The following is a 478,122-nucleotide window of genomic DNA, read 5'->3' on the forward strand; positions in this document are numbered from 1 at the left end:
CTCTATTTCAGTAAATCAAGGGATGACTCATGGAAAATCAGACCAGGCACAACAGAGATACCATATAACCAGTCCTTTGTTTTATACTGGGAATGCTGGCAAACTTACATGTATATGAAGTGACTGCTCTGCTGGATAATCTCTTTTTACCTTAATCAATTGAACTGTGACATTAGGTTTTAAAATCTAATAGGCTGGTTTTCTTACGGTAATAATGCTGTACAGCTGACTCAAGAACAACTGTTAAGGCTGAAATTGTAATTAAAGATACATGCCTATTGCCCAATTTACTTGCGCTTCTTAAGAACTATTTATTACTTGTTTAAGGAATATTTTCAGACAGATTAAATTAAAAGCACCATTTCTGTCTATGCCAGGCATGTTCAAAAAAAGTAACACTTGCATTTCAGTTCTGAATCCAGTATTTGAGTTTCAGTATCAGATTTAAACCTAAGCTGGGAGAAGCATTAAATAGAAAAATAAAAGCTGAGAGAGCTCAGCTATCCCCTGGCTGACGTCTCCGAACCTCCATAAAGTGACCACAAAGCTGAAATTGGCTTGGATTTCTTTTGCTGTTGTCTGGTCCTGCTCATGTGTAACAGTGGCATTTGTGAGCAGTAACCAAAAATGTGCATTAAACAAGAATTCAGAGACACGGTGCAATATACTATATGGTAAAAGGTAAGATTACTCTTGCTACTGATATTCAGCACGATATATATTAGTAAGAGATGATATTAGCATTTATACGAGTTTCCTAGCCTACAGTAAGTGAAAATTCCTCCACATCGCATTGTCCTGGAGCCTGGCTGATGAGTTTACATAAACGCTAAAGCTCCCCTCTCTCTGTATGTCACGACGTACAAAAGAGATCTCTGTGAAAGACAGCAGATGAGGTAATCTTTCGTTTTAAGCTGAATGTTTCATGGTCTCTCCCTCAGCCCTCTCATATCTTATGTCAAATAAATTTTCAAAGTGCACCTTTTACAGCCCGAGAACTTCAGATTAAAGACTAAAGGACTGGACTCCTTGAATGTTATAAGTAATTGCTGGAAGTGGATCAAAAATTCAAAACCAGTCTCTCCGGACCTTGTAATGCATGAATTCATTCTGTTTTGTCCTATACTTTTCTATTCTATTCTGCTAAGCAAGTTCTTATATTAGCCTTATCAATGCGCTATCTGAGTACGTTTCTGAATTGTGTTCTATCCCTCTCCTGTTCCCCCAAAAGAAATTATCTGTGCTGTAGCCTTTTGTTTGGGGAGGGATTTGTTTTATTTTAGAAAGAGGTGTTTGTACTTTGAGGTTCTACACTTAGATCAGAAACCATAGAGATTTGTGATTCCACAGTCTTGGACTGGACTCCAAGATTTACGGGTCTCTGTTCTCCGCAGAATGACAGGACGAAGCGCTTCCCATCATAACCTTTGCTTTTGAGCTTGTACCCCAAGCACCGATCTGATGCCCAACTTTTAGAATTGACTTCAACATTGCAGGTAACTTGTTCTCATCCCCCTCGTCTTATTTTTATAAGATCAGGAACAAATCCCTTACATCTGTCATCAAATCACCCTGTGGTGGTTTTTCCACCCTATGATGGATACAAATATAGCCAACTTCATACATCAGCAAATACTTCTATATGGGCAGAGACTCCTTTCTTCTGAAATTGTTATCAAAACAACTCGAGCCTGAATGCAGGCTTCACAAAGAGTCGTTCTTCTGTGAGCAGCTCGGAGGAACAGTAAGGGAGCTGCCTCCACCCCACTGACCGTAATAGTACATATATTAACACCTGCAACACCACTGCCTTCGCCCTTGGCGTTGCCGGCCCGTTACACACACTGAAAGTGGGTCAAGGACACATTGAAGAATTTTACGAGTCAAATCAACGTCTGAGTCAAAGAAAGAGCACTACTGCACGAAGAAGTCATTTGACACAGTAAGTCACAGTCAATATATAAACAAATAAATAAAGTGCCTAAGTGTGTAGCAGAATTTCATACTTCAGCAGAAACGGGCCATGAGCAGAGGGTGAGTTTCTAATTACGAGCGAATTGCTGTGGTAACCAAAGGTGGTCACACATAATTGGCTGTGAAACCACGTGAGGCTTCGTGACGGAGGTGTCTGCATGTATTAGCCAGCACATTTTCTGTTTCTTAAATAGAATTCCATTGTCAGGTCAGACAATAGTTTCCATATTTGATGTGCCTCCTTTTTAGCAACCAGAAGTGCATCTCTATGGGCTTCAGCGGCAATTTCAGCTCTTCAGCACCCTTCTTACAGCCAAGGCAGCAGAAGTCTAGATGTGACTCCCTCATGAGGTAGCAAGCAAGAGAGAATGACTTTTGCCGTGTATTTATATGAAACTCAGGAAGGGTCTGTGTTCTTTAAATGCTATCCGAACAGTCTATGGGCAAAGACAAGCTTGCAGTGAGCAGTCTCAGCCCTAACTTACCCTTGATCATGGGTCAAGGACAGAGAGAGGTGTTTGAGTACGTGTTTCCTAACCCAATTGAATGGGACAGAGAAGCAAGGTAATTCCCTGTATCGGCAAAGCAGAGCAATTGGGGACGAAGGTAACGCTGCTCCTCAAAATGGGGCTGTGCACGCTGTCTAGCTCCTTGATATCATAGACCTGATACTATAGCATCTTAGTTAAAACAGTTATTGTTTAAAGTTGGCGTTTTGTTATCACAATTAGTGGGAGAGAGAAAAGTGGTAATCTTGGAGACTGAATTATTCTGTGACTTTTCTGAACTATTCTAGACTTAACTAATTAGATTATGCATTGTCTATGTAATGAATTATATATTATCTGTGTAATGAATCCTAATGAAGATTAAAGGAAAATCTCATTACTTCAAATTGTTGTTCTGGCACAAGATTTCTAAGATTTCTATCGAAACCCTTTCTTGAACACGTGGATATGAATGAAAGGTCAGATCTTTGACTTACATATCCCCATTTCTCTGTACCAGCTGCACTTGAAGGCCACAGAGCTACTTCAATGCATCCAGTATTCCTCCAGTCTGGAGGAATCTTGTGACGTTCTCAGGACAGGATGGATTCAGAAATGGGGAGGATAAATAGATCAGCTCCTGCAGACCTCCACTACTACTGCAACTGAGAGAAGCTTTGAGACTCGATTCTATTAAGAACTTCTTCAGACTCTTAAATTGCCCTTTTTCAATTTACCTTACATTGGTGGTGGTTCTCAAGGTGCACTGGATTTGACGGTTTCTCTGTATCCAAGGAGTCAGTTAACAAGTTCTGACTTAACACATTTTTGTTGTCTACAGATTCCTGTTGTCTACAAAAAAGAACATATCTGTTCTGCATCTTTAAATGAGTTATTGGGCTATCATTAGTCTCTCTACATATCTGAAAAGGCTGCTCATCCACTCTGAAAGTGCAACCTATATCCACAGTAGGGCATGAAGGCAGCCAGGAAAAACGTATCTGACTGAAAAATAGTCAAAGGTAAACCAAAACTGAGGGGAGACCTTATCACTCCCCACAACTACCTGAAAGGAGGTTGGAGCGAGGTGGGGGTCTGTCTCTTCTCCCAAGTAACAAGTGGTAAGACGAGGAAATGGGCTCAACTTGTGCCAGGGGAGATTTAGATTGGATATTAGGAAAAATTTCTTCATGGAGAGAGCAGTCAGGCATTGGAACAGACTGCCCAGGGAAGTGGTGCAATCACAGTCCCTGCAAGTGTTCAAAAAACATGTGGATGTGGTGGCTGGGGACATGGTTTAGAGGTGGACCAGGCAGTTAGGTTTAACAGGTTGGACTCGATGATCTCAGAGGTTCTTTCCAACCTTAACGATTCTATGATTCTATGACTCTCAAACTCCCAGTCAGCACTGCACTGCCAACCCAGCTGTGTTCTGCTGCTTCTGCACGTCCAGATTTCCCATTAATTACATCTCAGCAGGAGTTCTCCATAAAGTGATGTGGTCAAAGAAATTTTCAGTCACTAAGGGAAAGCAGAATATCATAGTCTACCTCTGTCTTGCCAGGAGGAGAACCTTGCCCATGCTGATTAAGTACTGCAGTTGACAACAGATGTTATTTGTTAATTATTGACATATCTGAAGGGTCCTATGGCTTGACAGAATCCATAACAGATACATTATCTACTTTGTTGTGTCTCATCATGAAACATATGGTGGTGGTTTGATGCAGTACAATTTTAAAATCTTTTTAATGTATTCCTACATTGAATGCCTCACTCCTTTTATTTTTTTGCTTCTTGATGCATCAGAATGTGTGCTTTCTTGTGTTTTCCTTTTTTTCTAGTATCCAATTACCCTCTATTTTCTGATACATCAGTACCTCTGAGTAGTTCTTGTAGACTTGCTTGTGTACATCAATGAAGACAAGATACATATTTCTGATGACAAATGTTTGAGGTCTTACCTGCTTGGACCTGCAGCTGGAAAGTTACTTAACTGTATTAAATGGTATTTCATTGTCTACTTCTCTATAAGCCTACATTCCCACGTTGGAAGGCACCTGGGGAACTCCAGTGCTGAAAACTAGTTTTCTTATAACATATGCAATTGGGAAAGTTAATAATTGTAATTTAGTTTCCTACTAGAAATTGAGATGTAGAAACTGTCACTCAACTTGACACACATGCAAATGACTTAATTCATGGGTGAATTAGCACTTGAAAAAAAATAGGGAACCAAGTGAGGAAAAAGGAAAAAAATGATTAAAATTAGGTATTTAAAAATTAGTGTTAACCTGATTAACTTTCTTCTTGGTATATTAGCTGAACCTGGAAATATTTTTCACAGAGCAAAGCTATATAATATGAATATGCAGTCTATTTTACAATAGCAACAACTCCCAAAGAAAGGCCTTGTGTTGGCAGCTCTGGCAGACGCTAGCTGGAATCATTATGAAGAGGCTTATGTCACGCAAAGTCGATGACTTAGAACTCAGACACTGAGTAAAACAAACTCTTGACGCACCTCAGCTGTTCCTGAACAACACGCAGCACCAGGAATAAGATTAATTATTAAAATATTCTCAATAGGAAAATGAACTAGTTAAAGTCAGAGCTGAAGCACTACCTAAGGATGAATTTGCCAGACACACGAATTCCAGACGACTGGGGGAGGGCAGGTCTTTGTGATCCAACAGAGACTCTACAACCATCACAAGCTGAACACAAGGAGGTGTAAAGAGCAAACGTCCAAGCGCCCAGAAAGGAGTATATAAAGCTTCACTTACAATGAAGAAGCACAAACCGCCGCATGCCTGGCATTTGGAAAAACCCACAAGCAGTGCGGGGGCTCACCCTGCTCTGTAAGAGGCACCGCGTGCGCACAGCCAGGGCAGAGCACGGCGGTTTGCTCAGAAGAAAGCTCTGCAGAAAGGACATCTAAGGGTGCCATCAATGAATGGCCTAAATGAATGAAACAACTACAAGCTGGATATGAGCAGGGATATAAGATCACTTTAGAAATGAAGACATACTTATTTAGCAATGACAAATACAGTGTATTGGATGAGGTACATGCACTTGCTGAGCAACTTTAAAATACCGGGAAATTAAAAAAATGTTGCAAATGGCATGGATATTGTTGAATTGGAAGAAAGTTATCATCATGGTACTTAGAAACCGCACATAATAAAAGCCTGCTGTTACAATGCAGATCAAAAAAATGGCAAGAAAAATTCAGAAAATAAGCGTGACACACACGCGCCACAGTTTGCACAATGATTTTCTAGAACAAAATCAAGCATGACACAATATATCAACACACCAGTTATCTGTTATTTTAATTTTGGGAATACAGTAAGTTCCCTTGCAATAATTAAAAGGTCATTTGGAAAGACTGAAGTGCAGTAGTAAAAAATCTTATTTTAAACGTTATCTTAAAAACATCTTTGCTCTTTCTTCTGACAGATTGTTCCTACAAAGCTTTCTCCTTATTGCTTTAAAATTTCTGGGGGAAAAAAGCAGTAAATCTTGCACAGGTCTTTCCCTGAAAAGAGAAAAACTTTAACCTCTGTAGGGCCACACAGAAATGCCAAGCCACTACAGCTCCCCAAATGCAACCTGAATCTTTCCCTGGATTCACAGAAAAATCAGTAGTCCCTTCACATGATCTTGTTCTTCCTGGGATTTTGAAAGCAACAATTAAGCAGCAGCATCTCAGCATCTGGACAAGGCAGTGAGATACAGCTACATTCGGCCAGCTGCTGGTTTTGCCAGATGCACGTCAAGGTTATTGCATGAACCCTTTTCTTTGCAGCCTCCTCTGGCCCAGGTTTTTGGATCGAGCTGTCTTTCCCCTAATGATCAGATTTTACTCTTCCCACAGCAGTTCAAAGGCTCCGACATGCCGATGGACCAGGACATAAAGCCCAAGTGGCCATGAAACACCCATTCAGAACAGACGCTGCTTCTGCGGTGTTGAAACTCCGTGCAGCCGGTGAAGTGAGATCTTTGACTTCACACAGCCCGAAGACAAGCCCCCATCAATAACCTGGGGCTATTGCTCGTCTAGTACCTCAAGCAGACAGAAATGGGAAAAAACTATGGCTTGAAACTATTAATTAAAACTTTCCAAGCATAATTTTGCTTAAGATCTTAAATAATTGAGATATGAAAAGCTTACACTCTGTAGCTATTAGTAGCTAGTATCAGTATTGGAATTGTTCAAAAGTCTCATCCACATTTGCTTAGAAACAACAAAATCCTGTGGATTGCCAAGACAAATTAAAAGTTCTGTCATCTAACTCCTATAAAGATACCTAACGTACCACCGGTTTTAAAAGATGCGGATACCTGAACATCGCTATGCATTTTACAGTAAGCGTCTTTCTGTACAAATCTCTTTTTTTTTTTTTTTTTTTTTTTTTTAACATGAGCAGTTCAACTAATTAGATCTCTGTATAATGGTAGTGGCTTGAAAATTTTTAATTGAATTAATCATCAGATTATTCTGTGAGTACGAGGAATCTACTAACACTATACTTTTCCAATTACAGCTTTGTCTGTTTGGTAGAAATTGATGAAATGTATACCACGCTTCCAATTTAAAACTTTCCTTTTTAATGAAGCATCCCAATCTAGCAGCTTGTTTGCACATGATATGGAAGCATCCCGTTACGAACTGGATATGAAAGCATCAGTCTGAATATCCAAATGTGTTGTATCTCAATAAAAGGAAATCAAACATACATATGTGGTCTCTGAATGTAAGAAAGCCAAACACCATAAAATAACATAAACATCTTAAATCAATGCTTGCAGAAAACCTCACTAACCATTCAAGGGATTTTTTTAGTGTCTTTTCCTACACGATTCTGGCTTGCAGCATGGAACGTGGCTCATTGTACCTGGGCAGAAACAACGGAGAAGAGGCACCCCCCGCTCTGCTCCAGCCACGAACAGAAAGTAAGGAAAAGTTACAACTCTTTCCTAGCGACCACAGTGGTCGTAAAAGTCACCCTCTTCAAGGGGTTATCAGCTTGTAGGCGCATCGCAGACCTTCAGACAGGCTTTAAACAGCTTCGGAATTCTCGCTTTCTTAAAAAGGCAATAAAATCAGAGGGAGAGGGAGATTTCCAGAGCAAATCAGCATCACAGACATGAGAACAGTACAAATCGCAGTCTCTTGATCTGTACTGAAACACCAGTGATACTGAAATTATACGTATGCGTTGAATTCCCAGTAGATCCCATGTAACTTCAGTACAGCTTTTTTTGTCATAGCAACATGCAAGACAAAAACGTGCATGGCGTTGTTTTCCTTCTTGTTTGTGTGAGTGTTTTCTCTAATATGTGATTATAAACTGAAATGTTCAAGATTTCTTTCAATACATACTACTTCTCACACGATGAAATAATAAGACTTTACCAAATTGAAGTCTGATACCTACAGACATCATTCTGGAAACACATTGAAAAAAACGAACACAAATCACAGAAGCGATTACAAAACAGCTGAAAAGAACAAATAAGGTGTAAGCATGCTCAATTTCAAAGAAGAAAAGATGTTATCTTTTATTTTCTTCTTGGTAAAGTAGCATATTTCAACCAGATTACAACAAAATTACCACAGGATATTAAAAAAAATACAAGAAAGTATTTAGAAAATTATATATATATGTACACATTTACTTAAAAATTCTATAATGTAAACATTAGCATACCAAGTTAAAATAATATTACAAACAGTTTATTAATACTTAGGTGAATATTGTACATATATATGCTTCAGAATTAATACAATCTTTCCTACAGTTTAACAGGAACAACAACAACAAAAATCCCCCCCCCATCAAAAGGGAAATCCAGCGTCTGCAGTTGCCAGCAGGTTTGGTCCCACATACGAGATACTTAGTTACTTATCTCAGTGCTGAGTAAGAAAGAAAGCGCAGGCTTTCAGAATTAGATTTTCAACCACATGTACATTTCTATAATTTTTAGTGTCTTAAATGATTAATACTCAATAAAACAACTACCACAGTTTAACTTCTGTCATGGCAGGGACATAATTTCTGAAATCTTGTTAAAGAAACTGATTCCCTCTACATGGAAGTGCGACGCATTTGTTTTGATGCAACAAAAAATATTTTTTTTAAGTCCAGATATTTGCAGCAATTTGTAAATCTGGAAAATTAGTTCCTCTCTAAACATTTCAGTGCTGTTTTCTAGTATAAATTCATGCCATTATTAACCAAAAACTAAGCAATTATTATCAATTAGAAGTATGCTCTGATTATTTTGTAAAACGAAATTTTATAAATAATCTAAGTTATCCATAACTGGACCATAAAAGCACAGTTAGTGCAGAGTAAGAAATAAATGAAATGTACAGCATCAGACCACTGTGTAGAACAAGGGTTTTATCTTCCATTCAATACATGAAATACAAAGCAGGTTAACCGGTATTTTTAAACATATTCTATATTTCATAGATATAATTTAATATATGAAAAGTGATTCTTTCAATTCATAATGCTAAGAAACTACTGAAATGGCTAAATAATCATCAAATTACTAGTCCATGTCATTCAGGGTGCTGACTGAAATATCCTAACCTACAGAAATCGACGGAGAGGAATTCTTTACTTTCTTGACTTGTTTAACCACTTTTCCAGAAGTGACTCAAGCTCCAATACAGAAGTATTATTATTGCTTCCAAGGAGAAAATTGTGTTCTCATGTTAAACGTGCTTATTTTCATATATATAGAGTTCAGCAAGAACAGCACAGTGCTGTTATCAAGATTTGCAAGGGCGTATAGGAGCAGAATTTGGTGAAAGAAGTCTTTTTCTTTCTTTTAAACAGCTGTTCCACAGGTTTCTCATAGTAATTTCAAGCAGGTAGCTGTATTTCTGTCCACAGGCATATTTTATCTGTCCTCACAATTACAAGATATTAGATGAAAAATGTCTTGGGGTGGGGGGGTTTGAACCTTCGAAATGGCATGAAACTTACAGCAGAACTGAGATCCCTGTATGCTTTGAAGCAAAAAGAATGACATCCATCTCTGAAAGTACTAATAACTGATTCTGTTAACAGAATGTCATATTCTTAAATCATTAATATGTCCTGACAGACAGTATCATTAGTTCACTTTGGGCTCACTGAGTCTCATTTATTATTAGCTTGCTGCTCTGAGTCAGTCAACCCCATTTGTTAGTAGGTTCTTATTAATTAATTTGACAGCTACCATGCAGATACTGTTCTATACAATAAAATATTACTTTGTAACAAAAAATGCACCTTTGCTATAGGTCACAATTTTGAGCCAGTGATCCTTAATACCGTTATGCCCTTTCTCTAAACCTTGTATAAATCCAATCACAATCGTTTATGACTTGCAGTAGTTTCTGTAAGATAGTATAGTTTGATTACACCTATCACATCAACAATATATTCCATAAAAAGGACTGGCTTTGAAATCATTAATCTTCCTAAGAGTATGTGACTTAATGGGCGTACCGATTTAAGCCTTTATAACGATGTCAATATCCTGCCTTATATAAACCTTGGCAATTTATTATTATTATTATTGAGAAACTTGATTTAATGCAAAAGCCAAGTCGATACAATGCATTCTCTATAATGAATGACAGAATCTCTAAATAAATGAGATTCTGAAAAACCATAGTCAATATGTGATGTATACTGATAGACGATTACATCTGTAAAAGATGGAAGTCTTGCCTGCCCTGTGTTTCTTAGGAAATTGTTCATTGTGCATGTGATTGGAGAACAGCATTAAAATAATGCCACTTATTTTTACACTTTATTTTGAATAGTCACTAAAGGTTCCAGATGAGCAGCCCTAGAGACCTAATATGTCTAAAGATGCAACAGGAGTGAAATGGAAACGAATTACAAATTCGTCTACGCTGCCTGGTAGCAGGCCGTAGCCCGAGGCTTGCAGCAACAGCTCCAGGGACCGGCCTGTCCCAGCCCTCTCTTCTGTGACTACAGTGCTCTTCAAAGGAGCCAACAGGAACTGGCTGAACCCATCAACTCATTGTGCACCGGCCACTGACCACATCTAAGGGTTTAAGAGCCATCGGTCGGTACCAAGGGAAATTAGATTTATACAAAAATTGTAACTACATGCATGGAATTAGGTGATACAGGATAAACTGATAAAATCATTCAATTAATAGAATCATCGTTACACTTATAAGTATTTTATAAGAATAATATAACTGTTTGGGATTCTGAATACCAGCTGGTCAACCTTCTTCAACAGTCTTTGCTGAGTCTGGAATAAACAAAAGAAGTGGGACTTGTGACAGATAGGTACAATTCTCTCAAAGGGCATTTTAGAATGTCTTGAGGTGCTGTAAATTTAGGCATTCCTATCACTAGGTATCTACTTGCAGTCATGTCAGTACCTCACTCATCTTCAAAATAACAGCTGTATAAAGCGGGAAAGCTATCTTGTGAAGACAGGCTTTAATTTAATTATTTTCTGAGATTTTAGAGAAACCACAGATGAGCTTTTAAATGGATCAGTAACGCACCCATTACGGTATCTTGTATCACAAAGTGAACATTGTTTGCAGACTGTAATCTTAGGAGCTGGTACACAATTCAGCTAAAGTTAACAAAGAACAATTTGTACACGGTAAACAAGTTCAGTATTTTTATGTGACCTATGTACATACATTAAAAATTACAAGCAGCAAGATAATCAGGAATGAAATAATTTTAAGAGCCAAATGTAGATACAAAAAATTCCTCCTAAACTAAAAAAAAAAAAAACAAAACCCAAAACCCAATTAAATTTAGTCTGCACTGAATGAGATTTCTTACCATTTGCAACTTTCTGAATAAGGAGTACTTTAATTTGTGAATTATTTCCTGAACATGAGTACAGCTTCCTGTGACCAACAGATACATCACAAAGGTTTCCACATCGTGTTTCCTTTCAGATTTACTTGCTATTCAGTGTTAACAGATGTGTGTCATATTTCTACTAACCAAGTCTCCACTTTCCGAAAAATGAATTTAGAATTGTTTCAAAGTGGGACCATCATTATAGCTACTTTTCTTTCCAACAAAGACAAACTAAACTATCAGCAGTGTATCAGACCGAAGAGTTTGGAGAAGCATTAACTGACAAGCTACTCACTTTCCTTTCTTCTTAAATAGATGTCCCACTGTAGTTTACACAAAACACCAACGGTAATTCATATTTTAATACAAACAAATCAGCTAGCTCCCAGGCTGGCCTGTTGGATTTTCTATTTATCTACCTACTTCTTTTGCAAATGAGATCTCTTACTGAATGAAAATTATTGTTTCATTTCTGTGACACGATTTTACTTCGTGGTGTTTCATCTGCTGAAATTTCTGACCTGAAGAGTGAATTCCACTCCTCTTTGCCACATTTTGCTACTCAGTGCAATTTATAAGCTACATATTTCAACGGCAGGAATCCAGCACTTGGGGCTCGTACTCAGGCACCAGCCCACTGATGCTACTCACTTTGTGTAACGAAGCCCTGCTTGCTCAAGAAGTGCCACTGAAAATGACTGGGCCGCTTACCTGACTGAACGATACACGATGGTCACAGGTTTGCAGGATGGAAGTTCCAGTTTGCTAGAACTTCAGTAAAGCACCGAGGTAAAAGATCTGTTATTAATCGTCAGCTTGTTTTTTCTGCGGGGTAATATTAGATTTCAATATCTATTGACGTGAGAATTTAATATAATGAATGGATAATAAAATGACAAGATACATCAATTTACGTAACATTATCCAAAAAAAACTTCTGAGAAGAAAGATGTTCTTACACAAAGGAAAACCAGAATACAATTGATAAAAAATACAAATGTACACTGCTTAAACTTAATGAAGAGAAGATAGCTAACATATAATTGACTGCCTACGGCAGTGCAGCTAATGGATACTGAACTGGATTCCAGTTCATCCGTGTCAGGACTTCCATCACTTGTAATAATTCTTGTCAAGTTTTTTCATCACTCTTACAGTAGTACCACTACAAATTACTTTTCAATAAGAGGTGATGGGTAACAGGCACTTTTATTACAGGTAATTTTTAAGTATCACCATGTGAAGGGTTTTACAAAATCAGAGTAAGAATTCCACACTGCCCTGTTAATGATGGACTGTTCTGTAACATCAACAACAAATTAATAACAAAATATAACCCAAGACTTGAAAACACTATTTTGAACCATGCTAATTTGGTGTATCCTTGTGGCGGTTTGTAGAAATCAACAATATTGCACCCAGCCTTACACCAAGACTGAAATTTCACTAAAAAATTATTACATTCTCTGATTTTAAAGAATTACTTCCCACAAATGAAAGCTATTGAGAATATCTAACTAGAAATGTACAAAAGCTATTTTTCCACCTGTAATGTTTTTCCCTTGTCATCTACTTTGTCAAGTTTTTTAAAAACCTTTGTGTGTGTCAGAGGTTTACAATAAAACCCCCCCAGTCTTTCTATTTACAAAAGGTAATAAATTAGTGAGGTTCTTTTAAGCACATCTTTCTGACATATTAAGTAGTGATAATCATAACTGTTCTTCTAAGGAAAAAAATTGTCTTGACATGATAGCCATGTCTCTCTGGAACAGAAAAATGTACATGTAGAAAGGGAGGCAACACAATACAAACAAGGAGTTCATAGTAACAGAAGAACAAAGGAGAATATGTGCAATGCAGCTTTACAAAACAAAATGCCGATCAGTTTGCTGAGCCCTTGTGAAGAGCCCTCGTATTCTTTTGACGAAGTGATTACTGCCTTCCAAAGCAGTTAGTCAGGATATGACCCTTCGTAATGAATGTCTCTTTTCAGGATTTAAGTTGGTGCAGCTGTAGTCTCTTCAGGAGCTTAAATTATAAATATAGGCTAGGAAGGAATCACAGAACAACTTAAAGTACGTGGTGCCAGTATTCACAATTGCGAAAAAGGGTCAAAGATCTCCACTCTGAGGTTCCAGGCTTCGTGGCTCTCTTTGATGGCTGCGAGAGAGTTTGGGGAAGCGCGTAGTCACTCTTGAGCGATTGCTTTTGCTTACTGGTTCTCCAGAAGGTGGAATATCACTAGGAAGACAAGAAATAAAGACAGAAGTAGCTAGTTTATGTTACATGTAAATTATTCTGTAGTTATTCCAAACATGAAAAAAGCAGATGTTATGAGAGCCTGGCACATGACTGCGAAGTACAGCACACATCTTCAACTACACAGAACTGCATTCTTTCTACTGGTATCTCAAGTGTGAATTACAAATGGGCTCTTTCAAAAACGAGAACTAGTAGAACTTTCAATACTTTATGGAAGATTGAAAATCACAGGATAAAAGCGTATCTCTATGAGCTGCAGTTCAGAAATGGTGGGAAAAGCATTTTGAAGTGATAAGAGTACAAGCAAAATAGACAAGAGCTTGGATGATGCTCTGTTTAACAATGCTCTACTTATGGATGGATGTATCATTACAGGATGAAGTACATTAGTAATACATCCCTGTTGGGAATTCTTCAGTCTCTTCTGACCCACAACAGACTATAGTCTTACATGAATGAGCCTTTTGGAAAAGACTCCGAGAAGAAGTACATTAAGTTCAACAACAAGCAGTAACAGAAAATTCCAGCTTACCTAGGTGATATTCAGAGGCTATAGACTCCTCGGAAAACTACAGTATAAAGGGATAGCATTGTACTTTTGCCATTCTCTTAGAGGACTCTACATGGTTTTTAGTTATACTGCTTACATACAGATCAATAAATGAAACTATATTTTGCATTTTGCAACTCAGCTAGGCAATAAAATTACACAGGATACAAAGCCAAGCTTATTTTCAGAAGTTAAAAAAAACCCTTATAATACCTATCGTCAAGAGTGAGTTAACAAGCCTGTAAGGGAGGAATTGCTCATCTGCAGTTCTTGCCAGATTAAACAAATACAGATATATTTTAAAACAATCACTGCGTTTATTCTGCATAGTTCCCTTTTTCCTGCAGAGCGATCCCTCTAGTGTCAGCCCAATGGGACGTCACTTCTCCCTCCGGAGGAAAAATACCATTCAAAGAAAAAAGTGCAAAAGGTGCAAAATTAATTCCCCTAAAATGAAGAGATATGAATTAATATCGGTCTGTCCTGATAGGCATGGCTGAGGTAATAAGAGAGAGAAAATTAGAGAGAGAAAAAATATGAGATGAACACCAATGCCTGTGAATGAAGGACAAAAATTGCAAGTAATTCTGCTAATTTAAATGATGCTACTCCAGAACGAGATATATCTAATAAGAAATCAGAGATAATTTGTCTTAAATGTCTAAGCTAATTTTTATAATGACAATCCAAATTTTAAGACAAATCATTATGCTATATAGGTTTACAGAAACCAATTTATATCTGTGGAATTAGATCTCCATGCATCCAGCATGAAAAAGGAAACTGGAGCTGAAATTGAGTTGGTCAACTTCCACGGAAACAGATGTTGTATGGGGAAAAAGTTTACAGTATTAAAAAACCATCATAAAGTTAAAATTATATATCTTAAGCCCTTTTCCATCCACCCTCCTCCAAAACCTGATGAGAAAATTTGCCGTCTGACTTGTCTGTTTCAGCTCTACCTTTTTACTCTACAATTAAAATGCTGCCTTTCAAATAACACACAGAAAATTTCACTACTACACTTGGGAAAAACGGATCACCCACCCCCAAAATGCATGGTAATCAATTAGGAGGAAAAGATTAATCTCCTATTTCTTCTGTCTCCTGTTACTGGATTTAATAATTTAGTCCTGGCCTTGAGGTCAAATAATACTTATAGAGTCTCTGGCACTAAATGAGACACTGTTTTAAACCGACGGAGAGTTCGACAGGTCAGATATTCCATTAACTCTTGGGCAGAGGTACAAACACCTTCAAATGATCCTGTCAGTATTTCTGGCAAATGCACATGGAGATGAAATTGAGAAGCTTGTTCTGAACCTATTTTTGCCAGTCTGCACTTGGGATTGAGGAGGAAGGAATAGGCATACCTACACGCAATGTTTGCAAATCCTCTCTCTCATTTGTCTGATTCAGCAAAACCAGTCTCCGGGCTAGTTTTTTGGGGCTGAGTTAGGGTTCACCTATAGTTGATAGTTTTACTCGATTAAAATACAAATTTAAAAGATGTAAATCTAAACCAGGGAGTAGCTATTCTAGAATAACTCTTCCAGAACAGCTACCCCAAGTCCCTGTGGTAAGCACTTACTCTTTAAGTCTACATCTGTCTGAGTCACACCTGTACAGTTTTAGTATAACATTCTTCTTTTCATTTTATTACCTTCTTAGCCCCCGAAATCTTAACAGGGTTTAATTTTCTAGGCTGAGTCTGGCAGGCAGCCAGGTGCTTCCCAGGCATTTCCCTGTTCAGCAGTGGAATGTCCAAGTCCTAAAGGCTCTTGTCTACATTCTCACCTTGTCCCATTCTGAAGAAGAAAAGCAACCTGCTGAGGCAATCAATTCCTCCTTCCCCCCAGCTCACTGTTTAGCTTTTAAGCATTCCTGATTGATCTGCCCAGCGTTTGTTTGGATACCAATTCAGTTTCATGGATTTTGTCTCGGTGTCAAGTTCTGCCTGAGGTGCATCTATAGAAAATAGCTTAAAATAACTGGTCTTTTTAATCAGCTTTTAGTTTATTCACCCCCTTTCATTTATTGCTCTCCGTGTATCAAAATGTAAACTGCATTTTGTGTGTGTTTCTTTACATACTTAACATACGGAACTGCAGTATTCTCTTGGCTGATGTTGTGAACATTTGCAAGGTGAAATTTATTTCCCATCTCATTTCTACTCTTCAAGATAAAATTAGACAGAGAAAAAATAGTATAACATCCCTGCAATTGGAAATGCTGTCGTACCGGTCAGAGATCAGAGAACAGAAGTAATAAGCACATCCTGGGGGTCCAGCAAAGCTCAGGATCAGGTATTTCATACATATATACTACACGTAATGCATCTCGGGGGACATTCATGATTCTAGTTTTGCTTGAGTCGTATTAAACATACCTCATGAGGAAAGGCATTAGCTGGCAGACAAATTTGGTGACTTCCTCACCAGTTATTTTATGATTAATATTTTTGTTTGTCATGATAATAACCTAATTTCTGTTTATAACCCCAATATTTAATATGGTAAACTGGATTCAGGCAGACAGCCTCCTCGACAAGGTAGTATTAAATAACGCCTATACTATATTAAGAGATCCTTATTAGACAAATGGCAACTAATTTTGACTTGCTAATACAACATATCTCAGCACCTTCTGCCAATTAAAATCAGCTAAAGCATTTAGTGGCATTATTAACTAAGATTCTGACTTCATCAAATCATTTTATATACTCTAGTAACTCCTGCTTTGCAGTGATCTGGGTAAAATCCTTGTTTCCAGTTGCTGAAGTGTAAAAATAATTGGAGCCACATTCTTGCCATCACTCCCAATTTTATAGAAATGAAATATAATTATTAATGAGAAACAGTGTTCTCCATCTATTAATACAAATGACTGAGCTGGGATGTTTAAACAGTCAGCTATTAACAGAAGAGATAGAAAGATATGGGTAAAATAATCCCTCTATAGTACACTTCTACACTGAAAATCCTGAAGACACTATTAGAGCAAAGTTGTCGTGTTAAAACCCGAATAATCATTTCTTATCAAGATTAGATCTGAATTGATCAAGAAATGAAAAACATTAATTCTAATATTCTGTCCAACTGTTTTATTAATATACAGCTCCTTCTACTTCCACATACATACTTCTACAGCAGAACACCATATTCATAATGACGTATTCAATCTCTTCTTGCTGTGAAATAATTACAAACACATAATCATGCTTCCATTTGTTATAATTTGAATGACCCTAACTGGAATGTTCTCATGCTACAAATCAGTTTCCGTATCAGCATGAAGATTTTCTTCATAAACATCATCTGCATTGATATTTTAATTTTTCTGTAAACCATGACACTGTATGTAATTCTGACGATCAGATCTTTTTTTCTCCCACTAACCGTACAACTTTAAGTTGGCATAACAAGATGGTTACTGTACAGTAAATGTTTAGTATCCATTAGTTATATCCTATAATATGAATACCACCTATGATTAATTTTGGATTAAATACCCTCTCATTCAGGAAATGCTCAGAACCCTGTAAAAATGACCTTTCATTAGTTAACATCTGAGCAATACTTACACCTAGAGTCTCGCTCCTTGGCTTTCTAATGCGTAACGACATCTGCATTTCGGAACAGTTACTTTCCATTTTTTGTGGTGCCCCAGCTAGAATAACATAATGCATAAATACAGCACTCACGCAAATGATCCCTTCACAACTTACTAGAAAGCCAGAAGCCACTGAACACACATATAAGAAAAAGTTAACCATAATACACTATTTATTTATAATTGATAGAATTGTTTTGCCTATTTCAATGATTAGTGAAAGGCAGCAAGTTTGGCTATCCCATCCATTTCCATCTAGAAATCACCAACATTCTGCTCCGTTGGGGTCAGCTGAATTGGTGCAAGCAGTATAATCTACCACTTCTCAGTGACAGGTAATTTAATGAAGAAATGGTTCAGAAGCAGAACATGTTCCAAGGTTCTTTACATAATAACAAAACGTAGGATTTGCTTTCAGAAGAACAGTGTTCAGTGAATAGCTGGATTTATTTTTTCCTGCTAGTACTGTAATTACCATCTTTAAGGAAGCAGAGACGGATCTAGGATACATTTTTATTGAAAATATTGAGGTAACTAAAACCAGATGACATGCATCAGGATTCACAATGCATGATATATGTGAAGCTAAAAGGAGTAAAACTCTTGTCTGACAAGCAGCAATCTCCACGTGCTGAGAGAGCGGCGCGTTACAGCGACTAGCCGGGCACTCCCTCCTCCGTATTCACAAGTTGTTTGCACGCAAAAAAGACATGGAATGGAGACAACTTTACCAAATTAGCTTTTAAACAGCCCATAATCAATACGATTGGCACTGGAGGTAACAACAGAAAGAGTTTACAGAAAGCGTGTTCTCAGACACCAGCATATGAGAAGCCAGTAAAAGGAGTTCTATATTAACACTTGCGAGCTACCCACCTCTAGTTTACACAGAGCAAGAAATGCAGAAAGTCAACCACCTTTCATGCCAAGTGGTGGGAAAAAAAAAGATTTACCGTCTCCTCTAATTTGCCTAATTTTGCCAATGTCACAGAGAAGAAAAATCTGAAAGCTTAAAACATTCCTTCCTAACTGCTCATCCCTATCATTTACCTGATACTGAGCCCACTAACGTACTTAGACTAATTTCAATTAAAAACTCGGTTGCGTATTCCTGCCTAACTTCGCCATGTCTGACCTTTAACCTTCGACACCACATAATTCAGCTGCGTGGGCAATGCAGCACAGTTACCAGTCTCCTATTCTGGAAAGCTGCCGCCTACATTTCCACTTGCCCAGGGAGCAAACAGCTCTTGGTGCTTTAGTTCTGAGCCGGGGGTAACGGCCCCACAAGCATTTGCATTTACATTTTTCAACACAGTTTAAGTAGTTTAAGTAGTCGCCATGGGAATAATGCAACTTAGCTGTCTTTGCTTTGAGTTTTGCAAGTAAACTGCCCGTCATAAAAAATAACCTGCACAATTACTGTTATTATTTTATTTTTAATAACGAAACCCTTCTTTTAAAATTACCATAAAAGCAAATGGAATCATAAAGAAAAGTTGTGATCAAAATGTGTTGTTTTGATCTTCCAAGCAAGTGTTTGAGTTTTAATTGCTCCATCAAGTTAAGAGGTGTCAGCTGCTCCTCTCAAGTGTCTTCACTTCTCATTAAGATTACAGCACGACGTTAACACATGCACCAAGGCAGAAGAGAGCTGACAGGACCGTCCGCAGGAGCAGATCCAGATTTGGACGGATGTCATGTTAACAGTAATAGCTATGAATGTGAAAAATGAGCAAAGTTAAAAACTGATCCTAGAACGCTACAGAATCTTAACTCTTTTCTGGAAAATATGTTAGCAATAATAAAAGTGAAGAACAGTGCTTCACAGCAATCACTCTTTCTGTTTTTTGTTTTTATTTTTTAAATACTAAGGGCAACTTACCGCACTGCAACCATAAGCTTGATACTAATAGTTATCCATGACCTGAAAACTCAAAAATATAGGTCTAAATCTCAATCTTTGGGAGCTTTTAGATTGTTCTTAATTTTAGCCTATTATTTTTAGTTTCCCTAAGCTAAAAAAAATTCAAATTGAGTTGGAGAGCACATAGAAAATAGTGCACCTGCACCTGGAAACATAATCACAGAGAGAGAGTTGAGCCTTGGCATAGTGGACTTAAACCTGTACTCTCCAAATAAACAAAGGTAATCAAGATGGGAAAATACGTAAATAAAGTACAGAATTGAGCACTGTCAACAGAGTAACAAGGGAAATGCTGACTTTGTTCTTGGTAACGAAGACAAGGACTAATGTTTACATTTAATCCGACACAGAAAGGGAAGCGAATCAAAGAAGGTATGACATTGCCCGGTAAATGACTACGGGAGCCAGCTTGGGATGCAACATTCTTGATGGATTAGACAGAAACTAACCAAGCATCAGGCTGGCCGGCAAAAAGAAGACCACAGTGATCGGCAAACAAAATCACATTTTCTGTTTAGTCAGATTTCAATTCTTTTCTCTGTAAGAAAGAAAATGGCAATGATAAATATACGCTCATCCTTTTTTTAATTATGACTCCAAATGAGGCTAATAGAACGCAAAATTTGCTACTGACTCCAGTGGGAGTTAAATGCACAGTACATGGCTGGCCACGAGCTCCTCAAATTTGGGGTCAGTTCTCCAGGTATCACCAGATTCAGAATCTTTAAAGAGTATATCAGCTTGCTCCCTCTCTAATGCAGATGCAACTTTGCCAATGAGTTCAAAATAGAAATAAATGAAATTTGCAATACACTTGCTCCTTGCCAGGATATTAAAGAAAAAACAATTTAGGACAACGGTGATCAGCGGTGACTCTCATATTGCTGGCAGCCATTTAAGTGCAGCTCCAGCACTGGAGCTGCATGCCTGCCAATTGGGCAGGAGCACCTTGGGAGCTGCTGAATGTCCTCAGTTTTCAGCTTCATAGAGAAGCTGAAGCCATCTGTAAATGGCTGCTGCTACCCAATGTGTCTGCTTCTGTATCCCAGCTGAGTTTTATCCCATAAGGAAGCTACGGGATCACAAGAAAGGCACTTCCATCTTTTACCTATGAACTCCCCAGGAAGTTCCTCCTCTCCTTGTCTCTTTGAGTTTTGTGGCTTTCGGCCACATGAAGATTTCGGTGTTAGGAAGACTAACCAACCTTGATATAGGACATTTTATGGCTCTGAATAAATTTTGAACTAAATGGTAACTGAAAAAGCTGCTGAGGTGTCACTTTCCCTGGTTCAGAAATGGCTCAATGAAGCATCTGTAAGTAGAGGTCAGTATTACACATGAATGCGTACAGTACCCGAAGGCAATAAGATGATGCAGAATTTTATCTTTGTTAGGGTAGTTCTGCTTTGCAAGCAGCAGAAGAGTCTTAGAAGACACAGTACATAGCATGTGCCTACAGTTCTTCCTTACAATATTGCTGCACAGGCCTGAAAAGCAAAGGACTACGCTGATGCAACGTGAAGACTATTTATGCCTTACCTAGATGCATAGGTGATATACATCAACTTGACTGCAGTAACAGCAGCTCTACAGTCGACTGCAGTAACAGCAGCTCTACAGTCAGACATGAAGCATCTTTAATCTTATACGTACAGCTCCCATGTGCTTAGAAAAAGCTGGGCACTGGATTTTGTTGGAGTGTTCAGGATTTAGATCCATTTGACTCAGCTGTAGCACTAAACAGTAAAAATATGATAAAATATTCAGTCTGCCTGACAACACAAACCAGCCCCATTTTATTTCCCTTTGGTCATACCTAGCTGTTCTCAATAGCTACTACTTTGGGATTTCTCTCTTTTAATATGTAGGAGTCTCCTACCGAAAGATTTTTAAAGGAGCCAGACATTCAGAGCTGTTCAGTATATTTATGACTTACCCAGAAATGGTATTAAGACTAATAAATTAAATCTTTTATAAAGAATTAATTTATGAGTTCTTAAAGGTTAGAACAAATTTCAGAAACAAGATTTCAGAGTTAAAATAGACATGGAATAGTAAGAAATGGGCCCTTTGGCTCACTTTTTGCAGTGGCAGGCTGTTTACAAGGCACAGACTTCTAACGCTCTCTGCAGTGAACCGCAATGCCTGCATATTAGTGGTTCTCTTTCTTACCACATATCATGTGTTTTAATAAACTCTTAAGTGTTACTCTTTTAAAATCTTAATCAAAAAATAAACCTTCATACTGCTGTTGGTATAATCAAACTCTGGGGGACTGTGTAATTAATATGTGAAGATGTGAAGACAAAATTACTCTGGTCTGCTCTTGGAGATGGTGAAATCGGCCATCCCAGTACTAATCCTTCCTGTAATTGTCTAAAATTGGGTTATTTTAGCAAGAGTAAACTGAAGAAGCTTGTTTCGCTACAAAGCAGATCTGCATTAGGAAATCTGCAGCTCTTCTGACTACATTATCAGAGACAAGAATAGCCTGATGTTATACTTAGACCTATGTTGTAAATACGCAAAGTACTCCTGTCACGTTGTCCCCGGGTCAGGGCCACACTGCAACAGTAAGTGGAACAAGCATGCAGAGGGTATCTGTGCAATCTCTGCGTGCTGCAGATGAACCAGAACTGCGTGATGAAGCTACCTCTATTATTTCTGCACAGACCTCAACAGTTCAGGTCATTTTGCATTTCTGAACTGACATTTGGCCTAATTTGTACCTACAGAGAACGTATTTGGAGACCTCTGAAGCAGTCTAAAGGACATTCCTAAAAAAACTAGCAACAATCACTGTCTTTACTCATTTGTTAATGAGGTGAGGTGATATGGCAGGGAAGTATGAATGCATACCACTAATTCTTGTTATTAATAGATGAGCGCTTATAATTACACCAAGTAATTCTAGAATCCTTCAGCTAACTGTTCATGGACTCCACTATCCCCACAGAAGTGCCAAACATATTAAAAATGCACCACAAAAATAGCACCTGATATACAACAGAATTGAATGGACTATGTTTATAGCTGGCAGATTAACAAAGCTTCTGTAGGATGTTTTGAATTTCAGTGATGGCCTATAGCTAACTCATGTTGTTTTCACACGAGAAACTGACGGCTGCTGAAATATTTTTCAATACAAGTTCAAATGAGGAAAAGAAGTAACCCACCTCCTCTTGAAAAACTGTGCAGTTAGGCATAAACAAACTTGTTGTGGTCTGGATTAAAGCTAAGTACACGCACAAGTACAAAGGTACCTCCCTTATGAAGATTATTTGCTTCATGTATTTGAATGGATGCATCCATTTATCCATTACTGTCAGTGTGTCACAGAAAGGAGTATGAATAAGCACTGGAAGACTGCAATACAAGATGTATAAGCAGATTTTTCTAAAGCACATTTTCATGAGTATTCCTTACTGTTTCATATAGTAAAAGACAGGAATAAAGCTTATATATCCACCTCTAAGCAAAGCCTCTTTCACTCCTCAAAATGTTTTCCACTGTGGAAAAGTAATTAAACTTAATCTTTGGTTTTATTCCCAGTGAAGTAGCATTACAGAATAGGTTTTCTTGCAATACTCCAAATCTAAAAATTACATCAAGAGAGAAAAATTTTAAAGTAATGTTGTTTCATTAGCAAATTAAAAATAAAATCTGCCATTCTAGTAATTATGTAAAATTTACGTACGTGAGTATATTTGCACACACGCGTTCTGATTTAAAGAACAGTGTACTTTCAATACTTATTCCCCCCGCCTTTTTTTTTCCTCCCTAACAGATTCCTCAAGGGCAACTGAACTGAGACACTGACATTTTAGGAGATCTGTAGCAAATATCATAAACTCATGTTTGAGAGTCCTATTGCCCTGATTGAAAGGAGCTACAGCTAACCTCTTAGGTCAAGGTACTCAGACCCTGGTTCCTAAACAATAAATCCACTAAATCACACTCTCACTGGAGAGTGCTGCCTTTGTCTGTCGAATACACACTTATTGGTTTGTGAGTTATTCCATTCTTCCACATTTTAGCAAGTCTTGGATTAAAAGTGATTTTTTTAGATGGTCTGCGTTGTTTACAAATATCTTATCGAGGTTCTCTTTTAATAGAATTCAAGCTGCAAATGGCAAGTCAAAGACTTTCTCTTGAACATACACTCTAAATTTAAGCCACTGTTGTTTGTACCTGAAGTTACCTGTTATAAACTGTGTCTATCAGTTTCATGACTCTACATACTATTTTTCTAAGTAGAGATTTGAACTTCTCATGGATCTCCAGACTGAGTTTTGTCCAGGTGATGTCACCCAGGCCAGGCTAGCATGGTTTTAAGTGACATATTTTGCGATGCAGACTGCTTAAAGTAAGTCAGAAGCCCCTAAGTTCCTTTCAATACATTGAAGAAAGTCAGGAGTAGAAATAACCTCACCCTGTGTTAGAATAGTATGGCTTCAAAAACCACTTAAAGTGCCACGGTTGCATGGTATGCAGCTCCCAAATATATTATAAATACAATATAAATATAAATAAGAGATTATTTGGTTTGGTTTTTTTCAGTTCCATTAATCAGTTTCTCTTCATTTTGTGAACATATATTTAAATAAATACTTCCCTCTTCAGTTGTACATTTCAAATTCTAATTAAAAAAAAAAAAATCACTAAAAGTGATTTGGGCTATGAGAACTTGTCAATAAAGAAAGTACACAATCCCATTTACTCAAAGCCCTCATGCTACACTACCTACCTGAAATCTGCTTTCATCTGTATGGAGAATTTAACTGAAAATTTCTCTTTCTGGAAATTTCATGGGCTTTTCCAGTACTCTGCCATTCCAAAAAAGAGATCAGATTTTGGAGCGTTCAAGCTATTGCTGTACACAGTTGAATAACATATCTTCAAAAGGGGTCTCCTCTAAGGCATTTCTTTGAAGATCATGAATGGTAACTAAGGGTTATGGATGCCAGAGCTCTCATATCCATCTGCACTTGCACATTACTTGTTCTGACTGACCAGATGGCTTCTTACAAAACATGTTTATAGGAGTTTCCAGAACGCTTTTTGGTGGTACACTTATTTTCTGTGAGAGACCTGCAGATGGTTCCCTTCCCCTACCTAGAAGTTTTCAAAATACATCCCCTGAACTAGCTGTTATGCAGTCTTCAGCTACATATGCTTATATTTGACTTTGAGTATCTAAAGCTGGCAATTTTCTTCAAATAATCTCCATAAAGAGAAACGTAACAAGCAATTATAGATCAGCTAGTTTAAGTGCAGCTGTAGAATAAACATTACAAACTATTTTGCAGGATTTAGTAGGCCAAAAAGTGAGCTTTGAAAGCCACAATTTCATTACAGGGAATTCACGTAGATCTGGGCAAGGGTGGTCTTGTTTAACTTGTATTCTTAGACAATATTACTGCCATGGCAAACAAGGGTAACTAAGTGGGTATCAGTGCTCTAGGTTTATAATTGTCGTGAAGTCTGATATCAGATTCTACTAACCAGGAGGCAATGTAACTTAGCGGGCAGGAAACTGGCTCAAGAAGAGCAAATTTTGTGAAAAGAACATTATTCAGATATATCAGAGATAGCTGTGGGGTGTACACATGTGACACTTGAAGCAGTGAGGTATCTGAAACAGTCCTGAACAATAAATTGCTCTTATCATCCACATTTACCACTATGTATTCATTCTAGTACCTGTCACTATAGAGACAATTTAGTGTATTCTCACCTGCTGAATAGTTTAAAAAATTATACCGAGAAAAAATGATCTTCATGTCAAATAAAAATATTCACTTTGATTTTTTTGCCCAGTCTGGTGCTCTTTGATGACTTGGATGCTACATAAAAATATGTATTGGGATGTAACATAATATTCTATACGCTTGTAGACCTTTTATATTGAAAATTCTGTGCCCCTTTTAAAACATTATATTAATATTTAGGAATTTGATTGAAAAAGGACAGAAAGATACAGCTTTGGTAGTTTAAAGCATAAGAGCTCCCACATGTTGGAAGGTAGGCACCATCATACAGTAGGGACAGCAGAAACATTCAGGCATCTGCACTTGCTTACAATCCCAATGTTTTAGCACGTTCTCAACTATTGATTGAGTTGCGAACTCCTCTGTGCTCTCCTCCCCTGGAAGTCAGCTCCAGCAGAATAATGGGGCAAATCCTTCTGGACAGAGAGGATAACTAGGAAATAAAGCGTCCAGAAATGTCTAGTCTCATTTACTAGAGAATTTAGGAAAATACATAGAAAATAAAACCTTTTCATTAAATCAGGTGTATTATTGGAGCATTTTTTTTTAAAGAATCCTACTGAAGTAATCATGCCAGACACTGTTTTACATTGTAAAAAGAAATAACAATTGCAAACAAGAGTATTAGACTTAGCTTCCTTTACAAATCATGTATACTTGTTAATGAATACAAAACAATCTGAAACTTTGATAATTGCTGTTATGTGAAGGGAAGGAAGAAAGGAAATGCTCTGTAAGATTTCTTAGCTATTCAAGTAGAAACACATCGCATGTGCTTACAAGAAAAGTTTTTATCAATCTTCTAGATACGTCAATCTCTTTCACATGTAAAAATTTCCCATGTCATTATTTTACAACTGTTACTAATCAGATGCAGACTAGGAGGTTAATGGAAAGCAGTCTTATGTACATTGTTTTGTATTTTACTATTTTCATGGTTATACTTTGCAACTCTTGATTATCATTTTGTATAAGAACTAAAACATGCATTTGTTTTAGCCAAGATTTAACTGTAACACTAAGGCATTCCACCTGGAGACAAATAGCATATTAACCCACTGCAGAGCCTGCTGAACTGAGAATACACCTATCTCAAGCTCTCAGTGAGACTTAATTTAACAGTGAGAAACTGGTAAATTGAGTTGACAGGCAGAGGTTGAGGCTCTGGGCAAGCCTGGCTGAGCTACGCAACGTGCATAGACTGAGCGGTGCACACAACTGAAAGAGTGACAGAATGCCGCAATGACTCAGAGATACAAATATGGTCAAAATCAACCATATTATTGCATCTGGAAGAGTTGCTGGTTAGCTTACCTAGGCAAGTGTTTCAGTTCCTATATTCTTCCACAGAGTTCATACCTTAGGCCTAGAAGATGAGCACAATAGCCTGATACAGATGATACCACAAATGTCGGTATTTTAAATCATATTAAATTTGCCATTTAGATTTAATTTTGTGAGGAAGCACATATGCCCCACACATGGACATTTCATAATTTTGTATATCCACTTACAGTATATTGAGACCAACAAACAGAGACAACAAAGTTTTAGAACTGTACAAGGAAAATGTTTCTTACTGAGCAAATACAGATATGGATTCTATGGTTTCAGGACAAGTAGTGTATATATACTGCTGCATGGAAAAAAAAAATCAACACATAAATTACCTTAGTCTACTGAATGCTTACATGAGCAAAAATTGATTTAAAAGTATGCAAACGATGAAGTTACAGAAGATGGAAAACGCACAAGCAAATGTCTTCTAAGTTTCTAGTACTAAAAAAAAAAAAAAGTGGAATTTTACATCTAGACATCCTAAATTATGCTGAAAGTTTCCCCAGAAGCCTAAAATATGCATGGCAGCATTTTAGAAATTTTATTTTTAGTTAAATGCAAAAGTATTTTCTTCATTGGAGGCAGAAAAATATTAAATAAAAAGAACTTCAAATACTCGGAATAAAATTCAGTTCAACAGCTTGGCTTTTAGTTGCCTGTTATTGGTGATGCTATAATCTCATTAACTCTCATCTTAGCTTGTGTAATCAGGATATGTTTAACACCGTTGGAAAAGAGTTAAAACTAGAAGTATGAAAGCTAAATGTGACTTAAGCCATGTTAGCTGCAATTGGTGAATATAATTTGGCCTAGCTGTAACAAGGCCGATATTCTGAAAAAATGAGGATCATCCTTATAAAATTATCAACTTAAAAAGCTGTCATTCCTTAGTTAAAAATGAAGTTAAATTATTTGCTAGGTGAAGAAAAAAGGCACTTCGCAAAAATATATTCAGGGTAAGAGAAGAGAATGAGAGTTTATAGATCTGAGGATTAAAGGAAGAAAGACAAAGTTTTGTCCCAGTACCCAGAGAACAGGTACACGGAATGATCACCAAGCTGGGCACACTTACAAAGTAGAGAAATCTCTTCTTGCCAGTCATTTACTTTGCTCTGTACATGGGGTAACAACTGAATGCAGAATATTCATTGCACCAGACCTTCTCATACCAAGATCCCAGGTGGAGTTGAATCTTTATACTCAATAAGAATCTTTTAAAATACCAGAATCACCTGCATATATTTTTTTCAAGGCTTATTTTCAAAGGAAAGACAAAATACCTTCTACATAGTGTTTAAGTAAAAGTACTATGCCTATGGTGCATCTCCTCTTTTGTTGCTACTTCAGCATTGCCATTTCAATAAATGAAAGCAAATCTCAATAATTTCTAATGAAATGGTTTCTTTTCTGTGTGCACAAAACCCAGTCCAGGAAAATAAATCCCACAGAAGAGAGTGTTTCCATGTTTCCTTCTTTTCATTCTTTCCCATCATCTTTCTTTTTCACTTCATTTTCACATGCATTCTCTTCATTCAGTCCAAACTGTCTCATTCAGTCTCTTGCTTCTGTTCCTTTTAATAGCACTCCTCTACTCTTACTCTACTCATTTATTCGTTCATTCCCCACCTTCTCCAGTTTTTTTTTTTTCTTTATTAATTCACGTCAACAGCCACAACACAGTTCATTACCCAGTACTCTCCCAGCTATTGGTTGCTTCTCTTCTCTTTATGCCTAATTCTTCTCTCAGCAAACTCCTGTGCTGAGCTGATCCTACCTAGCTGAGTCAAACCTCTGTTGCCCAGAAGTCGACATTCTCACAGCTCCCCATCTAAACCAATTCTCTCCTGCATTAACAACTTCCCTATCAAGTTCTCTCTTTCAAATCAATTCACCTATTTCATGTTTCAGTTTGCCCTCATTTCACATTTTCTTTGTTACAATATAGACCTCAACTCCCTGTTGACTCTCTCAGGTTTTCAGTCACCCAGTCCTCAATCAGAGCGCGACGCCCAAGCTTTGTGAGGAAATCCTGCTGAGTCTTTGAGCCATTTTTATTCTACTGTTCCAAAATATAGTTTCTGAAAACTACCAGATAAGGTATTTTTAGTACACTTCTCCAGGCTGTAAACCTCACTGAAAGTTCTTACTGGACAAGTCACTCCAGTTAAGAGAACGACTCCAGTGAACAACTGCCTACTGTTGCAATCTGGACTTGTCTGCTTTTATGCACTATTGTTAGATTAATTTAAACTAGAACCTAGACGCTGTGCTGTGCACCCTAACATATTATGATAATGACACTTTCTTAGGATAAATTCTGTTCCTACATGTCATTATATATATTAACCAGTGCCGACAGACAGTAAAAAGAGGGTAAAGTGAGCATATTGGTATGAAACTACAATGCTTGCAAGAAATACACATTAATTCTGTCTTTGAACAGCAGGTAAAGCTAACACATGGCTAGCCTGACAAGAACAACTTTATTCGTTTATTCACTTAGGAAAATCATGCCACATTACAAAGAAAAGGTTTCAAGATGGCTGTCAACATTGCTGAAAGAAAAAAAAAAGGTAAACTGATTGTTCAATACCTTCTTCCATAGAAAAATGCTCTCATCCTATCAAGAATGAGGAAGGTACTTTGAAGCACTGCACACTTCATTATATTGGCATGTCTAGTATGCCACTTTTCCTAGGATGCAAAAATTTGTTCCAGATACGAAACTGGCATAAGCAGCTTTAAAGAATATTGCATCTATTGTTTATGAATTACTTATGGAAAAAATAGAAGTACAATTTTTTCTGTGTGTGTTTATAATTAGAAATAGTTTATGATTTAGCTAACCAAATCCACCTTGGCAAATACTTGCCAGTTAAGGAGATATGCAGTAGTAAGTATCCTGATAGGAATGATGTGTTTTTGTTGATGGGCAACAGAAAATGAGTTGATTCGCATTTAGACCCTGAACTACAGAATTCTGCAAAGGGTTTTTATATATTCTCTCAGTGCAATGGCTGGATGTCTAAAAACTTACTAGTTACCTCTTTCTACCAAAATAACAAGTGATCTCCACATGTATTTTAAATATCTGTCTTGCTCCACAAATTGACTTCACATCTGTGTAAGATATATTTGGGAATGGATGGTAGTTATATCTTACATTTTACAATTTATAGTCTTAAGCAGCATTATTCTCAGCTACTGGGCTAATGTTTGCTGTAAAAATCTCAGCAGAGAAAACGGACAGCTAATTGAGTTTTTTACAACTGGACTTCAAAGGAGTTCTCACTGCTGCCACGAGAACTGAGAAAAAAACCCAACCTGACCTTCAAGGAAGAACTAAACTTTCCAACCACAAGAAGCAGAAAGAAACCTCTTTCACAAAAAAAAAAAAGATAGAAGCCACAGAAGCAAGAATTTTCAAACACAGGGAAGGTGGTGCAGAGTCTTATGAGTCACAGTCACTTGCAGAAGTGAGACACAAACAACCCCTTTCCTATTCCACAACATTTTTCCTATCTGTGACTACTCATTGCTGGATATCAAGAACTGGTGCTCAAATGCATCAGTCTTCCGACTAACTTGTTTTTGTCCAAGATAATTTACAATCTCAGCCATTTTGCTTTAATTCTGAAACATATTAAAGATTTGACTTTATTGGTGTAAGTTAACCTGTACTTTTGAGTACTCCACATTACAATTTGTTGTTATATTACTACCTCATTGACAGATATGTGAATTTAAAATAAGAGCTGAGAACTATAAGACAGAAAAACAGGGATGGCAGAGATTAAAAATATATTATTGCAAGTCTCTTTTCTGGTTTAATTTTATGTTGCTTGCAAAGTAAAGCAGAGAATTATAAAGGTATTCTCCCTATTTTGCCCAGCCTCAAAACTGAAACTTACTTTACTTGCTCTAGAGCCCATTCTTTGCTACCGATTTCAGAAACACGTGCTGCAGTGCAGAAATGCCTGAATAGAGACAGAGGGTGCATGTGACTTGCTTGGTACCAGGGAAACAGGATCACTGCTGTAATGACATAAAACTTCAACTCGATGTGTGTTCTTCTGTGAGAAAAATCATAACCTCTTCTTGTGCTGCTACAAGTTAGGCATGTTAGGGACATAAACTGCACAGTTTAGAAAGCCTGTCTCTTGCTAACGACTTGCTGAGTTTATTAGCAAGCAGTAAAAGAGGAAGATGAAAAGGAAGAAGTAAACACTACTGAGAATGACGACTCTTCTCTCAGAATGATCTTTCATTACTAAGCCTGTTAACTGGGAGGGAAAATGACAGAAAGTGATGATACAATTCCTGGGGCCCAGCCAAAAAAAGATTCAAAAGCATCTTGATCCAACCAGTTCCTTAGTTAAACTGACCAGCAACCCATCTTGACCCGAGTTTCCTAGACTAAGAAAGATGGTTATGCAAAGTAATCACCGGGTACAAACTGGGAACTAGGCATAATCAAGAGTAATAAAAGGGACTTGAAGTGACATTAAACTATTTCTGCATGTTATAAAGGTGTTAAATGAAAAAAAAAATAGGTAAATTGATAATTTCATATTTTCATGGTAGGCAAATCTGGCATTTTCACTAACTCTTAGAGCCATTTTTATTATTTACAAAAGACAGATGGAAATAGACCCATCAGAAAATGCACAGCACAATTAAAAGTTCATTTTGCACAGCACCGAAGTTTGCTGTGACACTGAACATGGCTTTGTTCCACATAATTTCCATTTGTTTCAGAGCTTTAAAAGTTGTGTGTTTATAAAGGAAACTGTTATACACCAATTACCTACCAACAGCAACATAAAGTGCTTTTTGACTGTTACTGCCTATCTACTTGCTTTAAATTTTGGCCCCATTCTTTTAAAGCATGCAATGGAGAACATTTCTTGTACATTTCTATGCATGTAAAAGAAATACCATACCATACCCTCTCCCTCATTTGTTTCAACAATTTTAGACACAAAATACCACTACTGCCTGTTTTAACATTCTTATTTCCTCAGGCAGCATTAAACAAGAGTTTATTCTAAGGCAACTGTAAAAGATCACAAGCCTTCAAATGCTTCCAGTAGTGACTGGAGAGTATTCACTTCTAGTACAGAATACACTAACTTAGTCTTCTCATGAGCACTGTAAAGGTCACTTTGAATACAAAGAAGCATGACAAAAATCTACTTGATGGAAATATGCTCATAAATACCTATTTGTGAGGCCTGTTGAACAATTTGTAGCAATTAACTTTGCAGAGCAAGTCTCACTGTCTTTATTAAGATGGTAATCAGTGTAAGAATCGTACTATTTGAAAGTGAAGTTGTTTTGGTTTTTTTTAATGGCAAGACTCAGTAATGAGGCAATAAATACAATACATAAAAACCTTCAATATTATGGAGTTGCTGTATGACATACCAGCTTTACTGAGATCACAGCAAGGCAAACAAATGACAAACGCCTTTTCTTTCAGGTGTCTTAGTCCTAGAACAATACAACACTGAGGTGTTTCATCAGGGTGAGTTTAGAAGGACGTGTTTCTGTAACACTTTCACTATTACCCACAATTAGCAGGAGGAAGTGTTTTCAATTGTACTTACATTGAATACCGAAACACTTCTGGCTCAGTACTGCCTTAAAAGCGAAGGACTGAGAAAACGCAAGTGACAGCAAGAAAGTGTGTGCAAGAGCAAGAAAGCAGGCGGGCAGGAGTCAGAGATGTGCACATAAACAGATTCTTTCACCTGAATAAAACCTATTTACATTGGGCACTGACAAATTTCTCTTAATAAGACTGCTGGAAAAAGAAATACAACCTATAGAAATGCAGCTGAGAGGAATAAAGAACTAAGAAAACCAAACAGAGTTTCTAGTCCTTTTTGCTTTAACAATTGAGAAAAAGATTAACAACTACAAAACTAGTTTTAAAAACATGAAAACATATATTCTGTCTCCAAATTTTCACTTTGCTTAAATTTTGATCTGAAATGTAAAGGATTACAACATTTGTATGTAAAGCAGATCTCGCTGATAATTCTATGTGCCTCCCGTAAATCATTAGTAACTATACATAACATTCTTCCTGACTAGAAATTGTCATTTAAGCTCTAGTGAGTGATCACTTGACTGCTAACTTCTGTGAAACTACTAACAGCAGAACCAAGTTGAAGTCGGCAGATATCTTGAGTGCTGATGGGTATTTGGAATATATCTCCATCTACAGCAACTGTCTGAAGGCTGTGAAGGCTGCTAATTGTATCGCCGTAATAACTACCCTGCAATTAGGACATCATGGACTGAAAACTCTTTGGCTGGAATGTGTATAACCTCAGAACGGTTATCAAAAGAAAATCGCACATTGAAAAAAGATTGATTGGAAAGATGTCAATTCTGCCAAACATGAAATAGTTAGAGAATGCCACACTATAAGCAGGGCAGAGGAGAGGGGGAACACAGGGAACATGAACACAAATTTGGATATATCATTGCTCTGATCACAAATCAGGTTAAGGAGCTTTTTTCTCTACAATACTTTTAATGGCATCTCTGTACTGCAAACTGCCCCTTGGGATCAAAAGAGAGAAGAGCAAATAAAATTTCTTGCCAGTACAGATACAAATATAGATACAATACAGATGCAATACAAAATTCTTCCCAGCATAGGTGGCATCTTCCGTAAGTATTTCAAGGGAGTGTTTTTCTATACACACACTCTTAACTGACATGTCAGGAAAAATCCTTAAGGATAACCTAAGGGTTGGTCAATTATGTACTCAAGCTAAACCAGAGCTTCCTTAACTCTCCTGCAATGTTTTTCACACACAATAGAATAAAACTATGCTATAGTTTGCATTATGGAGGCAACCATCTTCCACAGATAATTGCCTTTTCCTAGCTCAAATTACAGACGTTAGCATTTATTCGGACCATTTAAAAAGATGAACCACTGGTAATAAATAATTTTGCAAGCCTTAGGTCTGAACAAAATAGGAGGATGCAGGGCAGGTCTTTACCCCATGGAGAGGAGTAGCAGAGTTGCAACAAATACTGTCTGACAGACTTGACACACTTTTCTAATGACTAGTCAAGTTTTTGGTGTCCTATATTTTAAGTCAGGATCAAAGTTTTAATTATTTCACAAATAACCTGTCAAATCCCAGACAGATGACTTGTAAAATCAAAAACTACAACCGTAACATCATCTTCATTTGTTTGGATAAAACTAGCTTTATAAAGCCAAATGCTTCTAGCAATCCTCAAGTACCAGTATTTCTCAGTACTTCCTTACAATATTCAACCCATCTTCCTTTTAACATTAAGCTGTTAAATCCTGTGTCTGTCTCTCCCTGCATATTCTTGCCCTCTTTATTACTGTTTCTACTCCTCCTGATATATTTTTTCCTTCCTCATTTTCCTCTAACATTCATAAACCCTCTCAACGACTCAGAGCAGGGAAAGGAAAATTTAACACATTTGCAGAATGCCATGTAATACACATCTTCACTGTCGATACGTGCCAAAACACAAAATAAAAGACAATGTAACATCATAATACAATTCTTGCAGAAGGAAAAGAGATTAAAGTATGAATTCTCATATACTTTGACCAAACAATTTTTGCCCTACTCCTTCACATTTCAATTAGATCAAAACAGGCATGATGCTTTTTTAAAGTTTGATATCAAGCCTCATAGGTTATGAGAGACTAAAACCAAAACTGTCAGTTACAAAGCGAGGAATGCAGAAACCAAGAATAACAGTGAGACAACGATATGTGTGTTAAGAACAATCCACTCCAAATATTTCAATTCTATCATCAGCAAAAATTCCACAGAAGAATAGCACATTTTTGCAATGGAACTTTCTCCAGTATCTGAACATGCTAATCAAATTTTAGATATCTAAGATATTTTTACTTGAACAATCATCAGTGCTTGGCAACACAGTTCTATTGAAAGATAAATATTGTGTAATGTCTCTACACATTTTTATAAGTAGATGAATCAATTAACATAGCAATAAATTAGTTTGATTAGTGTTTCAGGCATTAGGAAGTGCTTTACTAATTAAAAGTCACATATTTAAGCAAATGTTATTCCCAGTTTGTTCATGTAAATTATATTCCTCTCTATCAGAGTGCTTACTTACTGCTATAGAACATAACTGAGATCTGTTAAAGAGATACTGAAGTCATTCAGTGCCAAGCTGATAACACAAGCTGCCACTTCCAAGGATGCAATCAGGTAAAAATCTGGCCACTAGCCACAATACTTTAGGATGCATTAGCTGTATACTGTCATTTACGCTATTAGAAGGCACAGATGTGTACACTAATAGCTTTAAGAAGTGCCATGCCATCACCAACTCATTTTTGAGAAATTAACCTATTCAAAATTGCATTTAAAACTTCCTTACTTTGCATCGATATTGTTGTGCAGTATTTCAGGGAGTGCTTGTTTGTTTGCTTTTAATCTTACTGTTTATCTGACAATGCACTAACAGCAGAATACTGGCACCACATACACTGCAAATTGAACAGACAGGACAATTTTGCTGTCTCATTTCCAATTGCCCCAAGAACTTCTGGGCTGCAACTGCAGACCCAACATGTGTTATAGAATGTGCAAAACAAAAATTCAGGATAAAAATCATGTTACTAGTATTTCCCAAAACACACCTGTAACTGAACACCACATATTCATACATAACTGATCCAATGCCTAACTAACTAAATATATAACCATACCCTAACTACATGGATGTCAAAGGAATCAACTCAATGAGCGTTCAGCACTCACGTACAAATAGTCATATCAATACCTGAAAATATTCCAAGCTAACTTTTTCTGCAGAATAAAATTATAAAACAAAAACATTCACTGCTGGGTTGATATAGATGTGTGTACATGTGTAGGTTTTTGCTTATTTATGTTATATATAGATAGTATGGAATTCAAATAAGAGTACGGACTCCATTCATTCAATGCATAAATTCTGTATTAACTATCATTTCTGCTATTTTGTTTACATGCTAGAGAAACAGACTTTAGAATTATTTTGCTTTTTCAGAGAATCATCTTTTGTAGCTTTTCATCCAGAAAGACTAGCTAAGTAAGAGCTATACTGCTGCTATAAATACAGTACTATCAGTCCAGCTAAGCAAGTCCTAAAGGGTGGAAATAATTAGAATATTTTAGAAACCTCTTTGTAGCTATAAAACTGATTTCTTATAAATCATAAAATAAGACAGAGAACATTAGAACGTGACATGAGCAGAATAAGATTACAAAAACATTTTCCACCTTATTCAAGACTGAGATTTAAAGTCCTGCAAACAGAGAAATTGGTAAACATAAAATGCCTTTAAAATTTTTATTAGTTCAAGAAAACCTCATCTCAGTACTGTCACTGGCCGAGACCACAGTAAAAGCACTGTTTTAAAAAGTTTTTCTCCTCTACCTTTATCCATAAATATATTAATATCTATGTGTTCAAAGATCTTATTTAAAATAATATTCCACAAATGCTTCTGTGAAGAGGTTTTAGTTCATTCCTTATACTTAAACAGTGCCCCTATCTGCTGTGTAGTAAACTATCCCTTGTTGAGAGATGAAGCTGTTGAATGAAATACAACTGGTAAGACTGGTTGGTAGTTAACTTGTTAACTGACTTGTAGGGTCAGTTTTCAATTTCTTTAAGTTGAACTCCGAGATACAACATCCATAAGAACCTCACAATAATTTTCTTAAAAGATTTATTTCATTTATGCTTGAAAGCAATATTTTAATACTAGCAATGCTATTGTATAGAAGTTAACATTCTTTTTACCTCTCATAACTTTAATATAGACATTTAAATGTTCTCAATGACATACTGACAATTGCAACTGAAATTGAGATGATAAGAAAAACCCCAAAATCCAATCCAAACCAAAATTCTTCAACCCACTAAGAACAAACATCTATTCCACATTATTTTAACTTTGTGGTCTACAAGACCAAAAGCAGATACTTAGCTTTATATACTGTTTAGTGCTAAATAAATCTTAGAGGAATATTTCCAGGGCAACTTTTTTTTTTTTTTTTTCTTTGAGTGGCTGATTGGTTGGTACTGAAATTTGCCTGTCAGTTGGAACCTGTATCTCTCTACCGCACTTCTCATAACTTTACGTTCCAGGAGGGAGGAAGCATATACAAAATGAGAAAGAGAGGTAGAAATAGTGATTTTTTTACTACAATTTATCTTGGTGACTCAAAGACAACTGATACAAAGCACCTAAGTACACAACTTTTGCTACCAAATATGTTGCCAGTAATGTCATCCAGCGAAATGAAGACAACATATTTTTTGAACATTACAATCCTCTAATCATCACGGAGAACTGATGACTCCTCTGGTGTTCAAACACATCCTGCAGACAACAGTTTCTCAGAACCTGCTCTAGCCTCTTTTCTGATGTTTTACTGAGCAGATTCTCTGCTTTCTTTAAAGCCTATGTTTGAGCAGCTACCACAAGAGAACAAATGTCCAGCTCTGCAGCTCAGCAGAACATATAATTAATAGTTACCTAGAAACTGTTGTAACATGTAGTTGGCCTAGAAACCGAGATAAAAAAAACACTCAGCACAGTAATCTGTGAAAATATACACAAAATTCTGTTTATACCATTCTTGCATATATTTTAATCCAAACATTTGCATTGCCAAAGCAAAAGATACGATAAAGTGGCAGTATTCTTATTTGAATAGCATTGCATAGCTACAAAGTGGAGTACATGTTTTAGTAGTTTCACACTGTTTAGGCTTTTTTTGTTCACATATAACACCTGTTTGACCAGCTAATACTTCTTTGTGCAGGGTTTATATAAAACACGGCTCAGGTTAAAGTTGCAGGTTGAGATTTTGGGGAATCATAAACTTATAGACTCTTGGAGGTTGGAAGGCACCTCTGGAGATCACCTAGCCAATCCGCCTGCACAAGGTTGCCCAGGACTATGTCCTGTCAAGTCTTTAAAATCTCCGAGGATGGAGTGTCAACAATCTCTGGGCAACCTCTTGGGTGTTCCATCACCCTTACAGCAAAAAAAGTTTTTTCTTATTTTTCTTGTATTTCACTTTGTGAGGATGATGGGAAGAACATCTTTATCTTCTAAAAAATTAGGACATTTGATACAGAAACCACAGTGATAGAAAAATGGAACATCACAACATTTTAGTGTTTCTTTTCACAACTTTTTACAGCTTTTAGATTTTTACATACTTGAAATCATATAACCTATTACGATGACTTACGTTGAAAGACTCAATTAAATGGTCCAAAGAATTGTGATGCTTGTTGCCAGAGATCCCTCCTGTTTTTATATATGTATTTACAAAGAGCTAATGTGTGTAATATTTTTCAGATAGATTGATAAGAATGTGATTAAAACACAAGTGTACTTGTTATAACAAGTTTTATTTATCTGTAATGTACCAATCACGAGTGCAAATAAATGTTAATTGAAGTAAGTATTAACAGACAGGCCTTCACCAGCTAGCAGATTTAGCAATCTAATTCAGCAGTGCCAATTCTTGATTTAGGTTTTGCTCTGCATGGAGTGGAAAATTTAACTTGTGATGTCAATTTTATTATTACAAAGACTTTGTCATTCAGCATGTAAACAGACAACTTAGCAGAGCCAGAATCTCTTTTTTGTATTAAGACATGAAAGTGGACTATGAAGGAAACTATTCGACCAAACCTGTGACTGATCTAATGTAGCATTAAAATTGAAAAATATACAAACTGAGATTACAAATGATAGAGACTGACAACAGAGAGAATACATTAATGACAGTTCACAGCATAAGGAATCAAAACAAATTACATTTCCATGATTAACCACTAGTATTTAATACAATAATGAAGAGAAATGCTAGCAAACTGATTCACATTATTTCACTGCAAACTGTTAACTGTATCTGAGTTTCAAAATAAAATTAAATTCTTTCTTTGTAACAGTGGCAGGCTATTTCATACAAATGAATTAAAATGTTTTCCCTCATCAGATCTGTGCCTGATTCTATGAAATCACTGCACTTGGACGGGAGAAATCCCCAAAGAAACAACCTCACAACAAAAAATTTAGGCAATATTCCTTCCAGCATTTAATAATCAGTGGATTCAGTCTTAGAGACATTAATCTTATTTTCTGTTCACTATAATCATATTCTAGGACCTAAATCAGATCTTAAAAGTGATTAATTAAAACTGACCCTGTAATTTCTATCTATAGGATGCCTAATCAGACACAACCTTTATGGGATTTTTCATTTTTACACTGAAGTGTGGTCATTTAATTTTGCAGTGCAAAGAAACTCTTTAAGACCAGATAATTATTTTTTTCTTTTGTATTTCATTGCTTCCTAATAGACAGTTCTAAAGCTCTAGAGACTTTTTATGCATATTAAGTCTGTAATTTTTTCTCCTAGACTGAGGTATCACTACTCTCTACAGCACAGTTCTATGACTAATATCTCAATGTTGTATAACTGCTAATTCTTTCATTAATAAAGATGTAATCAGCAACTATAAACACATTTGTGCTATAAAGCACAAATTAAATATATCAGAATTATTATATGTATTTACAGTGTTTATATTAAAATATTATTAAACCAAAATATTATTAAACCTAACAAAACAGAAGAATTGCACATATGGGACAAAGGTTACAACTGAATAATGTAATAACACTTCACAGAGTCCAGCATGTTCAAGATCTCCTGTTGACGAAGCTCAAAATCCATTAACAAAGAGCAATACCAGAGAAGCTGGCAATATGAAGTGGAACTGAAATGCATTTTCTTTTAGATGCTTTTTCTTACTCATCAACAGTGCCAGGTCATGGCTCTCAGAAAATAAAGGACATTGAGAATTCAAATGATAGCCTATCAGTGATGATACTTTCTAAAATGTGCTCCTTCTATCATTATCTGAAAGATCTTTATACTAATTTAATACTGGTGCTCTAGCTGCAGAGGAAGAGTCTGATATTTCAGTAGAAAAATGCATTTAAAACCCACTTTGCTCTAGATGAGGTATATAGTTATTTGGCTCAACAGCTAAGCTTTTCCAGAATTCCATTAATATTGCCATAGAGAACTATCTACTCTAGCTAAAGAGAATGCTGATGCATCTATTTGAGAAAAAGTTCCAAGGAAATAATTCACAGATACACATATGAACAGAATTTTTTCACCATAATGTCCAGATATCAAAGAATATTCTTGCATCCACTATAGTCCATTGCTTCATGCGATGTGTTGAGAATTATGAAATTGCCAAATGCAAAAAAAACCCTCTAAAAATAAACATAGTCTTCTTGCAACCTATCGTACAGCTATACTGAAAAAAGGTTAGCATCAATGCAGTGCATCATACTGGTGTTTACAAATTGTTGACAAATGGTGTTGGCAAATTTCCTTGAGCAAATCTCCCTGAACAAATCTATTTCCTTAGAGATGACTGCTTTATTTTGTATCACAGTGTCCCACATACTAAATTGTACTCATATTGAGAGAACAGACTACTTAAATATGCTGCCTTCTCAATAAAACTTTGCTCTTTCTGTGAAATTAATTGTATGTATCTCATTCAGCCCATTGCATTTATTCGAAGAAATAGGGTTGGGGGTTTTTGTTTGGGTTTTTTTTTGTTTTGGTTGGTTGGGTTTTTTTTTTACATCAGCAGAATAGGGTAATGGTGTTTATTCTGACTCGTGCATCATCAGTAGAACCTATTACGTGGGGTTGTGATTTTGAATCTTTTCCTGTGCAGGTCCTCATACCTGGCACGTGTTTAATAAACAAAAACATCAGATCTAAATTCTATTCACACACTTATAAAAGAGATGAGATTAACTATCAGAAAGCAAGTTAATTGTTTAGCGCTGAGGAATAAGAGGAAATTTGTTTTCCCTTCCTGTTTTTAACATAAGTGGCTAAGAGATTATAAATAAACTATTCTTCAAATGTAATTTCTCAAAGTAGAATAAAAAGATACTGTAATAAAATATTTCTGTAACAACAGTGTATTAAGATGAAAAAACATCTGGAAAGTAGTGTCATTGCTTTTACATCAGTACTGTATTATCTCATAGTTATAATCTCACAGTATGGTCACTGTTGAATTGTACAATTAATGATAGATTTTTAAAAAAGTGAATTTCTAATAATTGAAATTAAATAAATATCTGAAAACAAAACAATTTTGGTTAAAACATGTAAATAATGTATTGCAGTTCAAGTAATGAACTGCTACTATGAATATGTTTTCCAGTGATTAAGGCCAAAGCTTCACATTAATATTCCTAACTAGAGTATCCACAGTATTTCCTAATCTAATACCTCCTGGTTGAAACTATTGCCTGCTTTTGTCATATTTTAAGATTAGTTGTGTTGCTATCTTTTTGACCGCTTGTACTGTTGAGGTAATGATAATTAAAACAGCAACTCGGTGTACACCTGAAACCATAATCATAATTTATTAAAATATCTTATACCCCACAAAGCTTGAAATTGAATTTCTTTCATAAGCAAACTGGTTGAGGAGGAAAAACCAGCTAGGCTCGACTTACAGATGTTATTCTGCATTACCACTTGTCTCTGTGGAAGTCAGGATAATCAATTATAACAAGCCAATGAAAAGATGGGACCTTAAATAGCGCACTGTTTGGAATTTATTTTCCTGCTCTACATTTAAAGCAGTAAGTTATGAAATGAATTTGACAAGAAATTATCAGTTCACTACTTCACACAGCTATACTTAACCATCTTAAAATAAAATATAATTGGACAGGAAGAGCAAAAATTATTGAGCTGAAAATTCAATTGCAAATGTGTTTTGTATTTGCCCCCCTCTTCTTTAAAAAACAAAATTAAGTACAACATGAAGGACAACTTCTTTAAAATGACTTAACAAAAAGCCACGTATGGGCCCCTCAACTGGAAGGACTTGAAACCACTTCAATCTTTACAGCTCTTAGCCAAATTCTACAGAATAGGTTCTTAGGCAGAAAAGGTAGGTCTCTTGAGATGTTTGTCCCTACAAACATCATTTTGGCATTTATGATAACATAATCAAGATGCCTCATCAAATTGATTTTTGCTTTTTTCAAATCCAGGAAAAACTGAAAAAATATGAATGCCACAAAATACATCTTGGCATTCTTCCATTTATCTATTACATTTTCTGATAAATACAGCTTTCTTGAAACCTGAAACTCTGCACAAGGCCACGCAAATAGTACAGCTAAGTACGTACGCTTCTACTGAGACATTAATTCTGCAAATTGATCCATCCGCGGATTCACAGGCACGGATGCACAATCCCTGTGCAGAGGCTTGTGGACAGCAAATTTAATATGATGGCTTATTATGAATGTGTGTTCAATCTATACATAATTTGTACAGGTGTAGCATTGAAAACCCATTATACTGAAAAATTCTTAGTGAAAGAAATAAGGTAACACCACTTTCAAAACCAAATTTTCATCAATATTATTTCTTAAATAGTTCTAAGTATCTTTTACAAACACTGTAAAGAATGATGTTTACAGCAAAATGGAAAGATTTTAACAGATGATAGCCCTTGTATGATTGTATATCAAAGGGTTTGTTTTGAGATTCTTAACAGATATCTGTGTTAAACTATTTCTGGACATATTCAACATTAACATTAATGAAATCAGGACATGCATCAGCAGATTGCAAAATTCAGCTAGAAAGAGTTCAACAGCTTGACTTTTTAATTTGGTTAGTGAGTACCCTAAGAGTGCCCCACCCTCATCCCCCAAAATAAATTTAAAAACAAGAATGCAAACCCCACACAACCAAAAGCAAAACAAAACTGAAAGATGCCAAATAAAAGAAAATCGAGAACACCTAACGTTTGAAGGGTACATATGGATGCAGATTTTCAGGTCACTTAGATATTTTTGAAAGCTTTACACAGTGATTTTTGTTCAAAGTCACCATTTAAATAAACAAAATTACTATATATGTCATATAATCCTTTAAATTCCTTTAAAAACAAAAGCACTTATAATTTGAACAGGAACCTTCTATTAAAAAAAAAAACAACAACAAACTGTTTTAAAGATTTTGGAGATGGTTGATGTTATATTTTAAATTAAATTTTGATGAAAAAAGCTTAATATTTTCTTGACTACTTGACAGATACTTACACAAAAAAGGGCATCAGCTGAATAAGAGTCTCTTTTTTGGGATTGGCTGTGAATTCTGGTACAGTTTGAATAATTTTGTTCATTACGTTCCTTAGGTAATTTTGTAGCTGCTTGCGTCGCTCTTCCACAAATTTTGCATCCTAAAAATAGAAAGGAAAAAATATAAATGGCACAAAGAATATTTTTTTTGATTCTATAATGTAACTATACAGTTCTAATAAGCATAAAATATGATCTTTTGATGATCTATGTTTATTATGTCTATAAAAATATGTTGGCAATATGTAAAAAACCCTTGACTCTGTCCATCTTAGAGATAAAGGAAATTCATGCAACCTAATAAAAACCTGTTTCACAAAAACATCCACTGACAGGATGCCGAATTCTCTCTCCTTGGCAGAACGTTTCTTCTATAGACCAGAATTCTTTTCCTAATAGTAGATCTCTAGAAAGTACTACAGTCTTAGAAAGGCAGTGCATAACAGCAGCACAGAGGCAGTGGCATAACAATTTAGGCGATTCTTTTGGAGATCCAGAATTACCAGTCTTCGCAGGAGGAAATACTGACTTACTCCCACAATTTCTTCACAATTCATACTTTTCAGATGTTAGGTACACAAACTTCAGAATGGATTAATATTTCTCCAGCTTTTTTATCATTATATTAATAAATTATTATTTTGAGATGGAGTTTCATATAGTAGATTGCTTTTTTAAAGACAGCACAACTCTCATAAAAATGTTTTACTGAAGTTCCTATAGTATTTTAGATCTCAGGATTTTATACTATATTGGCCCCAATAAATAAAATAATTCTATAAACTCCACATTCTGCTGAGGGACTTAGAAATTGAAAGTCTAACAACCAGCACAATGCCATGCATCCTGTAACCTACTTCTAGCTTAAACGTTTTCCTGTGAGGGATCGCAATTACAGTGAACTATAATATAAAGTCTACACATTTCACATAAGACTATAACAGGTTTACAATGAGATTAGGTGCTGGCTGGTTTGTGCTCCAGCCAGTATGCCATAGCTCAGAAATGTAGGCGTTCTGATCACCTGGTTTAAATGTGAGAGTATGTTCGTTAGGCATGAAGCCCATACTATTATTAGACAATTACAGCTCTCAAAGGAAAACTATTATCTATAAATGTGTCTATCCAATCAGTATTATTTATCTGTGTAGGAAAAGCCAGTGCAACAAATTCTTGTTTCTTACAAAAAAGATGACAGCCCTCCCACAAAACACCATAAATACATTTGACAACACTGAATAAATTCATTGTATTAAAAAGGTTCAAGCCATGCATGCATCTGAAGATTATTCCTTCCTTAGGTAAAACGGACTAACTCATCAGCAAAGCAGGGATGCTCCTTCGAATTCAGGAGGACTGCTGTAGAGTTCCTAGAGCCTTTACTGACATTTTTTTCCTGTTCTTATCTCTCATTAGGAGAAGTTACCAGGAATATTTTTAGGAGACATAAGAAAATGAGAAAATATGCTGAATGACATGTCTCAAAGTAGTAATTTAAATTAATAGAATTAAAAACAAAACAAAACAAAAAACCAACAACCAAAAACGCAACCAATGCTAAGTAACGTACATTTGCAAATATTGGCAGTTAATCCTGAATACTAAAAATAGCCTCATTTTGTATAATTTAAGGAAGTATTTTCTGCTCGTCTTTTATTTGCATACGATTACTTAACACGTAATTGTACTTGCTGTAACATTTATAATTGCTGAAGACATTCATACTTACAAGGCTTCAAAAACTTAGGCAGTGCTTCTGTTGTTTAATTAAGTTCACAAAATTCCAAAATATATATAGATTCATTTTTTTGTTTTCTAAATATGAACTTACACAGATGTACAGTCCTGTTTCACATTCCAGTTTTATATTAATACATGTAATATACCAGATCAGTGTGAAAATAAAAAAAAACCATACGTATTGTATGGTTTCCTATTTCTTTTTTACCAGTCACATTGTTTTTCAGCAACATACACACACAAATTGTGTAGCAAGTGATCCTAGTGTTAACTGATTTACTGATAAATGAAGAAACGAAGTCTGAAAACTCTTGGAAACTGATACTTTATTAAAAAACAAATCTGCATTGCTGACAGTTCATGCAATCCACTCTGCAGAGTCACTCACCCAGTACTCCACAACTGAGTACAGTTACTACTCAAACAGAACAGAGCAACAGCTTGCTCCGTGCCCCGCTGCACTGATGAAGTCTGGACAAATGTGTGGAACAGAAGTCTATACAAGCTGTTGGGAAACGTTAAAGCAAAAATTTTATTATGTAGCAACACATAATATTAGAATAAAATGGAATGCTAATAATAAATAAAAGTGGAGTGCAATACTAATTAACTGATTGACTAACATAAATTTTATTATTTTTCCTCTTGTCACTAAGATTTTTGTTCCTACTGGTTTCTTTGAGTAGCTCAAGGAACAATAGTGTCTTCCCATCTCTCCACTCAAAGGATTTAAAGTATCACATCGTCACATTGGTAGGGACGCTAATTTGCTACCACCAGCCATGTGAGGCAGAAGACAAAGTGTGGCACACAGGAGATCTCAAAGAAGAAAAAGGTTGTGGTTCTGAAAGCTTTAACCACATGAGTAGCGGTGATGTTTGGCATGTGAGACCATTTCAGTTATGGCATAATCCTCTCCCCCGGTCTTACTTGACTGGGTATAATGGAGGAAGGAGGAGCATTGCTTTGCTCTACAAGCCTGCTCCCAGTGCAGACACAGCCCCATCTCAGAGCCATTCCACAGAACCGGCCTCATCCCCACTGCGCTTCCTTGACTGTACTTTCATCGCTTCTGTCAATTATGTTTTCAAGCCCCCAGGAAAATCTCCATTTTTCAAGTACCACATTCATTAGCACTTTTTCAGTTCTTAACCTTTTTGGGTCACAAATCCTCAACAACAGTATTTTCAGTGAAATCATTTAAATGATGTTAGAATTTGCTCTTCAGCAGAAGCTGCACTCTTTTAGTCTCTTCTGTACCGCACACGTATTTAAATAAATACATTTTCTTTCACAGGCAGGACCACTTTGTTATAAGCACAGGAGCAAAATGCTGAATGTAGGTACTTTCTATCCCTTATGTTATTGCAAAGAATCTCATTAACTACAGATAATAATGGCACAAAGCAGTTTTCTAATTAAGACTGTCAGAACATGCTTGGGTAATGAATTTTTGCTGTTTACAGCTGATCAAATTAGTGCTTACAATATAGCTATTTTTCTGCAATTTTTTCAAGCGAAATACAGAAAATATCAGAAATTAATCTCAGCCTGAAAGCAGTTAAGAATGCTCTTTTAGCCTGATATAAATTTGATTTCTAAAACAAACACTGAGTGATCTACCATGAAATTCTGAACCATGTACTAAGTCCTTACCAGTAGTAATGTAAACCAAGGTCAAAATGACTCAGCTGTAGGTCTATGCTGTATCACTAAACACGCATTTTGCAACAGCAGGTCAGCTACCAAGAGGGATTATTTTACCACCCAGTTATTACTGCCAAGTTGTTGCAGTAATAAAGATTTTTTGTCAGAAAATAGTAAATAGAATAATTGGCAATAGAAAACCAGAATTGGTTCAAAGCCTGGCCAATTTTTTCAGTCTCAAATTATAAAAAGGTAACTGTTAGTTTCTTTTCATTGGACCCAATTATCTACAACTGAAATCTAGTTAGTATTTTATATTCCAACTCCTAAAGGATATTGTTATTTACAAGCAAAAAGTAAAGGGAAAGATTTTGATTCGGATTTGTATCAGTGAAAAAAACCCAATACTTTTAGTACGTATCTTTGGTGATTGTATGAGATCGTATCTGTCAATACAAATCTACACTTGCATATCTATTCACACAGGGAACAGCAAAGATCATCTCCTAAGATTCAATACGCAGATTTATGTATGCTTGATACGAATGTAATGTGGGGACAAAGTAATTTTGTTAAAATTACAACTACATATACTTTTGCAAAAAAACTTACATTTTCACAGTATTAAAGGTTAGATTATATAGTTTCATTTTTAGGAAAATAAATGCATGTATGGGAAAATAAAGTAAGAGCAGTAAATAAATGCACACTTTCAAGATCTCACTGAAGAGAGATCCTGCTAACATGGCTGAAAAAGGAGATCTGCTCTCAAAAAAAATGGATGTGTATTATTACAAAGATCAAAGGTATTTTCTGAAATTCAGGTAAGAAAAATGTGTAGAAGAAATGGAATGGGTAAGATGAATAAATAGCAGGTCTTGTTTCTAACAAGGAAAAAAAACTTGTGTCTTGAATCGAGCCAGTCATTTGACCAGTTGGGATCCAAATCACAATGAAGATCTTTATTTGCCTCATAAATGCCTCTCTTTATTTGCAGGAATGCTTTATGAATTTTACTTGCCTTTACTACATATGTTGCTTTTTTAAAAAAAAAACAGCACTAGCAGGAGCTCTGGACAAAAACCAGTAAGTTCTTTCAAATCTGGCTATAAAAATAAATTTGAATAATTGTGGCACTGATTTTTTTTTTTTCCAGAAGCACACACCAAAAATGGCACTAAACCCAGCATTATACATATTTGGTTCCTATACTTTCAAGAGCTTTAACTGTTTATAGGACACAAATTATATATAATCTGAAATAATTACAGAAAAAGCAGACTGTTCTATATTAAGTTTTTCTCCATTACTTATATAGAACATACCAGATCCTTCCATGACCAAGTCGGGACCACGTGTTTTAAGCATTTTCCTGAGTCAGGCCCTAGATGCTGTTTCTACAAATCTCTCCATGAAGGTATTTGAACAATTGGCTACAATCTTACTAACTTTAAAAACAAAAGGGAAGGCTAACTGGCCCTTTCAGTTCTTCTAACTGGGTCCAGTGGTAGACTGAATGATCCCACCAAACTTGAAGAAATTTAACTTTTAACTATTACTTGTAAAACATCTATTGTATTCATGATAAGCCTAATCGCTGATCCCATGGCACTATGGGGGGCAAAAGGGTATTCAAAGAAGGTGTGAGCTCTGATTTCAAGATTTGAGATTTCTTGTCAATTCAAAAGATAAACTGTTTGGAGCCATATATCCTCAGTGTCAGGGATGATTTATGGACAGCTACTACTGCTCTTTGTAATGATGCTGCAATTACTTTACTGTACTTGAAAAGCAGCTCCAATCTCACCAAAGAGAAAGCCTCACATATTCAGCACCACCTGATTAACAATCCATGAAAGCATTCTGTGCATAGAAAAGGAACTAGTACGTGCAGGGATACATTGCTTATAACCAAAATCCATTGCCCTTCTTAACTGATTATGGATCTCTCTCTCCCTGTTAAAAGAAAGGGTACTATATAGAGAGGGACTCAGTTACATAAAAAATATGGACAGATTCTGATATACATCTGTAGGGCATCTTGGCCACATTTACCACCAATTTATGCAGAGTAAACTTATATTGTACACAAACTGTTAATTGAGACTTAACATACCAGCATTCACCTTCAATTTGTAGGACTATTTTCTGAAAAATAAAGCTACTACTGTTTCTGCACGAAATACCATCAAAGTTATTTCCTAACCTACAGTTTGAGAGCAAATACTTTTGAGTAAGAGTCCACAAAATTTCAGTCAACAAGCAAAACTGCTTCAGACTGCAGAAGCATCAAAACACATCTGGGAAAATATTTTTAATCTGAAATGAATGTCTCCTGAAATATTTTATGAAATTCTTTTTGACTGAGAATTTGCCAAGTTTCTGCCTACAGCAAATGGCTAGTATCAATTACAAACCTCTAAAAATGAGAATACATATGGAAATCTTAAAGACTATCAACAGATGTTAGAAGATAATGTTAAGCTATAAAACGAAAAAGCAGAGTCTGATGTACCATGTTTTATGTTATGCTGTTTTGCAGTTTTTCATTACAAGCCAAGTTCATTCCAGCTTGTAGTTTAAATTGTTTCACACAATTGCTGGTCTTTCATATACACTGTTAGTATGTAATAGATGGCAAAGCACTGATATTCTTCTCACTTAAGAGATTTGAAGTATTTTCCATGAGCTGTTGGAAATGGTATGATTGCGATGGTTACCTGCCACGATTTAGGGACAGATAAAACACTTTTATATTCTGGGTTTGGTGCTGTTGCAATCAACATAAAATGCACTGCTTCTGATGTTCCAACCATTATTTATCATTTAACTAACCTCCTATTGTTAGCACTGGAGGAAAAAATAAAACCAAAACCAAACAACAAAACAGCTCAGGGCTCAATCCAACTCAATGAAAATAAAAGGAAATACGACTTTAGGACTTTAATGAGAGCTGTATCAGCCTTTGATACCACACAACGCATCCCATCCTAAATAAAGCTGACAATAGTGCTATTCAAAGATGAACCTACAAATGCAGAAATAAACTCAGATTATTCTAGTGTAGTCTAATATTTTTCACCATCTTGGTCAACCAGTCTCAGCAAAATTATCATACCAGTTCTTGTCTATTTACAAGACGCCAAATTGTTAACCTCAAAATGAAGCTGGAAATCAGAAGCTGAAATGGGAGCTAATTACACATTCAATTGCTGAATCATTCTCACTGGTTTGTGATTGAAAAATATTTAGATAGTAAGTGTTAATTTTTACAGGCTAATTGCCACCTTTGCAAAGGCCACAATAAAACACGACTTGAATACACCTGTCCTTCAGTAACTACTGCATCGTGAAACAGTTTTATGGAGGTACAGTTTCCAATACTAAATATACCAAATACTACCATATTATACAAAAATCATCTCAAAATCATTGAAACTACATGAGCTTGAAATTTCCATCCTACTTGTATTGCCAGTTTCTGTATGGCAGAATCAGGTTAGCGTTATACAACAAAGCAAAGGTATACCATACATGAAATTGCCATTTTTCCCATCCCACTGTGAGACTTTTTGTACGTTTATTGTCCAGTGGAACAAACAGGAATTTAAGACTATGAGATACAACGAAGAAATCAAGGAACTGTCAGTTTTGAAAAGAAATCTGTCTTTCTTTAAACAGAGACTCACTACATAATTGTAGTTAATACTCTGTGTTTCTCTACTGAAATAGTTAATGCATTTCCATCTCCAACTACAGGTTCATTTCAGTGATACCAGAAAGTAAGTAATGCTTTTAGATAAAACAATTTGAAAAAGGCATTGCTGCAAAAACATCCAGCAACACACATGCTAAGGGTGAGCTACGGTCCTGTCAATGCCTTCAAAATTTATGCACAAATGTATGTGGACAATTGCAACATTTTCATTAGCATTTCCAATTTTTTGAGACTTGCGGCATCTCCTGCAGTCCTATGCAGAGCTGCTCAGCACAGCCTACCTGTTCAGTAAGGAAACGGGTGCTCGGCAGTTGTGTCAGCCTTCTCAGGTCACCAGAAGACCTGCAAGCTCAATCTATGCAAATATGTTTTTTATTCAAATGCTATTTTTTTAAAACGGTTTATCTTTTATTTTGAGTAAGAGGGTAGTTTATATATCACAGCATTATAGCTACTAAGGTTTATAGTCATACTAAGGTTTTGTCTGTGCTTTCTTAGAATACAATGTTGCTGTATGGCATCCTCTAAGCAAGTCCAGAGCACAAGCATGTTAACACATACATAAAAGCACGTAGTCCCCAGGCCCTATCAAAACAACAGACAATCTTATTTTAATAAATTCTTCCCCGTGTAATAAATCTCAAACTATGTCTTGTACCTCTCTAAATTGGCTCAGGCATTTACAGGATCCTGGAACCAAGTGTGTTTCTTAAGATACCTGGCATTTTCAAGCTAGCAATATCATCCATCCAAAAGGCTAAACTTTCTCAAAGCCCTCTTTGAGAAAAAGTGTTAAAAATGAATAAATGTATCAACAGCAAAAAAGAAAGCTTGAGAATAAAACTAAAACTGATCTCTTTTTAGTGTTGTGTTTAATGCCAGTGTTAGAAAAAGAACTCAATTGGTTATGTCAGGCTAACAAAATCCAGTGTCATCCAAATATTTTGTTATTTAAAGACATAAATGCCAACCACGTGTCAATTTGTCAAGTGTTCAGGAATCAACTGTTCATTAAAAAGCATCAATAGAAAACCGCAGCCTACAGCAAGACCCCTAGGTCTTATCTTTTGCTAAGCTATTGAACAGGGAAATTCTATTTCTGTTTTCTCCTCAGGCCAAGTGTTATCAGTCTACTCTTTATTTTTATTCAGGAGATTTTGGAAACTAGCAAAATAGTTCATGAAACTGAGATCCATTTTTTCACTAGCCTATATTACAGTAATAACTATCAACAATATTAGTTAAAATGTGTCTCGCTTCAGTGCTTCCCCCAACGCTGCAGTATTCTTTCTTAATTTCTTTCTTTTATCAGGTTTGAAAATGCTATGAAGACTAATAAACGCAGACTCTAAATTTAAAACAACAACAACAAAACCAACCCCAAAACCCTTTAGAGACATGGTACGTACAGTGCTTACAGTGTACAAGCTTATATATACAAGCTTACAGTGATGCCTTCCCTTAAAAATAAAATAAAAACCCCACAGCAAAGAGCCGAACCCGTGAACAGGTTAACAAAAAACTACAATTTCTCTTCTACCCTCTCAGCAATGAAAGAAACTGCTTTCAAAATTCCCCACAAAGTTCAGTAGCGATTGTTTCTCTACCACATTTCAGCAAATATTTTCCCTTCCCAGTAAAAACCTTCAAGCAGACCTCATGCCATTTGTCTCGTGTTGGATGGTTGCAGCAAGTCAGGAGAGGGGAGAATATGGATGGGTGCAGACGGCCACAGAACTGCCGACGGAGGATGGCTACAGGGGGCCACACAGCAGCCAGGTACCGCTCTCCTGGCCAACCCTCCCCTGCCAGGTCTGGCTGAGAGCGCAGCAGTCTTGCTCAGCCTGCCGATAACCAGCAACATCTAAGACATCTAAAGGAGAGCTGAAAGAAGGCTGCTAGCTTCTGGCTACTGTCTACACCTGTGGGCTAACACTATCCGAATACGTTTATTTGAAATGTTTTAACTCTAGCAAGTAAAAGTATCATTTTGAAAAAAAAAAATTAAAAAAAAATCATTAGTACAGCAGTTTCCCACCCCAACGGCCAAACAGTAGCAGGACACAGGATGGTCTTTGAACTTTACTCCCACTCAAAAGACTAGATGCTCCTTTAATAGAAATTTTATTTAGGTACGCTCTGATAGGACGATTCTATTTTCTAAAATAAAAACTGAACGAATGAGGAATATTGATATCGAGTGCCCATTATTTATAGTGCTTTCATGTAAAGATATTTTACATGGTACAATGAGGAATTTTCAGATTTTTCATGCAGGAAGCATCTCCAGCATTTCACATGATCTGAAGTATTCAATATTTAGTTTTCTCCACTTTTCGGAAAATGAACATTGAATATGTTTAGTACTAGCAATTGCCCAAAAAGCTGTAGAGCAATTAAGATTAGAATGTGCTGATATGTATAAAGCAATATATTTCAGGGGAAAAAATAAAATAAAATAAAATAAAATAAATCATATTGATAGGTACAGAAAGACAGAAAAATGTGGGTAAAATTTCAGAGAAAGGAGGTTTTAGTTTTATTTCTGTAATGAGGTGTCCCTGCTAAGGTTTCTCTAAAAGGAAATTTATTAATTCAGGTAACTTGGTAATTTAGCATCAGCATCACAGTAAGAAATTTAGAAAATTATTTTTATATTTTCATTTTATACCAGGAGGCTACTAGAATATCTAAATAATGCATGAGTTGTTATAAAACTGCAATATTTTTATCTAGCAGTTGTCCAAGCAGCATGTAAATTACATTACTTTCTTTTCCCCCCCATAATGTCATGATGTAAAGCAACACCATCTGAACTGTTTCTATGGGCTCTACCCTCAATAATTTATTAGAATAAATTGCTTCTCTTACCTATAGGATTACAAGACAGGAAAAAATAAAACCACCTCTTGACAGGCAAAATTTTGTTTTGTAGACCCTAAATAGTCTGTGTTTCTACTTCCTAAACTTCAACAGCAGCTAATAGCAAATTTTTGTAACTTGAAAAAGACTCAATTCACTATTTTCATGCAATGTTACACTTGAGCACCAAATGAAGATGCTAATTCAGTGAGACATTCTGAAAGACTGAGAAATAAGAGTTGGCAAACTGCTTATGTTTTAAATTAAACCACCGAAAATGAAACATACTGCTCTGCACTGTGCTAACTTTAGGCTTTAACCCAGACGTTTCATACCACAGAACGTGAAGTGTTTGCTATAAAATGTTTGTAATAGAAAAGCCACCCATTGCCTACTGACTGACTTCTCTTCTCTTTGATAGTGATATAACAAAAAAATGGAAATTAAAAAGAACTGAATGATCTTTTCTAAGTGCTGTATACATAAAACATCAACTGTAGTCTTTTCTAGCAGAAAACCCAGAGGATCTGGATTCAAAACCTGAAATACTCTGTAGTCCCCCTTAGTGTGCAGGTGACAGTGACAGAAAAGAAGTGTGATGTGACTAGAAATCTTAATAATTATGCCAAGTGTGAAATTATTTTTATGTCTATCTGTATGGTACTTCAATTAAGCTACCTATTTGAAATCTAGATTGTATTAATTTAACCTCAATGGCTATTTAAAGTTCATACGTCTTTGAGAATTACATTTCCAGTTATGAAGTAACATGGTGAACTTGGAGGACGAAGTTTCTTGTATGACTATAGAATGACATAAAACCCAGTGTTACAGAATTTATGCATATGGCTGTACATATAAGACTAATTTGAACTCCTTTCCCAATTTGAACACACTACAGTTTTTAACCACACACTGCAGCACAAGCATGTCTGTCAAATTTGTATTAGCTACAGTTTTTTCTAAAACCCACAAGGCAAAATAGTATATGAAAATAACTCGATATACTAGTTAAGTCCACTAAGAGGGTTGAAAATTAAAATCTACTCACTTTGAAAAGCAAAAATAATATAGAATTAAGCATCTATATTACATCATCCAAAAATCAAATCAAGTAAGCATTAAAGAAAGCAATCCTTAACTTCAAATTTTTAATATATAACTTAAGGATTTATATTTCCAAAGCTTTTCACATTTAATAAATGTATTCCATTTCTGAAACATCAGAGTCATAATTTTCTACTAATTCTACGTGAAGACATCGGATATCAAAGCTTAATACCAAGAAATATTATTTAGCCCACTGCCCCAAGGGCATTAGCTATAAGTTTTGCTTTCTTCTCTGCTTTTTATGTCACAGCTCCTATGACAGTATGACTTTGACAAACTAATCTGATGAAGGATAGTTTCTATGAGCTCTAAACCCCATAAAGCACAAAAGCACATATATTTGGACTTCTGATTTTAATGCAAGTCAAACACATACTTAAATTTTAGGATGTCCTGAAGTGCTTTGCTGAATCAGGACACAAAAACACCCAAGCCTAGAATGAAATTACTTCCATCCCTAAGATTCTTTCTGAATTATCCTCTTTCAAGCATTCCATATTTCTTTTATGATTTTCCATGTACTAGTTAAACAGAAATGGGTACACTTCCTATTTTAAAATACAGATTTCAAACACTGCCAGTACATCAACTGTTACAATCATTTCCTAGCATGGCAATAAAATGTACATTGGCCATATGCATTCAACTTGTGAATGAATTCCTTTAAACCAAGAACATGATTTTCCATGTCAGTCTAGAATTACTCGTAGTGTTTTTATTAACGTGATGGTCTAGGATAAAACAGCATCTCGCAGTTTCACTGGATCACAATAGCAAAATACATGCTGTGTTAATGTATGTATACAAACTATGTAATGTGCTGTGTGATGTAGTGAGCATAGGACAATAAACACTGAATTTTCAACTCATATTCTGTGTTGTAAATGTGACTATGGCAAACACAGAGGTCTTGTCCTGAGGAGGCAGAAATAGCTCTATTGAATATGTCAATAACCTTAAAAGAAAATTATGTAGCATCATGCTCTCTGAAAAATACTAGCAAAACAAGTGGGTTTTTTTCCCCAAACAGCTATCTCATCAAATCATTCACCTCTCTTCTCAGCCCAACCCAGTAGCAGCTACCCACCTCTTTCCCACAGAAAAATACTTCCACAAAAGTTAACAAGAAAAGCTTAAACACCAGAACTGTAACTTAGATACTTGCAGATATACGAGCACTTCATGCCACACAGACAGTAGAAAACAAGTGAAAAAGAGGAAGCAGATGATCCAGTACTGGAATCTGCATGGAAATGCATTGGTCTGGCGACCTCTGTCCCTAACCCAGAAAGGTTCCCTTCAGGGGAACCTCAAGGGCAGCCTATCACTCAACCACAAACTGAAACATAATACAGGACAGCACTGCTTCCTTGACCTATGCATGATGAAAAGCCTTGCAGCTTTTTTCCTCACTTCTTTCTGCCAAATTCAGGGAGGGCTTCCTTAAAATATTATTCCTTATTCCTCTCATGCTCCTCCTCCTCTTATCCCTTTCCAAGGGGAGTTCAGTACCTCCATCACCAGGTCTAAAATGCAGCTTTAAAAGGTCTCTGTCTCTGAAAAGACAGGTCCTGCTGGCCCAAAATGGCAGATCAGCTTATTAGAGTAAGGAAATACATAACAAGGGTTACACATCAATGGCATCATGTGAAACACTTAAGAGCAAAAACATTAAAATTCAAACTCTAATTTTTGAACTGATACACTGAAAATAAGGTTATCAACCTGAAAGGCAAATACACACTCTGCTTTGTAACTGAAAAAAGGTCAGTTGTCCAAAGCAGTACTCCTTCCCCTTCTCTGTTCATTTTCTACTAATTGGTTTTCTGTATATTAAATTTATGTTTTCTCAAGCATTAAAGCTATTTTATAATCCTACATACATAATTTGTTGAAAGATCATGAACATGACCTGTTAAGATAAGTTGTCCCAACTGAGGGCAAACAAGTGATAGGCAAAAATACATTAAAAACATAGTAATTAGAATGAATATAAATATTAGATTCTTAATCTATTGTTTTACAATTGTTAAATATTTTCAGATTTCACTGCTACTTGATGACAATATATATGCAATAATAAATACTTGATTTTTTCACTTTTAAAAATCCTGATTCAGCTGAAAATCTGCTTTCTTTTTGCATTTTCCCTGTGTCAAACTCTTGAACTTTGCATTTGAACCTGATCTCCCTGCAGTAAGCAGGAAAATTATGCATGAAAATTAATAGTTCTCCATAGTTTTTTCTACATTACTCTCTTCTAGCCAAGTTGCCTCCTCAGAGCTTCAATATTTTGCATAGCAAAACAGTGGATAGTCTTTTGTGACTCTGCAGTAGTGGTTCTAGGTCATTCTGTAGAACAGGGTGTCCTCTTGTGGTCTTGGAGCTTCCCTCAATCTGAGACACATAACTGAACACCAAATTTAGTGCTGGTATCAGGGAGGTATCAATTACAGCAAAACCCTCCTTCAGTGCCACTAACATTTAGAATAAGCATATCACCTTCATTAGCTTCACAGAACCAAACACAGTGTACTGAAGATATGCAATGAATAACATCATTCAAGTACCGATGCGAAGGATATAAAAGCACACAACACCATTTTCCAAAAGCTGTAAAATAGTCATTTTTAGCCATTTCCACATGGAGGACTACGTTTTACCAATATGTTATTTGGGCACCTAATAACACTGAGGATTTGTAAACAACATGAAAACCATAGATTGATGTAAACTGAATAGAGATACTTTTGTTAGCTGAATTTAGCTACTGAAACTGCTCTTTAGGCACCGATTTAAGATTGTATTGATTAATCTAGAAAAGGAAGGACAGCTGCAATTCTATTAAAAACACTATAACTAATATCAGAGAGAAAAAAGTTTCTATTGAAATCTAACAGCATATCTAAAAGGCAACATGCTTTGGTAGCCACTAAAGTTAAAAAAGCAGTATTGGAAAAAGTAGCATTGACAATATCTCTTCTAATGCTTAACCAAACATTTACTTATGCAACATCCTGCACAAATCCCTCATCCTAAGCTGAAAGTTCTACAGAATTCCAAGACAGACATTCCCACATGAATGAATGAATTTTACACTGAGTTTTTAAACCTTCCAATTACTTCAACTTGCTCTGTCATGGAAAGGAGGGCCATCTCAAGGCCATTAACCCATCTCAGTCAGTCACACAGTGCAATGTGTTCCCAGGGGCTACTATTTCTGCTGGATCTATAGGGTAGTTGTTCCTGAAGTATGATCCACCATACTGCACAAAACCATGCAATATTCCTAAATGCAATACATACTATGGCACAGTACAGAAAACAGCACCACTAAAAGGACAAAAATTGGCCTACGCAATGTGCTGTGGAAATAAGCTTTTGTGTGATAAACTGAGGTAAGCTCTTGCAAAGCTGATGTGAAAGTGCCACTTTGCGACTTGCAAGCTATTTACAGCAGGTAGCCAGAAGTATAACCACTAATCAACTCCAATTATACAACTGGCTTATGGCTCATCATAGGAGTCTTTCAGGAGTGCAATGGATGGCACCCATTTCTTACTGTAAAGAAAAGATACTTTTTCAGAGATCTGATAGGACAGAAAGTGATTGTTTATGCACGATTAAGGTAGAATTTTGGTCCAAAGCTAAACCACTGAAAGAATAAGCGATGCAAATTTTTTAATGAGTTGCTCAACTGATAATTTTGTATGCATCAGTTCTGCAACTGAAGTTGTAATTCAATTACTATTTAAAGTAATTAAGGATGAAAGACTACCAAAAAAAGCTTAAAAGAAGGCTTTCATAATTTACTGAAGTGGCTGATACTCCACCACTTCAAAAAGGGAGAATTACTTATGTAACAAAGAAGAAAATACATTGTTTCTACTACAAAACTATCCACTAAAAATGAAATTAAAAAAAATGCATGATCTTCTAATATATGAAAAAAAGCAGAAAAGCTCTCATAAGTACTTTCATTTACTAGGTTAGTAGGCAATGAACAACTGCATTAACTCTGGACTTTATGCCAAGCACACAGACCTACAGATTTTATTGATAAATTCCACAGATATTTATATCACCACCACTTATTCCAGATTATGTGCATTACTACTCATTTCCTATCACATGTGCCAAGCTTACCTACTCATTTTTACGGAACATTTGGGAAATCATTTGAAGTCAGATCAGAGTTACTATCTTTAAACATTCACAATCCACATTCACTGACATCTGAATGCCATTAAGGAATTTATAATTTTTTTTCTATTTGTTTTTGAAATTTTCTATTACTTCATATGAATTAGCAATGATGATTTTTTTCTGTCATAGACAAAGTTGCAACATATATAATTAGAATGAGTCTGGCATGATAGACGTATTAATGTGGTCGTAGGCCAAATAAAATGCCATGAAGATCTTTGAGTATTTTAGTCATTATGTCAGCTTTCTTTTGATGACTACACTGATCACTATGGTTGGTCTCTTAGATATCTGATACAAGAACTCAGTGATACTAAGGCAAAAAAAAAAGAGAAAATCCCATCTAAGAGCTAACAAATTTGATTAGCATTAGGAATGCTGACTTAAGCACCCAGTGGTTTGGTATAGAGATTTTTAGTCATAAGCATGATTTAAATCTAAAATATTTTATTTATGACAGTTAAATAAATTTTTCAGATCATTCCTACACTGTAAAGAAAAGTTACTTTGATTACTTCTCAATCCTCACTGAATTTGTGACATATATTGCAATGTGTATTTAAGCTCTTGAAGATTTTAAAAGTTCTGGTGATTAAGGATTAAACTACATGATACTACATATTTACTACATACATACTACAATATTTGCTGTATTTGTTGCAAAATCCCTATATAATGGGAAAACGCAGAAATTCCCATTTTAAAATGGGAGAGCTAACACACACAGATTATGGGAATTAAGAACCCAAATGCCTTTAAAAAAGCTGGTTCAACGAACTTACAATTGGTGAACAGCACAGGAAATTTAAGGAATTTAGACTGATACTTTTTAAAATTTACAGAAATATTTAATGAATTACTGACCAGTGTTAACTGCTGGTATTTATTGAAAAGAATGGAGTAGAGATTACATTTTACGTATACAGCTGTCCAGTACAGATTTTAGGGTTTTGTGCGTTTGTCTACTGTGTATGTTATCAATATTTCATTTAATAAAAACAGTTTTCTTTTCAGTGAGTGGAAAAATCAATGCATTAACTACATTATCAGTGAATCTGCAGCTGATGAGGCAAAGTCTGTATAAAAATAGCAGGTACTGTCTAGCAGGTGTAAAAAATATTTATGATAGTCACCTCTTTTTGTGTGTGTGTGTGGATAGGAAAGGTTTTTTTCCCCAACTCTTACTGATACTATGAGTTCTTTTAAGTACCTTGTTTCCAATGGCCTTTTTTGGTGGGAAGTTAAAAGTCCTCACTTGCTGGTATTTATTCTGTAATTTATGATGCAAGCTTCTGAACTCTGCATATCTTCGATAAACGTTCCATTCATCATCCTTTATCCTAATATAAACCTGCAAAATACAGACATGGAAGGAAATAACTTAAAGACAAACCATTGAGCTAATATATCTCCTTTACTCTTTAAAGCTTCATGGCTTAACACCTTCACATTCATGATGCAATGGTACCAGAACTTCCAGGATCACTTACGCATAGATACATCTCTGACGGTACAATTTGCTGTTCTACAGGTCATTAATCTTTTTCTCTCCTTTCTTCCCTCTCCTTCTCTTTTTCTCTCTTTTTATTATATTAATCAAGACAAACATAGCTTTCTCATTTTAACATGACTCTGGGGCAACCATGGTAGCACTTTTTGTTACCATGGTTTCCAGCATATTCTACTACTCAGTGACCAAAGGAAAAAATAATTTAATAGCACTCTAAAATTTATTTCTACGAACTCAACACAGTTTTTCAACTTTGTAAATTAGCTTTGAATTGCAAAACATAATGTTGTCCAAAGTATGAAACTTAATTTACTTTCTAAAAAAAATTACATTGAAAACTAAACTAGAAATTTTATTGTTTGGAAAATAAACACAGTTCATTCTTTCTGCTTGTATAGGGCATTAAGTATAATTTAACACAGCTGTAGTTTTTGTGATTCTCTTTTTGTTTGCCACTCAATTATTTAATGAGCATATTACCAATTACATGCTAAATATTCACATTATCTAGGAGAATTTCATGCAGAAGTGAAATGTACTTACAGAAAGCTGAGATTTCATTCATTACTAGAGAATAACCTTTCCTCTACAGAAACGAACCCACAGTTTAAAAGCATGCTGACATAGCACAAGTCAGAAACTATTAACCATGCATCAAAACTCAAGATCCAGAGTGACCTTCTCCTTAGCTGCTTCTGCAGAATCTGTAGCTCACTCATTCTCAGGTGTGTGTTAATAATCTCAGTATTTTGCATCACAAATTACGCTGGAATAGTACTGATGACACTGCATTGCCTAGCTTCTCCAACAAAACCCAGTAATTTAGTAAGTTGTAAGACAAGTATCAGGAGAATGCTTATGTAAAAAAGCAACACCAACAACCATCACATGAAGAGCGGGCAGTAACAACTGTATTTTTGTGAATAGTAGGAAAAAATGAAATTTGGATTTTGATGTGGCTGATTCCAACTGTGAATTGTAGCTTTTCCTGATGACTGAGGCATTAACATGGTCCTTCTGCTCTAGATGTGCCAAGTCCTTAGAAAAAACAAAATTTTTCTAAGGACTTATGCTATTTCAGAGATCCAGTGATGTCAAGTGACCGTCTTCTCCCACAAAAGCCGTTTATGCAGCCTTCCTTTGCTTTGGTCTTTAAGGAATCCTCTTATCTCTACAGACATCTAGTTTCTCAAATTTATAGGAGGCTTCTGTCTTGCAACAAAATACAATCTACCATGCAACTTCTGCAAAATTATAATATTTCACTGTAGGAATATTCCTACACTGTAGGAATATTCATAATATTGGACTCTATTGAACAACAAGTGTATTTGGTAAAATGTGATAAAATAGTATTTTTTACAATAATCACCTTGCTTCACAGGCACCAAAGAAACCGCAACTAACTATCACCATCTAGAGGTAAAATGTAAATACAAAATTTTTTTTTATTCTGATCTGGATTCTGTCTTTATCCTTGTGAATATACTAGACAAGAAATTATGTTCTAATGGTAGGCTGACTGCGCAAGATCTGCCTCACAAACAAGATTCACAAAAAAGATGGGCATCAAACCGCACAGATCACAAACAGGAGTCATCAGAAAGCAACTAGTTAACTAGAGAAGACAGGATGTTTACAAGAGAAGAGCAGACTTTTGCCAGCATGACCCTGATTTTACAAAGCTGCCTAATATTTACATTGTCTGTTTAAAGGACTAGGCTTTCTTAACTGTTACTTTGTACAAAATATATTAGTTTCTTCATATGTGGCTAGGTCCTTTAATGCTTATAACTAATCAGTTTACCACTTACTAATAGCCATCACACACTTTGCAATAAAATAAACCTCTGAAGCTTCTTTTGGACTCGAAGTGGGTAACTGTAATTGTTCTAATGTTCTTGCTAGAAGATATTGTTATGACAATCTAGTCTTAGCTCCTGTGACAGCCCAGATAATTTCATCCAGTAACATCTAAATAATCCTTATGATTTGTTGATTCATAATAAGGACATCAACTGGTCATCTAATCTTTCTACTCAGGTGCAAAATTAATTATACTAGTAATCTGTCAGCACTAATGAATGGCAAGACAGTAGTCAAGATATAAACCTGAAGCAAAACAAAGCTGAGCAAGTATAAAGAGAGAAGATGTGCTTCTGAAAACATTAGAATGAGCTTGCCATGCATAGAAGATAAACACTAGTGGAAGGAAAAAGATTTCCTAATCATACCTATTATTTCCATTTTAGGACTAAATTAGTCATTCTTAGCATAGCATTACAAGGGCAACTCATGTTTAGTTAATCCCATGACCTCCAAGTTTCTTCCACTGTACTGTTGCTGCAGGGCATACTGATTTCAACAGTTCAGAAATTTTTTTGGTGAATTATGAAATGTATTTTATTCAGTACACTTAAATATGAACAAAAGGTGTAGTGGTATTTATCCAGAAAAGTTGCCTATGTTCCAAAATACTGCTATCCAGGGATTTCCCAAGAAAGAAGTTACATCTTTGTGTTTGGATTGATTTTAATTCAATTTAATTAGCTCAATTCTAGACCCATGTAAACTCTCGGTATTCACAAGCTCTGTGGCAAGATGTCTTGCACCCCAATTATACGTTGTTGGGAAAACCACTGTCACACACTTGTTTTGAAACTGCAAACTAGTACTTTCAATGGATGCTCCAATTTGCATTTTGAAACAGTTAAAAATCTCTCCATGTCTTTCATGATTTGAAAGATGGCTTTTGTATTCTCCTCTCAGTTGTCTTTCTTGCAGGCTGAGAATTTCTAATATGCTCCTCAAATGAAAAAGCTTCATTTTTTCACCCGTGTTCTTTCCAGTTCTGATATATTTCTTTGGAGATGACTAGAACTGCAAACAGATAAGCCAGAGAATATAATAGAGTTTTCTGGTTTTCTATCCCTTTCCTAATGACTTCTAACAACTTGGTTTTTAGACCTCCCTAAACCCCTCTGAAAATTGCGTCAGATTAGATACTTTAAAATCTTCTGGTACACAAGCTAGAAGCTATTTATCAGTCAGTTTTCAGCTATTTCACCCTTGAATTCCTAGTGAACTGCATGTGGAGATTCATTCTTTATTTGTTTATATCTTCTACTGGTATTTCATTTAAAACAGACCATCTGCTAATTCTCCACAAGGAATAATCCAGAATGGGAATACCCCATAACAACTCCATGGTGAACCGAGATTTTAAAATATGCATTTTTCTGTTACTATTTTATGTTCTGAGACCACCTTCTTCAGCTTGAGTATTTGTCCCACTGACTTTAGCAAGTGGCCTCTTCCTGACATGTACAAAAGAGATCATTAAATTTTATGCCTTTTGGAAGCTGTAAGAGGCCCGTAACACCGTATTTCTACTTTTTTCCTCCAGAATGTGTACGTTCCTCTACTTTTCTTTGGAGATGACTTACATTCTTTAATTTTTTTAAACATTTTTTTTACTTCTAATAACTTTCCTTATTTTGGTGCTTAGCCATCCTTCTCTAGTTTTTTCTCTCTCTCTTTTTTTAAAATAGGTTATGCATTTCCTCTAAGCAATATCCAAGTTGTTAAATAGTCTCCGTTATGCCTGCAAACCATCTTAGCTGTCCCTTTTAGGTGTTTTTAAACAGCTTCCTCATTTTTTTCCCTCATTCTCTTTTTTGTAGTTATATATTACAGTAGTGAATTTTTGCTTTTGTTCTTCCTTTTACAATAGAGTTTAAATGAATGAATTTTAGTTTATTTAAATGCCTATTTCCATCCCATTCTTTACATGTAAACCTTCCTCTACCTTTCAGTTTGTAAGTTTTATGATCTTCAAGTGCCAGTAACTGAGTCCTGCATTTAAAATCATCCCTCCAATGAAAACCTCCCTTTATTCCAGAAATATATCCAAATCCTGATGAATCTAAACCTTTTATTTTTCCAACATTTTTTCCTTCATGCAGCACTACTAGATCTCCACCTCTCTGAAGCCTCCATACCCTCCTTTACCCACTATCACTGGAAACCAAATCGAACATTATCTTCCACACTATGGCTTAATAGCTCATCTAGAAACATGAAGTCTTCCCACCTTTCTATTTATCAGGTAAAGTCCCATACGATATCCCGGGGAATGACAAAATTGAACTCCCCAACACTTATAGCCACCTCTTCTCAGTAGAGATCTTTGTCCTCAGAGGACTATTCACAGTGCAAGAGAAAACAAAGCCCTAAATGGCTATTTAATTTTAAAAGCCCTGTATCACAACATTTATTTTTTGTCTTTATTTATTGCACTTACCTGAAAGTTTGTCAATTATTGTGAAATGGTGATATTTCAGAAAAAAAGTGGAAAAAAATTTGTAATTGAACTTAATAACTGCACTTAAGTGCACATCCAATTCTAAATAGCTTTTTCACTAAAATTTATACACCACCTAATTGTTGTAACATCCACAATTGAGTGATATAAGTCAATGGCTCTATTAATTTTTAAGGCAGTATTAGATACTGCTAAGCTGTGAGCGCCACTTAATCTGCTGCTCACAACTGTCCCCTTGAACTCAGTCATTCAAATTGAGCATAAAATTTGGCTATGTTTCTAGACCTTGTTTTTAAATTCTTAAGATTCATAACCAGTAAATGCTGCCAGTTAAACATTACTGCAAGAGTGTGGTGTAACTCTACAAATACAGACGTCTGATTAAAATTTCCACATCTAATAGGATTCATTATAAAATGTTGCTTGCTTTCAGAGTCCACAACCTTATTTCTAAGCTTGTCCAGAATCCTTAACAGAAATTAAAGAAACTATTTGATGGTTGAAACTAGGTGACAAGTATATTGGAGCTAGAACCTTTTCCTTCTATATTCACTGAAGAATAACATCTGGGTTTTTTTAAGGATGGAAGAGGTACTGATTTTGAACATGACATCTGAAACACACTGAAATATTAACATGACACAAAAAGAAGTGCTTTGAAACACCCTTCAAAACAGCATTGCAACTCTGCATTAAATTTAAAAAAAATTAAAAAAGCAAGCACTATAACAAAACTCCTGCTGGAGTCTATTCTTAGCCTGTCCAGGTCAGGCCCTCCTGATACGCAAATTAACATGGCATTCATTTCTTTTCCTGGTTTAAGAAGCACAAATGCAAAATTAGCATTGATTTCAAAGAGGCACAGCTACCCAGATTTATTTCTCCTAATTTTTATATTCTTAAGAAGCATTTATATACTCCTGGAAAAAAGATGACAGATACTGTGGAACTGATAGGTTCATACTTTTCCAAACTACTTGAGGTGCTCTGCAATTCTTTCCACCCTCTTTTGGTCATTTCCAAGGCATGTGATATGTATGCAGTAGTTTATTTTCAGGCAGGCTAAGCATCTTAAGGCTAATTTCCAATTAGCTTTAAGTACAGGCATAAGTATTTAGCATATCTAAAAATGATGCTTACCCAAACCCAAAGTTTCAAACTTTGCCTGTTCAAACTGGCGCACTTTAGCTTTCTCCACAGTTCGTTTGACATCTTTTTCTCAGAATTAACCAGCACAACCAAGAGTCAGGTTTTACATCTTAAGTTATGGTTACTCAAGCACTCGCAGAGAAATTTGAACTCCAAAAGATGTTGGTAATGATCTCAATAATATCAACATTCTGCAATATTGCTACTTTCCTTTACATTGATATACTACAAGCAATTTCTCATGTAGCTGACACAAAGAGTATTTTGTACATGGATTTTAATTTTCTGCCATTGAAGAAATAAATGATAAAGCAGCAAAAATAATGTTTATTATGAATAACAGGACTCTCAGAAATGAGCTCAGTCATTAATCCTAATTGTCACTCCTAGTCCTTGCCTGTTGATTACATACTGGTAGCCTGGTAAATATCCTCTTCCACAATTTCAACATTCAATCAAATTCCCTGTAGTCAGGAGCACATGCTTTGGCAGAGATTTAACAAGAGAAATGAACAACGCTGTTATTGAGGCTATTCTGAAGTTTTATGAATTAATGCTTTCCCGGTAGCTATAAAATGCAGAATATATATTCAGCAAGCACATGACTACATATTTGATCAGAGATGTGGCAATTGCTTCAAGTGTTTCATCATAGTGCTATGTCACAGAGTGTATGTCTATTCAGGAAAATTTCTTCTTTTCCCCATAAACAGTGGCAGAAAACAAAGTTATTTGCTAGACAGACACTCTTCCCAGCCATACTCCTGTTACTGAGATCAAAAACTGGTAGGAATGCCATTAATGCATTCTTCCATATGGAAAGATCTCAGCAGGTACCAAGATCAAAGTTTAATAAGAATTATAGAAGTTTTAGGTCACTTCTACAGGTAATTCTTGCTTGCTTTTTTTTAAATATTAAAAGATAAAGTTGAGCAAGCAAACAACTGTTCACCAGAGGAATTCTATGATATTCTGTGCTGTTCTGTAATTAAAGACAAACTAGTCTGACCACAGACGTTCTATGTCTATTCTAGACACACACTTCTAACTTTCCACATTACAGATGTCCCATAAATTGCTAGTGTGAATAGATAATGAATAGAACATATTCAGAAGAACCTGTACATTTTTCAAATACATATACCAAGAAACAGAATTTTGCACACTATGGATGCCCAACATTATAAGAATATATTTTAGACATAAAGAACTTAACAAAATTCTCAAAATGGTCTTTTTGTAAATCTAGAATTTTCAGTCTTTTAGAATCTTGCCATGGTATTTTGCTTCCTTTTTTCCTCTTCTCAAGAGGCTTAGCCTTCAATCACAGGTTCTTTGTTTTCCATTGATGACGAGTAATGGATGAAGTCTATTAAAACCCACTCTGTACCAGCACAACCTATTTTCTAAAATGTCATGCCAATCATAAATAGAAATAAGGTGCAAAAGCACAATAAAAAAACCCCTAGATTTTGTTCAAGTCACTGTAGTTAGGCCCTTAACCAAAGCAAACTCAGAGCAATACCTAACCCTCTACTCTCTTCAGTAGACTTTGGATAAAGCCCTGAACCTCTTATAAATTGGGAAGCTTAGTTTATCTCAATATTTTTCCCATTGAAAAAGAATGTGCAGAACATCTACAGTATATGTGAATTCTGCATACTTTCCAGGCTTTCATGATGCCATTTGTATAGTCATGTACAGTCAAACTGCATGAAAAGTATTGAACTCTTCAGTAACTTTGATATCAAGTTACAAGTAACATTAAAAATAAATTAAATCCTTCAAAGAATTAATGTTTTTTAATCCAGTTCTAATATACTTTAATGAAAAGACATTTATTACTTTAAAAAAATGGCATATTAATTAGCAACCTTATAAATAAATTGGGTTTGGTTCATGTCTTAGTAGTAATGACACTAACAAACTCAAAACACAAAAGTAAGCGTAATAATAAAAAAGGATTCTTCTCATTCAACCAAAGAGAATGGAACTGAAAAAGCAAATAATAAAATTAAAATTGTTGATAAAAACGCAACCATTTGCAATACATGCAAATTCTCCAAGACCCTTTTTCAAACAGAGAGGTGCTTATGTGCTTTTCTTTCATTCCTTCTTACATTTTTTCTGGCCATTTAACCACTCAGGACCTCCAAACTGGCAGATTTTTTTTTTTCCAACAAAATGGCCTCCTTATACAGTAATAATGTTACTATTGAACTTAAGAACCTTTAATAGTATACAAGACAGTTTTCCTCCCATTCCTTCATCTATCACAGCATCTCCTATTACTAAAGAGCTGCCTATAGCTAAACTCTCTGCTCATCCACAAGCAGTTGCAACAATTGTTTTGTTTCTGCTTTTCACTAACGAACCAAATGAGGAGGAAAACCTGTGTGAGCAACAGACCATTGGTAAACACACCTGAGAAAGCCATAGTTTAAGTTTCCTTCTTATTCGCAACTTCCACGGAAAAGATTTTAAAGTGCTTTTCTTTGCAATAAGTCTCCCACTGCAACAATTCATGCCCACTATTTGGTAATTAGAAATTATGTTAACTTTTCACATAAATATGAAAGAAACATGGAACTGTGTTCATTGCACACACATAAGCTTTCCTGAGTATCAGGAAAAGATAAGATCAACTATTGGGTCATAATCCTCCTCTCCTGTCTTTCACATAACAACAGATATCAGTAATATTAAAAAGACACAAAATTAATGCTGTACAGACAGTACTGTTGCACGTCATTTCTCACCATCATTAATAACTGTGCCAAGCCTGAACAGTCAGAAATACACTTAAAAATTAAAGGGATATTCACTAGGTGTCTTCATTTCAATCTGTACTGCCGATATAACTCAAAAAAAAAAAAAAAAAGGGAAAAAGTCAGAGAATATAGACATTCAAGTGTCATATTGTTGCAAACACAAACGACCTCATCATTCAGATACCAAATATTTTTCTGGAATTGTCTTATTTTGTAGTTATCTGCCAGAAACTGAAAATTTCTATGCAACTTCAGGCGGAAAAAAACCCCAACAAACAAATAAAAAAACCCCAAACCACAAAAAAGAAAAATTCTGGGGTACATCACATTCCAACTTTTGCTTGATGTCTAATTGTAAAAATGCTTGAGGAAAGACTGAACTTTTAAAACTCAAAGCTTTTTAAATAGTACATTATAGGTAGCCCTTAATATTACTCTTTGCTGCCCATCCACACAGGCAGCAACATTAATTCCAGAGACAACTACTACCAAATCAAGGGCAACTAAACAGCACTGGGGACAAGGATGAAGTGCACAGGTGCCCAGCTATTCCAGATCCTGCCAGTGAGGGAAAAGGCTTGCAAAGGAGCAGGTAGATCCTGTGGATCAATACCTGGTTGCACATCAGGCGCCACTGGCAGATTTAGCTTTTACAATCACGGGACCGTCTCTAATGATCAAGAACTCCTGGGAGAGATGAAATCCACCTCATAGAGTGGGACAAGATCATCTTTGCCAACAGGCTGACCAGCCTGGTGAGGAAATGGTGGATGGGGTGGGAAAGCAAATGGTGCATGGTGATAGGAACAAGAGAAACCTACGAAATGACAAAGCAGGATGACAAGAATAAAACAGAGCACCCTACGAAACAAGCAGGAGGAACCAGAGCTCCTCTACTGGTCACAAAACTGCAACATCATTAGAGTAACAGAGGTGTGGTGAGGTGGGATACTGATGCTTCTGAGAATTTCTGCGTTAGCAGACTGGTGTCTGGGTTTGAGAATGTGTAGCCAGTGACAGCAGAGTGGAGGAATATGCAAGAGCCAGAAAGACAAAAATAATCACGCTTGTCAACAAGTTAGGTTTCCACAAACACTTGTGCACATGAATTTGGTTGATTATTCAATGCTTTTGAACAAATTACTAACTGTTCAGTATTGTTAGCTTTTCTTTCTATTAGCTAAAGTCTTATTTTTCATTGTCTTTTACTGGCCAAAAGGTGGGGGTTTTCCTGTATTTTTCAACTATCCGCCAACACTTCATAAATGATTCAAAATTCTACAAAAAATCATCATTCAGAGTGAGAGGAATGTTAAAAAGCTTCACAAATCTTGTTCAGAGCTAAGTACATGTGGCTGAAACCAAAGTGGGAAAATTTTGCAGCTGCTAATAATCCATAAATAAAGAAATACAAACAGCCTGGGACAGCATATTAAAGCCCATTCTATCCATGGAGGGTATAATTGTTCTGAAACCAAGAATCCAGGAATCAAGGAACAGTATAGGATTTCAATGCTTCAACTACAAGGCAGGCTAGAGCACAAACCCCTAAATTCAGACCCAGCTGAAGCAGACACACTATGAACACATCCAATGACACATAGTGATGGCTTGTTGCACCATTCAAAATGTTTTTGAGTGTGCTACTACAGTAAGCCACATCTGTCTGTCTGTCAAGCAACATTTCTGGTCATTGATACCCTCAAAACTGAAATAGAATATGTACATGCGTACTGAAGAAGACATTACTGATTAATATTGAATTGTTGTACTCCCTGGCCAATGCAGTCATCTTATTAGCATGCTTTTAAAGTATTAAACTATTAAAAGCCAACCCTCAAAATATGCTACTTGGATAATCAACACAATCCTATGGATGAATATATGTGACGTTACAGCTGCTGTTCATTAACTGATCTCTAATGAAATTATACCGAGATCTTTAAATTATTACAACGTGCCATTTCAGTCAGAAACTTTTACCCAGAATCTGTGTGAAGATGTATCACTTACCTGATAAACATGGAATGCATTAGCAGCTTTTCCACGCAGAAAGACTGAGGGAATCCAAACGTTAATAAGAGCACGATTTGATCTGAGGAGGACAATGAAAAACTTAAAATATGGAATCATATTTATGTATAAGAATTGCAAAGCAACTACCTCCAGTGATGTAGATAATGATCCAGGTGATCAACAAAGCAACTTAACATTTCAAATGGAGTACCAGAAAAATTGCAGTTCTGCCTGGACCTTTTATACCTTCTGTATCTAAAGGTGTTCCCTAAAATTAACATAACTGAAAAAGGGCACTGAAACAATTCTCTTTGTGGGTTTTTTGGGTTTTGTTTTTTTTTACAGGGTGCATTTGACAACATTTGGTTATACACATAAAAACTATTCATTTCAACAAACTCAACATTTTGGTCCACAAAAGTCAGCAAAAAACTGAGTTCATTAAATAACAGAAGAGCACTGCACAATTATGGAGAAGCCATTTCCATCCACTCTTTGTAATTCATCTACAACTTTCTATCATTCAAAGACATCAGCTACATTTTCACTCCCTCATCCACAAAAAGCTAGACTCATTAATCTGACTAGTAAAGGCAAAACTCCAAATCACAACACTCTAGAATGATCTGGGATGACCAACTCAGTTGTTTGTGGGGTTTTTCTGTAGTACTGTTTGTATACACGGATTAGAAGTTATTCGGTAAAAATGAGAAAGTCCATCACATGATGAATAGCATCTAGCATCTATCAAACCCAAAGCAACAGAAAACAGTAGCTTTTTGGTGCTTTGCTAGAATACCAAGACCTAGTACACCGAAAGAGCACTCCAAGAGAATCTTCATAAATCTAAACTCCTTGCATTCAACATTATTAAAAACTACATTAGGGCATGGACTGGGCAGCTCTCCATACTTTTTAACAATGGAACACCACAACTGAGAATTCGGTTATTGGAAATAATATAGGAAAAGCAAATTATTGAATCTGCTTATTCTTCTTTCCCATAAAGACAGTATGAAGAGAAAAATAGGTGTATTATGAAACTTACATTTCAAAATCTGACAAACTCTGATCTTCAGATGTTTGACTCAAATCTCCAGGGACCTATATTCACAAAACAGAAATAATTCTCACACACTGGTAATTACGCTTTTTATTAAGAAAGCATAATATTATAAGGAAATTACAATTCAACATTCCATTTTTTAAATGCCAATAAAAACTATTACTGAGAAACAATAAAAGAAAAATAAACAATTGTGCAACAGGATTATGAACATATCACCTTTGCGAGTTCTTCATGTTAAATTTTGCTATAGTTTTGTAAAGAAACAAATTGAGGTCTGTAAAAGCATGTAATTTTGAAAGGTATAGAAAACCCAGAAAAAAGCATCATTATTAGGCCTTGATAAAGAAATTATGCTAAAACAAAGTACATTGTGTATATAAACAAATCATGGAAGAGATGAAGCATATAAAACCTAGCGATCATTTTCTTTTACAACCAACATTCCATTAAGAGGAAGACAGATGATCTATTTCAGCTGTGTTCTTACAAAACATTATATAGCTACAAAAGTTCATAAAGATGGCAATGATGGACTAACACCTGCAGAATCAAAAGAAGTAGCAGTTGTGAGAAAACAAGATTGTAAAAGCGTTTAGAACTGAAACAGCAATAGCTTTAAACCTTACTTTAAAGCTAGTTAAACATAAAAGGGTATCTTCTTACCTTTAAATACTGTAAAATGTAAAGCATGACCCAGAATAGTTAATGTGTTTTGATGAAGAAAAACAGCTGAAAGTTGTGAACTTCCATAGACAGCTTCTACATTAGTTAAATATTGGTTCAGCATATCTCTATAACATATGTTGCATGCATATTACTGTTTTTCAGAATATTTGCTGCCTAAAACTTAAATATATATTGTTGCTTATTGTAAAGCAATATATATATATATATATATTTATTGCAAAGCAATATAAAATTTCAAAGGGGACTAAAGAAAATCTACTTCCCAGATGTTTTGACAGCTTAAGACCTCCCAATACACAAGACAAAACTGAATTTTGCCTTCCCAAGATTAAAGGGATATGGCTCAGCAAAAACTAAGTCATTCCTGCCACAGAAAGGAAAAGAGTAAAAGAATTGTGCAGAGCCAAGACAGCTCTGAGGCATATATACAGGGCATATGTACGGAGTCCTGAGCACCTCTGCTGCCCTTTTTTGGAGGAATGAGGTGCGAAGGGCCAGTATGACCTGTCTCTCAATTACCACCACCAGCTGTTGTCTCTTCACTGTCCAGTCCACCCTCCAGAGGCAGCACACAGCCTGGCTTTCCAGGGCTCTTGTGCTAGAGACCAGGCGTTCTTCTACCTTGCCTACAACCTGCACCCTCTCTTTGCCTATATCTGAAGTGGCAAATCCTACCACCAGATACATACAATTATTTTAATTAACTTCAAAAAAAGTTTTGCATAAAAACCTCAAAAACAGAGTGTGGACTTTGAAAATAAGAAAAAGGATAACATCAATGAGTTCCACTGCTTGCACATCTATGTTGAAACAGGTTGGTTACTGTTCATTGTAATGCAAAACACAGTGATGGAGACATTACATCAATGTACCTCCTCATACCCTTGAAAGCATATATTTTCTGTTTTAATATTTTCTCTGTTGCAGAAGTTCTGAAACCAAGTAACTAGAAATTTGGAAAGATCATTGTGAACAATTCATTTATAAATTGCAGCCATTAAAATTGGTTATCAGCACCAAAAGGAAAGGAGAAGACAGTGAAAAATCATGGAAGCTGTATTTATAACAAACTGTAAATTATATACTATTTTAATAATAAAATGTCAAGAACCTGGCTGGTATTTTCAAACAAATCAAAGGGGGATCAAATATTCATATCCCACAATTTCTGGCAGTTACAGAACTTTAGCAACTTTGAAAGTTCTAAGTAACAGATCAGCAGAGTTTTGTTTACTAATATAGAATTAAAATGTATCCACTTCTTAGGATAATGCAAAAGTCTTTAGGACTGTGTTCAATTCACAGTTTCATTTTGGACAACAGCAACTAATAACAACTAGCATTTAGCTACCCCTTAAAAATATAGTACCACTTCCACTTCTTAAAAAGTTTTAGGAATTAGTCTTCTCTCAGTATCTGATACATTAAAATATAGTATCAATATCTAAATACTGGGTTAGGATATGGAGATACATGGTTAAAAACAAAATCTCTGAACAGGGACATACAGCGCAAAATCTCCAAGTAAGAAAGTACAGCTATAATACACGTGATTTATCATTTGTCATCTCCTAACACACTAGTGTGATTCTTTCCATCTAAAAGGCTAAAAATTATAGGTGACATCCTGCTTCACTGATGCACACAGAGCTGTCATCAGCCACTTTACATAAATGTTATGATAAAACAGGCATGACTGCTTCCAATGCAAACAAAAAAGTAAGGAGCAATACCACATAATCATATGAACAAAAACTATTAAAATATGCCTCCCTCAGAAGATGGACGATTATTAGGAACATTTTTGACTCCTCCTGTTTCCTCCCTGTTCATTTTCAAATTTCAACCCCATCTTTTCTTTTAACACAAAAAGCCAAAGTGAAGCTATAGTCAGTAGAAAACCATTTTATTGTCTGAATATATCTATTTTACGTTCAATTCTGCTGAAGAGAATCAAACACTATAAAAAATACTAAGTAGGGTGTTCTTGACAGATGTGTTATTAGCTGTTATTTCATATAAGCTAATATATATTTTATTTCATCACGAGTAATGGTTTTGAGCTTATTCCAGAGTGGTATTCTACATTGTAATAAACGAACACTTACTGGTCCTCTCAAATCAATTAATTCTTGTCTCATCTGGGACACAAGAGCTTCTTTAGCCATCAGAGCACGATGCAGCCTCTCATTGAATTCAATCAGTTCCCCATGCATTTCAGCTACCTGAAAAACAAAGCCAAGAGATAATTGTGTTCTAAACTGAAAAAACCCACACTATGTAATTTCTAACACGTATATCAACTTTTATTTATATTTTTTATCATACTCTCCAAGTAGTGTATCTCATTGCTAATGCGTTAGTTTGAACTGACCATTAAGAACAAACACTGTTATAATAATTTTGATTCATGCCTTGAAATGTAGGTTTTGATATTGAATTCAATAGGACAAAATACAACGCTATGTCCAATTTTATTCCTATCAGAGGCGATCCTATGGCAACTGATTCTAATAAAACACCTATTAACTTTTGTTCTCAGTTTAATTCTTTGATGAACACAGCACTTAACATTTGCAAACTAATCACAATATTTTGAACTGGGAATAATGCAAAATGCACAAACTGCATTAAACTTTGTCAATAATTCATAAGTAATATATTCTGCGCTCTTACTTTGAGTTTTAATAGGATTGGAGCTAGAAGTCCACTCATCCCAGGCACATCCGTGAGGGGTCAAAGGAGCATAAACACCACAGTTACGCTCTGGCACATGTTGTTGTGCATAGGTAAACAGCGTGGCCTCAAGCATGGCCTCTTTGGACACGAAGTCTAGCTATGTCTGTGCTCTCCATTTTTGAGTCTAGTGTCAAGAACGCACCAATTGATGCAGGATGTTTATGAAAGTGAACAGGGCTAGATGAATGACAAGGATGAAAAGTATACCGATTTACAGAGCAAACTATGTTTAAGTTGATTCCCTGCCAAGAGAAGCAAGAAACAATAAGACTAAAATCAAGGTTAAAGATGATAGTGAGCTCTTGAATTTTTCTTACACAGAAGTATAAACCTACAGCTTAAGGGGGAAGAACTCCAAAAGGACAAGGGTTCCCAAATAGCAAAGGTCTAAACAGTAGCAGTAATGTGTTATCATCAAGAGAATGGGATGGGGAAACTAGAAGAAAGAAGTCTCGGTTATGATGGATGACCCATCAGTATATAATAAACCTGGCAAGGGAGCTGTCTTGAACTGATAATGCCACTTGTAGCCTTCAAGCAAAGAAATTTGAGCCAAAAAGGGTTTGTAGAATTATTTTCAAGGGAAAAGAAAGACTCTTCAGAAAACCCCACTGTTAGAAGTTTCCAAGTGAACCTCCCTATATGACTCCTGTATTAAAGGAAAGGAATACTGATGAGGGCCGCTATCAGAGGTGAAGCACCAGACGAGCAGTCCCAGGGCAGAGCAAGAAAAGCTACAATTTTAACAGGAGTAGTGAGATGAAAACAGCAGCAGTGACTGGTTGGCCCCTCCAGCGGGCCTAGCAGGCTACCACAACAACACTGGTAAACATGTTTTTCAGGTTACAGCAACTCTGGAAATGCCTCCTCATATAGCCATCCAAAGCTAGGAGAATAGTAGAGGCAATGGGGTAACATTATGAAAGCACAGCTGAGTAAGATGAATATCAAACCGATAGCACAGGGACTTGGACTATTGCCAAATCTCTTAAGACTTCATAGTTTCCCTTCTAGAGGCAGTTCACTACTACCTATGAATTTCATGCTTTCCTTTTCTTGAATTACCACTCTGCCTCCTCCCTCTTCCCCAGGGCAGTTCACCAAGATAAAGCAGTTGAATTCTATTTGTTTAATTTAGTGCTTGCTTTTAATTTAGTGCTTGCTTTTAATTTAGTGCTTTGTTCCAGACAACCTGTATCCTTTACTTAATCAAAGGAAACAGAAAAAACAGCTTCAATTTGACAAGCCAGGAGCTGATAGCATTGATTAAAAATAAAAAATAAAAATAATTATACTTGAGTTGAACTTCAAGTATTCTTTTCTGATTTATTTTTATATTAGAGGGAGTCCTTCAAATCCAGTAATTCATCAGTGTGGCATATATGCAAAAAGAGCTAAGCTAAGCCCAGTTACGATTTGTCTAGACTGATATTTCTCATTAATTCTGAATTTACAAACTATTCTGAAATGTTCAGCAAATTACAAGCTAAAAACCAGGAACAGTAATTGAACTAACAACAAACTTGCCGTGTAATGGAACTGTCAGGAAGTACAAAAGCTAAAGATTTCACAGAGTGATTATTTAAACCCAAACAGGCAAACATTTTTATTTGTTTGCCTCATTATGCAAGCAGTTTTAGATTAATATTGATGCTTTATCTTACTCATCACAATACAAAAAGCTTGCAACATGTCTGAGTTACCATTTAGTTTCGCTCCTCACTTTCTGAAGTGCGAGGGTTTAATGTAGTATTAATATAGTTTCAACAATCAAATTTTTTTATTATTATTTGTACTGTACTGAAGCATCTTTAATTTACTGCTTTTGTTTTTGTTCTTGTCAAGCACTTCTGTTGCACTTAGTCCCATTAGAAAAACTAACTTCCCAGCCTCCTAATTAGACCCTTTTCTGGCTCCTCCTGATAAAAATCAGAACAGTAGGCCTTCCCTGTTATCAATTAATGACACTATGTATTCATATCTCAATTGCTGATTCAACATCATCCTTGATAAAAAAGGTTCTTTGACTTCAAACACTTGTTAGTAATTAGTAAGCTCATGTTGCGAAAACAAAAGATATCTAAATCCATATGAACTTCTGCATTACAACTAACATAGTAGGTGCCACTTAGCAAGCAGTTTTGCTTCATAAATTACAAACATTTATGCACCAAACAAAATTGCCAACTTTACTAGATAAAGTAATACCATAATGTCATTAACTCTGGATAAGTTATTTTCCATACTAGGTTAACCACTCATTCCAATTCAAAGTGAGTGGTGTAATATTTAAGAACATCATAAGCCCCTCTCTGATTCAGGTTAATATTAGCAGGTCATTGTTAATTACCGAGAGCCTGGCCTGGGAGGCAGAACTTCCTTTTATTTCACATAGAAAAAGATGCAGAATGCTACTAGTTGCAAATGCACAGAGGAAAACCATAGTGCTGATTGATAGTGGGTTGATTGGTTATCAAAAGCAATATACAAATTTAGGAATGGATGCAAAAGTCAGTAGTTTACATATTAGAAATCATGTTTGATTTTTCAGTGCCTGTCTCTATCAGGAGAAGAAAATCATAGAATCATAGAACACCAGGTTGGAAGGGACCTCAAGGATCATCTGGTCCAACCTTTCTAGCACAATCTAGACGAGATGGCCCAGCACCATGTCCAGCTCAGTCTTAAACATGCTCAGCATAGTGGAGTCAATCACTTCCCTGGGGAGATTATTCCAATGATGGACTGTTCTCATGGTGAAAAATTTACCTCTTGTGTCCAATCGGAATCTCCCTCGGAGTAACTTGTACTCATTACCCCTTGTCCTCACCATGGGACTCCTTGTAAAAAGGGAGTCTCCATCTTCTTTGTAGCTCCCCTTTAAGTACTGGGACATGGTGATGAGATCACCTCTAAACCTCCTTTTCTCCAGGCTGAACAAACCCAGCTCTCTCAGCCTATCCTCATACAGCAGGCTTCCCAGACCCTTGATCATCTTGGTGGCCCTTCTCTGGACCCCCTCCAGCCTGTCCACAGCTTTTCTGTACAGCGGGGACCAGAACTGTACACAGTATTCCAGGTGTGGCCTGACAAGCGCCGAGTGGAGTGGGATAATGGCTTCTTTATCTCTGCTGGTGATGCCCTTTTTGATGCAACCCAGCATCCTATTGGCCTTCTTGGCCGCAGCAGCACACTGGTCACTCACGTTGAGCTTCCCGTCCACCAGGACCCCCAGGTCCCTCTCCACAGAGCTGCTCTCCAGCCAGGTGGATCCCAGTCTGAGCTGCACTCCTGGATTATGTTTTCCCAGGTGCAAGACCTTACACTTGTCCTTGTTAAACTTCATAAGGTTCTTGTTAGGCCACTCTTCCAGCTTATCCAGATCTTCCTGCAAGGTGGCTCTCCCTTCCAGAGTGTCTACTTCCCCACTCAGTTTGGTGTCATCTGCAAACTTCATCAGGCTACACTTGATCCTGTTATCCAGATGACTTATGAAGATACTGAATAGCGTTGGGCCCAATATCGATCCCTAGGGAACCCCACTTGTGACAGGTTGCCAGTTTGAGAAAGAGCCATTTACCACCACCCTTTGGGTGCGGCCCACCAGCCAATTCCTCAGCCACTGCCCAGACCACTCGTCCAGGCCATAACGCATCAGTTTCTCCGGGAGGAGGCTGTGGGGAACCATATCGAAAGCCTTGGAAAAGTCCAAGAAGGCAACGTCGACTGCTTGCCCCATGTCAACCAAGCAGGTCACTTTATCATAGAAGGCCACAGAAGGCAGCATACCTCTCGTGACTCCCTGTCAGGTCTGCAGATGGGTGCCTCAGTATCCTTCAACAGAGAGTCACCCACTGCGAGTACTTGTCATTTCTTTTTACAGTGTCCACTGCATGTTGCTGGTACAGTTTCCCCTTGCAGGGGGCCTTGCAGGCCTATCCAAACTATCTGATGCAATATCTGACTATTTTCTCTCCCTTTAATTTGGATGTCCCTGAAATAACTTTTTACTTGCAGACTCAATTAATATGTAAATTCAACAGCTCTCTCAAAACACTGGAAGTAATACAAAAATTTATAAGTGTCCCTAGCGAAGTTAAACAATAAAAAGAAAATTTAACAGCAAACAAAACAGCAAATCACCTGTTATGTATTATCAAAAGGACAAAGTGGCAGGTACGTTACCTGTGAAAATCACTTTTATTAGTAATTATTTCAGTACTTTGTCTTGTCAAAGAACAATGTATTACCATCACAGCAAACCAAGAGGAGCAATGAGATATACTTCTGAACAGCAATATTCACTTAGGTTCCTCTAATTTTTCCTGCATCAAGGTCTGCTAAAAACAATAAAGAGGTCTCCTTATAATGATAGCCGTTCAGTTACATTTTATGTCATTACATCTTCCTTTATCCATTCCACACTGAAGCTTAAGCAATAATTTTCCCTACTGGGACTTCAATCATCTTCACAGTTGTTCTTCTCCATGACAATATGTTTAAAGCAGAAAATTAAAGTACAAATGAGCTAAGTTTCCCTTGGGCAGATGATCATTCACATTTGTCCTGGTCATATGAGAAATCATGCTTACAAGAGCCCAAATCCTTATCATGAAGGGGAAGTGAGACTAACATGAAATATTTAGACTCCACACAAACAGAACTCTAAAGACCTGTTGTCAAAAGAAAATCTAAGTCTACCCCTGCTGCCTGACAGCAATGCAGCTATACTGTCCAGCACAGCCACATTTAAGAGCAGTCTCCAGAAAGATAACAAAGGTAAACACCACTTAATGTTCCATAGCAAAGGACTAAGCTGTTAACTTAAAACCTGCTAGGAATGTTTCACTAAGCATATGAATAATACAATCTGTCTTAGAAGGACATGCTCAACAAGAAAAATCAATAAGGTTTTTCAAAAGGGTGTTTTAGTGGAACTCAGATTTCTTTAATATGAGTTGCAGCTAAAATTCATAAAAGTTTTTGCACAAACCACATCTGAATTAATGACTTTCTATAAGATACAGGCATATTTTTTCCCCAATTGTCAGAAAATGCAAAACAATGCATGTCCCAAGAAACTCTAGACAGAACTAGAAGTTGTTTCCTTTTGCTCTCATGGAAGCAAGGGTGTATTTTTCCCATCAGAAGATGCCCTTTTTCAAAAATCAACATTCTTCTACATTTTTCCCCAACAGAAATAAAGCCAAAGGTCTTCAAAAAAGAGCAGGTATCCTACTAAAGATCAAGAATTTTGTTTTTCTACAAGTGAAAAACAGTAAAACTCAAGATGGCAGACAGTTCAGACCAATCTATTCACATAGCCAGAAAATGCTAAGTCATTACTTTCTTTTTCAAAACTTCCATTTTCTATTCTTGACATTTCCATCTGCAAGCAAGTTATTTGGTTCAAGGCAGACTGAAAGATCCATTTAAGAATAGGGTTGGGTTTTGGGGTTTTTTATTTATTTTGTTTTGTGGTGTGGGTTTTTATTTGTTTGGGGTTTTGTTTGTTTACTATAGGTACATAAGGTAAGCACAAGTCACAATTCATCAAAAGCAGCAAGGAGAAAATAAGCTGTAGCTTTCAACTCAAAATACATTGGGAACTGTGCACATTAGGTGATCCACATATTAATGCTTGCAATATTTTGTAGTCTTTGTCAATTGTGTACCGTACTACCAGTGTTTACTGAGATTAATCCTGGCATACAAAAGAGCACTAACACATTGAGCAGGAAAAACACTGCTCTGGCAAGACCTGTGCCTGGCCAGGGAAAATGAAAGTAACCAGCACAAGCAAAATCAGATAGACAGGATAATGAGTTTAATAAGAAGGATAAAAATTAGCATGTCTCTAGCTGCTGCATCCTTCCATGTATCCTCATAGCAAAAGCCAAAGCCCAAGACGAATGATCTAAACAACAAAGATCTAATCAAATCTCTAAACACCACCATTATTATCTTTCCCCAGATCCTTTTAACTTCTCATTTCACACCTGGAAGAAGGTTTCACCTGATCTACTGTGCTGAGATAGCTATTCTGAATTACAACTCATTACCCCTTTACTAGGCTTATCTTCATGAGCTAACAGAAAATACTTTGAATGTACAACCAGCATTCATAAGGATAATCTGGCATAAGCAATGAAGTACAGAGACACAGTTACTATCAGGAGACCGCTTTCCATAAACATTCCATAGCCCGCCTCCAAGAAAAGACTTGGTACTAAATATTATTATTGGATACTAAAAACATGGACTTAAAAAAAGTAATTTCACATGCCACAGAACATTATCTTGTGTAAATCACTTTGATGATTTAGATTTTTTTAAAAAAAATCTTGACAGACTCATTTTCACCCAGCAGGCTTTACACTAGACCCGGTATTAACTGTCCTCCCTTAACTTTCACAGATCCAACAAAAACACAGACTGGCACAAGTTTTATATTTTAACCACAATTGCATCTATGTAGCTCCATACGTATCCAAACCAATTGGTGAGCTCAGCTGACTTGACAGTGTACGGATCCAGTATTTATTAATGACTGTAGAACTCCAAAAGCATAATAGAAATGTTTCTTTTCTCATTCATCACAGTTTTCTCGTTATCCCCCATATGGCATGATTGGACTGCAACAACAAAAAGACTTCCCACACCATCAGCCACACCTTTTGGGCCCCAGTACTCCCTCCTGGGAGAGGGTTGCTTAAAGTCACGTTCATCTGTGGTTTCACTATTCCACAGATATTAATTTGCTGTCGCTTATGCCCTTGCTAGTAACTCTCTGTTCCTAAGCCATTAAGCTTCCTTTTTTCCTTTAAATCATGATAGATTAATGTAGTTAGGTAACATATGCAGCAGTTGTTGCCATCCTTTAGATGTCCAAGGTTTTACAATAAGGAAATCTTCAGCAGTGATCACAGAATACTGCTGCTCTTCACCTACACTAAGTGCAGGACTGTCAATCAGATGAGGAAATTGATCTGAATGAAAATACCTCAAAAATATTTTTTAAGCCAAACCAGGTTCTCAAACCAGTTTGCACCATGGACATAGAAATTACTGTTCTCTGTGGGGAGACTTCAATATCCTGATCAGCTACCAAGAAATTCAAGGGAATCTTTGTCTCCAGTTGAAATAGTCTACCAGGCACAAAACAACGGTTACTAAAACTGCTTAAGTCTGTACATTTTTCAGACCCAATTCTAGCTGAATGGAACTGCCAGAACAGCATTCAAGAGTGGTTTCTATCCTAGCCCTCAATCTGGAACACAATGCAGGCTAACCTTTGAAATTAAGACTTCGCATCTTTCATTTGTGGAAAGAAAAAGGAGTAATGACTTTCGGTAAACACATCTGGATTGTTACAGGGGTTACATCCTATTCTGAGTATGTGAAGATATTGTTACAGGCTAGTAAGTGAGACTCAGATGCGGACTTCCTCTTCTGGATGTGATTTGCCACAAGGTTTTCCAGGGGTTACATCCACTGCTGTGTCATCAGTGCTACTGCTAACGCTTTCTTCCACGAACTCAGAAGTGTTAGCAACAAATTCCTGAACATGCAGAACAAACTTAGTAGAACTAAGGAGGATGCTTTTAAAGCTGAAAGATATTTTACCTGTGTTCTTAATTAAGATATTCTTTTGATAGGTACAGAACAGAGGAAAGGAGTCAGAAGAACCCAACCAAAGGTATGCATTAGGGAGAGAATTAGTTTCACATGGTCCTATGAGAAAAGGATAACCAAGTATGAATGTTTTAGAAGAACTGTATTAATCTCTTTGACGCACGACCTGCATTTTTAGTCATCGTCATGTTAATCAGTTAATATGATCATCCAATTTCAGAGTATTTTGGGCAAGAGAAAGACATAGAGATGTTTTACTGGTTTACTTTTTATAAAAATGTTCTTTTAATATTTAATAGGAGATATGGGTATTAGATATTAAATTTCATTACTTTTGTCTGGAAAATCATCTGTATTTAAATTTAAGATGAAACCCTCATCTTTCCTTTTTTTTCTTTAATGAATTTTACGTTAGTCTTAAAAGTGAACCTTGCATTAAGAACTTTTTCTAACGTGGTCATATCAACAGAACTAGTAGCTTCCATCATCCTGCAGTATTCAATAAGCTACATGATAAAGCAAATCAAAAATGAAACACAGTTTGGCAATCAGAAAACAGTATGAAAGCACAGAAAAAGATACAGCTTTCAGTATGTCCTCATTTTAAAGCTCAGCTGACAAAATAGCAATGCCTGTAATTATGTACTGTAACTTAGACAATACCTGAAACCTATTGTCTCTGATGCTTTCAACTTCACCACCATCAGTTACAACCTTTAGGAACTTAACCTTCATTTTAATATCGAAGTATAAATGTGTACCCGTGTTAGGAAAAGTATTTGTAATTATCTGCATTGCTTTAAATATGCTTTGAAGTTGAATGAACAAATTTATATTTTAACCACAGAAGCTTAAATACTAAATCTTTCATTTTTTTCTTTTTAAAGCAAAAATCAGACTTTTCTTTTACACTAATGGGGCAAAAAATAACAACTAAACAAAGAAACTATTTACAGCTTCAAAGGTTATGTTACAATTATGATTCCATAAAATTTGTGCAGTAGAAACTTTACCTCAATCAATTTTCTTTCGTAAGAGCTGGCTAGTTCCTCATTGTTTTCTACTTGCTTTTGCTCTGGAATAGTAAATTCACCATCAGTGCTCCAAATGTTTGGCAGAACTAAAACAAAGAGATACCTCAAATTAAAATGTTAAGTTACATAAACATCTAAGACAACCTGTTTACAAGTAATAGCTCTAAAAGAAACAGTTATTAGAAGTATCAAAATAGGATGTAATATTAAACAGTATTACAAGTACTAAAACACAAATGCTGCAGGGAGCTTTCTTGTGAGCACTATTTAGACAGGTACTCTCAACAGAAAAAAAAAAGCAAACTAAAAGCATTTGGCTGTTCTGTGACTACAGCTACAGCTGTGTAGGTAGTAACTGCTATTCCTACCCAAAGCCTTCGAAAACTAAGCCTATGCTTCTAAGTCTTTTTTCTACTTTTCTTCCAAAATATCATTTCATATTACTTGCACAGACTACTTAGATATCATAGAAATTACGGAAAATAGGGCCGAGAATGGACATTCCATACTTCATCTAGTATTTCATGGTTTTGCATAAAGCAGAATCAGCTGTAGTTGTTTTATTCGTGACAGTTGTCTAATTTATTTCTAGGAACCTCCAATAATGGAGATTTCATGCTTCCCTGCACAATCTATTTAAATTTAAATATTCTTCTCAGAAAGGTTTTCTTGATAGCTAATCAAACTTCCTTCACCTGCCATTTAAGCCCATTATTTCTTATCTGCAGTGAATGAACACTACAGTTTATTCTGTTCTTCTTCCTAGCTATCATTTATGTATTTGATGATCAATTTAAGGCCTATTCTAAGTAAGTCTCCTCTTCTCCAAGTTACACAAAGTCCAATTCGACTTTTCCTCACAGATCATGAATTTCTAAAACAACAAGTTAGCACATATATAAAGTAAACAAGCTCTAATAAAAGAGAGGCTTAACAAAGGCTTTCACCATTTTTCAAAATCTAAACTATATATACAACCACTGTAAGGCAGATAGAAGACACCATAATTCATCTGACTAAATACTGTTGAGCCTGGGAACTGATTTTTGCTTTGAGGAAGAATATATATACATTCAGAAGTTTATTATTATTTTAAGTGAATTTTGAAAGCTATTTTAAGAGCTATTTCTTGTAAATCTTACTTGAAGTTCTTCAGCCAGAAACTTCTAAGATCAGCATGTTCATCTACATATTATTGTATCTAAGCAGGTTTGAAAAACGGTACACACGCAGCTCCTGCTGATGGCTGAGAAATCAGGATGCTCATTTATTAAATATTTAAATACCAATATCAAACGGCTCAGTCTATGGCAGTGATAACCCATTTTGAAAGCTGGTATGATATTCTGAACTTGACACAGTTCTGACTCTTGCGCAACTTATTTATAATCACATTTGCTGAGTGTTTTTCTGTTATTTTAAGTCACTGCAAGGCAAAGTATTATGCTGAGTTTCATTTATTATTTTAGGAAACTATTTAAAAGCCATACTCAATAGCATCTGATCTGATTATTGTAGCAACCATTGAGATTCTTCTCCCATTTATAGTCATAAAAATAACAGCAGAAGCTCAATTTATTTTGACTCTTTCAAAATAGTTTCACAGAAAGTCTAAACACATAGTGTTCTAAAATCTACAGTACATTTAAGAGTTTTGTTTTGATACCGTTTGGAAGATTAATCGTCTTTGAAATTACTCATTATGATAACATAGGGCAGCAGTGAAATTGGTTGTATGCAACAGTTTATGCCTCCTGATGAAGACAATTTCCTAACATTACAGCAAAAGAGGACAGCTGGGAGTTTTCTGAGTTTAAACAGATCAGAACTCTCTGTCCCTGTCTACATGTAAGGCTAGTTAGAAGTCAAGAACCTTAACCTATGTGTGTGTATATAAGAAACCAACAAGCATTTTAACTTAAAATGACAAAAACAGGGAAAACAGAAGTTTCTTCATCCTATTTTCTTCACAAAATTGTCACAATCTCACAACACAGTAATAAAACAGCTCTTGTAAATATACTCTGTAATCCTTTTAAGCACGTAAACTAATTAAGAACAAAATGACTTAAGACAAGTTGTTACGGTCACTTTACATTATACCACAGTTGGAATTCAATAACTTGCCTTGAGTTACACCAATAGCTCTTTCTAACAATGCAAATATTCTTACTTATAAAGGCTCACATCTGAAAAATACGAATGCCTACGATGAGATACTGCAAGTTATGTATATAAACCATGGGTGCAATAGTTTCTATAAATCTGGTAAAAGAAATCTGGTTTCACTCTTCTTTTTTGAAGTGTATCTAAACATATTAGTTCTCAGGGATTATTTACATGCTTAAGTACTTTTTTGAGTCAGAGGCCCCAGTACTAAAAATTTCACATAAATGTCCAATGGCAGCTAAAAAAACCCCAATATTTGGTTTTATAGAAAACACAATGTGTGAAATTAGAATATAAAAAAAGTTACTACAGATAGTGCATGTAGCTGAAATTTATTCTGGTCACTAATGATAAATATTACAGAAAATTACCGTGATTTGAGTAAATATCCTTTGAGCATAAAGCATACATGTATTCGTTTTTAGAAATGTTGGTGCTGTTCCATCCCCCTTTTTCATCTATAAAATCTGACCATCCTATTCAGTTTCTATTCTTATCACTCACTAATTTGCATAATTTTAACATAGCAGAATATAGCTAGCCTAGGAATATTTTTTTTTTCTTTTCCTATAATTACACTCATCATGGAAACTGTCAGTATCTAATGAAGGATAATTTCTGCTATTACAAGAAGCTTAACCAGTGGTTTTCATGAATAATGCTTAATATGAATCACTACACTCCAGCAAAGTCGGAAGTAAAAACGTGTTCTCACTAACAAAAATCCTTTTAAGGATGAATGAAGTTTTTAAACTACAGATAAGTATAGTGACTAGCCCTTAAGAACAGAATTAATGTAGCATTCATTCATACAGCCACTTATATGACCACAATATTGACAACTAAAAAAGAGAGATGGTGCCAATTTCTGAAAAGCCACCTCGTCTCTCAAAACACCTTCTGTCGTCAGTGGAAATACAGGTCCTACCAGAAGATGATTTAGAATCAAAACTCCAATTCATCCTGTCATGGACACTTTATCACCACTGGCCACTGAAGAAAAACAGGTAACAATGTTGATAACTTAACTCATTATCTTTCAGATATAAAATCTGCTCATTAGAGCAACTTAGCAAAGAAAGTGGAATGTCTGGTCTTAATACAGAGTCTACTACAAGCAGTCTGCAAATAATGATTTCCAAAACAACACCAACAGTATAATCTAGAGATATTAAATTTTCTCTCCTCAAAATAATTATTCCTATGTTCCAATATCACATTAATTCACCATTATTTTTTAAATTAAATTTTCATCTGATAGCTTTTTCTGGAAAGTTTCTTATTGAAAAAAGTAAGACTCACTTACAAGAAAATGAGTAAAATATAAAAAGTAAAATAAGTACAAAAATCTACTTTGGTATTTTTTTCAAAAGGAAAAGATATCAAATACATTATTTTCAGTATTGGGAGATATTACTCTACCATGGTTGGAAGAGATGAATAGGGCTTATAATTATCTCTTGCTAACCTCGCTTTCATGTAAATGATTTCATTTGTTTTGGTGAAGACTCAGAAAGGAAAGCAAAGACTTCTTGATTGTTTCTACTCCACAGTAATTTGATAGTACGCCATCATATAACATTCTTTTTGTTTTAGATCAATCTGCATTACAAAACTGTTCACACAACAGCCCAGTAAGAGATGCATCGGGGACAGTTCTCATAGCAACAGTACTGTCATCTTTTCAGATGCTGATATTTTCCAGCAGGGGGAAGGCTGATGTCATATTGGGTAGCATGTGGAAGCGTGAACCATGTCCCCAGCTGCACCAGGATTGTTTTGTGTGGCTGAAGTGTTGGTTATGGACCAGGGTTTGCACAGGATTGGGTGGCTGGTTATCTACAGAGATCCATTCCAGAATCAATCAGAAAAAAAAAAAAAGCAGATTCTTGTAAACCAGAGACATGGCTGTTCACTGCTTATTCTTTCATTGTCAGTTTTTATACAAGTCTAGGAGTCACTTCCATCATTGAGTCACTATACCTATGCCTCCAATAAACTCTGTCTCAGTGGTAGCATACAGAAAAACAAATGCTGTGCATGGATTTCCCCCCCCCCCCCCCCCCCCTCTTCATTTTATCCTTACCTTCCACTGTTTGACCTTCTCTTCTGAGCATCTGGACAGCTCCTACATACTTCTTAAGTTGCACTTTTAGCACCTCATTTTCTCTGTTGATAAAAAGAACAGAACAAATAAATATTATTGTTTTCTCAAAATAAAGGCAAGTTCATTTCAATGGAAAAAACCATACTATCTGTAATAATAAGCTTTATCTAAGTTGTGTCATCAAGATGAAAAAAAAAATTACTTACACATTAAACAATACATCAACAGCAGCGTACCAGGAAAGCTAGTTTTCCAGGGCCAAATAAACACATCAGTGAAACAGATTATCTCACAATCAAAAACTTTCCATTAATTTTTTAATTTAGATTTTTCTATGCTATGCTACATTGATGGAAGAAAAACGTTACAGTCAATCTAAATCAACAGTCGATTAAAAAAACAAGGATGGGATACTAGACAAGAAAATTCAGAATGGCCAGTATAAAATTAGGTAATCATTTTACTAGTTCTCCAAGTATTTAAAGTCAAGCAAATAAGAATTCAGCTTTAGAAACAGACTTTATCGTTTTAACAGGAAATACCAGCACTTCAGCAACAATATTCAAGGTAAAAGTTTTCCACGTACCATTCCTAAATAAAAACCATAAGAGAAGAAGTGACGTTAATCCCTTCAACTGTTGCATTTCAGTGCCCGTGCCTGTCTCATTTTTCTTTGGAAAGTACAAGTTTTCAAACCAGGTACTATCATAGTTCCGCCTAACGACATTAAGCACCTCAGTTTATATTTGGGCAGAAATAAAAAGGATTCAATTAACTAAGTATGACAGAAATGTTTATACAGAAGAAACATAACTGAAATGTGTTGCAAGAGAGTGAATTCATACCCTCTTCTCTAAGAAAATATCAGGGCGGAAATACATAGGTGCCTCAGGTGCAGCACATAACATCACACACAAGAAACCCACAACTGGTTAGAGAGAAGAGAGAACACGGGCAACTCAAAATCATGCCAGAGGAGTGGCTCAAGCTCTAGGAATGATGAAACCCTAGATATGTAGCAGATTACAGAAAGCTGTAAACAGATTACACACAAAAAGTGTAATCTGTTTATATATGGGAGTTTATTTATGAATTAGAAGTATTCAGAAACACATGCAAATATGTTTGATGGTCCTTCTCATTCTATATATATACATACACAAAAAATACATATATATTATACACACACACACACACACAAACAAAAATAAACTGTTGTTGTGAGCAATGCCATATTTATATATAAAAACCCTAGGCTGGTACTATATTCATATTTCTATGGATTTCAAAGCAGTTTTCTGAACTATGTAACCTCAATTTTATTCAGTCCATTAGCAGGAGGTTGCTAAACAATTTAGAAGAAACTATTGATTACCCAACTATCAATTTTTAACAAAGTCCTTGATGATTTTATGCATTTTATGGTATTTTTCGTTTCCTAGACTACAAAGAATAAGTCAGTTTTTCCACTAGAGATGGATGCTGATATTCTGAGTAAGGAAAAAAAAAAAATCAGAAACACAGTTTAATTCTATTTACTATATTTGATCAAGTCTAAATAATTCATTCATGAAAAAAAAATTTATATGACAGCTAGACAAAAAGATTTCTCACCAGAAGTGTAAATATGTCTGCATGGAAATAACCATATACCATTACAATATATTGAGTTTTAAGGATTCTCATGAAATAATCATACACCGTCTCATTTCTACATTTGAGAATAGACTCAGTGCCTTCTGTCTGTACTGAGACAGCATAAAAAAAAAAGTCCATTTTTTACTATTGTGCCTATTGACTTAAAATTGATACAGTACAGATGAACTTCAGAAAGACTTCAATTCACTTAAGGTTTTTGATACAAGACTGAAATTCAAAGCAGGATACTATGGCCCAGTCACAAATTTCTAATGTGCCTCTTTATCATCTTATTACTTCTCATTCTTTGACATCTCATTCTCATTACTACTATTTAACTAGATTCCAAAGAGGGCCCATCCTGACATACATGAATTTATATAGCTCTTTTCATCACAGCATGTTTAAAAAAAAAAATAAATTAGCAAGCACTCACTAAAAAGTCTTTAATGACTTCAAGAGGCATTCTATCAGATATTCATAGCAAGTATTTTATAGGAGGAGAAACTCCTGTATAGGAGCTAAGGGTCAGATTTGCAGAAATTCTTGTCCGGCTGATCCAACAGTACTACCCACTCTTAAGGATGTTAAATACTTCTACATGAAGGTCCCAGCTTTACTTTTACAACTTTTCCAAACTTTACCATCTAACTTGAAGCAAAACCGTTAGCCTGTTATGAGACTAGTGATAAACACAATGCTTTCAGCATCTTTTGAAGCACTCCGAACAATTCCACATTCTGTGCTGAAGAACAAGTGACAAGACTGTAAGTACTAGTTGAAGGGGACAAAGAAAAAAAAAAGAGAGAAAAAACAAATCAGGCTGAAATACATGGGAAAACAAAGACAGAGAACTAAGCTGCTATAAGCATAGCCGTCTCCAGAACTGCAATTATAACAAATTTTCCTGATCACTTCTCCCATGTTGATAAGCAGCTGAAAGACCAAGTGATAATATGTCATTTTACCCTGCATCAGCTCAGAGGATGACAATCTAGTATTCCTGCAAATTACTCTTTTTGCTCAAATGGCACAGGTCTAGTGTGTGTCGTTCATTAAGGTTTCTACCACTGGTGATTATTCATGCAGAACGATGATACAAGACATATTTTTCTTTGGTTGAATATAAAACTAGAAAACTGCACATTAAGAGCTACATTGAAAAAAATACTAAGGTTTGAAATCCAATCACCAAAAAAATTGATTTAAAGCATCCTATGAAACCAGAATTTAACTCCTCCCCAGGTCTCTTTATGATTTATTATTACTTGGGTACACATAAGAAGCAGATTAGCAGAACAACTTTGAAGCTTTATGTCTTCAAGACAAAGAAAAAAACATATGCATTTCCCCACTTTTTTTTCCTTAAGACAAATACAAAGTTAGTTTCTGATAGAGCAGATTTATCTCCAAAATCTCTCCAAAAGTATGACCAGAGAAATACAAACACATTTAAATACAGCAACTTATAAATGCCACACATCTGTAACAGCAGGATAAATTTTATTCCATCTGGAGCTTTTTCAAGCCACTGTAGGTGCTTCTCCATAGTTCTATGACTATTCTCCAAAGAAAAACAGATAAAGATATTTCCAGGTTCCAATAAACACTTTATTTATAACCTAATGCAGTGAGGATCAACCTTTTTTACCAGAGTGTATTTTATTCTATAGCACTTTTATCCAGGGAAATTACTTAAGACTCAACTAAACTCTGTAGTTAGCTTTTTTGCTTTAGTCCTTTTCCTGAAGATAAATCAGAATATTACAAAATTATGTGCATCCACTCTCACCCATTAACAATGTCTTTGTTTAAAACCAGAGGAAAAATACAGTACTAATTATGGTAATGAATCAGTACATAGTAATAACTGTAAGCAAAGAGAAGAGGAACGTAAGTACCAAAACCTTAAATGGTGATACATGAGTAACTTTTATCAATTTTCTAAAATGGAAAATAACACTTCATAAAACCCCTAAAATTGTAAGTATTTCCATTGTCAGACATACTTGAAAATTCACCAGAAACCACTGTATGCATTCACAAATTACAGGAAAAATCTTAAGGATCCTACTAAATTCCTGTACTGAAACCAAAGTCAGAAAAAGGAAAATCATTCAGTAAATTTCTTTCAAGAGTATGCATATGGTCAGGGCTTGTTTATACAGCAATACTTGACTGGCAATACCAGTGTAAGGTATCCTTTTCGCCAAAGCGATGAAATAAAACATTAACAGTAAAGGCTTTACTTTTCGATGGCAATATTTAGTGACACTGATCATACTAATGCAGAAACAAAGTATTGTTTTACTGAAAAGAAATTTTCTTTAAATATTCATTAATTGTGCACAGCCACAGAACACCTTAGCAACAAACTGGCTTTTTTAGTATCTTTTTTGGAAAACTATCTGCAATGACAAGGAATGATCAATTACATAATAAATGTAAGTTGTCAAATACCTTTAGTTCCCTGCCTAATTTTGAAGCAAAAATAATGACACTTTCTCTCAGTTTTATTATTTAAAAATTAGCATTTAAGGAAACCCTGACTAAAAGAAAATCAAAACTGCTGTAAGAATGATAATTTTTTTTAGCAGCATAAAACTAGTTCACATTTTAGGAAACACATATCTGACTTTCATGTATATAATGAATGAAAAGATAGCACGCAATATTACTGATAAATGCATATCCTCACCAACAAGTTAATTCATGCCAGGAAAGGTCGGAACTGTTCCCTAAGGACTCTCATATCGAGAGGATGAATGCAGCAGGGTAACAAGCAGCATGTTCTCACATTAAAAGGAGGACAGCATGGAAGAAAGATGTTATTCATATGGACCACAGCAGTGGAGCAGCCCCCCTGCTGGGACTTCTGCTGTATCCTTGGAGGAGGACCAAGGCCTCGCAGGTGAAATCTCCCCCACCCTCCTTGTGCTACAACATCCCTTTTAAAAACCGTCATTGTGGGGGAACAAGGGGAGTTGAAGGAGGTTGGTTATTTTCCAGTAACGTCCACAAAGTTTCTGCGACAGATAGTTATGCTTATTGAAGCATATATACATACACCAAGCACAGTTAAGGTCTACTATGCAAGTCAAATTAGATGCATCTTACGTTCGTCAAAATAAGATATCTGGCTGTTAATACAAATGAATAACAGTAAGAAAGTGCTTTATAAAAGCTGACTTCCAAAAATTTTATTAAAACATTAAAGAACAATATACCTTTATGTTATAATTTTTGTTGCAGAGGAAGAGGCCTTATAGGACTTGTTTTCCTATACCTTAACAGAAAACAAAACAAAACAAAACCCACAACACAACTGCTTGCTGCTAAAGATACAAAAATTCCTCTAGGGCTTCTGTAAAATGAGCATGGTAAGAAAAGAACTTGAAAAGGAGTAGTTTCTCATGTATCTCAACTATAGTGGCCTGAAGCATACTATAATTAAGTTTCCGGCACAAACATCAGCTACTAACAAGTGCTTTCTGTGGAGCTTACGCCCAAAACCAAAAAAAAAAAAAAAAAAATCCAACAGATGTCTATGTCTTGATAAACATTTAGTGTTTTAGAAAACCCTATAAAGGTACCAAATCTCCAAATAATAAAAAAATTGCATGAATCCTGAGAATGAATTGAAATAAATAGTGTACTGCAAGAATACTTAGAGTCTATATACAGAGATTGGGCTAGATGACTTCCAGAGATACCTTCCAACCTGGATTATCCTATGATGCCACTATTAGGAGGTGCAAGATCACAATTAATTGTAATCATACATACCCTAAATGAAATAAGAAAAATGAGAACTATTACTCATAGAAGTGGAAGGTGAACCATTTATATATAATATATAATGAGATTATAGTATAAAACCAATCTCTGAAAAAACCTGTAACGAGGAAAAAACATGATAAATTTAACTGCTTGTCATGAAAGACAAACACCATATGCATGATAAACTGAAAACTATTCTCATGATAGCTTCACAATATAGACTGTGTTCAGATCTAAATTATGAAAGGGCTCTATCTTAGCATTGATATCACATCTGAAAAAGCAAAAAATGGCTTTGTGGATAAGAAATATAAGGAAGTTGTTAATCTCATGAAATAACGTAACTTGTGACATGTCACCAACTAACTAAGCAGGGAAAACAAAAAAATCATTGAATACAGGACTATTCACATTAGTTTTCACAAGCAGGGACAAGAGATATTTTTTCCTCCCTCTAAGAAGCTGCTTAAGGTAGGTGATGCAATCATTTCAAGATGCACAACACATCATTTCACCCATCACTGAAGCGCTATGTCTCTGAATGAAGTGTTGTGAAGCAGATGAATATAAAATGCCAAATCCAAAAGCAATGTGGTTTAAATAATACAGACACTAGATAAGAGGAGGGAGATTAGGTTACAGAATGTACAGTAAACAGAAGGTACATAAAAGTGTAAGATAAAATATAAAATTCTCACCCCCCATTTTCCTACACAGTACGTTATCATATTCTTTATCTGCTTTTCTTGCTACAAAGCCCGTCCCTTGTAAAATGCTTTCCTCCAACATTTCTGAATATAGTCTAAGAATATGCAATCTGAGATTATCCAATCTCACAGTCAACTTGAATAAACTTCTTTGCCTCACAAAGGGATGTAATAGTATTCCATAGAGAAAAAAGAATCTCAATTAAAAAGCCTAGCATTGCCAAGAAGCCACTGCCACGATACGTCCATGCAATCTGAGAAAGGCTCATTGACGGGGAGGCGGGGCGAAAATCAACAAAAAAACAGCTTACAAAATGATACTAGAGATCCTATTTAGCCTATTCTATTGGAAGGCTGGGAAATAGGTTGAATGCTGAGACTGCTCATTTTGAAAAAATATCGTAAATGTTATGAGAGCTATTCAAGTACTTCACATGGAAGAATGAGATTCCACTACTTGAAACTAAAATGACCTAAGAATTTTTTCATTTTTCAAAGAGAACTTAGGAAACTCTCACTCACCTAGTGTATTATGCAGCACTTACAAAGCATTTCCAACATTTTTGTTATTTCAAATTCTTCAAATTATTCAGCTTGCCCAAATTCCTGGTTTAAAATATTATTTATTTTAAAAATTTTACTACTCTTACTATTGCAGCAGCAGCATCTATAGTGAACAAAGTGAATCAACATAAGAATTAGGAAGAAAAACCTATATTCCAAAATAACTATATGCAAAGTTTCTTATGGGCTAGAAAACGAGTTGCAATGTATCATTAAAGAAATGCATCCAAAGTCCAAAATAACTGGTGACGCAAGAATTTGTTGTACCTAGGCAGCTCCCAACACTGGTTTTATCACGTGACAAGGTAAACTGACTTTCAGAAGAACAATCAATACAATGTACCCAGTCTCTGTAGCAATAAGAGAAATTAAATAAACTTGTTTAAAACTAACAAGTTAGTCTAAGTGAGCATCTCTTTAGATCTTGTTATAAAAGCTCCTTATCTATTCTTTAAAAAGGTATGTGCATGACAAGTATCTGATTCACCCATATGTCACTGCAAATTCTAAAACTGTGGGGGAAGTGAGTCAAAGAAATACGAGTATACAATTCCTATAACCTGAAATGTGAATATTAAATGATGAAGTATTTGCATTGTCTCAATTGCCCTACATCACATGAATGTCAAGCCCACTTATGCATATCTCTCCCTCCCTCAAAGTGAGTAGTTCGGTTTGATGTGTCATCAAAAGCATAATTAGTAACGTTCTAAATACTTTTTTTTTTTTTTTTTAAAAAAAGCTTTATTATTTTCAGATACTAGTTCTCCTATGCAATAAAAAGCTTACAGGAATCTCAACTGTGGTACTTCACGATTGACACTAAGCACTCTGCCTGCACATGCAGAAAACCCTGGATGCTGGGACAGAGTGCATCCTCAGCAAGTTCACAGACAATACAAAACTGGGGAGCAGCTGATACACGAGATTGTTGTGCTGCCATTCAGAGGGACCTGGACAAGCTGGAGAATCAGATTCAGGCAAAGCCCTCAAAGTTCAACAAGGGGAAATGCAAAGTCCTGCATCTATGGAAGAATAGCCCTAGGCACCCATACATGCTGGGGGCTGGAAAGGAGCTCCACGGAGAAGGATCTGGGAGTCCTGGTGGACAACAAGCTGACCACGAGCCAGCAACGCACCCTTCGCGGCAAAGAAAGCCAACAGCATCTTGCACCGCATTAGGAAGAGCATTGCCAATGGGTCACTGCCAACAACGTTGCCCAGAGGGGTTGTGAGTCTCCATCTGTGGAGATATTCAAAACCTGACTGGAAATGGTCCTGAGCAACCTGTTCCAGCTGACCTTCCTTGAGCTAGGGGGAAGCAGTTGCATCGCTTCAGAAATTGGTACTGTCGATACTGTTTGGCAACAACTGTTGCTTATGATACAGTGGTTGATAAAGTGGTCAGCCATGAAAACCTGACAACAGGACAAGAAAAAAACATCAGCCCAAGGAAAACAAAGTCGTGCTTAAATAATCAGATAGAAGGAAAACAGATCAGATGGGAATGTCACTGAAGAGGATGGATAATCCGTTCTTTACTGCTTACGTACCTGAGGGTACATACAGAAGGGTATCTGTGTCAGCAGCAGCTGATACTGACATTCTATATAACTGAAAGCAATAAAGACACAAATATTCCTACTCAATTTAACTGACACTAGGACCACTCAGCGCAATTTCTACTGACTGAAGTAAGAACTTGCTGGCAGGAGAGGGGTCCCCATACTAATCTCAGTGTGGAACTATACAGGACATCTACCAGAGGAAATACTGTGGAGTAATATTAAAATGAAATAGTCTCCAAAACAAGTCCTCACTGGGTCCAGATCTGAGAGCTAGAATCCAACAATCTAGCTTGTGTATTTTTGAAAAAAACCTATGTTTTACACAAGCATCAAAGCAGCCATTTCCACTACTAGAATGAGCATTTCATTATTCTAGGACAGCAACATCAGTCTCTTCACAATAAACACTGACATGGTGTTTCTGTTCCCCTCCCTGCCCCTTTATATTTAAAAGCTGTATCAGATTTGAGGTTTGGAAAATACTGTTTGCAGACAGTGCTAGGTACTTTAACAACATTAAGAATATCATATATCCAATAGAAGGAAAAAAACCAAGACCCTGATATTGTGGTTTGCTCCAGATTGGGCAGAAGACAGCTATGCCAACAATCTCCCAAATATCAAGTAAAATAAAAATGGATTAAAAACAAAAAAAGGGAGGGTGGTTAGAACTGGACAAAATAGATACACAAAGAGAGAAAAGTCTTCTTACATTTACATTACACGTACATGTATTCCTTTGTATCTAGTCTCATTACCTAACTGCTGCAATTTTCATGGCTTATATTTCTTCATGTTAGTCTAATTACTTTTCAAAATTAAAAACTTGACATTGTCATAAGTTCAGCTCACTAATATTCCTTCCTCTGGAGTTGTAACGGTGGTTTTACTAATATTTTAAACTCTCACTTACTGTTAACACTTAACAAAACAAAAACCACAAACCCACTAAATTTGTCAAAAAATCTTCCAAAGTTTTTTTTCAGCTTAAATTCAACCAAAGTCCATGGGATTTTTAGTCCTAAATCACTTATGTTCTTCTGAAAACTAAACTACTTGAAAATGATTTTTTTTTCCTTGTATGCAGAATTTTTTATTCCCTTGTTCCATTGCTATTACTTTTTATAACACTTTCAGTGCTTCTTACCGTGCCAAGGCTTGGACTTTTGTGGCGTGTCGCTCTTCCTGTTCTGCTACTTTCCTTCTCCAGTTGTCCATTTCCTGCCTTAGCGCTGCAGAATGCTCCATCTCTCCATCAAGCAGATTTCTCAGAGATCTGGAAGAAGGCAGCAGCCTCTGTTAGAACACTGCAAACACTACCTAGTAATTAGAGGATACTCTACAAATCACAGAGTAGGTTTCCTGAATGATACCGTTAATGTAATCCCAAAATTTCATTATTCAGTGTAATTAATTCACCTGATTTGATTATACAAAGATATGAAAAGCTACAAGGAAAAAGGACCCAATCAAAACAGTTGTAAGTGCTTATTATTAATTTGTATTACAATCTCATCAACATGCTCAAAACACAACTTGTTATGATATCTACTGTACCACCATGCAGAAAGAACTTATTATAGAAAACAGCTTATAATCTGGTTTCAGTGCTTCAGTGTAAGTCCATACATCTCAGGAATAATCTATAAGCAATATATTTACTGGTAAGAGCAGGAGACAGGTAGGGGTCTTGTCTCTACTGAGAGCACTGCCATAGACCTCTGTGTAAAACCTTTGATGAGATGGCAAAGGTCAGCATGATGCATAATGGTAAAACCCAAAGCATCCTGGTCCTCTGCCAAAAAAACACGAAGCTGAATGAGGAGGATAAAAGGCAGGAAAATGAGATCAGTTGATAGTCTTGACATTAAAAAAAAAAAAAAAAGAAAATTAAAATAGCTATAGAAAAATTTAAATCACCAAGAGAGCCCTACTACAGCATAGCAACAGTATGTCTTGAATACATTTGTATTCAAGATTCATCTAATGATGTGTTCCAATAGACTACATAAATACAAAGTAGGCTTCATAGCATTTTAAATAAGAGACTTTCATTTTTACATTTACATCATCATTTTGCCCCAAGTGAACACAAAGACACTCACAAATCACAGCCACTTTCAGCGTAACATTGTTAGCCATCCTACATCACTTCTGCACGGGAAGGGGAAAAAAGGAAATTTTCTGAATACTTGTATAAAGACAGACTTTTACTCATTTGGAAAGCTATCTTAAGAGATCTTAAGAATCTTTTGGCTATAAGTTTTGGTTTTGAAAAGACTGCAACTGGCAAAAGGTCCCAAGATACAAAGAGTTATATGTGATTAGAATTCAAAGGAAAAAGTTGACGTGCAAACATTATTCCTCAGTATCAACAGTTGAATATTGAAGTATTAAGCTTACCTTTCACAGAAAAATAATATATATATCTCAAAAAGATTACACAAAGATTATGCATAGCTTTACACAAAGGACAGCTTTTATTAGAGATTTTTTTAAATTATTGTGCCTCTTGACTAGAAAAAGAAAACTACCTATTCTGTTCTTCTAGTTCATCCTTTCTATTCATCATGGCCACGATAGCTTGACGAAGTTCATCTAAAGAGAAGGGACAAAAAAGATTAATTTCTGTGTGTATTTTTGCTCATTTCAGATCTAAAGGTCATGTACATAGTGGCACTAGTTCAGCAACACACTTAAGATGATGCCAACATCCTTTGCTATTCAGCAAGAAACTTTTCAGCAGGTCATTAGAGGGATTTTGCACTCCATTAATTCAGCACAGAAAGAGTAATGATTTTTCTACAGTAACAGCTATAAAAAAAAAAATAATCCAAATCTTGTAGAAAAGCCCAAAGTGAAGTTTGTGGGTATTAAATACTAACACATGTTAAGGGGAAAAAAAAAATCCAAACCTGAAGACTTCTGCTTTCTCCCTTGATAATATTACTCACATTCAAAACCAAAGCTGTGCTTCCATGGCTATTTTAACCAGTCTTCCTAAGGCTGTGCTTTCAGCAAAAAGGACATTCCAGCTTGCCTTACCCATCACTGCTACCACCTCCCTTGTTCTGGCACTGGTGTTTATAGACACACAGTGTGTATAAACTAGCAAGTACCGACCCAGCTCCAAACTGGTTTTGGTTTGGTTTGGTTTTTTTTCTGCTGGGCTATTTTTCAGACGAGCAGTTGTCAAGTGATCTGTTGAGTTTAATACTGTTGCTGGCACAAGGCACACAGCAGAAAGCAGTCAGGGCAGAACAGAACACCTTTTTAGCCAATAACGATGAGAAATAAAAGGCAGAATACCCTTTTCGGCAAGAATAAAGTTCCTATTGCATTGAAGTGACCAGGTAACCACTGCAATTTACATAGCAATTGTAGAAAAAACTTAGAATGAAAAGATTATATATGACAAAATATGCTGTGCTCCATTATTTTCATGACTGTTTTTCAAAAGATGGTCTATAATAGCTTCTATTGACTACCATTTATTTTTGGGGAAAAAAACCCCAACCAAACCAAAACCCACCAAACCTTACATTCTGAGATTTAAGTATTATATTTAGCTATAAAATATCAAACTTGGTGATCATGAAACTCAACACAGTATTCTTTTGGTCATGATAAGACACTGCCACTTTGAGGGCAGATTGGAAAGGTTGGTGTTTTTGAGGGTTTTTTTGTTTGGGTTATTTTGTGGTTTGTTGAAGTTTTTTGGCAGTAGAAAACTGGTGGGTTGTAACAGTCCTGAAAAAAAAATAAATAAAAATAATGGTGTTGTGAAAATGGACCACAATCCACCAGCCTATCTGTGAAATAAAGAATTTTTCTAAGGATGAGGAAAATAGAATAATCCAATAAGTGTTCAAGCCTTGTACAAGTGTACAACACAAGCAAAAAACATCCATAGTAAGCTTTCAGTACAGTAACACTCTATAACAAAATAAAGATCTTTAACTGTAAAGTTGAATTCAGACTCTTCCTCAAGAAAGCATCAAGCCAATGGCATTTTAAATATTTCAAGAGCATCATTAAAATATGATAATGCGCAATCTGAGTTAGTTGCTATTATTTTTCTGACTCTGAATAAATTAAAGCTGTCGCTACTCAGACAAGTTATTGCAGCACTGGCTCTGCACTTGTGCTGGGGTGACTACTCTACAATAATTGCCTGTATGCATACTCAGTCTGTTCAAATGTCTACTGATTTATTAACATTTAAACAGTGAAGCCATTATAAATTGTCTCCACTTTTCCAATTTTACCAGCCTATTCAAATCGTAACCTTAACTTGCCTAATAACTTAATCTTCTTTCCGTCATTCCACCAAGAATCTTCTGCATGAGAGCTGAAATCCCATCTTCCCTCACTCCCCTCTCCAATACACATATAAATAAACAGAGCATGAAAGCAAGATTCTGTTAAAGACCATGGCTTGCATAAAAGGAGAAGAAAAAAGCCTCTTGAAATAAAAAGATGTTAAAATGCTTTTTATTTCCATTTGGCTCATTTTTTTCTGGGAGTTATGGAATTGACAATACTGTAGAGACACAGCAAAGCAGAAACCCCAAATTTCATTATCACATATAGGACAAAAATCAGTGCTTAATTTAGGACCACAAAAGCAAACACACTTCATACTCAGTATTTCTTGCTAATTTAGTTCAACTATGGATAGCAGTGGAGATGTGGAAGAAAGCATCGACACAAACAACTAGTCTGGGCTAAGAGCCCAGGGTTCCAAGAAGGCTTGTACAGCCTGTGCTTACCCTGGCAGCAATCTTGCTTCATTGCTATACCTATGTTATTTCTTCTTGAAGTGATGAGTATTAAGGAGTCATATTTTCTATCAATTACTCAAAACAAACATAAGAACTATGTAGCTTATCACCAATACTTCTTTAAACTCTCCATCCACAGTAAATATAAAGTGAAACATTCACTAGTGTAATTAAATAAATAAAAAGTTACCAAGGGAAAAAAAATCAGGAACTTTAATTTCATGATCTTTTGATGCAAGCAACTGAATAGAACTAAAAGGACACCATCCTATTTAATTCAGGCATAACCTTCAAAACTTTCAAAAACCGTAATTTCTTACTCTCACTTATGCTTCTTGAAAAATTTTAGCAGCATGTCAGAACGGTCAGCTGAATGCAAAGTAAATCGAGTATCATACACTGTAGCAGGTTCACTTCAAATCTGCCAGAACATCCTCAGTTCATAAACTTTTGTCTGTGAGTTATGCTTGCTGCTGAGAACAGTGTATGACCATAACCTATTTTTTTCAGCAGACTTATGTCTCATTCATTGTGTGAAATTACTCCATAGTGCCTAATTACTAATAAAGCAAATATTTGCTCTAAACCATTTTTTAAGTCACTTGCATACTACATGCAAAATCTACCTTCTGTAAAGCTTTTATAAGGTCACATTCAGAGCATGAAATATATAAAAAAGTGCCATGCTTTAAGAAACACCTGTCAATTTCCCAGCAACCTCCAGAAAAGTCATAAGTTTCACAACTCTCGCTGTTTAGCCAAAGATTGGATAAGTATGATTTGCAATCACCTGTTATGAAGAATGAGCTGTAAGTGAAATCATCTCTCAGTGTACACAAGGTCATGCAGCACTCCTCTGCAATCCTGCAGACAGAATATCAGGGTGGGCTGCGAGCAGTCTACAGGAATGATTTTTTTATTTTCCTGAGTGCAAATTTACACAGATATTTTCAGAGACAAATAAAACTTCCAGCAGACTACTTACATCTTAAAACAGAAGTCTGACCTTTAAAAACATGCTCCCTAAGCTGCCTGCGTGAACATTGGCTATTAAGGCTTTATTTAGTGTTCCAAAATCTTGTAAATATTATCCTGTCACGTCACGATTAATTGGGTAAATTTAAACAAATTAGACAATACAGTCTGTAAGATGAACTGCAATTTTTTCTCAGTGATGAAATTTATACACCCTCTTTCCACAGCTGTGCTTTCAGAGAAGTCACAAGAATTTAGTACCTGTCAGTGACCAGTGGCAACCAAGTCACAGAACAGGTCAGAAGCTATTTAGAGGACAGAGAAAGTACAAAAACATACACCTTATTTACTTACACAGCCAGGATAAAAATATAATATGTAGGTTTGATTATTCAGTAAAGTTCTTCAGTGATCATGAAAAACGGGGGCCTTTCTCAAGAATATATGAAAAAATACGGAATAATGTACAATGCTACAACCTTTGTTAACCTTTGTGATTAAGCCCAACTTTAAAAACTGAGGAATATTATAATGGAAAAACTAAGTTCCCAATTATTTACTAAAAATAGCGCTATAATCAAAGAACCTCGTAAAGAAGAACACAAGTAGCATCCTTCTAAAATGAAAGTTTTAGAACTTCCTTTTCTTCCACTGCAAAAACAAAATGGGGAGACTTGTGCTGGCAGGACAGATTTTTCTGGTGTAAAACAATGCTGAAAATATAATCTTCCAATGACAATAATTGGGGCAGACATAAAGGTGTTTGTGATTCAAACATGACATAAAGGTGTTTGTGATTCAAACATGACAAGATAAATACAATTTTTTTTAAAACTGGAAAACAACATAATGGAATAGGTGCATAAATATAAAACATCTGACAAACAATTCTTTATAAAATTAGTTATAAGACATAACGATCTGTGAAGCAGGGCAAGTTTTCAAATGATGTCTAACATACACAGCGAAACTCTATTGGATTGGGATTACTCGAGTGGTATTAGTATTTTTTTTTAAATTTATTTGCTGCTAAGTTAACCTATACCTTACAAATACATGGGAGGAAATCAGGAAATTTAGGAAAATCATTCAAGAAAATCATTCAAAATGGCAGGAATTTTGAATTACAGCTTCTCATAACATAATTTTCTAGCCTGCATACCAAAAGAACCGAGAAAAGGTTAGTACTATACTAGTATATTTGAAAGGAAGCAGGAAAAGAATAGATTAAAAAAAAAATTCATTTCAGGCTTTGTCTTCAGAAGTAAGAAGCACAAAAATCCAGTCACTGAAGACCTCACAGCTTTTCTCTCTGCACTATTGCATTCCATTTTTCTTGTCTGATATGTTAGAATTAGTTGCTACGCAACCAAGCTATAAGCCTCACCATTTAATAATTCTTCTGCTAATTGCAATAGAGAAAAAGAGCTTCAGTGTCCGGCTTTGTCATAGCACTGAATTCTTCCTGGGTGGAGAATCTATGACCAATAAAAATGAACTTAAAAAAAGCATTTTTATTGAATGTATCTGGGATCAGCTATTATAAAGGTATTAACTTACCTGTATAGTCAGCTGAATTTTGATTATAATGATAATGGGATTATTTACTAAGTGTTCTGGCTTTATAGATTGTTTTGACATGCTTCCCCCCTTCCTTCCACCAAAACCTTCTCTGAAATGGGAAACTAATGATAGTGTGTATGCTTCTGTTGATCCTGTGGTCCATTTCATTTACAAATCGCTAAGTATCAAGAACTGAAAATCTCAAGATTTACCTTCTATTTTATAGCTGTCTTAACTATACATAGGAACTAACTGAGCAACTGAAGGAGACCAATTGCGGCCCCTGCTGGTACCTAATAACACCTATAAAATGATAAAATTAATAGAGTCCAATAAAATCAGAAAGTTCCCCATCAAAATTCTATTACTGGAAAATAAAATAAAAATGTAAGAATGAAAGGATATTGTATTAGTAACATGAGCAGAGAATATCCAGTGACCAAAGTACCACAGTAAGTATCAACTGTAACTCCATCTATGCCTTCAATTATGTCACTTGAAAGTCTCAAACTAGTTTCCCACTTCATAAAGTACTTTGTAAGAAAGGATATTTCAGCTTTGTAAAGCTCAGTCAGCAGACCCATGCCAGAGCCTGAAACAGTACCCAGCAAAAATGCATGGTCTAACTCCTTTAACGTATGTTGACACAGATATCGTTTTAACATGACATTAGAACATGAGACTAGAATATCTTAAGGGTTCATTCATTTTGATGATTTCATAAATCAATTTCAGAAAAGAATCCTGGCTGCATCACTTCTAACTCCCAAATGTCTTAATTTAAAATTTGTACATATTTAAATTTATAAAAAGAAAGAAAACGCACACCCTAGAGCTTTAGGAACAAAGCCACATCCACCAGTTCAGTTACAAAACTTCCTGTAAAGTGAGGAAAATAAAACCATACTGGCTTACATGTTTAGACAGCTAGTCAGTTTAAGAACTAATTCTTTGTTCTACAAGTTTATCTGAAGAAAAAAGATTAAAGAGGGTGTAAACAAACTGCCTGTACTTCTCCAATCTCTCTCTACAGCAAAGGCTACTTCATCCTCTCCCGCTCAACTCTTAACACCACTGAAAGAATTACTGTCCTCTACCTTAATCTTAACTAAAGTTTTTGCTTATGAAAGCCAGTATTTCTATTTGGAGCAGATTTCCGTATCAAAACCACAGACTGAGTGTACATAGAAAGAGTTCTGGGTTTGTTTGGGTTTTTTCCGACTAGGCATTAATGAAAGCAGACAAAATAAGCAAGATCATTTCAGAACCAACCATTAGTGTTTTCAGAGCTTGCAGAGATTTAAAGATGTTAATCAAATTACATCATTATTGTTCATTTAACTACTCAAGCCACATCTAGTATAAGGAGGACATTAGCTTCTGTGAAAAGAGAAGCTAATGTCATACCAGTTGCAATGAGCCATAACCTGGGATCTGCCAATTTGAAAATCATTTTAGAGCAGTCATTTCTAACACCAGAAATTAAGTGCTGTATGCCTCTCTAAACAGATCTTACTGAAATAAAAAACAGAAATGAAGAGTTATAGGACTTTCAAAGTTAATTCCATCAATCTAGATACATCAAGGAAGTACTTACTAATTGTCATGGATTCTGGCACAGTGGCTGAAGGCAACATATTGCTTAAAGCATTCACTTGAGCTGGAGGACTGACTTCCACTCTAGTCATAAAAGTACAATATCATCAATAAATGAAAACAAAATCCTGAATTCAAAACTTAAAAAAAAAAAGCATTCCAGAAACTGGAATTGTCATCATATTCACCCATATTCAATCAATTTATGTTTAATTACCCTTTGATGTATCTGTTGTGAGTCTGATTTAAGAATACATGCAAAAAGATCCAAATCAACAGGCTGTGGAGAATACAGTAAAAACCAACATAAAACCCAACATAAAACCTGTTTTCAAAACCAGGAGGCTAAGTCTGCCTGTTATTTGACATCAAAATGTGACTTCTTCAAGATAATTAGGAAAAGTTCAATATATGAAACTATGCAAAAAGGGAAGCGTAGGCTTTTGCATTTGTCTTTCCAAACATTTACAAAAGTACCCCGATGAATAGTTTGTTTTCCAGTACTGAGTAGCTATGCATTAGATAGCAATAATAAGTTGGCAGCTACAGGGTGAAGATTTTTTTCTTTTAAGAAAAACATATTTGACACATACCCATAAGGAAGATCAGATCTTCTTGGAACCAGTTCTACGGCATGAACATGTTCATGCCCCTCTCCATTCTCCAAGTTATCTAAAGTAGAATGCACAAACATTAGCTTTCTTCAGTTAACAGTACTTAAAAACTAAACTAAACTAAAAACCAGAAGGACGGTAGTTACATTTTTAACTAGAAATACTCATCTTCACTAAAGCTTTTAAACACTTTAAATTCTTTCTCGAATGTTGGCTTCTGCACATTCACCCTGAATGCCAACAGGATTGTAAAGTCTCTTAGGAACACAGCCATGAGTTTAGAAAAGAATTAGTATTGCACAATTCCTAAATTATAATTTTACATTGATAACAATGTTGCAAAGCTATGAAGAGACTTCTTATTGAAGTTATTTTTGCAAGCCCCAGGAGTTTAACAACCACACGGCATCTGATACTCATTACAAATCTGTTTGTGACTTGCAGGAAAAGAATTTGTGGTTAGTCCCCAGTACGTGAAACCTTGTAAGGACACCAGTCCTTTATGCATTCCCAACAGAGCACCATGGCTTTTCTCTGGCTCCTTATGCATTTGTACCAAACATCAGGAATCAGACAGATGAGACATTTTTTAAAAAGCGTGGACAATATGCATCTGTCCACAGATCCACAACTGTCAGGATCAAAATACACACATCACTGGGCCTGTCATTAAAGTAGCTCAGGTGGAAAAAAACAAAAATCACATTTTATTGATGTTTTCTGCATCTTACTATGTAAGGGTTACAAAGTTACCATAAAACAATCCTAAAATCATGAGCTAAAATAGCACAGAATTTGAAACACAGGAATTCTAGGGAAAAAAAAGGAAATTAGAGTTATGTCAGAATGACTATGGAGGAGAAAGTTCATTTTTTAAGCTGCAGAGTTTACTGAAGCTCAGTTCCTAAAATGCACACTCCATTTTTGGTCCAAGCAACTGAATTTTGACTCAGGCTTTCTCATCTCTAGGTACATGGAGATATGAGATGCCCTGACACATCCCTGAAGCACTGCAACAGACTAAAACTGAAAGCACTGATATTAGCATACAACACTATAGATTATGCTGTAATCTATTTCAAATATATATGTCTTGTTAATTATCTGTATTCAGACCTATAAACCAAAATATTGGGTTAAACTACATTGCAAGAGCTCATTAAGCATGTTTTAGCAAAAATCTTGTCATAATAATAATGAGCTTGCCAGTTACTGGGCTGCACTGCTCTGAGAAAAAGCTAACCCACGTTCCCTCCGATATCATTCACCTAGCAAGAGCGTAGCTTCCAAAGTCAAGCTAACAACTGCCTCAGGCAGCTTTCAATCTCATCACATTGTCATTACGGCTGGGGAGGGGGTGACTGTACCCACGTGTATCACTCTCCCTAGCTGCTGACATTTGGCTTGCGTGCCTTTTAGCAAAGACTGCCTGTATGTTCCGTCAGTTCAGGACTGTTCGGAAGGGCCCAGCGACAGCATGGAAAGTTGAAATCAGGAAATCAGAGAGCAGAATCCGTGTTGTTGTTTCCTACAACTGATAAAGATTCCTTTTACCAGCCTAATGCGGTATCGTTCTGGCTTGCATGTTCCTGTACACATACTCCAGATGTCAATCTGTTGCAGTCAGCAAACACTTACAAATATATGGACTTTTTCTAACAGTTTCTGTATAAAATTTAAGATAATACTATGCCACAAACTACACAATGTTTTCTAAATCCATTCCTTCATAAATTGAAAAATGTGGCGGCATAAGAAAAAAAATGAATATGTACTTTCTATTTTTTTTGAACCACTGGCATTTCTTAAGAGGTAGATGTCTTAAGATACAGCAGAGGGCAGTACAGCATTATTTTATGATTCACATTATTTTTATCACCAAACTTACAGAACTGAATTACACATTTTCACAGGCCTTCAATTAATGGTCCATTTAAACTCTTGGCACATATAACGTATATGCAAAAAATATGAAATATTTTACAATTAAAACATTATCTGAATGCCACTGAGAAGTTTTTAAGAGGTCACTGAAATGAGAATACATACCCAAACTTTCATAAAAGCAATGTTTTATAAACAGCTAGCAAAATATTAACTTGGTGGGGAAGGGAGTGGTGGGTGGTGGAAGTTTTTGTTTGTTTTTGATACCAATACAGATACTGCAAAAGCCCCAGGTCTTCTTTTCCATACCTTTGACCATTTTCATTGCTTGCTTCAAGATCTTCTCCAAATGGCCCACATCATTCTTTAAGCGCAGTACCCCAAACTGCATACAGTACTGCAGTTGAGGCCCCATCAAAGCCAACTGAGCACAAATTTACTAATTTTTTTTCATTTATGCATGTCCGTATGAAGTGTGCTTTTACTGCAGAAGCACAGCACTGCTAATTCACTATCAGCTTGTTACCCACTACAGTGGGTGTCCTGCAGAAAATGACTTGAGGATACTGGTGGATGAAAAATTAGATATGAGCCGGCAAATGGTGCTTGCAGCCCAGAAAGCCAATCTTATCCTGGGCTGCATAAAATGAAGCATGGCAAGCAGGTTGAGGGAGGTGATTCTTCCCCTCTATTCCGCTTTCATGAGACCCCACCTTGAGTGCTGTATCCAGCTCTGGGGTCCTGTGGTGGTGCATTTCGCCCCCCCTCTCCTGGACCACTTTACGATCTCAGTAATTCCCGTCAAGACTTCGCCTTTGTGCAATGAGTTTGGAGGTTAAGCGTCCCTTGACCGTACCAGGAACTCTTGCATGGCTAAGGTGGGAGTAGCACTGACTTTACCAGGAATCATCAGTCACCCCCTGACAGCCTTGGAACATATCTTATCTGGGTTGTAACTCGCGCGGATCGGTACAGGTGGATCTGTACCAGCATCACTGGAATTTTTGAGAACTCCAGTAATTACCAAACTGGATTGTGGCCAGGATGGAAATTCACTGATGCCTAAAGTCAATCATCTCGCGACCCTACAAAACAGCAGTACCAAGTGAGACCCTCTGAGCTCTCCTGGACCGCAGCAGGCTGCACCCAGTATCTCCCTCTGAGTGGGACGCCTCTCAGAGTTTGCGAACTCTTAAGTTTGAAAGTTAAGAGGCCTGGCGACAGGACCTGGGCTGAACTCCAGGCCCGCCCCCACTCCTTGAGGCTCGACCTTCGCCTGTTGAGACAATCATTTGAAGCGAGTATTTCACTTAGCTCGAGGGGAATTTTTAACAGGCACCTTTATAGGCATATTGTGTGTGCATGTGTGTGAATCGATTCAAATGTTGTAGTAAATCCTACCTAATCACTTTGTAAATGCTAAATTAACCAATGATTAATTGCTGCTAAATTCCCGTGATTCTCTCTTTAACTGTGAATAAACCTTAAACTGCTGCTAGCTATTTTTCCTGTTTTTTTCTTACATATATTCCATTCATTTAATAAGTAATAGAGTGAACCTTGCCATTGAACTTTGTTAAATCACACTTTTATAAATTTCTATTAAAATCACTATTTGCAAATATCTTTGACAGTAATTCTTGAAGTGACCTAACCACTTATCCGTGACAGTTCCACAGCAGAAGAAAGGCATGGACCTGTTGGAGTGGGTCCAGAGGAGGGCCACAAAAATGATCACAGGGCTGGAACACCTCTCCTATGAGGAAAGGCTGAGAGAGTTGGGGTTGTTCAGCCTGGAGAAGAGAAGGCTCCAGGGAGACCCTATTGCGGCCTTTCAATATATAGAGGGCTTATAAGAAAGATGGAGACAGACTTTTTACCATGGCCTACAGTGACAGGACAAGGGACAATGGTTTTAAACTGAAAGAGGGTAGATTTAGACTGGATATAAGGAAGAAATTTTTTTTTTTTTTTTTTTTTTTTTTTACGATGAGGGTGGTGAGACACTGGAACAGGCTGCCCAGAGAACTTGTGGATGCCCCATCAGTGGAAGTGTTCAAGGTCAGGTTGGTCAGGGCTTTGAGCAACCTGGTCTAGTGAAAAATGTTCCTCCCCATGGCAAGGGGCTGGACTAGATCATCTCTGAAGATGCCTTCCAACCCAAACCATTCTATGATTCCTATATCCTTTCCTGAAGAAGCATTTCCTAGACAATCATTCTTCATCCCGTATATAAACAGATAACAGCTTCTATTGAACTGCATCCAATATTTGATACTTTCTCCAATCTGTCAAGATTAATTTGAATTCAAATTCTCAAACACACTTGCAGCTTCTTCCAGCTTAGTGATATCTAGAAAACGAATAAGGATACTTTCTATGCAAGCATCCTAAACATTAATAGAATACCATGCAAGACCACAGCTTAATCCCAACAAAACTCTTGGTTTATTTTGACATTGATAAATCCTCAACTAAATATCTACTCAAATGGAAAACTCTGATTCAGATCTAGAATAAATTTTAATTGAATCTCCCATCCCGGTTGTGTAATATCTCCTATGTTCTTACAATCCCATTATTTCTCACCATTGCCCCATGTTAGAAATTCTGTTATAAAGTTTGCTGGAATTTGGTAAATTAGAATACCTACCTGTTTGCGAGTAAGAGCCAACGGCACTGACAGGAAATAGAACATCTGAGTCATCATTCAGGACCTGAAGAGGAGTCCAGCTGCATATCTGAGAATTGCATGTGCCTATTTCATGAGGCCTAGATTTAAAACAAACAAACCAACCTATTTATACAGTCAATATTCATGTTCACAATGCTTATATTTCTTTCAGAGGTATCACTGAAAAAACAAATGCATATTTCAACCTGCCTGCCAATTTCTTGGTTCAGACATACACAAATTCATTAAAGATCAGACCATTCCAAAGCAGATTATACAAGCAGTGCTTGCCTTTTTTTCTCCAAAGGTATTTCTGTGTCAGAAATAAAGAGGGCATATTAGTATCTAAAATTATTCTTTTTCTCTCAGTTTTGTCTTGTCTTGTTTAACTACCTACTCTGATGATAACAGGCTTATTCTGTTTAAAACATGTGGTTTTACTGTGAAGCCAAAATAGAATTAATATCATACCAAGAATAAGGAAACTTCAAATAGGCCAGAATTATAGACTGGCTATATCATACCAAGAATAAGGAAACTTCAAATAGGCCAGAATTATAGACTGGCTATATCATGCAATAATTTCCACAGCTGAGAACTTCAAGGAGAACAAGTATGAAATATTGAAATTTTGGTTTTCAGTGGAACTTAGACGCAAAATGCCATCACCACAGTGGCTCAAATGGTTTAAACAATGGAAAAGAAAAAAGACGAGGGAAAAAAAGGCGGGGGGGGGGGGGGGGAGGAGAAGGAAAAAAAAAAAAAAGAGAAAACCAATAGTTCAGTTCGTTACATAAATTTGCCAGTACCCATGAAGGAAGGAGAGGGGAGGGGTGAAAGCATGAAAAATTTACCACTGGCTCCTGCAACATTACTTACTTTTCAGAAGCTTCAGTTTCACCTTCTGTGCCTTTATTTCCTAACGTTTTTCCATATAGCTCATCCTCATCTGCATCTTCATCATCAATGCTCTTCACATCTAGTTTCTGGTATTCATACTCTCCGTTCATGAATACTGAATTGCTCTTCCACGAATGGTTGCTTTCATTCCCGTTCAAATTTTTTCCAAGAGTGCTTTCAGATGAGGGTAATACAAAAACTGAAGATCTGTCGACACTCTCCTCTGAACTTTCTCCTGTAATCAGAGTCTTTGTGGCATCCCCCAAATTTTGCTCATCTTCCTCTTCATCAAATGAGATAATATTTGTCACTCTCTTTTTCTTTTTTCGATCTTTTTTATATTTCAAATCTAGTAGCAACATAAAGGTTTACATAGTTTAGAAAAGAGAAACAATGTAATACACTTGGTCTTTTCTTCAAAGAGCTCATGTACTAAATGAGTTTAGTGAAGAAAAAAACACTTAGATCTACAAGGCATTTCATTATTTTTCCACATATATGAGCTTTTAAATCTTTAACTACCATCTTTATTTTATATGCCTTACATAATTGAGATTTTAGAAGATATTTTGGAGGTGCATTCATAACAGTATTCAATTGGAACTGGGGAAAAAAAGTTCAACAAACTTATAAAATGAAATTTAAAATAAAAAGTTAGCCTTCCCATCACTTTGTCCCATGAAATATGGCTAGTGTGTATTGCAGAGTATGTCTACACAACAGAGAAAACATGAAACATTTCTGGGGAGAAAAAATTTAAAAGAACAAACTCACAACAAACAAAATCCACAACTTGCAACCAAATAAAGTTAGTTTTGTCTGTATTCTGGAAATTGAGCAGTCACTGTTCAGAAAAAGAAATTAAACTTGCTCCCTCCCTCAGCTAATTAGCTCTTGGTCTAGAAATACACTGAAATCCTCTCTGATTACATCTATGCTGTGATAGTACTTATTTTTAAATTATTATCTATCCTCACTGATTCTGATGTGCACATGAGGCTAAAAGATGTTGCAAAGTTGAAGCTCTCTAAGAAATATCATAAACTTACTCACCAAGACAACTCACATTGGGACTAAACTGTTTTGTTTAATTCAAGTCCAGCTGTTATGTATCCACAAAACACATTAACATACTTTTAAGACTAAGAAGATGTTAAAACCCATTCTGGATGCAAATAGAATTCCAGCAAAGAACATAAACTTTAATGAAAACATCTGCCTTGCTCTAACATTCAACATATAATGGCATTTGAACAAACCTGAATTTTTTAAAGTGACATTTTATTGTAAGTTGTACATTACATATACACATGTACTGTAGACATAACGTACATGATGCTGTAGAGTCATGTGCAGCATGTGGTCAATTATTCTGTTATTTCATCTTGCAAGCCTATTCTATACTAACAAAGTTATCCCAAGTCAAGTATCACCTACTATTTTAATCTCATTTGAAGTGCTAAACAACAATAGGTTTACCACAAGTTTGTTTTGAAAAACGTGTTTTGAGACAAAGTCTATTTTAAATGTCAACAAAAATAGACTTTATCTCAACTTCTATTCCTACCAGATAGCATTCACATGTGGGTTTTTTTCCATTTTCTCATAACCAAAACAATTTAAAGCCTAAACTCAAACCTTGTTTCTTAACTGAAAAACACATAAATCCCAGAATGTTCCTGCAGTTTTGTACCTTTACAAAGCAAAACATTCTTTCAGCTCAACTTCTGGAAATAAAGACGACAAAATATTCCTTTGCTATTTTTGGAACTGAAAATGTATAAGGAAGATCACGTTTTGCTTGATTAATTTCAAATTTTAAGAGATTAAGGCTTCGGGTCTTTGTAAGTAACTAGCATCCTACAAACTGGTTGCGACACTAACACATTTAAAGGTAAAAGGAATGTACAAGTACATTTTCATTTGTGGTAATTACCTACTTCATATAGGAATTCAGACTGTAAATACGGGCGCTGCTTGGAGAAGATTACAAGCTAAGGTTTTTATCTGGTATATAACAACAGGTATATGGCAGTGTATTTCTGACTGATAAAGTGCCAAAAGAAAACATATTAAAAATGAAAAATCATTACATCAGAAACTGCAAGGCATAATCTTATGAATACGAAATCAAAATTCAGGTCGCAAGCAAAGCACTTTACCAATGAGATAGTTTAGCTTCCCTCTCACAGTGGTACAAGGAAGCTAAAATACACGTTTATCATCCAGTACTCACACCAGTATTTCTAAAAGATTTCATACTTTTTATTTCATACTCAACTAGTTTGTATGTGTCATGCACTTATATTTAAGGTTTTTGTTCCATAATAGTGCATTAAATTTAATTGAAAAAGTTATTTAAACACACTTGAATATTTTATAAGTTTCTGAATGACATTAACATTGCAAAAATGCTTACCAGCATTTACATTCTTTGAGAGAACAGGAAGTGGGTCAGTGTCTTGATCGGGTTTTATTAGAATCGAGACAGCAGATGATGCAGTTATCTCTCTAAGAAGGCTGCTAACACCCTGAGTGGATTCTTTCAATAACGAGGTTACATTTTGCGTTGATTCCTTTAACAAATCAGACACAGTGGGTGTGCATTTGCTCTGCCCATTTAAATCCTTATTATCAATGTTGATTGCAAAAAGAATGGAGTTCAGACCTTCAGATAAAAGAAAGGGGAAAAAAAGACCAAAAACCCACTATATACTTCATACAAAAGTTACAAAGATAGAACCTAAGGATTAACAAAGCTATGACATGTAAAACATTTTTCCCCAAAAATTTCCCACAGCTCTGCATGCATGAATTCTTATTCTTTCATGTACCATTCATTCTTTTTTAGATGATATTCAAGTGGATGCAATCAGTTCTGAATTTATCTTGATGGCTGTTCAGCTGTGCTTTAAATAAGCAGTAAGTACTGTGAACCTGTTTATTTATAACCTTTTATTCAAACCCATTTCACTGCAACTTTAATATTCGTTGGTTCCTATATTCTATTAATAAAAACTCCTGTGAACCTTATCTTGCTGAATGAAGCATGTGACCATGTATCTGAGAAAAGGGGTTGTCCTGGTTTCAGCTGGGATAGAGTTAATTTTTGTCTTGGTAGCCGGTATGGGGCTGTGTTTTGGGTTTAGGATGAGAACAATGTTGATGATACACTGATGCTTTGGTTCTTGCTAAGTAGTGCTTAGTGTTGCTAAATAGGTGCTAAGTGGCGCTCACACTGGTCAAGGATTTTTCAGCTTCCCCTGCTCTGCCTGGTGCACAAGAAGCTGGGAGGGGGCACAGGTGGGGGGGGGGGGGCGGGGGGGGCGCTGACCCAGACTGGCCAAAGGGCTATTCCATACCACCTGACGTCATGCTCAGTATATAAGCTGGGGGAAGAAGAAGGAAGGGGGGGGACATTGGGTACGATGGCGTTTGTCTTCCCAAGTAACCGTTACGCGTGATGGAGCCCTGCTTTCCTGGGGATGGCTGAACACCTGCCTGACGATGGGAAGTAGTGAAGGAATTCCTTGTTTTGCTTTGTTTGCATGCACGGTTTTTGCTTTGCCTATTTAACTGTTCTAATTTATTTTACTTCAATAATTAAACTGTTCTTATCTCAACCCACGAGTTTTCTCCCTTTTACCCTTCTGAGTCTCTCCCCCATCCCACTGGTGGGGAGTGAGCGAGCGGCTGCGTGGTGCTTAGTTGCTGGCTGGGGTTAAACCACAACAGGGGTGTAAAAGGTAATAATAGATCACTTCTGTGGTCAAACTTTAGACAAGTAAATTATCCGTTATCATTCATGGACAGTGGGATTGAGTGCACCCTCAGCAAGTTTGCCGATGACACCAAGCTGTGTGGTGCGGTTGACACGCTGGAGGGTAGGGATGCCATCCAGAGGGACCCTGACTGCATGGAGAGGTGGGCCCGTGAAAACCTCATGAAGTTCAACAAGGCCAAGTGCAAGGTCCTGCACATGGGTCGGAGCAATCCCAAGCATAAATACACACTGGGTGGAGAACGGATAGAGAGCAGCTCTGAGCAGAAGGACTTGAGGGTGTTGGTTGATGAGAAACTCAACATGACCCGGCAATGTGCGCTTGCAGGCCAGAAAGCCAACCGTATCCTGGGCTGCATCAAAAGCAGCGTGACCAGCAGGTCAAGGGAAGTGGTTCTCCCTCTCTGCTCTGCTCTGGTGAGACCCCACCTGGAGTACTGCATTCAGCTCTGGGGCCCCCAACATAAGAAGGACATGAACCTGTTGGAGCAAGTCCAGAGGAGGGCCATGAAGATGATCAGAGGGCTGGAGCCCCTCTCCTACGAGGACAGGCTGAGAGAGTCGGGGTTGTTCAGCCTGGAGAAGAGAAGGCTCCCAGGAGACCTTATAGCAGCCTTCCAGCACCTGAAGGAGGTCTATACAAGAAAGCTGGAGAGGGACTTTACAAGGGCATGTAGTGATAGGACAAGGGGTAATGGCTTTAAACTGACAGAGGGTAGATTTAGATTAGATATGAGGAATAAATTCTTCACTATGAGGGTGGTGAGGCACTGGGACAGGTTGCCCAGAGAAGCTGTGGATGCCCCCTCCCTGGCAGTGTTCAAGGCCAGGCTGCATGGGGCTTCGAGCAACCTGGTCTAATGAAAGGTGTCCCTGCCCATGGCAGGGGGCTTGGAACCAGATGATCTTTAAGGTCCCTTCCAACCCAAACCATTCTATGGTAGAATCATATGATTCTATGATTCCTTACTCTTACTCTCCTTCCATGTATTTACCTATAATTTGGGTCTTACTATAAAAGTCTATCATTGCTCTTTTCTAGTCAGGAATAACCCATTGTGTTTTCTCTAAACTGCGCTACTTTTTTAAAAAAAGTTAGCCTTGACTGATAAAGTGTTATAAAATTTATGTGAAAGACTTTTGAACTGTAGGAAGGCCAGATCCAGTGTTTTAACAGTTCACCAATTCATAGCAAAAAATGGCATAATACCTTGACTACTCACCCTGAACGTGCATCTGACACACATTCTCCACATAAACAAAGAGCATGTTAGAGAAGCTTCTCGCAACCAGAAACAGGTATAACATCCCAAAATGAAATAGTTTTCCAAGAACAGTAGCATTTAAGAGAAAGTCTTACCAGCTGCCATCGTAGGGATCATACTAGAACGTTCTTCATCCATCATAAAAGACCAGTCTTCATAGAAGACACTATAATTTGAAAGGAAAAAAAAAAGAAAAAAAAAGAATATGCAGTGCTATATTAACATATATTCCAATTCTAAAAGACATGAAAACTCTGAAAAATAAGCGGATGGATCAAATTATATGTCACTGTAACTCCCTGAAGCCCTGAAATACATAGAACTGTCTGAACAGTTATCAAAGACATGCTAAGTAGTATTTTATCTTCAGTTTTAGCTCTGCATTTTTTTAATGAGAAAAAAGCCACTCAGGGCAAGGAGGTTCATACTACATTAGCAGTCACAATTTTTCTCTACACCTATTGCTATGCTGCATATATAAGTTTTTAAATAACTATAGTTGAACATAATTAACAAGTCATTTTACAAAATATTAGAACACATGAATACAAACAAAAAGTTCCACTTCATCTTGAGCAACCTGATCTAGTGAAAGATGTCCCTGCCCACAGCAGAGGGGTTGGACTAGATGGTCTTTAAAAGTCCCTTCTAACCCAAACCATTCTATTCTATGATTCGGTGACCTGTTTCAATATCCAAAACCACATCAATTACCCTAAATAGTTAGAGTCAACAAGGAATTTGGATGTAAGGAAAAAAAAAATTAACATGAATTTCACTGTGAACACATGAATTTAGTTGTTCTAAACCTGGTTCTTTTTAGTAGCAGGATGCTGTAAGTTTTACTATCAGCATTCAGTTAACTAAACATAAAAACAGATAGCAAGAAAACCCTCAACCTATATTAAAGAATTTTGACAGAATAATTTAAAAGTTTCCAAAACAGATAAGAATTGAGGATGTAAACTGATTCTGTAAATCCCACTTGAATTTGGATAACATTAAATAACATTTAAATCTTAAATATGCTGGAATAAGCCTTTTTAGAAAATATATTTCATGTATAATGCAGAGAGTGCTGATAATCCTGATACTGCGCAAGTAATTAATGACAGCAATCCAAGTCACTAATTTCCTCACAATAGTTTTCAGATTTTTTTTCCTTTGTCATTTCATTCATCTTTATTTGATTTCCCATCAAAATCTACAGACTGGAACAGAAAAGGAGGTACTAACGAGCTCAGTTCTGGCAATAATCTTACCCAGTACATCCATTAATTCATAGAATCATAGAACACCAGGTTGGAAGGGACCTCAAGGATCATCTGGTCCAACCTTTCTAGCACAATCTAGACGAGATGGCCCAGCACCATGTCCAGCTCAGTCTTAAACATGCTCAGCATAGTGGAGTCAATCACTTCCCTGGGGAGATTATTCCAATGATGGACTGTTCTCATGGTGAAAAATCCACCTCTTGTGTCCAATCGGAATCTCCCTCGGAGTAACTTGTACTCATTACCCCTTGTCCTCACCATGGGACTCCTTGTAAAAAGGGAGTCTCCATCTTCTTTGTAGCTCCCCTTTAAGTACTGGGACATGGTGATGAGATCACCTCTAAACCTCCTTTTCTCCAGGCTGAACAAACCCAGTTCTCTCAGCCTATCCTCATACGACAGGCTTCCCAGACCCTTGATCATCTTGGTGGCCCTTCTCTGGACCCCCTCCAGCCTGTCCACAGCTTTTCTGTACAGCGGGGACCAGAACTGTACACGGTATTCCAGGTGTGGCCTGACAAGCGCCGAGTGGAGTGGGATAATGGCTTCTTTATCTCTGCTGGTGATGCCCTTTTTGATGCAACCCAGCATCCTATTGGCCTTCTTGGCCGCAGCAGCACACTGGTCACTCACGTTGGGCTTCCCGTCCACCAGGACCCCCAGGTCCCTCTCCACAGAGCTGCTCTCCAGCCAGGTGGATCCCAGTCTGAGCTGCACTCCTGGATTATGTTTTCCCAGGTGCAAGACCTTACACTTGTCCTTGTTAAACTTCATAAGGTTCTTGTTAGCCCACTCTTCCAGCCTATCCAGATCTTCCTGCAGGGTGGCTCTCCCTTCCAGAGTGTCTACTTCCCCACTCAGTTTGGTGTCATCTGCAAACTTTTTTTTTGCAAAAAAATTGATGCAAATGGAAAGAATGCCTTTCTGCTGAAACCACTGGACTTGATCAAGCTCAACAGTTATTGATAAAAAAGGAAAATACCCCAAATTTTCAAGAAGAAAAGGAGCTGAAGATGTATGAGGAAAAAGGCAGGACTCAGTCAAGTATGAACTTAAGTGCATCTTGCATATCCAAAGTATCTTCGGATTTCAGAATGCATAGTAAGTTATTCTCGGTAACTGTAACAAGAAGGTTCACAAACTGGTACAAAACCACTTCCAAGTGACCTGCAGTAGTAGCTACCTATTGCTTGACTGCTGGAGCTTTTCAATTACAGCATGAGCATCTCCAAAAGGCTACAGGCAATTACCATTGATGAACTGGTAAGATCAAGGCTGAAATTGTGTATTATTTTAATGGAATGACAGGGGCACCTCAAAGCATGGTGTCAAGGTCTCAGTGAGGAAAACTGTTGAAAGAATAGGGAAGGGAGTTAGGCAAGAGGATGGAAATGAAGATGAGTATAGAAGCATATACTCTCACGTGCTAGAAGGAAGACAGTTTCAGGTCACATGTTGATATAGGCACAAGCCACCATCTTAATGGCTGCCAAAATTTAAAAAATGAACAAAACCAAAGTATGAGGTTAAGTGGCTTCACTAGCACAGCAATTAATATGGTGTATTATTACAGCTGTGGTTTTTGGTTGGTTGGTTGGTTTTTTTAATCTCAGTACTTCATTTGTCAATACATCTCCGGCATTACAAAGACATCAGATACAGTACCTGAGTCGATTCTTATCTGCAAGCAGCATATGAACATATCTTTCCAGGGAATGTTCATTTAATGCACAGCGCAACCAAGCCCGGCCTCTACCAATATCTGTAGTAATTGTCTTCAGAGAGTAAAAGCGCTGCAGTTCATGTTTATTCAGAACTTCTTTCACATAGTACCAAAACACTGGCTCTGGAATAAAAAAAATAAAAATAATAATAAACTACCACAAACCACTAAGCTCATCTGAATGCATATACATGCAATTTTATAAAACAAGCATGTAATGGTATATAACTTTAAACAAAGGTGAATCATTTACCATCTTCGTACAACTCTCCAGTTAAATAGGTTATTTATTCCTACAGAACTTGGGCTGTTTAAGCACTTAGAACTTTTCGCTTCATTGAAAAAGCCAAACGCGCACATTAAAGGATTCTATCTTACATTTTTAAATAGAATTCACATTCAAAAGCACATTTAAGCTAGTATTTCATCCAGAGAACAGGTTCACATGTTCAGCTGGGAATATATCATGCAAAGGAAAAAAGTTCTTTAGAACTCTGTCTTACTGCTGATTGTGAAATGTTAGAAGCTAGGTCCAAAGGAATGGGTAGCTCCAGAATTTGCAGACATGCAAGTGACAAATTCATGATACTTTAAAAAACAAAAGTGTTACATTTAAAAGGCAACAATCCCCCTTTCCACTAAAATATCTTCCTTGCCCTGTCCCCAAATATTGATAAAAAGGTTTTTTGCAGTTGCCCCAAATTTCTCAATTGGAGGTAACAAAAATCTACATCAGTAATTGTAAATGTACAATAAAACACCTAGTATTTTACATATTCCTGTTTCTTAACTGAATAAGAACACATTTTAAGGACGTATTTATTACACTTCACCTCCTACCATTTTCTCAGGGTGAAAAGAACAGCCAAACATCAGCTAATTCATCTGTAAGACTTGAATCATTACTACATGGTATAGTTTGGCAATCATTAGTCATTAATGTTGCATCAAATACATACTGCTTGAAAGTATCTGAAAATAACACATTAACAATAAAGTTTATGAGGCTTTGATTTGTTATAAATAGAATTGCTCAAATAAGGAATGGTTTGAAAGCTGTTAATCTATACACTTAGTAACATATTAAGAGACTGAAATTAAGGCAAACAGGATATTTTTACAAGAAAAAAAATCTGAGAAACGTAAGCATTACAAAAAAACCCTAAAACACATCGATCTCTCAAGGAAGACGTGGAGGTACTCCTTTTAACAGTTTAATGAATGTCTTTGCTCAACTTTTTCTTTTTTTTTTTTTTTTTAACAAAAAAGGGAAAATAATTCTATTGTACAAGTGAATGGTGCACTATCACCTCAAATATTATGCTGGCTTTTGATCATAATCTCAATGTAGGCAGCATAAAGCAGATGTTTAAAGATAGGTAAAAAATTTCCTCCAAGACAAAGAAAAAAATTCACATGAGAGAGAAAACAGATTGATCCTGCCACTCCTTGCTTATGACTTTTCTAAATCTTTTTAATGTAGTAAGAATTTTAAGAAAAGGCCATCCATGACACCTCTCTTTCTCTTTGCTAAATAAAGAGCATGCAGTCGCATTTTGAATAGGTTTTCAGTACAGCTTATGACTTCTTTTGGTGAAATATGCTCATTTGAGGGTATGGGGTTTTTTACTAATCTCTGCTGAAAGCCAAATGTAGCATTAGATTAGCAAAGTTTATAATATAATTTCAGAAACCTAAACACATAACAAGCAGGTTAGACTCATTAACTAAAAGTTTTGCAAAATAGGTCCGACAGCTATGCAAGAATAAGTGAGAGCTCTCCTAAATTAGTCAAATCTGCAGAACACAGAAACCATTGAATTGACAACGTAGGATGCAAAACTAAAGGTATACTTCGCTGAACTAGGACATCACAGGCACATTAACATGCAAACAATAAGGAGGCCCGCTGAACATATAAGAGCATTCAAATATCATATGTCCTACTCCTTTGGCTTCAACTTATTCGATCTGCATAAAACGCATGTATATGTAAGAAAAAGGTATTCTTTAAAATGCCAGACTTGTATCAAGATGATAGTGATTTAATGATTTTGTTGTTTCTTGTGACCAATAAAATTCATTTTTCCTTTTTGCTAAAGCTCAAAACAATACTAAAGGAGGAAGTGAAAATATTACAGGAATAGAGAAAATAAGCAGATTTCCCCTTGTGCTGAGAGTGAAACTCAGTGTTTCTTCTCATTCTGATTATTTACAGGTATCAAGGATTTTGAAAAGCTTCAAAATTTGGATTATCATCAGCTTTTAACCAAAATCTATCCAATGGAAATAAAGTAAGAGCATTCCATGCTCTAAGTCCCTCCATGACATACTTTATAAAAACAGTAATGTAAGTGGCATTTTCAAATTACTAAGTTCTCTTCTTTGAGAGTAGCATTAAATGAAAATCCAAGCCCTAACTGTTGATGTTATTTTTCATAGCAAATAATCCAATACTTGTTATTCAGAAGTAAGATCATTTTAATTTCAGTAAAATACAATTTGTACAATTGTACTGTAGGCAGAGAAGACACCGATGTTATGCAATTCACCCAAATATTAATCACTTTGTGAAAACAGTTTATTTAATGTTAATAATATCACAGTTCCAATAACTGGAATACCACCAATCATGAATCAGCACCAAACAGCAGTCATGTCTCAAGCTGAGAGCATAGATCTCAGTCTGAACCCAGGTTCAGTGCCTTCTTATGCAAAAAAAAAAGTAAAGAAAACAATTTACACTGTGCAGCCATTGTGCATTTCAGTGTCTCTTCTGCCAAGTAATTAAAGAACAGGGTCATATTTGTCACGAGTGTTTCATAGTAGAACATTCTTTGCTATAGCTTTCGCTTTTAACTGAGAGTATCATTAAATGAAGTTTATATTCCATAAGCCATAGCCTATCGTTTTCATTCCTAACCACAGCAACTAATAATTTTACCATATTAGCCCTCAGCATTACTCTACAATGGCCTACTATTCATAAGCAAGCCATGATACATAAAGTAGTAAAACTATAAACATATTGTGACTTAGCAACAATTTCAAAATACATTCCCATTTTTGCTATCGACGTGCCATGAGGCTGTGAATAAGCCACATCCGTAATTCTGCCATGGTTTACCTCTAAATGGATAATACTATCCTACAGTTATAGCAGCAAAGCATATACATTAATCTACAGCAATATGCAGCACCAGAACTACTACTACAGAAAAAAAAAAAAAAGACAAAATTTTGCTTCAGCCTGGAGAAGAGAAGGCTTAGGGGGAGGGCAGACACCTAATAGCAGCCCCCGGGTACCTACAAGGTAGTCATCAAGAAGACTGATTTAGGCTCTTCACATCAGCAAATAGCAGGAGGACAGCAGACAACAGGCATAAGTTAAAACAAGAGAGACTCAGACTGGATATAAGGAAAAATTCTTTCCTCACGAGGACAGTCAAATATTGGAACATGGTTGACCAAAGAGGTTGTGCAGTCTGTGGAGGTTTTCAAATCCCAAATGGATAAAGCCCCGAGCAACCTCGTTTAACCTCATAGATGACCTTTGTAGGACTGCAGCTTCCTGAGGACCCTTCCAACTTGAGTTAGCCTATGATCCTCTGACTGAGTGCAGAAAAAGCTATGAACTATTACTGCTGTTACTGACAGAAAGGTTTCAGCAAGTCTGGAACCCCTAATAACACAGTAGAAAGAGCAGCCAGAGGCAATGGAAGAGTTGATCTATTTAGAATCTTTCAACAATATTGTCCTAGTAATTTTTAGTGAGTACTGCATCAGCTACAGTATTCTCACATAACCTTAACTGGAGTTAAATGAAGAGACCCTCATATTGTTACAAACTAAAGACAAAATACAGTTTTATTGTTTGCTGGTTTTGTTTAGATTGCGTAATATAAGATTAAAGGAGCTCCATATGCCTGTAATGACCATGCCATCAATTGATACCAAATCACACTGATGTTAGGAATTTGTTTACTTGAATATATATTAAAATATAAAATATTTCAAATAGGATTTTTAAGTCATAGTTCCAAAGAACTACTACTGGAGTTTTTATTTTAAACTTTTATTTTCATTTAAGAAATGTTGTTGTCTACTTGGACTTTAGTAAGGCCTTTGACACTGTCTCCCACAGCATTCTCCTGGAGAAGCTGGCTGCTCACGGCTTGGATAAGTGCACTCTGCGCTGGGTTAAAAACTGGCTGGACGGCCGAGCCCAGAGAGTGGTGGTGAATGGAGTCAAATCCAGTTGGCAGCCGCTCACAAGTGGTGTTCCTCAGGGCTCAGTACTGGGGCCGGTCCTGTTCAACATCTTCATTGATGATCTGGACGAGGGGATCGAGTGCACCCTCAGTAAGTTTGCAGATGACACCAAGCTGGGTGGAAGTGTCGATCTGCTGGAGGGTAGGAAGGCCCTGCAGAGGGACCTGGCCAGGCTGGATCGTTGGGCCGGGGCCAACTGCATGAGGTTCAACAAGGCTCAGGGCCAGGTCCTGCACTTGGGTCACAACAACCCCAGGCAACGCTACAGGCTGGGGGAGGAGTGGCTGCAGAGCTGCCGGGAGGAAAAGGACCTGGGGGTGCTGGCTGACAGCCACCTGAACATGAGCCAGCAGTGTGCTCAGGTGGCCAAGAAGGCCAATGGCATCCTGGCTTCTATCAGGAATAGTGTGGCCAGCAGGACCAGGGAGGTGATAGTGCCCCTGTACTCGGCACTGGTGAGGCCGCACCTCGAATCCTGCGTTCAGGTTTGGGCCCCTCACTACAAGAAGGACATCGAGGTGCTGGAGTGTGTCCAGAGAAGGGCAACAAAGCTGGTGAAGGGTCTGGAGCACAAGTCTTGCAAGAAGTGGCTGAGGGAGCTGGGGTTGTTTAGTCTGGAGAAGAGGAGGCTGAGGGGAGACCTTATTGCTCTCTACAACTACCTGAAAGGAGGCTGTAGCGAGGTGGGGGTCGGCCTCTTCTCCCTAGTAACAAGTGATAGGACGAGAGGAAATGGCCTCAAGCTGCACTAGGGGAGGTTTAGGTTGGATATCAGGAAAAACTTCTTCGCTGAAAGGGCAGTCAGGCATTGGAACAGGCTGCCCAGGGAAGTGGTTGAGTCCCCATCCCTGGAGGTATTTAAAAGACGGGTAGATGTGGTGCTTGAGGACACTGTTTAGTGGTGGACTTGGCAGTGCTGGGTTAACGGTTGGACATGATGATCTTAAGGGTCTTTTCCAACCTTAACGATTCTATGATTCTATAAGAAAAACAAAGTAAAACACTGAAGCTCTTAGGTGCAAAATGATGCTACATTGTTTACAGCCATTTGAACGTACAGTTTCTCATGAAGTATCTGTCAATTAAAAAAAAAAAAACCCAAACCACTGCCAAAGTATTTTATTTTTCAATTGTCCAAGCCTGAATGTATAGCCTAAACAGCAGTATTCCACTATGCTAAAGAAAAAGATGACACCTGTGATTATGTTAGAACGGAATATGAATCATACCAGACTCATTTGTCTGAAAGTGATAAAAATATAGAAGTACTTTCCAACTGCTTTCAGAAAAAAAACCCCAACACTGTAATTCGCAAAGATAAATGCAGTGGAACCCAGCAATTTCCATTAAAAAAAAAAAACGTTTCTCTTGTTAGTCATTCTACAGCATTCAATTTGCTGCAAAGCAGCCACGTTTTTGTTCTTGAACTTCCATACATTGCTTAAGCTTCTTAAGGAGTAAAAATTAGGTTATCTTCCCTCTTCCATTCCCCAACCACAGATAACTGTCCTGACTTTCTCCTCTTCCTCCACATCACCTCACTGACAAGCCCCCAAATAAGACACACATACACACAAACATATAGCTAAATCGTTACTAAGTTCCCAAGTATCAGAGATGCACCCTTGTACATCTGACCACTAAAAGACAGGACCAAAAATTTCATACACCCTTGACATTACTAACAGACAAGAGAGAAACCATAAGAATTATACATAATGTCTTCAAATTTGAATACACACTATTTGCATAAATCAGAGAGAGAGTAACAGGGGAGAACATTCTCTGCACCAAAGCATAACTCTCAATTGCAAGGTGGGGGGATAAAAAGCAGATAATCAAATCACCACCCATTAAAGAGACGGAAAGTACCCAGAGGCTGAAAGAGACCACAGAGTATCTAATCCCCAATTACAAACACACACAAGGGAGAAAAAAGCATACAGAAGAGCCAAAAAATCCATAAAGATTGTGTAAACAGCTGAATTTTTCTTACTCGTCCACAAAGTGTCAAGTCCTGCCCATTACTAATTAAGAGAGGCAAACATGGGAAACTTACCAACTTCTCTAAAAGCATAGCTATTTTAGCTTCCCACAAAAGCTAAGTCTGGAGGCTTTAACCCATCAGCAGGAGATTCAGCACACAAGACCCAACATTTCACCCTATCATCCACAGGAAACAAGTCCGTTGTTACAGCAATTTAAAAACACCATTATATCAAACTACACATTTTGCGTTAATGTAATACCCATTATATGCAGTCATCTGGTGTAACTGGAAGTTATGGCTGGAGATCAAAATGTAGTAATGATTCTAGTACCACTGAATATACTTTAAAAACAACAAAACCAAAACCCCACCATGTGTTACATGTTACACTTGACAGAGTTTCAAAAGCCAAGAAGAAACTTCCTTATATTATGTGTACCCTGCTTGAGAAAAAAGATACTGTATGCCAAACTTCACAACAAAACTGACGAAGATTAACACCTTCATATACTTCTGATAAAAAAACAACAGAAACTTCAAGGTGAAGAGAAGGCAACAAAAATAAAGGAATCTTTTCTTCAAATGTGGAGAATGTAATAAGAAATAACCCAACCAATACCAGTAATCTAAGTTTTGTTTTTAAAATGACATCAAGACTTAGAAGTTAAACACATCTGATGCTATAGAATGTGGTAGTTAAAGAACAGAGTAAGACAAGGTTAAGAATGAAAATGTTGTAGCAAAAACTTAACAGCACAATTACACAATTTTTATCCCTACCAGAATTCAAAAGAAATTTGCCAATGATACTACTTATGATGGAACTGTAGGAAGTGCAGATTTCCAAACACCAAAATTTCTAGAGAAATTTGGTACGAAAGTTAAACTAGATTAAGAAAGCCATAACCATTTTCACTGCTTAGTGAGAGTCCAAGTATTAAGTATGCCACCAACAGTCTGCAGTTTGGTGCATTGCTTAAAACTTCCTTTAGAAATTATATCACTTGCTTGCACTTATCAACTGTTTAAAATAGAATAGTTAGGATTAACCAATTACCTGTTTCAGTTTTACTGGAGAAACCTGCTGCCTGTTTGATCGCTGCTGCTGTTAATGCTAATCCTCGGCTCCTCCTCAGACCATGCTGTAACACAGCTTCAAACTGAGCACACAAACAAGTGACTCTGCAACAGAATTTTTCAAGAAACCGAGTGAAAAGAACTATCAACTATGTTTCAATAGAGCAGGTTTATTCCAAATCTCTGAATAGAGAATGTAAAGGTGAACCATTATATTATACGTAGTGCAAGACCCCGTGTCTGCACTAATCTCATTATTTGCAAACAGTATAATCTACTTATACCCACAGTCTCCTCGTGACTATCCAAAGCTGGGGCACAAATTACATTCAGAAGAATTGACAATCAATTTGAGAAATCATCCTCACCTGCTATAGTGGTTGTTAGTCATGTTATTTCAGCTTCAGATTACCTACTTTTCATGTAATGCAATTATATTTTCATAAATATACTTTGTACTACACATGCATTGAATGACTTTTTGAAAATGTGCTATAACAATTAATATACAATTTTGTTAATTTGCATTAGTACACTATAATTCAAGCCTAGGAAAACAATTAAACATACATTTTCCTGTCCTTCAGAAATCCTAGGCATAGGAAAATAAGAAATATTTTTCTGGAGATGTGTTGAATCTTCAGGTTTTGATGTTGTTCTCTACAATACTATTTATAAATTTCCTGATTATTTTTTTTAAATATAACCCAGTTAATAAATCAATTTTCACACAGGTAGAAACATTGTAAAATCAGCAAAGTTTTAAAATTCAGCCTGCCAAAGAAAGCATTATTATTGTAACCTACGGGGAATAGTCAGGCTTAAGGTATAACAGACATTAATGCAATCTGTTTGTTTGAAATCTTATTTTCTCCAAGTTTTACTTTGGCCATTAAATAAACAATGGTTAAAACTTAAGCTTTAAGAAAGTTGCCACCTGGCTGCCAAAGCTGATTGCTAAAAGCAAGTAAAGATACTTTAACTAAGTTCAAGCAAATAAATAAAAACAGTTGACAAAGTGGCTCAGGACTCTGCCCCGGCATTCCAGAAGTACAGAATTCTATTCAGGGTCACAAAAAAGCACAAGATCTCAGGAGGAGCACTGACAGAAAAAGAGGTATATTAACCATATTGCCCTGGACAGAAGAGCTTTTAACATGTAATACTTTCCAGTACATCTATGTTAGGAAAACTTTACTTTGTTAGGAAAACTTTGCTAATAAAGCAGAATATAATTCAAACAATACTCAAGATGATTGTGGAACAGTTCTGATTAATTCTTGCCAAAAAGACTGCTGCTGCTAAAAATGGAAATTCCAGCAGATACATGACCCCTCAGAAAAAAAAAAAAAAAAAAACAACAAACTACTTAACTTTTTCAATTCAGAGAAAGCGGAACAGAAACCAGGTTCTGTGAAAGAGCTCATATTATTAAAAATCCATGTGCACTGAGAATCAAAGCAAGAAAACTGTGCAGCATTTTATAGGAAAACAGGTAAAACAAAATAAAATTCAAAAAGATCAGGTATTCTACAATGCCCAATATGCATAGTGCATTTACTAGATAGCATCACAAGTGTATGTTAAATAAACAAATACAGAAAAACAGGGAGAAGTCTAGTGTACATAGACATAGTAGAACTCTGAACAATTACAAAGACAAAAAAAAACATTGGGAGAACAAAACTTGGAGAGCCATGGATTTTGATCTAAATTCTCAGAATATCCTCATTTTCAAAATTATCTCACAATATTTAGCATAGTAACAACCTCAAATACCATGGAATTCAGGGAGGGGGGAAAAAAAAATATCTATTAATGTACTTTCCACTTCCTTTTTCATCCTGAAACTGCCTAGCTATAATCCATTATTCAGCATGTCTACTGAATTCTAAGGAAAATATTTATAAGTAAAATTTGGCCAGCATTGTATCTTTGGAATCCTAACTCTCACTGTTTGTAAGAAGACAAATACTAAAGGTCATAATTCAAATTATTAAACAACTGCAGCAAAGCAGTTGTTCAAGTAAACTGAGCAACAAAGCAGAAGTTTTAGATCCAGAGAATTTGCTCTATATAGGAGGTACTTCCTTCTAGACAAGCTTACACAATCTACTACTACAAAGGCAAACATCGTCAATACATTGTCTCACATAGACTAAACAGTAAAGATTAAATAACTAGCTCTAGTTGATGCTTCTGTGCCAACAGCTATAGCTGCACAGCCAGTCCAACTGCTAGGTCCTTCAGCCCCATCATCCCTTTATCCCACCTGCACCTTCTCGCCTCCTCCCTCACACCAGCTTCTGTCCAACAAACTCTGTGCTGAGCAGACCCTGTACTGAACTGTTTCCCCTACGCTAGCTCAACAGGACACTTCTCCAGGTCCGTTTCCCCAAAACACTGTAGGCTGAAACAGCCAAGGGCAGGACAGGATGACAGCAGTAGCCAAAAGTCAGACAGGCTTAAGCTGCCATGGAGTAGCATTAGCCCGGAGTTTCACACACAGGTAATGCACAGGAGCTGCATTACAAGCTGCTTCTGAAAGGAGATGGGTTTGCCCTCTCATCCCTTGTTGCTTCTTCCTCCTCTTCTGCATTTCCCATTGCTTCTAGCTGTGTGATCTTCCCCTCCTTGCAGCAACTCTAGCATTCACCAGACGTTTTACTGATTTAACTCACTAAAATGGCAGAAAGTTATCCTTTTGCATTATTTCTTCTTTTATTAAATTAATTCAGAGGGGACTGGATGATCACCAGGCATTGCTTAAAAAGGTTGTGGAAGGGAGTAGTACTGAAGTCAGGGACCTTGAGGAGATACATGAACCCTCCCCACGCCTTCAGTAGCAATGAATCGTTATGCTGGCTTTCCAGAAGTCATGAAACCACACCCTTAGACATGTTCTTAAAGACTGAGTTGGGAGGGGATTGGAGAGAATTTTATGCATCATTTATAAATGGCCAACAGATAATTAAGTTTTTCCCAAAAGGCAGAGTCAAACTTCAAGGACATAAGAAAAAGGACAACAAACAACTGCATTTAATCCTGGTGTTTTATTTATCCGCAATTCTTCGATAGGACAGATTCTGAGAAAGACTCAATAGGATACAAAAAGCACTGCAATTTCTGTCCACCAGTCATCATCTTAAAAGCCTTAGAAACCAATATGCCATATCCAACAACAAATACAACTAATAGAAATTAAATGAATTTTTTTAACTTACATTAATAAAAAGGAACAGCTTCTCATACAGAAAAAGAAGAAAAACAGGTTTAAAACATGTCAGGAATAAGGAAAAATAAGAACAAAAATTTTCTTAATGACTATGTTTTAAACACCCTTGACACTGATGTGTCAAGCTTCACAAAACACAGGTGCATTGGTAATAAATATGCATTCATTTTGAAAGAGGTTTTAGGGAAGATAAATTCTCCCAATCTCATGTTCAGACCTCAGAATTCAATGCTTTGTCATGAACTCTGCAGCCACTTAAAACACTTGTAACTTCATACAGAAGAACACTCTTTGTTAAGCTGTCAAATTTGTAACAAGATGAAAAATTCAGAGTGCCATGTCAGTGTTTGTGTAAACAAAAGGAACTGGGTTTTTTTTGAGCATGTCAAGTATTTTATGCCATATGTTTTATGTTATTATGATACATAATCTAAAAGTTTCTTAGACTATTTTACCTGCTATCAGAGTCCGAAGCAATTTCTTTTCTTCCTCCAAACCGTATTTGACACTGCAATAAACAGATTTTAAGAGATTTTTTTACACTAACAAACTCAATATTCTGAAATATTTCCATATAAGAAACAAAGTCATAACAAAAAAGGAAGCAGTACAAAATAAAGCATTGGCAAATACAGCCTGCAACCAAAAAATGCTTTACGGCATCATGTTCCACTAACGGGCTACTCTTGCAGTTCAAATATATTCTTGCTAGCCAGAACAACACACCTGCAGGTCCTTCAATAAATTTAAAATTGAGTTTTAAATGTACACCCACAAAAACAAACGCTGCTCCTATTCAGCTCAGTGCTACAATTACAGAAGAACCATTCTTTATAAAACTTATCATTGGCTTACTTTTGAGGCATTCTTCTGCCTCCCAAGCTCACCTAAATTGAAACGAGCCTATGAAATTCTACTTGCTGAACTTCATGCTGACGCAAGATGCATACATACATAAATAAATCCCATCTTTACCTCTATTTTAACCATTCACTAAAATCCTAGTGTAAAGAAAAAAAGCTGCTACTGTAAAATGGTAAGCAATTTAGCTGTTGCAGTACACTACAATTCAGTTCAGTCATATATTACAAACATACATATATTTATAATATATATAAATATTACAAATATAATCTGGTCAAGAACAAGAATTTTAAACAAATACTGCATAACAGTTGTTTCCTATCAGACACAAAAACTCAGCAGAACTGTGTAAAAGACTTCTTTGTCTAGTAAAGAGGAGAAAAAAGGGCAAAGACAGTTCCTGCTAGTACTGACAACTCAGAGTAAGTATACTGTAGAAATATGTATCGGATTTCTCACCTGTTTAACTGCATCCAGCAGCCGTTCTAGAAGAAACTGTCTTTTAGTGTCATTGTTCTGTGAACCTGAAATTCAACAAAATTATATCCATTTAAAATAAATAGTTTTTTAAGAAAAATCCATTCGGGCCAACACCAGGGCCCTGTTTTCCCATGCCATTTATTCCATTAAATTTATTAATGTATTTTCTTTAAGTAAAATGATGCAGTATAAGTCTGTGTTTTGAGGTTTCAAGTAGCCTTTCTCTAATAAGCAGGAATACGGTTTGGAATATCATCTAGTCTTATTTTAGTAAGATTTTGGTTTCATGATATAAGGTATATTGCAGCAATACCAAACATAGTATAATTGTGCACAACTGGCACAGCTTTCATCTAACGTCTTAGCACAACCACCTGTGGGGCCATATTGAAAGCCTGGAACTGACCTAATTTAAGATTTTTAATTTTTTTTTTTGTTGGATTAGGTGTATTGATGGAGCTCGTGCTGCAACCCCATAAATGTTCATACTGCAACAACTACCAGGGTAGTATATCATCATAGCACAAGAAAAGAATGGAAAATGAGAAAGTGACAGCAGGAATATCTCCTTAATGTCAAACAACGTTACTGAAGAAAGAGTTTTAAGTCAGGTGAACAGAGAGCAACTGTTACAATAAAACCCTTAAAATTTAACTGCCAGCACAGTTCTTCCTGATTAACACCTATAAAATCGTTTGTTACTATGCAAGCAACTACACAAGACAATCTTTAACTTCTCAATCATTTCAACAATAAATAGCATAATACTTTGCTTGTCAGAATATGCTTTATAAACTCACATGAATGTGTGTAAAATTCATTGCTTAATTAACCTACATCACCTCGATCATTTCTTTATTCTGACCTTAACTTCAAAATATCCTTCAAAAACCTCTGTGACCCCTCTGGAATTAAAGTAATTCTATTCTTCTTTTCCTCTCAAAGAACATACAACTAAGATATGCATAGGCTGAAAGCCAATTATCAAAACTCTGCATAAGCAAATTCCTCCAGATACTGAAAACTAAACACCACACAATAAGCCCTCTAGTAAATAGAGATGACATCAAAGATACGTGTCTCTTCCTCTTGCTGTCCAACACTGCGAGGTCCCAATCCCAGAATTTCCTGTCTTCATAATCCCATTCAAAGTAGTTTGCTCCTAAACCAGCAGGAGGGGACAGAAGTGTTTATCTGCTGGAGGGTAGGAAGGCCCTGGCCCGGCTGGATCGTTGGGCCGGGGCCAACTGTATGAGGTTCAACAAGGCTCAGGGCCAGGTCCTGCACTTGGGTCACAACAACCCCAGGCAACGCTACAGGCTGGGGGAGGAGTGGCTGCAGAGCTGCCTGGAGGAAAAGGACCTGGGGGTGCTGGTTGACAGCCACCTGAACATGAGCCAGCAGTGTGCTCAGGTGGCCAAGAAGGCCAATGGCATCCTGGCTTCTATCAGGAATAGTGTGGCCAGCAGGACCAGGGAGGTGATAGTGCCCCTGTAATCGGCACTGGTGAGGCCACACCTCGAATCCTGTGTTCAGGTTTGGGCCCCTCACTACAAGAAGGACATCGAGGTGCTGGAGCGTGTCCAGAGAAGGGCAACGAAGCTGGTGAAGGGTCTGGAGCACAAGTCTTGCGAGAAGAGGCTGAGGGAGCTGGGGTTGTTTAGTCTGGAGAAGAGGAGGCTGAGGGGAGCCCTTCTTGCTCTCTACAACTGCCTGAAAGGGGGTTGTAGCGAGGTGGGGGTCGGCCTCTTCTCCCTAGTAACGAGTGATAGGACGAGAGGAAACGGCCTCAAGCTGCACTAGGGGAGGTTTAGGTTGGATATCAGGAAAAACTTCTTCACCGAAAGGGTAGTCAGGCACTGGCACAGGCTGCCCAGGGAAGTGGTTGAGTCTCCATCCCTGGAGGTATTTAAAAGATGGGTAGATGGGGTGCTTGAGGACGTGGTTTAGTGGTGGGCTTGGCAGTGCTGGGTTAACGGTTGGACTTGATGATCTTAAGGGTCTTTTCCAACCTTAACGATTCTATGATTCTATGAATTTGTCCCACTGAAATTATTTTGCCTTTGTTTCATCTTAAATACAGAATTAGGAGAAGAAAAACCCCACAGTAAGTCTATAATACACAATGTTAGAATAAAGAAAATAACAGGAAAAACCTGCAAAAGTAGCTGATCGCTAACTAAGCTTCACAATGCTTATTGAGCTGATTACAGTGGATTTTCAAGAAGTTATACTTCCGATTTTGAACTCTGACTCAACTGTGCAGACATGTGATGTATGAGGTTTGGTTCTGTTAGTCAAATACTCCGATGTGTGCAAAGTCAGGTGAAGATGTAAACAGTGTTCAACGTTAGTAAAGGACTCTCAAAACAAACCCGATACCAAGTAGGTTTTAACTTCCAAACAACTATGCCAGTTATGCCACTGTGAAGATAAGGTTAAATTCATATAATCCCTACTACTCCACTTTGGGCTCCTTCAGAGACTACAATTTTATTAAATTATATTTAGTGTTTTGCATGCATGCATTGCTGAAAAAAGGAGACACATGCCTATGCCTTATAATGTAAATCTAATCTAAATGCCTTATAATAAATCACGTACTGTAAAATAAGGAAAACAATTAAATCCCAACTTTTAGTACAATCCCTCATGCACAGTAACAGTGAATATACACCAACCTGCAGACTTTCTCTACTGTTTGAAAACTCATTACTTCTACAGTCTTATGCTATTCACATACCTGCGAGAACAGGCATAATGCAACATTTGTCTTTATACTAACAGTTTGAGACTACTTCAGAACAAATGCATGTAATTAATAATTTCATGACCTGAAAAACATCTATCAAATTAAAATACTAACTATGTGGGTTAAGTTTGTGTTCCAAATGCAATACGTGTTAGTTTTTAAACTCACATCTCTTTGGCATCTTTGTATCTATTTGGCAACACAGAAATGGTTTGCAACTAGATACCAGACTATGAACAACATAAAAAATGCATAAATACAGAAAACCTACAAATGATCACTATGCAAACTGATGTTCTAAAAGACTAAAGCATGTGGTATCAAACAGCCTTAAATTTACACAGACTGAGTGCAGTGTAATGTGTATTTTGTCTTTATTTTACTTGTAAATTTGTACTAATAACAATTACAACTGCACATGATTACAACCAATAATTTCCATAAGTATTTCAGATCACCTTCACCATTAACAGGGCTATGAGGCCACATGATGCCTATACTGAGGGCTGGCCGAGGTTTCTGCTCAATGCACGTCTTCAGAATTCTTCTATTGCTGTGCTTAACATAGAAATTTTGCAGGTAGAAGAAAAAGAATATTCACAAAGCCTAATATTTTTTTTAAAATTGTAAGATTAAGTTGTATGTTTTTTCAAGCAGAGGATATATATTTCTTTGTAATAAGCCTAGAAAATGTGGTACTATTTAGCAATGTTTTTGTTTCAAGTAGATGGAAGGTAAAAATAAATCTCTACCAACTCTATTTAAGATTTTGCTCTTTTACAGTCTTCCCTTTCTAAATTAAGTCTTTAAAAAAAAAAAAAAAAGCATATTTTCAGACAAGAGTACCAATTAAGTGTGATCAACTCTAGTTGACTTAAAAGACTAACAGTGTATTACAAACTGACCAGAATACCCTCCTACCGATTCAGAATAGTGGTAAAAACAGCAGTAACACAAATACAAAACATAGAATGCATAAAACCAGCATTACTCAAAAAAAAGGCTATATTTAGACTATTGCAATGAAAAAGGAAGTTCATACGTGAGTCTAAAAATAATTGTGAAAACATAAGTATAAGGTTGAAAACACTAAGAAACTTAAAGAGACTCCTCCCATCAACATCTACTCAGTCAAAAAGGGTTAAAAATAGGCTCAGGTACTGCACCTGCCTCTGTGACCCTTGTCATTTTTTTTTCTTCACGGTCATGCTTTCCTATTTTAAAAACAAACTTCTCTCCATACCCTGACAGAAATCCACACCCACAGCAGAAGAAAACTGACTATGCAAGTAAAGGAAAATAGGATTTTCATCCAATTCTTTATAGGTACAGCTCTCTTCAGCACCACGTGTAGCATATAGGTAAAAAAAAAAAATCTCAGATTGCTCTTACATACTTCTTGAAGTCTTGTATGCAAAATTTCAGACTGCAATTCCTTTTGCTTGCTCTAGCACAAGTTCTGAGGGTACAAGTTTAAGATAAAACAAACACAGACCTAATTTAAATACTACCTTGTACTACATTATTATGATTCTACTGACTCACCCTGAATTAGTCGCATTTTTATGTTTTTTGAAACTGTCATTAAACAAGTGAAAACACCCCTAATTCTTGACAAGTACATAAATCTAGTATCCTTGTGTTACTTCACTTTAAAGTTTAGCCTATTCAACACTGTCCAATAAAATATGAGTATGTAATTAGTGAGTAGCATTGGTAATATTAAAGTAACGCTCACATCAACAGGAAGTTACCTTCACTTCCACTAGAAATACACTGTAGCTAAAAAAATATACATTAAAAATAATTATAGCTGTTAGGGAAGGAGATTCTTCTATCTACAGCCCTTTTACTCTTAGGCGCTAAAACTGCGCAGGGAAATAAGTGTAGACGGTGCTGTTACAGCCACTAAAAAAAGCACGTAGTTAAATTTATGTTACACTAGCGATCTCCTTTATCTGAAAGACGCATGATAATGATAGACATTTCTCTGTCCTGATCTGTTCCACTTACATTGTTCTGGAAAAATACTGTACAGTATTGTATAACAGTAACGTTTGGCAATGTGCAAAATTAGCATTCTTTTCGCTATCTTGCTGTCGAATCGAAATTGTTGGAAAAGTCATATAGGTCTTGGGCAAGGGCTACGCACGGGTAGGTTAGCCATGCGATTGAACCACAAGCCTTAATGTCACCTTAGGCATTATTCTAAGCAAATGTTTTTTTCTCCTCGTAAACTTGTATTTCTTCATTGTTTAAAAAAAAAAAAAGGTATTAAAAATAACTACACGATGAGGCTATATGCCACAAGAGGTGCCACCTTGCCTTTTGAGTCACAGAATTCAAACAGAGCTCCCAAAGATGAGTCTCCTAGGAAGATTTAGGCTCTGATTTGCACAAATTTGCACAAGGCTAGTCCCAGCCTGAATTCATCATTGAAGGGCTGAGGATTTCCATATGAAAATGCTGACTCTTAAAAACTTCAGAATTAGGATTTAGCCTATATCGTGTCAAGACCTGAAACATTTGAGAAACTTTCTTTTTCCATGGTTTGAAAGATTTGACTGTTACTTGCATTTTTCACAATGCTAATGAGCAGTTTTCCCCACAATAATCTTTTCTTCTCCTCATCTCTTCTTCCATAAAAATCTTTAGTTTTCTTCTTACCGTAAAGGTGAGAACAAAACAAAGAAAAATACAACTGTTTTCATTTTTGGTTTCAGTTTCAGAAATGACTGCTATCCATAAAACATGTAGCATTTACTTACTCCAGTTAACTCTTCCATTTTTTTCTTACTATCTTTGGCAACAGATCTCACCCAGTCAGGGTGGGAGAAAATCATAGGATCTAATTTTCAGGTGCAGAGTGTTGTCTGTGGCTTCCATTACTGAAGTTGTATAAGCAGACCCATGAAAGCGTTTACTAATGAACCTCCCTTCTTAAAAACAAACAAACAAACAAACAAACCCTTGCCAGTGCGTTTTAAGCCATTTACAGGAAAAACCTCTTAAAATTTCTTCCTCCGTCCTATCAAATAACTCTCCATGCTGGCCCGTTCAAGTGGCTATGCTTCCTCCAGTCCTAAAGTTTATGGGTCCCAAGTCTCATGCAAAGTGTTTAAATATTTCCCCTCACGAACACCTCAAAAACCTCAGGATTTAGCACACCCCCACACACCGCTTCTCTGTAAGGTGGAGGCCAGAACTGAACGCATCCACAGCCAACACATCCTCATCAGGACCGAGTTAGGGAAACAGCAACCATACACCCTGAATACTGGAAGGGACCACTTTTTCCACTAGTCATGCTTCTCACCTCTCTCACCAGCTCCAGGTTAGTAAGTTCGAATTATTTTTTTATTATTTTCCCTTGGTCGTTTATTCTCTCGGGAATATTTCCTGTGATTTGGCACAGCTGAGGCAATGGAGAACCCCGAGCCCAGTACCACTCGTGCTGCAAGCCAGTGTCACGTTCAAGGGCAGGCTTCAGGATTTAAAACGAGGTAAAAACACCATTTCTGGGGGGCTTTGGGAGCCAAAATGAGGAGCGGGGTGTGGTGATGCAGGCAAGGGCTGAGCCCTACCCCGCACTGCGGGGCCAGAGAAGCCGAAGTCTCCTGTGCCTCGCCAGGCCACAGCCCCCAGCCCCGCCGGGGAGAAGCAAGGGGGGGAGAAAGGGGCCTGGGCCCGCGGGGGACAGGGCCACGCCTGACCGAGCAGGCGGCGGGGATCCCCCGCCGAGCCGTGCCCGCACCAGCCCCGACAGTGCCCCAGGGACCCGGCGGCCCCACCGAGCGCGCCCTGGCAGCGGAGAGGGCCCCGCTCGAGCCCTCCACTCACCACTCATGGTGGCCTCGGGGCTCGCACCCTCCGTCCGCCGGACCCGGTCCCTCCTCCCGCGCAGCCCAAAGCCGGGCCGGCCAGCGCACACGCTCCGCCCCGGAACTCCGCCCCGCCGGCCCGGAAGGTAAACACCGCTCCGCGCCGCCGCGGCGGCGGCCTCGAGCTCCTCCGCGCCCGCGGTCTCCTCCCGGTGCCGCCTTCCCTCACAGGCGCCGGGCGTGCGGCTGCCACCGCCGCCTGCCGCTCCTGGGAAAAAGGCGCGAAGCCGTTCGCCTCCTTCCGAGGGCGGCGCCGGCTCCGGCCCGCTCCTCCGTCAGGCGGCCAACCTTCCCGCGGGCGGGAGCCCCTGTGGCAATCCTCCGCTTCCCGGAAAGCCTAACGGCCTGCCCCGTGCGGTAACTGCGGGGAAGTGAGGAAACACCGGGCAAATGGAAGATGAGAAAAAGGGAGATAAAGTGTTCTGTACTGTCACAGGCGCTGTGTAAGCTATAGGTCCTGAAAGGTTCACGTTTCAAAAAAAAACGGCACAGAAACTGTGAAACCTCTAATGCAAAAAAATGGCAATGTAATGAAGTAATTTTCTTAAAAGTTGTAGGCTAGTTTTAAGGCATCATCTTGCCATTTTATACTTGCACACTATCACAGTACAGTGCTGTGTATTTGCCATGTGCTGCTCCACGCTGTGCAGAGCGACAGAGCATAACCTTGTTTTTAAGACTTCCTAGGTAAAGTAATAATAATAAATTTAATAGCTCTGTAGGCCTATTTCAGAGGTTTTGGCTATGTGTGGCCAGACCTACACAGCTAACTCGTAACTGGCCCAAACTTTGTGGTCAGCCTCCTAAAGATGCTGTACTAGTGATCGTTCACAGATGCTGTGCAATAATTTACTAGTCTTAAAACATTTTAATTCATCATTCATGCAAGAACCTGAAACAGAAAGCTATCTACAAATAAAAAGATTGTTGTTGCTTCTGTTGTTGTTGCAGATTTCCAGGAATGAAACTGGCCTAATATTAGGAAAATAACATTAATGCTTGGAAGGCACGGTGACAAAAGCATATTCCTAATTTTAGGCCACCCAGTAGCCTAGCATGACTATATCTAATCAGCAGTCCTTGTACATATAACAAGGGTATGTAAAAAAAATCAGTAAATTAGAAAGAAATCTTTATAGAATGAAGTCTGAAAAATGCTTGGCACTAAAAGGAAAGTCTATACCATCGGGAAATACATTGGGATTGCAGGTATGGTGCTCCACAGCACCACAACCTCCCTTCCTGTGACCCAGCGGTAGTACCTGAACGAGTGGGGACTCCATGCTCTACAAAGGTATTCGTCATTAGAACATTCCTATTTCAAGCATCACAGGGGTTATTTGAAATTATTCCTTACAAGACTGGGGATGTAACGTGGGTCTTCATTTCTGCCTCTTGGAACATTACTTGTGTACCATCAAGCAATTTTTGGCACAAGATTGAGTTCTAACATAAAATATATTCACAAACTTGTTTATTGATGGGTTTGTACATATCCGGCATAAGTAGATAGCATCTCTAAGGGCAGAAAAAGCCATCCTATGTAGGGACTTTCCGAAATTAAAAATTCCAATAGCTAGTTTAGTACCTAAGAATAATGTAGAAATACTTGACCAAAGAGATGCTAGAATTAGAAATAATATGACAATATTAATGAAAGCTCAATGGAAGATCTATAAGGATGATGTACTAGCCTTCTCCACTGGCTACAAGTATTAAGATTAATAACTATACTGGAATAACTCATTTATTATTATGCAGTAAAAATAGACTTCTCTCATAGTCACCCAGCACCCAGAATATAGTTGCAATAATCAAAAGATTTTGTGGTAACTAGAGCAGTAGCTCCTTCTTCTGTAGCTGGTAATGGAAACGAAGTTTCACAGCCAGTCTGAGGTTTTACCAAGCCACAGTCACTGCAAGTGCATTCTTCCACTGAATACATTAATGTTTCACTTTGAAGTGAGTGTCTAATGCCTTCTGTATCCACACTGCTTTCAGTATTAGCCCTGAGAATATTATTCAGCTCCACAGAAGAGTCTGTAAATATACAGAAGTTGATTTAGTACATATATCATGCTATACCAGACATACAGTTCTTAAAGATCCAAATTTCATTATGTTCCAGCTATGTTCCTAACCTTAGTGAAAGTTTTAAGATCTAGTGAAAGTTTTAAGATGTAGTTATATATGATAATCTTTTGTTCTATGACAATATACCCCCTATACTTCAGGATAAGCATTTAAGTAATCTAACACATGTTTTCTAATCAGTTTTTATTTATTGGTTGAACACTCCACAAATACTAGTATTTGTAAAATGTAAAAAGAAGTTAATTTTTTTCACCTTCCCAAAATATACCACATACACTCCTCACAGGCTAGAATATTAAGTAAAATTATTTAATGTCTTATAAGATAGAAAGCTAATATTGAATGTGTATCCTCTACCTGGGGAGAATTCCTTTTGCATTCACTAAGAGGATGAAACCCTTATAAAGATCTTTTGCTATTGAGAGTTCATAAATTATTTCTCAAACACCAGCAAGTAAGCCAGGTATGAATATGCAACAAAACAATCCTGACATGATCCAGAACCAATGAAAAGAGATTGCTGCTTTTACAAGTTATCATCTGGATATTTTATTGCCTAATAACTTCATTGAGGCTATTTGAGGAATACAAAACAATCCAACAAAGACAGTTATCAGAATCTGGAATATAAATTATATGCAAAATTTACACATGGTAAGAGTAGCTAAAATGTACAATGATCTAAAATTATTTGATAAAGAATCTTATTTATTCACCTGTGTTTTTCAGTTTTTCTTTTAGTTGCTTGAGGTGCTTCCATTTAAACAAGACCATTAAGGTGAACAGAGTGAGCATTAAAATTACTCCTAAGCCCAAACAAATCCAAAGAACTCCACTTGAATCAGTACCTTATGAAATAAAAAAGATGCATTAATTTAGTTGTAAACAATAACCAATGAACAGTAAACATGTCCAACACATAAAACTTCTTCTATGCCAGAGGAGCAATTTCTATTTCTACTGAGTGACAGCTCAAGTAAAGCCTGAGACCTTTAAAAATGTACTCTTCTTAACACACATACAGGACACACTGCATACATCTTTAATATTTTTGAGCCCATGTATTATTCTGATAATCTCTTTCCAGGTTTTAGATTTCTTTATGTTTTTATGTTTACAATTCTATGTAAAATACAACATGAAAATGCCCAGCGTAGCCACAAAGTATTGCAGAATTACTTACTCTTATCACAGTAGTTTTCACACGAAGGCGGCGGTGTACTAGAACATCGAAGATGACAAGGCTTACAAGAGAGCAGCAAATTATCAAAGTATTCATTTTTGGGGCAGTGTGCCATCAGGGTCAGTAATTATGGAACTGGAAAGCCACAGAAATTGTAAAAGAGTGAGAATCATCTACAAAGGGCTTTTCAGTTCTCAGTTGTAGCAAATCTAAGAACAGCTAGCAATAATAGTCAGACTTTGATCACAGGTCCACTACATAGTATCATGTTAAATAAAAAGGATTTAACTTCGAGGCCCCCAAGGAATTACTGTTCCTTTTTTGGCAATTCACAATTGTAGAAAAACTGAACAGCTGCACCAAGATAATTTTCAATGTAAATTTTTTCTGAAACAGAAAATGGTTATTTATAGAAGACATTTCTTGAACAGGTGCTAAACATTACAAACTGTAGAAAAGCAAGAAGATCTCCAAAAAGGAGTTCATAATAATTGTTCTTGTCTTCAGAATTTTGTGGGTTTTTTCATGGTGATGGGCTGCAGTAATTATGTTTTCCTGTAAGATGCAAACTATGCAATGCTTTTCGTTCTTTTTGTCCCAGTCCAAGAAGCGTAAGATATAAAAAATAGAGGCAGGAGGGATAGCAGTAAGAAGATACGACCAGTTCGGTTTCTAGGTTTGCTGCTGACTCATTCTGCAACTGCAGACAACTTCCTTCATACCTGTTTCCCTGGATGGACAATAATATTTAGAACACATAGATGATGAAAGAATTACTTTTTGTAAATTAATGGTTTTCTGATTTTAAATGAGATACTGTTAAAGTACAAGTTCAACAATTACTTTATAATTGTGTTGTACAAAATACATCTAAGACCTTCAGTTACAACAAAAAGACAAAATGCAGAGATTCAGTCACTGGGATATCGCTCCTCAATTCCAAATCAGCCTCATTTATCTAGTCTATTAGGTTTTGGTCGGCTTTTTTGCTTGGTTCATTTTTGGGGTTTTAGTTGGGTTTTTTGCTTATAACCATAGTTACATGAGAAATTTAATAAGATTACATTCTAATCATGAAAGAAGAGCTATACAAATATTTTACAGTTCTGATTCAAAACATTATCTGCATTTTTTTCCCTTATTTTTTATAATGCAGACCCATCACTGTACTAACACTGCGGTACCCAGCATGGAAAAATGGGTGGGCCCTGGAGTTCATTCTTGTGGTAGAGTGTGTACGACACCTCCTTGCCAGCCAGGCGATGGGGCACACGGCGCGTGCATAGATTTGTCTGTGTATGTGCAGTGAGCGTCACATTTCTGAAAATGCATTTGGTCTTCTCCCAGGAAAAAAAAAAGCTTCGATAACAGACTGCCACAATGAAAACAATTTACACAGCTTACTTGTATCTTGCCTTTTTAATCTAATAGAATTTATTTTAAATACAAAGTTAACCAGTGATATCTGGCAAGCTGCAATAACTGCCTCTATCCAGCATCGCTGCCACAGATAGATTAGAATGACAGGCTTATTCACAGTTAAATTTCTCCTTGACATAATTAAGTTAATTGCCTTTTTGACTACAGAAAGAGAAAAATATTGTATAAGGAATTGTAATTTCATACTGCATTACTATGTATGAGACTTATTTTCCCATGAAATGCACCATGTGGGAATACACAAACTGGTTTTGGTGGAATGGTCTAACAAAGCAATCTGTATTCTAGTTTCTCGCAGATGGAACTGCTTATTGTGGCTTCTGCACTTGTTTCTATAGGCCAGGTGCACAGCTGTAGGCTTTCTATTACAGGCTTTTCTCCCTATTCAAGAGTAGTGAATAAACAGGAATTGACAAAATCCAATTTAGGTGTGACGAAAGAAAATATGGATACAGACCATGGGTGATGCCAAAAATTTCACCAGGAAGTCAGTGCTGATACTGAAGTCATAAAATTGGTTCTGACTTGCTTCATACATTCACACTCTAGGGGAAGAAACCTAAGTTATCGCTAGAATATCGTTCCTGTTTCAGATGAAGCACCATTTGGTAGCTTGCGCATAGATGCTGTTTAACCTTTCCAATCATGGGGAGGACAGTCACATTCTCAGCTGTGATCTGAAGAAGACAGACATTCATGAAAGCATCTTCATGGTATCCACAGGTACAATAAGTGAATTTCAGGACAGACAAGCTGGGTCAAATGCTGTAATCTTTAATCAGTGTAATTCTATTGACTTCAGTGAAATGCTCTCTAATTTTACTTAAATACAATATTTTCCTGTGAGGCAACTTCCCATTGTTCTTGCATTTTTATATTCATATCTATAACTTGTACTAAGACCCCTTAGTAGTTTAGAAAGGAACCAGCTGACTAATTCTGTAATTGTTTTCTGCAGCTGGTTCCAACACAATGCATCTGCAGGACAGGTACAGTCTTTACTGTAGTAAAATTCCTTATGAAAACAACAGCTCTCAAATTCCAAAACTTTCAAACTGTATCACAGCTGCTGAATGCTTCTAACATTATTTTAGCAGTCTAGGGAAATCACGTGTGCACTGTAACAGATGAATGAACCAGTTCCTTAATCAGTTTCACACTTTTTCTCCAGTTGTACCAGGGGTGTGGGGGAAGATTGTCTTTGTTTCAGCTGCTTTCATTACAGTTTTCTTGCCTCATTTTTTTATGTACAATAATGACACTTTTTTTTCTTTGGACTTTTGATTGAATTGTGTAGGTATATTTATTTTGAACACAGGTTTATAGGATTTTGGTATTAATTCACAGCTTCACAAAGAAGTTCAGATTGACGGTGGTGAGTATTTTTGCTGGGAGATAGCAAAACGCTGTTGTTAAATAGCATGTAGAAATCCCAGGTAGGCAACACAGAAAATACTAAGCTTGAACAATGATAATTGATAAACTGCTTAAAGTTCAGTGTTGTTACCATGAAGAAAGAAACCTTGAAATGCTTGCTAACGATAGGTTCTGTTAAACAGAACACCTTCATGTGCCACTTCAGGTCTTCTTCAGAATTTTTCTTAATGGAAGAGGGATTCTATTGAGATGTGTCTGTGACTTCTCCCATATGCACCCACATTGTGTATCACTAACCAAAGAATAAAAAAGAAAGCTTAGCACTCCAGAAGTCAATGCATGTAGTTCCCTTACTGTTTTCAAAAAAAAACAGGCCTAAACCAAAAATGCACACAGGTACTTAAAAGGTATCTTCAAAAGGTATCAGCTGAAGGAGGTAGCTTTCTTTGGAAAACATTAAGTCTAACTTTCCTGCCTACCTGCATGGGTAATATTTATCTACTTCACAGGAAGAGTACAAAGTAATTTTATTAAATTTCACTAAGTGCTTTCAATGAAAATTATTAAACCCATGCAACGTATGAGTTCATAGAATCACAGAATACCAGGTTGGCAGGGACCTCAAGGATCATCTGGTCCAGCCTCTCTCAGCAAAAGCACGGTCTAGACAAGATGGCCCAGCACCCTGTCCAGCCGAATCTTAAAAGTGTCCAGTGCTGGGGAATCCACCACTTCCCTGGGGAGATTATTCCAACGGCTGATTGTTCGCATTGTGAAAAATTTAACTCGTGTCCAATCGGAATCTCCCCAGGAGTAATTTGTACCCATTACCTCTTGCCTTTTCCATGTGACTCCTTCTAAAAAGGGAGTCTCCATCTTCTTTATAGCCACTCTAAATATTAGAACATGGTGATAAGGTCTCCCCTAAGCCTTCTTTTCTCAAGGTTGAACAAACCCAGCTCTCTCAGCCTTTCCTCCTGTGGCAGGCTTCCCAGTCCTTTCATCATCTTGGTGGCCCTTCTCTGGACCCCCTCCAGCCTGTCCACAGCTTTTTTGTACAGCGGGGACCAAAACTGTACACAGTATTCCAGGTGTGGCCTGACAAGCACCGAGTGGAGTGGGATAATGGCTTCTTTGTCTCTGCTGGTGATGCCCTTGTTGATGCAACCCAGCATCCCGTTGGCTTTCTTCGCCGCAGCAGCACACTGTTCACTCATATAGAACTTGTTGTCCTCCAGAACCCCCAGGTCCCTCTCCACAGAGCTGACCCCAGCCAGGTAGATCCCAGCCTGTGCTGTACTCCTGGATTATATTTTCCCAGGTGCAAGACCTTACATTTGTCTTTGTTGAATTTTGTTATGCACTCCTGCTCTACTTATTACTGTAATGTATCCTACAACTGATACGTATTTGATATGATATGGTACTATTCACAAGAACTGTGAAGAATGGGCTTAAAGAGAGAAATGTTGATCTAAAAGCAACAACAGAAATAATAAGATATGTCTAGAATGGGTATACACACTGCTTATAACATTGCTTCTCTATGCCCACCGTTGCTATACCCAAATATGATTTCTAAATTCCAGGGAAAATGTACTGAAGTCCCCAAGACAACAACCATTTAAATTAGCGCTCAGCAGTAAGGATACTTTCTCTTGTGCAGTTGATGCAGATGTGACTTCATCCCTGAAACTTAGAAATTTCACTTCTAAAATATAAAGTGACACCCTTAAAGAATCTTCTGGAAAGATGACCAGTTTTATAGCTCAGATTCTTCTGAGGTTCAACAGGAGGTCTGAAATCAAACTTCAGGCTTCTGTGCTCTACTAAAGCGAAGAAAAATACATCATTGATAATCCACAGGTAAGATACATTCCAAAAGATACTATTATGCAACAGATGTGATGAATCTTTCCTAGAAAACCAGATGGCTCTCAAAACACCACTCAAGAATTTTTCAAACAACTGTCTTAAATAACTCACATAAGTCTAAGGTAGCCTGGACTGGTCTGAATCTGTTTAGGATGGCCTCATGAAACAGAGAGTTATAAGTTCATGATGTGGACCTATGTTTTCCTTTCCAGATCACAGGATCTTTCTGGATGATCTGAAAAAAAAAAAAAAAAGGCAATACCATTTCAGTGAGGTGTAAGATACACATTCTATTTCTAAGTTTGAAACTCCTGTGATTAAATCAACATTGCTTTTCTCAAGCAGCTTAAGAAGCTAACAGTTGTGGAAAAGTAACTGAAGTCTTGATGTGTTCAGTAAAAAGAACGCATAGCTGCTGCTCTTACAGAGGGTGTCACTGCGAATACAAAGCAGTTCAGAGGAGTAGCGGAAGCAAGTAGACAATGGTAACTTTGTACAGTTTTACGTCCTCCAGGCAATGTACGTTCTTTCCCTTTCCATAACCCTCTGCACATGTTTTGACAGAGCAACACTGACAGTAGTTTGGAAGAAATTGCATAGACCAGATAATAATATTAAAAAAAACCCCACCAACCAAAAAAAACCCAAAAAAACCCAAAACAAAACCCAAACCCAACAGATTCTCAAGGCATACTGTAAACTCAGTGCTGTTATGTGGAACGTTTTTAAGATGATCTATTGATGCTACACAAGTAGCTTCACCTTGAGGCAGAGATGCTTCCCAGTAGATGTAATCCAAATATAGGACTTCTGGGAAAAATATTAAGAAAGAGGAGTGTAAGACTTGACATTGCTTTGTGAGACAACTAACAACGAAGGGAACTACAGGACATAACTCCTACTATAGGTAGCGTTATTAGAGTCTTCACAGCTACTTTACTTTTTGCTATTAAATTCTTTCCTCTGTTTTCCTAGTCCAGAAGAAGTGCATCTGGTTTTACTCGTGAACAATGGCTTCTCTTGCGTACGCAAAATACCTCTCTCTCCACAACAGCATGCTGCCCTTGTACATTAAGACTTCTGTATGATATGCAGAAGTGTTAATATTGTGATTCCTAAAATATTTTGTCACTCAAATGTAATGCGATATATTCTAAATCAGACTATTTTGGCACAAAGACGATTCATGTCTAATTAGTAAAACTGGTCTGTAGGTCACCAAAGATATGGTTAGATTACATACAGTTAAGCTGATTAAATGCCTTGGTGTTAGCGAAAGGAATAGTCCTGCTCTTCACTCTACAGTATTCTGAAGCACAAGGAAGGGCTCTAGGGCTTACCTGACCACAGGGCAAGCAGCTTTGATTTGTTAATCCAGTCAGTTCATAGAGTTTTACTCCCTAAGGCCTGGAAAAAAGGCCAGAAACAGAACAGAAAAAAAGATAAAACAGCTGACTACCTATTGGGGATGTGAAACTAAGTCCACCACAGAAGTACAAATTTGGCAAACTAATGTGCCAATGTCTTCATTTAAAAAAACTCCTGTCAAACTCTAAGTACAGTAGAAATTAATTCATGTGTAATTATTTGATATTGTGTATATAGGATCATAAGATACTGTGGCAGATATGCTTATACTCTCTATAACCAGTTGGCCAGAAAGAATTTTCTTATGTGGCTAGTTAGAGTTCAAACACATTTATCATAAGACACAGAAGTAAATACAAAGACGACTCACCTTTTCAATCAAACTCTAGGAAACCCCCCTCAAGTAAAAGGCTAAATACAGCTCATTTCATCAGAGCTCTGGAGAATACTGCTGTCTCTTACAGCGATAATTTTCCTCCCATGGTTGGACTACTATTTCCCAAAGCTTACAGTCTTTAAAGGTAAATGAATTTTTTTGATAGATGTGCCCCAAAACACAAATCCTTGATTACTAAGCAATACTTTTTCATACATAGGAAACTGGGGAGCAATGATAGTAAAGGGTCTCTAATGTGTCATTCATATAAACAACCACTATACAGTCTTTTGTCCTTAGCTATATATAGTTTTACTGATGTATGTAATGACAAAACAGAGGTGACAAATGATAGAAAACCTATGAGGAATTCCAGTTCTCATGGCCTGTTGCCTTTGTTTTCTGCACATCCTAACATTCAAAAGTCCTACTTCTCAAGGCTCTGAAAGCAAGCATGTAATCAGAAGATCTTGCTACACATCTAAAACACACATTATTTCTAAAATCTATGTCCTGTGGTTCACCTGCTGTTTTCACTGACTACATAAGATTCCCCAGAACTTCTGAAGACAAGTATCGATAGAGCAGTTTTGAAATCACATTTGGGGGGACCATTTCTTATCTCCCCATGCCTCTAAAAAGCATGCTACAAATATTTATTCTCAAAGCAGAAATTAATCCAACATAACTGTTTCTCAATTCAGTAAAACACTGTGTTGTTCGCTCTCAAAAACAAGTGTCAAACTGTGCCAGAAAAAGCTAACTCATTCAACAGAGGATTATTTGGTGCAGTGCACAGAAGATGTATTTGATAGTTATTGTGTAGATGGGTAATGGCACTTCAATAAAACAGATTTGGGGAAATGACATGCTACAGGAGTAAGAAAGACCTGTTCTATCCTAACAAGGTTCTTGTGCAACCTTCATTTTTGAGTAATTTTGATAGAAGGAAGTTAATATTAAAAAAAAAAAAACAACAACAAAACCCAAAACTTTAAGCACTTTGTTGGGAGAAGTGCATTACACCAACTGGCTTTAATATGACAGATGTAATACCTGAATTCAGAAGCTGTTTATAAAGTAGAATATTGGATTCAGCCAACCAAAGAAACAAAAACCAGAAGCATTAAGAATAAATTCATTAAGTGACATTAAGATAAGGATATTGTTACTTGGAAACTGCAGTTACATTATGTTAATAATTTATCCACTGTCTTATATAATACACATTAAATCCTCCAAGCGGCACACTATTTTGTTATATGTAGACTGCGCACACACAAAAAAAAAATGTCTGAGATGACTGGATACTGACGGTTCTCCTACAATGGTATTTACTTTCAGGGAATAGTAAATATATAGCTTATTTACCAGTGAAATTACATTTCAGCTTTTTTTCCAGTTACGGGATTTACAGGGCTTGCATTGCCTCTCCATATAGAATTACCTGTTGATACTAATAAATGCTTTCTCCTTGTCACTAGATTTTGCTGCAAAAGGATGACAGAAATTAGTAGAGTTGTACAAAATAAGAAAGGATTTATCAAATATAATAATTGGCCATTTAACTGTAAATCTACAAAGTGTTGCCAAGGAGGTATTTCTGCAGTTATATTACTGTAACTTAAGTTCAAAAACTCCCCAAGATATCCTCTAAGAATAATATAATAAGCTGGCCTGCAGGAGTTGACATCATTATGGACAGTAATGGGAAATAAATTTAAGAAGAAAAGTGTCAACTGCGGAAACAACAGAAAAAAAGAAAAGGAAAAACAATTCTCAGATTTGCTTCTAAAATGTTTCAGTCTGACTCAAGAGTGACACCCAGGGACAATTTATAAAGACCAGTATGAAATATACTCCTTTGCTCTCCTGATGTGATTATCGACCACTGACAACCCCTCTCTGAACTTCAAATCTACATCTGGAAGCAGTAAAACATCTCTTTGTTGTTTAGAGGAATAATTTTAGCGTACTGTCAATTCTACTAGGGTATCAAACTACTGAACAGGATTTCAAGAAATCGAATAATTTTTACTGGTGAAGGGAGTACAGGTAGGTAACAGCACAGCACAGACCAGGAGGTAGTATTTTGGAGCCTTACACACACACACACACACACACACTTTAGATTTACAACCTTCTGTCATGTGAGCAGAAGACCTAAAGTGACATGCCGCTTCGGCAGAGTATGGGCATACCAAGCACTGAGCATCCAGCCAGAGCATTGCCTGTCGTGAACCCAAATTTGACTGTTGGTGTCCTTAAACATCCGGAGAAGGTCAAGGCTTCCAGAAATCCTTGTCACTGCTCATTTTTGACGTGCGTTAAATTGGTATTACTTATGTGACAGAAATTAGTCACCTGAAAAAGGTAAGGAGAATTTTATCTTTCACTATTTAATTTGAAAAAAAGCTATTGTGAGTTTCAACACTGAAATAATAAAACGAAAACTCTGAACGGAAAACCGAAGAAAGTTAATACTGTTATGTCAATAACTAAACATAAAGATTGAAATTAATCTCTCACAGAGCAGTAGCTTAAGGTCTATTTACCACACATAACTTCAGACAACACAGCTTTGTTCTGAGACTGCTTTGGGGTTTCTCCGTTCATGCTTGTGCCAGCTTTTTTTCCTGACTGTACTTCAGAAATTCTGCTGGCATAATTACATAGCACTTATCAAGAGAAAGAGGGTTTTCTGCTAGGACTATTACATTCCCTTCACAAACAACATCAGAAGAATTCCTTTGTCAGCCTAGTTGACTGTATAGTTGCTTCTAGATTGGTCGTTTTGTGCTGGCGCAGGTCTTCTGGGTAGCACACGTAATTTTTTTTTCCACTCACTACGGCAACTGACCTACACTGTCAAGTCTTACAGTACAGGCTTGGTCTGAGTCCTCTCCAATTCTCTAAAGCTATTTTACAGAAAAAATCCAAAGAAAAAAAGTCCCTTACGAATCACCTCACCACAACAATCCTAAAAATTTGTGAGATCAATGTACATATAAAAACCCCACTTTTTCTTCCCAAAAGTTACTGCACTTCAAGGAACAGCAGTCTTATAGATAGTTATCCGCTAAAAAAGTGTTAAAACTTTCCGAAACGGTTATTTTCAGAAATTCACATTTTGTTAAGTGTATGCTTTAACTGTATGGCTGGGAGGAGATAAGCTTATTCTAGGAATGGGGTACACACTGCTAATAAACAAAAGGAAGGGGTTATTAAAGGATTCATCGTGTTCGTTAACTTTTACAAGCTGCACAGAACAATGCTCTTTTCAGACACAATATTGTTTAATGTCATTTGGGCACAGTGCAAAATCACGAACAATGTGGATTTTGCCTGTTTGGTTCAGCACATTTTAATTAGACCACTGCTTCGGAAAGCGTGATGTTGCTGTTGCTACATCTGGTATTTCCAAAAAAGATTAAAGAACAAAACAACTGAAGAGAAAAACGTTCCTTAAAAATAGTAATTAAAATAACAATAGTATAAACATTGTCAACTAAATCTCAGACAACTTCTATATCCCTTACTACGTTCAAAGTTTACTTAGCTAAGAACCAAGTTATGGAAAAGATTAAGTGCATAGCACAGAAAAGCAGTGTTAATAGACTAGAAACCCTTTGGGGAAAGAAGATACCCTTTCATTTGTCTGGCGTTCCACATGTGCCAGCATAGTTATGTAACTACTAGGAACAATGCATAAAACAATAATTGAGCAAGCAAGTTTGAAGTAAGCTAATACTTGCGTAGAATGCCAGTGACAGTAGTTTTTACAGAATGTAAACTTCATCTTTTTTCTTCATTTCTTAATGAAAGCACTTACCTTTTGTATTGCAAAAATAATCTCCCACATACTACTATTTTAGTGACTTTGCAGATGGACAAAACAAACTAAAACTAATCAATGGTATAATGCCAACAGGAGTAATGGAGTTACAACAAAAATAAACGTGCAGGAACACCTATGAATGACGTGAAGTGCTTGGCATACACTAAAGTCTAACAAGAATTTTTCTTGTGATAATTTTAACCAAATTCTTTAGCCATTCAGTGTTTGTGGACAAGTTTAGGTAACACACAATTACTTTATTTCAAATTCCCACGTACAGCATCACAATGCCAATAAGTGCTCTCTCTCAAGACAGGAAGGGAAATCGTAATTGGTTTAGCCATCGCTATTCCAGAATAATTCCCCATGCAAATTGCCTTCTCTGAAATAAAAATACTGGCACAGAATAATTCTGGAGTAATTAGTTCTATTCAGAAACAAGCTCACTATTTCATTCTCACAATTTCATAATGAAGTAATTATTTTCTGCAACAATGTTAACTAGCTATAGCAGAACAGCTTTAAAAATCCCATGACACAGTTATTCTTTCTTCATAACAATAATGCCATTTTGCTTTAGTCATTACCAAAACTAAAATCTTAAGGAATCTCTAATGGACAAAATACTCCCTCAACTGGAATTCTGGAGAATTAAGAAGGGGGGAAAAAAGCATGTGAAAATCCCACATGGAACTAGTTTTCTATTCCCACCTCCCTGGAGACAGCCAGCCAGCATGTAAAACTTTCCATAGGAAACTAAGTGTTATAAAACTCCCACCACATGTATGAGGCAGGAGATCTGGCCTAGAGATGTTATGGAGCCCAACAGTGGACGTAGCAGCTCTGAGCTTCTCCACGTCAGGGAGTCACTGCAACAAGAAAGGGTGTGAATAAACAGCATGTTACATACCCTGCATTAACACCCTGTATTGACATTTTCAGCGCTAAGTTCAACATTTTCATTATTGCGCAAAAACATTCTTTATTAACGCCGTCTAGAAAAATTATATGAGGTACAGCTGAATTCTGTTTGATAGTAGGGACTCACCTTGCGCATCTGTGTTAGACTGTAAGCCCCGCTTTAAATGCTAGCCACCTTTTCTGCATTTTTTTACCTCTATATCAAGCTACAAGACTGACAATTTGATGGTATCCAGAATTGCAGATTCTCTCTGTTACTTGCCTCCTGCTAGAACAATACTAGCTTACAGCCAGTGGAAGAACATCTCCTGTGGATCTGGCACTTAAAAGTTATCATTGTTGCTCTGTCAACTCAGCATCCCAGCCCCCGAGATTCTCAAATTTGTCTCAGGTCACAGGGAGAAAAAATATCCTCTGTTTCCATTTATTGCTTCCAGAGGATCTATGCACCTTGAGCTTGTAATATTTACTCTCCACATCCAACAGATTTATAGATTAAAAAAAATTTAACAAAGCAGAAGGTTAATTTTGTAATCAAAATGTTGCTAATCAAGATGAAAGCGTAAGAACAGTTGAACAGAGGTCTGGATTGTACTTAACAGGATTTATTTTCAGCTGCTTCAATATCTTAACTGCCATCATGCCTCCTCCCACCAATCCTACACCTGGCTTTCAGATCTCTAAAACCACGCAGTCTCTGTCTTTCTTCAAAATAGATTCCCTCCTGTCTCTAACCTTTCCAATCCTAACTCAGTCACTGTGTGCATCATTAAAGTGATCTCATCCTTCCCTTCCTTGGATGCGCGTTCTTTGCTCAGCACATTCCTTCCACATTAAGCAATCCTTCTGCTATTTACAACGTTTTCAACTGTCATAAGGTTTATAAACTATGCACAGATTCTTCACAATGTGCACATCTAAACCCCCACCTTTGTTTATATTGAGCTTTGATAGCAAAAAAACCCACATATAACGAACAGCTTTGGTAGCAAAACTACTTACCTAAACCACCCTCCCCCTACTATTTATCAGTCTGGAGGCTCATGGTATCAAAACCACAGAAGAAATTCTGTCTAAGGAGTAAGCTGCAATGTGCACTCAAAGAGAGGCACCTTGAACAAAGAACTAGCTAGCACCTAACTTACAGATTTTTCAAATCTGAACAACAGGCTAACTAAGCAATAGATCACACAGCTGAGAACTCTGAGCCTCCAATTAAAGTCACCTGAAAAAAGGGATGGCACTTGTGAAAAAGACGATCTTCCAGTCTTTATTTCTAGAGATATACAAGCAAGAGAAAGAAAGGTTGTGTATACATACAAAAGTGAGAAATACATAACTACCTTGGAAAATAATGAGGTGAGTATATGAAGTATTTGAGAGGTAAGGAGATGGACAGAGAGAATTATAAACTGGTATTTTGGTGTATGGATCTCTGTATTTCTTTTGCTATGTAAAGTAAAAACAATTAATTTTATGCCCTTGTTGAAGCTGCAGTATGTGCTTTAACTGCTCCAAAAGAAAGGCTTTAACTCTAGATTGGAGACCTCAAAAAGAAGAATCCAGCTCAAAAGTTCTCATCACCAACCCGCCATGAAATGTGTAAGAATTAAGTTGCTAAATTCCTTTGAGGATGCCCCTTTGAGAGCTTGGAGTAATTCTACAACTGGACTGTGGAAAAGAGCTTATGCTATGGTGCTACATTTGGAAAACCAAACAAGACTTTTATTTGAATCTCTTCCAATCAAATAGCTTAAAATACATCAATGTAAGACAACACAAATACAGCAATTACGTGAGTGTCCAGCAGAGGGAGAGTAATATGTCAGAAACAGCATTTGTTAAATAGCAGGGTTAGAAAAAATAAATCAGTGAAAAGACATTTCCAGGTCAAGATACCTTAGTTTGGATTATACATGGTCTTGTGCAAATATAAAAGCCTCTTCGTAATTCACTTATGCTTCCAGGAACACCAGCAAAGCTTAGGATAGACTTCGCTCTTGAAAAAGCCATCATGCTGAAATAGAGTGTGGTTTTTAATCTCTAGTTCTCGGCTACATCTCCACAGAATACCTGGAAGAGAATTTGCCAGAGTTTAAGAATATTAATTTGTAATCTCCTGGCACCTAATCAAACTTAAACTAGTTCAGTACTTTCAGTTCTGTGTCAGGCCACATTAATATTAATGAAAGGTATTTAGAAAAACTGTTACACAGTCTTCCTTCAAGAGAGAGATATCACTTGTACTTAGGTACAGCCTTAATTCATGTTTTCCACAAAAACTTTCTGGACTCCTTTAACTCCACCTGCTTCTTCTAAGTAATGCTACACTTAATTTCTAGAATGTCTTTTGAGATTGTCCCTTCACATAAGCCTCAGATAAAGAGCTATGCTTCTAGAATGGCACTTTCATAGCTGAGCACAGTTTCCTATATTTTTCTTCTAATAATTTACCTTGTAAGTCTTGTCTTTTCTTCCTCCTAGGTAAATAAGTTGTTCTTTTGGCTTTGTTTTTAAAGGCTCATTCTGACTTCAAAGCAATTCTAAATATCAGGCTACTCATTTAAGTGCATAACTAATGTGCGTATTTGAATACCTTTAAATTTCAGGGCATGGCTCACTCACAGTGCGTCAGTTGAATTTCAGCTTGCTGCCACACCAGAAAGGGAGGTCTTAGTCCTTTCCTGCTCCTCGCAATCTCAGCCAAATGCTTTCTTTTCCATTTTCCAGCAGCTCAGGAGCTTATCTGATCTTAAAGTAAACTGAGTCAATTCACTCATGACTCGGCACCCTAAGACTGCTGCTATTTTATGGAGTTTAATAAGGTTACCTGTTGGTGGTGAGCTGTTAACTGCTTGAAGCCGTTAACCTGTTTGAAGCCTTCTGGTGAAATCTATCTTTCTTTTCTGCTTCAGTTCACATAACTAAAACATTGGTATTTCATAGGTATATCTGCTAGGGTGTAAAGTGCTTGTGAGAACTTTGGGTGAAAGTTACTACTAAAGTACAGAATACTACTCCTAATATCATATGAATGAGGACCTCCATTTCACTACTGTAGGATTGACTTATCACAGGCTGCAAACTAGCGGTGAAGCTACCTCGAGACAGTTTAATATGTGAATCACTTGATCTCACGAAAAAAGAAGTCCTGTTCTCCATTCTTACTTTATACCAGCTCTGGCATTTGTCACATACCTCTTAAGAGCTGATTCATCTCATTAATCCAGGAGGAAAAAGAAACTGGATTGCTCTGTAGCTACATTTAATGAGATAGACTGACTCAGCAAAGGGTCTAACAAGAGCTAGAAGAACTGCGGCTGTTGGGGAGAGTTTCTCTGCACCCCAGGCCCCACGTGTTAACCCTGAGGTGGTCCAGCCTCTTCTTTCCCAAGCAGTGCTTCAATAATTTAAGTCAGTCATGATGTGATGATGGATTTATACGTGTGGTTCTCAGTAAGAAAAGCTTTTTAGTATTTATTAAATGAAGAGCTAGTATATTTATTCTAAACATTTTGGTGCAAAAGAGATTTAAACAAGAAAAGCTTTTATAATGCTTTATAACCTCGAGAGAACATGACCGTTTACATTCTAGTAGATATTTTGCCAGTAAAATTATCATGATTCCACTTAGGTTTTGTTTTGAGTACCAGCTGTTCGTAAGTGGAAAAACAAACTACTAGCCCTGTTAAAAACTTAGTGTTTGAGTTTACACAATTCCTGTGTGCGACACAGCCTGCAAAACAGGTTTGTACACTCTGAAGGACATCTGGCATCTTCTGAAATTCTGTGGACTAATTGTTTATATCCTAGCAAGTACCTAGGGAATAAGTACCTGTCAAGGAAGGAAGGAATGTTGGATAACACAAGTAATTCTTTTCCCCTGAAATCAGTGGTAATACACACTTCCATACCTCTGACCAAACACATATTTGGCCCCACTCTCTGCACACCAAAAAAAAAAAAAAAATTATCTCAACTCAGTACTTTGGGAGCTGGCAAAATGAAACTCCATTTCAAAAACCTTCAAGAAGCCTTTTTAAGGAATGCCGAAGTGTATGTAACAATTGCTGCCTACGTGTTCTGTGTGCTGGTAATCTTAAGTCTTAATTGCTCTGAAAATATAGTACCTGCCTCCAGTTAAGCCTTTCCTGACTTGTAGGCTGTGTCAAGGCTCAAACAAAAACCAAGCTTGCAATACAGCATTGCAGTCATTATAAACCTGAGCTATTAAATGCTCATAATGATGGTAAAGAGTGTACAATAACAAGCCTCTCTGTCAGCAGAATTCATGAAGCTTGGTTTCCACTGGAGCTTTATCTATTATTTAACAGCAGCAACCCATGAGCTCCTTTGTTCTAAATGGTGTCACCTTGTTTCCATATTAAATTAAATGTATCAGACTCCTACTGGTTAATAAATGTCACCTAACAAGCAAAGGTTAGTATTAAAAAAAAAAAAACCAAAAAACAAACAAACAAACAAACTCAAACAAACCTTTAGTAAGCGGAGAGTACTATATTGAGGTGTTCCTTATGATACTAGCTGCTTAGGAAACTTATTTCTTACTCCTATAGCTTTACTTCTAACTGCTTCCACCATTCCCCTAATAAAAAAGGATCATATCCTATTCCTGCTTCTATCCCAGCCCTCAGTGGGACTGCATATGACTTTTTTTTTTTTCTTTAAAAAAACAGAAACATGGTTGCCACACACAGCTGAGAAACTTATTGTAGTTCAACAAAATTCTAAATATTACAACATGTCCTAGTTTTGGCTGGGATAGACTTAATTTTCTTCCTAGTAGCTGGTATAGTGCTGTGGTTTGGGTTTAGGATGAGAAAAATGTTGATAACACACTGATGGTTTAGTTGTTGCTGAGCAGTGCTTACACTGTCAAGAACTTTTCAGCTCCTCATACTGCCCCGCCAGCGAGGAGGCTGGAGGTGCACAAGAAGCTGGGAGGGGACACAGCCAGGACAGCTGACTCAAACTGGCCAACGCGATAGTTCATACCATATGATGTCATGCTGAACAAAAAAAAAATGGGGGGGGGGGGGTGCAGCCGCTGCTCGGGAACTGGCTGGGCATTGGTCAGTGGGTGATGAGCAATTGCATTGTGCATCACTTGTTTTGTATATTCTTTTATTATTATTATTATTTGCCCTTCCTTTTCTGTCCTGTTAAATTCTCTTTATCTCAACCCACGAGTTTACCTTTTTTCCGATTCTCTGCCCCATCCCACTGGAGGGGAGTGAGTGAATGGCTGTGCGGTGTTTAGCTGCCTGCCGGGTTAAACCACAAGACAACAGTAACATAGGTGAGACTCTTCCTTAATTATACTCAACTTTGAACAATAGAAGCCACAGCAATGTGTGTCTGAAAACTGGAAAGGAACACCAGAGAATAACCAGAGACTGGCTTTCACAAGGTCTTCAGGCTTTAGGCTGTGCTTAGGGTAAGCTCTTAATGCGTGAAGGAAAGACTTCCACTTAGCAGAGGTGTATAGTCTTTCATTGCGAATGACATTTTTTTCTTTCAAAATTAATTATCTGTGGTGTTGGTGGGGATTTTTTTTTTTTACTTGTATAAGCGCTGCCCTGTAGACTACTGTTTTCCCTGAATATGATCAGTTGGAAGCACATTTTTCCATTAACACATGTGCATTACCTGCCCTGCAGAATTTTTTGCTTGTCAAGGGCGTACATGTTGCTGCTGGTGTGCAGCCAGGAACCATCTGGTTCTTGTGGCAGGATTATGTTACGTAAATGCCGCTTCAGGAGAGTTTGTGTAGTTCTCCAACCAAAACAGCACCGGATTTTGTACTGAATGGAGATCTTTACATTTTAGTTCTAAGCCTGTCTGCTTTCAAAACAACTCCATAACCTGCCCTACAGTGTTCTACTATAAATAATGCTGCAGATGACTCAGTCCTCGCATGTGAGCACTCCAAGAAACTCCCTTCTCCCAAGTACTCGATTCGCCTAGTTAAGAACATTTATGCTGAACCTCCCAAGATGAAATGCTGCCACAGCCATGTGCAGCCTACTAACCAAAACCTGCTTGTTTCCTCTCTGTTCCTCCCTGTCTCCTCCAAATACACTTAACTTCAAGCAATGTTTTTAGGGTTTGGTTTTTTGGCTTTTGTTTGTTTGTTTTTAATAAGTTCTAATAGTCTTACCAATCAAGGGCCTCAGTACTTGACAAGTCCTACTGAATTTGGCTTAACTGGATATTTTTTTAAATTATAATAACCAAGTCAAAGTGTGCTGTAGAATTGCCAAAATTGGAACTTTTAATGCATCCTGTCAGCTTACGGCTGGACACGTACGGAAGTGTTTGCTCTCACCTCGCGTGAGAGCATGTGTGCTCACAAATCTGTATTTGGGGGGTTTGCTGACCCAGCACAGGCGCTGTCACTGTATTGTCCCCCTGCACTAGGCTTTCTAGGACTCAGTAGGTGCAATTTTTCATAGATAAAAGCTAAAATGAGCACGTCTTCACCTGACTCCAGACGCTGAGTCCTTAAGGGAGGCTGGAAATCCAGCGAGGTGACCCCCCCCGCTGGCCCGCTCTCCTCAGGGCCCGCTCTCCTCAGGGCCCGCTCTCCTCAGGGCCCTCCGCGCACCCCGCGGAAGGGGCCGGCGCTCCGGCGGCGGGCGCAGGCGGCGGCTGGTAGCGCCCGGGACAGGCTCGTCTTCCCCCGGCGAGGCAGTGTCCCACACGGCTGCTCCCCGTCCCCTCATCCCACGCGAGGGTCGTTTCAGATGGGGACGGGCAGCAGCCGTCCGGCGAGCTGCCGCCTCGCAGCCTTTGCGAACTGCGTTTCCCAGAGAGCTGCGGGGCAAGACGCCGGCGTCGCCTGAGGGAGCGCTGGCGCCCGGCCTGCTGGGGCGGGTAGCTGTCGTCCCGCCTCAGGCGTTCGCGCCAACTACATGTCCCGTCCGCCCCCCCGAAACCGGAGGCGGAAGGGCGGGCGGGCGGGCGGGCGCAAAGGCTGACGGGAGTTGTAGTTCCTTAATACGCAGAAAACGCAGGCAACTACATCTCCCATCGCTTCCGGGGAGGTGGGGCAGGAGGGGCTCGCGCAAGCCGTGATGGGCATCGTAGTTCCCGCGCCTCGCCTCGGCCGTGCTGCGGGATGAGGCCCCCGGGGAGCCAAAAACTACTAACATGGCGGCAGGGGAGGCTGCGGGGAGGCGGTACGGCAGCTGCGGGAGGCCATACTGCGCTCGCGTCGGGGCGGCGGAGTACACGCGGAATCGCCGGAGCGAGTGCTGAGTCGGTGCCGCCGCCGGCTTCCCCCTTACCCCGGACGCTGGGAGACGCTTCGGGGCCGCAGAGGCTTGTGGGGCAGCCACAAAATGGAGGCGAACGGGAGCGGCAGCGGGAGCAGCAGCGACTCGGCTCCCGACTGCTGGGATCAGGCGGACATCGAGCCGGGCAGCGGTGCCGGCCCGGGGTCCGCCCCGCCGGCCGCGGAGGCCGAGGCCCAGCAGGAGCTGCTCGGGGCGGCCTTCAGCCGGCAGCTGAACGTCAACGCCAAGCCCTTCGTGCCCAACGTCCACGCCGCCGAGTTCGTGCCGTCCTTCCTGAGGGGGGGCCCGGCGCCCGGCCTGCCGCCACCCTCGCCCCCGCCCGGCCTGCCGCCGCCCCACGGTAACCGCCGCGGCGGGACGGGGCTGCGCCGGCGGGTGGGCGCCGAGGGCGGAGGGATGGGGGCCATGTTGGAAGGGCGCGGGGCCGCGCCGCCGAGGGGCCCGGGGCGAGGGCTGTCGGGCCCCCGCCGGGGAGGCGGGGAAGGGCCACGCGGGGCCGGAGCGCGGCGCGGAGGGCCTCCGGCGGGCGGGCGGGCGAGGGAGCCGGGCCGGGCCGGGAGGCGGCCGGCAGCCCAGGGACCGGGTGGGTCAGGCCGGCGGGGGGCGGGCGGGGCGCCTGGGCGGCAGCGCTGGAGGGGAGGCGCGGAGGGCGACGCTGGGCCGGGGCGGGGGGGGCCGAGAGGCGACCCGGCCCGGGGGTGGGAGGGCGACCCGGCCCGGGGGTCGGGGCCCTGGCGCCCAGCGGCAGGGGGGTCCCGTCGGCCGGGGCCGAGGGGGAGCCCTGCGCAGGAGAGGGGCTTGGGGGAAGGGGCGTAAGGCAGCCGAGCCCGGGCGGAGGAGCCACGGGGCGTTGTGGAGGAGCCGGCTGCGGCGTCTGATGCAGCCCCGAGGGCGCGGGGAGGGCCTCGGGAGGGGGTCTGCGGGCCGCTGCGGTGCCGGGGACCCTGCGGGGCGTGCTGCCGGAGGCCGAGCCGGCGTGCCCGGGCCCTGCGGGAGCCGGTGTGCCCGGGCCGTGCCCCGACCCTGCGGGAGCCGAGCGCCTCGTCCCGGCGCCGTTGCTGGCGAAGGGTCGCCCGCACCCAGGGAAAACCGCGTCGCCCTCTTCTTCCTAAAGCGCTGGAGAAGTTGTCAAAGATGTTGGTGGTAATAAATTTAGTGTTGCTGGGGGGAACAGCGCTGCTCCAGCCACCAGTGCTTCAGATGTATCTTAAATGTCTTTATGAAGGTTGTATGCAGTAGTTATTTTTTTTCTAATGTGATGCTGATAAATGATGAGTAGGGAAGGGAGGTTTGTCCAGCTGGCCTCAGTCAATGGAATAACTTGAAATTTACCCTGCTTTTAATTTCAAAGGATCTTTGTGTACGCAACCGATGTTTATACTAGATTTGATTTGCATATGGGAAATTAAAGGAGAGCTACTTTTTAATTTCCAGCTCCAAACTTAAAGTCCTTCCAAACATCAGCCATGCTAGTTAACTTTGTGGTAGTATTTTAATGTCACTCGCTGCAGCTAAGGAGTTTGAGACCTGGTTGAGTATGGTAGTTTAACACCTTCCTATTTTTTTTCTATAATTTTCTGTATCCATATTGGTACAATATGAAACAAGCTAATATTTCAGATGTTGATTCTAGGAATTTAATTTCACTAAAGCAAGTACCTGTTACGTTATGTTTGTCACAATTTCCTGTTGATTGTGGCTTGTTATTTACTGGGTTCTGATTTAATATATTAATTAGTCTTGCTCTCCCTAGTATCTAAAGTTAGCAGATGTTAACAGCTAAAATCTGTAACTTTCATAGACGAAGCTTTAAAATTTTCATAACAGACTATTGACACATTTTTTGTGTTAGAGCAAATGTTAGACTATGTATTCTCTACAGCTATTCAGCACTCTTCGTTTTTATGAGAAATTGTAGCTCATGTGCTATGCGGGCAGGCAATATGTAAGTGCATTAAAGTATACTTCCAAGAAGCCATGGGCAGACTCTTCGATTCCATTTAGAATAAATGTATATGTTAAGGGTGACAGGTGTGAAGGTAGAGTAGGTAGCTTGCGGCTGTGCTGAACACGTGATGTGCCTTTGAATAATCTTCAGAATTCATTCTAGTATGTTTTTCAGCTGTTGCAACCCGAATCTCAGTCTTTTTTTAACTATGTAATCAATACTGTGACTGAAAACTTTTTTGAGATTTTGAATGTTATTCTAATAACTTTGTTTTTTCTCCCTGGCTACTTTTGTAAGGTTTCTTCTAAGGCTTCCTATATTTAATTTTTTTTTGGTAGGATTAAACTACATTTCCTCACCTGCTCGTTACATTTATTTCTCCATGCTCTCCTTTTCTCCACTCTTTTGCTACTTCTGAGGTCTATGATGAGCTTTGCCTCTTCCAGAGACTAGAGATGACTTCACTGAAAGCTTCCTGGTCATCTGGAGTGATCAGGATAGCTTTTTCCATCTTAGTTGCAGAATACATTTCCTACACAGTGCTATAATCTACCTGGTTTGAATTCACCTTGCTTCTATATCTTCCTTAAGGTTTAGAATTTTGAGTTTCTGTAATTAACTTGGATGTCCCTGAGATTAAGCAGACAAAAATCTGCAGTTAAAAAAACAAACAAAACCCCCAATTTCTTTCTTTAGTGGAATACAATACTTGTTACGTACTTTTCCAGGTCTGATGTGTACTGGGTTACAGAAAGTAATTGACAGTCTTGTCCTTGCAGATGTTCGCGTAAGGTGACAACTACTTTCCTGGCTTGAAGAACTAGGTGGAGCTTGTTCTGGAAATAAGTCAGAACAACATGTGACTAGACAATGGTGCTGAATAGGTTACTTTTCAGCAACCCAGTTTGCTTTTGCTCCCATAGGGAATTAGGTGTTCCACGGCACTCATTCTTCATTACATTGTGGGGGAAAAAATACTTCTGTTTATCATCTGTATTGAGGTCTGCACAAATACTGGTTTGTACTGGGAAGAAACTAAATTAATCTTGATTCTTAGGAAGAATGTAAAAAGCTGGGTGTCAGTTTGAGGACTTAAGTGGCCTAAACTTAACTTCTAGTAACACTTTTCTTCTTGGAACTTTTTCTTGGTGAGGTTTTGTTCGAGTCATAATTCCTTAGTAATTCAAAGGATGTTGTAGGTCAAGGTAAATGTGTAGTAGCAGCATGGCATGTAGAAAAATTGCATAAACTGATCTCCATTGTGTGGTTGTAGTGTGTAATAGTGTTTCCTTTTATGCACACTAACTTCATGTTTTTAGTAATTTGTATAAAATTCTTGTGACTAACGTTTAGAGCACTGTAATAGTGCTCACAGAAGCCATTTAGGAACAAGATGTTAACTTTCTAAAATTGGGAACCTCCTGAGGCCTGCATTCCAAGTAATTTACTTTAAAACTTTTTTTATGTGTGCTTTCTTTTGATTGCAAATTGTATGTTAGGGAGGATATCTGACTGATGTTTACCACTAATACAATTTTTGCTTGCAGATAGTTTCAGAATTAGTTTGGAATTAAATTATCGTTTGATTATATGCAAAAAGCATATGTTATTTAAATTTTTGAACCTAAGGAACAGATTAAAACCAATATGTTCCAAATGTTCTAGCTGCGAGGACTTGCTTTTATCAAATTGTGTCCAAGTCAAACTCGTTTGTGTAAAATCTCTCTTTGTTGGAGTCTATTGGAAATGTGAAATTTCCAATAGACTTCTCAATTTTCTGTCTGCAACAGATACCGCAGTACCATAGTTCCTTCCAGTGAGCGTGTCAAGCATGTCATGAACAAGTTGTGCTTCTAGGGAAACTTGCTGTTGATAGCAGTTGCTGGACTAGCAAACTCAACTCGATTAAGGCAAGGTGTGATAGTCAATAAAATGACAGTAGATTGTGTTAGGGTCTCTAAACATTCTTAATCACAAGTGCACCTTGCGGCGTCACTGCTCTGTAGCATCTATGACTTACTTTTGTACTATGCTTTATTAATTTTGTAAGTGTATATAAGATGTAATTGCATTTGGGTGATTTGTTTGTTTCGATATCAAGGCATGGTTTAGAGGTGTAAGGGAATAGTTAAACTGCCCCCCCCCCCCCCGATTAATAAGATTTCTATTATCTCAGTTTTGCTTGGTGCTCTGGTAGGAGAGAGGTAAAAAATTCCTGAAAGTGCAGCATCAACCTGCATTCTTGTGGTTCAATTTTTGTCATAGTTCTTGAATAGTCACAGGATTCTTGGTAAAACTGATCACAGCTTCCTTTTATGGGCTTTACTATATTTTTTGTTAGTTTTTCTTCTTTTTAGAACTATTTTTTAAGTATTTACTGTTGACTTTGCTTGGAGCGGGAGACTGAACTAGGTAACTTCCTGGGGTCCCTTCCAACCTGAATTGTTCAATGGTTTGAAGCATGCAGTGGCTGTGGTAAGAAAAAAATGTCATTAGTACAAAAGTAACAAGAACAAAAAGCATGTGACACACAGCAGCTAGTGTAAGGAAAGACAGCATTTATCCTTTTGGTGGTATTAGTGCTACTGCTTCATTTAGCAGCTCTCTTGACCACCTCAAGTACGTTTCTGAACATATTTGTTAATGACGTACAGTTTAGACAACTTGCACCTACAGTCTTGAGCCAAACAAGCATCTGGCTTAAGATTCAGTGCCCTTTAGATTGTTTCACTCCCTAAATATCCTCACTCACCTGCAGTAGTGACTTTTGAAATAGTTACGTTCAAGCAGCTGGACATCCTCAGCCTTCAAATGCTGTAAATGAATGTATATAGCATCTATCCGGTTTTCCCTGCCCTCGTTTTTCTTGACCTTGTAGCTGGCTGGGACACCCATATATTACTGACCCTGCCAATCAGAAACAAAAGAAGGAGTTTCAGTATCTTTTGCTTCAGTTCTGAAGCATATAATTTCCAGAGTAATATGATGAGTTATCTGTATCATTGTGTTCCCCAAAACTGGTCGTCTCTTGTTTTACACCATTCTCTGTAGACTGTATTTTAAGACTCTTCAACAATTAAGTCCTCAAGAGACTTCGCTTTGCATATGAACTTGCTAAGAAAGTCTTGTTTGTCTAAAACTAGTAGTCCACAGTTCAAGAAGCTATCATGTTAAAGGATTACATGGTTTACTCATATCAACATTTGAATAGCTGTATGCTGATGATTTCCTCGCAAGTAGAGTGTTGGTAATGCTACTGTTAATACTTGAACTGCTTGCATGACAGCAAATCAGTGTCGTATTGTGAATGCCAGTATATGGTATAAATTCTTATTATCAAAACAATCTTGATTTGAGTCATCACTTGAGTATCTAGAGCTGTGTTCTGTATCAGCTTCTCTAGACAGGTGAGCTGCACAACCTCTTTTTAAACAGTCAGCGCAGAGAAAGGCTGTATGTCTTGGCACTGACTTGCCAGATGATCCGATATAGTGTACCTGTGTGATGCAGTCAAGGTGCCAATGTATTACACAGATGTCCTTTGCGTACATCTGAACCGTCCCCAGGAAGGTAGCCAGGATTGTGTTGCTCCTGTTAGAGTAATTCGTCACGCTTGTGGCCTTCGCGTGACTCCAATAACAGGCAGACCACTGGGAGCCAGCTGTGGACTAGATGAACTGTCCCGGAGTCTACGTGCAGTTTGCTGACCATGTGTTTAGCACCCTGGTTTGGACTACTGATTTAACATATTTGAAAGCATGATGTTATCTTAAAACTTGATTGCTCTATCAAAATGAACACAAAAAAAATTTGGGATAATTCTTGGATTCTATTAGCAATCTGGTTTTACAATTCAGTTTTAAGAATTTTGGGATTTCTCTCCTGGTTTGTGATGAGATACACGCAAGCAAGAGAAGCAGCAGATTGTATGAAGCTAAGATAGAAAGATGGTTTTATTTTGTTGGGGTTTTTTTTATTATGAAGGAATAAAGCAGTCAAAATTTAATCAGTGAAACTTATGACTGTTTTGAAGAGGTCTATATGAAAATGACACGGAATTTCAGTACAAAAGTTCGTTTAGGACAGGTGATGCAATATTAAAAATGTGTTCTCCAGAACAGTCTGAGAATTTATGTGTAAATTTTACGCCTTTATGTGTAAATGTTAAGGTCCTGAGCTTAACCTACTAAAAATCCATGGGGTGCTTAGGTTTGTTTTTGTTTTGGGTTGGTTTTTTGGTTTTGTTTGTTTGTTTGTTTTAATTCCTATTCCTACTGGGTTATGAAAGATCTTTGTTAGAGTGGAATCCTTAACTGTTCTAATATAAAGCTTGATTTCTTGACTATCTGTCTCAAAAATCAAGTTATCAACTGAGCACAAATACTTAGCCTTAAGGAAGAGGGTTTTTCATTATATTCCCTGAAAATCCCCATAAGCTTTCTTAGACTGAGTTGTGAAGAAGAATGTCTGCTTTAGATAAGATAAACTTAAGGTGTGTCCTCAGTGGGGAAGGAAGAAGGTGGGTCCTTTACTAAGTTAACATGTGGTAAAATCCTATGAATATAAAGCAAGTGCTAATTTTTTGGTGGGTTTTACAAAGTCATGTTAAAACTATTAAAGCTGCTCTTACAGTGATGCATTTTAAAAACTGGGCATACATCTGTGTGTCCACTGGTGAAGCTAGGGCATAGGCTATGAAGCAGGGCAGAGACAAGAAGAAAATCATTTTGGGTTTAAGTTAACTTTCAAAACAACAGCCTTAATTACTGTGAACTCCTGAAAATCTTTTCTTTCTGTATATTTTAAAATATTGAATGTGAAATACTTTGTTTAGCTCTAGCATTATTTGTGCTTAAAGTAATTTTTTGTGGGTTTTTTTGTTAACTAAGAATCTCCTGGGTTTTTTATCGTGTTTCTCATGCTCTGTGTGTTTGACTTGGACCTTTATTTTTTACTCTGGTGTAATTCCCTTAATGCTTTTGTTTCAAAAAAGAAGGGAGGGGCCCCCAAACAACTGTTATATAATTCATTAAAACTGTTGAGACTATATGGCTATTGTGTAAATATGTACTGAACTCGGGTATTCAAGTCACACATACGAAAAGGTGATGGGAATCCTAGGGTGGGTGTTGTGCATTTCTTCAGCCTTCCAGGAATTCCTGTGAAGGAGCTTGATGCCTGTATTGGAGGAGCAACAACAAACTCGCTATACAGACCATCTAAGTTTTGTAGATAAGACACTTCTTTCCAACTGAATTTACCTTTTTTTTACTCTCTCCCTATGTTCTGTTGTGCAAACAGTTTCATTAACCCCATAGTCTACCTCAGTTGCCAGGTGCCAGTACTGTCAGCTGTGAGTGCTGCCATCCACAGCAACAAATGGCGGCCTCTCATCGGTTCTGTGATGGCACTTGCGTTGTGGCTCAGGTAGCTGCTGCTGAGGAGTTACCAGTTAACCACTGAACAGTATCTGCTCACGTGGAGACATCGCTCAGCTTATTCTGTGCATCTGGTAAATACTGCAGTTTACGTAAAGATGGAAGTTGTCATTACTGCTTAGCACTTCAGTTTGACTTTAATACTGTATTTTAACTGCAGTTCTTCTAATATTGATCCCAGTTGACCAGCTATACCTGTTCTATATATGAAAATGTTGTTTCATTCTAATACAAATTTAATTCTAAAGCAATTTTCTATTGTTTCTGTACAAGCATTCTAAACTGTTAATGCTGTGAAGTTCCTGGCTTATACTGTTCTAAAACAATATTTTCAGAGGTTGAGTGGTAACTTTTAATTCGTTCTATCTGTGCTGCTTTGGTTATTGTACAACAAAAATGCATGGAAGTACAAAACTTGATGTCATACGCAACAAACTGATCAGCTGTAGCAGAATGCTGTGTGAATGAAATACGCAGAGTGGATTCTTGCAGTATTTCTTCAGGGCATTAGCTGTATTTTAAAGAGACCAATCATCATGTTTTAAATGTTGTGCAATTTTGGACTCTTTATTGGGAGCATGCGTACTCCTCCAGTGAATTTTATATTAAAAAAGAAAAATAATTTTTACCTTGTTCAGAAAAGACTCTGAATTGCATAACGTTCTTGTCTGATGGTCTACCAGTAGATAAATGCAGCATGTGTATCCATTTTTGCCTTTGGCATTGACAACAAAGATATTCCAAAAAATGTCCTAGGGCTCTGATGTTCAAGAGGACTAAAGATAAACCGCTCACCTTGTGTAACACAGTGAATGAGGTTGCAACAACAGTTCTTCTGGCATCCTGGCCTGTATCAAGAACAGCGTGGCCAGCAGGACCAGGGAGGTGATAGTGCCCCTGTACTCGGCACTGGTGAGGCCGCACCTCGAATCCTGTGTTCAGTTTTGGGCCCCTCACTCCAAGAAGGACATTGAGGTGCTGGAGCGTGTCCAGAGAAGGGCAACGAAGCTGGTGAAGGGTCTGGAGCACAAGCCTTATGAGGAGCGGCTGAGGGAGCTGGGGTTGTTTAGTCTGGAGAAGAGGAGGCTGAGGGGAGACCTTATTGCTCTCTACAGCTGCCTGAAAGGGGGTTGCAGCGAGGTGGGGGTCGGTCTCTTCTCCCAAGTAACAAGCGATAGGATGAGAGGAAACGGCCTCAAGCTGCGCCAGGGGAAGGTTAGGTTGGATATTAGGAAAAACTTCTTCACTGAGAGGGTGGTCAAGCATTGGAACAGGCTGCCCAGGGAGGTGGTTGAGTCTCCATCCCTGGAGGTATTTAAAGGACGGATAGACGTGGTGCTTGAAGTCATGGTATAGTGATGGACTTGGCAGTGCTAGGTTAACGGTTGGACTCGATGGTCTTAAGGGTCTTTTCCAACCTTAATGATTCTGTGATTCTTGACTGATGGTTTGAGGAGAGAGGGAGTATGGAGGATGCTATGTAAAATCTAATTGTTGTTTATCGTGTGTAAATCCAAGAATTTGAGGCATTACTTAAAGATTTGGCATCATTTAAGACATGTTCTGACTTTAAAACCAGATTTCATACAAACTACATTTTTAATCCCTCTCATATGACAAGATTTCTATCTGAATGATTTTCACAGATGAGGATCTAGAATTTTCAAGCTGAACTGGAAATAAGTTACAGATTTTTCTGTTTACTTTGCTGTCGGTGATGTTTTTACAATAACGGTAAACTATGTTAACCATAAATGTTAGTTACGTTCCTGACTTCCAGAAAACACAAAATGAAAAACTTTGCATATCTACTTCAATGTTTTGGAGAGATCAGGATAAGTTAAAGGACCACTTAGAACCTTTCTCAGTTTCTCTCATCTTAAAGGTATTTTGTTACAGTGACTGTCTTTATCTCATGGGCAAAATAAGCAAGGTTACTTCAGTTCACTGGATTTGTCCAAACATTTTGCCACAGGGACAGTGCAGAGTTTGGACTTCTTCTCGTGTCCTAGACCACTATTGAGTCCTAGGTAGTAAGCCTATCTCAACTAGATTCAGAATTGTCATCATCCAAAGATTCCCTAGGAATTTCAGAACCGAAACTTCAAGGTGAATGTGTTTCCTTGAATTATTGAGATTGCCTTTTTGTCCTCTCTGCCATGGCACTAGTAGTGCTCTTCCACCCAGCCGATACGTTGCTTGAGAGTGCTGATCCACTCAAAAGCTGGTAGGTTTTTTGCTAGTTCAGTTTTCGGTCAGACCAGCTCCCTTTGTGGAGCTTCAATAACTACACGTGCACTAGGGCTGACACAACAGAAGAGATGATGAAGAGCAAAATGCACCCTTCTTTTCAGGTGATTGTCTTAAAGGCATACTTCAGGCAAGCTGTTCAGTTCCACACAGAGCAAATGATAAATCTGACCCTTTAAAGTCAGACTTTTCTCATGTAGATTTGTTTGCAGTGTACCAGTGCCTCAAATAACCTGACATAACCTCAAATTGTTTATCAGAAGTAAACAATTACTGAGGGGGTGTTTATTTTTATCACTTAATTTCAAAAAGAACAGGCTTTAAGATTCTTTATTTTTTACTTGGTTTCTTTACAATGACCTTTTTTAGAGAGCGGTTTATATTCCTTTTCTGCTTTGAAGGAACAGTGTATGTTTCATGTAACTCACTGTCCCCTTTCAAAGCATGTCTGCCACTTGTGTACCAAAGTGACCAGAATTTAGTAAGTGGCTGTGGTCATAACTGAATATCTGTTGCCCCTTGATTGTGTGGCATTAGTACTGTTTAGGATCCATACACAAACTGTCTTATTGATTCTCTTGTGTGCTAGACTTGTACAAAATTTAACAGATGGACCTTTTTAGGTTAAAAATTTCCTATCTCCTCTCTGTTATTTGTGAAGAAACTTTTTTCTTGTCTGTATGCCTGCTGTATTACAGACCAGAAAGTAAAAACTGAGTTTATTGTGAATGCTGTTGATTGACAATATATTTCCAAAAAATTAAACTAGTCTTCAACCACTTGTAGAGCTTCTGTTTCAAGGCAAATGCATAAATACTGTCATTTAATATGTTTTTCATTATGGACAAACTTCAGGAGTGAAAAGCTTGTTGACGTGATCTTGTAATGAAAATATTTTTGCATCCCAACCATAGCGTGTGTGAAATAACCAACAATCTTCTCATGTGTTACAAAACGGAGGCTTTAGGTTCATAACTAGATTCTGCGCCACCTGCTTACCACACTCATAAATGGGCTGATTTGAGTCTTTTCCAGCTCTCAAATGGGAGTAACATATCATTTCTTACAAGGAATCTCAAGGTATTCTCTTCTTATGCTTGTACTTACTGTATTAAATCATTCTCTTAAAGTTTTTCCTCCTGTGGTTTTGAGGCACTGGAGCGCAGATCATACGTGAAATAACCGAGGAGTGCAGGGAACCTGGCTCAGAGCAGTTTCCTCCCCTGTGCTGCTGTGCCCCCTCCGCTGCTGCTGGTCACTGTGGTGCGCTGTGACCCACATTCGCCCTGCCTGCCAGCTTTGTCCTCTGGCCCTCTTCCAGCTTTTGCAGCGCTGCTCCAGTTTAGAGAAGTCTGCAGCAAATACGCAAACGGCATGGAAGCCAAGAGGCTTAGAATCAGGTCCTTCTCTGTATGTTTTTGTTCTTTTGAGGGGATTTGTTTCATCTTCAGGTCCTGTCACGTGTATAGAGCAAGTTATGCTAGAAGATCTCTGTTTTTATAATGGGATCGAAGGAGAGCTGCAGTACAGCTAAATAGAGGGTATGAATTTGGTATGTGGCTGAAAAAATAAGATAATGAACTTGTTTCAAAGAATTCTGAAGTTGAATTCATACCAAGAGAAAACTAAATAGGTTAAGGTTTTAGGGATAATTATAGAAGCCCCCTTGATCATGTGGAATAATGTCCCGAAACATCAAGTGGTGTAATTGTTAATTGGAACGTATCAATCTTAGTAGGCTTAATAATTAGCTATACCTCAGTATATAGTTTAGTGGCATGGTTTAGTGCCTGAGAAGGTTGAATGATCTATCAAAAAACCATACTTCTGGCTTTGATATGCACATGACTGGTGAGATTGCCCTCCCAGTAACGTGACTGTATTATGGTGGACTGGCAAACTTACCAGGCGTGTGAATGAGTTTATCATCTCTTGACCCTAATAACTACAGAAGATCTTAAGAATTTATTCTTAATAGCTTGTTTCAATTTTCTACTCAATGCTTATGTGAAACTGAGGCATGATAGCATTGTAGGTATGCCTGTAAGCTGAAGCTGGCAGAACCTTTCCGTGCAGTTGTGGCACCACATGCGCATTGTTTCTTTGGATACAGTGGAACTGGTTTGACATTTTTAAACACCAGTTAGATACTAACACTTAAAATAGCCAGCATGCCCAAAAAGGATGGGCAGGTAAAATACTATGTACAGAAAAATTACTTCCTTTTACAACTTGCTTTAAGTATATCTTTCCATTGGGGGGGGGGGGGGGGGTGTGGAAATTGAACTGGTTTTAGAACTGGTGTATTATTTTCACAACTTTTAGGCAGTGTTCTTTAGAAGTATTTGTGCTTGGAGGTTATATTTAGTACTGGTTGGGGGGGGTGGCTTTTTTAAATATGCTGCTTGTAATAGAGTTGAGAGATGGTCTTTTATGCCTAAGTGTGGAAATTGGTTACATCAGTGTATTTTAAAAGGTGAACTTTTTTCTGTGCAGGTGCACCTGTCGAGACTTCTCTAGAGGAGCAGACGGCCTCTTGTGAAGGTAATTGTTTTTGTGTTCTGATGGTACTCAACGCAGCTCCATTAAACATGATTTTTAAAAAATTATTGCAAAGAATCTCCTTTTTAAAAATCTCTGTGAACCTTTTCCAATCTGCATTCTCTTTATCCTCATACTACTATTGTAAGGCAGTGTGGTTATCTGTGGTTATTTACAATTTTATAGTCAGTCGAGCAAGGCACATAAAGACCAAGTGGTTTATTGAAGGTCATAAAGCTTGCATGAAGCAGAATTTTTTAAATTGAATCTGTATCTTAAATAGCATTGGCAAATGCCCAAACATCTGAACTATCCTTTTATTAATTTAGTCACCCCGTTTGTTCTTGATGCTATCATGGTAAATATATGTCCTTAATGATTCCTTTTTTCCTTTTTTTTTTTCCACCCTAGGTTCAAATGCTGCTGTTAATATGGAAATTTCAGAATCTGTTGGTAAGATGAGAATTGCTCCATTTCACTATGGTAGTACTATAAAATGCTACGATAGTGCTTTTGCTGAATCATTGCAAACAAAATTGAAGGATACTTTATTGAGCCTTTGCATTTTTGGTCCTTATTAATTTTCATTGTGTCTTTATACCTAGATTAAGAAAGAGGTAATCAAACACTAATATGCATTGACAGGTGCAATTGGATTACTTGGACACTGAAAAAGCATTAGTGCTTTATTAAAAATAATTCCATATTACAGAATTGTCCCATTAATATGTGTGAAATGGTGATTACCAAAAAAAAAAAAGTTAAAGTGATCAGTAATATGAGCAACGAGAACATGGAAATTGTATTTTTCTCCTTGTATTTGTATGGCTTTTGAGAGAACTTAAACCATTATCCCTCTCTTTTTCTTTCTAAACATATGGTAGTGTGTGTTTGTCTGTGGATTCAGACCGGCATGATGATCTGAGTGGATCTTCAGATTTGTTTTTTCCTTGTAAAATTGTTGCACTGATAAATCAGAAGTCTGTTAATCCCTGTGAATCATAGTTTTCTGATGTCAGCACACAAGCTAGTTTGAAAGCTCACGGTAATAATCGTTTCAGAAACAAGCAGCAGTTGCCCATTTTTATATAGGAAGACATTAATAGACTGGATAGCTGAAGTCTTTTGATTGCATCTTTGGGGCAGGGGCTTTTCTCCATAGTCATTGGTTTGAATTTCATTACCTATTTGAATATATCTAACTGGTTAATTTTTAGTGGAAAATGGAGAGACAGAAATGTCCCCGGAAGAGTCATGGGACCACAAAGAAGAAAGAAGTGAAGCAGAGCTAGGAGGTGGTCCCACAGGGGATGCAGGGCCTTCTGAAGAAAGCGCTCAGGAAATGATGGAAGAGGAGGAGGAAATACCAAAACCGAAATCTGTTGTAGCACCACCAGGTGCTCCTAAAAAAGAGCACGTAAATGTAGTATTCATTGGGCACGTAGGTAAGTTGTAAGTGAATTTGAAGTAATTGGATCTTTGTGTTGTGTATCATCTAGAACTCAGAGGACTAGAAATTAATCCTGCTCTTTGTAGGGATGTATGTATTCACCCTGTCTTGAGGTTAATAGGAGCATTCATTCTAATGAAGCTGCTCTGGAATTAAAAAACTTAAAGAAGGTCTTTCAGGGGTAGAGTGCCAAGGCTAGAGTGCCTGTGTTCTCTTAGACACAACAGTGTCTGTGTTCATGATTTCTCATGCTCTATTGAGTGCTTAAGTGACATACCTGTGTTTATGATCCAAAGGACAAAATCAGAAAGCAGTGCTCCTTTTCTGCTTGTTTTAAATATTTTTCAGAGGGTTCTTATTAATTGCTATTAAATTAAAAAATTATTATTCAAAATATTAACAGTTGTAGAGCTATAAACAATAAATGAACATAATTCAGGGTTAAAAGAACAATTTATAGCAAAATGTCCTGGTTGAATTGTTTCAACAAGCTTCAGAAAAATCTTAAGTGGTGTCAAAAGTACAGAAGAATTATTGAATCACGAGTTTTACAGTACATTCTCTATTTTCATTTGTATAGTCTCTTATCACCTTATCACACAAAGTAAAGAGGCAGTGGGCAGAGGTACATCCCAATATTGAAGAGCAGCCTACAGAAGTTAGGGACAAGGGAGAAAGGAAGCAGGGAAAGGGCTTTTGCAAGAGCTTCCCACACTCTTAACCCACGCTTTTGCTGGATCACTGCTGCTTGAGGCTTTTTTTGTTATGGATAATGCCAAGTTTATATGTTTGAAAAGAGAATTTTCAAAATTCAGTGTAATTGAATTGACAATGAATTATTGTGGAAACAAGGGGAAGCTGAGAGATGCTTCAAAAAACTTAGATTACAATTAAAAAATATATCTTTGTAAATGAATTAGATTACCTTGTTCATAACTGTTTTCTTCTTTTTCTAGGACTTTCTTTTAAATTGTGAATGACTTAATTATTTTCTTCTTTTTAGATGCTGGCAAGTCAACTATTGGAGGACAAATAATGTAAGGAAAATCTTAAATAAAATTTAGATTTGCTGTTCTTTTTTGTGAATTGAAAATACATTAAATAAAATGAGTAATATTTTCTTTATGGCTTTAATTAGCATAGATTAATATTTTTATAATAAAATGTTACTCTCCCTGTCAATTTAGTTACTTACTGTCTTTGGAATTTCTTAATTCCAGCAGATCTAATCTTACTGCTAGAGGAGTTTCACTTACTTAATGGAAACAACTATGCAAAAGCATACATTATTAAATTAAAAAAACTGAATCCCGTTCTTGGAACAGGACTCTCTTTCTTCATCATTTAAAAGTGCTGTTTGAAATGGCTTTATTCCTTTTATTGAACTTTGTCCTTTTTGTGAAGATTAAAAAAAAAATTTGAATATCCTTATTCCCTGGTGCTAACATTGTCAGGCATAATTGGATTTCAAAATGTGAAATTATAATAGTTAATCTCTTAAGTCTATTTTGGAAACAGTATCTAGAGACTGCAGTATTTTTTATGAGACAAAAGTAAATAAGTGCAGCTAGATCTTACAGTTTGTAAAAAAAAAAAAAAAAAAAAAACAAACAAAACAAGAAATAGTAAGTAGTGCATGAAGAAATAAATGCTATCCTGCTGATGCAAAGTATTTCTATGATTTTAAAATAATATTCTCAGCAAAAGTGGGAGGTCTTTGTCTTGGCATTTTCATCTTGTTTTGTTTTGACCAAACTGGAATGTTGAAATTGTCATGCTACGTTTAACCTTGTAGTTCATACTAGAGCAAATTAGCATTTTATTATCTGATGTGTCTGAGTATTCTCCTTGTACAAGGAGATGCCTGTTCTTATCACTCCCACCTAAAGCTTTTTGTGGTCTTTCATTTTTGCAGACTATCCCTTTGTTGTAAGGGGGGAAAAATTGGGTGCTTGTATCAACTTCGTCATTAACCCTTTATTTGCTGTTGTTATTAATTTTCCTTATAAACTAAGTAGATTACTGTTATTAGAAGATCAGGTAGAAATATCTGAGGGAAAAACATGGAAGTTTTAATATAATAAAACTGTACACTATTTGCTTTTTTTCATAACTGAAAGATATCTCTTAAAATATCAGTTTCCTTGTTCTAACTAAAAAGAATGAAACCAAATATATTTTTCTTTACATTTCAGAAATGGGGGGAGAGGGTTGTGAAAAATTGTCCTATCACAATTTTTATTTAATTTTGAAATATTGAGTTAGTCTCAGAAACGGACTTAACAGATGTAGTTGCTTTTCAAAACTTGCCTCTGCAGAACCTTTTACAATTAGGCTTAAGAAAAAGACATTCCTCATATTTCTGCTAAAGTGGTACTGGTGTACTTTTACATATCAGATAATGGTGTGGCTTTTTGTGGAGAAAAAATTCCACTGCTGCTCGCATCAGGCTGTTCCAGTTTTTCAAAATAATCTGTAGGGATTGTATAACTATTTAACTATTTTTCTCCTTATGTAAAATTGCCCTTTTCCCCCCCCCCCCCCCCCTTCTTAGGTATTTGACAGGAATGGTTGACAAAAGAACACTTGAAAAATATGAAAGAGAAGCTAAAGAAAAAAACAGAGAAACATGGTATGAATTTACTGAAGATAATTGCGTGCTTTTCTCTTTGCACTGTGGTGAAAATGGGAAACTGTTTTTACTCTCTGTCCCTGTAGCACTGGCTTCCTGCTGGAATGGGTTTCGGCGGGGGCGGGGGGGGAGGAATCTCTTGTTTTCCTCCAGTACTTCTTTAAGTAAAACTATACGAAACAGTGTGATTCACATTGAAACAGGTTTTGCTGCTCCAATGCTTTGGTAAACCTAGGTAGTAAAAAGGAATACAAGGCAGACACTTTTCTCAGGCAGCTCTTGGGGTCATTCTATCTGTATGTCTTTCACCTGTAAACAGCAGAGACATTTAAGGGACAGAGATTAAAGCTGTCAGTTTGGCAGACATGAGGAGAGAGCGAGTGAATAGTTTTGGCTGTCACCTTATATCTCATTTTTATACAAGTAAAGATAGGGTCCGCAGTTCTTAAGTTTCCTCCAGGCAAGACGATGCTGCTGTCGTGTGTGGATTTTTTGCAGGCCTTTTGTTTGTTTTGGGTTTTGTTGTCTTTTGATTGGTTTTGTGTGTGTGTATACAGCACATATAGCAGCCTGCTTTCTCCTTCAAACAACTCCTGGAAAATGGATTTTCCTTTTGGAAATTGTCCATTTTTGGCTGTGGTAGAGGAAAATAGGGGTTCAAAGGGCTCTGGAAAAGAAGCAGCTGAAGACTTCCTTAGGTGGCGCAGCAATGGAGCCCTCAAGGGGTGGGCATTGACCTGAACTCATTGTATTATGTGTGAGAGAGGGGGATAGAAAGGGTGACATGTGTTCTTTTTATCAAGCAAGCATCATCCCCCTGTTGAGAGTTGACCAGAGTAATAAATATTTCAAGGCCTTCCTGAAAATCCCTGGACAGCTTGAAAAACACATTTCCTCTTCCCCCTCCTCTTTTAGAGAGTGAGTTGCAGAAAGTCTCTTTGAATGCTATATTTTTATTCTTTAAATTATGTCAGATATACAACAGAAAGTATGATGTACCTCTGTGTCATTATCAGGGATCTTGTTAGCTTGCTTTCTATGTTGAGAGTCTTGAAATTTGAGCGGTTTTACTTTGTGATTCAGAAAACACTGTACTGTAGTGCAGCGTTGATATCTCAGTCAGAAATGCATCTTTCCCTAAAAAACCCTATGTGCAAAAAGGACTTCCCATCGAGCTACCACGCGTAAAGTCCTGCTTGCCTCTTGTTAGCTGAGTAAAACCTGACCTTTGGCTTGGCCGAGCTTTTCCAGAAACACAAGCCATGGTGAAGACACATAGGAGCACACATACTGGTACAAACCAAAAGCCATCTGGCACGCTATCTAGACCTTGATCAGTGACAAATAGCTACTGCCTGGGAAAGACTGATTATATATCCGTAATTACCAATGTTTGGTGCTTTTTCCAACTGAGGAACCTCTTGAGCTGCAAAGAACATCTTTGTGTTTAATAGTTGCTGACGCTCCCTCCTTGATCACTGGTCAGCTGAGTTAGCAGTGTCTCTTCAGACATAATCCAGGCAATAGAAAAGCCAAGCTAAAGATCTTTATAAGCTGCTGTTAATGGTGAAAAATATTGGTATGTTATGCCAGTTCAATTTAGTTATTACTACTTTTCTTCTCCTTAGTAAGAGTATTAATTTTTTTCCTCTCCTTTCTATTCACCAATTTTCACAAAACCTAAATCATCTTTTTTTTTTTTTTTTGAAGTTTCAGTTTATCTGTCTAATTTATATCTAATGTGTTTGTCAGTGGCTGATGGGATAAAAGATAATTAGGCAGGGACAACAGCTGATATGATCAAAATATCAAAGATCAGGTGAATAAAGGTGGTGTCTATTTCGTAGCCAACTAATGTTTAATATGTGCAAATAAATGAAAACTAATAATAATAGTTCTCATAATACGAATATGTGCAAATCAGAACTAATTTTTTTGTTAATTATGCTGAGAAAGAGGAATTATTTTGTATTTGATCCAGAGGTGTTTTTCAAACTGAGGCAAAGCTTAAAGTATTTGAGGTCAGATCATACCTGAAGAACTTAGTAATTGAAAATTGGTTTTTAGAGTTGCATCCTTCTAGGTGTGTGAGGGAGAGCTAGCACTGGGCACTACAGCTCACTATATATATACAAAACATTCAATAAAAAGTCACTTGGTCTTGGAAATGCTTAAGTTCAGTAATGCTGAGGTGGTTCAAATAGTTGAGCAGAAAAAAAAGACATTTTATGATGAACAAATCATCATACCTAAATTTAGTAAAAATTAAAACAAAAATAAAATATTTGGATTGTTTCTTTTTTTTAGGTACCTTTCATGGGCTTTAGACACAAACCAAGAAGAACGAGACAAAGGTAAAACAGTAGAAGTGGGTCGTGCCTATTTTGAAACTGAAAAGAAACACTTCACTATTCTAGATGCTCCTGGACATAAGAGCTTTGTTCCAAATATGATTGGTGGGGCTTCTCAAGCTGATCTTGCTGTGCTGGTAAGGACAAATCAGATTCTTTTACTTTGGGTATATGGTGGAATTAAGCTTTTGATTTTTATTTTTTGTTTGCTTGTTTACTCTTTTGGTTAGTTACAGTGAGCAACATTTTAAAATCTTAAGTCTACCAAGTTGAGTGGTTTTTGGAGTAACTTAACAGCCTCATAAAATTGTCCCTAGGTGTCATGTGATTTTTATGTATGTCGGTGCAGAAACTAATGGGTAATATTGAGGATATACCGGTGCGTTTTGAAAGCTTTTACCAGTTTTGACTACCCAAAGTTATTTTTGTATAAGGCAGTATTACCCATTGTGGATTGTTCTGTTGAAGGAATTGTAGAACTTTTATTAATATATGTGTTTTTAATTAGGTTATTTCTGCAAGAAAAGGAGAGTTTGAAACTGGATTTGAGAAAGGTGGGCAAACAAGAGAACACGCCATGTTGGCAAAAACAGCAGGTGTAAAACATTTAATAGTTCTTATTAATAAAATGGATGATCCAACTGTAAACTGGAGTAATGAAAGGTGAGTTTACTATTAAAAAAAAAGAATTAATCTTCATTAAAAGATACTGAAAGAAAATAATTCCTAAGTAATTTTTTTCATCCCATTTTTGCTGAAAGAATAATCCACCAGTCTACCAAAGACAGTGGTTATCAAAGCCGCAGGAAAAACAGAAGCATAGCGCCCAGGACAGTGCCTCTCAACTAAGCTTGAAGTTCTACACTACTTTAAAACATTCACTTTCAACTGTTTTCTGCTGTTTTTCAACTGCATTCTAACATAGTTCAATTGTTGACTTGGAAACTTTATACTGAACCTAAAAGGAAGCAAATCTGTTTTCTGTAGTTTAGCTTGCCAGATTCTTAATTGCTTGGCCACGTTTCTGCTAAATTCCTAGCTTATATTTGGTGAGAACAGCATTACTCTTCTCACCTTACGTGTCCACCCCGTATTATTTGGAGTTGTTCTTTTATGATAAGCTGAATTGAGTAAGCAAATAATATATTAAAGTGGCTTGTGATTACAGTCTGAGGAGGGAGGGAATCTCGCAATGGTACAGGCCAGGTAAAAATAACTAAAAGTCAGTATATAACACTTAAATAACTAACGAAAAGGATTAAGTTATTCTTTTCGGCCTTAATGCTCAAATGTTACTAAAGGGTTTTAATTTTCCTAAAGGTCACAACTTAGGTCTTTTTATGGCTTCTGTCACATCTTTTACCCCTTTAAGCTGGATGCTAAAAAGTGTAACTTAGTCCTTCCCTAGAGATACTTGTGTAATGATGGGATACGGTTTTCTCCTACAGTGTAATAAGAAGAGTTGTCAGAGAACTTGCTGTGCTGTTAAGAATTGTGAAAGTTTTTGTGGACAGCTGTGAGGGACTATGCAACCTCACAGCATCAGCCTAGTTTACTAAGAGAGTAAGGCATGCCCAGTTGTGCTGTCTTGGTCCTGCCCCAACCTTCTGACGTTATTGAATTCAGCTGAAATTGACTGAGGGGGAGAAGTGTAATAGAAATAAATAGCATTAAGTCTTAGGAAAATATGTAGGAGATTGGAGGTGACCAAGCCACTGCTAAGGTGAAAGCCTGCAGTATGGCCTCAGTAGCTGTCTGCTTGGTCTGTCCTGCTATCTTGGCCTGCATCTCTTGCTTAAAAGCAGATATAGCATATGCTGCTGCTTACCCAGCCCAGTAATTGAGGTATATGGAGAAACTTGCTGATGCTTTATGGAGCAGAGGAATGAGGGGGAATGGACAATACCAAGTTGTGCTGGAAGATTGGAGAGAAGATGCAAACAGGCCACTAAGCTGTATTAGGTTTGCTGGCTGCTCAGAGAATAACTGAACTGATGAAAATTAAATGTCTGTTTTTGTTATTTTTTTTTAAAGCACAGTACTATGTTATGCTGGAACAATTGAAACTTATCTTGATCTGCTTGTCATTTTAATAGATATGAGGAATGTAAAGAGAAACTGGTGCCATTTTTGAAGAAAGTTGGCTTCAATCCCAAAAAGGATATTCATTTCATGCCCTGCTCAGGACTGACTGGAGCAAACCTTAAAGAACAGTCAGAATTCTGCCCTTGGTATATGTATGTATCTTAAATTGAACAACTTGGATATTTGCTATATGGCAATAAAAGTAAATGCTACAGTGAAGCTAGGAAGAAGGATAGCGTGGTATATTGTAGCTGTGTTCTAAAGTGCTTGAGGAAATAAAATCAGGGCACCAAGAACATAGCCATGCAACGAGCCAAAGAAAAGCATTTGCTCACTGCAGAAGATTAAAGTTAGCAGACTTTGTAATAGTATTCGCAGTATTCTTTGGATTTGTGAGTTTGAGTGCCGTGCTAGCCCTTGAATTTTCCAGCGATGCTGCAGTTGACACGTTGCTAGAATGAGTAATTGTTTGATGTGAACAGTTTGCTTGAAGCTGTATCATAATTAGTGACAAGCCATGTCTCTTGATGGATGTTACGTTTTCCAGTATTGTTCATGGCAGTTAAAACATATTACTGAAAGTCATGTTTGGACCTAGCTTACAGTTTTGTATTTCCAAAACATTACAAATCTAGCAAGAATCTCAACGGAAAAAATAATTTGTGTAAAATATGCCTGTAACGTAACTTAAAAACTACATGCACTTTCTGGGTATTAACGTGTTGGCTAGGGTAAAGCAGACACTAATGATGGGATGTTATGATAGATTTAACTGTCGTGGAGGTCACTGTTCTTAATGATGACAGAATGAAAATAATTTCTTTTGTTGGACTGCATTTATCCATTCTGAGTAATTTTTAATTAGAAGGGTGCTCACGAAATTGAAACAAATGCCTTCTGTTCTTTTAGTGGATTACCATTTATTCCATACCTGGATAATTTGCCAAACTTCAACCGTTCAGTTGATGGACCAATCAGGCTGCCAATTGTGGATAAATATAAGGTACAAATTAAAATAATAGGATTGAAAGTATAAATGCACCATTCTCAGAAAGCAGTAAAAATGGACTATTTGCTGTATTTTTAGAGGGTATCTTTTTTTTTTCTTTGATATGTTTCCATTTCCAACTGTAGAATAGAGGCGGGGAGGGGAAGTGAATCATTTTGGTATTATATGAGACTCTTAAAATCTGTAATCTTTCATGAGAACAGTTTCCAAAACATTAGGTATAGCAGTGCTGAATAACTTCATGGGTTAAGTAATCATGCTTAGAGTTAAATCATAATTAGAGCAGACTCTTCAGAAAAATGTTTTCAATTTTTACGTAATAACTTCTTTTTGTGAAGGATATGGGCACTGTGGTCCTTGGGAAGCTGGAGTCGGGCTCTATTTGCAAAGGACAACAGCTTGTGATGATGCCAAACAAGGTATGGTAAGGTTTAAATATTAAAAATGTTACTACCCTAAAAAAGAGCTTGATTCTTAAAGGTATTCATTACTGTAAATCAGGAAGTTTTCTATTGCTCAGTTGAACACAACTAAGCTTTCATGTTTCACATGGGTGATGTTTCGGGGGGGTGTGGTGTGTGTGTATAGTTTACTTCCTTAGCATTCAGAACTCGGGTTGTCTCACCTTAGTAAACTCAATTGCTGGGCTACAAATCATCATAGTTTATTTGAACTGTGTCTTATTTTGCATTTGTACAGTTGGCCCACAAAACCTTGCTGCTGTGGGTTAATATTGCTCAAAACTTGCCTTCCTTTTTCCCTTTTTTCTTTTTTTCTTTTTTTCTTTTCCCTTCCCCAAAGGGAAATAGGAAGAAATTTAAAGGATGCAAACAGTACACAGTGTGTTCCAGTGAAAGACCTAAAGCTTGCTTTAGTTAAGGATAGGTGGTTTGTGCAGGGAGGTAGCTGTTCCATAATGTAAGACCACTATTTGGAATCATTGTGCTGCCCTGAAGAATGTAAAAATATAAACATGAAGGATGTGAGAGGCAGTGGATGAGAATAGTGTCCTCAACTAATGGTGGTGTTTGTTTCCATTGGGTTCTTACAAAAAGGGCTTGGAAATATTGTTCTTATCTATTCTTGTCATCTTGATTTAAGCTGACACACTTTTTCCAATTCTGTAGGCTCAGCTAGTTTCCTAGAAAATGTCTCAATACTTAAATGTACAGTAAGTCTACAGCTTATTGAAAATTGGTATTTCCTAATCAAAATATGTTAATTAGATTAGTAAACTTCCACGTCACCTTTCTCAAGAGCTGCTGAAAGTTGAAACTAAACTTAGACAGTTTGAGATTATGCTTTTCAGTTTCTAAGGTAATTTAACAGACAGTGGCTTTTATAAAACTGCTTGACACGCATCTGACACTCATGTTATTTTGGGGTTGATTAGGAGAAATTAATAAACTGTAAATGGCTTTAAATGGCTACAGAATTTGTATTCAGTAAATAGCCAGTGCTTTTGATGACACGCTTTTTTTTTTTTATTACTTCGGCAGCTAATGAGGATTGAACTAAAACTTCAGGAAGTCAGAACAATAGACCTCTTTCTGAAACTACTCCTTTTTTAACTTCTCTGCCTTTCCCATATTTATTTTCTGTTGGTATCTGGTATTGTGTGAAGGTACAAAAATCAGAAGAGAGGTTACAACATATAGGAACATTAGGAAATACATTTTGGTCTTTGCTTGGAGAGCATTCATTAATATACACTGGGTATTTTTATCATCATCTCCAGGAAATCTTGTAGAATTTGGAGATTTAGGGTTTCCTGGCTTGCGTTAATATTCAGACTGTTATATTGTGAATGTAACGAGTCTGTACAACAATGTGGCTTTTGCATTCTTCTTAGCTAATATGCATCCATTGTATCTCTCATCTCTTTGTAAGTTTTAAACTCATTTCACTTTGAGAAATAGTGGATATTTTTGAAATTTGTTTTCCATTGAATATCTACTATAGAATTGTATTAAAATATCTTTTATTAAATATGCTATTTTAAATATTAGTAACTCATTGAAATATTTTAAATGTTCTGAAGCTTGCAGAACCAAATATAATTAACTGTAATGGAATTATTTATTGAAATCTTGTTGTATTAAAATGATTTTGTACCAAACTACAATATTCACAATAGAAAACTGCATTTTTGCTTGCTTTAAGCACAACGTGGAAGTTCTTGGAATCCTTTCTGATGATGTAGAAACTGATTCAGTAGCCCCAGGTGAAAATCTAAAGATCAGACTGAAGGGAATTGAAGAGGAAGAGATCCTTCCAGGATTTATTCTCTGTGATCCCAACAACCTGTGTCATTCTGGACGCACGTTTGATGCCCAGGTAGAATAACTAGCATTTAATTGCTGTATAGATGGGTAAAAAGCATTAAAATATTTTGCTTGTGTTTCACCAAGTGTAAACTTCAGTAGTTTGAAGTTTCAGTTCAGATTTCTTATTCACTATCATATCCCTAAATAGACTATAACATCTATACCCAACACTGACATCGTTCATTTGAGTTTTTAAAATATCATTTGTTTTGAATGCAACTTCTCAACAAAGTTTTAGATACCTATAATTGTGAAAGCAAGATCTTGTCAGGCCAATTCTTCAATTTTGTACTTTCATATTATAAGCGACTAAGTTGCTTATAAGTTTTGTTTCTTTCACAAAAACTAGTAGTGTGTGTTTTGTTCAACTATACATTTTAATATAGTTCTGTATTTAGTTATTCTCTGGTCTTTTATAATTGAAATGAGGAAAAATGCACTTATTTTTTAATTGTTTTACAGATAGTGATAATTGAGCACAAATCCATTATCTGCCCAGGTTATAATGCTGTGCTGCACATCCACACCTGTATTGAAGAAGTCGAGATAACAGTAAGTGTCCTTTTAAGTTGTGATGTGAATATAGACAATCCACTTGTCCCTGGGGTGAGGAGTTCTGTCATGACATACATCTGTAGAGCAACTAATGCAACAAAGCTCCAGCCTTGAATGGAATCTTTGGTCAGTACCGTAACACAGCCAAAAGCGGCTGTAACTGTTAGCATAAGCCTTCTGAAAAGTGTGGCAAGTCGTGATTGAGTCTCTTATGCAGTAAATCTTAGAAGGTTTTTTTATTTATTTATTTCTAAGTATTTTCTTTCTTAGACCAGTTTTGTTCGTAAAGAAAAAATAACCCTTATTTTAGCACTCACAGCTATTTTTTTTTTCTTCTTATACAGGCCTTAATCTGCTTGGTAGACAAAAAAACAGGAGAAAAAAGTAAGACACGGCCCCGTTTTGTGAAACAAGATCAAGTATGCATTGCCCGTTTAAGGACAGCAGGAACTATCTGCCTTGAGACATTCAAAGATTTCCCTCAGATGGGTCGCTTTACCTTAAGAGATGAGGGTAAGACTGCTTGATCAACAGTTACTAACTGCTGCAAAAATACAGTTATTTGAAATAGGAGATCATGCATGGCAATGAGGTATTAAAATGCTGTTATCTAGTGGAAATCACTAACTGGGTAACAATGGAAAAGTAAATCTAAGCAAATTGTTATCATTGTGCAGAGTTCTTGCTAGTAACAAAAAGCGTGTTTTATTTAGAGGAATAACGAACAGAAATATGCACTGTGAAACAAAAGGTTGAATTTGAAAAATTACCAGCACTGTTTTCTTAATGCATCCTGGAATGTCCACCTACAATGTGAATACCACAGTTTCTCTGTTTAAAGTTAGAAAAGATAAGAGGGGGTTGTATGCTGGGCTTTAACTCATGCTCACCCTTGTAAAACTCGTAGATTTCTGGGACGTATTTAAAATAAATTATCTTTAAAAGCAGTGAACAGATCTGGTAGAACGATTCTGCCTTGCCTTCTCCTTAGATGAATATAGAGCAGGCTTTCCACAAACCACATTGTATTCTTTACTGTGAGAATAGCAGCTTTACTATTTTATTGTGCTTTTAAAATACACTGGTGCCTTCATTCTACAATACAACAGTTTTTATTCTCTGTATTATTTCTAATACTCTGGAGAGCCTGTATTTTTGGGGAAAGTTTTCATGTTCTTGTTCTTTTCACTATATATGTAACTCTGCTGTTTGTCTCCTTGGCTTAGGTAAGACCATTGCAATTGGAAAAGTTCTGAAACTGGTTCCAGAGAAGGACTAAGCATTTTTCTCAATGACCCCCGCACAATACTGTGAGGAGAATCGACTCTGCAAAAGCCTACTTCACACCGCCTTCTTATTTTCTGCCCATTGATAAATTCCCCATATTTTGCAAAGACAAATTTCACAGCAAAGGTCCACATTATGTCAGCTTTCTCATATTGAGAGCTCTGCTATGCCACTGTTGAATTTTCCCAAAATAATTTTTTTTTCTCCCAAATTCTGCTTCCTTGGAAAGATTCGGCAATAGCTTTGTAAGTGATGTGGACATAATTGCCTATAATTATGAAAAACTAAAGGATTTTTAATGTTTAATTTCCCCCAGCATATATATTAAGACCTCTTTTTCCAGGCAGATCATTCAGAGTGTGCGAGTGTGTGTGCACATGTTACAAAGATGACTACCATGTTAATAAACTATTCAATTTGAAATCTTTTTCGGTATTTGAATTGCTTTTGAATAATGTTTTTTATCCGGATGTAACGCAGTTGCATTAGCTTTTTAACTTGCCAGTAACCTAGATATTTGGTTACTTGGACTTTTCTAAACTCCTCAGCCTCCCCACACACACAGTTTTAAATGAGGCAATTGGGCACTCAACCAAGTTTGTATTAAAATAATTAGGTTTGCCCCTTCCCTTTGTTGAATGCATTCTTAAAATTGAAAAACATTCATGCAAATGTGGCACCTTCATTAGCTTTACATTTGTTAATATCTTCAGCAAATTTAGGTTGACTTAACATCGTTACTAGACACAGTAAGTCAATTTTGAAGGCTAGAACTACATATTGTGTCTTTATAAAAATTCAGCATTATTAAATTCTTAACTGCAGAAAATGCTAACAACCAGTAAATCAGTGAAACTTGCAAAAATAAGAGAATTTGTGGCAATAGTGCCTATTAGTATTTATAAGAGCTGCATTTTGTGGGAGAACTGGGCCAATTAAAAGTGCCAGTTATATAAGTTACTCAGTTCACCCTGTCTTTAATTTAGAGGGCTGGATAATCCTTGCTGTTTTAAAGATCAGTCTGAACTGAGAGGGAGAAAGACTATTTAAATCCCTAAGAGTTTGCACATACTGAAATATGGGAGGGTCAGAATCAAGCACAGTCTGTAAATTTTTGCATATCAAAAAGCAATGTAAGCTTATGGGGACTAGTGAAGTTTTTCTTGAGAAATTAAAGCAAAACTGGTTCAAAATAAAACTTGCTCAGTACAACTTGAAGGAGCTGCATAATAAAACCCTGTTTAGCTGCACTTTGAAAGGACTGTCTACAATTGCTATCCTGATTCTAACAATTAGGATGAAGGCTAATGGATTTTTTTTTTTTTTCATTTCCCAGAGTATTAGTAGTAAGTATTAAAAGGTATCTTGAGAGCTTCTTCAGAATGTCTTAAAACCAAACATTTTCAGTTGTACAATTGTGGTGAGCCCATCTCCTCCCCCAAAAGTTTACAGTCTAGTGGCTGTATCTGAATTCACAGATAACTCAAAACTGAAACAGATTTACCTTTTTGGTTTTTTTGTTTTGTTTTGTTTGTTTCTTTGTAACTGTGGAACTCCCATTCATTTCACTTACAGCTACATTGTATGGACAGAAGAAGTTATTGTCCTTCAGTTTCATATGACTACACTTGTAGCTACCGTAATGCATGGAATTTAAATAAATTTTATTATGTCTGCAAATCTCTGGGCTTTTATTTTTTTGGTAAATCAGAGTTTAAAAGTAACTTCTTTTTTTTCCTACCAAGTGAACAAAACCCACAGTTCCTTGGATCTTAAACTAATGAAGAAATTAAAAGCCAAGGAAACTTACTGTCTTGTTCATATTCTGGATTGACTTAAGATTTCCACATATCTGACTGCTTTCTTGAAGTAAGGATTTGAAATTTGCAAAGACCATTATTGGAGAATACTTACAGTTAGATTCCTAAATTGTTAGAACTTTTAAAACTACTTTTTTTTTTAAAGCATTGAAATGCATCTCAAGACTACATGATGCTCCAGTAGAATTTTTTCCACTTTTAGGTGAACTTAATGAGGGATTCTAAAAAGTCATTATTTTGAGGCTGGACTGAGTATTTATTATTAAATTGAAAAATCATCCGGTGGGTCGAAATACCAGTGGATAGAAAGTCTGAGCATTTCCATTACTCATCCCATCTAGTGCATTTGAGTACCATTTCCATAAATCCAGTCAATGTCACCTTGTCTGTAAAGGAAGAATAAATTATTTTAAATTCATTAACAAAATCTACATTATACGATTAAAGATATTGCTAACCTGTAGGGGGGTTTTATTTGGGTATAAAATACTTGCATTCTATAACAAAATACCTATATGAAAACGTAAGGCATAAATCTGCACAAATTGGCTGCATTTTGGGTAGAAGAGCTGAAAGTACATTATATTTGAATAGCCCTCAGATTACCTCTCAACTCCTTCATTTCATCTCCATTCTACATTTTATAGTCCCATTGTTACTACTATTGAGTATAGCTAAATCTAGATGAAAGACGGAAAAAGATAATGTGGCTTTGTTTGAAATAAATACTATTTGCTGATTCACTGATGTAATAAACTTTTTTAAATGACCATTTTGAATACTTCCTTTTGTGAAAACGTGGTATGCTGCTTTGAAGATGAACAAAATAAAGGAGCTGTGCAACCACAACAGTTGAAAGGAAGGGGGAAAAAAAAAAAAAAAAGGGGAAATAGAAGTTGGATTGAAGCTACAGGAACCCTAGGAGCACTGCCAGTGTAACTGTGCTAGCATATGATACTGGCAGAGGATTCCTGGGTCCTGGCGTGGATGTAACTCATACCAGCAAAACTGTGAGCATCTTTCTGCAGAAATGAGGGATTTGGGGTTTTTTGCCCCCCAGTATAATGGCATTTACAGCAGCCTGTATGTGCCGTGTGGTACTGATGAGGATTCACACCTATTCTCCCTGATTGTTGGCCAAAGTTTGTAGTGTAGATATGGCTTAAGTGTATAGCCATGATGTAACTTATAAAAACATAAATTATAATTCTATAAATTAAGACCTTGTATGTCCTTGAACTGAAAGCCTTGGTATATGTAACAATAATTAAATGTAAAAAAAAAAAATCTGAATGTGCAACAGTACTGATTATTTTGCAACAGGAAAATAATTACTTGTTTCTGCAAGTTACGAGAAGTAAAGCACACTAAATGGAGGAATGGGTACACCAATCAGTTGACTAACATTGCCATCAACTACCTACTTGAAACCATTCCAGCTGCCTTGGTCACCTTTGCAGACAATCAGGAGCTGATACGCAAACATGATGGCACCGGTTTCCTGAGACACTTATTCTGGTAGTAAATTGTATTCTTGAGCAAGAAGCTATTGATGATGGTGTAATAGTGATGTAAGAAAAATGGCTGCTTTAAGGAGGTTTATCCATGGGGATATTTGCTGGTCATAAATTTTATGCCCCTCTACAGATTTTTTTCAGTGGCATAAAAAGCCCAGCGAAAATTGCTCAATGAAGAACCTCTGGTTTAGACTACTTATGGCACCAGTCCATATATTAAAACCAATGTTAATTATGAGAAATGTGTTTTTATAAGTGTTTATTACTGCATATTGCCTAAGAAAAAAAAGATTGTTTCAATGTCCCAAGTATTTGATTCTGTATTACTCTGGCTTTTTGGTTCTTAATGCAGACTGTTTAAATGATGATGTTAAAGCAGATGAAATGTACTCCAGACAAGACTGTTTTCTTCCTGAACTGATACTTAAAGGCTCTTACTTATTCTGCTGTTTTTGTATACACTATAGAGGATTTGGTAAAGAAAAATATACCAGCAAAACCGGAGTTACTACTGAAGATTTTATATTGTGAACCTGTTTCTTGCCTTGTGTTTATTTTAATGCACTATAAACCTGAAAAAATATTTCTTTTCCTCTGAAGAAATGCTAGAGAGGAGTCTAGTCTTAATATAAAATGGAAATTTATGCTAACAAACACAAAATCCATTGTGTGTATATATAACTTTTAATAATACATATCCTTTCATTGGCTTTCCTTCCCAAAAAGTCTCGACTTCCAATGTAAATTGGATTTTTCTACATCTCCCCTCGGTTACATACACCTAAAAAAGTCCACATATTTCTGAATAAGAGTAAGAGATATGACAGACTAACTGTTGGATGAAAAAAGGTACTTGAGGCTGTCTTCCTGGCGTCTGTTAAGCCTATAGAACTGATGACAGGCAACGGATTATAACAAGAAAACTTTGCAGCTTCTGTCACAAAGACAGGTTCCTCTGTTCTGAGAAAGTAGTCTTTGAATAAGTGAATAACTTGCACTGTAAGCATCCATCTATCTGACAGTTAATTAGATTATAGCTAGAGGCTTACACTAGGATTGCAAAGGAACACAATCTAAAGAAAATGAGTGCTTGAACCCCAGACCTAGTGGGGAGATTCTCTTCCAAGATCTCTTCTGTGAGGGACTTCGGCTTTTGGGATGCACACTAAGGGAATAATCTTAAACCTCAAAGACCTGTTTACAGCAGAAACAACTGCTACTTGTACATCCCTTTTGCTAGGAGAAAGTATAAAATTAGGGATGTATAGAAACATCCTCTTAAATAAGTAATGAGGTAGAATGGCATGCAATTATGTCATTTTAAATCTCAGCATTTAAGTAAGCGTGACGAATGGCTTCAGGAAAAATACATACTTTCGTAATCAGACAAAGTTAAATTGAGGGCTACAGCAGAATATGTTTAGTGTACAGCGATAACACTGATGAAAGTAACAAACCTAATTTCCCTTGTAAGAGTAACTATTAATTTGTGAACTTGCTAAATAAAAAGCATACTCTTTATAGTTTATATTCATTGCATGCTGTATTAAGCAGAAATATTTCTTATCCAGAGATTAATTTATTTTTCCAAGACAGCTCTATTAGCTATGTCAAACACCTTCAAGAGAAAATGATCGTACTAAGTCAGTTAAACCACATCTAGTAAAATTTAGTCATGTCAGACTTAAAATGTTGCAGAAAAATGTACTTGGATGAGCCTGATACGTGAAAAATTTGAATGTGAGTCACTAATAATAGTCCCTTTAGTTTTATCCTATTAATGCTTTGCTGACCCAGTACAGTCAGGCTTCAAACATACTGTTCAATCATATCTTACAAGACTAGCCTGGCTTATTTTCAGAGAGATGTCCCAGTCATCTGACTTTTTCTGTTTTGCTTTAACATGTCACAATAATACGTTGATGTTTTATTAAAACATGGCTGCTCTAAAATATGCAAAGCCTATGCAGAGATAGGAGCAAGGCTAATACAATTATCAGATTATAAAACACCACAGCTAGTATCGTATGCATAAGTTCTACCAGTGCTGAGAAGATTTTAGTGAGTCTGCCCTATTTGGCTACTCCGCATGTTCCTAGCCTTTCAGTAACTTCCCTAATCAATACTTCGTGTGACTACACGGCAACAAAGGATAGCTTTTCTTTTTCTTAGCCAGTTTCATTTATTTTGTTCATTTGTACAAATCACACAACAGAAAATTAAAACGTCTATTTTCCAGGATTTTTTTTCACTCTAAGTCTGGGGAAGTCTTGAAGCCATCAACTATTCCACTGTTATTCCATGAACACTACCAGCAGAATGAAAGCATAAATCATTACATAAAGCAGCTTGTGAAGAGACTAGGGTATTTTAATACCTTTCTCTTTGTACTGGCACACTGATAGAGTGATTTTGTTGGAAGACATCTGATGAGAAGGAATAAAGCCGTAACGTGAAAGGCAAAGAGGAGGAAAAAATCTAGAGGAGAAGAGTGAATGACTAAGACTCCTAATTTCATGTGTATTTAACCCCTGGTTATGCATAGCTGCGTTATCCAGGTAGCAGCTTACCTGTGTGATGAATGCAGACAGCACTGTGAGAATGAGGCCAAAACAGTTCCAGGCTAGATTTGATCTCAAAACAATGCACTTATCCAGTGTGGAACTGGATGGAACAAGCATCTCACAATTAAGCTGCTTCCATGTAATCAGTCAATGCATTTCTAAACTGAAATGGAGATGCCGCAGTTCTGCCTTTACTACTCACAGATAAGGAAGAAATGGTTTGGCATGTGATAATCAGTGGTGGTCTCAACTGTAGCGACCGGGAAATAGTGGAGTTCAAGATGCTGAGAGGTGTGTGAGGAAGATGAGTAGCAGAGTACAGCCCCTCGACTTCAGGAGAAAGGCTTTGGTTTATTGAGAGAACCGATAGGCAGGATCCCATGGGAGGCAGCTCTGAAGGGCAAAGGAGCTCAGGAAAACTGGCAGCAGGTCTTTAAGGACAACCTCCTCCAATCACAAAAACAGTCCCTCCTGATACTCAGGAAAACAAGTAGATCTATCAGGAGACTGGCTGGGCTAAAGAGAGAACTTATGACAGTACTCCAGTGCAGAAAGTCAGTAATACAGGAGGTAAAATCAGCGATAGGCTGCAAAGAAGGCATCTAGAAACATTGCTCAGGCACGTAGGGATTGTCTTAGGAGAATAAAAGCTCAGCTACAGTTGAAACGGGCAAGGATGTCAAGGGCAACAAGAAGAGCTTCTACTGCTACAGCAGTAGCAAAGGGCCGAACAAGGACATGTGGGATGGTTGCTGAATGGGGCAAGTGATTTTGGGTCCAGTCGGGCTGCATTCAAGGGTGCTGATAGCTGGCTGAAGTCAGAGCAAGATTGTCATCTTTGAAAGGAAATTGAGGGAGGGCCTCAATGACTGGAGCAAAGCAAATGTTCCCCCACCTTCAGAAAACACTACGAGGCGAATCCGGGAGCCACAGACTAGTCATCCTCACTTGGTCCCTGGGAAAATCATGGAACAAGTCCTCTTGGAATACATTTTTGGGCACATGAAGGAGGTGCTTGGGAGCAAGCAGCATGGATTGACCAACTGCAAATCATCCTGACCAACCTGATTACTTTCTATGACAAAATGACTAGATTTGCAGATGAAGGGAACAGATTGGATGGCATTCACCTCAACTTTAGCACAGCTTTCAACAGCCTCCCACAATCTTCTTGTATCCTCAACATTATGGGCTGGGCAGCTGACCAACTAGATGGCTAACAGCTGGTTGGACAATGGGGCTCTGGGGCAGAGATAGTGGCTTGTACTCTACCTGAAGGCCAATAACAAATGGAGTACTGCTGGGATTTATCCTGGGACACGTTCTATTTAATATCTTTATCAGTGACCTGAAGCATGGGCACATCAAGTTTGCAGATGACATCAAACCTGGGGGCTCGAGCGATTAGGCAACACAAACCTTTTGATATTCGACAAAGGCAAATGCAAATCTGCATTTGGGAAGGAGGAGCCCCTTGCGACAACACTGGGGAACGACGGGCTGGGGAGCAGCGCTGCTGGAAAGGACCTGGGGGACAGCAAGCCAAACATGAGCCCCCTAAACACGTTCTCTGGAAGCCAAGGTGGCCAGCAGCATCTCGGGCTGGACCAATACGGCACCATCAGCAGATCAAGGCGAGTACGACAAAAACTTTTTTCCCCGTGAGGACGCTCAGGCATAGGCACAGGCTGCAGCCTCCCTCCCTGGAGGCTGTGAGGCCCGGACGGGACGCAGCCCTGACCAGCTGCCCTGACCGGGCCTCCGCAGCCACATTACCCCGTCCACCCGTGACCGCCCCCGCGGGCTGGGCGACCCTCCGGGCACAGCCGCTCCGGGCAGGGACGGCCTCCAGCCGCTCGGCGGGGCGGGGGGGGGGCGGAAGGGCCCCGCCGTGCCCCGGAAGGCGGCCTGTGCGCAGGCGCGGCGGCTGCACGTGGCGCCGGCGGAGCCATGGGGAACGGACCGGAGTCTCTGGAGCGCGCCCAGGTACGGCGGGACTGGGCCGGGCCGAGCCGAGCCGAACCGGGCCGGGCCGGGCTTTAACTCCGGCTGCTGCCGCTGTCGTGCCGTTGCAGGTGAAGAAGGCGGTGGAGGCCCTCCTGGCGTTCGCCAGAAGCAAGGCCAAGGGAAAGGCGGTGCTCCTCAACGAGAGCGAGAGCGTCCATCTGCTGGTGACGGTCTGGAAGGTCCCGCGGGTGGCACAGGTCATCAAAATGTAAGGAGTTCACCCTCGGGGGCTGCTTGTGTCCTTCGGGGCACTGGTGGCTCTGAGCTCAGGGGACCTGACTGCCCCGCTGCCTTGTTTCAAGCTCTTCTTTCTCTTAACCCACCGCCGAATCATTAGAAAGACCCCTTCTTCTTTCTTGTGATACCCGAAACCGAATGCGAATTATAAGGTTTCTCTTAAACTGTAGCTGTGCTGTATTGAGAAAGTTTACATCTATTTATCTGGGCTCCAGTTCCTCAAAGACTTGTCTGATGGTGACAAGAGAGGAGAGTGGATGGTCCTCCTCCCCCGGGACCGGTGTGCTGACGGCTACGGGCAGGACAGGTGGATCCAGCGCCGTATCTGACCGCAGCCATGGCGTACGATTGTTTAACTTCTACACTTCTGCGCGCTTTAAAAAAAATATAAGTTCCATTGAGGAGAATCTAGATACATAGATACATAGCTTCCCTGCAGTACCTGTTAAAGGGTAATGGTCTCTCAGTGTAGACCGAGTTCTGGAAAAAACTTCCGTCTCCTCTTAGACCTTCCCTGTCTGTTATGTTCTCGTTGCAGACCGCTGCCCCATGGCATTCGGCCAGAAACAGCTGAGATTTGCCTGTTCACGAAGGATGAACCAAATTTATCAGCAGAACAGACTGAAAATCTTTACAAGAAACTTTTAATCCAGAATGGGATCAGAAGTGTTAGCCAGGTAAGAGAGAGATATGATGGTATAGTGCAGTACTGCCATTTCTTTCCTCTTGTACCAACGAAAAGGCAAAGTAGGTGTTGTTTTCGGCTGTTTAATACTCTAATCTCAATGGTTCTGAGTTAATGATCTCTAGTAAGATTTTTCTGACTATTCAAACTAGTTTTTCTAAACTTCAAAACTTATGCAGAATAATTTCTTCAATTTGAAACAGGATCTTTAGCAATCAGATGGAATTGCTAGATAAATGCTCAATATTTAGTTTGAGTGAGCAACTGGAAAAACTCACAATGCGAAAGAATATTTGAGTTCTCTGCAGCTGGATTGGATTGTTTACGCTACAAACAATAAAACTAGAAAATAATTTTATTGTTGTATTTAACCTTGATTTAGATGTTACCATCTTCTCAAGTTCTGTTTGGTTATTCGCAGTTACTATGCAAGAGACCCATATTGTTTGATTTTTAAAACAAAAAGGCTATCGGTTATGCAGGTTAATTCTGTGCAGTTCTAAGAAGTATTCTAGGCTGTGTTTTCAGCAGCGGGGACTAAACTGTTATTTGCATTGCAGATCATCTCCTACAAAACTCTCAAAAAAGAGTATAAACTATTTGAAGCAAAGCGTCGGCTCCTGAACAGATTTGATCTCTTTCTGTCTGATGACCGAATTAGAAGGCTCTTGCCCTCACATCTAGGAAAACACTTTTATGAAAGGAAAAAGTAGGTCTTTAAATCCTGTATACCCATTTTGCATTATCTTTTTTAAGATTAGATTCTTAGTAAAGTTTTGGTTGCTTGGTTTTGTTTGGGGGTTTTTAATTTTTTTTTTCTTTTTAATTTCCCCTCTTTCTTTTTTAGGGTACCTTTATCTGTAAACCTGAAAGCCAGAAATCTTGCTAAGGAACTACAAAAACATATCCAGGGGACTACACTCCCAGTTACCAACAAAGGGTGCTGTTAGTAAGTATGAGTAGATTAATACTTCACTTGAAGGACGGTTGTACCTTAACTGTAGGAATTTTAAGTGAGTTATTTTTATTCCATTAATATGTGAATAAAAGAGGTTAAGGGTCACCATTCCAGATATGGGCCATTTTGAATCTTAACCTGTATAAGGAAATCAGTAGTTCTACTTACTGAGAAGTTTTACTGTAAAGTTTTACTTTTTGTCTCTTTTTCCTTACACCTAAGGAATTTCCAGACAACTGTCACTGTCAGACAGCATGTACAATCTTAAAAAAATATTCCTGTTAAATTAGATAAGTATTCTATTCTTGTAAGACTTTTTTCATTTATTGTGTATCTAAAAGGATCTAAATTGGTAATATGCTTAGCAATATAAGGCAGAAGTTGCATATGCCAATACAGAAAGGTTAACCCAGGTAAATCTATTCTGACTGTTACTACAAAAGACTTCTGCAATAGCCAGCCATCCTTTATGAAAGTTAAGATAATTGCAGATAAGTGTTTTTTTTTTTTCATTTCTGCGTATGCCTAAGAACAAGTAACTTGAAGTATGTTTATTTGCGCACACATAAATATTACTCTTCACTTCTTTCAGTACAGCACGTATAGGTCACACTGGAATGAAAGCTGAAGAGATACTAGATAATATCATTGCAGCGGCTGAGGTGATTGCTAAGAAGTTACCAAAGGTACTGCTGATTGACTGCATTAAAGCCAAGTCAGTTCATAATTCAGCCTTGTTATTTTTACATAATGTACTGCGTTTTGTTGTTGCAGAATTGGAAAAATGTAAAAATTCTTCACCTCAAAACACTTAAATCAGTTGCACTTCCGATTTTCACTGCAAATATCTCCAACTTGGATGAGCTTGACAGACAGCCATCTCTCAAAAAAACGGAAGTAAAGGTAAAAGAAATAATTCACCAAACTTTCCATAAAAGCAAATTGGAACAACTAGTTCTTTGGCTTCCTTTTATGCAGTGTCTGATGCATTGGTTTTAAACGTTTTAGCAGCTGATCCCAGGCATTTATGGCTACAAATGGGTTAGGTGCTCCTGGCTCTGAGCGCTTCAAATACTCAGTAATACTAACGAAATAATGGAAATTCCCTGATGGGTTGTAAAGCAAACTGGAAATGAGTGAGTTAAGTGTTTCTAGTCCTAAACTGTAGGGAGCTGAGATTCATTCTTAGAACTTTTGCTTGTATTGTTTATTCATACTTGCCTTCTGAAAATACACTTGTTAACATATACATGGATTCAGACTATGTATCCGTTATTTGTCGGCTAATCAGTGGCATCTGAATAATTCATAGGCTCATATATTTGTATATATGAGGGGGGGCTCACCTACTTTTTAGAAAAGAAAATAATCGGCTCTTCCTTTGGACCGAGTTCTGCGTATTATGTTCTTTTGTCTAAAATAAATTTGGAGCATATATATAAAACTTAAAGACTATAATCGTGACATTATCATTTACTTATGAGCTATTTATAATAAACTTCTGAAAGTAATGCATTTTTTTCATATTTTACATATGGCGGACCAGTCCGGGTCTATTAAACAACAATATTTAAATCAATGTTGCTAGACCATCTTACTTTTAACCATATTAAAACAATTATTATACATGTAGAAATGTTACGGGGATTTGTCTGAGATGTACTTCCAATTAATTTTAGAAGGGAAAGAACAAGAAACCGAAGAAGGCAGCTAAAAAAACGAATTCAAGTCAAGTCACTTCGACAACTGAAATTAATGCTGGTGCTGCCAAGGAGCTTGCGATAAAAGAAAAAGTAGAAGTAGTCCAAAAACCAGGTGAACAGGATGATGATGATGATGAAGAAATTCCACAACTGGTGCCTGTCCAAACAACCAGCTTAGCTGAGCTGAAGGTAATTGCTTAATAATATTGAGAAACTCACATTTCAGTTAAAAGTAAAGATTTTGAACTGTTTAAATCATTCATTGCTCCTTAGGGAACAGTGTATATTAACACACCTCAAGTGAACTGGATTTTTTGTGAATATGTCATGAAAGCAAAAGTTGAATGTATGGGGGGGCAGGAATGGTTTGGAGAGATGGTTTGTTTTGGGGTTTTTTGTTTGTTTGTTTTGAGGGTTTTTTTATTTTTTTAGTTAACTCCTCTTAGAGACAAAGGAAGCCAGTGGTTATTGTCCTTTTACGTATTTTTCTGAATAGAGCAATTTCGTCTAGATTGAATAACTAGCCTGAAGAAAGGGTAAATGAAAGAGCTTAATACTTAATCAAGTAAATAATAAAATTTTAGTTCAAAATTTGTTTTAAAATTGCATTCTAATGTATTTTAATGTATCATTTTCTGCCTGGAGTGCAAAACTTGAGGAAAACCAAATAACGTTCTCTAGGATAGTAATATGCAACATTAACAATCACAAAATATAAATAGAGAGCTAGCAGCTTGCATGAAATACTGTACAGACTTATTGTTGCCAGTATTGGAGATGATGTGGATCATGTCATTAACATGTCTGCAAAACAACCAGACTGATAATACTCACATATAACAAATATCTAGGAAAGATATTTGGATGAATAAAACAATAACACTTATAAATTCAACTTAGTTATACTGCATTCGTGATTGGAGCATATCCTTAAACTCTAACGATGTACCTCTTCAGAGACACCCAAACTAAAACTATGATGATGTGCAGGCCCACCAAAAAGATTCATACAGCTTGCTTCAAGCTGCTCTCATGCAACAGGTCTAGATTAGCTCACATGATGTGATTGCCAGAGCCGTATTTCCAGAGACCTGGGATAGATACAGCTAGAGCTGGGTTGTATGAATTGTTCTGGTGACAGCAGCCTTCTTTCATGAGGGCCGTTTGGGAATATGTGATGAACTCTTAAGGAACGCTAGGCCTAATGCACAAATAAGAGCGCAGTCGGTTTGTGTGTGTAGAGCTGGACTTCAAACAGAGCTGAACCTCTATTCAATCTATTAAGCCTGGAAATGCGGCAAGAAGAGGACTGTGGTTTAAAGCTGTGCCAGCGAGATCAGCACCTTGACTGGCCAAGGGGATTCTTGCATATGTTAAATCTATTTTCTTGCTATTTTGTTGGGGGTTTTTTTTATTATTATTTTCATTATTTCTGTGTTTAATCCTCTGCTTCCAGACTGAAACGTGAACAAGTTATTTGGGCTAGGGCACAGTTCAATCGATAAAACGCATTTGTCATTTATAATGGTTTTCATTGAACCTTCTTCTTGAAAAACAGTAAAGATGTTTCTTAGGTGGGAGGGTGATTTTTTGTGTCTCTTAAATACAGAAAATGGAACCAAGTCCAGAAAAAGGTGACAACCGGAGTGAGAAAACTAAAACACCCCTCGGTAAGAGAAAGAAACAACCTCTAGCTCTGGAGACTCCAAAACATAAAGTTACAGAAGAGTGTGCAGACTTGCAGACATCACCAAAACAGAAAAAAGCCAAGCAGCTCAGCATGCCAAAGGAAGCAATAAAAGAAAAAGAGATGAAAAAGACTCCCAAAAAGCCTGAAGCAAAGTCTTTTGCAACACCCAAAGCTGGCAAATCAATACAGTCAGCCAAGAAGCCTTCAAAAACACCAAAGCAAACGCCCAAGAAAGTGCGCAGGCCACAGTCAGCATGAATGTTGTCTGTTTTAACACATTTTATATAGTCATTCAGTGGTGTCTTTTTAGTAAACAAATATATTGATGAAGTAAAATACCTTCTTAAGAAAATGTGATCCCAAGAGCTTTTTTCACTGAGACCTGTCATGATTCATTTATGTTTCCTTCTAACGGATGAGCTGGAACAAATAAACTCACGATCTTAATTGGCTCTATTTCTTACCTTTTATCTTTTCCTGGCCCAAACTAAAAGCACTCAAATTCTTTCAAGTGTCAAACAGCAGGGTGGGGACTATTCCAGGAAAAAAAGCTGAGAAATATTTTATACGTGACATCTTCCTGGAATAGACAAAGGCTGAAGCAAGAAGCATGCATACCAAGAGCAGCAATCTATGTAACGTCATTTAAAATGTGAAATAGCTGCTACCGTTTTTTTCTTTAATTGTTCAATATAATGAAAACAGGTTGACATCCATGAATCTTTTTCCAGATATTTAAGTTAGCAGCCTGATAACAAGCTAAACAATGTATTTTTTAGCTATTTTTACCTAGGGTATTTGTGTGTTTTTAAAAAAAAAAAAAAAGCACAGAGAATTTTACTGTTGTATGCTTTGACCATTTATACTTTATGACATTAAGCAAAATCTCCTTACCTTTGCTTTTGGGCTTTATTTCTGCTACCAGAACAATTGAGGGTATCCCTGCATGCTGGTCACAATACTGTTGTTTCTTCCATCTGAAAAACACCAAAGGCTGTATGAATTTGCAGCTAAGTGAACCAGTCCCATAAAGGCATGGAAAATACGCACTGCAGAACTGAGAAGTTATATATTTGGAATTTTACAGAATAACCAAATTGTTACTCTGTGTATGATTACTTCATATCCTTCTCAGAGTGAGAATATAAGGCAGATTTGTGATGAAAAGTCCTAGTGGTAAAAATCTTTATTAGCAGTATTTTACTCAAATCCAAACAAGAAAAACGTCATAAGAAACAAGAAGATTAATCAACAGTATGTAACCAGCCTAATTTGCAGAGTTCAAAAAAAACCTACCCATCTCCTATTTAGGACATCCTATATCAATAGATTTGCTACCTAGAAACTAATCGGGTGCTAAGTAAAAAGTGGTAAAAGAAACGCTAAAGAATATGAAAAGATACTGCTTGATCCGTGGTGTCAACTTGCTGTAACCTGTGACCTCTTGTTCTAGTCTACCATAAATATTTTTTAATCAAGAAACAAATTAATCTTAGCCAAAAAAGCATGTCTGACTCAATGATCCCTGTTAGATCCATGCTAGCAGAAAGATCTCATCTTGTCCAAAAGTAATCCCATCACTTTTTAGTCTGGGCTGCAAAATATTACTTCACTTCCATAACAGCGAAGTAAGAGAATAAATACAGAACTCGCCTCCTTTCTGGAAATGTGTTTTTGTATCTAATCATTCATGTTAAAATGTTTCTTAATTTGTAGCTGTGCAGAAAATTATGAAATGAAGATCGTAACTTCTGTATGACTAATTGATAGTGAACCCTAGCTTGTAGGTGCTGGAAAAACACATCCTTCACATTGAAAATATTAACAAGTACTGCCTTCAAATTCTGCAGCACCTTGAGTCAATCTGTGTTGGGACTGCAGTAGTTAGTCTTGCCTTTTCTTTGATGGCAGCACTGGAATTCATACAGCTAGGTAAGACATGTAAAGCATCTGACTGATACAGCTACATACTAACCCATTGGGGAAAAAGTATATATATATATATATATGTATAATATACCTTATAGTGGAATTTGTTCCTTTTATGTTGCAGAGTATCTAGGATTCTGCCAGTTAAATAAGATGTAACACTACTGATGGGATTTTTATTCTTCCAAGGAGTAATGTACTCTTTTATTAAAAAAATATATATTTAGAATTCAGAAAATCGGTGGGTAATAATTTGACGTAGTTATTGCAGATCTTCACTTGGAGACATTTGCAGTAGTCACCCTTTCTCAGAAGCAGTAAGTTACCGTTGTTACAGGGAAGCACGTTTCTCAACTTCGCAGCAAACTGTATGTATTGAAGATCAGTGTTGAATGATGGGAGTTAAATTTGTTATGTTTATTCAGGAAACTTTCTTAGTAATGTTTTTCTTGCTTGTTTAAGAGACCTGGGAAAACCTGTCACTTTGCTAATCAAGAAAGGAAGAAATATGAAAAACTAACATTCATTCAAGTTGAAATTGTGCCTATTGCTGATGCATTACAGAATCAAATCAGGTGTAACACACAATTGTTTCAATTAACTAATTTCAACTGGCAAGCTGTAAGGACCAAATCACCACTTCACATCCTTAATATAAATGCTTTTGCAAGAAAGATAACTGAATTTTCTATGCTGGCAGAAGCAGCCAAGATGGAAAACGCCTCCCCCAGGGCTGAGCTGGTTTAGCTCTGCAAGGCACGTTGGTGAGTATTAAGTTCAGCCTGACGTGAGCAGCTAGTGTGCAGTAGTCACATCTGCGCCTTTGTAAGGACATTTCTGGGAATGACCATCAAGAGACTAACGCAGATCTGGTATGTTTATGTATAAATTCTTAGACCAACCCTTGTTATTCCTGTAATATTTATTCTGAGTGACTTTAGAAACAGAAGGTGAAAGGTTTAATAGACATCTGAGTAATTATTTAAGGTACTATATCTTTGACCTTACATTCTTTATTTTAAAATTGAAGACGGAAGGAATGGAGGAGTGAACTATAAAAGCCATTTATGGTATGGCTAGTAACATTATGAGTCTTATAATAACGCTGTATTACCACAAGTCCTATCAGGAGCCCCATAACTGAATTTAAAATGGGGGCTTTGGTTGAATTCTTATGCAACTTTTTCAATAGTACTATTTGTCCTTAGCTAAGGTTTGGGGTTTTTTTAATAGAAAAATCAGTCTGTTAACTTACTTTTCTTTTAAGAGTGCAGAATAATAATATTTTAAAATATGGAATTGTCAAGACATATCTAAGCTCTTGAAGGACTTCAAGAAACACAAACAGTGCTTTCTTTACATGGCTTACGTATCCTTGCATCAAGTGCTTTGTGGAGACTGAGTAATAGCCAACATCTTGGAGGGTATCATTAATGTGAGGAAGTTCATCATTCATGTGACCGAGTTCATGTCCTTTTTAGAAATACTGTAAGCAGAGTGGCCATATGGAGGCTAGAATGGAAGAGGAAGATGGTAACTTTCAAAATATGAACATTCTCACTTAAAAAAAAAAAAAAAGTCTTCTATTTTATTAAAACTTGCTACAAGAGTTAAAACTAAACTCTTAGTTAGATTAAGGACAAGCTTCTGCAAGGAGTCTTTGCTTTTATTTGAAAGGTTTAATAAAGATACTACCAAAAGATTTTCTCTAATAGCACACAGTGTGGTTGTTTTGACTAGGATTGATTCTATATTGCTCTCTTGTTCTCCGTATTTGTATTAAAGTGGGAACTAACTCATGTCCCTCACAGAGATGAACTGGAGTCAGGAAGCAAGTCTTTCAAAAGACTGCAGTAAGTATTAGAAACTACAACTACAGTGAAACAACTTAGTGTAGCTACCTTGCAACTTATTACTCTACTGAAGCCAAAGTGCCTTTCTTTTCCCCCAAAAAAAGTCTGCTGAACTACTCCTTTTGCAAGACAGGAAAAACTTTGAAACTACATTGACTTCTACTCTGATTTATACGGCTGGGTGCTTTTTTAAAAAAGAATCAAATGGAGATCTGTTCAATGTGTTAGTAACTTCAACAGCGTCATGTTTTGAACAATATTGAGCTCTTGCTGAAAAATGAATTTCCATAGACAGATAAATAGGGCAGAAAAATACCATCTGTCTAGAAAAAACATAGACTAGTTTATGCCTGTAGCTGGTCTGTAAGCCTTCTGCTGTGCTTCTAGAAATCACTGTATTTGTAGCATTTTTGGTAGGATAAGGGTGATAATGTAACTTACACTTTCAGATTAGCTCTTAAGTTCAGCATTACTGGGAAGAATAACAGCTAATAATAGAGCAAATATCTGAATACTATCAAACCGAAGTCTTGGCAGGAGGGATGCAGAGAAGATAATAGAAACTTGTTCACAAACTCATTTTGTAGTAGTTAATTACATCTTGGGCCCTAGGGGGAGGTAAGTTTGGTGCACACAATAAGAATGCCACAGGGCTAGAAGTATGACTTAAATAGCTCTTTTTTCCAAAGAATCTGAGTTATTAAGAATTAAGTTATTAATACTGATTTCTGTTTAAAATTCCCTCAGTATTTGTTATTCTATTGTAATTAGATCTGCCTTCTCACCCTATCAATCTTCAGATTAAGCAAAATGGTCATGATTATTTCTTGTAGGGTTGTGTATGATTATTAGAATTCCTACTGCCATCAGGATAAGTATGTAATCCTAGAATTAGCTTGACTTCCTAAGAGCTATTCCGATTCTAATGGAATAAAGCCCCCTAAACTAAGGAGGTATAGGAACCTCACTCAGACTTGGATATCTGGTACATTGTCATCTTTCTCTTACACTTTTGAGAGGGACAAAAATTAGAAGGTTATTTAACACCATAACATGAGGCAGAAGTAGAACTGTAGGTGTTTCATTGAAGCTATGTTTAAACTTTAAAATCGAAAAGATACTTGAAAATAATCAGGAAGAATAGCAGTACAGGCTTTTTGGTACCATAATTCTTCTCAAGATAGTAGTGGTATTAGGTTTCAAAGTGAAAGAGATTTTATTGTTGAAGTACTTAGAACAATTTTAACTTTTTTCTTTTTAAGAGGATTTCAGCTTGTGATTTCCTAAGGACGTCTTTTATGGAATAATGTCAGTAACACAGGCAGTCACTAATGAGGAAGTGGCTTTACCTAGTCTTGATTCTCAATGCTCAGCAGGAGCAATGATAAGTGACCCAAGTGCTATGATAGGAATTGAGTCTGTAGTCTTATTACAGTAAACCCATAGCACTCATTGTCATTGGAGGAACAGTCTTCCTCAGCGGCATCGTTCTTGGTACACTGTACTTCCACAAACACGTGGAAGCTGCATATGCTCTTAGGGCTGTCAGACTTTCCATTGGCTTGACATTTCTAGTTACGGGAACAGTGTGGCTTAGCCATCATTAAACAAACTGTTAGATCCAAGGGTCTTGTGAGAGTATGTGCAAGAGAGCCTACAGCTGAATATAGTTCTTGTGCTTGAGGACTTGGAAGTGTTCAAAGATCTGTACCAGGTCGTTAACTGACACAAGAGTGAACTATGCGTCTTGCCTTTTACATAACTGTTTTACTTGCTGGATTTTTCATCTCGTACTCACAACTTGTTTCCTGCTTGTTAACCTGACATTCTATTCTAGCTACTCTTTTCAAGCCAACCTCCTCAAGCACGTAGTTAAAGCAGTCTATGGGACTTTGCGGATGCACATCATAACTGCCTTGCGCATCTCTGCTGCCTCCTCTTGCGAGCGTGGAGGTCTACAACAGGTACACTTATCTCAAGACCACCTTTTTTGCAGTGCCTCCCTTCCAGGGTGTCTGAGCAACCTAAGGCGAAGACCCTACCCCCCTTCACCGGGTGATACTGCCTCAACCGGAGACAGTTAAACGCGTCCGGCTGTGTCTGGCTCACGCTCACCTGCACAAGGAAATGGCAGCAACCAGCCGTTGCAAGGGATGCCTCAACTCCAAAACGCTGATAGTCCCTACAGCGCCTACAGTCCAACACCCGCTCCCGCTCTTCTCTTAAGAAGCGGAGCAAGGCCTGGAAGAAGAGCCAGCTGCGCCGGCCGCCTCGACGGGCCGGGGGCAGGAGGCAGGGGTCTGTCGGGGGGCGCCCGCCACCGCCGCCGGGGAGAGGCCAAGCCGCGGGGACCGGGCCCCGGCGAACGAGCTGCCAGCCGCGCCCGGAGCGGCTGAGGAGGGGGACGCCGCCCTCGCTCCCGCCTCAGCGGCCGCTGGGGCGTGGCGAGAGCCCCCTCAGCCAGGGGGCGTGGCCCCGCGCGCAGGTGCGAGCGGAGGGGCGTGGCCCGGCCGTCCCCCTCAGGTGCGGCGCCGCCCCCTCCCCGCCCTTCCCCTCCCCGCCCTTCCCCTCGGGTGCGGGCGGCCTGAGGCGGCGGTGGCGCCGCCGCTCCCCCGCGATGGCGGCCCCCGGCGGGCTGGGCCGCTGCGTGGCCGCCTTCTGGCTGGCGCTGGCCTTCGACGCGCTGGGCCTGGCGGTGCTGCTGGCCGGCGTGTTCGCCGACGTGGTGTTCGCCGACCTGCTCATCTACGCGGGCGGCATCGGCATCTTCCTCAGCCTCGTCTGGTGGGTGTTCTGGTACGCGGGCAACCTGGAGGTGCCGCCGGAGGAGCTGCGCGACGACGTGGGGCTGGCGCCGCCCAAGGGTCGCGGGGACAGCCTGCTGCGGGGGCTGGTGCACGGCCTCAGCCTCCGCCTCTCCTCCGCCTTCGCCGCCGCGCCGCGGTCCCGCGCTGCCGCCGCCGAGCTGGAGATGCAGCGCCCCGGGGGCCCGCGGGGCCGCCCCGCCGACTCCGGCAGGTGAGAGCCGGGGAGGCCGCCCGCAGGCGGGCCCGGGGCGGGCCTCCGGCGAGGGGGGTCGGTGGAAGGGAAGCTGGGGGCGGGGGGGAGCCTTAAGTTTGTCTAGAGCCTGAGAAAACTCTTACCCGAGATTCAGTTAAAAACTTGTTACGTTAAACCACTTGCTCACAGCTGACGCTTCTTTTAAAAAAATTGTGGGGAATCTTTCTCAACTCGGGTGGTAATAGAAATCGAGTGAGAGAGGTGGCCCGAATTTGTTTAGGCAGGGAAGATGCTTGCTGTAGACGCCTAAGAGTGGAAGAGGCCAGCTGGAGTAAAGCGCGGGTGAGCGGGATGGAGCTGGCGTGCGGCGAGCTGCTGCAAGCTCTGTCAGACCGCAGGCGTAGAAGCCGTGCGGTTCCGAACCGGTCCTGAGCTGGTCCCGACAGAAACTGTAAATGCCGCCAGAAGTAAGTGTGGGGTAATGAAATCGCCATTAACCACTGCCCACGTGAGCTCTTGTGAGGGGAAGCTCCCTCTTCAGCAACATGAAATGCTTTTTTTTTCTTGGAGAACAACAGAAAAAGTGAAATGCTGACTTATATTTAACTTAGGGGCAGAGTTGTAGCTGGTAGTTTGAAACTCAAAATGCAATCGATAGTTAAACTACTCATCTTGAACCTCAGTCATCTGAAAAAGATGTGCTACTATCCAGTGTGCAAAGAAAGTGTCTAGGTCCAACTTCGAAACACCGTTGAAGATCATCAAGCCTTTCAAAATATCCCTAGTGTGTTCATTAATATGGCATGTTTATTTAGGAAGAAAAGCATGTTTAATGCCTTCAAAATGGGGGGGAGTCAAGCTTTCACTTCATATGTAAAATCCTTCTCTGAAGGAACTGTAAAAACAATTTTGCACCAAGTGTCTGAATGTTCAAGGATTCTGAACATCTTGCAGTTCGGATTCACTGTGTACACAGCCAGCTTTTTCTGCTGCTCCTTGAAACTAAATCTTGAAGCTACTGTGGGTTCACAGAAGAGTTCATGTGGAAATAGTCGTCTTTCATGAAAGCCACAGAATTCTTTTGAGAGGAAGTTCTAAAGTAGGGAGATAGACTATAGATAACTATTGCTTAATAGAAAACTTGTAGGAGGCGGAAAAGAACAGCAGCAATACAACTGGAAAAGGTTTGTTACTGCTACTTAGTTTATTATTAACTATGTCTGCAATTAGAGAACAGGCTGTTGCAAATGAGTCAGTCTCCTCTTTTTAGACTTTTTTTCTTTTTTGAAATGGGTTTAGAATTGACAGAGATCCATATTTGCAGGGAAGAAATTATATTTGTAAATGACTATGCCTAAGCTTTTTTTGATCTAAAGATTATGGCAGTTATAGGTATTAAGTTTGGTAGATAATATACTACCTTGGTAGGTGGTCCTGCTTTCAATATGCAGATGTAGATGTGTATTTTGTTACAATGAACTTCTACTAGTGAAAGTTATCAATTATTTTTAAATATTTCAAGTCTTGTTACTGATTTTAATTAGAAATAATCTATGGCTTATTATTTCCTATAGAGGCAGATATATAGAGTGCTTTATTACAAGTTCTCCCAAGTAAACAGTAGCTTCTGATGTTATGTAAATAAACTCAGGTACAATTGCATTAGTAACTGTAATTCAGAAGGAACCAAAACAGAGGGAGTGTATAAGAGTTATGTTACACTTTGTAAGATAAACTCTATGATTTTAACTTTCAAGGTAGAATAAAGGATAACAAATGGTTGCATCTCCAAAGATAATTCAGGGTTCCCTTTTGAAGTAAGTTCATCTGCAGTACTTTATATCTTCTCATAAACAACTGTCTGAATCAATTATCCCTTACTGATAGACCAAATCCTCTCCCCACCTGGAGATATTTATGAACTTAACCAAACGGGTTAAACATGTTTGGGCAGATATTGTCAAAAGAGAGGAGGGGGAAAAAACACTACCACCACAAAAAAAAACCCAACCAAACAAAAAAACCCAAACAAACAACCAAAAACCCACACACTATACTGAGCATTAGAAAAGCTTCCTGAGCCATTAACTTCAGATTTCTCCTAGAATTTAAAAAAAAAAAAAGTGTTTGGAAAACTGTTGCCTTAATAAGGAATTTTGTTCATTACAGAAACTATTTATGCTTTTTTGTCATTTTGGTAATTTTCTGGTTCTTGCCTTTAATAACTTTTTGAAGTTATTAATAGAGTAGTGCATGCTGTTCCAATTTCCTATCTTATAAAATTATATAGTAGAAATGAATGAGAAGGGTGAGAATTCTCAAGATGTGGAATGAATTCTATTAAAGGAATAACAAGTAGATTAGGATCCTTGAGCCTGAAAGATGCAGAGTATAAAATATTCTATAGGTCTATTCAGTTGTAAGTGGTATGGAAAAGGTACATAGGGAATGCCTCTCCCAAGACAAAGCAGGGAACAACGAGTTGTCGTATGCTGTATAACTGAAGTGTGGGATTATTGACATGGGACAGTGTCGCAGATAAAAATGTATTGCTTCAAAAAGCCAGAGGAAACAGCAGAAGAGATGCAAAGATAACATATTAGCTCAGGAAGACCTGGGGCAGTACGTGGCAGTTGAGATGATATCCTGAGGAGATATTACTTGCATGCTGTATTCTTATGCCTTTATTGAGACATCCACACTTGGTCACCATTGGAGATGGGCTGTTGACTTGATGGGTGTTTTATTTGGGTCCCAATTGGCCGTTGAACACAAGGAAAAATACTTTTAAGACTGACTCCGAATAGCAGTTTAGAGTTTTGTATGACTATTTGTTCTAAGACTATTTTGGAGTAACCTTTTCTTAATGTATTATCTTCAGGATCTGTTGAAGACATGACTATTGAAGATACTGCCTCTAGAGGTGGGGGAAGTGCTGCAAATTATGGAAAGAGAATTCCCTACTCAATGCAATAGGATTCTCTCATTATGGAATAATCTCTGCAACCAGTGTGGACTCTGTATAAAATGGACACATAGAGCCGTATCTCTGCCAAACGCACCTATTTCAGTGTTGGACTGGATAGTTTTTTTGTGTTGGTTTTTTTTTTCTTCTTTTCCCCACCATTTCAAAACATAAATTAGATCTCTTAAGAAGTGAGAGCTAAATAAGAAACAAACCTGATTCACAGAAAAATCACTGCGGCGTGTAATATAGATTTATTTTTTTTTAATAGTCTGGGAATGTTTGGATAAAAAGCTCTTGCACAATGAAAAGCTCTTGCACTGTTTTACCAAGGTCTGGAAGTTAAACTTACTGTGAATTTTTATGATGCCAGTGCAATACTTTTGTTTGTAAGGGTGCTTTTACAATAACTGTGTTAAACTATTGATGCAAAGTTGCAAATGTAGTAGAAGCTGTTTATAGTGTAAATACAAAATTTACAGTGACTCTTGTAAAGTTTCATCATTATTTTGGAATAACTTGGAATTTGAGATTTTATAAGTAGACAAGTAAAAATAGTGATGTTGGCATACCGATACATTCTTCATAGTTGCAAATGATGTAATACAGTGACTCTAAGAAGAGGCATTTCTAGTCCGGTGATGTTGGGAAGTACTTTGCTAATGCTGAAGCACTGGAGGGGGGGGAAACGAACCACCCCCCCCACACCCCTCCCCAGTTGATTAATAAATACGCTGATGCTTTTTAAAATATTAACAAATGTACATTTAGATGGAAGTGAGAGTTAGCACCTGGGAAAAGATTTATATTAAAGTTAATGATACCTTAAATTCTTGTGTGGAGAAATTCCTCATGAGTTCCTCTGTTTTTGAACTAACGCTAAGAGTTTGAGCTCACCATTAGCAAATATGGGTAGGTCTTAAAATTTTAATGTACAATTGTGTTTTATGCCACACCTTATTGAATAGTAGAGGTGGATTTAAGGAAAATGTTTACTAAGAATACTGTGGCTGTACTTCCTTGTGAACTCTTGAAATGTCTTTCAATGTTCTCTTGTAAATTACTGGAGTAACTTCTTACTTTTCTATGCATATTCTAATTTTTAAATGCTTTCCAGATGCTCTCAGGTTTTCAGCAAGGTTAGACGAACACTAAACTTGAAGGTCTGTAATGTAATGTCGTCTTCACTAACTGCGGTTTTTAGGAGGTGCGTACAATCGTTTTCTCCTTTTAGAGGAACTGCAATGTGACACCGCCGTGTTGTTACAATGGTCTGATTAAAAAAAAAAAAAGGCCAAAGAACCTCCTCCCTTAAAACCTATAGATGACTGTTTCAGTGTCATTCGCAAGAACCTTTTTCATTTCATTGTTCTGAACAGAGATAACTGCTTTTTCCTATAGTTTCACTTGTAAACTGAATTATGAGATGTGATGTTTAGTAAGTGGAGTGATTAGTAGCAGCTATAAGTTAAGCCAGAACTTTTGTGTGCAGCCATTCACATACTTGGTCTGGTGGAAATTTTTTTTCCTGATCTAGTGTTGCAATCATAATTACTGGAGTGAATTGAGCAGGGCTTTGCAGTCGCTGTAGATTACAATGTAATTAATCTTAAATATCAATACTTAATGATTGTTGCGTAGGATGGTAGCTAGAATGTTGTTGGCTATTGCAGCTTCACTCAAAAATTGTATGGGATTCAAACGTTTACAATTATGAACAGTATGTATGTTTTAAAAATTAAACCCAGGAGCTGACACGTCAGTGAAGGAGGGCATTTATCTTAGAGAAGTGCTAGAATGTTACCCGTACGGTGTGCCTAAACAATGAGAGAAAAAGTACTTGCAATGATAACTATTGTAAGCCATGATCCGTTCTTTTTGAAAATGTAAGTTACCGTTTCATGCAATCCATTTGCCTTCTAAATAAGGGAAGGCTAATACTAAATAGAAACTGGCAACTGAATTATTAGCAGTTAAACATTAACAAATATTTAGCACTATTTTAGTCTCCTGGTATCCTTATCGGTTGTAGCGCAATGCAGCACAAAGTCCATTCAGAGAACTTTTATGTTGTTGATTAGCAAGAAGCACTTGTACGTGTTTGGGACCGCTTGCAGTTGTGTGAACGCCGTTTTGCATCTAAAGCTGGAATTCCTTTAAGACTTAAAGGACTCCATTTAAAAACAGAGCCAAAATCACAAAGAATCAAACCCTGGTTACAGGAGTGTGGTTATACAAGAGTTTTCTGTAGCTGGTTAAGCCTTAAACCAGACTCAAAACAGCATCCTATATTCCACTAAAGGAAAGAAGCCAAACCTCTAACTTGTAGCTATGCAGAGGGATTAAATGGTTGTTGTTAGACTCTTTAGATGTGGACGGCATCTAAAGAAAGTTTTAATGTGGTGTATAAGGTTTACTTTTCTTAAATGGGAACATCTCCTCCAGGGAGAAATGAAATTTATTAGTAAACTATATAAAAATGTATTTGCTGTGACTTCTGGGAGTGAGAGTTGCTGGGAGGGAGACAATTATGGCAGTAGCAGCTTGTGCGGAGAATAAGCAAATATGTGCAGCTGGCGGAGAGGGCTAAGGTCAGATAATGTTGTATGTCGCTGTACCCAGTTTATGTCAATTGGATAAGTAAACATTACATAATCCAACTGAATTAAAAAAGAAAAAAAACCAAAAGCCAATGTTTTGAGCTGATGGAACATTACTGAAGAACTCCACGTAAAAGGCACGTTTCCATTCATACGTAGCCAGGTTGCTCTAAAAGTTATTGAAGGCTTTTATGTATTTAATGTTTAATTCCTTTCGAATTGTATGATTGCCAAGCTGCTACATCCTTTAATACAATCAGCTGCTGTGTATATTAAAAAAAAAACAAAACAAAACAAAAAAACACAAACAAAAAACCAAAACCACCTGACAAACCCAGAAAAACGCCGTGGTGTTTGAAATAAGTGATTTTCTCGGCGGTACTATTTGTGGGTGGGTGTGTGTATACACACACAGCTTTGACAGGAAAAGCAGTTCCTAGTTGAGAGACAGGGAAGGCCGTAACAGGTTTTTATTTAGAGCAGTTAAAGGAGGGCATCACGCCAGCCTCGTGCTTTAACGAGAGCCGGCCTAGGTGGGGGGGGGGGGGGGGGGAACCCCCGGGACCCGCGCCTGGGCTCCCCGGCGGTGCCGCCGCCCTGGCCGAGGCCTGGCTTTGCTCGGAGGGGCGCCCGGGCCTCTCTGCCCGGCAGGAGCCCCTCTGGGTCGTTGCGTTTCCCCTCCGCGCCGCGGTGATGCCGTTTGCGGTGTGAAGCGGCCGCGGTGCGGAGCCCCCGCTTGCCCGGCTCGGACCGCTCCGCCCCGACGCTGCGGTGAAATCCGCCGTGCTGCTGCCCGCCGAACTCCAGCAATGACGTCGGCTTACGCGCTCACCGACGCTGCTCTTCCATACCCGCCGGGCTGCCGGTGCCGGACGAGCGCTGTCATCACCCCCCGGTACCGAGGGTACAACCGAACCGGTGGCGGTGGCAGCGCTCCCCGCCTCCCTCCCTGCCCCTGCCCGCCTCCCGCGGTCCGCCCGCACCACCGACAGCCGGGACAGAGCAGCCGCGGCCCTTCCCGCCGCGCCTCTCTATGGTGCGAGGGGAGGAGCGTCCCCCGTTTCCGGCGGGAGCGAGCGCCCTTTCCGTCCGGCTGCGGCATGTGGCGGCGCGGGCAGGCAGCGCGCGAGGGGCGCGGCGCGCGGCGACGCCTGCCCCGCTAGCGGGGCGCGCGCTGCAGCCACCGCAAGGCAAGGCGGGATAGCGGCGGGGTCCGCCGCGGGGGGGGGGGCGGCGGTCGGGAGGCCCCGCTCCCGGAGCTTGAGGAGAGGGAGCGCGGCGGGCCGGGCTCCTGAGGGAGCGAGGGCGGGCGGGGGGAGGCCCGCGGGTGCTCACGCGTCTTCGCCTTCCCTCAGGCGCGGGGCCGCGACCATGCTGGGAGGGGACGAGTTCATCAGCTCCCCGCCCAGGAAGACGGTGCGGTTCGGCGGGACCCTGACGGATATCTTGCTGAAGTACGAAAAGGTGAGGGGGGGGGCTCCTCTCCCCCGCGGGGCGCGGGCTGCCGGGGTGTCGTTTCCACGTAGGGGCTCGTTTCAGCCTACGCCAGGCCGTGTCTGAGGGCTCGGGAAGAAAACCCGAAGGCGGCTGAGAGCTGTAGGCTTGTGCCAGGCGGTGTTGCTGTGCAAGTGAAAAAATCTCCCCTGTGAGTCAGCCCGAGTGACGTCCTGCAAAGCCTGGCTTACGCCAAAGGGGGCAAAGTGGTCACGACTGTGTCTGCAGCGGGAGCAGCTCAAAACGACCCAGTGGCTTCAGTCGTCTTTCAGGGACGGCGTTCTGTTCCTGCTGCTTTCAGCTTTCCTTGAGCTTTCTCGCTTACTTGTGTTCTTCGTGGTACTGTTAAACAACATTAGGTTGTTCAGATACGTTGATGAAATTTGTATTTTTTGCTGGGAAAAATATGAGTGTTGTTTACTTATTTTTTTTTCCCCTGCTAGGGTGAGACCGCAGATTTTGAGTTGTTAAAGCATCAGCTGTCAGATCCAGACATAAAGGTAAGAGTCTTGGTAGTAAAGGGTCTGATGATGTGAAGTTCAGCTGTCTGAGTGTAACCCTCAGACAAGTCATTCTGGTGCTTACCCAAATCCATGCTTTAAACATTTAGCTGCATTTAACAGCTTTTTGCTTTGTGGAAACTATCAGAATTAAAACTCGAAATTAAAAAAAAAAAAAAAGCAATTGTCTGTTTCTACACGTATATATCTTATATGTAGAAACTCGATAAATGATATCTCATGCTTATGGACTCTGCTCTCGAGTGAGAAATTTCTTGCTTTGTGATGGGGACTTTCTTTGTTCCAGACAAGCATCAGGGACCTAGAAAGGTGGTGCCTTTACAGATTACTTCTGTAGATCAAATCATGGTTTCTGACTTTCACATCCTTTAAGTTGCATAAATTTTAATCTTCTCCTGTTCTCGCTAAAAACTTGCTTAATTAAGCAATTAAGATTCCTGTGCATTTAGTAGTTATACCCAGAAGTATTGTTTCACGACTCTTCTGTATAGCTGTGAGTAGCCACCACATTTGCTGGCTGTCTTTTTCCTTTTTCCCCCCTTTTTTCGCTTTTAATTAAACCACAAAGCTGTGAGAACAGTGCTGCAGGAAGCATAATGCTATATTGAGTTCCTTTTCTCTTTAAAGAGGATGTTTTGTAAAATACATTGTTTTTAGCAGGCCTTTTGGAGCGCAGAGGCAAAATCAGTAAAATTTTCTGTGTAGATTTGCTACTGTTTCGGTATCTCTTATTTCAAGACTTGAATGTCCCTTCTAGAGCAAAAAGAAAAGAAAATTAAGATTGAATGCCGTTTCTTTTAAATATGTTCTGTCATGCCTTGCTCAGTCTGTAACTTAAGCCTTCCAGGCAGGCTGTTGGTTTAGGAGTTGGTGTGCATTTAGTCTTGCGTTCAAGAACTTTCATTGGTGAGGACACAAACTTCAAGGATGCACGGATGCAAATTCCTTGCATGTTGATGTGAAAATAATTTGTATTTACAGTTTTAATATTTGACTTCTTATTTTCTAGTAATAGGTAATACTGTTTATTGGGATAGTTATCTATTTTTTCTGCTTGTTTTAAGGATGCCCAGATCATCAATTGGCTGCATGAATTTCGAGCTTCTGTTGCATATTTGACCAAAGAGCTTGAACAACTGGTCAGCATTTTGCTGGTAAATATGTGTTTGTTATCTGGGAAGATTAAGAGTTTAGTACTCAAAACATCTTTCTTTGACAACTTGGTCTTTGCTTACTTTCAGAAGCTGCCATGGTTGAGAAGAAGCCGAGAGGTGGTGGAAGAATATCTGGGTTTTCTTGGCAATCTTGTGTCAGCACAAACTGTCCATCTTAGGCCATGCCTCCGGATGATTGTATTGCAGTTTGTCCCCCGTAAGTTACTTTTCTCTTAATCCTCTTTGTTTGCTTATCAAAACGTCTTTCCTAGATAAATTCTGTATAAATATAATGCGTGAGACAATTAATTATCAAGCTGGTTTTTTTCATGTTGATTGCTTCCTGAACTTGAATGGTTGAATTGTGGACAGACAGTTTTCTGCCCCTAGATTTTAGAAGGCCTATTCCAGTGGCTAATACAGACCCCGTTTATGAAGACGTCTTGGAAAGGGATGAACCATGTAATGTTATTACTAAAAACCAAAGCTGCAGTGAGGATTATGTCAGATGGTCTCCAGAACCTCCTGGTTCTGTGAATGAAACTGTCTTTTTGATGAGCTTTTGCTTATTTTAGAAAGTCTTGTGGATAATTTTGATGCTTTAGTCCTGATGAAGACTGTTGTCCAGTGTGTTTGATTTGGCATTGAAACTGTTACCTGTAAGATCTGTACAATTTTGATGTAATAATCTCACTTTTTGCTAGCTCGAATAACTATCAGAGAAGATGATGTGGATATTTCAGATTCTGATGATGATGATGAAAGTGAGTATAAAGGAAGTGGCTTTACACTGCTGCAGTACCTTTACTAAAGAAGTATACAGTGCATATTGCTCCTTTTTTACAAAATTAGTTTAGCTGAGTGAATGTGTAACATTAAGAAACAGTACATCCTTAAATTCCCAAGTCAAAGACTGTCTTGTACTCGAATCAGTGGTGTGGTGACCCACTCCTTGTTACTTGCAAAATATTCCTGTTGGTGCAGTATCTGTAGGAAGAAGACTGAATGCACAGGAAAACGTTTGTAGTCCTAGATTGTTTCAAAGCCAAAGGAAAGTTAGGAGTTGTTTGTTTTCCATTTTATTTACCTCAATCAAACTAGGTAGTTTGGAGGATTCTTGAGTCTTTTTGATAAGCCTGTGATAAGCTCAAATACAATTGATACTTATAACAAAAATGCCGCATAATTAGTATGTTTATTGTTAAGGCAAACAGATAGCTAAATGTCTTTCAAGAATTTTACGTTTTCTTATCTTGAATGCTGGAATAAATTTCAGTTCTGCTTATGATGACCCAACTACTCTTCTGCTGTTCACTTGTGACACTGTTCGGATAAAAAAAGCCTACTGCAGAAGCCTAATTATCTGTTTGTTTGACTCTTGTGAAAATGAGGTGTAGTCTTTAGATAGGTTTTATCTAGTTACAGACTTGGATTTAACATATCTTCTAAATATTTGTGTATTGTGGGATAAATTTTGGATTCTAAGTTTAGCGTTCAGTATGAGAGCGTATAATAGTACTTGACCTTGGGGCTAGCAGCACACCCAGAGTTTATTGATTGTGGTGCCATGAATTTTATTTGGAATTATTTTTCATGCTTATTTTGGTAGTAAGGCAGTTCAACTTTAAAAAAACAAAAACAAAAAACCAAAACAAACCCAACATTTTGGCAAATGCACTTTCCTTGGGAATCTTTAAAACGTTTAGTTGATATGAACTGTTTTTGCTGGTTCCTGATTTGGTTTTCTGTAACCAAATGCATAAGAGTAGTTTTTTCTTTCTCTAGACCTTTCTGAAAACTTTAATACGTGCCATAGAGCACTGCAGACTGTTGCAAGATACGTTCCTTCGTAAGTATAGAATCCCATGGCTTTGTATCCCTTTCCTTGCAGATTTAAAGCTTGTGAACTGATGAATTGTTGGTTTGTTTGGTTTTTTTTTTTCTCTTAATTGGAAGTATAACGCTTAGTTTCATTGCATGATTTTTCCTAATAGTCACTAACTGGTGGAATGCTGTATCCAGTCATTATGAGATTTCCATAGGCAACAGCAGCTGAAAATCCTGTTAATGGAAATAGGAAGTAGGGAAAGTCGTGTTTATAGCAACGTATTTGAAGTGGCTTCTAACAAGTCCACAGTGAAACTTTGCCACTTATTAACTGTTCTGTGATACTTGCAAAAAGAGATTTTATACAATTACTTACCTTTAAAATAAAATTACTATGAAATAAGCTTATTCCAGTTTGTCTTTAGAGTGCTGGAGCTTCAGTATTTGCTCTCATAACAACCTATAACTTTTGCTTGGTTTGTTTTTGTTTTTTGTTCGTTTTTAAATTGTAGGACACCACAATTTCTCATGCCGATACTTGTGGAAAACTTTCCTTTCATTAATAAATCAGAAAGGACTCTGGTAAGAGCTGTGAATATTTTTGTTTATTTGTTCACTTATTTTTTAGTGTATAAATATACTCTACAGTATGACAACTGATTTGGTGGTGTTGAATGCAGATTTTTGAGTGTATTGTTTATGATGATTGTTATTTTTTTATTTTTTTATGTATATACACACACATATACGGGTGTGTCTGTTTAGTATAAGATTGTCCAAGCATACTTAAGTTCCTTGTGCATAAGCATTATGCTGGTCTTTAATGACATAACTGCATATCTTTTCCACAGGATTGCTTTCTTAATCAATGCACAAGATGGACCTCTTTGACGATGAATCTCAGGGTTGTATAGTAAGGAGACGGTAGGATACCTGTCTCAACTGTTGTCAAAACTGGAAAGTATTTATCAGAAGAACAGGGGATTTGATGAGCAGACAGAAAGCAATGGATGTTATAGGTGAAATCCAAGTTGCCAGTAGTGTAGGGTGCTAAATTGTTTTATTACATCTTTGGTGTAGTGCTCATGTGTGGTGAAAAACAAGCTGGAAACTTTTGACAGGTTACAGCTCTTGTGTGATCTTTGTATTTACTTGTTCCAACTTGATATGTTGGCACTTTATTTTACAGAAAGGCAGAGTCCTGCTCCACCAGCCAAGTTCAGCTGGCACTGTTTCGAACTTACCAAGTGCTGAAGAACCCCCGAAGTTCTTTGTATACCTTGCTAGCTTTTTGATTTTTTTTTTTTTAATCCAAATAACTTTGGATCAGTTCCCTATCTGTAAAATGAGGAGGATAATAGCTCTTGCATGCTGTTAGGAGAAGAATTTTTATTTATTTATTTATTTGGCGGCTCAGGGAGAAGCAGGTCGTGAAGAAATTAATAACTGTGTTTTCAGGGCAAGTTTTGAATGAAGTGTAATAAAAATATGGTCCATGCATTGTTTTTAAATATTTCCAATTTATACATTCTCATTAAACTAGCTCTATCCATTTAATGTACCGAGCGAGCCAGATGGCCTGTGGAAAAATCGTATGTGCTCATGTAATTAAAGGTTGTGTTATAATGCATATTCACAAAGAGACTATGGAGTCCTTAAATGTGGCACTTTACCTGATTTTATGTGTTGACTTGACAGTTTTGCTGTATGAAAGTTGCAACGTTGGCTTTTGTACATATGTGTGTATACATGGGTGGGCACATGCACGCTCGTCTGTTAACGTGTTTGAATTATAATCAGAACAACTCTGAGGAGACTTACCTGTGGAGTTCAGAATTGTTGTCAGTATATTATAATAACCTGAAATAAAGACGTGTTTAGTCTTGCTTTAAACAGTTCTACTGGGTCTGGTTCTAGATGTAGTAAGGAACATGTTGTTTTAATTTTCTTAGAGAAAGTTTAGACATAAACTCCTATGGAAATGAATAACTTTTCTTACAGAATATTTATACTCATTCTGTCTAGAGACAGTTGGGAAAATTTGCATGGAAATAGCAGATTAAGAAGTTAATGATAACATAGCTTAACAATTGAAAATTAATGTTTGGTTTATACATTAACTTATTCTAGATTGAATACAGTCTGTTTAAACCTATTTCTGGCTCTTTAGATAACAGATTAAGAAACTTGTTTTCTAAAAGTCCTTGGCAGAAATGAGACTCTCTGTTAACATTATTATAGATATCAATTAATTTTGTGTTATAGGAATGTTATGTTCATAACCTGCTACGAGTTACGGTGTACCTTCCAACTCTGAGGCTTCAAATTCTGGAGCTTATTATTGAAAAGCTGTTAAAGTTGGACGTAAGTTTGTTCTGTATCATCTTTTAAGGAAGCTTGCTGTTAAAGTACACACAGTAAGAAATTAAACGTGCTTCAGTGTTAAGCTCAACAAAAAATATGTTGCAGTAGTGCTCATGATCACGAGTGTAAAACCAGCCAAATTTACACTCCGTTCCCAGTCTTAAGACGTTCCCACACCTGAGGGTAACTGTTAGACCCCGCGTGGATATCCGTGCCAGAATCAAAATAACTGTTTGATGGTGCTCAGTGCTGATGTGCAGAGAATGTGCTTCTCGTCGTGTGGTTGGTCTGTTTTATCACCCCCTTGAAGTAAAAGTCTTAAAAAAGGCAGGAGGAGTAGCATTGTAAATGATCAAGGCTTTTTATTTTGGAGAACCTCAACATGTAACAGTCTGGGGAAAGCGTATATTCTGGAGGTAAAGTTTCGGGCAGTTTGGAGCGTGTGTATGTTACATACATATCATTCCCTTTTAAAATATTTATTTAGTCAAGGATGAAATCTAGTCTAGAAATCACTTGTGTGTGTCATTTCTTATATAAATAATAAAAAAAGTTTCATATTATTGTCATGGTCTTATAAAACTTAATTTCTTGTTTGCAACTGTAGGTTAGTACTCCGCAGCAAGATATTGAAGATGCTGAAGAAACTGCTAATAACTCTGATAGTGAGGAAAAATCTACAGAGGAGGGACTTTTTGACATGGTTGGCTATCTTGTTCTACTAAAAGTTTTTTTTAGTAAAATTTTCACTTTGGAGGTGGCTCTGAACTAAGTGTAGGAATACATTATTGCTTGTTACTGCGCTGCACACAGCTCTTGAAACCTGAACAGCTGACAAATGGTGAATGTGTTCTCTGCGTGTTGACTTCATTCATGTAAATACCCAGCGTACATGCAGTGGATCAATTTCATTATGTAAAAACACAAGCAGGTATACGTAAAGCTAATTAAAGAATTCATGGTAGTTGGCTTAGTTTACAAAAATTTGCTAACGCTAAGCCGTGTAATTAGATACTGCTTTTTCAAAAAAAAAAAAAAAGACAAAACTTTAGTGTATCGCTGAAAGAGAAATTTAGTTTCACCTTTTCTGTAGTTGCTGTCTTTATGATGTTGTGTATATAAAAGCTGCATGACTGCCATTTTACCTACCAGGAGGAAGATGAAGAAAGAAAAGGAAACAAAGTTGTCTCTTCCAGTAGCGAGAGGATGGCCCATCCACTCGCAGAGCGCCTTGATATTTTGATGACCATCCTGTTTTCCTATATTAAAGATGTTTGCCACGTGGATGGTAAGGACACTGGAACTATAACCAGATTTGTTGTTAGCAAGTAAGAAAAACATAAGAGGAGTTCTTGCTTTCTGCTGCTGCAAGATAGAGCCCTTACCTTTTAGAGGCAGAATTCTGCCATCAGCAGGCTGTAGGCTGCATTCCTGCCTCCGCCCAGTGTTCTTGACAGAGGGTGCAAAGGTACATTTATGACTTTAAAGGTCTAGTCTTCAGTTGGAGATGTTTTCATTATATAAATACGACACTGTATCCAAACTGTGGTATTACAGGGTATAAGGGTAAATAGAGGTTTGTTTTTCCATTGTGCTACAAAACTTCGGGGATTAGAAATACTTTCTGATTAACCACGGTGTTTTATCATTTGCTCTGCTGTATTGCTTTTGGTATTGGAATCGTGGATCCTTTCAACACCACAAGGACTGGAAGTAGATTAAAACAACCAGCCACCTCACTCAATTGGAATTGCTGCAGCAAGGCTTTTATCTTATAGGAGAAAAACTGAAAGAAATGTCTTACACTGGCATTTATTAAGGGTTTGAATTTTTTACACTTATGTATTTAAAATAGAATATTTAGAAACCATTTTGCTGGATCTTCACATAAGTCAGGTAATTTATTTCTTAGTGTTTTCTTCTGGCACTTCTGGGTTAGCACATTGAAAGTCTGCGTCTCTCCCAGTTTTATACATGTGTGTGCGCACACACAGGTGTTCTCCGTATACACCAATGTAAAAAGCAGTAGAACTGAAGACCTGGAAGGTTTTGCTATAAATATGTTTTTAGATGTCAGATAAACCTAGAAGTCAGCTTGACAGTGTTTCTTTACATATTCTTACTGGTTTAGAAAGGTATAAATGCCACTTTTGCAGCATGAGGGCAGGAGAAAAACCTGAAATGGCTCATTTTGTTCTATTTTCTTTTTTTTGTTGTGTAGGCAAGCTTGATATCAACAACACAAAGGATTTGTATCGGGATCTGGTTTCTGTTTTTGACAAGCTCATTTTACCAACCCATGCTTCGTGTCATGTACAGTATTTCATGTTTTACATCTGTAGCTTTAAATTGGTGAGTAGAAGCTGTTTTTAAAATGCAGTGGCTTCTGTCATTTCTGCATCTTTGTTTTGGCTTTTTTTACAAAAAATAGTTGGTTTCTGCTGTAATTCTAGTCTGAAGGTAGTACATTGGGATTCATTAGTATCTTTGCTTTCTTTTCCTTCTCTGTTACTCCTTTCTTCAAGTTTTTCTTTGTGGTTGCTCTTCCCATGTTGTTTGTAAACTGCAAACAGATGGAATCTAAGCTAGTGTGAAAGAACTCAGTCAACGGACCTCTCTCGCAAGGATGAGTTGGACTCTTGAACCTGTGACACGGTGCTCCAGCAAGTTTCTTCAGCATCCCAAAACTATCTTAAAGATACCGTCTGTGTTAGCTCTTCAGTTTGAAATTTGTGTCTGCTCTTCGTTCCCCCCCTCATTTTCCGATCTCTCTCAAGCGTTCTTTCATGTTGTTCTTTCTCTTACCATATAAAAATAAGAACATGCGTGCTTTTTGCGTAAGAGCAGCTAAAGATCCAGTTAAGCCAGTGCCCTGTCTCTGACAGTGGTGAATAGTGGACGTGTCGGAAAGAATATCAGAATGGGGCAAGCGCGTTACGATGCTTTGCTAGAATACCTGTTCAGCCTCCAGCAGCGGTCTGGTAACTACCTGAGCCAAAGTGACGTTCTTTCGTGGTAACAGCCCATGATGGACAAATTCAAGGAGAAAATATCTCATGATATTATGCTTTTTGTAGTGATGTGAATTTGTGGCATCGTGAACTTCTGTGGCAAAAAGTTCCACAATGTAACCAATTAAGGTGAAGAATCACTTTTGTTTCTCTAAATTCAGCTTCCTGCTGTTTTCATTGGATGTCCCTGACCTCTTCTGCTACAAGAGGCAATGAACGGTCACTTTGTGTTTACCTTCCTACTGCTCTTGTTTTTAAACACTTCTTGTGTATCTAGCCCTGACTTTTTCCTAGACTTCTGGTTCCATTGACTTTTTACAACTAAGTACAGAAAAAAAACACAGAACAGAGTGTTCTTCCATCATGTGTAGGAATCGTTATTTACTACAGTTATAGGTAGATTTTTTTTTTTTTTTTATGGTTTGGTTATGGAAATTGTGGGAATTAAGTGGGAATCTATTACTTAAACAATGTTGTCAGCATAACAACTGATGATTTCTATGTATCTTGCTTCCAGGGGTTGGCTGAGGCATTTTTAGACCATCTTTGGAAAAAACTGCATGATCCAAACAATCCTTCAGTGATCAGGCAGACTGCGGGGAGTTACATTGGCAGCTTCTTGGCAAGAGCTAAATTTATTCCAGTTGTGTAAGTTGTTTTGATATATGAGCAGAACCACACAATTTGTGATGATTGCTGAGGTTAAGTACAGAACGCACCCGCAGTGTTGGTCTTCTATTCCCACTGCTTTGCCAGTAAGCCCATATCAATAGTCTTGTTTGTCCTTTCTGCAATACTGTTGCAGTATTGTCTTGAAGTTTCCAGGAGAGTTTTACATTTACACGATGCAGACTAATGATTTTTGGGATTCATGACTTTTTGTTTAAGGCTTCACTTACCAAGAAATGCTGAGCATGGGTAGGTTACGTTGACTTCAGGTGGAGTCATGGATGCCCAGTATCTCTGATGTTCAGAAGCAGATATTTTTAATGTCCTGTGTTAGGCATTTTCTGTAGACTCTGAGACAGGGAAGTCAAGTGTTCAAGTATTTTGATACAGGTGGATTAAAATACTTTGGCAGATGGGTGAAAATGTTGTCTTTTGTACGTACACATTCTGTATTTTTATGCTGTTTAGGGTGGGCTCGGTGACTTTAACGTTGAACTTAATTTGATATTGGAACTACTTGTTGGGCATGGGAGGCATCTCTCTCTGTACTACCTGTAGCCCAGGATTCTAATTGTTTACTGTGCATTTCACACGCAACATGCGTTCGTGGATTCATCTTTTCTGGCATCTTGTGCTTTTGCTGATTGGGGTTTTCAGTGCTGATACATTGATTCATTTGATGCTGAGATAAAGGAGAAAGCTCATAACAATCTGCTTTTCCACAATGAGATACTCTTACTGATGTTTTTGTAACCACTGAAATCCTTGAATACTTGTTGAATATCTTTTCTACACCATTTCAGGTGCTGTCTTTACACTTTTTTTTTTCCTTCATTATAGTACAGTAAAAGCATGCCTGGATCTTCTGGTTAACTGGATGCATAAATACATTGATAATCAGGATACAGGGGCTAATGCTTACTGTGATGTAGCTCTCCACGGGCCGTTTTATTCTACATGTCAGGCGGTGTTTTATACGCTTATTTTCCGTCATAAGCAGCTTTTGGATGGCAACTTAAGGAAAGGTGAGTACATTAAGTTTGAGCGGTATTGAGATTCATTTGCAAGTTTTAGTGTTAATGTGTTTTGTAATGGTCAGTTCAGTCAAGTGTCTGATGGCAAGTTTATGTTGTGGTGCTCTAAATAAAATGAGATGGCTTGTACACCTGCCTGTTGGGCTACCAAGCTAAATAATCTTGTTTTTCCCCACTGTTGAAAACAATGCAGATAACTCCTCAACATTGATTTCTGGCCCCACTTACTGAGCATGTTTAAATTCCAGATGTATAAAACTAGTGTGGGCTTCGATTAGTAATCTTTCTTGATGACTCTGTGCCTCTGTCAGTTCCTGTAATGGGTGTGTAAGTGTAGTATTAGAAGGATCCCTTGGCTGTGGCAGGTTACCATTATTTAGAGCAGATTTTCTGCTGAACAAGCTGTGGGCTAGATCTCTACTGTAAGAGAGCACCCTAGGATGCGCTTCTGTGATGTTGTGCAGAGCGCAGGCTGGTCAGACTGGAAATTCTTAGAAATTGTTAAGCTTGTATACTATATAACCCATATTTGTCAATTGTTCTTATTTTGAAGGTCTGTCCTATCTGCAGAGTTTAAATTTTGAGCGCATTGTCATGTGTCAGCTAAACCCTCTGAAGATTTGTATACCCTCTGTTGTGAACTTGTTTGCTGCCATTACCAGGTACCTACTCACAGATTTCAGTTTCAGCTTGATGAGTGTGTGGGGGTGTCTCAAAGCAGCACAGTATTTAGAACATGGGTTTTGTTAGGCACAGCATTGAGTATTATCTGAGAGAACTCATATAACATTGCCCATATTCTAGGGGGGATAAGTTTATTTCTGGTTCAGTTTTAATGAAATCCTACAGTTCTATGAAACTTACTGCTTTGTGTTGGAGCCAGTACGATTCTACTTGGAGTGAAGTTCATAGCCGTGCAGAGGAAGATAATAGACTCCTTACCTTATGCCTACCTTGAGAACTCCTAATATCAGTTGGAAAATGGAAGACAGAAGTGGTGTTTGTTAAAAAATAACTTTGTATTTTAATACCATCTGAAATTTTTGCTTTCTGTGTGCTAGAAAGGCTTATCTTTTCTTTATTACCTTTTTAAAGGAAATACCAGTTGGTGTTCTGCTACACAATTATCGAGAGGAACAATAGGCAGTTTATACCAGTCGTTCGGAGTGGCACTGGGGGTGACCTCGTGCAGACATGCACTAACCCACTTGACAGTTTCTTCCCCTTTGATCCCTACGTGCTCAAAAGGTATAGTTTAAAAATAATCAACTCGTTTCTGCCTTGTGGAAAATAGTGAACTAAAAACTATAAGAAACTGTCAGTGTTTCTACAGTTCACTGTCTTGCCTGATCTTTTAGTACTTTTCACATTGCGTATTTTAACCAGAGATTGTCAAAGGTTTGAACTGAAATTTACCCCCACTGTGACATATAGCGATGAAGAAGGAACAGGATCCAGTTTCCTGGAAGGTCTAGTTAATATGTTTGGCGACTTTTCTTTTGGCTTTCCTTGTTTTAAGCAGTCTCTAAAATATGTTGGCCTAATACATATTTTCTTGGAGCTGTGACGGTGGTGTGTCATTTTTTTGTTGGTTTGTTTTGGTTTGGGTGTTTTGCACCTTGAGTGTGCTGCTTCTTGTTTGGAGACGTCAGCTTATTTAAAAGATCTTGCTTTTTTAATGAATAGTGGATTATTTGCAGCTTTTCAAAATGTCTGGCATTATGATGCTTTAATCATTTTTTATCTTTAATGTTAGGGGGCAACGTTCTGGCTTTTTTTTTGTCTCCAAAAAAATCCGCCTTTACAGAAGGAAGACCTTTCTTAGAAGTAGCAATTATTAAAAGAAGCCATATAATATTATCTTCTAAAAATCTGGAAGAAAATTATGCTTATTTGTGAGCATAGTGTAGCTGTTAAAAATACCCAGCTAGGAGTTTGGAGACGTGACTGTCGGAACTCCTCAAGCAAACAATTGTAATTCATACCCATCAGCAAAATGGAGTTATTTCTTCATGGGATTAATTGGGGATTATACAGGGACTAATTGAATGGTTTGTAAAACCCTACAGAGGGCTATCAAAATGCCAAACGTTTTATATTGTATTATTAAAATGAAATACATATGACTTTTACAGAATACATTAACCGATACTGTGTGTTAATTCCTCTTTCAGATCAAAGAAGACTATTGATCCTTTTTATCAGTTTTGGGAAGAGCTGAGTGCTGAAGATCTTGAGAATCTGAAGAAACCCATTAAAAGGGTAATCTTTTCTGGTCGAAATGCAGTTCAGCTTTTGCCAGCTCTCTATCAGCTGCTTCTATTGCAGGATTAATTTATTTTTTTTTTTTTAGTAAATACGAGTACACTAAACATTTATGGGAAACTGTGATGGAAATTCGGAAGCTTTAGAGATTGATCCATCCTTGCTTTGAGAACGCTTTTCCCCTCTCCCACAGGGGAGTTAGTTTGGCAGCACAGGGCTGCTGTGAACGCTTTTGAACGCTCTCAGAATATACACATGCTGATGTCGCTGGGAAATCCACTTTGTAGATATGATTTAGTTCCTGTATTTCACAATGAGCGTACATCTAGTTCTCTTACATTCCAGCTAGTCGTGACAGTTGTAGTACAACCCAAGTCCTGAATTATGTCCTTCTAAAGCTCCCATGTGGTCTGTTTACCTTCTTGCAGAATGTCTATCCTATGGTAGATTTCTGTTTGAGTTTGTCAAACATTGTGTTCTTCTTTCCTTCCTATGCTAACAGGTAAAAATACTTTACAGTGTTGTAGCTTTGTTAACTGGTAACGTTGTAAACTTTCCTGTAGCATTTTGATCAGCAGATTTGATTGTTGCAACATCTCAGAATTTATTTTAGAAATACCTTTTTTGGTCTCGACATTCATTACTTCTGCCAAATCTTAATAGAGACCTGGAGTGTCTTTCTGCTCTCACTGATCCTTTTAAATTTATGCAGGGTACTTCTGAAGATGAAGATGATGACTTTTTGAAAGGAGAAACCCCTCAAAATGATGGTGTGGTTGGAATTGCTCCAAATTCTTATGAGTCAAATACCCGGAGCCCAGCGAGCAGCATCGGCTCCCCTCCAGACTGTTACGTGCCGTACCCTCAATGACCCGGAGAATCAGAAGCGAAAAGGTTGAAAACTGTGTGCAATTTTTTGCTCTGTAAAGAGACTTTAGCTCAACTTTCCAAACTGGCAAATGTTTAAGTAACTACATTTAAGAAAAATTATTATTTCTTAATCCTCAGATTTCTACAGATATGTTATGATAAGGTCATATGTTGCTAGAAAAGCCTAGAGAATAAATAGGGTGATATTTTACAAATTTCACATTGAAATGTTTTTTATTGCTTACAAGGATTTTTTTATAGTTTTTCCTGGCTCTTAAAAGCTTTTGTTTACTACTGTTTCCCTACAAGGTTTTGTCTATCAGGGGTGCAATTCTGGTCTTTCTTCCTACCGATTCGTGTGGAGACCAGAATTCCATTGTCAGTATTCAGACTGTACTCTGATGACTGGGTTTGAGTTGGTTTCAAAGTAACGGTGTAATCCCACGATAGGGGAGCCGTGAGTCGAGCCTGACAGCGATTCTTTTGCACGCATCTCTTAAGCTTTTCCTGTCTGTAGAACAGTATTTGGTAAAGCCATGTGATAGTGGAAAGTGTATTTGGATGATAAGCATTATCGCTCCTCAGATACGTAGCTGACACAGAACTTTCCCAGCTAGGAAAGTTCAGACTTGTAAAAGCGACGATTGGTGGAAGTGTTGAAAATGACGGGGTAGCTGAATGTACGATTTGTAGATAGTTTCTTTGGGGTGCTTGTGAAGCACTCTCAGGCAGGTATTTATTTTCTGGATTTGAAGTTTGTATGTGAATGCTGAAAACACAAAAAAATCTTCCCTCGTAGAAAGGAAGTGATGGTGTCACTGGTGTCCTTGTGTTGTCCGTGTGTCAGTGTAGAGTTTCTCTGCAGAGGTTTCTTGTCTTTTCATGATTGCTGGCTTTTAGCTTTGAGTAAGAATATAAACAGTGGAAAAAAATAAATGTTATTTGTGTAACATTTAGTTGAAAACGTTATGCATTTGGGACTAAACTCTTAATTGCCCTTCTTTAGAATCTGAACTTGGAGGCTTGCAAGACAACATTTTTATTCAAGAGCCAATAAAGATTGATGCAAACAGCGCAATTCTTACACCTTTGAAAAACCACATCTCCGTGGGTAACTAAGGATCTCTCTGTGTAGTCTAGCTTCTCGAGGCTAGGATGTTTGTTCTGACAGACTGCAGAAATGAGTTTTGGGGATGATACTGCAAAACGCGTTAGTGGATCTGTTTGTCGTTGGATAAATTGAGGCAGTTTTTGTTCTTAATTTTAGTCCTCTTTACTGTCAGCCTTTAGTAATAAACAATAGATGTCCATCTGAAATAATTGCATTCTCTCCTGGTGTGGAAGAACCTTTCTCACATCAAAAGCAAGGAAGACGTCCTTCGAAAGCTGCCTTTTTTTCTTCTTTCACTGTCATGTCTTGAGCAACGTAGTCAGCCACTTCTTACCAAATGGGCTGTGTAAAACTTTCCAAGTTGTAATACCAGGTACAGGATGCGGGAACTGTCACGTCTCGTTAACAGCAGAAAAAGGAAGATGTAAGTGATGCAAAGTGTAACATTAAAAATGTGCAGGCATTGAACTGTCTGAAGTTGCAGAGTTAACAGTATACTAAAGGGACTTGCCTAAAACAAAAATCCAATTAGGAACTCCACAGTGTTCCTGTGATCTCTTCTGCGATAGACCTGCCCTGCTTAGTGTCATTGCGGACAGGTGAGCCGGCAGGTGCTGGCGTTTTGCTGAGACTTTGCTCTGTGAGTCCTGGTACCAGTGAGAGGAATGCTGATTCGGAGGTGGAAATTTCACCCTACCTGAGAAATACAATCTATCTTTTGAGGAAAGTATCTGCTATAACTGTTCACTGCTGTGAAAGGCGGATTGGAAAGGCAGAGCTAGGGGACGGGTTGTTCTCTGTCTGCTGGTTGTCAGCAGTCCCCGCGCTCTGGCTGTCCGCTGTCCCTGCGGAGTGAATTTAACTCTGCTGCTACCGCGACTTCATGCAGGGACAACTGGAGGGAACATCCCAGCTTCCTGAAGGTACAGGTTATACCTGTACAAGAATATTACAAAAAATTTCTTCACCGAAAGGGTAGGAACAGGCTGCCCAGGGAGGTGGTTGAGTCCCCGTCCCTGGAGGTATTTAAAAGCTGGGTAGATGTGGTGCTTAGGGACATGGTTTAGTGGTGGGCTTGGCAGTGCTGGGTTAACGGTTGGACTCGATGATCTGAAGGGTCTTTTCTAACCTAAACGATTCTACGAAAAACTCTCGTCTTTAGGATCATCTGAAAACTTAGTGGCTGCCGGGGGGGAGGATAGCGGCCTGGGTTTATTTGTAAATTCGGGACTTTATCATTGTTCTTTCCAAAACGGTTCCTGTAACGATCTCGCAGTCGCAGGAGGAGGGGATTCATGCAACGTCAGGGTGTTAAAACCGTGAGGCGCTAACGCCACGGGGCGCCTCTTCCGTCAGTGCGCTTCAGGCGCCGCCCCGGCCGCCCGCCCCCGCAGGCCCCGCCTCGCCCGGGCCCGCCGCCCGCCTCCCGCCTCCCCGCCGCTGTCTCCCAGCGCCCTGCGCGGCGGCGCCCGGCCCGGCCCCGGGGAGGAAGCGCGAAGCTGCCGCCGCCGCCTCCCGCCCCGGGCCTGGGCGCTCCCCGAGATGCCGCTGCTGATTAACGGTGAGCGGATCGACCTGGCCCGGCCCACGGGGGACATCATCCGCCACCACCCGCACCTCGAGGTGAGGCGGCGCGAAGGGAAGGGGGCCGTGGGTAGGGCCGCGGTGCCCCCGGGAGAGCCCTTTCTCCCTGGCTGGGCGAAACGGGCGGCGGAGCGCAGCGTGGCCCGGGCTGAGGCGGGCCCGGCCTGAGGTGTCCTGGCCTGCGGCGGCTCCCCGGGCTGAGGCGGCCCGGCCTGGGGCGGCTCGCTGCAGCTCTGCGCCGCCCGTTCCCCGCGCTGCGACAACGAAAAGACAGGGTTTGACTGAAAATAAACAAAATGGGCGTCCCTGGGCGGGTAGCGGTAAGTGCCCCGAGGCGAAGGGCGGCTGCTTGGTGTGGGCGCGGCCGGCCGCTGCCCTCCCGGGCTGGGGTGTGTCGGCCCGGCCGGCCCCCTGCGGCGCCGAGGCAACAGAAACGGGTGATAAAAGCCGAAATAGTAACTTTTAGGAAGGTATTCACCTCGCTATCGGCGTATAATTGTTGTGATCCGAACGGCGGGCCGTGCGCCAGGAACTGCGGAGCAGAGCTGGCTGGGAAGGTGTTTTTCATCAGAAAACGCTTCTTCATAGAAACTGAGTTTTTGCAGAAAATTTGATAAAACTGTGAAGTGTTTTTTGAGCCCCAGGATGGAAATTCGCTGCCTACCCAGCAGGTCTGTGACAGAGAACTGCGGTAGTCAGAGCCCGGGAATCTGGGTTTTCCAGGCACTAAGCAAGCTGATAAATAGTGATATTTTATAGGGTCTGGAGCACAAGTCTTGTGAGGAGCAGCTGAGGGAGCTGGGGTTGTTTAGTCTGGAGAAGAGGAGGCTGAGGGGAGACCTTATTGCTCTCTACAACTACCTGAAAGGAGGCTGTAGCGAGGTGGGGGTCGGTCTCTTCTCCCTAGTAACAAGTGATAGGACGAGAGGAAACGGCCTCAAGCTGCGCCAGGGGAGGTTTAGGTTGGATATTAGGAAAAACTTCTTCACCGAAAGGGCAGTCAGGCACTGGCACAGGCTGCCCAGGGAAGTGGTTGAGTCTCCATCCCTGGAGGTGTTTAAAAGACGGGTAGACGTGGTGCTTAGGGGCCTAGTTTAGTGGTGGACTTGGCAGTGCTAGGTTAACGGTTGGACTCGATGGTCTTAAGGGTCTTTTCCAGCCTTAATGATTCTATGATTTTGATAAGTACTAAGTAAATATGCTGGATTGTGGCAGTAGAAGACTGAAACTTTTACGTTTCAAAAGTTCCTGCCCTGATTAAACTTCCAAGATCAGCTCTGGTATTGTCTAATGTCATCTTGGGCAAGTCCTGTTACTTTTTGTTGTACCTCCATTTTATCATTTACAAGGCAGGGAAAAGGGTTTTTTGTGTTTATGGAATGATGGGATTTAACAATTAACTAGATCAGTGGCAGGAAAGCGAAAAATTCTCAAAATTCAGAATACTCCATAATGCAAAATATGTATATCTCTCTCTGACCTGGCTCCCTTTGCTTTTCAGAGGTGATGTTTCTGTCAAGTAATGGATACACCTGAGAATTCAGCCACTGTAGTCTCTATTATCATTTATCTTTAGGAAAAGGCAAAACTTCTAAGAAGTCAGCCTGCTCAAATTGTGGAACCCAAAGGTCTTCTATATGTCCAGCAGAGAGAATTTGCGGTGACTACCCCTAAAGATGGTGTGTAGGAACATAAACATTTTTTCTTCTACTGAAGCAGTGATTGTGAGAGCGGAGTTCTTACAGTGTTTCTCTCCTTTAAAATAGGTTCTGTTTCCATTCTTGGATCGGATGATGCAACTACCTGCCACATAGTTGTGCTCCGACACACAGGTATCTTTGACGGATGTTAAGAACAAAGCCTGTAACTCTGAAGTAATGAATTCGTATTGGTTTATGTTGCATTAATAAAATAAACTGCAATTACATTTATATAAACTTGCACCTCAAAAAGTCACGTGATGTATTAACCGAATGACCTGTTCAAAGCATTGGCGTGTTTAGTGTCAGAGGTTCCGTGTTCTGGTTGCTCAGGGAGCGGATCCTAAACTTTACCTGCTCTCGTGGCCCGTGGCTAATGGCAGTTGCAGACTTTGGCTGTGTTCAGCAGTTTGGGCCTGCAGGGTTTGGTAATAACAGAGGTCGAATTTGCGGAAAGATCCTTGCTGCGTGCCTGGATTTCTGGCATTAGAGAAGGGCACTCGTACCCTTCACGTGAGCTCCGGTGGTTTTATAATGGGGCACAGGAAGAGGTTGTTGCCTCATTCAGTCAGCCCGTACCTGCTGCCGGAGGCAGCGAGAAGGTGCTGATGTAGCTCTTGCGCTACTGTAGTGGTGTGAACGGTTACTGGTTTCAGTTATGGCTGCGCACCAGCCTCCAGCAGCGTCGTTAACTGTCTTCTCACGTCTTCCTCAGGCAGTGGAGCTACCTGCCTGACACACTGCGACGGATCGGACACAGAAGCTGAGGTGTCGCTCATCATGAGTTCAGTAAAATCTTTCTCGAACACCACGGGATATGGAAGGTCAGCTCCGCTCTTTTATTTCTTGTGCAGTGGTTTTCACAAAGGTTATTGCAGTTTGTCAGGTGGGGAATTTTTATGCGATTATATGGGGTTCAGACAAGGTAACTGTGCAGGAAATCTGTCTTGGTCAGGAACCACAGGTAAAGTGAAAATGATTTCCTTGATGATGATTTTGAGGGTATTTTTAGCAGTGGTTTGAAGCAGGGTTCTGTTCTGAATAGCGTTTCTGTAAAATGCCAGTGTGAGATTTTGTGTTTACTGTTTCCCAGTTAACTTTTGTTTCAGATGTGCGAAATTTTCCAAACAACTGGTTTTGGGTCTATGTTCTGGTTTTCCTTCCAGACAGTTGGTCTTGTAAATTCTTTTGGGATCTGAGAATCCATCTGGGTTTTTTCTACGTAAGTCCCACGTTAAAAAAAAAAAGGGGGGCGGGGGGCCAGAACAGGACAGTGGGGAAAAAAAGCTCTGTAATGGAATTTAGCAAACAAAGTTCTTTCTGGATGTGGGGGTTTTGCCCCTGTAGTTTGATAAGAATAAAGACTCAATGAACTCTAGAAGATACGGTCTCTAAAAACTCATGATTTGTCAGGACTTGTTTTTACATAGACACTTCTCAGAGAAGAACCCTGCTGTGTGGTCCAGAATAGTTGTGAGGAGGTCACGGGAGCAAAAATCTTTGTGTTTAATTAACCCTTTCTTGGGAACTGAAAGGTGGTTACTAAGTTCAGTCCAACCCAGAGGTGCTGACCATCGGGGACACCGCTGGGTTAGGCAGAATTGCATGCGTGTAACGCCTCTTCGAGTCTTTCATTTGTGCTATTTCCTGGGTGATCCCTGAAGTGTTCAGAACGGAATTACCGTAACGTGCTGTGTAATGCCAACCGACGTGGCGCATGTACTCTGACGAGTGAGGCTTCTCTAATGATTGCTTTGCAGTCTGGGCTGGGGATTGTTTTGTAAAGCGATTCACTTTGGGATGTCTTTTTAACTGCTGTTTCCTGTTATTCCATCTCTGTTAGGCTGGAAGTGCACCTAGTTGGAGGTTTCAATGATGATAGGCAGTTATCACAAAAACTTACTAATCAGCTTCTTAGTAAGTTCACGTTTTTTCCACTCTCATGTCCAAAAAAAAAAAAAAATAGTTCTGACTGGATTGGGGTAAAGTTTGTTTGTAATCTGAGCCCCCTGTCATTTCATGGAAAGGAATCTGGATTCGTTTGAAAGGGTCCTTCCCTACCTGAGAACTCGGTGTGGAGGGGGCTGGACTTGCGAGGCTCGCCCGTGGCCAGCCTGTGGGATGGAGGGTCCAAACTTGCCATTGCTGCCTCACGTTCCAGCATGTAGAATTGGAGGGCGGTTCAGCCGGGCTCGATTCCTGGCTCTGCGGCCGGTGTGCTGCGTGATCTAAATCTCTACATGTGGGTGACTTCATTTGTTACTATTCATTTCGTACCTTAATGTGATGGGGTAAAATTTAATTATTGTTTGGAATTGTCTGATGAAAGATGTTAACATCTGTTTATAAAATCTGTAGTCCAGAGAAGAGATTGCGGTGCCTTACAAACAAATTGGAAACGTAAAGTACCCGGCTGCCTCTAAGTGCTCTGCCTCGTGCCAAGCACTTTCCGAGCGCGGAGAGGCCTCGGCCCCGCTGGGACGGGGCAGGGACGGGGCAGGCGTCAGGGCTGGAGGGCGGTGGCCCAGCGGGATAAACAAAAAGGAACACAGAACCGGCAGCGGTCCTGGGATGCACCCCCGTGGCCATCGCACCGAGTGACTCCTCTTAGCTGTGCTCTGTGTCGTGTGAGAGTTCTGTACAGAATGAAGTTATTTTGGTTAATTTATTTTTTTCAACCTTCTGATTTTCATGCATCAGGTTACGATTTGAAACAATAGCATTGCATTGCTATTAGAACTTTGAAAAAAGAGAAGTTTTTTGTTCTGGTGTGTGGGATGGCAAAAAGTATAATTAAAACCCAGCTAATGAAAGACGGGGTTTGCTCACTATATGTGTAACATTTTAGGAAAATACATTTAAACGTAAGCTGTTAAATGTGTAGTGATCTAAAGCGGAGCGGATATGATGCCAGAGCTCAACCAGTGTCAGTAAAAGGAATAAGTGGCACGCCACTTTTTTTAGCATGTTTTTGCTATTACAAATGGCTACTCTGCGTAAATTCCTGTTACCTTTAGTAGCTGTGGCTTTCGTTTTAGAAGAGTTAATTTGAAGCAAATCTGCCAAACGCTCTTTGCTCTGTTGCCTTATCTAGGAACAGTGCGTTAGGTATCTCTGCCCATCCGTGCTGCTATGCGCGGCACCGGTAGCGCCCCCTCGTCTATATACAGCACCTGCTTTGCCACCAGTCAGTCTGATACATTGCTGCTGTCGTTGTTGCTGTAGGAGCCTTCGATCTCCAACCAGATGATGTTCATTTAGTGACTTTCTGCGTAACAGGTAAGAAAATGTTTTGGTTTTTGAAGTATCTTTAGCCAGTGAAATCAAAGCGCAGGCGTCTTTTCACACGTGGCTTTTTTATCCGTCCCATAAGAAAGAACAGCACGAGTCCTCCGTGACGATTTGTAATTTTTAGTTTTATTGCCGGTAGCGTGTGTGGCGATGTCAAAGAGACGGCGCAGCGAGGGTGCTCTCCTTACCAAGTGCTGCTGAAATGCAACGGACGGCAGAGCCACCCGCAGTCGTTGCCAGGTTATTTATTTCGCCACCCTTGTCCCACGGGAAGAGGCTGTGTCCAGGGGTGTCCTGAGGCGGCTGAGGAGGGCGCTCGCAGCCCTCTGAGCCGCTGGGTTGTTGGCCCTGCCTCCCTGCAGGTCCAAAGGAATTCATGAGCCCATTCAGGGGGTTCATAGTGTGCCGTGTCACGTAAAGGAAGAAGAAACTTCCTTTTCTTCATATCACGCTCGGGTCGTACGCCCATCGTTGTTGCATTTCAGCGCTGTCGGTGACCAGCATCTCTGGAACGCGGCGGCGCGGTCGTTCTGCATCGTGGGGTTTTCCTGCGAACGGCCCGTGCGGGACGTGGCAGCTGGCTGGGGCTGGCCGTACTGGTAGGAGAGGAAGAGCTCTGCTCCGGGCCCCGAGCGCCTTGTTGCTGACCTCTACCACCTTCTCCATATTTATTTCTTTTAGGCTTCCGTGGGTTTTTTTCCGTCTTGATGCAACGTCAGATCTGTTCTCTGATAACACACAACTAAATGAGCGCTGCTCAGACAAAAATCCAAAGCCTCATGAGTTTGACTTTTTTTTTCCCTTACAGAACTAAATGACAGAGAAGAAAAGGATGTTCACTTCCCAATCATTTATGGAATAGGTGAATTCAGTTAGAATTCAATTATCCTTTTTGTAACTGGATTGCTTTTCAGATTCCAGTCGTAAATGGGCTGCTTTTAATGACGAGGTAAAGCCTGTCCTAAAGGTTAAGTGCTGCTGTTGGAGGCATGGGTAGAAATACAGGTTTTCTTCTGGTACCGCAGTCGGGTAGATGCGCACAGGGAAGCGGCCGTGTACAAATGCGAGCAGACTTTTTCATTTAACTGGCATTGTGATTTTTGCCAATATCAAGCCGCTGTGCTGACCTTTGGGGTTAGAATTCAGCCGCCGTTTCATTGTTCATTCTGTGATTTTTCTAATTAGTTTAAGTATCTCTGAAAATGGTCTTCTGCCCTATCGATATGCTGCCAAAGCAAAATAAGTAGAAATCTGCTATCACTCGCAGGCGCTGCGGTACTGAGCAATACAAGAATAGTATTTATTTGATGGGTTCCGAAGTTCCTGCAGCATAGCTGTGTTGGGGACGCGGTCATTGTAAACAAGTGTTTTGTAAGAGTTAATGTAATTGTTTCTGCATTTAAACTCTATTTCCTACCAGCCGTGAATGTTAAAACAGCAGAGATTTTCCCTGCAACCTTCCCAGAAAAAGGGCCGGACGAGGATTTGCGCTCAGCCCACGTTTTAACAGGGGCAACGGTGAGTAAAACCAAGAGGGGCAGCAGGGGTATTTTTGCTGGAAGGGGAGAGACCAGGGCAATGAAACGGCAGAAGTTCGAGCAAAAAATACTTTGGTAGGGTTCTGTCAGTAGCAAAACAACTGAGAAGGATGGAAGAGGAGAGGCAAAGGGTAACGGTGGGGATCAGAGCACTTCTGAGCCGTCGGCTGCCAGGCAGCACAGCTCGCTCAGGTGAGGTTACGGCCAGCCCCGCAGCTTCAGCACTTAGGGAAAGGGGTTCGGGTCAGGGGCGTAATCCCAGCAGAATCCTTCAGTTCTGGGCGCGTTGTTACAGTTTAATGTCGTTTGTCAGAATAAGCGGTTGATCTTACGGCAGCAGGAATGCAGCGGGGCTGCGCTGGCGCGCCGCATGTCTCAGACAGAAGCGGCAGCTGAAGGCCTTGCAGCTTAAGTGAATTTGCTGCCTTTTTCATCTGCGTAAGCACTGTCCGATCCTTAAGGCTCCCTGTGTCGTTACAGCTGACCAACATTTACGATGCAAAGATGGAACAACTCCATATTGGGCCTTATTTCTGGAGGCCTTTCCCACATGTGGATTTCTGGTTGGAACAAGATGATAAACAGATTTTACAGGTACCTGAAACTGGCTTTTCTTCCCCTTCTAGCTGAGTAGAGCGAGGGGTAGGGCCTGTCAGACCTTTCCTGCCGTACTGCCGGGGAGGGTGGGAAACGACCTTATCAAAAGGCAGAATAATTGCGCAGGCTGTATTCTGCGTGTCAAGCAGCTCTTGCTCCCGTCTTTGTTTTTCAGAATCTTTCCACATCGCCCCTGGCCGAGCCACCCCACTTTGTTTCCCACATTAGGTCTACGCTGACATTTTTAAAAGAACATCCCTTTCCATCTCGCTCCCTGTTTCCTGACAGGAAACCTCGCATCTACAAAAAAAATGAAGAAGGGTTGTGGGAACAGGTTTGTTCCGACAGGATCTAACCTGGACCCAACCACCACAGCTGCTTTAGGGCAGTACAGTCCTGCAAGAAGCGCAGTCTGTTGCAAAAAGCGTACTGCTGGTCACAAATACTCTTGTTCCTGTGCTTTTTCAAAATAAAATATTTTGACAGAAGTAACTGGCTTTTTCTGCGTTACTGAGGTAGGAACCGCTGCTCCTTTGAAGTAAGAGTTTGGCTTTGTTTACGGTCTGTGGTACGCAGTTCGACGGGCAGAGAGGAAGAGAGGTAGCAGCGCTGGGAGGCTGCGAAGGGAAGTCATCGCCTTGGTGCGTACTTTAAAAAATTCTTTTCCACACAAAGTGAAAGAAAGTTGCATGCGCTGAAAGCTTTCGTAACACGGGGAAGCGTCCTTCAACAATAACGTCATTCAAGAGCAATAATTTGAAGACTCTTTATTGAAACATTCAAATAGTATCTAAAGAATGAAGTTCACTCCAACAGAACTACTCGTTTAACACTTCCAAATATAAAAACATTAAAAATTAATCCTTGTGGCGATAACTTTATCCCCCACAAATCAATCTTATTAACATACTTCATTGCACCAAAGAAACCAGTAAGGAAGACCAGTCAACTTAATTGTGTTTGCACTTTAGAAAAATTGCACTCTGATTTACATAAGTTACCCCAACAGCAAAATTACCCTTGCTCGTGGCACCCCGGCCCCACAGCATCTAGAAGCTGAAAGTTAAATCAAGTGACAGTACAATTCAAAGACCCCAAATTTTTCAGATTATCAAAGTCCTGCTACCGCTGCAGCCGCTCCGGTGTTAATGTACACCTTCGGGGGAGAAAAACCCCCAGGCGAACCCCCAAACCAACCACAGCACTTGTATCCAGCCCCAGAGCCACGGGATGGTTTTCCTCCAACTCAGGTACCTGGGGGGAGCAAGCTTTTCCAATGATCTCCTTTCTGCAAGAGGCTCCGAAGGTGTGCAGCAAAGCAATTACGATAATTTGGGGCGGGGGGGAGACCTGGACACCTGCAATTCATCCAAAGCTTTCCTCACGCACTAAGCGGTCCTAGACACTGCGAGGGTGTGCTGTAGTGTAAATAACCTAGGTAATTCCTTTGAGTCTGTACAATTCCTACAGTAGGTAAGTTACTGTTACTCAAAAAATAAGTGTTGAAGCCATCACAAATGTATTGGTTTTTCAGGCTTTACTACAACCATCTTTAAAAATACACAACAGAAAGAACTCCAGTTACACTACATAAACGTGTTCCATAGCATTCGGTTTATAAACGGCGTGCAAAGGAAAAGAACGGTGTCGGGGCGCTTTCCGGTGGCGGAAGCAGGAGGGCGCTCGGGCACGCGGAGGCACTAGCGCTGTCCGAAAGGCTTAACCCTCCTTAGCGGCGTCCCCACCGCACGAAGGGGTCCGGCCACAGGAGAGCAGGGGATCGCCGCTGGCGGCACAGAGCCCTTCGGCGACTCCCGCGCACACAGGCACCCGCCCCGAATGCCGACCGCCCCACAGCTGCTGGCAATGACGCTCTTTGTAAGGGTGAAAAAAGAAGCGAAAGGGAGCTCGTGTGACTGCAGTAGATGTTTTGCAGGAGAGGCTACACTGAATTTTAAATATTAAAAAGGTGAACGATTGGCAGCTGATTATTTTTTAAAGTGTACTAACATAAAAGAAGATCATTTGACAATTATTAGGTACAGCTGTATTCTTAATCTTGTGCATGGCTGATTGGTTAGTTAGCAACTATCATGCTTAGATCGCTACAGGAAGGATAACTGCCAACTGTGTGTACCAACGTTGATGAGCAGTTAATGAAGGGCACTAGTACTTTGGTGACACTGACGTGTAGAGGATTAAAGCAACTGTAACAAGCGTACAATAAGACAAATCTCTGTCCCATAGGGGGGAATCTGAAATTGTGCAAAATCCCAGTTAACCAGTTACAGTAGTCGTTGCTGTACTAGTGTGTGGCACTCGTCACATTTTAAACGCATCGTTAGTACCCTGCCTCCCAGGGCGCAGGCTTCCTCCGCAAAGTCTGAAAGCCACAGTCTGGATTTTATCTTTGACTTTCTTGTTCCTCTGCCTTCGTGCAGTCGTGGGGCGATTTGTCCCTTGGAACGTCCTCGGCCTCTGCCTTTGTCACCTGTGCCGCCTCCTTCCGCTCCTCTGTTTTCTCTGTCTCCAAAGGTCCTTGCTCCTGGCCCGGGAGCAGCGCTGGGGGTCTCTGATCCAGCTTCTCCAGGTCATCACAGTGGCTGACCGAGCTGGTCTCACTGAGCCCGTCAGAACTTCTTAGGGACCTTTTAAAAATCTTCTGACCTGTAAAGTGTTTGAAGAATGCAGTACCACCCAAGGCAGCAAATACAAGACGCAGTACGCACAAGTTACCTTCCAGAGAGAGCATCTGAATTTTACAACTGCAAAGAAAGAGATTTTATTTGGGTGCTAACTTGTTCCCTAAACAGAGACAGATGCGCAGTTACAGGTGCGCGGGCCAGGCAACAGCACCTGTATCTTCTCCTGTGCACGCAGAGACTATTGAAATTCAGCTGAAAAACAAGCTGCCCACAGGCACGGTGAAGTCATTCCAGGGGAAGGACTTGCACCAAAAAAAAAAAAAATGGCAGGCTGGAAGCCAACCAACTGGAACGGCGAGCTAAAACTGTGGTTTTCCTGCCACTCCAATCAGCATTGACTGCTAACAAACTACACAGCAAGGGCCACAGAGGGAACAGGTCTTCACCCCAGCCTGACACTGTCCACAAAATATTAGGTAGCAACAGAAATACAGTTGCTCAAATCCATGATTAGACATTATTTATGATTTCAAATAAAGCTTTTGGCTTGTTCACCTGCTATTTTTTAACACTCAATAGCCTCATAATATCCCAGAGGAAGATTCCAGGCTTCCCAGGCAGTTGTTAGGTAATGGGATAACAGCTTCCCGCAGCCCCAGGCAGAAGCCTTGGGGAGAAAACAGGCGGGGCCGGTGCCCTGCGCCACGCTTCAATGAAGGTTTTTAAGGCCCTAGAAGATGAGCTCCGGTTCCAGGTATTACGGAAGATGGAAAATCACATGGGTCTTCCTGTGTCATGCGACTGGGATGGCAGATGTTTTGGCAAGGCTTAGAGATAAAACTAAGACACAGCAACTTACCTGGAAGTCTTTGCTTTGCAAGGCTGGAAGTAGGAGTTGGTGGTGGAGTAGTGCCCGTTCCTTGGGCTTTTGATACATACGTAGATTCTGTGGATTCTAGAGAGCCTGCAGGTTAAAAAAAAAAAAAAGTATCCAGTTGATTATGGCAAAAACCAGACAAGTTTTCTGTTCATCTGTATTTCTAGGGACGTAACAATCTTATTTTTACTGCGCATTTCTGAGACGGCACGTGCTAGGTTGATTTGAAACTGCCACTTGATGGTAACGCGTTTCCAAGTGCCTGGGGAGGAGTGCTGAGGCTTGCAAAGACGAGGAAAGTTTCCCCTCGTGCTACTTCACAACACTGCTGCGCCCAATATTCCTCTTCCCCTTGACACAGAACCACAGAATCGTTAAGGTTGGAAAAGACCCTTAAGATCACCGAGTCCAACCGTTAACCCAGCACTGCCAAGTCCACCACTAAACCACGTCCCTAAGCACCACATCTACCTGACTTTTAAATACCTCCAGGGATGGAGACTCAACCACCTCCCCGGGCAGCCTGTTCCAGTGCCTGACTGCCCTTTCGGTGAAGAAAACCTTCCCAGCTGCAAGCTACTGAGCAGTGCCCGTGGAAGGGGTACCTGGCTACGAGGGGGAAGTATTCCCACAGAAACCTTGCTGTTCTCTGCCCTAAGAACCTTCTGGCTGGTGCATCCAGAATCGGGAAGAAAGATCCCAATACTGCAGAAAGCCTTCCTCGCTGTTTGCGGAGACACACAGGCAGCTGGGCTGTGTTCTAGGTCCGACAGACACTTTGCCGAGTTCAGGAATATTCTTAAGACTCTGCCACACTTTTTACAGTGAAAATTTATCAGTTTGGAAAGTACTATGTTAGTACATCAGTCTTAGTGACGGAAAAGCTGTGGACAGTCCTGTTCACATCACCAGACACGAGTTACAAACATACGAGTAAAATAACAGTCTTTTACATTGTAATATTCCATTCGTTACCGTCTCCCACGGCGCCGCGTTCACGCTAGCCTTCAGCTAGTTTTAGCCTGTCCTTGCCAGACCTTGCGCTACTTAGCGGGCAAACCGGAGCTGTATCAGCGTGGCAACAGCCGGACGATGCCTCAAACCAGGATTTCAGGCAGAGGCACCGAGTTCCAGCAGCGCAGCGGAACGTCCGAGTGCCGCTTTGCAAGCGCCCTCAGGAGGATGCATGTGCATATCCACGGGGAAGCGACGTTCCAGCGCCTGAGCTACCCTGCTCCCTTACGTAGATTTATAAACACAGCATAAATGCCAGACTCTTGCAGCAAAGACGCAGAAATGAGTCCTCTATTAATAAATGCCAATGTCTAATATAGCTTTTTTAATATGACTCAACATGCAAGAACAAAATGTAAACTGCACAAGTGAGAAGATTGTCCTGTTGGGCGTTACAGAAATAGTGAAGAGCATGCTCCTTTACATCCCGAGGGTGGATTATGTCGCTCACGATCAGATCAGCACAAGAAGCGCGTTGAATTTTAGTATAAAATTGGAAACAGTTCGAACGACAGCATAACATGGCTGCAGATGCACTGAGTCCTACCTGCTGTTAAATTAAATGTTCTTCCCTTTGGGGAGGCTTGGAACGGAGAAAACCAGTTCAGCACAGAGCCTACTACAGGTATTTGTCGGAGCAGTCCCTGCAAAGTACACAATTAAACGCTGGCTGGTGAGCAAGCTGCCCACGTCGTGACAAGTTACTTCAGGTTACCCAGATAACTGATTTTTACAGCCTCACCTCTTCCAGAAGTCGCTCTTCATTTGCTTTCTGAAGCTGAAGTTGTGCTTCCTGTATCCCTTTTCTAACAACTTCAGTCATGTTTTCCAACAGCTAATAAAAACCAGAAGTTACATTGTCATATACATTATTTGGACTGGAAATTGTCTTTTTAGTTCAGGTTTTGAGGATGTAAACATGGTAGTCAGATATTTTTCTACTTTAAGACAGTATTTGAGAAGCACCATTTCATTATGACTGTAAATTAAAGATGTATGGGCCAACCGCAGGATTTTTAAAAGATATACCCAGAGGACAGAATGTCATTTTACGCAGGAATGGTACCTATTTTTTCACTTTTACTTAGAGACGAGCCTGTGACCCAAATTCTTCAAAGATCGGCTTAGCACAAGTGTTCGTCAGATGCCGAATCTGACTGGGAAAAATTTTTAGGTTTATAGAGTAGATTTTGGTTTCTGTAAGTGCCGAGGACTTAACCAGCCTCACACTAAGTCCAACCAGGTACGCGTCAGTTCAACTTTGTTTTTCAAATTTAATATGTGACTGCCAAGCCGATCCCTGTGATGTCAGTGATGTTTTACACGGCAAAGGACAAGCAGCTTACTGGGAGAGCTGTAGAGGCAATAAATGAACAAACCCAAGAGATCAGAAAACAAAGTCACAATTTTGTCATGTGCAAGACAAATGCCAATGTCCGTAACTTACTACAGGTTTTAATATTGCACAAGGCCTAGGTGACAGGCACTTCCTCCGAAATGCCAACAATTTGGGTTACTGTCAGTTAATAAAAGCAAAGGAAAAAGAGGAAGCTGCTCCTTTTCCCTGGAGAGAGGCAAGCCAGGAATTCGCCACCATGGCAAGCGAAATACCCCCATGCGCTGACTACAGAAAGGACCGCAACAGGGTTGCGTTTAGAGTACAAGGAAGAACCGCTGTGTTTTCTGGTCCAGTCAAGATGTTTGTCTTTAGTTGTGGTTCTGCCTTTTATCTGTAGGTCCTGAGGGCTTGCTGATACCGGAGTAGGTTTTTTTTCTAAAAGCTTCCCTCTTGTACGCCAAACATCACTTATCTAAATGATGCAAGTGTCATTCTCACCGACTGGTTCTGCTTCTCACTTTTGGATCAATTGGTGTCAGATCCTTCCAGTACCACAGATTTATTGTAGCTGGTTCCAAGGACTGCACCTTTCTGAGTCCTCCACTACTCTTTGCTCCTCCCCAGAAGCTTCAGGATCAGAGTGGCCCATATTCCAACATTCGGTTCCTAATCTCTCAACTACGACGGTTAAAAACCGGACAGTACTCTACAGGCAAACCATCTTTCACCTCGCCCTCAAAACAGCATAGGAAGTCAGGAGTGGGCAGAAAGTCTCCAGAAAACACTGCTAGAAAAAGTTGCATTGCCAAAATCAACATATTCCCATGGGCAGAAACAGGCAAAGGATTTCTGAAGTTCGGTTTATTTTTTAGGTGAGGAAATGCCGTGGCCAACGCCACAGGAACAAAAGGACATTCACTCATTTGTGATGCAGGTCATTTAGGGATTCTACTTTGGAGAACATTTGGAGAACTCTAATCAGGTAAATGCTTTTACTAAAAGGAGTTGCATCATCAGCTTTATTACTTCAATAGGTAATTTGTAATTTCCATTTTTAAGCCACCAGTTTAAAGGTTTTCACACATTTTAGGGCACAGTCTCATCTTAAAGCTGGTATAAACAACCTCAATCCCACCACATCTACTGGTGATGAGAAACACCAGCTCAAATCAGCCCTCACCTTCCTTTTTTTCTTTGACAGCTTAAATTTTAGTGATAAAATGAGCCTATTTCAGTACTACAGAAGTTTTTCATTAGAACTACTGAACACAGGACCATGAACAGAAGTCAGGACATTCTCAGGATATCATAATCCTGTAACAAAAGTCCTCCTTATGTGGACACAGATCGTTACTTCCACAGTAATTAATACCATTTGTTGCGGGCAAGTACAAATTTTTACTTTCACAAAGAACAAAACCATGTCCTGAAGCCAATATGGAAAGGGAAAAAAAAAAAAGTGCTGAAATTCCCTGAGATTTATTAATACATACTCTCGAGTTTTCTTCAATTTCTCTGCCTGTTGCTGCAATAGTTTCAACTAACTCGGACACGTCCAGATCCTCAGTCACCATGCCAATATAAACGCAGTTCTTCTGCCCTCCGAATTCTGGACCTGTGAGAAGAGGGAGAATCAAGTCGTTGCGATGCACAAAAATGCATTCTCACAACCGGTGCAACACTCGTGCTTGCGAATCTGGAAACCCTAATACATACACACACACGCACGCTTCGGTAATTAAGGGCAGCATCTGCATAGGTATAAATTATGCAGACTATAAAAGCTCAGCCCTGTGGGTTTTCAAAAAGAGAAGAGAAAATAACATCTCAACAAGAAAAACAGTGGATATTTTATACAGCCAAGGAGCGGTACAATAAGTATCAGGGCTGAAGAGGCTTCAAACTCGTTACTTTCTGCCCTTTACAGATTACTTGGTTCCGCAGTTCTAGGGCACGTAATTTTTGAAAGCTGACTAGAAGAAGATCAGAGTTCTGAGCAAGCAAATTAATATTATTTCAGCTATAACGTGGCACTATGTAAACGTGAAAGTGCTGCTAATTATCCTGAAAGTCATGTGAAGCTTTTAATCTACCCACAGAAAGCAGTGAACTGGTCAGTGGGGTTGAATGAGATCTGCTTGTCACTAGATAGGGCAGTAACTGAGAAGGCGCGCTTTACAAAGAGGAACGCTGCAGCTTTTATTCTTTCTGACAAGGAAAGACTTTGGTTTAGTTGCTGGTAAGTCAGTTTTCACACTTATTTCTGAGAACAGCGCACCTTGCTCACCTGCTGAACATTTACCAACTGAAACAGGGCTGAGGAGGAAACAAAAGTTACCGATGTCGTTTCTACAATAACCATACACACCGCAGTGTCATTTTGCATTATAATGACCTATGTACGAATGATCTACTGAACCGTAACACGGCCAGTAAAAGGACTGTTAGCTTGAACAGAAGTTTTTTAAATAGTGCAATTACCCAAAGAAAAAGTGAGATCCGACTCCAGTTCATTTAATTTTTTCAGAAGTTCTGTATTGATTTTTTCTAGTTCTTTTTCTTGTTTGTCATCATTCTTCCCATCACTGTGATGGCTGTATCTTCAAACCAAGCCAGAAAACAGTAATTTCACTTTACAGTACATACAAAAATATACAGACATTCAGCACGTTTCTACAAACTTCTGTATTTTACCAACCAAAAACCTCAAAACATCGCGGCTTAGATCAACAAATTTACTGGCATTTGTCATCAGAGATCTTGGGGTGAGGGGAGGTTGCTGCTGCAAGCTTAACCGAGCACAGCAGATTTCTAGGTAATACATTGATCGTACTTCAACTGTTTTGACCATACAGCGTCCTTCCCGGCAGACAGCGTCAGAGGATCAGAACAGACGCTTGAAGGGTTTTATTCAGTATATTAGTGAATCCCACTACAGATAAAAATCTAAGTTATACAGTAGGATGCACTTGCATATTACAGATCTGCCTAACAGATCCACACACTGCCTGCAATGTCAGAACTGTTGCCCTAGTTTTGCCAAAACAGCTCTTCAGCTTTTCTTAAAAAAAGAAAAAAAAAAAAAAAAAATCTCAAAGTAAGCAACATTAAAAAGGTCATTTTTTAAAAAGCACTCAAAAGCTTCACCTGGGTGCAAAGCCAGATACTAATCAGCAAACAAGACATACAAATCACCACTAGAGAGATCACGTATTCCTTTCTGTTAATGCACAGTCTATCCAAACATATAATGAAGAAAATATTGAAAAATTTACCTTACAACACCTAATCCTGGCCAGCTGAGATCTTCAATATACAACAGGCCTACTGTTCTTCTCACTTCTTGCTCAAATTCCTCTCTCAGTTGCAGTGTACTTGTCAATACCGGTATCTTCATTTTTAAGCAGTCTACTAACTGATCAACATCTTGTATTTCAGTTCCTAAAACTAAAGAGCTGATGTGTTAGTGTGTGATAAAAGCGAACGGACATACACATAGATGCCTGAATTAAATAAGTAATCTGTAAAGAAGCCACTCTAAGTCAATCATAAGTATAACTTACAGACAGTATTGAAACATCTTGATCTATCTAACAGAGTGTTTTTCCTCAGTTATCTAGCCGCTGATACACCAAAATGGAGAGAGCTAACGATTGCATAAAAAATAAGCTAATAAAAAGGATTTTCTGATGTTACAAATAAGGACAATACCCTTCTTCATTACATAAGTAGCTAGCATCAGAAAAATTCCTCTTCCATAGCTAAACAGATCATAAATTGGCTTCCATACTGGTTAAAAAAAGAAAAAAAAAATCATCACAGCATCACCAAGTTATTTTATTCTAAAATCCACTTTTCAGTGTGCACCAGGATCCTCTCACGTCAGGTATCAGTGTCAGGTGTTTTGATACCCTAAGCTGTTCACCCCACAGAAGCTAAAAGGAGACACCACGCATCACCCCGAGCCCCTTCAAGTTGCTCTGTGCGTCTGCTGCATCTAAACAAAGTATGTACGCAGTGCTGGCTTAAACATGAAATTTAAGACACTTTCCAAAACACAGATTTTAATTTTTTTCCCCTCTTACATCACTAATTATAGAAAAACCTAGAGGTTTAGTAAATAATTCTTTTAGTTAAGTACCTATATTTTGAACACAAGCACCATTTCAGTGTTGAAACACCTGTGTAGAAAGGTCAAACATCATCATCTTGTGTTAAGCAGCTGGGAGGAGGAAAAGTAGGGATGATTTATCCTTCATATTTCTTTTATAACTGTCACAAACAAAGAGCATCTCCCCTTGCTTTTCCTAATGAATTTAAAAAATAATCAAAGTCTCTCTCTGCAGAAGTAGCGAGGCAATCTCACGTACAACAGCTGAGCCACCTCTAATGCACCCATTGCCACGGCACAACAGAATGATAAAGCCAAGACAGTTTTGTTTATTAAAAAAATCCTCACCGCAGGAGAATATACTAGAGTTTCTTGAGTACATCTGCTTTTACACCGTGAGATTGTTCTACAATCCTATAGCAAATCCCAGTTTTTACAAGTGGCTGAATTAAGTGAATGTTACCTGCAGAAGTCATTAGTGGGCTAAAACGCACACATGTGCCTTCATCTTCCAGTTCTACCACATCAACGCCACTGGCAGGAACCAGCTGTGCCAGCTGCTCTCCTAGCTGAAGGGATGAGACACAGTTAAAGAAGTGCACAGAGCACGACCTCCTGCAGCCGCTGACTCGGGCTAGACTCGGGAGAAGCACACACTAAACACAGTTTTCTGTATTTCTCAAGATCACTTCTTGTAACAAAACACTGCAGCTTGCTGGTGATACGACAAAGTTGGACATATACTTAAAACAATGAAAATTTAGGATAAGCTACAAGCGTTACAAGTCAAAAGTTTCAGCAAAGTTGTCCTTGGCATTACGTATGCCATGACTACTATGCAACTGATGCAAAATAGTTATGGGCTCAGCTCTCTGAAAGCACAGGTTTCTAGAATTAATTCTCTTAAGATCTGGAAAAGACAGACCGCCTATTCAGGCATACACAGACATTGTCAGTGAAGTATCCAGCTGATTAAAGAGTTCTGAAGTTTTCACATTGTCCTGGTTTCAGCTGGGATAGAGTTAATTTTCTGCCTAGTAGCTGGTGTAGTGCTGTGGCTTGGATTTAGGATGAGAACAGTGTTGATAACACACTGATGGTTTAGTTGTTGCTAAGTAGTGCTTACACCAGTCAGGGACTTCTCAGCTTCCCGTGCTCTGCCCAGTGCACAAGAAGCTGGGAGGGGGCACAGCCAGGACAGCTGACCCCGACTGGCCAAAGGGCTATTGCGTACCGTATGACGTCATGCTCAGTATAGAAACTGGGGGAAGAAGGAAGGGTGGGGGCGTTCAGAGGGATGGCGTCTGTCTTCCCAAGTGACCGTTACGCGTGATGGAGCCCTGCTTTCCTGGGGATGGCTGAACACCTGCCTGCCGATGGGAAGGAGTGAAGGAATTCCTTGCTTTGCTTGTGTGCGCGGCTTTTGCTTTACCCATTAAACTGCCTTTATCTCAACCCACGAGCTATCTCACTTTTACTCTTCCCATTCTCTCCCCCATCCCACCGGGGGAGCGAGCGAGCGGCTGCGCGGTGCTCAGTTGCCGGCTGGGGTTAAACAACGACACACATATTCCCACAAGACCAAGAAAAAAAATCTACTACCGAAAGCTTAAGATGCAGTAATAATTTCAGTTGTAATTACATGTAGAATAATCAGAGATGTGAAAGCAACTTTCCTTCAGAGCAAATTCATCTTTTTAATCCAAAATACCTACTAGTTTTGCAAAGGATATCAGATCAAGAATAACTATCAAACTAGTGTCCCAAAGGTTTTATTATTACTGATGAACCCCTGGAAGCATTCCACTGTCACTTCTTTTTTCCTAAAGAGAAAAAGCATCCATTCTTACCCACTGATTGAAAGTGTCATAAATGTGTCTTTCGTTGCTTATTATGGGGTGCTGAATAGTTGAGGCCTGTGCAGCATGTGAGGTTTGATCTGAATCCAAAGATATAAGAATCACAGAAGTGGATTTTTATTTACTTAATTAAACAAAAGGCAACCTAAAATTTAGATAAAAGACAATTACATATCCTAGGCAATGTAACACATCTACACGATGTACTGGACCTAAAGCAGACTAACAAGGATTTTTTTTTTTTTTTAAAAGGTATGCTAAACATGACAAATACAGCAAGTAAAACAGTGTTGAATATACTAGTTTTTAAAACAACCCATAAAATACTTCTTTCAGTTCTGAAGTTCAAATGCCCCAATGGAAATAAAAACAATGTTTTCACAAAGCAAAGCCCTGTCACAGCAGGCTGCAATATTTAATTTGATGCATTCAGCTATTTTTTTTTACCAAGTTTTAAGGACTACGTTCTGTTTTAAACCATACAAAAATAATACTAAGGATTTAAGAGTCCATTATACACATAAAACATGCAGAAATGGCCAAATATCTTACATCCTTATAATGCAGGTAGATGACCTCTCCCTAGTAAAGCTTTTCAAATAAATGCATCAATGTACAAAGCAATCCAAGTCACTGGACCAGGATGAATAGGTTTACTTTGTAAGTGCAACCACTAATTAGATGAAAACCAAAACCAAACCTCCCCCATGTCCAACACAAAAAAAATCCACAGGGAATTCAAATCAACATTCATAACAAAACTACAACATTTTCTAGCAGTCTTTTGCCTCATCCCAGCTGAACACTTCCCCACCCTCAGAGCGTGCACAAACCAACAGCACAACTATGTCCTCTGTTGCAACTGACAGGACAAAAATCCTTTTTCTTGGAGAGCACGTCTAAGTAAGAACGCTCTGCTCAGAGCCGCACGTGGCACGGCTACTGTATACCCACAACAGTATTTCCAGAGCTGTTCCCAATGTGTTGTGCTATTTTTAAAACTATTGCAACAGCAAGTGTAATCAGTAAGACAGAGAAACGTGGTTCTTGCAACTAGCCACTAAAAGTTTAAAAGGAACAGAAAGCCTGAACAAAACCATGGAAGGTCTTCCCCCATCACTACACTCAAACACAGCCTGCAGCTTATAAGATACCTCCATCACCTGCTCTCAAGATCAAAATCATATGCAAATCTCTCCTCACTCAAGAAGGCAGAAAATGACTTGTTATGAAAATTTAAAACACTGCAGTCTATCTAAAAAAAGAACCTATCACACGTATGGAGTCTATCACTAGATTATGACCAGCATTCCCAACCTTTCTAACAGCACGTTACACAAGAGAAGCGCACTACATAACATTTACCTCATCAAATTCATGTTACGAATTAGTTGTTTTAAAAACTATAAAGAGAGGTTTTTTGGTTTTGTTTTTAAATAAATCACATACCTCTATTTGAATATTCCTGGAAGAACTTGAAAACCACCACTGGTGAACTCAGTTCATCTTCAACCTTAAAAAAGAATTAAGATATATTTTCACATATTTTTTAAAGATTTAACTCTGTGTATAAATCCTTAGACTGCTGAGCAGAGCAGGTCATTTTGTTTTGCCAGCAGTAACAATGTTCACACTATCTCAGTATTAGAAGTTAACGCTCTGCGTGTGAGCAAACATACCTGTAAACACATGAAAGTAAATCATTATTCAGTTAAAGCAGAACTGTATTGATCTAAGGTATGCACAATTAAAATTTGGGCACCATAAAGCAAGAAACCTAAGCGTGTTCATTAGCAAATATACCGTACTAAGTAGTTTATTTAGCTTTAAGTATATTCAGACATTAACATTAAAAAAATTCTCTTGGAAATCGCCCCAGAATCATTGGAGAACATCAACAAAGTTCCAGCAGGAATAACAAGATTATAATTGATCCTGCTTTGGGGGTAGGAGAAATGGACTAGGCAACTTCTGGAGACAATCTGAGGCTATGTTTCACAATCCTAAAAATACAAGGTTTATTTAAGCAGAAGGGGGAAGTGCTACAGTTACTTGAACTCCCAAGGCCACTAACACTCTTGGAAAAACAACTTTTACAAAAATCGTTGTTGTCACTCAGAATGATCCACGAATTATCTATTGCCCCAGAAAACTAAGCTGAATGTATTTTCTATACTTCAAGTGTCAATTAAAATCAGGGGCAGGGGGAGGGGAGTAAAACCAGCAAACCAAACATCTCACAGAAACTGAATTTGGAATGAATACATTACATGTAATTTCTAAAACTATTTTTAGTGTCAAAACCTCAGCTGGGATAATTTTTGTGTACAGTTTCACAGTATCATCTCAACAGCAGAGTAAGATGCATCCAGAATGCATTAGATGGGCTTATGGAAACTGGCTTCATAAATGTATTACTGAACAAATCCATGTTTTAAATGGAATTAAATCAACTTCTGGAAACAATTTCTGGAAGTTGTTCTGTCAGCTCCACTAAGTGCATGACTACACAGCAATTAAACAAATAGAATCTAGAGGTCATGCACAACCAAGCCACACAATTTCACTGAACACCAGAACTTAATTAGAAAGATACCAAGCATCTTCAAAACAATGGCTATGATTTAATTAATATTTTTAAATAACTTTTTTTAATCAAAGTTATTCTTATCATCTATCAAGCAACGACTAAGCTATACAACCAAAGTATTAAATGTAGACTGTACCGAAGTTTTAATGAAATCCAGGTTTTTCAAGTTTTCCAGCAACCTTTGACTCTAGAAGACCACGGCAGAAGGGAAACAAAAGGAAGAGACAAACACACAGTTTTAGAAGTTGAAAATTATTCTGAAAAACATTAGTCACTACCATCATTTCTATTTCTGAACAAACCCCTATGACACGTCGGAGATTCATCCAGTTCTTATTTGTAAATTTAGAATGTAACGGAAAAGTATTTTCTGTTTTTAGTAAAACGCCAACTACAAAGTATTTTCATTAAAATAAAGTCTTGGTGTATTTGTTGACAAAGTTCCAGAGCTATTACAACTCCATCGAGTAACTAAAGCACAGTATGTAGCAGAGCAGTTAATCTTCTCAAAGCTACCATAGCAACTGGTTATGATGGCTTTCTAAATTATTTTCATTAGAAAAGACATTCTTATGCTGTGGTTTAAGACTATTAATAGACTACTATAAAAGCTATGGTCAATCTTAGATGCCACAAAATCTTGATGACTAATGATACTTTATCACTCTTCTAGGTCTTTCATGCCAACAGCTTCTTCACTAACCGTTACAGAAACTTTCCATTTCCATTTTGCCCTTCTTTGAATTTTTGGTAAGCGCTGTACCTTAAGGAAAAGTGTTTCGCATATAAACAATGCATTTTTTAACTAACACATTATATTGGACCTTAATTTTTCCTAGGGTAAGGACTCAACTTCAAAAATAGTGCACTTGCCACTGTATCTAAAGAAATGTTTTGAAGTCCTTTTTGTCAGGTATTTATAATTTACTACTACTTAAATCAATACGATGCCGAGTAGGAGAACAAGAAAGTCTTTCTCTGAACAGCTTTCACACAAAATAGGCAAAATAGAGAAGTGACAAAAAAAAAAAAAAGGAAGTGACTATGTTATTTTACTGTTTAGAAAGAACATAGGTAAGTATTTCTTAGTAAAAAACCTAATAAAACATACAATCTAATAGTAAAAGCACATCCCTCCCCCAAACGCTTTAGTCTGCTTTCATAATTTATTTGTAACATGATATGAACCAATATGCTATACTGTCAACAACTACAATATTTGTAGTTCATTCTTCTACAACGCATCACAATAATCAAAAAGATGTATGAACAGCTATTATAAAAACATTCCTAAGGGTAACGGTGTTCTGTGATAGCCATCTGGATATCGCTCATACTGTCGTTGCTATCTGAACTTTGTTTCTGCTTGGAGACTCAAACTGTTAAATGTGACGGTGAGGATTCTTAAGAGCAATCTCCAACCCATAATCAAAGCAGCGAAGTACCCATAAACAATGTGTCAACAAGCTGTTGCTTACTAGTTGTGAAGCATGCTTTATCCTCTCCACAATCCCATCGTGGCCCAGGTACTGCAAGGAGAGCCACAATGGCAGGGCACGGAGCTTCTCTACGGGCTGACTCGATGTCAGCCCAGCTGCTAAGGACTAAAGAGGAAAACAAACAATAAACAAACCACTATTAACCTCTCTTTAATTATTCAATTTTTGCCAGCTTATGCAATGTGTCGCAGCTTAAATAGGGGAGCTTTTGCAAATTATAATTTAGACGCTTATGAAGAACAAGACACTACACCATGATCAAAATTAAGGTCTCAAGACCTTGAGAGTAATGACTGAGAAGTTAAACATACCAAAGATGGATCCTCATGCCGGTACAGTGTCACTGCAGGCACAGCTGGGAGACCCAGCCAGGAACCCAGAGTAAGAGTCATGCTGTCACATTTTGTAGCAGCCTGAAGTTTATTACAATAAGCAGAATATAAGCCATATATATTTTGATTAGATCATGACCTTAAAATCTAGAGCACATTATTAAGTTTCCAGATATAGGAAAACATACCAGTACAGAAGAGGAGACGTAACCCAAAGCCAAAGTTGCCAAATTCACACTAGAAAAATAAAGTAGTTTTAGCACATATTAAAAATGTATTAAGAAACTGCATTTTAATCTTCAGTTTAAATATTTCATGTTGATGTGTATAGGGAGGTAATTTTTGTTCGTATATTTTTCATTATCAATGCAGTAGATGTCGCTACTTGGTATTCCAAGATTGAAAACCCAAAAGTAAAAATCCATTTCCATCTAAATATGTTTCAGTCCAACCTTTGGGGAAGCCATCCCCTGAAGTCCTACCCATAATTCAGCATCAACCTGGTATCAGAAATAAATAGCATGCAAATATAACACTATACAGTGAAATATCAGGAGAACCAGAGTCCCCACTCCAGAATAAAAAAGAAAAAAAAAAAAATCTTAAAGCAATGGAGTCTTCAATAACATTGTTTAAGTTCTTGGCATTTCTTTTCCTCTTGGTTTAATCCTCTTCGCAGTTACGCTGCACACTGCACTTGCAGCTGTCTCCTTGACAGCCTTCATTAAGGTGTCATCTCTTACACACTCATTTCATTCTCCTTTCTCATTCTCAATAACCACCATATAACGTCTCCCCTGACTTGTCCTATAAGGTCTTTTTATTCGTATTCTAAGCTCTTCAAAGCAAGGGCAGATAAGATTGCCATCTCAGTAAAAGTAACCACTAACCTATGCCGAAATAATCACTCCAATTAATTATTCCTGTATATGTAAAACAATCTCATACAGTGACAAAATTATAACCATATAAAATGCTTAATATGGCAAAAACAAAGACGGTCCTATGGCCCTCTACTAGCTGGTTAGCTGTAAAATTACGTGCTGTCCATTAGTCAGACTTTTTAACGAATATAGTTATACAGAAATAAATTTTAAGTTTCCTACCCTTCTACATGGAGCCACATGTTATACTGCTCACAAAGTTCCTTCAGTCGGCCAAGTTTATCTGTGTGCCCAGCACCTGGTGTCCCTTTGTTGAAAAGGAAAAAAGGCAATCGCAAAGGATAAGCATGCAAACTAGGACTCTACATAAAAGGACCTCTTGTACTGTTGTCAAAAAAGTCAGACAAGAGCAGGAAAGAGGGTGTTTAAAAAGAGCCCACTACACAATATTCATATCTCTTTCATCATGACTTACAAGCAATCGAAATTCTAGACAAAATATAAAGATACTTGTTTCGCTTGTCAATATACGTTCAAAACACTTAGAAAATTAGATGTCCTAGGCACTAAAAGACTCAGCAGCCTCAGATAAGAAATGCAGACATTTTTAACGTGTTCAAAGTATGATCTCAGACAAAGGAAACTAAACCAAGATTAACATCTTAGATACTTTTCCAATTCCAAAGCAAATAACAGTCACCTCCTTCCTTTGTACTTAAAACGGATTTTGTTCACAAGCAGTTCTGTTTAATTAACTAGAAGAAAAATATAATTTTTAAAGCTAAAGTTGATGGCACATGCATCAAAAAAATTCTGAAGTGTTAATGAGAAACTGATTTTCAACAAGAGATTTGCACTCACTGAAATAAGTTCTAGTCATATTAATACATCAGCTGACATAAGCAGAACTGTAGCAGTACAATCCAGCTTTAAATCAGTTAAATAAAAACCCCTCTAGACAAATAATTATTGTGTGGTCACTAAGATATTTCCTGATAGTTCTTGACATGCAACCACTAAGCTGTTTAAGAAAATATATTTTTATTTTGGATTTCAGATATATTCATGAAATAGCGTGCTTTTTTGTTATTGTTTGTCCACAGCACTTACCAGCATTGGCCACAAGCAACAAAGGCAGTTTTCCAGACTCAACATCATCTTTAATCAATCTGTCCAACAAAGCAACATCCTGTTATCAATAAGAAAGAGATATGTATTTATAAATATGTTTGTCAAACAATGCAGAATTGTTTCTGCTGAACTGGAAAAATGCATGAAGAGTGAAAACGGACAGCATTCTGAAGTTCTGGAAGACATTCTTAATGTCTTTGTTTGTGGCTTGCAGTCTCTTCTTCTCAAAGGTGAAATAACCCAAAGGTCAGACAAAGCATTTGTGAAAACTACACCACAAATACATCATGTCATTTGTAAACGTACCTCCGACCACACGTATTCTGGAGATCTTGGACTAAAAAGCACCTTACTGTATGCCATTAAAAATATCTTGCAAATGACAAGACCAAGATACAAGCTGCTGGCTTTTTAGAAGATTTCAATCTGTGATTTGTACGGCTATAACACAGAAGACTTAGAGCTTGAAAAAGTAAGTACATTAATAAGCTTTTCCTAGCAACATACTTGACATTCATTTAATGAGGGGTTTAAAAAAAATAAAAAGGAAAAAAAGAGCTCTTAAGACAAACTTACCATTTGATGCTGAGATCCAAACATAGTGTTACAAGGCACACGGCACATGCAAGAAAGGGGTAACCCTAGCTGCAATAGAAATGATGAAATTTCAACAACTGAGACATGCTTATTTCAAGCATTCACAGAAATATACACAGTGACACAAAAAATAGTAAACATGACAATAAAAAGCTGGATTTTACATTACAACGTAAGTTTCCTGCTAAAACTTAGAATCAAATTAATAGCAAAGAAAAGAAAGCACAAGAGAAATTGGAAAAAAAAAAACAACAGTCAACTTTTGGTTAGCACATCAACTGCGTTCCGATTTTCTAATGAGATACCCGCGCCCTGTACAACAGCCTAAACTCAATCCTCTTTCTTGGTCACCCTTGCAATTAATGCATCCTATAAGCAAACACACGCTTTGCGCACGGGCCACGTTCCACTGGAGGTTCCCAGTCACTTTACTACTGAGTAGAGAGCAATCTGCCTACTTTGATCACACAGCTCAGCTGACTGTTCATGCTGGCAAGTCTGAAGTTCTTCCTTTGCTACAGAGGCAAATTCCAGATAACTTTTGCATCGTTAACATGAAAGGGAGCTGGGGAATCAAAGTCTCTCTTATATTTTGATCTTTAACTTGGAAGATCGCTAAACAAGTAAAATCTAGTTGATCATACTCATCACTGAGCAGAAGGTTCAGCAAATTAAGAGAACTACAGTTAGAGATTAGTTTGGTTTTATCCTTTCATTTAACAGAAATTGAATTAATGTCTGATTACTCGGTTCCAATTCTTTGCTCTGTAATATACACTGCTTCTCAAAATCTAAGATAAAATGCTATCGCTTTTCAGTTCAGTGATCACCTAACGTGGCCAGATTACCTTATAGACAAAAGATAAGGCACCATTGCTACTAGCAGTATCTACTCTGTACTCAGAAGCAAAAGGCTCCCAAAATACTGATTCCTTAGGAGTATTTCTTGCATCGAGAAGTTTCAGTCAATAACTACATGCAACACTTGGCTTACCAAAGACGGCAACTTATTCCAATGAACTTTTACCACCTACTTCCCAAGTCATTTTGGCCAAGACAAATTCCATCTACGATACCATTTTTATTTTGCAGTCTACATTTTTAATCTGTTAGTAGTACCTCTGCCTGCCTTCTCCAAAGATTTGAAAAACAAAGGCCCCAAGAACTTGACTCTTCATTTCAGTGCATGTTAAGTTTGAAAAATATCACTAGTGCACTGAATGTTAGGTATGCAATAAAAAAAAAATCTGCGTACGGCCTCCATTAGCTTAAGTCTACAAATATTCGTGCAAATAAATACTTGGAAAAACCAACAAGTTTTAAACATAATTAGGAAAAACAGGTTTCTTTGAAGTGCTCGGTTGTGGGGGTAATCTTGCTATTCCAAACAAGACTTTTTGAAATGGGATCAGGACAGCCTACTTCTTGCTCAACTGTTTTCCTTTAAAAAAAATTATAACTTTTATTGAAAATAAGAGTACAGGGGCATCATTCAGTACAGTATTTGCAATAACTCAGTGTTTGGAAATCCAGTATACATTTGGGCTTGGGTCTTTTTCACCATGACCAACAGCTTATGTAAAGTGCAATGCAATCTAGAAACAATCACTTGTTTAAAAAAAAAAAAGTTTGCATATTTCCTTTCACTTGAAATATTCAGAAAATTTCTCTTCCTCCCACTGCATTGTTGCTGCAAAACACAGACTGTAAATGCAACCTCAAAGTATTTTTTCCAAACCAATGGCTTTAAATTAAACATACGTTACACTACAGCTACTGAGGTTACCCCTGTATGGACTTCGCTTCCTTTGCCTATGTTTTATAATTATGTTGGAAATCACAATTAATAAAGCAATACCAACACACTGTATAACAGTTATGTATTGCTAGCTTGCAGATATTTGCCTGGCATCAAAGTACGGTTCCACCTCAGACTCCCTTCCCTTCCCACCCCCCCGCTGTTTAGTCACATTGCTATTGTTTCTACCGTGAGGAAAAATAAGTAAGTTTTCAAAATCACCAAAGTTATGCTTTTCCTAAAATCAACTTTTTTGAGGCCAAACCTCAGTCAACCTCGACCTGTTGTGTTTCAACAGGCAGACACATCACCCTAAGTCTTAGAAACTTATAAAATTTTATAAGCTATAAAAATCTACTATGTCCATAGAAAGGCAAAGAAGAGATGAGGATGAAGGGAATCTGCTCATAAGGAACACTGATCAAGTGAATGTGTGGAAGGAACAGGAGAGCTGCAGAGAGAGCCTGCTCAGCTTGCTCGGGGATACATGTATTCAGTCAACACAGCAGCATTGGGAAAAATCTGGAAGAAGCTTCACTTCTAACAGTGGAAGTTCCAGGCAGACACATGGATCTAAAGGAAAACTTCCACTGGCCCCAACCAATTTACAAGACTGCTGCCAGCAGTGTACCAGACTGTACTGCAAGTACCAGCCTCTTGCAGGAAAAGTCTGAATATATTTTTTAAATCTAAATTTCAAATAGGCAACATGAAGCCAAGTAGGTTCTACTTGCAGCTAAAACCCCAATGGATTCACTTTACCTGATTGCAGAGAGCTTGGCCCAAGCCTGTTCTAGCTGCAGAACTAATGTATATGACAGGCTGTTTAGTATACAGCACGTTAAATCCTTCTACTGTATAATCTTCATAGCGTGTGTGAATAACAAGTCGACAGATTTTTAGGAGACCTTCACGATCATCTTCGTGATAATACGCTGATCCATTTTCATACCTGCAAGAAAAGCCAAGTAAATATGACCAACAAAACCAACAGCCAGTTTAGTGTCTGAAATAACACTGACCAGCGAAGGAGCTCACAAGAGGACAGAGAAGATAGACAGAAAAACCTTCTGTTTTCCCAGGATAAAGTAGAGTAAAAGGAAACTTTGATGAGACAGGCTGAGATTAACAATGAGGGAAGCCTAGTATATATTTTCATTTACACTCAGAGATAAAGTAAGAAAGAAAAAACACCTGGGTTCCTATGGATTTCCTCTACAGAGTTCAGAACCTTACTTACTAAGAGTGGAGCCAGGGAGGAAACACACGAAAGGCTTCATCTGGGTTTAATATATAGGTAAATTCTGGACTGCTAATTTTCAAGAGAATGCAACCTGACATTCTTAAGTTAGTAAAATTGGACTGAGACACATGAAGTAAATGAGCAGGAATTTGCAAACTTTATTATGAAATCAAAATCAAGATATTTTTTAATGCCCAAAATTACTGATGTCATTTGTATTTTAGAGAGTTTGAAAACAAGACCAGTATTTAGAACAATCTATTCGGCACACTGCAAGACAGTTTTCCAGATGTTTTAAATGTGAGTTACATAAATGAAGTATATTTTTCCCCAGAAATAGTTTAATGATTTTATGGCTATTTTGCCTTCAATCTGATTTACTAGGCATGTTTCCTTGGGGCTCGTGGGGGTGTGTCTGCTCCTCCCCCACCTTTTTTAACCCTTCTAAGAATCAAACTCGGATCAACACATTAACATTTATAGTCAAGAAACAGGAGCAAAGTCACCAAAGAAGAGACAAGGTACAAGTGTTCCACACTGAGGGCAATCCCTCAGCTGTCTTAACTGTAGAAAAGGAAACAGCAACTGTGAAAGTAGTAGGTGTGCCAATTTATTAAGCAACTCGCAAGCTAGATTTTCCTTTTAGCGTTTTTGTGCAACACACGTATCAGTGGTCTTGCACAATTCAGGAGCGGCATTTATCAACAAATTTACATACAGGCCCTGAAACATCTTAGGTTATCACAGACTACCTGATGCACAAATACTGCTGAGTATTCCAGAGTTAAACTCCAGAATGACCCACAGGCAAACATTTACTTCACCTTTACACAACAGTTCTGTGATCTAACATGGGCAAAGGGAAATTCCTCTAGTGTTGCTCATAGCCACAGAAAATGCCAAGAAGTATGAAGCAGGTCACAGCACGGTATTTGCCTATGGGTCACAAAACTTTAGGGACCACAGTCCAATAGATACTCACCATTAATCACAAAATCACAATGTTATTAATTATTTGATTCACAACAGAAATATTTCTTTTTGCTAGCCATGCCATTTAGAAACAGCACTGACACACTCTCCATATACGCATACATTTGTGAAAATAAGCTGGGACTTCTCAAATTTCATCATTGCACAAGGTTTCAACGTCTTTAAGTCAAAGACAAATAAAGAGAATCATTGAATTTATAAAATAATTCTGATAGAGGTGAGCGCATAAATGTAAGAAAAATCCTTTGTAATTCTAACAACTAAATTTGGGTTAACTTCAGTTATATTTTTACCATTTCATCTTGCACTGCGCTAAAAAAAGAATTAATAAATAAATCTTCTCCTCAGTAGCACTGGCAAGATTTTCTGAAAGATACAGTATCATGAGATGGAGAAAGTGTGGTGGGTTGGTTTTTTTTTTTGTGCTTCAGGAAGAAAAAAAAAAAAAAAAAAAGAAAGAAATTTCTAATCAGTGAATCCCCCCCACTCCAACACCTCCACACAGTTGATTTCCATTCTTCTCTTGTGGAACAGTTTAAGATATCTATGCTACATGATGAAACAGGCATTTATGAAAGATTTCACTGTACTGTAAATTTCAGTATCATCACCTACCATACCTGGAAAAATAAACTAGATCCAGGAAGAGCAAAGGAGAAGTTAACTGAAAACATCTTTTAAAAATATGAAGTACCCCAAGCCTCAGCAACATAGCACGTGCCTCAAGAAACAAGAATTTAGTTAAATGTTTGACCAACTCTATGTCTGCAACTGTACTTTGGCCCTTAGCTCCACCATACAGCCCTTATAAAAGGATTTTTATGGCAACCATGTCACTAATAAATTCCTGCCATCCAACAAGAAATCTCTTTTTTTTTTTTTTCCTTTTTTTAAATGATGCGATGTGTTTCAGACCTTTCAAAGAATATTTGTAAGTTTGTGGCAGGGTAGCTTCTTTTGTTGACATCCTCAGTCCAGTCACACATATTTTTAAACAATTATCACTACTAGTCATACATAACTTATTCACGGTGACTCACCTGAAAAGCCTGCAGAGCCAGAGAGTAGTATCAGAAAGGATCCTTGTCGTAAGTTTTCTCAGTCTTTCCCTGTCCAGCACTGATATGTAAGCAGCCAGGCTATGTCCCAGTAGAGCCATGTGACCCTGTTCACCAACATTTTGAAGTCTGCAAGCCAGAAAAGAGTAACTGCCAACTAAATACAAGCCATGAACATTACAGTAATTTTAGGTTTGTAAATTTTTATTGTAGAGTGGCAGAATTTGTTGACATGCAATTTTAAATATTTAGCAGAGAGAAATACAGTATGTCACAGTCACCTTCCTACCATTGTGTATTAACATACTAAAATTCCAGTGTAGCGCAAAGCACTTGCACTTCACCTGGCCTAACTGCTTATGATAACACCTCAGCTTCTTTTTTAGCTGATCAGCTAGCATGAGTTGGCACTAAGCACCTTATCTGCATTGGGACTTAAGTGCATTAAACACATACCTTTCCTCATGCAGAGAAAACTCAGGAGACTTACTAATATTTTTAAAGGAACAGCTTTCATTAGTTTGGGGGTGGGGGTGATGGGGTGGTGTTTTTTTGGTTTTTTGTGTGGTGTTTTTTTTTTTTTTTAAATCTCCAAACTGTTTTTCAAATAATCAATAATCTTCTGCAGATTAGTTAGTATTATATCCATTTTCCAGAAAAATGCAAACCAGTTTTATTTCCTTTATTTTTCTTTTTTTCCTTAAAATCTACAGAGAGAGATGGTAAACAAATTTATTGGTATTCAAAGTAGTATAAGACTTTCAGACTTAGAACAACTTTCAGAAAGTAGAAAACAAAATGAGCTGTCACGTCAGAAGCAATTCCCTCGTATAATTCAGCTTAGTAATTAGCAATGAAAGCTTTATAATTTTAAGAAAGCCAAGCCTAACGCATTATTCTGTTTCACTACATAATCTAAGTTGTGTTTAAAAAGTTAGATGGTTGCACAATATCTTTACACTTCAAAACACTTAAATATGTAAGTTCAATAATAATCAGAATACAACAAAATCAGATATCCGCCACATACAAGAATTCATATTGGCTTTACCGGTAGGCCTGTGAAGTTTCCTCTTCTTCCTCTCCATGCATTAGGTTCTGAACTAACTGCAGTATGCTCACCATATCCTGGCCGCTGGCATACCGGGGAGGGGAAAACAAAAACCACACCAAAAACAAAGGTAAGTACCAGCATCTAATGAAGATGCCATCTAGGACACTGCACAGTAAGACATGAAGACAACACTGTACTTTTACAGAGTACTGAGAACAGCAACAAAAATGGTTCTTTGCTCTCAGAAAAACAGATAATGAAGAGAACATTGCTGAATCAATTAATTCAAAACCCTACTTAATTATAGTAGGACACTTGACTAAGTATGGACTCAGACTCACAGGAAAACAGACCTATTGAAATCTGAAAATTTGGACTGAAAAATTTGATTTGACAATGTTTAATTGCTTATTGCTACACAGCAAAGCAAGGTAATAGCTAAGGATCCAAACTTCTCTTCACATTATCGAGCTTCAGCTCACAAACTCAGCACATCTCTTAAACAATTACCTACAAATATTAGTTTCTGGCAAACAAAAGCTACGTTAGACTTCTGACATGATGCACTCTAACACGGTAAAACTGGAAAAGACCCACAACGCTTCAACTTGTATAATTCCAACTAAAATTTACAGTAGTATAAGAACTTACACTCTGACAGTTGAAATTGCTTTTTATTCTTAGAAAAGCTAATGCAGTGTCTCCACTCAAAACCAAGTTTAGTTTATGCACAAAAAACTTAAATAGATTTTTCCAATATTTTCTGAAGGCTAGCTTGGGCTCCTGAAGGATCCTCTTCCCAAGAGGCTACAACCAAGTTAAATCTTAGTTTTCAGGTACAATGATCTTACCTGCCTTATGCACAAGAGCTCCATATCATTTTTTAAGACAGCTGTGCCGAAAAGGTGGAGGGTTTTGGTTTATTTTGGTTTTGTTTTGTGGGGTTTTTTTTAAGGTTTTGTACCTTATCAGTCTCAGTTATTACTTTTTTTTTTTAATCTGGGTGTTTAATGAATCTTTATAGCACAAATTTATCTATATTTACTTTAAGTCTCAATCACAGCTGTATGCACCAATAATTGATTAGATTCCAACAGTTCAAAATTTCAGTCACCAAGGACAAGTAATCTTTTTTTTTTTCCTACACGAGTATGAAAATAGTTGGCATGATGATAATCTTCCCCCCCCCCCCCCCCATGTAAGTATGGAAAAAGTTGATATAATGCCTGGCAAATGTTCATGTTTGCATTAATACAGAAGTTGCTTGAAAAAAAAAACACGTTACATGTATTTTACAGATTCTGAAAAAAGCATTATGTAAAAATTGTTGCTGCCCACCTGCCTTGGAGTGGTCCAGGAATATCCTTCCGCACATACTTCTTTTCATTTTCCTCTTCCACTTTCCTAAGTTAAAGACACAAGTATAAACTATTTGTGTTTTATAACATCAAATATGTAGTTGACTTTGACTTGCAGAAATACATACTGACATGTTTGCAGTCTATTTCACTGACAACAGTTTCATAAATAAATCAGATGAGGCCAACACAAAGGTTTAGCTCAGGCTGAATTAAAGAGTTCTTAAGTTTTGTCTTTTTATTTTTTTAACAGAAAATGTCAAACTTACAGAAGAGTCTCATATATATATAGGAATTAAAAGTTACTTGCACAGCAAGTAACTTTTGCACAGGAAAAAAAAAATCTAACATCTTCAAAAAAAACAGACTTGCTGGACTTGCTCTGAATATTACAGAACATGCATAAATATATATATATTTATTTTAAAAATCCCATCATTTGAGAAATGGTGATTTGTATGGGTGTAAGCTTCAGAATGACAATATGACCATAAACTACCAGGAAAATGAGTTCTTTCCTGCTTAATGACAGTGACATTAACAATCCTCCCCTTAGCACAAACAGCTATTGTTTTTGTAGTTGTTATCCTTTGCACATACCTTTGATTATCTTCTAGCATCTTCATTGCTTCATTCAGATTCTTTCCCATTTCTGCTAGAGTAGGGTCGACCATCTTTCAGGGAAAAAGATAATGACTTTTACGAAAAGACCAAAAACCATTTATCTTGCTGCTGTCCCCACAACATCCTCACTACAAATTAATGCATCAGGAGGCAGATTCTTTTAATTAGTGTGTGCGTACTCATTTAAAAATAACAATATGTTATATACGTTGTATAAAATAACCCAAGAGAAAAAAAAAAATCCAGATCACAACTGAGTTGTTATTGATAGATCCAATTTTTTTCTCCACAAGGAGAACTTGTTCCAAAATCCTCTTTAATTTCTAGATACCTATTTTGGATTTTGATGAACAATAACAGAAAGACCATCAGAAGGCATGAAGGATTTGAGAAGCGCAAGGTGCTCACATAAGTGCTCATTATAATGCTTTATTGGCTGTTTTAGCCCAACTGAATGATTTTTTTTTCTTTTTCATAACCATTCTACACCAGCAATAAAATGTCAACTGTTCCCTTAAATGTAAAAATTCACATGCTGTCCTATCCAAAATTAAAACAAAACAACATCACCAAAAACCCGCTAAGGGACACCCTAATATTTCTACAGAGTATGGAAAACAGATTGATACCCTAAATACAATCACAAGTCTTTCAGCGGCAAATCTCATTTAGAAATTATCCTTTACTTCACCTCAGAACTCATGTTTCTGCACCAAAAAAACCCATTACCGTATCCTCAGTTGAGTTGACCCAACAGCCAGCTCTCATGATGTACAGACTCTCATTAAAACAAACAAACAAAATGAAACAAACCACAAACACATGACAAAAAAACCCAAGCCAAAACAACCCACCACCAAGGCAGAGAGTGATCAGTGGATAAGTACAACACTATTCTTACAAGAAAGTTACCTTCTAGAAAAGAAGTTGTTTGGGAAGCTAAACACTGAAAAATTTGACCAAGGCAGGTTTCAGGTCATTGAGCATTTTGATGCAAATTCAGGGGAAAATTTGCATCAATTGACAGTTCATTCATTATTTTTTTTTTTTTTAGATTGCCAGGTCAACTAAGAGGTATTTAAACATGTTCAAGTAATAATTCCTAGGAGAGATTAAAAAAGTCAACATTTCTTTCCTAGGAAACACAAGAAGATATCATTTAAGACGGCTCTAGCAAAGGCAGAAATAAAATGGCAGCTTTCCCTGACTTTTCCCCATTCACGTTTCCCTGTCAAACTTTTACAACAGTAGTTTTCAAAACAGATGAGAAAACACCTAATCCAAATACTCTTGTAAATCTGTTTTTTCCTATTTCTGGTACCTTTAAACCAATTTTTAATCTTAAGTTGTTGGAGAGATGCCCTTTAACTAGTCAAAAGGGTAAAACTGACCTGCAGCAGGCAGCTTAAGAAAGACTGACATGCAGAAAAGGCTTATCTTCCAGCCGCTGCAGCCCTCTGGCTACACAAAACAGGTCAAAAATCCTGAATTCACTGCTGAAACCAGGTAACAACAGATACTTGTTAAAGAGCCTGTCAGGATGGAAGAGCTTTAAAAGTCATTGAACTTTTTTCCCCTGAACCAGTGACATGTTCAAAGACAAGTAAGTAGTATTTTCCAAAGAACTGCTTTTGCTTTGAAGAAGTCTCTTTTATGAACTTTAGGCTAAGAAGCCTGGCAGGAGCTTGTGACGCTGACAGAAGAGATCTGGACAGGAACATTTATCCATTTAAGGATTAGATGCCATCTAGAAACTTCCAGAGAATGTGAAAGGTACCATCAGAGTCTGATTTACCTATAGTGGTTGATATTAAACTGTATTTGAAAAATAAATATACCCCATTATGAAGCTAGAAGGTAACAGCCCTGGTAAGAGCCATCCCGTTAGACAACAAAAAACCCTCGGATACTCAGGTGACCCTGTTACAGAGGCTCTTCTCCCCTCCTCTGCTTCCCAAATGTACTCTCGTCACAGACTCCATAAATTCAACATCAACCCTTTTTCAAAAGATCGGCCCACATACCAAAGCCTCTAGTAGTTAACCCTTGAGACTGCTGCTAAGGTTGGGAGGGTGCTAGGGGGAGGGCTGGTGGCTGTTTAAAAAAAAAAAATCCAAAACAAGTTTAAACATTAAACTTACACTACCCATACTGCAGGAATAGAATAGCTTGTCTGCTCCAGTATTTGAAAAACAGTATTCCTAAAGGCCTGCACACGCTTTCCATCACTGGCGATGGAAATGCATGCAACCGTTGCACACGTGCAACACAGGCAAATACGTTTGCTCATGCAGATGCAGACACAAAAGCAAATTTAATCACAGAAGGTAGTGGGATTAATTTACATGAGGATTTTACACTATTTTCATCCGGAGGATTGATCAAGAAAAGAAAAAAATTAAGTTGAGAGTTACCATATGTTCAAAGACTATTTTTACCAAAATATTTAGAGATTTAACTCACATTATAGCAAGCGGTAGGTGTCTGAAAGAATCAGTAGCCAGGCATGGTCACATTAGACCAAACCAAGACTGATAGCTCTCTCCATTCTGTTGCTTTAGAAGTGGCCAGTAACAAATGTTTGGGGGAAGAACAAAAGAATAGCACAAGCATTCAATAGGATTTTCCCACAAGAACTCCCAGCATTTAGCAATAAATGGGTTTTTACACTTCTGGATTCTACAACACCCAGTGGCTACAAGGTCCACAACTTAATTAAGCACTGCACGAAAACACAGTACAAATACAAAAAGTTCAAGACGTCATCACAGAGATTAAAAAAAATTACACACACTGCAGGCATTTGATACTCAAAATACAATATATATATACAGCTAGAAGAAAAATCTAAATATGATCATTGGCAATATTTCCATACATTTTCAGTGGTTTCCAGAGTTGCACTACATCAAAGAAACTCTGAAAAGAAATCTTACTTAAGAAATCAGTTTTGCTCCCAGGAGACTTTAAGGGACTAATTGACTAGACATAATTTACTGATTGTGACTGGTTCGCATACTGTCATTCAGGTTGCCGTAAAACACGACCAATGGCTGGAAAGTAGTTATTAGCATCACATGCAAATATTCAAACAGATCTGTTGTAGACAAGGACACAAGATGTAGAGGCGTCACAAAAAGGGCTCTGAGCTGCTTTTGTTTGTTACTAACACAAAATTCACCTGCTGGAATTACATCAGACATTAAAACCTGCATGTGCTTACCTTGTGACCCATCCTGTCTCGCTTACTAGTAATTACACATGCATGAAACCCTTCTGACAATAAGCTGGCGGAATAAATACATCAAATACAGTTTGAAAAGTTGTAAGAAGTTACACTAAGCTCCATAAAATGCTACAAAATCGAGCAAGTCTTTGAATTCTGATGTGGGTTTAACTGGAAAATTAATCCCTTCTGTTTTTTTTTCCAAACTGCCAAGTAGACATGCAGCAATTTATTTTCTCCTTTGAATTACGGGAAGCAAAAAGAAACCTTTTACTGCTGCATACTGAATTTTAGACATGCTTCCTCCTCTGCTCACATTAGTAAGGGCATGGAGGTGGGAAGCAGAAGGCTTATTTTAAGCAGCAAGAAAAATAGGTGCGGCAAAGTTGCGACAACAAACCACTCGGTTAAGAAAGGTTTCTGAATGCACTTTAATAACATGCCATAATAAAGTAGTACCATGCTTTAGTCTGTAAATGAGATCAAGTGTGTATAAAATCCCATCAGTAATATACTTTTTTCATGTTCTTGAACTGTTTTTAGAGAGCCTGGCAGACGAGTCCTTGAACACCTCCTGAACCAGAGGACAACACACTTTTTGAGGGAGTTAAAAGAGCTGCATTAGATATTGTATTAGCCTTAGTTTCTGCACTCAGTCCTTCCCCTGGTATCACAGGATCCGACTCTGATCACTTAGGGGATCCGTTGCCCAGGTGAGTTACAAGACATGCAACGTCCTCTCAAGCTTTAAGGGGGCACCAGCCACAGCTTCTTCCTTCAGGGTGTCCATTCAGCAGCCTGACACCTCCTGCTGCCTCAAGCCCTTCAAAGATCCAGACATTCGCTACCCTACTTTGATTTTTATCATTTGTTGCCTTCAAAAAGTATTAATCCAATTCACCAAGGTTAACTTGCCATAGGTTTGATTTGTGGTTACTTCCCTATTTTGTAACTAGTCCGTTACTATTTTTTTTTTAAGCACTTTGAACTGTAAACTGTTTCTGGTTTTATAGGCAGTATGTCACACCTTGGGGTCACTTGGCAACTAGGCAAGGGTAAGGGGCCATTCTCCAGTTGTGATAAGACTGAACGTTAATTACAAATTCAAAAAGGGGGATCTTTTGCAATCTTGATCTTGCATTTCTGTAGACTGTACTCCTAGTGTAAGAAAGGGACGATTTTTAAACAGTCTATATAACCTACCGTGTGTGCAAAGACACTCACAGGTGCAGCTCATCACGTTATTTCATGAGAAGGATGCCTCATTTTCCCACTACATTATTATATTTGCCTAGAAGAAAGTTTTACCATCAAAACCCAAGAAATGTTCTCAACAGTAAATTAATCTCAAACAATATCAGTATTCTTCAGCCAAAATAATACTGTGTTTATTCTCCAGGCTAAGGAAAGTTTTAGAGGACAAATAAAAAAGCAGCCACTTCGTGACTGTTAGGCTTGGATGAAAATGCCACTGTATCACCACAAGGCTTCTGCTTATAGGTATTTGCCCTTTTAATCTTTATCACTTCCCTGACACGCAGCAGGATTTGCATGCGGGTCTGCCGTCATGAGTTTTCCGTAAAGTTACCAGGATGTTCTGGTAATTAACGCAGTAACAAAAGACAAAAGTCATAGGGTGGGCGAGAAACCAAAACAGGTTATTTTCATATTTAGGGAAAACACTGCTGTAGAGACAGCACACAGTTACAAGGAAAGAATCTGCCCTAGTTTACCATCAACAAAGTCATCTAACCTGAAACTTAAAACGTTAAAATCCTTCAGAAGATTGGTCACTTCCATCAAAATATAAATGGGGGAGCGGGTGTTGTGGTGTGTGGATCATAGATCTGTTAGCCAAGCTTCTGAAATTTAACACAGGCTTCCAGAAGAACTTACATTTGAAGTTCACCCCAAAAAAGACTTCTGGATTTCAGATAAAATGCATCCTAGCTATACCACTTACGATGCACAATATTAAAACATAAAAAACCCAAACCATTTGTCTGATAAAACAAAGATAATTTGCGAAATCAAACTATGAGATTGTTGGTGTGCACACCTGCGTGTCAGATTCTACAACAGTTTTCCTCGCAATCCTATCGTGCAATGTTTTCAATTCTTGGGAAGTTTCTCATCTGCTAAAAAAAAAAATCTCTCCATTTGCAAGAACCTAATGACTGTAGTCATTCAACATCACCACGCATTACAGCTAATTAGGTGATTCTACCAAAATGCCTTCTTGGTTATGAAAAATATAAAGTTTTGACAAATTCTAATACAAGTTAAAAAGTACTTATCACTGACATCCCAATAAGCTACATGTATAAATACACAAGGAGGAAAGAATCCATGGTTCAAATAAAAGACAGTCTGAGATGTATTATGATAATGCTTAAATAAGCCCAAGATAAGTGGACACACATTCTCTGAGGATAAACATATCCCAACTTGGATGAATTTCAAATTTATTTAGGGAGAAGACTTCTTATAGATCATGCTCAAGACTAGATGAAGTGCAGATTGTAAAAATTTACAACAATCGTAACCAAAGACTATTTCAGGAAGGCACTAACTGCTAAGTGGCTAGAAGACAATAATTGCATTGTGGCGTGTTATTATAGAGAGGACTACAGCTTTTATCACACATGGAAAAAAAAGCCATGATAAGCAAGAGAGGAAGTAAACCAAACAGTAACTCTTTATACACATCTGTTTGCATATATTGAAAAATCAGACATGCAAGTTTTTGCAGGGCACTCACCATGAGAGACTATTCCTTACATCAAGGATACAAATAAGGAAAACAGGGACTTTTATTCTGTTAAGAAATGTAGGTATTTCATTCTTACACGTTTTTATTGCTTCTTACGATGACCTAGTCAAACAAAGTTTATAAGGACTTTGTCAGTACTACAGGACAAACGCTTGCCCTGTACTAATGTGCCTTCTTTAAACAACTGCATATTGTACCATTATTCTGTTTGAGTCCAGCTGATACAGACCCTATTCCAAACTAGCATATTCAATCAAGTTTTACTTAAGTAATTAAAACTTTTCCAAACAAGCAGCAATTGCTGTAACTTTTGTCAGCACTAGTAAAGAACGTAAGCTTTTAAAGGCTACGAAATACTTTTTAACGCTGTATTCTTCGCTTGGTTGTAACATATCAAACCATTTTGCTACCAACTCATTAACCACATCAGAAAGATACTTTCTGAATTTCCTTTCTATTCACTTTACTAGAGCGCATCCCATTCAAACTTCTCTGCACAATTCCAAGGATTACATAAAACTGAACATGCTGCGTATAGTAAACGATGCAGAGGGGAAGGATGCATTAACAGCTCTTAAGGACATAAAGTATACGTTATTTCCAATGTATACTGTCCTCGAAGACGTACAACGGTGCTAAGGCATGCACGAGCAGCCTCACTTCCAGGGCAGGTCTCCTGCAGCACAGCCGGTGCCATGCAAGCCAGCAGAAGGGTGGCGGGTCCCAGATTACCAGATTCTGACTGACTCACAGTGACAGAGGCGAAATAAGTTTTGCCAGCCACTGACGGTATTATAGAATCAATATTTGCTTTGTACAGTACATTGGACAGAAGAGAGCAAACACAGGGCAGCAAACACCTCCAGTATTCAAAAAAAAAAAAAGGTCAAATAATATCTTCTCTACTATCCTGCTAAAGGCTAGTATTCCCAGGAAATAAGCTCCATCTTCTTTTTAAGAAAACAAACAAAAAGAAGCCGGCTCCTAAAGCATTTCCTGGTAGTTATTCAGACTTTTTATGGACCCGGGACACAGAAACAGACAGCGTTCAGGCAGGCGACGAAGGCCAAGCGCCGTGGCTGGGGAGCGGGGGTGGGGGCGCGCCCGGGGGCTTCACCGGTGACTCAAGGCTTCGTGAGACAAAGTTGCCTCAGGCCCGTGTGGCACAGCCCCCTCGGCGGAGGCGGGCCGGGAGCCCCGCCGCAGCCGAGGCGCTGGGGAAGCGCCGCACCCGGCCCCGGCCCGCCGCTGGCCCCGGCCCCCTCCCCTCGGCCCCGGCCCCCTCCCCTCGGCCCCGGCCCCACCGCCCCGTCAGCGACGCCACCGCCCGGGCCCGCTCGCCCCTCAGGGCCCGCCCTCCGCCCGCCGGTGCCCCGGGCCGCCCGCTCCCCCGCCAGCCCGGCACCGGCGCGCCCGCAGACCTTCTCCAGCGAGGCGTCCATGGCCGGCGGGGTCCCCGCAGCGCGCCGCCTCCCCACCGGGCACTTCCGCCTCGGCCCCCGCCGGCTCCACGCTGGCAGCGCTGACGAGGCCGCGGCGGGAGGGGCGGGGCACGCGCTCACCTAGGGAACGGCGGCAGGCCCGCCCCGCCCCGCGGCCGCGACCACCGCGGCAGACGGGCGGGGAGGACCGGGGACAGCGACACTGCGGGAGGCGCGGCGGGGCCGGCCGCCGTGACGGCAGGGGCGGGGGAGAGCGGAGGCCGCTGCCGGTCCCGGCCCCCCCGCTCCGGCGGGTGGAACAGTCCCGGAGAAGGCCCGGGGAGGTGACAGGTACTGGCGCATGCGCAGCGAGCGCGGCCCGGGCGGCGGCCGGGTCCCGCCGGGGAGCGAGAGCTGCGCGGAGGCGCCGCCGCTGCGTGGCGGGTTCGAATCCCCGCGGCGGCGGGTCGCGGCGGCCCGGTCCTGCGGGAGGGTTCCGCTTGGCTCCCGCCTTCCCGAACCTCCCGGCTGCCACCCCGATGTCCTCATCTGGGCCCGCAGGGGCTCGTTAGCACCAGCGCCTTGCCTCCACCTACGGGCCCCGTCGGGGGACGCTGCGCAGCCCCGCAGAACGGGCTTCGTCCAGCGGGCGCCTGCCTGCGGTTCTCCCCGCGGAGCCGGCCCTCTGTTCCGGAGCTTTATTGCTGGTCTTTCAAGCTGGAGCTGTTTCTCAGTACGCGCTCCTCTTCCTTTTAGCCCATTTATGCTACTTAATAGCACACCTCGCAGGTGTCATCGGTGTTCTGTTTTTCGCAGGGCCCCGTCCACGCACTCGGGTGACCGGCTGGTCAGGGCAGCTCGCCGGCCGCGGCGCAGCGTGCCTCCCGAGCAGCGGGCAGCTCGCCCTACTTCGTTATTAAAATGTGATTCGATCTACAAGCCATCCGCTCCTATTTATAGTCATTCCTGGAAGATTTCACGGTCGTTGCAAACGCATTCACCCCCGCTGCTGTCAGGACAGGGAGTGAACTACCACCTCCTGCCTGGAGATGGTTCCCTAAGCCAAGTCCGAGCCCACGGCCAGGACCGAGGGGAGACTCCCGCCGCCTCCGGGTGCCCTCGTTGTCTCCTGCGGCCGAGGGCGGCCGTGCAGGACACAGCCCCCGGCTGTCAGCACGGAGTCAGATCTGCTCCGTGGCCGTGGTTCCGTGTGTGCAAAGCCGCGCACGCGAGTCCCGAGCACACACGTGCGTCGCGCCTGGCTCCCTCCTCAGACCGTCCCGGCTGCAGCGGGCAACGGGCAGGGTCCCGGCGGGCTCCCTCCTCAGACCGTCCCGGCTGCAGCGGGCAACGGGCAGGGTCCCGGCGGGCTCCCTCCTCAGACCGTCCCGGCTGCAGAGGGCAACGGGCAGGGTCCCGGCGGCTGCTGCTGCCCAGCAGGCGTGCGTCAGCCCTGCTCCGTGAGGTAACAGAAACCGGACTACGAAGAGCAGCAACATTGGAAAGAAAAAGCCATAACCTACTCCTGTGAGCAAGCGATAAGGAGGTAATTGAAGAGATAATAAGCAAACAGTGCCTAGTTTTCACTTGTCTCTTAACTGTTGCAGCAACGCTGCACGGTGCCTCCACGGCGCACCTAGACCCACGCCCGGGAGACAGTGGCCCGCTTCACCCGGGGAACGCGCAGTCACTTGAAGAGCCACCCCACGAACCGAAGCGCGGGTGGCCAGCGATCACCCGCGGGCACACCGGCGAGGGGCGCGGCCGAGCGCGGGGCCCTCCCGGGCAGGGGCCGGCCCTCCCGGGCGCCCGGCGGAGCTGGCACCCCGGGCGGGGCAGCCCTGAGGGGGAGCAGGGAGATGGCGAGGGCGGCGGCGGCGGGCGGGCCCCCGAGGAGGCGGAGGAGGAGGAGGAGGAGGCGGCGGGCGGAAGAGGCGGCGGGCGATGGCCGGGGCGCTGCTGCGCGGCGGGGTGCGCCGCTTCCCCTGGCTCTGCAACGTGCTGCTCTACGGCGGGCTCTTCGCGGCGGGCGACGCGGCCCAGCAGCTGTGGCGGCGGCGGCGGCGGGGGCAGCCGCCGGACTGGGCGCAGACGCGGCGGGTAGCGCTGGTGGCCCTCGCCTTCCACGGCAACTTCAGCTACGTCTGGCTGCGGGCGCTGGAGCGGGCGCTGCCCGGCCGCCGGCCGCCCGCCGTCCTCGGCAAGGTGCTCTGCGACCAGCTCCTCGGCGCCCCCGTCGCCGTCCTCGCCTTCTACACGGGTGAGTGCCGCCGCCCCGGCCCCGCCATCTCGGGGCGGCGGTCGGCGAGCTGGGTGCAGCCTTGGAGAGCGCGCCCCGAAAGCGGGGCTTTTCACCCCCGATAGGATGGGGCGGTTGGGTGCCGCCCCGCCCGCCGGCCTGCCGGGCGGTGATGGCTGCGGGCCGTCTCCCGCAGCCCCAGAAACGCCGGTGCGGGGCTGCGCGGTCCGCGGGCGGCGGGGTCGCTGCGTGCCGGGGGTCCCCGCCGAGGCGCTGCCGGCGCGGGGCCTCGGACGCCGCCGCAGGCGGGGGCAGGGCTGCGCTCGGAGCTGGGGGAGCGGCTGGGGACCCGCGAACGCCGGCAGCTCCCCCCGCCGGCCCTGGCGCTGGGGAGCTTCAGGCGAGGGGCTGCTGTGGCAGGGGGGAGTCCTGCCTTGGGCCTGGGCCGGCCCGCAGCTTCTCATGAGTTGCAGGGAATTCGACACAGTGTACAAGGACTGAGCCCTCCGTCTCTGCTTGAATTGCTCTGCTCGCTTCTCGACATCAGCTGTCTCGTTTCCAAAACACAATTAACTGTAAATGTCAGGAAATACTATAGTTCAGCAAATAAACTGTACCGTCTTCTGCTCTGAGAGTATTTAGAAATACAGCATACTACTAATGTATAATCTCAAAAGCTAACGAAAAGAGGAGACCTTAGAGGAGACTACTGTCTATTTCAAAAATAAACATGAGGGAATAAGAAAAATAATAGGTGAGACTAGTGTGAAACAAGGCTCTCATTTAATTTAAACTTGCTGTGGAAGAAGAGCAAGACGGGTACTCTTTTTTTGCCTGGTATCGGGAGCGCTGCGTTTTATGACCCCAACAGGGAAATCATTCAGGTCGTGACTGAAGAGAAATGAAGCGAAGGAAGAAGTCGAACACCAGATACTTACTCTAAAAATCCTGTCTGCCCGTGTCAGAATGTGAGCAGAGAATTGCCCAAGGACCAGAAGGGTTTGAAGGACCACAAAAGAGATGTAAAAATCCCTAAACTGGGTAGCAGTATGATGCAATGGCAAAATAACGTATCTGTTGAGATAACCGTTCTGATAACCGTTCCGATAACCTCGTGGCATGCAAATATCTGGAAAGATACGTGGGTTGGACTAAGCAACTTTGGGCCTCTGCTTATGCGCGAATGATTTTAGATTTGATTCGTTAAAGCATGTTGTCTAATACCTTTGCTTAATATAGGTCACATCTCCCAGTTACGGTGGGTGGTCTCTGGAGACCTGCTACGTCTCTTAGACAGATGTAGTCTTAGTTTGACACCTGAAGATTCTCATCACTTGAAATATTGTTTAAAGGGTTGATTGTTTTGAACCTTTTAAACGAGTTTCATGTGATGGGAATTCATTCAGTTAATTTATTTCCAGTTTGCCTGTGTCTAATGTGTAATTTCAAGTCACACTGCTTTTCTCTTGATCTTGGGTGTAACGATGGGAGCCGGTTGTGAGTTTGTGTTTTCCGAGAATCAAGAGGAGTTTGGGTCAACTAGAATTTATTTAAAATTCTGGAACGCTTTATGTGGAGGGTTAAACAAGTAGGCTTTGAAACTGTTCTGCTTGTCAATTCTAGAATTTGGATTTGATGTAGTTACTTGTGAAGGTAAAAAAATCACATGTTGATTATGGCAGAAATTTAAAAAAAAAATTAGGTGCCCTTTTCCACTGACTTCAATGGTCCGTAAGCACCTAAACTCCTTCAAGGATCTGAGCCACTTGTAAGACTTTGGTATAAATAGCTGGGTTTGGTTTGCATTTCTGCATGCACAGGAAAGAATCATCCATGCTACCTGCAGAGCGCCTTATTCTCTCTGTCTCGTGGGTATAAAAGGTACTTCCATCACATCTGTTCCACTGCCACGCCACTGGTGAACTACGTGGCAGCGGAGCAGATACGACATACCGCCTATACGGTATATCCCAGCTGATCTGTGGTGTCGGTGCTGAGAGCCGGGTCAATAGATGAGGAGATAAGATGTAGCACTCTCAGGTAGCTGGAATGGTATTTTTTCTTTGTAATGATACCAGCTTTTCTTTCAAAGTTATTGTAATATATTTTGAGAAGAGTTTGGGATATCATTGGAAAAAGCGAACATTTCATTTTTGCATTTTTTCTGATTGTTGTAAATATTTTGCTACTAGGTATGAGCATCCTTCAGAGGAAAGAGGACATCTTTTCAGACTGTAAAAAGAAATTTTGGAATACATATAAGGTGAGGCGAGCAATTCGCTTATCTCCCAGCTAAGCAAAAAAACCCCAAATTATTGGATAAAATGTTTGAGAGGTTCCTTCCTCCAACAGCCTTTGTTTCACGCCATTATTTGCTTATGTGTAGGAAGCTTTAAGTACCAGCAGTCACGTGAAGTCAGGGTAGTCTGGAGCAGGCAGTGCTGCCAGATGGGTGAAATGATGCCATTTTAAAAATGTACAATGTTTCTATACATAGCACTTGCACCCGGCTCTGAATGAGAGCCCTACAATACAACACTGCTTAAGACTGTACTACCTTTTATCTTAAGAAGTACCCACACAGCAGTGCTTAGTTACTAATGCCATTGACAACGCTTACTTAAACACCTGTTAAAATCATCAGTTATCGAGACATCTTTTTTAGGAATAATTTTCGGCCTGTACTTTTCAGTGACAGTCTTCTCACTTTCAGAAACACAATCCCTTGTTTTAAGAAGACTTTGGTATAAATAGCTGGGTTTGGTTTGCATTTCTGCATACACAGGAAAAAATTATCCATGCTACCTCAGAGCTGAGCAAATTAAGAATATTAAAGATTTCTCAGGTGCAAGAAGAATGATAGATTAGCAGAAGAAAGATAATAGAAGGAGAAACTGTGATGCAATGTGAATTTCTCTTCACACTGCGGAACTATATAGGTAGGATAGAAAAGGATTATTTTTATTCCTGTGGAGGATGATTCTAAAAACAGTGCCCGCTATATCCTATCAAAACATAAGGTTTCTATTGACCTGATGTTCTATGAGTAAATTATCCATTGATTTTTGAAAAAAAGGCCTTACATGTATGAGTAACTAGAAGGAGCATTGCAAGTGTGAAATAAATAGTGTTCAGTGGTATTTTTCATTCATGACTGAAACAAATGTTCACATATTTAAACATTTGTTCACCCATCTGGTAGATGTGGTTATGTATCTGGTGTCAGGTGACTACGAAGACTTAACTGTGCTGAGAGTTTTGTATTTAAAATGAGTTAGAATAATGTGTTTGAGAAATTACTAGCATAGAGGCTCACGAAGATGATTAGAAGTTTAATAGTGCAACCCTTAAGCAACTTAATTTACAATTGAACAGCTTTTATTAACTTTACTCAAATATGTTTCAGTCTTCGCTAAATGCCGTAAGACAAAATGAATCTTTGTGGTTGAAGTCCGTAAGAATAACCAATGATTCATTTTCATTTCAGACGGGACTGATGTACTGGCCGTTTGTGCAGGTGAGTTTTTAGGGTAGCTCAGTGTGCCTTTCTCATAAAACCTGATCCGATGCATTCGTAGTGTATCTAACCCAGTGAGAAGTCAGCGGAGTTGTTGGGTGTGTAGGTATAAGACCTGACAATGCCTGGAGCACTAACTGAGCTCTCTCTCCTTCCAACACAGCTGTCAAACTTCATTTTGGTCCCTGTTTACCTGCGAACAGCTTACACTGGGCTCTGTGGCTTTGTCTGGGCTACCTTCATTTGCTTTTCCCAACAGAGTGGAGATGGCACAGCAAAGTCAGCATTTCTGTGGCTCCAAAGAGAGAAGGTCAATGCAGATGAAGAATCATCAGAGAAATAAGAACTTTTGTTCTCAACACATTCTAAATTGTTAAACTGAGTTTATGAAAGTCAGTAAACCCCACGGCAGCCTCATTGCTGTGTTTAGAATAAACAGTCACCTCAACATTTGTTGGTTAGTGTAAGCAGCGGAACAGTTTGTCTTTGTGCCTGTTTATTTTTCATAGAAGAGGCCAATTGTATATTGGCATTTAATTATTTTCATGCTGTCAGCCCATCTCTACTGGGAACAACTGACTTACAGGGCAGTGTGAGCATTTGCACATCACGTCAGACCGCCTCACTGGGGAGAAATATTAACTGTAATTTAATTTTCAAGCAACTTGTAATTGCTAGAAAAAGGGGAATAGAACATTAAATCATTGGTTGTCGGACTTGACAACTGTTATCAGTGCAAGATTGCTTTTGCAGAACAAAATTTAATGGATTTCTTATCTAAAAAGTGGCATCAAATCTGTTTTATTCAGAGAAAACAGAAGTGCTGTGTTTGTAGGGACCACTTCTCTATAGGGCCAAATTTGCTTTATTCTACCGGAAAATCTATATAGCAAATGAATTATTTCATAGAATGTACAAACCTGCAATATATTTGTACATCTTTTATCTTAATTGGGAGAATAAAGATAACTAACTTTGGCCAGAGTTCTTTGGGGTGGGTGCTGCATATTCACGCTTGGGGGAAGCATCAGTCATAAGCAGCTCCTGCACGACGGAACCTAACTAAACACTGCAGTGAGCTTTTGCTGTATCTGTCAACAACTTCTTCCTTTGCCCCTCAAGGGTCAAAGTATTGAAAAGTATGTGGGAGTCTTGACACCTTCACTCTTTTCTGCTGTTTCATTATGTTCAAGATATAATTAAGATTTTGAAGAAAAAGAGCATGGGAAGGAAGGTAATGTGAATGCCAGAATCTAGCTCAAAAAAATCCAGCTATATATAAGGAAATTCCATTTCTTCTTCAAATGGCTTTTAAACGTTCCTGTTCATAAAAGACATAGGAGACTAGGAAAAGGTGATAATTAATTACAGATCTGCTTTGTCAGCTGAGGATCAGGTCTGAATGCAGGTGTGCTTGTCGGTATTTTTTAAATGCGTATGTATCTCAGAACAGGAACTGTGCGAATTTCTGTGATTGCATCAGACCAGTACATGAGCGGTTGGTTTATTAGAACGGGATTTTATGCCTTGAAGTTACTAAATTGTAAGCTTGAAACAATATTCGATTTAACTCATCTTGATGATGATTGCAAAGAGAAGACTCAACCCTCTTTGTTACAATAATAATAAACCACTTTGAGGAATGTCTGAATTCCTCAGTCTTGTCTAGATGGTAAACCAAAGCCTGCTCAGGCTATAAGCATACACTCCTTTGGCCAGCAGCTGTACCGCTTACAATTACTTGTTACTGTGGGAGCCCGATGCTGCTGAGCTCAGAGAGGGAAAGGGATCATGCAAGCACTGCCCAATCTATTCCAGGTAGAATCAACTTGTTGAGCATAACCCAGTGGTCAAGAGTGATGCAAGGTACCCGTACGGCTTTGACTACAGGACTACAGCAGATGGGAGGAGGGTAGATGGCAAGGGGGGCTGCTTCTACAGTCTGTTTTGCTGGCAGACAGGTGGAGAAGGTGCCTTCCCTCTCAGGATAGACAAGTCACTGCAGTTCCATCTTCAGCTGCACAGGCAGACTTGGAAGAGGACACCTGCCTACGATCTTAAGGTGGAAATCATTTTAATTGACTTTCAACACCTGTAGTGCGGACATCTGCAACTTGGCTAATCAGTTTAAGCTCTCTTTACAGTCAGTGAAAAAAGTGGAAAATAGGCAGTTGTAGATGTCTGGTTTAGGGTATGGTGAATTGTGCACTTTAAGTGTCTATTTCTTTCCATCGATAACAGAGTCTGAGGTGACGGGCTGCTGTGTAGATAGCTTCATTGTAGATGCTCATATTTGGTGAGTTGAATTCCCCTGGTTGGTGTCTCTTACATGTCCCTCTGGGAGCAGTTTAGTGGATGTTGCTGTGTGAATCCCACAGTGTGAATTGGGTGGTCCTGATGCTGGACATCCCAGTAGGAGTAGAAATCCACAGAGGAATTAAATGCATTTTGTCTATCTATTTAAAAAATGAAAGATGAGTGAATAGATGTTTCAGACAGTTATAGCTGTTAAATTGTTACTGTGCGTATAAAGTCCTCAGGATAAAGAAGCGATTTCAGTAGTGTTTTTTCTGTTGACGTTTTTAGGATCAGAATAGTGTTTTAAAGTCTGTTCCATTCAGTGAGACTTAAAAGTTTCAGATAAGGTGTGCTAATTAAGTATTTGACTTTTTTTTACAGATGCTATTTATTTTTATTTCTGCTTGTGCCTTAAGTGTTGAATAAAATTCACTTGGAGAAGGGAACTGAAAAATAATGACATGACAAGGAGAGCGAAATAGTGTTGGTTTGCTGTAAGCAGTATGTGATGTTCTGCTGCAACTCAGTGCAAAAAATACTTCTGCATGGGTATAGTTGGTAAAACTTAATCCCCAAGTGAATCAAGAATTTAAAACTATTCTCATGATCTGTATAATGCTGGTGCTTTTCTTCAGCAGGAGTATTTAATGAATGGAAGATCCATCTTTTATTTTCAACGGCTTAAAAGCTTATACAAGCTGTGCTATATTGCTGTATGCTTTTGTGCTGCTAGCTTTTTGCTTGGGAATTTGAGCTAAATCCTGCTTTGTCTTCAAGTTTCTCTGACTGTGGGTTTCAGGGTTTCCCTCCATATTTGCATTACTTAAGTACGGTTCTTTCATGTAATGGAAGCCTGTAGCTCTTATATTCCAGTAAACTTTAGATTCTGCATAATCCATTCACTTCCTCTGTTTCTCATGTTAAGGTACTTGACAGTAAAGTAACCCAAGTTCCTTTTCACATGAAAAATCTTTTTTTTTTTTTTTAATTATGAGCACTGATTGGTCTTATGAACGTTTCAGACCCACATAATACAATGAAGCTGTGTTGGGACAAATTCTCAGTGTGCATAAATTAATGCACCTTCTAAAGTTTTTCTGCCTCTGTCAATTTAGTCTGAGGACCTAACCCCTTAGTTGTTAAAGACTTTACTATTTCGTGACAATTTTTTGGCTTAGATTAATTTCACAGAATAACAGAATGGTTGAGGTTGGAAAGGACCTCTGGATGTCCAGCCCAGGTCATCTAGTCCAACCTTATTTGACACATATATAAACACTTGTTTGCTTCTTCTAGCAATTCAGTAATTTCTTAAAAAAAAAAAAAAAAAAGGAAAAAAAGATGGGTGAGACTTGTCCTAATGTCTCCCCACCACCCTTTCAAAAACAGTTGTATGGGCTTTATGACTATTTCAAGGAATTGCACTGATCTTATTGCCAGCTGAACATGCAGATTTCCATAACCAGAAAAATGAACAGAATTATACATCAAGGAGGGAACACACTGCCAATAGCTACTAGGCATGCATTCAGGTGACATTTTCATGTCATGGGTCCTCTCTAAGAGCAAATGGGATGAGAAGACATTTATATCAGGTGCCGTTCCAGCTTCGTGTTATTCTGGATAGCTGTGGAGATGTAGAGTCTGAATTTGATAAAATGAGAATTTCAAAATGTATTTTTCTACTGCAAATCTTTTATGCAAATGTACCTCCTGTGCTTACTGGTATGCAAAATACATCCTTCTAGGCTTGGAAAATTCACCAGAAGGCCTCTGCCTTTTTCACACCAGAAACAAGCATCCAGTAACACAGCATAAAATAACCAGTTTCATACTGCAGTGAAGGTGAAACTGCCTGTAATTTGTTACCATATCTGGTACCTTAAGTTCTCTGTATAGCACAACCTTTGAAATCTATGCAGCTTCAGCCTTCTGATTCTCTGCTGTAAGTGCCAATGCTTTCTGCTTGTGCTGCTGCCTCTACTGCTAGTGCCAATCCAGTGAGATGTGCAAGAAATACTTGAATTTGACTAAAATAATGAATTTCAAGTTGACTGAAAAATGTCTGTGTTTTTGCAACGGCTTAATAAACATTAAATGCTGTTCTTTGGCTCTGTCTGTCTTTCACTAGTGTGTGTATAAACAAAGCCAGGTCTTATGCAACGTTTTTATGGGATCTTCATGGACCACATGCAGCAAAAAGCTCAATATGATGTCATAGACCTTTACACAGCAGCAGAGTAAAAGATAAGCAGGGATTATTCACTCCCTTTAAAGATTAGCTACATACATCAAGTCATCTGCCACTTCTGAACAAATTCGGAACAGAACTCCCGTCTTCAAAGCCTTATGCTGAAGGCAGTGGACTTAATTTCTCTTTTATTAAAAACAGGTAAAACTTTGATATCATTATGTGTTTAGATAATTAATACATTTGCAGAAGAAACTGAGGAATTCAGGCAGGAAAAATATATAAAAAAACTTTTAAAGACAACAGAGGTTAGCGATGGGGTCCTTACTGAAGGACTACACTCTGTAGTTTGTGTGGGATACTCTTGGAAGGAAACTGTTCAGAAGCTCAGAGGCTGAAGGGAGTAATGTATCCCACAACTGGAAGAGAGACACCACCTCCATTCCCTGCTGTAACTTCTTGTATATTTAGAATGAGGAGGAAGCTTTATGGAAAGGTTTCAAGTTGAAAAATTCTGTTTCATAGACTTCATGGCCAACAGGGACAAAAAAGATCATTCAGTCTGAATCCTTGCATAATGGAAAGCAAAGAGGTTTTCCTGAATCAAACCAATGATGTCGAGTCTCATCCCATTTTCTAGAAAGGTATCCAAAGACTTCAAATAACAGAGGATCTTAAGAAATTATGTATGGATTTTTATGAAATTTTATCACCTATTTAAATGAGGCTAGCCTTAACATTCTAATAAAGTATTGTTACTCCCTTTCTGACAAGATTTAAAGAGTTGGTACAGCAGGCAAAGCCTTTTGTATGCATTTAGCGGTAAACTGTTAAACTTCTTGTTTGTTCCTTGGATAAGCTACAATAGGTTTAGCTCTGTTAGCCCCTTGCTAAATCATTCTTCAAGCTCTTTTGTGAACGCTTTTCTGCTGTGCAACCTCTAAATTGAAATGTAGACAGTAATGCTGTAAAGATTAATCCCAGTGTCTGTTTCACATATGCCTCACACAGATATTTTTTTCTACTTCTGCTTAACGTTCCTGTGCTTAAGCAGCCAAAGACTGTACGTGCTCCCTTAATTTCAAAGTTGTACTAAGAATTCACATTCAATTGCCAGTCCACAATGATCAAAGTTACTGTAATCCATTTTAAACAAGAACAAAGAATGCAGATTACATATCTGTATGGGTGGTGCGTACACTCTTCAACATCATCCGCTCTAACAAACGCTGCCTTCCCTTTTTTTGCAATTTATTAATTTAATGTGGCAGGGCCCAAAAGGCTTGCACCATGTATCCAGATAGAAAAACAGACTTCATTGCAAAGAGTATAGTAAAATGCATCGTTCTCCTCTATGCAACACGAGTTACAATTACAGTTTTTTGTGCTGAGAGAAGTCTCAGCACCAGAAAAGACTAATGAGGTGTATGTTCAGAAACGACAGTGCGAGGGACAGCTCTGCTGTAGCAGTGGGTACATGAGAGAACTTCAGAAACAGAAGAAAGGGCCTTTTTGTGTGCTATGTTCAGGGAAAGCCAGTTGTGAAGTGGGGCTGTAAAACAGCAGGGGAAAAAGGACAGCAGCTTATCGTCTGTGTGCACACTCATCGTTTTTGTAAGTGATGTAATGTGGGACATCTATGCAAATGCTCCCCTCTGCCAGGAGAAGACCTTAAATATGGCATCATGATGCAGTCACTCTTCTCCGTTTTACACTGTCAAGACTTCTTGTAGTGGTTTAACCCCAGCTGGCAACTAAGCACCACCCAGCCACTCGCTCACCCCCTCCAGTGGGATGGGGGAGAGAATCAGAAGGGTAAAAGTGAGAAAACTCATGGGTTGAGATAAAGACAGTTTGGCAAGTAAAGGAAAAGCTGCACACGAAAGCAAAGCAAAACAAGGAATTAGTTCACTCTTTCCCATCTCCAGGAAAGCAGGGCTCCATCACATGTAACAGTCACTTGGGAAAATAAACAGCATCACTCCGAACGCCCCCCCTTCCTTCTTCTTCCCCCAGCTTTATAGGCTGAGCATGACATCATATGGTCTGGAATAGCCCTTTGGTCAGCTGGGGTCAGCTGTCCTGGCTGTGCCCCCACCCAGCTGCTTGTGCCCCCCCAGCCTCCTCGCTGGTGGGGTGGGGTGAGAAGCAGAAAAGGCCTTGATCTGTGTAAGCCCTGCTCAGCAGTAACAAAAACATCCCTGAATTATCAACACTGTTTTCAGCACAAATCCAAAACATAGCCCCATACTAGCTGCTATGAAGAAAATTAACTCTATCCCAACCAAAACCAGCACACTGATTAAATCAAAGAGAGACCAAGAGGAAGCATGAATATATAGCCTAGTAGGTAGTTCAGTCACCAGAGACATAGGGAGAGTGGGAATATGCTGTTCCCAGTTCTGTTACTGTACTTTATCCAGTTACAACAGAAGTAAAATGCATAAGCACTCAGATGGCTGTAATAAATACAGTGTCTGGCCCATATGGACTCACAAACCATGCACACAAAGTTCTACACCACATGAGATCCTTCATCTGTGGAGGAAGTGTCAGCTTCGTTCTGAATTGTGTGTCCTTTTATAGGGTATAATTTGGCTGCAGGGTAAATCAAGTTACAGCATTCTTGCCTGGAATCAGTGTATAAGTAAGTATCCAACTATAAGTAAGATGTGCGCTTAGTGAGTGCGTATATAAGAATAAACCCTCACGCTATTACTTCTTTGATTTGTTAGGAAAGCAGCCTTCCTCTCATTGCACAAATATTTAGAAAAGACAAGCTTTTGGATGAGTTCTTTTTCCACCTCTAGTCTTTCCCTTTCTCTTGTTCTGTGCTGGCCTGGACAAACCTACCTCTCAAAGCCTGGTTCCCTGTGGTATTCTTATCTTACCATTGCTTATATCTCTCTGTGAAGTAAAAACCACCGTTACTTCTCTCCTAAGGGTGTTCAGCTACTTCCATTTCATGCATCACATACTTTTACATCCAAAATGTAACAAGACTGTTAGCTGCAGCTGATTTGCCGTCATACACCAGTGACACTGAAGGATTTTGCATTAGTTCAACACCTAGCTCAGAACGGTCATCAGACAGTAATGAATTATTATCTGTTTGTAATAATTACACCTGATATGATATGGCAATTACTTATACAGTGTTTTGCTTACTGTTTTGGGGCTGAAGTTGAAAAAACAAGGTAATACAGGTTCTCTATCACTGAAGGCCAAATTTGGAGGGAAATTCAAGTCATAAAGAAACGTTTTCGGAATTCAGGGCTGTGACATTATAGCTTCCAGTGCCAGGGAAGGAGGTAGCGAGCTGCTCCACGAAGTGATGGGCATGCCTGTTAGGATGTAAGGATAGTGGAGCACGTACACTGCGTAGGAACATGGATCAGCAAGACGCTGACGCAGTCTTTCTGTGTGCCTCACAGCTTGTAAGCAGTTTTGAGCTCTCTGTGTAACATTCAAACTTGTGTAGGTAAAATGGAGGCTTACAGAAAATCACCTTTACATTTTGGACTAAGTGAAATGAGGAAGGGCTCAGGCCCTAAGAGAGCTGTGCTTGGGGATGCATGCTGCTGTGTTTGCAAATTTTATACAGTATGTTTACTACTTTAAAGGGGACATGCCCACATACACACTGAAATATTACTTATGGTCCGCTGTGTTTGCAAGTCTCCTAAAATGGCCCAGACCAATTTATCTCAACATCTAAATTTACTGAACTCAAACATCTGTTGTTCTATGTAGCTATGGCCACCCATCACTGATACAAAAGCCACCTGCACAAGAATGACTCACCTGCACAACAGTCAGTCCAGTCAGGGCTCCAAATGCCAAAAATAAGACTCTTACATGGAAGGCTTCACTACTCATGGTATTAGTAACATATCTGACAGATGCTGTAACAGCTTTTTCTGTAAAATTTGTACCTTAAAAGGAGAGTGAATGTAGAAAGAGTTTACTAAGACAAAAATAAAATGGGAAGAAAAGGAGTTTAGAGAAGTATGTTTCTGAAATCTGTGTCATGGTCACAACTACAGCCATTGGTCTATGCAGACTCTTTCCGTTCTTTCTACCAGACATATATGCCCTGTCTCTTCTGCTACTGCATCTCCTGAATTTGTGCTGTGTTTTCTGACCTTCTATACTGAAAACAGCTGAGATAAATCCAAGTAAGTGCAAAGCACTGCGCCAGCTTTAGTACTCTATTACTCACCTCCCAGGAACGTTTGCAAATAGGCTCAGTACAGGTACAGACACGATTGTCAAACACAGACACTTAAAAAACTTGGCATAGTTGAGCATAGGCCATTGATTTATCAGTTCAGTTTCACCCAAACCATATTTTAAACTCACCAAATGCTTAACACTATGTCCTGCCTAGACTGTGTTTTGGGAGCTCAGTCCTGCAAGGCTCTGTCTTGATTTGAGATAGAAAAGCAATTAAGTACTCCTCCTTCTTAGAGTTATCTAAATATTTCCTAGATCAGACCCAACTTCACAGGATAGATCTCCAAATTTGGGTAAGAGATAGGCAGTCAGATGCTGTAGCTCCTGTGCTGCCAGTTAACATTTATTGCGCACAAGTCAAATCATAAGCAGCAATATGCAGAGATTTTAAAAAACAGAAAATTTCCCTAGAAAAACAGTTTCTAGGACACAAAGTACTTTAGTATAGTTCAACCCAGATACTGTGAAGCATGTCATATCTAACACATAATTAGTGGCACACCATTCACTAAAATTTGCCATTAAATGCTCATCTTTTGCTTCCATAGCTCTACTAGAAATTCAGCTTTGGCGAAATAGTAAGTTGAATACATAGCCAATTTTTTTCTGGGTGCATGTTTGATGAAACAGGTAATGCACATAGAAACCAGCGCTACATTCATACAATATTTCACATAGAAACATTATTAAAAAATAAAAAAATCAGAATCAGATGACATTTAATAGGTGTTTGGGTAGAAATACTTAGGAACACTCAAATATTTGGATCACTGTCATACCCCAGACTCATGACATTAAATTTGAGCCATCTCATTTGCCTTTTAACAAGCTCATTAGAATGCCTTGCTTGCCTGCAATACACACTGCTTTTAAGCTATAGATGCACTTTTCTATCCTGACAGAGATGTAGGGTAACTGTGGAAAAGGACCAACATCCTAGTTACTTTACTGCAACTACTGTGAATTATTTATGAAGTTTAGCCTAAAAAATATTTTAAAAGTAATGGTTAATATACGGAAAGGCTGTAATTCTATATAAAGAAATAAGTATAAAAAAGGCACTAAGTAAACATGAGCTAGGATTCATAAAAAAGGGAACAATACAATAAGGACATGCATTGGCTTATGAATCCAGGCCCTCATTCTGCACAGGTTGTGCTACAGCAGATCCTGTTTCAAGTGCAGAATGGCAGAGCCCAGGCTTCTGAGAACTCTTTCATGCTAGCATGAAACTGAAGGTGGAAGCTTCCGGCAAGAAAGTATTTTCTGTATCAAGGATCTTCCTGTAATTTTTAGCTATCTCATTCCCCTTTTTTAAATTAGATTATATTTAATTATGACTCTGTAAAGCAAAAGAGATTTGCTCTGGCCTAATACAGGTCTTTTAGGGAGAGTGGTAATACAACTGTGTAAGAAATATACTTAGAATGACACAGTCCTGATTTTCTGTGATAACTTGAATTCATGATAAAGTAAGATCCCATTTACTCAGACAAGCTCATACTGTATTATGACACAGGCTGGGGACACTAGCACATTAGAAGCATTTTCCCCCACTATGTAAAGCTGTCTGTATAGACTGGTCATAACAAGAGCTGCACAGATCCTCATTCATTGGTAAGTACCGTGCTGAGGGAAGCTTTGTCCGTTCACCCACAGTGCTCACCCTGGCCATGTGGCACACCAGTAAGCAGCGGGGGTTCTGGCCGCAGCAGCCTCAGACAACCCCTCTACCAGCTTACGACACTCAGATTTCTACGCACACCATAGGACAAAGCTGCGTGCTTGAAAAAGTCATGAGTTGGCTGAATTTCAAGCACAGATAAAACCCATTATTGCAGGGATTATTTTATGTGAACGGTGCCCTACAACAACCCTGTTGTGTTAAGGGCTTGTGTAGATTCTTTAGCGTAATTGTGGCCCTCTTTGTCTTCATCCCACAGCAACTCTGCTGCATAAGATCATGCAGGGGAGGAAGCATCATGAAGCTAAGTGCGTGCCTTTTAAAATCTGTTTGACTATCAGGTTTGCCAACAGACAGACATTTTCCTTTCATGCTCAATCACAGCCTTTCACCTGTGCCAGGACATTTTCGTGCCATGCATATGCCTGGCAAGTGAGATCTGGAGGTGGCAGAGGCTGCAGCACAGTAGTGTGAATGTGTGGAGGCTGACACCCCCCCAGGCTCCTAACGCATTGCTGCAACAGCTTGTGGGATGCAGGGTCAGAGGTTGCACAGGGTACTGGGAGTAACTGGGGAAATTCTAAGGATCTGGAACTACAGAGGACCCTAAGAGTTGAGGGATGAAGATTCAGGAGGAGGTATTTTCACAGGAAATAAGATTAACCATGACATCAAATATTAAGGAATTATGGTAACTCCTCCAACACAGAAATGTTCTGAAAGAAGACTTGGTGTTTAAAAAAATATTATAGGACAGATTCGTAGGAGTCCCACAACCTGTGTTATGCAAGCAGTCAACTTACATGAGCACAGTGCTCCTTCTGTCCCTTCTAGATATGGATCTGGGTATTTATGCATACAAAATGGAATAAGTGTGCATTCTCCACTTATGCACAGATTATAACTGTGCATAATCCACTTAACTGCATTTTGTTTCATCAGCTGAGTTGCAGGTTTTTATTATAATGATAAATCGATGAAAAACCTGGGCAGAATTTTAACACTTTCTGTTATTTTTTTGTTTGAATGATTGCACTGCCTGACAAAGAACAACCACCCTGACTTTTACCTTCACTGCAGCCCACCTCAGACCCACAAAGCAGCTTTAGAAAACCGTTTTGATGTACTAGATGTGCCCATAAAGCCAAGAGAGCTCTGAGAACTTCAAGCTGAGAAATCTAAGATGCTTGAGAAGCTCTCTGAAAGCAAAGACCATTTTCCCCCAGCTGATTTACAAGCCATACTGCCATTAGGGATTTTGCCTGAGTAAAGTGTGCCCGTTGTTATATATAGTGCTGTGTCTGCCATGGGCCATCAGTGATGTCTAATGGAGGCCAAAGAGCAATAGATAGGAGAGTGGATTTGCCAACTGCTGCTGACCAGCTATAGCTCCGGATGGCAGGACTTAATTGAGAAACGGGAACGAAAGCAGTCAGGGGAAAGGACTGCAAGAGCAAAGTGCACCTCTGGTTTTCTACCAGGCATTATCTTATGAGCAGTGAGAAGATACCTGAATTTTTATATTTTCTTCCTTAACAGTGCTTTCAGCAGAATAAAACCAACCTTTGTGAGTGAAGGAATGCATATGTATTGCTGAGGTGCACTGAAGGGCATCATCAGTAGGGGAGAAATTTAATTCCACTTCCAAATGCAGCAGTGAAAATGCTCCAAACTCGCAACAGCAAAAGTGCTAATCTTAGAACATTAGCAAAATAATTGGTATATACTTAGGCCCTAGTCTTGCAAAAACTTCTGTGCAAATGAACTCAGCGGGACTGCTTCCACACACCTGCTCTTATGTTTAACAGTCTGCAGGACTGGGCCCTTACTGGATTGTGTGACTTTTTCAAAATGGGCAGGTGAAAACTTCCTAGTTACAATAAATCACCTTATACATTCTTTGCTTTACGTAACTAGACTCTGCATTGAAGTTTCTAGCTAGTGGGTGTTTTTCTCCCATACTAACGAATGCAGAGCTTTAAATATTCTACCATTTGTAGGACCATTCCTCCATCTCCTAAACAATGCACTTGGATTATAATTATCTAAAAAATTTGAAGGGATGGATTGAACCTAAATAGTCCTCAGATCCACCAAAAATTGGCCCTTCTCCCTAATCAGCCTGTTTCCCTTAGTCCAGCTCTCATCCAGATCCCAGATGGGCTCTTATCTTCCTCCCACACTTGTGTTCCTCACTTCTACAAGTGAGTCAGTCCAGCCCACCCCAGCAGGCAGCTGCACTGTCACCCAAAATCAGCTGTGCAGAGTGCTGCCACCAGCTTTTCTGCTTGACTCACAGCTCTGTTTGGGCTCCATCTCTAAAGGCCAAAACCAGCGAGGATGGAGCGTTGCACAGTCAACAAGAGCTCTTCCAGCATGTCTAGTGCTCAAATGATGGCATATCCCTGGGGAGCACAGCTGACAGAGGAAAATCAGAGTGCTCTGAAGACCTTCTAAAACATTGTCCAACTCATTTTAATTTGTTAGCTAATTCCAGTCCTCAGAAAAAGCAGAGAAATTGTAACAGAGATTTTCAGTGTTACAATCTTAAAACCGCTATGGAGATTTTCTCTCCTCCAACATGTGAAGCACCCCTCAAACAGAATTGTCCATGAGTATAGCAGCAATGTGCATCAGCCCAATTAGTAAGTACATCACTGAATATAGAGGTAGTACTTCTGAAGCGTTGATGATTGAAGGGCAAGGCAAAGTTTGTAGGCAAAGGTAGGTGACAAATGAACAAGCTTTCATGCACCCAGTATGCATTCAGCATTACCAGTACCCCATGACTCTTCATAAATCGGGCAAGGAGTGCTAAAACCCTGATTTGCTGTGGGGCACCGGACAACCTGCCGAACCCCTGCTTCATTGTTTTTACGTCAGAAATGATACCACACACAGTAAAGTGCAATGGCGTTTCACTGGGAAAGGTACTCTCCAACTGTAAAATGCTGTTCAGAGATTTTATCCATATAACCTCCCCTACAATAAAAGAAAAAATTAATCATAACAATAATTATCACCACACTTGTGCTTTCTGCATAGTCATTTCCTTCTCTTCTAATCCCAGCAGGCTGCATAAGCAGCAAAGCTGCACGCTTATGAAAAATACATATGGTTATGAGAACTACAAAATCCCATCACTTGTTTGGGTGCTGTCCTCTGGCTTTTGGCAACGTGCTGCTGGAATGAGTGTTCTTCCATTCAGTGCAGGACTTTCAGGAAAGCCACAGGCTGCACGTACAGCAACCTGAGATGTGTTAGACTGCAAAAGTCACGAGTGGCTGTGGATTTCACCATTATTCCCCAGCCGCTCAGGCCAGAAGATGTGCTCAGGGCTGCACTGGCCACAGGAAGGACAGTCCTCCCGTGCCCTGGTAGTGAGCGCATTTACCAACTCTCGCTTGCCCGCGTCGCTTCGGCTATGCGATGGGAGCGCACACCGCAGGTGCAGGAATGGGCAGAGACAAAACGAGCTGGCCAGCGGCGCTGAGCTGCACGGCAGCATCGTGGTGGAGGTCCATCTGCCCACCCAGGCGGGAGGGAGGGAACCGACCCGCCCGGGAGGGCCCGGCGGGCGGGGCGTGCGTGCAGCATGTGCCGGGTGACGGCCCCCCGCAGGGGGCTACGGCTCGCATTGTTTCCCTGCCTCCCCCCGCCCCAGCCCCGCACTGAGCATGTGCGCAGCGCCCCTTCCCCCCCTCCCGCCCGCGGGCCCCCGCGCCGCGCAGAGGAGCGCTGAGCTCCGCGTCGTCTCCGCGGCAGTCGGGCCGCAGCCCCGCTGGCATGGAGTGAGCTGCGGAGCCCCGCGCCGCCCGGCCCGGCCATGGAGCTGAGGAGGTCCATCTCGGCCAGCGCGGAGGCCGAGAGACCGATGAGGCGCTACGGGGCAGTGGAGGAGACGGAGTGGAAGGCGGAGGCGCTGGGGAGAAGTGAGTGCGGGTGACCCAGCGCGGGTGCGGGTCCGGCCGGCCAAGGCGGCCCCGAGCGGTGCGGGGCGGCCGGCTGCGGCGCGGCGGGGCGGTCCTACCGGCCCCGGGTCCGGCGGCCAGCGCACGCCGGGGGCTCCTGTTAGCAGGGCGAAGCCACCTTGGGTTGCTCGGGGAGGAAGGTCTGTGTGACCATTTTGCCCTCTGAGGCTGGTGCTTGCCCAGGGGGCTGAGTCGGAGACAAACAGCTCGTCGCTGTGGAGGGACGGGGGCTGGAGCCGTGCCGGTGCAGCTCCGGGCGCTTCAGTGTTCCCTCGCGAAATGGGTTGCTCGCTCGCTCTGCAAAGTGAAGCCATGAGAGGGTGGCTGAGGGAGGGAGGATGGCTGGGACGTTGGCTCTCCCTCCTTGCTTATGAGGTGGGATTTAATAGATGGCTTTTCATAAATATCGGTAGTCTTTAATGTGCTTCACGTTCGAAAGGCACAGATGACGACCGCGTTATCCCCTCTTGTGGTCTCAGGCAGAGGGTACCGGATACCGGAATACAGCACTTGGTTCGCTTCTTCAGTGGTTGCACTGTATTTATGAGCTCAACAAATGCTCTGTGGTGGAGGAGCTTTCTTGAAATCATAATTTTCCAAAAAGCAGCAATTGACATAACCTTTCCAAAGTGCTGAAGGAAAGAGTAGTTAAAAAGATACGTAGTTGCCAATTCAAGTTATCCATGGGACCTTATCTTCTCTAAGATATCAGTTATTATTCTTTCATTGGCAGAACTACCTTCTTTACAACCTAATAAGCCTGTAAACCCCTTCTAATTTTCCAGGTAACCACTGAGGCAAGAAATCTTGAAAAGACTGTCACAAAAAGCTCTGTACTAATATAAATAAAAATATTTTCTAAGTTTCATCAAGTGTTTGATTAGGCCACAGGAAAAAAAGCTTTGTGTGTATCTGTTGTGACACCTTCACCGTGGCTGATACTGGGGTTGCTGATATTCTCGATTCACCATCCATCTTCTGATGTGCATCATGAAGTCTCACCTGGATGCCGTTTAAGATCCCATGGCTTTGCGGCATCCCGGTAGCAGATTTTAGCCAGCACTTTTGCTGTGTTCAGACTTTTCAGATACTGCCGTGTTCTGGAATCATGCTTCACCTCTGGCTTCGGTTTCTCATGCGTGTGTTATTGTCTGCCATATGCTGATGGCAGGGGTGTAACTCTCCCACTCTGATGCTTCAGTTGCAGGGTTGGTTTTGTTGCAGTGCCTGGCATAGGTTCAGGACTGAGTAACTCCACGCTTTCCAAAATGGAATTGAAGACTGAAATCACTGTTGACTGAGTTGGTTGACTCAGACACATGCAACAGTTTTGCAGGTTCTCTGGCATGATACAGACTTGTGCTTTTCTTGTTCTCTTAAATAGGTCTGGTTTTGTTCCCGAGCTCAGGAGTTAAGTGCAGTGCAGCACTTGTAATAATAATAATAACTGGTAGCTTGAGGTGACAGAAGGGTTATGTCTTGCAAGCTTAGGGCAAAAGATCATCTGTTTGGCAGAGGGCAACGCAGAGGCTGAGTGGCAGACGCGATATGCTCAAAAATATGTGCTCAGCCTTGAGCTTCCACCCAAATCACAGCTTGAGCACGTACCAGAATGGGCTGTTGGCAGGACTAGAACCAAGTGTCCAGGTGTCTGCACCCTGGCTCTGCTGCTGAGCTGCCCGTCTACACACTAGATCGTTTAATAAGAATATTTCTCTGTGTATAATAACTTAGATGTAGAATAGGAAGCAATCTAGAGGCCGTGGTCTGTGCTTTGAAAAGTAGAAAATTATTATATTAAGACTTTGCTATTTGAATAATTGACCTGTTTTGTTTGTTCATAGGCTTCAACTTTCTTAAAATACTGTGGAAAATGCTATTTATGGTAGCTGTTTTAGATGATCCCTGCATATCTTTCCTGTTCTAATACTGACACTGACTGCTGGTCACACTTTTGCATTGATTAAAAATAAATAGATCTTACTATTTACTTTAATGTTCCCTTACAGCATAGGTCCTAAATTGCATGGCACAATGACAGCAGTCTCCAGAAGGTCTGGGAAGAAGTTGAAAAAGCATCATCCCCTTTTTTACTAATGTCAACAATTAGCCTTTGGTATTTGCATATTGTTTTAAATATGAAATGCTAAGTGATAGTAATAACAAAAGCAGAAGCCTATTACTGCATATGCGTTTGCCCTTTTTACTCTGACAATTTGTTGTGTCTTAAATCAGGATCTCTTTGTAGGGAGAACTTGTGTCTAAGTACAACACTGCACGATGGAGTGCTGTTGCCTGGTCAGTGCCTTTTGATGTGAGCGTAGTCGTATCACAAGAGAATGTACATCCCGAGTGTGTCCGTTACAGAAAGAATGTCAGGGAAGTTAGGTAGTTACTATTTAATTTGTTAAATGGAAAGGGAGCTCTGTGCTAAGTTCTTTATCTGTGGTACGGAAAGCATTGCTGGTTATTGACTATAACCAAAGGCAGGTTTCTTCATAGCAATTAAATGTACCATCATGCATATTTCTATTCCACAATGGCCTCTTTAGCCAGATTATCAATGGAGTTAGGCTGGTCCACAGTAGCTGAGGATCTGATGCCCTACAACCTGAGGGTGTAATGATTGTTTAAGGGTGTCTCTTTAACAAGACACTGAAGCCTTTCTCTTCACGTACAGGGGGGAATTTCCAAGGAGTAGAGAACATGAAAAATGACGGTTTACCATGTACAGAGCAACTCATGCATTTTCTAGCACATGCATGTAAAACATAGGCTTATAAATTGTCAGGCTTGTATAATAATAATGTGGTTACAGCCTTCTCAGTAAATGATCTTTACGATATAGTCTTGGGGAGTCTGCTCTGAAGCAGAGCACTCAAGCATTTTGGTCAGTCCTCATTACCAAGTGCACAGCTTCATTTAGAATCATCTGTCTTGCCGTCAGCAGGGACTCATAACGCCCCGATTAAATAACTGCATGCCACACCAGGGAAATAGCCACAAAGAAACAAAGCAGTTTTTCACCATCCTTCTGAACATTGCACTTCTCAGATACATTTCTGCTAATCTTTTCCTTCCTCTTCCAGTTTGTATGAGGTCTGGAACTAAATGCAAAATTCATTGTGAATGCCCCAGCTTCAGTCATTACAGGGAAGTAGAAATGCCAGAAAACTGCAGAGGTTATGTTTTGATGCAATTTAGTGCACCATGAAATTTGCTTTTGTTTTGGTTTGTTTGTTTTTTTTTTAAACAATTTGAAATTGTTTTCATTTGAATGGTAACTGAGCATTGGAAGTAAGCCGCCATGCTCCTATATTGCAGAGGTCCACCTTTTCAACTGTTTTTGACTGTGAAGTGAAGATTAGGGGAAAGGGGCCATATTACAGGCCAGAGGAAGCTGGAGATTCCCAACATGAGACTCAGTAGTAGCATGAAGTCTTAGCTTTACTTGCTCTCCCTCCATGCTGTGAATGTTGTATCACAGATTATGTCCAGGCAATGTGTGAGATGGCAGTGCGCTCCAGAACAGCACCGATGGGTGATTTTATCTAGCTCTGAGATTGCTCTGGTTTGTTCCAACAGCAGAAAGATAGTACTGTTCCCAGGTTCACAGAGATCCTGGGCTGACACATGTGAAAGCTTATTTCACCATATTCAGTTAGTTTATCTTGAAAACCTTTCTAAGCTTGTTAGCCAGAAGGAGACTCTTGTATGTATTTATATGCTTCGCTGCTGAGCGTGGTTCAAACACTGAAAATATGCACTATTTAATATTTTGCATTTGCATTTCTTGGCAGCATGGGAAGGTGGATAGCTTATATCTATCTGGAACATTTTTGGTTCAAGACCAGTTTGTTTTAGAAGTGCTGTTATGCACAGAGATGGTCTTTCAGCTTGCAGAAGCTTGAAAAGCTAAAAAGAAAACGACCATAGATTGCAGTAACATAGATAGTGGTCCTGTAGCCAGGTCTTTTTTTCTCTTTGGTGAACAAAGAATTAAGAAAAGGCATTTATACCCAGCTAATGGGCACTTGCTTTATCTAATCTACTGAGAACTGCTTGTGTCACCTTTAAGGCCTGATTTCATTAACAGAACAGAATGGCTGCATCTTAGAACAGGATCTAGCTCATGATGTTTTAATGTTGCTTAATAACGTTTTAGAATAACTCGAAAAATTTCTGTTGCCATATTAAAATATCAGTCAAATAGCAACAGAGAAACACATTTGTCTTGCACAGCAAAGCCTGCACAGCTAGTGTCCTGTGACATCTATCTGTCACTCCGGTCACCGATGAGTAGTTAGGATGGGTTTGTATTAATCATATGCCTCTACGTATTATTCAAAAAGTAGGTAAATGCCAATTTGTTCTTGAATTGTTGGGTCAGCTTTATAACATTTAGAAATTTAATAGCTCTCTATACATCTAGTACAAACAGACTGGATAGCATGTTGGTTCCTCTGAGACATCAGCGCACTCCTGTGTATTCATGCTGGATTGGTCCCAAGTGACTGCAGAAGAGCAAATTTATTTAGACGCCAGCAAAAGTGGACGCAGCCCTGGTACTTAGTGGGGGGTACAGCTGAATGTCCTCATTCTTCTTCTTCCTGTACTGCTTCATGAGAGTGAAAGGTGACTTGTCTCACAAGACAAGGAAGGAAATGTGATGAGAAAGTTGCAATGGTGCTCAGGGCTGCCAAGTCAGAAACTACAGAGCAATGCTGGGAATTCAGGAGTTCTCAGCATGAGGGAAGACTCATGAGTTGGGACTGACAAGGGTCTGAAGTTTACTCTGCAGCGCGCACAGTTAAATCCGAACCTGCGTCAATTATATCTGTTTCTATCATCTGGTAGTTAAATATTCAAACACACACCTTTGGGCCTTCTTCCATCAACCCCACATAGTGCACAGGCATCCACAAACCCACTTCAGTGCTTTGCATAAAAACTCTCCGTTACTGTAACACCTCTCCAGTCAGTCAGGAATGCAGTATGACCCTGTCTATCGTGCTCTTGTGATACTGGCCCCCAGTCTCATCATGTCTCCACTCTGATTTAAAAAAAAGAAAAAAAGAAAAAAAAAGGAGGAAAAAAAAAAAAAGACGTTTCACAGACACAAACAGAATTTATATAGCCCAAGTACCACTGCTGTTTTTTCACAGTGATGCCCTTGTGTTACTGTAAATTCCCCTAAATTGTTAATTGTATTTATTACAGGCAATAAAACAGATAAACAGATTAGGCTTATTCAGGACATCAGACCAAGATAGGTGGGAAAGAAGGTAACTGAAGGATGTACACAATTACATTTCCTTTTATAGAAGCAACAAGTCTGCTGGCTTTATGAAGGTCTGAAGACAGGCTTCAAATAGAGAATGTAATTAATACTCTTTCCATGTCTCCATTTAAAAAAAAAAAAACAAAACCTGTGTAAAAATTTTGAAAAGAGGCTGACCAAGAAATTCAAATGTGACACTAAAACGCTAATAGTGAATGCCACACCTTTTTAGAAAATATGTGACAAAATACTGTAATCAACAAAGACAACCGATTCAAAAGGTGATGCCAGTTCTAGATGTGTTTTCTTGTTCATAATTATTAATGTTAACATATTTATATTGTAGTTCAAGAGGAAAAGCAGCCTGTGCCTGATCTGTGAAACCAAGACAGAACACCCACACTGAAAATCGGAAAGGATTTCCAGACAGGATTGAGGCTGTTTTCTACAAAACAGTTGTAAAACTCACCTTCTTCAATGGCAGTCAGATGGCTCTAAAATTCTCTTACGCAGCTTAGTGTTTCTACAAGTCGCTGGTGATTTTGGCTAGCAGTATGCACATACAATTCATCTGCATTTTCATTGCTTATCCACTCTTACACGTACTACATCCTGATCCTTCTCCTTCTGCAAAATATTTCTTAAATACAGAACCTACCACTTAGTAATGTTCACTAGGTCATTCCTGCATCACCTGTAACTCATAAAGGAAGGGTGTATCTTGGTTTTGTTTTACTTCACAAAGAGCCAGGAGAGTGGTTTACAGAGTGAGACTAATCCAGTTTATATTACCTACGAACTGTCTCGTTTTTCTAATTCCTTCTCCCATAGCTGGGTGCTCCAGGCCCCTGCTGAGACAGAGGAAGAAGGAAAAGGGAGAACTGGAAATATTGTAGTGCCTCAGAGTGCATTCCTGCTAAAATATTGGTCAACAATGGGAGGAGCTGTGACCCTTAGAGCAGCTTCTTCCAGGTGCTACTTCATGTTGGTCTCCCAAGTCCACAAAACTCTGTAGCACAGATCTCCATAGAAATACACTTTCCTATCTGGTGACAGAAATAAAATCAGTTAAGGGGCTACCCTTGTCCCCTATCATTCCATGAGTTTTGCCCTTCCTTCACTTTTCTGTCTAGCTATGGACTACGTGTGTCCAAGATTTCTCAACAAAAAGTACAGGTAATTTACTCTCTAACTTGTCCTATGGTTCTGAATATAATTGGCTCATGACAATACTTTGTATCCTACAGAGTCCAACCTGTCCTACAAAACACAGGCAAATGAGAAAAACAACCACCAAACCCACCCCCGTCGAATCAAAGCCAAAGGGGCTGAATGTAGCAGGAGCCTGGCTATTAGGGCTAACTTGCAAAAACCATGTTGATTATTATGGATCAGGATCTTACTGCTGCACATCTACTCACATATGTCAGCAAAGACATTTCTCTCAGCTGAGATACTCATAAATCAGAGGGTTCATGACTTCGAAAATCTCTGTACCCAACTGTGTGTACCAGGCAGAGAATGAACACTTAATGTGTAATGCAGTGTTTACATTCAAACCAGTGCCAACCAATAATTGTTGGGAAAGTCATAGATGAGGCTAAAGTGTCGTATTTGGGACAGTTGCTCATGAATTTTCCTATTTCCTTTAAAGATATTTTACAGAAAAAATGCATTAGACCTGGAAAGTAGGACACTTTGAACTACACGCATCATCCCTGCTGCTGGTAGCCTGTGGGATTATGGACTCAGTCTGTGTAATTTTTTTGGCTATGTTTGATAATTGATCCCTTAGTTGCATAGCACGTTTTCATCAGAGTAACCACTTGTGAGAATGTGTGTGTGTCTGTCTCAAGGGTGTGTTATAAAACAGGATTAAAAACTTACCTTCAGGATTGGGCACACACTGCAAAGTACTGTGTATCATGCGTGAAGTTTATAGAGTTTTCTTGTAGTTACTGAGCACAAGAAAGGTTGGAACTCAAGCACTCTGTAATCCTGAATCCCAAAGTGCTTTTCCTCTGTAGCTGAATATGTTCCATTTTCATAGAAGTCTTACTTAGTGAAATAGTCCCAGAGACTCGATAAATAATGCTAATTTATTTCCATGAAACATATTCTGCTGTCTAACTACATAAAAGGCATAGTATAAATGCATTCAAAATTCAAAGATGAAAAATGTATGCTTGGAGGGCAAACTATGAGAAATCAGCAGGAGCACCCTTGGATAATTATGTTAGTTGCCCTTCAGGATCAGCAATGAAACATGAATTATCAACATTTTGTCAGTTCATAAAGGGCACAATATTTGAGAAAATAATTTTAAGAGAATTTGTCATTAAATGAGGATGAATGATTTTCAGCACCACAAGCTGCTCATTGCAAAAGCCTAATGACTGCAAACACTACCAAAATGCAAGAGGTAATTTGTTATTGTAAGAATATCAGCAGTGTTTAAGGATCTTTTTATTGCCCTGAACCTTTCCCCCACTCAAACCTTTATTGATTAGGAATTTAAGAGGTTTTGTACAGACACATTTGGTTGTTTATATACTGATAAAATTGGAACAAAAGATTCTTATTATAAAGTGGTTTAATGGTTTTGTTTTCTTGGAGAAAACAACTCCAAAACCAGAAAAGGAATCAACAGTCAGTTCTACCACTAACGCTCTTTCAGTACATGAGGCCAAAGTAAGTTTTAGAATAATGGTATTGAAGCCAAATGAGCAAGACAGTGACCTGACCTCCCTGGGAAATGACAAAGAAGCCTGGCTGACACTGTCTTAGTTACAAATACAAAACGCAGTCCTGACTTCATTGACATCAGTGGAAATTTCCTCACTGATTTTAATAAAAGTAAAACTGGACTGGGCTCTGTGCCTTTGTCTCCTGGAGCCCTGTTCACCTCGATTCTCTGTAGAAAACTCTGGTGAGGGAATCTGGGGGCCGTGTCAGTGCTATGAGGATTCCCCTGGAGCTGCGTGCCAGGCTGCCCCGTGAGTTTGGTCTCTCTGCCCTCACTTCTCACTGGGCATGTCCTGCAGTCCTGCAGAGCCTTGGCAAGCAGTGACGAGCATTCACTCCCTGGAGAAATGGTTGCACTGGCAGGGGTAATGCCATTTCAATCTTCGTGTCTCCGAGCAGTGAATCATTAGCTAATACACTGGAGCCCCTATGGTGAGCGGCTGTTCCTCAAACTCTCCTGTTTCACAGGAGAAGAGGAAGTCACAGAAATTCAGTTACGCATTTTGCCCCTGCTCTCCATATCCAATCTGTGGTTTCTCTCCTCTCATCTTCTACCGTGGATTCCCATACAACTTCCTCTGGGCACTGTGCCTGGGAGGGGACTGAAGTTACTGCAGTTTGGCAGGCTCTAAGACAGAGACGTTTTCCTTCAGGCTGATACTTGTCTGTAGCACAGACAGAGTATGTGGGATGTGATAGTGGAGGGCAGCCATGGAGTTTTGCAAGCCAGTGAAATCAAGATCCATTTGTCTCTGCCTTAGTAAGGTGTGAAACATCCTGCAATTACAAAATTTCTTTCTTTCTCTCATACAAAGCACAGGTGACAGCCAGCTCTCCGTTTGTCTCAGTGATATAGATTAAGACTCTGCCAAACTGCCTTCGTTTCCTCACCTCTAAGACCTCCAGGGAGGCAGTCAGCTCAGCCTCACATCAGCCCAATGGCAGTTGTGAGGAAGAAAATATTAGCATATTTAAAGAAAACTGAATCAAAATTAAATATGCAAAAGCAATTAACTTGGTGAAAACAGAGGTTGCTAGAGAATGACTCCACATCCACAGATGAAAGGCAAGTGCAAAACAGATTTGTTTGCTAACTGTCATGATTATTTTGTGTGAGTTGAAGGGATGGAGCCCTGTGCTGTTTCACCTGAGCATACACGGAGAAACAACCAGCTGGTTTTGGCTCTACTGGCTCTGGCAATTTCATCTTTAAGGAAAGGCACAGCTTTTGCCTGTGGCTCGGGGAAGCACTCTGTGCTTCATACATTGGAGAACAAGATCCCAGTACGATTCTCTGCTGCCTGGCTTTCCACTGTGCTGTTGGACCGTACACATTGTATGCCCATGGCCTTAGGAATAGCAACATTCATCCCCCTGGGAAATTACTAGTCTTTTCTCCTATAAAATGTGAAACACCTTTTTTCTTGGCTTCTGAGGAGCATCTTCTCAATATTTAAGTACTTGCTGGAGTGGGAATCTGTTACGTGAACCAATTTCTTTGCTGTCTGAAGCAATTCTCCATACCAGTATCACTTTGGCCTTTACTGGATTGGACTCATATGTCTATAATATTTATGCAATGGTTTTAAGGTTGCCTAAAATTATCTACCAACTGCTGGGAAGATGTTTAGAGGACTGTTAGAAAACTGCGTTACTAGAGAATCACATCACAGAGCAGGGAGAGAGAGACAAACAAGCTTTCTGGTATGCAACTGGATAATTTCAAAGGAGAATATTGTAAAGATGTGAAATTTAGAAATGCCAGTGGCCATTTTACTATTATTTCACTTGCAACATATGCTGCTCTTTATCAATTGATGCTCATAGGAGAAACCATAAACCCATATATTCCTAAAGAGGTTTTGCAAGACTTTTTGAGACTGAACATTTTGTTGACTTTTTTTTCTGAAACAAAAAACATTAATGAAGATAGAAAAAGTCTTTTAAAAATACCAAACTAAATAAGCTTTAAAAACCTGAACATTAGCTGTAGCTGGCACTGTTACAGCATTTGAAACTTAAATGCTGAAGCTTTGTGTTAGTATTACAGGATCAGAATATGACTTTAGTGAGGAATAAAATGGAAAGCCACAGGCTGTTTCCTTTGACCACTGAGCAAAATGACAGAAGTAAATGAGCAAGTAATGTGTGTTTCTTAATATTGCTTTTTAATTCTCCATCACATAAGATGAATTGATGAAGCATGAATTGCTTTCCTTGGAGTGTGTGGCTTAAACCCAGTCTTGCTCCAGATGGGAATGTGCATTGATTTTAGTGGGAGCTCCCCGCTAGGGAAGGTACCTACCACAGTAACTAACTGTACCAGTTTCTATTTACAGCCTTCTGATAGCGCTGAATCTCATGCAGGGCTGTGGCAGGGTTGGGCATGAAAACCCCTTCCTGAGTCTTCCTGACTCCTGGCAGTCTTCCTGAGCCAGACTAAAATAGCTTCTTGCAGATAAAGGTCTAACCCAGTGCCACTGAATAAAACTGACAATGAGGGCTTTTGGGTTAGACCTTCAAAGGCAATTTTCACTCATTTTTTGTGTCTCGTTTTGGATCCATTTTCTCACAGGAACAGCTGTCAGATCATATACACTGTGCAAACTTTTCCACCAGGCTGCATACAGCTGCATATTCCTCCCATTCTCTGAAGGACAAACTGCTGTTGAAAGTGCACAAGGTTGTATTTTCAATTTGTAACATGATGGGAAAAAGTGAAAGGAATATGCAAAAAACTAACGGTAACTGCATTGTCAGCATCATGATTTATTTGAATGTAAACCAAGTTTTCATCTCACACAGATTTATTTTGAAAAATAATATTTTATTTTAAGCAGCCAGCCCGTTCCCCTGTCCCTCTGTCCTGCACCCTCCCTACCCTCCTGGTGTGAAGGCATTGAAGAACAGATACCAAGAGCTAGGTACTTTAGGTACTAGCAACTCCTGTCTCTTTTGCACTAGCTTTAAGATAATCAGAGAGATACCAGAAGAGAGAGTCCCTGTTCTCACAAATCAGACCTCTAGAAATAGGTAACTAATGCAGTTTGATTTCTGGATTTTTTTCTATGTCTCTGAGGCACTGGAGGTCACTAGAGAGAGGACAAAGGGACTGGGGCTTGTGGTGTGAGAGGCACTGAGGTACCTGGAGACAGTCATTGACCAGGATGGTCCTTTTTATTTCTGTATTTATAAAGTGAACAAAGTATATAATAGAGATGTAACAGTGCTACTAGGATGATAATTGGGGGAGGAGGGGAATATTAAGGCTTATTTCAAGGCTTGGCTACATTTTATGAAATTATTTCCATATACTACCATGGGGTTCTGATGAAGATGGGTGCCAGATCTCTTGTACTGGCTCCAGCAACATTTTCCACTATGTTCAGTTCTTGTCTTTGATATACAGACATGGTGTGCTACAATGAATGACTGAGCTTAATTCATCTGCTCTCCTTAATTCCTCCTCTCTTTACTGCAGCTTTCTCTGCCTCGTCTCGTAAGTATGTTCACTCAAAGAAAAAAAAACCAACTATGACTCAAACCACAGCACTCCTACTCTAGGGTTTGTATATGCAAAACTGCAGTGATTTGAGGACTGGACAGACCACACCTAATGCATATAAAGCACTCTGAGCTTGTGTAGTCCAAGTTGTGTCTGTTCAGCAGAGGTATAATGCAAGGGTGCTGAAACTTCAGGCTAATTCCCTATCAAAAATAAAGAGCATGTACGAGAGAGCTCTTCCAACAGGAATCTTAGCCATGCAAAGCATTTTTTCAAGCATCTTCCTAGTTTTATTTTGCTGCAGTGATTTCATAATTGCTGATGTGAGTTTTTTCCTCACATTAACATTAAGGCATTTTATTGTGTTTATCTTTTATGTAGAATAGTCTGGATATAAATTACCTTGGTGATAATTTCTTACAGTGAAGAAAATGATAGCACTTAATTTCATTGTTTTAAAATTAGGTGCCTAGTCACAAGAGAGTAAATCTAATGTAACTATTTTCATGCTGGGAAGGTGTTATACCACTGTCTTGCAAGCAAGAAAAAACTGTCTCCTCGTGTGAGTCCTCCACATATATAGGTATTTACACCAAAGAAAACATTGTCCTTGTAGCATGTTTTCATTCACTCTGCACAAGGGAGAAAAGACATTTCTTAGAAGTCAAATTATTTGTGTGTTTATAAGGAAGCCATCCACTGCCCTTCACAGGAGTAAAATATACAAGGAGCAGGAAACAGAACCCCTTCGCATAGAATATCCTTTTAATAATTTACTTAGGCTTCCTTATTCAGGAGTGGTAGAAAGGCAAAATATCCCAGCTAGAAACCATTTTGTATCTACTAGAAGAGATGATCAGAATGCTCATCAGTTTTTAGGTACTATGGAAAGTGCTCTTCCACAAACAGTAGGGAGAGTTTTCTGTATGCTATCCAAGAAGACTGGATAGCAATGACATTTCTGTGGGCAAATCCAGGGCGGTATCAGATGTTGGCTAGGATAGGATGGGTGTTTGCTGGTGAGTCAAATAAAGAAACAGGCAGCATGGGAGATGGTCATTTTGAGATGTGTATCTTTCTAAATGAATCAATATTGCAAATGAGATGAAAATTGTGCAAACAGATGCAAATAAAATAGCATGGACTGTTTACAGCAATACTTGAGTATTAGTTTATACCCCAATCTGCACCAACACAAATTAGGTCAGAGATAATTCAGAAGAAAGGTCGGTAAAAATGAGACTCATCACCAAAGGCTTACTTAACCCAAGAGGTGATTAACTTTGCATAGTGACTTCTGAGGAGATAATTAAAAGGAACTTATCCCTTTTTTTATACAAATAAAAATTCATCATTAAAAATGATAATTTGTAAACAGAACTTAAAATTGGAAACAAAAGGTAAATTAATTACTTAATCCTGTAGAATTTACTTAAATCTCACTTCTGTAAGATCTATTATTAGTCTGCTAGTAGCAACATATATGAATAGTGGTCTGAGACAGGTTATAGTGAGTGTGTTTTGTCTGTTCAGTCTATCTAATAAAACTTCCTGAATAGAGTCAATATTATTTTCTTTGCTGGTTGCAAGAAGTTCTCATATAGCAACAGGGGGGATATAAACACCTAATGAAATAGGAAAATCTCATTTTAAAGCTAAAGAATTGAATAGAAAAGATTACCTGAGGGGGGGAGAGGAAGAAAAAAGGAAGCAATTTAGCTTAATTCATTTTTAAAAACAACAGATTTCATGCTGGTGGCATCCCAATATTTTACTGAATGACAAATCTGTTTCTAGCTCTTTTTGAGCTTATGTTTAATTCATATAGGGAATTTCCACTTAAGAAACACAGGAGTCTGGTCTGTTGGTTTTGTGGTGGCTGATTCCCAGAGATGTGTATGTTCAGCGTATGTCAAAGATCTAGACCTCAAGCTTTGTAATGTGGAGATGTATTGAGATCAGATTCTGGGCTCAGATGAAAAAAACCTATTACTTAATTTTAAGACCTCCCTCATAAGAAAGCTGGCTTCTCATATAAGAAACCTCCAACTTTGCACTAAGTATTTTATCACACACATTGATTTTTGCAAAACAGGGAGAATTCTCTTTCATTTCCTGGTGTGAGGGGATGAGGTCACATTATTGCCTTGGTACCGAGAATTTCTCTGGGCAGCATTTTAAATGGGACGCATTCCCAGGCTGGGTATATAATTAAGACAATCTTCTCTAATATAGCTGTGACTGTGATAAGAAATAGCTGTTTGTACAAGAAAGTAAGCAGCTCCCTTTCCATCCCAAAGCTGCTCAAACCTTGGGTCTAAGCTGCTTACGAATAAAGCACAGCAAATTAGGGGCCTATATCTTCCTTAAAACAGGCACGTGGGGAGGGGTAAGGAACTGGCATGGCCATTACTTTGTCCCTCTTCTTGGCTGCTGGAAAGATTTGGCAGGTGCAAGTTGAAATGGAAAGATGTACAGGAATTTACTGCACACCTTCTCCTGAGCCAGGAGGAAGCAGAGAGCATAGCTGGATGCAGAGCCCCTTGGCTGGTGCCCCTGTTCTCAAGCTCAGAGAAAAGCAACCTCTGCACCAAAGCTGCCTGCCACTCCTCACAAAATCCTGGTAAGGCTGAGGCACGCTGGACAGTAGCAATGGCTTGTTATTCACAAACAAATGAGCTAAATCGCTGGGTTTTCTGGAAGCAGCACTTACTTGAGTACTGAAAGAATACCATGCAAGATCAGCTAATTTGTCTCATCTGCAGAGATGTATTTATTTATTTATCTGTGTGTAGGGGGAGAGAGAAGAGAGACAAACCAGAAGAACAGAATATTAGGAGAAGCTTCTGGTTTTAGACCTACAGGGATATTGAGGGCACCCTTCTGTCAGGTTAGGTCAATAGGAGAATCGCTGATATGAAATACAAGGTGGTATGTCTCCTAGACAGAGGTGGAAAAATGCCACTTTATTTCAGTTACTGGAAGACAAATTAGGTTGCTTAGTTTCAGACTGACATGTAATGTGGTATGGAGGAAATTGCTTTCACACCTCACCTGAAGCCACCAGCCAAATGTGTGAAAAATCCTGTTGTCAGAGCATCTGGCAACAAGGAATGTGGTACTGATACCCAAACTAGAGTTTATTTAAAATTGCAAATAACAGTAGGAAGTCTGGAAAACGTTCTTGCACAATTCAATTACAGTACTTTAAGTCTGTCATAATTCTCTGCAGACCTAATTATATGGACAGCTCTTCCTTAAATCCCACTCAAAACCACTTAATTCTTCTTTATACACACCAGAAATGGCTGGATGAGATACCACAGGCTATTTTGCAAGTGGACCATACTAGTCTTGAAGAGAATTTGTGACTCGGTTCAGGCACCGGGGATGCTGGAAACCGAAGTCTGAAATGGTCACACCAATCATCATGATGCCTTTCCAGTGTGCTGTTATTGCTCTGAAAAATTTCTGTATGTGAGCAAGTCCTTTTTCCACTCTATCAGTATATCGGAGACACCAGCAAATACACTCTGTGTTGCTAGATTTTTCTGTCTGACGTGTGATAGGAGCTGTATTGAGATGATACTAAGCTGGCTACTGAACAGTCACTTGCAGACCAGCTTGCATCTGAAGGCGTGAGCTGTAGTGACCTTATCACAGCCACCATGAGGGAAAAAAAAGTTAAACCTGCCAAATTTAGAATCTGGGTATTTGAAAACTGTTTCAACTCAGAGATGCAATTTATATTAAAACGGAGGATTTAGTTTCAGCAGAGTGGAGAATCACATGTGAACCACAAATAATGTCTCTGGGGTTTCTTAATTCAATGGGACTTGAGTTTAAAAAGGATTTTATAAAAAGACATTAATTCCAAACTCCCTTTGCTGTTTTCATGATTCTGTTTTCCTCATTTTTATGCATTGGCCCTCTAACAGGCTGAAGAGATGTGTGCAACCTTGTTATCATTGACTGTAATGGAAATTGGCTGGGGCATGCAAATTGCCTAGACAGAGTCTTGGAATCAACTTCAAAGTAGCAAGGTTGAGCCCTATAATTGGAGTGTCAAAGCCTCTAAGGATTTTCAAGACCCAATCTGTGAGTGTCATTAGGGCAATTTATGTTAGTGGACATACTTCTGCGTACCCTGAATTTATTTACATCAGAAGCACTTCCTGCAAATTTCAATCACATTAAAAAAAAAAATCTGTATTTTTGACTTAATATTATGGCACAATCAAATCAGGCCTGGGTCTTTTATTTCATTGTTTATGGGAAAACTTTCATAGGAAGTTATATTTATCTTCTGTTTTCAAAGAAACATTTAGTTCAATATTAAGTTCTGACTCCTTAGGCATTTATTGCTGTGAGTGCTGAGATTCTGTTTCCTGATCTGTAAATATGGTTTGTATTGGCTTTTAAACTGTTGCCAGAAGGGGTACTACTGAGGAAAAGTCCTCCTCCTCCCCCTAAAATTGACTGTTTAGGGGACTATCCAGGGTATTGTGAGTCACAGATCGAAGACATGATATAAAAATAGAGAAAGCTAGTAGAACTCTCAGTAGTAGAAAAAACCTGCATGTAAATCATAATGATAGTGCTATAAAACAGCACCAAATCATATATAGATTTACAGCTAGAAATGATTCTAGTTACAGATAATTAGGTAGCAAATTGTCCTATTGTACTGAGTCAGTTCCTTGCATAAGCAAACACCCTTAGATCCAGATGGAAAAATATGAAAGCAGAGATGGTGCACTATCTTGAAGTGATAGTTTAATTTGACAGGATGGATCCTTATGACTTCATACATGGAGAAGGAGTCTGGAATCTGTGTGTGGGCAATGTCTGACTGCAGAGGACACCGGACCTCAAAAAGCTAAATCATACCTTAAAGAGTAAAGCCCCAGATAATGGTCAAATTAATCTTTTCTACTTCTTGAGTCCACTCTCCTGCAACTGCAGTCATACAATACATGAGCTTATTCACAGGACCTGTCTGTTTTTTTTCCCCACAAAGTGAGGCCAGACCCTTTAAAGATCGATGTGTTCTGATCTTAGTTTAAAACAGCTTTCGTTCTTTTCCTCCAATATCCTACTTGAAAGACTGCTTCAGAATGTTATTGCTTTGGATAGTTACTAGTTTCTAGTCTAAGCTTATTCTTAATTTTACACCAGCCATTACCATTTAACATAAAAAAATCCTTTCCCTTGTCCTCGATCCTTTCCTCTTAGCTAATCAAAATCTCCATCTTCACAAGTAGATGAGTACCACAACTTTGACAGCATCAGAAGTCAGGAGAATGCTGAAATCTGAAAGCTTAAGCGCAAGATAGGACAAACGGAATTTGTCATCCAAATACAGGATGGCAGTATAGATTTTCAGATACATTAAGCCTGAATGTCACATTAAGTCCTATGCATCACATTAGATTTCTACAAGAACTCCAGGCTGGTTCAGATTCACAGGGTCTTCGTTGTCAGAGAAGGACGAACAACTATTGAGAGATGAACTGTTTTTTCAGGATATCATTACAACCAAAATGAAGTCTTCTATGCACAGAGCAGTTTCTTAAGACTAGAGGGATCTTTTGCCCTGGGGGAAGGGTAAGATTAAAGGGTTGCATAATTGCCCACTTAGGAAATTGGAACTGTCATAAATTGACAAAAGACAAAGCCAAGAATAATTACTGCTTATAAATTTCTCAGGATAACAAACAACACAATTTAATTGATGCTTTTTTTTTGAGAGGAAAGATCTTTATAGATCTTGTCATTACGGACTTGTGTTGATATATATCTTTAAATAGGAAACACGGGCAGAAAATGGTCCCTAAATTAGAAAGTTGGAACCATCGTTTAACCATAAAACTTGTAGTTAGCGAAGTACTGAAGACCATCCTTAATTAGCAATCACTTTTACTGCCTGAATGTCTATTTCTGCTTGGGAATATGTAGTTGAATTAGAAAACTCAAAGCAGGGTCTCTTTCAGGTTCAGTTTTTAAACCAGCCTTTCTTCAGCACAATACTACTTGATCTACAGAAGTACAGCATAAAAGATGCAAAACAACTAAGAATCTCATTTGGGCACTGGGCAGGTACAGGTACGTTCTTACATCAGACGTGAAAGGAGTCATTGTGTGCAATACTTTGAGTATGATACCATAGAAACCAAAAGGACATTGAGAGTTAGAGGAAGGAGTTAATATTCAACACTGTGAATCTGGCGTTTATATTTCAAGAGAAATCTCCGTGAGACCACAGCGTACAAAAGCCTGAAATGGAAAAGAACAGACTGCTGCCAACAGGCTTTTTGCAAAGGTAAATAATGAAAAATAAAAGGTCAAAGCTTGAAGATAAGAACAAGAACGTACAGGATAAGCAACTAAAAGAATCTTTTTATAACAAGAGGCTCTTAGATATGGAGCAGGGCAGTGATTCTGGAAGTGCAGTGGGCAATTGCACACAGTGCTTTTTATATTCTCTGCTTACCTAATTTAAAAATGGGGTCATATGGTACAGTGTGAGTGAGACACTTTTGAAGTGGAAACTCAGGTTGTAATATGTCTAGACTGTAAATCTAACTGATAATTAAAAAAAAAAAAAAGAAGTATTCATGACCTGGATGAAATAAATCCCAATATAATTGTGCGGTTGCATTCAGACCACAGCTGACTGCTTGAACAGAGCCATCTCCAGTCACATCATATGATTTAATATACCTTGGAAGGAAATGATATGGCAAACAGAATGATCTCTGGTGGTTTTTAGTGATATGGGTTTTTTGTTACCATGTGGTGGTTCAAAGGCTCATTCAAATTCTGTTGAATTCAACAAAATTATGAATGTCAGTTCTGTCTTACTATTTTGCTTTTTTCTGGCATTCTTTTTTCCCCTCAGTATTGACCAAAGGCTGGCACATCACAGCCCAGCTCCACAAAATCCATCATGTTCTTAGTTTTAGAGAATACCAACAGATTTCTACGGATTTCGGAAAAGCTAAAGTCTGAACTTCCAAGGCTTTTTCAAACTTATGCTTCTCCTTCAAGGGCAAAAATAGCTGCATGCCTGGAACAGCAAGTTATATATGACATACGCAAAAAAAAGGAAAAAAAATAGGCTGAAGTAAAAGACTCCTGTTGACTTCAGTGAGCCTTGGATTAGGAGAAGGGACCTGCAGAGCTAATCATGTCCACAAGACAAATTCCCACCTTCCTATCCCCTCAACCCGGCTGCTTTTTCCCCTACAGAGGCTATACGGTGTAGGGCTTACTGCTAAGATTTCTGCATAAAAGAAAACTCCAAGTTCTGTTTTGTTTATAATTTTGAAGTTATTTACACATGCTTAGTGAATGCTGATCAGACTATTCAAAGATGGCAGAAAATATATATAAGTTATAATAGATTCAAGCTATGCATAAAACTGCACATACTCATTATAAGTCATGGTAGCCTATTGTTAGAAAACAGGAAGGAGTAATTTCATACGTTACAGAAATAGATAATCTTTGATATTGAATGTTGACTACTAAACAAGACTGAGAGGTGGTCAAATACAGAATGAGAAGAGGCAGATGAATAGAGCAAAAGAAATAATCATAGTATCCATATATGACTTCTTCCAAAGGTTGATTAATTCAACAAATTAATTCAACAAAATTTGAAACAAAACCTTCCAAAATTGGTGTATAATATATCTTTTTAGGTTGCTCATGCCTTTCTTAGTCTTTACTAATGCTGTTAATATGTTCTACAATCAGAAGATTTTCATTTTGATTACAAAAAAAAAGAATCTATTTCCATAAGCAATCTGTGCAAAAGTAGCTATCATCCTAAGGGGTGGTAGAAAGTATTTTTTATTCACTCCAGTTGCAAAATAAAAATATTTTCACTGCAGCTGATGCTGCAACAGTGCTTTTCCCAGTGATTCTAACCATTACTATGAAAGCTGATTTCCTCTCCTCCCACAAATGGCAAGTTTAAATGTGTGATAATTCATTTTGATCATCTCAGAGATGTTGTACTTCTCTACAGGTTGTATCAGAGTGTCTCTCTGCGGACATGAAATTCTGATCTCTTGACTGAGGAGCTGCTGAATAGACCGCAGATGTGAAGGGATTGCTCTAGTCTAGCGGTTTATCTCAGAACATAAGTGATCTTTATGCAGCTCAGTACAGAGGTGGCCAGTACTTTGTATTTCAGGTTTACTGGAAGCATAGATGCACCACAATTCCCCATGAATCAGAAAAATAATCCTCCATCTTCTTTTTCTCCTTCCCCAAACGACTGTTCAGAAGCAGGGATATTTGGCGACCGTGACATTCCCCGAGATCCTGGCCAGACACCTGCACCATGTCCAAACCAACCCTGAGCCCAGGCAGTCAAACCAGCAGGAGTGGTGGGATGTGCTCAGCAGCATGACAGTCAGGTCACTTCCACACTGGTACTATCCTATGCCACCTTCCCCCTTTCCCCCAGTCTACCCATTTTAAATTGCACTGCCTGTTAGGGAGGCCAGGAACAAAATATATTGCAGCTGTTTCTATTGTGTTTAGCTATTATCTATATTTATATGGTAATTCCAGCATAAAACATTGAATAAATACCATTCTATACACATGCCAAATTTAATCATTGTTAGGATTCACAGTAATAGAATGCTGCAGCAGGCTAGATTAGGAATAAGCAATTAGATGTAGTTTTTTTCTGCACAGGTTAGTTATCGGCCACTGCATCCTGCTCCAGATGGGTTAAATTAAAGAGAAAAAAAAACCCACCTCTGGGCCTCTGAATACATTTAAGGCAACCATAAAAGGTATAGTAAAAAGCCTGGCTACAAGACTAGTCATTTGTGCCTCCGGGTGACAAGCTAGTGACAAACTACAGGAATCATCTTGATTCTTTTCACATGAACATTTTTTATCTGCAATATTTTGTACTATAACAATTATTTTTCTGCATTATGCAACTATTTCAATTTCCAAGTGTGCTGTTTTTAAGTTGCACCATCTGGTTCTCTCTTTATCCGTCTCTAACCCGTGCCTCCTGCTTACTTCTGCTTTGCCTTGTCAACTAATAGTGGTCTTGAAAGTCTTGATTTTGATACCTGAAACAGCATTAAGAGTGCACTTAATGCACTGTGCTCTATTAGCATTTAATATACTTCAGTGAAAAAGGATTAGTTTGAGAATGTCACTGAATTCTTGAGAAAGCCCCAAAAGTGCTGACCCAGATTTGGAACAAAACTTAGCCATTAACAGTATTTTAACAAGGATTATCTTATTATTGGACAATTTCAGGGAGTGGAAATAGGCCTCAAATTGCTCAGTTTAAATCCAGTCCAGGACAACAATGACTTAAAATAATATTCAACTGAAGCACTGTAATTGAGTGGGCTGAGCAGCCAGGTTTGTTGCTGAGTGGTGTCCACATTAGAGAAGCCATGGAGCTGATTTGTACTGCAGTCCTTTAAAGAGCTCTCAGCAGTTATGGATTGAACAAACACAGAGTCTCATTTTAGATGGTTCATCCGTGTCAAAGACAAAAAAGTGGCAGAGTAGCTGGGCCATTACCCTTACCTATGTTGGAGCTCTTCTGTTGCTAAATGACTGAGATGACTCTTCAAGGCTGAATGACTGATAGTTTCCAACAGCAACAGATTCACAAGCAAGAAAAAGGATAAACAATATGTCCTGAAGAGACACCGTGATCCAGCAGACCTTGTACTGGCTCTGCCACAGACTTGCTCTGTATCCATAAGCAACTCATCACTCGGCTCTTACTGCCCCTGGACTGCAAATTGCCTGCATACTGCTTTAGGTCTTTGTGGAGTAGAGGTCTGATTGCTGTTCAGTATGTGGATACCACCAGAATAACAATGACATAGTTTTGGGTTCCTACAGCGTAGGTTTGGGACCTTTTGTGTTACTGGTACACCTCACCTTCTCCATGCCTCTGTCTTTTACAAAGATGATGATAAGAAACCCCCCAAATTAGAATTAAACCAGCTAATGGTTGTAGAGCACAATGAGCTTCTCAGTGAATATGCTCACATCACGTGACAGCAGCAGGATTTTTGCTGATAATTACTTTTTCCTTACATCTTTCTTTACCAATTTGTCTGAAACTATTGACATCAGGTGTAATACATTCTCCCATTTCTCATTGTATCACTTCAGGCTTATTTTAAAGTTTTCTTTGCACTTACTGACTTAATAGGCATTTTATTTTTTTTGTTGCTTTTCATCGCAGGTGGCTAACGTTCCATTTCTGGCTGGCACACTGAGGATGAAATGTGATCATTAAGTTAATACCTAGTTTAACTATACCAGTCTGCATTTAAATTGAAGTAAAAATATGCATAAATAGCTTCAGGTTTACCTCTTCAGTCCCTCTCATTATATGTAATAGCTTGATAATTTTATTTCTATATAGTAATTATTTTCATGCTAATATCTTTTTGTGCATACAATAATAATATTTTACTTGTTGCTTTGTCACTGAAAATTATCCTGGAGATTGCAGAGCAGACAAAATAGTTTCATCCTGTCACTGGCTGTGACTAATCTCAGTGTTGTCTCCACTTTTGCTTTATGAATTTTGTCTCATTACTAGAAACAGAGCTTAAGAACAATATATGCTAAAAAATAGTTGTATTGGGTTTGCGTGGCAAGGTTTTGGTAGTGGGGGGGCTACAGGGGTGGCTTCTGTGAGAAGCTGCTACAAGTTTCCCCTATGTCCAACAGAGCCAATGCCAGCCAGCCCCAAGACAGACCCGCCTCTGGCAAGGCCGAGCCCATCGGTGATGGTGGTAGCGCCTTTGGGATAACATACTTAAGAAGGGGGAAAAAAACCTGTGCAACTGCAGCAGGAGAGAGGAGTGAGAATATGAGAGGAACAACCCTGCAGACACCAAGGTCAGTGAAGAAGGAGGGGCAGGAGGTGCTCCAGGCACCAGAGCAGAGATTCCCCTGCAGCCCGTGGTGAAGACCATGGTGAGGCAGGCTGTCCCCCTGCAGCCCATGGAGGTTAACGGTGGAGCAGAGATCCACCTGCAGCCCGTGGAGGACCCCATGCCAGAGCAGGTGGATGCCTGAAGGAGGCTGTGACCCCATGGGGGACCCACACTGGAGCAGTCTGTTCCTGAAGGACTGCACCCCGTGGGAGGGACCCATGCTGGAGCAGTTCATGAAGAACTGCAGCCCATGGGAAGGACTCACGTTGGAGAAGTTCGTGGAGGACTGTCTGCTGTGGGAGGGACCCTACGCTGGAGCAGGGGAAGAGTGTGAGGAGTCCTGCCCCTGAGGAGGAAGGAGCGGCAGAGACAATGTGTGATGAACTGACCACAGCCCCCATTCCCGGTCCCCCTGCGCTGCTGGGGGGAGGAGGTAGAGAAATCAGGAGTAAAGTTAAGCCTGGGAAGAAGGGAGGGGTGGGGGGAAGGTGTTTTAAGATTTAGTTTTTATTTCTCATTACCCTACACTGATTTGATTGGTAATAAATTAAGCTGATTTCCCCAAGTTGAGTCTCGTTTGCCTGTGATGGTAATTGGTGAATGATCTCTTCCTGTCTTTATCTTGACCCATGAGACTTTCATTATATTTTCTCTCCCTTGTTCAGCTGAGGAGGGGAGTGATAGAGTGGCTTTGGTGGGCACCTGGTGTCCAGCCAGGGTCAACCCACCACAATAGTTGACAAATGCATGCCTGCTTTAAATAAAATGAAATGTTTCCTCTTTCTTTTATGAAAAGGTGAGAGGTTTCTGTGTGAAGCTGTTCAGAATCATGTCTCAAAGCACTAAAGGTGTCATTCATCACTGGGACAGAGCTAGAGCTTTACTCAAAGGCTTAATAATGTTAACATATTCTTTCCCAAGTGGTTTACATCCCAGGAGTTCAAACCATTTGATGAAAAATAATAAATTATCCTTCAGCATAGCTGCTGCCAGGTAAGCCCAATATCCACAATATTAGAAGAGAAATTCAGACACAAACAGGTTGGTGATCTGTGAGGATCACAGTGGTGGTGGTGTGAGGAATCCTGACCTGTGGCCTCTTCAGAGGCATGTATTTCCAGAGTGTCTTCACACCTGTGCTCTACTATTTCAGGATTTCTGGGAAATACGGTGTTCTAATTGTGCCTTTTCCCTCAAAGCCTGCCTTAACAATGCATACTCTTCAGAGGGGCCAAAGTAGGTGGTATACTGCAGCTGTGTTGGGTTTATGAGACCTATGGACTCATCTATATAAAAGGAATTGGCAGCTGTCAAAGGATCTCACTTAGTCTGTACCTATTAGGAAGGGAGGTTTAGAAAAGCTGGACATTCAACACAAAAATGATGTCATTCCTTAATAGTGCACAGGTGAACATGCATAAAGTATGGATTGATTGAGTTCCTTCTCCTTGGAATACCATGCCTACCCTTCTAGGCTCTTAATCTCTTCCAGCACCACAGTGTCTCCATACTCAGTTCTCTATATCCTCACCTTCAAATTTCTTCCCATTTTAACTGCCCAGTCTGTTTTTTCCTCTCAAAGTTCCCTTAATCCAGCTCTTGCCAATCCTCCTTCCAGATTGAGATCTCCATGAGAATTAACCACTTTACAGTACGTTCACAGCACATGTACTGCTATGAAGATAAACTAAACCACTTCTTATATCTCTCTATTATTCTAGTTACATCTCTAAGTTTACAGACAAGTTGCGAACTAATATCTTATGGTTTCTATATTTATTTCCCTCCACTTTCAAACTTGTGGTGCCTTGCTTACATTTTTGATTCTTTTGAAAACATTGCATAATTTTGGATAGCTTTCAAAAATATTTTCTCTGTTTCAAGCACACGTTGAGTGGGATGTGAAGGAGAATCTGTGACTGTTCTGCAATAGGTCAGGCTAGACTACTGCTTGTCACACTAATTCTTGTGTTGGCTTTAAGCACATACTCAGGGCATAAGGCTTGTTCATGATTCCTCTCCTGAATTATTGAAATCACGGTATGATAGCTGATCTGATCCAAGGGGTAACACTGGGGCATTTACAGCTAGAGTTGCAGAGTGGAAATAAGATAGTTACCTTTTTTTTTCCCCCCTGTTTTCTAAGCTCTTGAGAAGTAATTTAAAAATATGTATGTATGTGTAATATAGTTGTGGCTTATCTTTCTAATTACCAGTATTATTGGCTTTAATTCATAGTAGCATCAGAATAACTTCCTGTCTCCTGCTTAATATTTTTGGAAAACAAATTTGTGCCAAAGCCAATTGTGCTGCAAGCAGTTAAAATAACTCTACAACCCCGAAAAGCAACAAGAGGCGAAACTATATTTACAGAATCTTTCATCTAGTTTCTTTTGATTGATGTCTGATAAACATCTATTGAATACTGAATTATAATTCTGCCCATCTGTTAGTGGTAGCACAGCACGTTAGGTACTCTGCTACTAAGTTCAAGACTTTGCTGTGGTTCCTCATTCCCACACACCCAGATAAGGGTGTGAGGGGAGGGAGAGGGTAGGACTGGATACAGTCCCTAAGGCATTTTCAGTGGTGTTCAACCTTCCTCAAATAGATCTAGAACTTCCAAGGTTTCAATCATTTCACAATGATTTCTAATAGGAAAATCCATGTCCTACAGGCAACAGTTGTGTGTTCAGACATACAAGATAGCTTTACTTTACCAACCAGTTTTGCAATTTGAGTTTTAAAAACAACTACTGAGAAATGGTTCTCTCATGAGAGACATTCCAAAATCTGTGTCACTTTTTTTCTCAAGATTCCTTTATCTTGAAAAAAATAGTGATTTTTGATATTTATTTGCCTACTTTCTTCATGATGAAGTGAAGCCAACATTTGTAGACAATACAAGCAGGATAACTTAAAAAAATATATATATATTATCTTTATATCCTATAGAATTTCTTTACTTTGCTTCCATTTTGGGAGAACAGGTCTTTGTACAGTAAGCTCATGCAGGGGCTGTGTTTGTTGAGATTTTGTAGTTTCATTCCTACTCCAAGTTTCTGTCAGAAATTCTTCTCTGCTGTTTGTGCTTAGTCTGTCATGAGAGACTTCAGAATTAGTCTCCTCTTAATTAACTGAACAGCTTTTTTTCTGATGCTTTTTGTCTCCTGTTTTCTGCATAATCATGCTGAGTACATTTTGACCTCTCCATTTTCCTTTCTTAAGTCAATACAGCTGAAACAGGCCTGCTTTCGGGAGTGTGTCTCCATTTGGGTATCAAAGCATGCAGGCACTCTATTTTTTAGTCTCTAAATTCTTGTTCAAAATGAAGGCCAAGTATGGTGAACCCTTGGAATAAGGTTTTCCAGAGGTCAAGTTGCTCCTTCCCAAATCCACCTTCTATAAACTGGTTCCTTCTGCCTTCAATAAACACAGTTCATAGCCCTGTTTCTCTCTGGATTAGAAGAGGTAATACATCAATTGTAGAGAAATAATAATATAATTATAAATATGCTCAATCAAATAATCAACTTACTGGTTGCCAAGTAATTACTACAGTACTGTTGGTCTTCTCAACTGATTTCAATGCCCTAGTGAGAAACACATCCCCTCGAATGGATTAGGCCCTACGTCATTTCTAATCACATCCTTGGCTCCTCTCTAGTGGCCTGGCCTTTAGCTGTTAGTCAAGCTGAGATGGTGGAATGGCATGAAGAGTTATAAGAATTAAAGATGGGAAACCTTCATCAATTTGCATTGCCTGCACTTGCGCCAAGATAGGATTCAGAGTTGCAAGTAATGGATTTGAGTGAGTTTTGTAGCAGTCTATGGCTGTTCTTTCAAAGTTTGTAGTGATACCAGTTAAGGAACAGTAGCTATAGTTATGTACTGGGTTGGGATTCCTTAGAGGTATGATAGATTCTGACTAACAAAATGAATGTCACTTTGGCTTAGGGATTCTTTCAATTCAAAATGGTTACATTGAAAGTAATAAGCAAAACAATAGAGAAAACAGTCAATGTAGCGTTCAGCTAGAATATTCTTTACTACTTGCATTAATTACCCCATTGTCAGATAGTTCTGTGATTAAATTTACATTCCTAAAAAAAACCGCAAAAACATTAAGACAGTTTGACTAGCTTAATTCATTTTCTCTGCTTTCACACACAGATCAACTTGACATCATTTCAATGGCTGAAACAACAATGATGCCTGAGGAAATTGAGCTTGAGATGGCAAAGATCCAGAGACTTCGGGAAGTCTTAGTCAGAAGAGAATCAGAACTCAGGTTTATGTAAGTATCAATACTTCTGGGAAAACACTATGCAAAATTAATCAAAATAGGAAAGGATGCTATTTAGAAGACTTTTATCTGCTTGACATTTTAAAAGGAAGAAAGATAAAGAGCATCCCAGTTAGGTGAATGCTTGCAAAATGCCATTGGGAAATGATTTTTGTAGTTGTGAAGGAAATTACCTTTTTTTATTCAGCACCTTTTTTATTTAGCATGATTTGCAGAAGACATAAAAGGGATCTATTACTTGCAAAAGGAAACTTTAGCAAAGTACGTGTCTACAGAGCATATTTTTATACGTGACTTCAATCCTTTGTGGGAAGGATATTTGTCTGAAGAAAATATCAACAGGTAGGGGATTTGGAGCTTCCACAGTCTAACCTAATTCAGGCTTTATTCCTCACTTCATTAGTGGTCTTAGACAGTTCATGTCACAAGAGAGCACACTATGTTCTGGACTAATAGCAGCCAAGATTTGACATTTGTTAAATGGAAGCCATTCAGTTATGAACACAAAACACATTTTGATGTATCAAATTAAATAGCAATACTCCAAGAGAGATTTTCAAAACTGCCAAAAGGGTCAGGCATAGGAGCCTCACTGAAAGTTAATGAATATTAATCCAGTTCTGATGATGAAGTCAATAGGTTTATATTCCTAAATCACTGAATTGAGAAGACCAGGAGTTATTAATAAGGGCTATATTATTTTGAAGTCTCATCTGTCTGTGAGTACCTGAGGTCAGACACTAATGCCTTTGCTGACAGCCAAGAACCTCCGTAGATCTAAAACCTGCTGAACCCAAACCCTTGGCCTTAATGAAGCTACAGTAGCCTGAAAAAACTGACTTGCTCTGTTCTCCCTTTAAAGTACAAAGATAGGACTGGTACTTTAACCCTTAACACCTGGAGGTTAATTTCAGTGGCCTGACTTGCACTGCCAGAAGTTGAAAGCCTCACCCTCAAGCAGCAGAGACATCTGTCTTTGAGAATTATCCCAGAAGACTTCAGCCCAGAATCACTGCTTAGACACCTTTGGAAATAAGGACTGGTAATAGTGATACTGACCTTTAATAATGCTGTAGTGGTACAAATAAAGTCAACAGGAAAGGGTTTGTCACACCTGCTCCTGGTAGTCAAATAACTACTTGGTTATTGGCTTGTACATAAATTTAATCCGGAAGAAGCCTCCTCATTGAACCCTGCATTTCTCTTGACATTTTCTGTATTAAACAAAGCACTGAAATAAACTGTCCCAGTGAATGAGAGCCATGGCGGACATCTGCTTGTCATTGTTTTGCATGTTCTTCACTTGTTCTGTTTGTTCTTGTATCCAGTCTGTTCTTTTCATTTCCCCCATGCTCACAATCATCACACTCTTTACTCTGTATTGCCTAGCAGGTGTTTGAGTATAACAGAGGAACTTGCTTACTGAAAAGGGAATATAACTGACATCCATACTGTGCAACAGTACTCTTCCTGCATTAGATATCGTCCAAACATGCTCTGCCTAGAGCTACCCAAGAGCACTCCCCAGCCGTCCACTGGCTGAGTGAGGAAAGCTCTTCTGAGCATCAAAGTCTCCACTGGGTTTGGCCCTAGGTATTAGCAAAGCAAAGGTGACAGAGGCAGCAATGGCCAGAGATGGCCCCACTTTTTTGTCATTTCTAAGTCATGGAAAACCAAGCTTGTTGCTGCTGCCACTGTCTTCAGCAAGAGGACCTGAGGTCTGTGCCACTGCCACAGACCCTCTCATTCCTTCAGCAGCGGTGGGCCAAGACGACCACTTTTCTAGGGATATTCACACAGCTTTCTAGCCTGACTGCTCCCTTCTCTGTGGCAGAATATCCTGGCACTGCACATTAATCCTTGCGGCAGTTAAATTCAGTTTGTTAACACCACTGTCTCTGTACTGGGACTCTACTTGCAAACCAAGACTGCACTGATCATGATTTTTCAAGCCCCGCGTAGGCTTCCCATCTTTCTAAGCCCATTTCATTTACACAGGCAAGTTCCTCATACTGGCTCATCAAATGTGAAAATAAAAGCAGCCTCTCTCACTCACAAAGGCCTCCAGAATTAGAACATGCTTCCCTTAATAGCTTTTAAGAGTCCAAAAAATTGTCTATTTTACTTTATCTTATTTTTTAAAATGTTTTAACATTTTATTCCTGACAAGTGAGAAGCATGTTGCTAGTGATGCCCAAGTAATATAGCAGCACCTGTTCCTTACTGCCTTTCATTCTGGATAGCTTACACTGACAGAGGGGCTTGGTTGCATTTGTCTTCAATGACAAACGTCTTTTAATGACAAATGTCTTTTAATGACCTCTTGCTGAAATTAACAGCACAACTCATGGTTACCTCAGTGGTCCAAGTTTTGCATCTGCTTAACTAAGCAAATTTCATAAACTCTAATTCATAGATATATTGTGGAAGACTTTATATATGGCCATATTTATTTTTTTTCAGTTGTTTCCTGAAGTAATGCATTGCCAGTGCCCCAAGACTAGACGTCTATATGTAGGTCATGAATTTTAGTAATTGTTTTCTTCTGACAGGACTAGATTCCCCTATGAATGACCTATACAATCAACTGCATGAAAGTGAGCTGCCTCAGACAGATTTAAGGCATACTCAACTTTGAACATGTGGCTGCTAACTAGCAGTACTACACCTACACTCAGACCACTGAGTTCAAGACCAGCTTTAATGAGAACCAGATCTCTTTAGTTTTTGTGCCTGCTTTAGCTTGTTGTTCAATTATAACAAAAGGATAAAACATATCTATAGTAATGGAGAAAATGTGTGGTATGTTTGTATTATCTTTTTTTTCCCCCTCATGCTGTTAGCAACAGAGTAGAAATTCTCTTGAGTTAAATTAGGCTTTTTTTAGTTCTTATAAAAGCATGAACACGATGAAATAATTCCATATCACTTGCACATCCAGCCACAGCTTACATCTCTAGCTATGTTTTTAAAAGTAATGGTTCATTCTCACTGTCTCTCTGTATGACTGATTTTTTTATTCACATGTAGCCAGATCCTAAAGCTAGGACAAAGTATGTTGTAGCTGTGCTTCAAAAAAAAAAAAAAAAAAAGGAAATAAGCTAGAGGGCTTGTGCTCTGAGTGTATCACCAGCCCTAATGGTGGCCATGGCTCCCTCCTGTTAGAGGCATACAGCCTGTCAGCTTTACTTACACACACCAGTAACTACCACAACTCTTCACAGCAGAGACACTGTATTTTAACAATATTCACACTCAAGAATAAGAAAACAAAACACTGCAAGCTAGACTTGTTGCTGATGGAAATCAGAGCAAGCCCTGTCAGAGTGATACAGGTTTAATCCATGGAAGGAACTTGCTCTAAGATTGCTAAGTGAAATTACTCTTTTCCGTGAAGAAGATGCACAAAGAAGATCGAGAAGGGCTAATAATAAAACTCACCGTTACTGATGTTTGAAACAGCTCTGCAACAATACATCTTGTCTTTAACTGTTATATCAACATTTTGCCCAAACAAATGCAGTAGCCATAAAATAAGGTCATTTGGCAGAGAACTGCTCCAGGTTAGCATATCAGCCAGTACAAAAAAAAAAAACCAAACACAACCAACCAAACCCCAAAACCAAACCCAACTAAAAAAAAAACCTAGCAAGTTCTGGATGCTCAGCGGACCCAGAGTTGGTTTGCATTTTTCACACTTCTGTGCGTGAACCAGTAAAAACTCTTCCTGCTGATATGTGAGATTATTGATAATATATTCTTTCAGGCCGTTCCTCAGCTGTGACCTATATAGCATTTGTGTCTCTTCAAGCGACATGAACTCTACATGAGGGAGTCTTTAGCAAAACATACACAGACAGCTTTCCTTGCTTTGAAAGTTAAGGCATTGAGGCCTTATTTTTACCATAGTAATACTATGAGGTCCATATTCCCTCTCTCCACTGAACAAAGTAACACCAATGACTAATGAAGTCTGTAGGACAACAAAAGGGATAAAATTAAATATGTTGCTCCTACGTCACTACACAAATGTTACATTACAGTACTCACAGTTGGTAACACTTCAGTATCTAAATAAAATCTTTACTGAATAGTTCATCATCACTAAAAGCTTTAGAAGAGTCACCCTGTAGGGGTGAAAGAAAGAGTGGGATGGTGAAGAAATGAAAGCCAGATACTTAATCATCATTATTGTTTCAAAGCAAGTCCTAAAGTATTTGAGAATCAGGCAGTGGGATTAAACTAAAAAATAAAAGGATTTAATAGTATTAGACTTAAAAAGTAGTACAGAGTAGTGTTCAAAAACTATACAAAACTATATCTGTGGGGTTTTTTTTCTCATACATATCCAAGCAGGCTCTGTGTCTCATCTGTTAGCCTATGTCTATCAAACATACTATTAGTTCAACAGACCCAGATTTTCAGTTTTCAAAATTAAAGGAGGAAAATTTCGATTTTATTTGAACAAATTTCACATACATTTCTCTGATTAAGTATTGAGTTAAAACATCAAAGCTTGTTTTTTTAGTTTATGAGTTTCCCCCCACCTCTTTGCAACAGTCACACTGTGAATAAGCAAGTTGCTTTGAGCTGTACTGGATATTAAAATTACTCACGATTTTTGCTCTGGGCCATCGACAGAAAGGTTAATCTCCTCAGGAAGAAATGTTCTACCTTTAGAAAGAGATTTGGACAGCCCATCAGCAACAGCAACTCACATGATACTGAAGTCAGTCACCAGATAAGAGACCTCACCTGCCTGCAGGTTTATGATTCTGGTTAAAGAAGGGAAAGGGCAACAAAAATTCCTTTCAGGAGGGGCACACCTTATTTTTAAAGTTTAGAGGGAGTCCTTCATGGGGGCCCTTCCACTGCAGAGCCGTGCAAGGCAGTGCTAACTGCTTGCCCTCACCGGTGAAATGAGCTCTGAGGCTGCATGAGACAAAATGGCCGTCATTCTGTGGCAGCTCAACCACATAATACAAAATGGCTGCCCTGTCTGTGGAGCCACTGCAGCGACCCTTCCCCTGACACCCACCTTCCTCTTGCAACACCTTTCAGGTATTTTTTTCCCTTCCTCACAAACTCTGTTACGTTCACCTTATTGTCTGCTGGGCTGTGTGGCGTAGAGGGCCGTGGGCTGCCAGCTAAGACCCTCAAAAAACTATGTTTTTCTAGGGATCGCCTCCAATGTCCCTGGCTCCAGTGGGAGGTAATGGAGCACTGGTGAGTCCGTCTCAGGAGGCCTTCATGAAAACGGGGGGATATTTGGATGCAGGGCAGTTAAACACGTGTCCTCCACCTGTCCTTCAATAAAAACTTCACTGCTCAGATCACCCCCAGTACAGCACCCAAGAAAGCCACATACACCGGCCCAAACCTGAACTCAGTACAATTTACAGGGCACAGCTCTGAAAATTAAATTGTCTGGCAGACATCTACTGACAGCTTCCAGAAATTGCATCATTCCTGACTGGTGAACAAGTCAAGTATGTACTAATATCCATCAAAATTATTTTAAAATTCAGAAGATATCTTTAAGAAGGTGTTGCAATTTGTCTGCATCTCTATACCAGGCCCACAAATCATATACTGTCCACAGCCCCACAGAGCAATACATACTGTTTTTTAGCGACAGACCAATAATTTACTGTTGAAGAGGAATACTGTGTTTGCTCTTAGACACACATAGATATTTCTGTAGTCTGCCTATCACTGTGTTAAAGAAAAACTTCCCCAAACTACAGAAAAAGTGAACATTCAGTGAGAGTGGTGGAAACAGGATTTACCCTGTTTAAAAATGAAACACCAAAATTTTTTAAGTGATGACCACAAATATCTGTACAGTTTTGATACATGGGATTTTTCTCTGTTTTGTACTGCTTTGTAGTCCTTTGTATGCTCTTTTGTCTCTGCCTTGCAGATAGAAGTGGAAATTCCTTACTGGTGTACTAAACATAATGTGAGACCTCATTTAGGTAATTAAAAACTAAAGCCTTTAAAGACAAAGATATTTAGTATAACTTTGTGGAAATCTGAAGTGAAACAAAAACATACAGTACAGGAAATGCTAATTGACATCTCTGATTTTCAAATTTGTGAGGCTTCTTCATTGCAAAACACAGCTTTTTAATTTTGTTGAGTGAAGCTCAATAAAATCAGATGTGTGACAGCATGTTCTTAGCCTGTCCCCTGAATTTTTTTGATTTGAAAAGCAAGGGAAGCAGCTGAACTCTTTTAACAGATTACATGCTATATACCACAGTGAAATAGTTCATCTTGTAGTGTATACTTTAAAAGAGGCCAGCTTTCTGATAATTCTTGGTTTTCTTTTTATCGATACAAAGAAATAAAGAAAGCAAAATCAGCTGAAGCAATTGATTAACAGGTCATGATGTTTCTCCGACCTCAGTGCAAATTGCAAGTCAGATGTTAGCCTCATAAGCCTGTCCTTTGCTTTGCTCCATGCAGGTATTGCCTCCTTTAAAAAGCAAAGGAGGGCAGCTGCAGACAGCTGTACTCTTCATATCCAGGAAGTCTGTACTGTTTCCAGCTGAACACCTGCTTGCTATGAAGAATTACCTAAAGTTTACGTGGAACCAATTTTCTGATTATAAAATCGAGCCTTCCTCAATTAGGTAATGCCACAATTTACATTGTGCAATCACATTTTAGCTCAGGCAGCCATAGTCACAGCAGAATAGATGTGCTGTGATTTGCTCTGTAATTACATTGTCAAATCCTATTTTTGTCTCAAGACCCTGCCTCACTTAGTGCCCAGGATGGACCTCCTCAGGATATGTCAAGGTTATGTAGCAATTGTGGCTGCTTGTAGCATCTCTCCTTCTATGCTACTGATACTGTGAAATTTCATAAAATCATGCCAGGAGCTGTTGTGACCATCTCCAGCCAGCCCAGGAAATTAAAAAATAGCTTAAAGCCATCATAGGCTATCTTCAGCTCTTCTGGGTTTATTTTCAGAAAAGCTGAGGACTTAACATGTATTGATATGAAGGAGACAATATGTACAGAAAAGCATCAATTTATAGCTAGCCAGCATTCCCCCTCATTTGCTTCTCAGGCTTCTCTCAGCTCATTTCTTAAAATGTTCTCTATAAAAAGAGTTTTGGGTCAAACTGTAAATTTTCAATCTGTCTTTGCTGTTAAGGAAAGCAAACATACCACTTCAGAACATGCGCACTCCCTCTCCCTTTCTCATTCTCCTGTCCCACTTCCTTTTTTTCTTTCCTGGTGAGATAACAGACCCAAAAGCCAAGGGAGCTCAGGCAGCATCCTCTTTGTTGCACATTTAATGTGTTACTGCTATGGATGCTTGTGTGTGGCTTCAGCAGCAGTTCAGGATTCATAAAACTGGGGGGCATGGAAATCTACCGTGCTGGAAGACATGATTGTAAAAATGGATAATCCATGTGTTAGCTCAGTTTAGCTGACAGAGGAGGCAGGCAGCAAAACCTCAGACCTCTTTATGGTATAGGAACAGATCAAAACTTAACCTCAAAATCATTTGTAGTGCAAAATTCACACATTTTAAAATGTATTAGCATATTGTAACCCAGTAAATATTAATAGTATAGGTGAGATCTTATCACCCACAGTTACTGCCTATGCCTGTGAATAGAAAAGGCATGGAGTTCTTTTACAAAATAGCATTCACCGTCATCATGAAACATGCTCCTTGGGAAATCTGCCAGTGCCTGATACTGCTGGCTTTCCAGATGGAAGGTAAAACTTGAAGTCAGCTATATTGGATGACCTTGAACTAAAACTGTGGAATTTGCTTCCACCTGTGATAGCTGTCTTGGGAGTGGTTATTTCTGCCATGCAGGTGATACTGAATGGCAATTTTTTAATGTATAGGGAATATAAGATATTAAATAGTAAGCTCTATTAGGTTGCTTTAAGCAATTACTGAAAAGAGTTTTACTTACCTCATTAAACTTGTTTTATCTGTAAAAATATTATAAATATAACATGCACAGTATTTGCTTAATGTCTGTGTAGTTCTTACATTGCTAAACTAACACTGAAAAAGCCAAATTCACCTCCGCATTGACTTAGAAGAATTAAAATCGGTCATTGTCTTTGTACACTCTCACTGCACACTATTAGATGACTCCCTCTTCTCCAGAGTGCGCATAATATCTGTATCATCCAAATTCTCCGTAGATCCATTCAGGTTTTTAGGCCATTTTACACTATTATGTTTGCTTACTTGTAATTCCAGGAACAATTACCTTTTATAAGTTTGCTGCAACTTGACTTTGCCCTGGTAATAAACTCATACTAGCAGTCCCACAGCTTCATTAGCTGTCCAGAATACATATTTAGTCCCCATTTTGTTTTTTTTTTTCTTGATTCCAATCAGGCTTACTTTTCCTTTACTTGCCTTTATCCTTTTCCCACTTTGCAAAAAACCCATGAATCTCTTGCTGCTGTGACACCGATGTACCCATTGCTAGTAGTAGTAGAGGTGGGACAGTCAGTAATGGTCATTCTATAGGGTATTGGACATAATGGTAGAACCTCAAATTTAGGGCACATTCATCATGGAGAAAAATTTATAGTCCATATTCCTTCTAAGGACAACGCATCAACAGAGGTCAGATGATAGGATTCTCACCTTTATGTCTTCTGCAGCATGCACGGCACATTGGTATTTTAAAGTACAAAAAGGTATGTCTGCTGATTGCCTGGCTTTATGCAACCACTGCAAAGTGAAGCAACAAAAACTGCAGAAGTGAGAGGTTAATTCCTTTGGTGATGATAACTTTCAAAAAACCAACTTAGAAACCCTATGTTTTAATTTAGAGTAAGTGCAGTAAATCTAGTAGACTCACACAAAGTGGGAACATGAAACAGTCTCTCATTACTGGCTAAACTCAAAAAGTAATTCTGTACTACAAAGCCTGCTTACATGGAGTGTTTCCATTCTGAAGTGAGAAAAGGCAGCAATGATTGCTGTCTTTGTATGAACGAAGTTAATTTCAAATTTTAATTACTTTTTCAACCAAATATTTTATGCCTGTTTCTAGTGACTCACTAATGTAGCATCAGCTGTGACTTCTCAGTGGCTTAATGCCATGTGTGGCAACAGTGACACACACTGAGCATCACCCTTGGCTAGTTTTGATTCTTTCTCTGCTACTTTTTGTCTTTGTACTGTATATTATCTATTTTCTCTCCTCTAAGGTTAATGGAATTCTCTTAGGACTGTTTACTTATATGTACAGCATCTAGTACTTTTCTCTGAGTTTGGCACCTAGCTGTTACTATAGTGCAAAGAAATAACACCAACAAAACCAGATTTTTTTTTCATGAATAGAGTTGTTGTTGTTGTCAGTGTTTTCTGATAAGATCTGTCTTTTCATGGAAAGGAGTAATAAATCTTCTTTTCTTCACAGTTCTTAACAATACAATATGACTTACTGTGAATTCCTTCCTTTTTTTTCCTGATTGTATCTTGCTCTAGGAACATAGGATGCACTTTGGGATGCTGTAGAGAAGAAGGCAGTTGCGTGATGATATATATTCTTCAATAAATATACATGTCAGGTTGTTGGCTTCGTAAGATAAGGTACCATTAGGGAAAATACCATGCCCAGCTTTATGAGGGATACCATGGCTGTCCCATTGATACAGCCTGGTGTGGCGCACACTCTTCTGCAAGATAGGATTAATTTGTGGCTGTGACTGTATGTCCCCATTCACCTTTCCCATCCCAAGCACATTGCAATGGTGTCTCACCTGCAAATACCCAGAGTCCTTCAGGAAATAGCCAGGAAAATGTAAGCTGGGAAATGGCACAACCTGGTTTCTGTAATCAAAGTTGTCAGATATTCAAAGCTTGAGGCTTCTGAGATTAGGGACAGCGTTTCTAGGGGACTGCCATGGATCTGGGAGCCTCAAGGATGTCAGCATGCCCACTGTAGAACTGGGAACTCCTGGAAGGTCCAGCTCTGATGAGGGTCTCCCAGCTCTTCAGATGGGAGCCTTGAAGCCTCAGGAACATGCGTTCAGGACTGAATTGCAAAGTTCCAGACTGTGTACTTTAAGCTGAAATTATAAATACAAATCAGCTCTCAAAGAGGAAAGAAAAATGCCTTTGTTCAGTTGGATCTCTCTGCAGAGCCATCTCCTTTGCCCTGTTTGATAGCAAACAATCAACCCCAGAGGAAAATAAGACATTACACTTTCAACTGTATGGCAGTAAAAATGCTACGTTAAAATGCTCAGAAAGGAAAACATTTTTTTAGTGGCATATAACGATAAACATACCATTAGCAAAGTATTTAATGAATTGTAGACTTAGTACCTGTAAGTCGAGATGTTTGTGTCTTAAAAAAGAAAAAAAAAAGTAGAAGGAGGAATTTTCATTATTATCTCTGTTGGACAGCTAGGAAAAGAATTACTTAATAGAAAATTTTCTTTAAGTAGCTTTTTCTACATTGAATATATGTTGTGGTTGTCACAAATTGCTGTTAATAGAAGAGGGACCAGCTCTGGGTATCTTTAATCTTTTGATTTAGTCATTTTTAGGTCAGTAATTTAGCACTGTACTTCCAATGTAACCTTTAATCCCAAACTGTTTTTGATTTCCCAGTTCTTAGCTACCTGTGGTCTGGTTTGCATGAGTGGATGGTAGAATGAATTGTCTCCCATGAGGCCACATATCCAAGATAATGTATTCATAATACATCATGCATATAGAATACTCACAGTTACTGTGGCCCACTCTTTTGCACAGTTGATCTTCCTATAGGCAAGGATGCTCTGTAATAATGTGTAACTCTTGACCTGTGGTATTTCAGTGGTCTCTCTCACTTGCCTTCTGCTATAAATAGGAGAGTATAGATCTGTGATGATTCAACAGTGAATTGAAAAGTCCTGAAATGGACTGACTGTCAATGTTTAATCTTATACGAGGTACCTTTATATTCTTTTCAGCTTTGATACTAAATAGTTGCTCTTGTAGTTTTAAAAATAAGAAAAGGTCAAATAAGGAAGTAAATTAAGAAGGAAATTTATCATTGATTCTGCTAGAGACAATACATAGGCAAACCTGGAGTTTCCTACTTCTGCTGCCTAATAACAAAAAATAAAACTACCAGACCAATTTAAATGAACCATGCACATAAGTTGTCCCTATGCTTTTACATGCAGTCTTCTGTATACTGCTGCAATGGGGTTAGATACTTCTGAATTTAAATCTAACTTCTCTATTGTTTTTAGACAAATTAGCTTAGTCAATTTTAGAGAACTACTCCCCGCCACAGTAGGGCACTTTCAGGAAAGCTCCTCTTGTTACTATTGAAGTTGACAGTAAAACTTCGTAACTGGCAAAGGAGATGGCCAAGCTCAAGAGAATTTAACAGTGTCAGTGAGAAGGAAATACAGACAGCTTCTTTAGGCACTGTTCTGAATTTCTGTGAAATATGCCTTACATATGACCCCCAGGGACTGAGATTTTCAAGTCCTGCTATCTTCAATTGTCTGAAATGACAGCTGAATTACATTACTTTGCAAGTTGCAGTCCAGCACTTCTATCCACTGTTCCTCCATCAGAGACCACTTTTAACAAGAAAAGATAGACACAGTTATTTTAATAGTTAATCATAGGACTTTTGATTTGTAACCTGACCTGCCAAGCAGGCTGGTCAGCAATCTGTTATCTTAATTGCCAGCTCTATGTCTTCCAGCCTGAGCAGCACCAGGTGCTGAGCTAAATAACAAGGTGATAAACACCACCATAATGACTCAGACAACGTGTGCTATATTCATTAAATGTTGCCTGTGATTTCACAGATTTATAATTAGAAGCTTTAAGAAACTAAGATGAGTTGACAGGGACAAAATGGAGTCAAGTGTAGAAGAGGGGCATACATAAACTTCCTGTTTTCTTCTATTCCCAGAATACTTTCAACATTCCAGATTCCCCACAACTTTGACAAGGCCTTAAACACCTGCAGTCCCCAAAGGCAGCCTCCACTGTTGCCCCTCCTCCCCACCTCAGTCCTTATTTTAACGAATCTGCAGCTTGACAACACATTACCATCTCTCTCTGTAGCAATTCTCTTATTTCTACACAGCTCTCTACTTCAGTCACCAAATTTCGCCATCACTACTGGCTGCTCTTGGCTGGTGTTCAGCATGTTCATTGGTGACACCACCAAGGAGATGATCGTCTTACCCCTATATTGAGACCTTCTCCAGATACATGTAATCATGTCAACTCGTGACTTAGCATGACATCTGGTTCTTAGGCCATCTCCTAGACTGGCACTATCAAGGTCTTCAGAAACTCTTACAAGCATTTTACTTCTGGGACAGGAATATATTAAAACAGAACTAAAAATAACCTAAGTGCCTGCAAACCCTTTTGGAAGAGAGGGAAGGGAACCAGCAAAACCACTCTACCTCCAGTTTTTAACTTCAAGCACTTTAATGCAATAACAGAAAACAAAAGAATCTCAGACCTCCTCTTATAGACATGCTAGAGGGAGCACAGATCTATTTCTAGCTTTGAAAGTCATTCAGCAAAGGCAGCAGCTCTCTAGACACACTGAACTGCTCTGCTCGTCCTGAAATCAATGAAAAAGATATTTGATGCTTATGTAGCCGTTATTAATAGTTCTTACTCCCAAATCTTACGCATTCGACAAACTTGTTGGCCAACTCTTTTTCTTTGGCTGATCATTAAGGTGAACGTTCAGCGATTTTCCTACTGCCTTTTACTATCATTTTTGCTTTTTTTCCATCCATGGCTCTAGCTGGTACCTAGGTCTTACACCAGGGAATTTGATTTTCTTCCTCAGCTGAAAAGAACACAGAAAAATTTAGCTGGTATGGAATAACTTCTATTGAAACAAAACAAAACACTGCTGTGTCCAGTACAGAATGTTTCTTTTTTAAGTCCTGCCTGCCATTATCTTCCACAGCCTCCAAGACCTGCCAGGGCACAGCTGAATGGGAGGTCGCCTCTCTGTTTCCTTGCCCTGCTCCCCCTCAGTCCAGATGGTGCATGGCAGCGGTGACTCATGCTGTCACCTCACTTGTGGATCGTATGGGAATGACAGTGCTCAGAGCTTTCTTCTCCTGGTAACTGGACCACAGAAACACGTATTGGGGCTGAGTCACTGTGCCAGATTACTGCAGACTCTTCCGACCCACTTATTTTCCTGTCACTTTGTGACATGTTTAGAAAATCTTTTGCTCATGCTGTTTATTCATTATGAGCTATTTTATCTTTTTTTTGGGCAAACAGAGAGTCTGCTTTTAGGTTTTGATGATACAGCTTGAAATCCCGAGAGAGAAAAGAATAATACATGCTTGTGTGGTATCTCCAAGCGTACAGAGGGTTTCTTGCAATAAGCCATCAAGAAACAGAAAAGCAGAATTGCAGACAGTGTGTCAGAAATACATGAAAGCACACTGAGAATTCAGCCCTAGTTCAATACTATTGCAATTACTCCAGGAATGGATTTGGGCTCTTAATAAGAGAAATGTTTTATGATACTCATAACTCATGTGTTTAAGATTGCTGGGCAGACATTTAAAGCTCAGCTTTGGGGGAAAAACTGACATATTGTAACTGCTGTTTGCTTTACTGATGTTTTTTCTACAACATCAAAAACAGTTTCACAGGGACTGGAAAGAATGTACTATCTATTCCGGCGAGTAGAGAGTTCAGCAAAGGTTGTTTGGATATTGCAAATTTTATGGAAATGTCTCAAGCATCTTTGCAGATAACTTAAACAGGCCTGGAGGGTGTCATCTCAGTACCCTATGCCATGCGGTATCTATAGGGAAAAAGCCATTGCCTTCTGCACAGACCAACAACCTGACTGTGCTGCTCTTCTTTGAGAAAAGCACCAGGTGCAAAGGGAGCATAACAGTGCTCTTAAATAAGCTCGACAATAGTCTAACTTCTCCTCTTGCCCGTCTTGCACTCTGGTACATTTGACTTATAACATAGGAGAGAAAGTGGTGCAGAATTAGGTTCAGCGTGTTTCTCCAGCTTCTCTGTAGAAGGTTAGAAGACCCAAAGGAGTTTTGTTTTCTCTACTTTGCAGATTCCTGCTCTCTTTTTACTTCCTAAAGAGGTCTGACAGTAATACAAATATGCTCTTAGTCAAACCCTGCTAACTATCCAGCTTTCAAATGAGAAATCCACTGGGATTTATTTTTTTTTCAGAAGCAGCATTAACTTCTTCTGGGCCTCCTGTAATTGCTTACATCCAAGAACCAGAGCATAAGGGGGAAAAGAGAGGAAGGTTCATAGTACCAGTACAGATTGAATGGCCTTCCAAGAGCTTTCTTTCCCAGGAGTTCCTCCTCTTCCATTTTCTTTAAGGGCAAGAAGGTGACTCTTGCCCAGGACAGCAATTGTAGCCTTACATTCAGTATTATTTGCTAGCAGATGTGTGATGTGCTTTATAGTTACAAGCAACTATACCTCCTGCTTTCATTAAGTCAGATTGATAAAGCCTTCACACGGCTTTTATGAATATGTCCCATAGCCCTCCTTTAGTCATCTAACCATATCTTTTTATTTTTTAATTTTTTCCTAATCAACACCATGGAGTAGATGAAACACAAAGCTGTTTGACACAGATGGGAAGAAGGACGTTCCATGTGCTTAAGGGGGTTGGTACAGATGGTGGTTTTAGTCTTTGTCCACCATCAAAACACACTAGTTTACAGAGCTGGGACTCCAGAGAGGTCATCTGGCTTATGACTTTTACAGCCCTTAAGTGCTTGGCCACGTATTTACTTCTCTCCTGTGAGTTACAAGGCAGGAACAAAGTTTAGGTGTCAGGAAAAAAGAGATGCTAAGACTATATATGGAGAGCGCTAGCTATATGCTCTGCAGTCAAGTGAAAAAAAGAGCCAAAACAACGGGAGGAAGTGCAACTACAGTTGCAGTAAGGCCAGTACCTTTGCCACAAATTGAGCATAGGGGCTGGCGGGACTACTGAACATCGAAGATCTTGCTCACTTGGAACATACTGACCACGATATTTTAAATTCCTGAAAATCCTGAGAGAGGAGCAGTGACATTAGCTTTTGGGAGTTCCTTGAGGATGGCAGGGAGCCAAACTGATACAGTGAAGTATTTTGATAGTGAAAAAAAAAAAAAAAAATCTCTCTATGTCATGAAGATCTCTTGTAGAAACTCACTGTTCTTTTCACTAGTTGAAGGTCTGGCCCCTAGATATCATTTGAATAGAGCAGTTCGATATTGAATGTTTCTCGCCAAGAAACTGTCATCTTTGTTAACCGTGGTCATTTTCCTCAAATATATCAACATTCATTATATTAATGTGACACCCAAACTGCATGAACATGGATAAGAAGCTGTGAGGCTTGCTCACATCCCAGCACATTTTGAATATTGATTCTCCTGAGGGGATAGTGTTTAAGATTGTTAATTGATAAAAGTAGTTTCAGTACCATTTAGCATGATGGATCTCAAGAGTGAAACAGGCTTTGCTTGTGATCAGCATGAATAATATGGGGAGCCCAAGTAAGAATAATCATCAGTATAAACGTCTCTGCCTCCAAGTGTCCTAAACACATACAGCAGCGAACCATAGACTAGCCCTGAGGCTAGCATGCTCGTCTTCGCAATAAAAGTAAGTTTTACAAGACAGATGTATGGTGGAAGAACAGATCCCCAGCAGAGGTGACGGGAAACGAGGTCAGCAATAAAGATTATTATCAGAGGTATTTCACTGTTGTATTTTGGGAAGAGAGAAGTAAAAAGGCAGCAGGAATAGCTGTCATAGCACAATGAAAGCAGTGGAACAGGCAAGATGGAGTTAACCAAAGTAGCAAATAATAACAGGATCAACATGTTTTAATAACATGAGCAAAGCAGCGGAAGGACAGCTCCCTGCAGAGACCTGCATTCCATGCAGAGGCAGCAGGGAGAATAAAAGCTCTTGGGTTGCGATTAAAATCTTATTTGTGCCAGAAACACCTACTTTTTCCACTCCCCACTTAATTCAGTAATTTGACTGCATTATCCTTTGTGCACTTGCTCCCACATACACACACACTCTAATCTCTTGGGTTTCCTCTCTCGAAATACCACTGTGACAACCCATGTTCTGCTAGCACTTCAGCTACCTTCAGGTGCTTAGGCAGCAGGCAATCCACCTTTCAGGCACAGGATTATGAAACAAGAACTCTGAGATCTGTGGGCAAGGATAGTGTTGGTGACATCCAAGTTGAAGAATATACAATTAATCACAAAGGCTGGTTTTTTGTATTCTTCAGGGCATGATTTCAAAATGGAAGCCCCTGATGCAGCCCTCAGAACCAACACCTGAGCCTTGGCTGCCAATATGGCTGAGATACTAAAATAAAATATTTGCCAGGAAGCTAATGCTGAAGTTTGCTAGCTTCCAGGGGAATAATTCAGTATAGCAGCTGTCAGGATAGGTATCAGTTTCAATAAGAGCTGAAAGTGCAGTATCTGCTAATGTTACAGATTTTTTTTTTAGCTGTCTTTTGTGTCTTAACATTAACGGACTTTCTGCACGCATCAAGGATTTGAAACACATCAACCATGGAAGACATTCACCCAAGGTGCAAGACTTCAAAACATTTAGAATTCTGACAGTTTCCAGATCTTTGGTATCAGGGCTAAGTTATTAGTAAGGGCACAAAGAAAGTTGGTAGTAGAATATAAACCTTGTCTTGGCTGTACCAAATAATGCCAAATAATTGGCTTCTGCTGCCCCTTCCCAGGCTCCCTGTTATTCTCACCCTTGCTCTTTTCCCTAGTGAAAACTGTTGCTGCATTATATGCAATATGGCACACCTGTCTTTTTCATGACTATTAAATATACAGATGCCCGTTCCAGCATGTTCAGTCACTTTCAAGAAAGCAAAAGGCACCTGAAATATGACCTACACACAGATTAGATCCCAGTAAGACAAGTAATCAAGGGCTCAACAGGCATTTAGTATTAAATACCATTTGCTATCTGTTAAAATTGGTGAATGAACAGTATTGGTATTCCAAGGTTAAACCTCTGCATTTCAAGCTGATGCACAGGTCCCAGGCAAGGGATGGTATCGTGTATTCAGATGAGATCTGGCTGATCCCGTCAACACAGGATGGGGTTTGCATGTCTCTGACCATGCTTTTTCTGTTTCTGCAGGATGGATGACATCCAGCTGTGCAAAGATATTATGAACCTTAAGAGCGAGCTGCAGAATTTGGTAGCAATCCCAGGTAATGGCTATCTCCAACCTGATATGAGGATAACGCTTGGGTGATGCACAGGTGGGGATGGTGTCGGGAACACACCTCTGCCCCTAACAATCAGAAATCTCCCCCAGGGTTGAGTTTCATCTCTCTTTCCTCTAGTCCTTATTTTTTCTTCCCATCTTTAATCTCCTGGTCTCTAAATTTATTTCCATGCTGTATTTCACTGCTCCCTTGGCACCAACCCTGCAAATATCACTCAAACAAGGTGCACATTCCTTAGTTCTTACACTCCCTTGGCAATCTCAAGGGAACCACGTGGCACAGAGATTGTCAGGTAGAAAAGACGGAGTGCTGACATACCCAAGACAAAAAGGAGAAAGGATGGTTTATAACCATCACTGTGAACATGATTGTTTTTTTTCCTAGATATACGAATTCATTGTCACACCTGTAGTTAAATCTGCCTTCTGGAAGAAAGTAAAATGGGTTTCTACAAAAAGCAAGAGGCAAAAGTCTGCTTTGTGTTTTGCCTTAATTCTTTGCAAATTCACTGCTCTAAGGAGGGACAGAGTTGTAGGCAGTTTTGCAGTCCTTAACTCCAAACTCCAGCTGAAATCAATGAGGAATTTTGCTTTGCTACAGCTTTGCTGTTTTAGATCATCCACAAGAACCCTACTCTGTTCAAGAAAAAAAGTACAGACAGATCCTGCAAAACACTCAGCAACCGCAGTGGGCCATTTACACTAGATATTACTGCATGGCCTCTATGACTCTTCAGAAATAATTTGCTGCTGCCTAACTATTAAGGACAAGTTTTGACTCTCTTTTGGTTATCCTCATTTTTCCCCCCACATTTTATTGTACAAGTTTAAAGGACAACTTCCTCCCCAGAAAGGAGAGAGAAGGTCACTCATAAAATAGGAAGCAGGGGTCTACTCTGAGGCCACATGTCCTTAGTTGTATAAGAACTTTTCCGCTTGTCGTTGGCACCCAACAAAAATGGATTCATAACCTTTCTTACTTTTTCTTTATACTTCCTCGTTGCTTATAGGTCACATTTTAAATTTCTGACAACACTGTTGGTACATTATTGGTTTAAATGGTATTGGAAAGGATTAGGAATCCTATGAATGATTGCCCTTACCTCACCTCTTCTAGCCTGCAGCTTTCCTACCCTTACTTTTAACATAGAGTTGATTGGTTTTTTTTTTCCCCAGTGTGCTTTTTTGTTTGTTTTTAAACCTTTTAGAAACTATTTTCTAGTCACAAAGTCTTAAGCAGAGATCCACAGACAGCAGTTTCTCCTCAGCACTTTGCAAATCTCAGCAAACTTAAGAATACCTTATCACTCTCTACAACTACCTGAAAGGAGGTTGTAGTGAGGTGGGGGTCGGTCTCTTCTCCCAAGTAACAAGCGATAGGACGAGAGGAAACGGCCTCAAGCTGCACCCAGGGAGGTTTAGGTTGGATATTAGGAAAAATTTCTTCACTGAGAGAGAGTGGTTAGGCATTGGAACAGACTGCGCAGGGAGGTGGTGCAATCACAGTCCCTGGAAGCATTCAAAAAGCATCTGGTTGTGGTGCTTAGGGCCATAGTTTAGACGTGGACCTGACAGTTAGGTTAACGGTTGGCCTTGATGATCTCAGAGGTCTTTTCCAACCTTAATGATTCTATGATTCTATAAGTATGTACAGTTCCAGCAGCACCACCTTTTGGCAGACTCACAGGAAGAATACTTTTGTATTAACAAAGACAAAGAAGCTGCTGGCATTCACACAGAACTAAGCGCTGACACAGCATGTGCCTAACCTAGAAAAACACTTTCCAGAAATGGGTTCATTCATAACATCTTTATCATAATTTTCCTGTTAGTATACAGATTTGCATGTAGAGACCTGCTCTTTGGTTCTGGTAGACGCTGTTTATCCAATTTCAGTAGACATGGGATCAGTCTTTTAGTACACAGACTATGCAGTACTTTGCCACAATTCAGGATGCATGTATTTGGCAGGCAGTTTCCTGAAGGATATTATGGGAGAGCACATCTCAGTCTGGGAAGAGGGTAGATTGAAAGGAAGTAGAAAGTAGCTTCTATCTTCAGTAGTGAGAGGAGGAGATCCCTTGCTCCATAGACATAAGAGGCAAAGCAAGAAAAAGCAGTTATTTCTAAGCATTCTCTTTTTTTCTCTACTACAAAGTCAGCATTAATCACAGGAATTCTCCATAAGTAACACCACAGAGGTCTTGAAATCTTCATAGCAGTCAATAACCACCTTCCTTTATCATTTCTAAAAGATAAAACACAGAAAATACATCCCAGACAAAGCAGCCTTATGTTAGAAATTATTTCCTCTGCTACTGGCAGACCATAATTTAGAATTCTCAAAGGAGTATGACTTTGAGATTGAGACTTACAGAATTTCATTGTCTTGAAAATATATTCAAGGTGTTTTTATCTCACTTACTAAGGAATAGATTTATTGCAGAAATTTCCAGCAGTAAGCATCCTGAAGCCTATGATCCAAAATTAAGCTCTATTAAACAATTATTTTCAAATATGATTTATTTAGCTGTTTAAAATATCTTACAAGTTCAATCAGCAGACATAACAGCTCAGATGCATCAGACTGCAGGCAGCTTGCCCTTCTTCCCACAGCTCTTTTGTACTTAATTTTATGGTTCTCTAAATGCAGTTCTAGTGCTCAAAACCAAAATCCTTGATTTAATGTAAAGTGTTTTCTCAGCTAATCAAAATTTCCAGCTTCTTGAGGAAATATGTGGGCTGGGATTTGCCTCTGGCTTTCTCATCTCTGCTCCACTTGCTAGGTTTGAAGATTTCTGTCTTAACTACATTTGCTTTATAACCTTAAACTACAGCTCTGTAATCCCCAACATTCACGAATTTTAGTTTGTGACAGGCACATCTTTCATGTCACAAAAATCATTGTTTATAGACAACCTAGTCATTACAGACTGGCTAATTAACAAGGACATATATTAATTACTCAGATTTTTGAAGCACAGGGAAAATAAACACTTCCATGTATTTTTCCACATTTTACAATTGATGCTATTTGTGTGGATTTCACCTTACCAGAGTAGATAAAAAAGTGTTGTAGTCAACAGCCAAAGTTGTCATGAAACACAGAAATGGTTCCTTTTGGTGTGGTCTCATTTCCCCTGAGGTCAAAGGGAGTTTGTACCATGGATTTTAATGAAGCATCCTGGACTGTTTTCTTACCAAAGCTCTTTAAAAAATTCAAAGCAGTGTCTTGCAGGGTAATTTAATATTAAAAGTAGGCTTGGCAAGCCCCACAGTCTCCAGACTATTAAGCTGATCAGACACAACAGCAGCAAGTGGAAGAGAGAAAAGAGGCAGTGACCAGAACTTGCTGGAGTTTTGGTGACTCAGGTCTGAGGAGCCATTGACTTCAATCAACATTTCATTCTTAGACAGCTGCAATGTCTACCTCCCTGCTCCACGCCCTAGAATCCAAAGTAATAGTCTCTTTTCTCTGTTTTGACCAGAAAAAGAAAAAACAAAGATGGAGAAACAAAGAGAGGATGAACTGATTCAGAAGATCCATAGACTGGTACAAAAACGAGATTTTCTTGTAGATGATGCAGAGGTGGAGAGATTACGGTAAGAACTAAAAGCAACTGAACTTATTTGTGAGATTTCACAAGTCTAATACTACAGTGGAGTGACAAAATTTACATCGACATTGATGGGAGAAAATTGGTCCTTTAAAACAACTTACAAGTTAAAAGGCTCCTCCCAGTTCCATAGGAAAAACATTAGAACTAAGTTACTGCATTTCTGTGGCTCTTTATCCCATTAGTGCTTCAGTCATCTGATGACTGCAGTGGGGTTTGGTCTCTTACTTTCCTACCAGAAAGTGTCTGGGCATTTACCATTAATAAGAGAAGGATTTTTGCTGCTACCAGAGGATCCTCTTAGCTTGAGAAGCAGACATGAAATGGAATTCTACAAGGGGCATATTTGTAGACATCTAAAATATGTTTTTTTCTTTTTTTTTTTTAAACAAATTATTAATGTGGTTGGGGTTTATTATTGCTATTCTTACCCTGCCACAGCAAAAAAAAAAACCCAAACCCTGAGAATGCAATCACTTAACACAGGTTTACCTAACCTAAAGCATAAGCGAGTTCAGAATGGTTTCATCTCAGTACCTTAGCCCAAAGTTGCTGAGAAACCTGTGGTCTTCCTCAAAAGTTCTTTTCCAGCTGTTGCACTGAGATCCCAACACTCTACAAAATAGTCAGAGTTTTGCTATTACTTCCCGTCTCTTTCAACGGTAAAGATTCAAGGCTCATCAGTCCATTTATCCTAAATGACAATATCTCTTCCAACACTTTTAAATTCTAAGCAAGCAAAGGACAGGAGAGAAGAAAGCTTGCCAGAGTCCTGCAGCTGATCAAAGAGAGCTGGCCAAAGTCAGCAGCTGACAAGAAGCCTGAGCTAGTAATGTCAACCAGAGCTCTCAACTGCTAGCGCAATGTGCAAATCGCAAAAACCTCAGCAGCAGCCAGACAATGGAGAAGCCTAATTGTGGGCTACTGAAAATGTGCTGCTATGCGCTATGCAGATGTGCATACATTAGTGTCAGTTCACATTTGCATTAAAACCTGAGGCTTTTCTTTAAAACTCTTGATAATAAAATCTGCTTTTCCTCAAAACTGAGATATTCAATCAGTGCACTCATTGTTAATGTTTAAGTAACAAAATAGCAATGAAACTAACACAGAAACATTGTTAATAGATACAATCAAGGTTAGCCTCACAATCTTTATTTTGGGCCTAATGCTGTCATCTTCAGGCAAAGAGAAATATACTTGGTTTTGGTAAACACTAACAGCAGAAGACCATCAGATCCAGTCTTTTGTCTAAGCGGGCCTTTAAAAATAAGGAGTACAATCACAACAATATGTATCCTCTGCTTTACTTTGTAAAGGAAGCATCGTGAAACACTTGTGAGAACAACTTAAAACAGAGGATACATTATGGTTTAAATCTGCTGACTAGGGAATATAATGAATCCAACACTATCAGAGACAAGTAAAGAACCTTGGGGAAAATTCTGTCTCTGATTTCTACAAGAAGTTTGTTACTGTTTTCATTTAGGCAAATATTTTGCTCTTCAATAAGCAGCAAAAATTAAGTGTTTTTAAAAAGCACAAAGTAGTGAATTGTTTACTAGTTATTTGATCCTAGCTACTCTAGCTTTTACTGCCCCATTTACAAAGAAAATGGTGTCATTTCTGTAACAGGTTTATTTTCCTTTTTTTCCACCAGAGAGAAAGAAGAAGACAAAGAGATGGCTGAATTCCTTCGCACCAAGTTAAAACCCTTAGACAAAGCAACACAGTCTCCTACCAGTGAGTTCTTAAACATAAAGAAAAGCAAGAACAATAGGAAAAACTCCAAAGACAACTGGATAAAAGAGCATTTTCAAAGGCCATGCTGGGCCAGCCTCTGCCAAAAGCTAGGTTAGATCACCCTGAAACAACATAGTGTGTCAGCAATTGCTGGCCACTTGGATTCAGTTTTAAGGGGTAATTGGGCATCTGAATTCTAAGTCATCTATGGCCACTTTAAAATTGCTTTGTATGTTTTAAATATGCAAAGTATATTTGAATACACATTGCCACAGCCTACTTTCGTAAGCAACTAGATTTATTTTTGCCAATTATTTTCCCATCTGGTTCTGCAAAAATAACTGGAAAAAAAACCCCCTTAAGATATATGCTAGGATATCTGAAGCAAAGTTCGCCTGTTTTACTGCAGGCAAGATGGAAACTAGAGAAAAGACTGCAAACTTCCACAGCTGCCCCAAATTTCTTACATCTTACCAGCATAAATACACTTTTCCAGCACCTCAACCCAAATCACTTACAGACAGAACTGCAAACACACTAATTTCTCAGAAACTAAGCAGATTACATGATCCCTTGGAAGCTTTTAGCTGAAACTTTCAAATAAAACAGTCACAGCATAAGCTCTGAAAGATAACAGATTGATTTTAAACACAATGTTAAAGATAAAAAGAGTTTTTTCTGAAAAATTAAAATGTGCCTTTATCTTGCTCTCCTAATTACAACATCTAAGTTGATGAGAGAATAAACTCCAGCAATATTTTTGTTCTTTATCTCCTTAGTTGCTGGGGTTTAAACACAGTAAGGTGACTTTCTGTGGAAGGACTTGTTATCTGACCCTATGGCTGTGAACAGGGACACCTGGATTGAACAAGATGCAAGAAGTTTACCCTCCCATTGAGAGAGCTGGATTCTTTAGCCTCTCTTAACTCCCTCCCCTGAAGAGATAAGGCTTCCCAAGCAATTTGAATCTACATACCAGCTTGGATACTACCAAAGTGTTAGATGTATTGTTCAAACAAGAGTTAAAAAAAAATCGTGGGGCAAAGGGGGGGGGCCAGGAAAGGCTTGCATTCTTTAACCCAGAAGTAGGAAGAAATCATTTGACCAGCTCTTGGTTGTAACGATGTCCTGTTTTGAACATTGCAGGCAGCCCAGCAGAAAAGAAGGCAGAACCTCCTCCAAGCAAGCCCACCATTGCCAAAGCAGGATTGGCTATTATTAAGGATTGTTGCGGGGCCACACAATGCAGCATCATGTAGCTCTGGGCTCTCTACCATATTTGTCTTTTCAAATGTTTTCAGTGAATGAAACTGTAGGGTGAGGGGAACTAACAGCATCCTGCTAACAGAATCAAGAGCAACTGGTACAACAGTAATATATGGAATGTACAATGGCAGGTTCTTCACTGTTGCATGGATCACTCAACACGCATGCCTAAAAACAAAAGAAATCTATATAGTGGCTGTCCAGTGACCAGAAAAGATCTGTAGTAGAGCCAACAAAAACACCCCAGTGGTAAAAGTGAATAAAGAGAGGGTATGTTTCATCCAGTAAGGTGTAAAACAGCAATTTTAATAGGCCATCACTTTGTAAGAATTTGTTGTGCACTTTTCCCCCTTGACAAACAGCACTCAAATTGCTGAAATATTCCGTTCTGGCTGCTTCTCAAAACAAAAGCCACAGGTAGCAATGCTGTATATAGCACAACTGATAAGTGAAACAACTTTATGATAACTGATGTTGCATACAAAATACTTATCAAAACTAGTGTGATGTTCAACTACTTTGCTGTGGAGTTTCACTTCCAATTCTTCCTAAAGAATGAGGATCAGTGACAGGGATGCTGCAAGTAGAGGTAGATTTTTATATCCCGTATGATTTCTGAATTACTCAAGTCAAATGAATGTTGCTTGCACCAGGGAAAATAAATCTCTGGTAAAGCTTTAGCAAGCACAGCTACAGTAATCTGCAAATAGATGATGCAGTCCAAAGCTGTGTCATTTCTCTTTTAGATCTCCACCTCACATGGAGTCAGAGAAATATTCAGCAAGAGAGTTTTGTCCACTATTAGAAGTTACATGCAGTATGAGATTACATATCACTGGTAGGTTGCTGGGAGGAGAGCAGAAGACAAACAAAATTTAACTAGTATTTAAACAATGCTTAAAACAACTATTAATTGCATATTTCATGACCATAAGAAATATAAGCTGTCAAGCACAGGAAGGCACTAGCCACCCAAGACAAATTGACCACAAGACAAGTATACAAATACAGAAATAAATGTTTGTGGTAGGAAGATCACATTCTACACAAAATGGGTTTAAAATTAAGGGAAATACAGACAGACTTATCTGTGTTTCACCATTAAATGTGTTTCTGGTCTCTATGCAGATTAAGCCTTGTGGAATCTAATATCTTTATATTAGCTGTCAGTAGCTGGTTTGTCTGTGTGATGGTATTCCATATAAATGTACTGTGATAGGTGTAAATAGTAAAATAAACGTACATGGATCTAATGTGAAAATCTCAGGCTTAGAAATAACAAACAGATAGCAAAAAGTTCCTAAAATAAAAAGTTTTTCAAGAGGAACTTCCATTTTGTGAAGCCAGCGAAGTGAAGTGTACACTTTTATATAAAGGAACCACAGTTATAGGAAAGGAGAAAAAAATTTAACAGCAGTTACCCAAAAAGGATAAACAGTAATATTTTTTAGAGAGAGAAAGTATCTTAAGGTTCAAAGAGAAAGACACCATCTAAAGTAACTCGGACTATTCTTATACAAATAAAACCTAATCCTAGCATCGGACTGATTCGATGAAGAATACTTGCATATCCAGAATCATTTGTTTCAATATTGCACACTCACTTGAGACAAAGAACCTACATCACCAAGTTCCTTAAGGTTTAAGGATCAAGGAGGAAAACACACAAAAGGTTTCCACTAAGACATGAAGCACTTTAATTACTTTGACCAAAGACGCAGGAAAGAGGACAAAACATACCCAAAGGCTGAATAGTCGTATATAGTTATTACATCCTTGCTGATACATAAATCACCACACTAAGCTCTGTAGCTGTTAGTATCTACTGTATCTGGTATGGGTTGGACTCTGTGTAGCACCTGTGTATGTTAACAGAGTTACGGGGGAAACTGCTTTTCAGGGAGAATACACACTGGAGGGGAAGAAATACCCACTGGCTTCTGTAGAATTCAACAGCCTCTTGAATTTGCCGGTACCCAATTAGGACATCAGGAGGTATCAGTATCTTAAGACAAGAGGCAGACGTTCAGTGCCATTAACAAAGGCAAATGGAAGTTAGGAAAAAACCAGTCGTGAGGCACCAAACAAAGCCTTAGGAGGATCAACCATTAAAACCAAGTATTGTGAACGCTGGTTAAGTAAAGGGTCCTGAAGAAGGATTTTGCACACAGTTTTTATACGGCAAGAGGCGACTTACGCACATTACTGTTTAAACCAGGCTGTGCTGATGATTGGGGTGATCCTTGCATGCTGCAGAGTCTCTAGTCCCTTGGGAAGAAAAGTGAAATTGGTAGAATGTAGGTTTGTATGAAAAAAATTCATTAACAGGAAACGGAGCTAGACATTTACTGGGATGCGACACTCATGACTAGGCTACAGAGCCCCCTCCCGTAATTAAAATGAAGAAGAGAAAACACAGCAAGCATGAATATGTAATACTCCTATACCGTTAGCCCTGGTAGCCAGTGCCCAAAAGGGACTTGAACTACAGCAGTATTAAGGAGAGTGAACTTCATTTTCAGAAGTTCTAGCCTGGCTCACCTGAAAGGTTTTCTTTGTGCAAGATTGTTTTGGCTTTAATTAGCAGATGCTTCAGTTCTGGTTTTATTTCAGGGTAGGGTCTAGAGCACAAGTCTTATGAGGAGCAGCTGAGGGAGCTGGGGTTGTTTAGCCTGGAGAAGAGGAGGCTGAGGGGAGACCTTATTGCTCTCTACAGCTGCCTGAAAGGGGGTTGCAGTGAGGTGGGGGTCGGTCTCTTCTCCCAAGTAACAAGCGATAGGACGAGAGGAAACGGCCTCAAGCTGCGCCAGGGGAAGTTTAGGTTGGATATTAGGAAAAACTTCTTCACCAAAAGGGTGGTCAAGCATTGGAACAGGCTGCCCAGGGAAGTGGTTGAGTCTCCATCCCTGGAGGTATTTAAAAGACGGGTAGACATGGTGCTCGAGGACATGGTTTAGTGGTGGACTTGGCAGTGCTGGGTTAACGGTTGGACTCAATGATCTTAAGCATCTTTTCCAACCTTGACGATTCTATGATTCTATGGTTCAGGTGGGTTTGATTGGCTTGCCTGCAGTGCACCAGTGGTTCCTTTAGAAGGGGGTCAGCGATGCTGCTCAGCAATAAAGTCCTGGATTTTTTTGGACTGTGAGGTCAGATTCTCACTTATGTTCAACGCTGGCTTACAGCATTGTCCATCTAGAACACAGCAGAGCCCTAATGGTTTATTTCAAACATAATGGTTGTAATTAAGCAAATTAAACTTAGGAAGGAATGAAGTGTGCAAAAATCTTGGTCCTTGTTTTTAAAAAAAATAAATAAAAAAAAAAATCAGACTGAACCACTGAGTATTCCCAAGTACAACGAGGGGCTTTGTAACTTCCCGGATCCTAGGAACATAGCACATGCAATCCCCATATGTAAAATCAGCAGAAAATATCAGACGAGTATCTTTAGGTGACTGAGTAACTGGCATCACTGCAGAGCTGATTTTCAGGTATCTGTTACTGTCTGCAAAGAAGGACATTGGTTGACTGAAGCACCCAAAATCTCTTCTGGAAATCCTGGCTGTTAATCACCTCAGCAAGGCAGCAAGGCATCAGAAAAAGAAAATTTAAGGTGGATTTGACACATTATTTCATGTATGAACTGGTAAACATGGCTATATTCAGGAAAGGATCTTGGTCTACTAAGAAAAACAAAGTGCTGAAGCGCTATTTGTACTAATCACCAATTCTACCAGCAAATGCTTCTCTTGTACCTTCCCCTAGGCCTACTGAATCTCTTCAGCAAAGTTAAACGTATTTCAAAATAAACTAAGCTGCTGTGTTGTACTAAGCATATGTTTCTTGCTGTTACTGAAGGAAATAAGTGGTTGTGGAGTAGAGTGGGACACACTTACTGTGCTGCTATACTTTTCAAAAAGAATAGGATTATTATACTGCAAGAAGGGACTAATTTGATAAATTAGTGATGCTACTGAAATAAAGGATTTTATCTCACTGAAAAAAACACACAGTTTCTCCAGTGACACGCCGCAAACAAAAAACACCAAAAAAGCCAATCTCACTGTGCTCCCAGATGACTTTGAAACCTCACTACAGCCCAGAGCACTGCACAGATTAGAAGACAGTTCCCAGCCCTACATGGAGATGATAAAGGTCCCAACATATTTGAGCATCAAAACCATTGCCAAGCCAGAAGGGCTTAACAGCGATTAAGAAAGAAAAGTCAGCCCTGCCTGGTCTGCTCACCAGAGTGGTTTTACAGATGCTACCTGAAGCATAGGGCTCTGGAGATCTCGGGGACCAGAGACTACGCGACCAGACACAGGGAATGAGATGGAATGCAGTGCATCTAGGGGCAGATCTCATTGCCCCAGCCTTCCTCCTGTGGGAAGCAAAGACAATGAAATCAAAATTTGTATTAACAAAATCTCAAGAGTTGAGAGTCAGCTAAGGAACAGCTAACAGCAATGGTATATCCTCTGAACAAGAGGTGCGAAAGGCAGGTTTCTCTACTCCCCCATCTCCCAGAATGAAATAATTCAGCTCAACAGAAAGCTTTAAACATAACCCTGCAGCCAACGGAGGAATCCCAAGTCAAAAATCAGCAACACAGAGGAGAGAGAGTGCCTCATCCAGACTTTCTCCGCCTAATTGTACCCTGGTGACAAGTTACCGATGTCTTGTTAACCAAGACATGGTTAACAAGAGTTAACAAGTGCTTTCATAAGTGCAATCCCTCCACCCTCCAGAAAGAATACTACGTTACCTAAAAACCAATATTAAGTTGCATTTGACTGCAGGCTGAAACGTGGGGCTGCAAAAGGTAAGGAGGGCTTGCTTTCATCTTTGTGACTGGTGACCCTAAGTTCGTGTACGATTCAGGCTTTGTCACACTTTGTCTTCTACACAGGCGTAAGAGCGTGTCTTCATTCACAACTAAGCAGATGGTTAAGGAGAAGTTTTCCTAATATTCTGTTCAGCTTGATCTCAAACCGTGCCACTTGGAGCTAAAACATTTACAGCAGACTGAAATCAATTACCTCAAATTATGAGTTTATTCTACACAAGATGTGGAGAATACACCCATCTACCCATATCCTTATCCATATTCCCTGCCTCTGAAGAAGTTAAAATCTTTACTGGCATTTCGGAGGCAGCTCTTTGAAAGAAAGAGTTTGAATACTGGCTCCAAAACCAAAGAGATCTCAGACTTCTTTTACAGTTAAGACTGAATTAAAATTCCAGCTGAGAACAAACAGAGAACCTGCAAGTCAGACTCACTGGTAAACAATTATCACAGAAAGTGTTTCTGGTCATGGAGGAGAATATTTTTATTAGAAAGGAATTTGAAGGAACTGAGTTCAGATTTTTTTTTTTTTCCAATAAACATATTTCTCTTACAGTAGAAAGACAGCCACAAATGCGTTACACAGACAACAACCCAGAGAATATGTATTCCGCAGTACAGAGGCTTCCGAGGTGTGCAAATAAACCAAGTTGCCCTGTGTGGTTTGCTCCTACGTAAAACAATGGAAAATTTCTTGGTGCTCCAACATATATAGTAACATCAACGTTTCACAAATCAAGTGCCAGCAGGTCACCACCAAACCCCCACATTTCAGCAGCAGGCTGAAGAAAAGCAAAGCAATTATTCTTCTGTTTTGACCTTGAGGAAAGGGCAGCTCCCTTTCCTATTCCAGTCCCAACACTCATTCCCGAGCAGCCCAAAGTCCAAGCCGCTCTTCCAGGGTAGTCACGTGCTACACGTTAACACAGCCCTGCTCCGCCCCAGCATAAACGCTACCGTTGTTATCAACGTGCATCTGGTTCCACATAGAATCATAGAATCGTTAACACTGGAAAAGACCCTATAATCACATCGATGCTGTAAGCAGCCAGCCAAGCACGTGGATTCTCTTCCCTCCATGTGGATACAACGCTTCACATAGGATCTTGAGAACACCTCAGTGTCTAGGCCTGGATCCAGGCAGCCTAGGCAACAACTCAGAGTCTCAGAGATGAATAAGGAAGTGTCTAACACTAGCATTTCCCTTACATTTCAGCTTGTATCCTTTACAGCATTACTAGTTTCTTAGCTAGAGGCTGTTTTCTGCAGTAATACTTCATGGGAGGTTGAACTAATTGTTATAAGACACCAAGAGATGTTGAAACTGATACCTAAGAGGTAAACCTCATCAGTTACAGGAATCAGTGGATTATAATAGGCTGGATGTTGTAAAGGATTAAACTTTCAAACCTACGTTGACATGACAGACTCACTCCAGCAGGTAATACAGCTAAACAGAGAACTTCCAACTTTAGATTTTCAAGTTACAAGAATAGAGAGCTTGCACACCACAAAGCTACAAATGACAGCAGCAATGCATTTAACTTTCTGCCTTCACTTAAAAACCTCAGAAATTCCACTGACTGGAGGTATGGGCTTGGTTTACCTAGCAAACAAATCTTAAGAGTTCAACTGAATGGGCCTTCTGAGCCAACTACATGTGATGGGATGTGAAATGCAGAAACAAGTTTTCCTTCATGACAGCACCAGTATTGGAGCTTTTATAAACACACCTATATCCCATTACTGATGGCTTGTGCACCTTCAGGCCAGAAAACCCCTCTGATGACCGAGCTTTGCTTCACTGGGCAATCAAAGCTGCTCTAATAAAACGCCATAAAACCAAAGGCTCCTTAGCTACTTGACAATATAGGAGACTGTCACTGTAATCTTATCTTCTGTAACTAGCACAAAATAAACCTAACTGATGAAATCTTACAGCCCTCAATCAACTTCTATGAGGAAATGCAGGTCTATGGAGAAATTATATCCGGGCCGCGACATTATCCAGTCAATTGCAGCTACCATAGCCACTGTGGAACACACTCCTCCTGAGGCATGAGACAGCAGTGTCTTTAGCAGCAAAATCAAAGAGAAACCACAAGAAAGCAGCAGAGCAGTCTTTACCTCGATTTACAACTGCTTATTTTAAAAGTAAGCGTATCAACTGAAAGATTTAACTCGCTCCTGGGGCTCATGGATGTGACTACAGATTTGAAATTATAATCATCCACTTGTTTCTCAGGCAAGTTCATGCTCTTAGGTAGTGACTGATGTCCAAGAGAACCCACACAAGTACATCTTCCCTGCAGGCAAACAAATGACAGATTCTTTCCCGCAAACGCCTTCCCTTTTAGGATCCGAGGTAGCACCTCGAGTAAGAACACCCTGTCTCATTAATGAGCAGCTCATTGTGCTCCAAGAGCCTCTGTACCAAGACTGTACCCAACTGCAACCAGATTCTACACAAGTGTAATGTATCAAAAGGTTTTAGCAGGAGATTTACCTTTAAGAGATCATTTACACATCTGAAGAAAGTTAAAAAGCAGAAATACGTGTCTTTAGAAAGCAATGGCAGAGTCCAGAGTCAAAGTGAGGGTAGGTGTTCTTGACAACAGTGCAATCTGGAAGACCACCACTGCAGCTCCCTCAGCATCACTGGCAAGTGCCTCAATGCAGAGACAGTGATGGAGCTCACCCTGCGCTCCTGCTGTCCTTTACCACCCACCAAAATATGCACTGTGCCCAGGACTCTGGGAGCCTGGCAAGACAGCTGCCATCAGGATTTGAGAGCTGGAACATCTGCGAGAGCTCCACCCATGCCCACAGTGGTCATCACAGCACACAGACCGTCAGCGCTAGGAACACCTCAGCAACCGGGCCTCGTCTCATGCCACTCCCAGCCTATTTGGTAAAGCTGCGCAAAACCGACCTGCAGGGTCTGTGTCAGAGCTAATGAAATAATTGCTGGCCTGTTGAACGCTCCATTTTATGGCTTGGGCTGCTACCAAAATTTGCTTCAGGTAAATTGCAGAGTAGTTTAAGAAAGCTCAAAACCAGCAGAGATGACTGCAGCTAATTCCAAGTTTCTTGGAGCCAATTACCTCATCCCATCTACACTGACAAAGCTGTTTGTTGGTTTTTTCTTACCAGTAGACTTCATCCCACAAAATAGGTTTTCTGGCAGAATGCCTTTTTTTTTTTTTTTACTTTTGAATCCAGTAACTGAAAGGCTGACTTGAGACTTGTGCCCACAGCATGACATGTAACGGTGCTTTGACAGCCACGTACCATCTGACTTGCTGGAACGCCTGAGGCTTTATCACGTCCTGTATCTTAGCATCACCGAATAAGGCCATAGGCAAGTCAGCTCAGCATTACTGTATGTGCCATACACTAAGCAGAATAGCTTCTGGCAGTAATACAGGTTCCAAGTCTCAAGGTGAAATGAATAAATGTCAGTCAACTCAAAATAAGTCTGCAACAGCTGATGTTTCTCACCATCTTTCTTCCTGAATTACTACAGGTTTTTTTCTGGCACAGTATCACAGCTCACAAATTGCTTTGCTTTTGAGCTGGCAAAGGCTGCTCTACAGCCTCCTTCGACAGGCATACAAGGTTGGATTATAATCACTCCAAAACCCTGTTTGGCAAAGATGTGTTTTAAAGGAAGTATTTTGAAGGCTTTTGCTTTAGGACTGTCAGGATCAACAGATTATAGAGGTATTTTCCAAAGTAATCACCTGTATCCTCACAAGCAATAAGCACACTCCAGTTTCCACCATTTGTCTTGGGACTAAGAACAGTCCCTTACAACACAAAATACAGAGCTAAGCACCAAAAGCGTAAGCCAGATGCTTTTATGCCTTGCTGTACCTACACGGGCCATCTGTAAAAGTAGACGATCATCTTGATGCAGAAATACCTTGCTTAACTTTTCAGGTGGCAAACTGTCCCAGTGAGGGCAAGGAATTCCCATATCTGTCATCTTGTACTGCACTGTTACACCTCCTGCGAGCATTACCTGTACTTTGGACAAAGTCCAGGATATCTTGAAAGTCCTGCAGGATACGGATCCTTCAAGATACTGACCACAAGCTTTTAGAGATACTGTTTTCAGGAGGTTCTTATTCCTCCCCTAACCCACTTATGATTATTTCATCCTAACTCTGTCTCCTCTGAGAGCATCCTGGAAGTTTCCACACACTTGTCATATTCCACCCTCACATTCCCCTCCCACACCTTTAAAAAACACAACAGAAGATGAGAGCAATCTCTGGTTACAGGGCTATCATGTGAACTGTTCCTCTCCCTCCCTTTGCACAACTTGATTGTTTTTCTTTGCATTCCCTTCACACATTAAATGTTTATCATACTTTTCAGGTAAAATTAAATTCCTTACCTGCAGTCTGATAAGATGCTTAGGTCTCACTGCATAATATCCATACTACCCTCTTTATCCCAAGTCCAACAACCTTCAGTCATCATTCAAGAATCCTGTCCTAATAGCTTGAGCTTAAATTTGAGATGTCTTCAAATGCACCAATCTGCACCTGAAAACGCCCCCGTTAAGTGCAACCAGCATGGTCAGGCTTCTTCTGCCAAGCTTATCACTGCTTATAGCCAAACTGTTTAAATGCTTAGGGAAAACAAACACAACACTGTCAGCAGCAATGAGCCAAAAGAGGAAAAACTAAACAAAATCTTTCTTAAATAGGTATTCTAGATACAACGCAGCTAAGGATTAGATAGTACTAGTGGAGCATCTAAAAAAGGCCTTAAACTAATCTATCCTAGAGAAGCCTTTTTTGCTCTACAGAAAATGCTCAGAAATAATACCTTGAAGTGGCATCTTGGAAATTTCTTGTAAAATGGCATTTTCTATTTATATCAATCTGCTTCCTGTAGCATATATATAGCACTACAAACCATTTTAATAGTCACTTGAATTAAGGGTGGGTTTTTTTCTAATTTTCTCCATCTATGTAATATTAAACATGAAAACAGTCCATACAAGAAGGAATACTATGTTAAAAGTAATGCATGCTGGAAGAGTAGAAACATTGTATCTCATCCTCTGAACAAATACCAGCTAAATTGTAGGAAAATACCTGAAAGATCCCGTGGTATCTCACTCATAGCATACATCCAATGTAAGACATCACGCTATAAAGTCAGCATTTTTTTAATGTAAAGTACATCAGCATCTGACTTCCTATGGCCGCACAGACTGAACAGGTATCAAGGTGGTTTGGTTTTCTTTTTTTCTTTTAATGAGAAATCACTTAAAGCCAAAGTTTTCAAACTCTAGTTTTCAAGGGTACAAAACAGATTAAATATTCAAATTGCAAAAAGGTTAGCTGCAAAGATACTTAACCCATCCCAAGTGTCAGAGGCAAGAAATTCAGTGACAAGATTAAAAGGAAGAGTTACTCCCACAGAGTGATAAGCAGGCTTCACGGATAACACTGTTTTCAGTTGCTCGCATTTCTGTAAACTGCTATCTAAACAAAGCAAAGCCAGGCCATATTTTTTCCTCCAAGCAGTCAGTTTTTCTCTCCAGACCAAAGTCCTGAGACTGCCTAGAATACAGAAAGCAATCTGTCCTTTGTGGCCAAAACCAAAGTCTTCAGCCTATTCTATAAAAGATTGCTTTTTCTCTTACTCTTTCATGCCCAAAAGCTTTGCTTCGTCCACAGGAAAAGCCTTTTGTCAGCTCCTCCGTTCAGAAACTTCAAACGTTAAGGAACAGCCTTACGTTCTCCTGGACAGTCATGCTTCCCAATCAGCATTATTCCACATAACATCCGAAACTTCAACTCAGTCAGTCACTTCCCTAACGCCATTCTCTGGCATTGTGCCCAAGTCTCTCCTTGTTGTGCCTTTTTTTTAATTACAGTTAATAGAAATAGGAGTTAAACCATAGTTCACCATGCAATTACACTCCTGTTACCTTATGGCAGACAAACCAAGCCATATTAATTTTAGGATAAAAATAATTTCCATCATGACTCAAAAACTTTTTACTAATTTAAACAGGTGGCTTAACATAAAATGAGAATGAAAAGTGGGAATGTTTGCAGCATGATGACAAAAGAACAATTAAAATCAAACTCACCTTTTGAAGGTAATCACATACCAGGTGGTATGAGGGATTTTACTCATGCATACTTAAAACATTCACAATTACTGAAAGAATGAAATTAGAGTGATCATTATATGGTTTGTCATGTTGCTTAAGATGCTGTAGAAAGTTTATAGAAACTGCCTGCCCCTCCTTTTAAAGAGTGTTACTTATTACGCTATTTATGGAGAGTTTCCTGCTAAATAAAAGTTTTGTAGGTAGGTAGTTTAAAATTGTTTACTAAACAAGCAAGTACTCTGCAAGGTCACGTGAATGCTTACCTGCAGCAGGCCAGACATTTACTCTAGCAGACTGTTCCACTTAACAGTTCCATTAAGTGAGAATATGTAATAAGACCACAAAAAAAAAAGTCAGGAGCAGCTCATCCAGCTCTTTACTTTCGTCCATAAAGCTGTGAGATGACAGAACAGTCCAGTTTAGTTGCAGATTATTTTTTAAAATTGTTTTGTTAGATTCTGAAGTAAAGTACAAAGCAACCTAGTGAAGGTGCAAAGTAACTTGCTTGCCAGACTTGTAGTTCCTGGATAATTACTATCTTCAGCAAGCTGGAAAACAAGGCTATTATAACTCAGAAGTGACTTGTTAACTTTATTGCACAGTAACACTCCATATGACATTATTCACATCCATTTTAACATTTCAAAGTGAGACTAAAACTCAGGAGGAACACCTCAGTTCCACCTCTTGCATTTACACCTCTGTCTCCATTCTTCTCTTTAGGCTGATAAATAGTACAGTTTCCTTCTAAAATAAGCCCTAAACATTATGCTGTATGAAGAGCAGCAAGAGATACTGAGTACATCTGCTAACAGCTGAATTGCAAAAATTGGGAAAACCGTCATTCTCCAGAATAGCAGGTTGTGGATTTATGGTGTCTCTTGTCTTCACTAAATCCCAAATTTTAGCTCTCTGCTCTGTCTGGATAATTAAACTTAATGTGACACAGCAAGTTAAGGATTCTAGGGCAGGGTTGGTTTTTTTTTTTTTCAGGTTTTCAGACAAGGACAAGGGTTATGCTTGCTTCAAAATTTTATTGACGCAACTGTTTGGTCCCAACACACAAAACAGCACTTGAGCCACAAAAGAAAGTGTCCAAACAAAGTAGACAGCTAAGAAAAGAATTTTTTCTTCTCCGTCCCATTCCAAGAAAAAGATAAATTGCATAAATTGAGGGCTTCAGTGACATTTTTTTAAACAGACATGAATCTGAAGTAGTACATTTAATTGTTAAATTAAAGAATTCCATGGTTGTAATGCCTTTAAATCTGTAAGTCACATCATTCATTTAACCCTTTGGATAAAAAAATATATTGCAATTCAGTTAGCTATTTTGTTACACTATGAACACAACTTCTCAAAAGTATTTTTCTCTTACTTTCAAACAGCGATTTCATCAAAATCACACATGAATCCAGAAAAGATATCCTGACCTCCATAAATGGTATAACCACCACACTCACTTTGACAAATACCATATTTTCCTCTGAAGCAAAAACCTGGTTTTCTTTAGTACTCCAGATGACTTGTAGCTGCATCTCATGAAAATATAATTCAGGTTGGTCTTTTCTCCAATGCATGCTTTTCTGAAACAAAGATCTAGACTGATCAGCATTAACCTTATCAAACTTAAGGTGAAAGCAGATGTTCTTGCATTTAACTCATTAAAAACATTCCGAGAAAGCTTACTTCTAAATTTCTCTTTCTATAGCAGTATGTCTGTAGAGGTTTACTAAGGACTCAAAATACTGTGCCATAATGCTCAGAAAAACTTCCAAGTGTTTCTCTGCATTCACAATGGCTATAAGTTTACTACTGGTAATTTAAAAGATTTTATAACAAAATCTGACTAGTAAAATTCTGTCTATAGCCATTATTCAGTGGCATTTCCTGTTGCTGGCTGAGAAATTAGAGCCTGTGTTCCATCTCTTGTATATTACAATAGAATCCACCTTAAAAATATTCAGTTGGCTAGTGGAAAACCTCTAGTATAGGTTCTTTCGATACTACAAGCAATTTATTTGCTGCCTGGCAAATACAACCCATTGTAAATGCCATGGTTACCCAGAATGGGTATAAAGTCTCATACACTGGACATTTCTGCTAACTAGAGTTAAGGTCATCCACTGACTTAACCTCTCTTCTGAAGCTGGCCCTTTCAAAAGCCAACACAAGATACCACAAATTGAAAAAAAAAGCTTCCAACACTAGGAGTAAGTTTTAGAATAAAAACAGACACAGCTAAAAGACAGCACCATCAAAGAATAAGCTTCCCATTTACTGAACACACTTAAAAGTAGAAAACAAGGTTAAGCAGAACAACCTTAGCATTTCCACATGTAGTTAGAACTTTCCTTACAGGTGGAAATAGCATCAATACCTTCCATCACAAAACATTTTAGTAAGACCTGCTCCATTATCTGTAATTTATGCATTAAATGCATATTTCAGAAATATGAGAATCTTCCTAACTTCATTTCGAGACACAATAAAATGTGCGTGTCTGTATCTTAAACTCATGACACCAAGACAGTCTTTTCCTTAACCAAATCCATGCCAGACTGGAACTAAATATAAAAGGGAAGCTTAAAGCATCCATGTCCTAGAAAGCTCCTAAATGGAACTGAAAGCTACAGAAAACATTTAAAACAAGTTTTACAAAAAAATCCACATAATCTTCTACAGACATCTTTAGACAAAAGGATTTCCAATGCAGTTACAAGTCATCTGAAAGGTCAGAGAACAAGTTTCTCCTCTGGAGTACAATCAGCTCCCTCACTCTTGTCATTTCGTGTCAGCGAGTTAAAATTTCTCAACAGGCTTTTGAAAGACAGATCATGCATTTTATTAATACTGTCTGAAACAATACCAGTAAGCAACAGCCTATAGAATACAGTATGCTACATGTATGATTACACCACCAACAAGGCTTAAAGAAAATAAAACCTGTTCCATTTTAGTTGAATTAATATTTTGCTTTTACTGAACACACATTTATGAAAAACTGTAAGATTTAAGAATAATTTAACGAATGCCAGAATTTTTTTCAAAATAATAGAAAAAAATCTTCTCTGCTAACAGCTGTGTTCAGTGTAAAAGGAACAAAATCTTCACAGAATACATTAAATACAAATTAATTCTTCTAGGCCTTTCATTAAAATACATAAGGGCTAGCAAATAGCTTTACTTTGTGCAGAGTCCATAGGTATTTGTCTTTCACACTAAAAAGAAAGAGTTAAAGCTTGGTTACAGGTGCAAGTGAGAAGTTTGCCGCCAATTTCACCTTGTTTTTGTGTTGCTTTTTGGCTGGGCTGTCCATTGCTTCCTTGTTTAGTTGGGTTTCAGAGGACTGACAGGGAGGCACTGAAGCACTCTCTGTGGTATTAGATACCACAGAACCAGAGGTCAATTTTTCTTGAGTTGTGGTAACAATCCTTTGTTTTTCTTCTTCTGTTAAAATCATTATCTCTAAAATAAATAAGATAACTCAATTTATCCATGCTCTGTTCTTGAAAAATAAAGAATATTTCTCTGGAAATAGGCAATAAAATATTTAAAAAGAACTTGTCAGCCTGATTTGAAGGCAGATGTGTCACGTTCACCTCTGCAGCTAATGTGATGTTTGCTTCTGGCTCTGTCTGCATCATGTACTATTTAGAAGGCTTAATTTAATTCTCACACATGAAGTTTCTCAGTGCTCAGAAAAGCACTATGAAATTACTATAGCGAAAAGGTTTCTACAGGTTGGCAAAACGCAGTTTTAGTGGTGGATAAGGTGCCTACAAAATTCCACCCAGAGAACCACAGTAGGGTACTTATGGTCAGTACTCAGTTTCTGATGAAAGCCACCTGCATTTCCAACACATCCCATCGTGCAATATATACACATATGTATTTAAATGGAACTTTATATAATGAACCATTTGTTTGATGCTTTATTTTCCAAAGCGTATGAGTTACCATTCAGAAGTAATACAACATAGACAAGCAAACTCTTACCAGCGAGAGGTGCAGGGCGTTCCTCAAACTGAATCAGGTCTGCAGACTCAAGAACCACCGGATCAGGTCTCAGTTGTGGGGATGGTAGGCAGGAAGGAACTGGCTCACACAAGAGGTCAACGGGAGATGTATTGGTGAGGCAAAGAAGTTCTTGCTCAGTTTGATTAGAAACTACAAAAATAAGGGAATATCTTTCAAAGTATCTGTAAGCTGTGAAGGTGTCACTATTTCAGAGCTGGTAAACGTAAAGTCTTCAAATGCGATTCTGAGGATTTGAGAGCTACGCCGTAGTTGAAATGCTAATATCAAACCAATTTAGTTAATGCTAACTAACCTCAGATTCATTCAAGAGTTCCTTTACTGGATCAAGAGCATCTAATTACAATACAGCAGACAAAGCAATAGTATATTAAAACTATTGCTTGCCTGAGTAAATACATCCCTATAGTAAAATCTCATATTTGCCAAACTTGAGTAATAGAAGAGCTGAGGAAACGAGTCCTACAGGAACAGTCTTTAACAGAGAAGGGCCAGTTACCAGCCAACTCCCCTGCAGACATACCAATATCCTATGAACTATTTAAGTATCATCTAACACATTTACATGTAAAAATTAAGCTGTACGTTTCAAAATAAAGTGACTTGCCCTTGTTAAAAGGGACAAGCCTAGACTTCCGAAATAATAACGCAAGAACCATTCCACCAGTTCTCCAACCTGCAGGTAGTAAAAGAGTTGGAGACCACAGCCTGATATGAACTATGAGGTCACCATTTCCCAGTTATTTTTATTTGGAGACAGATTTATACCAACAGGACTGCCATTATTATTTGCAAAGAAGTAACAACACAAAATCAACATAAAAACACCACAAAAGAGCACTATATTCTCATCAGAATACAGGAGACATTCCTAGCAGAAGCTGCTACTGACCATCTTTTCTCATTAGCTTTATGCTTATAGACTGAAATTTCTACTAAAATCCATGAGAAACAGCACTCTAGCAGCTATATATATATATTTATAGACAGATGAGGACAACACAACCCCTTGTCAAGAGGACACATGCCTAACTATATACTTTGGGAGAAGTTCAACAGCTTTCAAGCCATAAAGCATTTCTACAGAAGTCTGGATTGACTATCTCACACAGCTTTCCCCATGCTGCTTTGATTACTCTGCTTATTTCCCCTAAGATAATAAATTTCTTATATAAATCAATTTTGCATTACCATTGCTAGGTGTTCCTAGACTTAGTTCCATTGATGAAGTGGATCCTGGGGTCTCCATAATATGTCCATTATTGTCAGCAAGTTGATTTCCATGATCATCCACATGATCAGCAGGGGGAAAACTAGGTGAGCTAAAACGAGCTACAAAAAGGCAAGTTCATTTGGTTCGTTTACTCAAGTCACCTCTTAAGAAAAAAGGAAACTAAGATACTGCTCAAAATTGACATGACTTACTTTTCATATCGTTCTTTAGTACCACAATTCTCTTATGGCCATGTCCTTTAATCCAGACCACCTATGGGGGGGGGGGGGGAAAGCAGAATTAAACGTCAGCATATAATAAGATCAAAGCCTAAAGCAGCTTACTCACTGCCTTTCATCTAGCCTTGCACTGACGTTACTTCTCAAAGTAAACTAAATCGTGTTGCTAATGGTACTACACTACCCAAGTAAAAGCTTGGTCTCAAAATAATTGATGCCAAAGGCAAACTATAAGGCTAGAAAGTGTACATTGTGTATATATTAACAAAACTATATGTTTAAACATGGAGTTGCAAGATTCTATTTTGTTACTCTCCAGAAAGATTGATTTAAAGGAAAGCTTATAGCCGTAAACTGGGTCACGAAGTTATCCTAGAGCACTTAGGACACGTGGATGACAAGACGATGCCACAGCAAAATTCCATTATGTGGCACTTCTGACAAGGTCCCACAACTCTTCACTCCCAAAACCAATAATCTACCCTGACCAAAATGAGGCTTCAGTACTGTACAGTTGTTCATTCAAGACAGAAATCAATTATCTCGCTTCACAGAGATGTCAAGGATGTTTGTGGCCTCACCAGGAACAGTTCTTAAGCAAAATTTGACCAAAACATGTAAAAAAATATTTTCTTTTTCTTATTACGCAGTCCAAATTTCTCAGAAGCTATTAAAAACACAACTAGTATAAACCTCCTTGGAGAAGGTAATTACTCCAGTAATTCACACCAATTAACAGAAACTGCAGTTGTGTAACTACTTTTAATCCATGCAGAAATCTCAATGTAACTGTGCAAAACCAAATTCTTCACACCTGTGGAATTGCTCCCAAGAGCTCTTCTAAATTATTGCATCCATATGCTTTAGGTTGCAGCACTTCTCCTGTGTATTTGCTATATGCTACTGGGAACTCATGAAGAAAAATCTGCTGATAATGGTAAGTGTGAAGTAAGGACCTTACGTTCTTCGCAAACATATACAGATTTGTAAGCTTCACATATTCTTCTGATGCACCATTGGTAAAAACCTATTAGAAAAAGAAAAGGGAAAGAATTAGAGTGCATACTTCCATATCCTCTAGTCACAATACCTTTTCAAAGTATGAAACACACCAGAAAGGAAAAAGAGCTTACGTACCTCAACCAAGTAAGGCAGACTCTTCAGGAGTTCAGTTAAGGTCATAAATCCATATTCACATGGATTAAGCGAAGTACTATGGATTGTTTCATAATGCTGTTTAAGCTGTTCAACAGAGAGAAAGGATGTTCCATCCCAGGACATCAACAGGACTAGCAACTGGGCAGTCAGAGTCCGCAAAGATTTTCTATTTATCAGCTGAATTTGCTTGCCAGACTCTGTGTCAACAACCTAGAAAAATGAATTGGGAATGAAGTTAGGGACAGGGAAGAGATTAATTTATAAATAAGTTGTGTAGCCGGGGTTTGTTTGAGCACAGCTGTATCTGATATTACATACCAGCATCTGACACTCACCTAGACAAAAGCACACAGGATAAAGCAGCTTATGACATGGAAAAATTTACTTTAAATACACAAAAGCTCTGTAGCAGTTTCTGTCCACATAGTAGACATGATTTTACTCTGTTCCAAGCCAGCTGGACCTGACTGAGCACCAGCCTGGACACCAGCTGCTAAATTAACAGAATTGGAGCAACTAAACCAGTGTGCCCATATAGATGGAACCTTTCTTTTCCACTGACATACAAGACCATCATGTATTTACATTCAGAGTCAAAGCCTCAAACCATAGATGAAAAAAATTAGGAACATAAAACATTAGTAGACCGATTACTACAGTTATCAGGAAATGGTTGCTTTTACACAGTCAGAAGTCAGGTGGCAAAAAACCAATTTGTATTGCTAAAGTACGTACTACAATACAATCTTTTACTCATTATTTGCTAAACGAGCATGAGTTTTCCCAGAGAAAGCTGAAAGAAAGAACAAAGAGAACATCATAGGAATATAGAAGCTACATTTAAAATCCCTTTGGAATTTACCCCCCCGACTTAATGAAATATTGTTTCTAGAGTACAATATTAAGCACACTGAGACCTGTGATTTGAGACGGGAAATTTCTTAATACAACATTACATATGTTTTAGAAGGTTAAACTACAAAGATTACCTTTACAACATGGCAGAGTTTTTGCATTAAAGCTGGAACTGAGCTAACATCATAGTCATGAAGACGCAGTGTATATCCAAATGTTTTACTGTACTCTGTCAGTAAATCGGCCATCATAAGGCAGTTGTCTTTCTGAGACCGCAGCAGTTTAACAAACTGGGCAGCAACTGCTTTGACTTGTTCCACCTCCGTGAGTGTGAGAATTTTCTCCTCCCCACATTCTAATACCTACAAAACAGAAATTACACTTTGTTAAAGCCATTTACCTAGTCTGGATGAAAAAAAAAAAAAAGTGTAATCTGCAACTAAAATTCAGTGCTTGCAGGCAATCATTTGCTATGTAGCAGGGCTCAGCTACCTCAAAAGATATCTATATAGCAAGCACAGCTATGTAATTTCTGAAATACAACAACATAGGCAATTAAAGTTATTAACCTTTTTTAAAGCACATTTAACACAACTTTAATGAAATTTAGCTCTAATTTTGACATACTGAATTTTGTAAGTGTAATCCAATTTGGAAAACTTGAATTTGTTAACAAACTTAGCCTGAATGTGCTAAAAACCTTGGACCATTTAACCAAAATAGGTATATCAAAGACTTTCTTGAAAACAGCTATCTAACATTACAGGTGCACAGTTTATCACTCACACTAAAGTTAATGAGAGATATAACCCCTGCTAAAACAGTTTTACAGATCTCAGAAAAATGCTTTAGTACAGCTTAGAATTTTATAACTTACAAGTAAGACATCTGGTATGGCTTCAAAGAGTTCAAGTAGTTTTGTAAAACCATAGTAAGCAAGTTTGCACTGACGACCAAAGTGGTGGTGATAAGAAGGAATAAATTTATTGAAGGGCATTCGAAAATGGGGTTGATGGCGCAGTAAGTCTACTACCTCTTTGGAAAATTGTTTGGTTCTTTCAATTTCTTCTTGTGTACGCTCTAAAATTAAAAAAACAAAGCAAGAGCTATGTACCAACATACTTATAATACACAACAGAATATTATTAACAAGAAAATATGCTGATTGACTTTCAACTTAATCACATATCACACCAAGTCAATAATTTCTTCTATCACTGAAGACCTTTACTAAGCTTACATGTTTAAAGTCAAAATAATCAGGTGATCAGCACTTTAGAAGATATTAAATAGCCAAATACATTGGTATTTTTGCTGTGTGGAAACAACCCACTCTCTAATCATTCCACAGAAAGTTTAGCTACATGCAGAAGTAGCAACATTATTTTACATGCTTTGCCACCTGCTTTCCTGTCTGTTCCACTACAAGTGCCCCTGGAACAACAAATTCTTTATTTGCTAGAAGTTCATAACTTAGCTATGAAGGTAGAAACACAGTTATCAACAAATCCAAGTCACTCCTATATACTTTAGTTAGTACAGTTTTAAAATAGTCAAAGAACAATTTCTTTGGCAATAGTAAAAAAAAAAATGTACATGGACATACCTCTTTTGGGAATACAAATTACCATTTCATTGTCCTGCTGTGACAAACAGATGGTTGTATCTGGAATTTCTGATATAATATCAACCAGTTCACACACTCCGTACTCAGTAACATCCCAGTCCTTAGAGAAACACCTGAAAGTTTTATGAAATTGTATAATACAAGCATTAATGCATGCTGTGTAGGCAAAAAATGTGTAAGTTAAGACAATAAGCCTCAAATCCTAAGAAAACCAAACCCAAACAAACCATAATTTTCATAATGGCAATAATACTACCATGTGAAATAAAGGGGAAAAGTATTCTTAATTCAAATTACCTACCCATTCTAACCAGAAAAATAAGATACACTGATGGTTCAACATGGCACTGGAAGAAAGAGCTATATATATATATCAACCAGTGGATGCCTCAAACTAGTCATGGTAAGTGACAATATAAAGTAATATTTTTCAAGCTCAGGTTTTAGGTGATGTAAGAAAAATGTAAATAATGTTATACAGCTCCCTATGGCTACACTTTCAACAGCCTGTAGTTGCTTAACAGTTAGAGACACATGCTCTTCTTAAACAAGATTAGGTCTCAAGAGAAGGCCATATCCTGGAAAACACCATATGAAGGTTCACAATACTACGTAATATATTAAACGTTATTTTACTCTCCTCACCTCCCCAACAGAAACCTCTCAGAAGCAAGAACACTGCACATATTCTTATTCAACAAATGGCCAGAGCAGACTACAATGGAGATGCACATTTAGGAGGTTTAGAAACAACCAATAATGTATTTTTGCCAATAGTGGAAATATAAGTAGAAGTGTCCGTTCCCAAAAAAGGAGCTGTTGGCCCGTACAGCACATTAGCACACATGCAAAGGTAGGTCGCACGTAGCACTAAGATGCTATGGTTTCCTCAAACTGTTAACATTACTTTCTATCTTCATATTAAGGAAAGCATTATTCTTGGTTCTTCAAAAAAAAAACAAAAAAAAAAAACACACACACACACAACTAAACAACTTTTTACCATGCTAGAAAAGAACATTCTTCCTGGCAATAGCAAGACAGGTATTACTCCTCATTTTTGTGCCATTGCTAGATCCAGTTAAAGCAGGACTATCTATTGACATTCAGTCTATTTATTTTATATTTCCCTCTAAAGAAACCCTAACACTAAATTTTCCCTTTACTGTTCATGTTAATGTGCCACAACCTGCTTGCTTAAATCCAACCTTGCAGTCATGGCTTCAAAGAGAACTAATGAAATACAACAATCCATTTCAAACTCCAATAAAGTTAAACGAACCTAGTACTAAAGCAGTAAAGTCTGCCAGAGAGCTTTTAATTTTTGTTTTCATTAGAAGCTTGAACTTCCACATTGCAACGAAGAGGCAACACAGTTGCCACAGTTTTGTACTAAGATTTGAAGTGCTGACTTCTCTTGCAATAGGTTTTAAACCCACCATTGATAGACATGCCCTGCACAGTTGTTCTTGTTCCATTAAAGATAACTTACCAGTGATAAGCCTGTAAGAATTCCCTCACAATAACTTGCTTACTGGCCTGGGATTTGAGAAGCTTCAGTAAGTCTTGAGTAAAGCGCTTCACTTGAGCTCTGTGCGTTAGAGTTAACAAGCGTTTGGAACCCATACCAAGAATCTGAAAGAAAATTTTATTTAATCACTCACATCTAGCATCCTCAGTAAATTCTTCTACAAGATCCTTAGAAGCCAGTTCCAGTATAGGTAGGCTAGAAATAAAGTATATTATAGAGACAGTGTTTGGAAAGGCAGCCTCATGAAGCTATATACTTTCTGTACTGCATATGTCATCAAGAAATTAAGATGTGCTTCTTCCATGAGTGCTGTTGCAGCTGTTGCACATTTGTATTGATTATTTTAAAATTCTGCAACCAACTGGTGTTCAAAATAGAAAGCTAATGTGACCATACCATTTCTTTTTTGTAACATAAGGCCACGTGACTTATTTCACACAGAAATCCTTCAAGTCACAGGCTACACATCACAGCCTAACTTACAAGCACTCAGCATTTACTGTGTTCTTATGATAAACAGCACAATTAAAACCTTTACTCAAGCACTAGCCACAGGCTAAAAGCAGCTTCAAACTTTATTCTAGAGGCTTAGATTAAATAGAGAGTTAATTTCCCCAGAAGTTGTTTTGGAAGGGTGGGGACACTTAAAAAAAACCAAAACCAAAAAAAACCCAAACATCATCTCAAAAAACATGACAATTACACTCCAAGGTTCAGTTAACCCTCTCTTTCAAGGTGGACTAGGTAATTGCATACCATCTATTATACAATAGCAACCAGTAATTCAGATAGTTGAAGATAACAATAGCCCAAGTTAAAAGGAACAGTGCCATATAACTCACTTGCAGTACATGAGGCACTGCTTCTAACAGCTCCATTAATTTAGAATACCCGTAGTCAGACACACGGCATTGTTTTGCGAAGTGATGATGGTATGTTGGGATGAATTTACTGACAGGTATGACGCAGGACGGCTGGCTTTTAAGTAGATCTATCACTTCTCTACTGAACTGAATAAGTTGTGGATTACCTACAGGGCTCTTAGAACGTAGAAGCCAAGGATCTACAAAAAAAAAAGGTCATATTACTGAATGTTTCACTGATATTCTTCCACTAAACACTGCACATTATGACACAGGCAAGAGCACAGGAGAAAAAAAATGAACATTCAAGCTAAAAGTTTCTCTTTATAAACAGTTTAACAATGATACAAGATGCTTAATACAAGATGCTTACTTTATGCTACTCTTAATTTTTTAACAGAAAGAGTAGTTCAGAGAAAGGATTTTAAATAGAAATATTTACCTGTAGTAGGAGGTGGTGGTTTGTTATGTATCCACTTAATAACTTTAATGCCATTTTGGGCAGTGGCAATGTTAACTCCAGGAACACAGGTAATTAGATGTTCTAAAGGAACACCACCCTGGCCTTCTGGCACCATTTCAAGATCATTGAACTCTGACATATAACAATCAGGAAAACTTTGGAAGAAAAAAAAGCTTCTATTATACACTAGAATACCACTGTAACAATTGTCCTAAAAATATCATTATTTTGAGACACTTCCTGAGCAACAGGCCTCAACAGCTTACTAATACATTACAGAAGTCTTTGTAAAATGCACATTTTAAATAAGTGGGTCTTTTTTTCTTTCTCAACAAGAATTCAAAAAGTAATAATTTCTTAAGTCACTTATTTGCTATAAAAGATACCACCTTACATAAGAACCGGAGGTTTTATACAACAGGTAGTTTCAGAGCATTACAACAGCCATCAATAAAGTTTTAAATCTTTAACCTATCAACCCTTACACTAAAAGTCTAAATTAAAATACTTTACCTTAGTAAAGGCACAGTACCCTCATGTGTCTGTAGAAGGCTGTGAACTTGGGGAGCAAATGTCTTCAGAGACAAAATCACAAAAGGAATTCTGTAAGAATCTGGATCAAACTCATGCTCACTGTAAAAACAAATTGAAGTTTATGTGGTCATTCTACACATAGCTTTAGCACAGGACACCTGTGCTCACTTGCACACATAGTAAACATTATACTATATGCATAGGATATACTGCTACTAGCTGACAATACCACTATGTACAGTCACAAACAACTTCCATCTTTTCTTCTTCACAAAAATTAATACGAGTACAGCAAATTTCCAGAAGACAAACATTTAGAAGACCATTTTTTATCATCATTAGATTAAAATTTTCAAATTAAATTTTAGCAGCACATACCAGGCAGTTCACAGTGAACACCTAACAACTACTCTAGCAGCACACCTGGCTTCTGTTGAATAAAACAAAAAACGTAATATATGGCTTCAGGAAATCTTCAACCCAGTATGAATCACTTGCTAAACGTAGCTGGAGGACAAAGAAGAATAATCAGTTCCAGCTATAATTATGTAATAACATTCAGGCTAATAGAAATCTCTAGTATGTATAACCTTCCTATATGACCAGAGGAAGGCAGTGTACCTTTCACCTTCTGCTTAAGGAGGTATTCAACCTCAGCAACTCTGCTAGAATACAATAATCTTACCTGAACAGACTGATCCACGAGAACTGCCTAGAAAACTCACTGTGCCATCTCACTATCTTCTGCCTGACTCATTCTTGTAAGCATAGAAACAGTGACTAGAGCACACTATATGAACATATATACCTCAACTTTAATATACCTGTAAGCGTTAAATGCTGTTCAAATATTTTGTAAGATTTTATAGTATTTTATACACAGCTTACATAAAGTCTTTATTCAGGCAATGCTGCTTACAAACAGGCTCGTGATATTCCAACTCTTCAAATATTATAGGACTACAGTTTGCTGATGAACCATCATGTGACTGCGAAGATCCCAATGGACTCTGCCGGGCTTGGCTGCTGGGTAAAAGGCACACCAGCCGCCCACTTCCTTGGTCACGGATTGCCACAGTATCTGTTAGTTTATATAAGTCTGATACAATTAACTTATGCCCAAATCTAAAAGAAAAAAACGAAATAAATACACATCATAAACAGAGTTAGAGAATGCAGTAATCTGCACTTTTTATTTAAGAAACAGGAATATGCTAGAAACTGTTCTATGCAAAATGAACAATCTAATAACTAATTAAGGTAACTAATCTATTCATCCTGACATAGAAAAATGAAGTAAAATACTGAAAATATAACCCTCTAAGAAAGGCCAGTATTACAGTCATTGCCTCTGGATAGATAATATGCTGCAACATCTATCAACAAAAAACCTGTAACACTCCATTCTTTTACTCTCTATAATTCACTGTAAACAATCACACAAGATCAGATTTTTTCTGAAGTACTAGAGGAAAAAACAACAACTGAGAACTTACTTTTTTTCATAAATTTCTGTGAACTTGAACACAGGCAGACAACAGGCAGGTGCATCCTGCAGAATGGACATCGTTTCTGAGCTATAAAAGAAGTTTTGTAACATTAGCACAAAATGAATCTGTTTGTATTAGTCTCCAGCCCGAACTGGAGAGATATTTACAGATGCAGTTTATGAACTGTAAATATAACAGGACAAACTGCATTCCCTTCCATCCCAGCACTACAAAAGCTGACACTTCAGATCAGGGGAGCGCACGTAGTAACATCAGATCAGGGGAGTGCACGTAGTAACATTTCTGCTAACTCATTAGGTAATGTCTCTGAAGGAGTTGCACCTTTCATAGGTGGTGGTAAGATTTCGAGCATCTATAAAATGCAACATTAAAGCTGCAGCCTTAGAAGTTACCAGCCTTGTCATTACATTAAGAACTCTGAACAGGCATAAACTAAAAGGCAAGAATGAAATTAAGTTTCATAATTGTAGAATACTCTACACTTCAAGCACTATTTTCACTGTAGCTTTCTGTGAAAAAATGAGGACAACTTTTTTCCTAATGCCTTCCTTCAGTAAGGAAAAAAATTGAAACAGAAAGCACTTGTATTTTCACTAGCATCAGCACTCTAGTTCTATCATCTTCCATATAGGAAATGGACATCAAAGAAACACCAATAGTATCTAAACTGTGTATCCCATCCTCAAAGAGAAAATTCACATGCACTTTCTCGGAGGAAAGAAGAAATAAAGATGCCAAGTGTAATCTTAACTCAGCTGCACAAACTAAGTTATTGAGGTATATCAGTATTATGAAAGAATAGCAGTGAAACTATTAAACAGACATCTAGTCTCTTCAGATGCAACTTAAAATATAAGCAGTGAAAAAAATGCTAAACTGAAAACTAGCCTAGTTATATTTAACTCATTCATCAGGTCATAAGACAGATTTTACTTTATTTCCCTATCATTCCTTTGCTCAGTATTTTAAATCATCTCTCAGCCACTAAATACATGCTAGAACAATTAAGAAGATGCCAAAGTGCTTATTACCTAAGGAGAGAGAGTGATTTACTAGCAGCTCCCGTTGCTAATGAGACCTGGATCCTTTTACTGCCAATTTTGTATCTGTGAAGACTGTTGACAGCACTGATTGCTTCTTGCAGATTTTCCATCTGAACTGTAGCCTTCAACTGGTAGTCTGTATGAGGACTGAGCTCTACACTTTTTACCTGAAAGGAAGAAAGCATTTATACACTTATCACAAAGTATTAACCCAAGGCAAGCCAACATGAGAGCAGCACAATCTTGCCTTGGCCAAGAACCAAATACAATGCAAATAGGAACTGAGTATGATGAACCATGGCCAACAGGACAATACAAACAAGAACCGAGTGCAATGAGCCTTGGCCAAGGCAAGACCATGATATTCCTTTAACACAGACATCTTCCCATGTAGAAGATTATACCAGAAGAGTGTCATCTACAGATCAGACAGAAATAGGATGGCTGCTGAAATGACCTCTCCTTGCATAGTTGCTTTTTACTGATTCACTCTCCGTATCTGTTTTTGATCACTTTGATTCAAAACAGAAACTCAGTTTTCACTGTGATTTTTAAGCTGACATTAGGAATTCAGCTTTACAGCTCAAAAAGGTTATGCAGCTAAAGCCTAAGCCTCTCCCCTGCATGACTTATGAGCCACTTACTAAGAATTTTATACACAAAACTTCAGAACCCCAGATCTATGAAGACCACGTGCAAATTAAGAACCTAGTGCAAGTGATGATCTGGTTTTTTTAAAAGGAAAAAGACAATACCTCCTTTTAACAAAGTTTAAGTCATGTTTGGATAGCTTTCCATTCCCACTCGCTTAAAGCTAGACCACAAACGTGTCCATAAATACATAAACAGGAAGTATTTAAAAAAATAGATTTAATAAAGGTATTTTAGTCTTTACCTTGCCATGTCTCGAGAAAATTTCTTGTAAATTTTGCTGCAACTCTTTTCTGGACAATCTGTAATCTATATTGCTGATCTGAATGTCTGCACCATTTGCAAAAGGATCAGGGCAGTCTGTACCACTGGTATGATTTATTACATTAAATGTGAGTGGAGATGATCTGTTTGAGAGGTTTGGAGACATACTCCTGGGTAAAATAAAAACATTTATGAGCTGAAGTAGCTATTGCACAATTCTGAAATATACATCTCAAAATTAATCAGAAAATAGATACAGGTCAAGTGCACAAATACAGTACTTTGAAGTTATTTTCCTAGTACATATGTGTGCGGGCAAAACAAATTTCACCACAAGCAAATCATAACAAGACAAATATTTCTCATCAGAAGAAAGAAAATCATTCACATCATGTTTCAAAGTCACCCAATTTAATAATACATTAGGCACCAAGTCTTCTACTATCTTACTAACACATTAAAAATGTCAAACTCATTCACATGATTTTAATAATTGGCAAAGGCCAGATATTTAAGTCTGAGAATTTAATGGGCCTGGATAAATTTTTACTGGGGATGTTAAAGGCACTGAAATTAAGAGGAGTAAGATGTCTATAAAGCCTCTGAAGATTTTTCAGAAGCTTTAAAGACAAAGTTTGCAGGAAAAAATTGCCACACAGTAAGTTTCTGAAAAAGAGTTCACTCCATCTTATATTTACATCCACCCTCTGTTAGCTGTTATGCAGCACCATCACAGTTTCATTTTGCCTCCACATAAATCAGTGTATTAGAGTAATGTGCTTAGCATACACAACTCCATATACAGCTGTGAATAATCAATGTATGTATTGGTGAAGTCTCACTTCACCTCCTGAGTAAGAGACAGACACTTACCGCGATGACCAGCAACTCTGAGACATGAGTAAAGGACTGAGTTGTCTTGAGGCCGTCAACTTACTGAAAGCAGAGGGATAGCTGACCTGAAACACAGTTTCATCTTTATCTTTTCTATCTACAGGGGAATTGGTAACACTCCTGGAAGTAGAGGTCTCTTTTCTATTTACAAAATATATATAAGAAAAAGAAAAAACACATTATGTTGTAGAATTCACATTAAAAAATGTAGCCAACATTGATGTCTTTATTTTTAAACATACTTCTGACTACTTTTACAGGATGGTTCTCCCATTCCAATTTTTTTGGTTGCCAGAGACACAGGAATCACTGCATTAGAGTTACTCTGAGGAGAAGGAATTTGTTCTCTTAAGTGTTCTTGCTGGTTTTCAGTATTTCTACTGACGGTCTTTGATTCAAGGCGGCACAGCTCCTATATGAAACAGATGAAAGGTCAGCATAAAAGCACCAGACCTTGCCAGGGGCTTTCCTTGTGATGGAAAACTACATAATTGACAAATTTTTCTTTAATAGCATTTTCATTGGCACTTCATGACCAGGAATATTTGATTTTCTGTGACAGAAAATAGTAAACTGTCCATTAGTTGAAATATTTTTGCTACAGTGTAGATCCACCCTACCTTTCCTTAAAACTAGCAAAGTGGATCACTCTAGATGTTATACTCAACACCAATACAAAAGTCAAAACTGGCCTAGGATTCAAGACTCAGTAAGTACCAGCAGTATTTCCAAATGGAGAAAAAGGTGGCAGGGAGGGGGAAAAACAACCCTCAAATTCATCATCCGCTTTCCGAGCGGATGAATACAGCTCTCCTTTGGGAATGTCACCATACATCACAGTTATTCATTAAATAGGACTGACAAGTTAAAGATGAAGCTGTAACAGAAGCAATCCTCAGAACATGAGGAAAAACAAGAATACTAAACAAGGTAGAACAATACCTGTAAACTTTTAACATTTGTGGGTTTGATGACAGATCCGTGAATCTGGAATCCTCTCCCAGCAGAGCCTTTGGTAGCAGAAGACTGATCACTTGAGTCTTTGTTGAGGAGGCACAGCTTTGTGTTCTTGTTAATTTTTTTGGGAGACTTCACCTTCTCAGTTCCCACAAAGTTGGAGCCTTTTGTTTCATTAAGTTCTTTGTTTTTGGGGGTAAAAGACACTACAATCCTGTTACCAAAAACATCTTCATTTTCCATTCGCTTCCGAGCCCGTTCAGCACTTTCTTGATTTAAAAAACGGAGAATTGCACTGCTTCCAGAAATGCTCAGCACCTTCCCTCCACAGTTGTCTGATAAACGCCTGAGTCTATTACTGACACTTTTGCTGTCTCTGTTTGTTGGCAGATTATAAACATATAATAGTGTATGGCATGCCTGTTTAAAGGGAGTAAGATTTTTAATTCGATTATATCAGTATACCCTCTTGTTCAAAACCAGTATTTTTACATTGATTCTGGTGACGCATGCTCTTCCCCCACCCCACCCCCCAAAGTCATTCTTTTTGCAGCATTCAATTTGTTTGGAAAACAAATACACCAAGCATTTGTATATAAAATATATATATAAATATAAAAATAAATATATAAACATACCAAGGCAGATCCTCAAACTTACATCTCCAATATAATTTAAAGTTAGAAGAGACTACAGAGTCCCTGATCCATGGATCAATACCTGATCACTTCTCCAGATAAGAAAGCATCACTGTTTGCAACTCAAGAATTCTATATATTCTACACATGCATGTGAACACATACTTCAGAAAGTTATTTCTAAGAAAGAAAAGGGCGTGAGTGCTGTGCAAAGACAACATAGCAAATCCAGAGGGAATCGTCAGGAAGACAAAAAACCCAAGAAAACAGTAGTCACTCCAAACTTTTCAGAAAGCAGAGAGCTGTCTTAATGCACAATTAAGTTCTTACCCTAACTTTCTGCCATTGAAAGAAAGGCATGTAAGATACATTCTCTGATAAAATATTTAGTGATAAGAATCTGACATTTTATACTTTAGTTTATTTCTTCTTTTATTATTTTATTCTTTCAGTCTTAAAGCAGAAAGCATACATTCACATGGCAGTACTGAAATAGACAATGGTCAAATATGCAGCAGACACCATGTCTCACCATAAAAACACACACATAATTTCAGCCTGCTCTCCCCCTAAATTAGAAAAAAAAAAAAGGAAGTTGACAGTTTGAAATGCCTGTTGCATTAAGAATTAAAAACCTTACCGGCATTTTCAGCGGTAACCTTGGTGGCAAGTCTGAAATAAATTCTTCAAAACAAATAAGCTCATGAGCATGATGTAAGAGTGCTTCTGAAGCTTGGTTTTTATGTACCAAAATTATCCGAAAACCATGTCGATGTCTCAGGTCACTGAGTTCCAAAGCAAAGTTTACATCCGCTGGAGAAAAAGAAAAAATAGAAGGAACAAGAAAACACATGAAAAAGCTAAAAAAAAAAGTCACATTAAACAAAACCCCAGATCTCACTTGACAAGTTCTATTTATCACTGAAAACTTGCAGTGAAAAAGCACCAACAGCTACAAGGCTTCTCAATAGACATAATTTAAATCAGCAGTTAGCATTCAGTCTCAGACAAGGGCTTCCTTTTAATAGCAACTTCTAGCAATTTATCAGCAAGGCATTCGACTGGTACTGTATACTTCTATAACTTTTGTTTAGCTTTAGGAAGAAACCTAAGGCAACACACAGCAATTAAACAGTTGAGTGACTTGCATATTTAACTGTATAGTATGCTGCTACCAGAATAAAAAACAAATCACATACATTTTGCTCAAAGCATTCTGAAAGATTACCATAGGGAAGACTCAATGAGTTTTACTTTATTAGCTTCCTGCTGAAGCTGTCTAACTTTAGACAGTATTTATTCACATACCTACTGACACTCAACAAGACATCAGATTTCAGTGCTGGTTTAGCTAAGCCAGATTCTCATCTTACTGTCCCTACTTTCCCCTTGCTGCCACTGACATTATTAAGAGTTCTTTAGCAATTCAGTTAAAGCTGATTGTAAACATAACCCGTGGAAAGCAGAAGAGCGTCATATGCAAAAGTACTATTGAAAAGAGGAACTGAATTCTGCACAGTAGATGAGCACCACCAACACTTACTTGACACAAGAACCACAGTGGCAGGTGCAGTGTGCGTATCAGCAAATCTCCTAAGACTCTGTCTGAGTTTGTCATCAGCAGCGTTCTTTGCTGTAGCGTTGATGTGTGCAACAGTCACCTGTGGAAATACATAGATATGCTCTAAAGAAAAGCTTAAATGTGAACTATGCTTGCTTAAATTTAATTCTTTAAAAATTAACATAAATACAAGCTGTCACATGCACCTCTTTAGATAAATTAATGCACACATGCATGAAAGACAACATGTATGGATCTCAGACTGTTCTAATGAGCAATGAACTTCAACCCTAGCTGTTCAGCAGTGTCTTAGAGATGACTTCTGCTGTTCTGTGTTAAAGATCACAATTTACATACCTTAAAAACATTCCATAAACCCTCATTTGAAATAGGTGTGACAAACATAGCCAGTACTCACTATCAATTCATCTATTTACCTCACATAAGCAGATAAACTGTCAACCTGTTATCATATCTACAATTTAGGGGGTAAGAAGGCAATTTCTGACTTAGAAACCTGCACAAAAACTTAAAAAAATACTAAGAAACAAAAGGTATTGATGGAAAAATATGTAGTGTTAAAGGTGCCCCAATCAATACCACTAATTTACAAATGTCCTCACTAATCAGCACAGTATTCACTAACAGAAGTAAAAAAAAAAGTTAAGTTCATGAAATTATAGGTCTTTTAAGTTAATGATTTAGTCACGAGATTTGAATAACAACACTAGAAACTCTACCACCACTTAGTGGATGAAATAAAGATCCTCTGCGACCACTAAAACTAAAGCTAAAACACTAATCTACATATAACAGAATGCAGTTTCAGTTTTAAAAGTATCACACCAGGAAAGTTCAGCATTAAAGACCCCACCCATAAACTAATTATAAGCTCATGCACTAAACACAGAAGCTAACAAAGTCTTAGTGAACAGGAAATCACTATGAGCACACTTCAAGTACACAAATTCCCAAGCAAGAACACCAAGTAGATGCTGTTTTGATACCTGGCAGTTGTTTAGCTCCTGAATAACTTCTTTATTTTCTTTACTAATGTCACACACGCAGATGAATTCTGCCTCTCTGTGACCTTTAAAAAACTTTTCACGAATTCTCTGTACAACCGCTATAGCTGAACGGCCAGTAGGAACTGAACAGTTTTCAATATCCCAGAAGACTCCAATGGGGGGCAAGTTTTCCAGAACTTGGCCTGCTATTGCAACTTCCGGAGACCCTGTACAGGTTTAACAACACAGCTCATTTTAATCTCCAAATATCAAAAATGTTAAACTTGGCATACTATAAACTTTGCACATTGGAAGCTTTACATTTTAGAGAACAACATGCCCAGCAATGCAAGTTCAGTTTTAGTTTAAGGAATCTAAAAAAACCCAGGTGTTTTCAAAGTTTCTCTTTAAGGGAGAGTACTATGCTTTTCAAAGTATGGCTGAAGATAATTTCTTTATACACCACCAGAACAGAATAGCTTCCAAGTCCTTAGAATTTCTTTTTCTAGTTCTTAAAATGGCAAGAAAAAAAGTAAAAAATCAGAACTTTATGCCAACAATACAGTAAGGTAACGAGGTAGTCAAAACAGGTAAATCCAAGTTATGACTTTGCAAAACAAAAACAAGGGGTTTTTTTACTCTTTAGTCTTTTATGACTTTATAGAAGTTTCCAGAGAACAGTGCAATTTAAAAGAACTCTTCATGTGCAACAGTGTTTAAGGAGGACATCCATTAAGTGCAAGTTTCAAACAAATGTGGTTTACCATATTTCTGCGGTGATTTGCCAAGGCTGCTCGCCAGTAGCAAACTCTTCTCATTTCCTGTTCGTTTGGTTCCACAGCCGTTACATATTGGGATGGGAACAGGTGCAGTCTGTGCACTCGGAGGAGGAATATTTGGCCAGATCTTAGCAGCATCAACTAGGCTGTTTCTGGTTGGCTGTTGGGACAATTTTTCAAAATACATGTTCATTTAGTATACAATATTAACACATACTATTCCATGGTAGAAACAGTTTCCCTTCTGCAACAAATGCAAGTTCAGATGTACTCTACAAAGTTAATTAACAACAGTATCACTGCATGAAGGAAGCTTCTATCCTAGAGTCTTTCCTAGCACACTTAGCTCTAGATTTCCAAATGCAAGGAAAGATTCTATTAAACTCTGCACATCAAGATGTGCCATCTTGAAGAAGTACTAATACGTATTAAAAAAAAAAGAAGACCTAGCATGTGAAATCAGCACAATTAAGAGTACAAGGTTGAATCACCGCCCTTCCCCCCAAAATAGTGGTCATAATTCCAAACAAACTGAATTCACCATTTAGTTTACTGAAATGAAGACATTTCACTTTCATATTGGAAGCTCAATTTGGAAGCTTAAGTAACACATCTTGCAAAGCTGAGTATATTATTTAACTTGAAATTCCTATTAAAATTCAAGCACAGTTTTAATCACTTCTAAAGTGTACCAAATTGGTATTGAAGTATAAGTTACAAATTTGGGAAGACTGAACTAAGATCTATCAAACCAGACTAAAACTAGAATATCCTTATAGCATCAGACATTTCACCTCTTTATTGTCAGCTGCCCAAGGGTACACGGTAACTGTTGTTAGCCTTTTCTCAGAGTCACTACTGTGGAACATTTTAATTGGAGCTGTCCAGAAGAGATAACTGTCTTTCAAATCCAGTCACAGTTCTGCTTGAGTACATTACAGATCCCCTGTAAGCTAAACAGTGATTGCCTCTTTTGTCTTCCCATGGAACTGAATGTTACCTCAGAAAAAAGGTCATCTTCAAAAAGGACATCTGGTACTTTTGGACTGTGCATCACCAACTAGGAGGATGCAAGCTGCAACCCACGGAAGCTGGTGTTTTGCTCAAGTAACATTATTTCAACATTAACCATATACCATACTGAATGAAAAATGAAATGAATGAGAAACGTGATGTGTACAAACCTTGCTCAAGCAGTCATTGCAGTAGTGAGAGCCCTTTAAACAAACTGAAGGTGCCATGTTTAGGTGCAAAGGGTTGGCGCACACACGTGATGTTAGCTCCGACTGTGCAATATGCTCATCCAAGTGACCTGTAGCCCCACTTGTGAATTCAGAACAAGGAAAATAGCCAGAAGACGTGCAGCTCTGAAGGGCTGGAAACTGATGCAGTTTGTGCACGTTACCATGACAGGACTGGAAATGGAGTTTTCCACAACAGGGCAGATGTTGACAGGAAGATACACTGTTTTCTACGCACATGCCAGGGAACTCACTCGCAACGCCTGCCAAATTGCTTCTAGCTGGAGGGTTCTTCAGTGAAGATGCCGACTGATAAGCAAATCCTGACCCTACTTGACAAGTAATCGTCCCAGTGCTTTTTGAGTCTAATATTGTGCCAGGGTGAATCAAGTTACCACCACCACCACCACAATGCATTTGTGGAGTACAGGAAGAGTCAGAGCCATGAGCACAGCAGCTTACTTTTGGGCCCGGTGAAAGCTGTATTTGCTGTGGCTGAAGAGGATGAACATCAGGAAGTGGTACTGCTGGAAACAGTTTAGAGCCAGCATTATGAGGAGATGAAGCATCCTTCAATTCTACAGCAGCTTTCTTGTTCTCCATGTAATCTTTCTGGAAAATGAAAGCTCAGTTACATTCAGATACATAAATAAACCAACGGTTTTATAGTATAAACAAGCATATTTTTAGACTGTTACAATTTTGACGATAACAGAAATTTTGTTATCTTTATGATTACTATTACCTCACTGCCTGAACAAGTAAAATATTAAAAGAAACATGCCAGTTGTGTGCCAGAGTGAGGAGTGGATTTTGGAAGCAACAAAACCAAAAAGTTGTAAACCAAATGGCAATGGGTCTGTAAAACAGAATTTGAAAAGCAGAAAACTGTTAGGCTAAGCCTGAGAGATACTCTGCAACTGCAAAGCAAAAAAAAGATTTATTTCTTTTAAGAGCAAACATAGATGGATGCAAGGTAAAGTACAAAACCCCACAGTTTGGAGGTACATAAGTAATCATCTTCTACTTTGAATAAAGACTTTACAATTGTATTAAAGTTTTAGAAGCAATGCGTTAAAAGACTAAGACTTTAAAAAGTTAGAAATTATATCAAGCAGGTAAACTAACAGAGGACAGAGAAGACTAAATTTTCACAACTATATAAGCGCTTTTTGCCTACTCTGATTTAAGATATCAAAACATAAAGGCATAGACAGCAATACAGTTTTTCTTAGAACGGCTGTAGTGAAAACTAAGCAAGGTTGAGAAGCACCAAAAGATTCAAGGTTAGTAGAGCTAACCTGCATACAACTCACTGCTCCAGAGCTTTAGGCCAGTACTTTGGAACAACTTTTACTTACCAAATTGAATTTAATGCATTTCCTACTACACAGTAATGAATAATTGATTACCCAAGTTCAAAACCATTCCTCTCTACCTGATGCTACATCTTATGAACCGAAGATACACTCTGTCAAAAATCTGTCTGGAACTGGTTTATATGTTAAATTCCAGAATTTATGGCAGCTCCTTTCCTAGCTCCTGATGCATGAGAATAGCAACACAATGGCACACATGCTTATCTGTTTCCCCCATGTCTTTTACTGACAGTCCAATTGAACATGCATGAATGAGTGTTGCTTAACAGCTGGAGCTTGCTTGCTCAAATAAGTCATTGCATTGTACTATTCCTTCTATTCCTTAGCACTTTGCATCTTAAACGTATAGAAACATATGCGGTTACAGAACAGGAATATTTAAAGAAACGGAAACAAGGAAAAATTAGACATTCATGAAGAACAGTATCCACAATTGCTATAACGACTATGCAATAATAATTCAGAAAATCCTAAATTTTCTTCCAAACTAAATTGATAAAAATCTGGAAGCATGAAGACTACTTCCCCACTCTACTCTTCAGCAATAACTTCATAGAGCTTCCAAGAAGCTGCCTTACACACTTTTTAAGCAGTCAGTTGCATTATTCCAAACAGAGCTGTAGAGTAAAGCCTGTCAAGCAAAGCAACTTGCTTGCTTTCACCAACACTGATGAAAGAGCTGTGAACACAACTAAAGACCTTAAATTCCCAGGTGGATTTTGTACTTACCACTGTAACTGCTGTCGTCTCTTTCTCCCCTCCCTGCTTGCCCCCTTTAGTCAGCAATAACAGTGCAGTTAGTTATACCGCTCTGTACTGAAATATCAACTATGCTTTTAGTACAGCAATGAATTACCGTTTTCGCACTGCAAGGCAAAGACTTTTCAGCAGCAGAAAAGCAATTAGAAAGTTTCCAGAGCCATGGTTTAGCATCATTCTCTTGTCGCTGAAGCCATCCGAACGATCTATTGCAGAGGTTCTCTGTCCTGTTTCCTTCCATCATACAGCCACACAAAAAGGTTCAACATTCTTTCATCCCCCCTTCCTTTCATTCTTCCCACCTGCTAAAGAGAAAGAAATGAATGTTTTCAATAACTTTTAAGGTAAGACAGAAAAACCACAGTGGTCTTATGAATTCCACAACTGCTAGATCACTGAACCTGCATTATTTATGTTAAGTTTAATTATGCATATGGGACATGGCCTTGACTATTCCTCTTTAGTACAGAAATATTCCTCATGACCTGCAGCACAGGTGAGGCAGCCCAAGGAAAACACTGTTCAAGTCATTAGCTACAAAGTCCCAGAAATGCATTACTGCTGACATGAAATAATTCCCTGAAACTTTCAATGCATTCTCCTGGAAAGAAAAGCCAGGAGGTAGGTTTTCAAGAACAGCTCATCAGTAAACACAAAATAGGTGCAACTGAGCTCAGCTGAAAGAATTAAACTGCATATTCATTGTTTTTCCATTGGCCAACAAAACTATATATACCTGTATTAAGCACATAGCATTTAGTATTTAAACAGAGCCTTAAATTATTAAAGGTATTCACAAATACTTCAACTAATTCTCAAGCTGCCCCACAGCACACCACATCAGTTTAGCTTTACAGAACCACAAAGAAGCAAAGCAACTTGTTTAGGGCCCAGCCACACTGTACCAGAAAAACTGTGATTAGCAATGAAGTCTTCTTACCCTCCAACTATGTACTGCATTCATTAGACTACGCTCCTTCAGGGTTTTTTTGCATTTAATGTTAAATGCAATAACCACGGAATACATTCCATAGCACTACATTTGACCCAGCGTTACTTTCAATCACAAAAAAAGTTTTGAGTTTTTTTTAAAGCAGAGATGTTTATTCACACGAACCGTAAGTACCCCAAAATTATGTTGTATAAAATATTAAGTTAATCAAGTTCTACAATATGTCGCTGTAAAAAATGTCTGGGAGCACCAATTCGTTTAGGAATTAAAACGGTAACTGAAAAAACCCATAAAAGTTATGCGAAGCGCACACGCCCGCGCTTTGCCCGCTGCGGCTCGCAGCTCCCCGGGCGCTTCCAGCCGGGCCTGGCCTGCAGCCCGGGGGGCGACGGCGAGGCCCGACCCCCCCCCCCTCCCCGACCCAAACAGCCCCAGCGCGCCCCAAGGCGCTGCCGGGCAAACGGCCGCTCTCGCCCGCGGGGCGGCGCCGGGCCCGGGCCGTTGTGCGGCTCCGCCCGGGGGACGGGCTGCCGCCCGCGAGGGGAACGGGCCCCGTCCCCGCCCGGCCGCGGCGTTCCGCCGGGGCCTCCCCACTGCCGCAGGGCGGCGGACGCAGCCCCAGAGTAGCGGGAGCCGGCGGGCCCGGCCCGGCTCTGCCCTGCCCCCGCCCGCCGCGCCTCACCTGAGCCGCCCCAGCGCCGCCGCCCCTCACATGCCGCCGCGGCCCCTCACACCCCTTTGTTGTCCTCCCTCCTCCCTCTCTGCTCCCTCTGCCGTCAAGCGACGCCGAGCGCCGGAAACCAGCCTGCTGCCGCAAAGGCAGCTGTCGTAACGCTCCGCTCCCTCCTCCTCCCCGGCGCACAGCGGGCTGGGCTGGGAGCGGTGGCTTTTAAGGCTGCCCCAGGCCCGGGGCTCCCGGCGGCCGCCGACCTGCGGGCCGGGCCGGGCCGGGCCGGGCTGGGGCGGGGCTGGGCGACACCCCGACCCGGGGTAGAGGGGCTGCGGGGGTGCCCGCGCCCAGCTGGAGGGTGCCTGGGGCCGCCCTGAGGGGATGAGGGCGGCACCTGAGGGGATGAGGGAGGCCCCGCTCAGGGACACCCGGGGCCCTCCCCGGCGGGACCGCGGAGGAGCGCCCCGTTCCCCCTTACGCTGGGACCCCTTACACCGAGGCGGGGGGGCTCGGTCCGGGCACGCCTGAGCCCTGGCCTGCAGGGCCGGGCGGAGCGGTAGGAGTCGGCCCCGGGGGGGCTCTGCGGGAAGCCCTGGGGAGGGCCCTGGCCTCCCAGCAGGTACCCGAGCGGGAGTGCTCGCTGCTCAGGCCTGCGGCAGGCAATGAGGAAATTGCCACGGCGTTGAACCGAGCTCTTACAGGTAATAATTTTTGACGCCTTGCGCAGAATTTAAGGTTTCACTTAGAACTTTTTTTCGCACACACACAAAAAAATCTTGGTAGGTTGCCAGGGACAGACAGTTTTAACCGTTTTTAAGAGCCTGTTCCCTTGAAGACAGTATATAGTCCTTAGCCTGAGGACAGCAGTTAAATGTCAGTACTGTTCAGAAATGTGCTGTTTGCTTATTTTAACATAAGCGTCTGACGTCGCTGTACTGTCCTCTGGGTTGCTTTGGGCATCATTAGCTGTGTATAAAAAAATTCCCCAAGTAAGATATATACAGCTTAAAAATATAAAGCAATTACTGGCTAACAAAAGAGAAAAAAGCTTCTAACAAGCCACTGGATTAGGTATTAGTGTGGTCCCCACCCCCTGATAAAACACCTGAAGTCTGCTGGCCAAACAAGCATCAAGAAAAGGGTGGGCTTCCACTGCTACCTCAGTTTTAGTAACTTGTCATTCACTGGGTCTGTCTGGGTGACACTGGCAACCCACTGAAGTTAAATGGGTTTCATTCACTTCAGGATTTTATAACTTTCTGCATCGATATTTTTCCTCTTGGATCCTTGTGCTACTAATAGTCCTTGTCTCAACAACCCTACCTCTATTTGTAATTTTACTTTTCTTGTCTTTCTACAGACACAGCTCTGTCTCACAATTTAACAGATCGCCCAGAAGTCTGGGCCAAAGCTGTGCAGCAAATCCATGTCATCCAGGCCGGGCTTGCTCCTTGGCATGCAGGTAGCTGAGCCTCTCAAAGAGGGGGTTAGTGACAGAGCAGGGTGAAGGTCCACTTTTTTGGTGGCTCAGTATCTTTTGATCATAAGTGACATCATGGTATTAGGCTAAGTTGTCATTTTACCTTCACCTTTGCCTAATGGGTTGCAGCCACCAGCCAGGTTAAGAGTCTTCTTAGTGACAACGCTCATATCTACATCCAGTCTTGCCCCTGCTGCCATGGTTCACTCAGGGTGTAATGCTGCTGTGTATCAAGGCCTTGAGTGGTGTTATGTTTTGCTTTGTTTAACAAGCCAGTGCTATTAATGAGCATTTGACAGTTTCATCAAAAATTTGTCACTTCAAGATATCTGGAGGGTTTTCAAGTAGTGAGAATCTGTTTCTTGCTTAAGCATATGCAAATCCAATTTTACATATACAGACTGCAGAGAATTATATTCCGTCTTTAAAGAGACAGAAATAGGTTTTGTTGATGTTAAATACTTTCTTCAGTGACAGCAATATTTCCATATGGTATTCTAATACATATGTTTGTCACATCTTGTTATGGGTATCAGTAATCCATTAAAAAAAAAAAGTTCAGTAGTTTGTAATGACAATTGATGATCAGTTCCTGTTCCATCCATAGAGTGAGTGGTTCTGTGGGGAGTCATTTAATTCTTGCAGCAAAGCAAATCTTTTTTCCCATAAGCAGCTTATTGCCAAAAGATAGGATGTTGCAACCTTACCAGAACTTAAAGTGTATACATTTCTGCTTGCTTAGCTTTCATGGAAGAATCAGTGTGGCATTAAAATAACCAGCACGTGAACTCTAGCACCACAAAAATCTGCTATTTATTTATTAATTATTAATCAGCAAACTAAAAATAAATGCATAAAATCATTTCTTCTTCTCCCTGCTAATTTTAAAACGAATGTTCTCATTGCAAACGAGGCAGCGATAGTAATTATAGTAACCTTTTTTTAATATTTATTGCTTCTGTACAGTAGTGCCTCTGAGCCTCTGGCATTTGTTAGGGTGCTGTTACACTGTTTCAGAATTGGATGAGAGGCTAAACAGCTTCCTCTGGAACCTGAGAAATTTTGCTCTGTTTTACAAGTATTTCAAGATGAGAACTATTAAAAATACTCAGGTGTACCTTTGATATCATCTCTGTATGCACACTATCCTCAAAGATTTGTTCAAAGAGTTGAAGTAAAATGTCCTTTGTCCCAGACTTGCGAACAATGTATAATTTTTTTAATTACTGGGGGCATACTACGATAGTGTGTGATTTATTTTCTCTAACTTATCCGATAATAAAAACATTCTTGAGTAATGACAGAACTGCAAATTGCTATTAACCCACTTTCTTAAATACCTAATGCAGTTTCCTATTCGTAGTTGTATAATAGTTTGTCTCCATTTACTTCTGCTGAACATCTGACCTCAAAATACCATTATTTTGCTGAACGCCTGACCTGAAAGTAGAATTGTTTTGCTTATCCTTTTCAGTTAAAGATACCTTAGCTATGCATAAATTTCTCTTAGTGGAATATTCTTACAGAAAAGCATCCATCCTCTTTGTTACAGTCCCGGCCTTGTTCTACAAAGTCCTTGGGAGAGGCACATTCCCAAATTAGACAGTTAAGTCTTTTCAGGATCAGGCTCTGCTCCAGGCCTGGTATTGCATCACAGAAGTAAATGAAACCGGGATCGGGGCTCCTGCATGTGGGTGCCCGTCATCCAGCAGTTTGTAAAAACGTGCTGCAGGGGTGTGAAGTGATACTCCGTGACATATGGCCGTATGTATGTGGGCTGGAGTCTATCTACACACGTGTGATAATTCGTGTTTTTGTTTCGACTCAGGAAACAAATGCCAGACACGCCTAATGACCAAGTGTTTGTGTACGCTGTTGGGTAGGAACGCACCTAGGGCGCTTGAGAAAGCCTCTGCGTACCTCAGTCCCCTTCCTATCGATCCTGCGTGGTGAGGGCACAGCAAGTGATTTATTGGCTGCGCTGAGCTGCAGCTCCGTCCCGTTGTCTGCGGGGAGCTTGTTCCCCCTGCGGATGCTTGCGGCTCGTTTTCTGGAACGATGACATCACGCTGAGATGTAGATGTGTGTCTAATATTTCATAGACTGCTTTGTCCTTGCGGCACGGGCTTCAGTGACACCGAAGCCTGTTCCTTGGTTGTGAAAAGGGGACTTTAGTCTAAAAATGTTGCATTGGCATTAGATAGTTATGGTCACTGTCTCGCTGCTTGCTCTTTCAGAAGAGGCCTTTGGAATAAAAAGGATGATAATATTTGATGTAAAGCTTTTCCTCTTTTAGAATATTTCAAGGGAAAACGTGTATTTAAAATTATAGCACGGTGGCAAGTGCTGCTTTATGCCGTTAACATCTTAGAAGCGGCAGGCCCGTGTGCCCCCTGTAGCTCATAAAACACTGATGAGAGGGTTTAGCGTGGCTCACGCGTCCCGGGGCTGAGCGTGGGCACGCACAGAGCCCGCAGCCGAGGACGGGTCGTCTCCGGCCGCTGTGGGGGCGGGGGCCGGGGCCGGGGCCGGGGGCGGAGGGTTGGGCCGGGCCGGGCCGGTGCCGCCGCCTCCCCCCCCCGCCCCCCCCAGCGCCTTTTGAAAGTAACGAAAGTTTCCAAACCTTCCAGCGGCCGCGTCCTGGCGGCGCTGATTGGCGGAGCCCGCCGTAGCACGTGACCGGCAGCCAATGGGGTGGTGGTGTCGGGCCGGGCCGGGGAGAGCGGCGGCTGGCGGCGCGGAGCTCCGCGGTCCTGAGGCGGCGGCGGTGGTGAGAGAGCGGGGCTCCCCTGTACCGCCCGGCCGCTGCGGGAGGGCGGGCAGCGCTCCGGGGCTTCCCCCTCTGGCCGAGCGCCCTCGCCGCGTGTGGATGAGGGAAGGGCCGTTTCGGTGCGGCGCAGCCCCTCCTGGTGTCCCTCGTCCTGCGGTGGTAACTGGGGCAGGGTTCGGGAGGCAAGGGGGGACGGAGCTGGGGCCCCGCCTGTCCGCAGCCCCCCGCTCCTTCCTTGCGAACCTGGATCTCCTGCTGCTTCTGGAGTTGCTCTCGCGGTTGCTGGTGGGGAGGGGAGCGTGGGAACCGTGCCCGCTGGCTTAGCTCCCTGCCGGCTTCGTGCTCCGCATGGGAATGGGGAGCCCCGGAGCGCTGCCTAGCTGACCTCCTGGCTTCCAGCTGGAAGCATCAAGGTCGGGCGTTTCAGGAGAGAAACCTTGGCGGAGTTGCCAGGAATCACTGGAAACGCGAACGTATCGGAGCGGGACTGGTATCTGAAAAGATGAGGGCTGTGCTGAATTAAGCCTTTCGGTAGCGAAGACCTTGAGGAGATGATAACTCTTTTCAGTGCTGGCTGTGGGATTCTGTAGTAATCCTGGCACTCCGATGACCTCGTCCTTTTCTTTCTTTCTTGTGGTGATTTTCTTTTGTGTTGCTTAAACAAAAGAAAATAGGCCCTTATGTTATAGGAAGACCTTTGCAAGGGGACTAGTTTAAGAAAATGTAATTTTGATGGGACGGGCAAGCTACTTTTCAGGAGCAAAGAGGGTTTTTGTTTTGGTTTACAGTTAGGGAAGAAGGTCTAATAGGAGCTTCATCATCTCTGCCATGGATAATTTGGTAGTATTTATGGTACTGTTTTACTGTTAGTCTTTTATTACAGTACGAATTGCTCTGACACAGACCATCAGGCATTGCTACAAAGATAGTCCAGCACTGTTCACCAAGCTAAAATGTTCTTTTGTTTTTTAAAAAAAAAAGTATTCGGTATGCAGGGTTGTTTTGAGTCCTCGATTCTAGGACTGAAACAGAATGTAAGTTGTGGTCCTCATGACTTTGGTGAACTTGGACTCTGATTCCCAAACTGAAGTTCCTTCAATAATTTTGTGTGTGGCTTTTCTTAATGTTGTTTTTCCTTAAGAATTTTGCAATCCTGCTGTCACTTGTATGAAATTGTTTCCTGCAACATTTCTGCTGAGGTATTTTTCTCCTTGCAGCAGCCCATTCCCCCACCCATGAACGCTTCCACTTCCCGTATGATGTAGAGGTTTTGTAATGTCTGTGACCAGCACTTGTGCTGCTTGCACGCAGGAAGTCTGGCCAGATGTCTCTTCTGGCTTCAAGTGTACGAAAACAAATAAGGTGCAGCCAGTGTGTGCCTGCTGTAGACTGTGACTTTCCTTGTTTTTTCCACATTTGCCAGTGTTTAACAAAACATTGCTAAAATCTCCTTCACCTCCATCGCCCTTCCCCTCCTTTGTAGTGAGCCTACATGATGAGAAGTTCCTAATTGGTTTAATTAATTACTTTCCAGGCATTTTGCATACTGTCTCCAAGCTGTTAAAAATCAAGGGGAGAAGGTAGCGGGGGAAAAACAAAAAGTCAAAGCCCTACCCTTTCTACAGGCAGTTTAGAAAGATTTATGTGAGTGGTTTTTGTGGGTTTTTTTAAACAAATTTCAGAAAATCAAAAAAAGCTTTAATACTTTGTCTAAAATTTTTCTTTTCAGTTTAAGTTGGTATCTTGCATCTTTGGTTACTTTGAAAATCCCTGTGAGCTAAGATGTAGTGCAGGTGTGCAGGGAATCCAATAGGTTGTCCTTGTCTGTTGTGGACAGAAAGCGTGTGCCTGTGGCATGGGACAGTAGCGAAACAATCTCTGTCATGTTGTGTCATCTCTGTTGAATAAGTATTTCTGCAGTCCTTCCATGTATTTACAGTTCAACAATTAATTTTAAATTATAAGTACCATTTAGTAATGGCAACCATGATACGGAGCATACTCTTAACAGATAACTTCCTTCATGGGTCCATAGTCTCATGTTTACAAAGACATACTTCGAAACCGAAGGGGACAGCGTCTTCATGCTTCTGTGAAAGTTATCAAGGTTCTGTGGAGCTCTTCTAAATCTTAGGGCTCGGTTAGGGAAAGCTCTTTTGTATGTAACCATGCAATCTTAAAAGATGCAAATTAGTACATTCTTGTAGTCCTTCCAAAGTGCAGTGTAAAAACACAAGTGAGAACCAGATATGAGCATATTCAAGCTCTTGAGGCCAACAGGAGCTGTGTCTTTTAGTTCCAAAGGGTTGTTAGAAAGCTTTTGGGAGCAAGATGTCTTGCACTCCTTCCTCTTTATCTTGTCTGAGTTCTTTTTGTTGACTGTTTGAACACAGATACGGGATTTATTATAATGCTTGTGTCAGAAGAATTCCTCTTTGGAGACTTCTGAAATGTATTTTAATTTGTATAGCAAAACCAGGCATACCCTGGGTGGAATCTCTGTTTTTGAAGAAATACAGACACTTCCTGTTGTCCAAGTGGTGAGAAATAACCATCTAAAGGAAACTGTGGCTTGCTGTTCTCCAGAGTGGTTTGACCACAGTAATGGATACTGGTCTGTCTTGGTTTCTCAGTGCACCTGCATCACTTCTTTGTGTCTGACCCTCCCTCTCTGTCCCTCATCTATGAAAGAGAAATTTTTTTTTTCTTTACAAATGTGCTGCAAGGATTGGTGTGTGTGTGTGTACACAGTGCCTGGAGCGTAAGAACATGCTCATTAACATCAAAGGCACTTTCAGTTTGCTTAAAAATAATAGAGTAGATGTGTTGTAAACTATCCTAAGTCAAGAATGTTAATTATGCTTGGTCGTGATTTTCTTTTTAATGGGCAAGGGTACTGTATGGAAAATCACTCCTTCTTACTCACACTCCTTTTCCTCTCTCTTTTCCCCAGTGCATACTTCTGTAAATACATACAAAGAGCAGCAACATTGAGACTTCTTGCTGGAAGAGTGTCAATACATCATACAGAGGTTTTATTTGTTAGAAGGAAGACACGTGGCTTTGTCTAATTAACATTTTATATCAAGAAACTGAATTATAGAAACTAAAGCTTAGAAACTTTTTCCCTCACCTGCCAGCTCCCCTTCTAAATAACAGTGTAACCTCTGTGAGTGTGTAGCTGATACTGTGCATTGAGGTGCGTGGGCACAGCAGACTCTTTGCTCAGTAGTCTCCTGAAAGTCGGCTAGACCGTGAAAAGGACTTGTGCTTTGCAGCACTGCTTGGGTATGTAAGAATTGGGCTTTAGATCCCCAGACTACTTTGAGTACTTGATACTGTTGTCTGTAGTAGAGGTAAGAACTACTTATGTTTGTCTCAGTAGAGTTATCAGATAGATAGCAGGCTGTTAATCCTGTTTAAACCAGGTGATTTTTCTGGAGAGGGCACTCTGAACACAGGTTGTAAATAATTTTTTCTGTTGAGTTCAATAGATGTGCAGTGGATGCACCTTTTCTTGAGCTATGACATGCTGCTCAGAAGGTCTACTCCAGCATTTCCTGAGTATCATAAACAAGAAGAGTAGAAGGCAGCACTGATGTCTAAATGATCTTTGAAGGCTTTGGCTATTTTTTTCCTCTTTATTCCATCAGGATTACCTCTAGGAAATAGTTTCCTCGGTAGATCTGAAGCTGAAACTTGGTAGAACAACTGTGTTTCCCAGTCATTAGCTTTCAGTGATACAGTTTTCTGACAACTGCCTGAATTGTTCAACTCCACCTTTATTTACTGTCCTTGATCTATATGGGTTTCTATTAAATTGATAATGTTTATGTGGAATCTTTACCTCACCCAGAGTTGCACATGGGCAGGTTATCCAGAGCATTAGGTCTGATGGTTCTCTGTTGTCAAGACTAAGTCATATAAAATGATATTTGCTAGTGACTTGTTTATTAGAGTGCCTCGTGCACATCAGAGGGCATTTATTTAATTGTGGTGTCTAATACTTAAGTCTTCAAGTGGGAGTGACCAACTTAAGGTTCTTGATTCCCCTGTGGCTCTTTCATGTGTCGTTCCCATTTGGGACAATGTCCTGTGACTGGTTTTATGCTGGCACAGGGACAGCTGGATGGTCTGGATTGCTCACTGTATTGCTGCAATCTGTCTGCATACCTAGTCCAGCCAGGTGGTATCCCACTAAAACCACTGTGGAGCTTTTATCCTCACTTCCCTGGGAATTTCTGGAGCTCCCTTCTCTGATGGGCCTCTGAGGTATCCAGGTATATTGTGGCTCTCAGCCATACATGGATTGTGATACTTCAGGTTTAAAGTTGGGTAGTTTTGTCTATGTTGACCTAGGGAGAAATTTTTCACATATCCAGCAGTTATGTCCATAAAAAGCTTAGGTGTTCCTGGAAATGTTAATAGAGGAAATAAGTATCTTGAGTACCTTCTCTGTGTCTCTTTGAAGCTTCTCTTTAATTTCAGGGTTGTCTTTAGGGTTGTTGAAATCAACCTTAATTGCGCTGTCTTTGGAGCTGAAGTTGTGCCTGAGATCTCTTCTCTTTCACTTGTGTTCTGTGTGCGTTGGCACAGCTGCGGCTGAAGTTTGAGGTTTGGTGCTCTGCGCTGTGTAGTCAGAGGGTGGGGAAGGTGCTCACTGCTGGGGATGTGGCGTAAGCATGCAGCAGCCTTGGGAGAACTGGGGAAAGGGACCTGGTTACTCAGTAGTGATTCTTTCACGTTTATGGTATATCTGGCAGAGCCCTGTCAAGGCCGGTCTTTAGTTTGGTCTCCAGGTGTGCAGTGACTTCCTGGAGGAGGGGTGTACTGCTCTGCAGCAAAAAGTACCGAGGTAGCTCACCGCATTAGCACTTATGCTTGATCCCTTAATTTTTCAGGGGGAAAAATATGAAACAGGAGTGTTAAACTTTGAGAACTCATCATGGAAGACTCGGAAGGACATCACTTCAGCTCAGTGGAAGAGGAAACCAGATACTGGAAAGAGCTGGCTATGAAATACAAGCAGTGGTAAGGCAGTGGCTTATTTCCTTTAAGTTGTTCGATAGGGTGCTGTCATGGTTTAACCCCAGCCGGCAACTAAGCACCACCCAGCTGCTCACTCACTCCCCCCTGGTGGGATGGGGGAGAGAATCAGAAGGGTAAAAGTGAGAAAACTTGTAGGCTGAGATAAAGACAGTTTAATAAGTGAAGCAGAAGCCATGCACGCAAGCAAAGCAAAACAAGGAATTAATTCATTCCTTCCCATCAGCAGGCAGGTGTTCAGCCATCTCCAGGAAAGCAGGGCTCCATTGCGCGTAACGGTTACTTGGGAAGACAAACGCCATCACTCCAAATGTCCCCCCCCTTCCTTCTTCCCCCAGCTTTATATGCTGAGCATGATGTCATATGGTATGGAACAGCCCTTTGGTCACCTGGGGTCAGCTGCCCCAGCTGTGTGCACCCCCAGCCTCCTTACTGGTGGAGTGGGGTGAGAAGCAGAAAAGGCCTTGACTCTGTGTAAGCACTGCTCAGCAGTAACTAAAATATCCGTATGTTATCAACACTGTTTTCAGCACAAATCCAAAACATAGCCCCATATTAGCTGCTATGAAGAGAATTAACGCTATCCCAGCCAAAACCAGCACAGATGCATAAATGCTGCATGCAAAGACATAGGTAGCACCACGTAGAGGAGGATTCCTGGCTGAGAATGGACGTGCTTTGCTCTTCCCTTTAGCTCAGTGTATTGCTCTAAATGTAGTAAAGGGTGAAAAAAATCCAAACTTTTTAGATGCTGATATTGGTGTGTCCTTTCTTAGAGCAGGTGTTCAAACCTTTCAGTGCTGCTTGTTTGCTTGCTGGAGGATTATTTCAATAGAATTGTTTAAGAATATAAGAACATCTTTCCTTCCATCTTGCTCTCTCTTTCTCACTTTTTATTGCTAATTGAAAATGGCTTTATTCATATTTCCAAATAAATAACTGAATTGTATAACAGATTAAATATGCAGATGGCAGTGGACAGTGTACAAGCTAAAGAGACTCCATGTATCCTCAACACCTAGAGTGTGAAGACAGACTTTGGGATTTTTCTGTTTATTTGGGCTTTTTTTATTTGTTTACCAGTTTGCTATGGGGTGGCTTTCCATGCTTAAGGGGGAAACATTTGCATATGGTCCTCTCTTGCTGTTGAATATATATGTTGGAGAAGGGCATAGAGCCTTCTATGTTAAAGGGCAGTATGGTTTTTTTACCTTGAGTGTACAAGAGAGATTTTTTTTCTTTGTTCATTATGATGAGTTCTCTTGCTGGAATTGCTCTCTAGTGCTGAGAATACACAGGAGGAATTGCGTGAATTCCAAGAAGGGAGTCGAGAATATGAAGCTGAACTGGAGACTCAGCTGCAGCAAACAGAGTCCAGAAACAGAGACCTTCTGTCAGAAAACAATCGTCTGCGAATGGAACTGGAGTCAGTTAAGGTAAGAGTGGATGATGCATACAGTATCTGTACATCCTAAGCACAAAAGTGAATGAGACAGGCGTGTGCAGATTCAGCTTGGCTTGTGAACAGGGACTGTCAGCATTACAAAGAAATTGAACAGAAAACAGCAAGAAAGTAAGTCTTGAAAAATTAAGGAATACCAATCTGTTGTCTGCTTTGAGGGTGCTGGATGCCTTGGTAATGTTCCTGAACCCCTGTTCGCAGGTTGTGGCTATGTGTCAGGATAGATTTCAGGTGGGAGAAAATGGTTTGCAGTAGAGTGGAGAGTAAACATGAACATAACAGAGCTGCTGTTCTATTCCTTCTTCCATCTACTTAGTGCTTTTCTTCACAGCTTTCTTGCTGTCTGCATTGTGCAGACATAGATAATATTGCGGAACAATCAAAATACAAACATTCCAGCTGTGTTCTTGCATTACATAAGAAAACTCAATAGTTTTAAACCCTTTTTACATAGTTGTGTATTTATTATCTGGCATTCCAGATAAGCTGGGAAGCAGCAGTCGGTGGGTAACACATAGAACTGAGAGGCATAAAACAGTTTCAGTTCTGGTTTCGTCACTGGATCTCTCTGTACTTGGGGAAAAGTAATTTATCCTCTTTACACTTGGTTAGCCTTCTGTGAAACTAAGAACCATCTGAAAAGCATTAAAGTCCATAATTATAAAAAACATAAGGGATATGAACTTATTGAGATGGAACTTCTTACTAGAGTGACTTAAGAAATAATTAAGCTATCTAGAGTATGAAGAGTGATGAGTCTGTCTCATTTCAGTCTCATTAAAGATGCTGCTAGTCCCCTGTGCTGCTTGACAGGTTTAGGAAATACTGGTAAGTTTTCTTAAACTTGAAAAAAAATGGTCACTGAAATTGGTGTGCCTTTTTAAAGTATGATCTTGTTGGCCTTTTACTTAAAGGTGAGGTATAGTCATGCAAGAAACACTACACTGTATTTTGTAGGGCTAGGTCAATATCTGTGGAAGCAGAGATTAATTTAATTACACTTCTACTCAGTTGGATACAATAATGAGCTAATGGGAGTGAAGGTATTTGTATAAGTGGTACAAGTGATTAATCACCAGATTAATCCAGGTTTGCAATGCCTTTTGTCTAAAGTGTTGTCCAAATTACTGTCTTAAGCAAATACTCTTCCGTTCCAGGCAGATGTCCTGTCCCTCTAGCATCAACTTAGTGATGCCCCCCACCCCAGCTTCTTGACAGCAAAACCTCCAAGGCTTGTTTCGTTGTATTTTTTGTGTTTCACTGATCTTTGTTCTTGTTGTATTAGTGCCTTAGCAGTATTAAATGCTCTGCATGTATGGAGTATTGGTCTGCTGTTCCATGTAGCCACATAAACTCATGGAAGCTGATGGGTTTGGGGAGAAGGCATAAGTTTGACAAAAATAAAACCTGCAGCTCATTTAATTGAGAAGGGTGTGGACTATTTTCTTTCTTTAGAGGAGCTAGGATGAGAGGAGGGGACAATGAACCAGCCAAAGCAGTCAAGAGTGAAAATAGTAGGAAACAACATAGAACTTCAAAAAGTGGAGGGTAAAAATATTTTAGAAAATCTTAAGTTATTCTTCACAGATAACTTTATTAAAACATATTCTGCTTGAAACAAACCTTTTAACAATTGGCTATTCATGCAGCCTGAAAACTGCAGTAACAGCCTGCAGTGAAGGAACAGAGACTCCATTGATGGCCAGATCAGCTGATAGTTTATTACAATTGGCTAAAAACAAAGACTCAAACCTTGCAGTTCTGGTCTTTTATCTGAATCAATTCAAGAGCAAAGCATTAAACTCGTGAAGCTATTGAGCAGCAGTGTTAACTGAGCCCATCAAGGGTTGGTGTCTGCATCTAGGTCAACACTAGTGAACTTTGCCAGGCCCACACAGCTTGTGGCTTTGAGCTTACCAGCCTAGTGTGTGTGCTTGCTCCCCCCTCAGACACGAGAGTTCACACTACTTAGAAATAAATGGAAATAATGCTTTGGAGGGTTTGTTTAGAGAGTCCTGACAAGCTAGTTGAAAGCAATCTGCCTCTTGGAGCTTGGGGGCTCTTAAATTCTGCATGTAACTATGTTTCAGAGATCTGGAATTATGGCAGTGTCACCACACTGTAATCAAATAAGAATTTCTTCATTCAGAATGGGTATTTCTCTCCCTCCTCCTTGTCTATGCATTTCATGTGCTAAAATAGCTGTCTTCAAATTATCAGTCATGATAGGCTTATGCTGTGGTTTTCAAATTCCAGTGCATGGATTTGTTTTCAGTGACTTCAAGTGTGTTGTACTTAAATTCTGGATGGAGAAAGCACTTCAGGAATGCTACTTATACAGCAATCTTGGAGTTTCAAAAAAAAATCTCTGGCATGTTGAAGTGATCTGATAGCAAAGTGGTGGAGTGTAAAGCTGTGAAGCTTTCCCTGTCACGTGATGTGGAGCCGCATATAACGGCAATAGCAGGAAAGAGAGATTTGATGGAGAAGCTAAGCCTTCCTGCCCACCTTTGCCTCTCTAAAATGTACCCTTGTGTACATGCTGTAAAGGGAGACTGAGTTAGTTTCAGGTTTACATCCAAAGCATGTTGCATAACTGTACCTGAAATGTTTTGTGATCTAGAACTCAATCTCCTTTGGGCTAATAAAATCACAGGGGCAGTGGAGAATCCTGCTGGTTCCACAGCAGTATGTAAGTGTCACACTTGAACATATTTTTTTTCTTGTTATTTAGGCTCCTAAGTACTGCTTGACTTTTTATTAGAGTTGAAAATAAGTGGCTTCTCTTGCATCCTCCTTTGCATGTTGCTAAAGCTCTTGGGGCTTAGAAATTATGGTGAGTCTAGCTGTCTGGGAGAGCAAGGAACAGCCGAACTGCTCCCCCACACCATTGTTTGATAAGGAGAGACAGGAAGAGCTCTTGTCTGCTGGCAGCCCGGAAGTATGTGAGTAATTGGCTTTGTTGGCATTTTACCATACGTAAGGTGATGTTTCTCAAAAAACTTCACGGCATCTGCCTCTGCCTTTAAAGGGGCTCAGACAATGCTACAGAAGGAGAACGTGCATTGCTAAGTCCGTGATATGCTGTTTGGTTTGCCTTTGATTAGGAAAAGATTGAAATGCAGCATTCGGAAGGATACAGGCAGATCTCTGCGCTGGAAGATGACTTGGCACAGACAAAAGCTATTAAAGATCAACTTCAGAAATACATTCGAGAGCTCGAGCAAGCAAATGATGACTTGGAAAGAGCAAAAAGGTGACCCACCTTCTGTTTTTCCTTTTCCACCTCTGTTCTGTCCTAGGAGGGTGGTATCACTGAGCTGTTTGTGATGCTGTGCTTGTTAGCACTGCCATTCTGAACTAATCACTTAGGTGATGATTGTGGTGAAGAGGTTTGTGGCAGATGGGAAATGTGATAATTTTTTTTCCCCTTCCACTCCCCCCACTGCACTCTTTCATATCTTACAAGCTAAAATAAAGAATAATGACAAAACAAAGCAAACGAAACAAAAACGCAACATTATCTCTTCTCTTGTGAGAGAGGGAGTTCCTCTGTGTGCTTGAAGGATCTGGTAGGGACATCTTGTGCACTCTTTTTCAGAGCCACTATAATGTCTCTGGAGGATTTTGAACAGCGTTTAAACCAGGCTATTGAAAGAAATGCTTTTCTGGAGAGTGAACTGGATGAAAAAGAAAACCTTCTGGAGTCTGTGCAGCGCCTGAAAGATGAAGCTAGAGGTTAGACAGAAATTACTTGTATCTTTCCCTTTCTGCCCTCCTGGCTTATAGCTGTTCAGTCCTCTCCGTATATCTTAGAGCTTGGTTTTTAAGTTTGCATCTTTTAAATCTGCTATCTGAAATGTAGAAGCAAATGAGGAAACTTCAAGACTGTTCCTCGCCACTCCTTGAACTCCTGACCTTGTTCCAGAGCAGTTCACAGAAGCAAAAGTCTGTTCCAGCCTTCTCCTAATCTGTAGTGATGCTTCAGGGCCTTAGGGGGTTAAGAAGAGCCAATCCAGCTGGTGCATGTGCTGGTCTGGCTTCCTGTAACCCATGAAGGTCAGCTTTAATAACCATTAACCTCATTATTTCCTGGCCTCTGAAAAGTGGAGTCAATGAAACACTAATGGGGCAGTAAAACAGGAGGACCGTGACTAACTTCTAGTTACCTTTGAATAACCTCATGTGCTAGCTTCTTGGTATCTGTCGATGAGGCTGGGTGAGAAGAGAGAGACCATGGAGCTGGAAAAACACTTCCTGCTTTCAGCTTTACTCAGTTTCTGTGCCCTTGAGTGGTTTCCGTAAGCTACAGCTAAGCTGTGGGACAGAAGTGCTCTGTCCCTTGGCTAGATAATGGTGTGACTTCCACCTGGCCTCAGCTCAGGTTTCCTTCATGTGGAAACCAGGGTAGAAAAGAAAAGGGTACAATAGGTAGCTTCTCAACCTGGCAGGGAGCTGGAATGTAACTGAGGTGTGCCAAGTTGCGTAGCCTCAGTCTTGATGCGCCTCTGCTTACCAGCCTGTAACATTTGGAAAGGAGTTAATTCCCTGTCTCAAAGGGAGCCTTGTGAAAGAGTATGAAAATTAAAGCCAGGTAATAGCAACTGAACTAATACTACAAAAACATCTTGAGCCACAATCCTAAAAAGTCTAGTGATCATCTATATTTTGAACATATGCCTGGAGTAATCTTTACAAGGATGTGACTTTACTTCACCTCCACAACGGGAACAATCTCTGAGCAAAACAAACTTTCTCACCTGTTTTTATCTTGGCGGATACAAACTCCAAAGGCTTGCTTTGTGTTGCTTCCTTCACAGATCTACGACAAGAGCTTGCAGTGCAGCAGAAACAGGAGAAACCCAAAACACCCATGCGAACTGCCCTGGAAACAGAAAGAACAGACACTGCAGTTCAAGCGTCCTTATCTGTGCCTTCAACTCCTTCGGTGCACCGAGCACCCAACATTAACATACCCACCCCTGTGACATTTCGGAGAGGTGACTGACAGGGAACCAGCACAGAAATACCATTTGATGCTCTTGTTTTCACTATTGTTTCTGGCTAAAGGAGGAATTAGACGAAGGGGGCAGAGTTGAGTGTTTCAGTTAAATACACCTAAATCCAGTAACCATGGTCTCAGTATTCATAGACTGTGATTTTTGGGGGTTTTATTCATAGGCTGTTCATTTCCATATGACTTGAACCGTCCATTAATAATTGTGAGGGACAAGATGAGCTGTTGGGACTTTACTATTTGTTCACAAGTGTCCCAGAGATGTTGGGCTAACTTAGGGGAAGGATTTTAAAAACCTCAGTGTGATTTTTAATGGCATGCTCATCTTACTTGAATTGGCTTCTCTGTGAGAGTAGGTGCTCTTTGAGAGAGGCTTTCTTTTTACTCTGGAACAGCAGGACACTGACAAGTCATCCTAGCTGTCGGTACTAAATGACTATATCTCTGCTTTCATGTCAATAATATCAGTTACTTATTTTTTGTAAGCACTGATTATTTCAATATTTCAAACCTCTAACACTAACTCTCCCATCTTCTTCTTACTTAAAAAGCCAGAAATTTGTGTAACTGTGTTCACATGTATGCATAAATGCAGGGAGTTGTACTGTCACGTTCTGATGATTTGATATTACTGAGCACTAACAAAGTTTGGCTTCAGTATGCTTAATCTAAAACTGTGTGTTTTGTGTGGAGGAATTAATGCTTCTGTAAAAGTGAGAGGATTTGGAGATTTGTGGTAAAATGAGAGATGATGGTCCTCTCTGAGGACACATTCCTCTGGTCCCACTGCAGCAACAGAGATGTAGAGTAGGCTGGTAGAACAGATCTCTAGAAACCCAAGCCACAGCACGTGTAGAGAGACTTTAGCTTAGGACAGTGTAACTTGAGCTGTCTCAGGGAGACAGCGCTTCATATTCCTAATGGATATGAAAGATCTGGAGGTGAGATACAAAAAGGTGAAGATATTGATGTTTCTTCTGCTCTGTATGTCAGGCTGTCTTCTGACTTCCAATGTCAAAGCTTTTTTTTTTTTTTTTAAAATGAGTAATGTAGCCTTCTTTAACCTGCCCTGCAGGTCTTGAGGACAGTTACGGTGCAACCCCTCTCACACCTGCCGCAAGAATATCTGCGCTTAACATCGTGGGAGACTTGCTGCGAAAAGTGGGGGTAAGTGATTATCTGCTAGCCAATGCTCTTGGAAAGGTAGAGCTGTTTGAAACTGTGGCCAGCACTACTTGTGCTGCTGCTCAGGGCAGACTGGAAAGAGTATCTTGTCCCCAGGTTAGCTAAGTGTGGCCTTGAAATTTGCTCTTTGTACATTTCTGACCAATCTCCAAATAAAGATGGACTCTGCTCTCCTTTTCTTCCTCTACAAATTTCTGAAAGTGCATGTGCAGAAAGAATAAATCAGCATGAGTAAATCAGGAAGGGATCTGCTCCCATGAAAGGCACAGAAGAGAGCAGGCTGGTGCCTGCTGTTCAGAGGGCTTCTGATGAAATTTGCCTTAAGAGTCCAGTAGTCTTTTGAGCAAGGCCTAATGTCATGTTAAACTGTAGTTTGACATTTAAGATAGTGCTGATGCTGGAAAAGTTATCCCATGACTTCCTTCTGTTTTCTCCCCTATGCCCCAGTGCTGTGTTGCCACAAGCATTTCTATGACTTTTTGATGGGCTGAGCTGCAGAACCGATACAGCTGAAGAGTAACCCAGCAACAAAGGTGGAGTGATCTAGGATGGGAGCACGGGATAGAGAACTAGGGTATCTGTGGCTCAGTTCCCTCAGGTGTACCACCTAGTACATACAACCTAATATGTGTCTAGGGAAGCAGATAGCTCAACTGAACATTTAGTAATCTAAAAAGTGACACCTGTAAGAAAAATGTCAAAATCTCCCTGAGGAAGCTGAAGATTTTGTGTTCCTGCTGGTGAACAGCATCAACTCCTTAACCTCCCCTACAGAAAGAGAGGTTCAGCTTTAGAGAGGTGATGGCTTCATCTCTTCAAAAATTCAGAACTTATGTGGCACTGAGGTCTAGCAGGTTCCTCTACTAGACAACTCATTCTAAAAGAAACAAAAACAACCCCAAACACTCTTAGTGTGTGCCACAATGCCACCTTGTGAAAGAGAAGGGTGATATCTGACACTTACCTCACCTGCGTTTACATTAGGCTTTGGAGTCCAAACTTGCATCTTGCCGAAACTTTGTGTATGACCAGTCTCCAAACAGAACTGCAGTGTCCATGTACATGAACAGAGATGTCCTTGAAACACGCCTGAGTCCTCATCAGCCTCTGTGTGATACAGGGTGAGTGCTGTTCTTTGCTGTTGTGTCTTAGTGAGAACTGTTGGTGTTAGAACTTTGACTGGCACTGTTCTATTTAGGATTAAATCTTTGTTTTGGTAGAGACAGATTTGTTTTCAAAAGACATGAAATTTAGTTATCCAGCATTATGATTTGAATGTTTCAGATCAGCAGCTGGCAATTCCAAATTTTAAACTGAAATTCAAAGACTAGCTCAATCAAGTTCTGAAAACCACAAATTCAAAGCAAATGTAATACATGTATTTTATTATAAACCCAGTGTTTAAATGGGATGAAGTACAACAGAGGAGCTCTTTCTTATTGGCTCGATTTGTTTTTTGGTTTATGTTCTTGTACAAGCAATGTCTCAGGAACATTATGGCATATAGGGACTTCCCTTATCACAGTTAATAATCTCATTTATGGGAGAACTGGAAAAAAGGCAAATAATGGGTTCACTCAATCAGAATGCTTTATGGTTGCTATGATGTGTTTCCAAGGAGCAGCTGATGGGAAGTTACCCAACTGAAATGATAAATTTGTCTGAACACTTGAACTGGTTGTCTTTTTTTTTTTTTTTAAACAAATGAAGAAAATTCAGCAAGGTTAACGCAAATTGCAGTGTCTGCTTAAACCCTGCCAATCCTGTACTGCATATTCTTTAGATTCTCTGTAAATTAAGTGCCTATAGTACAGTTTGTTCCAGACTTAATTATTCAGCTAGATCCTTGTGCTGGGAATACTGGTTTGTCCTGTTACCCAGTGCCCAAAGTTGTTGTGTGGAAGGCATGCTCCATATTGTACTTGCTATCCCAGCCTCGGGAGAAACCTCATGAAAGCTCCTACAAGAAAGCCTCAAGAGCCATACATTTACATATTCGTGCAGCTGATTACACATCTGCTGTAATGCTAGAACTGAAATTCCAACGCCTGTAAAAGATAGCTTCTTGCTACTTAGAGGGAAACAGAGCCCTGTGTTACAGTGGAAACTCAGCCCAGTTAAGTAATGGGCTCACTTAGTGCTCAGAGTGATATTCTTTTATCTGTTGATTTCTCAAGCTGAGTGGTGTACTCTGGAAGTGACCAGTTACTCTGAAGATGGTAAAACTGAGCAAGAAATGCACTAGCTTCTCTTTTGTATTTGCAGGTTAGTGAAACGCCTGGAGTTTGGAACACGGCCTTCAAATATTCCGGGACCAATGAGCCATCCCTCGCAAAGTGTTGTCAAGATGCTGCTATGAAAAGCCTGTCTGGCTTTGGAAAAGAAAAACAATATATATTTTAAACTTTAGTTTTAAAGAGAATATCAATGAGCAATCAGGCAGCAGTCTCGGGGTAGGTGAGAACTGAACAAGAAGCTGCAGCTGGTAATGGCTTCCTGTGGCCTTGCCCAGTCTGGCCTGTCGGCCAAGTTCTGTGGGTAGTGTGATAAAGCAATGCTGCCTAGCAGTGCAGGACTTGGAATTGCTTCCTACATCAGTGGCCGTAAATAACTCCTGGAAAGTTGCTTCTTTTGACACTGCCAGTCAAAGCCATCGTCCCTCTACCTACAACAGAGACAGTATTCCCTATGCAGCGCCTCAGGCTTTGGCTTTTGGTGTTAATACAGCACCACGGTGTTCTGGCTTAAATTCTGGTTGTGCTGGCTTTCTATCATGGGTGTCGTGTGCTGCAGTCACCCGAATTAGAGGAGTGTTTTTATGTGGAGAAAGGGGTATTTCTGCAGGGAAGCTGCTCAGCTCTTTGTGGGACGTTTGCTGGTCAGAATCTTGCTACACAAAAACTTGCCTCTATAGTGGTAAGATGATTTTGTAAGCAATGATTTGCCATTAAGAACAGGTCATGGTTAAAGGTGAGGAATGCCTGTTGCTTAGAGGACTCGAGATCCCAGAGCTAATGGCAAGGTAGCAGACTTTGGACTGGCTTAGCGTATAGACATCTTTTTTTGCCATGTTGTGGCCCATAAAGCCTGGCTGTTGTAGGAAGCGAGAGACCTGATTGAGTTCCTAGTTCTAACATCTTAATAGGTGGGTTTTACTGCTTTCCAAACCTCCCTTATTAATGTGCCTTGGGTATTAGTGATTTTTTTCTTGTTTTATTTTTTTCTATGAGAATATATGCTTTCAGCTGTTACTAATTTAGAAGTGTTTTTTTAATGGGAAAAGTCCTTTATGCTAGACAAGTGTATATGAGTAGAGAATTATTTTTACATCAGTTATTTTCCCCTCTAGAATATTACTGCATTTTGGTTTGTTTTTTTAAATGGAGTAGGTTCACTCACAGTATTAATGTACCTTATGGAAGCCTGTACTTGCAAAAATAATCATGACTAAACAATTTTTGTTTTTTGTGGGGGGTGGGGGTGGTGTGGGGTGGAAGGAGCTTACTTGACAAATGAATGCATAAATGGGTTTGGGCTTTTATTTTTTTTTAAAGAAAATGCTGTGAGAACAGCCACTGATGCATCTATTTCTCTGGAAAAGGAGATAACCACAGAGCATTCCCATTATTCAGGCCATCTACAAAGTTGGTTTAACTGGGGAGCAGAATAAAGCTTATTTTGAATGCTAGTTGTTGATTCATTTTGAATTTTTTGCAAGTTGTCACTGTGGTTTATGCACAGATGTTTGCTACAGTTTCTCATCTGTTTCTGATCAGTGAAGCTAAAAGAGACATTGTTTTGCTGAATCATATGCAGAGATTTTCCTACATCCCTTTCTTCTCATGGTTTCCTGCCCTAAGGAATGTAAATATGCCACAGCTAAAGATGCCTCTGGGATTTACAGTGCTTAGTATTGGCATTGCGCTCTCTCAAAATCTTGAATTCTGGCTGTTCTAACATGATTTTTGTCCTCTCCTCTCACACAGGGAGTTGAGAGACTCTTTTCTTACCCATGAGGAGCAGAAGCGCATGGGCTACTTTGTTAGTTGTGCTGACACGTGGACTACGGTTCAGTGAACTGTGTAGCCTGGAGGCAACAGTCAAGACAAGTTGCACTTTCCTTATCGTGCCAGAATTTGCCTGCTTGGTGAGCAAGTTGGCTTGCAGTCAGATTGAGACACAGCATTGAGACAAGGTAGAAGGTTGGAAAATCGTGGCTGTGCTAGTGTTGTGTATTTTACAGATGTATTATTAATGTGACTACAGATACAATCAGACAGGCTGTGGGTGGATATGCTGTTGAGAATTGTCAAAATAATTCAGTCCAGAACAGTCACCTCTGTAATGGTACAGACAGGAACTTTTTTTGGGAGAGGAACTTTAGTTCAGCCACTGTTGCAGAAGGATGCTTTCTGTGGTGTTACTAAAGAAACTCTGATTCCCTATATTGTCACAAGCTTTGCAGAACAGGGACTGTAACCTCAGTTTCTCAAGTGATAGGGCAGTGCTCTAACCATTGGACCAACCTCTACCATTATGCATGTGAATTTTCTAGATTAATTCCTTTTAGAAGGGCTTCATGTTCAGTTTGCTGGTTCTGCTCCAAGCATCGGTGCTTAAGAACATTCTATATGAAGTTTGACTTCCTTGGTCTCCTTGTTCCCACACATGCAGGCTCACAAGCTGTGTGCTTAACAGCCAGCTCTTGTGCATATTTACAGAGCTGGGCTGCATGGCTGATCAAGCAATGAAAAGGTCTCATCTGATAGCTCCTAACCCCCCTCCTCTCCAGCTTGTCATCTTAATTGCTCTAAATGGGTTCTTACCTAAACTCTTCCTTTGCTCTTTCATGAGCAGAGAGAATTCTTTTGGCTCTGATCCTGCTGGCTAAATGGTGCCTAGTCTGAATCTCTAGTTCATGATTTCTGTGCCTTCTGGAAAACGCTTAGATTTAGAAGATGACTGCATTAGCTGTCAAGGTGGATGTTTTTGCATGACTTGCTCTCCCTGTAGTCACACTGCTTAAGGTTTACTTGCTGTGCAATCTAAGACATCGAGTAAACTCGCTGTACTGGATTCAGAGCAATTCTACACCTGGCTTTGCTGTGCATGGCTCTCTACTGCCCCAGCGTGACCACAAAACTAGCTGCTGTCTGACATACTAGAGCTGCATGCATTTGTAGTAGGTCTAGGTAGTTCCCAGGCTGTGGTCCTGTTGGAGCGCTCCAAAAATAAAAAGTAACTGCGTGTTAATCCCTTAATGCAGTACAGCTTGGCTTGGATCTCTGCATTCAGTGTGGGCTGCTGTTTCTAATTGTTTTCAGCCTGCTTTAGAGGCTTTAGTGGGAACTATCCCTGGGTATACAGACTTCAAGGGCAGGTTCAGTTGCCTAAAGAGAGACTTAGGGCCCTGCCTGCTTTCCGGCTGCTGCATCAGAATGCTGCAAGTCGTCTGCACGTCCTGTGTAATGTCTGTCAGCCCTTGGATACATCCTAGGGCACCTCAGTTAGCACCATGTGTTCATGAGGTAACCAAACCTGTCCCAAGTACTTCACGTCATTTTACATTCAGCTCAGTGTACATACTTTTTTTATTCCTTCAAAAGCAATTGCTTAGGAGAAAATCGTGTTTTTGTTGTTCTAACAATTACAGATGACCTCTTCTAAAAAGTATGAGTTGTAAAGAAGCTCTACTGCATGCCCCGTTTCCTGCAAGCATGCTGTATTGCATCCAAGTGACACCTTTTACACAAGAATACTGGAGTAGTTTTTATAGCCTTTTATTAGTGTGTAAGCACATCCATGGTGCATATAAAACTGTAACAGTTGACTTAATTTGAACAAATGATATTTTATTTTTCAGTAAGTGATTAAAAAGGCACTTCCACCTTGTGAATGGTGCATTGGGGTGTAGTAACCAGGAAAAAAACCCTATATGAATTGAATACTCAAGACAAAATGAAAGTTTAAGAAAAGATTAACTGACCAATGCCTTTTTTTTTTTTCCTGCAACAGTCTCACAAATCCTGTGTAAACTATAGTTCACTGGCATTTAAATCATCTGAGCTACTAGCACTCACTTTCTGGAAGATTCTCAAAGTGAATCACTCTGAGTGTTTAAAAAAAACCCCACCTTTTCAAATACACTTCATTGTAAAGTAAGTTTTGGAGTACTTTTAATGTCAACCTATACGTTGGAGACAAGGCAGTTGTGCTTTTATCATTGTCAGAGGAGTGGGTGTATGTGACCTTGACACTAAGAGTAGACTTATACAGTGCTAAATATCGTCCTCCCTCCCCTTGCTGCAGTGCAATGTTTTTAAGCGTGTTTATTCACTGGCTTTTGTTCCATTGAAATCTCCATCTCTTGCATCCATTTCTTCATCACCTACTTCTGTTGCATTCTCAATTACTCTTCTGCCTCCAGATCTACGGGGTGGGGCAAAAGATGCTGGTTCATTTCCCCTCCTGCAGTAAGAGGGGGGAAAAAAAAAAAATCAGGTGTTAGGTCATTTGCAGTCCTCACAAATAAACATAGAGTTTTGTAACAGTAAGTGTGGGGCTGTTGTTTTTAAATGCAGAACAGCCAAGAGTTGTGGGTCTCTAATACAAACTTCCTGTTCTGTAGCATAAAAGAGTAATTTGTGGACAGGTTGAGACTCCTGTTGCTTGGAACTGTGATGGGATTCCTGTTCTTGTGCTTGAAGTTCTCTGAATAGTTTCATCTGCCCCAACACCCCCCTACTCTTCCCTTCATCTCACTGTTTTCCCCTATGGGGACTGCAACTGGTTGTGCTTGGAAGGGATGGGAAAGGGGGCTGCTTGTACCCACAACAGCAGGGCAGTGTCCTTCCTGTCCCTTTAGAAGAGCAAGGGGGGAGAGAGCGAGTGAGCTTGTGCTGAATTTCTGACCTGCAGTCTGAATAAGCCCACCAGTTACTGAAGGCCCATGAGACCTGGGACTGGAGCAGTGCTGTGGATGTTGGCAGGCATTTTTGAGCCCACAGTCCCTCTCTGCAAAGGCTGCGTTGGTCAGAGCACCACGTGTGCTTTGACACGTATGGCATCCTAGGTTGTGAGTAGCTCCAATCTCTCTCCCAGTGGAGAGAGGAAACCATTGCTGCTTTGGAACTGTGTTGTAACTCGGGTGCTGACACTGAACAGTGCCAGTGTCTTGCAGAAGAACTTACAGCAAACGCTTTTTCCCATCTTACCCCCTCTTCCTCTCCCATCTCCCTCCCATCCCCATATATTTCATAGCCACAGCCCAAGGCAGGGACACTTTGGTTCTCAAGGTTAATATTTTGGGGAGGTGTGAGCAAGTGAGACAGAAGATGGGATTGTCTCTTCTTGGCCTCCATTGCTACTGTGCTACAAAACGCTTACGTTTTGTAACATGGCCTCTCACTTGCCCCTCATTAAGCAAACCTTTGTAAAGGCTTGAGACCACAGACATAAGCAATAAAATAAATTCGTGATAACTGAATGTTGTGCCAAAATTACTAATTTGATGTTAAATACATCCGACTCTGCACTTTTGGGTATAGCAATCATGCATAAATATTTAAAGGCTTGTCTTGTCCTTGCAAAAGACTAAGCCGGTGGTGTCCTTTCTGAAGCAGCTATTTAAGTCCAAAGTTGAGTATTCTGTACAAGGGAAGTGGGTAGGACCACTGGCTGGACTACAATTTGAGGCACAAATCTGTGTTTCCAAGGTGGAAATGTGACATGTAGTCTGTTTTCCACAATTCTGCCCTTAAACTTCGTTGTGAGCAAGCAATTAGCTGGATAATAAAGCTTCATTTAAGATCTGCTGTTAGTTAACCTTAGTTGTTCTGGTGCTGATGGCATGTATTGAACATGAGGGTGTGTCTTTTCTATGCTGGCATGTGCTTGACAGAGTCTAACAGCAGCGTCTACTATTTATGATAGCAGATATTTATTATTACTGTTTAACAGGAAAGTTCAAGTTAGGTCAGTAAATTCATTAATTCTTGTCAATAAAGATCTCGGTCTTCACCAGGAAGAACTCTTTACCCCCTTGGACTCCTGCTATCTGGACTCAATTACTCATGAGTCATTTGTAAGAGAACTCTTTTTATGCTGAGTAATTCACTGAAGTGCTATAAGAGAACATGGGACTGGTTGGGAGTAACAAGAGTCTAACCAAATTGTGCAGTATGGTTTTGGCTACAAAGAAGTGAACTTCCTGTCACACACTAACCACTTATTAATATAAACGGTTGCAATATGCATAAACATAATACTTCATCAAACTGGTATTGGCCCAGTGGATAAACACTTCTTGTTTATATCAGTTCCTCTTAAACAGGTTTGTGGGTTTGATAATATTCATGTGGTCGTTCACATTAGTACCTTTAGAAAAATGCGTCTAGTTGAGACAAGCCTTAAGCATTAGTGTTTGCTTAGCACCTCTGTATTTAATCTACCTTTGAACAAGTGCTACTGGAGTAGTGCTTGAATAACAGTCTGACTGGAAATATTAGGCTGACTAAAAGGCACATGCAAGGACAAGACATCATCTTTAAATATTTGTGTATTCACAGCAAAATCCAGCATATGTAAAATACAAGATATACAAATATTACAAGGCAGTAGCTCTTTAATTTTTGCAACAGCAGGTATTACTCCTATCTCCAGAGAATGTGATAAAGTATAATATAATGCTGTGCTTGGTTACAGTGTCAATATTAATTTCTGTGTCCGTGCTTTGTGTTTTAATAACAGTAGACAAGCAATGTAATGTCTGAAAAATAGCTCTAAAAGCCTAAGTAATAGCTCTTTGTAAACAATACAGGCACAGAGTGCTATGTAATGAAAGGCAAGATTTTCTCTTTTGTCTGCGATTGTGTGGTGTAAGTGTGATAAATCACATGCAAGTAAGATCTACCCAAATCTCAGGTGAGTTAGATGGGATCTTACCTTAGAGCCAGCATAACAATATGTGTAAGAAATACTGTGAAATTCTGATGGCATGCTGTGACACTTCATATTCATTAGTCCTTTTAATCAATTTTACTAATCAATGGTGTATTTGATTTGAAAAATTTTAATCTTTGTGGCTGTGCACAAAGATGAGGTGCAAAAAAGACAATTTTCATGCAGAAAAATTCAGAGTACTTTATTAGGTACTCTGTTGGTAGAGCTTGTGAGAATGCAACATTGGTAAGTCTACATCAGTACATAACCTGCTTGTAAGAAAGATGTATCATTCTTGAACAGCTGATGATAGCTAGATTATTGTAATATTTGTCTCTTTTGATAAAACAGATTAATGCCAAGATATCCAAGCCTTCACAGTTTGCAGAAACCTCACATAATTTTTACTTGGGCCAAAGAAAATGGAAATTTGTGCAACACAAGCTAGCTGCAAAGTTGAAGGCATGGTACCTGCTTAGTCATGCGGAGGTTCCTGTGTCCCTCTGAAACAGAGATAAAGAGTCCCGGGCAGTTATACTAAGCACATGGTCATGATCAGGGGTAGGTAGATTACTTTTAAATAATTAAACAAAGTACATTACAGCCAATTACATTACATTTAGATAAAACAAAAAAGCGCCTTATGCTATTCTATGTAAAAAGGGCTGGACGCAGCCACTCCTTTGCAAAGCAGCCAGGAGCGTGCACCACCCAAGATGGTGCTAATGGAAAAGGCTGCCACATCGCTAACTCTTCACTTGGAGGTAAATCCACATCTGAAGGCTCATGCATGTTACTGGTAAACACACTGGCAAACCGCTTCAAGAACACAACTAGGCAGGTGCTTTACTTTCATCTGAAATACTTTTGGGTTTATGTAGAAAGCAAAGGTTTACAGTGTGATGATGCAGATAGAACAATTTCCTTATAATTTAAGTCAGCCTCTTTATTTTAGTGAGTTGGTGTTTCCAAACCCAGTGAGTGGAGGAGAACTCGGGTATGTAGCTGACTGGTCACAGCTTTATCTTTTTCCTAGTCAGTTTTAACAAGAAAATGCAAAGGGACATTTTGATCTTTTCCTTGGTCTGATGACACTGAATCCCTTTGTGGTGAAGTCCAAAGCGAGTTTTGGATAAGAGTCAGATAATGTGCTTTGCCTTTTGCTGCCTGTGATGTTGTCTAAGGCTGTTTATGGTCGTTGCGTGTGAGTTGTGCATGTGTGGAAGTGTGAAAAGCACAAGCATTTCTACCCTTTTGTGACTGCTTCTGTACAAATAAATACAGCCATTATATAAGGGGTGTTTTCAAAAGCAACCAAGCCTAATTCTGTTCCTATTTAAGCCAACAGGAGTTTTGATTAGAAAAGGAATAAGGTCTGTGCCATGTTATCACAGTTGCTCATCTCACAGCTGAAATCCTGAGACTGCTGCAGTCTGTGAAATGCACTTCACCTTCTGACTTTGGCCTTTTGTTGTATCTGCCAAGCTAATACAAGGAGTAACTTGGCAGCATTATCAGTGTCAGTTCTTTAGTTGAACAGATTTTTTTTTTTCACTTCTGTAGTTTAGTTCCAAATTTCAAGACTGTCAGTGAGTGGGAACGGCTATCCCAAACAAGGGCACTCTACCTGAGCTTGCTCTTCAGTGCTGCAACCTCACGGCCCAGGGCTTCGTTACTCTCCGTAGCCTCATCCAGCTCTCTCTGCAGCTTCCTGCGGTTTGCGTTGATGCGCTGAGACTCTTCCTCAGCCTCCTCCAGCTGCCTTTTCAGTTGCTTGAGTCGTGTGTTGCCCTTCTCAGCCTAAAGGGAAATTTTAGAGTAATGCTTTGATTCAAAACAGTTTGAATAGCCTTACATTCCTCATTTTAATTTTGTACTTCTCTTGGGAGTTCTTCTCCTGGCTTGCAGGTTGGTGTGCATTAGGTAAAGCTAAAATTTTCAAACAAAATGTGTTCATCGTCTCCATTCATATACCAATAAGGATGTTGTGCACAGTCCTGTATATCACTGTGCAGTCAGAGCGTTGCAGCTGGCTGATGGACAAGGACTAGTGCTTTGGCACTTGACTCAGCATGGAAGAAGAATTATATTGTCCCGTCTTTTAGCAAAGGGCTGTATAGCTCTCCCAGCATAAAATCCAGGCAGACAGACTGCTTTCTAGAGGGATATTTCTTTGAGGCAGAACATGGCATCTTCCTTTCTTAGGGTAAAACCTGAAAATCCCTGTGCCCCAGACTAAGACCCTCATGACGCAGTCTGATACCTGATCTTTGTACTGCTCTGCTTGCTTTCTCTCGTCTTCCACCTGCAGCAATGCATCCTTCAGCTTCTTGTCCTTCTGGCGCAACGTCTTGGCTGCAGCCTGCTTCTCTCTGCAAATGACAGTGCAACATTTGGTGATGTGGAAGGTCTGTAGTCATCACCTGTCTCAGGCACATTGCTCATGAAACTGGCACCAAGGACCCGTATGTTAAAGGCCTTACTGAGTTTAACAGATTAATTCTAAGCAAAACTTAAAGGTCATGTTCTTCTGATCAAAACAAATATGTGTCTTTGCTGTATGCTAGAGGTGCTTCAGGAGATCTGTTCTAGAATGCAAAGTGATTTCCTCAAGAAATAATCCTACAAATGGCACAACGTGTTACGGCAATTAACCTGGCAGGGTCATAGGGCAGTTAATCTAAAATGTAGGGGAGCAGATCCTTGCCTTTGATACCAGTAGAACTTTTCAGCAACAAAATGGTTCTTAATCAGAACCTGTAACAACTCCAGTTACTGGCCACATGCCTAGGAAACGTTAAGTAAGTGAGAGAATTTACCGAGCCTTAATGACACTGAGAACCGGATGACACACATCCTGTATGCCTTTGTTTACTTTCTGTCTCATTAACTGGAACAAGAGATGGACGGCTGTGCCCTCTGGGAGACCAGTACCTGGCTTCCTGTTCCAATTGCTCTTCAAGAGAAGCAATTTTGGCCTCCAGAGCAGCAATTGTAGCTTTGAATTTGGACTTCACAGCTCCCTCCATCTCTTGCAGCTTACTCTTCAGCTCTTTGTTCTGTCTCTCCAGTTGCTGCCGAGCATTTTCGTTCTTCTGTGCAGTTGAGCGCTCTGTTGCCAGCTCATTGTTCAGCTGCTCTGCCTGCAAGGGTGAGAATGGATGCTGTCAAAAGTGTTGCACGCTTTCAGAGAAATGACAGGTGGCAATTTGGGGTGGCAATTCTCCAAATATTTATTTAGAACCACAAATAGCTGTCACTGGCATACAAACAGAAAGCGACGTGTGCTGAAATGAGCTCTACCTGTTGTACTGCTTTCCTCATGCGATCACCCATTGCCTCTATGTTGCCTTGCTCCTCTTCTAGCTCTTCCTCCAGTTGGGCAATTCTTGCCTCCAGGCGCCGTTTCTCATCCTGAAGGCTTGTCCTGTAAGTTTAAATAAGTGTGTAGTAATGGCTCTGACCAGTTGAATGTGTCTGGAACTATGGTGAGCTGCCAATAATTCATAAAGAAAAGAGAATTAGATATTTCAATGAAACTAGTCATATGTTGTGTTGTCAAGACCAGACGGCTGTTGGGAGAAGAACATAACTTCTCTTGGCAGCAATGCAACAGTCAGCAGCATGTTTACAGCCTTGTGAGTAATCCAGTCTATTCCTACCTTCCAGAAGTAGCGCTTGCAAGTTCCTCTGCCATCTCTTCTTTCTCCAGATCTGCTTGTTTGCGAGCTCTCTCTGCAGCAGCCAGATCCTAGGAGAAAAGGAAAAGGCAGCATAGTAAAGAAATGAGCAAGTAAGTGTTCAGACAAACAGTTACAGCATGATACACAAGACTAAACTTTCTAAAACAGGTATAAGATGGGTTGTCTTGTTAACAGAATAAATTCTTGTCGTATCATAAATCCTAGGGAAGTACAATGAAATACACTTTATCCAGCCTGTCAGCTGGCTTCTGTTTTATTGGTTTTAGTCACAAGATTGACATTTAATACACGTAGGAGTAATAGCACTAACAAGACTTCAGGAATTTATAGCTATTGAAAACAATTTGTGTTGGATCATACAGTTCATTTCCCTTTAAGACTGGTGAACTGTGCCTTCCTCCAAGGTGATTTTTTTCAGCTTAATCTGGCTATGCTTAGATGTAGATCCAACAACTTTAGCAGAGTGCATGGAGCACATGGAACTTGTTACAAGTGCTGCTTATAGCTTTCCATCCCCAGTAGCTATTACATTATTTCATTGCAGTTCTGTTTTGCTGCTGAAGGTCATGAGTAGTCTGCTTCACACTGCTCTAAGTTTCCCACTTTACCTCTTGAAGCTGGATGAGTTCTGCTTCCAGGCCCTTTGCTTTCTTCTCATTTTCTCTGGCTGTAGCAAATATTTCTTCTCTGGCAGCCCGTGCATCATCCAACTCTCGTTGGTAGTCCTTCATCTGAGCCTTGTTGAAAAGAATAAGAGAGATTTATTTTTGTCTGTCTTTATTACAGTTTCAGTAGAAAGAAATTTGGACAGAATAGAGCACGTACACATTTACATAGTCATAATGCCTGCTTAAATTGTATTTTCTGGAGAGATCAACTAGCACGTGTTGGAAAGGCCTGAAATGCTATTCCAAGAAGAGCGATGCTTCCACTTGCACACTGCGGCTTTTGTAATGCCTGTTGTCCTTATTTCCTTTGAGTATTTGAGTACGTGTGCAGTCTTAATCTTTCCAATACATCCCTTTTTGTTGTTTTGCTGTCAGCATATGACAGAACGGTTGATATGGAGACTTACAGTATAAATAGGAAAATGCTAATTCAGAGACAACAGGATTTCTGAACAGTTTTTTATTCTTTTGAATCAAGTGTTAGAACCAGGATTGAAGCCTTGTAATAGATATTATCCTGTAGCGCTTTGTCTACATGGGAATCTATGTTTTCCTTCATGTGGGTAGGTCAATAGCAGATGAGTGTTGGCCGGAGAATTTTGGAAGCTCTCTGCAATGATGAAATTTAAGATTTTCATGGTTTGCCATGTGAAGTTTTCCATTGTCATTCAAACTGAGCATTACAGTACAGATCCTTGAATCTGCAAGTCTAGTTAAAACTCCCCCTCTAACCAATCGTGTAACAGGCATCAAGTTCACAGGCGTCACCTAACTTTCACATTGTGGCTGTACAAAAGAGACCAGTGGGAAAAACTATATTTGTAGGATTACATACCTGTAATTTGCGAAGTTGTTTGATGGCTTCTTCCCGAGCTTTATTAGCAGAATCAGCTTGGCTTTCTAGATCTTTAACATCAATCTCCAGCTTCTTTTTGGCTGCAGCTGCCAGGGCACGTTGCTTCCGCTCATCTTCCAGTTCTGTTTCATATTCATGGAGCTGATCATTAAAGAAAACAAGTTTAGGAAAGTCCTTGAGCACACTTAAACACTCTGTGTATGTCTGAATAATGTATACAGCCCCCTATATCTCTATTAATTGTGATTCCTCTGGCAGTTAAAATACATTTCCATTTTGTCCAAAAATTAAAGATTCTTCAAAGGAGTCAGCAATTTGGGTTCTGTATTTAGGGAAATATGTATATTACAAGATGATGACTACAGTGTTGTCCTTGCTGTTACAACACTATGATATACAAATAGGCTGTGCCCTGTCTGTTTTCATTTCTAACGCTTTTGTATCCATTCAGTGTACCTTGGGAAGGCAGATACATTAGAAGCTGTCTTTTTTGACTTACACTGAGAATATAGGGAAGGTTCTTCTGACTGTGTCAGAAATAACAATTCATACGTTTTATACTATATTGGTTGTAGTGTTAAACTGCTACATCTGTTGGCAATTGTGCACCTGCTGCTGAAACAGGAAAAAAACATGTTTTGTGCCTTTTTTAGTACAATAACTTACTCTTTTTTTATTTGCCAAGCACAAGGCAACACAATGTTTTCTTCTCATTATAGTGAGGTGCTTTTAATAATGGCATGAGGCTGGGGACTTTCAACTGGCTTGGTTAGATATTTACAAAGGCAGTAATAGGGAATAGTACCTGTTTAAGGAGTTGTCTTCTCTTCTCCTCATTCTGTTCATCTCTGGCTTGTAAATCTCTTTCAAACTGGCCTTTCAGGGCCTGCATATTAACCTCCAACCTGAGTTTGGCATCTTCAGCAGCCTGTAGCTCATCCTCTAGCTCTTCTAATTGTGTCTTCATCTCTTCTACTTGTTGTTCAAGGGTCCGTTTAGATTTCTCCAATTCGTGGACCTTTCAAGCAGTGAGAATTTAATAGACTTGTTATAAGAAATAAAAATAATTCTAGTTAAACACAGTCTACCTGCAGTATAGGCCACATTTGAAAATATCAGCTGTGGAAAATGAATGAACTAATTTACACTGAAAATGGTAAATTAGCATTTTTTGTACACTTCCAAATCTGTCTTAAAATAACCTGAGATTCTTTTTATCCCAAACTTTTATTTTCAGTCTAATCAAGTATCATAGTTTAATTTATTTAGTATTAGAAGTAGTATTATCATATCAGTGTAGTAAAAGAAGTGATTGGCAATGCATCAGTGGAAATTTGCGGCAGCTATACAAGTAAATGTTAGGCTGGTGGCAAAGTCAAATATAACTAATAAAATCAGATTTGCGGAGTTTACAACTTCAAAGCTGCTTAATAAACTAGTAAATTATTTAGAATTCTTTAATGTTTTTTCAGTCTTAGAAATCAATAAGTCATATTAAAAATAAAGATGGCTTACAGTTACTTTGCCAAGTCTCTTGAAAGTTTGGGCACAAATGGCATAATCTTTGAATTCTGTATCTGATCTTGCTGAATGGATGTGCGTGTTACAGAGAATTTCCCACACTGAAAACAATGATCTGTTTGTTAGCTGCTATTTTAAGTTATGGTTGTGGAAATTGTTCTAAGCCCAAAACTTACATTCTTGCCAACATCATCTTTGGAGCTAACAAGATCTTCCATTTCAGCTTTCAACATTTTGTTCGTTCTCTCCAGTTCTTCTTTGGCTTCCAAAGCCTCTTCAAGTGCTCGGGCCAATGACAAAGCCTTTGTTTCTTTTTCTCTGGCTTCTGCTTCTGCTCTGTCCCTTTCATCTGCATATTTTGAAGAGATGTTTTTCTCTTCAGCTAGCATCTGTAAAAAGGTAGTGTTAATACAAGAAGTCATTAGTAATAGGGTTTTTCTATTGCAACTGTTTCGTCAGTTGTTAATCACAGAGAAAAATCTCTGCTTTTTGATAAATGTATATAAAAACAAAATTAACCAGTGTATGCTTGATTAAATTTTAGTTTATTTTTTGTCCCTGCTTTATCTTTCACTAAACCAGTGGAGTCTCTGTGAGTTCCAGAGAAGTTAGGTGATAACACAGCAAGGGAGAATCTTAAATCCATACCTGATCAAACTTCTTCTGTTTCTTCTCCAGGTTGGAGACCAGCTGACGCTGGTTGTCTAAGTCTACCACCAGGTCATCCAGCTCCTGCTGGAGTCTGTTCTTGGTTTTTTCCAGTTTGTCGTAAGAAGCAGCCTTTTCCTCAAACTGTTGTGTGAGACTTTCAATTTCCTTCTGAAGTTTCTTTTTGCCTTCTTCCATCATTTCTACTGTGCTGGAATATTCCTGTAGCTTCTTCTTAGAGTCAGAGAGCTGAAATTTGAATTCAGAGGATAAATCTTTATAGCAGCGACAACAAAGCTTGGCAGAGAAGATGGCCAGGAGACAACCAAGACCCAGAAATCTTATCTAGTTTGACCCATCCCCCAGCCTTCATAAAATAAGGCAGACCGCACACCTAGTATGCACATACAGGCCTAGCGTGCAAGACTATCTTGGGAGCTACCTTGGATTTGTACCTGTCCTAGAGATCATGCTTTAAAGAGGAGGGAGACTGCTGGCTCCATTGTAGAGCTTTACAGATGCCATCTGGGCTAACAGCACTAGTTCCCTGAAGGCCCATGTGCTGTGGCAGGATAGTTCTATGGATCTGAAGCCTCTGGAATTACTGACAAAGCTCTCGGTGATGGAGCTAGTGATTTAGCTATGGCACTGATACCTGTATTGTCAGTGTTGAAATATGTCTTTCCAGATTTTGTTTTGCTTCTACTTCTTCATCCAACTGCTCTTGCAAGCTGTTCTTCTCATCCTCCAACTGACGAAGCTTGGTAGACACATTTAGCTTCTGCCGCGTTTCTTCCTGAAGCAGCTCCTACAGTCACCACATCAATTGGCAATACAGTCATTAGTTTAGGTCTTTTTATAGTGCATTTTATAAATATTGTAGGTGAGCTGTTACTGGATGAAAGTTTACCTGTGTATCTTGTAGCTGAGATCCTAGGGTTGCAACATCTTTGGTCAGTTTGATTGTCTTGCTTTCTGCTTCATTGAGCAAACCAGTAACGTTTTCAATCTCAACCTATGAGACACCACAATGAATAAACGCAGTTATTTTGCTCAACTTCAAAATCTTCCTCTAAACTTTAGTTTGCTCTAGATTGAAATCTTAACTTTGAACAGGATCTGAATCTGCTGCTATGCTCTGGGTCACCTCAAGCACCAACAGTGCTTCCAGCTTAACTGGAATTCACAATTTTGCCATAAGTTTCTGGACAATATGTGGGATTTAAATCCTGTGGAACTAAATCCTCCACACAAACTCTGCCGTGTCTGCACATGTCATCTTTGTGACCTGTGTATTAAAGATGCCCAAGGTCTAATGCCATTTTTGTCTAGTTTACCTTAGTATTTTATTACTATATATCAAAACCTAGTCATATTCATAAGTTAATACTAGTATACTCTTTTCAATGAATTGCAAAGGGGAATGGGGACTTTTGTGGATTTTCCTTCCTCTTCCCAAGTTTGACAGAAGTTGATGCATTTTGATTATATTTTCTTATTTATCCACTAACTTAAAATAATACAGAAAAGCTTACTGCTGCTATGAACAAAGTTTTAACAATAAGCTTGATTAGTATTGCTGGACATTGAACATCTACCAAAGAACCATTTTAAATTATCTTTAGTTATTCTTATTAGACACTACGTCATAGATAAGTGAGCATTCTCCTTTCATTGTCATTTTTTCTGAGCACATCTTATGTGTTTAATAGCTGTTTAATCCATTTCCAGAAGCCACATTCCTATCAATGTTCCCCACCACCCGAAACTGAACAAACAGAAAGAAACTGTGTAAAACATGCAGCATAGTCACTGAACCAGTGGTGGCATTACATACTGCAAGGTGCACAGAGGGATGGGACTAAAAGCTCTCACTTCCATGAGACAGAGTGGTTCTAATTGTTTAATTGTATGATAATTGAGGTAGGAGTTCAAGGTAGGAACCCTACAGATGACAAAAAAAATGAGCATTTCAGCTGAAGTTGACAGGGCCAGGATTCCTCCAGATACATCCTCACAGAACAGCATAAACTGGTTTTCTCAAGCCCAAAGTGTCACAGCAAAAGGTCAAACTCCTTCCTACCTGTAACTTATGAACTTTTTCATTGAGTTCTGTCCGAACACGCTCTCCATCAGTGTATTTGGACTGTAACTCCTGCAGCTGTACTTCCAGCTTCTTCTTTTTGTGCTCCACATCTTGTTTGGCCTGATTCAGGCTCCTGACTTCATTAACCAGATCAGCGTTTTCTTTCTCCAGTGTCTGTTTGGTCTTATCCAAGTTTGCTTTAGCCTACAAGCATGAAGTGAAGAAAGATGATCTGTAAAAGGAAGCTGTGTTATCTGGTGGATAGTTTTCAATAAGATGGATTGCTGTTTACCCGTTTAAATTGTTCCAGCTGCTCTGTTAGCTCTTCCACAGCTTGAGTGTGCTTTTGCCTCATCTCCTGGACCTGGGCTTCATGAGTTCGAGTCTCCTCTTCCAGCGCTCTCTTCAGCACTGTGACCTCCTGTTCACGCTTTGCTCTGGAAGGTAACATACATAAATGGAGCAGCAGCAGATAGATAAGGGAAAATAGCACTACTGCACAGTTACTAGACAGTATTGTACTGAGCTCGGTGACGTTGATTTTTGGCCCGTGTGCTATGTCTCCATACCTGAGCTCTTGCTGGGTGGCTGTGGTATCCAAAGTATCCTCAAGTTCTGTCTTAAGAGCCTCCAGCTCTTCACCTAGGTCTCTCTTCTGTTTTTCTGCTTTGTTTCTTGCAGCTCTCTCAGACTCCAAGTCTTCCTGGAGGTCAGAGATGTGAGATTCCAATTCTCGGATCTTCTTGAGGGCATTGTTCTTCTGACTAGTTTCATCTTCCAGCCTGAAAAGAGAGTATTTAATTTTATATATTAAAAAAAAATATAATTTAACTTTGAAGAAATCAGTATACAGAGATTAAAGGTTTATAGGTTCTGTGTAAGAAAGTACCAAAGAAAGAGGGGGGACTGACGCAAAAAGGATCTAGCAACTGTACTTTATCAGGACACAATGCCTGGAGATGCTGATCTGCCGATTCAGCAAAAGTTTTGGTTGAGTGTTCTCCCTCTTAAATTTATACAGAAAATCCACTGAGACTCTGAAGCGGATCAAGGTCAGACTCTTAAGTAATTTCTGCCTTTTGCCTATGAAGTATGTTGTTACACTTCATTTTTTACTTGGCAGCACTGCCAATGCCATTGGGAAGGGGAGTTTTTATTGATAGCTGGAGGTAAGTTCATGTGTCTATAGGCAAACGATAGTATGATTATTTTTCACAAAAGGATATTTGGGGAAAGCATGCAGGGAGGATGTAACAGAGAGATGAGATTCATGGCTGCAGCATCTCGGTGTCTGGGAAGGGGAGAGACATATGTTGCAGCCTGTGTTTTCAAGCTGTGTGCAGATTCAGGAGTGAATACCTGGCTAGAGCAGCCTGCAGCTCTTCCTCCTTCTTGGCTAGTTGTGCCTTCAGCTCAGCAATTTGTGCCTGGAGCTCTGCGATTTGCTCATGTAGATCACTTGACTCCCCTTCCAACTTCCTCTTAATTTTCTCCAGTTCTTGTCTGCTCTTCTCTTCTTTCTTCAGTCGCACTGAAAAAGTAAGGATTTTGGTCATGGCAGGGCGTTAGTGCAAGGAGTCCTTAATCTGATCTTAAACTTAGGCAAAAAAATGTTCTGGCCTCCAGTGAGGCCCTACATTTAACTACAAGTCACTGCATTTCTGAAGCAATGTGCAATACCTTGCTGTCATCACTTATTTCTAGCTACCCCAAAGAATCATTTATTTATCTTTCTCTAGAAGAAGCATTATTTTTTTCCCCATTTTCTCTCCTCTGCTCTTTTGTATGTAAAAAAAATAGGTATCTATGGTTTATGCACCCTGGGGTTTTGGTGATTCTCACGCACAAAATGGCTTCAGCATAAGAAATTTGGAAAATACCCCACAAATTTTTTAGAAGCTCTCTCCAGATTCTCTTTATGTTTTTTTGTTATATGCCAAGGCAAAAAAGCCAGATATAAGCCACTTCTGTTAACGTTACCTTCGAGTTCTGAAATCATAGATTCATGCTTGTTTTTCAGCTTTGTAAGATTTTTGGCTTTTTCTTCTTCTTCTGCAAGATTTGTTGTTAGATCACTTATTCTTTCCTCAAGGAGTTTTCTTTCCTTAAGAAAAATAAAATACTTCTGTTAATAAAAGCGTCTGTCATTGGTGATCGTGAATCAACTCTTTGCCAACTGAAAATATCCAAGATACTGTCTTTTTATGCTGTATTTCTTGAGACTGTAGTGATACATTTTGATTTGTCAATTACAGAGAAGCTGAGGAGTGGTGTCTACGACTTCCGTATTCTCTAATCTGCTGCTGTTAGAATCTTGTACTCACTGTAACGGCTGGTAAGTACAGGGTCCAGTTCATAGGAGCAATCCCTTTCAAAAAGTACTGGAATACATGCTTACTTCCAGCTCTAATCATGAAGTTTGGTTGACATTAGTTGAAAACCAAGAGAATTATTTACTCTGCTTGGGGCCAAGAAAATGTGTCTTCCACTGATTATGCTTGACTGCTGTGGGTATTTTGCTTGAAGATATTATTACCACAACAGACCTCAAAACCAGTAGTTTTACACAATTTTGAATTGTTTAAATGAGCATGCAAAAATTATCAGAAACTTGTTCAATAGAGGCTGGACTGATGGTCTGGTGAATCTGTACTCCCATGAGACTATATAGTCAAGAGTATTCCTGTTGTTCTAGCGGAAGAGAAGGTTTTTCTCTCATCTTGCACTATTTTCACAAAGTAAGAAAATGGACCCACAACACTTACCTTGGTTAGCTTGTTATTCTGATCTTCCATTATGAGAATATCATCTTCCATTTTCTTTATCTTGCCATCTGCTGTTACTTTTTCAAGTTGCAGTTTCTGCCTTGCAGCTTCTTCTTCTTCCAGCTGTTCCTCAAGGTCCTTTGAGGGGAAAAAGAAACCCACAAAACATGAATTCTGGAAATAAGATACCGCTTAGATCATAGGAAATGCTTAATGTTTGTTGTTGTATGTGGGGTATGTTGTAGGCTTTGTTGTTTTATTAAGAACTAGACAATCTGTAATGCTTGGTGATTTAGAAGGAAAGATCTGTTAAAATATTTTTTTAGAGAAAAGATTGTTTAAAATTGAGATGGGGAAGACGAGAACTCTGGAGGAAAGAGCGTCAATTGATTGTTCTTACTTCAGCGGCACAGGCACATATTCTACAGAGGGCTGCGTAGCAAGCACTTTCATAGGATCTGAGGTTTGCCAGTCTCCGTTTTTTCTCTGTGAGAGACAAGTTATTGTCTGTATTTGTCACTTATGCCTCCTTACCAGCATTTGTTGTTGCATCTTTTTCTTTTCCGCTTGCAACTGCTGGCTGCGCTCCTCCTCTTCCTCAATTCTGGCTTCCATCTCATGCAGAATCTCTTCCAGCTCTTGTTTCTTAGCAGCTAAACGGACTCTCATCTCTTCAGCTTCAGCATACAGTTCAGTTTCTGCCTGAAGTTGTTCCTGAAGGAGGTTCTTCTCTTCACAAAGCTACGCAAATAAAATGGATAGGAAGTTAAGACTTGGATTGTGAATTGCCCCACAATGTCTTTTTACTAGATAGTCCTAGTGTACAGGCAGGCAGCTCCACCACAGGTTCCTGTGTGGATGTTAGGCCTCTACTGAAGTACCTGGGAGTTTGTCTGCACTGAACTTTTGTTCTGGACCATCGCTGTGAATACAATCATGAGTACAAAGAAAAAAGACACCTTTATTGTAATAGCTTCTAGAAATGGTGAAAGAACAGCTAGCGTTTCCCGGAGGCTGAGAGGTGTAAGTCACCTGTGTGTGTTTCAGTTCCAGCTCCTTCAATTCACTCTCTGCTTTTTGTTGTCTTTCCTTAGTTTTTTGTAGCTCTTCATCCTTGGCCTGCATTTCTTCCTCTTGGCGGGTGACTTGCAGCAGTGGTTTCACCTGAAAATAAAAAGTTTTTTTAAGAATGTTTCCTGTCAGTATTTATGTTACTGAGCATGGTACTTAAAGGTGCCGGGCTGACTGGCACTGATGGTAGCACTGTCTGTTGTTGTTCAGGTAATGGACAAATACTGTCCAGCCAAGCTTGATGTAAGCATCTTTAAACCAGCAAGCCTCAGCAGTGCTGCTCTTGGCCATCTCTGTGCTAATTCTTGGAGCCTTGTGAGCACCTCTGCCTCCAAAAGTGTCACTTTTTGAATGGCTTCAAGCCTGTTTTCGTCCATTGATAATGTACAAAATCTACATGTTCTGCATAGAAAGTCAACGTGCACATGCAGGTGTGTGTTACTGCCTATTTCTGGTTGCAGACGAGGTTGCTATCAATGCAAGCAGGAACAGTTTTCTGAATCCAAACTGAAGGCCATTCTTGAAAAGAAACTAGGCTTCTTCAATAGGAAAAGAGACTTAATTTGCTTGAGTGCCTAGCAGGAAGATGTTTACTGTCCCAGGTAGGGAACTCCTGAGCTACTGAGTCCCCTGTAGATACATAACTCTGCATGTTCACAAAATTAAGTTTTACTCTGTCTTCTCATTATTGACCCCTGTGAAATTATTTCATTTTTGGAAATTAAAAGAAGTCCCCAAACATGCAAAATCTTTTATGAATCTCTGCTTAACGAGTTTGTTTTCTTCTCAAGCTAGGACTGACTTTAATGTTAATGGCATTATATAACTATTCAGAGTATTTCTAACCCAAAATGTTGTGAAGCTAATGAGGCTCTTGCCATCAGCTGCAACGGACTTTGGAACAAGGAGTGTGCCTGACATGATATGCTGCGGTATCTTGTGCATTTCATTTCTTTTGGAAAGCTGAGGAGAGATTCACCAATAGCAGTCAACTCACTTTAGTGAACAGTCTCCACCATTGCCAGTTCCTCAGCTTCAGGTAAGCAGCACAGTTTCTTTGGATAACCTTCATTGCAGTCAGCTGTTGCTGTCTCTTGGCGAAGGCTCTGTGATTAAAAACATAAAGCAAATTGGTTCAGTCTGAGAATACAAGGTGTCTGCAAGATAAACATATTAAGCAAAGGAACTCTGGCATGACAGTCTGCTGATGAGCCACATGGTTTGAGAAGTCTGGCACAAATTCTTTTGTCACTTAACCAGTGCCTGTGGCTTTTTGAGGAAAGGTGATAATTCTGTTTAGCTTTCTGGTATTTTATTTAGTCTTCTGGTTTTTAGCTGTTTGCACTTCATAGGCAGGCACAAACCACAAAGCATAGATCTAGTTCTGGATGTGAACATCTTTCCAGAGTACATGGGCACTCAGATCTTGCATCATTCTTGAAACATATTATATTTAAATGTCTTTGCTCGGCAATTTGAAAGCCTTGGTAGTATGCAGAAAAAGGGCATTATTGTTAATAGTTTTGTGACATACATTAACTGAGATCATGCTAGATGATCAGTGCTTCATGCCCAAGCAGTGTAAGAAACTATTTAACGTTTTACAAATGCCAGTGGTGCTGCTACTTGTAATAGTGCGTAAGACTCCAATCATAGGCTAGGATGCTCCTTCTCCTGCTTGTACAAACGCATGTTTAAATGATGGGTCATTGCCTCAGAGAGCTTACTGTACAGAGGGTATAAGTAGCCTCACAAGGTGATTGCTTCCCTGTAATTACACTAATAAGCCTCTTCTGGGCAGGAAGTGAGTCCTTCATCGGACACAAGTTGAGTGCTAACACAATACAAATAGTAGATAAAATGTCTTAATATCTTCAGTTTGTTCTACAGAGAACTAAGAGCTACTGTAGATACTCTGCTGCAGAGGACATTCTTTTTGTTAGTACATATTCTTACTTTCTTGCTAGGTAGCCTCGGCACTGAGCCTGGAAGGCGATGATAACGTCTGTGATCTTCAGGTCTCTCTCTTCTTCCAGGTGAGCCAGAACGCCAGTTCTGAAGAAGATTTTACTCTGTCCAATTCTGTACAAGTTGGGATCAAGTTCTAATGCTTTGATCTGGAGGAAAACAGGGATACTTGTTAACTCCAGTGCTGAAGTTTAGGGTATTAAAGATTACTTCTCATTTCTGTTCACTCTCAACAGCTTTTATATAAGAAGTATAGACTTGATTATCAATAAGATCAAAAATGCTTTCCTCACCATCAGTATGCAAGCCTGCTTCCCATCCATGAATCCTTTAGGAATAGCATTTGCAGCAAGAATTTCGTATCTGCCAAAAGATGTTGATGTTAGGGAGGTTGAAACGTATCAGATTATTTTGTACAGACAAACATGTGTTACACCACTATTAAACCCAGAGTTAGGACCGAGTGAGGGATTCCTACCGCTGACGGAACTCCTGGAAGACAATCCTGTTGGGGAATCCTTGCCGGCAGATACGAATACCTTCCAAGACACCATTGCAGCGCAACTGTTCCAGCACTAAATGGGCATCAAGTTTGCCAGCCTGAAAAGGGAACAGAAAGTATTTTTAGCACAGTAGAAATTTACAAAAGTGTTACCGGCCGCATATCTATGTTTGAAGACATCATTCAGCTCTGCGATGTGCTGGTACAGTGAGCAGCTCAACATGAATAATATACCAGGAGTCTGAAAATTGAACATTTGAAATTTACCCTTTTTTCATGATTTGGAATGATACAGCGGACAAAGTTGGGATTGGTATTCCTTAAGGTGGTCATCAGTTTGGTCAGCTGCTCCTTATAGAGTTGTCCAACAGTACGGAACATGCCTTTCTTGGTTTTTGAAGCACTAGGGAGTGAGCTTTCAGTCATCTTGGCCATCTGGTCCAGCCCAACTATACGGTCCACTGAAATATAAAAGAAAGTATGAACGGAACTGCTTATATAAGCTGTCCTCACCTCACATTACACCTATCAGTGGCATTGTTAAACTGCACCTTCCCAAAGAGGACCACTATATTTTTGATGCAGTAGAAGCATAGTAACAAAAGTACTAGAAGAGCTTTCTGGGTAAATAGTCTACTTCTGTCAAACATGAAAATGAGGCTCTTTTTGTTAACTAGTGACAGAATGGAGCAACTGAATACACAGAATACATTTTATTTTATGTTTGCTCTAAAAAGGACAGTCCTCCTGCAAAATATCCAATTGGTAGGTTGGTGTCAGAACCAGGAACAACAACATCTCTTGACTCCCATCTGTTACCCAGTGGTTCTCAAAGCCTAGCTAATAAACTCCCTCAGTTATCTGATAATTCAGAGCCGCCTTGCTCGTGTTTGCATGCACATTTATGTCCCTATATTAAATACTTATACTGTAGTATATGTGTTACAGATCCATATAAACTTTTTAAAAACAAAGTGTTTATATGCATACAGACATTCTTCTGATGGAGTTTAGTTGAGATTATACATCGCTGGAGAGAACTGTGCAGGACTTCTGGGGGAGGAGTGTGTAAGGTAAGTCATTCATAAAACCCAACAATAACCTGTATTAAACAAGGTCTGCAATATCACATATTCAGCAACGTTTTAACAGTGTAATGAAAAATTTTTATTCTGTTGCTGAATAATACTAAGTAAGGACATTTTTTGATAGCGCTTAAACCTATCTAATGATGCTTTCCATAAATATGTCTTTAGAACACATTATTCTTGTTTCTTAGTTCAGTCTCTTCTATGTTTATAATTTTCACACTTGTGTCCTGCCAGCAAGGGATGGTTGTCAAAAAGTTCTAGTAAAAGTTTCTCCCTTTAAACCACATTACTGATTTAGAGTTGCAATTCATACCGTCTTTCCAGAGGTCTGCTACAAATTTGTCTGAAGACTGGTTCAGCAGAGAAGTCACATTGTCATTGAGTGGATCCATGTTCTTTGTTAGCCAGGCAGTTGCATTGTAGGTAACCTGCAGGAAACAGGGCTACATCAAAAATCTGTTCTTGATAAAGATATCTGGAGTGTCCAAGAACACAGGCCACTGTATCAACACAAAATCATACAAATAATAATAATGTTGAAAAGATTTCTATGGTTAAGAGCTGAGTTGAGTATTTATTCTTACATGTACTAGCATCTGAAAAGCTTTTTTCAGACATATGCATGGCAGGGCACATCCCCTGCCTTTAAAAAAATCTCCTTCCTAGAAAGGAATCCTAATTACTTGGATTTTCAATAACCTTGGTGCTGGTTATTTTTGGTTTCACGTGAGCTTAACACAACTATGAATGGTTTGCAAATCTTATTTCATATGGTATGTAATTAAAGCACTTAATATATACACTATACAATTAAAACCATCCCTAATCAATAAGGGTACCAGACTGTTTCTTTTTTACCATCTGGGCATCAAAGAATCAAAGTTCCCTAAGTCAAAATAGCTCAATGTGTCCAGTACCTTTCCAGCGTAGTGCATGATACAGAACTCGGTTTTATCCTTGAGTTGCTTGGGCTTCTGGAATTTGGGGTGGTTGCCTTGTTCTTGACACAGTTTCTCCACAAAGGATGTGTCAGTAGCCTTGGGGAACCAGCACTCTTCATCCAGCAGAGCCAGGACACCTGGAGGGTTGGTCTGCAATGCGAGCAATATCAGATCAGTATCATCACAGGCAGAGACAAAGAAAGAGCACCACCTTCTTTATCCCTTATGTTACAAATTCTCCCAGTCAACAAAGGATCTGAAATACCTTAAATGGCTCTCTTATTGTACTGATACATAACTGACCCTGATGCAACCTATGTAGTATCCCACCTATAGAGATATAATCTTACTGGTCTTTCAATCAACTCAATGCAAGGTTGCAGATCAAGGCCAAAGTCAATGAAATTCCATTCAATGCCCTCTCGCTGGTATTCCTCTTGCTCCAGTATAAACATTGTGTGGTTGAAAAGCTGCTGAAGTTTCTCATTAGTGTAATTGATGCACAGCTGCTCAAAGGAATTGATCTGTGAAGAGGAAAAAAGTGAATTCCTAATGTTAGGAAGACAGTGACAAGATGAAATTTGCTATCTTCTATTTCTTTTGACATATTTACAATAATTCAAATATAAGGATCCATATGTTTCTAATGTAAGGTCTTGAAAATTTACAGTAAGTTCTCAAGTGGTAAATCTTTGTACTGGGACCGGTTCAATAAACCGTAAAAAGCAGACCCTGGCTCTAAACACTGAGCCCCACAGAAGCCCAGCAGGAGCACACTGCCAGCCCCCAGCCCTTGCGGCCCAAGGGAAAGGCAAGCAGCCAGGTGTAGTAGCCCCATGGATCATGTTGGCCATGGGCTACTAGCCAGCTTGAAAGAACCAAATTGTTTTTGTGGCCCTGAACTTAGATTTTTGTCATCTTATATTCAAAGCACTGCATAGGAGTGGATAAGGAATTTAGTCAGCTTGTGTGCCACAGTACATACCTCAAAAATCTCAAATCCAGCAATGTCAAGGATCCCCAGGAAGGAAGCGCCTTGTCTTTTTGTTTTATCGAGAGCTTTATTTACGCGAGCTAGAATCCAACGGAAAAGACGTTCAAATTGTGCCTTGGCCAAAGCCTCTATGGCAAAGTCCGCCTGAAAAAAAGTAGAGAAAATTGTAAGTGAAAGAAGAAACCCAATTAGTTTCTAATTTCTGTAGAGATAATGAGACAGAAAACTGACATTTCCCTTTAGACAAGATATAAGAAAAAAAGAAGAAAGAATAGTTTCAGGAGAGCTGAGCAGACTGCAAGTAGATACCTGCTCTTTCGTCTGAGCTTTCTGAACAACATCTCGTCCTACTTTGATCCTTGGGGTTAGAATAGATCTTGTGAAATCTGTCACATTAATCCCCATCAGATGACACACTTTTTGTGCAGCTAGAATAAAAGAGTGAGATATTATTTCAGTCTGAATTTTCTCTTAGCAGGTCAGTAGGTGTGAATACGAGCAGCTCAGCAAGTTATTTATCTTCTTTAAAATCTCCTCTATTGTACGTACAAGAGATGCCACTTGCCATGAAAGTATTACTTACGATCCAAGCAGCAAATTCACTGGTCATCAAATTTATGGATTCAAGATTACTAGAAAACGTAATGATAATTGAGCTGATTTTCAGTATGGTATATCTTTTAAAGCCTATGAAGTATATATGTAATAACAATTAAATAAAAAATACTGATAAAGGGTGCTTACTCAGCTACTATTTTATTAATTTCTTAATGTTAACTATATTTTTTAAGTGGCAAATCATACCAGTATTGTCTGGCATAGAAGCTTGATCTGTGTTTCTCTCCTTCTTGAAGACAATATTACCCAGTTGTAGGACAGATGAAACGACCCTCAGTATAGCTGTAAGAGAAACAGATAATATAAATGAGGAACAGAATGGACACATCTTGAAAGCTCTGTTCCCTGCAATAATGAAGATTCATTCTATTGCCTACGGTAGTCTGTACCTCTGTGGAAAGAGCTAGGTTTGCTTTAAAAGACTGTGCCATAAACTGCAGGAGTTTGAGAGCTGATTGCGTAGCATCTCAACAATCTGTGCAGCGGAGTAAACAGGCCAGTCTGGGAACACCAGTACCTCCGAGCTAAGTTGTGCTGGCTCCCCAGGCAGACCCCCCAAGTCTCGGGAATTCATCTCCCACTCACAGTGGCCTGTAGCATCCTCCCTGCTCAGTCACTTGACAATCTGTATCTCTGTCTTTAAAATAAAAAAAAAAAACGCCCTATGAATTACCAGTAGTTTAAAAAATGTGTGGCACTTCTGAAGCTCCAGTTATGCAGGAACATGTGGATATTTAGTAGTGCAACTAAAATCAAATGTATACAAATCTTTGAAGGATTAGTGTCAAAGTACAGAAAAGTAATTCATTAATGTTTGATTACTAAAATACATATAAATGTATTTTAGTCATCTAACTTCAGGTAGTGAAATCTACTGATATGTTACAGATGAGATTGCATGAATCTAGGGAGTTCCATTTTTTTGTTTGGTGAACCTACACAGGAGAAGAATACTGTCCTAATGGGCTTATATTTTAGAGCATGAAATCAAAGGGGTTCAGGCAGTAGTGTAATGACTCCTATTGTTGTAATGGAGAATGCTGCTGTCAACACTAATACACATGCCCTGGCAGGAGAATGAACCAGTCTTCATCAGTAACACCACCTGAATTTACTGAGGCTGGGACTTGCACTGCTGTCCTGCAAGGCAAGATATTTTTTCCTGAGCATTCCTCAGTCACTGATGCAGGGTGGGATGTGATGGAGCTCTGCTCCCGGCTGCCACAGCTGGTGCAAGGCTCAAGGGCTGGGGTGATGCTGTTTCTGCCACCAGGTGTCACTTGGGGCATGGCAATTTGCATCCATTGGTGATGCACACTGGCATGCACCAGCTGAAGCCCTGCACGCTCCCAGGAACAGTGAGAGGTAAAAGCTATGGAGATAGATGTCTCGCAGGCCCACATTTTCAAGACAGTTTAGTTGTTGGTTCCTGCTCCTTGTTTTTATTTCTCTTTTCTCTGAATCAGTGGATACAAATATGAGCTATTTGAGCCTGTTCCATTTCTTTCAAAATTAAATCAGAATATTTTGCAACGTTTTTGTGCTAGTTGTTGGAAAGTTCTGAAAAATGGCTTTAAATGGTCATTACTTTTGTTAAAGCTGGCTTGAATTCAATGGTCCGTTCTGGGTATGTATGGAGCTCTTCTACAGAGAAATCCTCCCTGTCATAAACACAAATTACCTTTCAAAACACCACGTGTTATAGTACTTTTGCGTGCTGACAACTGCAGCGATGCTGCGGAATTCAAATGGGTCAAGAGTGCATGTCATGTTCCTCCTACACACAGCCCTCTGGACTTTATAAGACTTACAAGAAAAAGCCTTGCAATTCTTCATTCTGATGGACAGCAAAATATTGTGAAAATTATTTTATTTGATCCATGTTTAGATTACTGTGCAGAGCTGCCCTGTGCATCACCATTCGTTCTGTGCATCACAGAGACAATTTCTCTTTGATGATATATACTCCGTTTTCCAGTATAGGTGGTGATTCTTCAATATTTCTTTCACTGTGTTTCCAGCAAGTGCTGCCAGTTTAAACCTTTGAAGGAGCTCGTTTGCAAAGAGATTTTATTATTGGCTTCAGCTGCTCCCACCGGTACCCACTGCAATGGGAAAAGGTAGGCACTCTAGTAACTTAAGTAGAACTTTTCTAACAACAACCTAAAGCAGTAGGTCATAATTAGATCTCCTTGCAAGGCAAGAACAGTCACCCTAATACTCACAAGACTTCCTGAAGCATCACCCTGTTTAGTACAAAGGTGGCAATGATTCCAAGGAGGCTGTAGTGTTTTGTGTCATGGATCTATGAGAGCAGTTCCAGTGTCTTCACTGCCCCTGCTGTCCTCCCCCCAGATTCCTGCTGCTGGTCTGCGTTGCCTTCAAGCACTGTATTGCCACCAGTTTGGTTGTTTGTTGTTACTGGCTCTGATTGTGCTGCTTGTGTTTTGTGATCTTGATCCTGTGTTTAGATCCTGCCTTGATCTTGTGTCTCTCCTGATCACACAGAACTGAGTTCTCATATTATTCTCAAGGTGAGGTAGAAACAAATCTGCGCTTGAGAAGTTTCACCTTATGAGAGAACCTTCATTCTCTTTCCATGAGACATCTATGGTTTAATTCATCTAATACCTCCTGAGAAGGAGGGAAATCTATGGGCACTAATTCACAGTGCACTTCTTAGAAACAGTAGCTAGGTAACAGCTGGTAATGGTTTTACACAGAGGAAATAAGAGGCAAAGAGGTTAAATAACACGAGTACATTTAGAATCCTCCAGTTGGTGGTTCATGCAAGATCACACTTCTCCAGAGAAACATAGACATAAAATCTAAATAATCTTAATTTTCTTACATGAACGTAGAATCTTGCTTCATACGCATATTTTGCAAATTGATTATTCTGGACAGAATTAACTTCTGTGCATTTGCATCTCTATATAGTGTCACTTGCAGATGTATACCTTGAATACGGTCTTGCTAACAATTCTCACCTATCTGTTCTTCCTCAGAAAAGCCCATAATTTTCATGGCTTCCAAGGTCTCCTGGAACATCTCGTCATCTTGTTGAGCAGGAATAGGCACGTGGCCATTAGATAGAAAGGTATAATTGTTGAAGCCTTCCAGCAACAGATCATCTAAAAAGCAAAGAAGAAAAGCCTTACTTAAGGCATCAACTTAATGCTCTTGAGTTCTCCCAATGAACAACTGGAAAAAAACCCAGTGTTTTCACCAAAGGAAGACTCTGCTTGTGTGAGGAGTTTAGGGTTTTGTGGTGCACGAATATTTTCAAAATAACTTTTCATTTTGCAAGCTTGATTGTGTTAAGTTTCCAGTTTTCATTAGTAACTGGGGAATGTCTCTGCCCCTCAGTGGAATTTTGCATCCTATGGACTCAAATCTGAGCCATTCTTCCCAAAAGTCTTTCATTTAACGCCATGTGTGGCCTACTCAGAATTACACTTCTCCCTATGGGGATTCATATCAGGTAATAATAAGAACGGAACCAGGTAGCAGCCATAGTGGGCCAGACCAAAAGAATCTTCAGCCCTATACTGTGGCCAACAACAGATTCTTAGGTAAGGAGCATAAAAAGCAGGGAAAATACAGAGTTATCCATTGCTTCATCCATTCTTTGTCCACCAGTGATTTAGGGAAAGGTGTCATATTTGAACCAGGATGTCCCAATACATATTATGTCTAATCTTTTTTTTGGATCCACTTACACTTTTCACCTTCTCAACATTCTGAAGCTACGGGTTTCACAGTGTAATAACGTGCTGTGGGAAAGACATTCTCTTAATTTATTTTAAAACCACAAGCCACTATTTTTATTGGGAACCCCAATTTCTTTTGTGTAAAAAATAATGAATAACTCTTCCCTATTTATCTTCTCAATATCATTCAAGATGGGATCTGAATGGGTTTACATCTCCTGTAAATTGAAACATCCTGTAAACTGCAAGCAACCTGGCTCAAACAGGTGGACATCAATTGAAGCTTTATTATAATTCACTTGAGGGAAATATTTTCTATAGCTAAAGAGCTGTTTATTTATAGAAAAGATTGAATGACATACAATTAAAGAAGTTAAGATAAATTAAGTAAGCCATTGCTCAGACTGTTGAATGAGATCTAAGAATCATTAGCAAGTAACTTACTTCTCATTTGTTCAGAAGCTCCAGCAATCAAATAGTAAAAGATATGAAACGTTCGCTCATCTTTAGCCTGACGAATAGCACGGGATTTTTCAAGCAAATCTGTTTGTCAGTGTGTTAAAAAAAATCAAAAACATATTTCAATCCTTCCTTAATTGTGCCATCAGCCTCAGAACCATCAATGGCATTGTTGAAATGTTTGCCACAAACTTGTCTAACATGAACATGCATCTAATTCTGTGGCAGGAGCTCTGGTATTGGTATAATTCTCACCACAACGAGTAGACCAATTTCCTCCCTCTTATTGTATGGTAAATGCTGGTAATCATGGTAATAAGCACAACAGTAGACATAAATGCTTCTAAAATCAGGCATATAAAAATAGTATTCACAATATAATTCACACCACTTTTAAAATGAAGTAGCAATATGATTCTTTCAACATAAGGTGGGGCTGCTAGAAAAAGCTCTTTAGGCCAGTATTGTAGGTATAAAGGCAATAAAAGCAAAATTTATTTTTGGTCCATTTTTGTGACTATAAACTACTAGAAATGAAGTTGGCCATAGTGTAAGTATTTCAACATCAGTCAGCGATTCACTCTGTAAAAGCTATAGTGCTATAGATAAAGCTTCAGTTAAGACCAAAAAAATTAAAACCTGATTTTTTCTAAAGATCACTTGTCAAAATAAGAGCAGAAAGATAAACTGTTTGATGTTTGATGCTACACCCAAGGGATAAGGTCCTTCTTTATAGCTGCATCTTTCTTTCTCATTTATTGGAGCAAGCAGCTCCTCCTCTATGGAAAGATGAGCAATGCAGCACTGAGGAATCTAGCTACATATTAATTTGTTCATTAAAACACACTTTCTCATAAACATAACCAAGGGAAGAGGCAACAGTACTTGGCAAGCAAAGTCAGGCTAAGCCGAATTTCTCTGAAATGTCTGTACTTTTTTCCTGAAAATGTACATCAAGGTTACTGACATATAACTCCCTGCTCTGGGTATGTCATTTGAAACAGCAGGGCAGTATTTGGCATCCAGAGCAGACAAGTTCTCTGGAAATATCTAGCACTTAATGCTATCTGGGGCATCAGCACCGGCAAAATATTTGCTTCGCTTCAGTTGCCTGAGTTCCCCGAACATGTAATTTCTGACCATGGCCGTTTAACAAAATCTGCAGAGAGCAAGTCAGTTTCCGGATAAATTGTCCCTTGGTTTGGCAAAGGGAGAGGAACTGCAGGGACTCTGAGACAGCCCTTCTGACCGCACCGTGTTCTTTGGCTTTTCCTGTCTCTTCTGTCTTTATTAATATAAAGTCTTTAGAGGGGTGGAAGGGAAAGTAAAAATTATTTTTATTAAAATAACCCTTCAATCCTCCGGACGCGAATGAGAAAGCTGTCATACTAGGTATCATATAGACTTACCCTTTAACAGGTTATTCTTAATGCTTTTTCTTGGAATGCCTCTATCCCAGTACAACATATATCACCTTTGCCATACCTAAACAGCAGGGGATGTGCAGCCACAGGCTTGATACTCAGTCTGCAAGGCTCAGGACCCTTCCCTTAGAGAAGCCAGGGTGCACAGGAGTGAGGGTGAGATCGCACTGAGCATCTGGACTTCATCCCAACATGCGGTCAGGACCGGGACAAAGGGCCAAACCTGGACTTGAAAACTGGGAAGCGCTCTATACTGTAGTGATAATACCAAGCATTCAGTGTTTTTTCAAAGTGCCTATCACAGCACCAGTAAGAAACAGTAAAGTTTCAAAACCTTTTATGCAGCTGGAAATATAGACCAGAGGGAACCAGAGTGACCCATGCAGGACCACGGTAATATGAAACAAAACAACCACATAGCTCTCAAGATCATATGCAATCTTAACCACAAAACAATCTTTTCCCATTATCGTATTATTGGGACTCTGCTTTTAAAGTCCCCTGCCATTGCCTTAGGTATGGTGCTTCCATTTTCTGAAGCTCTATATGGGGAATAGCACACTTTCCTATAGCTGAGAAAACAGACCTGAAAATGTAAACGTGAGAGTAAGACAAACCGAGAAGCTGGTATCAGCATAAATGGAGCCACTTCCCTCCATCTTTGTTTATACCAGCCCCAGCGATATTTGCCTTTCTTAGACATGCAATGGGGCTTGTTTATCTTACTTCCTTCTGCTCACCCTAGTTAGCTTCCAGTGCAGCTCACTGAAAAGGATACAAGTCTCTATGTTTGCTCCGACAATGTAGCCTGTCACATCAAAGTTGATGCGGATGAATTTGCCCTGTGAATGAAAAGAAGATCTAGATTGGGCTGTTTTTTCAGGTTATGCCAGGTTTTCCAACATTAGTATTTAGCCTGTTTAATAAGACATGTACATCATCCTCTTAAGAATAACATGCTTGATTCCTTCCTGCCAGGACAACCTGTGGAAAAGCCTGAAAGGAAGTGAACTTCTCTGATATTCCCTTTGCAGGGACTTGCTCCCACATTTTGTTCAGGCACTTAGAGGGAAAGGAGTCCTCCCTGCTGGACCAGGCTTTGGGAGCTGGGGGTATGACAACATCAATTTTCTACTTTGATTTCCACAAGTTTAATGAGGGAATAGCATTGGATCTGCATAACTCCCTCTGCTAAGGTTCATCTGCATGGATCCCTGAATTTGCAGGGAAAGAGCAGAGGTGGGAGAGGAGGGTCTGCAGGGAAAACAAGCATCTGCCAGCACTCCCAGAAAAAAGTGTTATCAAGCCCCCAGCTCACATCATTCTAACTTGAATCTATATGACTGTTTTTTCTTTTTCTCCTGTAGTTTTTAATTTAATATATTAACCACCCTTGCTAAGTAACAGTCGCACCTTATGAGATATACGCTCAAGAGTGGTGCAAAGAAAAAGAAAGTACAGATTTTGTTTGCAAATATTCTGAAGGTGGGTAAGTCCTGGAGCAGGAATTGACTCTGGAAGGCCACAAGTTTGAGCTTGATCTTTAATTTTCTATAAGGCCAAATGCCTATTTCAGAGAGGAATTCTAAACTGTTTTTAAGGGATTAGTTTTAAGACACTCTTTAGAGAGAAGCACTGATGAGGGCCACTGTCTATACATTGTGTTTTAAAAGATACTGTATCCCGCCCCCCCCACCCCCCCCCACCCCGAACTGGATTTGTCCTACTTACGAATCTGGAGGAGTTGTCGTTCTTCACAGTTTTGGCATTTCCAAAAGCTTCAAGAATAGGGTTTGCCTGTAGAAGCTGTTTTTCCAGCTCACCCTAAAATTCATTCAGATGCAGTTAACCCTAAACTTCATAATTACTTAATTAAAACCAACACATGTACACTGAAGAAAAATGTGAAAGATAATTTAAGCCTCTAACTTTTTTTTTGCTGAATACTGCACTTCATGTGGATTTGTTTTCATTCTCTGTTAATCTTTGTGTTTATATATTTGTGCAGTTGACTGCTGTCCTGTATACATGACCCTTTTCCAGCCCTGTTGCCTGTGACAGATCAAAGTCAATTAATCTGTTTAGCATCATGACTGGCCTTTCTTAAAAAAAGGGTCATTCAATGTCAAATATATTTTTTTTCCAGTTTAATATCATTTTTAGAAGGGATATTCTTAAAGGAACCTCTAGCATGTCTTTTTCAAGTTAGTGTATTGAGACCCTTTGCTAGCAAATGACGATGTAATTAGAATAACTTGCCGAGAATCATTTTAATGTAATGCAGCACAAAGCTACAAAGCAGATTTCATCAAGTCTATTAATAATGATCCATGCAAGGCTATTTAGGTTAAATATGGAACTGCATTGATTTATTTCAAACTAGGATAATGAATTCTCATGCAAACACACAAACTTCGTATTATATTGTTAATTGTGATTGGTAATTGCTAATGAAACAAGTCATGCAAGGAAACAAGCATGCATTTAATACTCCTATTTCTAAACAAGTCAATGATGTTGAAAAAATCCTTTGCTTATGAATACAGCTTTTTTGAACTTTTCATTCAGCTCTGTCCTGTGAGGTCACTCACTTTCACATTTGCTTCTTGTCGTCCTATTCTTTGAGTACTACACTGCAGTAACATGCATTATTTCAAATAACTCACTCTGAAAAGGAAAAAGTCCTTGATAGATAGTATGATATCATTTAAATAATTTTAATTAGAAAATAAGGCAATATTTAGGTTGAATCTAGGGGAAATAATTTGGAAAATGTGTGCAAAAATAGTGTGCAAAACTGGTAACCTTTTCCTAAATGACATTCCTGAATGTCTTGTAACTTACGTGGCAATGATGAGAGCTGCCTCAAAAATATCATTAAAAAGCAACTGGTTGTTAACAAATGGGTAAACTTATCTGCCTGGTCCCGAGATGGGAGGATTAACACCTTCCTGAGAGCATAGGTCTTTTGAGAGCTAAGGCATGTATCAAGACTGCATTTTGAAAAAAAGAAAAGAAAACCCCCACCAAAAATCCCCCAAAACTTTCTACCTAAGAGTTGAAGGAAGAGGGGAGGAAGATTTCCAAACAAGCTAATACGGGAGTCCTAGAGTAAGTAACGAATTCCTAAAAGTCCCTGAAGTTTCTCTGTGCTGAGCAACTCTTTCCAGTTATACTCTGTAGACTTAAAAACTCCACTGTAAGCATAGGGTGTTGCTGAAATCAGATGGTGACAGCTAAAACAGAGCCTTGTCTGCTAAACTGAGGCAGATACCGCCTGCTTCTAGGGGGAACTGAACCTTGCCATAAACTTGGGGTATAAAACTGTGGCTCCCAATTAGCAGCACTGCATTGCAGCTGTAAATCCACTGAACTCCACAGAGTTGCCTATGCCAGCAATGAAATAGTTTTTTTGCAGAGCTTGTCAAATGAAGTACTGAATTAACTAAGGGGCAACACATTGCCCCTTGTCATAGCCACAGTCTGAGAGGCAGTAGTCAGAACGGGGGGGAAAAAAAAGACCGTGAAAAAAAAAATCCCATTTGCCTGGCACAGAAACAGAAAGAATATGCCAGCAAATCTGCCTATATTCCCAAAGCGTTGGTATGCTGGTAGGGCACACTACGATACAGGAGGGCCTATGAGGGCCTGTAAGGAACTGCCGTAACACACCTGCAGACACACGCTGCAGTGAGAATTGCTCTGTTACACATCATAGCAGCAAGCTAAGAACATGCTAACTTTTGCGGATGTCAACAATTCTCAACAGTTACATGAAAATGCAAAATTGAAAGCAATATCGAATGGAAAGCATGCAGCCATACAAATCAATCAAACGCCGTGAGGTTTAGGAATTATTTCACAACAGTCCTAGAAAGTTCAACCTGAAGCACAGAAAGCATTTGGGTATTTTCATCCAGAAATCACATTGCTCCATTTCAGGCTGAGTGGCTCTTTCAGGATCGTGGGAAATTTCATTCAAACTATGGCGATTTGAACACACACATATAGAAGAGAGTGATATTTGAAAGATGACCCTGCCTGTGTCAGACCTCATTCTTTACCATGGAGCCTGACACAGTTAGGGTTGATTTGTGAGAGCATTTGGCGCTATTGTTGCTTTTTGTCATATCATACAACATGTTTCAACAAAATCTCTCTTAAATTTTCCAGGTGCAACAATAGCATGCAGATCTACACTCAGTGCCTTAAACACACATCAAACAGTCTAAGTTACTCACGTAAGAAAAAGATGGACCTTGCTGTATTGAATAACGTGGTATAAAACAAGTGTCAGTATCATTTCCATTACACAGACATTTTTATTGTTTTTCCTGTATTAAAATAACCAATACACAGTTTCCATGCAAATAAACCAAGAATACAAATAAAAACAACCTATTGCAGACATACCAAGAGTACAAATACCATTAACATATATAGAGCATTTTAACTGAAGTAAACAAACCGCTGAAGCAAAGGGATGGGATTTGGATCCTGTCCCAGGTTAGTCTCCCAGGACCAGACAAGGACAGATATTTTTATGGTAAATCCCCAGTTCTTCTCTGGGGCAACTGAGGCATTTTGCTGTTCATTATTTTTTTAGTGAGTGAAATTGCAATGTCAGTAGTCCCAGTCACTGAATTACTATTTGTCAGCATGTGATAGAACAACTTGGACTTTCTCTCAGCTCCCATCTGGTGGATATTTGCCTTCAGGTCTGTCTCAGGGCCAGTTTGATCCTGAGACTCACGTAATTCCCCAGAGGAGTCAGCAGCAACTGTGGTTACATGCCTGTTAGGAATGGCCTTGAAATCACAAGTTCATTTCCCCCAGCCACTGAGCAGGACGCAGTAGGAAAAAATATTTTTTTTTGCATAAACATTCAACAAAGGAAAACTATGCCTTTAGTCTTGGACTGTTTCCACTAAATTTAATCACAGATTTCTAGAAAATACTACCCAAAGGGACACCTACTCCCTCCCCTGCCCCAAAGCAGAATCTGCTGTACGTAAACAATAATTATTTATGGTGGAAGAGGCCAGGCTGCACACCCTGTGCTCTGGAGTCTTCTGTCTGCCAGCATACGGGGTAGGCAAGGGCAACTGCAAGACCCAGCACAGGTGTAGTCATGAGATTTTGACTTCATTTCCCACTACCCTATTAATTACTTATTTTGGACTCAGTCCTCCATTTGGGATACACTGAAATGTCTTCCTGAATTAAGCCTGTTTTGTCATAAAAGTGAATTGCTACATTTTTTTGCAGAAGTTTTTGAGTAACATTCAAAAGGCTGGAAATGACATAGGACCTGGAGTTGTATCATTGAAAACAGCAAAGGCAGTTGAGAGCCTCAGCCACACCAATCATCTCTGGGAACTGGGCAAGTATAAGCTAGCATTACAGTTCAGAGCAAGAAAACAAACTTTAGTTGCTAAGGCAAGATTATTACAAATTTTGAAGGAACAAAGTACTTTTAAAAAATTGTGCCTTTCAAAATCGTTCTCTCAGACAGGGGAGTAAAAAGAAAAGGCAAGTTTTATACTGGGACTCTTTGCTAGCCAGTAAGAAAACTTGCTTGCTAACAAAGCCAATCAAAACTTTAGCAGTTTAAATGCTGGTATACATTTTTGTGATGCAATTGGATAATGTGTCAGTCAAAGGCTTTCCCAAACTTCTTAGTTGCCAGGGGCCAAGGGTAAAATAAGGACCCAAGCCCTTGCAGACTTCAAGGCCTTCATGCTAGGATATAAATAGGTGCTATGCATATGGAAAGCTATGAATATTTCTCTTCTAGCAAAGTACATTCTGATTTGATGCCTAAGGGAGTGTCAAACAAAAGGTTTTTTCCATAAACATAGAGCTGTGATGTAATTGTGTACTCTTAATATGTCGACCGTTTGGCAAGCCCCAGACATTGACTTGCTGTTAGCACGGTCAGCTCAGTACAATCCCAACAGGCTTGAAGAAGAGGTGAATACGGAAGAGCTCACTTACAGTGATGCTGGTGTCCTTTTTGCCCTTGTGTGATGAAGCAACAACAGCCAGGTACTGAATGACCTTTTTGGTATTTTCTGTCTTGCCAGCACCAGATTCACCTCTGAGGGGAAAGAAAATAACACAAAAGAAGGTAGGTAACTAGTGGGGACTCCTTCTGCCATGTGATGTATTTAGTGTATAAAAACAGGACTGGAAACTGCCCGGCTCAGTTAGTGTTTACCCCAGAACACCATCTCTCCAAATCCACCTGACTTCAGCATGCAAAGAATGCATTATCAGAGCTTCATCTCTGTCCCATTAGTATTTTGACTGGACATTGGGCCATTTAAGGCAATTCTAAAACATGATGCATTTTTGAACGGCAGTTCATCTTGCTTTGGCAGCATCTGAACGCTTATGAGAAGTTGAGCTGGCAGGGAGTCTGCTTGTATTTTAAGATCAAAAAATACAACATTAACTATGATGTGGTACAGCAGTAAGAAAAAACATCAGCAGTAATACAATAGTTTTCTCTTCTGAAACTCTGGCATTGAAGTAGACTAACAGCTCGTATCAGTGCTGGAGAATAAGCGAATGATCCTGCCTCATCTGAACTCCAGGTTCAAACGCTCCTTGAATCCTGTGGGACCAGAGCTGGGACTGCCCGAGGTGTCCCTGCTAACCAGGTGGTAAGGGACCTCTCCTGTGGGGACACGTCTGACCAGCAGAATCGGCATCCCAGCTGTGCTCCGTGCAGTGTCCCTTGGGAAGCAGGAAGGCAGTGGTAATTTTCCACCTCCCGGGGGACTTCCAGGGTTACATTTATTTACAACTCTTAAGCCCTCTCTTAAAGTAAAATACTGGTTTTCAAAGTACAGGTACAAGGGCCAGATTTACACAGTCTTTTCTCAAAAGAACATTTCCAGCCTACTTTTCCCTCGTCAAGTGTCACATTACATCGTCTCACATCTTCTAGATACCTTTGGCTCTGATGATTACATAGATAAAAATGTTTTTAAACTCTCCTGTCTCAGCAATCAGAAAGGGCATTAAAGTGGATGTGGAGGTAATAAACTAGTTCCTTCAACTGTATCAAGCTAGTGCTGTGAGGAGGGCAACAGTCTAAATGTAACTCGGACCTCTTTGTCTTTCGATTTAGATTAAAATGGGTTAAAAATAAAAAGAACAATACATGAAAAAATCCCATGGATATTTGTCAACGCTTTTGAAGCTGAAAGTATTTAGCTGGATCCATTGCAGTTCTGCATCTTTTCCTAATTAGGAAATACAGGAGTTAATTTTCCCTACGAAGGGACCAGTGATAAATGGACATAAAAAATATGAGTAAGTGCTGGGCAGAACTTTCAAGATGGGATGACATTGATGTAAACTTTAGGAAACCAGAAACAATTCCTGCCTGAGGTACGACACGATGAGAAGTGTTTCTTCTGGCTTTTAGAGTTTTAAGCAGAAATAATTGAGATGACTATGTTCCTTTTCACAAGACCTGGGTTCATTTGCGCAGTTTAGTGGTTGGATTCATCTCTGCCTGGGCTTCAGTGCTAAAACATTTCCATGTTTTATTGATAAAAATTAAGTGTCCTGGGAACAATTCCAAACCAAGCACACCAATTTGAAGACATGCATACAAAGTTTTTAAATAAATCTACCTTACAACTTTGTTTCTTTGGAAAAAAAAAAATCAAACCCAAACTTTCTTCAAACAAACCCTGGGCTTTGAACTATTCTGGTTTTTTAAAGGTTATTTGTAGTTCATCACTACATGAATTGCATTTCCTTTCTCCCAGGGCAACTGTGCCCATCATTTGGCTTTCCCCTGAATCCCTGTGAGTGTTACCATATATGGCATCATTTTACTTGTAATTATCCTACCATACTGTAATGCTTAAGTTACTCAAAATTTTGGTCTGTGCTTTCAACCTTAACTGTTTGCTCCTGCACAGGCTGAGGGTTTTCCTGTTTTCTGCAGATGGACTTTGAGGCTTTAACTTCCTTTTGAAGTGGACAATAAAAAGTTCTTCAACGTGAACTGGAAATGCTTCACCATGAAATGAAAAACCGACAGGATCTCAACAGCTACAAGTAGAAAAAAAATCCCTAAGGTCAATAAGTAATGAAGAATAATGTCCATAGCTGATGAATACATCTAATTTTTCAACACACCAGATCATTTTTAAATGTCCATGACAATAAACAAGTATCCATTAAACAACATTAGTAGCCCTCATACTCTGAAGGATGCATCACAGCTCTATGACAAGGTCTAGATTTCATCTCAGTAATAAAATACCATGTGTCTGAAAACTAACTAATGAGGAGGAATGGCCAGATCAGGTTGAATGCCTTAAACATCAAGAAGCTTACAAGGGGAAAGACCTGGGAGGAGGAGAGCATGCAAATCTCTTAGTTTGCTTCACAGGTGGATGAAATTCTTCCTAGAACTATTGAGCTGCAACAGAATTGGTCATGCTGTTTTTTTTTTCTCTGCATCTGCCTTGAAGTACCATCATTTCTTGGGTGGCAGAATCATAGAATGTCCTGAGTTGGAAGGGACCCACAAGGATCATCGAGTCCAACTCCTGTCCCTGCATAGGACAACCCCAAAGTTCACACCATATGTCTGAGGGCGTTGTCCAAATGCTTCTTGAATGTTGTCAGGCTTGGCGTCGTGACTGCCTCCCGGGGGAGCCTATTCCAGTGCTCCACCACCCTCTGGGTGAAGACCTTTTCCTAATGTCCAACCTAAACCTCCCCTGGCATATCTTCCTGCCGTTCCCTCGGGTTCTATCATTGGTCACCAGGGAGACGAGATCAGCACCTGCTCCTCCTCTTCCCCTTGTGAGGAAGCTGTAGACCTCAATGAGGTCTCCCCCCAGTCTCCTCTTCTCAGAAACAACTTTCATTGTGAGTCGGTATGAGGAATCCCACCTGTTTTAAAATCTACATGCTCTCTCAAGCTCAGTGACTGAATTTTTAAAGATGGATCTTTTTCTTGCAAACATCTTTCAGTGGTTTTGGCATGGACCATACACAACGGGGTTCCTCCCAGGAGGCATCTGCTCCTCTCTTCTGAGTGCCCATTTTACTCAGTCTTTACCCCTAAATTATGTTCCAAAGTGGGAGTTCACCATATAAATGCTGTTACCACTGTCCTAATTGTGATCTTTTGGGAGCAGACTGATCATGTGTTTAACTGAAGCATCTCAAATCATCCTTGTTGCCTGCAATACAGAGAGGCAGCACATTTACTGCCAGTGCTGTTCCTTGCACCCAGCTCAGATGGGCAACACAAAAAACCAGATCAAAAGCAGGTCCTGTTGCACAGTTCTGATCAGCCCAACAGCACTATTTAATCTCATCTACTTCCCATACATGTTTTCCTCCTAAGGAACTCCTTGGCTTTCCCAGAGCAAAAGGGTCCACTAGGCTTACAGGCTTGCTCTGTTAAAAACACCACTCTCACATTGTGTGGCATAGTTTAAATTTATTCTTCCCTCATTTCTTGCCAGGAATTGTTTGAGGAGCTCAGTACAGGATTTACAGCGCATAAGCTTACATATACAGTACTCAGCTATATTAGAGTTTTTGCACCACATGAGCTACTAAATCCTCTGTGACTCCATTACCTTCATGTTAGATGAAAATTATCCCAGTTAGAATAGGTTTCCAAATTAGGACAGGGTGAGACTAGCAAGTTGGCCTCGCTGTTGTGGGGTGAGCCTGTGGTGTAGCTAGAGCTCTTGTACGTTTGAGTATAACTTGGAAAAAATCAGTTTTAAAAGTGTATTTTTTGTTGAAAATTTGAAAGCTTTCCATATCAATATTATGATATAAGACTTAGATTAATTCCACTTTTGGAAACATCTAAAAAGTAACAGCAGAATTTATTTTCAGCATTTGTTTCAGTAAGCAATGAACCACAAAATTGACCGTTCACACATCTTTTAATCTGGCTATGCTGGCACTGCGGGAAGCCTCTGTACACAGAGCAGTCAGTGAGGTGCTCTAAATCACATTAGGGCTTGGCAGGCTTCATCCTGCAGTATGAGATGTGCAAAGATAATGAAAATCTTTTTCCTAGACCAGCTGTACCCTCCTAGAGACCTGGCTCAGAAGCCAGCCCACTGATCCTACTAGTTTGCTTATAAAAAAATTCCCAAAAGAGACCAAGCTGGTTCAGCACCAAGCTCCACCCTGGGTCTAAAGCTACACAAGATATCTGTGTGGGAGAAGGGCCAGGCAGCAACGCTTGCCAGCTCCGGCCTTTGAGATTTAGTGAGCTGGGAAAGAAAAGAGTTTAGCTCTCTTCTGGAGGAGTCTTTTGACTAATGGGGCTTTGCAGTTTGGAGGAGGTTCTGGATGACTTTGCTTCTTGACACGTGTCAGGGGAGAAAGCGGGCTGAGGTCCCGTGGCCGGGTGAGGCTCTGGAGAGTTTGCTCAAAAAGAGAGGGGAGGAAGGGGAAAAGGGCGGGATGCTCACTGCCTGACGCAGTATTTTGTCTGTTGCTGTATTGAACTAAGTGGAAATAGCACCCTGCTACCATATGTTTTGATAGAAGCTGTTCAAACTAAATGCATGTATAAAAAGAAGTAAAAGGTAACAAAAACCTATTAGATTATAAAATGTTGAACAAGCATCTGTTTTCACAGCCTTCATATTACCCCAAACATTCAGAATTTTGATCAGATTTTTTTCTCATTCATTTAAGGTGTTTTTTTGTTTAACTGAAGCTTGTGCATGGTCCTTTGAGCCACATCTGCTTTCTCGAAAATATTCTACCCACTCTTCTCAGGAAGTGGCTAAAATATGATAACTCCAAGATCAGACAGGTTTAAGGGGAGATCTTTAAAACACTCGTGTGCTTAGCTATGCAAATAAGCACCTGTGGAATTTTTAGTAAAAAACCTTTTGAAAACTCCACTAAGATCCACTTGTATCTGTAAAAATTGAACAACTTAAAAGCCAGAAGTCTCTTTCGAGGGCCTTTACTTGCATTGGAAGAAGCTTGAAAAGTCACAAGCCTGTTCACTGGCCATCGCTTGGACAATTCATGCTTAGTTGCTGATGCAGCAAGGCAGTAACCAGACAGATTTCTTGGGACTTTGCCTTCAGCAATATCTAATGTGCTGGTAAACGCAGACCAGCACGGTCTTTGCAAGAGTGAATACAGAATATTGCATGGCAAACTCTGGTGTCAAAGAAGAGAGACTGCAGTGCGGGATGCCTAAGCGCAGGCAGGAATTTCAGGGAATCCCAATAGCCAGGTAATGGTGGAGGCTGCCCAGAACAGTGCAGGGACCAAACCACAAGGATGGAAAAGTCTTAACTGCCTTAATTTTCAGACACATAAACCAATAAGATTTCATACCCTTAGTGCAATATTACATATTGTATATTTATTAATATGTTATGTCATGTCATGTCATGTCATGTCATGTCATGTTATGTTATGTTATGTTATAATAATGCAGCCACAGATATATTAGTAAGCACGGCCATGGTATAAAGTTTCTTATGTTCCAGAGAGGCAGCTTGTAAATGTGCATGATAGGATGTGCGGTTTTAAGGTTATCTGTGAAGTGGCAGAGAGCAACTGGCAGGGAATGACATGAGAGGGTGTTCAGTGAAGCTGCCGATGGGAAAGAGCTAACAGCAGAAAGGATGTGTGCACAGAGGAGTGGAGATCAAAGGCAGTATGTGTGTAGTTATTAAGAAAATGTAGAGGAAATAACAAAATCTAGGAAAGACAGTAATTCTGAGGAAGCGTTAGAACCCATGACCATTAAAGGCATTTTAAACATACCACAGTTAATCACACAAAGGGTAGGGATTGGAAAGGAATGCAAACAATACTTAACCACATGAGGGTAGGTTCAATGAGCTGAGGGTGAAGTCCTGAGAATGGGTATATTTATACTCTGAAACACAGAATCACTGCTAGTTCTCAGCTATATGCCCCTGCCTATGCCCCAGCTGCATGTCAGGTGAGTCCCAGGTACTCAGCATCCCACCAGGCCTTTGCTTTCCAGGTGAGCTCTACTAACAATGCAATAACTTTGCAGAAGTAGTACAAAACACACAGCACGGAATACTTAAAAATAAAGTGCACAATTGCTGCTTGCATTTTGTCACCAGTATTTTGGCTATCCTGCTGAATTCCCATAAGATGAATAGCAAAAAGTGGGAGATGGGTAGCAGTAAGTGGAAGAATGCAAGAGTCTACATTGCAACATCACTAAATATAAGTGAGTTCTTGGCAGCATCCGCAACTACTTGTGTATGAATCCTTACAGCTACATTTTTTACAATTCACGTACCAGGTCTTGGAAAGTTTGAGTCTATAGGTATTTAAAGAAAAGATCCTAGCTGATCAATGCCATGAAGTCTTCAGTTATTGTTATATATTTTAGGCAAAAAGATAGTTGCTTAGAATTTTTAGCAATTCTATAAAGTAATGCAAATTTCTTCTGCTTGACAGCTGCCCAGCTGAAAGCCAAGTGAACTTTTGTCTTTCTGTACAGCCAAATAAGGCCAACAAGGATGATAAACCAGTAGTGGTTAAAGTTGTGTACATTGGGTTTAACTTGACTAATCTTTTTAGTTTAAAAGCCATGTGTGAGGACTGCCATGATGGCCATCCAACATACAGCAGTTATTCTAAATGTCTCGATGAATCACTTACTGTGGCTGTTTTCAAAACGGGAAAGACATTTCATTCTCTCTATTTTAGGTATTACTGATGTGAAACACCTTATGTTTCCAGCTTAGCTGGCCAGGTGAAAAAAAAAAGTATTTTCATATTACATATATATATATATATATATATGTAGTAGCTGTCAGAAGTAGATCCTTTACTGGATTTTCATGAATGAAAAAGCATAGATTTGCAAAAGAAAGCCCCTTTCTTAAAAATTCTAATATTCCAAAGTTAAAAGAAGATCTGAAGATTTACTAATGGAAAAATAAACTAAAGTACAGGAATAGAAGGAGGAAATGTATATCATAAATTAGTCTTCATTACCATGACATGTTTCATCCTGGGAAGAAAGTGATGGTCAATTTTTATGTCATCACTGCATCAATTTTAGATTTCTTTTTGGTATTAATGCATTTTTTGAGAGATTCTTGATTGATATATTTGCATGTAATGAAATCTTGTTACAACAGAGGTCAGAGCTATGCTAGCCCTTATGGTACTGGATATAGTACATAATTTTAACTTTTTCTTATGTAATGATTTTTTTCCAGTCAGCATTCACAAGTAACTGTACGGCTCGTGATCAGTAGCAGTGCTTTTTAAAAACTGTAGCATAAATATGTATTCAGTCAGTCAGTAGCCACATTTTGACAGATAACCTAAACCCAGTTCCTTTTGTGGAGTAGTAAGTTGTGCACAACAAAGTTTATTGCAATAAAATCACTGCCTGACCCATGATACAACAGCTGAACCTCCCCATGCTGGTGCTATCTGAACACTGGCAGGTCACAACTCAAGGAGGAGGCCTTCAGCAAGCCAGGTCACAGAAAAATCAGTTCAAAACAGGGCTGGCTTAGCTAGTATTTCACTGTTGCCTAAACCGATTACGTAGAGACTGCAGAAAGGTCCAACCCGCGCGGTGCTGCTGAGCTCTCTTGGCCAACATGCCTCTGCCTTGCGCACAGGCTCCAGGGGTGGCCACTGCCAGCAGGGAGGTACCAAGCCTTCCCTGTTCTAGCTACGGTGTATGCAAACATCACAAAACAACAGCATGAACATAAAAGATTGCACTTGTCTACAATGACAACTGAATTAGGAAGTTATGGTGAGTTACCAACAGCTAAAAATGAAAAGCAGTTCGGTAAATAACCAGGATGCTCTGTGTTCCTCACTTTTCTCAGTTCCTCGGCTTCCTCTAGGAAGCTCTTAAAATCCCTTGTTTTCTCTACACATACAGTTTTACAACCACGCTCCCCAATTGTTCATTGAAAACTCTTAAATCTCTGAATTCAGAATGTCAATTTAAAGAAATAAGTTTGTGCGCTAAAGACTTCCTACAGCACTGATACCTGCTTTTTATTTTATCAACAGGTAAATCTACTGGGACTGGAGTTCAAGCTGACCGCAGGCGAGGAGAATATGTCAGTTCCATCAGAATTTGAATCACTTTTGAATAAAGAAGGACATTGTAATATTGAGATATACTAAAATAGATCTGTTTACTTACGTGCACAGGATAGACTGGTCTTCTCGATCTGTGAATAAAGAAAAAAATCCATTAATTAGGGAAAATGGCTGTGTCCTGACAGAAGCACTTATATTTATAAGGATTTACATTGAACAGCCTAGACTTTCCAAAATCTGGCAATCCATGATTAGTCAAAAGTACTGGGTTCACATCTTACTTAATATTCCCTTCCATTTAAATAAGCATCTCTAATGGAAATATTTTGTACAAAAAATGAACAAAAGGTTAAGAGTTCAAAAATATTTTTTGTAGATTCCATTAGAGATGAACTGTAATGAGGACAGCAAAAAGATCCGGCTCTGTATAAGAAGATTATAATTGAAAATTTCAAATCTGAAACTCAAGTTTTTACTATGCTTATGAAGTACGGCTAGCAGCCCACTTGAGACAAAGTCTGGACACATAAGGCATCAAAAATTAATATGTTTTAACCTGGTCATGCAAAGTTTTAAATTTTGAAAGCAAAGCAGTTCAAATACCTGAATAATGTACTCTCATTTCAGACTGAGAGACAACTTTTATCAAGAGGACAAGTAATTTCTCTGGGATATCCTCCAAAGAATAAGTCAAAACAAGACACTTCACATATTTTACAAGAGCATGTCAGCAAGCACATAAGTATTCTTCATGCTTTTTACTGTGAACAGGACCACGAATCACATTGTGGATCAAACTTTATAAAAAGGTGGGCCGAAATCTGCGTTTCTACTATGTGAGGCATGTAAGAGGTTTCTGCGCAGCACAGTCCAGTACGCTGTAATGCTGCAGCAAGGTTTAGGATTACATCCTGGCTCCATAACCTGCTCCTGCAGCATTCCTCCCCGCTCATGCTTTTGGAGTCGGAGTTTCTCTTTACCTTCAGAACTTTTATGCAGAATTTTCTGCCAAAAGGCTGATCTCAGGCTAAGATCTCTAGGCTGTGGTGGACAATGAACACCCACTGAGGTTTCATAATGTGCTCCACAATGCTAAACTATTTTGTAAAGCTCCACTGAAGCAAGACTTCCAGAAAAGTCTGTGGTAATGGGAGGCTTCACAATTTGCCCTCTCTGTAAAGATGCCTAACTAGCATGTTTGCTGTGATCAGGTCTGAAATAGAACAGTTTTTTTCACCGTGGCAATGGTCAAATGTTGGGACAGGTTGCCCAGGGAGGTGTCGTATCTCCACCCTTGGAGCTGTTTGGAAGTAGACTTAAACAAGGCTCCGAGTAACCTGCCCTGGCGTTGAAGTTGGCCCTTCTTTGAGTGAGGCTGCCGCAGACTGCCTTGTACAGGCTGTAGAAAAATCTTCTGACTTGGGAAAATAAATTCCCAGGCAGGTCAAATACATTTTTGAAAAGTGCGTATAGGTTACAAATCTGAGACCTGAGGCAGATAATGACGGCAGAAGCAAGTGTTTCTGCATGGTTTGGCATTATTTATCAGATGCAGAGCTAGCATTAGCCCAGTGGAGCCTCTGGTCAGAGGTTAAAAGTCATGAACTCCTTCCTCCTTTTATTCAGTGTGTGGGGTGACTTGCGGGGCTACCTATCTGATTGCTTGCCCCTATCGCTGACCCTGTATGTAATAAATACCATGCGATAAACAAGCTTTCTGTACTGTGTAAAGATAATGGAGATAAATTCGACCTATTAAGCTTGGAAGTTGTAATTGCTGCCTGGACCACAGCCAGTCTAGGAAGAGCGGTAGAGGATTCTGCTATGGCTTGGATTGATATTAAACAACTGTTTTACTCCCAGTTCCTCAATAGCGATAACATTAACTGCTTTATTGATCACTCACACAGCAAATGGTGCCACTTAACTGCTTTATTCGGTAAATTGGTGCAAAATGACTCATTACATTCCTATTGGAGATATTTGTCAGCAATCAGTACAGCAGGACTCTTCCACATAAACATTTGGGAGGAGAGGAGCCGTGAGCCACGTTTATTTTTCACTGCAGGATACAAGCTAGGCTTTCTTTTAAGTTAAGAAGTGAGAACAGGGTAGAATTTTTGCTAAAAATACACTGTTGTGTAAACAGAAACCATGGGCATATATTGATAGTGCATCACAAACCCATAAATACCATAAAGAAAATAAAAGTGACTCCCTGATACAGAGTTGCCAGTGGAATTTCTGAGCTCAGGGAACATTAGAAAAAGTTGGTCTCTTCCAAGCCAAGTATTTTCTCACTACTCTTGGCTGCCCATTGCTGCCCTTCTTTTGCTCCCCAGTAAGTGAAAAACCCTTCCTGAAGGTGTCTCATAAACTGGCCCACCACAGGGGTTTGCATGAGTGCATGTGTATGGGCAGCTTTGCTGAAATGTAAGAGCAGAAGAAGGATTAGGAAGGTCAGAAGTTGCACCAAGTGCCCTCTGGGATAGAGAACAGGCTGGGCAAGCCAGGCCTGAGTTACTGAATTTCTTTGGACTCGATCAGCCCAGCCCCTCATGCAGGTACGGGGAACAAATCCCGCTGAAATGGGAACAAGAAGGAAATGGAGGGAATGGTGGGTCTTTGGTCCTGGAAGGACTCAGACTGAAAGCAGGTGTCAACACCACAACTGGGTGGTTGCTGGCTCTCCAAGGATGCCTTCTGGTGAAGCAGCACTTTGTGGCTCTGACTGACAACAACTTGCTTGAGGGCTATTGGGGGTTCTTGGAGGGAAAATCAAAATTATTGATTTGATTTCAGCTTTTTCTTGTAGTCTGAAAGGCTTCCAGGATTGGACCTATGCAATTTGCCTCTTCTCTGTAGGTAAACAACCCCATGGCATTCTTGCAAGCTTCTCTCCTGGTCACTGGACTTACCCCGTTCTAACTTGCCCTGTGTTTGGCAGCCATATGAAGTCTCAAAGCTTTCAGCCCCGTGTTGCTGATCTGTACAGCCTGTTCTGCAAAACCTCATGCTGACAAACTGTCCTGCGCATATTCATGGAGGGAGATTTCCAGATGTTACTCTATTTCCTTCAGCAGTTCTAACAAATTGTAAAGGTAAGGATGAAACGTATCAGGAAATATAATCCTATTCTGTTATGACTTGAGCTGTGGCTACTGGTCTCATTTACTTTTCAAGGACTCTCCCATTCGATTGCTCCTATTTCTGTTCTGGAATATTTTATTCTACATAGAAAAGACTGTGCCCTATTTTGGGAGTCTGCAACTTCATATGGATAGATCTATCAGAAGAGAATGACTTGCACGGATAAAACTCCTTAAACATAATTCCTGGGGCTTAAAAAGTAACAAAATGTGTCTTCTAGCTTCCGATATCTTTTTGGTTAACGCCTTTTTTAAAAGTATGACACTACCTGGAAGACTATCGTATCCACCCCCTGTATGTTTATATTAGATGTTTTGGACGTTTTTAAATTTTCTCCTTGATTTTTAATAGCGTAGAGATCTGCATTTACATTCTAAAACCTGGCAGCTTTCCTAAACATGCAGTTGACTTTTTTTTCTGGAATCTGCTTAGCTTGTTCACCAAACACCTCCAGATTGCCTGTAAGAATCATAAGCCCCTCTGTTCCTGATAGACCAGCTAGCTCTGCTTAATCACAAACAAAATCAGATGGTTTATCACAATGAAGCAGCAAGTTGGCAGCTTTACCATAAAAGGAAAAAACCAGACTGAAACCATGTTCCAACATTCACTTACTGCTTCTTTACATTTGTTAATAACTACACTGCCTAAAGGGGACATTTCTGTACAGTCCTGCTGAGGACACAGTAAACAGATGGCTTTTCACAGCAGCCTCCTTTTCTAAGATCTTGGGAACTGTGTTTCCCTCCCATACCTCCCAGTAACTACCAGGTTGTTTGTTTTTCCATCTTTAACTCAAGCTTGCATAAAAACGGCTTTGCAGAAAATAGACAACCTTCTGGAATCTGCATAAAGCTGTAATATATCTTCTCCATGATGATTTATTGCCAGAGAACTGAATAAAAGCCTAATCATCCACATGGAAACTTATATCTATTACTACTGCTACATAACCTGACTTTTCACATTTGTATTGTTTATCAGTTATTTGCCGTTTGCTGCGAGCAGGGAAGATGGCAGAAGGCAGCAGAATCACTCATCCTTACTGGACCGGCATCTCAGCCCCATCATCACTGGAAGCTGGCAGTGCTGCAGACAGAAGTCATCCACCCACCTCCAGCTCCTCTGCCCTGGCCTGCACTGCCCTCTCCTTGCTGCTGCGCCCAGCGTTCACGCAGCCACACCGTGCGCCAGGGAGGGGTGACCCACCTTAACACTAATTCAGCAAAAGGCAAGAGGTGGTTTTCACCTGGAGCAGTTTTGCATCATGACTGCATGAAGACTGGTGCTGGCAGTGCAAGAGCTGGAATGAGGGGGTCGAGCCCTTCGTGTGGCAGCTGTGCCACTGGGAGCTACTTCATCCAAAACACAGGAGAGAGCGGTGGGTGCAGAAGCACAGGGTGATTTTTTATGATCGCAGTCTCTAAGTGTAGTAGTAGTCAGCTAGCTTGTCCGTAAAGACAGTTCAGTGGGGTAGCTCCTGGGGACAGATACACACACAAAATGCTCTCGTGGAATATTATATTCTCTTAGTCTTTCAGATTAAAGAAAACTAAAGTCGATAAAGTTTATTCTTGTTCTGGCTGGAAAAGAGCATCAGTGACTGCCTGGGCAATAATCATACTGCATTAGTGACGTGGTAATCAGTAGATTCAACAAGCACGCCAACTTGAGCATAAGACAGTATGACTGTGATTTGTAAAAGGGTTTTAGGTGCTCAGAACCACTTGAAACAAGTGGAAATTTTATCTCTGCCCAGCCAACATCTCTGTTAATTCCTGTGTTCTGTGAGATGTCAGCTTTTCTGCATATTTGGAAGAAAGGCCAATTATCTGATTTCTGTTAACCGTAGCTAAGTGTTATTACCAGAACAACTTTGATGGGACTTAAACATCATCCCTAATGAATACATTAACCAAGTAAGTCTCTAACGCAGAGGAGGAGTGCAGTGTGCACAGCTCATGGTTTTTGCTGGATGTTTGTGCCAACAGAGGAGAGGGTGAGAATGTGAAGGGCCGTGATTCCCAGATGATGAGCCTGCAATAGGACCAGCAATCTGCAGACACTGAGGCCTGGTTCACCGAAAGACAAGGATTCCCTGAGACATTTGAACAAGCTGATTGCTCTTGGCCAAGTGGCCCTGGTCATGAAGTACCAGAATGTAATTCTTCAGTCTCATGAATCTAAGATATATTTTACTTTGCCAAGAAGAAACTATGCAAGTTTCCAGATAAGGAGCAATACTGAAATTTCACAAGGAAAACACTCAGTGCCCTGATCCACGTTTATGAGTAAGAATTTTTGTTTATATTCCATTTGCGAATATGCTTACAAAAAACTATGAAACTCTCTATGGCTATATGTGTTGCATGCATACACACACAATCATGTTGACGCCCACTTTCACCAGTCCAATGTGAATACAATTTGGCTGAAGAACTAGAGTTATTTTGAGGTTTGGTTTAGTCTTATGCACAAAACATGAGTACGTTTTTACAAACAAAAGCACAGCTTTAAAACCAGCTGGGGCCCTCTTCAGAGATGGAGAGCCTCCAAAATGGCATGTGCAAGTAAATAAGCAAATAAAGCGTGGGTGTCCTGGGCTTGTGATGCAAGCTCCTGTGGGACTGCTCTCCGGCTGCCGTGCCAGCTGTGCGTGGTTAGGATGGGAGGCAGTGGAAGAGCATTCTCTTAGAGGTTCAACTCATGATCTGTTCCCTCCTCTTTTCTTTCTACTTGCTCTCCCCCTCCTCTCTGCTGTCAAGAAGAATTCCTTGCAAAGGGGGCACGTGAATAATGAGGCATAAAGCCTCCCCAAGAGTTGGTGAGGCCAGGAAATTATTATGAGCACCAAAAAAGTGAAGAGAAAGAAGCATGCACTCTTGCTGCCTCCTCCTCCCAGCACCCAGCCTGGGAGTCACCGCTGAACCCAGGCTGTTCTCGGTGCCATTAATGACCACAGCAAAGGGCAAGCCAGCTCCAGTGGCTTCACTGCTGCTTGGGAGAGCATGTTAGGAAGGACAGGAGACAGAGAGAGGAGGAGTAAAAGAGGTCCTTATGCTTCTGGGAATCAGGCCGATCTATGCTGATACTAGTTTCATGTTAAGCAGAAAACTCATGTACTGTCAGGCCAAAACTATTCTCCTGTTTCAGCATAGGCTGCAGTATGATGTTTTTTCTCTTTCCTGCAGGTAGCTTGTAGCCCTTTCCTAGTTGTTTTTCCCCATCCCATTTTTAGGGACAAGTAGCAGTATTCTGCACAGCTGAATGAGGAGAACACTGCTAATGACCTGCAGGAGCCAGAAAGTCCTTGCAGAGCTCCCCTGCAAGGCTTGCTGCTTAAATAAGGGATCTGAGAGAAGACAACTGCTCTGACTTCAGGACCTGCTCAGAGGCCTGGACAGTGCTGGATGCAGAGCACAGAGTCCAAGAGACGATCTGGAAGACAGATATGTGACTGTGGCTTAGTGGGATGAGCTTATGCCAAGTAAGTTTCTTATAACTGTGGTTACATCAAAAATTATATTTACTGAATCACATTATTCTAAGAGCACCTGCTGCCTCAGTGCTACGCATATTTTATATGCCTGTCTTCATGAGTAACTCTGCTGTTACAGTAAGGAGGAAGGTCTGTTTTCAGGATGTCTTTTATTGTTGCTTTATTGATCCTCCTTCTCTGCTGCACTGTAGCTCTGCCTTCTGGGATGCACTGAAATAAAGGAACTGAAATAGCTCCAGAAAAGAAATGTCATATAAGCCATAGGAAGAAAAAAGGTTGACATTGTAAAGTAGATATCTAGTGCTCTGGGTTTACAGTTGAATTAACTGTATTTTTGAACAGTTGTATATCTGAAAATGTAAGATTCTAAAGTTAGGAACCTAAGCTATTATTAGGGAATCAAATAAGTAAACAATCTTCAGGAGTTTAATCTTTAGAAGTTCTAAGAATTTTGTTATTTGGATTATTTTGTTATTTGGATTATTTTGTTAGCATTACATATGAGTACTCAGGACATTTTTGGGGGAAGACCTGTTTTGATGCCTTTGATATCAATCACCATTGGCGTGTCTGTGCGTGTGCGCTTGTATATATAGTGCTTGTACTAAAATGACAGGGATTTGATTGGTATTTGCAGCAGTAGCAATCTGCCTGGGGTCGGGCGATTTAGGTTGCCTGGAAGCCTGTCACATGTAAGATGATCTTTTTTTTTCATTGTGGGGAAGGACTTTGTCTAGTCCAAGTCTTGGTTTAGAAAATAGCAATTAACTATGATGTGCCAAACGGACTACTTGTAACTCCTAGTAAACTCATCACGTTCATATTCCAAGTAGGACAAGTACAGGAGTACTGCAGTCCTTGGGATTGCAATGTGCTGTCCACCTAGGGAAATGCTGTGTAATTTCATTTACATTGTCAGGTGCAGTGCAAAGTGGTTTTGAATGGATTAATTTCTCAGTAACAATGACTATTCTGTGTATGTATGTAATTATTACAAAGAAATCAATACCGGGTACTAATCTAGCTGCTAAACTGAAATTTCTAGATGCTGTTTATTGTTTTCTCCAGTCAGATCTAAAACCCATAAGTCCTAAACCCTTAAATCCTTAAGCTCCAAACTGGGAAGCCCTAAGCATTAGGGCCGAGCCTGTGAACCTTGCTGAGCCATAGTAACAGGCCAGAATTCCTGCAGAAGCAGGCCCCTAATGAGGGCATTTAAATTTCAAAGCATTTTGCAGAGTCTTGGTTTCCTGGAGCACCTGAGGTTGGTGCGAGATGGCAACTGGTCACGTCCCTGTAGTCTGTAGGTGTTGCAGCCTCATACATTCACCGCTATAGCTCTTTCATCACTAAATGTATGATTTTTTCCCTAGAGCAAAACCCCCTTAGTTTGATAGTAGTGACTGCAGAAGGAGGAGAGCACTGTGAATTTTGAAGGTTTTGTTTGTACCATTTGGGGCCTGGCTGCTTTCCCATTGCTGCTCATTGCTGTTATTGTTAGAAAACCGAGCACATCTCAACTTAGGGCTCCAAAGCATTAAACTGTAATGAAAGTAGCCCCAAAACATTATTTGAGTTTGCTTTGCTAGTGGGGGGAGAGAGAGAGAGAGAGAGGAGCAATGCCGACAGATCCAGCAGCGCTAGCAGCTAACTTTGGAATAGTCTCCACTGGTGGAGAGGGAGCATTTTCCATGCCCGTATTTGCCAAAACTATTTGCTTGACTTTGAAACCTTCCCACATGCCTCAACACAGATGGGTAAAGGGATTGTTTTTCCTTTTTGAGTCACAGTATTTGTGGACTGCCGTTCCTGCCAAAGAATTCCTCTGAAACTTCTAGAAAGCCCATGCCACCCTCCGTAAGATCTTTTCTGGCTGTGCTTCTTGCAGGAGCACATGTGGAGTTATAAGGTGTTTTCTCCCATGTTATTGGGCAGTGATTTCTAAGAACTGCAGCATTCAACTTGCCTACCTTGCAGCATGCTCCTGTAGGCTGTGTCTGCGATAGCGTAGATGTGGGGTGGCATCTCATGCCTCTTCTTTCCCTTGTACATGTCGATAATCTTCTCTGAATAAATGGGCAGCTGTTTGTATGGATTTATCACCACACAGAAGAGACCTGAATAAGTCTGCAAGGAAATTCAAACAAAACCCAGAATTAATACCATGTGCCATATCTAGTCTGGGAAACACAGGCATCAGCTGCATTGGACTAGCAGGATTTTAGCAAATATCACTCTTTTTCCATTGTGCCTAGCATAACAAATGAAGTAGTGATTTCTGAATGTATGGGTGGTTTCCAAGTGCACAAAAAATTATTTCTAATAAGCAAACTGCTGGAAAGTATGTGAATTTAGCAATCTGTAGAAACAGCATGCTTTGATCTGACGTTAGAGCTTCTTGACTTCAGTTATTTTCAGTACATAGTGCATCACAGTTATCTGTGATGATGTAACAACTGTAATACTTCATAGTGTTTCTTTATATGTGTATTTTCATACCAGAGTATGTCCTCTGCTTAAGTAGGTGTCGAATTTTGTGAACTGAAATCCTAGGTAAGAAGCCTGGATTGATGTTAGAAGAAGGCTTTTTAAAAAAGATTATATGAGCACCATATAAAAGTAATGATTGATGAGAGTCCTTGAGAAAAAATTACTGAAGTTCCAAACAGATGTCTTAACAGACTAGTCATGCCTTCACTACATGACTATTTCTGTAAGAAATTGAAGGTGGTTTCTGTTTACAGTTTAATTAAGGTATTAATAAAAAATATATATACATAAACAAACAAGAACATTGGCTACCAGCTGATAGCTGTTCATCCAGATTTTGTTAGGTTTTTTAAATTCTCCTTTATTTTCGAGAGCTCCAGCTAGTGAACTGGGAGCAGAAATAATAGCATACAATAATAGATGGTGAGCCATATATTACAAACAGTTGCTAAAAGTGAGCAGTTTGCAAGGGTTTCCCATTTAAAAAAAAAAAATAAATAAAACCCGAAAATAAAAAATGACAAACTTAGGAGATTATAATTGCAGGGGTATTGGGGTAGTTAAGCTGGCCTATGGCTGTTAGTGTTATAACCATGCCAGTTTAAAAGAACTGAAATAATGAAATGATGCTCTTTCTAACTTAGGCATAAGTAGGTTTGGATTTGTTTTTTTCATTGCCGTGCTGTGTGAATGAGTGCTCTGTGGCGTGCAGCTGCCGCTGTGCCCTCGTCTCAGGGCTGTGTCCAAGGATAGCTCACGCTGCCTCAGTTCCCCCATAGAAGCACTGCGGTGCTTGGCTCTGGGCACAGGGATTTCCCTTTCCTGACCATAATAGGAAATGGCACAACACGGTCTCGGCACAGCCTGAGCGCTTTATATGGTATTCAGCAAACACGGTGAGAGCATCCATCAGCCTCCAGCAGTGAGGAGCAGGTTGGGTGCTCCACGCCGGGCAGGAGAATGTCTGGGGTGCTCTGGGTGGTGGTGAGGACCTCTCCTACCGTTACAGGTTGTGGCTGCGTTTGCATGATCTCAAGTCAGATAACAAGAAAATCAAGCTCAAGATCTTTCCCAGTTCTCGGTATCCCCAAGCTAAAACCCTTGATGTGGAAGGCAGAGAATTACCGGGCCAGATTTTCATTTATGCTGGAGTTCAGAATGAAACTGTGCTAATTGTGTCAAAATGAACTTCAGTGCTGCAGGGACAATACACCTGAAAAGTGGCAGTTTTTTATCCTAGAATGACTACCAGGGCTCTTAAGGAAAGGATAGCAAGGCCTTTATTTTCAGTAGAAATAGATTTACTGTATGCACTCAACTAATCATTCCCAGCCAAGTAAACAAAATAACAGGAGAGTAAATTTCCAATTCAGGAAATTATTTAGGCCTCTCTTCCCTGAGATTTATAGGCATTTGCCTGAATTGCCACATGCAGGGCTGTTTGCGCAGCCAGGCACACAGTGACGTACCCTCGAAGACCTAACTTTGAGGCACAAGAAGCAGGTTACTACGGCAGGGCAAAAGCCTGAGCTGATGAAGTTCAGGAATCCCTACTTCTAACTGGACTGTGACTGATACCTTCTCTCACCTCGGGAAAGTTGACCAAGACCTCTTGGTTTCACCGATTGTAGTTCTAGGTATCTGCTTTGCAAGGATTTCGGGAAAACTGGTTAATGTATGGGATGTTTTGAAGATAAGTGAGCCACGTGGCTAACCATGTGATTGAAAGTGGGGGGTTTGAAGTTTCCATGCTTTAAATCATTCTCCTTGGGGCATGGTCTGCCCAGAGAGGGGGACCCAGGGCCATCTCTCTCCCTAGAGGGTCTGGAGACAGAGCATGGTTGCAGGTATCTTAGGGATGGTGTCCCTAGGAGTGCTGAGCTTGCGCGTCCCTCGGGCAGTCACTGCTGCTGGGTATTTAAGAGAGACTGGCATAAACACACACATCTACGTTGTAAATGCCTAAGTCTGGGCAGAAGAATCCCACCTCTGGTTCCAATATGCTTATATAGTTTTCTGTATTTAAGAAAGCATTTTGCACTGTTAGGTGAAGATGGAATTAGTAGTGCCTATGAGTACAGGCACAAGAAATTCTCAAAGCCACTGAACTTGTGTTGCTATTTTAGTGATGTTTATATAATCATTTTTGGTCTAATTTGTGTGTGGACAAGGCAGATTCTGTTTGTTCTGAGCAATGTGAAACATGAGTTAGTGGCAATGAGCTCCTTGTCCTCCTTACTTAATTATCTGTGATGAAGAGAAAGGCCAAGGTGTTTTTCCAGTCTACAGTCACTCTGCGAATTTCTGCACTGAATCTTTTTATTTAGTAATATTTAATATAAATGCAAGGGGCAGATGATTGAAATTTTTTTTTCTTTACTAGCTATGTTGACTTTTTTCTGTAGCAGAACTGGGAATCCCCATTTGTGTCAGTGATGCTCTAAAGAGAAAAATGTTAAGGGCACGTTTTCTTTGTATGTGTGGGACTCCAAGGGAGGCAATGTAGGCGTTGCATGGCAAAGCCAGGAGATGGTTGTTTACAGTTACTTTTGGAAGTGGATGAGAACAAAACCTCAAATTCTGTTTAGATGCCCCTATTTTTTTTTTTTTTAAAGGTATGACAGTATCTAATAAGGCAGCACTGTGTAAGGCTGGACAGTTTTAAGCAGTTTTTCGTTACTGAAAATACTAATAACTTGTTTCAATACAAGTCAAAATAATGTCTTTGTAACTCTCAATTTATCACCATCTTAAAATCTAGTCTCTTGGGAAAGAAAACTTAATTTCAGATACACTTCAATTTATGTCTCCATGAAAAATTCTTTGATTTCTAATTGCATTATCCGCTTTTTGAAATTAATTTCCTTGTCCTGTAGAAAGTGAAAGTTCCACAAAAAATCCACAAAGTGAATATATTGGGAATCCTGGAGCATCTATGCAGAGTGTTGCTGAGAGCAACAACAAAGAAACAAACCCCACACATTTTATCCCACTGCTATTCTAGTAATTCTTTTTAGATCTTGCAACAATGCAGAACATTTTTAGACAAATTCCATTTTAGTAATTAATGCTGCATGCTCTGATATAATAGCACATATGTCTGTATGTTCACCCGCGAACTTAAAATCCAATAAACTCAAATACTGAAAAGATGGAAAGTCTAGCTTCTCTCAGGAATCTTGATGTGCATTTTAGTACATTCCTGAAGGAAAGATCTTGAGCTTAGCTCTTGTAAGTTATGCATAACAATTAAATAGTTCCTTTGTTGTACTATATATAACTATCTTACTTTCTGCTTCATTTCCTACTTTCCAATTTAGCATTCCTCATATGAATAATGAGAGCTCTAGTCCTACTTCTAAAACCTTGTTACTTAAGCTCTGTACTTTCTTTCACTCATCAGCGGTCTGTCATGCAAGTGAAATTTTCACGGATTACTTTTCTGCAGCACAGCACAGGGATCCTCCAGCTAAGTTCCATGGAAACTTTCTGGGCTTTCTTACTGTGCAGTTTGCTTACTGTTCATGCAGATAGATTACAGGGTTATTAATGTCAAAATAAATATACAAATAAATACAATAAAAATACACTTGTGTTAATATACTTATGTGGACTGGAAGACACAACAATCTTGGCCCTAATTCACATGAACATGGAGAAGATGATAATTTGTCCAGGGCTTGTCTGATCTGTAAGGTGACCAACAAGGGGGGGAGTTTTAGTGGATGCATGACTTTGGTTCAGTAACACACTGCAGCATCTACGTACTCTCACTCAAATTCCAGTGGGTTTATTCATTTATTCAAACATAAGGTTTTACTCAAGCACCCACCAAACCAGAACTTGTCAGCTGCCTTTCAGTGGGAGTTTTGCCTGAGAAAAGACTGCATGATTTGGCTTTTCCATCTGTTCTTTTTGCAAGTTACTGGAAACTTGTTCAGGTTTACATTGAAGTCATTCAAAAGTCCTTATTGATTGATTTTTTTTTTTTAATTTTTTTTTTTTTTTATTTCAAAGCAGCAGGACTGAGGTGTTGCTCAGCTATTGGAGAGTACTTTCCAAGCCAACAATATCCTTTCAGAATTAGCAAGCTTTGGGGAAGAAACCTTCATGTGTTTTAATTAAGTAAAGAAGCAATTATTAAAGAAGCAGGAGAGTCACAGGGAATAAAGTGAACTAAATACATTTTTGGTTTGGGATGCCACTGCTGAGGGGTGAGTCCTTGCGTGGCAGTGGTACATGCAAGGACTGTATCCCTGACAGCGGGTGGAATCCACCTCGTTCGTGATGGGACATGGTAGCATGCAATAGGAAATACCGCGTGCGTGTTTGATTCTACTTACATAAATTAAACCTGAGAAGTATCTCTCCCTTAGATTGTGCAGCACTGAAGCTTCGTTGAGGCAAGTCAGCTCTGCCATGTCCTCCACTTTGGAGAACTTTGGAGGGTTCATCTTCTGGATGTCATCCTTGCTCAGTGTCACTTTCTTTCCATTTTCTGCCACTTCAACTGTCACCTCATCCCCTTTCTCTTCCTTGATACTTGCTGCTTCAAATCCATGTTTCTCTGATGGAATCCAAACCAGTCTCTTCGCTGACCAGTCAGCCTGGGCAAGTGGGTTGTTAATGAAGTTTTTGTCCACAAAGAGGAATTTCTCATCGTCGCTGAGAGCTTTTTGAGCCATTTTGACTCAGTAGACACCTGTTGAGGAAGCAAAATATTCTGCTTTAAAGGGAGGTGAATGTGGAGACGTTCCAGGCAAAACACGTTTGACAAATCTGCCATGTGGTAGATCCAAAGCACGATAGGTCCTGTGTCTTAGCTCATGTTTTCCATGCAGATAATTTTGGGTGCCAGCTTAGATACCTCAGAGTATCTGTGTCTGGATTCCCATTCCTTTATTACTGTGTCTGAAATCACCTAAATCAAAAGCACTAAAACAAATGAGGACACCTAGGCTTATTACTTTATTTATTATTTATTTTATTATTCCTTTATTTTGTTTATGTGGTATTGGAGATCAGAGAGAAAAGTAAGGCATAACTAACGTCTGTGCAATGAGCCTGTCAGGACTGCACCAAGACTACCAGCTGAACAGCTTCCTGCAGCCTTATCTCTTGCCCATCACAAAGTTAACTGAATTCAGATACATAAAAAATTTCTCATCACCCAAATACGATTGGGTCCATACCGAAATACCAGTGCAATAATGAAATCATTAGTAGAACAGTTCCCAGGCTGTGTTCCAGAAAGGACAGAAATGAACTTTTCTTGCAAAGGACTATTTCCAATCGCTCTCATACCATTTCATTTGGAGAAGTATAAAATTAAGAAAAGATCAAAAGAAAAAAAATTATCAGTACTGCTGATAGAGAAGTAATTTAGAGTTATTCCCTTTCCATGGTTCAAACAGTAGGAGTTGGTCACTTATGAAGGGTAAATGTCTACCACATGAGAAAGAGAAGAAATAAAACAAGCCTGGAAATTGCATCAGCTATTAGATACTCTGAACCATGGTGCTCAAATTGGAAGGATGATGCATCTGTGTCATGCAGTTGCACATGGGTGAAACAGCATCGTGCAGTCGCACTTGGATAAAGCAGCCAGATGTATCTGCTCTGTAGGTGAGAGCAACGGGAGGGGTTTTGCTGCTTTGCACTGTGTCTGGGAGGGAGGAGGCAGCTTCTTTTCTGCTCTGGCCATTGGAGGTTAGGATGTAGTTGCAAGAGCTTTGCTGATAGTGCTGGAGCTTTCGTAAGTGTTCTGCTCTGTCCTATGGGACACACAGCTCTAAATGAGGAAAGGAGTAAACAGAGGACTTCTTGTGGCTTGCTACAGGGCAGGGAAAGAGTGGTGCTAATCGGGAAACCTTCCATCCAGTGGAGCAGAGAGGGGAGCTGGGGAGGAGCTACAGTGGGGAGCAGGGAAGAGCGTGTGCCCAAGAAAAACATCTCCAGGAGACAGAGGCTGTTTCATTTCCTTATTGAGAATGAATTTAATATTTACAGCATTCAAACAAACATGAATCTTGAGGGAGTTTGGAGAACTGACTGCTAAAGATGTCAGCAATCAACCCATAAGCAGAACGATATTTGTAAAGACCAAGCTCTGTGCTATGCAGCCAAATGGACACCCTGTGCTCTGGGATTATCAGAGACTGGTTTCCAAGTATTTGTCCCTGAAGCCTTCCCACAGATTAATGTTTTTTTTGCAAGGCCAGACTGTGTGAGGGGTCTGAGAGGGAAGCATGGATCATGCAGAAGGTGACATAAAGCTTAAAAACAGAACTAGGATTTTAGAGGCACCTAAGAGGGTTAGATGATATCCCACTGAAATTCAGTGGAAATTAGATGCCCCAGCTCCTTAAACTCCCTCAACAATTCTCTCATCTAAAAAAAAGAACAGCTTTCTTCTAAATGTGCTTGTTCTGAAGCCACTAGCCTTGCCTGGGAAACCTCAACAGGAAAATTTGCCCAGGTCATCCATGCACAGGCAATGTGCGTGGTGGTGTGGGTGAATGGGAGGGAGACCCTAACAGCTTGGCTCCGTGCGTTGCCGCTGGCCCTGCGCAGTGTTCGCCACCATCGAGTCTCTGCGAGGGAGCTCTGTAGGATGTGGCCCTTTGCTCGCTCCCAGGGGATTTTTGGAAGAGAGCTGCAAGAGGAAACTATTTGACCTCTGTGTGGATTAAGGCAGAAAATGTTCCCTCGTTGCCAAGAGGGCTGGTAGAGCTGCACAGTTCCAATAATGGAGATGGTATTCTCTCCAGCTGAGCTTTCCAGCTGGCGGCCGCAGGGTGAAGCCAGCCGGACAGGGGAACAAAGGGAGCGCTGCCCCATGGCCAGGGCTGCGGCTCCAGGAGCGGGGGGCGCGGGGAGCAGCAGGAGCCTGCTACGGCCTCTCTCCTCCCGCTGCGGTAGCAATGGGCAAGGCATGTTCTCCGCCCCACTGCTCCAGCAGTGTGGGAGGAACTGCTGCGGCAATGGAGTGGGAGGATTTCGGTCCGTCCTAGGCCCAGAAGAGAGAGCTATATGGTCATCCTGAAGCATCAGAAAGGTTGGATCATGCTGCCCATGGCTAAGTGCCAAGTGACAGCACATTCGAATCAATAGGAATTTGGTATTGCTGTCAGAAACACCAAAAATTAGACTGAACTGCAGAGCTGAGCTTCACAGAGTCAAATCCTACTATTTTAAGGCTGCCCACAAACGATGATGGTGGAAATCAAAGTGCTGAATCCTCTTGATCATCTACCTCAAAAACCCAACCGGAAGATAAAACTGTTGGCCTGCTACAAAGCGTGTCACCAGTGGGACGACCCAAAAGTTCTTCCCTGTTTTGTTGCCCAAGGGCCAAGGGAAAGTTCCTTTCCTTGTCACATGCCAAGTCAAAAACCTCTTTCACAGATTACACTGTGAGTCTGTCTGTATTCTACGTTCTCCTACTTCTTCCTGGATGTAAAACTTTCTGCACCCTGTTAATTAAATGCAGTCTTTTGGAAAGCGAGATGAGGTTGGAAGGTATAAGAGGCGGCATGAACTGCAGAGCCTGGAAATACAAGTTTTTATCCTCTAGATGTAAGCACTATGTTTGACTAGTTTAAACATGGTAAGAATAGACCTCCTACAAGAAACAGGGAATAGATGGTCTCAGCTGGATCTCGTAAATCCTCTGAAACACAATGTGGAGAAAACACGGATTTGTGTAAAAAGAACTTTTTACTATCCTCTGGAATCTGAGGATAAAGTTTGAGTAGCAGCTGAATACCACTGTAATAAAAAAGGAAATGCAGTTATGAAGTGTGGATTAATGAATATTAATTAATGCTTATTAATATTAAAGAAAGGTTTATGAATGGAAGGAGTAGAAGATGAGCTCCACAAACTCAACTAGATTTGTCCTAGTGAGGTGCTGTGCACTGAACTAATGAGCTGCTGAAGCTTTCTGATTAATAATTGGCAGTAAACCTTCTGGTGCATCTCTGATCAAGACTGAACTGCACTGGTCCGGCATATGATTGATACTGGGAAAATGGGCCAAGGGGAAAGATTCATTGCTGCCTATTAGGAACATTCCCTGAGAAGGCAAAATTTACCCCTTAGCCAGTTCCTCGGTTTCATCCGTAGGGCTGGCTGAGAGAAACAGAGACCGGTATCTTATCTGTGCAAGAGGTGGTAAGAGGTTCTCATCCACTCTTTTAGGTAGGTGATAGCCCAAATCACGTACAAGAGTAAATACGTTCATACTCAGTTGTGAGTTATCCTGAGGAAGGGAGGAGGAAAAGCAATCACAAAAATACTACTGATATGAAGTCTCTTGCCTTAGAAATGTGCCAAATTACAGCGAACTGGATCCATCCGTTATAGTTGTCTAAACCCCAAATGTACCTGTACGCACGGGCATGCATACTTCCACAGCTTACTTTCTATTCTTCCTTCTGCTGTCCCACTGCAGATATTTCTGACTGATCTTCACTGTCTTTTCCCTTATCATGTCAGTGACAGAAGTTGAACGCTGTCTTTACAATCAGTTAATCCTGAGTACATTTTTCCAAGGACATAGTATAAATATCTGCGGGAAGTGCACTTTAATTAAAAGGTTATTGGCCAAGCAGAATTGCCTCCTGGGTCACAGCTTAGAGGGACTGCTTTTCTCCTAATGAGAAGATAAAGGACACTTCTCCCTTCCTCTGCAGCATGTGCATGTCGGTATAAAAGCTTATCACAGCCGTACAGGGAATAATTGTTAGAACAGAGGAACATGTAACCAAGCCCATGAATTATTTTCAGAAACCAAGTCCTGCTCTCATAAGTGGTTTCTGATGGCAGAGTGTGGCAGTAACCTGCTGCTTGACTCAAAATGCATTTCTTGGGCTACCGTAGTTCTTGCTTTTGTTCTTTCCAGGTTGCTTATGTTTTACTTTTCCAGCACTTAACGGAATTACCCAACGGAGCATTGCTTGAAAAAAAGAAAATCTAGGGGTGAATCCTAATCTTGTGATCTTCATTTGGGAAATGGTTCCCCAGCACAGTTGCCTTTGCCACGAGCACTGCTGCCAGTCCCTCCTGGCCTCTCGCCTCTCCCCACTGGTCACCCGGCCCACCCCTCGCATGCCTGCTCTCATCATGGGCATTTTCATCTGAACACGGAGGCATCGTCAGTACTGGTTTATGGTTGTCCAACCATGGAAGAGGGAAAGTCTGTATTCTAAGAAAGTCCATTTTCAATAGTTTCACAGGGCTGGCTTTTTTTTTTTTTTTCCCCAAATGCATTCTCCATGTACTTTAATCAAATTGTCTGTAAGTGCCTTGGTCTCCTATCAGGTCTTCTCACCTCTGTTACTGCAAGTTACTACATAACTCCGGTTAAACACTTGATAGCTCTTTTAATATTCCAAAGAAATTGGCTGAGGTTATTACCTGTGTTATAAACTGTAAATACTAGAAAAGAAGGAAAGAAGACTTGAATTGCATCACGTGGGGATAGATTCCCTTTATCTGGAAAATATCAGCTATTTCAAATACCCTCAAATGTCATTCGGTTAAGTAAATCAGATTCTGCATGCTCATTAGAATTCATAAATAATCCATAATTTAACTGGACTTTGCACAAGTCGGAAAGCTCTCTCCGGCTCTTGGCTTCTTCTAAAATTAGCATACTTAAAAGAAAAGCCAACAGATTTGCAGCTAATAAGTCTCGGTGAATTATAAAGAGTCGGGATCCTCCGCATACATCTATGTGTGCTACCATATATGGCGATGTTCTTCTCAATACTAGCTGTTCCACAAAAATGTAATGATAACAAGTTCAAAACAAATACCTTTTAGGGACTAGCGTGTCAATTGCAAATGAGATAATAAAAATCATTGTTTATATCTAAGCGAATACAGCCAGAGCAGTATCATGTACTAAACTAAAGCGACTGCTCAATCAAGCGCTTTGCTCTCCGGGGGTTCATCGCTTTAGCCTCTGTGTTAGTGGCTTGGGAACTGTGAACTTTGGGAGTTCAGCGAGTCGGTCCGTGCCCAGCATCTTGCTGCAAGCTGCAAAGCCTTGATGGAAGGAGAAGGTGGGCTTGTTTTTAAACAAGTGCATTTTAGAAAAGATTTTATTGAGGCGTATGTAGTAGATAATAATGATAAACCTTCTGATTTCCCTTATATTTACAATATCTCATATTGCTTCTTAATTAGGCACACACATATGCCCCTCACGTACATATCAACATTTATATATGTGAGCATGCACAGATACAGACACACACATCCATATATACGTGTGTGTGTGAAACAAGCAAGTGAACTTCTGGGATGACGCTGAAGCTGCTTTCTGTGCTGCCATCTACTGTCGTCTTAATTTACTCACAGTATTTTGTTAAAGTTAGAAGTTTGTTGCTCTGTTTTCCCTTTAAAAAAAGGCACGTCACGTTTAAAATTACTCGACTTAGTGTAGCTCAGTGAATTATCAGGTTAGTTTAGCTTAAACTTTATTCCTAGCCTATTAAAAGCACACCTATGTAATGCTAAGGCATTTTTGTAAGAATGTTTCCACTTCTACTTTTTAAGCAATTGTCCTGTTTAAAGTACAAGTAACTGACAAGCTAATTATTTTATTTTACTTGGTTATACTCCCTTTAAACAGCATGGGAAGTGCACTAAGTTGCTTTATTAGCACTGAAAAGGCTACCAGGTTTCTTCTTCGCTGAATGCACGTGTGATGCTTCATTGCAGCGGGTACCTGCCACCATCCGGCACGGCGCAGCACCTTGCGGGCTGCGTTGCTGCCGGCTTGGGGCGCAACTCATGCTCTGCAGCCAGACTCTTTAAGGCTCGATTCGGCACTAGCAGTGTTAGAAGTGACTAAGGAGCAGGCTAGAGCATCATGCGTGTTTGAAAGCATGCACAGGTCTCTAATGCGTTTTAACCAGAACCCAATCAGTAACACACGAATGGGGATAAAGCATTTGAGCGTGTCCGATAGGTCTGTTCCTGTTTCTAATTCATATGCTGTCTGCAGGTTAATTCACTGAATGTGTTTGCAAAGTAGTGCGATAGCTTGCCAGACTGCTGCATCCCAAAGCGCGGCCAGCCCCCAGCCCGGTCCCCAGCAGGGACCTCCGGTCCCCGCGGTACTTACAGGCGTCCAATTAGGGGAGCAGAGAGTGAATTGGAGAGTCGGGAACCTGTACAGCCACCAGCCGGGACAGTCCAAGTCCTCCCCGCCTTTGCAGCCTCCCTATATAGAGGAGGAGAATCTTGTCAATGGGGAGGGGCCCTGGAAACCACGTCCTGCTGGAAAATCCTCTCGGCACCTGGGTTAAAAAAGACAGCCTGAGCCAAGGACCTCATTCCCAGCAGGGCCTAACCCTGGACTGCTGCCCCTGCCCTGAGCCGCTCTTTAGGGAAGCGGGCTGGTTCTGGCTTTTAGAAAGGCATGAAAGGGGTCCCCCTAATTCAAAATGGGTGCCCCTAACTCGCAAGCTTGGAGGTTTTGCTTTTTCCTAGGGTGAAACTCTTTGGCCAAGCAAATGGACCCTTAACTCCTTCCTGCCTTGGCAGCGTCCTCACCCCTCGAGGCCCTCTGCCTGGAACGACAAAGGGCAGACCGCGGTCCCCCCAGGAGGTTTCCCACCCACCGTCAGTGCATTTTCTTGGAGCTAAGATAAGTCCCTGACTCCAGGGGTCGCTTGGGAGAGGAGGGTTATTCCTAACACGGCAGGGATGCGTGGGTGGAGGTTGCTCTGGGTCTCCATGTGTTTGTGACATCTGGAGCCTGGGGCTGGTTTAAGCCTCCTTTGCCCCTAGGGAACAAGTGGGTCATTTCCCACCTCCCCAGTGGATTTACCAAAGTTTCTCTTGCGATCCGGTGCACAGCTCAGTTCCTGAGAAGCACTGTAAATACTTTTTCATATATAAGAAATACCTCCCTCTGTCCATAAAAGGAAGAAGAGAAGTGATAAATGGCCGAGGGGGAACAGCCCCTGGGATGCAGTGGAAAGAAGAGGCGGCAGGCACCGTGCGCTGGGGGGGAGAGGGGGACAGGGCGCTGGGAGCCAGACCTGCAGGGGTTAGGGAGCGATCTGGTCCTCGTCAAACTTCCCTCGCACCCCCCAAACCTTCAGTGCCTGGCTGTCCCCCCTCCTTCCCCTGTTAGTAGCCAACAGCCTTGTGCAGTAAGACCTGTGGATGGAGACATCCCAAAAAGGGAAAGCTAGGATCCTCTAGGAATTCCCATCAACGTGCCAAATACAAAATACCGAAGCAACCCCCTCTCGGCAGCAGACTAAATATGGTGTATACCCAAAGGATCAGAGCACAGTCCTGGGTGAAATAATTTCTCTTGACATCAACAGTCCTGTCTTCTCTGGAAAATAAACCCTCCTGGAGAAGATGGATGAGGCTCATATTGGTCTCGGCATCCTAAAAAAAATACCTATGAAGGGAGGCTGGGCTGAAACCTCTGCTGTCACTCAGTCAAAGTGCCAGCACTTGCAGGTATGACAGACCTGTAGCCCCTTCTTCTAGCTCTGACCGGGGTGAACACATTTGGGCAAAGAGGAGAGAGGGGAAGAGCGTCAGGGTTTCTTCCCTGCAGCATTTCAGAAATATCACATACAGACTCATGGTCAGGCCTCAGCTGGAGAAGACCAGGATTGCCAACAGAGTTGCACGGTGCCAGCGGTCGCAGGCTATCCTTCAGGTGGAGGGTCAGTGTCCGCCGCCTCGCAAGGTGCGGGGCTGCCACGCAGCTGTGCAAAGCCCTCCCCGGAGCTGAAAGGCAGCAGTCTCGTATCAGGCTCGTGCACGTGTGGCTGCGTTGGAGCAAAGCCGGGGGAAATGATCGCCAGGATGGAAATCCAAGAAACTTGCCCTTCTTAGTAGAAAGTCCCTCACTGGGTAGTTCACTCTCTGGTTTTTTTCCTGCAGTTTCTCAGTTGCAAACTTAGGTTTTAAATAGGAATAGAATGAACACAAAATAACAAAATGCAAGGGGATCCTCTGAAAAGTATGATCATTTCAACATTTGTCCTAAGAAGTTGCTTTTAAACCCATGCAGCTGGTTCACAAAACCGGGCAAGTTTTTCATAGTAGCTTAAAAAGGAGTGGAAATTATTCCGGCTGGTTTGCAAAGCGCTGCATGTGCACATGCAGGCTTGCTGCTTGAGTAGTGTGTTTAACAGAGGCAGTGGTGGAGGGTGATATATGATGTGGCATTAAAGGGAGCTGGAAAGTCTAAAAAATATTAGTGCTGGGACTGAACCAGTTGGCACTCTGGAGCCGTGTGGGGTAGGAACTGATAAGTGTAAGCGTGGCTTCCAACCTTCACTTAAAAGTTAATGTAAGAATGTACTAATATAATAGCCTGGTTGGACTTTCCTAAATATTGTGGTATTTTTTTAAACCAAAGTTGCCTCAAAATGAAAGCTGTGGATTCCCAGTGGACGATGCTTTTGTGACAACAAATAAGCTTTATTTAACCCCCCTCTGATTTGTTTATTTGGTTTAATTATTTTTCTAGAAAAAATAAAGTATTGAGCAGCCTGCCCTTAAAATATCTCCTTGCTGAATTTGCACTGTAAATATTGTACTTGGGGGCAGGAGGGGGGGGGAAGACGATGACTTGAGAACGAACTTTAAGCTGCCTTATCACCATGTAACCCGAATACAAAGGAGAGAAAAAAGAAAAGCACAGATGGTGACGTTAGTTTGTTAAATAATGTGTGTCAGGTAAGCAACTTTTTTGTTTAAAAATGTTTTTACCTAAGTTTACCAACCATGTTTCTCTAAGCTGACCTATGTAACTGGACCTGACAAGCGTACCGGTGGGTTACCACCTGTGTTGAGCTGTGCTCTTGCAACAGGAGGGACAGTCCGCGTCCAAACGAGAACAATTAATCATGCGAGTAGTCTGCCGAGGTGAAATAGTCACCCGCTGCTTAACATTGAGCTTTGTGCTTAATGCTGGCTGCAGGTCAAGTGAAGTATGTGAAGCACACAGGTCAATTCTGGATCAGCTGGACACCAGCTGCTACTGAAAGAGGTGTCTCTGCAAGTGTCAACAAACGTTTGGGGGTTTCTTTTCCTAAACACAATCACCCAATGATAATCACTCCTCCGGAAAAACTGTTCAACTGACACCGAGATTCGGCTCGATACAAAGGGCGCTCAGGAAGGAAAGCGTAACCGACTCCTTGGAGCGCGTTGATAAAGCTTAGAAAAAAAGTTTCCCCTGTGCGTGACAGAAACGAATACCTCTGCAACAGCACTGCTGCTGTGGAGTCTATAAGCATAGTTTCCTCTGATTCTAGGGGAGAGCAAAAATTTGGGTTTAAAGAATTTTATTTTTTTTAAAACTTGTGGGTTAAGTTCTTCCCAAGTGCTTTCCAGATCTGATATCCACACCAAACTTCACTGGCTCCTTGTCGCCTTCACTTGTGATATCATGCTTAGAAAAAGAACAGCCTCTTTGAACGTAATTCCCTCCGTAACTGTCTCAGTTACGGTGCTCTGTCTCCAGTGAGGTTCAGAAATGCATTTTGCTCATTAAACCCCTCAAGCTTCTACATGTGCTCATATATATTTTTTTTCTCCTGATGTCAATAGGAGGAATAAGGACAGTTAATCCAAGACATCACAGTCTGTAGTTAAGCTAGACGGTGCTTCTGAAATTATTTGAGAAAGTTATTTTTGTGCACACTCACCTAGGCGGTAATTTCATCTAAAACCTGAACCTGTGACTCTAGGACTGTGAATTATTTTCATCTAAATACTGACATCGCTTAGCTTAAACTTTTAAGGAATGATTTTGTGGAAAAGTGCAGCCATATTGTACGGGCTTTGCAATTCCTCTTCATCCGTTAGCAAGTAAGGCAGCCTGACATTCATAGGACTTGCTACACGTCTGCATCTTGAAGGATGCTCTCATGTTTCATGTGCTGTCAGGATAAATGCTAGGCCATTAATAACGTGATTAGACCAGTATATTTTCATAGACATATTTCAAAGCTTTGTTGTACAAACAAATATCGCTGGAAATGCACTTTAATTTGATTTTAATTTGCTTGTACAATGATTATACTTTGAAACAAGAGATTGTTCCGAAACCCCAAATCTGTATTGTGAGGGCGTTGGAGAATTACATGAAATGCACGTTACCCTGAGAGCAGAGGGGCCAGCTCCCACCCACCGTCCCAGCGCAGGGTCCTGACAATGGGCTGACGCTGCACTCCCCAAAGAAAATAGTCCTGAGCTTCCCTCCGTCTTAAACGGGTTTCTTCTCTGATTTCAGATACACACCTTTACCTCGAAGTTCCGTGAAGGACACCCTTGTAACCGCTTCTGCTTTCGTGGCTGTGGAGGCCATGAGCACGCCGAGCTGTGTGCTTGGGGAAGGGCAAGTACCAAGCATCCCTTTGCCTTCTTCAACCAGAACAAAAATGGTATTTAACTTCTACCACTAAAAATCCATTTCCCAGGGAGCGCTGAGGCACCTGGGCAGCTTCTGTATGATCTCTGGTGGGAAGAGAGAAAGCGGATGCGATGGCTTTGGTCACACTGGAAGATGTGCATAGCGCGGCAGGTTACCGCTCCTCTGTTTCCCAGAGCCTTTTTCCTTGCCCTTGAAAAGACAATTCGGATTCCAAATATACATAACGATTTGACCCACTGGTTCATGGAGAAACAGGGGTCTAGCATTTAACCTCTGGAAAACCCAAGTTAAAAATTCAGGGATTTCTGTGGCCAGAGCAATCACATCTGCATTCTTCATTTTTGCAACCTTCCATAGAGGCACTTTCAGCTCATTCCAAAACGAAGGTAATTTGCAAATAACGGCTTAGAAGACCATTTTTCTACTATATTTTTAGGCAGAGAAATTGAGAAGAGATCAGTGATTGTGAATATTTGCATTAATGTGGCAGGAAAGACCCTGGTAAGGAGGCAGAATCCCGTGGTGGTTTTTACACGGGTGGCTCTTCAGCCAAGCCGTTGAACCTGACGGTGGTGTTAGTGCTGAGCAAACAGTGAGGACGTACAGAGATAAAGTTGTTTGCTTGACCCAATGGTCAATTTTAATTGGTGCAAAGCTACAAAAGACTTACAGATGGATTTGATTGAGGTCTATCTGCAGACACGTGTCCTCCCCTCTTGGAAACAGTGCGGACACACTTATAAATCAGTAAATGGGGAGCTGGCAGCACGGCCAGTCACACCAAGGGCACGAACTCATTGCTGAGGCTCCAAATGGATAACTGCAACTTCTCCTTTCAACCTGTAACTGTTCTCTGCAATTTCACATTCGAGTAGAAGCTAGGCTGCTTATCAAACTGAAAAAATACCTGTAATGCTAACTAGGTCAAACAAGATAATCAAGGCAAAACTTTGCCGTCTGTACAATTCAGGGTCCTTTCACTTAAATACACAAGCTGCACGTTCTCTTCCTCTTTTTTTTCCCCACTTACTGTACCATTTATCTAACAATTAAGATTTTTAAGAATGCAACCCTAAAAATTTATTTACAGAAAACTCCTCTCGGTACCACTGGGAACACTAACATCTATACATTTTGTTAAAATGGGTAGAAGAAAAATAGCTAACCTGTTATTTTTTGATGTACCCCTGTAAGTTTGGCTTTTAAAATAAATAACCATTTCAAAACATGTAAATACCTCAGCTAAAAAAAAGTTCTGGGAATCAGTAATCTATTATCAACTTTATTTTTAGTTTTGCCTGGCTTTGAGTTTCATGTTGTTTGGGGAAAAAAACAGACGTTCCTTCCATCCTATATGCTCAGTGTTACACCGTACAATTTATAGCAACTCCCGATGGAAAAGACTGATGGTCATTTGTTTGCTGGCATGAAGATAAATATAGTCCTCATTTCCGGAGAATCATAAACAACTATTCCTCTAAAGCACTTTAATATTCTAGGAAAACTTATTTTCCCATACTTATCCAGAAGTAGCAGCTGCTTCTTTTTAAAGAAGAATGATTAAAGGGCTTAGTTTGGACGCTTTCAAAATACCACACAGCATAAACCTGAAAAATTTTATTCAGAAACACAGGGAAGACACAAAGACATAACATAATAAGGAAAGTGCAGAAATGATAACTTATCTGATCAATTTTTATAAAGTAAAACCAGTATTTTTTGGCCCAATTCTAGACGTAGGCTTCACTCATCTGACTTCACATACAGCTTTCCTTCTGTCAGCACCGGAGGAAGAGAGCCTTTGCTAACATTTTTTTCATTGACAATGAGTGTGACCCTGTCATCCTGTCTCATGGGTAGATCGAATGAGCTGAAATGGTCCCACTGGACATACTGGGGAAATTCAGGCAAAGAAGAATTTCCTAAATTAACTCTTACAGAGCTTTACATGAGAAATTAGCAAATGAAAGGTATCATCTGTTTATACTTTGTAAAACAAGGGGCTCTTCAATGCTCACGCCAGCCATCCTTCCTGGTTCTGGAATTCTATCTGAAAATGAAACACAGACACAAATATTCTCACGCGTCTGGAGATCCAAAGGTGTAAGTGTTATTTTCTACTATCATCAACTTTGATACAGAATATCATCATAGGAAACTCTGGTAATTTTACAAATGTATTTTTCAATGCAACTGTATGGGATAAAAGCTTTGCATGACTGAAGATTAGATTTCAGACAACTTCAACTCAGCCATAGTGAATGAACTAACAGCAACACCAGATTCCACACGTTTTGTCAGGATTCCCCGTCTGTATACTCGTTTATTTGAATATTAATTCAACTAAATAAGCAAGATAATTTCTAATATGAAAAGCAACTTAGATGTTAAAATATGAGACTTGGAGGGTTGAGTTTATGAATGGACTTGATTACCTTAATATGCAGCCTAATCAAAACAGCTAGATAATTAGTATTTTAAACCTACTGCCTTTAGGCCTCCACCGACACATTCCACAAACACATGCAGAAAGTAATTTCAGGCTATATTACTGAAAGGTTAAAAGCCTTAAAACTGTTATATTTTTGTTTAGTTCAAAAAGCAATGTGCTGTCATGAGTTATGCTGTCATGCTTAATCCTGAGTTTTGTAACTAACTCTAAACAATTAAAATCCCATGTGAAATTATATTGGAGTTAACAGGGCAGGGTGACGCTGCGCAGAGTCAATTTCGGAACTGAGGTACAAAGTTATACTTCAAAAACAATTCTTCTATACACTGAATTTGTTTTTAAAAATGGAGAAATTTCTGATAGGAATAATATTTTCTACAAAGAGATCATTTATAGCAGTTTTGGTATTGAAATTTTATTTCTTCAGCCCCCTCTTCTGGCAGAAGGGAAACAACATTGTCTCAATGAATTAACTGTTAAGCAGTACTTCTGTCACACTTTTTAGATGTCAGTAATATCTCAGGCCTCATTTTTCAAATTTTTGGATACAAAAGAAATAGTTGGTAGTACTAAATTCTCACAGTAGAAACTGAAGTAATATGCCAAGTGGACTCTTTGAAGGAAAAAAACTGGATCAATGATCCCTTTCATTCGGTAGCTAAGGCAGTATAAATTGTAACCAGTCAAAAAGCAGACCAGAACGGGAAAATAGGATTTAGCAGTGTGGTACTATAGAGCAATGAACTCGGAGCTTAAGCTTCTACAGTCAATGGCGTGTGAATTATGTCCTCAGAAAAGGTTTATGCCCATATAAAAACTTGACATCTAAAGAGTTAAGAACTTTCTACAGTAATTAGGTAAGTTAGAACAGATGAGAAACAAAGAGATACACCCACTATTTAACATACTTTACTGAGAATTTAGGTTAAATTCTTTTATTAAATTGCCAATGTAATAAGACTGCCTCTAGCTGACCCCTTCCAGATTTGTAATAGTGTAAGGGAGTACAATTTGGCCAGTTTAACTTAGGAAAATGGTAAAGCAATCTGGTGGATAACCTTTCTGATACCGAGAATTGGGATATTAGTATTTCCTGGTCTTTACCAGTAACTGCAGAGCAGCAGAACTAATTAGAATAGCACAGCTGTCCAATTTAAATGAGTTTTCAGTTTTTAACAGTCCAAAAGCCTTAAGAGAATAAAGCTAAACAATTAGGTTTTTTTTTCCTTTCCCTCTAGTCACTAACAAGTAGCTACAGCTACCACAAGGTAACAGGAGCTTCACAGTACCTTACATTGTTCAGAAATTATATAAATTTGGCTGTCTGCAATTTTTAAAAATGTCTGCTTTATAAATAAAATCCATTCCCATATAAGAGAGAAAGTTCTGCTACTGACACATCTGAAGGCCAGTCAAGCACTTCCGAGGGCACTCGGATTTGTATGCCGCATATGCTGTGCCATTAGCATACCGGCAGAGAGAAGCTGGTGTAAGCTGGTCACTTATTTAAACAAAGGCACATGTACGGGTTGTTTTAGAAATCACGGGTGGGCCTTTCCTGAGCTGGATACAGTAGGACCTTTCTTAAATGAATACATGAGCAACAGGTATGGTCAGGTCACACAGCTTAATGGTATTTCTGAGGTATAAACACTGTTCTGCGGAAGAATTTTTCTTACAAAAGAGGTGGTGGCTCAAAGCATTCCTTGCACAGAGGAGGAGGTACACTGCGTCCATCTGCATGTTTATGCTGTGAAAGTATACGTATCGTATAGAAAATCTAGTCACAAGTAAAACTTCTGCAAAAATGACCCCATACCCACACCCACCTTTTTGATTTCTTTCACTAGGTGGTTTGCCAAGGTTCTGCTTTGGATAATTCAGCAAAGACCCTTTTGGAAGGGTATTCTGGGTACTTTCTTCTTTACCACCATGTAAGAAATGAGAGATAATCCCGTACAAGAGAGGTCTGCTTAAGAAAGAAATGACAAAAGTAATATCTATGAAGTCTATGAAATACTGAGCATTAAAAAACCACCCTTTCCTCAGAACTTCTGAGACCTTAATGTTTGCTTCTAGAATATTTACGGATGTCTTTAGAATAGTTACTTAAAATACATTATGCCAAGTGTCACTACATAAATAAGCACAGACCTAAGCCCACCTTGAACACAAACTACTCTCCTAAAAATGTCGTGCTAAGAGACCCTCTCAGCTAAGCTCCAGATCCCCTGTAGGGGAGGAACCGGAGCATGCTTAGCACAAGAACACAGATCCACATTCTCACTCGTGCAGTACAAAGGATAAGACTTTGGTGGGCTGCACATCACAAACTTGATTCTTCCTGAGGACACGACAGGTTCTGACAGCACAAGCTACAGAGAACACTGGACGTGTTTAAACCTGCTTCAGTACCCTAGCTCGTTAATGCAGTCATATCAGAGCATTGTGGATATGTATCTAATCTCAGAGTACAATAATCTTTTTATTGTTCTACAAAGCAACTCACTGATATGCAAAGAGCTATCTGTTTTCTGCTTCTGACTGTAGGGAAGACTGCACTGGTGGGAGACTTGTGTTCTGGTGTGCAAGTACACTATCTGGAGAATGCTGTAGAGTTGGCAGAATTAAATGTTAGTTTTGAGTATGTTGGATAGTGGCCCCGTGTTCGACATTGTGAGTTTGAATCCAGCATTGCCAGAGCAGCCCTGTGATCAGGTCACATTTCAATTGGTGAGAACGTTTACATGACTTATAATAACACTAAAGAGAAAAATATATGCAGAACAGAATATACTGTGCATTCCAAAATCACTCCTTACACTGATCTTCCATTTGCGTCTTCGACTACGTTCAGCTCTTTGGCAAGAAACTGTCTATCCAAGGGCACTTCAGGCTGGCCAGATTCTGGAAAAGAGATTTCCCCAAAATTCTTAAGACTGTTAAAAAACACATCACCAATTAACTTTTAAAGGCTGCTCAGGAGACTTCAAAAGAGAATGAGAGCACACAGCTCTCTTTTAGGATATTAATATCTAACAGCATATTGTAATACCAGGGAACTCACTTAAACATTAGTACTTCATATTCATATAATTTACCATAGCATATTACAATTTTTATCTTCACTCTAAAGGAATCTAAGAAAAATATTAAAGAAGCCTTACAATATAAAGACAAATTAATCAGGCAAACAACTCTTTCTCTAAAGAAGTTATCAAACAGATTCCATACGTTAACTACTATACAGACTGTCTCCATTCCCTCTTCTTGAGATGAACCTTTGTGCCTGTAATTTCAATAAAGTGAAATACATCAAATGATTAAATAGCAAATATAATTACTGTATCTAAGCACAACTACAAAACTTCAAATTTCAAATACAAGCTAGCAATAGCTGCAAAAATAAGTAAGTGCTGTACCATATAAATTATGGCTACCATTTAGCTGTTGTAGTCTAAACAGCTCTCAAATATTGGTATTTTAGCACAGCCAGTAACAGTTGTTAAAAAATATGGACCTTCTTCATATTCTTTTTTGTTATTTAAGCTGAGGACATAAAGTTTCTGATGCAGTCTATATGCATGAGTTACCAGACCTGCTGTAATTCAGACTATCAACTACTTTATGTACATGTTACTTTAGTTTAAATTATTCCTCAAAGAAATTCTGTTCATTTGTAGGATTTCTATTTTTTATTTTACCCAAATGCCAATGGAAAAAAAAAAGTGATATATGCTTTAAAAATAGTTAGCCATTTTCCAAAACAAAACCAGATATTTCAAGAAAGATACTTTGATTTTGCAGGCTGCTAGCAAGTTTTCTTGCTCTTGCATCAACTGCTCTGTCAAAGCATTTACCTCAAGGATAAGGAGCAAAGAGTAAGTTTTCTTTAAAACTTATGGTATGGTTTGGCTTAATGCTGCAAGTAAGGCTGTGGAGAGAGTGTTCATATCTTATTTATTAAGATACGACAAGATTGTGCAGCTTGGTTCCACTTACTAATTTCACAATATCAGTGGAATTACTCAACCAAGCAGTAAATGTCTAGTAATACAGTGATAACAAAAATTCAGCCCCAATACCTGCAGTTAAAACAGATGCTGCGTATTTATATTTGTTATATTCCAGATATTCACGAATTAGTTCGTTGATTAAGAGATTTTCATGAGACAGCGGTGGCCGTGGTTCAGTTTGGTCATCCAGCGCATTAAAAACTTCAGCTCTGATCCTTGCTTTTATTTGTCCAAGAGCACCTCTTTTTTCCAGTGTGTCCCTTAAAACTATTACCACAAAAAGATCTGTTAAGATAAAGCCAAACATACTCAAGCAGCATTTATCATCCACAATATAAACATCATTTCGGCATATTCACAGTGAAATAAAGGTAAGATACCTGCACCTGTGCATATGCCAGTAATTACCAACAGCAGGAACGTTACAGATGAAAATGAAGCCACAATTATATTTTTTTTTTAGTAGTAAACATACGCTTAGCAATTTCAGAAGTGGGATGTTACCGGACCAATATGTTTTTAGCGAGTGAAAGCCAGACCGAGACAAACGACAAGGGCAGAGTGCTTGTGTGGGGGCTTAGGGCCGTTTCTCCTGCGGCTCCCCGACGGGCGGTGTGAGGAGCCGGCGGCCCCCGTTAGCGCCCCGGACGACTGCGAGACCCAACCGGCAGCCGGCTGTATGAGGAAAGCCTGTCTGCCCGCTCGTTCGGCGGTCCGAAGTGCCTCCGCCGACCCCCGGGACTCCCCGCTCCCTCCGGCGCCCCGCCGCCCCCACGACCTGCTTTCAGCTCCGCTACCGTCGCCATCGCCCAACGGCCGCGCCCAGGACCCGGATGAGGCGGCCCGGCGGCGGCAGGTGGCCACGGCGCAGGCGCAGCGCTGGGAGGCGGGAGAGGGCGCCTGCCGGCCCCGCCTCTCGCTCCGCGCCAGCCAATCGGGCCGCGCCGGTGGGCGGGGCGGGAGGTTCCGGCGGGGGAGGGCGCGCTCTCTGAGGCGGGGTCGCGTGCTGCCGGAGGCGGGCTCGGAGCGCTGGGCTGAGGAGCCCGGCGGGCAGCGGGGTCGGCCGGGAGGGCGGCTGCCCAGCCCGAGGGTGATCCCCGGTGCTGCTAGGATGTCCGCTGGCAAGGTCAAGCCGGGATAAAATAGTTAGCGGTGCCTACGTGGTGTATATGGAATTGCTGCCCGGTATTCTGCCTGTGCCTGCCCGCCGTTCAGCCCTGTCAGCTGCGGCGGGAGGGGACGGACGGCGTTTCAGGGTTGCTGTACTTTTCCCTCTCTGTAGGTTGTCAATGTGCTTTATTGGGGAGAAAAGAAAAAAATGAAAAAAGGAGACATGAAGAATGAGTGAGAGTTTCTCCCTGATGTGTGGTGGAGGAGTTTTGTACCGAGTCCCTGAAAGACGAGCTTTTAATTAAAAGGACTCGCCAAAGATGAACTTTTAATTAAAAGGAGGTGCCAAAATGTAACCGTATACTGGGTGTTTTGCAAGCCTGTGAGGAGGCATGTGTGCGTGCTTCATGTTGCTGGGATGAGTCGGCAGTGTTTACCTCCTGAATGTGTTAAGGATTTCCCAAAGGAAACGCAGCCAGTGTGGATGAGCAAACTGGATTTGTCACGGTGTAGATGGAGGAGCCTGCTTGGGCTTGAAGGAAAATGTGAGTCGTCTTAAGCAGTAAACCCTTTACGGCCTTGGAGTGTGGGGCGGAGGTTTTTTGTTGGGATTTTTCAATGTTTTTTTACATTTTCCTCTCAAAGCAAATATTTATATTATGAGCTTCCGAAGAATCTCCTGGCAGGGGGCAACAAATAAAATTCAGGAAAAAAAGACGGGTTTGGAAGTAAACGGTGAAGTTAATCTGTTCCTTTAACATAGCAGTAACTTTCAGTGAGTCAGCAGCAGTAGGTGCCTCTGCCCGCCCCAGGGCTGCTGCCCAGATCCCTACTGCAACTCTGGTGATGGACGATCGCCTACCTTTAACATGCATGGCGTTTTCACAGTCAAAACATTTTTCTCTGCATCCTTCCAAATTTCTCCATGCCGTTGTGAGTCACTGTTCTATTACACCTAATTTCCAGTTGATAAGTTGTTGCTGTTTTCCACCCTGTATTTCCTATCCAGCTTTAATTTGTATCCTACAAAGCAAAGTTCAGAGTCCAAAATAGAATTTGTGGTGTTTTTTTTTTTTTCCTGATTGCAAGGAAATGCCTTTTAAAATAAGACTGCGGTTTCTATTTTATGTATTAATTTGTGTTTTAAGAGATGCTGTTATGACAATGGTTTGTGAAATCCACATTCAGTGACTTTTTGGTACTCTGAGATCTTGGTTCTGTATCTCTTGGCAGGTTTGGGCTTGTGTCAGTTCTGTTTTTTCTCCTCCACAACAAATATTTTGAGTCCGTTACATTTTGCTTCCGAACTCTTCTGCTTCCCCTCACATTAGTTATTTACTCGGCATTTTGACCACAGTTTGGTTTATGTCTTTGTTGTTGTTGCTGTTGCTTAGAGTTGCTAAGGGAAGGAGATGGAATTAATTGGAAGGGAACTAATTTGAGGTGCAGATCCAAATATCTTTATTTGATAAGAAACATCATTAACCTGGTGCATGACCATTGGTACAGGGGCAGTTTGAGGCTGAAAAAAAATTCTTATATTGAAGTAACTGGAAAGCTTGAATCCTGAAAGAGTAACTTAAGTTTTGTTAGTCTTTTAGCATACAATAGTATCTGGAGAAAAATGTGTGGGTAAAAAATTATTTTTCTTGACCCTCCTCACTTCATGCTTATTTACTGTCTTCCTGTTTGTAACAATCCCTGCATATGATCCCTATATCCTAAATAATTTTCTGCTGTATCATTTCAACTATAGGCTTATATTCTATCATTACACACAGAAGATGTGTAAAAGTGTCAGCTCTTAGAGGTTGTATTATCTATTTAGTGTTTTTTCTGGATTACTCTTTTATTAATAGTGCTATTGAAAAAGAAAAGCTCTTCCAACTTAACTACGGGATAGCTTGTGTTAATTGTCAGAGTTATTATCATTTATATGTGCTGCAGAGCAGCCAGGAGAAAAAAAGTATTCCTTACAGCTGAGGGGCAGTAGGATAACAGACGTTGGAGACTGTGAGGTAACTTTTTCAACAGGAGTCGTAGTGAGCATTGAGACATCAAAAAACAACCCACCAAGGTATTTAATGTGATTTTAAGATGAATGTAGAGAGTGCACAAAACAGGACAGAAATCTTCTTAACAAAAATAAGGGGAATCAGACCAACATTTAGCCGTTCTCTTGCAATAGGATAAAGATTTTAACATGGTATGAACCTAAGGCATGGGTTAAACT

The 478,122-nt window shown here is 39.5% G+C and overlaps 15 protein-coding genes and 2 long non-coding RNA genes across 59 annotated transcripts; 11 read left to right on the top strand and 6 right to left on the bottom strand.

The window, feature by feature from the left end:
- Positions 1 to 8,066: 8,066 nt before the first annotated feature.
- On the bottom strand, positions 8,067 to 137,934 carry LOC104015164 (sorting nexin-29). Of its 8 annotated transcripts, none has more exons than XM_087732332.1 (22): positions 137,368 to 137,931; positions 130,755 to 130,819; positions 129,887 to 129,939; positions 126,177 to 126,301; positions 118,800 to 118,980; positions 115,956 to 116,026; positions 113,234 to 113,482; positions 110,794 to 111,163; positions 109,894 to 110,012; positions 105,336 to 105,414; positions 104,744 to 104,826; positions 98,359 to 98,422; positions 96,972 to 97,100; positions 87,547 to 87,629; positions 83,271 to 83,377; positions 73,992 to 74,108; positions 71,176 to 71,231; positions 70,125 to 70,206; positions 59,568 to 59,708; positions 43,036 to 43,175; positions 26,778 to 26,829; positions 13,498 to 13,582 (listed from the first exon to the last, which is right to left on the bottom strand). In XM_087732332.1, the coding sequence occupies exons 1-21, from the start codon at positions 137,372 to 137,374 to the stop codon at positions 26,817 to 26,819; spliced, it is 2,334 nt and encodes a 777-aa protein (XP_087588458.1). In that variant the 5' UTR covers positions 137,375 to 137,931; the 3' UTR covers positions 13,498 to 13,582; positions 26,778 to 26,816. The 8 variants fall into 8 exon arrangements, 7 of the variants coding, with proteins under 7 accessions (XP_087588461.1, XP_087588455.1, XP_087588460.1 ...); XM_087732331.1 differs by lacking the exon at positions 13,498 to 13,582 and adding an exon at positions 16,680 to 19,481; XM_087732335.1 differs by lacking the exons at positions 26,778 to 26,829; positions 126,177 to 126,301 and adding an exon at positions 136,844 to 137,011 and having other exon boundaries at positions 8,067 to 13,582; positions 137,368 to 137,934.
- Positions 137,935 to 138,865: 931 nt separating this feature from the next.
- TNFRSF17 (TNF receptor superfamily member 17) lies at positions 138,866 to 158,816 on the bottom strand. Of its 16 annotated transcripts, XM_087733582.1 has the most exons (9): positions 158,385 to 158,816; positions 153,780 to 153,953; positions 149,323 to 149,485; positions 146,718 to 146,784; positions 146,140 to 146,187; positions 145,489 to 145,612; positions 140,686 to 145,331; positions 140,219 to 140,350; positions 138,866 to 139,448 (listed from the first exon to the last, which is right to left on the bottom strand). In XM_087733582.1, exons 7-9 carry the CDS (start codon positions 140,798 to 140,800, stop codon positions 139,192 to 139,194), a joined length of 504 nt encoding a protein of 167 aa, XP_087589708.1. In that variant the 5' UTR covers positions 140,801 to 145,331; positions 145,489 to 145,612; positions 146,140 to 146,187; positions 146,718 to 146,784; positions 149,323 to 149,485; positions 153,780 to 153,953; positions 158,385 to 158,816; the 3' UTR covers positions 138,866 to 139,191. The 16 variants fall into 16 exon arrangements, with proteins under 16 accessions (XP_087589708.1, XP_087589721.1, XP_087589718.1 ...); XM_087733595.1 differs by lacking the exon at positions 146,140 to 146,187 and having other exon boundaries at positions 140,686 to 140,820; XM_087733592.1 differs by lacking the exon at positions 146,140 to 146,187 and having other exon boundaries at positions 140,686 to 141,415.
- Positions 158,817 to 159,064: 248 nt separating this feature from the next.
- Positions 159,065 to 187,661, top strand: GSPT1 (G1 to S phase transition 1). Of its 2 annotated transcripts, XM_087730811.1 has the most exons (15): positions 159,068 to 159,539; positions 171,332 to 171,379; positions 171,788 to 171,829; positions 172,594 to 172,821; positions 173,830 to 173,863; positions 175,381 to 175,458; positions 177,766 to 177,946; positions 178,318 to 178,472; positions 179,906 to 180,046; positions 180,804 to 180,897; positions 181,242 to 181,322; positions 183,067 to 183,240; positions 183,693 to 183,782; positions 184,130 to 184,298; positions 185,012 to 187,661. In XM_087730811.1, exons 1-15 carry the CDS (start codon positions 159,245 to 159,247, stop codon positions 185,062 to 185,064), a joined length of 1,863 nt encoding a protein of 620 aa, XP_087586937.1. In that variant the 5' UTR covers positions 159,068 to 159,244; the 3' UTR covers positions 185,065 to 187,661. The 2 variants fall into 2 exon arrangements, with proteins under 2 accessions (XP_087586938.1, XP_087586937.1); XM_087730812.1 differs by lacking the exon at positions 175,381 to 175,458 and having other exon boundaries at positions 159,065 to 159,539.
- A 4,113-nt stretch (positions 187,662 to 191,774) lies between these two features.
- Positions 191,775 to 198,700, top strand: RSL1D1 (ribosomal L1 domain containing 1). 2 transcript variants are annotated; one of them, XM_087730814.1, is made up of 9 exons: positions 191,775 to 192,607; positions 193,049 to 193,188; positions 193,756 to 193,894; positions 194,463 to 194,611; positions 194,750 to 194,851; positions 195,453 to 195,546; positions 195,635 to 195,763; positions 196,540 to 196,752; positions 198,173 to 198,700. In XM_087730814.1, the coding sequence occupies exons 1-9, from the start codon at positions 192,329 to 192,331 to the stop codon at positions 198,509 to 198,511; spliced, it is 1,584 nt and encodes a 527-aa protein (XP_087586940.1). In that variant the 5' UTR covers positions 191,775 to 192,328; the 3' UTR covers positions 198,512 to 198,700. The 2 variants fall into 2 exon arrangements, with proteins under 2 accessions (XP_087586940.1, XP_087586941.1); XM_087730815.1 differs by lacking the exon at positions 191,775 to 192,607 and adding an exon at positions 192,822 to 192,959.
- Positions 198,701 to 204,573: 5,873 nt separating this feature from the next.
- Positions 204,574 to 208,485, top strand: LOC148052014 (transmembrane protein 238-like). Its single transcript, XM_087730816.1, has 2 exons — positions 204,574 to 205,053; positions 207,917 to 208,485. Exons 1-2 carry the CDS (start codon positions 204,653 to 204,655, stop codon positions 207,924 to 207,926), a joined length of 411 nt encoding a protein of 136 aa, XP_087586942.1. The 5' UTR covers positions 204,574 to 204,652; the 3' UTR covers positions 207,927 to 208,485.
- Positions 208,486 to 211,669: 3,184 nt separating this feature from the next.
- Positions 211,670 to 230,154, top strand: RRN3 (RNA polymerase I transcription factor RRN3). 2 transcript variants are annotated; one of them, XM_087731517.1, is made up of 19 exons: positions 211,670 to 211,790; positions 211,956 to 212,064; positions 212,538 to 212,594; positions 213,680 to 213,769; positions 213,857 to 213,986; positions 214,474 to 214,533; positions 215,555 to 215,618; positions 216,109 to 216,178; positions 217,862 to 217,960; positions 218,568 to 218,663; positions 219,113 to 219,248; positions 220,182 to 220,312; positions 221,489 to 221,619; positions 222,481 to 222,665; positions 223,228 to 223,336; positions 223,770 to 223,922; positions 224,849 to 224,936; positions 225,652 to 225,833; positions 230,081 to 230,154. In XM_087731517.1, exons 2-18 carry the CDS (start codon positions 211,972 to 211,974, stop codon positions 225,808 to 225,810), a joined length of 1,851 nt encoding a protein of 616 aa, XP_087587643.1. In that variant the 5' UTR covers positions 211,670 to 211,790; positions 211,956 to 211,971; the 3' UTR covers positions 225,811 to 225,833; positions 230,081 to 230,154. The 2 variants fall into 2 exon arrangements, with proteins under 2 accessions (XP_087587643.1, XP_087587642.1); XM_087731516.1 differs by lacking the exon at positions 230,081 to 230,154 and having other exon boundaries at positions 225,652 to 226,893.
- On the top strand, positions 228,235 to 236,118 carry NTAN1 (N-terminal asparagine amidase). 3 transcript variants are annotated; one of them, XM_087731520.1, is made up of 10 exons: positions 228,235 to 228,543; positions 230,081 to 230,183; positions 230,271 to 230,336; positions 230,920 to 231,028; positions 232,048 to 232,121; positions 233,430 to 233,483; positions 234,304 to 234,357; positions 234,916 to 235,013; positions 235,514 to 235,627; positions 235,806 to 236,118. In XM_087731520.1, the coding sequence occupies exons 1-10, from the start codon at positions 228,463 to 228,465 to the stop codon at positions 235,983 to 235,985; spliced, it is 933 nt and encodes a 310-aa protein (XP_087587646.1). In that variant the 5' UTR covers positions 228,235 to 228,462; the 3' UTR covers positions 235,986 to 236,118. The 3 variants fall into 3 exon arrangements, with proteins under 3 accessions (XP_087587646.1, XP_087587647.1, XP_087587648.1); XM_087731522.1 differs by having other exon boundaries at positions 228,449 to 228,481; XM_087731521.1 differs by lacking the exon at positions 230,081 to 230,183.
- Positions 236,119 to 236,382: 264 nt separating this feature from the next.
- Positions 236,383 to 270,401, bottom strand: PDXDC1 (pyridoxal dependent decarboxylase domain containing 1). Of its 2 annotated transcripts, none has more exons than XM_087731515.1 (23): positions 270,198 to 270,401; positions 262,613 to 262,686; positions 261,993 to 262,058; positions 260,652 to 260,735; positions 259,583 to 259,729; positions 257,069 to 257,258; positions 254,488 to 254,556; positions 253,891 to 253,969; positions 253,003 to 253,087; positions 252,085 to 252,133; positions 251,876 to 251,977; positions 251,544 to 251,669; positions 250,202 to 250,252; positions 248,925 to 248,988; positions 247,467 to 247,555; positions 246,080 to 246,185; positions 244,781 to 244,952; positions 243,987 to 244,105; positions 242,999 to 243,120; positions 240,909 to 241,001; positions 240,714 to 240,810; positions 239,135 to 239,239; positions 236,383 to 238,297 (listed from the first exon to the last, which is right to left on the bottom strand). In XM_087731515.1, the coding sequence occupies exons 2-23, from the start codon at positions 262,684 to 262,686 to the stop codon at positions 238,035 to 238,037; spliced, it is 2,352 nt and encodes a 783-aa protein (XP_087587641.1). In that variant the 5' UTR covers positions 270,198 to 270,401; the 3' UTR covers positions 236,383 to 238,034. The 2 variants fall into 2 exon arrangements, with proteins under 2 accessions (XP_087587641.1, XP_087587640.1); XM_087731514.1 differs by lacking the exon at positions 270,198 to 270,401 and adding an exon at positions 270,057 to 270,186.
- A 15-nt stretch (positions 270,402 to 270,416) lies between these two features.
- Positions 270,417 to 273,307, top strand: LOC148052015 (uncharacterized). Its single transcript, XM_087731519.1, has 2 exons — positions 270,417 to 271,602; positions 273,167 to 273,307. The coding sequence occupies exon 1, from the start codon at positions 270,418 to 270,420 to the stop codon at positions 271,585 to 271,587; it is 1,170 nt and encodes a 389-aa protein (XP_087587645.1). The 5' UTR covers position 270,417; the 3' UTR covers positions 271,588 to 271,602; positions 273,167 to 273,307.
- MPV17L (MPV17 mitochondrial inner membrane protein like) lies at positions 271,612 to 280,216 on the top strand. 2 transcript variants are annotated; one of them, XM_087731525.1, is made up of 5 exons: positions 271,612 to 272,102; positions 272,290 to 272,316; positions 274,488 to 274,558; positions 275,783 to 275,812; positions 275,976 to 280,216. In XM_087731525.1, the coding sequence occupies exons 1-5, from the start codon at positions 271,916 to 271,918 to the stop codon at positions 276,153 to 276,155; spliced, it is 495 nt and encodes a 164-aa protein (XP_087587651.1). In that variant the 5' UTR covers positions 271,612 to 271,915; the 3' UTR covers positions 276,156 to 280,216. The 2 variants fall into 2 exon arrangements, with proteins under 2 accessions (XP_087587651.1, XP_087587650.1); XM_087731524.1 differs by having other exon boundaries at positions 271,612 to 272,316.
- Positions 280,217 to 289,900: 9,684 nt separating this feature from the next.
- BMERB1 (bMERB domain containing 1) lies at positions 289,901 to 344,724 on the top strand. Its single transcript, XM_087731523.1, has 6 exons — positions 289,901 to 290,153; positions 316,852 to 316,975; positions 334,174 to 334,247; positions 337,753 to 337,867; positions 339,542 to 339,624; positions 340,771 to 344,724. Exons 1-6 carry the CDS (start codon positions 290,048 to 290,050, stop codon positions 340,881 to 340,883), a joined length of 615 nt encoding a protein of 204 aa, XP_087587649.1. The 5' UTR covers positions 289,901 to 290,047; the 3' UTR covers positions 340,884 to 344,724.
- Positions 344,725 to 352,461: 7,737 nt separating this feature from the next.
- Positions 352,462 to 378,831, bottom strand: MARF1 (meiosis regulator and mRNA stability factor 1). Of its 5 annotated transcripts, none has more exons than XM_087731510.1 (27): positions 378,723 to 378,831; positions 377,186 to 377,390; positions 374,894 to 375,562; positions 373,695 to 373,869; positions 372,931 to 373,157; positions 371,906 to 372,023; positions 371,003 to 371,175; positions 369,710 to 370,144; positions 369,010 to 369,179; positions 368,747 to 368,908; positions 367,854 to 368,043; positions 366,947 to 367,125; positions 365,901 to 365,981; positions 365,293 to 365,529; positions 364,384 to 364,503; positions 363,850 to 364,025; positions 363,387 to 363,607; positions 362,506 to 362,648; positions 360,993 to 361,126; positions 360,264 to 360,466; positions 359,521 to 359,748; positions 358,511 to 358,741; positions 358,188 to 358,400; positions 357,347 to 357,407; positions 357,113 to 357,253; positions 355,883 to 356,053; positions 352,462 to 355,351 (listed from the first exon to the last, which is right to left on the bottom strand). In XM_087731510.1, exons 2-27 carry the CDS (start codon positions 377,330 to 377,332, stop codon positions 355,119 to 355,121), a joined length of 5,238 nt encoding a protein of 1,745 aa, XP_087587636.1. In that variant the 5' UTR covers positions 377,333 to 377,390; positions 378,723 to 378,831; the 3' UTR covers positions 352,462 to 355,118. The 5 variants fall into 5 exon arrangements, with proteins under 5 accessions (XP_087587636.1, XP_087587637.1, XP_087587634.1 ...); XM_087731511.1 differs by having other exon boundaries at positions 355,883 to 355,981; positions 377,186 to 377,393; positions 378,723 to 378,813; XM_087731508.1 differs by having other exon boundaries at positions 377,186 to 377,393; positions 378,723 to 378,813.
- Positions 378,832 to 378,912: 81 nt separating this feature from the next.
- On the top strand, positions 378,913 to 401,297 carry NDE1 (nudE neurodevelopment protein 1). Of its 5 annotated transcripts, XM_087731819.1 has the most exons (10): positions 378,913 to 379,411; positions 380,071 to 380,172; positions 387,862 to 387,991; positions 389,289 to 389,442; positions 392,576 to 392,724; positions 393,070 to 393,206; positions 394,289 to 394,468; positions 395,561 to 395,652; positions 396,655 to 396,791; positions 397,936 to 401,297. In XM_087731819.1, the coding sequence occupies exons 3-10, from the start codon at positions 387,906 to 387,908 to the stop codon at positions 398,027 to 398,029; spliced, it is 1,029 nt and encodes a 342-aa protein (XP_087587945.1). In that variant the 5' UTR covers positions 378,913 to 379,411; positions 380,071 to 380,172; positions 387,862 to 387,905; the 3' UTR covers positions 398,030 to 401,297. The 5 variants fall into 5 exon arrangements, with proteins under 5 accessions (XP_087587945.1, XP_087587944.1, XP_087587943.1 ...); XM_087731818.1 differs by lacking the exon at positions 380,071 to 380,172; XM_087731817.1 differs by lacking the exons at positions 378,913 to 379,411; positions 380,071 to 380,172 and adding an exon at positions 382,828 to 382,960.
- Positions 401,298 to 401,434: 137 nt separating this feature from the next.
- MYH11 (myosin heavy chain 11) lies at positions 401,435 to 464,148 on the bottom strand. Of its 3 annotated transcripts, XM_087731810.1 has the most exons (43): positions 464,019 to 464,148; positions 457,225 to 457,583; positions 452,362 to 452,518; positions 443,846 to 443,873; positions 435,637 to 435,739; positions 433,881 to 433,901; positions 431,371 to 431,463; positions 430,418 to 430,481; positions 428,201 to 428,299; positions 427,034 to 427,177; positions 424,230 to 424,325; positions 423,735 to 423,853; positions 423,417 to 423,569; positions 422,782 to 422,955; positions 422,408 to 422,581; positions 421,804 to 421,918; positions 420,667 to 420,860; positions 420,376 to 420,497; positions 420,191 to 420,260; positions 419,886 to 420,046; positions 418,927 to 419,035; positions 417,891 to 418,022; positions 417,393 to 417,599; positions 416,859 to 416,996; positions 416,074 to 416,197; positions 415,453 to 415,624; positions 414,663 to 414,875; positions 414,386 to 414,530; positions 414,091 to 414,297; positions 412,918 to 413,022; positions 412,663 to 412,815; positions 412,008 to 412,256; positions 411,536 to 411,748; positions 410,644 to 410,856; positions 409,818 to 409,979; positions 408,923 to 409,051; positions 408,273 to 408,361; positions 407,914 to 408,037; positions 407,545 to 407,753; positions 406,874 to 406,982; positions 406,238 to 406,410; positions 405,082 to 405,113; positions 402,004 to 402,138 (listed from the first exon to the last, which is right to left on the bottom strand). In XM_087731810.1, the coding sequence occupies exons 2-42, from the start codon at positions 457,564 to 457,566 to the stop codon at positions 405,086 to 405,088; spliced, it is 5,832 nt and encodes a 1,943-aa protein (XP_087587936.1). In that variant the 5' UTR covers positions 457,567 to 457,583; positions 464,019 to 464,148; the 3' UTR covers positions 402,004 to 402,138; positions 405,082 to 405,085. The 3 variants fall into 3 exon arrangements, with proteins under 3 accessions (XP_087587934.1, XP_087587935.1, XP_087587936.1); XM_087731808.1 differs by lacking the exon at positions 405,082 to 405,113 and having other exon boundaries at positions 401,435 to 402,138; XM_087731809.1 differs by lacking the exons at positions 405,082 to 405,113; positions 433,881 to 433,901 and having other exon boundaries at positions 401,435 to 402,138.
- LOC148052016 (uncharacterized) lies at positions 419,895 to 426,230 on the top strand. Its single transcript, XR_015698787.1, has 3 exons — positions 419,895 to 419,965; positions 421,392 to 421,472; positions 426,065 to 426,230. It is a non-coding gene; the product is annotated as an uncharacterized LOC148052016 (long non-coding RNA).
- LOC148052017 (uncharacterized) lies at positions 444,401 to 449,161 on the top strand. The gene is made up of 4 exons (XR_015698786.1): positions 444,401 to 444,551; positions 446,608 to 446,843; positions 447,877 to 448,273; positions 448,884 to 449,161. It is a non-coding gene; the product is annotated as an uncharacterized LOC148052017 (long non-coding RNA).
- Positions 464,149 to 469,913: 5,765 nt separating the features above from the next.
- On the bottom strand, positions 469,914 to 475,683 carry CEP20 (centrosomal protein 20). 4 transcript variants are annotated; one of them, XM_087734312.1, is made up of 5 exons: positions 475,558 to 475,683; positions 474,849 to 475,046; positions 473,586 to 473,670; positions 472,593 to 472,732; positions 469,914 to 470,361 (listed from the first exon to the last, which is right to left on the bottom strand). In XM_087734312.1, the coding sequence occupies exons 1-5, from the start codon at positions 475,583 to 475,585 to the stop codon at positions 470,285 to 470,287; spliced, it is 528 nt and encodes a 175-aa protein (XP_087590438.1). In that variant the 5' UTR covers positions 475,586 to 475,683; the 3' UTR covers positions 469,914 to 470,284. The 4 variants fall into 4 exon arrangements, with proteins under 4 accessions (XP_087590438.1, XP_009466001.2, XP_087590435.1 ...); XM_009467726.2 differs by having other exon boundaries at positions 472,593 to 472,735; XM_087734309.1 differs by lacking the exon at positions 475,558 to 475,683 and having other exon boundaries at positions 472,593 to 472,735; positions 474,849 to 475,550.
- Between the last annotated feature and the right edge of the window lie 2,439 nt (positions 475,684 to 478,122).

The sequence above is a fragment of the Nipponia nippon genome, unplaced genomic scaffold (assembly GCF_047370975.1).
Source record: "Nipponia nippon isolate SJK-2023a ecotype South Korea unplaced genomic scaffold, ASM4737097v1 scaffold_5, whole genome shotgun sequence".
In the NCBI taxonomy this organism is placed as follows: domain Eukaryota; kingdom Metazoa; phylum Chordata; class Aves; order Pelecaniformes; family Threskiornithidae; genus Nipponia; species Nipponia nippon.

Bases quoted from the DNA above. Each gene is read 5' to 3' on its own strand.
- LOC148052014 (XM_087730816.1), top strand. From the start codon at position 204,653: ATGGCGGCCCCCGGCGGGCTGGGCCGCTGCGTGGCCGCCTTCTGGCTG.
- NDE1 (XM_087731819.1), top strand. From the start codon at position 387,906: ATGGAAGACTCGGAAGGACATCACTTCAGCTCAGTGGAAGAGGAAACC. The intron at 387,992-389,288 runs GTAAGGCAGTGG...ATTGCTCTCTAG, and splicing joins GCTATGAAATACAAGCAGTG to TGCTGAGAATACACAGGAGG. The intron at 396,792-397,935 runs GTGAGTGCTGTT...TTGTATTTGCAG, and splicing joins CAGCCTCTGTGTGATACAGG to GTTAGTGAAACGCCTGGAGT.
- BMERB1 (XM_087731523.1), top strand. From the start codon at position 290,048: ATGGAGCTGAGGAGGTCCATCTCGGCCAGCGCGGAGGCCGAGAGACCG. The intron at 290,154-316,851 runs GTGAGTGCGGGT...TTTCACACACAG, and splicing joins GGCGGAGGCGCTGGGGAGAA to ATCAACTTGACATCATTTCA. The intron at 339,625-340,770 runs GTGAGTTCTTAA...TGAACATTGCAG, and splicing joins AGCAACACAGTCTCCTACCA to GCAGCCCAGCAGAAAAGAAG.
- PDXDC1 (XM_087731514.1), bottom strand. From the start codon at position 270,077: ATGGACGCCTCGCTGGAGAAG. The intron at 259,730-260,651 runs GTAAAGCCAATA...TCTGGCTTGCAG, and splicing joins GAAACTTCACAGGCCTACCG to ACTTCAAAATGTTGGTGAAC. The intron at 251,670-251,875 runs GTATGTTTAACT...TTTCCTCTTTAG, and splicing joins GGCATGAGGATCCATCTTTG to TCCTTAGCAGCTGGGCTGAC.
- MPV17L (XM_087731524.1), top strand. From the start codon at position 272,001: ATGGCCGGGGCGCTGCTGCGCGGCGGGGTGCGCCGCTTCCCCTGGCTC. The intron at 272,317-274,487 runs GTGAGTGCCGCC...TTTTGCTACTAG, and splicing joins CGTCCTCGCCTTCTACACGG to GTATGAGCATCCTTCAGAGG. The intron at 274,559-275,782 runs GTGAGGCGAGCA...TTTTCATTTCAG, and splicing joins AATTTTGGAATACATATAAG to ACGGGACTGATGTACTGGCC.
- CEP20 (XM_087734309.1), bottom strand. From the start codon at position 475,086: ATGTTTGGCTTTATCTTAACAGATCTTTTTGTGGTAATAGTTTTAAGG. The intron at 472,736-473,585 runs GTAAGGAGTGAT...TTCTTTCTTAAG, and splicing joins GACGCAAATGGAAGATCAGT to CAGACCTCTCTTGTACGGGA. The intron at 470,362-472,592 runs GTGGGTGTGGGT...TTTCATTTTCAG, and splicing joins TAGTGAAAGAAATCAAAAAG to ATAGAATTCCAGAACCAGGA.
- GSPT1 (XM_087730811.1), top strand. From the start codon at position 159,245: ATGGAGGCGAACGGGAGCGGCAGCGGGAGCAGCAGCGACTCGGCTCCC. The intron at 159,540-171,331 runs GTAACCGCCGCG...TTTTCTGTGCAG, and splicing joins CGGCCTGCCGCCGCCCCACG to GTGCACCTGTCGAGACTTCT. The intron at 171,830-172,593 runs GTAAGATGAGAA...GTTAATTTTTAG, and splicing joins GGAAATTTCAGAATCTGTTG to TGGAAAATGGAGAGACAGAA.
- RRN3 (XM_087731517.1), top strand. From the start codon at position 211,972: ATGCTGGGAGGGGACGAGTTCATCAGCTCCCCGCCCAGGAAGACGGTG. The intron at 217,961-218,567 runs GTAAGTTTGTTC...TTGCAACTGTAG, and splicing joins AAAAGCTGTTAAAGTTGGAC to GTTAGTACTCCGCAGCAAGA. The intron at 219,249-220,181 runs GTAAGGACACTG...TTTGTTGTGTAG, and splicing joins AGATGTTTGCCACGTGGATG to GCAAGCTTGATATCAACAAC.
- RSL1D1 (XM_087730814.1), top strand. From the start codon at position 192,329: ATGGGCACATCAAGTTTGCAGATGACATCAAACCTGGGGGCTCGAGCG. The intron at 193,895-194,462 runs GTAAGAGAGAGA...TTTGCATTGCAG, and splicing joins GGATCAGAAGTGTTAGCCAG to ATCATCTCCTACAAAACTCT. The intron at 194,852-195,452 runs GTAAGTATGAGT...CACTTCTTTCAG, and splicing joins ACCAACAAAGGGTGCTGTTA to TACAGCACGTATAGGTCACA.
- TNFRSF17 (XM_087733596.1), bottom strand. From the start codon at position 140,800: ATGGCACACTGCCCCAAAAATGAATACTTTGATAATTTGCTGCTCTCT. The intron at 140,351-140,685 runs GTAAGTAATTCT...TTATTTCATAAG, and splicing joins TGAAAACTACTGTGATAAGA to GTACTGATTCAAGTGGAGTT. The intron at 139,449-140,218 runs GTGAATAAATAA...GTATATTTACAG, and splicing joins AGAAAAACTGAAAAACACAG to ACTCTTCTGTGGAGCTGAAT.
- MARF1 (XM_087731510.1), bottom strand. From the start codon at position 377,332: ATGATGGAAGGAAACAGGACAGAGAACCTCTGCAATAGATCGTTCGGA. The intron at 373,158-373,694 runs GTAAACCACATT...AAACCTGTACAG, and splicing joins CAAATCACCGCAGAAATATG to GGTCTCCGGAAGTTGCAATA. The intron at 357,408-358,187 runs GTGTGAAGAATT...CCCCCCCCATAG, and splicing joins TCTTGGGAGCAATTCCACAG to GTGGTCTGGATTAAAGGACA.
- NTAN1 (XM_087731520.1), top strand. From the start codon at position 228,463: ATGCCGCTGCTGATTAACGGTGAGCGGATCGACCTGGCCCGGCCCACG. The intron at 234,358-234,915 runs GTGAATTCAGTT...ATTTCCTACCAG, and splicing joins CCCAATCATTTATGGAATAG to CCGTGAATGTTAAAACAGCA. The intron at 235,628-235,805 runs GTACCTGAAACT...TTTGTTTTTCAG, and splicing joins ATGATAAACAGATTTTACAG to AATCTTTCCACATCGCCCCT.
- LOC104015164 (XM_087732329.1), bottom strand. The intron at 83,378-87,546 runs GTAAGGATAAAA...TCTTTGTTTTAG, and splicing joins AGAAGGTCAAACAGTGGAAG to TTCTGCCAAACATTTGGAGC. The intron at 70,207-71,175 runs GTAAGTTTCATA...TGTCCTCCTCAG, and splicing joins AGTTTGTCAGATTTTGAAAT to ATCAAATCGTGCTCTTATTA.
- LOC148052015 (XM_087731519.1), top strand. From the start codon at position 270,418: ATGCGCAGCGAGCGCGGCCCGGGCGGCGGCCGGGTCCCGCCGGGGAGC.
- MYH11 (XM_087731808.1), bottom strand. From the start codon at position 457,566: ATGGCTCAAAAAGCTCTCAGCGACGATGAGAAATTCCTCTTTGTGGAC. The intron at 430,482-431,370 runs GTAAGTAGGACA...TTTCATTCACAG, and splicing joins ACGACAACTCCTCCAGATTC to GGCAAATTCATCCGCATCAA. The intron at 411,749-412,007 runs GTATGGATTTAA...ACCTTTTTACAG, and splicing joins AACAGAAGAAGTTTGATCAG to ATGCTAGCTGAAGAGAAAAA.